Below are 576,716 nucleotides of genomic sequence, written 5' to 3'. Positions count from 1 at the left end.
AAAGTTCCACCAGCATTTTGTGTGTGTTGCTTGAAATTCCAGCATCTGCAGATTTCCCTTCTTCTTTCCTTTCTCCCATGGTCCACTCTCCTGTCAGATTCCTTCCTCTCCAGCCCTTTACCTTTTCCACCCACCTGGCGCTACCTATCACCTTCTAGTTATCCTCCTTCCCCTCTCCCCACCTTTTTATTCTGGTGCCTTCCCCCTTCCTTTCCAGCCCTGAAGAAGGGTCTTGGCTTCAAATGTGAACTGTTTCATCATTTCCATAAATGCTGCCTGACCTGCCGAGATCCTCCAGCGTTTTGTGTGTGTTACTTTGGATTTCCAGCGTCTCTAGGATCTCTTGTGTTTATAAATAAGGCAACATTATGATAGTCATGGGGGATTTCAATATTAGAATTAGAAGCAGAATCAGGTTTAATACCACCAGCAGATATCATGAAACTTGTTGTCTTTGTGGTAGCACTACAATGCAATAATAATAGGAAAAAAACCGTGAACTATAGTAAATTAATATATATCTAAGTAATGCAAAAATAAAAGTAAAAACTAGTAAGATCATGTTCATGGGTTCAATGTCCACTCAGAAAGAGGATGGCAGAGGGAAATAAGCAGTTCCCGAATCATTGAACGTATGCCTTCTCTACCTTCTTCTTGATGGTACCAATGAGAACAAGGCACATCCTAGGTGATGGGGGTCCTTAATGATAGATGCCACCTTTGTGGGTTCAAGGCTTCAAGGCATCGCTCCTTGAAGATGTCCTGGATACTACGGAGGCAAATGCCCATGATGGTGCTAAGTTTACTATTCTCTGCAGCTTATTTCTATCCCGTGCAGTGGACCCCGCTGTCCCCCATACCATAAGTTAATGCAGCCTGTTAGAATGCTCTCCACAGTTCATCAGTATAAATTTGCCAGTGTCTTTGGTGACATACCAAATCTCTTCAAACTCCTAAAGAAATATAAATGTGCCTTCTTTGTAGCTGCATTGATATGTTGGACCTAGGATATATCCTCAGAGATAATGACACCTAGGAACTTGAAATTGTTTATTCTTTCCACTTCTGATCCTTCTATGAAGATTGGTGTGTGTTCCTTTGTTTCACCCTTTCTGAAGTCCACAATCAGTTCAATATGCAGGAAGATTGGAAAAATAAAGTTGATGCTGGATCCCAAGACGGAATGCCTGCAAGACGGCTTTCTAGCGCATCTTGTGGTTGAACCCACTAGGGAAAGGCTATTCTGGATTGGATTTTGTAGTATGAACCAAATTTAAATTGGCAGCTTAAGGAAAAAGAATCCTTAGGAGACTGTGATCATAAAATGATAGAATTCACCCCTCAGTTTGAGAGAAAGAAGATAAAGTCAGATGTATCATTATTACAATGGAAAAAGGGGAATTACAGAGGCACAAGAGAGGAGCTGGCCCAAGTTGATTGGAAGGAGGCACTAACAGAGTTGATGGCAGAACAGCAATGTGTAGGGCTTCTGGGGGCAATTTGGAAGGTGCAGGATAAATACGTCCCAAAGATGAAGAGTATTCTAAAGGGAGGATGAAGCAACCATGGCTGTCAGAGACAGCATAAGGGCATAAAAGAGGGTGCATAATATAACAAAGTTAATGGGAAGTTAGAGGATTGGGAAGCTTTTAAAAACCAACAGAAGGTAATTAAAATAGCCATTAAGAGGGAAAAGATGAAATATGAAGGAAAGATTGCCAATAAAATAAAAGAGGATACCAAAAGACTTTCAGATATATAAAGAGTAAGACAGGCTAGAGTGGATATTGGACAGCTGGAAAATGACAGTAGACATGTAGTAATGGGGACAAAGAAATGACAGACAAACTGCTGTGAAGCTGAAAAGTCTTAAGGTCAGTAAGTCACCTGGAGCAGATGTGACTACACCCCAGGGTTCTAAGAGGTAGCTGAAAAGATTGTGTAGGCATTAGTAACGATTAAAGCAACTTAAAGCTTCCATTGTCTGATTAAAGCAATAAGGGAGATTGAAATATTGAGGCGAATACTGAGGATGAGCGCCTGGGGCCTGCCTTTCGATCGCTAGTGGGATTGTTCTGCTGCTGGAGAGGGAAGACTGTGTGGCCTGCCGTTGTGCCCGAAGAATGTTACCCGGTTTTCTGCATTTTGGATATGGATATGGTCATGGTCTTGGAATATGGACAATAGCAATTTTTTTTTAAAAAAACAGTCTTATAGATTTTTTATATTCTGTGTTTTTCACCAGATCTTTCTTGTTTTTCTTGTGTGAGGGAGGGGGTTTTGGGGTAGATGTGCCTGTTCTGTTTTGTTTGTTTCTTTGTGTAGGAGGGGGAGGATTTAGAGTTTGATGATCATTGTGCTCTTCTTTTCTTTTTTGGTTTTGTGGCTATCTGGATAAGAAGAACGTCAGAGTTGTAATCTTCGATAATAAATGAACCTTTCAGTTTTGATCCTTTAAGAATCACTAGATTCTGGAATGACTCCGGAGGACTGGAAAATTGCATATGACACTCCACTCTTTAAGAAGGGAGGGAGGCAGAAGATAGGAAATTACAGGCCAGTTAGTCTGACTTCAGTGGTTTGGAAGATGTTGGAGTTCATTATTAAGGATGAGGTTTTGAAGTACTTGAAGGCACATGATAAAATAGGCCAAAATCAGTACAGCTTCATTAAGGGGACAAAGAGTGGGAATAAAGGGGGCCTTTTCTGGTGATTACTGGTGTACCGCATGGTCTCTTTACATTATACGTCAGTGATTTAGATGATGGAATTAATGGGTTGTGGTCAAGTTTGTGCACAATACGAAGATAGGTGGAGGGGCACGCCGTGTTGAGAAAGCAGGGTGTCTGCAGAAGGACTTAGACAGATTAGGAGAATGGGCAAAGAAGTGGCAGATGGAATACAGTGTAGGGAAGTGTATGGTCATGCAATTTGGTAGAAGGAATAAAAGTGTAGACTATTTTATAAGCAGAGAGAATTCAAAAATCATAAAAATGATAAACTTTCCAAACGAAGGCAGTAATGGAAAGATAAAGATTTTGGAAAGTCGAGGAAAAGAAAATTAGTTATAACTATAGATTTTACATCTACATTCAAATCAACAAACTATCAAGTCACAATCAAGTGACATTAGGGCATGTTAAATATGTGATATTAGGACATGTTAAATTAATTTATGAAGACAGCATAAAGAACTTTCAGTTATTGGCATTTACTATGTTAAAATAGGAATTATATGAAATGGGATAGTTTATGAGCTATTTGAGATTATTAATTGCTACAGATAACATTTTTTTTTTTTTTTTACGCACCTGTCTCGGAATCCCAGAGTTTAAGGTAGCGGTCATAAGCAGCACTGAGGAACTGCTTGCCATCATTATTGAAACAGATATCTCGCACAGCTTTACTATGACCTTAAGACAGAGATAATGAGGAAGAAAGTTTATGAACACCAATCATATGATAGCTTATAAATGCTTCTTGGCTTCATTTATACTGGAGCTTTACTCTACCTAAACTTCAGTGTACAAAACAAGCTTCTGCCATAATAAGACACCTATCACCAGTCATCTATAGAGTAGCACACCATCAGCCCTAAGAAATCTGAGGATAAAATACATGGAACAATAATAAGGAAATTACAAAAGAAAACTGACAGTAAAAGGGCAGGTTATCAAGGCAGGGATAATTTCAGTTTTAGTAGTGATGAGATTCAGCTGTATTACAAAACAGTACATGGTACATATGTGTTGCAAGAGTCTTAAGGTAAGTTTGCTCTGTGAAATTATTTCAGAAGTTTAATACATCATTTAATGTTCAAAACATACCTTTAACCTGTATGTATTATATTGAACCAAGCTAGATTTCCTTAATTCCTGCCAAATAATGCTTCTGATGGTTTATTTCAATATTTTTCATTAGCACTTAGAAAGGTTTTGATATAAAAGTAATCTAAACTTGTGTAGAGACTAATAAATATACATATAAAAGGCAAATTAAATTTTGGGAATAAAATAATGGACAAAAACTGTACGTTATGGAGTAAAACAAATCTATATAACAAAAATGACCCATTAATCTGGTTGAGTGTCATCATATGCTAATTATTAAAAAATTGACTTACGAAACTCTATTAAATATTATTAAACTTAATTAATTTTCAGTTACATTTCTCTTATTTAGGTGCAGCACAGAGACATCCAGCTTTATGAAGCTACTTCAGCGACCCAGATTTTTGTTTATTTATATTTATTTTGCTTGATTACAGTGGAGAAGGCTGAAAACAATGAAGTCTGTGGTGATGTTCTAAATCCAGACAGCACAATTTCATAAACTGTGTATTTGTGAAATCCTGAAACACTATCACATTCATAGAGAGATTATTCCAAATGCTGCTACTTGCCCATTGTTACCACTACAAAATCAGGGCCATTTATATTTTTATTGTTAGATTACATCATAAAAATTATGTTTGACCAAATATAATGCATATTTAATTTGAAATAACTGAATGTCAACTCCCACGATGTGATGAAAAACAAATCATAATCTCTAATTTTCAAAAGAAATTCACACACTAAGGATATCATTCACTTTAACAGCAATGCATAAAGTGTACAAATATGGGAGCTGCTTGTGTAAAATCCTATTTAAAAATATCAATGTACTTTTCAAAAATAATACTTAAACTAATTATAATAAACAAACACACAAGGTGTCAAGCCTTCAAACAGGTTGCTGTTATATATCGTCAGAAAAATAAAAATTCACAATGCAAAATGTAGTTTTCACATTTTCCAGGTTACCTCTAAAACTCTATAGTCTGACCATTAAAATAAAATGTGCCTAAGAATAAAGCCCTTGAACAAGCTATTTATATTCTGTACTTGTCTTTGGTCATCCCATGACCATATCCCATCAAGAAGCAGGCAGTGAATGTGAAGACGAGAACCTATGATCTTACAGACAGAGGTGATAACCTCCACACACGCACACACACAGTAAAGAATATACAAGTCAACAATCTTGAAGTTAGTTGAGAAAATTATCAGGTTGAGGAATACCACTACTGTGATTTATAATTATTAATGAAAATAAGACAGAAATAATCAAAAAAAATTTTAAATCTTAGAAATGATCTAAGATTGCCTGCCCGTATCTGATAGCCAATGTACTTGAATATCTAATCTTTTCCAGATGCTTGTCCTGATCTAGCAGAACAGAATTCTACTTACCAATGAACGTTCGAATACATCTGCGGTCATTGTAAACTTCCCAAAGCTGCAATCAAAACATTTAATATAAGATGTAAAGGATATGTCACATTTTTTAAAGACCAAAGTTCAAAGAATATTTATTGTTAAAGTAAACATATGTCACTATATACTACCGAGATTCATTTCCTTGCAGGCGTTGGCAGTAGACCAAAGGAATACAATAGAAGAAATGAAAAGACAACTACACACAAAGACCAACAAACAACCAATGTGCAAAGGGTGACAAGCTGCAAATACAAAAAAGTAATTTAAAAAAAAGTAAATAAATAATACTGAGAACATTAGTTATAGAGTCCTTGAAAGTGAGTCCAAAGGTTGGGGAATTAGTTCAGAGCTGAGGTGAGTGAAATCCATGTTGGTTCTTTAGCCTGATGGCTGAAGGGTAATGAATGTTACTGAACCTGGTGGTCTAGGACCCAAGGCCCCTGCACCTCCTTCCTGATGGCAGCAGCAAGAAGAGAGCATGGCCTAGATGGTGGGTGTCCTCAGTGAAGGACGCTGCTTGTGGTGGGAGGGGCTTGTTCAGTGATGGACAGGGCTCTGTCCACTACTTTTTGTTGGCTTTTCCTTTTTTGCACATTGGTGCTCCCATACCAGGCTGTGATGCAACCAATCTGGATACTCTTCACTGTGAATCTCTCTTCTGATCTCCAGGGGCTATACAACATCCACAACTATAAGGTAGGCAGATAGTTGTTGGCCAGAAAGAACTACAATCAGTGTACAGGAATGGAGGCAAGTCATTTCGTGAGACTATCCTTGCAGCCACCATTTTGTGAACTGTTTAATAAACTGATTCTTTAATCAGAGCAATTAAACGTGGATGCAAGAAATTTCTGCTAATGATCTGCTTAACCTAAGACTTTTCTTGGATAAGAAGCTGTTTATTGTGTAAAATGACAGGTCTGTATTAGGATACACTCCTTAGGATATTAGGATAAGTGGAATGATCTATGGCTTTTTTTCTTTGGAGAGGAGGATGAGAGGTGACTTGACAGAGGTGTACAAGATGACAAGAGGCATAGATCAAGTGGACAACCACTGCCTTTATTCCAGGCACAAACTGTTAATGCAAGGGGGCATAATTAAAAGGTGTTTGGAGGAAAAGTATGGGGGTGGGGGGAAGAATGCAGAAGTCGGTTTTCTTACAGAGAGTGGTAGGTGTGTGGATGCGCTGTTAGGAGTGGTGATAGAGCAAATACAGTACATTAGGAACCTAGGCAAATGGCTGAAAGTAAAATGGAGGGCTATATGAGAGGGAAGGGTTAGATTGACCTTAGAGTAGGTTAAACTACATTTTGGGTCAAAGGGCCTGTATTGCACTGTGCTGTTCTATGTTTGATGTAAATATGAAGTAATAGATTTGATAACAAGAGATTTCCACAGACAAGAATGGACCAGAATTTAATCATTCAATAGGTCACAGGCAAACCATATAAATGTGGATCCAGTTGAAATGAAAATATATTTATTTTGGTTTTCAGATAATAAAATATTTAAGCTTGATAATAATGGTCCAAGGATGCTAGTAAAACCCATCATTACATTATGGTGTTTTTTCTGCATCCATTCACCTCTAAACATTAATCTTCATACTCATATACTTGGTACTATATAAGCAACATTAGGAAGTGTGAAGCTGCACAAGAAACCTTTACCTTGATTTTACAGTCCATGGAACAGGACAAAAGCAGGTGACCAGATGTTGGAAATAGTCGAATAGCACTGACGCCCTAAAACATAATGGATCAAAAAATTACTTTAGTTGCAAAAACAAGAATACATTTAATACAACTGTAAATATTGTTGAAATTAATTTTATTCTGTATTGTAGGGAAATGATAGGGCAAATTTGTCAGCAGATGCCAATGTTGCAACTCCGGCTCAAACAGTTTGGTGAAGTGATTGGTTGATTCTAGTCTGCGAGTCTAGGCTAGTCCAGAGTGTAAGACCCTTATCGTGTCCCACAAACCCCTTTGCGTTTTGTGCAGGTTCAGTGATGTATGTCAGTTCTGTTTAATGTAAAATTACCAAATATCTACCTCTATGACTAAAGAACAAAGGGAGACAATATATCAATCAGCAATTTACCCTGAGACAGTTTCTTTTGAAAGAGATATTGCCATAAATAATGACAATTTCTGCATGATCACTGAACAGCAGAGAGAAATGGGAGACCAGGTCACTGAATTATTACAGTGCCTTATTTGTAAAGTGATATTTTGTGCATTTTCATAGTGTGAACAGATGCATTTTATAATAGCTCATGGATTAAATATCTTATTTAACAGTACAGATCAAACTGAGTTCCTCCAGCATTTTGGGTGTGTTGCTCAGATCAAATTGAAACCTGGAATGGAAGTTTGATGTAGATACTGTCGTAATACCAACACACTACAAATTCAGCATGTTGAAAAGATTGAACTTTAAATCAGGTAAAACATCAGCTGGGAATATACTTTCTTCTTACATCCTTTATGATAGCCTGATAACCTCCAGCTCAAAGACACTTAAATGACAAGCAATTTACCAGATAGTAAGATTGGATCCAGTGTTTGCCAATTTGACACATTCATTCAATGCAGTAAACCTGGTCTCAATCCTACCCTGTTACTTTATCCTCGGTTTATCTTAAATAGAAATAAACTTCCCTTTCCTTTAATATGCATATACGCACTTTCATTTCTTTCTATATAGCTACACCAGTTATAACTGATGTAAATTTACATTGATACCAAAACACTGGATCACATCAGTTCTTTGCCTGGCCTGTTGAAGGGCAAAACTCCTCCAGTACTGCATAGCACAGGACTCCAAGGAGTTACACAGCTGTATTAGACTTTTTTGGGGGGGAGAGGATTGCAGAGGGAAGGGGAGACAAAGAAAGGAACATGACAGCAAAGGGGAGAGGGATTGCTGAATGGGAGAAGTAGGATCTGGAAGAACTGAGGGCACTGGCAGTGAGTGGGAATGTCCTTTCAAGATCTGCCTTATGCTCTCAAGAAACTGCAGTCAGATGCAGCATTAGTTTGTATTATTGTTTGTGTCTGCCCGCTGTGCGATAATAAACTTAAGACGATGATTTTTTATTCAAATTGGACCATGGCCCTCAAATGACAAAACTTAGGGCACCCTTCGCCGTGCTTTCTGACTACGACAGAGGCAAGTAGCAGTAAACAACTCACTGTAAAGCAGCTATCTTTTTCCTTCAGAGACATGTCATGCTTAAACTTAAAGTTAAAAGGAAGAAATCAGATTTGATATTAAACAAGGTGAGGTTTCAGGGCTCAGTTATAGCTTTCTTTTTAACCATCTTCAAGAACCAAATGCCCCTTTCACATACACACAGCTCCAACATCTATTTTGTTTACGATTATCGAAGCAACAGAAAGTTTATTGGAATATAGCCAAATATTTGTCAAACAGATGCTTAAAAAGTTAAGAATTAAAAAATCTTGCAGATGCTGGAAGCTGAAATAAAAACAGAGAGTGATGGTAAAACTCAGCAAGTCAAGCAGAATCTGTAGCAAGGAAAGCATAGTTAACATTACTGATCAGTGACCTTTTAACAGAATAAAACCGTATAGATGGCTCCTTTCTGTTAATCATACGGTGATTTAATCACCTATTCTGATAAACTATCTTCAATCTGTAATGTCAACTCTAGATTCTTTTCTACAGATCTGCTTTCATCATTTTCTGTTAAGTAAAAAATATCCACTTGTGCAGGTGAGGCACTCTTTAATATTTCTTCTTAATATACTGACTGTATAGACTGAGCAACTGGAAAATAACAATCAAAAGCAGGTCTTGAAACTTGCACTTTTCGTAGAGGTTCAAAGAAACATTGAACTACAGAACGGTTATAGCACTGAAGGCTACTATCAGCCCACTCTATCTGCACCAGCCTTCTCTCCACAGTCTTCCTTTTTTCTCAATTCCCTCCTGAAAATGACTCTCCACAAATGAAGGCAGTACATTCCAGATATCAACCATACATATCCTAATGCCAATCTTAATTCTCTTCCTTTTTATTTTATACCCGTGATCTCTAGTCAACATGGAGAACTGCTTTCTACTACCCATTCTGTCTCGGACTCTCACCACTTTATACATATACACCCATCAAATCTCCCCTCAGTCTTCCCTTTGCTAAAGTATACAGTATCAGCCTGGCTAATCTACCATCGTAAATGTAGACCCTCACCACAGGAACCACCTGTGATGCCCAATATAATGCCCTGAATATATTGTAGTGATCAGAAATGATCTGATTACTCTAGCTGAGGTCAGATCTGTGTTTTGTAAAGGCCCAGCACAATCCTACTGCTTTTATGCTGTGTGTCTCAATCAATTAAGTTCAGAATTCTGTGTGCCTTATTAACTGTTTTTAGATTGATAAGTATATAAAGGCCAAGCATTCGGAGGGCACACCACAATTAACAGCGCACTGATGATGTCTCCTCATATGGTCACAAAATTTTTGTAAGTATATTGCCAAGATCAGACAACAATTCAACCCAAACATGATGAAACACAATTTACCTTTGAAAGTTTTTTGCCAGTTCCCCCACGATCTCTTCCCATGCCTTTCAAAATCCTAGAATGCTTGTTGCAATTTGAGGACTTAATAACCTGAGGACTTAATAGCTCAGTCAACTTTTATAGTACCTCTATGGGTTTTTTAAAAATACGTCTTGTACTCAACTAACCCTTCTTTTCTTCTACTTTGGAAACATCCTCTTCCCAGATGAACAGATGCAAAGTACTAACTTAGTATTTTAAAAGTTCCATGATGATCCATATTTGTTTTAAATAAGTTCCACACCTTTTATGCACTACCCTTTTACTAATTACATGGCTGTAGAACAAAACTGGTTCCTCAAAACCACTGAACTGTTTGGTGAATAATTCAAGTGAGAGCCAGAATAAATACAGTACGCAGAGGTAGAAAATGAAAAGGAAAGTAGTACAAGCAAATTGAGATAATTATAGAATGGTTGCTAATATTGACAGGACACTTAAAAGTCTTTTCTAAATTTGGAGCCTAGAAGGCCATTTTTGTAGTGCCACAGAGGTAAGATTGGAACACACTGAGTACTGGCACATATCAGAACACTGAGATATTGGCACATCTTTGGTAGTATGAGCAAAGAATTGCAGGGGGAGAGGAATGTGATATTAGAAAGGTTAGCCATGTTTAAAATAAAACAGCCACTAAAACTGGATGGGAAAACTTGACATTCCAGAGAGAAATAGGGATGAAGACTTCAGGAGGGCTTGCCATATTGGTCCAAACCTTCCTAAAGAGAAGGATGCTGTCATCTTTGATTAAAAAGGCTTGGATGATAAAAGGATAATCAGTGTAACAGCAATGGGAAGCTGTTTTGGAGAGCTGACTTAGATTAGTTAAAAACAAATTGCTTGAGCAATCTGACACAATTTTTGAGAAGGTATCACAGGCAGCTGGTGAAAAGAACGTAGTGCCAATCATCTATGGTAATTTTTGAAAGCATTTCACAAAGTCTCACTTAAAAGGCTGGTAAACAAATTGAAACAATAATAGGACTATGAAGACACACAAAAAGAAATTCAAGGTATGTTGTAATTCAGTCAGGAATAGTCACTGATAGTCACTAATCTTCCCAAGGATTTAGTGTGGCTTTATACTTAGAGTAAAATTTCCAAGTTTGCAGATTATATCAAAGTAGGAGAGAAGAATGAATGCAGAGAAGGGCGAAGTGATACATTTTGGCAGAAAGGAAAATAAGAAATAATATAAATTAAATAATATGATTTAAAATATGAGAAGTGTGCAGGAACAGGCAAAACTACATGTAAATGTGCATAAATCTTTGAAAACACGATGACACTCTGAGAAGGAAGTTCGTAAAGTAATTGAAATGTTGGCTCCATAAATAGACTTGGAGCACAAAAACAGAGGTGTCATATTGAACTTTTATAAAACATTGATTCAAACACAGATAGAAGACAGCATCCAATTTTCATTGTGGCATTAAAAGTTAATGTGAGGATTCTGGAAAGAGTACAGAAGAGATTTACTGAACTGACTTCAAGGTTGGAGAATCAATTGCAAAGATTAATCTGAAGAAGCCTGGGCTGATTTCTTTGGAGTAAAGATTAAAAGGTGAACAAGATCATGATAGGGTGAGAGACAGTATCGGGCAGCTGTTTCTACTAAGAAATAGCTAGAAGAAAGTTTCATTTTAAATGCATGATAGTTATCATCCACAACTCACTTGCTGTAAGCATGGCAGAAACTGAAACAATTGGGGCTTGCAAAACTAAATTGGAACAACACATTGGAAAATTATTTTCTGTTGAGAAGTTCACATACATAAAGTGTAAAAAAGAGAGGTGAGAGTAGATACTGGACCACTGGAAAACGGTGCTGGAGAGGTAGTAATGGGGGACCACAAAATAGCCGATGAACTGAATAAGTACTTTGCATCAGTCTTCGCTGTGGAAGACACTAACAGTATGGTGGAAGTTCCAGGTGTCAGGGGGCATGAAGTGTGTGAGGTCACCATAACTAGACAGAAAGGTCTGAAGGTAGATCAGTCACCTGGACCAGATGGTGTACACCCCAGAGTTACGAAGGAGGCAGCTGAAGAAATTGTGGAGACAGTAGTAATGATCTTTCAAGAATCAATATACTCTGGCATGGTTCCGGAAGACTGGACAGTTGCAAATATCATGCCACTCTTCAAGAAGAGACAGAGGCAGAAGGAAGGAGATGATAGGCCAGTTAGTCTGACCTCAGTGGCTGGGAAGATGTTGGAGTCAATTATTAAGGATGAAGTCTCAGGGTACTTGGAGGCACATGATAAAATAGGCCGTAGGCAGCATGGTTTTCTCAAGGGAAAATCTTGCCTGACAAATCTGTTGGAATTCTTTGAAGTAACATGCAGGATAGACAAAGGAGAATCAGCTGATGTTGTGTACTTAGATTTTCATGAGGCTGCTTAACAAGCTATGAGCCCGTGTATCACAGGAAATATTCTAGAATGGATAACATAGTGGCTGACTGGCAGGAGGCAAAGAGTGGGAATAAAGGGAGCCTTTTCTGACTGGCTGCCAGTGACTCGTGGTGTTCCACAGGGGTCTGTGTTGGGACTGATTCATTTTACGTTATATGTCATTGAAATGGCAGATGGAATCCAGTGTTGGGAAGGGTATGATTGTGCACTTTGGTAGAAGAAAGGTAAGGAGAGAAAATAGAAAAAAAACTAAGGTGCAAAAAGACTTGGGAGTTCTTGTGTAGGATTCCCTAACGGTTAATTTGCAGGTTAAGTCTGTGGTGAGGAAGGCAATGCAATGTTAGCATTCATTTCAAGAGGACTAGAATATATAAGAAAGGATGTAATGTTGAGACTTCATAAAACACTAGTGAGACCTCACTTGGAGTATTGTGAGCAGGTTTGGGCAACTTATCTTAGAAAGAATGTGCTAAAACTGGAGAGGGTTTAAAGGAGATTCACAAAAACAATTCCAGGATGAAATAGCTTGTCATATGAAGAATGTCTGATGGGTCTGGGCTGTATGCACTAGAACTCAGAAGAGGGGTAACCTCATTGAAACCCTATCAAATAGTGAAAGCCCTTGACAGAGTGAATGTGGACAGGATGTCTCCTACGATGGGAGAGTCTAAGACCAGAGGATACAGCTTCAGAATTGTGGTGCGCCCTTTTAGAACAGACATGAGGAGGAATTTTAGCCAGAGAGTGGTGAATCTGTGGAATTCTTTGCCACAAGCAGCTGTGGAGTCCAAGTCTTTATGTCTACTTAAGGCAGATGTTGATAGATTCTTGATTGATCAGGGCATGAAAAGATACAGGGAGAGAGCAGGAAATTGGGGCTGAGAGGAAAATTGGATCAGCCATGATGAAATGGCGGAGCAGACTTGATGGGCTAAATGGCCTAATTCTGCTCCTACATCTTATGGTCTTATGGTAATGAAATGGAACTGACTGGATAGCACTGCAAGGAGATTACATCATAGGTCGGTCTCTCTCTCTCGCTGCACTGAAATGATTCAATGATTCTATACAGGACATTGAGTATCAATATGAAAAGGGTTATGCTTTCTTAACAATAAGTTTAATATAATTATAAAAATTGATTATACAGAAGGCCCTCCTTTGATGATAAATGCTGAGACTGATATAAATAGACCGAAAGCTCTCAAAGATCCACAGACAATTAAGCACTGAAATCTGCCCTGCAATGTGCTGCAGTAAAGGATATTGGAATCTGAATAACAGGAGCAGCAGTTTGTCTTCAGTCACCAGCGCTAAATAAATGGGTCCTGATCAGCACTAGCAACAAAGACAAATTGGCAGTATCGGAGAAGCCAAATTAAGTTAGTGTGCTTCTGGCACCAACCTGTGGGTCTTTCAAAAGGCCTTCTATATTTTTGCTGAAGGAAAATGGCTTAATGAATTGTTCTTTGAAATTTGGAATTGTTCCTTTGTGCTTTCCAATGCTACTTGAAAAATGATATCTGCAGTGCACTCTAATTAGATGAGTTGACTCAGATCAGTGCATTTGTTTAATGTTTCTATGTGGACATTGGAACATAAATTGTACTTCTGCTCACTGATGCCTTTTGGAAAAAAGTCAATTGCTGCTTAAATGGAAATAACAGAGGCTAGGAAATAAAATGAAAACCTAATATAATTTCATTATGTAAGCATTACAATCTTGTCTTTAGATCAGTATCATTTTAACAACTTGCCTATTGAGGAAAAGACCACAGCCCTTTGGTGATGGTTGTAAGCACAGGCAAAGTCAAAACTATATTATCATTACCAAAACATAATACAATGCTTACACTGCATGGCTGCCTCAGATATGTTAGTGGGACAACTACAGTAAGATATTAAAATACTGAAAGAAAATGGATTGGAGTCCACATTGCCAAATGCTTAATTTAACAGGCAACATTAAAAACAAACCCTTCTATTATCTGAACTACATTGACTGTGATAGCCTCAGGTTTTATAGGTATCCTGTCTAAATGATCTCAGCAGGGCACTGGTGTATATAGACACAATATGCCCACAGGAAAAGGAGATCAGCAAAGGATATCTTTTATGATGTCTGTCAAATGAGGACTGTTGAAAGTCCATAAATAGACAGCATGGTCAAGACAAGATTCGGCCAATCAATGAAGTCACATCGGATAAGTAGGTTATCGTAATTCACAGGCATAAATATAAACTCAGATGCTGAAAATATGTACAAACTTCAGCCTGAAACATCAACCCTGATTCTCTTTCCACAGATGCTACCTGACAAGACAGTATCCGGCATTTTCAGTTTTTGTATCACTACTTTCACTAGCATTTTGGCAAAAATGATAAGGCACTGTTTTCAGACCAGGAAAGAAAACTACAGGAAAATAAAACTGGACACACCCCTCTGCTGACTGCTCCTCCCACAGACCCCTGTATAAAGGCGATTGTGTCTCTGCTCCTCCCACAGTCCAGGGTGGTCATCCAGCATGGACGTGGTCCATTTTACTGCTAATAAAAGCCTTTCAGTATTTACTCGTTCCAGTCTTTTGGAGTTATTGATAGTGCTTCAGAGTAAAATGAGCCTTATTTTATCTGGACAGTTACTAACACTTCAGGTGTCTCTTACATTTTAAGTTCAAATGTACAATTGTAATCTGTTAGCCTGGGCTCAGTGGTCACACCCTCACCTTCTGAATCTGAAAATAGTTCAAGATCCACTCTCAACCCAAGCACACAACTGTAGTTGTCAGAGGAATGCAGTTGCTAAACAGTGATGACTTTTGACAGGTATTACAATAAATTCTGTTTGCCCTCTCAGTTAAGTGTTTAAAACAATATTTCATAGCACTATTCAGAACACCAAGAACATTACCCTGTGACCTGGCCATGATTTAACCCTCAACCGGCATACCTGTAAACTTATTTCTTGGAGTTGTGAGACATTGCTGTGAGAAAACTGGGTGGTGTACTTCCCTACACTTGCAAAAGCTTTGAGACAGAGGCCATAAAAAATGCCATTCATTTTTTTTTATTAGGTAACGAGCTGATGCATTTCAAAAGTAAAAATCTTCAAAAAAAACGTAAAAATGTCTCTCATTTACAAAACCAATCTATAATATCACCAGTATATAAAAAAAATAACATAACTCATCTCATTCATGTAACTAAAGGTAGAATTATGCTAAAGTACTGGATTAGCGGAGTTCTGAAAAAAGACTAAGTTTCACCAAGGCCACCGAGAAATTTTAATTCAAGGAAATAAATCAACAGAAAATAATTTAGATTAAAAGTGTTTTTTTTTTAAAATAGGCAACTATAAAACTGTTGGATTGCTGTAAAGCCCCAGCTGGTTTATTAATGTTCTTCAGATTAGAAAATCTGCTTTCCTTCCCAAACTGGTGAATATGTTGCTCCATACTCTTCAATTGATTTGATTGTTAAATGCTTCCTCAGTTCAGCAGCAATTAGCTTAACTGCTTCCATTAGAAGACCATAAGATATAGGAACAGAATTAGGCCTCTTGGCCCATTGCGTTAGCTCCGCCATTTCATCGTGGCTGATCCAATTTTCCTCTTGGTCCCAATCTCCTGCCTTCTCCCCATATCCCTTCATGCCCTGACTAATCAAGAATCTATTAATCTCTGCAATAAATATTCACAAAGACTTGGCTTGCTCTTCATATTACATGAACCAAATATAAAAAACATTACAAAGCCACATTGGTAGATCAGGAGAGAATACATTGTGCCAGGTGTAACATCATGAACTAGACTTCAAAATAAAGTAATCGAGAGTCTCACAAGGCGTCTTTCTATTACTTACACAGAGATTGTCTGAAAATCACAAAGATAGTGAATGAATAAACCAAAGTTAAGGAAACAAGACCTAAAAATCGGTGAATAAGAACAACAAACCATTTTGTCACTCCCAAATGAGAGGTAGGGATGAAAGAGCTAACTACAAGCACATAATGTCATATCTCTGAATTTGCACAGGACATTCTGAGAGGGGAGGGAGAGCAGCCAGCTATTGTGGTCTATGTTGGCACTAACCACATAGGCTGGAAGAGAGGACTTGAAAAGAAAATTTGTGGAATTAAGCAGAAAATTAAAGAGCTGGACCTGGGGTTGTAATCTCAGGATTACCTCCCTTGTCATGTACTCATGAGGCCGGAACCACAAATGTCATGACTATTTAATTACCTAGTTCAGGAATGGCAGTTAGTGATGAATAATAAGTCACAGTATCTGCAGCATGTGAATAAATAAATGAAACTCAGATAGTCCCTTGAACTCTAAGAGAATTTAAGCAACTGGGAAAGAAAAAGGGCAATCATACCTACACACAGTGCCTACATTTTTTTAGGCATAACTATACATCTGATCGCTAATGCAAATGTCTAATCAGCCAATCATGTGGCAGCAATCCAATGCATAAAAGTACGCAGTTATGGTCAAGAGGTTCAGTTTTTGTCCAGATCAAACATCAGAATGGAGTACAAATGTAATCTAAGTGACTTTGACTTTGAAATGATTGATGGTGCCAGATGGGGTGGTTTGAGTAATCTTAGAAACTGCTGATCTCCTGGGGTTTTCACGCACAATGGTCTCCAGAATTTAAATGCAAGAGAATCCGCAGATGCTGGAAATCCACAGCAACCTAAACATAATGCTAGAGGAACTCAGCAGGTCTGGCCGCATCTATGGAAATGAATATACAGTTGATATTTCAGACTGAGATCCTTCTTCCTACCTCCTACCCAAGATCTACAAACCAAGATGTCTGGGTAGGCCCATTGACTATGCCTGCTCCTGCTCCACTGAACTCCATTCTGTCTCCATTGGTTCAGTCCCTTTCCTGCAGTGTCTGAGAGTTGACATCTGGCCTCAGCAAGGTAGAGGACAGTCCGCCACACTACAACAGCAGCCCCTTTGTCTGCGGGTTTGATGGTAAGGTTGGGATTGGTGTGGAGGGAGTGGAGGGCAGTGTGTTCAAAGAGGGTAAAGTTTGAGGAGAACAGAAGAGAGCTGAAGGTGAGCTGGTTGATGTCTCATTGGCAATTTTGTGAAAATTCAAAATTTAGAAGCAAAACAGCCCAGAGTAAAATGGTTCCTGAAAGGGTTAAATATAAAAACCATTAAATTATTATACCATTCAGAACACTTACCACTGTTATTTAGTAGTATTGAATACTCTCTACAAATAGATTCACTTCATATGATACTTCTTACACATCAAGAAATTAAAACTATATGTGAATGAAGTACTCACAGACATTTCAGCTGGATATTTAGTTTTTACTTCCACCCAATGAAAAAATGCATTTGGACCAAACTTTCTGCTGAAATCCCAAACCATTAATGTTACTTTGGGGAAAATGGAATAAACCTGAACAATTAGCACATCAGAGTAGGTGGCACAGTGATGCAGCTACAGCGCCTTGGAAGTGTATTCAGCCCCCACAACTATTTTCATATTTTACTGTTTCATTTTCTAAATTTAAAATATATTGAAGTAGGATATTTTCAGCTAATCTACAAAACATTGTGCATCATGTCAAATCAAAAGAAAAATTCCAAAACCTGTCAACAATTTTCTAAAAATTAAAAACCAGAACTACGTGGCCGAAAAAATATTCATCCTCTTTGTAATTACTATGCTGACTTTCCTCAAGTGCAGTACTATATATTACTTTACCAACTCACCCAATTTGTGGATTTAGAAAATTGGAGGACCACCTGTATTCAATTAATTCATAAGAATAAATAACCTCCTCTCTCCGTAAGGTCAAACAGTATGGTAGATTTTCAACAGCCCAAACCAAAATGAATACAAAAGAGCATTTAAGCAAATGATAATAGAGAAGCACAAATCTGGGGAAGGGTACAAGACCATTTCAAGGGCACTGAACATACCTTGGAGCTCAGGGCAGACCTATGTGGAAAAAGTGGAGGAAATATGAAACCACAGCCACACTGTCTATATCCCTCTAAACTTAGATACCAGAGAAGAATGGCACATGTAAGAGAGTCTACTGTGACGCCAACAGTCACTCTGAGCAAACTGTGGAAGTTAGTGGCTGGAACTGGAGGTAAAGTTCATGGCTCCACAATCTCTAAGGCCTTGCACAAAAAGGATATTTATGGAAGAGTGGCAAGGAAAAAGCCCTGCTTAAAAAAAGCATATTCGTGCCCATAAAGGCTTTGCAAAGCATCACTTAGAAGACACAGTAGAAATGTGGAAGAAGGTCTCGTGGTCAGATAAGACTAAAGTGGAACATTTTGACCTCAGCACTAAGTGGTACATGTTGCATCTGCCAGGTAACACCATCCTAACTGTAAAGTACAGTGGCATCATGCTATAGGAATGCTTTTCAGCAGCAGAGACTGGAAATCTGGTCAGGAATGATGGGAAGACGAGTGCTGCTAATCTACAGAGAAATCCTGGATATAAACCTGTTAGCTTCTGCCAGAAAGCTTAAACTGGGGAGGAAGTTCGCCTTTCAGCAGGACAATGTCCCAAAGCACACTGCCAGAGCAACCATGGAGTAGCTTCAAATGACGAAATTTGCTGTCCTTGAATGGCACAGTCAGAGTCCTGCACTTGACCCATTCGAATATCGCTAGCAAGACTCAAGATTGCTGTCTTCCGCTGCTCCCAACTAATCTGGTTGAGCAATTTTGCCAAGGTGGAATGGATAAATCTTGCTCCATCACATTGTGCAAAGCTAAAAGAGGCTTGTTCAAAAAGACTACTGGATGTAATAGCTCTGAGAGGTGGTTCAGCCAAATACTAAGCAAAAGTGGATGAATAGTTTTGAACAGCTGACATTTCAGGTTTTGAATTTTCAGTTTTTCATGCTTTACAACTTTCCCCAATTTTTGGGCTCTACCATGGGAAAAAGATGAGCATGTAATTCACAAATAAAAATTCTCATTTAAATCAATCAAAATCCCTGAAATGACATTATTTATGTGAACACCAGGCTGGGGGCAGAATACTTTTTCGAGGCTCTGTATCTCATAGTGCCAGGGATCTGAGTTCAGTGCTAACCTCAGGTTCCTTCTGTGTTGAGTTTGTATGTTTTTCTGGTTCTGTTCTGGTGCTGGTTTTGCATCTCAATTTCCAAAGATCTGCTGGTTGGTAGGTTAATTAGCTGTTGCAAATTACTCAGCTATTACCCAACATACTGGAGTGGTAAAAATCTAGGAGAAGGTGAAGTGAATGTGGGGAGGATAAAGTAAATGGTATAAATCTAAGATTAGTGTAAATGGGTGGCTTACTGGTTGTCATGGACTCAGTGGCCTGTTTCTGTGTTGTATCTATCTACAGCACAGTTTCTATACAATATAAAACAAAAAGGATAAAAAATTCAATTCTTAAAGAAAGAGGAGGTGTAGACCTACAATATTGCAATCTGAAAGGGTACCTTAGTATGTCCAGCCCATACGTGCATCTGCTTCTTAGGGAGGTAACACTTCTCTGGTGGTTGATCAGATCGTAAATTGACTCCAAGGTCCTGAGGAATGTGCAAGTATGATCTGCCTTGATAGTCATACATATCTTTGACTGTAAAGAGAAAACAATCCTGCTTAGTGCTTTATAGAACTATTTCAGGTTCTTCACGAGGCAAGCAATAAAGGTAAGTACTTTTTAAAATTCTAGTCATTGAAAGAATTCCCTTAAAAATCATATTAATTTACAACCATAAAAATTGGAATGTGAATTGGAACACAAATGTGAAAATGAAAACAAAAAGCTCTTGGAGAGATTTAATTTCGTCAATTAAGCTTGCATCTTAAGTATGATCTGGCTCATTAATATAAAAAGTGGAACTACAAATCTGGAATAATTGTTTAATATATGCTAGTTTATATTCCTTCCATGCCAAATACATTCTCAGAAAGTCGTTTTGCCTTCAGTGCTTTATTTTTTTTTTGCATAGTGAAGTGCAAATGTCCCATTTCTTGTCGCTGAACAAGCATCTCAGACTCAATTTTTCATTACTTTGCAGAAATTGTTCTCATAATAAATCAAATAAAGCACGAGGGCTAGTTTTAAAAATGTCAGTAAGTGCTAAGTGCACCAGCTCTGCAAGTTGTTTCTCAATATTTCCAAATGCAAATCAGATGTCACCAAGTGTGTCAGATTTATAAATTTATGAATCGCTACTCCAACTGCAGGCAGATAGGTGTCAGTCTACCTTGGAAATTAATAGCTATACTTCTTTGAAACTGAATTTTCAGTGCTGGTCCTCACTTTGACAACATTTTGATAATTCCAAGATTTATGCTACTCGACTCTAGCACATGATTCATGCCTAAACTTAGTATGTTAATAATCAATCTCACCAGCAAAACCTTTCCTTTATTTGTAAGTGTAATATGCAGAAATATCCAAATGTTAAATTACTTTGCTCCCAATTCAGATTCGAATGACTGCGGGGAACAGTAACGTGATGATAAATTGAAGAGGAAATGCTAAAATAAAAATAAATAATAGCAGGAAATAAATGAAAGAAATTTTTTTATTACTTAATGGAGTAGCATCCCCTATGTTTTTACATTAATATCCTCTTTGTTTTGGCAGCAACTGCTTTTTTACAGATCCCACTACAGCTCTTCAATTTTACTATCTGATGTGGTGTTTTTAATTCTATTGTCTGAGTCACAGGTAAGACACATCTGATGGTTAGTTTTTAAGGTTTCTTGCTCACATTTACTTCTCTGCTCATTTTCTTCTGCTTCTAGCTCTGTAAAAAATATACTCCCTCAAATTATTACTAATACTCTACAATTTTCTTTTTCTTCCTTTTCCAACTACAGACCTACATAATCATACTCTAACCCTTATCTATATTGCACTTATTCTTTTCACATAAGTAGGCATGCAGAGAGTTAACTCTTCCCTTAAATCCAATTTCATAATGAATAATAGGGTCTTATTCAATGATAAGAATGTCCTGCAAAGGAAATTCACATATTGTCTCCAAATTGAGATAATTCGATTATTTGTATTGTGTCGCAGGACTCTTTAACACACCAATGTAAACACCCCAGTAAAGCTAGGTGCAGCTCTGATCTCCAGTTTCTCTTTTCTCACTTCATACCTGCTCAGAACTCAGCTCTACCTCACAACCAACTTTCTTGGGCACACCAATGCAAGTGATATTTTAGGGAACTTGTCACAAAACTCTATGGCTTTAACTTAAGTGAAAATTCACAACTGCATAACAGGTATCAAACTTAACAAATGAGAAAGTTTGAGAATAAGGAATACCAGACAGGAAGCAAGCAGAGACAGTAAGTGATATAACAAGTACTAAACAAAACAAAGAAAGCAAAATACTTTAGACTGCTGTCAATTTGTAGCTGGTGTAAAATAAGATGAAAAATTAAATCAAATCCTCCTTTGCAAAATATCAGAATTGTTACCCTCTGTGTGGAAAAGCAAACAAACAAAATTAAGGTTTTATTACTGTGAAGGATTGTTTTCTCTTCTGCAGGTTTTTCATCATCTTGTTTGCCCTTCTTCTGCCTCTTTGCGATGATCTCATCAAGTTCTTTCTGTTCTTCCTGTTGAATTAATGACATTATTTAAATCAAGTAGGGTAACAACATTATTTAAATCAAGTAGCCTGCAGTAAAATATCATTTTATTGATTATTCACACAGCTACATTGCTCAGAATGTGCACAGAGAAAGAAAGGATGATCTAATTAGGAATAACAGAGAACATGTAAACCATGAGTTGTATCGAGCAGGAAGAACTTCAAATTGTTTGAGAGATTTAAAGTATATTGTGATTTTTTTTGTGATACACGAGTGTTGGCTTTGCTCTATATATTGTTGGCAGAAGGATACAGAATAATACTTTCCCAAATTTTTAATCAGTTATGTAGTGTTTTATCAGGATGGTTTCACATAAATTTGCTCTAACTCCAAACAATTTGCCACTTGCCTGTCAGAAAGGTTGTTTCTTTGATTTAGCCGTTCAGTGTTACAGCACTGAAAGAGGCCCTTTGACTCATCAAGTCCATGCAGACAACAAAGCACTTATTTACATTAATCCCAGTTTTATTCTTCTCACGTTCTTGTCAAACAACACTAACCAACAAAAATCTACAGTGGCCAATTAACCTACTTTGGGATGTAGGAGGAAACACGAGTTCTTGGAGAAAACCCACAAAGTCACAAAGAGAATATAACCATATACCAATTACAGCACGGAAACAGGCCATCTCGGCCCTTCTAGTCCATGCCGAACGCTTACTCTCACCTAGTCCCACCTACCTGCACTCAGCCCATAACCCTCCATTCCTTTCCTGTCCATATACCTTCCAACTTTTTTTTAAAATGACAAAATCGAACCTGCCTCTACCACTTCTACTGGAAGCTCGTTCCACACAGAATGTGCAAACTCCATACAGCCAGCACCAGAGGTCAAGTCTGAGTGTCGATGGGGATGTGAGGCAATGGCTCTACTAGCAGTGCAATTATGATATGATAAAAAAAGGTTTAAATGAAATAAAATCATAGTTTTGCCCACTTGAGAAACAGAACACAGTACTCTGTCTGTGTCTGACAGAGTACTCTGTCTCTGTCACAGTACTGAAAGAACCATATTTTGAAATCCAAAAGCAAAATACTACATATGCTGGGAATATGAAACAAAATAGAAAATGGTAGAAATACTAGGTAGCAGCTGTGAAGAGGGAAAACCAATTTTTCAAAGGGATGACCTTTCATCTGATGAAGGGCAGCAACCTGATACATTAACTCTGTTTCTCTCTCTATAAATGCTGAATATTTCCAGCACCTATTATCTCTCATTTACCAACTGATGTCATAATAATTCTAAGCAAATGGTAACCCAGAGGACTAGCCATGCATTACTTCCACTGTGCATTTGAACAACTTAAAAATACATACTGGGAACTGATTTAAGGAATCGCTGCAAATACAAGTCAAATAAGTTCTAGAAAGCTCTATATTTATCAAAAAGCTCCCAACTTAACAAAGTAATGCTATGTTTATAACACGCTGCCAACATCAGATGGACTTTTTACAAAATATGTGTCTTGACAATATCAGTTTCAGCACCAGAACAGTGTGTGCATTTTACACAGCCTTATTTTAAACCATGTAACAGTTTCAATCAGCGCCACTGCAGGAAACCAATGCATGCTTGAAATGCCCATTGGCAAAAGGGAGATAAGCAAAAATTTAACATATCAAATCTTGAATTCACGGTCATGATCCTATTCTCATGCAGTGGTTTTTGACTTGCAATTGTACATTACATTGCAAATAAGGGAGGATTGCTGGTGGAAGCTGACCAGAGTCAGTCTGATACAGTACAAAGTCCCATCTACTATTCAAGTCAATAGCGGGGTGCATAACCACAGTCCATAGCAGAGGAAGAATACCACTGGCAAAAATCACTTGGAAGCAGCACACTGCCGCAGCTGGTAGAGTTTGCTGCCTCACAGCATCAGAGACTTGGGTTCAAACGTGATGTTAGGTGCGGTCAATGTAGAGTTTGCAAATTGTCCCTAAAAATGCACAGGTTTCCCTGAACGTTCAGGTTCTCTCCCATATCCCAAAGGCATATGGGTTAACTGGTTACTGTAAACTGCCCCTAACGGGTTGGTGAGTGGTAGAATCTGGAAAAGTTGATGACAATGTGGAAAGGATAAAAATAAAGACTGATGTAGGATCATTTGGCACAGGCTTGGTGGGCCAAAATGCATTTCCATGCTCTCTGTCTCTACACTACACTAAATTAACACCGATTTTTCTTCAAACATTTCATTTCAAAATTAGCTGCCTCATTAAGTAATGTCTGAGCCAAAAACTGTAGTAGCCAACAAACATTCCATCAATTATTTTAACCATAATAATAACTGCTAAGTTACCAGAAAGAATGACAATTTGTTATTTGGCAAGATATTTTCATACACACATATGTTGACATTGAGAAAAGCTGCAGACTTCTGTTTTACACAATCTATGACTGCCATCGTCATAATTGATAAATTACATTGGGCAACAATATTTTTTTAAATACTCAGAATTTGTAACTATTATTTAAGTACATGTAGATTCTAAATTTATCTATCTTTGCACAGGTAAATAAACTAACCTCTGAAGGCTTGGCCACATCCTTTTCATCGACATACTTTGCCCAAGGTCCTTGAAAGCCTTCAATATTTGCTGGGTCTGCTTCTTTTAATTTTTTGCGCTTTTCTGATTTCTTTTTACCAGATTCAAATACTGTAAGTCCTGCACAATTTTAAAATCAATACAAAAGACGTTGGCAAATACTTAAGAAAGCTGAGCAAATTCACTTTAATTAAAATGGGTTCTTCAAATTAACATGTCATTCAGCAATGTTTCAAATATTTTATTCTTGAAAAACCACGCAAAGGGCAAAAGGGCTGATAGATTTTTAGCTATTAAGAAAATTAACGGATTCAGGTTTAGGGCAGTAAAGTGGATCCAAAGTAAAAGATCAGCCATATTCTTACTGAATTGCAAGGCTGAACAGTCCAAACCTCATCTATTTCTTAGGTCCTTTTGATACTATGCTCAAAACCAAATTCAAACATCATCAGTAATTCAAAGGCAATAAAACAGGGTCACAAATTATAATAAAAAAAGAGACAGATCCAAATCCATCATAAGATCATAAGATATAGGAGTAGAATTAGGCCACGGCCCATCAAGCCTGCTCCACCATTCCATCATGGCTGATTTATTATCTCTCTCAACCCCCCATTTTCCTATCTCCTCCCCGTAACCTATGATGCCCTGACTAATCAAAAACCTATCAACCTCTGCTTTAAATATACTCATAACTTGGCCTCCAAAGCTGTCCGTGGCAATGAATTCCACACTCTGACTAAACAAATTCCTCCTCATCTCTGTTTTATGTAAATGGATGCACCTCCATTCTGAGACTGTGCCCACTGGCCCTAGACGCATCTACTATATGAAGTATCCTCTCCACATTCATTCAAAATTCAAAGTAAATTTATCATCAAAGTACATATATATCATCATATACAGTCCCAAGATTCATTGTCTTGTGGGCACACTCAATAAATCAAATAAGCATAATAGAATCAATGAAAGACCACACTAAAAGGGCAGAAAACCAGTGTGCAAAAGACAACGAACTGCAAATCCATAAAGAAAGAAAAATAAACAAGCAAATAAACAAACAAACAACCAAACAAGCAATAAAGAACATCAGATGAGCAGTCCTTGAAATTGAGTCCATTGGTTGTGGGAACAGTTCAATGATGGGGCAAATGAGGTTGAGTGGTTATCCCCTTTGGTTCAAGAGCCTATTGGTTGAGGGGTATTAACTATTCCTGAAACTGGTGGTGTGAGTCCTGAGGCTCCTGTACTTCCTTCCTGATGGCAGCAGTGAAAAGAGAGCATGACCTGGGAAGTGCAGGCCCCTGATGATGGATACTGTCTATCTAGGCCTTTCAATAGGTTTCAATAAGATCTCCTCTCATTCTTCTAAGCCACAGCAAGTGCAGACCCAGAGCCATCAAATTCTCCTCATCCTTCCCAGAATCATTCCTGTGAACCTCCTCTGGACTCTCTGTTTTCTTAGATAAGGGTCCAAAAACTGCTCACAATACTCCGTGCAATCTGACCAATGCTTCATAAAGCCTCAGCATTACAATCCTGCTATTATATTCTAGTCCTCTTAAAATGGATGCTAACATTACACTTGCCTTCCTTATCATTGACTCAACCTGCAAGTTAACCTTACTGGAATCCTGCACAAGGACTCCCAAGTCCCTCTGCATCTCTGATTTTTAAATTTCCTCCCTGTTTAGAAAATAGTCTGCACCTTTTTTCTTTTATCAAAGTGCATGACCATATACACTTTCCATCTGCCACTTCTTTGCCCATCCTCCCAATCTGCCCAAATCCCTCTGCAGACTACCCACTTCCTCAATAATATCTGCCCCGCCACCTATCACCCACAAGCTTGGCCACAAAGCCATCCAGCATTCAGTTCTTATTGTAAATTGCGAGCAGTACATTGAATTTAAACAGCCAAGACCTTTGCAACAGACAATTATTAAGGCATTGTTAACTGGCTTGAATCAAACCAGGCAACATGGCTAAGTTATTTGTATTGTTACCCGAGTTCAAACTGGCAGACCAGATGGATGTTGCTACGTAGCATATCAAATATGGTCACAGGAGTTTCTGCGTACAGTACTTACCATATTTGTGTACTCAGAGACAGCCATGACAACATTAATTTTGGGTGTCTGGCTGTCTGTCTGTCATCATTTGTGTTAATATTTGTGTTATTTAGTTTCTCCCAAAGGTGCTTGGACCTTCAGAAGCGCTTTATCAATTACAATGTATTTCCACTATGCATCTCAAAGGAACCATTTGTCAACTAAAAATATTTAAGTAAATAATCTCATTGTAACTATTGAAATTATATTGAATCACCTACTGTTACTTTGATCTTAAGGGTATAAAAATGTGATATACCTTTGGGTTTGTGAGCCTCAGCCCAGTGTGTCTCCAGAATGATGCCTGCTTGTTTCGATGAATAAATACATTGCCTCGAAAAAGTTTCAGTCCCCACAACTATTTTCACATTTTACTCAATTACTCAATTTAAAATACATTGAAATTGGATTTTTGAGCTAATATATAAACTATTCTGCATCATGTCAAATCAAAAGAAAAATTCTAAAACCTATCAACAATTTACTAAAAATTAAAAATGAAAGTTGTGAGGCTGAAGAAGTATTCATCCCCTTTGAAAGTAGTACACTAACATTCCTCAGGTGCAATATACTGTATTACCTTACCAACTGCTGTCGATATAGAAGATTGGAGTATCACCTGGTTTCAATTAATTCAAAAGAATAAATACTCCTTCTCTCTATAAGGACTTTAAGTATGGTAGATCTTCCAACAGACCAAACCAATATGAAGCCAAAAGAGCATTCAAGACAAGTCTGGGAAATGGTAACAGAAAAGCACAAATGTGGAGGAGGATACAAAAGTATCACAAAATGCACTGAACATACATCGGAGCTCAGTGCAGTCCACTGTGGAAAAATTATGAAACACTGCTGAGGTCAGGCCATCCCTCTAAACTGAGTCACTAGAGAAGTATAGCACCTGTAAGAGAGGCTACTCTGACACCAACTGTCACTGAATGAGCTGCAGAAGTTAGTGGCTGCAAATGGGGATGAGATGAAGTTCAAACTCTAAGACTTTGCACAAAAAGGGAAAAGTCCTGGCTAAATTAAAAAAAAAAGCAGAACATTTTTGCCTTTAAGACTTTCCAAAGCGTCACTGAGAAGATACTGTAAAGATGTGGAAGAAGGTCTTGTGGTTGGACGAGACTAAAGTGGAACATTTTGTCCTCAACACTAAGCAGTACATGTGGTGAGAATCTAATACTACACATCAGCCAGGTAACATGATCCCTACATAAAGTGTCCTACATAACATCATGTTATGGAGATGCTTTACAGCAGCAATGACTGAAAATCTGGTCAGAATGAATGCTGCTAAATTCAGAGAGATCCTGGATACAAACTTGCTAGCCTCTGCCAAAATGTTTAATTGGTGGGGGGGGGAGGGTGGAGTTCATCATTCAGCAGGACAATGACCCAAAACACACTGCCAGAGCAACTATGGAGTGGCTTCAAATGAAGAAAACTAATGTCCATAAGCAGCCCAGCCAGAGTCCTGACTTTAACCCAATCGAACATCTCTGGCAAGACCTCAAGATTTCTGTCTATTACTGCTCTTATCCAAAAAGACTACCAGCCTGAATAGATGTGAGAAGTTGTTCAACTACGTACTGAGCAAAGGGGAGGTGAATATTTTTGAACTGCTGACATTTCAGTTTTTGAATTTTTAGCTTTTCATGCTTTCCCTTTATTTTGTGCTCTACTGTGAAAAAAATGAGCATATGAATTCACAGATAAAAATTCATAGTTAAATTGATCAAAATGCCTGGTTGTAATACTCATTTATGTGAACAAAGCATTGGGTGCATTGCTTTATATATCACCAGCTTTATGGCCACTCTGGTGACTTTGAGCATAGTCACAATAGTTTGAAAACTTGGCCACAGAGCCTTTAATTCTGTCATCCTAATCGTTGACCTATAACATGAAAAGAAGTGATCCCAATAACAATACTTGCAGAACACCATTAGTCATCGGCAGCCAACCAGAATAGGTTCTCTTTACTTCCACTCTTTGCCTCCTGCCAATCTTCTATCCATACTAGTGTCTTTCCTATCTTGTTAAGCAGCCTCATGTGTGGCACCTTGTCTAAAGCCTTCTGAAAATCCAAGTAAACAACATCCACTGACTGTTACATCCTCAATGAATTCCTACAGGTTCATCAGGCAAGATTTCCCATTAAGCAAACCATGCTGACTTTGGCTTACTTTATCATACACTTCCAGGTAGCCAGAAAACCATCGAAGTCAGGCTAACTGGCCCATAACTTTCCTTGCTCTGTCTCCCTCCCTGCTTGAAGAGTGGAGTGACATTTGCAATTTAACAGTCTTCTGGAACTATTCCACAATCTAAAGATTTATAATGCTTCCACAATCTTTTCAGCCACCTCCATAACCTTGGGGTGTAGTCCATCAGGTCCAAGTGACCTATCTACCTGCAGGCTTTCAGCTTCCTAAGCACCTTCTCCTTAGGTATAGCAACTACACTAATTTCTGCCCTGACAGTTTTGAATTTCTGGCATACTGCAAGTGTCTTCCACAGATAACACTGATGCAAAATATTTATTAAGTTAGGTTGCCATTTCTTGGTTCCCCCATTACTACCTCCCTAGTGTAATTTTTTATGTGGTCCAATATCCATTCTCTTACGTTTCATATATCTGAAAAAACTTTGTATTCTCTTTTATATTATTGCTAGCTTACCTTATTATTTCATCTTTTCTCTCATGTTTTTTTAGTTGTCTTCTGTTTGTTTTTAAAAGCTTCCCAATCCTCTAACTACCCACTAATTTTTGCTATATTATATGCCCTCTATTTTGGTTTTATGCCGTCTTTGACTTCCCATCAGCCATGGTTGCCTCGTCCTCCCTTGAGAATACTTCTTTATCTTTGGGACATATCTATCCTGTGCCTTCCGAATTTCCCCCAGAAACTCCAGTCATTCAGCCATTGCTGTTCTGTTGCCACCCCTGCTACTGTCCCCTTCCAATAAATTTTGGCCAGGGCCTCTCTTCTGCTTCTGTAATCCCCTTTACTCCACTGTAATACTGATACATCTGACTTTAGCTTCTCCCCCTCAAACTGTAGGGTGAATTCTATCCTATTATGATCACTGCCTCCTGAGAATTTCTTTACCTTAAGCTACCCTAATCAAGTCAGTTTCATTGCAAAACACCCATTCCAGAATTGTCTTTCCCCTAGCGAACTCAACTAAATGCTACTCAAAAAACCTATTTCTTAGGCATTCTACATATTTCGCCTGGGATCCAGCACTAACCTGATTTTCCCCAATCTACCTACATATTGAAATCCTCTATAACTACTGCAACATTGCCCTTTTTACATGCATTTTCTATTTCCTGTTGTGAGTTCTATCCCACATCCTGGCTATAGTTCAGGGCCTGTATATAACTCCCATCAGGGTCTTTTTAACCTGGTAGTTTCTTAACTTTACCTATAAGGTTTCTCCATTTTTTGATCTTGTATCACCTCTTTCTAAGGATTTGATTACATTTTTAACCAACGGTGCTACCCTTCCCTTCTGCCAATCCTTTTGATGCAACGTGTATTCTTAGATGTTAAGCTCCCACTGTGACCTTCTTTCAGTCATGACTCAATGACTGCCACAATGTCTTGCCTGCCAATTTATAGCTGTGCTACAAGATCATCTACCTTATTCCGTACTACCATGAGCATTCAAATCTAACACCTTCAGTCCTGTATTCAGCATTCTTTTCAATTTTGCCTCTATGCTACACATGAACTCATCCCACTGACTGCAATTATGCCCTATCATCTGCCTGTCCTTCCTCACAGTCTCACTATATGCTGCATTTACTTGTATACTAACTGCCCATCTTCAGCCCTATCACTCTGGTTCCCATCCACCTGCCAAATTAACTTAAACCCTTCCAAAAGCCAACCTGCCTGCAAGTATATAGATGCCCTCGGTTTCAGATGTAACCCATTCTTTTTATACCTGTTATACCTTCCCCAGAAGAGATCCTAATGATCCAGAAATCTGAAACCCTGCTCCCTGCTCCACTCCTTCAGCCACTCATTCATCTGTACTATCATCCTATTCCTGCCCTGGCAGTGGGAGTAATCAGGAGATTACCACCTCGGAGGTCTTGCTCTTCAGCCTCGTCACTAACTCCCTGTGCAGGACCTTTTCCCCCTTTCTGCCCATGTCATTGGTGCCAATGTACACCACAATCTCTGGCTGCTCAGCCTCTCCTCTTGAGAATCTTCTGCAGCTGCTCTGAGACATCCTGGATCCCAGGACCCGGGAGGTGACACACCATTCTGGCTTCTCTTTCACGGCCACAGAATCTCCTGTCTGCGCGCCCCCCCTCCCCCCAAACTATAGAGTCTCTTATCACTATTGCTCTGTCTGACTTTACCCTTCCCTACTGAGCCTCAGGGGCAATCACATCCAGTTAAAGGATCCTACATGGAGTTTAAGAACTTAAGAAATAGGAGCAGAAGTAGGCCATCTGGCCTGTCGAGCCCACTCTGCCATTCAATAAAATCATGGCTGATCTGGCCATGAACTCATCTCTACCTACCCACCTTTTCCCAATAACCCTTAATTCCCACCTGCTTGCACCAATTCATCTCATCGTTTTTGTTTTTTTTAAAACTTGCTTCAGGCTTACATTAGCTACTCCCCTTCACAGTTGTACTAAATAGAATGGGTAAATATATATTGCATGCAGCTCCAAGAGGTTGTAGAACAGTGCTGGGTGCCCCCTGTCTGATAGTAAGTAAATTGCAATCAGGAGTTACAGCTTAAACAAGTCGCACTAATCTTGAAGCAACTCCAATTCATGACCCAAAAGAAAAATCCAGCAAGCAATTGTAATTTTCAATAAATTGATTATGAGTAATGGACTAGTCAGTATTTATTAGTGGGTATGTTCCCCTACTTCCTTTGACATCAGCAACCAAAACTGCTACTGGATGTGTACTTCACTACAATAATGGGAAATTAGTTCAGTATTTTGCTGGTAGAGTTACTGGTAATATTTTAACATTACATAAAAAGTAGTAAATTAAAATTCTGTACATCCTGGTTGGGGATGCATTCCTTAGATTCAAAGAACTTCTCTGGAGTTTCCTAGAAACCTTGTTCATGATCACAAGAGATTCTGCAGAAGCTGGTAATTTGGAGCAACACACACAAAATGCTGCAAGAACACAGTAGGTCAGGCAACATCTATGGAGAGGAATAAACAGTCGGCGTTTTGGGCCGAGACTCTTCACTTGTTCATGATGTTGTATGGTGATGCTAATAGCTCATGAGCTTGCCTGGCTTTATCTGGCATCATACACACAAATCACACAGTCATTCACAAACTAGAATATTTTCCATTTATGCACTCTGGTTGGTTAATGATAGCATGGACATACTGAATTCTGCAGAAAGACAAGGTCACAGTGCTTTGCAAGAATGGATACTGGTAACTTACAAGAAAAAGTGTAAAAATGGACATTATTCTCACTCAATTTAAAAATACCTATATGGAATTAGAAAGGTTTAATTGCTCCAGATGGGTCTTGTTTTGATTTAAAGATACTAATTTGTATTCATAAACTGTTGGATTGGAATGCTTTCTACCTTATGTCATAAACCACTTCCAGGTCAGGAATACATTTTCCTCTGGCCTCAGTTCCAACCAGGCAAGAACCTAATTTTATCAAATAGAATTTTTTCCCCCCACTATTTTCCACTTCAAACATCCTGAAAGCTGCCAAGTAAGAATCCATTTGTTTAATCTGGAGTGGATTTGTTTCAAGTTCCTGAGGTAAAATGCATGTGACTGTTCACTGCTTGTTCTGTCTGTGGCTTTTTATATATAAAAAAAATCAAACTGTTTAAGTTGATTTTTTCTAAACAATCATTTTTTCGAAAGATTAGAAGTTCAAAAACAAAAAGACATAACTTAAACTGGGGACAGAAATTTAGGCAATGTTTTTTAAGAAGCTAATAATAATGCAATTCATTTACCAAAGACATTTCAACAGATCCAATTTATGAAGTCGCAGTTTCATTGACTCACAGAAATGCATCTTAAATATGTGGAAAAATATGGAAAAGCAAGTCTCAGATATCCCATTTATCAGATATTATTATTTGTTTTCTTATAATTGTCTGCAATTCCAAAATGAAATTGAACAAAAATTGACATGTCCAGATTTGCAAGGGAAGAAAAATATTTAGGACAGGGAAAAGATACTTGTGCTTGTCACCTCACCGTCTGTTCCAAATCTGCAACAGATAACATAGCATGATTTAGAGATGCTGACTAATCTCAAAATTGTACAGAAAAGATTCCAGATTCAATTTCTGATCAATGTTGAGATGATTCTTACTGACAACCGTGGGTTGGACAGTGAGGAGAAGCAAGAAACTGTAGATGGTGGAATCTGGAGCAACACAAAGATATTGGAGGAACAGTGGGTCAGGCAACATCTATGGAGGGAAATGGATAGTGAATGTGTCAGGTCAAGACCCTTCATTTGCACTGAAAGAGAGGAGAGACAGCCAGAATAAAAAAGGCGAAGGGAAGGAGTGGAGTAAGGGCTAGCAAGGTGGAGAGGGACGCGGAGAAGGCTTAGCATAACTAAACAACCAGTTAATTCTCACTATTGTAACAGACCAGGGAACCCAGAAATGACTGAGTACACTGGTGACGCAAGAGACTGGAGCAAAATATCAAGCTATTGGAAGAACTCAGCAAGTCAGGCAGCATTGTGAAAGTAAAAGGGTAGTTGGGAATTTCAGGAATAGACCCTAGATTAGGTTCATAAAATATTTGTTAATTAATTAAAAGGGCAAAAAGTTACAACTTAATGGTATCATTACCTTCCACCCCTCTAAAGTATGCTACAGTGATATTATCTACAAACAAAATGTTGCCATTACACACCAAGGATAGCACACTGATAGTAACCAAATTCCCGAGCTGAAAGTTAACAAGTCATAAAATTTTGATTCCATTTTTGAGTTCACAACACAAACCTTGATTCTTTTCAGCATCTTCGACACTACCAATATATGTGTCCCCTGCTGGAACTTCACTGTGGTCTAATGTTGGATCCAAAGCATAACCTAAAATTAGAATAAAATGTTTTTAAAAAGGCAAGTTATAGAAATGAAAGATAAGTTAAAATCAATCAACACACATTTGTGTTCCCTCAAACTTCAGTGAGGATTAAGAGAGGCAACAAAAATTGACAATATTAAAATGATGAATTCTTCAAACAATATTCCAGACTTACTCATGTCAAGATGAGTTAGATGAAGAAACCATTTAAAAAAGAATGAGTAACACTGTACTTGAGGGGGGCCAATATCCTTGCAGGCAGGTCTGCTCGAGTTGTTGGGAGGGTTTAATTGGTTTGTAAGGGGGATAGGGGCCAGATTGGTAGATCAGAGGATGGGGTAGGTGGTGTACAGGTAGATGCAGCATGTAGAAAGTCCATGAGGAAGGACAGGCAGTTGATAGGGCAAAACCGCAGACAGTTGGATGGGATAAAGTGTTTCTACTTTAATGCGAGAAGTGTCAGCAACAAGGATGAACTTGGAGCATAGGTCAGTACATGGAACTATGACGTGGTGGCCATTACAGAGACCTGGTTGTCACAAGGGTACGAATGGCTGCTGGATGTTCCAGGGTTTAGATGATTATAAAGGAACAGGGAGGGTGTTAAGGAGGTGGGGAGAGACATTGCTAATCAGGGAAAGCATCACACCTGCAGAAAGGGAGAATGTCCTGAAGGGATCGTCTAATGAGTCATTGTTGGTAGATAAAAGAAACAGGAAGTGAGCAATAACTATACTGGGATTATTCAATAGATCCCACCCCCAATAGCAACAGATACTGAAGTGCAGATAGCAAGGTAGATTTTGGAAAGGGATTGTTGTCATGGGTGATTTTAACTACTCTTAATACTGATTGGCACCTCCTTAATGAAAAAGGTTTAGATGGGGTGAAACTTGTTAGGTGAGTCTAGGAAAGATTCTTGACACAATATGTCAACAGGCCAACTAGAGAAGAGGACATACTAGATTGGGTACAAGGCAATGAACTGGTCAGGTGTCAGATCTCTTCGATGGTGAGTTTTGTGAAGACAGTGAACACAACTCCCTGACCTTTACCATTGCCTTAGAGGCATAGGAGCAGATGGTATTTAATTCGGAGAAGAGGGAATTATGATGCTATTAGGCAGGAATTTGCATGTGTAATTTGGGAACAGATGTACTTAGGGAAATGTACAATAGCAACGAAGTGTTTAGGGAGCACTGCATGGGGTCCTGGATGGAAACCAGATGTTTAGGGAGTAATTGCATGGGGTCCTGGATAGGTGTGTCTTACTGAGGTAGGGAAAGGATGGTAGAGTGAAGGAATAATGGTTGATAAGAGACGTGGAATATCCAGTTATGAGGAAGAAAGCTTGCTTAAGGTTTAGGAAGCAAGGATCAGACTGAACTCTAGAGTTTCAAGGTAGCCAGGAAGAAGTTTAATACTGGACGGGAGAGCTGGAAGGGGGCATGAGAAGGTCTTGGTAAATAGGATTAAGGAAAACCCCAAGAAGCGTTCTATGCGTATGTGAAGAACGGGAGGATTATTAGAGTGAGAATAGCACTGATCAGGGATAAAAGAGGAAACATGTCTGGAGTCAGATGAATACTCTGCTTCAGAATTCACCAGTGAGAAGGACTTTGACATTTGTAAGAACAGCGTAAAACAACTGGATATACTCAAACATATCAACATTAAAAAAGAAGTGCTACAACTTTTGAAAAACATTAGGGTAGATAAGTCCACCTGGACAGATAGGATATACCCCAGGTTACTGTGGGAAGCAAGGAAAGAGACTGCTGCACCTTTGGCAATGATCTTTACATCCTCACTGACCACAGGAGAAGTACCAGCTGATTGGAGGGTGGTAAATGTTACTCTTTCTTACTTCAGTGATGAGCAAGCTATTGAAGAAGATCCTTAGAGACAGGATTTACAAGCATTTGGAGAAGCGCAGTCTGATTAGGGATAGTCAGCATGGCGCTGTGAGAGGCAGATCACATCTCACAAGCCTGATTGGATTCTTTGAGGATGTGACAAAACACATTGATAAAGGGAGCAGAGAATGTGGTGTATATGGGTTTTAGTAAGGCGTTTAATCTGGTTCTCCATGGTAGGTTCATTCTTGGCTGTGTGAATTCAAAATGAGCTCATCCATAGAAGGCAGAGGGTAATTGTATATGGACTGTATTCTTCCTGGAGGTTGGTGACCAGGGTGTTCCACAGGGATCTGTTCTGGGACCCCTATTCTTTGTGATCTTTATAAATTACTTGGATGAGGAAGTAAAAGGGTGGGTTTGTATTTTCGTGGACGACACGAAGGATGGAGGTGTTGTGAAAAGTGTAGAAGGTTGTCATAGGTTACATTGAGGCACTGACAGGATGCAAAGTTGGGATGAGAAGTGGCAGATGGAGTAGAAATCCAGAAGAAACGTGAGGAAGCTCGAACTTATAGGGAGAATACAGGGTTAATAGCAGGATGCTTAAAAAAAATAAAAATAAGAAAAAAAATCCAAAAAAAAAAGCAAACACCAGAGGACATATGTACAAAATTAAGGGAGGGAAGTTTAGGGGAGATATCAGGGGTAAGTTTGTTTGTTTGTTTTTTTTTTTACACAGAGGGTTGTGAGGGCCTGGAATGACTTGCCAGGGATGGTGGTGGAGGCTTAAACATTAGGGGGTATTTCAGAGCCTCCTGGACAGGCACATGGATGAAAGAAAAATAAAGGGTTATGGAGTAGTGTGGGTTTAGTACTTTTTTTAAGGATTATATGGGTCGGCACAACATGGAGGGCTGAAGGGCCTGTACTGTGCTGTAGTGTTCTATGGTTCTAAGCTTAGGAGTATGGATGAACAAGGAGATCTTAGGGTCCATGTTCCTAGATCTCCCAAAGTTGAGGCTCACATTGATAGGGTTGTCAAAAAGCTGTATAGTGCGCTGGGCTTCATTAGTCAGGGGGCCAACATCAGAACATCTTTCAAGAGGATGTACCCTTGCAATTTTCAGGCCAATGGTGTATTGGCTAGGGCACTGAAAACCGGTGCCAACCACTGGTGGAGTGTTAAAGGACGTCTTCAATCTCTCACTACTGCAGTCAGAGGTTCCCACTTGCTTCAAAAGGGTGATACCAGCGCCCAAGAAGAGCAGAGTGAGTTGCGTCAACAACTATTGTCCAGTGGTACTCACATCTACTATGTGAAGTGCTTTGATATGTTGGTGATGGCTAGAATCAACCTCTCTGTCTAAGCAAGGACTTGGGCCTGCACTCGATGTTTCAGGAACAGCTTCTTCCTCTCCGTCTCTTTAAGCCCTATATATTTATTTTTTAATATATACTTATTGTAATTTATAGTTTTTATTACTATGTATTGCAATGTACTGCTGCCATACAGCAACAAATTTCATGACATACGCTGGTTTTATTAAACCTGATTCTGATTAAGTTCAATAGCTCTGAGGTAATGTTGCAGCTCTATAAAACCATGGTTAGACCACACTAGGAATATTGTATTCTGTTCCAGTCACCTCATCATAGGAAGGAGGGTGCACCAGAGTACTGCCTGGATTGGAGAGCATGTCGTATGAGGAGAGGGTGAATGAGTTAGGGTTTTTCTCTTTGGAGAGGTGACAATAGAGGTGTACAAGATGACAAGAGGCATAAATCAAGTGGACAACAGAGACATTTTCCCTGGGCGGAATTGACTAATACAAGGGGGCATAACTTTAAGATGGTTGGAGGAAAGTATATGGAGGATGACAAAGGTAAGTTTTGTTTACATACAGTGTGGTGAGTACCTGGAACGCAACGCAGTGGTGGTAGAGGCAAATACATTAGGGACATTTAAGGGATTCTTCAATAGGCACAAAGATGATAGAAAATAATGAGTGAACTATGTGAGAGGGAAGGGTTATATAAATCTTTGAATAGGTTAAAAGGTCATCACAATATTGTGGGCTGAAGGGCCTGTGTTTTGCTGTAATGTTCTATGTTTCACATTCTATATAAAAATCTAAACACAGCAAAAATTGTGTAATGAATTACTTCAATTTCTCAAAGTTCCAGAAAATTTCTTATATCCAACATGATTAACCAAAGATGCAAAAAAATGAGCAATTGTGGCATCATCACATGAACAATAATCTAAGTGATAACACGATTTATAAATTGATGCAACAAACACTATGAAGCGTGACCAGAGGAATGACCTTGAATATAAAATCTCATTAAAGTAACACATATTTGCATAGAGACACTAAGAATTTGACAAAACAGGCTGCACAATTTGTACAGAAATAACTTTTATAAAGCAATATATATATATAAACGCCAATGCCCCAGGCTCAGGCTGGGAAATTATTTTGAAGCACATGATTTTTAACAGATGTGTAAAGCTGCAAAGCTGTCTGCAAGTTGATTTCAAAGTGCTCTGCTAATTGCTAAGATATGGGAATGAAAATGATTAAGAACATCTAATACATCAAAACCTGTAAAAGGATTGAGGTGGGGGGGGGGGGGTTAAAAAATCAATTTTGTCTCCAGGGCACTTTGATGTGTGTCACACATTCTCTGCTATTCTATTCTAATGAATGGATCTGGGAACCAACAAATCTCTAGTGCTCAGTTACACAAGAATTGCACAATCCAGATAGTGTAACTAATAGAGAACAACCAGCCTTTTACTGTATCAAAAACAACATTCAGCTACGTGTTATTGCTGGAGCCAACAACGAAAATAGCAAAAAAAAATTGAAAGATATCCAAATGCAAACACATGTGTAAAATTAAAATCGACTCCATAGGATTTGATTAGGATTATTTGCTCATGTGGAGATTGAAAGCAAACACGGCTAGCCCAAAATCCTCTATTTCTGTGTTAAAACTGCTGAGTAGTTTTATTTACTAAAGAGGATTTTAAAAACTGGAAAGGAAAACAAGTATTTATTATTTAAGGTAATTATAAAACCAGTGCAAAGTCAAAGTTCAAAGTAAATTTATTATCAAAGTACATATACGTTACCGCAAATAACATTCTCCAAAATAAAATGTATTAGGAGGTTTCACTGCTTTTTCATTTTCAGTTTTCATCACCATTTTGTTTTAGATTACTACATAGTTAGTGCTTTTATTTTCAGTATCCAGTCTTCCGGTGGTTTACAGGACAGGGAATTGACTGTCATTAGCAGACCAGTAGAGTTTGTGCATTACTTGTGCATTCTGTTCCATATATCTCCACAATAACTTTGTGAAGGAAAGGTGACTTAGTGACTCAAGTTCACTATAAAACATCTGGAATTACTTGGAGCATCCAGTTCAGGAGCTTCCTGAACATGTGGTGATTATCCAAGTGAATGATGCCTGGTGGTAGACCACCGGAGTCTGATCTGATTCATTTATTGCGACGTTGCTAGTTTTACTTATAGCATAAATGCTTTCCCTTCCGCAAGCTGGTAGCTTACTCTTCAGTATAAGTAATGCTCCAGAATATACTTGCACATTCCTCTTCTACTTTGGTATATAATACTGGTTAAAAAAAAGGGCATCTGGTCATAGGATCATAGGTTATAGAGGAGTGCGATCCTGCTATTACTAATGGCCACTGCAAATAATGAATGCCCACTTTGGGTTTCTGCCATCAATCACCAATTCTCTTTTTCCCCAACAACCACCCCCAAACCCCTAGCCCACTGTTACCTGATTTCTTTCCCATTCCCCACCTAGTTCTGCCTGCCAATCGCCCATACACATGCAACACATTGCAGCCCCTATACCCTCCCACTGCGTTCTGATCTGCCCAGTTTCTGATCTACTCATCGATTTCCTTTCTTATTAAATTCAATAATTTGCAGCCCACTATCATCTCTCAGCCTCTGCTACCATCTCCACCCTTCCCATCCACATCTGGCTCCATTTGCCCATCAACTCCTCACCTGGATCCACCCAACCCCTGACACATCAGCTTCACCCCTTCTCCTCACCTCTTTATACCAGCTTTCTCCCCTTTAAACTCAAAACCCTGAAATGTCAACTATCCATTCACCTTTACAGGTGCTGCTTGACTCACTGGGTTCTCCAGCAGCTTCTGCATGAGTTCCTCAGGTCTTCTATTGCTAAGACAATGATCTTCCTTCCATTGTAAGGCCAAAGTGATGGTTGCGCACAGTTCAATTCTAGCATGAGGCAAGACCCAAATAACAATCACATGGAATGGAAAATGCAATTTTTCCATCACACAAGATAGTCTCTATCAAGAGAGCTTTAACAATTACACTTGACTTCCAATGACACTATCTTGCTGAATCCCCACCATCCACAAACAGCAGGTCAACTGTGATTAGAAACTGAACTGTACCAGCCTCATAAATATCAAAGTCACAAGAACAGGGTAAAGAGAGGGTATCTTGTGGTGTGACTTAGCTTGATACTTCAAAGCCTTTCAATCTACAATAATCAGCCGTTGAGACCACATAAATCAGTCACTGAAACCACACCTGCCTCGAGGAGTGTGGTTTCAGCAACTGTCAGCAAGTTTGTGCCAATCAATCAAAGCAGCCTGCTTGACTGACACCATCAACCAAATTAAACATTCACTCCTTACATCATCCACAGTTCTCTGTCATCCTTCTACAGCTTCTGAGGTATGGGAGTGCTCTCTCAAGTACAAAGATGTCCAGGATAAAAGAATAACATTAAATATAAAGCAGAAAAAAAGCTTATGTTGAGAGATATAGGAGCTGAATTAGGCCATTCAGCTTATCAAGTCTGCTCTACCACTTGATCATGGTTGATTTATTTTCCCTCTCAACTCAATTCTCCTGTCTTTTCCCCTTAACCTTTGATACCCTTACTGATCAAGAACCTATCAGCCTCTGCTTTAAATATATCCAACAATTTGGTCTCCACAACTGTCTGTGGTGATGAATTCCATAGATTCACTACCCTCTAGCTAAAGAAATTCCTTCTCATCTCTTCTAAAGGGACATCCTTCTATTCTGAGGCTGTGCCCTCTGATCCTAGACTCTCCCATGAATGGAAATCGCTTCTCTACATTCACTCTATCCTGGCCTTTCAATATTCAGTAGGTTTCAATAAGATTTGTCCTCGTTCTTCTACAATTAGTTAACTGTCTGATGCACAGTAATAGATTTACACCACATGTACCGCTTAGTACTGAGACCCAAAAATTCCACATCAGTCTCATCCGACCAGAAGACCTATTTCCACATCTTTTCCGTAACTTCCAAGTGATGCTTTGCAAAGTATTTATGGTCAAGGATATGCTTTTAAAAAAAAAACAGGACTTCTTCCTTGCTACTTTAGCGTAAATACCCTTCTTATGCTAGCCTTTAGAGATTGTGGAGCCATGAATTTCATCTCCAGTTGCAGCCGCTGACTTCTGCAGCTCACCCGGAATGACTGTTGGGCACCACAGTAGCCTCTCTTACAAGTGCCACTCTTCTCCAGCGACTAAGTTTAGAGCGACAACCTGGTGTAGGCAGTATGGCTGTGGTTTCATATTTTTTTCCCACTTTTTCATGATGGACTGCACTGAGCTCCAAAATACGTTCAATGCCTTTGAGATGATGGTCTTGTACCCTTCCCCAGATTTGTGTTTCTCTGTTGTCATTTCCCTGACTTGTCTTGAATGCGCTTTCATTTTGGTTTGGTCTGCTGAAAATCTACCATACTGTTGAACTTTACGGGGGGGTGGGGGATATATTCTTCTGAGTTCACTGAAAACAGATGATTCTCCTATATTCTACATCAACAAATTGAATGAGTTATAAGGTATTGCAGTATTGTACATCTGAGGGAAGTTAGCATAGTAACTACAATGGGGATTAATATCTCTTTAGCCTCACAATTTTGTTTTTAATTTTTAGTAATTTGTTGACAGGTTTTGGAATTTTTCTTTTGATTTGAAATGATGCACAATGTTTTGTAGATTAGCTCAAAATATCCTACTTCAATATATTTTTCATTTAGAAAATGAGACAGTAAAATGTAAAAATAATTGTGGGAGCTGAATACTTTTTCAAGGCACTGTAATTCAGGAAATGACAAGATCAGTCAAATTAGCAAATGATGACCAAGCAAATACTGTAAATCAACATAATGGATAAATATCTGGAAGGTATGTTGACCAACGAAGCTACATGGGTTTGTTTAAAGAATGTTATGACTGACTGATTCTTTGATGAAATGGCTTCCGCTCTACCACAGTCGACATAATCTTTGAGGAATTTAAATAGATATTATATATTGAAAAGCTTTAGGAAGACATTCAAAGGATGTCTTGAGAATAGATTAAAAGGAAGCATCAGGATATGGATGCAAAATTAGCCCAGTGAAATGTACAGCAATTTAAGTATACGGTGCCTATAAAAAGTATTCACCCCCTTTGGACGTTTCCACTTTTAATTATTTTACAACATTAAATCACCATGGATTTAATTTGATTTTTTTTTTACACTGATCATCAACAGAAAAAAACTCTTTCACGTCAAAGTGAAAGCAGGTCGCTATAAAGTGATCTAAATTAACTACAAATACAAAACACAAAATAATTGATTGCATAATTACTTATCCCCTTCAGGTCAGTATTTAGTAGATGCACCTTTGGCAGCAATTACAGCCTTGAGTCTGTGTGGATAGGTCTCTATCAGCTTTGCACATCTGGACACTGCAAATTTTCCCCATTCTTCTTTACAAAACTGTTCAAGCTCTGTCAAATTGCATGAGGATAGTGAGTGAACATGGTAGGGATATAAAACTATAAAACCTGCTGATAAGCGGGGAGCTGTTGTCTGGCGTACTGACCTCTACCTGGTCGTGGCACAGCGACAACTCTCTGATACCTCCTCTTATTTACCCCTTGATCATGACCCCACTAAGGAGCACCAGGCCATTGTCTCCTATACCATCACCAACCTTATCAGCTCTGGGGATCTCCCATCCACTGCCACCAACCTCATAGTTCCCAGCACCCGTACTTCCCGTTTCTACCTCCTACCCAAGATCCACAAACCTGCCTGTCCAGGTAGACCCATTGTCTCAGCTTGCTCCTGCCCCACCGAACTCATTTCTGCATACCTTGACACTGTCTTATCCCCCCTTGTTCAATCTCTTCCCACTTATGTTCGTGACACTTCTCATGCTTTGAATTTTTTCAATGATTTTAAGTTCCCTGGCCCCCATCGCCTTATTTTCACCATGGATGTCCAGTCCCTATATACCTCCATCCCCCACCCGGACGGTCTCAAAGCTCTTCGCTTCTTTTTGGATTCCAGACCTAGCCAATTCCCCTCTACCACCACTCTCCTCCATCTAGCGGAATTAGTTCTTACTCTCAATAATTTCTCCTTTGGCTCCTTCCACTTCCTCCAAACCAAGGGTGTAGCCATGGGCACCCGTATGGGTCCCAGTTATGCCTGCCTTTTTGTTGGCTTTGTGGAACAGTCCATGTTCCAAGTCTATACGGGTATCCGTGCCCCTCTTTTCCTTCGCTACATCGACGACTGCATTGGCACTGCCTCCTGCACACATGCTGAGCTCGTTGACTTCATTAACTTTGCCTCCAACTTTCACCCTGCCCTCAAATTTACCTGGTCCATTTCCGACACCTCCCTCCCCTTTCTTGATCTTTTTGTCTCCATCTCTGGAGACGGCTTATCTACTGATATCTACTATAAGCCTACAGACTCCCACAGCTACCTGGACTATTTCTCTTCCCACCCTGTCTCTTGCAAAAATGCTATCCCCTTCTCACAATTCCTCTGTCTCCGCCGCATCTGCTCTCAGGATGAGGCTTTTCATTCCAGGACGAAGGAGAAGACTTCCTTTTTTAAACAAAGGGGCTTCCCTTCGTCCACCATCAACTCTGCTCTCAAACGCATCTCTCCCATTTCCTGCACATCTGCCCTCACCCCATCCGCCCGTCACCCCACTCGGGATAGGGTTGTCCTTGTCCTCACCTACCACCCCACCAGCCTCCAGGTCCAACGTATAATTCTCTGTAACTTGCGCCACCTCCCACGGGATCCCACTACCAAACACATTTTTCCCTCTCCCCCTCTTTCTGCTTTTCGCAGGGATCGCTCCCTACGCGACTCCCTTGTCCACTCGTCCCCCCCATCCCTTCCCACCGATCTCCCTCCTGGCACTTATCCTTGTAAGCGGAACAAGTGCTACACCTGCCCTTACACTTCCTCCCTCACCACCATTCAGGGTCCCAGACAGTCCTTCCAGGTGAGGTGACACTTCACCTGTGAGTCAGCTGGTGTGGTATACTGCGTCCGATGCTCCCGATGTGGCCTTTTATATATTGGTGAGATCCGATGCAGACTGGGAGACCATTTCGCTGAACACCTACGCTCGGTCCGCCAGAGAAAGCAGGATCTCCCAGTGGCCACACATTTTAATTCCACGTCCCATTCCCATTCTGATATGTCTATCCGTGGCCTCCTCTACTGGCAAAATGAATCCAAACTCAGGTTGGAGGAACAACACCTTATATACTGGCTGGATAGCCTCCAACCTGATGGCATGAACACTGACTTCTCTAACTTCTGTTAATGTCCCTCCTCCCCTTCTTACCCCATCCCTGACATACTTAGTTGTTTGCCTGTTCTCCATCTCCCTCTGGTGCTTCCCCACCCCTTTCTTTCTCCCGAGGCCTCCCGTCCCATGATCCTTTCCCTTCTCCAGCTCTGTATCACTTTCGCCAATCACCTTCCCAGCTCTCAGCTTCATCCCATCCCCTCCGGTCTTCTATCATTTCGCATTTCCCCCTCCCCCCACTACTTTCAAATCACTTACTATCTTTCCCTTCAGTTAGTCCTGACAAAGGGTCTCGGCCCAAAACGTCGACAGTGCTTCTCCTTATAGATGCTGCCTGGCCCGTTGTGTTCTACCAGCATTTTGTGTGTGTGTGTTGTTTGAATTTCCAGCATCTGCAGATTTCCTCATGGTAGGGATGGTATGTTTTTGAAGATGTACATTGCTTGGCTTGCACCAAACATAGCATTTAGTTTGATGGCCAAAAAGCTCAATTTTGGTTTCATCAGACCATAGAACCTTCTTCCAGCTAATTTCAGAATCTCCCATATGCCTTCTGCTAAACTCCAGCCGAGATTTTATGTGAGATTTTTTCAAAGTGGCTTTCTCTTTGAAAACTCTCCCATAAAACAGCAACTGGGAAAACACCCGGTCTATAGTTCTGTATTCACAGTCTCTCCCATCACAACCACTGAAGCTTGTAACTCCTCCACAGTTGTCATAGGTCTCTGGGTGGCCTTGCTCACCAGTCCCCTTCTTGTACGTTCACATAGTTTTTGAGAACTGCCTGCTCTAGGCAGATTTACTGCTGTACCACATTCTTTCCATTTCTTGATGATTGACTTAACTGTACTCCAAGGGATATTCAGTAACTTGGAAATGTTCTTGCATTCATTTCCTGAATTGTGCTTTTCAATAACCTTTTTGCAGAGCTGCTTGGAGTGTTCTTTTGTCTTCATGGTGTAGTTTTTGCCAGGATACTGACTCACCAGCAGTTGGACCTTCCAGATACAGGTGTATTTTTACTACAATCAATTGACAGGTCTCCAAAATCAGATTTCCATTTAACTAATTTTGTGTTTTATATTTGTACTTAACTTGGATCACTCTGTACAGATTTGCTTTTACTTTGATGTGAAAGAGTCTTTTTCCATTGATCAGAGTCAAAAATGCCACATTAATCCACTGTGATTCAATGTTGTGAAACAATAAAACATGAAAACTTCCAAGTGGGGTAAATACTTTGTGTAGGCACTGTATAATCCTTATTGCAGGTAGTTTGAATTAGTATTTTTCAAGGGTGTGTTTCAAATTCAGTGCTCTTGTTAAATAAATGGAAGGGTATTGAAAAGTCAGTTAAGTAGGAACACCACTTGTAGGAGTTCTTAAAAGTTGCTAGGAAATGTCAACTAGATGGCTTAAAATAGAATAATATAATTTAAAAGCAAAGATATCACACTAGATCAACAATTAAACCCAAGCTAAAGTATAGCCAGCAAATATGGGCAACGCATTTTAGAAATATTTGAGAAAGGCTATAGAAGAGATTTACCAAGAGGTTACTAGAAATGAGGGACTGACATGAGTTATGGAAAATTAGAACTATTCTCCATGAAACAAAGAATGTTAGGGTTAAGTCATTTTTTTAAAAAAAGGATATGGAATTAGGAACAACCTACAAAGAACCACACAGTAATTATACTTCTGTCCTGCAAGTTTATGAATTCCACCAAAAAAAATTTGATTTCACACTGAGGTCCTGTCTTGGGGCTGGAGAATATGCCAAATATTTAGAATGTATAACAGGTGTCACTTTTTCAAAGCATTCCACAGTATTTATGTTTTTTTCCCATTAAGTATTTAAAAAATAGGAGGCTGTACATTTACTTCCATAGATGCCTAATGAAGAAATCACTCTTGATCCCTGAGCAACACATACAAAGGAACTCAGCAAGTCAGGCAGTATCTATGGAGGGGTATAAACAATTGATAATTACAGGCCGAGTCCATTAGGACTGAAAAGGAAGGGAGGACAAGACCAAATGAGGCTGAGGAAGGAGAGATACAAGCTTGCAGATGATAGGTGAGACCCAGTGAGGGGGAAGGTGAGGAGAGGGGCTGTACAGAGGCTGAGAGATGTTAGGTGCAAGGGGTAAAAGGCTGAAGAGTGAGGAATCTAATAGGAAAGGATAATGAAACATGGAATGAAGGATAGGAGGAGTGGTTCAGGAACAGTTATTACCCTTCAACCATCAATCAGGCTCTTGAACCAGAGTGGATTCCTTCACTCACCTCAACACTGAAATGGTCCATAACCTATGAACTCACTTTCAAGATCTCAGCCTCTTACTTTATGGTCCCTCTCCCTACCTTCCCCCTCACCTGGTCTCACCTATCATCTGCAGGCTCCTCCCTCCTTCTTCGGCTTCTTATAATAATATGAATTATTATTATTAATAGTAGATTTTTCCCTCTCTGTTTGTTGTCTTCTGCACATTGGTTGCCTGTCTTTGCCACATGCAGCTTTTCATTGACTCAGTTGTGTTTCTTTGTAGTTACAGCGAATACCCACAAGAAAACGAATTTCAGGATTGTGAATGGTGACATATATGTACTTTGATAACACATTTTAAAACTTTGAACCCATATCTCTCCCATAAGGTTCCTCTCATCCTTACCTAAACCATTTTAGCCTCCGTATCCAGCACATTGTTTTTGAAAGGGATCCTACCACTAAGTACACCTTTCCCTCCTCTCCCCACTCTACAGCGATCTCTCTCTTTGTGACTCATTTGTCCATCCCCACAGATCTCCTTCCTTGCACTTATCCCTAAAAGTTTGACAAATGCCACATCTGCCCTTACACCACCTCCCTTACCACCATTCAGGGCCCCACAGAGTCCTTCCAGGTGAGGTGACACTGTACCTACAAGTCTGTTGGTGGTTATCCACTGTATCTGGTGCTTCCGGTGCAGCCTCCTCTACATTGGTGACAGCTGCCCACCCATTTCCATTTGTCTTCCCATTCTCATACTGACATGCCTGTTCATGGTCTCCTCTACTGTCACAATGAAGCCAAACTCAGGATGATGAAGCAACACCTGAAGCATGAACACAAACTTCTCTAAATTTCAGCAATTATTCCTTCCCCCCCCCTCCCTCTCTCTTTTTCCACTCCCCATTCTGGGCACTCTCTCACCCCTTATCTTCACCTCACCTGCCCATCACTTCCCTCTGGTTCCCTCCTCAGTCCCTTTACTCAATGGTGCACTGTCCTCTTCTATAATATTCCTCCTTTTTCAGCTCTTTACCTCTTCTATTTATGCAACTCCTCATTCATACACCTTTCCACTCACGTAGCCTCACCTATCATCTGCTAGCTTGTACTCTCCCCTCCTTATTTGGGCTTCTGCCTCCTTCCTTTCCAGTTCTGATAAAGGATCTCAGCCCAAAACATTGGCTGGTCATTTCTCTCCATAGATGCTGCCTAACTTGCTGAGTTCCTTCAGCACTTTCTGTGTGTTGCTCAAGATTTCCAGCACCTGCAAGATTTCTTGTGTCTTGTTCTCTGGACCTTACAGCATATTTGTATTTAATTCTTATTGAAGAGGACACAGCATTCAATGATGCAATTTTTAATTTCTCCCACTGGGTGGTGTTGAGCAAGTGCAAGTTATAACAGCACTTAACTTGACAAAGGAAATCAAAGGGCTGAGAATACAAAAAAAAGAGAGGGACATTTCTTCCATTCCATTTATGATGGTGGAGCTAAACTTCTTTTCTTACCAAGTGCTGACTTGAAATAAGGCCAGAAATGACTTAATTGATTAAGTAATTTTAACTCATCATAAGGAATCATTGCTTCTAGTCAACAACTTGACATGGGACACAAAGGAAGAGCTATATTAGAGACAAGTGTCTAGAAATTCAATTGCATTACACTTTCTAACCCACCCAGGGTTATTCAGACTAAAATGTGATAATAATTATTTTGGAGCTATCTTTGCATTGTTCTGAAAATTTGATTAGCCCTTCCCTGGAGTGATTCATTCTTACTCTAAAGAAGTGATTGTTGCATCATTCGCACAATGTTATTCTCATTTTGGCACTATAGCAGGTTCTGCACCCTGGGGTCCACAGATCCCTTGCTTAATGGGTTTGGTTCATGGTATATAAAAAAAAAAGGTTGGGAACTCCTACACTGTAGGGGAAATTGATAAATCATTCCCGAAGCATTGGTCAGTCGAGGGGCAACAAGGTTTTAGTAATTACTGGCTCCATTAGAATACTTCTAATTCCACAATGCCTCAAATCTCCAATCTCTACCTTCTACACATTCTAACTAACTCCATTCATCACCTTGAACTGCCCCGACCTAATCTCTCAACACATTCCCCCACCTTACCTTTCAAGTTCAGATTCTGACCCACTAAACCTCCAAAGGTCCATATCCACGGTCTTCCTGATTTCCTAAGGCTAGTTCTCAGCCCTTTCCCAATAGAAATAACCATCCATTTCTGAGACACATTAACGTTAACATTCTTGAAACACAGGTTTCAATCTTCCAAAGCCTGAACACCATGATCCCTGGCACTTCCATTTGCAGCCAACAAACCAACTCTAAGATCCTTCAAGTAGCGTCGATCCATTAGAATGGATTAGAATGGACCAAATAAAGGTCCAACTCTTTCAATTTACCCAAATGCCCTGACAAACTCCAAAATCCAACAGCCTCCACCACTTGCTCACCAACTCAACCCCAGGTTCCTATCAAGCCTATACTGCCAGCCTCACTCTCTCCAACACCCAATGACACAGCTAGGGTGTGGGGCAACATACTTTCAATTATGAAAATTGCAGCAGGTTCCTCCACAACCAAAATGCTTGACCTGCACACTAATGAAAGCGATGGTAGCTTAGCAGGTAATTTACTGAGAAGTAATCAAAGGTAAGGACTAACAGTCCAGAGATCAAAGTTCAGATCCCACTATGATAGCTGTGGAATTTAAATTCTGATTAGTAATAGTCTGCAAATTATTAGCAACACTGATTGGTGTTTTACTAATGTCAATAAAGCTACCAGGCTGATGCAACAAAAAAAAGAACTACCTGGTTCAATGATGCCTCTTAGGGGAGGAAATCTGACATCATAATCCATTCTGGCCTGCATGGGACTCCAATGCCAGCCAACCCCATAGGGTTGGGTCTTAAATGCCCTCTGAAATAGCCAAGCAAAAAACTCCAATGTAATATTTTAGTTGTGTTCAAACAGAGAAAGAATGAAACTGGAAAAATACTTGAGATCGATCAAGGCACTGAATTCAAACAAGGCAAAATTGCTGAAAGCAGAACTGACATTGTGAAAATAGCTAGAGACTGCTGCCAGGAGGACCACCAAGCATAGCTAAAAATGAAGAGATACCAACATAGGCATGATGCAACACAGGTCTACATTTGAACATACCAGTTAAGTGCAGGGGTACGCCACTTGACCCCATACCGTCCTACCTAATGGTAACAGACTGACATAATGGTATTTACAGAATCATACCTTACAGACAACATTGCGCTTTCTATCTCAATCTGTAATGACATTCTGTTCCAACTGCAGGGTAGAGCCACCAGACCTTGTGGCATGACGGCAAACAGGTGGGTGGGAGAAATCTTTGAAGTCCTCAGCATTGAATTCATATCTCTACCTTAAATAGATCACCTCTATCTCTCACAGATGAAACATCCTCTCCACATGCTCCCTATTAAGACTACTCAGAGCCTTATATTTCTATTAAATTATCTTTTACACCACCAAAGTCCTGTGGATAAAGGCCTAGACTGTAGAAACCTTACTCATGGGATCACACCCCCCTCCAACAGATGGTTTAATTCATGAAGTATTTACTAAGCTGCTCCCAGTCCGTAAACACCATTCTTGAAAGATGGAGATCAATATCATACACAATACTGCCGATGTGATTTAATGGATGCCCAATATAATACCCCAGCAGCTGGAGTTAGAACTCCTACAATGAAGATGCTTGTTATTGTTGGAGAGTGATCATTACAGCCCCAGGGCATCAGTGCAGGAGTTCTTTATGCCATTCCCCTAGGCCAAATCATGTTATACTGCTTTATCATAATCATTCTTCCATCAATGTCAGAAGTGACATTGTTTACTAATGATTGCACATGTTCAATTCCATTTGTAATTCCTCAGTAACTGAAGTATCCATGCCTACATTGTCAAGAACTGGATATCATTCAGGAATGGACTGATAAGTAATAGGTGAAAAGTGGCCATTTTCAATATTATGACCATCAGCAAGTTCATCACCAACTTGTGTCATCACTGATCTGAAACTCAACTTGGTTCAGTGACATAAATATCATAGGTACAAGAGAAGGACAGAGGGTGATATCCTGGGACAACTGACCAAACTCTGTCATTCCAAAATCATTCCACACATACAAGACACAAATATGGAGTACTCTCTATTTGCCTTGGGAATTACAACTCCAACAAATGTCAAGAATCTCCAACTATCCAGGTGGAAGTAACTCTCTTGATTAGAATACCATGAATCACCCTAAACATCTGTAATTCTCTGACGATAGCACATTGTTTCTTGTACTCAGAGCACTCCAAAGTCAGGAGGTGCAGGAGGATACTTCTATCTGCAGTTTCTCTCCAAGTCACACATCATCCTGGTTTTGAAATACATCATCAATCTTTCCTTGTAGCTATGTCTAAATTCTGGAATTCTCTACCCAAAGGTACCATGGGGGTGGGTATCTTCATCAGAAGAATATATTGGTTCAAGGCAGCACCTCATCATTCTTTCCCCAAGGGTAATTAGAAATGGACAATAAATACCGATCTTGCCAGTGATGTCCAGAACACAGAAAATGAATGCATTAACACCAAATGCTTGGGTGAACTATAACTTCTAGTTGTAAAATGTCTATTGCTTTTGTATTCTGCTAAACAAATCTTTCTTAAACCTTCATGAATTTTAATGTTTTATTGTCATTGAATATATATTTATTATTGATAGTTCCATAAGCTGTCAGTAGCCTTGGGAATAAAGAAAGCTAACTCTTGATTACTTCACCTCAGCAGAGTAGCTAGTAGAGAGCCTGTTGACAAAGCACCTTTGATAAAGCACTTTGCAAACATGCTTTTGCATTGACATTGCTCAGATTAGTTCACAGTGCTTGTATCACTTTGTTCAGAAAAATCCTGAAGCTCTTCAAATAAAAATCCCCCAGAATACATGTGTGATACATACACACACATTTAAAAATCTTTCCTATATTCACCTCTTTTCCCTTAAGGCAAAATATTATGTTGGCAGTTAAAAAAAAAAGACTTAATTAATTGGCACACTGGAAGAAGGGTAGAATCCGAATCAGATTTATTATCACTGCATTTATGATGTGGAAGTTGTTTTGCGGGGGTAGTACACTGTAAAGACATAAAATTACCATAAATTACAAATAAACAGCGCAAAACAAAAAGGAATAATGAGGTACTATTCATTGACCATTCAGAAATCTAATGGCTGGAACATTTTAAAATGTTTCTAAATTGTTGAGTTCAAGCTCTTCTGTATCTTCACCCTCTTCCCTGATGGTGTGAATTTAATAATCAAGGAAAAGTAAGAGCTAACAGTTCATCCATTATTTGTTTATCAGTTTTACTACCATGATCACAGTTCACCTAAGGGAGGAAATAAAAGGTAATGTTTCCCTAAAAGTTACCGACAGCTTTGGTTACATCGCCATCCATTTTCAACACCTCTTTAAACCGTTACCTCAACATCAGTGAACCTAAATCCATCAAAATTTCTTCACATTCCTTTCTAGCATTTATGCAGAGTTAATGTCTGTTATTGCAAACACAAAGTCTCCTAGTGCATGACTACTTTTAACACATTTTATATCAGAATCAGGTTTACTATCATCGGCATGTGTCATGAAATTTGTTAACTTAGCAGCATTCAATGCAACACATAATCTAGAATAAATAAATAAATAACATTATATGTATATTGAAGAGATAAAAAAATCATCAAAAACTGAAATAATATATATTTAAGAAGTGAGGTAGTGTTCAATGTCCATTTAGGAATTGGATGGCAGAGGGGAAGAAGCTGTTCCTGAATCACTGAGTGTGTGTCTTCAGGCTTCTGTACCTCCTACCTGTGGTAACAATGAGAAAAGGGCATGCCCTGGGTGCTGGGGGTCCTTAATAATGGACATTGCCTTTCAGAGACACCGCTCCTTGAAGATGTCCTGGGTACTTTGTAGGCCAATACTCAAGATGGAGCCGACTAAATTTACAATCTTCTGCAGCTTCTTTTGGTCCTGTGCAGTAGCACCCCTGCCCCATACCAGACAATGATGCAGCCTCTCAGAATGCTCTCCATGGTACACCTATAGAAGTCTTCGAGTGTTTTCTCTTGACACCCCAAATCTCTTCAGACTCCTGATTAAGTATAGTCGCTGTCTTGCCTTCTTTATAGCTGCATCGATATGTTGGGACCAGGTTAGGTCCTCAGATATCTTGACACCCAGGAACTTGAAACTGCTCACTCTCTCCATTTCTGATCCCTCTGTGAGGATTAGTATATGTTTCTTCGTCTTACCTTCCTGAAGTCCACGTTGAGTGTAAGGTTGATACTGTGACAGCACTCCACTAGTTAGTATATCTCGCCTCCGTATGCCCTCTCATCTCCATCTGATATTCTACCAACAATAGTTGTATCATCAGCAAATTTACAGATGGTATTTGAGCTATGCCTAGCCACACAGTCATGGGTATAGAGAGAGCAGAGCAGTGGGCTAAGCACACACCCCTGAGGTGCACCAGTGTTGATCGTCAGCAAGGAGGAGATATTATCACAAATTCACAGTTTGTGGTCTTCTGGTTGGAAGTCGAGGTTCCAATTGCAGAGGGAGGCACAGAGGCCCAGGTTCTGTAACTTATCAATCAGGATTGTGGGAACGATGGTGTTAAATGTTGAGCTATAGTCGACGAACAGCATCCTGACATAGGTGTTTGTATTGTCCAGGTGGTCGAAGGCCATGTGAAGAGCCATTGAGATTGCATCAGCTGTTGTCCTATTGTGGCGATAGGCAAATTGCAATGGGTCCAGGTCCTTGCTGAGGCAGGAGTTCAGTCTAGTCATGACCAACCTCTCAAAGCATTTCATCACTGTAGATGTGAGTGCTACTGGGCGATACTGAATATCTTATCTAATATCCACAGCTTCTATAAACCTATCCATTTCTGGGTGGTGTGGTAAAATATTGGATATAAAGTCTATTTTATTTCTTTCTTTTCTCAGTTCTGGTAAAAGACCAGCAATCTAAAATGTTAACTTCATTACCCTTTTCTCAGATGCTGCTCTGTTGCTGATCTATGTATCAAACAATGAAAGATCTAATATTGAAGTGTTCATTCAATGTATTGCAATGATCTTAGATGGTGTCACAATAACAACCTTGCACTCAATGTCTGCAAGACCAAAGAGCCAATTGCGAACTTCAGGAAGGGTAAGACAAAGAAACACAAACTGATCCTCATAGAGGGATCAGAAGTGGAGAGATTGGGCAACTTCAAGTTCTTGGGTGTCATTATCTCTGAGGATCTAACCTGTTCCTAACACTATCGATGCAGCTATAAAAAACACTCGAGATCTTCTGAAGATGTACTCTGGAGAGTATTCTGACTGGTTTCATCACTGTCTGGTATGGGGGTTGGGGGGGGGGAAGAAGAGCTACTGCACAGGACCATAGTAAGCTACAAGAGAGTTGTAAAGTTAGCTCCATCATAGATGATATCCTCTGTAGTATCTACAACATCTTCAGGGAGCGGTGTCTCAGAAAAGGATCAAGGACCACCACCACCCAGGACATGCCCTCTTCTCATAATTACTGTTGGGAAGGAGGTACAGAAGCCGGAAGGCACACACTCAGCAATTCAGGAACAGCTCCTTCCCCTCTGCCATCCAATTTCTAAATGGACATTGAACCCAAGAACACAACCCTTCTGCTTTTTTTAGATTTCTGATTTTTGCACTACTGATCTTAATTTAACTATTTAATATATATATATATATACATACTTACTGTAATTCAGTTTTTTTTGTTTATTTATCATGTATTGCATTGTACTGCTGCTGCAAAGTTAACAAGTTTCATGACAAATGCTGGTGATAGTAAATTTGATTCTGATTAGTAACATAGTTTGATCCAAGCTTAGAAAATTGAATTCTCACAGCAAAAATTAGTAATTCAAGATGAAACTTGGCTCCTAATGTAAAAATAGAAAGGTAACAAGACCTGACCAGCAAGTGGGGACTCTACTCTCTGAAATTTGGGCACTATAGGCTATCCCTGGAGAGTTCCATTTTTAGATATCCATGTCAATTTTGTCCATAAGCCAGAAAGTACAGAAAGGTCACTCAAAATGGTACCCATACCTCCAGAGTATTGTACAGTACTTTCGATTCCAAATGCTTTCGAGTGGAAAATCCTACGAAAAGTAGTTGATAAGTCCCAGTCCATCACGGGTAAAGCCCTCCCCACCACTGAGGATATCTACATGAAGCACTGTTGCAGGAAACCAGCAACCATTATCAGGGTCACCCTCTATCCAGGTCATGTTCTCTTCTCACTGATGCTATCAGGAAGGTGGTACAGGAGCATCAGGACTCACACTACCAGGGTCAGGAACAGTTATTACCCCTGAACCATCAGGCTCCTGAACCAAAGGGGATAACTTCACTCAGCTTCACTTGCCCCAGCTTTGAAATGTTCCCACAACCTATGGACTCACTTTCAAGGACATTTCATCTCATGTTCTTGATATTTATTGCTTATTTATTATTATTACTATCTTTTTGTAGCTTTCTGGTAGTCAAGAAGCTAAGAATTCCAACTAAAAACACAGCTAAAAGCACCTTGCAAGAGGCAAGTTGTGTTAAAGTATTGCCGCAAATAGTGAAGGGGGCAAGCAATGGCAAGGTGAATTTGGGGGATGAGTCGAGATGGTGTGCTTCAGAATTATTAACAAATGAAGTCCAATACCCCTACAGCTACCTGGATGCAAGGTCAGATTGCCCTGGGCGCCAAGCCAGTTTGAAGGGCTTGAGTGTGGCTTCGGGCTGGGCGATGAAATCTGAGCCCAGAGTGAGTTACTGGGCAATGTGGTCTAGGCCCCGAGCCCTTCTCAGTAGCCCGGTCCTAGTGCAAGGTGCAATTCGCTGTTTAGATAATTTAAATGCCAGCGCGTTGAAGGTGACAGCCAACTTTGCTCGCTCTTCGCGATGTTCAGTCCCTTCTTTGGAGCACCAGAATCTTTCGCTGAAGTGGTTCCCATGTACAATGTGAGGCATGATCCATTGTTTGGTCCACTGAAATGCTGACCCAGATAGACTGAAAAGACAGGATGTCAGGATCCAAGGTGACAGACAATTTTGCTCGCTCTCCTCTACGGGAACCGAGGCTATGAAGACTGCCCCAGCTGCTGTGCTCCATGTCAGCTAATATGATGAATTGATAAACGAGGCTTTCGGCCTGCTCCAGATTCAGATTGGTGTTGTTCGCTTCAATTGTTTGCATGATTTGTTTTTTTTCCTCTTGTGTATCAGGTGTTGGTCTTTTATTTTTGTTTTAAATGTCTTTTTCTTTAATTGGATTCTGTCGGGTATCTTTACTCTGTGGCTACCTGTGAGCAAGCATATCTCAAGGTTGTATAATTTATACAGTCTTTGATAATAACTGTACTTTGAACTTTGTATTTGCATAGTTTGTTGTCTTTTGCAAACTGGTTGAATGCTCAAGCTGCTGCAGACTTTCATTGATTCTATTATAATTATTATTCTATTATGGATTTATCCCACAGGAAATAGAATCTCAAGGTTGTTTATGGTGAAACATATGTACTTTGATAATAAATTTACTTTGAACTTTATTTAGAAGGTGGTAAATCTGTGGAATTCATTGCCACAGACAGCTGTGCAGGCCAAGTTATTGGACATATTTAAAGTGGAGGCTGATAAGTTCATCAAGGGCATCAAAGGTTCCAGGGAGAAGGCAGGAGAATGAGGTTGAGAAGGAAAATAAAGCAGCCACAATCAAACAGTAAAGCAGACAAGATGGGCTGAATGGCGTAACCCTGCTCCTATATCTTATGGACCTATTGGATAGATGATCATTTCAAGTTGGGCATTGCAGTAATTCAAGTTGCACAAACTTTTAGTTTCTTTGTGGAACTTTACTTAAGAAAAAATTCCACCTATGAAAATCCTAGAAGATAACTAGAAGGAACCAATATCTTGCAAATCTATTGCACAGCACAGTGGAATTTTAGTACACTATATCATCCATAAAAAGGAATTCCTCTGCTGTTACTTAAAGTCAGGCAGTGCTAATGGAGGGAGAAAATCTGAGTCAATATCACAGGTGAACGATTTACAGTAGGAACGGCCAGTTCTGCTACAGACAGAGAAAGCAAGTTACCTTAAGTTGCACAGTTCAATATTGAGTCCAGAAGGCTACAATGTACCCAGAGGGAAAATCAGGTGCTATTCTTCAAGCTTAGTTCAAGCCTCATCTCACAGTGCAAGAGGCCACAAAGAGATGTCAAATTGAGAGTGGGATAGAGAATTAAAGAGGACGACAACTGAAGCTTAGGTCACCTCTATGAACTGAACAGAGGTACTCTGCAAAGTGCTCATCAAATCAGCATTCAGTTCCTTCAAAGCAGAGGAGGCCACTATGTGAATAGTACTCTACACTGAAGAATTACACATGAATCTTCATTTAAAGGGCTGTTCGAGTCTTTGGATAGTGGGAAATGAAAAGGTGAAAGGCCAGGTTGCATCTCCTGTTATTGCACGGGAAAGCGATAAAATAATGAGAAAGAGTCAAAGAGAACTGGCAAAAACTAATGAAAACCACAGAAGTACTGAGATGGAAAAATAAGGGAATGCATTGGCAGGAAAAATAATGACATTTGTGTTCTTGTTCTATCTCTTTCCCAGTTCCAAAGAAAGGTCTGTGACCAGAAATGTGAACTCTTCCTACAGACATGGAGTAATCTGCTTAGTCATCCCAGTATTTTCAGCTTTTATTTAAGATTTCTAGCACCTATAGTTTTTTTGATTCTTTGTTACATCTAGAACTTCCTGTCCCATGATTAGGCTAGGATTAAATTGGGGGATTGTTGGGTAGTGTGGTTCAAAGGGCCAGAAGGGCCTACTCCACGCTGTATCGCAATAAAAATAATAAATCCCAGCTAGCTTCTTATTCTCCACACTCTATAAAATCAAACTCATCCAAAATTAGAATTATATCTTGCTGTTCCATTATTTTAGAGCTCCAGCATTGTCAGCTGTGCCTTATATCCAACAATTCCCTCCTCTAACTTCTTTGTACTTCCACCTGCACCACACCACACTGATCTGTGATTCTCATGCAATGCAGTTTTGAATTATGCTTACGTGAGCAGCTCGGGTGGCTTTAGTCTACTAAAGATTCTATTTAAATGCAAGTTTCCATTGCTCTTTATAAAATATAAACTTTGAAGTCTCACTTATGGTCTGCATCTGGTGACCCTTTTTCAACCCATTTACAATCTAGTTTATAAAAATAATTTACAGGTGTAAATTAAGGTGGAAAATAGGTTCAAAATGGGGGGGGGTGTTTGGGACTCGATGATCTTGTTGCGTTTGTGCAATTTATTTTTTGTACGGGGGAGGTCTGGGGATTGATGTTCTTGTTGCCGTTTGCGCGGTTTATTTTTATTGTGGGGGCGATAGGGTTTGATGTTCCCTTTGCTGTTTGCACAATTTGTTTTTTGCATGGGGGTGTTTGGGTTGATGTTCTTGTTGCAGTTTGTGCAATTTGGGCTTTTTTTTGTGCGGGGGGAGTTTGGTGTTTTTCTTTAAATGGCTTCCATTATTTTCTTTGTTTTGGGACTGTCTGGAGAAGACGAATCTCAGAGTTGTACACTGCATACATACTTCAATAATAAATGTACCTTGAACTTTGAACCATATATACCCTGTAGAATTACAGGATATTTCAAACTAATAATTCCAGCAACCAAGGTGACTTTATACAAAGAACTAAGCTCAGCTGAGGTTTTTGTTCTCATTTGGTATGAATTAATTAATGTCACAGATTTCACTACTGTTAAATACTGAATGCTTATAAAAGTAGTCACAGAAGATTCAAGTGTTTAGGGATATGGATCTATATTAAGTATAATCGAAAAGATGAATGCTGCAGTTGGATGAAATTTGAAATAAAAACAGAAAATACTGGACTATTCAGTTGATCAGGCAAATATATAAAAAATATGGCACGAACAACAGTTGAACAAACTACCATATATGTCATTGATAGCCTCTTCTAATAACATAATATGAAGAGTCAGTTGGAGCTTACCATAGGTGTGAAAGGTCCTTCTTTGCTCCTCAAACCTGAAGTCATTAATATGGGCAGGTTCAGCATATCCAGATAGCATATTTCTAGGGGCAGCCATCTGCTGTGTCTTGTAAGGGTTCACTGGTCCAAACTGAAAACATATTATGTACTTGCAATTAATTGTTCTGACTCAAAATACATAGCCTTTTATTCTAGTCACTGCTCTGTAATTTCAATAATAAGCCATGTCATTTACTTAATAATTATACTAAAATATTTATGTTGAAACGTAAACTGAACATGAACTGTTAAATTAGGACAAGAAAACCGTTTAGTTAAAATGTATTTCTGTGAATAAAGCAAAAAAAAAGTTCAGCAACTCCTTTCCAAGAAACTGAATTAAAAGAAAACAAGCTCATTAGAATTTTGCAGCATCATATTGTTATTCAACTATCCATTGACTACAGGACAGTGTTAGAAACATAGATATCAAAAGCTTTTCAGTCTAGTTCCAAAATAATGTTGCAGCAGTATTAAGGGGAAAAATGGCTCCTCTCAAGTAGAATTCTTAAACTATTCTCAAGTGTAAGAAGAAAATGAAAATAAGAAGGAAAAAGAATATTTGAACCTTCTTTGAACTGTTTCCAGAAGAAGTGTATCCCTCGTTAAACAACAGTGACCAAAGTTATATGCAGTACCTCAGGTGTAATCTCACCAGTGCTTGGTACGGTTGTAGAAGGCTTCTTTTGCATAAACTCACATGAATTACTTTCCCAATTACTTATTCATTCCGATAGTCTATCTTTCATATTAGTGGGCACCTAGTTTCCTCTTAACCCCAGCAATCTGTAGTCTCTTTCTAGTTACGAAATATTCTGCTTTTTTTTCTTCATCCAGTAAAGTACTATAAAATCAAGAGACATGGGGAGTGTATGAACGTGGTACTGAGGCCAAGACTAGTTCAGCCACAACAAAACACGTAGAGTAAATTTGAAGTCCGAATGAGCTACACTTGTTCCCTATATTTTTATCTTATTTTCCCAAAGAAGCGGATAAGCACACATTTCACGCATTAACTTACATCACTGAGCAAAGTTTTTGCATCATCCCCACAATTTATCTTGAGTCCTGATGAAGGTTCTTGGGCCGAAACGTCAACTGTTTACTCTTTTCCATAGATGCGGCCTGGCCTGCTGAGTTCCTCCAGCATCTTGTATGTTACCTTTCTACCAATCTTTTGGCAACAACAAAGATGGCTACAATACAACAGATCCCTTTATCAAAGTCATCTTTGTAGATTTTAAACAGTTGTGGTATCCCAAAGGTTACAACTTGACCCATTTTATTGGATCACAATTGTGCAAGTCCTCTATCTATGCTGATATAGTATTCCAATGCCTTGACCTCTTAAAAGTAGGTTGAGCATTGGAAAAATTGGCAAAACAAATTCTCAAAGGTTTTGTGAGCACATTTAAAATTACAGTAATAGCTAAAGATTAAGTATATTTCACAGAAGTAAATTCTCTCCTGGTACATAAAAGTCAGGTATTTGGACTGTGAAGCATGGTTATAATGTTGAATACTGCCTCATTCTTAACTATGTGAAAAACAACGGTTTAAAAAAAAAGCAGGAAATGGGTGAGGGAATGGGAGTGCAAGCGAGCGGGAAAGGAACCTCTGAATAGAATTTTTGGACTTTGTTATTATGACACAAACAGGTGCTTATCAACTTTGTTATGTCTAGATTCAGTTCAATGTTCAAGTAAATTTATTATCAAAGTATATATATGTCACCATATACAACCCTGAGATTCATTCAATGTGCTGCCATGCATTGTCACAGAAATTATCTCCAGTGTTATTGCTACTTGGATTAAGACATATGAAATCAAAAGACAGATTTCCAGCATCCTTAATGAAAAAAAAATCAAAATGCCATCTCACAAAAAAATACTTTTTTGAGGTAATTTTGACAATTGATTAGGATAGAGCAGTGGATCAGGAGGACGCTGAGCTTCAGTCTTCATCAGGATCGTGGCTCAGAGTTTTAAGTTCACAGGGATGCTTTTGGGGACAAAAGAGAGTGAGGGGTCAGGTTAGAGTTTAAAGACAGTGATGTAGGCCTCAGCTCTGCTTTCAAAGGTCAGCGACATGGGTGGGTGACGAAGGACATTTGGAGTCTATGCCTTTGCTCTGAGCTCAAAGGCCAGTGACTTGGACATCTGACAAAGGACATCCGTGGTTGGTGAGTGCTAGGAGTGAACATCTGTGCAAACAGAGGCAGGAGGAGGCACGAGGTATAGTCATTTGGAGTTCGAACTTGGAATTCAGGATCCCATTATGGATAAGTCTGGGTGTGCGATACTGAGGGTCAATCAGAAGTCCAAAAATCATAGCCTGATGGCTGAAACCTAGAGACAGCGGTTGGGAGACCCAAGACTACAGGTCTGTCCTGGAGTTAGAGGAGTGAGTGTGAGAGGGAGGGGGGAAGTGCTTGGGTGAATGCTTGCAGATTATTTTCCCTCAGGTTGGGTGAAATTAGAACTAGAGGGCATAGGTTTAGGGTGAAAGGTAAAATATTTAAGGGGAATCTGAGGGAGGACTTGTGGGCATGCTATGTTGTCGCTGGAATGTGTGGCCTCCAGTACATCCCTTAGTTGTTAACAAAAATAATGCATTTCCCTGTCTGTTTCAATGCATATGTGAAAAGTAAATCTAAATTTGAATCTTGATGTTGCCTACATTGACTTTGGTAATGCATCTGAAAAGGTCCCTCATGATGGACTAATCCAGAGATCAAGTGTATTGGTAAACCTGATAGAAAACTGAGGGTAGTGGTGGAGATGTGGTTTGACAGTGGCCTGCACTGCTCTACAAGAATCTGTTACTTGTAATATACACTCAATGACCTCCTTTCTTGTTTCAGTTGGTACCTAATAAGGTGGCCACTGAGTGTATTTTTGCATGTTCATGGTCTTCTGGTCCTGTATCCCATTCACTTCAAGGTTTGGCGTGTTGCACATTCAGAGGTTCCAACATACCACTGTTGAACTCTAGACACAAGCCCTTTGCCCCATGTTGTCTCACCTACCTGCATCCAGACCACAGTCCTCTATAACTCTCATTCATGCACTTATTCAAACTTCTCCGAAATATTACAATTGACCTCGCCTCATCAACGTCTCATACAACTTCAACATACCAAGTTCTGTACTCAATGCCCTGATTTACGAAGGTCGATGTGCCAAAAACTCTCTTTATGATCCTATCAATCACACTCATTCCACACCCGTACCACCCTCAGCGTGAGGAAGTCCTCCCTCAGATTCCCCTTAAATATTTTACCTTTCACCCTAAACCTATGCCCTCTAGTTCTAATCTCACCCAACCTGAGGGAAAATAACCTGCAAGCATTCACCCTACCCATACCCCTCATAATTTTGTTTGCTTCTATAAGATCTCCCCTCATTCTCCTGCTCTTCAATGAATAAAGTCCTAACCTATTCAACCTTGCCCTATAATTCAGTTCCTAAAGTCCTGGCGACATTCTTGTAAATTCTGTCTGCAAACTTTCTTGTGGGTAGGTGACCAGAAATGCACGCCTCCAATTTCGGCCTCAACAATGTCTTATACAACTTCATAAATCAGGGCATTGAGTATAGGAGCTGGAATGTTGAAGGCCAATGTACCAAAAGCTCTCTTTATGATCCTCTCAACCTGCACCGCCGCTTCAAATAAATTATGGATTTGTATTCCCAGATCGCTTTGTTCTTCCTCACACCTCAGAGCCTTACTATTCACTGTGTAAGTCTGGTGTGCTTTGCCCTCACTAAGAGCAACACTTCACACTTGCCTGCATTAAATTCCATCTGCCATTTTTCAGCCTATTCATCTGGTAGGTCCAGATCCCGCTGCAAGAGTTGATAGTTTTCCTCACCATCCACTACACCCTCAATCTTGGTTCATCTGCAAATTAGCTGATTCAGTTTACCACACTGTCATCCAGATTGTTGACATAGATGGCAAACAACAATGGACCCAGCAATGATCCCTGGGACACACCACCACTAGTTCCAGGCCTCCAGTTAGAGAGACAACCATCTACTACTATTCTCTGGCTTCTTCCACAAAGCCAATGGTGAATCCAGTGGACTACTTCATCGGGACTTTCTCAAAGGCCTTGCTGAATCCATGTAGACAACATCTATCATCTCTCCTTCAACAACCTTCTTGGTAACCTCCTCAAAATCTCTGTAAGATTTATTAGACGTGACCTGTCACACACCAAGTCATGTTGACTATCCTTAGTCAGGTCCTTTCTAATACCTTCCAAAAATTTACCCAAGACTGATGTAAGGCTCACCAACCTAAAATTTCCCAGCTAACTCAGAGCCTTTCTTAGACAGCAGAACAACATTAGCTATCCTCCAATCTAGTGGTCACCAACCATTTTAAGTCCAAGATCCCCTACTTCGGCCTTAGTGAAAGGCAAGATCAACCCTAAATCGGTTAGTCACACGCATGCGCATTGGGCAGAAAAGACCGAAAGTAAAACCCCGCAACCCGGAAGTAGACATAATGTATGTACACCAGGGGTCACCACCCTTTTTTGCACTGCGGACCGGAAAAATATTGACAATATTCTTGCGGATGGGCCAACGGGGGGGTGGGGGAGGTGGTGATGTTAAACACGACTGGAATACAGCGATACTCGCAGCAGGTTCCCCATGTCCAGTCTATTCCGCAATTTAGTTCATGTGGCTCTCAGCACTTAGCTTCTGTCCTGCTTGCTCACGTTTTTTCCGCTGAAAAAACTCAGTGGATTTGTCTCTAAGTGCAGGATGCTTGGATTCAAGGTACCGAAGCAGTTTTGAGGGCTTCATTGCCTCATCAGACAGCCTCCGGGCCCGAACTCCAACCTCCTGCCCGTGGCTAGTCGTGGGTGGAGTGAGAGGACAAGGTAAGGGCCTGAGGTCCCTGTGTCGGGGCCGCGGCGGTCGCAGTCCAGACAGAGCAAGTGAGCGACCAAATGAGGAGTGTGTCAGAGCACACCGCCCGCCCTCCTTGTAGGTAGGTAGGATCTATTGGCCAACAAATTTTGGCTCGAGGGATGACTTGTAGATCGCAGCGAGGTAGCTGCTCTGCTACTTATGAAACCCTGAGCCCAAATTAGGTTGTCCGCAAATATTTTAGCACCGGGTTTCCCACGAACATTCGGTGTACTAAACAGGTTTAGAGGTGGCGCCCATCTGTCCATGCTCCAGGCCAGTAGCAACTGCACTTCTTGCTGGCCACGTGAGGCGGCTGGTTACCTGAGGCCAACCAGTGATCCCTGGTGCGAGGGCATCACTGCGTTTAGGCAACTAATGACCTTGCATGGGTAATGACCTCACATGAATTCAAGTTCAACAGTGGGCACGACAGGGAATGAGGAAAGGTGCAGCTGACTCATATTGTCTCATATCGCTAAATCATATTGTTTCCTCGCGGCCCGGTGGTTGGGGACCACTGAAATACACTGTAGTGCGTGGCGGGGGAGCTATACACATGCACACTGGGCAGAAAGAACGGAACTAAAACCCCGCAACCCAGAAACAATCTCTCAAATGTATTTGTGTATTTATTTTTCTTTTTTTTCGGGATCTACTGGGAAAGTCTCAAAGATCGACCAGTCGATCGCAATTGACGGGTTGGCGACCACTACTCCAATCCTCCCGCACCTCACCTTAAGGATGTTTTAAATATCTCTGTGAGGGTCTCTGCAATTTCTCCCACAAGGTCCGAGGGAACATCTTATCAGGCCCTGGGGATTTATCCACTAATTTTCCTCAAGATAGCAAGCACTTCTTCTTCAATAATAGATATAATCCATGACTATTCTTTTACCCCCAAGTGTGACCTGACCAATATCTTGTAATATGACCTCCCAACCCTTGCACAATTCCTGAGGAAATAGAGGCATTGGTGAGTATTTATGGCCTTGGCAGCTACATGGTTGAATCAGGACAGGGTACTGGAGATGTTTACTCGTAGGAACTTGAAGCTCTCAACCTCAAGTCTGTTGATATAGATAGAAACATTTGCACCGCCCCCTTCCCAAAGTCAGTGACCAGCTTTTTTGTTTAGTTTTCATTGAAGGAAATGTTGTCATGACATAATACCACTAGTCTCTTGGTCTCCTTCCTGTACTCAGACTCATCATTATTTCAGATGAGTCATGGTATCATCTGCAAACTTGTAGATGGAGTTAGAGCAGGATCTGAGTGCACTTTGAGTAGAGTGGGGGGGGGGGGGGGGACTGACAATGCAGCCTTGTGGAGCATCAAGGATAATTGTGGCGGAGGTGTTGCTGTTCCTGATTGATTGTGGTCTATTGGTCAGAAAGTCATGATCTGGTTGCACACAGAGGAAGGCATTGACTTCCAGGTTCCAGAGTTTGGTGATGAGCTTGCTTGGGATTAAGTATGAAAGGCAAAGCTTGTAGTCAATAAACAAGTCTGACGTAGGTGTCTTTACTGTCCAACTGCTTCGAGATGACTGCAGGGCTTGGGAGATAGCATCCGCTGTAGACCTGTTTCAGCAGTAGGCAAATTGAAGTTGGTCAAGATTTGTCTGTAAGGCTGGAGTTAATGCATGCCATGAACAGCATCTCAAAGCATTTTTATAATGGTAGATGTCAGAGACACTGGAGCACATTACTTAGTTTTTCTTAGGTACTGAGATGATAGTGGTCTTCTTAAAGCAGATAGGAACTGCAGGTTAAAGTAGGGAGAGGTTAAAAATGTCTGCACATACTCCTGCCAGCTGATTTGCAAAGGATCCAAGGACATGGTCAGGGACACCATCCAGGCCCAGGTGCTTTTTGTAGGTTCACTCACAGGAAGATCTATCTTATTTCTGCACCGTGACTGTGTGCTTAGGTGCACTGGAGGCTACTGGTGTGGGTGATGACATACCCATTCCCTTCTGTTCAAACATCCATAGAATGTATTAAGCTCATTGGGAAAAGATCTGCCGTTTTGTTGGCCCAGGCATCAGTAGGGAGTGGATCACCCAGTTCATTCATGGTTTCTTGTTTGGGAACACCAGATTGTCCTCTTTGGTATATGTACAGTCCTCAACACAACTCCTCACGGAATTTTTCCACAACATGCAATTTTTCCACAACACAGTCATAAATAGGCAACCGGTTGTTCTGAGACAAAGCATTCTGATTCAGGAGGATCTCATGAGAGGAAGTATGAGCCTCCCAACAATTTCCCTGATGAGCCCTCTGACAATTTTATGTTTTAATAAGATTGTCTCTCATTCTTCTTTACTCCAATGATTCGAGTCCCAATGTGTTTCATAGAACTGTACAGTACAGGTTCAGGCCTACTGGCCCACAATGTCCATGCCATAAGACTATAAGACATAGGAGAAGAATTAGGCCACTCAGCCCATTGACTCTGCTCCACCATTCCATCATGACTGATTTATTCTCCCCCTCAACCCCATTACCCTGCCTTTTCCCCACAACCTTTGACATCCTTACTAATCAAGAACCTATCAACCTCTGCTTTAAATATACCCAATGGCTTGGCCTCACAGCCGTCTGAGCCAATTAAATCCACAGAGTCATCACCCTCTGACAAAAGAAATTCCTTTTCACATTTGTTCTAAAGGGATAGGGATATACTTGCATTCAGAGGCTGGGTCCTCTGGACCTAGACTCACTCTCCATAGGAAACATCCTCTCCACATCTACTCCACCTCGGCCTATAAATATTTGATAGATTTCAATGAGATCCCCTCTCATTTTTCTAAACTCCAGCAAGTATAGGCTCAGAGCTGTCAAACACTCCTCATGAGTGAAACCTTTCATTCCCAGGATAATTCTCCAGAACCTCCTCTGGACCCCCCAGAATGCCAGCACATCCTTTCTTAGGTAAGGGGAGTAGCAGTTAGTGATGCTGTTACAGCTCAGGGTGTCAGTGTTCAGAGTTCAATCCCGGCGTCCTCAGTACAGAGACTCTCGTACACACTGGCTATGGAATGCGTGGGTTTCCTGCAGGTACTCTGCACCCCCCCCCCCCCACAGTCCAAAGATGTAGCGGGTAGGTCTATTGGCCATTGTAAATTGTCCCATGACTAAGTTAGCATTAAATTGGGATTGTTGATTGTTGGGGTTGCTGGGCCAGCGCTGTATCTCTTAGTGAGTAAAGGAGCAAAGACAGCTCACAACACTTCAAGTGTGGTCTGACCAATACCTTATAAAGCCACAGCATTATATCCCTTGTTCTGGTTCCCTTGAAATGAATACTAACATTGTATTTGCATTCCTTACCACCACACAACCTGCAAATTAACTTCTAGTGAATCCTGAATAAGGACTCTCAAGTCCCTTTGTACCTCTGATTTTTAAATTTTCTCCCCATTTTGAAAATATTCTATGCCTTTATTTCTTCTACCAAAATACACTTCATTACACTATAGTCCATCAGCCACTTCTTTGGACACTCTCCTAATCTAAAGTCCTTCTGCAGATTCCCTGCTTCAACAACACCTTCTGCCCCTCCAACAATCATTGTATCGTCCACAAACTTGGCCACAAGGCCATAAATTCCATCATCCAATTCACTGTCCTGTAACAGTCCTAACACCAACCTGCAGAACACCACTAGTCACAGGCAGCCGACCAGAAAAGGCCTTGTTTATTCTCTCTTTACCTCCTGCCAGTCAGCCAATCCTCCATCCATGCTAGTATCCCTTCTGTAATACCATGAGCTTTTATCTTGTTTAACAGTCTCATGTGCAGCACTTTGTCAAAAGTGAAAAGCCCATCTAAGGTAAACAACATCCACTGACTCGCCATTATCTATCCTGCCTGCTACTTCCTCAAAGAACTCCAAAAGATTTATCAGGTAAGAATTCCATGCCGACTTTGGCCATTTTATCATGTGCCTCCAAGTACCCAGAAACTTCATCTTTAATAACGGACTTCAACATCTTACCAACTATTGAAGTCAGGCTAAATGGCCTATAATTTCCTGTCTTCTGCCTCCCTCCACTCTTAAAGAGTGGAGTGACATTTGCAATTTTCCAGTTCTCCCCATAAGCAATCCAGGATCTAGTGATTCTGGAAAGATTACTACTACTGCTTCCACAATCTCTTCTGCTACTTCTTTCAGAACCCTGGGTGTAGTCCATCTAGTCCAGGTGACTTATCTACCTTCACACCTTTCAGCGTCCCAAGCACCTTCTCCTTAGTGATAACAACTACACTCACCTCTGTCCCGACAATCTTAAATTTCCAGCGTATTGCTGGTGTCTTCCACAGTGCAGACTGACACAAAGTACTTATTAAGTCCACCCACCATTTCTTTGTGCCCATTACTACTTTCTAATGTCATTTTCCAGTGGTCCGATAAAAACTCTCTCACCTTTCTTTTACTCTTTTTATATCTAAAAAATCTTTTGGTATCCTCTAATATTTTTAGCTAGCTTACCTTCATATTTCATCTTTTCTCTCATAATTTTTTTAGTTGCCTTCTGTTATCTTTTCAAAGCTTCCTAACGCTCTATCTTCCCACTCATTTTTGCTATATCATATGCCCTCTCTTTGGCTTTTATGTTGTCTTTGACCACTTGTCACCCAATGGTTCCCTTATTCTCCCTTTAGAATACTTATTCATTTTGGGATGTATCTATCCTGTACCTCTGAATTACTCCCAGAAACTCCAGGCACTGCTGCTCTGCTGCCATCCACACTAGCGTGACCTTCCAATCTACTTCAGCCAGCTCCTCTCTCATGTGTCTACAGTTCCCTTTACTCCATTGTAATACTGATGCATCTGATTTTAGCTTCTCCCTCTCAAACCACAGGGATGATTCTATCATATTATGATCACTGCCTCTTAAAGGTTCCTTTACCTTAAACTCCCTAATCAAATCAACCAAGATGTCAAATTAAACGAATCCTATCTGTTTGCAAAATCTATTTCTCTCTGTTCCAGCTTTTGCCGTACCCCTCATTATTTTATATACTTCTATCAGGTCATCCCTCAGCCTCGAGTACTCAGATAAAACAATCCAAGTTTGTGCAACCTTTCCTTATACCTATTACTGTCTGGTACTACCTTCATGACCCTCTTCTGCTCCCGTCTCAAAAGCCTCCATATCAGCTTGTCTTGTTGGAGGATAGTTCCATACTCAGTATTATCCTGGTGAATCTTCTCTGAATCACCTACAATTGAATCAAATCTTTCCTTAGATAATGGGACCAAAGCAATGGTGGACCTAATGTGGCATATGGATTGCAATTTTGCTGTTGTTACAAGTCTCTAAAAGCAATTCAGCCGTAAATTGTCAAAATGCTGCGAGGGCAGTATGGGTGGAGCCTCAGAATCCAACATCTGATATTTAATTTCCATAAACAGCCTGCAACAGTCAGGCCTCATGCACACCCACTATTCCATATGGCCATTTGTATTTGCATCTCACCAGTCTTGTTTTTCATGTTCTGTGTACTTAAAATCTATCTTGGTCTGCTTTGCATTTCACTCTTATTTAATTCCTCCTGTTTCTACATAACTAATTGTTTTAATGGTATTTGCCTCCCCACCCCATACAGTTTGTTTCTCTTATCGCTCTTTCACTATTTTCTTAAATTCTTCTCCACATTAGCTCCACCAATACCAGCTATGACTTTTACGCATTTATCTCACATTCACTAATTCAATACTTCAAACTATAATTTTCAGTCCGACTCATTCAATGCCTACACAAAATACAACCAAAAAGATGCTTTGTCACCATAGTTCCTAAATACAGAAAACAAACATACTGAGATTTCCACAGTGCCTCAGCAGACAGTCCTATATACAGAATTCACTAGCTCTAATATTATTTAATTACAGGACCGAGAACTCTTCTCCGTGGACAATGGACTAGTTTTCTCTTGAGTGAACTCTACAAAGACTTATCTACCTCAATCTTCATTTTAACAACTGTCCAGAGGAAACATCTCTAAATGTACTAAAACAATACAAGTAACCAAAACTAACTATAAACACAGGAAAAAGTTGTTACTATTTATGAAGAACAAATTTGATTATAGAAATTTATAAATTCTAATGATTCTATGAAATCCATAAGTAAACATTCATGCCATACTATTTTAATTGCTTTTTCTCAGAATTGAACTTTTGCCTTAAGTTTACTATCTTGTGTTAGTAGTTTAGAAAAAAGTAAGCGAGTGTGAAGTTACTTAACTACATTTATTGAAATATTTGAGAATCAATAGGATGCAGCAACTTTCTCAATTGTAACAAATATCATTTTGCTCCAAATTTTCACTAGGTGCAAATCCAAGAAACATCTGTCCCTATGTGCACTTTAATTTTAACTTAGAGCTATTAAGCACTTAGAATAAACAAATAGAAAACTAAGTATCAGAAACACACACAAAATGCTGGAGGAACTTTTAGCAAGTCAGCTTCTTTGGAGAGAAATAAACAGTCGACATTTCGGATTGAGACTCTTCATTAGGTCTAAATATCAGCAAGACTGGAGTTAATTGTTATATACATCATTTATATTTTTAAGACTATAAAATTTAAATACAACTATAAAACTATTTTCATCTCATCTACACTAAATATTATAACATGTGAGCTTTGAACTTTACTATTTTTTGCCACATTCATATGGCACAGGAAATCAATACTCCCAAAATCAAAAATTCAGATCAAGCCAATAAAGGGAGCCAAGCTAGTTCCATTAGCCAGTGTTTGACTCATATCCCTCTCAAATTTTCCTATGCATTTACCTATGCAAAAGCCTTATAAATTTTGTTATTATATGTACCTCAACCACTTCTTCTAGAAACTCATTCCATACATGAGAAGAAGTTGCCCTCAGGTTCCAATTAAATCTTTCCTTTCTTACAATAAACCTATGCCCTCAAGTTCTTGATTCCCCAACCCTGGGAAAAAAGACTATGTGCATAAGCCTCTCTATGCCCCTCATGATTTTATACACCTCTAAAATCTCATACTCCATGGAATAAATTTCAAGCATGCCCAATCTCTCCCTATAACCCAGTCCCTCAAGTCCTGGAAATATATATGTACATCTTTTATACACTCTCTCAAGTTTATTGGCATCTTCCCTATAGCAGTGTGAGCAAAACAGAACACAATACTCCAAGTGCAGCCTCACCAACACCATGTACAACTGCAGTATAACATCTTATCTTTAAAACTCAATGCCCAGACTGATGTAGGACAATATGCCAAAAGACTTCTTCACCACCCTGTCTACCTGTGATGTCACTTTCAGGGGACTAAGTAATTGTACTCCTGGCTCCCCCAGTTCTAAAATACTCCCTAGAGCACTACCACCCTGGTTTGACTTCCCAAAATGTAAGACCTCGCATTTACTGAATTCAACTTCTTTTGCAATCCTCAGCCCACTTTCCTCCTTGATCAAGATCCCACCATATTCCTGATAACCATCTTCACTATCCACAATACCAGCTATTTTAACGTCAGCTGCAAACTTACTAATTAAACCCATACATTCTCATTCAAACAAATGGGCCAAGAACCGACCCAAGGCACACCATTAGTCATGGGCCTCTTGTCTGAAATTCAACCTTCCACCATCACCCATTGCTTCCTACCATCATGGCAATCCAAATAGTTAGCTCTCCCTGGATCCCACGTGATCTGACCTTGCAGAGTAATCTACAATACAGAACTTTATCAAAGACCTTGCTGAAGTCCACGTAGACTACATCCACCACACTGCCCTTATCAGTCTTCTAGGTTATTTCTTAAAAAACTCAATAAAAATCCCAAGACAAGATCTCCCATGCACAAAGCCACATTGACTATCCCTAATCAACCCCTCTTTCCAAAACACATGCACATTTTATCCTTCAGAATTTCTTCCAATAATCTAACTATCCCCAATATTAGGCTTACTTGTCTATAGTTCCAAGGTTTTTCTTTGCCACCCATCTTAAACAAAGGCAAAAGATTAGCCACCCTCCCGTATTCTAGTGGCTCACCCACTGCCATCAATGATGGATATTTCTCAGCCAGGGCTCCAGCAATTTATTCTCTAGCTCCCCACAACAGTCTTGAATATACTGATCAGGCCTCAAAGACTTATCTAGCATCATATGTTTTAATATGCCAAGCACCTCCTCTACTGTAATGTAGTAATGCTATTCCTATTAACTTTCTTGAGCTCCCTAGTCTTCATGTCTTTCTCCACAGTAAAAACATATGAGAAACACCCATTGAGGACCTCACCCATCTCCTGTGGTTCCATACATAGATGTCTATTTTGGTCTTGAAGAGACCCTATTCTCCCCCTAGTTACTCCCTTTCCCTTAATAAGCTTATAATATCTCCTTAACCTTCCCTACCACAGCTACACATCTCATGCCCCCCCCCCCCCCTTCCCCTCCTGGTTTCTTTCTCTATCATGAAACATGCAGAATGTTAGCATTTTAAGTACATAAGTAACCAGGAAGGCAATTAGACAATCAGAAGGCAAATAGAAAGATTCCATTGCTATATGATCATACTTCAAAGAAACTAAGTAAATTACAGTAAACCATGTCAGCATCCTAAAATCCTCAAGTTCCACAGTCTAAATTTAATGTAGAAATCCAATTCATGGAATGCCTCATTGAAAAGATTCATAACCCCGATATTACAAATGCAATTATATAGATAAAAGACTGTAGTATCCAAATCATCCTACCTCTGGTGCAAACATAGTTTCATACAATGGATTGAATGTGACTTCCTTCAGGAATGGGTCAAGGTGAACTCCTGTCTCCACATCTTCCTAAAAATAAGGAAACATGGGATTAGGAATGGTCAGCAGCATTGTAGGATAAACATTTACCATATAAAGCTATAATGTATAAACCATAAATGTGTTCAAGATGGGAAATGAACAGTGGCTCTGTGGATCTTGAAGTTATGCATGCCATTGCTTGTGATCTTGTAGTGAGCAAGCCTGAAATTTAAAAAGTGAACTGGGCCTGTCAGAACTTTCTCCAGAGCTTGAGGTCATTTGAAGCACTTGGCAAGGACCAATAAAAGAAGCTAGGTTTAACCAAAGAAGCTATTGTGCAAGTGGAGAGTGGGACAGCGTTAAGAGTGTGGAGGTGAGGCTTTGGCTCAACAGGCTTCAGCAAGAAAAGGCAGAGGCTAAGACAAGTTTCTGGTAAGTTTCTTTCTTATTGCACAGTTAAAGGAGTGGTAATGACAGTCAGGACAGTGGACTGCTCCTCTTGCAGGATGTGGGAAGACAGGGTGGCCTCCAGTATTCCTGATGCCTACACCTACAAGAAGTGCATTGAGCGCAGCTTCTTACAGACCATGTTAGGGAACTGTACCTAGAGCTAGATGAACTGCAGATCATCCAGAAGGTGAGGGGATGATTGTCAGGAGATACAGGGAGGTAGTTACACCTAAGGTGTACGACACAGATAGCTGGGTGATTGTCAGGTGAGGGACGGGGTATAGGCAGTGCAGGGTATCCCGGTGGCTGTTCCCCTCAACAACAAGTATATTGATTTGGATAGTATTGGGGGAGGAGAACCCAGCAGGGAAAAGCCACAGCAGTCTGGCCCTGTGTCTCAGAAGAGAGGGGGGGGGGGGGGGAAAGAGGTGATCTGTAGGGATAGCAGATCCATTGGTTAGGGGAACAGACAGGCGAGAACGAAATTCCCGGATGGTATGTTGTGTCCACAGGGTGACGGGGTCACTGACATCTTGGATCGAGTCCATAGTATTCTTGAGGAAAAGGAGGGTTGGCAGCCAGAAGCCATTGCTCACATCAGTACCAATGACATAGGCAGGAAGGGTGACAAGGTCCTGCAGAGTGAGTTCAAGGAGTTAGGTGCGAAGTTAAAGGACAGGACATCTAGGGCGGTGCCCATGCCATGTGCTAGTGAGGCCTGAAATAGGAAGATAATACAGTTCAACACATGGCTGAGATGGTGCAGTAGGAAGGGCTTAAGATTTTTGGATTATTGAGCTTTCTTCCAGTGAAGATGGGACCTGTACAAACAGGTTTGCACCTGAGCTGGAGGGGAAGTAATATCCTTATAGGAAGGTTTGTGAGTGCTTCTCTGGAGGTTTAAACTAGAGTTGCAGGAGGGTGGGAACTACAGTGCTATGACAGCTAGTGAAGTGGTTATGGGAAAGCAGATATTACACCTACAAATAGACAGGAACTGAAAGGTTGAGCACGGTGGGACTAATGTTCTGAGGTGCGTCTATTTCAGTGCAAAGAGTACTGAGGGAAAGGCTAATGAGCTTAGAGCATGGTTTAGCGCTTGGAATTATGATATTGTTAATGTTTAATGTTTTAGGGTTCCTTTGATTTAGGCATGACATGGGGGGGGGTATTAAATGGGGAGCAATGGCATTACTAGTCAGGGAAAATATCACAGCAGTGGTCAACAGAACAGACTGGAGGGCTTGTTTTACAGAAGCCCTATGGGTGTAATTGAGGAATAAGAAAGAGATGACTATGTTATTGGAGTTATATTATGAACCACCCAATAGTCAACTGCATTTAGAGGAGCAAATTTGCAAAGAGATAGTAGACATTCACAGGAAAAATAAGATGATAGAATGTCGTTTTAACTTTCCACATATTGACTGGGATTCCCATACTGTAAAAGGACCGGATGGGATAGTTTGTCAAATGTGTTTAGGAAAGCTTCCTTAATCAATATACAGAGGTCCCATTTAGAGAGAGTGTGATACTGGATCTCCTTTTTGGGAATGAGACAAGGCAGGTGACAGAAGTATGTGTCAGAATCACTTTGAATCTAGTGATTATAATTCCATTAGTTTCAAGGTAATTCTGAATAAGTATGGGACTGGTCCTCAGGCTGAGATTCCAAATTGGAGAAAGGACAATTTTGATGGCATCAGAAAGACTATGGTGTAGATTTGGGATAGGTTGTTTCTAGTAAAGAGATGCTTGGTAAGTGGAAGGCATTCAAAAGTGAAATATTGAGAGGACAAAGGTTTTATGTATCTCTTAGAATAAAAAGCAAGTCTATCAGTTTTAGGTTTTCAAGAGGTATTGAGAAGAAGAAGGAAGTGTGTAGCAAGTACAGACAGCAAGGAACAAACGATGCACTTGAGATGCATAAGAAATACAAGAGAACACTGCTAAAAGAAAGCATAAGGTTGCTCTGGCAGACAAAAATGAAGGAGAATTCCAGGGCTTCTACAGATTTATTATGAGCAAAAGGATAGCAAGGGACAAAACTGATCCACTTGAAGAGCAGTAGTCACAATTCATGGAGTGGAAAAAGATGGGGAGATTTTAAATGGATTTTTAAAAAATAGATCGGTATTTACTTGCGAGGTGGACAGAGTCTACTGAACTGAGGTGAAACAGTAGTAAGGCCATGGACTGTATCTAGATTACAGAAGAGAAAGGGCTTGATGTCTTGAGGCAAATTAGAGTGAATAAATCCCTAGGGCCTGATAAGGTGTCACATTGGTCTTGCAGGAGGCTAGCACAGAAATTGCAGGGGCCCTATCAGAGGTATTTTAAATGTCTTTAACCATAGGTGAGGTGCCAGAGGACTGGAGGATAGCTAATGTTGATCCATTGGTCAAGAAAGGCTCTAAGTACAAACTGGAAAATTATATGCTGGTGAGCTGAAACTTAGTAGTGGGTAACTTATTGGAAGGTATTCTAAGGGACAGGATATAAGTATTTGGATAGATGGCCTAATTAGGGATAGTCAACGTGGCTTTGTGCATGGTATGTTGTGCCTAACTAATTTTCCAATTGAATTTTTCGAGGAGGTTACCAGGAAAGTTGATTAAGGGAAAGGCAGCGGGTGTAGTCTACATGGAGCTTAGCAAGGCCATTGACAAACTCCTGCATAGAAAGCTCGTCCAGAAGACATTCTTGGCATTTAGTTTGAGGTAGTAAATGGTATTCAACACTGGCATAGAGGGAAAACCCAAAAAGATGGCTGCCTCTTTAAGTGGAGGCCTGAGACTAGAGGTGTGCTACAGTGATCATTGCTGGGTCCATTGCAGTTTGTCATCTGTATTAATGAGTTGGATAATAAAGTGATGATGTGGATTAGTAAATTTGTGGATGACACCAGAGTTAGGGACATAATAGACAGTGATCAAAGTTTGCAGCAACATCTGGACAAGTGAGCAAAAAAATTGAAGGATGATATTCAATGCAGACAAGTGCGAGGTGTTGTACTTGTGGAGGACAAAATAAGGTAGGACGTAGTAGGGCAGTAAGGAGTGTGATAGAACAAAGAGATCTGGGAACACAGATCCATAATTCTTCAAAAGTGGTATCACAGCAGATGGGGTTATAAAGAGAGTTATAGGGAAAGGTTGGATATGTCAGGACTTTATTCCCTGAAGCAAAGGAGAATAACGGGAGATTTGAAAGAGGTATACAAAACTGTGAGGGGTAAATGCAACTAGACTATTTTCCACTGAGGTTGGGTGAGACTACAACTAGAGGTCATATGTTAAGGGTGAAAGGTGAAATATTTAGGGGAACCTGAGGGGGGGGGGATCCTTCTTCACTCAGAAGGTGATGAGAGTGTAGAATGAGCTGCAGTGGAAGCGGTGGATGTGGGTTTGATTGCAACATTTAAGAGAAATTTGGATGAGAGGGGTTATAATGGGCTATGGTTCAGGTGTAGGTCAATGGGATAAAGCAAAACAGCAGTTTGGCTTGGACTAGATGGGACGAAGGACCCATTTCTGTGCTGTAGTGGTCTATGACTCTACCCAAACACCTCAGTTTTGGACTCAACACTCCTGATGAATCTTCAATTAAAAAGCACAGCATATGATAACAAATATTTAGCAGAGTAACACTGAATATATCAGAGAAAAGGTCAATAAGCGTTTTGTTAATTAAAAAGAAATTACATTCAGAAATATTTATAGCATTGAAATAAACTGTTTGTCTTCTCAAGTATGAACTGGTCTTCTCCACATTAGAAAAATAAAGCTAATATAAACCCACACACTTATCTTAGTTATAAATTTTGCCTTATCATTAGTTTCCATCAGAAAATTCCACACGTTAATCCCTCACATTCTAGATTTTAGATTAAGATGTGAAAGAAACCAGAATACCTGCTAGAAATCCACTTGGTCACAAAAACAATGTGGACACAGATGGAATTCAATCTCCAGTGATATGAGAAAGCATCTACTACACTACCATGACACCACCTCAAATTACATGCAGCATTTTCCTTTTCTGTATGCCATTATAAATCTATTATTCATACCTTACCAAATACTTTTGAGTATCTGTATAAATCACAACAAAAATAATGTTCGTTATTGATCTATCTCTTATTTCCTCAAAGAATTCTCAGAATTGCATAAGCATGATCTATCTCTTGGAAATAACTGCTCCAGTCTCAATTAGCTTGTCTATCTCTATGCCTCCATTATAGAGACTGAAATAGTGTACCAGCAAAAGACTGAAAGAGCCACAGCTTCTTCCCTTCATTTTCAAAGGCAAACATTTATATCCATCTCCTATGTTTAACACTGAGAAAAGGTATCTGTTAGCTTTTTGCTGTTCTGCTTATTCTGTCTCTTGGCAGCATTTTGCCTTCACGGATAATTTTTGTATCAGTAGAAAAGCTCTCCTGCTTTCATTTCCTTTGATATACATATAATTAATTATATTGTCAGTATTATTACTTAAAATTATTTTTGTTCTTATCCCTATATCAATATCAGATTTAGTATCACTGGCATTATGTCATGAAATTTGTTGCTCTGCGGCAGTAGTACATTAAAAACTGTAAATTACAGTAAGAAAACTTACACAAAAATTTAAATTAGAGCAAAAAAAAGAAAACAATATTGAGGAAGTGCACATGGGTCCATTGTCCATTCAGAAATCTGATGGTGGAAGGGAAGAAGATGTTTCTAAAATGTCAAGTGTGCCTGTACCTTCTCCTTGATGGTACTTCTCCTTCAATGAGAAGTGGGCATGTCCTGGGTGATGGAGGTCCTTAATGATGGGTGCCATCTTTCTGAGGCATCACCTTTTGAAGATGGCCTCTATACTGGGAAGGCTAATACTCATGATGGAGCTGATTGAGTTTGCAACTTTCTGCGGCTTTTTCCAATACTGTGCAGTGGGCTCTCCATACCAGATAGTGAAGCAACCAATTAAAATGCTCTCCATGGTCTCCTCAAACTCCTGATAGCCTCTGTCATGCCTTCTTTGTCATTGTGTCAATATGTTGGGCCCAGGACAGATCTTCATAGAAGTTGACACTCAGGAACTTGAAACTGCTCACCTTTTCTACTGCTGATCCCTCAATGAGGACTGGTGTGTGTTGCTTCGACTTCCCCTTCCTGAAGTCCACAATTAATTCCTTGGTCTTACTGAAGCTGAGTTCAAGGCTGTTGTTGCGACACAAATTCCTTTCTCTAGTTTACCATTTACTCCTTACCAAAGACTCTACCCCAACTTACTAATAATTAGCCATAATGTCACAATTAAGCACTTAACAGCATACTTAGAACCAATCTTTGGTTTCAATTTTTAATCTTGCCCCCCTCCCCTCACTTTACTTGTTAGTCCCAATGCATTTTTCACATCTCAGATGAGCTGTTCCACCCTCGCTTTTACTGATGCATGTTAAGAATCTATTATATAGAAGAAGAGTAGGCTTTTGGCCTACTCAGCCAATAATATCACGACAGAGTTTTTACCTCAGAGCCACTCTGCAGAAAGAATCCCACAGAACAGTGAACAGCACAGGAAAAGACACTTCACCCACGATGTCAATGTGGGCCATGATATCAATTTAAACTGTACATCTGTGAACATAAACTGAACATAAACATAATTCCCCAATTTCCTGTTTGTTGATCTGTCTATCTAAATGCCTCTTAAACATTGCTAATTCTGTCTGCTTCCATCACTTCCCCTGGCAGAAGCCCACCACTTTGTTAAAAACAAAAGTCTCACACTTTTTCTTTAATCTTTCCTCAATTACTTTAAAGATACTGTACGCCCTCTAGTCTTGGTTTGATAAAATACTATCAGGTCACCCGAGCCCCCAATGTTTGTCCTACTGCTCCGTACAGCTAATACTCCAGGCAATGTCTTGTTGAGTTTCTACTGCATACTCTCCAAAGTCTCCACACCCTTCTTGTAATAGGCTGGCCAGAACCACACAAATACTCAAAATATGGTCTAACCAAAGCTTTATACAGCTGAAACATGACTTCGGAAGTTTTATACTCATCACCTCAACAAAGAAGACAAGTGTATCACACACACTTTTTAACACTGTTCCCACTTTCAAGGAGCTTTGGAATTGCACACCAAGATTGTTATAAACATCAATGCTCCTAAGCTTCCTGCAATTTGCTGCATACTTCCCTGTTACATTTGACCCCCTCACACTTCCCTGGATTAAACTCCATCGGCCATTTCTCTATCCATATTTTCAACTGGTCCATATCTTGCTGAACGTTTTGACATCTTCCTCACCATCCAAAGCTCAGTCTATTTTTTTCATCATGTGCAAACTTACTAATCAGCCTACCTACATTTTTGTCTAAATTATTCATATTTAATATATACAAGTCACAATAAGAGAGGTCCCAGCACTAATCCTTGCAGAGTATCAGTGGTCAAAGACCTCCAGCCCAGAATAACACCTTTCCACCACTACCCTGTTTTCTATGGCCAAGTCAATTTATTTTCTATCCAAACTACCAAGTCTCAATGGATTCCATATGTCTTCAACCTTGCCCTATATGCTTTGATTGCCTCTTTTTCAGCAAACTATGGGTTTCCATGAAATATGAGACTTCAAGGTTGATGACACGTTTAGCCTAGCTTTCAATAAGCAATCACACTATACTCTGAGCCGCTGCTTCATTTTCAAGATCAAGTTCATGAGTATTGTCATTCAACCATACGCATATACAATATATGGCTAAATGAAACATCATTCCTCTGGGACCAAGATGTACATATAGTCACACTCATCACATACATATAGTACATATCTAGTACATATAATCACAAAATAATATTAGCACAAGTCCCTGAGTGGCATGACCTGAAGATTGATAGGTTGACATAAGGTGCACGATGCACGTTGATGAAAGACAGAAAATGTTACTGGCACTATTATAATAAAACAAGCAGTAGTATAAATAAGCATCACAGATAAATTACTGGAGGAAATCAGCAGGCAGCACCTATGGAAAAGAGTAAGCAGCTGACGTTTCAAGCCGAGACCCTTCATTAGGACTGGAAGAAGAAGGATGAGAAGTCAGTGTAAGAAAGTTGGGGGGAGGGAAGCAAGAAGTAAAGGTGGTAGGTGATCGGTGAAACCGGGAGGGGGAGAGGGCTGAAGTAAAGAGCTGGGAAGTTAATTGGTGAAAAAGATAAAGGGCTGGAGAAGGGGGAAATCTGATAGGAAAGGGTAGAAGACCATGGAAGAAGGGGAAGAGGGAGGAGCACTAGAGGGAGGTGATGGGCAGGTAAGGAGATATGGTGAGAGAGGGAAATGGGAATGGGGAATGGTGAAGGAGAGAGAGGGGCAATTACTAGAAGTTCAAGAAATTGATGTTCATGCCATCAGGTCAGAGGCTACCCAGACGGAATATAAATGAGCTTAAATGGTATAGTATTGCAGATTAGTATAAATACGTGAACAACAGCAATAAAAGATTTAAAATGACTAATGCAGGTTGAGAGTGTGTCTGTGAGTTGAGGAAGCAGTGGGGTAGCAGGGCATTCAGACAGGGTGTACATGTGTGCTGAGTGGCAGCAGGATGTTAAGAAGTCAACAGCCTGGGGAAAGAAGTTGTTACACAGCCAGATACAGTGGTGTTGGAAAGCTTGTGAACCCTCTATTTCTGCATAAATATGGCCTAAAATGTGATCAGATCTTCATGCAAATCCTAAATCTAGATAAAGAGAACCCAGTTAAATAAAAAGCACAAAACACGTTATACTTGTTTATATAGTTATTGAGAAAATGATCCAATATTACATGTATTTTTGGAAAAAGTATGTGAACCTTTGCTTTTGGTAACTGGTGCAAACCCCTTGTACAGCAATAACTTCAACCAAATGTTTTCGGTAACCATTGATCAGTCCTGGACATTGGATTAGAGGAATTTTGGGCCATTCCTCCTTACAAAACTGCTTCAACTCTGGGATATTGGTGGGCTTCCTTGCACAAACTGCTTCAACTTTGACGCGACCATTCTAAATCATGAATTTTCTTTTTTTTAAACCATTCTGACATTGATTTACTCTGGTCTTTTGGATTACTGTCTTGTTGTATTATCCAACTTCAATTAAGCTTCAGTTGACAGACTGCTACGCTGACATTCTCCTGTAAAATGTCTTGATACAATTTTGAATTCTTTGTTCCCTCAACAATTTCAAGCTGTCCAGGCCCTGAGGCAACAAAGCAGCCCAAAACCATGATGCTCCTTCCACCATTCTTCACAGTTCAGATGAGGTTTTGGTATTGCAATGTCCTTTCTCCTCCAAACACTGCAATATACATTTCTGCCAAAAAGTTAAATTTTTGTCTCATCTGTCCACAGAACATTGTCCCAGAAGCATTGTAGAACACCCAGGTGGCCTTTTGCAAACTTGAGACCTACAGCAATTTTTATTTTAGAGAGCAGTGATTTCCTCTGTGGTGTCCTTCCAGGAACACCATTCTTGTTCAGTGTTTTTCTCATAGTGGGCACATGAACAGAGACTTCAGCAAACTTGAGAGATTTCTGCGGGTCGTTTGCTGTTACCCTTGGGTTCTTTTTCACCTCCTTCAGCATTGCACATTGTGCTCTTGATGTGATCTTTGCAGGATGCCCATTCCTAGGGAGAGTAGCAACAGTATGAAGTTTCCTCCATTTGTAGACAATTTCTCTTGCTGTAAACTGATGAACACTCAGGTCTTTAGAAATGCTTTTGTAGCCTTTTCCAGCTTCACAGATCTCTTAAATTCTTCTAAGGTACTCTGAAAGTTGTTTTGATCAAAGCATGCACATAAACAGATCTTTCTTGAAAAGAGCAGGCTCTGTCAGTAGCCTGATTTTCAGTGTCTTTTTTTTTTAATAGGACAGGGCACCTCTACAACCCACACCTCCAATGTGATCTCATTGACTGGAACACCTGACTCCAAATAGCTTTTGTAGATTACATTACCCCAAAGGTTCACATACTTTTTCCAGCAAATACATGTAATATTGGATCATTTTTCTCAATAAATAAATTAATGTTTTTCTGTTATTTACTTAATTGGGTTCTCTTTATCTAGTTTTAGGATTTACGTGAAGATCTGATCACATTTTAGGTCATACTTATGCAGAAATAGAGAAAATTCTAAAGGGTTCACAAACATTCTAGCCCCACTGTAGTTCTGGTTCTAATCCCTCAGTACCTTCTGCCTGACAGCAGGAGTTCGAAAAGACTGTGGGGAGGATGGGAGGGTCTTTGACAATGCTGGAGGCACAGCGCCTGCAGTGCTTATGGGGCGCCATGGTAGTGTAACGGTTAGCACGGCATTATTACAGCTCGGGGAGTCAGAGTTCGCAGCTCAATTCCAGTGTCCTCTGTAAGAAAGTGTGTACATTCTTCCTGTGAAGTGTGTACGTTTCCTTTGATTTCCAGTTTCCTCCCACGGTCCAAAGACATACCCATTAGTAGGTTAATTGGTCATTTTAAACTGTTCCATGATCAGGCTAGGGTTAAATCAGTGGGTTGTTGGACAGGATTGTTATCCCTAAAGTAAAAAATAAATGTCCTGAATTGGGGGAGAGAGAAAAACCCCAATGATATTTTCAGGGTCTTGCAATCTGTTGCATTGCAATTACTATACCTCCTCCCTATATGCTATTTCATCACTGTTACTGACAAGGCCAACCATCAGCGAAGTTAATGATCTGGTTATAACTGGACTTGGCAGTACAGTCATGCATTAGCAGTGTTAACAGCAACAGGCTGAGCACACAGGCCTGGGAGGCATTGAACGAACCAGGAGATTAGCAGGCTGCTGAGGGCTGGATCTGTAGCATTCAAGACCAGTGAACAACAACTATACAATAGGTCCAGGCATGACCTATGGAAGGCTATTTTAAGAGCAAAAGAAAAACAATTCTGATTGAAGTTAGAGATGGAATCGAATGCATGTCAGCTTTGGTAGGGTTTGCAGACTATTGCTTCCTACAAGGCAAAATCTAACATTATGAATGGCTGTGATGCTTCACTCCCAGATGAATCCAATGCCTTTTATGCACGTTTGAAAAAGGAATAAAACTACACCTGTGTGAATCCCTGCAGCATCTGGTGCCCCTGTGACCTCTGTCTCACAGGCCGACACAGAAATTTTTCATGAGGGTGAAATTTCAAAACCTGTGCCAACCAACTAGCAGGAATGTGCAAGGACATCTCCAATCTCTCACCGCTGCAGTCAAAGGTTCCCACCTGCTTCAAAAAGGTGAAATCATACCAGTGCCCAAGAAGAGCAGGGCAAGATGCCTTAACAACTATTGGCCAGTAGCACTCACATCTGCCGTGAAATACTTTGACAGGTTGGTCTTGGTCAGAATCAACTCATGCTTGAGCAAGGACTTGGATCCACTGCAATTTGCTTATCTCAATAGCAGGTCGAGAGCGGATGCAATCTTATTGGATTTCCACTTGGCCTTGGATCACCCAGACAGTAGCAATACCTTAGCTGCTGTTCATTGATTACAGTTCAGTGTTCAATACCATCATACCTCAGTAGTAATCAACAAGCTCCAAATCCTTGGCCTCTGTATCTCCCTCTGCAACTGGATCCTTGACTACCTCATTGGGAGACCACAGTCAGTGCATGCAGATCGGAAATAACATCTCCTCTTCACTGACAATCAACACTGGCACACCTCAAGGACGTGTGCTTAGCCCACTGCTCTACTCTCTCTACACCCACAACTGTGTCGCTAGACACAGCTCAAACACCACTGAAAAAAGTCAATTTATTGATGACGCAACTATTGTTGGCAGTATTTCAGATGGTGATGAGGAAGTGTACAGCAGTGGGATGCTGTCCAAGTTGCATGCCATCTTGGACAATGTCTCCCATCCACTCCATAATGTACTGTTAGGCACAGGAGTACATTCAGCCAGAGACTCATTCCACCGAGATGCAACACTGAGCATCATAGGAAGTCATTCCTGCCTGTGGCCATCAAACTTTAGAACTCCTCCCTCGGAGTGTCAGACACCCTGAGCCAATAGGCTGGTCCTGGACTAATTTACACTTGGCATTATTTACTTATTATTATTTAATTATTTATGGTTTATATTACTATATTTCTACACTATTCTTGGTTGGTGCGACTGTAACGAAACCCAATTTCCCTCGGGATCAATAAAGTATGTCTGTCTGATAGATCAGCTGGTTGAGTGGTGTTGCAAAAACAACCCTGCACACAACTTCAGTGAGACCAAGGAATTGATTGAGGACTACAGGAAGGGGAAGTCGAGGGAACACACACCAGTCCTCATTGAAAGATCAGCAGTGGAAAGGGTGAGCAGTTTCAAGTTCCTGGATGTCAACAACTCTGAAGATCTATCCTGGGCCCAACATATTGATGCAATTACAAAGAAGGCATGACAGCAGCTATATTTCATTAGGACTTTGAAGAGACTTGGTATGTCACCCAAGACTCCAGCAAATTTCTACAGATGTACTGTGGAGAGCGTTCCAACTGGCTACATAATAGTCTTGTATGGAGGGGCCACAGCACAGTAATGGGAAAAGCTGCAGAAGATTGCAAACTCTGCCAGCTCCATCATGGGCACTAGTCTCCCCATCCTCGACGTTATCTTCAAAAGGCAATGTCTTAAAAAGGCAGCATCCATCACTATAGACCACAACCACCCAGGCCATGCCCTCTTCTCAATGTTACCATTAAGGAGCCTGAAGACACACAATCAACGTTTCTTCCCATAAACACATATAAACTACATCATTTTTTCTTACCTTGCATTACTTATTTAATTTCATATTTATATTTCTTACTGTAATTGTTGTATTATGTATTGCAACGTACTACTGTCGCAAAACGACAAATTTCACGACATATGCTGGTGATATTAAGCCTGATTCTGAACTGCAGAGAAAGCACAAAGGGCCGAGTGACCACCTCATACACACAAAATGCTGGAGGAACTCAGCAAGCCAGACAGCATCTAGGAAAAGAGTACAGTCGACGTTTCGGGCCAAAACCCTTCGGCATATACTCCCTATATTTTCTTTTCTATATACAATTTACGTAATACATTTTAGCCCCAATCTATGGAGATAACAGTATAACTGGAATCACGTCAGCTCCTGAGCTATCCCTCAGTTTAAGTCCATTCAGCATAACGGGAAACTCCAGTTGCACCCATGCTGCCCAAGGCCAGGCCAAGGCTTCGAAACTTCAACACTCACCTTTACGGCGACCTCGGGCGCCGAGTTCAAAGCGACTGACATCGACTTCCCGGAGTCAAGGGCCTGTAAGTGAACCAGGGCATCCCTGCAAGGAACCTCTCCGCAATCCCCATCAGAATCATTCCCGCTGTCGCTGCCGGTGCCATAGGAAGCCAGAGCCGCGATCGCCGACATTTTAGCTGCGGCCTGGTAAACAAATCGCTGAAATCGGACTAAAGTCAAACGAGAAAGGGTAACGGCCGCCTCGCAGCAGCTTCACTTTAAAACTCTACTTTTCCCTTTTGTTTGGTCTTATAATTTACCGATCGGTCGGGTTTCTTTCTTTATTGGTCAAACAGCTGAAGGGTCCGAAGGCGAACGGCTCCCGCGGCATCCCGCCCTCGCACAAGCCTGATTGGCTGGAGTGGTAGAAAGTAGGCGTGGACGAACGGGCCGGGACACGCGCTTTCCTATTGGCCAGCGGTCCTGCCGCTCAAGGTACGTCACAAAGCCGCTGCCTCAGTTTTGGTACTCCAGTCAAAGCCATCCCGGCTTGTGCCATTGGGGAATCTTCATGGAGGAACGCTCAGTAAGTTGGAACGGGGAAAGGCGGCTGCGATCCGGACCGTTGGCGCTCGCGCCGTGAGAGCCCGGGCTGCCGAGCGACCGCGTCTCCCCGAGCCCCCGAAGCGGGCGCGATCGGCGAGCTGCGAGAGAGCGGCGCGGTGCTGCTGGAGCCGAGGATCCCCGTGCGCCGGGCTGACGTACGCCATTCCCGCCGAAGCCGCGCGGTGTTGTTATCGAGACCGATGCAAACTTGGGGCGGCGGTGGGAGCAGCGGGGCAAGGCGGACCGGCTAGAGGCAGCGGCGGTGCGACCGTTACCCGCGGCGTTCCTCTCCCCTTTAACCGGGCGATTTAAAACAAAACACACCCCCTCCCCCAAAAAAAAAGCCGCTGGAGCTGCGGAGAGTTCGCGTCGAGCCGGGTAGGTGATTTTAATCCCGGTGAATGAGATGTAAGAGCTTTTGTTCCGCTAATTGCTGCGTCGTGTTCTGTTGTTTGAGGCGAGCGCAGAGTGGCCAGTGGAGGATGCTTTTGTGGCCGTCGTTTTTTCGCCTGACGGCCGTGACATCCCTCCCTCCCCCTTCTGCCCGAGGCCCCGGCAGGTTGTCGGTGCACCTGGGTTAAGGAAAGTTGGTGGTGTGTGCGCGCGCGCGACACACACACACACACACACACACACACACACACACACACACACACACACACACACACACACACACACACACACACACACACACACACACACACACACACACACACACACACACACACACACACACACACACACACACACACACACACACACACACACACACCGCCTTACACCCTCTTAAAACGACAACGTTATGAGAGGGGCGTGGGTGGGGTGCTTGTGAATCCGAAGATATCTTGTTACCCAATTTGAGGGGGTATCAATTCTTTTCTTCTACCCCCCTCCCCATTCCCTGTAAACAAAGAGACCACCATCTCTCCCTGACGTGCGACCGATACCGTGGTAGTGATTACGACGGGGCTATGCATTTTTGTTAGAGGTTCTATGAACTAAAGTGCGTGGTGAGCTGGGGCTTTTCTCCACGCCCTCCTCACATCTGTAAAGTTTCTAACGTCGTCAGTACATTTGCATCCCTGATAAAATTCTACTCGCTGTCGATCAGTGTACCCGATTGAGTTGCACGACTGATACTTTATTCCAAAGAGATCAGTTGCCCGGGAGTAACTTTTCGAGGATTACTTTGCTCTCACCATCGAGTCTATACGACAAAATGAAATTCGTCACGCTTTGGACTCGGGAGAACTGATCTTATCTCTTGCTTACAACACTCCCGCCCCTATATTCGATTTCTGAGCCAATTGCAAACCAGAGGTGCTGTCTATTTATTTCATTTGCAACACATCTTTACTCGTCTGTACTGCTTGTGAATCACAATTTGGAGGTGAAAGAGAAACAAAGAGTATCTGGGGATTGATGTTTAATTCCTAGACTTGTCTGGTTGCGCTTTTCCAACATCTGAAAAAGTGAACGCACTTGATTTCAACACCAATTTCAGTATATAATTGTGATTTATCTTTGCTGAATTTGGTGTAGATGGAATGTAGAAAGGACTTCAGGTCGCGGTAGGAATAAATCAAGAACAAGGATAGGCCATCGGTCCCTTAAGATCACGGGTCATTTTCTACTTTAGTGCCTTTTTCCTGCGCCGTTATCCTATACCTTTGTTCCTTTAATATTCAGAAATCTATCGATATCTATTTTGAATGAACACAACAACTAAGCCTCCACAGCACTCGAATAAAGGATTCTGAACGTTCACCTACTGAACAATTTTTTTCAGCTCTTCCGTCCTAAATGACCTATGCCTCGGGAGACTGATGAGCTTCTTGATTGGGGGGGGGGGGGGGATAAATAAACCCGCCTGTCAGTCCCATTAAAGATTTCGAAAGTTTTTTTAAAAGATTTTTCTCTCATTCTTCTAGTCTCCTGGAGAATACTGGCCTGGTCTACTCGACCTCTCCCCGCATGGCAAACCCATTTTTCCTGGTGCCTGTCCGGTGAATCTTTGCTACACATCATCCATGGCAAACGCAACCATGGAAGGTGATCAAAACTATGCACAGTATTGTAGTTTCCAAAGCCCTACTCAAATACAGTCGGAATTTCTTACTCCTGCGTTCCAATCCTCGCAATGACAAATGACATTATTATCTTCTAAATGCTTGCAGCACCGGCACCTGCCTTTCAATAAACCTGGGGCCGTGAGGGAGATGAGGGTAAATAGTAAAGAGTTTTTCTTTTCTGTGTCAAAGGCGTCTTAAATTGGAGTGTATAGGCTTAAGGTAAGGGATAGGAAGGAATCCAAGGAAGATTTTTTTAATCCAAAGATTAGTTGGAGTCTGGAACTCGGTGCTTGAGAGGGTGATGGAGGCAGAGATTCTCACAACCTTTAATGCCTAGATGAACACTTAAATTGCTACAGAATAAAGGCTATGTCTAAATGCTGGAAAATGGGATTTGTGTGTGGGGGGCTCAATATTAAACATAGACATAGTGAGCTGGAAGGACCATTTTCATGCTGCATTACTGACTCTCTATGACCACAAGCAAAGACATGTTTGAAGTCACCATTCATTAAATACTATACAAGATAGCATACTTGAATACTGAAAATCTTGTGCACAGAGAATATGTAGCCTGTAATCTGAAGACGAGATTTTTGCTGCACATGTTTTGCAAGTGATTGCTTCAGTAAAACTTGTTTTGTGTTGTTGTATTCTCCCCCCCCCCCCCCCACTTCCCGTTCAGATTGAAAATCAGAAAAGATAATTGTGACCTTGGCAGAGTATGGAACTCTTGCAGAACCCTTAACAAAATTGAGTTTTTGGCATTTGCATTGTAAGGCTGATGATGTCAAATTGAGATTTATGAATCTTACCTTTTTTAACTTAAGCAAATTATATTTTAATCACAATAGCATTGCATAATGTTTCAGTTCATATGTAATTCAGATACAATATTGTTTTAACTGGGTTTTTGAGCTAAATGCATACAAAATCATAGCTGGGTTCTGTAATTTAATGACATTTTTAAAAGGCTCTATAATTGTGAAAAATATTGGAAGTAGTAATTTTAGGGTCCTAAAATTATTGGACAAATGGTCAGATTTTTTATTTGCAAAAATGCTATGTACTCCCATGCCTACTGTTGGTGTAAAACATTAAATCAGTAGCTGTATAATAAATGAGTGACAGAACTTCCAAACCAATTAATTAATCGTGTGATTTCTTTTCAGAAACCCTTTCTCACTAGGATTGCAGGTAAAAGATCTATTTTGAGTAGTGGATATATATTTGAACTATATTTTCAAATGCTTCCATATGAAAATCCCAGAGTTGTGTTTTAACTTTCTTGAGTGTATCCACACTATCAAATCCACATGTGTTAGTATGGCCATGCATTTCTCTTGACATACAAAATACACAAAACTTCAAATGCATTTGTCCGTTTTTTGTTCCTGGCAGTGGAAATCGATAATGTAATGAGATGAGCTCAGTGACAAATTTAGGAACAGATTTAATTTTGTCAAATAAAAGTAACAGACTAAAAGTACCAATTTTAGACTTTTCAAACATTCCCAATATATTCCACTATATGGTGAGAAATAAATGCACAGAATATCAGTATTGATCAGTTTTTTAAATAAATTTTCTCAAGAAGTGAAAACTTTGCCAGAATATATTTCCAGTTGTAGGTCAGGTTCTGATTTCTTTCAGCTTTTATTAGATGTGGATGTCCCTGCCTATGGGTCTTTCTTTTGATTCTGATCTTAGGAGGTGGAATTTTGCCTATTTATGTTACGAATTTCTCAATGAAGCTTGTATAAATCAGGTTATGGGTAGTTGTAAATGAACCATTTGCAAATTGTCCAAACTATCATACATTGACTGAGCTGCACACATTCAATACCCTGTGTGAATACTAATTTGAATCTCTCAGTTCTGCTTTTGTGTACTATTAAGCCCTTTTATTTAATCCAACATTTATAGTGCATATTAGACCAATGCCCACCAATAGATCATGATCAGAGTTAACTGTTTAAACTGGATTAGTATGGTATTTGATTTGGCTTCTCTGTTTATTGTCTTGCCTTCTAAAGCCCCCTTGTACTGGATTTGCTGCTGTGTATGGAATTGTAGTGTAATCAAATTTATGTGATTGGATAGAATCTACAACTCTTGCACATGTTGGCTAATGTTGATACTGAATTTTTTTATTTCTTAAAACACTTGATCAATGTATTTTTTCCAAGTGAAATCAGTATTGTTTTTAGCATCCTGACATTTTTTTAAGTTTGCATAGTATAGTTATCTGTGAATGTGTATGGCTAGTGATAATCACAAAATCAAAATCTTCCTTTCCCTCCATTCTGTTATTGGAAAATGAAAAGGCTTGCACAATTCCTAATAATTTTAAAATATACCGAAGGATGTGCACTAGCTAAGCTTCAGAGATATAGCTATGATTTTGCATGTTTCACACTTAATTTCAGAAATGTTGGAAGATACTTCTCTTGTATTTGAGTTAAAATCCCACTCTAGGATAGAGTAAATGAAGTTGGTACTCCAATTCAGTGCCAAATTGCCATCTTTCAGTTGAAGCTTTAATACTATCTTTTTACCCTGTACTTATGAGGAACTGCACAGGATAAAAAATGAAACTGAAACATTGCCATTAGGGAATGGATGTTTGTTATTCCAAACCTGGCATATTTGTTATTCCAAAAAAAGCTATTTTTCTACATAGCTGTAAATTAACTCTTTGGGGGGAAAACTTCAGGGCCATCCTACACTTTATGCTCTGTACATATGCTCTTCTTCTGTTTATACTTGACCCGCCTTCATTTCTGTTTTCTACTTGTCTCATGGATTTTAACTGCTTGTAGTTAAAGCTAACAATTTTAACTTTCTCTTAATCCTCCACAGTAATCTTTACATTTATTCTAGAGAGTAAATACTTGGAAACGTAGCACAGACCACAGATCAGCATCACTAAACGAAGCATGTACACTGAAGTTTATGTGATTAAATTTTATTTGTTTACATTGTTTAATTACTGACTATAAACAAAGATCAGAAATTGTATGATGAATTAGCATCCTGTGGATTTATTTAATGACCTTAAAACTAACTCGATTCATCTTATGCTTGTTGTGCTGTTTCTGACAGGTCCACTCACTGACTGCTCATTTATTGTCTGTGCTATTCTACTCCTTCATATTGGTAATTAACATCACTGAAATAAAATACAATATTTTTAGTTTAACATTGAATAAGTTGATAATGAAAATCAAAAGAGCTAAGGATAATGGAAATGGTTAGTAGGTTAGGCAACATCTGTGAAAAGAGAAGGAATTAACATTTCAGGTTGAAGACCTTTCGTCGTTATTCATTTAGTTCAAGTTCTATAGTATTGGGTATTAAATGTTAAAACCTTTTGTCAAGAAAACAAGTTGACAAACAGTTAATTATACATTATTTAGCTTTGCATTTGAGCCATATGTTTTCAATCTACACAAACTTAACACCAAATTTCACAGTATTTTAATTGAAAAATGTTTTACTCTCCAAATATAGTAACCTTGCATTATTTTTAAAAATATGCTCAGTCTTCTAGAGGAAAGAGTTATGAAGTACTTGAAGCAATCTACCTTGTTGTCATGAAATTTGACAAGATGAATAGCAACTACGGTAACTTGAAAATAAGTGTCAAAACTCCATTACTTATGATTTAATTTATTTCTCACCTATCAGGTTGACTTGGTTGGCAGCATCTTAATCTACTGTAATCTTACTGTATAAATTTGCCTTTGACCTTCATTTAAAAACTTGAGCATGCAATGAAAGATTATGCAAGCCAAGGATCAGCCCAGCTTTTTTTTAAAGTTTCAAGAACCTGGTGTCATTGTCAAGGCCAGCAATTATGGTGCATCTTCAATTGTTTTCAGGAAGGTTGTAAAGTGCAGCTGCCTTGAACCACTGCAGTACTTCTAGTGAATGTTTAGATGGAATTCCAGGATCCAGGTGCAGTAATGAAGGAACTTTAATATATTTACAAGTCCAAGGTGGTATGTGTGGAAAGGAGTCTATCTATCAGGGGAGTGTTGCATACAGCAGGGGCCCTTAGTTTTCCAACATTTGTCTGTTTGGCTGCTGGTGTGGAATAGTCCTGGTGAATAAGAGCAGTATGATATGTACATTTTCAGTGCTGTGCCCACTGCACTTGGAAATGGAAGGAGTGAATGTTAAGGATAGCAGACACAGTAGTTTCAAGTTGGTTGCTTGGTCCAAGTTGATTTTGAGCTGCTCAAATATAATCAGAGCTGTACTCATCCAGGCAAGTGCAAAGTATTCATTCGTCCACCTGATTTGTACCTTGTGGATGGTGACTAGGATTGGGGTATCAGGAAGCGAGTCAGGAGTTGAGAATTTGAAAAGTATTGCAGTCTTTTTCCCCTCCTCGTGTCCTACTAAATGATTGTTCTGCAAGCAATACAATGGTAGTCTTCCCTTAAAAAAACAGACTAAAATGTAGTACCTACCAGGGAGATCCAAAGATCTAAACTCATCTATGTCTGGATTCTTCTTAGCCTAGAGCCCAGTCAGATAAAATCATTCATGGCACTTTCAGAATACAAAATTTTATTGCATTTACTGTTTCTGCTAGCCATTTTGTAATTTGTAAAGTTTGTAGTTGAATACACTGCAGTTGGCAAGAGATCACGAGTCTCCATCTTCTGGAGAATGAGGAAATTGAATAAGGAATAATAATTTGAATTGCTCATGGAAAGTCTGTTATTTTGTCACTGCTTTTAATTTGTTTAGTATCTCATAATCTGATAATTAAATATTCAGCATCTGACTGGTACAAGAAAACAAAGTTTTTGGATCTTTTCATTATAAATACTTAATGGGCATTTTCATTCTGATATTATTCAGCAGATCAGGCAGCATCTATGGAGGGAAATAAACAGTCAATGTTTCTGGCCAAGACCCTTCAAGATGACAATGAAGGATCTCTGCCCAAGCTCTTGACTGTTCATTCTTTCTATAGATGCTACCAGAGCTCTTACTTCCCTCCAGCATTTTTTATATGTTGGCTTTCAGTATGTTGCTGATTTTCCTGATTTGTTTATAATACCCAATTTTTTTTTTACAAAATAACTTGTGCTATAATTTATGGATTTTATTGTGTTATTTAGCTTTACCTTCCTGTCTTTTACAGCAGTTGAATAATTTCAAATTATGAAAATAATCCATAGATATTGGCACTATTAATTTACTACCTTCCGGATGATAATGATAGGAAGATGGCATAGCCTAGATGGTGGGGATCTTTGGAAGCTGCCATCTTGAGGCAATGCCAGCTGTAGATACTACCGATTATAGGAAGAAATGTGCCCATGTATATTGGGCAGAGAGTCCACTTATCTCTACTGCTTCTTGTATTCCTGCACATTTAAGTTGTCATACAAGATTATGATGTACACAGTCAGCACATCTTCAACTGTTTTAGTGTTTGACAGATAAGTCAATTAATAACTTGGATATACAGGGCACTGAGTGTTCAGATGTCAGGCAAATATGGTTAAGACCGTAAGACATAGGACAGAATTAGGGCATTTGGCCCATCGAGTCTACGCCCCTATTCAATCATGGCTGATTTTTTTTTCCCTCCTCAGTCCCACTCCCTGGCCTTCTCTCTGTAACCTTTGAGGTTGTGTCCAATTAAGAACCTATCAAGCTCTGCCTTAAATACACCCAACATCTTGGTCTCCACAGCTGCCTGTGGTAATAAATTCCACAAATTCACCACTCTCTGACTAAAGAAATTTTGCTGCATTTGTTTTAAATGGATGCCTCTCTATCCTGAGGCTGTGCCCTCTTGTCCTAGACTCCTCCACCATGGGGAAACATCTTTTCACATCTATCATGTCTAAGCCTTTCAATATTCAAAAGGTTTCAATGAGATCCCCTGCCCCCATCCTTCTAAATTCCAGTGAGCACAGACCCAGAGCCATCAAACTTTCCTCATATGATAACCCTTTCATTCCCGAAATCATCCTTATGAACCTCCTCTGAACCCTTCCAATGCCAGCACATCTTTCCTTAGTTGAGGAGCCCTAAACTGTTCACAATACTCAAGGTGAGGCCTCTCCAATGCCTTATAAAGCCTCAGCATCACATCCCTGCATTGTATTCTAGATCTCTTGAAATGAATGCTAACATTGCATTTGCTTTCCTCAACACCAACTCTACCTGGAAGTTAACTTTTGGGTTGTTCTGCACAAGGACTCCCAAGTCCCTTTACATCTCAGATTTTTGGATTTTCTCTCCATTTAGAAAATAGTCTGCATATTTAATTCTACTACTAAAGTGCATGACCATGCATTTTCCAACGCTGTATTTCATTTTGCCTATTCTCCTAATTTGTCTTCGTCCTTCTGCGGCCTACATGTTTCCTCAACTCTACCTGCCCCTCCACCAACCTTTGTATCATCTGCAAACTTGGCAACAAAGCCATCTATTCCATCATCTAAATCATTTATATAAAGCATAAAAAGAAACTGGTCCAATACTGATCCCTGCAGAGCACCACTAGTCACTGGCAGCCAACCAGAAAAGAATCCTTTTGTTCCCACTTGCTGCCTGCTACCAATCAGCCACTGCTCTAACCATGCTAGTAATGTTCCTGTAATACCATGGGCTCTTAACTTGGTAAGCAGCTTCATGTGTGGCACCTTGTCAAAGGCCCTCTGAAAGTCCAACTGTACAACATCCACTGCATCCCCTTTATTTATCCTACTTGTAATCTGTCAAAGGATTCCAACAGGTTTGTCAGGCAAGATTTTCCCTTAAGGGAAACTATACTTACTTTGTCCTATCTTGTCCTGTATTACCAAGTAGTCCATAACCTCATCCTTAATTGACTCTAACATCTTCCCTGCCACTGAGATCAGGTTAACTGGTCTATAATTGACTTTCTGCTGCCTTCCTCCTTTCTTAGCAAGGAGTGACGCTTTCAATTTTCCAGTCCTCTGGCACCATGCCAGAGTCCAATGATTTTTGCAAGATCATTAGTAATGCCTTCACAATCTCTACCACTACTTCAGAACTCTAGGGTGCAGTTCATCTGGACTGGGTGAGTCATGAACCCTTAGGTCTTACAGCTTTTTGAGCACTACTGCCCTTCCCTTACACCCTTCAACATCTGGCACACTGCCATTGTCTTCCACAGTAAAAACTGATGCAACATACTCACTTAATTCATCTGCTATATCCTTGTCCCCTGTTATTATTTCTCTGGACTCATTTTCTAGTGGTCCCATATCCACTGTCATCTTTTATTTTTTACGTACTTGAAAAAGCATTTACTATCCACTTTGATATTGTTTGCTAGCTTGCTTTTTCCTCTTTTCCTCTTAATGGCTCTTCTAGTTGCTCTCTGTAGGTTTTTAGAAGTTTTCCCATCCTCTGTCTTCCCACTAAGTTTTGCTTTGCTCTGTGCCCTCTCTTTAGCTTTTACCATAGCTTTGACTTCCCTTGTCAGCCACAGTTGTACTATCTTGCTATTTGAGTATTTCTTTCTTTTTGGAATACTTCTATCCTGCACCTTCCTAATTTTATTCCAGAAACTCATGCTAATACTTCTCTGCTGTCATCCCTGCCAGCATCTCCTTCCAATTTACTTTGGTTAACCCCTCCCTCATGCCACTGTAATTTCCTTTACTCCACTGAAATACAGCTATGTCAGACTTTACTTTCTCATCAAATTTCAAGTTGAACGCAATCATATTGCGTTCAACTGCTTCCTAAGGGTTCCTTTACCTTAAACTCCCTAATCGTCTCCAGTTCATTACATAACACCCAATCCAGTATAGCTGGTCCCCTAGTAGGCTCAACAACAAACTGCTCTAAAAAGCCATCTTGTAGGTATTCAACAATTCATCTCTTGAGATCCATTACCAACCTGATTTTCCCAATTGGCTCGCATGTTGAAATCTCCCATGACTATCATAGCATTGCCCTTTTGACATGCCTTTTCTGTTTCTTGTTGTAATCTGTGGTCCACATCCCAGCTACTGTTGGGAGGCCTGTAACTACCTTAACAATGTAGTTGGTATATGCAGATGAGAAAGTCAGAAAGATGTCAGTCAAATCAATACGGAAGTTTGAGAGACAAACTGCATTATAGGCTACAAGGGAATGTAGGTGTGTGTATGCAAATTTCTGAAGCTGCAAAAGTTGATAGGGTGTTTTTTAAGCCAAGACCTTGGCACTTATTCAGGGTGGTATTTAAAGCCCAACTGTCTTCAGCTGCTTCATCAATGGCCTGCCTTCCAATGGCTGCTTTACAATGATTAGACTGCTTTCTATTCCATTTACCATTTGGGAAATAACAGTGCCAGATAACTTAAAAGTCACAAGTGGCAGTCAATAACCATTCACAAAAAGAGAGTTTAATCACCTATTGATATTCAGTGGCATTACTCAAAGATCTCTCACCATCAATATCTAGTGTTACCATTGACCAGAATCTTTGCTGCACCAGCTATATAATTTAAAACATCATCACCATAAAAGTAGGCCATTTACCTTTGGAGCTTGCTCCACCTGTCATCAAGATCAGGATTAATCTTTTGCCTCAACACAATTTTCTAGCACTTTTTGGAATCAGTTTAATTTGACTGGCATATGTCATGAAATTTGTGAACTTTACCAATACTGTACAATAAAATGCATAATAAGTAAATATAGAGAAAAAAACTGAATTACATAAATATATGTAATTAGGGTCCCTAATGATGGATACCACCTTCCTAAGGCACCACTCCTTGAAGATGTCTTAGATACTACAGAGACTAGTACCCATGATGGAACTGACTAGTTTTACAAGTTTCTGCAACTTCAATCTTGTGCAGTAGCCCATCCCCCTTCTCATAAGACAGTGATGCAGCCAGTCAGAATGCTCTCCACGTTACATTTGTAGAAGTTTTTGAGTGTTTTTGTTGACAAACCAAATCTCCTCAAACTCCTAAAGAAATGTAGCTGCTTCCTTGCCTTCTTTATAGCTGCATCAATATGTTGTGTCCAGGTTAGGCCCTCAGGGATATTGACACCCAGACACTTGAAATTGCTCAATCCCTCTATAAGGATTGGTTTGTGTTCCCTCATCTTCCCTTTCTAAAGTCCACAATCAGTTCTTTGGTCTTACTGACATTGTGGCGTCACCACTCAGCTAACTGCTATATCTCATTCCTGTGCACCGTTTTGACACCATTTGACATTCTGCCAACAATGGTTGTATCATCAGCAAATTTATAGATGGTATTTGAGCTATATCTAGCCAGACAATCATGGTTGTAGAGAGAGTAGAGCAGTGGGCTAAGCACCCATCCCTGTGCTGCGCCAGTGTTGAATGTCAGTGAGGTGAAGATGTTATTTCCAATCTGCACTAATTGTGGTCTTCCAGTTAGGAAGTCGAGGATCTAGTTGCAGAGGAAGATACACAGGCCCAGATTCTGTAGCTTTTGGCAGGTGTTGATTCCATCCATGGCTGTCCTCAAAGCATTTCATCACCATAGATGTGAGTGCTACTGGATGATAGCTGTTAAGGCAGCTCATGCTACTCATTTTGGGCACTGGTGGTGTTCCCCTTTTGAAGCAGGTGGGGACTTTCAGCCGTAGCAATGAGAGATTTATAATGTCTTTGAATACCCCTACTAGTTGCTTGCCAGGTATTCCATGCTGCCTTGCAAGGGTTCACCCTCAAGAAAGGAGCTTGATGTCAGTCTCCGAGGCAGAGATAACAGGTTCACTGGATGCTGCAGGGATCCTCGTAGCTGTGGATCCTTCACCCCAGTATTCCTGAAATCTGTCAGTCTTTTTTGAGCTAACTCCAAAATGGACAATTCTAAAGGTTCACCGTCTTCTGAGTGGAGGGGAGAATCTTGTTCAGACCCTGGTTAAAGATGGATGAATCAATCGTCTTGTATTCAGCATTTTGAGTTTTTTAATTCTTATAAATTTACAAGAAAGAAGACAATCCCAGTGTGCTCAATCTTTTCATCCGTCCATCCCTGAAAAGTCTAGTAAATCTTCACTGAACTCCTCGACAGTCGGTAGATTTTTAAGAGAAGACCAAAACTGATACATTATAATCCAGATGCATTCTCATAAGATGATATACAGTTGCCATAAAATGTCTTTGGACATATATTCAAAACCTCTTGTAATAAAGGCTAGCAAACTACTTGAACTTCAAACTGCCTGCTACACTTGTATGTTGATCTTCAGTACACAACCTCACCAAGGTCCCTTTAAATATATTACCCAGACCTTGGTCCCCTTGAACAAATCATTGATATAGATCATGATTCCTTGCTGATCATAGCCTGAGAAGGATCCCTTTATTCCCATTCTTTGTTTACTGCCTGATGACCAATTCTGAATCCATGTCAATGCATCAAGACTCTAATCCTGTATCCCATTATTTGGAAATCCTGATAGGTCAGTATCTGGTTCATTCGTACCTGGCTTCCCATACTCCCTTGACATAAAACCTGGCTCCTGAAAGCCCTAGAAGCTTATCAGGTTCACTAGAATATGTATTAGTTGATGATGTATATCATTTTTCTTTAATAAGAACAAATTATTATGTTGAAGTATTAGCTGAAATAACACTAGAATAGTCCAGAAAAATCAACTATTTTAGAATACCATAAAACAGTGTCATTTGGATTATAAGTTTTAATTGTATATTATCATCAATTCTAGGTGCCCTAATTGACCAGCCTCCAGTGTAGAACTTTATTGAAAACCTTTAGAAAATCTGGTCTCTCTTGTCTATTTTACTAGTAACATCCTCAAAGAACTTTAGTAGATTTATTCCATGCAATTTCCCTTAATTCAGTGTTGACTCTGTTCATTCCTGTTATGCTCAAAATGATTATTTTTTCATCTTTCAGTATAGATTCCAGCATTTTCCCTATCACTGATAGTTGGAGAAAACTACAACACAGAAACAGCCCCTTTGGCTCATCTAGTCTGTGCCAAAACACTTAAACCTGTACCTGGACCATAGGTCTCCATATCCCTCCTATCTGTGTATATAACCAGATTTATCTTAAATTTTGAAATTGAACCCGCATCATATCTCACACCACCCTCTGAAGAGGTTCCCCCTCATGTTCTCCTTAAACATTTCAGCTTTCACTTTAACCCATGAATTCCAGTTGTAGTCTCACCCAACCTCGGTGGAAAAAGCCTGCTTGCACTTACCCTATCTATACTCTAAATAATTATGTTTACCTCTGTCAACTCTCCCTTTAATCTTCTACACTCTAGGGAATAAAATTTTAACCTGTTCAATCTTTCAAACTTATTTACATCTAAGTAGCTGACCAAAGCTACACACAGTTCTCCAAATTAGGCCTCACCAATGTCTTGTATGACTTCAACATAACATTCCATCTCCTACTCAATACATTGATTCATGAAGGCCAATGTGCCAAAAGTTTGCTTTATGACCCTATCAATCTGTGACATCACTTTCAATGAATTATGCACCTGTATTCCCAGATCCCTTTGTTCTACAACGCTCAGTGTCCTGTTGTTCACTGTGTAAGATCTACCCTAGTTAGACCTCCCAAAGTCCAATACCTTACACTTGTGTGCATTTAATTCCATCTGCCATTTTTCCGCCCAATTTTCCATCTGGTCCAGATCCCACTGCAAGCTTCCTCGCTGTCCATTACACCACCAATCTTGGTGTCTGCAAATTTGCTGATCCAGTTTTCCACATTATAATCCAGATCATTGATATAGATGGTAAACCACAACTAATCATTATGGCACACTACTAGTCACACACCTCCAGTCAGAGAAATAACAATTTACTACCATTCTCTGGCTTCTCCTGCTAAGCCAGTATCTAATCCAATTTACTACCTCAACTTGAATGGCAAGCAACTGAACCTGTTTGACCAAATTCCCATAAGACCTTGTCAAAAGCTAGACAACATTCACCGCCTTGCCCTCCAACTTTCTTATAACTTCCTTGAAAAACTTTACCATTACTAATGTCAGGCTCACTAACCTACGATTTCCTTTCTTAAACAAAGGTACAACGTCAGCCATCCTCCAATCTTCCGGCACCTCACCTGTGGCTAAAAATGCTTTAAATATCTCTGCTAGGGTCCCTGTAATTTCTGCACGAGCCTCCCACAGAGTCTGAGAGAATACCTTTTCAGGCCTTGGGGATTTCTCCACCCTAATTTGCCACAAGGCAGCAAATGTCTCTTAAACTGTAATTTGTATAGGGTCCATGACCTCACTGCTGCTTTGGCTCACCTCTATAGTCCCTGTGTTTGTTTCCCAAGTAAATACAGATGCAAAGAATCCATTTTAAGATCTCCCCCATCTCTTTTGGCTCCACGGATCAATTACCACTCTAATCTTCCAGAGGACCAATTTTGCCCCATGCTATCTTTTTGCTCTTAATATATCTGTAGAAGCCCTTGGGATTCTCCTTCTTCTTGACTGCTAGAGCAACTTCATTTCTTTTAGCCCTCCTGATTTCTGCCCTACATGTCCTCTTGCATTTCTTATACTCCTCAAGTATCTCATTTGTTCCTGCCTGCCTATACCTACTATGCACCTCCTTTTTTATCTTAATCAGGGTCTCAATATCTCTCGCAAACCAAGATTCCCTAAATCTGTTATTCTTGCGTTTCATTTTGACAGGAACATACAAAACTCTGAACTGTCAAAAGTTCGCTTTCAAGGCCTCCCAATTACTAAGCACACTTTTGCCAAAAAATAACCTATCCCAATCCACAATTTCCAATTCCTTTCTGATTTAAAAAAAAATCTTAATCCAAGGACCAGACCTATCCTTTTGTATAATTACATTGAAACTAATGGCAGTATGATCACCAGATGCAAAGTGTTCCCCTACACAAACTTCTGTCATCTACCCTGTCTCATTACCTGATAGCAGATCGAGTATCGTACTCTCTCTAGTTGGGGGGGGGGGGGGAGAAAATAAACTTTTCTGAACACATTTGACAATTTTTTTTCCCATCCAGCCTTTTTTTTATTAGTATGGGTGCCCCAGTCAATATGAGGGAGGTTAAAATAATCTATTATCACAACCTTGTTTCTTGCAACATTACGTGATCTCTATCTCTACAAATTTGCTTCTCTAGATTGTCCAGACTGTTGGGTGGTGTATAATATAATCCCAATAATGTGGTATGCCTTTCTCATTCCTCAGTTCTACCTGTAAAGCCTTAGTAGACGAGCTCTCCAGTTTGTTCTGTCTGTCTGATTAATAATGCCTCCCCTTCTCCCTTTAATCCCTTCTGCTCTGTCACACCTAAAACAGTGGAACCCTGGAATATTGAGCTGCCAGTCCTACTGCTTCTGCAACCAAGTCTCACTAATGGCTACAATGTCATAGTTCCACATGCTGATCTGTGCCCTTAGCTCATTCACCTTTCCTACAATACTCTCTGCATTGTAATATATACAGCTCAAAACATGTCCCACCTTGCTTGACCTTTTGATTCCTGACTTTGTATGTAGTCTTAACACTATACAAATACAAATACTTTATTGTCACCAAACAATTGCTACTAGAGCGTACAATCATCACAATGATATTTGTTTCTGCTATTTGGAAGGTACGGCCCAGATCCAGGTCAGGATCTGTTCAGCAGTCTTATCACAGTTGGAAAGAAGCTGTAGTAATAATAATAATAATAATAATAATAACTAACAATATTAGTCCCCCCCTTAAGTTTGGGTGCAAGCCTTCCCTTCTGTACAGGGTCTACCTTCCCTGGAAGAGAGCCCAATGATTGAAAAATCTGAAGCCCCCTTTCCTGTACCATCTCCTTAGCCATGTGTTAGACTGTAGGATCTTCCTGTTTCTGGCCTCATTAACACTTGGCAGAGTAATGTTAGGTCAGTAATTCCTTGTTCAATTTACTAGCCTCTAATCCTAAAAAAACTTTAGAATCCATAGTACCCTGGAAGAATGACAATTGTTGCATCTGCATAGCCATTTTCTTAACTGTTGATATGTTGATCATCAGGTCTTTAAGATTTATCAGTTGAAATAAATGCAAATAAGGTAGTCAAAGAACTAGGTGTGGTCTTTGCTCAGATGACTCATTATAACAGTCTAAATGTGAACCAAAAGACTGTATTCCATGGCATCAATGCAGAATTTGGAAAAAATAGAGAATCGGAAAGTACTGGTAACAATGGGTGGCATCTAGTGAAGTGCAGTGAGCCTTTATGTGGCATACTAGTGAGGTCTGCTCAACATAAAGTTCCACCCTCCCCCCAACCACTAACCCAGTATGAATAAGATCAACATTCTTTGACAGAATGTAAAACTGAGATACAGCTTGCCCTTTGGTCCCTTGTTAAATGCTGTGGGCTTTTTGTTTGGTTATTTTATATGCAGATATTCTAAAATAGCTGTAAAATAAAATAAAGTGGTTAATTGAAAACAAATCCTATAAATCCAATAGTAAAATCTTAAGTTCCTCCACTGAAGTGAATGTGTTTGCTGATCCTTTCCCTGTCCTAACTGGGAAAGGATTGAAGAGGTTGGTGCCTCAGCTTTTTACTGAGCAATCCCAGGGGAAAACCCAGGGTTTCACTTACTGACGTCCACGTAGAATTCAGCAACAGAATAGAACCAGAGTTGATATAGTGTCTGTCACTCAGTATGCTTACACTCACAGTGAATCTATAAGTTCCAAAACTTAGTTGAGTGGGAACTATTGAACAGCTAGTAGTTTCATTTAGAACTGCTGTTAGTGTTTCTGTCCTCGTGCTGCCTGACTTACTCAACATTTTATTTCCACACATGCATACACAACATTTGTGTTGAGAATCCCCATTCTTTTACTTTTGTAAGGTCTGGAATCATTAGAGTTCCTCTGGCACATTTCACTACTTCAATATCTCTAAATAGGAGGGCAGAGTTTCTACTGAGTTGTTTTTGTTGCATTTCAACCAGAACAAAACAAAATCCACATTCCCCATGGGAAAAATTACAGTATTGTATGTACAAATTGCATTCAGCAATATTTCTCCAAACAGTTGGACTAGTTTGAGAAAAAACAAAGATAGCTCTCTACTGGCCATGCTCCAGGCAGAGTTAATTTACGCTTGGGAGCTGAACAATAGCTTTCCTGCAACACTTATTTCTTTTTTAAAAATAAAGTATCCAGTGAGCATGTTTTAAAGGTGTTGAAATGGATTTTTTTTAACTAAACATCTGATTATTGTTCAATATAAAGTAGTATATGATTTGTCTTTGAGTAATTTAACATTTATTTCTCATGTAATTGATTAAAATACCATTCTATTTGTGGAAAACCATTTTCATTTCTGCGCTGTTATTAATTTAAATTAAATTAAACTACCATTTTCAAATGTAATTCTGCAGAAATGTAAATATACAGGAATTCAAAATAAATGGCATTGTTTAAAAACAGCTGGTTAAAATTAGTTTCCTAATTTAAAAACCCAAGCAATTCATAAATCCTGCAGCTGATATTGGATATTTATAAAATTTCTCTATGAAATAAATGATTATTTGCTAATGTTTGATAATTAATGTGCTTTGGTAGAAGAATAATCACATCATGCTGTTGTAGAAAAATACCAAGTACTGTACCTGTGCTTCCAAATGACTAAATGGTATTTCACACGGATAGAAAATTCACGTATTTTTGGCACAGACATTCTACATATGAACTGGTGGAAATGGGATTGGTGTAAATGGGTGCTTGTTGGCCAGCGTGGACATAATGAGTTAAAGACCTGATTCTGTGCTTCATGACTCAAAGTGCCAGGCATGCTGGATGAATCTAGGATTTACAGGAGCTATGACACTGGAAATGGCACCTGGCTCTGTCACTCACTCGGACAGAGATATTTGTTGCATGTTTGTTAGTGAAAAGCATTGTTGTCTCTAATTAAAGAAAAACACCTCTTGGCCCTTCTCCACCACCTTGGTTCACCACTCCTTGTCTTGTTTGTCTGCAAGGTTTCATTTGTTTAATTGTAGAAAAATGAGCTGTTGAGAGTTATTTATTTCGTAGAAAACATACATATTTTGTACATTGGTTTCGTTTTAAATAAATTTCCATGACCTAGAATCACACATTCAGAAATTGTGTATTCTTTTATATGGTGGAAAGTGACAAAAATGCAGTGGCATGTGCTTATATACTTTGGGCTCACTGAAGTACATTTATTATTAAAGTATGTATACTATATACAACCTTGAGATTTGTCTCCTTACAGGCAGCTGCAAAGCAAAAAAAACTCAATAGAACCCATTACAAATTTGCCGATCCAGGAGCCTGTTAGATGCAGCCACAGCCTTAGTTCAGCACAGAGACGAGTAAACCTCACAAATAACCAGCTGAACACTGGCCTGTCCCTCTCCTCCAGCTCCAACACTGACCTTTTCAGCACTTGAATCAGACAGACGGGATCACTCTTCGCTCTGGGACCCAGGCCCTGCCACTTCGGTATGCTGTTGGGCCCGAGCCCTGCCACCTAGATTCGTCTTGTACCTAATCTTCCCAATCTGGCCCTGTGCTTAAATTGGTCAAACATCAGCACGTTCCTCGCTCTGGGGCCCAGGCCCTGCTACCTTGACTCTGCCTTTCCTCAGTTCTGCTTCCTACTTCTATTCAAATCAACCTATAATTAAACATGCAACATCTGAATGCAGTAGGAGAACACAATTAATCTTACATTTCAATTTAGCTGCAATAGAATTAACCCCGATAGAGAGTCAAATTTACTTACTCCGGTTCTGTATAGTTGCATAGTTTTTGCATATGTTGGCAGCATCGTGTGTTATCTTCTCCATCATGACCAGCCTGCATCAACCCACCCTTCATCTTTTTCCATCCACTTCCCTACTGGTCCTCCAACTGAATCTACAATTTTGGAGACTTGCTCAATTTGTTCAAAAAAGTAATGTTTCTGTCCACTGGCAGCCAGTGTCATACCTCAAATTAAAAAAATTATTTTCTTAGAAGATTAGAGAAAGGTACTTGGACTCATTACAGGATTGGGAGACAAAAGATAGCTAATATATTGGAATTTAAAGGGAAATTACAAACATATAGCTATAGAAATTCTATCAAAGGTCTTGTGTAGCCAACCAATCCACAGCCACTGGTCACTAAATTTGGTAGGGGGGTTGTTGGCCTTCCCTTAATTATTTGAAAATTAGGTACAAGAGCAGAGCATAAGAATTGGAAAGATGAAATGTAAACAGCAATTGAAATTACTGGTACAGTAGCTACATTTCTGCAGATGTGAGTCATGATAACAGCCTGAGATTTCAATTAGACTATTGCATTCAGAAGTTCACCAGCAAAAATGTTTGTTCATTATTCGTAACAGCACGAAACCAAGGCGAAGGGCCCTCTTAAATCAACACCACCTTTCAACATAATAGCTAATTAATCACGTTTTTAATTCTACTTTCCTACCTGTTCTCCAAACGCTATAGAACAGAAACCTCTGGGCTTTGAATGTATTCATTACTACGACCACACATTTCTCTAGGGTGGAGAATTCCAGAGTTACAATCTTAAGAGGGAGCAAGAGGACAAACTCTTTTACCTAAACTGTGTTCTCTGGTTCTAGATGCCATAAGAAGGGGCAACATCCTCTCAATGTTTATCTTGTCAAGCTACATTAAAATCTTTTAAAGTTCACATCTCGTTCTTTTAAACTCCAAAAAAAAACCTCAGATTCATATTTCTACATAACACAACACCATTATTCAACCTATTGAGTCTTTGCCATCCTTAAGTATTCTCAGTTTCATTTTAATATACTTGTCACCTATTCTCTGTCAAATACCCACCAATTCTTCTTTGCTGGCCTACCATCTACCAACACAAACCTCCTTCTACTGTTTATGCAGGGCTTTTATGTAATTGGATACTACAGTATCTAAATAGCTCGCCAACCAGCCGAACATTGATAAACGGGACGCAGGTAGTAAGGGCAGGAAATAAATTCCATGCAAAGGGCAGCCAAAGCCAGGACCAATCCTCGGTCTCTGGAATTGTTCACCATCACCATCTGTGTTGCTCAAGCTGCTTAATCTTACCTTAAGTCAACCCTAGGAGCCAAGCTAATAAATTATCCTTGAATTGGCTCTAATGAAAGTCTACCCATTCCTAAATAATGAGACAGTAAAAATAACTCCATGATAAAGGAGCAACATTCAAGGTTCATTTCATTATTTTTAAACTATTTCATTATCAATAAAGGCCAACATTCCATTTGCCTGCCTAATTATCCGCTGTACTTGCAAGCTAACTTGGTATTATATGTACAGTACTTTTATGGAGTGGTCTCTCCATTTTAATCATTCTCCTACACCAAAAATAAAGATTTAATCTACCAATCTGCCTTTTAGCTATGGAAAATAATGAGATATTTGATAGGGGTATTGAGCTAATCAACTGATCTGTTTCACTCTGAATGGCACTGAAGTTCAAGTGTTACTGCAGCAACGCTCATCTAGGTAAGTGAAGGGATACTTAAAAATATGCCTGACTTGTGTTTTGTAAACAATGAAAAGGTTTGGGATGTCAGGCCAGTCAACTCTGACCTGCTGTGAGAACACAGAGAATAGAACATTACAGCACAGTACAGGCCCTTTGGCCCACAATGTTGTGCTGACTCTTTAATCTACTCCAAGATCAATCTAACCCTTCCCTCCCACAGAGCCATCCATTTTTCTTCCATCCATGTGCTTATCTGAGTCTCTTAAATGTCCTTAATGTATCTGACTCTAACAATGGCAGCATGTTCCATGCACCTACCATTGAGTTATAAAATGTGCCTCTGACATCCGCCCCCCCACCCCATATTTTCTTCCAAATATTTCAAAGTTATGCCCCTTGTATTAGCCATTTTCACCCTGGAAAAAGTCTCTGGCTATCCACTCTATTTATGCCTCTTATCATCTTTTACACTTCTATCAAATCACCTCTCATCCTCCTCTCCAAAGAGAAAAGTCCTAGCTCACTTAGCCTATGTTCATAAGACATGTTTTCTAATCCAGGCAACATCCTGGCAAATCTCCTCTGCAGCTCTCTAAAGCTACTACATCCTTCCATAATGAGGTGACCAGAACTAAACACAATATTCCAAGAATTGTCTAACCAATGTTTTATAGAGCTTCAACATTACCTCACAGCTCTTGAACTCAGTCCCCCAGATAATGAAGACCATTACACCATATGCCTTCATAACAACCCTATCAACTTGCGGGGCAACTTTGAGGGATCTATGGATGTGAATCCGAAGATCCCATTGTTAAGAATACTGCCATTAACCCTGTATTCTGTCGTCAAGTTCACCTTCCAAAGTGAATCACTTGACACTTTTCTGGATTGAACTCCCATCTGCCACTTCTCAGCCCAGCTTGTTGACTGTCAATACTATGGTGTCATCTATGACAGCTTTCTACATGATCCTTAACACCATCAACCTTCCACTTCCTTAGGAACTCATTTATAAAATCACAAAGAACAGGGGTCCCAGAACAGATACCTGCAGAACACTTCCAGTCAAAGAATTCCAGGCAGAATATGCTCCATTTACTACTACCCTCTGCCTTCCATGGGCAAGCCAATTCCGAATCCAGAGAGCCAGTTTTCCCTGGATCCTATGCCTTGTGATTTTCTGAATGAGCCTACTATTGGAAAACTTGTCACATGCTTCACTGAAATCCATATCCACCACATCCACTGCTCTTGTTTCATTAATATGAGGTGCCACTTCCTCTAAAAGGCTCATGAGGCACAACCTGTTGCTCAGAAGGCCATATTGACTATCCCTCATCACAGTATGCATCTCCAAATGCTCATAAATCTGCTCTAAGAATCCTCTCCAATAATTTGCCAAGTACTGATGTAAGACTCAGTGCTTTAGTCAAGTCAATTCAACTTTTATTGTCATTTTGACCATAACTGCTGGTACTGTGCATAGTAAAAATGAGACGACTTTTTTCAGGACCATGGTGTTACATGACACAGTACAAAAAAAACTAGACTGAACTACGTAATAAAAAAAACACAGAGAAAGCTACACTAGACTACAGACCTACACTGGACTGCATAAAGTGCACAAAAAACAGTGCAGTAAACAATGCAGTGCAATAAATAATAAACGGGACAATAGAGAAAGGTGTCAGTCCAGGCTTCGGGTATTGAGGAGTCTGATAGCTTGGGGGAAGAAACTGTTACATAGTCTGGTCGTGAGAGCCCGAACGCTTCGGAGCCTTTTCCCAGACGGCAGGAGGGAGAAGAGATTGTATGAGGGGTGCATGGGGTCCTTCATAATGCTGTTTCCTTTATGGATGCAGCGTGTAGTGTAAATGTCCATGATGGCAGGAAGAGAGACCCCGATGATCTCAGCTGACCTCGCTATCCGCTGCAGGGTCTTGCGATCCGAGGTGGTGCAAATTCCTAACCAGGCAGTGATGCAGTTGCTCAGGATGCTGTCAATACAACCCCTGTAGAATGTGATGAGGATGGGGGGTGGGAGATGGACTTTCCTCAACCTTCGCAAAAGGTAGAGACGCTGCTGGGCTTTCTTTGCTATGGAGCTGGTGTTGAGGGACCAGGTGAGATTCTCCATCAGGTGAACACCAAGAAATTTGGTGCTGTTTACAATCTCTACCGAGGAGGCGTCAATGTTCAATGGGGAGTGGTCGCTCCGTGCCCTCCTGAAGTCAACAACCACCTCTTTTGTTTTGTTCACATTAAGAGACAGGCTGTTGGCCGCTGCACCTCCTTTCTGTAAGCTGACTCGTCGTTCTTGCTGATGAGACCCACCACAGTTGTGTCATCGGTGAACTTGATGATATGGTTCGAGCTGTGTGTTGCAGCACAGTCGTGGGTCAGCAGAGTGAACAGCAGTGGACTGAGCACGCAACCCTGGGGAGCCCCTGTGCTCAGTGTGATGGTGTTGGAGATGCTGCTCCCGATCCGGACTGACTGAGATCTCCCAGTCAGGAAGTCTAGGATCCAGTTGCAGAGGGAGGTGTTCAGGCCCAGTAGGCTCAGCTTTCCAATCAGTTTCTGAGGGATGATTGTGTTGAATGCTGAACTGAAGTCTATGAACAGCATCTGAACATATGTGTCATTTTTGTCCAGGTGGGTTAGGGCCAGGTGGAGGGTGGTGGCAATGGCGTCATCTGTTGAGCGGTTGGGATGGTACGCAAACTGCAGGGGGTCCAGTGAGGGGGGCAGCAGGGTCTTGATATGCCTGATGACGACCCTCTTGAAACACTTCATGATGATGGATGTAAGTGCAGCGGGACAGTAGTCATTTAGGCAGGACACTGAAGACTTCTTCGGCATGGGGACGATGGTGGCGGCCTTGAAGCCCTTTAGAATGGTGGTGCTGCTCAGGGAGATGTTGAAGATGTCAGTGAGAACATCTGCTAGCTGGTCTGCACATCCTCTGAGCACTCTACCAGGGATGTTGTCTGGTTCAGCAGCCTTCCGTGGGTTGACCCTGCACAGGGTTCTTCTCACATCAGCCACGGAGAGATACAGCACCTGGTCATTTGTAGGAGGGGTGGACTTCCTCGCCACCACGTCATTTTCTGCCTCAAACCGGGTGTAGAAGTTATTCAGCGCATTTGGGAGGGAGGCATCACCTGCACAGTCAGGTAATGTCTTGTAATTGGTGATGTCCTGGATGCCCTTCCACATGCGTCGCGTGTCGCCGCTGTCCTGGAAGTGACTGTGGATTAGCTGGGCATGTGCACGCTTTGCCCCTCTGATGGCTCGGGACAGTTTGGCCCTCGCTGTTGTTAGAGCTGCCTTGTCACCTGTTCTGAAGGCGGAGTCGTGGGACCTCAGCAGCGCACGCACCTCTGTGGTCATCCATGGCTTCTGGTTGGCACGTATAGTGATGGTCTTGGACAGAGTAACATCATCAATGCACTTTCTGATGTAGCTGGTCACTGATGCTGTGTACTCCTCTAAATTGGTAGAGTCGCCATCGGTTGCAGCCTCCCTGAACATGTGCCAGTCAGTGTGCTCAAAGCAGTCTTGAAGAGCAGAGATGGCTCCTGCTGGCCAGGTTTTCACCTGCTTCTGAACTGGTCTGAAGCGTGGTTAAGATCACCAGTGACAATAAACAGACCATCAGGGTGTGCGTTCTGCAGTTCGCTAATAGCCCTGTACAGTTCACGGAGCGCCTCCTTAGCATTAGCGCTGGGGGGAATGTAGACACCGAATATAAGGACAGAGGTGAATTCCCGTGGCAAATAAAATGGTCTGCATTGAACTGCCACAAACTCCACTAGCGATGAGCAGTGTCTGGAAGCCAGCACAGAGTTCTTACACCATTCCGTGTTGATGTAAACACACAAGCCACCACCGCGAGCCTTACCGGAGACAGCTGAATCTCTGTCCGAACGAAACAAAGCGAGCCCGTCTAGCTGGATGGCAGCGTCCGAAATCCCATCAGTGAGCCATGTCTCTGTGAAGACATACGCAGAGCAAACTCTGTACTCCCGCCGAGTATTACGTTGGAGTCGGATGTAGTCCATTTTATTGTCCAGGGAGCAGACATTGGAGAGCAGAATGGACGGGAGAGCCAGCCGGCTAGGGTTTGCTTTTAGCCTGGCACGGACCCCTGACCGTTTACCTCGCTTCTGCTTCCTCGCACATCGCTTTCGACATCTCCATCTCCAGCTCCCAGCATCAGGCAAGTCCGAGGAATGTAGGCCTGTTCCCCTCAGCAAGCTGACGTTGCGTAATTCAGCCAGCAGATCTTTGTGAAGGTTAGTTTTTGGACGATCTCTGTATTGTAGTAGTATCTGGCGATGGTAGATAGCCGCTCTGTTATCCATGTGCCCTAATCGAAAATTGTGTATCAAACTTAAAATAGAAAATTAAATTAAAGTAACACCAGGTCTGAAAGGCAGCTGCTGCTGTGCCGCGCCGCCTCATGGGATTTCATGTTCCCTATTACCTTTCTTGAATCCTCTCTGTCTACTCCTGTGGCCAGTGGCAATAAAAAAACAACAAAGTGCAGAAAATTCTCCCCTCACTTCCCGTGGTAACCTGTGCTATATTCTGTTTGGCCCTGGGAACTTGTTTATATTAATGCTTTTCAAAAGTTCCAGCACATCCTCTTTCTTAACGTTGACATGTTTCAGCTTATCAGCCTGTTCTATGATGACCTTACATTCATCAATGTCCTTCTCACTGGCAAATACTGAAGCAAAATGTTCATTAAGGACCTCCACTACCTCCTATGACTCCAGGCACATGTTTCCTCTTCAATCTAGTTTGTCCTACTCTAACTCTAGTCTTACTGCTGTGTAGAACCTCTTGGAGTTTTCTTTAATCTTACTCATCAGGGCCTGCACATATTCCCTTCTAGCTTGTATAAATCCATTCTTAAAATCCCTCCTGGTTGGTAGACATAATAACTTAAGGAACTAAGTTTAATCAAAAGGCTACTCAAAAAACTTAAACATCTTGCCATTCTTTCATCACTAATGGGTTTAAATCCTGAAATACCTTATTCAGCAGCACTGGGGGAGTACCATCACCAAAGTGGTGGTAAAGGTGGATGCTCACTCTCTCTGAAGGACATTTATGGATGGACTAGAAATGCTGGTTGTTAGTGAAACCTGCATTCCAAGTAAAATAAATAAAAGGGCAGATCTGGTGAATGGTAATGGGGGCAGAAGTGGCCAGAGAATACTTCCTTTTTGTATTAGGATTTGGTTAATCTTGATAACAGAGAATGAGATTCTTCTTAGCCAGTGTCTCAGGATGAAGGATTGCTTGCTTCGTTCCATTTCTGTAGGTTGTGGTGTTCAATAAGACGAGATGGGAATCCTAAAATCTTCCGTGTATGATGCTAGTAGATTGAGAGGTGATATGTTCCTTCCACTGTTTATGCAGGGTTTTTATGTGGTCTTAATTCATGAGCATTTACGTTTGTCATCCCTTCTCCATTTTTATTAGTAAGAGGGCAAGAATGTTTAATTCTTTATGAAATTTAATCACTGTACATGACAGAGCTTGAAATAGTGTGAGTTTTAGGAATCTGATGTCGAGCACTGCAAACAACATGATGTGCCAACTGGGCCAACTCAGTGCAGCTAGGTCCTCTTCATTGAGAATTGTGGTTTACTTACAGTACTGTGCAGAAGTCTTAGGCACCCTAGAGATGTATATGCCTGAGAGATTGAAGATGATAGGGGGGGAGATTAAGGAAGATGCACAGACAGGTTTTATTTACATGGAATGGTAAATGCCTAGAACCAGCTGTCATGGATAATGGTGGAAGCAGTTACCATAGAGGCTGTCAGATGAATATGATCGTAGCATGGTAGAATTCACCTGCAGTTTGAGAGGGAGAAACTAAAATCAGATGTTTCAGTATTAGAGTGGAGCAAAGGGTGATGGCAGTCCAGCAATGGCTAGAGTTTCTGGAGTAGTTCAAAAGATGCAGGAATGGTTCATATCAAAGAAAAAAAGCATTCTAAAGGGAAGATGATGCAACCATAGCTGACAAGGGAAGTCAAAGACAGTATCAAAGCAAATGAGTGAGCACACAATAGAGCAAAAAATACTGGGAAGCTAGAAAAATTGGGAAGCTTTTAAAAACCAACAGAAGGCAATTAAAAAAAGCAATGAAGAGAAAAGATGAAATATGAAGATAAGCTATCCAATAATGTAAAAGTTTACATGAAAAGTTTTTTTCAGAAATATAAAGTGTAAAAGAGGGGCTACTGGAAAATGATGCTGGAGAGGTAGTAATGGGGGACAAATAAAATGTCAAGACAAACTCAGTAAGTATTTTGCATCAGGCTTCACTATGGAAGAAAACAGAAGTATGCCAGAAATTTAAGTGTGGGCTAGAAGTGAGTATATTTGCTGGAATTTAGAAAAATGAGGGGGGATCTCATTGAAACCAATCAACGAGTTAAAGGACTAAATAGAGTGGATGTGGAGAGGATGTTTCTAATAGTGAAGAATCTAGGTCACAGCCTTGGATTAGAATGATCTCCCTTTAGTACAAAGATGTGGAATTTCATTATCTTGAGTGTGGTGAATCTGTGGAATTTAACGCCACAGTGTGAAATAAATAAAAGGGTTATTGAAAGGTGGAGCACACTCTGGGCCGAATAGCCGAACTCTGCTCCTATATGTTTTATAGTCTTATGAAGATGGAGGGATGTGGATCATATACAAGCAAAAGAGATTTACTTTAATTCGACATTGTGTTTGGTACAGACGTCATGGGCAGAAGGGCTGTTCCTGTGCTGTATTGTTGTATGTTTAGGGTTAGAGCTTAAAGTTGTGAGGTGAACATTTTTGAAGGGATTTGAGGGGCTGAGGGTGGTCTGTATATGTCTTGAGCTGCCAGAGGAAGTAACATCTAAAAAAAATAAAAATTAGACAAGTAACACTTACAAGGATATGGGCAGCCAAATGGTCTAACTCAGATCTTGGTATGGATGGGTTTGGCTAAAGGGCATATTTCCCTGATCTATGACTCGTTGTAACCATTCTTTTCTGTCAGCCAATTCTGTTTCTCACTTTCATGTATTCTGACCTTGTTCAACAATGTTCTATGTGGGACCTTACTGAAAGCTATTTGAAAATAAGTACCTTGTCCACTGGTCCTCCTCAGTAGCCCTGCAAGATGAGTTCTTGATGAACTGTATAAGAATAATAAACATAATTTCTCTTTTCATAAATTCATGTTGACTCTACTTCATTATTATTTGCTCAGAAATAATATCACACCCTTTATTATAGATTCTAGCATCTTGCTAGCTACTGTTTTCAAACCAATGTGTCAGTAGTTCCTGGTTTTCTCTCCCTTTCCTGGTGAATTCACATTTTGTAATCCTTTAATCCACAGAAACCATTCCAGAATCTATAGAACTTTAAAAACTAATAGCCAGAGCATCCATTATTTCTTCTACTTTTATTTCAGATTTATAATATCTGCATTTTTAATCTTGACAGCTAACACTAAAAACTGAGAATAGATCTTTGGATAAATTCGTTTATTATTATCATATGTACTAAGGAGCTGTGAAAAACATGTCTTGCAGACCGTCCATACAGATCAATTAATTATAACCATGATTTGAGATAGTACAAAGTAAAACAATAACAAGAAAGTAGAATAAAATGTGACATTACAGAGAAATTGCATTTTGGTAGACAGTAAAATTTGAAGTGTCAACAAGGCATTTTGTGGTCAAGAGCCAATCTTATTGTACAATTCAGTAGTCTTAAAACAGCAGGATAGAAGCTTGAACCTGGTGGTAATTCTTTCAGGCTTTTATAGGGGAGGGGAGACAGGAGTGATTGGGATGGATGGAATTTTTGATCATGCTAGCTGCTTTACCAAGGCAGTGAGAAGTGTAGACAGAGTCCATGGAGAGCAGGCTCTTTTCCACAGTGTGATGCAGTTTCCTTCACTTTTTTTTCTGAGGAGCTACATACTGTAGATCATTGTGTAATTCACTCTTTATAGCCTACCATTGAAACATCTTTACTGCAGGGACATGATTTTCTCTCATGGTGTTATATTTTTATAGGTTTATACCTTTTCAAAATCAGTCAAATTAGTAGTTTATTTGCTGAATTTGGTGATTCATACAGTGCATATGTCAACCAGCAAATGATTATGACGATCAAAGTTATGTCAGTTTGATATCTTGTATTTATTAAATTTAATTTCCTTTGTTTGGGTGAGGAGATAATTAGATTATAAAAGCTGCGGTGGATGTCTCGTATTTTGAGTTGGGCTGTGACCAATCAATAAGAGGGAGTATTTTTCAATAAAAAATTGCGCTACTTTTTTGATCAAGTCCTCGATCAAGATGAAAGAGGTAGAGCTTCACGGCAGTCTCTCTGAGTTGGGCTGTGACCAATCAACAAGAAGGATTCATTAGAAAGGGATAATAAATATAGCACAAGAGCAAGTGAAGCAGCCATTCTTTAGAGTATTCCAATGTTTAGAGTGGCTTTGGCTCATCAGGCTTCAATGAGATCAGGATTGGGCAAGGTAAAGTTTCTCTCTTTTTGTTCTTATTTGTTCATTTCTCATCTGTTAGGGCATAGTATTGTAGTGCAAATGACAGTGTTTTGTACTGTGTGTGGGATGTGGGAAGACTGAGAGAGCTCCAGTCTCCCAGATAAACATATCTGCATCAGGTGCACCCAGCTGCAGCTCCTGAGAGAATGTGTTAAGGAACTGGAGCTGCTGCTCGATGACCTTCGACTCTGTGGGAGAATGAGAAGCTGATGGGAGCTACTGGGAAGTACTTGGTTGCAGGAGACAGGTAACTGGGTGATTGTCAGGAGGTGTTCAGGAAAAGGCACAGCTGGTGCAGAGTGCACCAGTGGCCATTCCCATCAATAATGAGTATACAACTTTAGATACTGTTGAAGGGGGTGACCTACCCAGGGTGGGGGTGGGGGTGCACTGTGACCAGGTCTCTGGCACAGAGTCTGGTGCTGTGGCTCAGTAGAGCAGAGAGGTGAAGAGGACAGCAGTGTTAATAGGAGATTTCACAGTCAGAGGAACAGATAAAATTCTGTGGGTACAATACGGACACGCAGATTGTATGCTGCCTCCCAGGTGCCAGGGTCTCTGATCGGATCCATGGCATTCACAAGGGTGAGGGTGAGCAGCCAGAAGTCTTGGAGCATATTGGCACCAATTACATAGGTAGACAAAGTGAGTTGGGCCTGAAGAGAGATTTTGGGGAGCTAGGTAAAAGGCTGAGAAACAGGATAGTAATCTCTGGAATGCTGCCTGTGCCACTCACCAGTGAGGGTATGAATAGGATGATTTAGCAGCTGAGTGTGTGGCCGAGGAACTGGTGCTAGGGGCAGGTGTTCAGATTTATGGACCATTAGAATCTCTTCTGGGAAACTATAGCTTGTACAAAAGGGATGGATTACATCTGAACCCTGGGGGGTGGGAGGGTCCAATATTCTTGCAGGCAGGTTTGCTAGAGTTGGGAGGGTTTAAACTAATTTGGCAGGGGGATGGAAATTGGAGTGATAGTGCATAGGATGAAGTAGTTGGTTTACAAAGTTAATGTGTAGTGAGACTCCCAGCAAGCAGAGGCTGACAATAGGGAAAAGCTGCAATGTAAAAGGTGGACAAAATTGAAAAGAGTGAATGCAGAACTGAAGGTACTATATTTGAATGCAGGCAGTATATGGAATGAGGTAGATGACCTTGTAGCACAGTTGCAAATTGGCATGTATGATGTAAGTATCACTAAATCATGGCTGAAAGATTATAACTGGGATTTTAACATCTAAAGATACACATTGCATTGAAAGGACAGGCAGGGTAGATAGAGGGAATTAAGTGGCTCTGTTGGTCAAAAAATGAAATCAGATCATTAGGGTCAGAAGAGCTAAGGAACAGCAAAAATAAAAAGACACCAATGGGAGTTACAGTGCCTATAAAAAGTATTCACCACCCCCCCCCCCCCCCACCGGAAGTTTTCATGTTTTGTTGTTTTACAACATAGAATCACAGTGGTTTTGATTTGGACTTTTTGACGCTGATCAACAGAAAAAGATTCTATTGTGTCAAAGTAAAAACAGGTCTCTACAAAATGATCTTAATTAATTACAAATATAAAACACAAAATAATTGTTTGCATAAGTATTCACCCCCTTCAAGTCAGTATTTAGTAGATGCACCTTTGACAGCAATTACAGCCTCGAGCCTGTGTGGATAATCAACTTTGCACATTTTCATTACTAAATTGCTCAAGCTTGGTCAGATTGCATGAAGATCATGAGTAAACGACCCTTTACAAGTCCTGTCACAAATTCTCAATTAGATTGAGGTCAGAACTCTGACTTGGCCACTTTGGGACAATAACTTTGTTATTTTAAGCCATTTCTATGTAGTTATGGCTTTATGTTTTGGGTCATTGTCTTGTATGGAAACAAATCTTCTCCCAAGCTGCAGTTCTCTTGCAGACTGCATCAAATTTTCCTCCAGGATTTTCCTATATTTTGCTGCATTCATTTTACCCTTCACCTTCACAAGCCTTCCAGGGCCTACTGCAGTGAAGCATCCCCGCAGCATGATGCAGCCACTACCATGTTTCACAGTAGTGATGTTGTGTTTTTGATGAAATGCGGTGTTCGGCTTATGCCAAACAAAGCATTTAGTCTAATGGCCAAAAAGCTCAATTTTGGTTTCATCAGACCACAGAGCCTTTTTCCAGCTGACTTCAGAGTCTTCCACATACCTTCTGGCAAACACTAGCTGAGGTTTCATGTGTTTTTTTTCCAATAGTGGCTTTCTCTTTGCCACTCTCCTGTAAAGCTGCAACTGGTGAAACACCCAGGCAACAGTTGTATGTGCAGTCTCTCCCATTTCAGCCACTGAAGCTTGTAACTCCTCCAGAATTGTCATAGGTCTCTTGGTGGCCTCCCTCACTAGTCTCCTTGCACGGTCATTCAGTTTTTGAGGACATCTTGCTCTCAGCAGACATATAGCTGTGCCATATTCTTTCCATTTCTTTATGATTGACTGTAGACCAAAGGATATTAAGTGACTTGGAAATTTCCTTGCACAGTATCCATCTCCTGACGTGCTTTTCAATAACCTTTTTACGGAGCTGCTTGGAGTGTTCTCTGTCTTCATGGTGTAGTTTTTGCCAGAATACTGACTCACCAGCAATTGGACCTTCCAGGGACAGGTATATTTTTACTATAATCAATTGAAACACCTTGACAGCACACAGATCTCCAAAAACAAATTTCCACTTAACTAATTATGTGACTTCTAAAACCAATTGGCTGCTCCAGTGATGATTTGGTTTGTCAAATTTAAGGAGGAGGGTGAATATTTATGCAAGCAATTATTCAGTGTTTTATATTTGTAATTAATTTAAATCACTTTGCAGAGATTTATTTTCACTTTGACACAGAATAGTCTTTTTCTGTTGATCAGTGTCAAAAAAAGCCAAATTAAGTCCACTGTGATTCAATGTTGTGAAACAATAAAACATGAAAACTTACAAGGGTCGTGAATATTTTTATAGGCACTGTATATACAGACAGTCACAGTTGTAAGGGTGTGGTCTACAAATTACAATGGGAGATAGAAAATGCATACCAAAAAGGTAATGTTGAAATAGTCATGGGGAATTTCAATATGCAGTAGATTGGGCAAAATCAGGTTGGTACTGGATCCCAAGAGGGGGGATTTCTATAATACCTACGAGATGGTTTTTTAGAGCAACTTGCGGTTGAGGTCACTAGGGGATCAGCTATTCTGTATTGGGTATTGTGCAGTGAACCAGAAATGATTACAGAGCTTATGGTATAAGAACACTTAAGGGACAGTGATCATAATACGAGTGAATTCACCCTGAAATTTGAGAAAGAGAAGCTAAAACCAGATGTATTAGTATTACAGTGGAGTAAAGGGAATTTACAAAGTCATGAGAGAGAGGTTGTCCAAAATTGTTTGGAAAAGAACACTGACAGCAGAGCAGCAATGGCTGGAGTTTCTGGAGGCAGTTCGGAAGGCACAGGATATGTGCACCCCAAACAGGAAGAAGTATTCTAAAGGCAAGATGACACAACCATGGCTAACAAGAGAAGGCAAAGCCAAAGAGAGGGTGCTTAATAGAGCAAAAACTAGTAGTAAGTTGGGGGATTGGTAAGCTTTTAAAAACCAGGAGAAGGCAACTAGAAAAAAGTCATTAAGAAGGAAAAGATGGAATACAATAGTAAGTTACCCAATAATATTAAAGAGAATACCAAAAGTTTTATCAGATACATAAAGTGTAAAAGAGAGGCGAGAGTGTATATTGGGCTGTTGGAAAACTATGCTAGGCAGGTGTTAATGAGGAACTAAGCAAGTACATGATGCTCTCTCGGATTCATCTTCATAAGAAAACTGCATGTGTCTAGTTTTACTTTAGCCACTTTCTGACTTTGAAAATGCATGCTCAACTAGTTACTTTTTACCTAGTTAGTTTTCATTTTCTTTATATGTATTTATTTTTCTTGTTTGGCTCAGCTATGACTTGATGCTCTTCTGAACAAACTAGAGCACGTAATGTATGCTGATTATTCGCCATCTTGACTGAATACTACACTGTCTAAGGTGCAATCCTTTTGATGAAATATCAAACTGAAGCACTATTTTTCTGCAAGGGAGGATGTAGAAAATGTTTTGTCTTACAGTCTCACTTCTAAAACATTAGAAAATGTTCAAAGAGAATGAGGGCTAAACCTGGTGGTGTGGCCAATGTTTACCCTCTACCTGGTCATTATTACATAGCTGTTCATGGTACTTTGCAGCATGCAAATTGACTGCCGTCTTTCCTATATTACCATGTTGACTACAGACCAAGTGTACATAATACAAATGTAAGTATATTTTTATTCTTTTAATTGTGTCTCCCTTGTACGGCAGAATTTGTTTAATTTTAGCATCTGAATTATGTACTAGCATGCTTTCAACCCTTTTGTACAACTAATCTTTTCCTTATAATTTTGCCTGACTAAATCCTAATTCACTGCTTTTGATTATTATGCATAGTATAATGAAGCATATAAAATTCTCTGCATAGCAGTATGTATGTGTAAAATTCTCTAGAGTGTAATTGTAGTTTATTTACTCTATCTCTTGAGTATAATATCATTTACTATTCAGTTCTTTAGCAGTGGCATTGAATGCTTGATTATTTCTTGAACCTTTTCCCCCGGGAAATACCCTATGGTTGCTTTTTTCTTTTTCTTGGAAAGAAGTGAAAGCTCTGTCACATGGCTGTACTAGTTCTATGTTCCTTTTACAAAAGACTAGCTGCTGTGAATATAGCAGGCTGTGTTCTGAATCATAATGCACTTTGGGAATGTGCAAAATGTTTTCGAGCTATCAAATGACTTCAGGTACCTTTGTCAATAATGGTTGGATTCAAATGTCTGTATATGTAGAAGTGTTTCATTTTTCCCTTTGTGTGAAATTTTAAAATGCTTAATAGACAAAGATGATGCATTGTCTTGCCCAATTTATTTTAAATATAATTTAACTGAAAACATCTGCTGTGAATGCCCATATTCAAGTTCAGCTATTTTTAAATTTAGAGATTGGTAAGAGTAACCCAGAATAGTGGTTACAACAAAGCAACTTAACAAGCTTACAAAAAACAAGCTGTGGAGCTTACAAGCAGCTGAGGCCACTGGAAAATGGATGGAGTTATTGTTAGAATAGTACTGTATGTTGTGTGGTGAATATGGTTTTACTTTTCACATCGTTGTTGTAAATGTGAATAGCATTAAAGTTGGAGATGGAAATCAAAATTTGCATACAGTATTGTCCTTCAATGGCACTAAGCTACTGTTAAAGTATACAAAAAATGTACCCTTTTATGATAGTTTGTAAAATCAGTATGTTTTAAGTATTAATATGTCCATCTCAGCCTCTGCACCAGTTGCAATTGCTTGCCCTACCCAATGCATTATATTACTTTTCCCAGTTTTGGATCATTGGCAAGCACTTGTACTAATTTCAGTTTTCAGCCCTCCATTGTTTTGGTTGAATTTTGAAGGCTTTATTATATTATTTATCAAATCTCCGTTGCTTACCAAGAGTCAATAAAAGTCAAATTATTAGTTTTGGACAAGATACATGTTTACTGACCACAAACTTTGCAGAAAATGTCTGTGAACATGGAATGTGATAACGTTTTCAGTACAGCATCAACCAGCATTTCATGGGGAGCTTCAGCAGGTCAGGCTCCTGTGAGTTAACATTTCAGGTTGATGACCATTCACCAGAGCTTGAAAGAGAAATAACAGTGCCTATAAAAAATATTCATGCACCCCCCCCCCCCCCCCATTCAATCACAGTAGGTTTAATTTGGCTATTTTTACCACTGGTCAACAAAGACTCTTTCATGTCAAAGTGAAAACAGATCTCTACAAAGTGATCTAAATTAATTACAAATATAAAACACAAAATAATTGATTAAGTATTCGCCCCCTTCAAGTAAGTATTTAGCAGATGCACCTTTAGAAGCAATTACGGCCTTGAGTCTGCGTGGATAGGTCTATATCAGCTTTGCACATCTGGCCACTGCAATTTTTCCCCATTTTTCTTTACAAAACTGCCCAAGCTCTGAAGGATTGCATGAAGAATATGAGTGAACAGTACTTTTAAAGTCCTGACTCAAACTCTCAATTGGATTGAGGTCAGGACTTGGCCACTCCAGGACAATAATTTTGTTAATTTTAATCCATTTTTGTGTAACTTTGGCTTTATGCTTTAATCAATTATTCTGTGTTTTATATTTGTAATTAATTTAGATCACTTTGTAGAGATCTATTTTCGCTTTGACATAAGAGTCTTTTTCTGTTGATCAGTGTCAAAAAAAGCCAAATTGAATCCACTGTGATTCAATGTTGTAAAACAATAAAACATAAAAACTTCCAGTGGGAGGTGAATACATTTTATAAGCACTATATGTTAGTTTTAAATTGCAGAGATGCCTAGGATAAAGAGACATCAATTTGTCCTATCCAGTTGTAGTTCCCTACACTATTCAAATACACCACAGCATAAACTTGGGGATGAAGATCTTGTTATCCGTCAGGACACTCTTATAGATATATTCCATTGGTATAAGAACTGCCCGGTTGTGCTGTAGGTTATCAGTCTCTACGTTTAACAGTTCTTCTGTTCTAGGTATTTCCACTAGCCTCTGCATCCTTCTCTGCTTGTCTCTCCCTCTCCTCCCTGCTTCTCTCCTCTCTGCTTCTCTCTCCTATCTCTGCACCACCCCCCTCCCTCCCTCCCACTCTCTTACCTCACCCCCGACCTCCCTCCCCTTCCACGGCCTCACCCCTTCCAGCCTCCCTCCCCCTCCATCTTTCTCCCCCCCTTCACCTCTCTTTCCCCTCTGGCCTCCCTCCCCCTCCACCTCTCTCCCTGTCTCCTCTACCACCTCTCCATTTGCTGCCTTTAGCTGTGTCACCTCAAAATGGTTCTAGCCTTGCCACTCTGGTGGATACTGGTCATCCAGACAACATCCTGAATGCAGTCACAGCAGTCTTTTTGTAAACCAAGATTAATTGGAATGATTACTTTATATCCTGGTCATGGAGTTTTTATAAGTTCAGTTTATCTTGTCTATTTATCCCCACGCATTGCCCCCTTTTATCACAGCACATTCAATACAGTATTGTGTCACTAGATTATTGGATGCAGAAATGGAATGAATTAAAACATAGATCATGATGTTTTCTGTTGTCAAACCCCCCCCCCCCCCCACCATTTCATCCAATTGCATGCACATCTTATAAATTGATTCTTGGGGCTGTGGCGGGGAATCCGTATTTGAAATACAACTTTGAGATATTTGGTGTAAAGATTTTTGTAGTTGACTTGTATGTTTTTATAAAAAGGTGAATCTCATTTCATGCATGGTTATACCCATGTCTTCAGTGATGAATGATACTGCAGTAGGAAAGAACTGATAGATGGTGCACACTTTGGCAAAAGCATTTTCTATGGCTGAATGGAGAAAAAATTGTCAGTTATGATTTTTTGTTTTATGATTGATAAATATACTGCAGTATTAGGTATTTTAAAATTATTAGTGAAGGGACGGAGACGTATTCATTACAGTTTTGTGATGTAGCTGCATAATCAGTGACTATATATTTAAGTAGACTACCACCAGAATAGAATTTACAACTGAAGTGATTTTGTTCTAAAATGTAGAATCATTCTAATTTAGAGTAGGCTATGACTATATAGGTCTTAGAAAATAAAACCCCATATGTGTGATTTATATGTGAAAGCTATGTAACTAAAGCTATAATGGTGCCCAAATCTCCCATGTTCAGTACATAAGCCTAATAATTTTAAGCACTTATTTTAAATTTATAATGTGCACAGTTGGATTTTCTGGTAAGACAAAAGGCAGCAGCTATTATGATACACTATTGATTTGTGTTGAATGAAACTTCAGGTTTGCACATCACTACACTTGTATCTATCCAGAAGTGCATTCTGTAATCAATAATCTCTAAAATATGATAAGGAACATAAAACCTTCTTAAAATGAGATCACTATTGGGTTTATAAATTGTAAAAACACACAAGATTTTTAATTCTGACTAAACACTATAATGTTGGTTTGGTTTGATCAGTATTTTAGTTCATTATCACAAGCGTGGAAAAATTACTTTCAAGGGTCGTGTTAAAATGATACTGCTTGGTGTTTCAAACTAGTTTTCACAAATCAGTCAAATACGAACCTGAACAAGAAGTAAGTCACTGTTATGACAGTACGTTAATTTTCTTTTTTTATGAAAGTACATTTGATAACTAGTGGATCATGTATTGCGGTGGTTGGGTAGACAGGATAATGCTTGGAGTAGGATGGTAGAGCATAGTAGAAAATTCATTGGAAGTCGAGTATGCTATTTGGATGATGGTGAGCTTTCAGCTTGGAATCGGATGGTATGGAAGGAGGCATGACTGGTGGGATTGTTGTTGAAAGTGGTAGTGTTGGCTTTGGCTGCAGAAGGTCCGGGTAGGTTGAACATGTGGACAATTTGCAAATCAGCGGTGGGATGGATGAGAATGCCAGGCTAAATAATCAAATCATTGAAGAAATGCATGCAAATGACTTTCAGATGTGCATTGTGTGTCATTTGATTAGATGTTAATCTTGTGTTGTTAGCCTAACCAAGGGTCTTGAAGGAATCATAGCATCAAGACTGACACAGAGTATAATATTTATAATAACATCAGAATCTTCTAGCTGACTAGCTTCCGAGAATGGATGAAAATAGGCTGTTAGGGTGGTAGTTGTTTGAGTAGGAATGCCAGGAACCCCATGGAAAACGGGGTGAGAGCCAGTTTCATTCAGCATCTGCTCAGGTTAAGAATGGATTTGGGAGGCATGCAGTTAGGCTAACATGAACCCGATTGAAATGTGGGGAATAACATGTCTTACACAATGGATATTTTCTAATCTAAACTCTGCTTGTCAAAATATTGATGTTGACTCTGGTTGTATGGCTGTCTTTGTTGTAACACTCATGAGATCCTTCACTCCTTAGCTGTAAATCACGTACTGTATTCCTAATTGCACTATAATTTCCTTATAATCTTCTAGCAAACAAAATCTTCCTGCAATTCCCAACTGGTCCCCTCCACCACCACTTTCCTCTGTCTAGCGGAACTTGTCCTCTCTCTAAATAATTTCTCCTTTGGCTCGTCCCACTTCCTTCAACGGAAAAGGGTAGCCATGGGCACTTGCATGGGTCCTAGCTACACTTGCCTGTTTGGTTATGTGGAACAGTCTATGTTGCAAGCCTCCACTGGTGACCATCCCGTACTTTCCCTGCACTACATCGACTGCATTGGTGCTGCTTCCTGCACCCATGCTGAACTTCGTTTAATTTGCCTCTAAATTCCATCCTGCCCTCAAATTCACCTGGTCCCTTTCTGATACCTCCCTTGTTTCTTAATCTCACTGTCTCTAAAGACTGCTTATCCACCGATGTCTATCACAACCCCACGGACTCTCACAGCTACCTTGACTATACCTCGTCCCACCCCGCTACTTGTAAAAACACCATCACCTTTTCTCAATTCCTTTGACCCCGCTGCATCTGCTCTCAGGATGAGGCTTTTTCATTGTAGAATGAAGGAGATGTCCTCCTTTTACAAAGAAAGGGGCTTCCCTTCCTCCACCATCTATGTTGCCCTTAACTGCATTTCTTCCATTTCACGTACGTCTGCTCTTATCCTATCCTCCCGCCACCTTACCAAGGATAGGGTTCCTCTTGTCCTCACCTACCACCTCATCCGCATCCAGCACATAATTCTCTGAAACTTCTGCTACCTCCAGTGGAATCCCACCACCAAGAACATCTTCCCCTCCCCCCCCTCCACTTTCTGCTTTCCGCAGGGATCGCTCCCTATACGACTCCCTTGTCCATTCGTCCCTCCCCACTGATGTCCCTCCTGGCACTTATCCTTGCAAGCAGAACAAATGCTACACCTGTCCCTACACCACCTCTCTCATTACCATTCACGGCCCTAAACAGTCCTTCCAGGTGAGGTGACACTTCACCTGTGAGTCTGTTGGGGTCATTTACTGTGTTCGGTGCTCCCAGTTTGGTCTCTTGTATATCCATGAGACCCGACATAGATTGGGAGATTACTTCGCTGAGCATCTATGCTCCGGCTGCCAGAACAAGCGGGGTCTCCCAGTGGCCGCCCATTTTAATTCCACTTCCCATTCCCATTCTGGTATGTCCATCCATGGCCTCCTCCACTGTAGTGATGAGGCCGCACTTGGGTTGGAGGAACAATACCTTCTATTTCGTTTGGGTAGCCTCCAATCTGTTGGTATGAACATCAATTTATCAAACTTCCGGTAATACTCCCCCACCCCATTCCCCTCCCCTCACCATTTCCCATCCCCTTTTCCCTCTCTCACCTTATCTCCTTACCTGCCTGTCACCTCCCTCTGGTGCTCCTCCCCCCTTTTTCTTTCTTCCGTGGTCTCTTTCACCAATCAACTTCCCAACTCTTTACTTCATCCCTCCCCTCCAGGTTTCATCACCTGGTGTTTCTCTCATCTCTCCCACCTTTTAAATCTTCTCCTCAGCTTTTTTTCTCTAGTCCTGCTGAAGGGTTTCGGCCAGAAACGTCGACTGTACTTTTTTCCATAGATGCTGCCTGGCCTGCTGAGTTCCTCCAGCTTTTTGTGTGTGTTGCTTGGATTTCCAGCATCTGCAGATTTTCTCTTGTTTGTGATTTGACTTCTACAGTTGCCTGCGTATCAGTTGTAGCAAATATTTCCAAGATGGTGGCGTGACGCAGCTTGCAGCGGCCTCTCCGGAGCTGATTATCTGTTATTTGTGAAGTGGAGTGCCGTGCGCAATCATAATCGATTGAAAACAGACGTGGGAGCATGGAGGAACATAGGGAAATCTCCAGAAAGACCTTCTTCGTTGCTGCTGCTGCTGTGAGGTCCGGGACTCTGCTGGGAAGAACAGGCCCCCAGTCCTCAGGGTCGCGTTGGCGATGGCCATTGGCTTAATGCGCTCGGCAGAGGATGGTGCTCGGAGAAGCTGTACCGGAGGGGATGGTTGTCGGCTCGGAGGTTCGACGGACTCGGAGTCCGCTGCGGTCAGGTTGCTTTCGGTGTGTGCTGCGTCTGCGAGGCTGGGTTCGACAGAGCTTTTGTTGTGTGCTGCGTCTGCGAGGCTGAGTCGGGCGGCGCCGTGGAAGTCCATAGTGGGGGTATTCCCTTCTGCTGCCAGCGTGGGATGGCGAGTCTGTCGGGACCCTGGGGACTTGTGGAAACTGTGTGGTGATTTCTTTTGAACTTATAGTCCTTTAACATCTTTGGACTATTTTTACTGTGCCCATAGTCTGTTTTTTGTCAATAATGCTATTGTTTGCACTGTTGTAACTATATGTTGAAACTATGTGGTTTTGAGCAGGTTTTGTAGCTTTAGTTTTTGGTCTTATTTATCTGGTGGATTTGGAGCTCCGTTCTGGGGAACGCGCTAAGATGGTGGCGTGATATTAATACGCAGCAGCCTCTCCGGACTCTGGATTGGGGATTGCCAAACGTTATGTGGATTTTCTAGTGTAGTCTGTTTTGTCATATGCTTTCGTGATATCATTCTGGAGGAACGTTGTCTCATTTTTTAACTGCATTGCATTTGTGGTTTCTAAATGACAATAAACTGAATCTGAAACTGAAATTACTCAGCAATACCAATATGTTTCATACAGTTTCATTTCTATTTTAATGTGCTACCTGTGCTGACTGCTTCCTTTTTGCTCCCTAAATCTAGTTTTGCCTGAATGGATTCTTCAGCAAGAGCAAGTTAATAAAGTTAGTTCAAATGGATCAGGAGCAGTCTGCACTGAATTTCTTTGATAACTCTCACTTGATACCTCCTTGTGCAACTGGATCCTCTTGATTTTCTCACTTGAAGTACCCAGCCAGTTCGGATTTGCAGTATTTCCTCCACTATTACCTGCAAGAAATCTACTGGTTAACAAGGGCTTTGTGATTTCTTTGCAATTGATGAGAGGCTACAGAGGGTTGTCAGCTCAGCCCCCTCCATCACGGGCACAACTCTCCTTATCTTCAAGAGTCTGAAGAAGGCAACATCCATCATTAAAGATGTTCACCATCTGGGACATACCTTCTTCTCATTACTACCATCAAGGAGGAGGTTCAGGAGCCTGAAGATGTATGCTCAGTGTTTTGGTAATGGCTTCTTTTACTCCGCCATCAGATTTCTGAACGGTCCTTGGGCACCATCTCATTATTCCTTTTTTATCTGTACTATGTTATGAGTATACTACTTCGGATACTGTTGGGGAGAGGGGGTGACCTAGTGCCAGTCCTAGTGGCAGCAAACCGGATCTCTGGCCCCAAGTCTGGCTCTGTGGCTCAAAAGAGAAGTGGGGATAAGGGGAGCGCTGTAGTGATAGAAGATTCCATAGTTAGAGGAGTAGGCAGGAGAATCTGTAGACATGAAAGAGGCACCCCAGATGGCATGTTGCCTCTCGGGTGCCAGAGTCAGAAAAGTCTCAGATCGGCTGCACAGCGTTCTAAGGGTGAGTAGCTGGAAGCTATGGTACATATTGGTACCAATGACACAGGGAGGAATTTCTGAAGAAAGAATATGGGGAGTTGTGTACAAAGCTGAAAAGGTCAGCCTCCAGGGTAGTAACCTCTGGATTTTTACCTGTGCCATGTGCTAGTGAGGGTAGGAAGAATACGATTTGGGAGCTGAATGCTTGGCTGATGAATTGGTGCAGGGGCAGGGTTTCAGATTTCTGGATCATTGGGATCTCTTCAGGGGAAGGTATGACCTGTACAAAAAGGATGTGCTACACCTGAACTTGAGAGTGCCAATATCCTTGCAGGCAGTTTTGTTAGAAATGGTAGGGAGGATTTAAACTGATTTGGCAAGTGGATGGGAACTGGAGTGATGGGGCAGTTGATTTACAAGTAGACGCAGTACATAGTGAGACTGTGGAAGGATAAGGCAAAATTTGCAGTTAGTGGGATGATTTCAAGTGAAGCATAAGGGCAAAAGTGTGATGAATACAAGATTGAAAGTTATATTTGAATGGGTTGCAGTATTACAGGATAAGGTAGATGATCTTAGTAGTTAGAGATTGGAAGATTTGACATTGTGGGCATCATTGATTCATGACTGAAAGCTGATCATAGTTGGGAGCTTGATATCCAAGGATACACATTGTATTGAAAGGAAGGCAGGTAGGCAGAGGGCTGAGATGGCTCTGTTGGAAGAAATCGAAATCAGATCCTTGAAGGAGATGACATAAGATCAGAAAATGTAGAATCCTTGTGGGTAGAGTTAATTAAGAAGCTACAAGGGTAAAAATACCCTTGATGAGAGTTATATACAGGTCTCTGAACAGTAGGCAGAATGTGGGTACAAGTTACAACAGGTGATAGAAAAGGTTTGTAAAAAGGGCATTGTTATGCCGTCATTGGGGATTTCACTGTGCAGATAGATTGGGAAAATCAGGTTAGTGCTGGATCCTAAGAGGGAGAGTGTAGAATGCCTACAAGATGGCTTTTTAGAACAGCTTATGGTTGAGCCCCCTAGGGAAAAGCAATTCTGGACTGGGCATTATATAATGAACCAGATTTGATTAGGGAGCTTAAGGTAAAGAAACCCTTAGGGGACAGAGATTTTAATATTTAAATTGGGTTCTTTCAGGTTTCTTGCTTTGTGGCTGTCTATAAGCAGACAAATCTCAAGGTTATATAATTTATACATCGATAATGTACTTTAAATCTTTGAATTCACCCTGCAGTTTGAGAGGGAGAAATTAAAGTCAGATGTACACATCAGTATTACAGTAAAGGGAATTACAGAGGCATAAGAAAGGAGCTGGCCAGAGTTGATTGGAAGGGAACACTAGCGGGTATGGCAACAGAACAGCAATGGTTGGAGCTTATAAGAGGTGTACGGAAGAGACAAGACAGATGCATTCCAAAGATAAAGAAGTATTCTAAAAGGAAAATGTTTGACAAGGGAAGTCAAAGACAGCATAAAAGCAAAAGTAAAAGCATATAATACAGCCAAAATGAGTGGGAAGTTGGAGGATTGGGAAGCTTAAAAACCAACAGAAGGCAACAAAAGCCATAAGGAGAGAAAATAATCCCCTTAAGGAGAGCTATGTGGGCCGAAGGGCCTGTATTGTGCTGTAGGCTTTCTATATTTTTATGAAGTATGAAGATAAGCTAGCCAATAATAGAAAAGAGGATATCAAAAGAGTTTGGAAATATAATGAATAAAAGAGAGATGAGAGTGGATATTGGATCACTAGAGAGATCCTCTGGGACCTTTCCAGAATCTAGTGACTAGAAAGATGATTACAAATGCCTCCACAATCTCCTCAATGGGGTACAAAGAAATGGTGGACAAACTTAATAACAATTTTGTGTCAGTCTTTACTGTGGAGGACACGAGTAATATGCCAGAAATTCAAGGGGCAGAAGTAAATGTAGTTGCTATTACAAAGGAGAAGGTGCTTGGAAAACTAAGATCTGAAGGTAGATAAGTGACCTGGACCAGATGAACTATTCCCAAAGGTTCTGAAAGATGGAGCTGAAGAGATTGTGGAGGTATTAGTAATGGTATCTCTAGAATCACTAAATTCTGAAATGATTCTGGAGAAATATAAGATATTACTCCACACTTTAAGAAGGGAAGTAGGCAGAAGAAAGGAAATTATAGGCCTGTTAGCCTGACTTCAGTGGTTAGGAAGATGTTGGAGTCCATTATTAAGGATGAGGTCTCAGTACTTAGAGCACATAATAAAATAAGGCTAAAGTCAGCATGATTTCCTTAAATAGAAATCTTGCCTGCCAAATCTGTTGGAATTCTTTGAGGAAATAGCAGACAGGATAGGCAAAAGAGAGTCAGTGGATGTTGTTTGCTTGGATTTTAAGAAGGCCTTTGACGTTGTGCCTCACATGAGGCTGCTTAACAAGTTAAGAGCCCATGGTATTACAGGGAAGATACTAGCACGGATAAAAGATTGGCTAACTGGCAGGAGGCAAAGAATGAGAACAAAGAGGGCCTTTTCTGATTATCTGCCGATGACTAGTGGTGTTCCACAGTGGTTGATGTTGGGACTGCTTCTTTTCATGTTATATACCAATGATTTGGATGATGGAATTGATGGCTTTGTGGACAGGTTTGTGGATAATACAAAGATAGGTGGAGAGACAGGTAGTGTTGAAGAAGCATGTAGTCTGCAGAATGTCTCGTAGAGATTGGGAGAATGAACAAAGTGGCAGATGAAATATAGTGTACGGAAGTGTATGAGCATGCACTTTGGCAGAAGGGAAAAAAGTGTAGACTATTTTCTAAATGGGGAGGAAAAGAAACTTGGGAGTCCTCTTGCAGGATTCCCTAAAGGTTAACCTGCAGGTTGAGCCTGTGGTAAGGATGGCAAATGCAATGTTAGCTTTCATGTTGGGAGCACTAGAATATCAAAGCAAGGATGTGATGCTAAGGCTCTATAAGGTATCAGTCAGTCCTCACTTGGAATATTGTGAGCAGTTTCAGGCCCCTTATCTAAGAAAGGATGTGCTGGCATTCGGTGGGGGTGGGGGCGGTGAATTGGTCAAGAGGAGGCTCATAAGAATGATTCCAGGAATGAAAGGATTAACGTATGAGGACCTTTTGATTGCTCTAGGCCTGTAATTGCTGGAGTTTAGAAGAATGAGAGCCGATATCATGGAAACCTATTGAATATTGAAAGACCTACATAGAGTGGGATGTGAAGAGGATGTTTCCTATAGTGGGTGAGTCTAGGACAAGAAGGCACAGTCCATTTAGAACAGAGATGAGGAGGAATTACATTAGCCAGACAGTGGTGTATCTGTGGAACTCATTGCCACAGACAGCTGTGGATGCCAAGTCATTGGATGTATTTGAAGTGAAGATTGGTAGATTCTTGATTAGTAAGGGCCTTCAAGCTTATGAGGAAAAGGCAGGATAATAGAGTTGAGAGGGATATTAAATCAACCATGATTGAATGGCAGAGCAGACTTGATGGGCTGAATGGCCTAATTCTGCTCCTATGACTTGTCTTTTTGTAATTCATAGATTTGTATGTCCTTGCACTATACTGCTGCTGCAGGGAACAGGTCTTACTTGGTTGTAGGTCTGTTTTATTTTGTTCTGTGTTGTTCTGCTGAGCATTGTGAGCATGGTATGTTGGCACCAGAATGTGTGGTGACATTTGCGGGGTGTCTCCAGTAATTGCTGGGTGTGTTGGTTGTTGATGTGAGCCACGTATTTCACTGTACATTTTGGTGTACATGTGATAAATAAATGAATCTGCATCTGAGCTATTATGGGACACATAAAGGTTGATAAATCCCATGGCTGGATGAGTCTGGAGGGTAGTTACTGTTGTTTTAAGAAGGGCAGCTTGAATAAGCCAGGTAACTACAGGTTGATGATCCTTCGATAGTGGTAGGGAAATTAGACCATAAGACATATGAGCAGAATTAGACCATTTGGTCCATTGAGTCTGCTCCAGCAATCAATCATGGCTGATTTATTTTTCCTCTCAGCCCCATTCTCCTGTCTTCTCCCTGTAACCTATTATGCCCTTATTAATCAAGTTCCTATCAACCTCTGCTTTAAATTTACCTAAAAACTTAGTCTTCTCAGCCACTTGAGGCGATGAATTCCACAGATTTACTACCCTCCAGCTAAAGAAATTTCTTCTTGTCTCTATTCTAAAGGGGCACCCTTCTGAAGCTATACCCTCTCATTCTAGACTCCCCCACTAATGGAAACATCTCTTTGTACACTATCTTGGTACAGGTAGCAATAACAAAGCAATACTAATATCAGGACTGTTTTATTTCACTCCTCTTACTTTGTTTACTTTCCTGTAGGTGGTACTCCTCCCACGAGATCAGCTAATACTAGCAATCAAGCTAAAGTGGTCGCAACAGCATTTGTCATCTGAACCCTCTTGTTCTCCCCGATCATATATAGAGTCATAGAGAAGTACAGCACTGAAACAGGCCCTTTGGCCCATCTAGCCCATGCCAAAATCATTTAGACTGCCTACACCCATTGACCTGCAACGGGACCATAGCTCTCCACACCCCTGCTATCCATGTACCTATCCAAACTTCTCTTAAACATTGAAATTGACCTTACATATGCTGCTTGTGCTGGCAGTGCATTCCACAGTCTCACAACCCTTTGAGCGAAGTTTCCTCTCATATTCTCCTTAAACTTCTCACCTTTCACCCTTAACCCATGACCTCTGTAGTCCCACTGCTTGTATTTACCCTATCTATACACCTTGTAATTTTGTACAGGTTCCCCCTGCTATCCAAAGGTAGAGCGTTCCTATGAAACTGTTCGTAAGCCAAAATGGTGTAAAGTGAAAAAGCAATTACCATTAATTTATATGGGAAAAATTTTTGAGCATTCCCAGACCCAAAAAAAACCTACTAAATCATACCAAATAGCCCATAAAACCTAAAATAACATTAACATATAGTAAAAGCAGAAATGATATGATAAATACACAGCTATATAAAGTAGAAATAATATATGTACAGTACCAGAATCGGGAAGATTGAGCCAAAACCGAATTGTAGAAAAAAATTGGCACATACACACATATGCACACACCCGCCCGCACAAGGCTTCACAGTCATGGTAGTCTTTCTCGGGGTAAATGTAAGTTTAAAGCAGGTGTCTTTTTTCATAAAAGCGAAAATCCTCTTTTGGTTAACGAAAACAGGTACTAATGTAAGTCTTTTGTAAAAGCGAAGTTGCGTAAAGCAAACATTCGGAAAGTGGGGGACACCTGTTTATCTCTATCAAATCTTTTTTTAATATTCTATGTTCTAAAGAATACAGTCCTAACCTATTCAATCTTTCCTTGTAACTCGGGTTCTCCAGACCCGGCAACATCCTTGTAAATTTTCTCTGTACTCTTTCAACCTTGTTTACATCTTTCCTGATGACCAAAACTGTACACAATACTCCAAATAAGACCTCACCAACAGATAACTTCAACATAACATACCATTTCCTGTACTCAGTACATTGATTTATGAAGCCCAATGTACCAAAAGGTTTCTTTACAACCCCATCTACCTGTGACACCACTTTAATTATGGACCTGTATTCTCAGATCCATTTGTTCTATCACACTCCTCAGTGCCCTCCCATTCACTGTGTAAGACCTATCCTGGTTGGTTCTACCGAAGTACAAAACCTTCACACTTGTCTGCATTAAATTCCATCTGCCACTTTTCAGCCCATATTTCCAGGACTCTCTGCAAGCCATGATAGCCTTCCTCCCTGTCCGCTACACCCCCAGTCTTGATCTTATCTGCAAATTTGCTGATCCAGTTTTCCACTTTACCATCCAGAGCATTGATATAAATGACAAATAGAAAAGGACCCAGCACCGATCCCTGTGGCACACCACTAGTTACAGGCATGCAGTCAGATAAGCAACCCTCTACTCCAACTCTCTGGCTTCTCCTACAAAGCCAAAGTCAAATCCAATTTACTATCTCATCCTGAACGCCGATCGACTGAATCTTCTTGACCAGCCTCTCATGTGGGACCTTGACATACGCATTATTAAAATCCATGTAAACAACATCCACTGCCTTGCCTTCGTCCACTTCCTATTAACTTCCTCAAAAAACTCTTAAGATTGATTAGAGATGACCTCCCACGCACAAAACCATGCTGACATCCTTAATCAGTCCATGTCTATCCAAGTACTTACAATATATATCTGGTCCCTTAGGATACCTTCCAGTGGCTTCCCACAACTGATGTTAGACTCACTGGCCTATAATTTCCTGGTTTATGTTTAGAGCCTTTTTTAAACAGTGGAACAACATTGGTTATCTGCCAATCCACTGGTACCTCAGGATGATTTAAATATCTCTGCTTGGGCTCCCCGGTAATTTCAGCATTTGCTACCCGTAGGGTCTGGGGAACACTTTGTCAGGTCCTGGGGATTTATCCACCCTGATTTGCCTCTGGATAGAAAACACCTCCTCCTCCATAATCTGTACAGGGTCCATAAAGTTAATGCCACTTTGCCTCACTTCGATAGATTGTGTATTCATCTCCTGAGTAAATACAGATGTAAAAGAATTCATTTAAAATCTCCCCATCTGTTTTGGCTCCACACATGGATTACTGTTCTGGTCTTTGTCCCTTGTTATGCCATAAGCTCCTCATGTTCCTACTTGCCCAGTCCTGCTATGCATCTCCTTTTTTCTCTTAACCAGTGCCTCAGTACCTCTTGTAAACCAAGGTTCCTTGTTATCTTCCTTTTATTCTGACAGGCACATACAAGCTTTGTACTCTCAAAATTTAATGTTTTGAAAGACTTCCACTTATCAAGTATACCTTTGCCAAAAAACAGCCTGTCCAGATTAATTCTGCACTTGCCAGATTAATTCTGATACCATCAAAATTGGCCTTTCTCCAATTAAGAATCTCAACCTGCAGACCAGACCTATCTTTTGGCATATTTACTTTGAAAGTAATGACATTGTGGTCATTGGATGCAAAGTGTTCCTCTACGCAACCTTCTGTCAGTCACCTGCCCTGTCTTGTTCCATAATAGCAGATTCAGTATCTCACACACTTTTGTTGGGACTTCTACATACTGATGAATGAAACTTTCCTGAATGTATTTGACAAACTCTGTCCCACCTAGTCCTTTTACAGTATAGGCTTCCCAGTCAATATGTGGAAAGTTAAAATCACCTACTATGACAACCCAACCTTATGTTTCTTGCAAGAGTCTGTGATCTCTTTACAAATTTGTTCCAAGCACTGTTGGGTGGTCTGTAATATAGCCCCATTAACATGGTGAAACTTTTCTTATTTCTCAATTCCACCCATAATGCCTCACAAGTCAGTTTCTCCAATCTATCATGACGGAACACTGCTGTGACATTTTCCCTGACTAGTGACATCACCCTTCCTCCTTTAATTCTTCCTGCTCTGTCACATTTAAAACAATGGAAACCCGCAATATTGAGCTGTCAGTCCTCCCCCTCCTGCAACCAGAGCTACGTCCACACTAGACCGGATAATTTTGCAAACGCCAATTTCGTGTAAGACGATAGGTGTCCACACTAGGCGTTTTAAAAAAAATGTCTTTGTCCACATTAAAACAGATAATTCAGCAAATCTCCTCGTACTGCGCATGCGCAGGACACATCTGCCAAAAACAAGTGACATGTTTGGTGTCGAATCTCGCCGTAAAAGACTTGGTGTACGTTTGTTCAGTTACAGTCTAGGAAAACTTAAACGATGGACAGCTGTTGACTCTCGCACAGGACGACTTAAAACTTAAAAAAAAAAACAAATACTGGAGTGTATGGAGGCAACTGACAGGGAGTTCATGGACAGTATGACCCAGCTGATGACGAACATTGAAAAACTGACTAACTCTGTTGTATTAATAAAGCCCCTTGTTAAATGTATAAAACATGTCTGCATCAGTATTATCTTGTATTTCCATACAATGTTACATTAGGCTGTCACACATCTATTGTCAGAGAAGTACTTGCAGAAATAGGTAAACCACCTTCATACGAGCAAGGACAGAAAACAGGGCAAAGTGAGTATACTTATTTTTTCAGTAAGTTATGGGTCAAAGTATTTGATGAGTACATTTCTAACTCTTCTGGCTTCAGTCTCGTTGCCGTCTGTTCTGAAATTGTTAGGTTGTGTTCAAGAAAACAACAAAATGGCGCACTGCCGTCACCATCTGTTCTGGCACATCATGACAGCATTTTTAGATTTCTCCGGTTACCCCGTCCACACTGCTCTGGCCAATCCAGTGTTTTCAAAATTACACACGCTGGAGAGCGTTTCTGGAAAATCTCCATTTTCGGGGGACGAAAACACCGTTTTAGTGTGGACAGAGGGTAAAAGCTAAGAGAAAAAGCTTCAGTTACGGATTTAACCGGTCTAGTGTGGACGTAGCTCAAGTCTCAATACTGGGTATGATGTCATAATTCCACGTGTTGATCTACATCCTGAGCTCATCTCCCTTCTTGCATTGAAATGTATGCAGCCCAGGACACTAGTTACACCTTTTGATTCCTGAATTTTGAGGTATTACCAACATCTGTCTCCACAACCTCTCCATTTATTATTCTGACACTTTGATTCCCATCCCCCTGCAACTCTAAACCCCACCATACAGCATTAACAAATCTTCTTTCTAGGATATTAGTCCCCCTCCAGTTCAGGTGCAAACTGTCCCTTCTATATAAGTCCCACCTTCCCTGGAAGAGAGCCCAGTGATCCAAAAATCTTATTCCCTCCCTCCTAAACTAACTCCCTAGCAGCCATGTTTTAAACTGTATAATCTTCCTAGTTCTGGCCTCACTAGCACATGGCATGGGTAGCAATCCTGAGATCACAACCTTGGAAGTCCTGCCCTTTAACTTAGCACATAACTCCCTGAACTCCCTTTGCAGAATCTCATCACTCATCCTACCCATGTCATTGGTACCTATGTAGACCATGACCTTGGACTGTTCATCCTCCCACAAGAATGCTGAGGACTCAATCCTTGATATCTTGAACCCTGGCACCTGGGAGGCAGCATACCATCTTGGGAATCTTGTTCTCACCCACAGAACTTCCTGTCTGGTCCCCTAACAAATCCCTTATCACCACAGTGTGCCTCCTTTCCCTCTTTCGTTCTGAGTCACAGAGGCAGACTCGGTGCCAGAGATCCAACCGCTATGACTTTCCTCTGTTAGGTAATTTCTTCCCCCCCTCCCAAAAACTGTATCCAAAGTGGTATACCTGTTGTTGAGGGGGATGGCCACAGGGGTACTCTGCACTGGCTCCTTAACCCCTTTCCCCTTCCTGACTGTCACCCAGTTTCCTGTGTCCTGTACCTTGGTGTAACCACCTCGCTATACGTCATATCTATCATCCCATCAGCCTTCCAAATGATCTAAAGTTCATCCATTTTCAGCTCCGACTTCTTACCACAGCTGGATGCACTTCTCGCAGCTGTAGTTGGATGGACACTGGAGGTTGGCAGGAACATTCAACTATCCTGCCTGGCATCTGTACTGTCCTAGCTGAGCAAATATGAAGAAGTGAAGGAAAAAAAACTTTAGAGATTTTTTGCTCTCTCTGACTGAAGCCTCGAAGTGTGAAAGCCTCAAGATCACCATTCTAACCTCAAGATCACACTCTAACTCTGTCCACTCTGACAATGGCTGCTATGCTAGTCCCACCTTTCTTTAGTTTACTCTTGCTAATCAATCCCAAATGCTGATTGTTCACTGGTCAGAACTCAATTTTTCTACTTGGTCAGTGGACCTGATTGAAATCCCCTCCTCTCACACTTCTGATGTTCGGATTTATCACTGGTCAGAGTTCAATTTATGCTGCTGTGGTCTGACACTGCCTTTTTCTACTTGGTCAGTGGACCTGATTGAAATCCCTTCTTCTCAAACTTCTGATGTCTGGATTGGTTGCTGGTCAGACCAATATGTGCCTCTCTTTCTGTGCAACTTTTGAACACAATTGTTTTCTCAGCTTCCTAGATCTGATGAAAGGCCACCAACTTCAAATTGCTTTTCTTTGTGTTGGTCTTGCCTATACTAGATTGTCTTCAGTGTTTTCTGTTACCAGATCTCTCTGCTTCAGGGCTGCCTTCACTGAGTATGCAAGTCCAGCTTTACAATATGGTGACAATGCACCAATGCTGCAAATATCAAAAACCTTGACAAACTTTTAAAGTGTATTGACTGGCTGCATTATGGCCTAGTATGAGAACACCAATGTCTTTGAATAGAAAATCCTACAGAAGGTAGTGGATTTGGTCCAGAACATAATGGGTAAAGCCCTCCAAACCATTGAGCACATCTACATGAAATGCTGTTGTAGGAAAGTAGCATCTATCATCAAAGATCCTCACCACCCAGGCCATGCTCTTTTCTTGCTGCTGCCATCAGGCAGAAGTTACAAGTGCCTCAGAACTCGCACCACCAGGATCAAGAACAATAACTACCCCTCAGCTATCAGGCTCTTGAACAAAAGTGGATAATTACACTTGTCTACTGAGATGCTCCCAATTCCACAACTGATGATCTCACTTTTAAGGACTCTTTATGCTTGTTATTTATTGCCGTTTATTTATAGTTGCACTTCAACAGGTTGTTGTCTTCTATGTTCTTGCTCTTTTGTTGATCCTTTTACAGTTACTATTCTTAGATTTGTTGACTATGTCTGCAGGAGAAAGAATCTCAAGGTTGTATGTGGTGACATATATGTACTCTGATAATAAACTTTACTTTGTTCTTTGATTAGTCTTCCAGCTGGCACTAGAGAGGCAGGAAATGTTGAGCAAATCTGGTGGTATTTGTAGTAGCATCCCTTTTTTAAAAGGGATGTTGCTGATGCATTCTTTACCAATAGGTCTTAATGTTTTATTATCTCTCATTACAGTACAGCAGGAGAAGCAAGCACTTAAGTTTATGGTCTTGGCAAGAATCTTGTTGGCTTCCAGATGCTACAAGCACAGTGGAACACCTGGCTTGCTCTGTAGTCATGAATTGTCAACATCACAGTAACAACTGTTTAATAAGATTTCACTCAAAGATACAATGAGGCTGAATTTGGAGTACCATACTCAGTTCTGGTCACCTGTCTACAGGAAAGATGACAATAAGCTTGGAAAAAGTGCAAAGAAAATTGACACAGATGTGAGGACCTGAGTTATAGGAAAAGGTTATATAGACTCAGACTTTATTCCATGGAGCATTGGAGAAGGAGAGCTGTTCTCAGTGGTATACTAAATTGCGAGGAGTATAGATAGGGTGAATGCATGTAGGATTTTTCCCCCTCGGATTGGGTGAGAATAGAACTAGAGGTTATCGGTTTAGGGTCAAAGGTCCTGAGGGATAACTTCTTCAGTCAGAAGGTGGTGAGAGTGTGGAACAAGCTGTCAGCTGAAGTGGTAGATGCAATTTCGATTGCAACTTTTAGAGAAGTTTGGATAAGAACTTGATTGGGAGGTGTATGGAGGAGTATGGTCATGGTGCACATAGAGAGGACGAGGGAGTGTGTCAGGTTAGCATGGACTAGAGGAGCTAAAAGGCCTGTTTCTCTGCTTTAGTGCTTTATGGCAATCACCATCTGCCCAGGTACACCACAAGGCTGTGTGCTTAGCCCCCTGCTCTACTTGCTTTATATCTATAACTGTGATGCTAAATATAGCTCCAACGCCATATTTAAGTTTGCCGACAACACCATTGTTGTTGGCCAAATCAAAGGTGGTGATGAATTGACATGGAGAAGAGAGATTGAAAATCTGGTTGAATAGATCTCAACAACAACCTCTCACTCAACATCAGCAGACCAAAGAGTTGATTGTTGACTACAAGAGGAAGAAACCAGATGTCCATGAGCCAGTATTCATTAGGAGATCAGAGGTGGAAATTTAAATTCTTAAATTTAAAATTCTTTGGCGTTGTCATTTCGGAGGATCTGACAGACCAGCACATAAGTGCCATCAGAAAGAAGGCATGGCAGTACCTCTACTTTGTAGAAGCTTACGCAGATTCGACAAGTCATCTAAAACTTTCACAAACTTCTACAGGTGCACTAGTTGCCTGGTATAGAGAAACACCAATACCCAAGAATGGAAAATACATAATGGATCCAGCCTAGTCCATCATAGGAAAAGCCCTCCTCACCATTGAGCATACTACCAGAGCACTGCCACAAGAAAGCAGCATCAATCATCAAGGACCCCCCACCAGATTCATGAACAGCTATTACCCTTCACCATCAGGCTCCTGAAGCAGTGTGGTCACTTCACTCACCTCAATACTGTACTGAACTGGTTCCACAACCTATGGACTCACTTTCAAGGACTCTGTAGTTTATATTCTCAGGATTATTTATCTACTTAATATTATTATTATATTTTTGTATTTGCATAGTTTGCCTTATTTTTCACATTAGTTGTTTGTAAGTCTTTGCGTGTAGTTTTTCTTTGATTCTATTGTGTTTTTTTTTGGTTCTACTGCAAATGCCCGCAAGCAAATGAATCTCAAAGTAATATATCATATAATATACGTTGATAATAAATGTACATCAAACTTTGAAATCCTACTTTGACAAGAGGCTAAGCAGACTATCAATCTTACACTTTGTTTGCCTGTCTAGCTAAAAGCATGAGATCAATAGAGTTAAAGGTCTCCAAATTAACCTTGTGAAGATTACTTTCTTTTGCTAAAAGTTCTTCAGCAATCAAAACCACAATATGCCATTATTATTTGGAATCTATAATACACCTTGCAGATTGTTGCATTTCAAAATTTATTTGTTTTCAAAGTAAATTGGCACATTTTGAAATGTGATGCAATAGCAACTGTTTGCTGCTTTCTGCCCTTCCGTCACTGAAAAACTAGATTTTCATTCACATGTTTGAAGTAGACAGTTTTAAAAGAACAAACTAAGAAATGTAAAACAATCAAATTAACTGTTTACAGACTGTATATTTCCCATATTGGACAGTGCTGATCTATCTCCAGGGAATGGTAATAACCATAAAGACATGAAAATACTGTAAGCTCAGCAAGTCAGGCAGCATCTGTGGAAAGAGAAACTGTTAATGTTTCAGGTAGAATGAAGAATTCTACATCATCACTGGGTGGGAATCTACGTGCTGTCAGAGGGGCATGGTGAGTAATGCAGCCCATTTTGTTGATCGCGTACGTTGCAGCTACTATTCTTTGTGATGTAAGGAATGCAAGTTTAGAAGGTTGGATGAAGTATCAGTCAAGCTGCTACTTTGTCCAAGGTGCTGTAGAGCTTCTCGAGCAATGTTGGAGCTGCACTCAGCCAGATACAAGGAGAATATTCCCTCACACTCCAGGTGGTGAGAAGATTTTGTATATCAAGAGGTAAATCACTCAGGACACCAAGTCTCCCAGCTCTTGACAAATCTGAATGATGGGATATGTGGTATCATCAATACACTGAATCTAGAGTAGATAAGTGGATGTCTACCACATTTTCACAGGTGACATTAAATGACACTACATTTGTAGCTGGCTGTACACAATACTTTGTCACCAGCTAGGTGGAAAGTGTCTCTAGCTTTGTAAAAACCTATTAGCCTGCTGATAATTATAAAATAGAATCAATTGCAAATGTGTGGGAAGACCACAGCAGTCTTGAAACTAAAGTTCTATATGTTGTACTGATGCATTAAAAAATTGAGATATTGAGCAACAGGAAAAGCTTCCTTGTGATTTACATTCATGTCGCCTAATCAACCTGGTAAATTATCTTCAGCCTGAAGTATTTGTCTAGATATTAGCTGCTAGATAATTTTATGTAGTTTTAAAATTATTTAACAACCGATAATTAAATAGATTGCTAGTTAATTCTGGTGTAATGAGCTAATCCTTTCCTCTCTTGCAATACAAGAAAAATTATGGCAATGTTATTATTTGTTCATAAGAATCTAAGTATAAGTAAGTCATGTGGTCCCTGACTGTAGTGTTTGTGAAGTAAATGTTTGGAATAGTGACTGAAGTGCCAATCAAGTAGCTGCTTTAACATTGAGCATTGTTAGAGCTTTGCTCCTACAGGCAAGTGGAGAGTATTTCATCACATTCCTAACATGCTTTGTACTGGAGTATATATCCTGTCATTTGTCAGTTTTGTTCCAAAAATAATGGCAGCAATGTGAGCTGATTGGTGAATACATAGCAACCGTGCCAAACTTCCATTATTTGCCAGTATCCCCTGGCAAATCTTAATCCACATTAATCTCATGGTGCCTCATTCATGCTGATCATGTCAGCAGTAAAGACAACCTCACTCTATTCAAATTTCTTTCTCATGGGGTAATGAAATGTGTTTTTGTTTTTTCATCTCATTATATTTGTTTACTCATATCTCATTTAATATTTGTGTTCTGCCATTTCACTATACTTTATTTTAGTCTTAAAAATCACAAATTTTAGTTATCACAAATTGTGCAGTAAATAACTAGAACTACCAGTGGGTGAGTTTACTTTCAATGTCTATGCCACAAGATATTTTCATTTGACTGCAGAGGGTAATGTTCAGCTTCTTAAGATAGTGATGGAAGTACCTTTGTTACCACCAATTCATGCCAGACAGACAGACAGGTGTCCATTTCATTACCAACTTTTCCATTTAACAAAGCAACAAGAAACCATTGAATCAATGAATTTCTATTTCCCATACACACTTCCATCATGAGAAGAATTTATCAAGTGGGCATTTTTTTTTAAAAAGCTTAAAATGTGTGCTCAATGACTTCTTGAAGAAATGTAGTGTATCATTACTGATTCCTGGAAGTCACCATGATTGCTCAAAATGGAGAAGGAGTAATGGAATGATGTTGAAAACCTTGAGACTATGCATCAGGAGCACACTGACTACAGAAGAAGCAAATCACTCCATAAGAGCTTCACCCTACCCACTCTGTTAGCCATCTATGGAAGAGTTTATGGTTTTCCCATTGTCTCATTAGCCACCTTGGAATCTGCAAAGCCATAGCTGAAGTAAGTCCTCAACACCAAGGATTGCCAAAGAACAAAATAAATAATTTGTAAGAAGAGCTCAAATTCACTCAACCTATTCTCATAAGGCATGCTCTCCAATCCAGGCAACATTCTTGTAAATCTCTTCTGCACTCTCTCTATAGTATTTACATCCTTCCTGTAGTGAGGTGATCAGAACTGATCACAGTACTCCAAGTGGAGTCTAAGGTCTTGTATTACCTTAGTTAATACAACGTTACCTCATGGCTCTTGAACTCAGTCCTACGGTTGACGAAGGCTATCACACCATTTGCCCTCTTAACAACAATGTCAACCTGTGCAGCAACTTTGAGTTGTCCTATGGACACGGACCCTAGATCTCGTTGATAACTTTACTTTCTGAATATTATGTAGGCCTTGCTGTATACAAGTATGGATGACTTCATTTTCTGAGGTGTTGAGAAAGGAACTGAGCATTTGTCTTCATCGTCTAAAATTCCCACTTGTAATGACAAGCAAGTAATGAATGAAACAGCAGAATTGTAGACCTATTGCACTTCCCTTCTGGAATTGTGTTGTTTAATATTTGGAAGAAAGGTGTAATGAGGGGGTCTTGGTGACACAAAGTAAGCATTGGTACCAGCATTATTGGTGTATAGGTACTGCTTGTTAATATTGTTGATAACAAACTTCCCACATGTGCAAAATGTTGTTAGTTACCATTAACATCTAACCAATAGAATTAAGGTTCAAACGCAATAATGAAATTGAAGTGAATTCTTTAAAACAAGTATCTCTTTCTCTCAACTTCAATCTGCCTTATAAAATGGAGGACACAAAATGTACTAGTTGCTTCAGAAGTTTATTTTATGTCCTCATTCTGTCTCTGTTCTGATTGAACATTGTTATCTTAAAGACTGACAAATTAGGTTAAAATATTTTGATAATTAGAAGTATTGCCTTATTTTAAATAACTTGATCTTCACAAGTAAAGTTAGTCAAATGTGTTTTCAGAAAAACTGATATAATTAGGTTCAGAAATAAAACCTGAAATTTCAGCAGATCTGGTAGCATTGTAGAGAGATGTGAACAGAAAATCCTGGAAGCATTCAGCAGGTAAGACAGCCTATGTGGAAAGAGAAGTGGTTAACAATTTGGATCTGGATCCCTTCATCAGAACTGGGAAATGGAGAAAACAAGTTAGTAATGGGTAAAAAAAAACCCAGAATACATCTGATAGGTGAAGTCATATGGGTTAATGGGGCAGTTACAGTAACAGTTGACACATAATGCTGCTTTGCATTAATAATGAGGCTGTGAGACATGCCCAACAGGCCAATGAAAGAAAAATAGAACCATAATGATTTCAGGCAGAAATTACTTCTGATATAGACAAACAGTAAGTTACCCAACTTTGACAAATTCAGTATTGAATCTGTAAGGCAGCAACATGTTCAGATGAATGAAATGTTGTTTCTCAAGTTTGTATTGGATTTTGTTATAATGATACAGGAGGGAACAGACAAGAAGGGTTAGAGTGGGAGCAGAACAGAGAATTTAAGTGACTGGCAACCGGAAGCTCAGGGTCACTCAGTAGATAGAGTTTAGGTACTCTGCAAAGTGACCCCCAATGTGAGTTTCGTTTCTGTGATGTAGAGAACTGTATTGTGAGCACTAAGTTCAAACGACTGGCTTGGAAGAAGCTCTCATTTCAGTTTCTTAAGTGTTTGGAGTATTTTGCTTTGAGATTGGATTCAATGCTGACATTTGCCACTTGTCCAATTTTACTTTGCCTTGAATTTTAACAATCTTATTGTATGAGATATAAAATCTGCTTTGAGTTTTCTGCCTTAGATTAAATTATTGCAGAATATCTAATTTAACAACAATTGTTTTGGTGGGGGGAGAATCAAGTGTGTCTAAAGTAGAATTTTGATGTCATAGGTTTAGTGTGACTGAAAAATTACTTGCGTGTCAATTGTACTGGTGGAATAACATTTTAACTATTATCTGAGTAGTTTTCTTTTTAAGAACATGAATTCTAGTAGAGTAGGGATAGTTGGGTTGGGGTGTAGTTTACATATTTTGTAGACCTTTGCATACACTTCAATGTTATTTGAACTTTAATATTCTAAATTCAGCCTTCATGGATTTGAAAGCAGCTTTTGTGTTTTTAAAGTCCTCATTTTCTCTTCTTGTGTTTCTCCCCGTGGAGAAATCCATGCTTTTGTGAAGAGGGATGTAGTTGGTTTTTGTTTTATGAAATTGGAAAAACATACTTCCTGCATATTTACTTGTCTCAATAATTAAGGGATAAAATATATTCATTTATTTATATATAGCATGGAATAGGCCTTTCCAGCCCTTCAAGCTGAGTTGCTCAGCCCTATTTAACCCTAGCCTAATTACAGGGTAATTTACAATGACCAATTAACATATCAACCAGTACATCTTTGGACTGTAGGAGGAAACTGGAGCACCCAGAGGAAACCATGCAATCACAGGGAAAATGTATAAATTCCTTACAGACAGTGGCAGGAAATGAATTGGGTTGCTGGTACTGTAAAGCGTGTGCTAACCACTACGCTACTGTGCCACCATAACTGGATTGGTGATATTGTGGTGTCCATTCTATTCATTCCTAAACGTATTAACTGAGATCCTGTCCAAGGCTATCGCCAACAGGGTCAAGTCTGCACTTGGAGCAGGTGATCCACCTGGACCAAACCTGTGCTGTACCGGGCAGGAAGATCTCAGTCAGCCTCGCGCTGCTGAGGGACACCATCGCCTACGTGCAGGACAGGGGGGTGGACGCCTGCCTGGTCAGCTTGGACCAGGAGAAAGCCTTCGACAGGATATCGCACACGTACATGGCGGATGTACTCTCCAAAATGGGATTTGGGGAGGGAATCCAGAATTAGATCAAACTGCTCTACACGGACATCTGTAGTGCAGTCCAGGTCAACGGGTGGGAAACAGACAGCTTCCCCATCAGGTCTGGAGTCAGGCAGGGCTGCCCTCTCTCCCCTGTCTTGTTTGTGTGCTGCATAGAACCCTTTGCCAAAGCCATCAGGAGGGATGAGGGCATAAGAGGGGTGACGCTGCCAGGCAGTGGAGGGACCCAAGTCAAAACCTCCCTGTACGTGGATGACGTCACCGTCTTCTGCTCTGATCCGAGGTCAGTTAACAGGCTGATCAGCATCTGCGAACAGTTCGAGCAAGTGTCGGGGGCCAGGGTCAACCGCACGAAGAGCGAAGCCATGCTCTTCGGCAACTGGCCCGACTGATCCAGCGTCCCCTTCACCATTAGGTCTGATCACGTGAAGGTGTTGGGGATCTGGTTCGGAGGGGCCGAGGCGTGCAACAAGAACTGGCAGGAGCGGACTGCCAAGGTTAAACAGAAACTGGGACTGTGGGGAGGGTGCTTCCTATCGATAGCGGGCAAGAACCTGGTCATCAGGTGTGAGGTGCTCTCAGGGCTGCTGTACTTGGTGCAGGTGTGGCCAGTCCCCCGCTCCTTTAGCTCGGAAATCACCTGAGCCGTCTTCAGATTCGTCTGGGGATCCAAGATGGAGCGGGTCAGACGGACCACCATGCACAAGTCCCTGGACAACGGGGGCAAAAACGTCCCCAATGTCGCCCTCACCCTGATGGCCAGCTTCGTGTGTGGCTGCATCAGGTTGTGTGTGGATCCCAGGTACGTGGGCACCAAGTACCACTACGTGCCCGGGTTCTACCTGTCGCCCTGGCTACTAAGGATGGGTCTGGCCCCTTTCCCGCGCAACACCCCTGTCAGCTGGTCGTTGCTGCCATACCTGTCCTTTGTAGAGAAGTTCTTTCAGGTCAACACCTTTGACCACAGGGCCACCAGGCAGTGATCAGCACGTAAGGTCCTGCAGGCACTGCAGGAGAAGGACGTGATGGACACAGTGGGGTGGTTTCCTGAGCAGACTGTCCAGTTCATCTGGCAAAATGCCTCATCGCCAGACCTCACCAACAGGCACCAAGACCTCGCCTGGCTGGCGGTGAGAGAGGCCCTCCCAGTCCAATCCCTCCTGTACGCCCGGAACATCGTCTCCACACCCCTCTGCCCATGGGAGGATTGCAGTGAGGAGGAGTCGGTAACCCACCTCTTTGCACACTGTGGGTTTGCGGAGAAGGTGTGGAGGAGGATGGAAGGGATAGTGTCGAGGTTCATCCCCAGGAACTGCGTAAAAGAGGACTCTCGGATCTACGGGCTATTCCCAGGGGCGCACACCGAAACCAACATCCGGTGCTGCTGGCAGTTCATCAACTTGGTCAAAGACACTCTTTGGTCGGCCCGAAACTTAATGGTCTACCAGCACATGGAGATGTCTGTGGGGGAATGCTGCCGACTGCCACATTCTCGGCTGCAGGAGTACGTGCTGAGAGATGCATTCAAACTTGGTGCAGCCACCGCAAGGGCCCAGTGGGGAAGGACCACAGTCTAGGGTTCTTCCCCTGTGGGAGCTGAGGGGTAGGGGGTGGGGTATATACCCCTAAACAAGTGTATGTAAATATGGAATAACAGAGTGCCACATGGGTGGCGAAAAGCGTGAAAATGTAAAGACTGTAATGGAAACAGTTGTAAAGGATTGAAAGTCATTGAATGGTTTATTGTATATAATTTTATTTTTGAATAAAGTGTATTTTGTTTAAAAAAAAAATTAACTGATGGCTTTCCCTCTCCTTCTGTCAGGTATTTTCGCTGTAACTTTAATTCAGAATGCCATTAGTGAAGAGGAACATAGAACCAAGATACTTGTGCCATACAGTGCTGCCAGGAAATATCCGTAATGAACTGGAATGTGTCACTAACGTTTCTCTAGCAAATGTAATCCGACAGTTAAGCAGCCTCAGTAAGTAATTTGAATTTCACTTTCCTCTTAAATGTTTTGTATTATGATTTATTGTTGCCAACTCAAGCATCATGTCATAATTCTCAATGCTGTGAGAACAAATGATCAAAATGTTACAGTAGGTGCATTGCATTGTTGATAGTCTTGTTTAATTAAAGCTTGAACATTTTTGGGTTTAATGATTTTCAGAGGTAGTGGTGGAAATAACTTTTTATCCTCCTCAAGGATGTGAGAAATAGAATTATAGTCAGCCTGTAAAATTCAGTGTCAGCAATCTATGCCAGCTATGTAGAATTTCAATTTTGCTTTTGCCTGTTGCTTTCAAATGTGCCTGTAGACCACAAGTATTTGTCTATGAGACATGTTGGTCAGAGGAAAATTAGATTTTTATTGAAGATATGGTTAATGGAATGGCTAAGCTAGTCTATAAAAATACGAAGTGGTTATTTCTACAGTTATCAGCCACTTTTCAGAATTTACAGCTCCTTTACAATACATGGCATTACATATTTTTTAAAAGAAAGTATAGTCTCAGCTGCTGGAATTGGAAATAAATACTTGACGAAAATTAAAATGCATGAGAAAGAGGACGTCACTTAACATGTAATCAGGGTCTGCACATCTGATCACCATTGATGGCAGAACTATGTTCTGTAGTTGGTCTCTTCATGGAGTCCAGCAGGGAACTGCAAACTTACATGGAATTTCCAAAACTTGCAGTCGGAAATTTTCATACTAATCTGGTGAAAGGCATTGGTTTTAGTGAGAAAAATCAGCTAAATAGAAGATAAGTGCAAGTTTATTTTCTTTATAAATTTGTGTTGATTTTAATCCACAAGATTTTATAAAGGTTTAATTTATAAGAAAGAAATAAAATTGGTCTACACTCAACTTCTTACACTGGTAAATTGGTTCAAAAGCAATTCTGATTTGGTGCCTGTGAAATTTGAATATCCTGCACTACATTGGGCCTTATTAGTCTGCTGGGAGCTGCCATCTCTTGAATGAATGCATCTTTGGGCCCATTCCAGTTATGAGCAGACTTCAAGGGCATTCATCAATCTGTTAAAGAATTGGGCCTTGGATACTGAGTGTGAAATAGTTTTCGCTGATCTATGTTTTATGTCCCGCAGGTAATCGTAATGCACAATACAAATTTCTTTCACAGTTGGATAGATGCTTACACTTGATTTATCAAGTTTTTGTCATTGACACCACCTTAGAGATTTTTTTCTCCAAATTTTAACCTTTGTTTGAAACCCCAGGTAAATATGCGGAAGATATATTTGGAGAACTCTTCAATGAGGCTCATAGCTTCTCCTTCAGGGTTAACTCTTTGCAGGAACGTGTCGACCGCCTATCTGTTAGTGTCACCCAGCTGGATCCAAAAGAGGAAGAATGTAAGTTTTTAAATACAGTGGATATTAGTTATTTAGGACACATTGTGGGACCAGTACATTTTGACCCAATTAAGCATCTACCTCAATTAGCCAAAGCTTCATGGAAATAGTTAAAAGGGTATAAAAAAGAACTCAAGCTGAGTAACAAATTATGTATTTAAATAAAACACAAAACAGATTAGAACACTATCAATACTACAGCGATGCTATAAAACTGTATTGGTTCCTAATACCTATTGATGGAGAAATTCATCCGCATTGTGTTCTTTTGATTGTAGATGAACAAAATCACCACAGGCACCTAGTGCAGATAATGGACTACTGTTGATGATTGCATCCTCCAAATCTTCATTTTCATTGTAATATTCAAGATGATTAACTTACTGAAGTAGCAAAATCGTTACATTTTGACTCTTGGTCATTTCTGACATCTGGAAGACTAAATGCTTGAAACTGCAGTGAGCAAAACAGTCTTACTGCTTATTTCTTGCCAACTAGCAGTGACAAAAATTGCTGCTTTTTGAATGCAAACACACACAACTGATATATGTAAAAACTGTTCACTCAAAGCATAGTGTTGATCTAATGGCCACGCAAGTGCATGAGACTGATGTTTGTTAGAAACTGTTCAGCAACAGTCTCCAGTCCCAATTAAGTGGCATAGTGTCCTGGCTATTTTCTTGATTAGTTTTTGTACTTTAACAGTTGTCCTTATCTGATGGCCCAATTAACTAGAATTCACTGTACGCAATATCTACAGTGAGAAAAATTATTATAAATTTCATGCTAAAGTCTCTCTCCAATGTCCCAGTATTTTTGACACAGACAGGATCTTACTGCTAACTCAAGTTTTGGTTTGTGCTAGCAGTGTCATGCACATTCTATTCCTTGGCTCTTTATTGTACTCAGAGCCATTAAAGTTATAGTACAGGAAAGGCTATATCGTCCTTCATGTCCATATCCAAGAAAAATTGAGCTAATAAGGTTGCTTAGGTTTGAATATTCTTGTCTTTATCCAAGTACTTTTCAAATTTCCTGACGGCTTTTATCTTCATAGCTGGAATATAACGAGGTATCTTTTATTTTGATGAATAGTGGAGCAGATTTGAGGAGCTCACATTTATTATCACTGACAAATGACATGAATTCTGTTGTTCTGGTATAACAGTGGAGCAAAGATAAAAGATCTACAAGTTGCATGCATACAATAATACAAGAAAATGAATAATGACGGGTCATTGGGGTATATCTGGTGATGCATTGTTAGCAACTTGGCGTGAACACCTGCCTTCCCTGCTACAGCAGGGTGTGTTAATAACCTTGAGCAAGTCGAGGAATGAATCATGAACCTGATGTAAAGACATTGCCTGTGAAGGCTTGGATTGGTGGGGCAAGGTGCACAGTATATTTGTTGCATGCTGAAAGTTGGGCACTGGCAGTACCTGCTTCATGGGCAGATAGAATATCTGGATCTAATGATCTCTCTTATCACCTTAGATGTGATGAAAGCTGTTGTCTAACTCACTCTTTAGTTCCATAGCTCTCCCCAGCATAGAGATTTCTCTATGATAACAAGCTGTGGGGCAATTCATTGTTAGAGGAGGGCAATGATTCAGACTAGGTTCCCAGTCAGTAGCATGCAACCCAAGTGGATGTATTTTTAAAATTGCAGTATTTTGACTGGAGAACCAAGAGCCCTATAATAAATCAACATTCTGCTGTGTAATACTAGTGTAAAGTAGTGTTACAGTGCTTTTAACTCTAGTACATACTTTTTGCCTAGCAATATGGTTACGTTTGCAAACAATGTGGTGATACATATTAGTAATTAGGTGCAAGTAGAATAATGTTTGGAGAGGTCATTTTATACAACACCTTTAAATTGGTTTACATAGAATGACATCAATTACTTTAATTTTCAGTGTCACTTCAAGATATCACGATGAGGAAAGCCTTTAGAAGCTCTACAATTCAAGACCAGCAACTGTTTGACCGTAAATCATTACCTATTCCATTGCTGGAAACATACAGTACATGTGAGAAACCTCCGCCTCTTAACATCCTTTCTGCATACAGGTCAGAAAAACTTATTCTTCAAAAAATCATATTGTATGGTATTAGCATTAGATTTTTGTGATAAAGTTGAACTAACCTTGTAATGAAGTGAATTGGAACTGAACAGAATCTTAAAAATCCAGTAAAAGATTGTATATAAGAAACGAGCAAAGTAATGTTATTTGGCGATCTGAACTACTGCACTACTCAATAAAGGTCATAGCTGATCTTTTACCTCAGGGCCACTTTCCTGCATTAATTACATATCCCTTGATCTCCATTGGAACACAGTTCAGGTAAGCAGGCTACCTTGTCGATTAGCTAAATTATTTTGCATGAACTAGAAAATGGGAAAATGTTTTATTTAATTTCTATTAGTTGCTTGTTGAGAGGTCTTTTTAATCATAGATGGTTGATGAAAACACCTTAAATCATGTTTTAAAGCCACAAACTAATTGACAGCAGTTTGACCATTAGTTTGTTTCTGGTGTTAAGCTGTTGAATCTTCATGGCAATTAAAAGACAGCATTCAAGCAGCTTGGCATATACAAAGCTTTTATGCCTTGTTTCTCCATGTATCTTCATGTAGTCTCACTGGAGAGAAAAAAAACTCTGAAATTAAAAGTAAATTTATTATCAATGTACATACAGTATATGTCACCTTATGCAACAATGAGATTTATTTTCTTGCTGGCATTTACAGTAAATACAAAGAAACAACAACAAAATGAGCAAAATAATAATAAATAAATTAGCAATAAATATCAAACATGAGATGAAGAGTCCTTGAAAGTGTGTCCATAGTTTGGGCGAACAGTTTAGTGTTGGAGTAAATGAAGTTGAGTGAAGTTATCCCCTCAGGTTCAAGAGCCTGGTGGTTGAGGGGTAATGACTGTTCCTGAACCTGGTGGTCAGGGTCCTGAGACACTTGTACCTCCTTCCTGATGGCCTAGATAGTGGGGGGTCTCTGGATGCTGCTATCCTGTGAGAATGCTCCATGTAGGTGTGCTCAGTGGTGGGGAGGGCTTTACCCGTGATGGACTGGGCTGTATCCACTACTTCTTGTAAACTTTTTATTCAAAAGGATTGGTGTTTCCATATCAAGTCATGATACAACTAGTCAATATACTCTCCACCATATATCTGTAGAAGTTTGTCAAAGTTTTAGATGATATACTGAATCTGCACAAAGTTCTAAGAAAGTAGAGGCGCTGCTGTGCTTTCTTCATAAATGCACTTATGTGCTGGACCCAGGACAGATCCTCTAAAATGATAACACCAAGGAATTTTAAAAGTTGTTGATCCTCTCCACCTCTGATCTCCTGATGAAGACTGGTCCATGGCCCTCTAGTTTCGTTCTCCTAAAGTCAATAATTGACTCCTTTGCCTTGTTGGCATCGAGTGAGAGGTTGTTATTGTGGCACCATTCAGCCAGATTTTTAATCTCCCTCCTATATGCTGATTCATCACCACCTTTGATTCGGCCAGTGACATTGGTGTTGTCAGCAAACTTAAATAAGGCATTGGAACTGTGCTTAGCCTCACAGTCATAAGTGTAATGCGAGTAGAGCAGGGGACTAAGCACACAGCCTTGTTGTGCATCTGTACTGATCATGATTGAGGAACGATGCCACCAATACAAACTGATTGAGATCTGCAAGTGAAGAAATTGAGGATACAGTTGCACAAGGAAGTATTGAGGCTTAAGTCTTGAGAAGTTATTAATTTTTTTCGGGGGGATGATAGTACTGAATGCCAAGTTGTAGTCAATGAAGAGCATCTTGATTTATGCATCTTCACTGTCCAGATGTTCCAGGGTCGAGTGAAGAGCCAATGAAATGGCATCTGCTTTAGACCTATTATAACAGTAGGTAAATTGGAATAGGTCCAAGTTGTTTAGAGTTGATAGGTTTCATCACCAACCTCTCAAAGCACTTTATCGCAGTAGATGTAAGTCATTGAGGCAAGTTAACACAATCTTCTTGGGCTCTGGTATAATTGAAGCCTGTTTAAAACAGGTGGGTACCTCATAATGCCTAAATGAGAGTTCAAAGCTATCAGTGAGCACTGTAGCCAGTTGATGAGCACAGGTCTTCAGTAATCGGCCACGGACACAGGTTTAAGGTACAGAGGAGATGTCAGGGGTAAGTTTTTTTTAGAGTGGTGAGTGCATGGAATGGGCTGCCGGCAACAGTGGTGGAGGTGGATACGATAGGCTCTTTTAAGAGACTTTTGGATAGGTACATGGAGCTTAGTAAAATAGAGAGCTATAGGTAAGCCTAGTAATTTCTACGGTAGGGACATGTTCGGCACAAATTTGTGTGCTGAAGGGCCTGTATTGTGCTGTAGGTTTTCTATGTTTCTATGTAACAGTCTTGGCTGAATGCTTTCTGTGAGGATGCTATCAAGTTGGCCTTAGGCTAAAATCACAGGATCGTAGGGACTGTGGGAGTTTGTGAAGATGCCTTCATGTTTTGACAGTCAAAGCAAACATAAAAGGCACTGAGCTCATCTGTGAGCGAAAACTTTTTGTCACATATATTGCTTGGTTTCAATGTGTAGGAGGTGATGGCATTCAGACTCTGCCACAGTTGTTGAGCATCCTTCAGTGATTCAAGTTTGGTTTGGAATTACCTTTTTGCACATGAGATAGCTTTCTGGAGGTTGTACCTGGTCCCCTTGTATTTTACTTGATTACCAAACTTGCATGCCTCTGATCTGGCCCTCAGCATATTACAGATCACTTGGTCCAGCCAGGACTTCTGGTTGGGGAAGATTCTGAATGATTGTGTAGCATACACTTGCCTACCACAGTTTTTATAAAGACAATGACGACTGTGGAATATTCAATCAAATCCTCTGAGGTCTTGAACACAACCCAGTATACTGACTTGAAGTAATCCTGTAACTGCTTCTTTACTTCCTATGACCACTTCTTTGTTGCCCTTATCTCTGGAGTTTTTCTCTTTAGCTTCTGCCTGTATGTACGTAGGAGGAGGACAGCCAGATAGTCAGATTTCCTGAAGTGTAGTCTAGGAATGGAACAGTAGGCATTCCTAATCATAGTATAATAGTGGTCAAGTATGTTGGGACCCTTTGTTCTGCTGGTGATATGTTGATGATGACTTGGCAGAGATTTCTTCAAACAACCCTGACTGAAGTCTTCAACAATGATTTGAAAGGCATCAGAGTAGGCTACTTCTTGTTTGCTAATCACTGAATTCAATACCTCAAGTGCTATCTTAATGTAAGCCTTTGGCAATATGTAAACTGCATTCAGGATGGTGAAGGAAAATTTCTTGGTAGGTAGAAGTTAATCATTCAAGTTAATCAGTTCAAGGTTCAGGGAGCAAGAATGCAACAAGACCACTATGTCTGAGCGGTATCACAAAGAGCTTATCATGAAACACAGACTCACACCTTTTGCCCTCTTTGAATTGGTAGTCCAGTCTACCTGGTGTATCGAGAAGCCTTCAGGTCTTACCAACATATCCGGCATGCTTTGAGTGAGCCATGTCTCCATGAAACACAGAATCCAGCAATCCCTCAATTCCCTCTGATTCAACATTCTTGCCCAGAGGGCCTTAACCTTGTTTTCTAGTGATTGTACATTTGCAAACAATATGCTGGGTTGAGGAAATTTTACCACCCAGAATTTTAATCTGGCTTGGAGTTTTCCCCTCCTCTCTCTCTTCTGGTCATGGTGATGTACCTTTGTCCACTTAACGGTGCTATAGCTTCGTACTTGAGAGTTAAGTTTACCAGCTCTGTACTTCACCCCTCCCCCTCCTGGTTTCAACTATCATCTGTTTCTCCCTCCTTTCCCCCCAGCTTTTAAATCTCCTCATCTTTTTTTCTCCTGTCCTGCTGAAGGGTCTTGGCCTGAAACGTCAATATTACTCTTGATGCTGCCTGGCCCACTGAGTCCCTCCAGCATCGTGTGTGTGTTATGTGGCAGGTTACCATGTTCTTCTTGTGTATTATTGAAGTCTGCTTGAAGCACGTAGGTACCTCAGCCTGCTGAAGCAAGAAGTTGTAAATGTCAGTCAGGAAACACTCTAGCCAGTTGATTAGCACAGGTCTTTCATACTCAGCCAGGTACACTGTCTGGGCCAGATGCCTTTCAAGGGTTCACCCTCCTGAAGAATGCTTTCATATCTGCCTCAGAGAATGAAATCACAGGGTCATGGGGGTTTGCAAAGGTTCCTCTATATTCTGATGGTCAAAATGAGCATAAAAGGCTTGAGGTCATCTGGGAGTGAAATCTTCTTGTCATTTATGTTGCTTGGTTTCATTTGTAGGAAATGATAGCGTTTAGACCCTGCCACAGATGTTGGGCAAACTTCACTGACTCCATTTTGTCTGGAGTTTCTACTTCATATATAAGATGGCTTTCTGGAGATACTACCTAGATCTCTTGTACTCTCCTGGGTCACCATTCCTGAACACCACTAATCTAGTCCTTTGCAGATTGCAGATCTATTGGCTCATCCAGACTTCTGGTTGGGGAAGACCTTGAATGATTTAGTGGGTACATGCTCACCCACAAGTGTCTTTATAAAGTCCATAACAACCGTAGCGTATTCATCCTCTGAGTCCTTGAACATGGCCTAGTCCACTGACTCAGAGCAATCCTGTAACCGCTCCTCTGCCTCCCATAACTATCTTTGCTGTCCTTAACTCTGGTGCCTTGCTCTTTAGCAGGATATTCGTTTTCTCATAACATGGGAAGCCATTTAAGCCCATCAAGTGAATGCTCGTGCTGAGTAATCCCATTCTCAATGATTTTCCCTGTTACCTTTCTCCCCATATTCACGTCAACACCTGCCAAACTGTGCTACTCACTGACATACTATGGGGAGATTTACAGTGGTGAGTTAGCTGTGAGCTGAAGGAAAACTGCAGCAGTTGGAGGAAACCAGTGCAGTCACGGGAAGAATGTGCGGTCTCCATCAGATAGCCCTGGAGGCCAGGATTGAATCCAATTGCTGGAGTTCTGAAGCAGCAACTCTACTAGTTGTAGCAGTGTCATCAAGCAACAGTGTATTTATATAGCTGCCTTGAGATTCGAATCACATTTTCCAGTTTAAGATGGCACTGGTGAAGCCCAGCAATAACTTGCTGGTAGCGAACTCAACACAGAAAACTATAAATTACTGTATTAATCACACTTTTTATTGGATACAATCACTGCAATCAATAGCCTGTTACTTCCCATTTGGAGTTGAGCTTTTGAACTGCCTGTACAATTTGGCATTTTTGCGGTGTGAATTGAAATCTTGGATGTGCAGGATGGTTGCAGCATGGTGTATACGGGCCAAATCGAGGTGGCAGAACCCGACCCAAGAGTGAGGAGTGAGCCAATGTTTGGCCATTGCTGGAGTGGACCTGGAGGTTTTTCAACACAGCAGAACCAAGGCAAGGCAGCAGGGCCCGGGTCTGAGAGCAAGGAAGGACCTGAGGTTTGACCGATTTAAGCGCCGGGATGAATTGGAAAGGCTGAGTACAGGCCCAATCAAGGCAGTGGGGCCCTGGTCCAAGAGCAAGGACAACCTGAGGTTTGGCCAATTTAAGCACTGGGCCATATTGAAAAGATTTTGTTGAAGTGGCCGGTGGTGAGGGATTGGCTAGTGTTCAGCTCTACTCCACAGGTTTGCTCATCTCAGCACTGAACCGAGGCTGTGGCCTGCAACTAATGGGCTTGGAATCAGCTGCAGAAGTGACTGGTTTTGTGGATGTGGACTCACTTTAGTGAACTTCAGTTCTGAATGTTATTTGCTTACTCTCATAGTTTGCACAATTTGTTGTCTTTTTTGCACATTGGGCGTTTGACGGTCTTTTTACTGGGCTCTATTGGGGAATCTTTGTTTTGTGTTTGCCTGTAAGAAGACAAATCTCAAGGTTGTATATAGTATACATATTTTGATTTTTAAAATGTACTTTGAACTTTGAATGTTTGAAAGTGAAGGCAATAATATTGTTACTTGAATGTCATCATTTGGTATTTCAGCTCTCACTGAAGATGAGCATTTGTCAGGTACTTGTATGGCAAGTTTCAGTTACTTGTCACTTATCAGCCTATGCCTAAATGTTGACTTGCTATACACAGGTATGGACTGCTGCTCTTCCTGAAGAGTTGTGAACAAAATTGAACAATAGGCCATTAGCAGCTAAGATAAACTCTTCTGATCTTATAATGGAAGAAGTTCATTTTAGCAGCTAAAATAATTGGGTCAAGGATAACTACTCTGTAAAACTGCAGTGATATTCAGGGACTGAGAAAGTCAACTTCCAATCATTGTCTTTTTGTTTGAGCTATAAAACAAAAGTAGTGAAAGAAGTCCCCACCTTTATCCCCATTTACCATTTTATCCATTTATTCATTTTACCAGGGTCCCTTATTATCACACTTCGTCAAATGCTACCTTAATGTCAACGGCAGTTACTCTCAGCGCACACCTTACTTAAGCACTTTTATCTGGAGTTGAGAGGTTGGCCTGTTATTGGTGAGTGCCAGCAGAAAGCTCCGGTATGAATAAAATGATTCAGATGGTTTGTCCCTCTCTGGCATGCACTCTGCCCTACCTGCAATTTTAAACCACTTTTGCAAATCCTGGCTGAAATTGACACTTTCTAGGATTTAACTCTGAACTTTGCCTCCTGTGTAAGGCTGTTTGGCCATTCTGGTGGTAGAACCTCGTAAGGAAACTGACTAAGCCTTAATTTTTGGGGCTTGCCCCAGACTATCAGCAATAGCATGTCAGTTGTTTTGACCTATATCCAGCCCAGGTAAGTTTAGGAGAGCTATGAGCAAATCAAATCTAACTATATTCTATTGTCCAGGTTGAGGTAGGTCCTCTGAAAAATCACTGCTATTTCAAGGCAGTTTTTAAAAGGTGGTGTTCTTCCTTACATCAATAGTGCTGAGATCATAATAATGGTGCATAGTTCCCTGAAGGTGGAATCTCATGTGGATAGGGTGGTTAAGAAAGCTTTTGGTATGCTGGCCTTTATAAATCAGAGCATTGAGTATAGGAGTTGGGATGTAACGTTAAAATTGTACAAGGCATCGGTGAGGCCAAATTTGGAGTGTTGTGTACAGTTCTGTTCACCGAATTATAGGAAAGGTGTCAACAAAATAGAGTACAGAGGAGATTTACTAGAATGTTACCTGGGTTTCAGCACCTAAGTTACAGAGAAAGGTTGAACAAGTTAGGTCTTTATTCTTTGGAGCGTAGAAGGTTGAGGGGGGACTAGATAGAGGTATTTAAAATTATGAGGGGGATAGATAGAGTTGACGTGGATAGGCTTTTTCCATTGAGAGTAGGGGAGATTCAAACAAGAGGACATGAGTTGAGAGTTAGGGGGCAAAAGTTTAGGGGTAACACGAGGGGGAACTTCTTTACTCAGAGAGTGGTAGCTGTGTGGAACGAGCTTCCAGTAGAAGTGGTAGAGGCAGATTCAGTATTGTCATTTAAAAAAAAAATTGGATAGGTATATGGACAGGAAAGGAATGGAGGGTTATGGGCTGAGTGCAGATCGGTGAGACTAGGTGAGAGTAAGCTAGAAGGACTAGAAGGGCCGAGGTGGCCTGTTTCTGTGCTGTAATTGTTATATGGTTATATGGTCAGGAAGACTGAAAGCTTTGAGTATCTAAGTGTGTCTACAATGACGTCGTGTGCTCTGCCTATGACTACAAGAAACTGCAAAGGTGTTGTAGACATGGCTCATCACACCGTGGAAATCAGCCTGTCCTGTTTGGACTCTCTACATTTCTTGACATCTTGGTAAAACAGCTAGCATAGTCAAAGATGCTACCACACCAGTTGTTCTTCCTTCTCCTCCCTTCCATTGGGCAATAGATATAAAATCCTGAAAACACGAACCATCAGGCTCAAGGACATGAATGGTTCCCTGATATGATACGATGAACCCTTGATCTCAAAGCTTCATTCTGCCTTGCACCTTACCATCTACCTGCACCGTACTGTAACACTTTATTTTGCATTCTGCTATTTTTTTTTACCGTGTACCACCTCAATGCACTGTCATGAATTGATCTGTATGGATTTCATGCAAAAAAGTTTTTACTGTACCTCAGTAGATGGACATAAACCAATAATAATTATCTTCCATATACAACTTGTATTGGAAGTGAACTGTAAGAGCTTCATGCAGGCAGCCTTCCAGGTTATGATAGGCTTCCATTCCTGAGGACTCTAAGTCAGAAATAAACAAAAACAGTGTGCAAGAGAGGATCACAGATACAGATGTGATGGGAGAGCAAGTAGGCAAGGAAAGATCTGGCCCATCAGTTGGCCTTCACTGTCAGGGAGTGCATTGAGTGCTTTCAGCTCTGCTTGGCTCAACCCAGCCCTTGACTGGGGGGTGGAAATCACTTTGTTCACACCTGCAGTGCTGTTGCAGTCAGCAAATCCATCTCCACACAAATGCTTGATTGTACCTACAGGATATCCATAAGTCAGGTGTTCTTAACTGGTCCTGTCGCTTTATAGAAAGATTGAAGTTGGTGTTTGCAACTAATGATCCCTCTTAAATAATAAGCTTATTTGGTCAGTGAACTGTTTTAATAATTATGAAGGCTACAAAGCAGTGTCAGCTTCTATGGAAATATCTGAAATTTGAGTAGATGCCAATGTTTTACTGTGCATTGTTTCCAAATGTTTGTTATTGTGCTGTAACTAGAATTTATTTCAGCCACTAGGTGGCAGAAATAGATTAAGAAAGTAGATGGCTTGAGTATATTGTCTGCCACAAAAAGCAAGAATTTGTCTTCCAGTTCTCATTCTGAGATGTCTGTCTATGGTCTCCTCTCCTACCTTTGTGAGGCCAAACTTGGGTAGGAGGAGCAATAGCTCATATTCTGTCTGGGTAGCCACCTACCTGATGGCATGCACATCGATTTTTCTAATTACTGGTAATTTCTTCCTCTCTCCTTTTTATTTTCCATTCCCTATTCTGGTTACCCTCTCACCCCTTCTCTTCATACCTCCCATCACCCTCCTCTGGTTCTCCTCCACTTTTCCTTTCTTCCATGGTCCACTGTCCTCTCTGATTTGATTTCTCCTTTTTCAACCCTTTATCTTTTCCCAGCTTCTTATTTCATCCACTCGCCCCCCCCCCCCCCACAGCCATCTTCCCCCCTCAGCCACTTTCCCCTCATCTAGTCTCACAGTATCATCTAGTGGCTTGTACTCCTTCCCCTCCCACACCCTCCCTCCCCAGTTTCTTATTCTAGCATCTACTCCCTTCCTTTCCAAGTTTGATGAATGGTCTTGGCCCAAAATGTCGACTATTTATTCCCCTCTAGAGATGCACGCTGACACTTGCAGATTTCCCCTGCATTTTATGTGTGGTGCTCGAGGTTTCCAGAATCTGCAGAATCTCGTGTGTTCAGTGATATTGAACATTCTCTTCTACTCAATTATGAGTCATTCCTAAGCCTAGTGTCTTGATTTAAAAGGTGTTTTCCTATTAACAATGTAGATCAAGAATCAGTGCTGGAAATGTTAAATAAAACTATTCTGCAGGTCAGGCATTATCTGTGGAAAGCAATTGTAGTTAACATTTCAGGTTGAAGAAACACAGACTAAGCCAGTTTTGTTGCAGGGCTGGACAGGAATACAACTGGTGTTTGTTAACTTAGCAGCAGCAGTTCACTGCAGCACATAATATAGAAGAAAAATAAATAAGTAAATGAATTACAGTATATGTATATTGAGTAGATTAAAATCACGCCAATGAGGCCATGATGAGTTAATGATGGCAATTAAGTCAAAGTTAAGTTTATTGTCATATGCACAGGTATAATGAAAAACTTGAAGTATTTATCACATGCACATATAAGCAGCATTCAAAAGAAAACATAAACATGAATTATACACAAATTTTACAGGAAAACTCAATTAGAACATAAAGTCCATTTTAATGTAAGATGGTCATAGTTGGTTCAAGAACTGAATGGAGAGGGTTGGCAACTTGAAATTCCTCAGAGTTGTTATTTTGGAAGATCTGTCCTGGGCCCTGTTCGTAAGTGCAATTGTGAAGAATGCACGGCAGCACCTCTACTTCCTTAGGAGTTTGCAAAGATTCAGCATGACATCTAAAACTTTGACAAACTTCTGTAGTGGAGAGTATATTCACTGGTTGCATCACAGTCTGGTATGGAAATATCAATGCCCTTAAACAGAAAGCCCTGCAAAATGCAGTGAATACAGCCTAGTTCATCCCCTCCCCTCATTGAGCACATCTACATGAAATGCTGTTGCAGAAAAGGAGCATCCATCATCAGGACATGCTCACTTCTTTTTGCTGCTATCAAGAAGGGTGTACAGGAGCTCCAGGGTCCTCACCCCAAGTTCAAGAACACTTATAATGCCTCAACCATCAGGCTCTTGAACCAAAGGGGATAACTTCACTTGCCCCACCATTGAAATGTTCCCATAACCCATGGATTCACATTCAAGAACACTTCATCTCATGTACTCGATATTCATTTTTTATTTATTAATTATTATTTATTTTCTTTTGTATTTGCACAGTTTGTTGTCTTTTGCACACTGGTTGAACGCCCAAGTTGATGCAGTCTTTTATTGATTCTATTGTTTATTCTATTATGGATGTATTGGGTATGTCTGCAAGAAAATGAATATCGGGGTTTATGTTGTGATATGTATGTACTTTGATAATAAATTTACTTTGAACTTTGAACTATGTTGAAGAGAATAGCTCTTCTTGAAGCTGGTACCCTGAGACTTCAGGCTTCTGAACCTCTTACCCAATGGTAACTGCAAAAAAATGACCCGGCCCTATCATGGGGATCTATAATGATAGATGTTGCCTTCCTGAGCCAGTGCCTTATGTAGATCACACCAGTGCTGGGGAGGGATATGTCTGTGATGTATTGGCCAGAAAGAGTAAAATGGAATGGAAGCAATTAGAGCAGGAATACGAACTAAGAATGTTAGAAATAGCAAAATGCAGGGACCCAGCACTTTTGAAAAGAGAAGCCTGGGCCAATAGCAAAGGTGGATGGCATGCAGTAGAAATGCCAGTCCTGATGCAGACAGTACAATGACTTACTACCAGTTGTAGGTATTGATACTGAATTCAGAAGGCTGCAATGTGCCCAGAGAGATAAGTTGCTGTTCCTTGTTTACATCACAGGAGGCCACGGGTGAATAGGTCAGTGTTGTATTGGAATTACACTAGCAGGCGACTAAGAGCTCTTAAGTTGCACTGGCAGATTGAACTCTAGTGTTCTGTAGTGCATATACCCAATCTACATGTGGTTTCCCCAGCATTACATCAGGTGTTTCAGTGGTGATCATTTAAGCCACCACATTATAGCAAATATTGATCCTATTTGACCTCAGAGAATCTCAGCCATATATGAACTCAGTACCCCAGTTAGTGTTCCAATTGTTGGGGTTGATGACATTGTTATATGCCATGGTAGGAGATCTGAGAAAATCAGCAATGATTCTTGCCTGGTACTTAAATGTGTTTGAACACAATCAATGCAATTATTATTAGGAATATTCAGATGTATTCTACTCCACAAACAGATAATGACTGATGTATGTACTTCCATTTACCTACTTCTGCTCCTAAATCTTGATATCTGAATCACACAAAAACCAGTTGGTGATGATGATAAATTTCAGTAGTTCTGTCATGTAGTCTTTTGGGATAATTTTCAAAATTTTTTCTGAAATATTCCAGTTTACTTTACATTCTAGCTTTATTGTAGTCCTTAATGGAGATTTTGCAGTACATAAAAGGTTTATCTCCATCTGCACCTGTAGTCTCTGATTTCAGACCAACATAAAACAGTCTTATTTAACCTGTGCCTTCATAATTTAACCCTTGCATCTCTCAGAGTATTCTAGTGAGTGTCAGAACTGAACATGGTTATCCAGCTTGGGATCTGATCAATACTCAGTACAACTAAAGCACCACTTTGCTAAAAGTATTCTTAAGGAAAGCATTCTTAGAGCTATAAAATTAAAAGTGTCTATTCTGAAGCATGTGTAAATATTATTTGTAATGAGCAATTGTAAAAAAAAAATTGACTTTGAATCTTGTGTTTCTCCAGAGATGATGGTAAAGATGGCTTAAAGTTTTACACGAATCCCTCATATTTCTTTGATCTGTGGAAAGAGAAGATGCTTCAGGACACTGAAGATAAAAGGAAGGAAAGAAAACAAAAGGTTTTCTTTAATTAAATTTATATGTTTGGAAAAAAGTGCATGTTTAAATGCATTGAAGGAATAAATTCAGGCATAGTGTACAATAATTCTAAGAATTTAATTGAAATGTGAAGTTCAAACTCTTGCTAGAATTTATTACAGGCTCAGGAAAGTGAACTTCCCATCTCATTTCACCTATATATACATTTCACTGTATATATCTCTTCCCCTTTTTGGTAAGTTTCTGCAATGCATCAATTTAGTATTTTTGGCATCATTAATATGCAACTGATTTTTAAATAAATAAATTCTATAGAACTTTTTGAATGCAACTCAAGTTGTCTCCTTATTTTAACTCAGCAATTGAGGAATCAAAGCCACATATCTTACCTAATACTAAATTTTACCTCCAGCAGAAACCAATAGACCGTCCTCGAGAACCTGACAAAATGCCTAGAGCACCTCAAGACAGGCGAAAAGTATGGGAAAAACAGGCACCAGGATTAGAACTTGCCGTTGATGGAGATTTTCCACAGAAAAACAGGGATAATATCAATGGACCACCACTGTACCCTGAACCAAGGTTTGTGCGAAGTCTGTTTGGAATCACTGAACTAAGCATGGACATTTTTGTGCAAGTCAGATTGTAACATGAAATGCATCTGTCTAGTATTGTATTTGTCTTTAGTCAAAGTAGCATGTTGAAGAATTGATACTTTTAAAATTTTCAGTGTTATAATAATTATATATTAAATTATGCACTACTTTGTTGCTTTGACTGATTTATAGTATACTACTGGTTATTTTGTGCTCCCTCCAGTAAATAAAATGCAAATTTTTATTATCACTAAGGCCATTAAAATATTGGTTGGTCAGGAAATGGATTAAACTGATGTACAATCTCCTATTATTTTTTGTCTATTGACTCCTGTAACTCACCAAAAGAGACCCTGTTCATGGTGTTTAATATGTAATGAGAATGAATACTCATGATAATTCTCTCCTTTTTAAGGAAGGAAATATGCATTGAACATAATGAGGACCATCTTGATCACCTTGTACAGTCGACAGTACCTTTTAGGCATGTTGCTGAACACCCCAGTGGTATAAGTGACAAACTCTTTGTTTCAAGACCACATGAGCCACCCCCACCACCACCGGTGCAGACAGCAGTTGAAATGAAACCAGTGCTTCCAGCTTTTAGGTAACTAAAATTCACTGCAGATTTTATTTACCTTTTGGAGTTTTAACTAATTTCAGAATCACTTGATAATGCCTCCACAATGGCAAAATAAGAAATGCTTAAATTACTTAATCACAAAGTAAAGTTAAAGCAACTTGTGCAAGAAATTGTGAAGTAGGAATTGTTCATTTCATTCCTTTTTTTTTGCAGTTCTACCCTATCTTCAACTCTGCTTTTCAAATTAGGGTGACAATATTTTTAAACTTAACCAGTTTTTTATTTGTTATGTAGTACATTTTGTACATGAGCTAATAAGATGAATGGTAAGGTTCAATAGCTATTCTGATTTTTAATCAGCCTGCTGAAAGTAATGTTCTCCACATTGAAAACACTAATCACTTCAATTATCCAAAGCATGGCAAGTTCCCATTTTGACCATCAAGCCTGTTCATTTCATTGATTGTGTACAATTATCTCTACCTGCATTGCCTCCTACTTTTACTTTTACCTGGTGTCCCAAAGTATTCACTTGGTTTAAAAAAAAGGGCTCTGTTTCCAACAACTTAAACCATGCCTCTTAAACTTTTCACGTATTTACAAAGTATTCGACTTGCCAGTTAATCAAAAATGCTGGTCAATCAAGAGCTGGTTTGGCTTTCCCTCAGCCTGGTTCTTTACTGGAACATGCTTGTGCTTGATAACAGGAGTTTCTCTCGGTGAGCACGTCCCACTTGTTGTTCAACCCTGTGTGGTCCACATCAGTATGTCTCACCTACTTGTTTTACAGTTACATACAATTTATAGTGTTATTCATATATGCAACAAGACATTGTTTGCTTTTCAAAATATTTATACACATTATTTAGACACTGAAAAGATGCAACATTAAATCAAAATTGATTTACAGATTTAGTAAAGTAACTGATTCCTTTAATTATACAAGGAAGTTGCTCATTTTTTTGCTCTTGTGTCATTTTGTGAAAATGTATGGTAGCATCACAGGAGGACCATATTCTGGCTATAGATTCCATGCAAGTTCCTTGAAAGGACGATGAGGATAAATGAGTGGCTTTTGTACAAAGTTTTTGTTTATAGATCCATATTGTCCCAAACCATTTGTTAGATTCTCATGATTTTAATTCAATGTTCATTAGTGTACAATTTTAATAAAGGAATTTCAAAGGTCAAATGACCTTTGTAAAATGTACATAACTGTTTCAAGAAATCAAAACTGTCCAGTAGGCGTTCAACTCATATGGACAAATGAATTAGCAGAAATACACTACCCAGCCACTGTGATTGAATTATAATTTCAATTCTGTATACCTGTCTACCCATGGTAATCTTTCACCTCCTTGCTTATCAAGTACTTTAATTTCTGACAGTATTGTTCCAACAATGCTGAGAAAAAAAATCTGCCAATGTCCTAAACAAATAACTGTTAATTCTAGGTTTTCCTTAATTACCCTGTCAAAATAATCAGGATCTTCTGCACATCAAGTTGCCTCTTCCGTTTCTAGTCTACAGCAGATGCAAGTCTTACCCATTCAACCATTCCTCAGAAGGCAACCCATCTGTTATTTTGTGAAATTTCACTAAATTACTTTAAATGTATCAAAGTTTATCCTTAAATAAAGAGATGCAATACTCCAGATCCTTATTGAACCATAGCAATTCTATTTTTAAGCTAATAACCACAAATTACTTCTCAAATCCACTTATAAGCTTTTTCATATAATATTTTCCACATAAGCAACAACTCTTCAGTGGCCTGGACCATTGATGCAATGGAGTGAGTTCACATCTACTCCAGAGCTGGTTTAATTTCACCTCAGTTAATTAAATAAACAACTGTCAATGACTGAAAATTTAACTGCTTCACTGGTAGGAAATCTCTTGTGTTTGCTTTGCTATAGACCACAGAAATGTGTTTATTCTTGAATATTTTTTCTAATGGCCATTCAGTTCTTATCATTGCCTACTCAAAGCAATAATAAATAAGCATGCATAATGGAAGGCTATTTTCTTTAGCAGAAGGGTCATGGACTGGAGGTCACAGGTATGAAATAAAGAAAAGAATTGTAATACAAGAAGAAACATTTTAACTAACATAATCAGGATCTAAAGAATATTGCTTGCAGATGTGGTGGAGGCAAGGTCCATTATGGACTGGATAAATTTATGCTGAAAATGTTTGTCAGGCTTATAAAGAATGGGCTTGGTCGCAGTTTGAATTCATGTGTTGCTCTGATGAAGAGCAGTTATAGAAATAATGAGGTGAATAACTCCTGCTATACTGAATCATTCAATGAATGTTATTCAGTTTTAGAGATCAAGGCAATTTTAGTAAAAACAAACCTCTTTTTGCTACTGTATATATTTAGTTTAAAGTGTCATTTAATTTATTTAAAGTATCTTACCTTTTTTTAACAGTTCTAATTCTGATTTGATGGACCATCGACTTAGATCTCCAGCAACAAGCAAGGCAACAGTTTTTGTGAGCCCTGCTGTTCCACCTCCCCCTCCTCCACTGCCCCCGCCACCACCACCTCTTCCTGCCACTCTGCCAGGAGTTTCCGTCAAAGCTGCCATCAACTCAACTCCTCCACTTGCTCCACTGGTTTCTCAGCCTGTAGTATCAATGCCCCCAGCAACACCTCTTCAGATTGCCCCTGGAGTACTTCATCCAGCAGCTCCTCCTGTGGCTCCCCCATTAATAAAGCCTTCCCTTCCAGTTTCTGTAACAGCACCTGTGGTAGATATGACAACCTTTCCAGCTCAGACAAATGAAGGACAAGGGCTTCCACCCCCTCCACCACCCCCACCCCCACCCCCATCTGGACCACGATCCTTTTCTCCACTTGGAGGACCTGTACCACCACCACCTGGTCCCCCTCCTCCACCATCCTTTGGTTCAAGACCTCCTGTTCCCTTGGTCCCACCATCATCTCCTTCCCAAGCACATGCAGGATCTGACACTAAACGACATCCATCTTCCCTGCCAGTGATAAGTGATGCCAGGAGTGTTCTACTTGAAGCAATTCGCAAGGGTATGTTAAACAATATTATCATGTCACTAGGTGTGTTTTTTTTAAAATTATGTTATTGCAATTAAAGATGTATATAGAGAGTCAAGCCGTGATTTAGAAACCCTGTATATGTGGCAACTCATGTTTGGTGCATCTTCTATTTTTCATCTTCATGCTTCTGCTCGACAAGGTCATTTACTCCAAAAGCATACTGCTGACACTTTGTTTTAGCAAACTATCGCTGGATCTCTTGCTCCCTCTTTTTTTTGACACACAGTTTGCCCAATAGTATTGGTTGAGCAGTATTTTCCTCCAATAATTGGGGAAACTGAACAACTAATTGTGGAAAAAATGACATTGTTTGCCTTTGATACCTCCTCTAAACTGTTTTCTGACCATCATTCCCTTCCCTCTTTCTTAGCGTTTGCCTGAAACAGAAAATGGCTTACAACCTCAGATTTGATTTGATGCTGAGATGAACTGCTGACTATACACCCACTCATCACTAAAACTATCTACTACCACCACTGTATCATTGCCCAAGTTAATCCTGTCTCATCCCTTCTGTCACCGCTCAGTGTGATCATTGTGCTTCCTAACTTCCAGTCTTCCGTTTTATTTCTTTAAATATCTTAAACTGTCAAAATTAAGTTTATTGGCATATTAACAAGTACATGTATGTGCAGGTACAATGAAAATCTTACTTGCAGCAGCATTATGGGCACATAGCTTCGTAAGAACAAGCAGCATTCATAAAAAAACAAATTAAGCATACATTATACACATTTTTTACAAGAACAAACACAATTAGAACAAAAAGAAGAATTATAGAGCAAAGCGGTCATAGTGTTGCTACACTGTTGTGATTAGGTTTTGCCAATTGGTGCAAGAATCAAAGGGTTGAATGAAGTAGCTGTTCTTGAAGCTGGTGGTGTGGGTCTTCTGGTTTTCTGTACCTTCTGCCCATTGGTAGCTCTGATTATGTTGTGATCGCTATCTTGAGATTACCTTCAATGACCTGTTTCTAAATAATTATTATTAATCATTAAATGCCTTGATACTTTCACAATATTGAAGGCATTATAGGATTCATTATTTGATATAATGTTCCATCTAATTATCTAACCAAAGGTCTTGTTCTATTTCTAGAAAGGTGTGTTCTCTTTCCCATTTTCCAATTAAAATATAATTCAGTCCTCCTTTAACCCATGTCAAAGTTTTCTCTATTGCTCAATAAGGTTGTTTCCTCTTGTATTTTGTTTCTTGCTATTTGAAGTGAAGGTCCTGTATCATAGGCCAAAATATTCTACAAGAAAGCAAGCAGAGTTCTGAACAAGATTTCGGAACTTTGACACTGCTGGCTTCACAGCTTCGCTAAACATTTTCTGATGTTGGACTCTTCGTGGAGCCAGTGGAAGTGTGTGAACTTCTACAGATTCCTCAGCACTTACCCTGCATAATCTGCTGAATCTGCATCAAGAATAATAAGTCTATCCAAAAAGTTGTAGGAGAGACAAGTTAAAATATTACTAACTACAGTTTCTTTTGCTTTTGGGATATTCTGTTTAAATTTTAAGAAATTAAAAATTGTTTAACATTGCAAAAGGAATTACTTAGACAGCTATGCTCTCTGAATTGTTGGCCATTTAATAGAGTTTGTTCAGTCCCTGCCAAGTGCATGTGCAGATCACCTGCAGCTGGTGCTGGAAGCAAAATCGAAGAGGATTAGATGTTGGAGATGGGTGCAATGCTAATTTTTTAGGTGCCGGAGCTGAAAAAATGCTTATCATTTCCTATATCCTCTCTATAGATATGTCACACCCAATTTGTGTACCTGCTCATTTCATGTACTGGGCAACGTCCTTGCCCCATTCATGTAATGAGCAGGTACACAAATTGGGTGTGATGTATATATCAATGAATAGGGCTTCTTATAATGTCAACCACGAAACCAAGGTGAAAGAAATATATGAATTCCAGAGCTCCACAGAAATATAGTGAAAGTTAAAACATTAACAAAATTATAGCCTATCACTACGTTTCAGTGTATAACTGGTACAATAAAACATATAATACTTAATTTAATAATATGACAAAGTATTGCACAGTTGCACTCACTAATTATCATAAAATAGAATTATCAAGCAAGTAAAGCAAAAGACGGTAATCATCTATTTTACCAATTTAAAAGTAATTACCTACTTACCAAATGCCACCAATGAGAAGTTTCACAATAATTTCCACAAAGGGTCAGGTATAATATGTGTTTGGGGGTCTGAAGCAACTCTTGTCCTGGTTTCATCTGCTGATCTGTGGTACTGCAGCCATGATGTGACATACGGCTCAGGATTCCACTGAACTAGAGGAGGCCCATGTAGTTTAACAAAAGTGCTGATACATGGTTAATGAGAATTCTTGAGTGTGTTGTTGTTATTATCAAGTTCATGTGACTGAATTCTCTCTCACACTCAGCAGTACTAATAGGAATAACTTGTGAACAGCTCAGTATTGGGCGTAAATCTTGGGGGATGCGGCATCCATGATCCTCCACATAATCTCTGAAGGCATTTATTACAGAGGAAGAAAAAAGCTTAAACCTCTTACAGAGAGATGGTATTGCAGCTTCTCCATAATTAGGCGGTATTTCAGCAGTCCAGTTATCTTTATCAAGGACACACATTTCATTTAGCAGGGATATATACATACTTTGAGGTTTAGAAGTTTGAGAACCTTTCAAGGATGTTGCCGTGAACATATGGTGCTGCAAATTGTTTATAAAACTGGCAAGAAACTGTAGATAATTAATGGAGACAATTTTGTTGTTGCTTGTTAAGGTAATTTCTCCAAACTTCCCCTTTTCAACTGCCTCTTGAGCTTCTAGAGTTTTTGTACCAGGCTGCTCTTTCAGTCCATGCAGTGATCTTATGCTCCGTTGGATCAGTTTGTCTGCATAAACAATCGTAGTAGTGCGTTTCTGCAAAGAGAGTCTTTTCAACAGACCTTCATAGGTTTTTCTGTCACTCCCAGATCTTGTTTCACCCTTCATTGCTTTTTCAAAATGAAAACACAGTGCTTCATAATTTTGCCACACTGCTGAAACTGTTCGAAACGAGCCAGCTACCCACCTGGTGCCCAGAACATGGCCTATTTTGCAAATTTGTTGTTCTAGTTGAGAGGCACATTCAGACAGTTCCTTTTAATTTCGAGGTGATCTACTGTAAACAGTACATTTTGTCCATAAATGATTGAAAATGATTTATTCCATGAACTTCTCTCACCGTATCAACTACTGCAAGTTCTACTCTGTGATTAAGATGGTGCCAAATGATCACATCAGGGCAATGTTCCTTGAGAATTGTAGCAACACCAGATTTGACATCAAGCATTACACTCACCCCATCACTAGCAAATTCTACAAGGTTCTGTTTTAAGTAAGAGTCATCAAACTCATGGTTATTGAGACAATTCAATAGATGCTCAGCAATAGTTGCAGTTTTCTGATCAGGCAGTTCAATTAGATCTAAAAACATAAAATGGGGATCACCTTCCTTATCACTTTCACATTTCAAATAAACTATTAGGATGGTCTTAATGCTCAGGCTTGTTGATTCATCAATGAGAACAGAAAATTTGCCATTTATCTGCTTGATATGCTGGCAAATTTTCTTTTTCATATTAATGGCTATGTGATTACTTATCTCTGTAGCACTAGTGCAGGAATGCAGTCCCATTCCAATGTCAATACCATTTTTTTCTGAAGTTCCAGTAAGCCAAAGTGATCGGAGTATGGTCTGTCATTCTGAGCTAAATAATACGCAGAACGAAAAATTGAACAAAATGCCTTTAGATGTGAAGCATTCATGGTGTTACATAATTTTCCAAGAGCATCTTCACTAGCTATATTTTCAACACTTAGAGCTGCAGTGTGAGCTTTTGATAGTTTGTGATCAACAATTTTTTTCTGAGAGACTTCAAGCATGTACTTCGATCGTCTCCATAATAGGATACTTGGTACATCTGCCATGCCAATTCTCCCGTGATCTTTAAGTTCTTGAGGTTGTAGCGCTTTACGTAGCTAGTCAGCCATCCCTTACTAACCTTAAGCTCCTTCCTCTCACTCTCCTCAACCCCCTCACAGTAGAGTTCATAGAGGCTAAGTGCTTTTAAATGCATAATTTAGCCATCAACAGGGATATGCTTCTGTGACATGTCCTCTAGCCACACACTTAATGCTTTCTTAGTCTTTGCAAGCACTTTATCACGAACCAGAGAGACTATTTTTGCCATTGTAGGGGTAGCACTAACACTTTCACGAATTGCAGCTTCTTTCTGCTTTATTGTGCAAATGCTTGATTCGTTCTTACCGACCTTATGGCCCACTTTGGCAAGCGACATGCCACTTTTCAAAAGATCTAAGATTTTTATTTTCTCGGTGAACAATGCTCAAACAATGAGTGCTGGAGAGAGACTGAGAATCTGTGAAATGCTGGGGGCTACAGCAGGGTATGCTGGGACAATGGGTCGAGCGAGGAGGAATTTCACAAAACAGTCACAGCTCCAGGATTTCACCAAAAACGATCAAATATCCTAATGTTGTTAGTGGTATTTTCTCCACCAGCCACCACCCCTTCTCCCTAACCCCCGCTTCCGTAAAATTCCCTCTATTTAATATGCGGCAACTGTTAAATTCCCTACTTGTTTATTTTGAAAAACACAAAATGCTGGCAGAACTCAGCAGGCCAGACAGCATCTATGGGAGGAGGTAATAACGATGTTTCAGGCCGAAACCCTTCATCAGGAGTGAAGTAACATGGGATGGTCGAGGGGGGATAAGAAGTGGGGGGAGGGATAAAGTAGAGAGCTGGGAAGTGATAGGCTGGAGGGAAATGGGCTAGGAGGAAGGTGGAGAATTATGGGAAATAAAAGAGAAAGAAAGGTAGGGCTGAGGGGAGAGATTATAGTGAGGGGGGAAAAAGAGAGAGAAAGAGAGCCAGACTAAAATAATAGATAGGGATGGGGGTAAGGGGTATCAACGGAGGTCAATGAGTTGGATGTTCATGCCGGCAGGAAGGAGGCTACCTAGGCGGGAGAGAAGGTATTGCTCCATCGACCTGCGTGTGGCCTCATCTTGATGGTAGAGGAGGCCATGGACAGACATGTCGGAGTGGGAGTGGTCTGTGGAATTGAAGTGTGTGGCCACAGGGAGATCCCGCCACTGCTGGAGGACTGAGCGCCGGTGTTCGGCGAAACGGTCTCCCAGACTGTGGCTGGTCTCCCCAATGTATAAATGACCACATCGGAAGCACTGGATACAGTATATCACCCCAGCTGACTCGCAGGTGAAGTGGTGCCTCACCTGAAAGGACTGTCTGGGGCCTGGGATGGTGATGAGGGAAGACGTGTGGGGGCAGGTGTAGCACTTCTTCCATTTGCAGGGATGAGTGCCTGGAGGGAGGTCCGTGGGGAGGGATGGGGGGATGAATGGACAAGGGAGTCGCGTAGGGAGCGATCCCTGCGGAAAGCTGAGAGTGGAGGGGAGGGGAAGATGTGGTTGGTGGTGGGATCACGTAGGAGGTGGCGGAAGTTACGGAGGATTATGCGTTGGATATGCGTTGTTTATTTTGACTTTTTTTTAAACAGAGGTGCCAGAGCGGCGCTCCGGTGAGCTCCGTCCAGCAGCACTGCGCCCCTGGTTGGAGATAACCTGGGTTGATTATATTTTAAAGGAAACTAACTGGCAGTTTATACTGTCATTGGTTCTTCCGTTTAGGGTTTGTTGTCTTGTTTCTAGAAAAGTTAAGAAATATTGTTGAAGTCAAGTGAATGTTTTTCTTACATTATCTGAAATGCCTACAAGTGCACTCACTGCTGAAATATTCCAAATTTCTCAGGGTCTGTCTTCTGCTAACTATATCCCAATCTTAAATGGTGGCTTTGGCTATCTTCATGAAAATAAGAGGATTCCCCAGAATGGCTGAGAGGGCAAAAACTTCCAGCCACATTCTGGCTTGCCTATCAAACTTGACAAGAACTTTTAAAATGCAGCAGGATATCTTGACACACTGAAGTATTCAAATATAAATTAAGTTTTCAAATTAAAACACAAAATGTTTCAACGGAGAGGTGAAGTTGAAATGGATTTGGATATGTTTTCCCAATGTATATTTTGTGGTATATCATGGTCTGAATTCAGAAAAGATGTGGTACACTGCCGTGTTTTTTCTTGAATATGGCTCTCTCCCCTTCAGAATTCATGGCTGTGTCATTAAATGTTTAAATAATCACCTTTATTGGTAGGCATTCAACTTCGCAAAGTGGAAGAACAGCGTGAACAGGAGGCAAAACATGAACAAGTTGGAAATGATGTTGCCACCATTCTGTCCAGGCGTATTGCAGTGGAGTACAGTGATTCTGAAGATGATTCTGAATTTGATGAGGTGGACTGGCTGGAATAATTATTTCTACAGTGTGAAGTTTGGCATTAACATTCATTGTGGTACTCAATCAATGGGAGTGTATCCACATTTCATAATGGGGAGGGTTGGGGGGTGGTAGCGGGGTTTGTATTTGTAACACTGACCTTAACTGACACTTGATAACAGTTTTCCGGGAGGGAGAGGCACAAATAAGTTTTGGTTCACCATGTATTACTTTTGATTTAGGCTGGTGTTTGTGTGTTGGTTACAGTTCTGTGGAAAGAGTGTATTTTCTTTGAAGAAAAGCAAACCACTAAGTATTAAAATTGGGACACTGTACATTGCTACAGGGCCTATTTTAGGAATCTTGTGCTTTGTCTGAAATGCACTGGACTTTGAAAAAAGGTATTTGTACCCAAATTGAAGGGCAGCTCTAATTTGTACTACTAAAGCACATTAGAAATGCTATTTGTAAGCTAGGTCTTGCACTATAGTTGTTTTCAGATGTGAAGAGACAACCTACCCTTGTAGAAAATATTGCCCAAGTTAGTACTCTGTAAACAAACCATATGCACTAATACTCCATCATGAGTAAATGGACTGCCTGTAATAAATAGAAGTCTTTCTTACATTGTTGTGACTTGCCTTACTCTAACATTAATAATTTAAATACAACTCATTTTTGGTTGAATGTACTATTTTTGCCTGCACATGTGTTCATCTGTGAAAACTACTGATTAGAAGACACTACATTACCTATTTAACTGCAAGTGATACAAATGCATTTTCTGGCATTTACTGTATTTAATAAATCAATTTGTTTGAAATCGCTTTAGTCATTATATTCTGCTTTAAAATCTATACGCCATTTGTAGTTTTTTTTGCCATGATGTGATAGCTCTGAAATTCAAAAACAAGCACACCTTGTGACTAGGTTATTTTGCGCCTGGTTGTAAGATGGTTCAAATATGTAATCTTGGTTTGGGAGAATTATCACGCAAAGTGGATGCCATTTAAAATTAATAATTAGCTCCCTTGTTGGAGATGGTAGTTGGTTTCTTATTGTTACATGTACTGAGATACAGTACAGTGAAAAGCTTTTGTATGCATGCCATTCAAACAGATCTCACTTGTGGTATTCCAAAAGGAAACAGTGTATAATATTGCAGTTACTGAGAAAGTGCAGTGCAGATAAATAGGTGCATGGGCTATGACAAGGTAAACTGAGAGATCAAGGGTTCATCTTTATTGTATAAGAAGTCTGTTCAAACCTCCAAATAACTGTAAAAGTAACCTACAATTTAGTGTAGTAATACATTAGCAGGTCAAAGCAGAGGAAGTTGAAATGGTTGCTTAATTTTCAATGCTGTTTGATTCTCAACCACAGCAACATTGATCTAGGAGGCTCTGATCAGAGTCCAGGTCCAAAATACATGTGAATCTTTGAAGTGTAAAGCTGCTTTTCCACTAAATATAGCATCACTCTCCACTTGTAGTGAACTACTCTGTAGTCAAATGCTTTTTGAGTTTTTGACACTGCCTTTGACTATGTTTTAGAAAATTCTTCAGCTGTCCATCGATCTTCAATAATGACTGAGGACTGGGCAAGGTTGTATGGAAGACCTGCAGTTGCCCATGCTACAAGTCTCCCCCTCCACACCACCGATGTTGTCCAAGGGCACCGGTGTTGTTGCAGAGCAGTGTGTGGTTAAGTGCCTTGCTCAAGGACACAACACGCTACCTCAGTTAAGGCTTGAACTAGCAACCTTCAGATCACTAGACTGACCACTTGGCCACGTGCCACACATAGAATCATAGAAAACCTACAGCAAAATACAGGCCCTTCAGCCCACAAAGCTATGTCGAACATGTCCTTACTTTAGAAATTAGCTCGGGTTACGCATAGCCCTCTATTTTTCTGAGCTGCATGTACCTGTCTAGGAGTCTCTTAAAAGGCCCTATCGTATCCACCTCTACCACTGTCACCAGCAGCCCATTCCACGCACTCACCACTCTGCGTATATTAAAAAAAAAACTTACCCCTGACATCTCCTCTGTACCTACTTCCAAGCACCTTAAAACTGTGCCCTCTCGTGCTAGCCATTTCAGCTCTGGGAAAAAGTCTCTGACTATCCACATGATCAATGTCTCTCATCATCTTATACACCTCTATCAGGTCAACTCTTATCCTCCGTCGCTCCAAGGAGAAAAGGCCAAGTTCACTCAACCTATTCTCGTAAAGTAAGCTCCCCAAATGTTTTCTTTAATGAAACATTTTCAGAAATGCAAATATTTTGAAAATCAAGGAATGGCTTAATGTAATTTCACCAATAGAGGAGTCTGAAACAAAGGACCTTACTGGGGAATTTTCAGTGGATGAAATGGATAGAATTCAGCATGTAATATAGGAGGGAGAGGAAGACAGAACACAATTGCAAGTCCTTAAGAAACTTAGCTCCCCTGAATAAATGATTTGAGATATTATTTAAGGGTGATTTATATATAAATTAGTGATCCTAATAAATGGTGAGCTGTGGCATATACCTGTTATTTGAGAGGAAAACACATCTTCTGTTTAGTTGGCTTAGCATTTGTTTATAAGCAAATTATAAATAAAGCATTGATTTTAATTCACTTCTGAAATTCATTAGTTGATATTCATATTCATACCTATCTTCAGTTCTGCCAAAGGATTGTTAATGGATTCCACTTATCTTAAAAATTGCAATTATTTCTACACATGGTACAGAAAAATAATGATTTGGTATGTGCAAGAGAGATATTAACATTTAAACATTTAACATTTGAAATAAGTGATTCTGGATAAGTTGATTTGTTCTGGCATCAGTCACTAGTCTATGTAATGATTTTGGGAAATGGATTTGAATAATACTAAGAACACTATTCAATAATGAAAGATGCAAACTCGGATTCAAAGCTCTGACTGCCAATTTGTTTTGAGGCAAATGTTAATATAGCTGCAGGCAATTTTTACTTATAGTTTCTCTGACTGATAAAGGCTGTGGGGAGGGACAGAGATGTTACCTATTAGATTATATTCTGATAATCATCCCAAATATTAAAAACAGGTTCTAAAGTAATTCATTCAGACCTTAAAGTTAGCTCCACCATTCAATTCAATCCTTAAAGCTGTTCTATGTTATCTTCCAAGTACTTGTGTATGACATTCATTTTGGCAAAAACAACATAATGAATTGCATGATATCAAGATTTTTTTAAGTGAAAACATTTCTCTAAGCTGAGGTTTGTTCCATACCCTTGGAGATTGTTTCCCTGCATTAATTATGTAATTTAATTACACTTCCATTATTTTGGATTCCATTTGTTTCACTGTGAAATAGTTTCTTCTCATTCTATTGCAGTGGAAAAATGTCCATGCAATTAAAAATGTTTTTGAAAGGTTGCAAATATAAAATATGTGCTATATTTTACCGCCTGTCCAAACTGCACAAGAATGAAAACAATCTAGTGTCCACAACTCTAATTCTTACAGTAATTATTGAAAACAATGGATTGAAAATTAAAATCCTCAACTTAATAAAGGCTGATTTCAGTACCATAAGGCAGAAGAACTTCGGAAAATCATGGAGCAGCTACTTGGAGATAAATCTACATTCAGCATCTGTGCAAGTCATTAAAGTGGAAAAGTAGGAGTTTGGGGCCAGCAAGTTCTCATAAAAATGGAAGAGCAACAAGTCCAAGAATACAAAGATGTCAAGGAATATTGAGGGTTGGTTAAAAGGAAGTTTGCATGTACTTTTGAACTGAAGGGCCTTGTGTATTGCTCTTTGTAAGTGATGGACACAGAGAACTGAAAGCAGTAGTGTAGGAGTGACATTAAAATAAAGAGTGGATCATACTCTTTCCCTGATTATCCTCAAGGATAAGAGGACAACCAAGGATATAATAGCCATTAGGGACCACAATGGCAATGAGCCATAGGACATAAGATCATAGAGCTATACAGCACAGAAAAGGGCTCCAGCCCAACTTCCCTAAACTGACCAGCGGAGCTAGTTCTATTTGCCTGCATTTGGTCCATATTCTTCTAAATTTTACCATCATATCCTAATGAATAAGTCATACGTATTCACTGTAGCTGAATTTAAGGAAGAGAATAATAAATCTTTAAAACAAGTTAGGAAGAAGGAGGTATAAGTGTGGTTAAAGGTGAACTGTAAGGTCCCAGGGCTTGATTAGATACATCCAGTATGCCATGGAAGCAAATTTATCTGTCAGAAATTTTTAAATATTTGCTGGCCACAGATTAGGTTGTAATATATGTAATTTATTTTAAGATAGTGATGGAAAAGGATAGGCAGGTCCACGGTTCAGGGTACTAAACTTGGAGGAGGGTTGATTTTGTGATTTTGGCAGGATCAAACAGAGGTAAATTAAGTGAGTCTGTTTGAAGGGAAAGAAATAATTGACAAGGTGGACCCTTTTAAGATCTTCATAGCAAATGTCTAGGAGGAGCACTTTCCTCAGGGTGAAGGCAAGATAAGGCAACTTGCAAATATAGCTGATGAGAGATACTGGGCTTCTTGTCAAAAATAAGGAAGCATACAGTAGGTTTATGAGGATGGGACTGAGTAAATCTCAATGAGTACAAGAAGATTAAAAATACTCTCGAGGGAAATCAGCAGGGAAAAGAGAGGGTATGAGATGGATCTGGCACGTAAGATTATGGAAAATCCCAAGGGGTTCCACTGATATATTAAAAAGGTGGCTAGAAAGAATAGGGCACCTTAGAGACATCTCTTGGGCCCTTGGAGACTCCACCTTCCTCCCATCTGACCTTTCCTGAAAATCCCAAACCTCCCCTCTCCTTAGATACTACCAACCTTTTTCCCCGCCTTAGATCCAATTCTCATCCTTGCCAAGTCTTCACAATTACTTCTGGCCTTCCCCTCTCTGAGGTAGAACGTTTTGTCCTCAGTAAGAGCCTCACCATTGAACATCCTGCACCCAGACATCAGTGAGTTTCTCACCTGCCATGACACTCTCTTCTTCCACTGCTCCTTCTCCGTGCCTATTTCTTAGAGCATGGAAAATCTACAGCAGATTACAGGCTCTTCGGCCCACAATGTTGTACTGACCATGTAACCTACTTTAGAAGCTGTCAAGAATTTCCCTACCTCAAAGCCTTCTATTTTTCTAAGCTCCAAGTACCTATCTAAGATTCTCTTAAAAGACCCTATTGTAGCTGTCTCTTTGGCCTCCTTCCTTCAAATAAAAAGTGTAGCCGTGGCACTCACATGGATCCCAGCTATACCTGCCTTTTTTGCTGGCTGCGTGGAACAGTCTATGTTCCATGCCTACACCAGTATCACTCCCCAACTTTTCCTATGCTACATCAATGACTACAATGGGGTGGCTTCTTGCACCCATGCTGAGCTCATTGATTTCATTAACATCACCTCCAACTTCCACCCTGTCCTCAGATTTATTCGGTCCATTCTGACACCTCCCTCCCCTTTCTCGATCTCTCTGTCTCTATCTCTGGAGACAGTTTATCTACTGATATCTCCTATAAACCCACTGATTCTCACAGCTACCTCAACTGTACCTCTTTCCACCCTGTCAGTTGTAAAAACGTTATCCCCCTTTCCTTCAGTTCCTCCATCTCCACCACATTTGCTCTCTGGATGAGGCTTTTCATTCCAGAACTAATAAGATGTCCTCCTCCTTCAAAGAAAGGGGCTTTCCTTTCTCCACCATCAACACTGCCTCACCCGCATCTTGTCCATTTCATGCATGTTTGCCCTCACCCCATCCTCCCACCACAGGGGTTCATTTGTGCCCACCTACTACCCACTATCCAGCACATAATTCTCCGTAACTTCGGCCATCTCCGATGGGATCTCACTACCAAGCACATCTTGCCCGTTCCCCCTTCCCCCACTTTCTGCTTTCCACATGGATCACTCCCTACGTGACTCCCTTGTCCATTCATCCCTTCCCACTGATCTCCTGCCTAATACTTATCCTTTCAAGTGGAACAAGTGCCACACCTACCCCTACAAGTTCTCCCTCACTACCATTCAGGGCCACAAACAGTCCTTCTAGGTGAGGCAACACTTCACCTGGGAGTCTGTGGAGGTCATCTACTGTACCCAGTGCTCCCAGTATGGCCTCCCGTATATCAGTGAGACCTAGCATGGATTGGGAGGCCACTTCGATGACCACCTACAGAAAAAAGCAAGATTTCCTGGTGGTCATCCATTCCAATTCTACTTACCATTCTGCTTCCAACATGTCAGTCCATGGCCTCATCAACAGCCGTGATGCGGCCACACTCAGACTGGGTATCCTCCAACCTGATGGCATGAACATTGATTTCTTGAACTTCTGGTAATTGCACATCCCCCTCCTTTACCATTCCCATTCCCACTTCTCTCCCTCACCTTATCCTCCATCCCTTTCTTCCATGGGTTTCTGTCCTCTTCTGTCATATTCCCCTTTCTCCAGCCCTTTACCTCTTCCACCTCTCAACTTCCCAGCTCTTTACTGCTTCCCCTCTCCTGGTTTCATCTATCACCCACCACTTGTACTTTTTCCTCCCCTCCCTGCACCTTCTTGATCTAAATTCTCCTCTTCCTTTCCAGTCCCGATGAAGGGTCTTAGCTTGAAATGCTGACTACTTACTCTTTTCCATAGATGCTGCCTGGCCTGTTGAGTTCCTCCAGCATTTTGTGTGTGCACCTTAGAGATAAGCAGGGCTGCCTATGCCTTGAGCCACGGGAGACGGGTAGAACTTCTAACATACTCATTCTCAGTTTTTACTGAGGAGACAATCATGGTTGCTCATGAGATAAGTGAAACAAGTGGAGATATTTTGGAGGACATTACAAGGGAGGAGGTGTTTGCAGTCTTAAGATGATAAATCCCAGCACTTGACAGAGTGCATTCTTGGACTTTTTGGGAGGCTATAGAGGAAATTGTGGAGGCCTTTGTTGCTTCATCTTTAGCCACTGGTGAAGTTCCTGAAGACAGGAAGGTGTTCTGCCTTGGGACTAATACGTTTTTTGCCATTACAAAGAAGGCATAGCAGTGCCTTTACATTCTTCAATGTTTGTGCAGATTCAACATGTCATCTAAAACTTTGTCAAACTTCTATGGATACACAGTGGAGAGTATCCTGACTGGTTGCATCACAGCCTGGTATGGATACACCAATGCCCAGGAATGGAAAAGCCTCCAAAATGTGGTGGATATGGCCCAGTCCCTCACAACAAAAAAGACTTCCTCATGATCAATCACATCTACAAGGAGCACTGTCACAAGAAAGTAGCATCCATCATCAAGGACCCCCACCCTCCAGGCCATGCTCTCTTCTCATTACTGCCATTGGGAAAGAGGCACAGGAGCCTTAGTTCCCACGCCACCAGGTTCAGGAAAGGTTATTGCCATTCAACCATCGGGCTCCTGAACCAGTGTGGTTAACTTCACTCACCTCAACACTGAACTGATTTCACAATCTGTTGATTCACTTTCAAGGACTCTACAACTCACGTTCTCAATATTATTTATTATTATTATTATTATTACTTGACTTCTTTTGCCCAGTATGTCTTTTTTTTTACACATTGGTTGTCTCTCTTGGTTTGTATGTGCTTTTTCATTGATTCTATAGTTTCTTTCTGTCTACTGTGAATGCCTGCAAGAAAATGAATCTCAGGGTTGTATATGGTGACATATACTGTACATACTTTGATAATAAATTTACTTTGAACTTTGAATGTTATTTTTTTCTTTAAAAAGAATAGTAAAGGACAAGTCAGAGATCTACAGGCTGGTCAACTTGCCATCAATAGTGAAGAAGTTACTGGAGGAAATTCTGAGGGACAGGACATGCCAGCATTTGGATAGACAGAGTCTGATTAAGAGGAGTCAGTATGGTTTTGTGAATGGAAGTCATGCCTGATGAACCTTTTGGAGTTTTTAAATGAGGTAACCAAAAAGGCAGATGAAAGTAGGCAGTGGACGTTGTTTATTTGGACATTAACAAGGTTGTACATAGTAGGCTGCTGGTATGGAAGGTTAGATCTCACAGAATCCAGGGAGAGCTAGTTAGATGAATTCACAATTGGCTCTGAGGTAGGAAATAAAGGGTGATGTTTGGAGGTTGTTTCTCAGAATGGAGGCCAGTGACCCCTAGTGTGCCCTAGGGGGTCAATGTTGAGACCCTTGTAATTCATTATTTACATAAATGACTTGGATATGAATGCATAAGGCTTGATCAGTAAGTTTGCAGCTGACACAAAATTAGGAGGTTCTGTTGATAGTGAAGAAGGTTATTGTAGGTTACAAGCTGATCTTCGTCAGTTAGGGAAGTGGGCCAAGAAGTGGCAAATGGATTTCAGTACAGGTCTTGTATTATGAATGATAGTGTATAAGTGAATGTAATGGAACAGTGGGACCCAGGGGTGCAAGAGTATAATTACTTGCAAGTGGTATCACAGAAAGACAGGGGATGAAATAGGTGTTGAGCATACGAGAGGTGATTGATATGTTTGTGGCCTAAGGTAGAAGGAGATGAGTTATACAGCTCTCGTTGCATGCAGGTGCAGTTCAACTCTTTGAGTGATTATGCAGAAAGTTTGAAGTTAATAACTCATCAGAGGCGATTGATAAGTTAGTGGCCTATGGTGGAAGGAGATGAGTTATTAACTTCAAACTTTCTGCATAATCACTCAAAGAATTGAACTGAACCTGCATGTAACGAGAGCTGTATAACTCATCTCCTTCTACCTTAGGCCACAAATGTATCAATCACCCCTGCTGTGGACACTTCCTGGAGGTCCAAGATCCGTATGCTCCACGACCACTGGACTAAGTGTGTAAATGTAGGAGGGGACTATGTTGAAAAATAAATGTGCTAGGTTTTCTAAAGTTGACTCCTTTTACCTTAGACAACGAATTTATCAATTACCTCTCATAGTAGACTCTATCAGTCCGGGTATTGAGTATATGAGTTGGGTCATCTTGTTGCATTAGTAAAAGTTGTTGGGAGGTCCACACTTGGAGTACTGTATATAGTTTTGGTCACCCTGTTGTAGGAAAAATATGGTTAAACTAGAAAGAGTGCAGAAAAGATTTGCAAGGATGCTGCCAGGACTAGAGGGGCCGGGTTACAGGGAGAGGTTGGCCAGGGTAGGTCTTTATTTCTTGGATCATATGAGAATGAAGGATGGCCTTAAGAATGTTTAAAATTATGAGACACATGGATAAGGTAGATGGTAGCAGTCTTTTCTTCAAGGTAGAGGAATTCAAAACTTGGGGGGGGGGGGGATTATAGATTTAGGGTGAGCGGAGTGAGATTTTAAAGGGACCTGAGGGGCAATTTTTTTTTAACAGAGTGAGCGTATGGAACAAGCTACTGGAAGAATTAGTTGAGGCAGGTACAATAATATCATTTCAGAAGCATTCAGATAGGTGCGTGGAGAAGTAGGGCCTAGAGGGCTAAGGGCCGAAAATGGGAAGTTGGGACTAGTTGGGTGGGCACCTTGGTCAACATGGATTAGTTGGGCTGAAGGGTCTGTATTCGTGCTGTGTTGCTCAATGTTGCTCAATAGCAGGGATATGCCGGGTAAATGCAGGCCTGTGAGAATACACCAATGGTAATGAAATTATTGGAACTAAATCTGAGGGACAGGATTCACCTGTACCTGGAGAGGCAGGGATTTATCAGGCAGTAGTTAGAATGGCTTTGTTAAGGAGAGAGTCTGTTTAACTGCTAAGTTTTTCTCAGAGGTTTTGTGTAATGATGAATGTGGCACAGTTGATGAGGTCTACATGGAATTCACCAAGCCCCTGAGAAGTACCACATGAGCAACTGATCCAAAAGATTGGATCCGCATGCTCCAGCCATGAACTGAAGCCAAGATTAGCTTGGTTACAGGATGGTGGAAGCTCACCCCGTTTTGGGACTGGGATTCACGCTGGGAACCTTAATATTTGGATGGGAAAGTGGGAGAAGGAGATATAATTCGAAAGCTGATGCATTACATGATAACTGGTCATCTTGTTTGTGGGGAAGGTAGTCTTTTGCCACAGGATGACACTGAGGATTTGATGAGATCAGCAGAGCCATGGCGGATGTAACTTAACCCTGATAGGTGTGAGTTGGTGCACTATTAAAGGCTCTATGGAGTATTAAGGTTTAGAGGTACCAAGTCCAAAAATATGGTGGTTAAGACAACAGGTGGATATATGGCTTTCTTAGCACATGCCACCAGGCTTCTACCCTGCTGTTATAAGAATGGTTCACAGGTACAATAAAGTGGACCTTTGACCTCACAATCTACCATATCGTCCGCCTGCACTGCACTGTCACTATAGCTGTGACACTTTAATCTGCATTCTGTTAATGTTTTACCTTTGTACTCCCTCAATGCGCTGTGTAATGTATGAACGGTACGCAAGACAATCTCTACATTGGCTGTTCCTCAATACGTGTGACAACAATAAACCTATTCCTGTTTCACTGCTGCAGTACTGTGCGTAGTTCTGATTGGGGCATGATAGGAAGGATGCCTTTTTACTGGAGAGGCTGCAGAGGAGATTCGCTAGGACATTATATGTGGTGGAGGGTTTTTTAAAAGCATCTAGTCGAGTACTTGATTTCCCGAGGTATATACGGCAGCAGGCCAAGTGCTGGAAAATGGGATTAGTGTAGACAACTGCTTGGTGATCAGCTTGGAGACACTGAGCCAAAGGACTTGCTTCTGTGCTGTATGACTCCCTGGCTGCCATGCATTGTCTTAATTGGTATCGATTGCTGGCCGTGAAACGAATAAGATACATTTTGTTTTTCCAACCCCAATTAGAGAGGTAAGTCAGTGAGTGCTTAAGGGTAGGCTACACTTCTTTTTCCACTGCTTCTCTTTGCACTACAATCTTGGCCCTATTCAGCTAGTTTATGTTAATTGGTGTACTTAATATTACCATACACACTGAGTATTTCATTAACTGCTTGCAAGCACTTAATGATTCCAGGAATGAAAGGATTACCATATGAGGACTGCCTGGCAGCTCTTGGGCTGTATTCCCTGGAGTTCAGGAGAATGAGGGGGGATCTCATAGAAACATTCCGTATGTTAAAAGGCCTGAACAGATTAGATATGGCAAAGTTAGGACAAGAGGGCACAGCTTCATTTAGAACAGAGATGTGGAGAAATTACTTTAGTCAGAGGGTGGTAAATCTGTGGAATTTGTTGCCATGACCTGCTGTGGAGGCCAAGTCATTGGGTGTTTAAGGCAGAGATAGATAGGCTCTTGATTAGCCAGGGCATCAAAGGGTATGGGGAGAAGACAGGGGAGTGGGGATGACGAGAAGAATCGGATCAGCCCATGATTGAATGGTGGAGCAGACTCGATGGGCTGAATGGCCTACTTCTGCTCCTATATCTTATGGTCTAAGCAAGGAACTTAATTGCACTGTGGTGTATATGATAGAAAACGAGTCTAATCTATTCACTTGCAGAGAAGAGGGAAGATCTGCGCAAGTATCAGAAACCAACATGGATTTCAGTCACCTGAAATAGCTTATGTTCATTTCTCACTTTAAAAACTAATCCAGAAATCACAAATTTGCTGCTCTTCAATCAGCACATGATCACACTCATAGAGAGCATGAGGACTGAATGGCCTTGTGTGATCTATTCTTTTATGATTCCAGCAACCAACGTCATTCTTCGCTCTTTTAGCCAGTAAAATATTATTGCAAAGCATTGCCTGTGATTTGCATTATTCTGTGAGCAGCAATGTGAAATTAACTGTCCATTTCCTCTGAAATGTTGTAAGGCATTTTCCTTATGCTTGGAGCGTCACTTTGTCATGCAAATTTCTGTGTCGAAGCTGAAGGCAAATACAGTACAAGCATTTCCAATTTACTTGAAACATCTCTTGTAATAGAAATTCCCTTCCAATTAACCCCAGGGTTATATATGCTCATGGATCAATTAACAGAAGTATAATTAATCAAAAAGCACTCCCTAATTGTAGCTCCTCATTAAAGGTCTGCCTAGGAATTTAATGATCCGTATTTTCCAATTAGCAGTGAAGGGATTGTGCTTATTGCTAACCACAAAAGAAGGCTCATGAACTAAGGTCTGTGTTTCACCTCGCCTGACACAAAGTACTGCCAGGCAACAGTTCCTGAGGATGTCTGGAGCCCAGCAACAGCAATGTCATACAATAGATGGAGCAGCCATTCACACTGAAGAATTCACCGGCAACAAATAAAGTAGTAAATATTATTTTTCACGGTGCCGTTAAAAAGTACAAAGAGTTGGAAATGCATGCAAAATTGTAAGGGAAACCAAAGGATCAAACTTGTTTAGCACAGTTTAGTACAAAAGATCAAACTTAAAAGTAAAATATTGTAGAATTTTGAAACAGAACACAAATTTCTGGACACAGTAGGTCAGGCAACCAATGTAGAAAGGAGACAGAGTAAATAGTTCAGATCAGAGACATATCATCAGGACCTGGAATGCGATAAAAAGGTGGCTTTAAGATAGTGAGTAGATAGATAGGATGCAGAGGATATCTGTGATAAGTTGAGATCCTATCGAATGGGTTTATGGGGCAGTTAGAGGGTAGTTCACTTGTTTGACTTTTTTACATGTGTTGTTGTGGGATGCGCCAACAGGGCTGGCTGTATTAATGGAGAGAGAAGCACAGTCAAAATCACAGATGGATGAAGAGATCAGTTCAAATATAGATAGAAAAATCGAGATGCCCGAGCATATGAACCCTGGTTGGGCCACACTTAGAATATTGTGTACAGTTCTGGTCGCTTCATTATAGAAAGGATGTTAAAGCTTTAGAGAGGGTGCAGAGAAGATTTACCAGACGCTGCCTGGACTAGAGAGCATCTCCTATGAGGATAGGTTGAATGAGCTGGGGCTTTTCTCCCTGGAGCAAAAGAGGATGAAGGATGACCTGATGAAGGTGCACAAGATGATAAGAGGCATTGATTGAGTGGGCATCCAGAGACATTTTCCCAGGGTGGAAATGACTAATAGGACAGGATAATTTAAAAGTGATCAGAGGAGAGTGTGAGGGGAGGATTTCAGAGTTGATTTTTTACACAGAGAGCAGGCGGTGCATGTAACGCACATCCAGGCAGTGGTGGTAGAGGCAGATACATTAAGTAACCCTTAGATAGGCACATGAATGATAAAAAGTAGGAGGAGGGAACAGTTAGATTGGTTTTAGACTAGGTTAAAAGGTTGGCACAACATAATGGACTGAAGGGCCTGTACAGTGATGGTCTATGTTGATATAGATTGTAACAACCAAATTCAAATTTGCCACAACCATTGTTTCCCCCTTAGTGTGCCATCAAAAACTCCAGAAGATTAAACAAATATGATTTCTTTTTATAAATCCAACACAAAATTATTCAACTAAAACCTCTTTGTTCTTATCTGTACAGACACTACCTGATCGGCTATTTCCAATCTTCTGTCTTTACTGAGGGCAAAGTAAACCAATCTACCAATTTTGGCAACTAATGATAAACTCAATTATCCAATTCAAACAATTTTCCTTGAATTTTGTGTTAGAATTTTGTGCCCAAGTATCGCTCTTGAGTTTTGCTGAGAAGGAATTGGATATAGGAATATGGATCTCAAAAATACAGCTCACAATCATAAATGATCCTAGGATTGTGAAGGGACTGGGCCAAACCTGACAGCTTGGTCAGGGAATGGGATGAACTTGTTGCCAATACCACAGGCTGTCATGCCATTTCTGTGAAGGAACTTCCGGCTGAAGTTGGAAAAATTGCCCGCACTGAAGTGTTCAGCATCTTCAGGTGGATGAAGAGTTAGCCATCACAGTGCAGTTGAAAAACAAACTCTCAAGGGGGTGTGTAGAAGAGACAATGAGTTCCAAAGTGTCTCCAAGAACTAGTGCAGGAGAAAGAGAACACAGAAATGATCTAACAATGATCTCAAAGGAAAACGTGGAAAGACAATCCTAGCAATCTGTACTAAACAAAGATGGGTTGACTATTAAAACTTCTGGATGACAAAAAAAAGACTGTTTCAGCCTCAATAACCTCACTACATCAATTGATTTAAATATTTTAGTGAAAATATTTTAGTGAAACTCCAAACTGTACATTTAGAGTAAATGAAGTCTCACTACTTCCCTCCATCTCTTTGGCACTACAGCTCACCCCCCCCCCCCCCAACTCTCCCTCCCTTGCTCACTCCTGAGAAGGTGCCAGGGTGCCAGTTTGTTCTCCACCAGGGATGGAATTGTACTGGGGAGAATGGAACAGACAGAAAGCCCATCACATTTAAACAGTACTTGAATATCCTGCATAGCTGCAATGGTCTGAATATTTGTGAATATGATTTGGTTTGACGATTATTTCATATACATGGCGATCTTTGGCTCACCATGTCCATGCCAACCATCAATTACCAAGCTATATTAATCCCATTGACCAGCACTGTGTTGATACCCTTCTAAACTTTGGTAATTCAAAAATTTGCCTAAATGCTTGTTAAACATTATTAGAGTGGCCACTTCCTCCACTCGATCAGACAGTGCCTTCCAGATCTGAACTATCCTCTCAGTGTAATTGTCCTCCCAAATATCCCCTCCAAGTCTCTTCCCCTTTGTCCTAAACACATGCCCTCTAGTTTCTGGCACCTCTGTTATGGGGAGAAGTTTGCTACTATTCACCCTGTCTATGCCCTTTATAATTTTGTCAACCCCTATCAGATGCTTCTGCTCCAAGCAAAGCACACCCAGTTGCTTGTCAGTCGAGAAGTTCTCCACCCCAGCAATCCCCTGGAAAGGCACTCTCTGCAAATTTCTACAGATGTTCAGTGGATGTGCATTAGGGGTTTAAGGGGATTTCGTTTGTCACCTAAAACACAGGTGAACCATGGAGAGCATTCTGACTGGCTGCATCAGCATCTGGGATGGGGTGGGGCTACAGCAGAAGATCAAAGTAAGCTGTAGAAAGTTATCAAATTAGGCAGCTCCATCATGAGGTACTACCCTCCATAGTGTGCAAAACATCTTCAAGGAGCAGTGCCTTAGGAAGGCAGCGTCCATCATTAAGGACCCCCAGCACCCAGGGCATGCCCTCTTCTCATTGTTACCATCAGATAGGAGGTACAGAATCCTCACTAAGTTATATTTAGATTGCATCAACCACTCATCACTCATCAATGGATTTTGTAAATTCTTCAAAAATTTGAGTCAAATTAGTCAGACAGGGTTTCCCCCCTGAAAGCTAGGCTGACTATCTTTGACTAACTTCTGTGCCTCAGGACTCCTTCCTACCATTATCATTAGACACTGGTCTGTAGCCACCTGGCTTACCTCTTCCGCCATTCCTGAATGAAGTGCCAGACGCTTAAAGAACAGTTGCAGTCCACCAAAGATTTACAAATTTCTGCCAGGGCCCCAGTGATATCCTTCCTTGTCTGCCACAGCTGCCTGGAATGCATTTTATCAATGCCCTGGGATTTAACTACCAAAGCACATAACACCTTCTTCTGTTCTCAAAAATGAACATCTCCCACCCCCCCAAAATTCTACAACATGTTTCTCGTTAGTGATGAGAAGTATTGATTTAAGATCTTGCCTATATCTCTGGCTTTAATCAGAATTTTTCACTTTGGCCTATAATGAGCCCAACTCTTTCCCAGTTTACCCTCTTGCAATTAATATACATAAAAGATTTTAGATCTTCCTTAGCCCTATCTGCCTCCTTTTGCCCTCCTGTTTTCTTTTTTGTGTCTCCCTGCACTCACAATATACCTCTGTATTCTACACAATTCATATGCTCATTGTCCAGTCATTTCAATCCCTTGACTAACAAAGTTGCCTATACTGCTGTCATTTATTTTACCTTTATGGGAACACCTACAAGTAGTTGTTTCTAGTCTGTCTTGTCCAGGTCTTTGCTTATCGTATTGAAGTTGTCCTTCCCCCAATCCAGGATCCGTCACCAGGGACCCCCACCACCCATGTTATGCTCTCTTCTTGCTGCTGCCATCAGGGAGAAGGTACAGGAGCCTCAGGACTCACACCACCAGGTTCAGGAACAGTTATTACCCCTCAACCATCAGGCTCTTGAACCAGAGGGGTTAACTTCATTCAACTTCACTTGAAATGTTTCCACAACCCATGGACTTACTTTCAAGGACTCTTCACCTCATGTTCTCAATATTTATTGATAATTTATTATTATTATTATTATTATTATTATTATTATTATTATTTCTTTTTTGTATTTGCTCTGTTTATTGCATTTTGCACACTGTTTGATGAAAAGATGAACAATCTTTCATTTATTCTATTATGGCTATTATCCTATCATGTTTTTATTGAGTATGCCTGCAAGAAAATGGGCCTCAGGGTTGTGTATGGTGACAAATATGTAATTTAATTATAAATATGCTTTGAAATTTGAACTCAATTTCTGGGCTATCCTTATACATTTCCATAGCTATGTTGAAATTTGAGAAATTATAGTCATGATTTCTATGGGCTGATTACATTCCCTAAGGTTAGGTCCAGCACTCCCCTTCTCCAGCTGAGGAACTCCTCAACATTGAATGGTTGAGACTGGGGACTCACCAAATGGAGAAACTGAGACGGCATCATTGGTATCTCACTGCCCTGTGACGGACAGAAAGACTATGCACCCTCGGATGGGATGTAATTTTTGGTGGAAAAGTATCGGAAATCCTGGAAGCAAGTCATTTCTCCACAGTTCCACTGACATATGATTAAAAGGTAAAGTAATTGAGGAAAAAGGTCAGAAAATCACCCATATTTATACTTAATGCCTTTTCTTAAACATTGTTTTTAGTCTACCCTTGTGAGCTCAACAGGTTGGCTGTTGCTGGCAAGTACTAGCTGTTCCATGGTGAACAACACAGCTTTTACCAGCATACATGGAAGTAAATTTGAAGCCTTGGTGCTAGTATAAGCAAATCCAAAGTCCCAAACTTGGAAAACAATTCCAGGAGGTGAATCTGTAAGCCCATTGTTTGTGGGAGTCCATTGGTAGAGCTGGAGTGTTGAGATTCCCCATGGCTTACAACGGGATACAAGCACAGTGAACTTGCACCAGGTTTCCCTGTCCATGAATTTCTATGGAGATTTGACAGCTGAAGGAAGAATGGTAAGAATTGATGAGTTACAGTAAAAAAAATCTTTGTAGTAATTTGAGTTTAAACATTTAGATGAGATTATATTCCTACTGGGAAAAGAAGTCAACTCTGTTCAAGATGGAGCCAGCGAACTACGTGACCAACGGCAGTGTCCTGCAGACAGTTCATGAAACTTATTCTTTCAAATATGATTCTACTTCTAAGCTGCGTGAGGTTGGGACCCGCGATTTACATTTTGATGGTGTGTTTTGGGGCCATTTGAGTGATCTAGCACTCTGCTGTCTCCGAGGGAGTTCAGTGACGTTGGGAGTTGAGTGTGTCACCTCATGGTCTGGAAGTCTGGGCATGGGGTTGTGAGTCCATGATTGACCCCATTGCTTCTCTCCGAATGAGGCACTGAGGGTGCAAGCCCATGATCGACTCTGTTGCTTCCCTCTGACTGGCGCATCAAGCTAGGTTGAACTCGATGGAGGAGAGAGCTGAGGATGGAGAGGCATTCGGCACCATCCTCCTGAGTTTGATTGGTCTTCCTCTCCCTCTCGCTCGCTCGGTGCCATCAGAAGAAAACGCAGGAGTCTTGGGATCCAGTTTGCAAGGAGTGATTGGCGAGGGCTCGTGGCCGTGGACTCGTTCTGGGGGACATTGCAGCTCATGCTGCACGTGTTTCCGGTTAGTCACCTTTGCTGAGTATGAGCGGTTTGATCGTTGCGGACTGGAGTGCTTCAGTGGAGAATGGCTCTGCCGCCTGCAGTGGACTAGCGGGACTGAACTCAACTGAATACTCCTGGACTCCTGGTTTGACGTTTGATATTCCTTGTGTGTTGTTCACTCGTTTTTTGCTGTTTGTGCAATTTCCTCTTTTAATCGTGCGTTGGGTGTTTGATTTTTTTCTTTGAATGGTGTTTCCTTGTTTGGTGGCTGCCTGTGGGAGGACGAATATTAGAGTTGTACCCTGTATACATACTTTGATAATAATTGTACTTTGAATCTTTGGAAGTCATTTTTATTATTGATTTCATTTTTACTTGTTGTTGAAACGAAGGCATCGGGAAGTTCGATCATGCCAGGGGCATGCCTTCGAATTCCAATGAAGGCTTCTGCAGCTGATTTGTCTGTAGGCTTATATTGGCCCGCCCTTGGGAGCAGATGATGGTGCATGGGACACGGGTACTACTCAAGTCCAGAGGTCTGTTGGGCGCAATGCTCTACGTTACCACTCAGAACCAGCCAGGAGCACAGTCATTGTTCTGCTTTTCTGTAAGGGAGAACGGGGAGGGCACAATAACCAGAGTCCACTCAGCATAATTCAGACCACAGTTTCATTATAATGCAATTTACCATCCTTTTCAAATGTGTTTTATGACTACGGAGATGACATAAATAATGCAAGTTCATAACTGATTGCCGAAAACCATTAATGTGTAACTGCATTTGCAAAATGCATACAGAGTTCATGAATATAAAATGCAGATCTATTCCCATTCACTTCTGCTGAAAAAATATAATAAACTTACTGCTAAGGAAAATAAATATTCAGTGATAAATGATTGATGTATTCAGCTTGTAAGGAGTATAAAATGCATTCACAATGAATATAAAGCAATGTGCTTGGCCTTAAAGCTCATAGGATTGTTCCCTTTATTTTCATAAACCACATTAAAATGCCCTTTCTAATTCAGAGGTAGATCTATTTTAATTTTTCTTTGACATGCAGCACTAATGGAGGGTAGAGGTGTTTACTGCCTGTTCTGTCGAGGAGCTGAGGTGCCACGTGAGGCTGGCAGTGCTCTGGCGCGACCACGTGCAGGGTCTTCATCAGCAGCACTCGCTCTCTTGAAGTCCCAGTGCAAAGTTCGCGGCTCTCGAATCTCATGTCTTCTACACGTGACCCACGCCTTTCAAGCGGCTGTCACACTCGCACACAAACCCCTTCAGCCGCTGTCGCCCTGCAGGTCTCTGGCTGTTGTGCTCAGAAAGGTGTTGTCCAGGAATCATTTGACCCTCTGCTCCTGCAGGCCACGTGTCATTCAAGTTTGCAATCTCTTGCTGCTGCCTTGATTGCTGTGCTGCAGACAGGGTGGAGAATTAGTGGCGACCTTGAGTTTACATCTGCATTGTGCAGTAATCACAGAAGATGATGAGGAAGCTAATGGTTCTCCCTGGTATTTATTCACTGCAGCAACTGCAGACTTTTAGCTTTGTACGATTACGTTTGAAACCTGCTTCTCCGTTGCCACTGCTTGCTTTATGAAAATGGCAGAGAGATGACACAGGTCGGGCTGCTACCTCACACTTCAGGTTCAATGCTGACTTCCGATGCTTTCTGTGCGGAGTTCGCTTGTTCTCTGTGGGAACCTGCAGGTTCCTGCCAGGGGCGTTGGTTTCCTCCAGCATCTCAAAGATACGCTGGGTGATAGGCCAATTATTTTCTGTCAATTGTCCCTATGTAAACAATTGTTCACTCATTATGTGATATGCTGTATGATGCGGGCGATCGTGGTCTTTCCATGACCATGATTGTCCTCAGCAAAGTTTTCCACAGAAGTGGTTTGCCATTGCCTTCTTCTGGACAGTGTCTTTACAAGATGGGTGACCGCAGCCATTGTCAACACTCTTCAGAGATTGTCTGCCTGGCGTCAGTGGTCACATAACCAGGACTTGTGATGTGCACCAGCTGCTCGTACGACCATCCACCACCTGCTCCCTTGGCTTCACGTGACCCTGATCATGGGTGGGAGGCTAAGCAAGTGCTACACCTTGCCCAAAGGTGATATGCAGGCTCGTGAAGGGAAGGAGCACCTTACACCTCCTTTGTTAGAGATCTATCTCCACAGAACCACCCAATGTAAACAATAGGTTGGGAATTGTGGGAAATCGTAGGGCGTGCGAGAGAACACGAGTTATGGAGAAATGGAACTGGTTTGAAAGACAGTATAGACTCAGTAGCCTAAATAGGCTTCTGTATCATACTAAATTATGAGCATTCATCCTTTCAGCTCTGCCACAGAAATATGCAAATCCGTGCAGATTCCGAACTAAACTCACTTCAGAAAGGCCGGTCCATTTCAGTCCAAAGTGTCTGTGGCTAGGGCTGTTGGGTCTGTCGTTGGCAGAATGTCAGATGATGAGGAGGATTGTTAGCATCTTCTCTGACAGTCCATGAATGCCAGCTGGGTTGATGCATGTCCCTGGGTAATGAACATTCAACCTATGGACACCTCCTACATACAAATAAGCTCCCATAATGCTATTATATTCATACATAGAGTCATAGAGCACCACAGCACAGAAACAGATCATTTGGCCCATCTAGTCCATGCCAAGCTATTATTCTGCCTGGTGCCTTCGACCTGCTCCTGGACCATAGCCCTCCATTCTCCTCCACTCCATGTATTTACCCAACGTCTCTTAAACGTTGAAATCGTACCCACATCCACCACTTCCACTGGCAGCTTGTTCCACACTCACACCGCCCCATGTTCCCCTTAAACATTTCACCTTTCACTCTTAACCTGCAACCTCAAGTTGTAGTCCCACCCAACCTCCAGGGAAAAAGCCTACTTGCATTTGCCCTATCTATACCTCTCATAATTGTGCGTGCCTCTATCAAGTCTTCCCTCATTCTCCATGATCTAGGTCATCAAAATTGGTCCTCTGGAAGATCAGAATGGTAATTCATGCGCGGAGCCAAAAGAGATGGAGGAGATGTTAAACGCATCTTTGCTCAGGAGATGGACACAGAGCCTTCGGAAGTGGGGCAAGATGGCATCGACCTCGTGGACCTACACAGATTACAGAGGAGGAGGTGTTTGCTACCCTGACATAAATTAGGGTGAATAAATCCCCAGGGTCTGACAAGATGTTCCGTTGGACCTGTGGGAGGCAAGGGCAAAAATTGCCAGGGCCCTGGCAGAGCTATTTACATCATCCTTAGTGACAGGTGAGGTACCAGAGGGTTGGAGAATAGCCAATGTTGTTCCACTGTTTAAGACAGGCTCTAAAAATAAACCAGGAAATTATAGGCCAGTGAGCCTGACGTCAGCAGTGGGAGAGTTATTGGAAGGTATCCTAAGAGATTGGTTGTATGAGTATTTGGACAGGCAGGGATTGATTAAGGATAGTCAGCATGGCATTGTGTATGATAGGTCATGTCTAACCAATCTTATAGAGTCTCTCGAGGAAGTTACCAGGGAAGTTGATAAAGGTAAGGCAGTGGATGTTGTCTACATGGACTTTAGCAAGGTCTTGCATGGGAGTTTGGTCAACAAGGATCAGTCACTCGGCATTCAAGATAAGGTAGTAAATTGGATTAGACCTTGGCTTTGTGGGAGAAGCCAGAGAGTGGTAGGAGATGGTTGCCTCTCTGAAACGAGGCCTGTGACTAGTGGAGTGCTTCAGGGATCAGCACTGGGTCTGTTGTTGTTTGTCATCTATATCAACAATTTGGATAATGATGTGGATGAGCAAATTTGCAGATGACACCAAGGTTCTGGGTGGAGTGGACTTTGAGAAAGACCCTCATGGCTTGCAGTAAGTTCCTGACCAGTTGGAAAAATGGGCTGAGAAATGGCAAATGGAATTTAATGCAGACATGTGTAAGGTAATGCACTTTGGTAGGACCATCCAGGGTAGTTCTTGCATGGTAGGGCACTGAGAATAAAGGGATCTCAGAACAAGGGTCTTTAATTAATTGAAAGTGGTGTCACAAGTCGATAGGGTCATACAGAAAGCTTTCGGCACATTAGCCTTTATAAATTAAAGCACTGAGTACAGTAGATGGAATGAGGCCTAATTTGGAGGATTGAGTGCTGTTTTGGTCACCTACCTACAGGAAAGTTGTAAATAAGGTTGAAAAAGTACAGAGAAAATTTACCTGGATGTTGCCAAACTGGAGGATCTGAGTTATAAGAAAAAAATTGAATAGGTTAGGACTTTATTCCTTGGAACATAGAAGATTGAGAGGAGATTTAATAGAAGTTTACAAAATTATGAGGGGTATAGATAGGATAAATGCAAGCAGGCTTTTTCCACTGAGGTTGATGGGGCTACAGCTAGAGATCATGGGTTAAAGGTGAAAGGTTTAAGGGGAAATTACTTCACTCAGAGGCTCATGAGAGTGTGGAATGAGTGGTGGATACAAGCTCGATTTCAATGTATAAGAGAAGTTTGATAGGTACATGGATGGTAGGGGTATGGAGGACTATGGTCCTGGTGCAGGTCGATGGGAGTAGGCAGTTTAACTGGTTCAGCGTGGACTAGATGCGCCAAGGGGCAGTTTCTGTGCTGTACATTTTATGCCTCTCTGACTCTATGACTCCAACCTATTCAACCTTTCCATATAACTCAGATCCTTAAGTCCCAGCAACATCCTTATAAATTATCTCTGTACGCTTACAGTTTCATTGATATATTTCCTGTAGGTAGATTCCATAAAACCAGAAGATATAGGAGCAGAATTAGGTCATTTGGCCCATCAAGTTTGTTCCACCATTCAATCATGGCTGATCCATTTTTTTTTCTCAGCCTCATCCCTGACCTTCTCCCCGTAACCTTTGATGCCGTGTCCAATCAAGAACCTATCCAGCTCTGCCAATGACCTGGCCTCCACATCTGCTTATGGTAATAAATTCCACAAATTCACTACCCTCTGGCTGAAGAAATTTCTCTGCATCTCTGTTTTGAATGGACCAGCTTCTATTCTGAGGCTGTGCCACCTTGTCCTAGACTCCCCCACCATGGGAAACATTCTTTCCACATCTACTCTGTCCAGGCCTTTCAACATTCGAAAGGTTTTAATGAGATCCTCCCTCATCTTTCTAAATTCCAGTGAGTACAAACCCTGAGCCATCAAACATCCCTTGTATGATAACCCTTTCATTCCTGGAATCATCCGTGTGAATCTCCTCTGGATCCTCTCCAATGCCAGCACATCTTTTCTTTGATGAGGAGCCCAAAAACTGTTCACAAGTTAGGCCTCACCAGCTTAAATATAAAATCCTATGTACTCAATATTTTAATAATGAAGGCCAATGTGCCAAAAGCTCTCTTTACAACCCTATCTGCCTTTAATGCCATTTTCAAGGAACTGTGGATCTGTATTCCCAGATCCCTCTGTTCTACCACACTCCTCAGTCCCCTGCCTTGTATGTCCTCGCACTTGGCGGCACTAAATTCTGCCGTCTGCCACTTTTCAGCCTGTTTTTCCAGCTGGACCAGATCCTTCTACAAGCTATGATTGCCATTCTCACTGTCCACTATGCCTGCAATCTTGGTGTCATCAGCAAATTGGCTGATGCAGTTAAGCACATCATTATCCAAATCATTAATATGGCACACAACGGACCCAGCACTGATCCCTGCAGCACACTACTAGTCACAGGCCTCCAGTCAGAGAGGCAATGTCAAGTCCATTTACTATCTCATCCTAAATGCCACGTGACTGAATCTTCTTAACCAACCTCCCATTCAAGACCTTGTCAAAGACCTTACTGAAGTCCATGTAGACTACATCGACTGCCTTATCTTCATCCACTTTCCGGGTAATTCCTTGAAAAACTCTATAAGATTGGTTAGACATGACCTATCACACACAAAGCCATGTTGGCTATCCCTAAACAGTCTCTGTTTATCCAAATACTTACATATCAGTCCCTTAGAATACTTTCCAATAACTTATCCACTATTGACATCAGGCTCACTGGCCTATAATTTCCTAACTTATTTTTAGAGTCTTGCTAAAATAATGTGGCAACATTAACCATCATCCAATCCTCCGGCACCTAACCCGTGGCTAAGGGCATTTTAAATATCTCTGCTAGGGCCCCTGGAATTTCTGCACTTGCCTCCTATAGGGTCCAAGGGGATTTATCCACCCTAATTTGCCACAAGAGAGCAACACCTCCCCCTCCATAATCTAAATACAGTCGATGACTACACTGCTGTTTTGCCTCACTTCTATAGAATCTGTCTGACTCCTGAGTAATTACAGATGTAAAAAATTCATTTAAGAGCTCCTTTATCTCTTTCAGCTCCATGCATAGGGACTATGCTGATCTTTTAGATTAACTTCGTCGTTTGTTATTCATTTGGTCTTAATATATCTGTAGAAGTCATTGTGATTCTTCTTCACCTGATCTGATATATCAATCGCATGCCCTCTTTAGCTCTCCTGATTTACCTCATAAATGTTCTCTTGTACTCCTCATACTCCTCAAGAATCTCATTTGTTCCTTGCTGTCTATACTGGCTATGCACCTCTGTCTTTTCCTTAACCAGGGCCTCAATATCCATCAAAAACCAAGGTTCCCTAAATCTGTTAGCCTTGCCTTTTGTTCTAACAGGAATATTTCACTTTGGAAGGCCTCCCACTTACCAAGTACAATTTTGCCATAAAACAGCCTGTCCCAATCCACAAGTGCTAAATCCTTCCTGATACCATCAAGATTGGCCTTTTTCCAATTTAGAATCTCAATGCAAGGATTATGTTTTTCCATAATTACCCTGAAACTAATGGAATATCATAAGACCCATAATACCCAGGAACAAAATTTAGGCAATTCAGCCCATCGAGTCTGCTCTGCCATTCCATCATGGCTGATGTACTATCCCTCTCAACCCCATTCTCCTGCCTTCTCCCTATAACCTTTAACACCCTGATTAAACAAGAACCTATCTACCCCCACCTTAAATATACCCAATGACTTAGCCTCCATCTGAGGCAAAGAATTCCACAGATTCACCACCTTCTGCAGCCAAGTCTCACTAATGGTTACAATATCATTAATTCCAAGCGCTAAACCATGCTCTAAGCTCATTAGCCTTTCCCTCAATACTCTTTGTACTGAAATAGACGCACCTCAGAACATTAGTCCCACCGTGCTCAACCTTTCAGTTCCTGTCTATTTGTAGGTGTAATATCTGCTTTCCCATAACCACTTCACTAGCTGTCATGGCACTGTAGTTCCCACCCTCCTGCAACTCTAAGCCTCCAGAGAAGCACTCGCAAACCTTCCTGCAAGGATATTACTTCCCCTCCAGCTCAGGTGCAAACCTGTTTGTACAGGCCCCATCTTCACTGGGAGAAAGCTCAATAATCCGAATATCTGAAGCCCCCCCTCCTGCACCATCTCCTTCGCCACGTGCATTATCTTCCTATTTCCAGACTCACCGGCACGTGGCGTGGGTAGCGATCCTGAGATCACCACCCTGGAGGGGTGAACTTAGTATCCAACTCCTTGAATTCACTTTGCAGAACTCCGTCACCCAGGAAGGACCTGTGCCACTGCGGACCACCGCCTCCAGCTGCTCACCCTTCCACTTCAGAACAAAACTTTGTTCCTGTGGATGCAGCAGAACTGTTTCCCTCGTTTTCTCTTTCTCTCTCCTCTTTCAGTAATTGTCCTTTCTGACGCACTTTTGATGCCACTCATTATAACTCTGAGTGGGTGCAGTTACTATATCATGTGATTTTTGGAACAAAATCAACTACAGCACCTTGGGCTGAAGTGATTAACACACTCCTTTGTAAATGGCTTGGTGACTGTTATTGCTGTCAGTGCCAGGGCTGGCTGTACTTTCACTGGAACACTCTGCCTTAGAAAGTACTTTGTGTTACTAATGTGTAGATTATTAATTTGTTTCCATGACAATTCCCTCTCCATCTGATGCTGTACAAAGGCTTTAATTTAACTCCTTAAGCAGAAAATTGCATATGAAAATAATTAACCAACTAATCTCCTAATTTCCAGCTCTGCTGTCTGGTCTTATGTTTTAAGAATGGGGCAGACGTAAAGGTCCGTCAGTCAGTTTCTACCAGCAGCAGAGCAGGTGGATAGCTGAGGAAATGTCTTGTAAGGCAGGGAGCAGCGTGTCAGAATAATGACTCTCACAGTATACAAGCTGTGGAGTTATGCATTTTAGTGCCATGGCTTTCCCCCAAATTATATATATTATATATGGAATGAGCCACCAGAGGAAATAGTTAAGAGGTACATGGATAGGAAAGGTTTAGATCAGGGGTTCCCATCTTGGGGTCCCTAGACCCATTTCTTGATGGTATTGGTCCATGGCATAAAAAAGATTGGGAACTCTTGGTTCAGAGAGATATGGACCAAATGCAGGGAAATGGGGCTAGTGTAGGTGGGAACTTTTGTTGGCATGGATTTGATAGGCTGACAGGTCTATGCTGTGTCAGTCTAACACTCCATGTACATAGACAATTTCTTTAGAAGCTTTCTAAGGAATCTGCTTTCTCCGCCCATTTGTTTTGTACATTCTAGGGTTCATCAATTAATTGAAATACCCCTTGATTGCCCATCCAGTGAAAATGCTTTCTTGTCAAACCCACTGCATTATTGGTGAAGTGACCGAAGAATGGCTGAAGAATTGGTGCAAGGAGCAGAGTTTCAGATTTGTGAATCACTGAGACCCCTCTAGGGAAAGTGTGATTTGTGCCAAAGGAATGGGGTACACCAATAAAACAGGGAAGGGTTACACCTGAACTCGAGGGGAAACAATTTCCTTGTGAGCAGGTTCTCTAGTGCTGTTTGGGAAGGTTTAAACTAGTTTGGCAGGAGGATGGGGCAGTTAGAGGATGGGGCAGTTTTGTAAATAATTGGTGGCAAATAATTCATAATGATTCAATGCCCTACACTTGCAGTCCATTTCTATTTGCATTTATCTCTTTGACGTTAGAATGTGGGAGCCATTCAGCCCATCAGGATTATGTTAACTCTCCTACTTAGTTCCCTTGGTTCCAGAGGTAGCTTCAGCATATGAATCACATGACAATACTTGCACTTACTTTAGTCCGTTGGTAATGAGCCATATTTTTGTTCATTTGTACAAAGCTAAATAACTGTTTTAGTGAATTATGTCTTCTTTATACAAAGATGCAAGGGTTAAAAATAGTTCCCCTACTCCAGAGATCAAATTCATCAACACTTCCAACTGATTAAAGATCACAACTTGGTAATTAGTTATGAGGAGGTCCCAAGCCTGTTCCTCTGGTGCATGCCTGTGTCCCCAGCCACACCGGAAGTCTAGGTTCCCTGCTGTTGCTTCGATCTAACTTCAGTCACAGCTACATGATCCAGAAGTTGTTCCACCCCAATTTTACACTCAGTGGGCACTTTATTAGGTATACCTGCATCTAATCAGCCAATTGTGTAGCAGTAACTCAGTGCATAAAAGCACGCAGACATGGACAAGAGATTCAGTCGTTATTCAGACCAAACATCAGAATGGCGAAGAAATGTGATCTAAGTGACTTTGACTGTGGCAGGATGGTTGGTGCCTGATGGGATTGTTCGAGTATCACAACAACCGCTGATTTCATGGGATTTTCAAACACAACAGTTTCTAGAGTTTACAGAGAATGGTGTGAAACACAAACAAAAAAATCCAATGAACGGCAAGTGATGAAAGGCTTTGAGAGGTTGGTCATGACTAGACTGAACTCCTGCCTCAGCAAGGACCTGGACCCATTGCAATTTGCCTATCGCCACAATGGGTCAACGGCAGATGCAATCTCAATGGCTCTTCACACGGCTTTAGACCACCTGGACAACACAAACACCTACGTCAGGATGCTGTTCATCTACTATAGCTCAGCATTTAATAGCATCATTCCCATAATCCTGATTGAGAAGTTGCAGAACCTGGGCCTCTGTACCTCCCTCTGCAAATGGATCCTTGACTTCCTAACTGAAAGATCACAACAAAAACATAGAAACATAGAAAACCTACAGCACAATACAGGCCCTCCAGCCCACAAAGCTGTGCCGAGCATGTCCTTACCTTAGAACTATCTAGGCTTACCCATAGCCCTTTATTTTTCTAAGCTCCATGTACCTATCCAGGAGTCTCTTAAAAGACCCTATCGTTTCCACCTCCACCACTGCCATCGGCAGCCCATTCCACACACACACCACTCTCTGCATAAAAGAATTACCCCTGATGTCTCCTCTGCACCTACTTCCAAGTACCTTAAAACTATGCCCTCTTGTGCTAGCCATTTCAGCCCTGGGAGAAAGCCTCTGACTATCCACATGATCAATGCCTCTCATTATTTTATACACCTCTATTGGGTCACCTCTCATCCTCCTTCACTCCAAGGAGAAAAGGCCGAGTTCACTCAACCTATTCTCATAAGGCATGCTCCCCAATCCAGGCAACATCCTTGTAAATCTCCTCTGCGCCCTTTCTATAGTTTCCACATCCTTCCTGTAGTGAGGCGACCAGAATTGAGCACAGTGACCCAAGTACTCCAATTGAGCACAATACTCAGTGCAGACATCTCCTTGCTCTCAATCAATGCTGGTGCACCTCAGGGGTGTGTGCTTAGTCCACTGCTCTTCTCTCTCTATAGCTATGACTGTGTGGCTAGGCATAGTTCAAATGCCATTTATAAATTTGCTGATGATACAACCATTGTTGTTAGAATCTCAGATGGAGTTGAGAGGGTGAACAGGAGCGAGATATCTCAACTAGCGGAATGGTGCCGCAGCAACAACCTGGCACTCAACATCAGTAAGACAGAAGAGCTGATTGTGGACTTCAGGAAGGGTAAGATGAAGGAACACATACCAATCCTCATAGAGGGATCAGAAGTGGAGAGAGTGAGCAGCTTCAAGTTCCTGGGTGTCAACATCTCTGGTCCCAACATATCGATGCAGTTATAAAGAAGGCAAGACAGTGACTATACTTCATTAGAAACTTGAAGAGATTTGGTATGTCAACAAAAACACTCAAAAACTTCTATAGATGTACCATGGAGAGCATTCTGAAAGGCTGCATCACTGTCTGGTATGGGGGAGGGGGCTACTGCACAGGACCGAAAGAATCTGCAGAAGGTTGTAAATCTAGTCAGCTCCATCTTGGGTATCAGCCAACAAAGTACCCAGGACATCTTCAAGGAGTGTTGTCTCAGAAATTGTCTATTACTAAGGACCTCCAGCACCCAGGGCATGCCCTTTACTCACTGTTACCATCAGGTGGGAGGTACAGAAGCCTGAAGGCACACACTCAGTGTTCAGGAACAGCTTCTTCCCCTCTGCCATCCAATTCATAAATGGACATTGAACCTATGAACACTTTTTAATATATATCATTTCTGTTTTTGCACAATTTTTAATCTATTCAACATACATATACTGTAATTGATTTACTTAATTATTTTTACTTTTTCTTCTATATTAGGCCAAATTTGGAGTGTTGTGTACAGTTCTGGTCACCGAATTATAGGAAAGATGTCAACAAAATAGAGAGAGTACAGAGAAGATTTACTAGAATGTTACCTGGGTTTCAGCACCTAAGTTACAGAGAAAGGTTGAACAAGTTAGGTCTTTATTCTTTGGAGCGTAGAAGGTTGAGGGGGGACTTGATAGAGGTATTTAAAATTATGAGGGGAATAGATAGAGTTGATGTGGATAGGCTTTTTCCATTGAGAGTAGGGGCAATTCAAACAAGAGGACATGAGTTGAGAGTTAGGGGGCAAAAATTTGGGGGTAACACGAGGGGGAATTTCTTTACTCAGAGAGTGGTAGCTATGTGGAATGAGCTTCCAGTAGAAGTGGTAGAGGCAGGTTCGGTATTGTCATTTAAAAAAAAAATTGGATAGGTATTTGGACAGGAAAGGAACGGAGGGTTATGGGTTGAGTGCAGGTCAGTGGGACTAGCTGAAAGTAAGCGTTTGGCACGGACTAGAAGGGCCGAGATGGCCTGTTTCCGTACTGTATTTGTTATGTGGATAATGAGAGAGGTCAGAGGAGAATGGCCAGACTAGTTCAAGCTTACAGGGAGGCGACAGTAGGTTACAAGAGTGGTGTGCCGGAAGAGCAGTCTGCACGCCCATGTCGAACCTTTAAGTTGGTGGCCTGTAGCAGCAGAAGTCTACACTGGGTTCCACTCCTGTACCCAATAAAGTGACAATTCGATGTATATCAGATACACAGGTAGTTCCCTGGATTGCTCGCATAGGTGCGGCGGTTTGAAAAGGGCAACTAGTGTGTGGGTACCTTACAATTGAATTAAACACAATGTTTTAACGCTTCGCCGTTCCGAGAGCTGTGTTTTATTACATTTATCTTGCCGTTTCCCAAAAAGTATTACTGATGGGAAGCTCAAGTTTGCAAAGCATAAAGTGCGATTCATCCTCTTAGTAGGAGTTGTTTTTAAAAGCCCTGCGTTTTTATTTGCTTGAGGAATTAACCTCCGCTGAGACAGATCGTGTAACTTTTAAACGGCGTGTTCGGCGAGCGACAGTAGCCCATGTGACTGAAGCAACAGTGGGACAAATTAGTAGAAACCTGCACAGGGCGAGCTGCTGTGAATCCTGATCCGCACAGACAGCGCGCAGTCCCAAGGCTACACCCGCTGTCATCGGCTGCAAAGTTAGAACCAAACACGAAGAAGCCCCTAATAATATTCTGCCTCTGAAATACATTATTGATGATTTCTGATAATTATCTACTGACTGTATTAACGTCAATATGGCGTCTTTGAACGCAAGGCCACTTCTGCTGGGGGTTCACAGGAAGATCTGATGCCAGTGAATTTAATGTGTCTATAGAACCATTTCTAAGGTCCAATGAGGAACGAGGGAGGGTGCGCGTGAGGGAGAATCGCAAACAAAATGTCACTTCGAAATTATAAACATGTGCAATATTTTTTTTTTCTGGGCTGCTTTGTAACATGCCCACTCATAAACTGCAGTTACAAAGCACGCTGAACTCCCAGAGAAGGGTCTGTAGATATGGGGGGGGGGGGGGCAGAGGCAGCTCGGAAGTGGTGGGATCTTGCTGTGCCTCTGGCCGCCGCGCTTCCCCACAGGCGCCTCCAAATAATTATAACGCGTTGGCTGTAGGCACCATCTGCTTGGCCGCGATAAAGGCGGGATGAGCGCAAATCGTGCCCTATCCTCAATTGACCTGGAACCAGTCTCCATTCGGCGAGCAGCCGCGTGGTCTCGGAGTAGACGAGGTTGAGTTTGGCAGCCGTTTCACTGGCTCATTAAGGCATCTACTCGTCTTTGCAACAGAAGTGGTTGGACGTTGGCGTACGTAGCGTACTCTCGTGCAAACAAGCCCCAGGTCTCATGAACACAATATTTTATTCTCTGCAAGGTGGTGGCTGAAAATGTGTCATTGCTTGGTGACTTTTTAACTCTAGTATCCCATTCCCCCTCGGTGAAACTGTTTCGATAATTCGTCCAGTGTCTTTGTTGTTAACTGGAAGGAGAGGCCGGAGAAAATTGGAGCTTTCCCTGGAGCGTCGGAGGCTGAGGTGTAAAGAATTATGAGGGTCATAGATGGGGGAGATAGAATCTTTTTCCCCAGGGCGAAAATGTCAAGTACAGAGGGCGTTGCTTTGAAGCGAAAGGTGAAGTTTTAAAGGAGATTTGCGGGATATTTTTTGCAGGGTGTAGGTGCCCGGAACGTCCTGCCAGGGATGATGATTGTAGGTAGTGTATCTAAAGAGGTATTTAGAGAGGCCCGTGGTCATGGAAGGATATGGATCAAGTGCAGACGGATGGGGTAATTTTAAATTGGCTGCGTGGTCGACAAATGGCTCGAACGGCCTTTTCCTGAGCTGTACCATGTTGTGGTCAGTTGCTGAAAGAGGAAAGCCAAAAAGAAAAAGCGGCTGAAAGCCATTCGGCCTCTTCTGTCTGCTACCCCGCAATATTAGAGGATTGATTTTCAGGGCGCCACTATTAGGCACTATCTCCGTATCAACTTATACCCCAACAATTGGACATCTGGGTCTCGAATACACTGAGCGACTGGGGCCCCGCGGTCTCTTCAGATGCAGAATTTACAATTCACAACCTTTTACGTCTGGAACTTCTCCGCCAACTTCTGTCCGTCTTTCGGAACTTACATTGCGGCTTCTACGGATCAATACCCCGAAAACGTTGGACAAGATCGCCCGACATTCTTCTAAACGAGATTGCATAGGCCCAGTCTGTCTGTTCTCTTTTCACTGTAATCACCACCGCCCATCCCACGAAATCGCCTTGCACAGTGGAAAGACAAACTTCCAACTTTCAAGGCCTAGACCCTTCTCTAGAACTGGGAAAGTGAAAGTTCAAGGCTACTTTCCAGTAGCATTCCCTACTACCGGAAACGAACCCGTTTTCTCTCTTTCCTGGGGCTAACCAAGGGGTTCGGACGTGAAATCATAACTGCAGCCAAAAATCAAAAATCTGTTGAAGGGACTCGGCGTGTCGGACAGCGCCTGTAAGAGTGGGGGCGGAATTATCGACATTGCGGATCGAGATCCCGCACCAGGCCGAGACTCCGGAATGTGAAGTCCCTTGTATCTCTGGAAAATTAACCTTTCCTCTTTCCACATATGCCCCCTACCTGCTGAATATTTCCAACGTCTTCTCGGTTTGTTTGGGCCTTCCGGCGTCTACACAGATCTTGATTTTATCAGGGCACGGTGTATTTTTCCCAAGGGATACTAGCCCTGAGCACAACTGTATCAGAGCTCTCTATAACCTCACGATGTGTACTCGGAGCATCTTGCAATTCGGCTTTCCGAATTGCTTACTGGGTCTCACCGCGATTTGAGTACAAGGCCACCTATTCACTCCCGAATACCAATACCTTTCAGTCTCTCACCGTTAAATAATGCGCGCAAGCACCCGGCACGCTCTGCTACAGGACAAACCCCGCGCCAATGATCTCGAAACTAATTCTACCCTCATTATAGTTTTACTCTAGGATGCGGTGGTGTTGGTAACACTCTGGAGGCATGCTGCGGGACTGTTGACAGGAACGCTCACAAAGGCCCCCAGATGAAGCCTTTTGTCGGGTAGAAGCTGCTGCAGAAACTCATCATATGCCGAGCCAACAGCAGCTGCAGGGGGAGGGAGGAATCGTCATCTATCCACTGCACTACTTCCAGTCTGGAAGATAGTCGCGGAGAGGTTCCCAACGTGGGAAGTACGTACGTCTGCAGTACATTTACACGTTTTATCGGTTCCACATTTTAGGGAGTAGATGGGGAAGAGTTTTCTTTGGCTGGTTGTAGATTCAGGAGCCCTTGGTGGAGCTGTCGTACTCGGCAGAGTTGTTAATACCTGCCAGGTCTGCTGGGTTGCAGTTGCTTGACGTTTCTTAACACCATTGAGACTCAACCCCTTATTTTTTTTGGAGGATGTAATCAGCATAGTCTCCTACTGACCCGTAACAAACTGTTTCCCTGGACTACACTGTTTTAACGTCTTTGCATCTCCCCAAAATAACCGAAACACAATGAACCGACAGCCACCGAATATCTGTGTACAGTTCGTGTGCAAAAAAAAACGCTTTATTTTCACAGAAAACAAAATATGCACCCGGATTGACGACATTAATACAGTTAATACACAAAATAGAATGTGTTGCAGGCTGCAATCAATATTTTCTGTACAGTTCATCCACAAAGGCGGAGCAGTCTGGAAAATTACATATAAAGTGCTTGGTCATTTCAATACTTTTTCAGTTGTTCAATAGACAGCCGTGTTTGAGGTCTCTAAGTCTTCGTTTTGAAGAGGTTCCGTGGAGTTTTATTCCCTCTGTTGAGATCAGGGGCCTGAGACAATCCACCTTTAGACGTTGCTGACTCCATCCCGGGATGTGGGCATGGACATCGCTGGCAATGCCGGCATTTATTGTCCATCCTTACTTGGCACTGGACTGAGAAGGCAAGATTTTTCTCCACTGAGGAATTCCCTAATCTCTCTGGGCTCAAAATTCAGCGCCGAGTTGGCATCCACCGGGCGAGATGCAATAAATCGCCCGCTAAAAGCTCGATTTAGTTTTCTAACGCAATGTGGTAAACTGTCGTGCGATACCCTCTTTAAATGGGTTATTTTTGATCTTTGAAGCACCTTCCGGTCGCCTTGAAAAGTTGTGAAACCTAAGTTTCAAGACACGGGGAGGGATACAATGGGTGCCGAGATGGTGATCTGGCACCCAGTATGCGCCTCCCAGCAAGTTAAGTTTGGGCTGAAATCAAAGAGGACGATGGTCCCTGGTTAACTGAAAACAAACAAAATATCAAAGTTGGACAGACCTGTTATGTCCCATAGCCAGTAGACCAACTGGACCTTCAACTCTAATCAACTCTGAACTGAACTGTTGGTCCTTTACACCCAGTAGGAAGAACTATTCACAACATCTTCCCGGGAATTATCGGGAGTGAAGCAACAGACCTCATTCCAAGGCGATTATCCCAATAATATCAGGAGAGAGAAGGGGACTGATTTCGGGGGGTCAATGGCCTAAACATCGCTCGGGGACCTGGCATGGAAGGAAGAGTCGGACTGGAAACAGCCACAGAACAAAAGCCACGTGGCTTTTTGGATCTCCTGATTTTTGAATGCGTAAATGATGGGGTTGATCATGGAATTGTAGGTGGCAGGGAGGAGGGTGGCGTAGGTGTACACTACCGGGTAACTCTGATCCCCAACCAGGCAGTAAATGGCAAAAGGGAGCCAGCTTGTCCCAAAGGTCCCTACAATAATGGCGAGCGTGGAGACACTTTTCTTTGTGGTCATCGAGTAAGACGTCCCAAAGAAGTGTTGTTGAAGTGCAATTTGGTGGGCGTGACGACAGACTAATTTGCACATTTTGATGTAAAGGTGCAACATGATAACAAAGTTCAAAAGGAAAAAAATGGCTAAGACCGTTAAGTTGATCTTGGTCAAGGGTTTCACGATGCTACAGGTGGACACGTCGCTCAAACAGTTCCATCCCAGAATCGGAAGCAAGCCCAGGCAGATAGAAACTCCCCAGGCCACCACCAGCATGGTGTGAATGTAAGCTATGGTTCTTTCTGAGTAGTAGGTTAACGCGTTATACAGCGAAAGGTAGCGATCGATGGTTATGGCAAGCAGACTGTTCACAGAGGCAGAGAAGGAGCCAACCAAGAACCCCACGGTGATCAGGTTGATTGTCTCTGAGCGAATCAAATAATGAAAAAAGAAATTCAGAACCAATCCAAGACCTGCGAAGAGGTCCGCCGTTGCTAAGCTCCCGATCAGTAAAAACATGGGCGTTCGTAAAGCCGGTCTGTGGAATATGATGGCTACCACCAGTGCGTTTTCACAGGCGATGACGGTCCCCGAAATACACAACATCACATCCCAAGGGTCCACCGACTGCCTCGGTATCTGTGACTGCAGATCTAGGGAAGAGTTGTTGTCCAGGGCACCCAGCCAGCTGGAGAGATTGACGGTTTCATTCACAGATGCGATTTCACCCATCGCTCCACCGTTCCTATATTCCTGAAATGGGAGAAGAGAGATCAGACAGATAAGCAACAGACTTGAACAAAATGTAATCAAATCTTGAGCAGTGGGTGGGGGCGGGGCGTTGACAGGGAAGTGAGAGCGGTTTGTGAGCAGGATATATCCGATTAATGTCCGAACAAGAGGATTGAACGGTTCCGTAAAACAAAAGACACAAATAAAAACAACTAGAAACGACTGTTTTAAAAAGCAATTTTAATAGTGGAATAAAACCTTTCGGATTGTAAATGTTGCTCTTAAACAATTGGAAAACAGAGAGAAAGAATGATAAACTGGAGGAGACTGCGCTGTCTATGGTGCTGAAACACACAATTGTTCATGGCAACACACACACACACACACACACACAATGCTGGAGGAACTCGGTAGGCCAGGCTACGGAAAACAGTAAACAGTCGACGTTTCGGGCCGAAACCCTTCATCAGGACTGGAAAAAAAAGATTTTCAGCAACTGCAGATTTTCTCCCAATTGTTTATGGTTTCACCTGCCGAGACCGCAGTCCTATTAAAACTGCTTACTTCTAATGTCTCCACTTCGCGTATACACTGCTCTCGCAGGGAACTGATTACTGCAATGATAATTAGTATTCTCATGTTCATGTCTCCCGGTTGGGGATCAGAGCAGCCCTGTACTTTTCCACTTACCCGTCACAGCTGGATAATGGGCCGGGGCATCCGTATAGATTCCTCCCTTCCTGTTTGGATGAGTCTGTCGCTTCCCTGGACCCTGATGAAGGAGGCGGAGAGTTGAGCTCGCTGGCGAAACATGCAGCGGAGGCCACGAGTTTCTGAGACTGAGTGAGTGTGTGTGTGTGTGTGTGTGTGTTTGTGTGCGTGAGAGAGAGAGTGAGAGAGAGAGAGAGAGGGAGAGAGAGACAGGGAGAGAGAGAAGGAGAGAGGACAGGCTGCTGAGGTTGTAACTGATGGCAGCTTCGCTCCTGCCTTGACGTCAGTCCTGCTCGGCAGTCACGGGGCTCCTACTACCAATATCAAAGCCTTTTCAACGGGGCCACCAAACAACACAGCGAGCACCAAGCGGTCACGTTGGCGAGGAGGCGGTACAGCCACCATGCCTCCTATCATCGTCCGCTGTTATCTCTCATCAATTATTCTACAGGTAATAAAATACATTTCAATTCAGAGGAGATTTAAACTCAATTTCGTTACTCCCTTAATTATACATAGTCAGATACCCCATGGCTGTGGGAATTTAAAGGCCATCTCCCTGTATTTGCAACACCATCTGATAGAATATCTTTACTTGATCTCAAACGTTGCGATGTAAATTGTAACACAATCCAGACTCAGGCTGCGAAGTCACTGTGTGTGTTAAGACCTGGGTGATACGGGTTTAATTTCACAAACGCAATTTGCCCTTGTCCGTTAACTCAAAGAAATTACGCGGATCTGCAGGTCGCGCGTTGTCTTTCTCAGACATAAACGAGCCACACACCCGTGCTGATCTGCGACGCGAAAATGAACCAAAATGTTGACGTGGCCCAGTAATCACTGAGAGAAGAGTTAATTCAGGTCAACCCAGACAGTGAGAAATGGTAGCGAAAAACGCCGAGTCTGGGTGATTAATGTTGTTAAACGTAGACAGCGAAATTTCAGAATCCAAACAGCAGTATCAGAGCATTTAACACGTCGGAAATGTTTCGCAAAAAGGAAGCAAATTACTCGCATACCTTCAGTGGTGGCGGAGTGAGTGTGTTGTGTGTGTGTGTGTGTGTGTGTGTGTGTGTGTGTGTGTGTGTGTGTGTGTGTGTGTGTGTGTGTGTGTGTGTGTGTGTGTGTGTATGCACGGGGATGTGTGTGTCTGTGTGTGTGTGAGAGAGTGAGTGTGTGAGTGAGTGTGTGTGTGTGTCTGTGTGAGTGAGTGTGTGAGTGTGTGTGTATGCATGGGAATGTGTGTGTGTGTGTGAGAGAGAGTGAGTGTGTGTGTCTGTGTGTGTGTGTGAGAGAGAGAGTGAGTGTGTGTGTCTGTGTGTGTGTGTGTGAGTGTGTGTGTATGCATGGGGATGTGTGTGTGTATGCACGGGGATGTGTGTGTTTGTGTGTGTGAGTGAGTGAGTGAGTGAGTGTGTGTGTGTCTGTGTGTGTGAGTGAGTGTGTCTGTGTCTGTGTGAGTGAGTGTGTGAGTGAGTGTGTGTGTGTGTCTGTGTGAGTGAGTGTGTGAGTGTGTGTGTGTGTATGCACGGGGATGTGTGTGTCTGTGTGTGTGAGAGAGAGTGAGTGAGTGTGTGAGTGTGTGTGTCTGTGTGTGTGAGTGAGTGTGTGTGTGTGTCTGTGTGTGTGTGTGAGAGAGAGTGTGTGTGTGTGTGAGAGAGAGAGTGTGTGTGTGTGTGTGTGTGTGAGAGAGAGAGAGAGAGAGAGAGAGAGAGAGAGAGAGAGAGTGTGTGTGTGTGTGTGTGTGTGTGTGTGAGAGAGAGAGAGTGTGTGTGTGTGTACATTGGGGGGGGGGGGGTCGGGATCAGCGGTGATGATGGACTTTGAGAGCTGCAGGAACAACACCCTTACAAAAGGGACCTGATTTCAACAGTTGTCATGCGGCCAACACCGAACAGTGATGCTGATTTATGGCGTTTTCATCCGGGCTGCAGGCCGACCTTTTCTTCACGTTTGTATCTGTTGTATCCCTCTCACCATTTCATTTCGATTGAAAAAGATCATGATAAAAAAAGTAACGCGTTTCAAGGCAGAGTAGGGAGGCGGATTATGTACACCATCATCCCGAGGGCCTTACTGTTTCTAACCCGACCTGAACTCTAGGTGAGATCAATCTCCCTTCACGTGCCGGAGGGGGAGGTCCTTTCGATTCGGTACTCATAAGATCACATGGGATCTCACCTAAAAACCACTTGACAATGGTGGCCAGACGGATGGGGCAATTATCTCTTTTCATTAACTTATGAAAAAGCAACATCAAAATACGCATTATAAACTTCATTCCCTACACCTCATGGAACCAGCTAAAAATGTCTCCAGCCTATTCTGTGCTGTTTTGCCAAGAGCAGGATATTAGGCAGGGGTTGGAGGAATTCACACCGCAAATATTCAGAATTCATTGTAACAGTGGATCTCCCAACTGTAATGGTTGTGGGATCTCATTTTAATTGGACCCCATTTTATATCGCAACACCTTGTAATACGAAAAGGTTGCATGCATGGCGAGTTTTAATGTAATTAAGCGACCCAGCGTTGAGGTGCAGTGTTTCATTGAAGGGTCCTTCATCGGTGGCGTGATCAAGGATCGGGGTGGGGGGGAGTGGGGGACACGCAAGACGTGTGCCAGGCTGCTTAAATCCCACTCTGCTTAGTGTATGACATTTAGATAGCAGGTGTAATGTAAAGTATTATAAAATATCACCTTCTTATTCAATTTCTCCAAATGCTTTGCTTCCCCGTTGTATGGATGCAATGAATGCAAAGTGCAGACGAATTACTGGCGAAAGGAAAACACAACACAACCTTTCTTTTAAAGTAGCTAACCGAAGTAAATCAGGTTCGGCTCACAACTGGAAGTGGAAGATTTGCGGTGAAACGCAGATTGTTCCGGGAAGCTTCGATGTTCAGCTTCCGGTTATTGAGTGGACCATTCATCCAAATGGCAGCCAACGGCCAGTTTATGGCTCCTCGCTGCAATGGATATTAAGTATTTGCTCAGAATTTATCGCTAAACAAACCCAGCCGTTGCCCGCAGTTCTGTCGCTCTAGATACAGTGGGACTCGCGGGAAGTGAACAGGAACTAAAATAAACAATGTACTGGGAAACAGTAACACGAGGTTTAGGGAGATAGATCGAGATGAGAGCCTAACGGTTCATAAAATAAAAAGCAAGTTATATTGGGCTGAGTGCATAAAGTCGGAGCTTTATTCGAAGGTTGTTCAAATTGTTGGAAGAGTTCATAAAATGTACAGTTGTTGACAGAATATTGATCTGCAGTTCTAGTTTGTCACTATAGGGGGCGGCACAGTAGCGTAGTGGTTAGCCCAACACTTTGCAGTACAGGCAACACGGGTTCAATTCCGATAGGGGTCGGATCGGAGTGCCAGAAGGGCCTACTCAGCGTGCTATCTAAAAAATAAATACAATTAATAACTAACTAACTAAATAAATACAATACAATCAGGCAAAGAATTCCGAAGACATCAACCCCATTTTATGCTCCCCGTATTCCCATCAACTTTCCTCGAGGGATGATATACAGTAGTAAATTAACCTACGAAATCACACGAATTTACGATGCGGGAGGAAACTGGAACTCTCGGGGAAAACTCACATAATCCCAGACGAACGTGCATACTTCACACTGATCACACCGGAGGTCAAGATCAAAACTGTGTCGCTTTATCTGTAAGGCAGCGGCTTCACTCTGCGGCCGAAGAGTCAAAACATTAACTTGCAGTTGCCGCAGAACCTTATGCTTACGCACATTTCGTTGTTTGGCCCATTGCCATTCCTCTATTTTCATTCATAGATTTACTTGCTGAGTGACCTGTGCTGAAGACGTTGTTAACAGTGACCGTCAATCATTTGCAGTCCGCGAGTAAGTTAGGTGATGGGGAGCTTAGGTCTGTCAAGGAAACGCGACAGCATGTGTCCAATTGACGCATTATAAAAATTTACAGTCTGCCCGGGAGAGATATTTGCAGTGCTTAGCTCTGGAAACCTTCAATAGACAATATAGACAATAGACAGTAGGTGCAGGAGTAGACCATTCAGCCCTTCTAGCCAGCACCCCCATTCACTGTGATCATGGCTGATCATACACAATCAGTACCCCGTTCCTGCCCTCTCCCCATATCCCTTGACCCCGCTATCTATAAGAGCTCTACCTAACTCTCTCTTGAATGCATCCAGAGACTTGGCCTCCACTGCCTTCTGGGGCAGAGCATTCCGCATATCCACCACTCTCTGGGTGAAAAAGTTTTTCCGCATCTCTGTTCTAAATGGCCTACCCCTTATTCTTAAACTGTGGCCTCTAGTTCTGGACTCACCCATCAGCGGGAACATGCTTCCTGCCTCCAGCGTGTCCAATCCCTTAATAATCTTATATGTTTCAATCAGATCCCCTCTCATCCTTCTAAATTCCAGTGTAGACAAGCCCAGTCGCTCCAATCTTTCAACATATGACAGTCCCGCCATTCCGGGAATTAACCTTGTGAACCTACGCTGCACTCCCTCAATAGCAAGAATGTCCTTCCTCAAATCTGGAGACCAAAACTGCACACAATACTCCAGGTGTGGTCTCACCAGGGCCCTGTACAGCTGCAGAAGGACCTCTTTACTCCTATACTCAATTCCTCTTGTTATAAAAGCCAGCATGCCATTAGCTTTCTTCACTGCCTGCTGTACCCGCATGCTTGCTTTCATTGACTGATGTACAAGAACACCTAGATCTTGTTGTATTTCCCCTTTTCCTAACTTGGCTCAATTTAGATAGTAATCTGCCTTCCTGTTCTTGCCACCAAAGTGGATAACCTCACATTTATCCACATTAAACTGCATCTGCCATACATTTGCCCACTCACCAAACCTGTCCAAGTCACCCTGCATTCTCATAACATCCTCCTGACATTTCACACTGCCACCCAGCTTTGTGTCATCAGCAAATTTGCTAATGTTACTTTTAATCCCTTCATCTAAATCATTAATGTATATTGTAAACAGCTGCAGTCCCAGCACCGAACCTTGCGGTACCCCACTGGTCACAGACTGCCATTCCGAAAGGGACCCGTTAATCGCTACTCTTTGTTTCCTGTCAGCCAGTCAATTTTCAATCCATGTCATTACTCTGCCCCCAATACCATGTGCCCTAATTTTGCCCACTAATCTCCTATGTGGGACTTTATCAAAAGCTTTCTGGAAGTCCAGGTACACTACATCCACTGGCTCTCCCTTGTCCATTTTCAATGTTCTACTTTCCGGTTACTGTATTTCTTGAGGGAAGAATGATTGGTTCACAGGAAGAGCGGTAGTCAGAGCTAATATAGGGATTCCTCTTTTTGGGTTTTAACAAAATATTTGCTACTAAACAAACCCTGCCCCTGCAGACTGCGTTGCTGCTCTTCATTTATACACTCACTACTTCCTCCTACGCGTTATTTTTTTTTAAACTGACATTAATAGTCCTGTTGCTTTGATTTGCTACTAGGTAGGGAGTTTCAGAGTTGATGTTTAAATAAAGAGTACATGTTTCCAAGTGAGGATATTCTGTGATTTGGAGAAGTTCAAGGTGTCGATGCTGTCACCTAGCTGAAACCCCAGTCCTTCTGGGAGGTTGTAGCAGTGTTTTTTGTATATGGTACACAATGCATTGAGGTAAACTAGTTTTGTATGATGTGAATATTTACGGTGGCTACGGCGCCAAAGTGGGATACTGTACTGTGTTTAAAGACACAAGGAAGTGCAAATGCTGGAACCTGGACTTCAAAAATTAAGCACGATAGCGTAACGCTATTACAGCGCTGGTGACGCTGGTTCATTCCCACTGCTGTTTGTACGTTCTCCCCACGTCGGCCTGAATTTCCTCCGGGTGCTCCGGTTTCTTCCCACATACACAAAGAGAAAGGTCCTGCCGTGTTCTATCTCTAAAAAAATAAAACAAAGTATCAGTGAACCTTCGACTGTCTGGCCAGTTAAGCTTCTCCAGCATTTTTTCTTTTGCTGCAGGAACACTATTTTCTTAAATCTTGCTGAACTGCTATTATTCATGTCAGTAGAGCATATTTCTTATGTGCTTTATGAAGGTTAGCCAGACTTTAGGAATCGCTAACAAACTGACTGTTGCTCGGGACCAATTCTTGCAGCAAGGGTATTTATGTTCCTGACAAGTGAAGAATGTTCCCCCGGAGACTCATAGTGTTGGATTCATAAGCCATTGATGGTTAGACCCAAAACTGGTGAACGTGATGGTTGCTTGTTAGTGTCAACTTGGGCCATGTTAAATGTTATTTGCATTTTTCGGTACCATCCTGAGTGTTGCCTGGGCGTTTCTCTATATGGGCAGATGAGCAACTTAATCTGGGCGAAGCATTCCACGACTAACATTTCCACTGAAACGAATAAAGATCTACCAAAAAAACAGATGAAAGTGACTGGGCTGTGAACCTACCAAGGCATTTCAGTAGAGATATTTTGGATCCATATCTGTTTCTGTGCCAGACTCCCTCAGTGCTCCCCACTTTGCTGATTGGCCGTAGGATGAAGGGGTGATAATTAACTAGATTGGATTTGTCTTACCTTAGGCTCACAAGATACACCTGGCATTTTTCCGCATTTCTGTCGATATTGTAATCATGCTGTAACAGCTTGGCAAGAGGCATTGCAGTCACCTTTTTCAGCCTGCAGCTGCAATTATTTAAGGTTCCAAAGTCTTAGCTTGTATCAAGTGTTCTCGGCAATCCTTGCATCATTTTTGAACTTACTGATCACACTTTCCTATTCACATACAGACCACTAAAATATATAACTAACAGCAAGAGCTTCAAACTGATAATCGTGCCACTAGACACATGCTTCCAGTTACAAGGACAAGCCCAGTATCACTCTTCGTCTCTTATCATTAAGCCAATTACAAAATTGATTTACCAAACTGACTTGATCCTATCTGCTCTAACCTTCTGCACGAATTTCCCACTGGAACCTTGTCAATGGCTTTAATGAAGCCTCGAAGATTATGATCAACTGCACTGTTGTATCAAAATATATTGTCACCTCTGAAATATGTAATGAAAATAGTCAAAAAGGATCTCCACTTTACAAGGACTTGCTGATTATCCTTATCTAAAGAACAGTAGAACAGTCTTGATGAGACACATGACCTGGATATGACCAGTAATGAGCAAGTAGTAACAATAGATGTCCACATTAGCAACAGTATATTGAAGCCTCGTCAATGGTTTAGATGTTGGGTTTGAGAAGTGCCATCAAATATGCTTTCGGTAGTTGATGCAAAACATTTATAGATGCTGGTGGTGGAGGGAGGGAATGTACAGGTTCATAGATGGGGTATGAGTTTTGTGTGGATGGTGCCAAATTTCTTAAAAGTTATTGGAGGTGCTCTTGTGAAGCTAAGTGTGGAGTATTCCACCAAAGTCCTGATCTACATTGTAACATGGAGGATTCTTTCTGGGAATCCTAGCCTTTTAGCTGGTCTTATAGATACGGTATTACTGTGGTTGGTCCATTTAGGACTGATTAATAGATACAAGATATCAGAACAGAATATGGTCATTCAGTCCATCATATCTGCTCCACTGAAATCCCAGCATACTAATGGTAGGGGATCTGGAAATCAGGAGTATAGAATATAACATCAAGGATGTAATACTAAAGCTTTATAAGGCATTCATCAAATCACATGTAAGAAACGTTGGGCATCTTTATTTATGAAAGGATCTGCTGGCATTAGAGAAGGTCCAGCGAGGTTCACGAGAATGAACTCAGAAATGAAAGGGTTAATGTATGAGGCCAGTTTGATGGCTCTGAGCCTGTACCCGCTAGAGTTTAAAAGAATAAGCAGGAATCTCATTGAAACTTATTCAATATTGATAGGCTGAAATAGAGTGTATGTGATATGGTGAGGATGTTTCCTATAATGGAAGAGTCCAGGATCAGAGGGCAGAGGCTCAGAATAGAAGGACATATCTTTAGAAAGAGATGAGGAGGAATTTCTTTGGAGGGTGGTGAAACTGTGGAATTCATTGCCACAGATGTCCTTTGAGGACAAGTCATTGGGTATATTTAAAGTGGAGGTTGATAGGTTCTTAATTAGTCAGGGCGCGAAAGGTTATGGAGAAAAGGAAGGAGAATGGGGTTGAAAGGGAAAATAAATCAACTATGATCAATTTTCAGTTCATTGTGATAGATCTTTGCTTGTTTTTTGATCAACGTACCATTAAGTGACATATGTTCACTCCAGTGAATCCACTCTTACCATGCACTATTGAGATCTTAATTTTTTACTTTCTTATGATCTTATAGAATCCATGAATGAAAGCACTAAATTTCTTCTTGAGTGGAATGGCTTTATTTAGTGCTTTCATTCATGGATTCTATAAGATCATAAGAAAGTAAAAAATTAAGATCTCAATAGTGCATGGTAAGAGTGGATTCACTGGAGTGAACATATGTCACTTAATGGTACGTTGATCAAAAAACAAGCAAAGATCTATCACAATGAACTGAAAATTGAAGGTAATTGTGAATACTTAGCAGGCTGGTTGCATAAGTTTATGAAAATCACCGCATTACATTTAAAAAAATTGTGGTGATAAAACACATGCTGATCACAAAGCAGCGGAGAATTAATTTATAAGTTTGGCAAGAATGTCACTGATGAAAATCTAACACACTGAACAGTGCATATGTGTGAAGAACAAGTGCAAGACAAAGATTGCTTACTGGGAGCACATAAGTTCGGAGTTGGAAATGATGGTGATGCCAAACAGCCACGGACTGTCCACCTGGGTCATGGAGTTAGTGATAACTTACCTTTCTGATGGTTCAGTGTACATATTACTGTTTTATGCACAGAATCATTAAAATATTAAATAAAACTACCTTCTGGGTATATGTGTAAGCTAAATATGTAATGTAAATGGATTTCATGCTTAGACTTGTCCCATTCCCAAGGTATCTCATTACATTGATGCAAATATTATAAAAGCCAAAATCTGAATCATTTACAACCTCAAGCGTTTTGGATAAAAAATACTCAACCTGTAATGATAACTTGTTTGTCTCAGTTATTGTGTTAGATGCACAGGAACTATTGCTTTAATTATCGGCTATATTGAAAACTGACTTATGTTTCCTGAAGGGACACTTAAATTAAATGAGCTTATTGAAATGAAGTTACAAACTCATTAATACAATTACAGAAGTAATAAAATTGCATTTTCACTGACGATGACATTTATCAGATTGAGGAAATGATGTCAATTAGAAATCATCCTTAATTATTGAAATGTTTAGTTTTGATGAATAATCCAAGTTTAAAAAAATAATTCAAATGATTTGCTAGTCAATGAAGTATGCAAAGGAGCTTGCTAATCATATTGGAATAATTATTAAAATCCTGGAGGTGTCTGGAACAGATACTTACCCAACACATGAAGCCATGGAGTGCTGATCTGGGATGCATTATGTACAAGAGACTGGGAGCTTGGGATGGAGCCTCATTCCATTTCAGTAATGCAATGGTTGGAGTTGACTGTACTTGTGTTCAGCTCCATTTAAGTACTACAAGGGGTGATCTGCAGACTATAGATGGCAGATTTCCTTCAGGTGCATGAAGGAAAGAATTGCGATTTTGTGTAATTCAGGGTCCCAATTATGAAATCACTGCCAAAGTTCATTAGGGTAGTGCCCTATGTTCAACCATCTTCAGTCAATTTATCAATGACCTTTTAATTGTAAAATCAGAAATAATGATATTTGCTGATGAATATTTCGTGTTTAATTTGTTACAGATAATGAGTAAACTGTATTTCATTCATGTACACAGAAACAACGTTCTGCTTTAAGCCAAATAATAAGAAAGTAAAATTTTCATTACACATACCAGTAGACACCTCTAAGAGTAATACATAATTAGCATGCCATGCCATTTGACGTAGCTTTGCAGGCTCTCCTATGATGAAGGAGAGTAATCATTAAATAACTAGATCAGGCAAATACTGTGACTGCAAGTGTAGATTAAAGCTTGGGTATTCTATGGTAAGTGACTTATCTGTCAAGTACCTTAGCCTTGTTATGAGTCACATGTGTTCTGGAATACGCTCCACTTACCTGAAAACTGTGCTGCTTCATAAACCCTCATGTAGTCAGGCATCATGTTAAATTAAATAGGTAATGCAAAAAGAGAAGGAAAAACACTGCTACATTTTACTGTTTACTAAGCTTACTGCCCAGGCAATTTGAACCACATTTGTTTCTAAACACTTGCAATGAATCAAACTGTATTAGAGTGGTCATCAGTGTGGAAACTTGTCAATACTAAAAACACTGGGGTAGAAGGAAGACGTCAATAAAAGGAGATCAGTTCAGGTACTGATATAAACAGAACAAAGCAAATGTTAGTAGGAAATGAAGAAAACATTTATGCAAATTGAAATTTGGAGAAATAAATGCATCACATTATAAATATTATGAGGGAGATGTGTATATTTGAAACATTGGGAGGTAGAATTAATGGATGAGACTAAAGTAATGGGAATGGATTTGGATTATTTGTGGGAGGATTTCATACAGTGGAATGAATGGTTTTTTTCCTAGACCACATATTTCTTTGGATCTATAAGAATTAATTTGGAATAACATACATAAAAAACAGGAGCAGTAGACTTTCCAACTCAGCTGCTCAAAAATTCAAAATCATGGATGCTCTGATCTTTGGCTTCAACTCTGTTTTACTGTCCAGTCTCCAGAGCTTTCTTTCATGTAGTAGTCCATAAATCCATTTTAGGCTTGCAAATCCTTAATGCTTCTGCCTTTACAATTCTCTGGGATAGAAAATTCTCTAGATCGGGGTTCTCACCTGGGGCTCATGGATCCATCAGTTAATGGAAGAGGTCCGTGACATAAAAAAGATTGGGCATACCTGCAGATGAACAATTCTCTGAGAGAAGGATTCCCTCCTTATCTGCCCAAGTTGTTGTTTAGAACATGATCCTTAGTTAAGACTCCTCCACTGGGAAAATCATTTTCATAACAGCCACCCTGAAAAAGCTCTTACACAATAGTTTATGTCTCAGTGAGATAAACTCTTAATTTTTAAGCTCCAGAGAATGCAGCCAATGTACACAATACTTCCTCAATATAAACACCCCTTCCAAGGAATCAGTCCGGTCATTTAAAAAGGCAATAAATTGTGGCAGTTTTGAGCAAAACAAATTAAAATTGTGGATAACCATGGTCCTTTATTGAGCAATGTTTCTTGATACTTTAATTTTATCCAGTAACATGTTCTACAGTGCCTTTGTCTGGGTCACTCAGTTCATCCAAGAATTAAAGTTTCCATCTTTTTACTATAACACCTGATCACACAGTTCCCAGGTGCTTGGCTCACAAACAATGTTTAAAATTAGATTCTGAATTAATGTACTGCAGAACTAACTGCTTTCCAACTCATACAGGAACCACCTGAGCATCTAGACTTGATGGGAAAATTTCACTTTAGCTGTCAGGCAGTAAACAGGCATTCAGGGGCTGCTGGCTCTTTCTCACCACAACTTTGAACTTCACTGATCTGAATGAAAATAAAACTCGTATCTGGTGCAAAATGAGTGAACATTTTAAGGATTCAGTTACTCAGGGCATTGAAGTCCAGATATGGGTCAATCCAATTTGATTAATACTTGGCCTATTAGTCTAACCTTTGATCAGCAGTGAAGTGATAAGACTGTGCTGTCGAAGCACTACAAAGCTTGTTCACTGATATTCAGTTTGAGTCCTGTCAAGACCATTTTGCTTCATTATAAGCTTGTGCCAAACACAGAAGGAAGATCTAAATTCAGGAGGTAAGGGTAATCTTCCTGAACATCATAACAACATTTGATTGTAAGTATAAAAATGAACTAATAAAGCTGAAGTTACTGTAGATGGAAAAGTTGTTCACTGTCTGCAGTTATATCTAGCACAAAAGACTGATGAAGGTCAATTTTCTCAGCCCTAGTGCATGTCTGCTGAACTCCCCAGGCCCAGTCAGCTTAATCTGATTCAGAATTGGCTTGCCACTATTGGAAATTTGGATGTTTGCTAAATGTTGCTTTATTCTTTACCATTTGCACTATTCTGAAAAGCAGTCAATGATGTCCCTGGGATAAGAAGTGGTTTTATTTTTTCAGAGGCTTATTTTGGAAAATACACAAAATCTCTTGATATACCATACATCCACAGTATTGTAATGAGTGTCATCAAAGCACATAAAATGGATTTTAAAAAAAGCAACTGTTGCAAGTGGGGAGAGAGTGAGAGTGTCAGAGTGAGAAAGAGAGTGAGAGCAAATTTTTTATCTGCTATCCTTGACAATGAATGTATGTAGATACAGTATGAATTTTGAATTTTATTATAGGAGATCGTATGTAGGGGTGTCAATAAGACAGGTTTTCATAACCTCAGACTATCTGTAATGAGATCTGGGGAACATTCAGTTAGCAGTTGACATCCTCAGTAGCACTCACACCACTGTAATTCCAAACAATAAATACTGTTACAAAATTGTGTAACATTTATAAATGATCATGTACTCTGTTTATAAATACAAGTATCTGTGGTATCCTACATTGTGCAACTCACCTTATGTCTCCCCAAAGCATCACCATCATTTAAAATTAATTAGAGTCTGTGGAGACATTTGTTAACTTCAGAGAGATTGATATAGCTTGTCCTCATTTCTAATAATAAAGTTCATAGCAGATTTATACAATATAATCAGAATTCTCCTCATTTGATCGGTGAAAGCCTATGACTTGCCAGGAATGATAGTTATTCAGATGATCAAGTAGAAAGTTATTGTTTGGCAAGTAAACAGAACACTATATTTACATTTAATTTTAAAATTGGCAAGTTAAGTTACATTTATGATACAATCAATAATTACATCATGTTATCAGGTAACAAATTATTTTCTATTAGATTCTCTTGCTGCAATATCTCCAGCAAATGCTTCATGGCACTAAAAACTGATATACTGTTGCTGCTTTTATGACTTCAGAACAATGCATTACCAAGCGAGAACAACATCAAATGTGGGCCAGTTTGCAGGTACAATTAAAACGCAGAGGCCTTAGACCCTCACTCCCAACTATCCTGCTGGGAAATGTAGAGTCTCTGGAAAATAAAACTGAAGATCGCAGAGCAAGATTACAGTACTAAAGGTGCATTAGGGGACTGCTCTTGTACTTTGCTTCACAGAAATGTAGCTCACTTAAGTCTGATCAGCTGGTTGTACTTCTACTCCCAACATACAGGCAGAGACTAAAGTCCAAGGTATGTGGTGAGGACAAAGAAGGTGTGGTCAAAGAGATGGAGCAGCACCTACAGGACTGCTTTGAGTTGACTGGAAAATATTCAGGGATTCATCTTTGAATCTGAATGAACATCCTACAGCTGTCAGCAACTTTATCAAGACCTGCGTGGAGAAGTGCGTGCCTGCAAGAACATACTGGACAGACCCAACCAAAAGCCGTGGATGAACCAGGAGGTTCATAGTCTGCTTGAGGCTAGTTCTATGGCAATTAAGACCAGTACACATGAAGTCCAGGTATGAGTATGGAAGGCTACTTTAAGAATGAGAAAATAATTCCAATTGCGGTTTGAGATGGAATCAGATGCAAATCAGCTCTAGCAGGGCTTACAGGCCATTGCTTCCTACAAGGCAAAATGTAATATCACGAATGACTGTGATGCTTCACACCTTTCATGCATGTTTTGATAGGGAGAATAAAACTACACCTGTGCAAATTCCATCAGCATCTGGTGACCCTGTGATCTGTCTCAGAGGCCAACATCAGAACATCTTTCATGAGGGTTAACCCTCACAAGGTGTCAAGCCTTTATGGTGTACTTGGTAGGGCATTGACAACCTGTGCCAACCAACTAGCAGAAGTGTTCAAGGACAGCTTCAATCTCTCACTGCTGCAGTTGGCGATTCCAAGCAGCTTCAAGAGCATGACAATCATGCCAGTGCCCAAGTAGAGCAGGGTGAGCTGCCTCAATGACTATTGCCCAGTGGCACTCACATTTACTGTAATGAAGTGCTTTGGTCATGGTCAGAATCCACTCTTGCTTAAGCAAAGGTCTTGCCACAACAGGTCCACGATCTCACTGGTTCTCCACTTGGCCTTGTATCACCTGGACAATAGTACTACCTACATCAGGTTGCTGTTGATTGATTACAGCTCTGCTTTCAACACTGTTATACTCTCAATATTAATCAATAAGCTCAGAAAACTGGGTCTCTGTACCTCCCTCTGTAACTGGATCCTTGACTTCCACATCGAGAGACCAGTCAGTACAGATCAGAAGTGTCACCTCCTTCTCATTGACAATCACCACTAGTGGAACCACAAGGATGCATGCTTAGCCCACTGCTCTACTTTCTCTACAACCACATCTATGTGGCTAGGCACAGCTCAAACACCTTCTATAAATTTGCTGATGACACAACTATTTTTGGGGGAATTTCAAATGGTGATGAGGAGACGTAAAAGAGTGAGATAGATCAGCTGATTGTGTGCTGACGCAACAACAACCATGCACTCAATGTCAGAAAGACCAAGGAATTGATTGTGGACTTCAGGAGAGGAAAGTCGAGGGAATACACACCAGTTCTCGTCAAGAGATCAGCAGTAAAAGAGGTGTGCAGTTTCAATTTCCTGAGTGTCAACATCTCTGAAGATCTATCTTGGGCCCAACATATTGGTGCAATTACAAAGAAGGAATGGCAGTTTCTGTATTTCATTAGGAGTCTGAGGATACATGATTATCACCAAAAACTCTTGCAAATTTGTACAAATGTAGCAGAGAGCATTTGAACTGGTTGCATCACCATCTGGTATAGAGGGGTCACTGCACAGGGTCAGAAAAAGCTGCGGAAGGTTGCACACTCAGCAATGTGCTGGAGGAACTCAGCAGGTCGGGCAGCATCTGTGGAAATGAACAGTCAACGTTTCGGGCCAAGACCCTTTGTCAGGACTGAAGAGGGAGGGGGCAGGAGCCCTATAAAGAAGGTGGGGGGAGGGTGGGAAGGAGAAGGCTGGTAGGTGCCAGGTGAAAAACCAGTAAGGGGAAAGATCCAGGGGTGGGGGAGGGGATAGGCAGGAAAGGTGAAGGAGGAAGGTAAGGGGAAAGCACTATCGATAGTAGAAGGAGGCAGAACCATGAGGGAGGTGATAGGCAGCTGGAGGAGGAGGCAGAGGGAAACTGGGATGGGGGAAGGGAGAGGGAGGGAATTACCAGAAGTTGAAGAATTCAATGTTCATGCCAAGGGGCTGGAGACTACCCAGACGGTATATGAGGTGTTGCTCCTCCAACCTGAGTTTGGCCTCATCATGGCAGTAGAGGAGGCCATGTGTGGACATATCCGAATGGGAATGTGAAGCAGAGTTGAAGCGGGTGGCAACCGGGAGATCCTGTCTGTTGTGGTGGGCGGAGCGGAGGTGCTCGACGAAGCGGTCCCCCAATCTGCGTCGGGTATCGCCGATGTAGAGGAAGCCACACGAGGAGCACCGGATGCAATAGATGACCCCAACAGACTCACAAGTAAAGTGTTGCCTCACCTGGAGGACTGTTCTCCTTCACACCCCCCCCCCACCTTCTTTATAGGACCCCTGCCCCCTTCCTCCTCAGTCCTGACGAAGGGTCTCGGCCCAAAACATTTACTGTTCATTTCCACAGATGCTGCCTGACCTGCTGAGTTCCTCCAGCATGTTGTGCACGTTGCTTTGACCCCAGCCTCTGCAGAGTATTTTGTGTCTGGCTGCACACTCAGCCTGCTCCACTATGGGCACTAGCCTTCCCAGCATTGAGGACATCTTCAAAAGGAGATGCCTCAAAAAGGCAGTATAGGTCATTAAGGACACAATTCATCCAGGACATGCCCTCTTCTCATTGCTACCGCCAAGGAGGTGGTACAGGAGCTTGAAGACACACACTCGATGTTTTAGGAACAGGTTCTTTTCCTCTGCCATTAGAGTTTTGAATGGACAATGAACCCATGTGCATTACCTCACTTTATTTTCCTTTTTTTTTGCTCTTTTTGTGCTACTTACTTAATTCATACAAATATTATTTCTTTTTGTACTTTATAAAATTTTTATTATGTATTGCAATGTCAAAATTGTTGTGGATTGTTTCTATTGTTTGTGGTTTTTCTCCTCTTTCTCTGTGCGCATTGTGGGTTGGTCTTTATTTTTTTAATTGGGTTCTTCTGGGCTTCTTGATTTGTGACTGCCTGTAATCTCAAGTTTGTATCACTCATACATTCTTTGATAAGAAATGTATTTTGAATCTTTGGATGTACTACAGCACATCTATGGATGTGAGCTTCCTTCCATTGAGGATATTTATAGCAGCAGGTGTGTAAAGAAGGTCTGGAACATCATTACGGACACCAACCATAAACTGTTTCAGCTGCTTCCAACTAGCAAACAGTACCGCAGCATTAACATGACTAACAGGCCACGGGACAGCTTCATTCTACAAGCTGATAGAATTAGAAATTCACATGTCTGTACATTGTGATGGAGTCATAATGCAAAGATTTATTCCCTCATGTTGTGGGACTGATGCCAGTGACACTAATTCTGATTCTGACAATACTTGCAATACAGGATGAGATAGAAAACTGTATACAAAATTGGGTTGCTGATACTGGAGGATTGCTTTATAGGTTGGACACCTATAAAAATGGTGTGCCATAGGAAACAGTGCTGGGTTCTTCCTCAGTAGTAATGATTTTGAACAGAGTGTAGTTTGCAGGACAGTGAACAGTGAAGAATGTTGTTTAAAGTTATAGCAGGATCTAGATTAAGTAGGAAAATTTAACTCAGACAAGTGTTGCATTTTGGGAAGTAATTGGTTTTTTAAAAATTGTCATGTGTACTGAGATAAAGTAAAATAAACTTTGTTCTCCATTCCATCCAGACAGATCATTCCAAAAAATTAAACCAGGCCAGTGCATGGCAAGGATCTGGAAGAGTGCTGTACGGCAGACAAGCACGACCTAGGGGTACAAGTACGTAGTGAGGGTGGTGCCACAGGTAAACAGAGTGGTGAAGAAGTCATGTGGTATGCACCCCTTCATCTGCCGAGGCAAGGAGTATAGGAGTTATCTGGCCACTTTACTATGAAAAGGATGTGACTAAGCTAGAGAGGGTGCAGAAAGGATTCACAGGGACATTGCCTGAACAGGAAGACCTGAGATATAATGAGAGATTGGGTAGGTTGTGACTGATTTCCCTGAAGTAGATGGCTGAAAAATTTACAAAAGTTCATAAAATTGTGAGAGGCAAACAGTCAAAGTCATTTTTCTAGGGTAGACAAGTCTAAAGCTAGGCAGAATGGAGTTAAGGTTAGAGGGGAAAGATGTAAGAATATTTGCGGATCACGAATTTCTAAACAGAGGGAAGTGGATGTCGTGAATGATCTGCCAGGGTAAGTGTTAGATAGGTACAATTACAATGTTTGAAAGACATTTGAACAGGTATGTGAATAGGAAAAATTTAGAAGGATACAAGGCAAACACAGGGTTAGTGTAGATAGGCATCTTGGTTAGCCTGGATAATTTGAGCTAAAGTCCTGTTTCTATGCTGCAGAACTCCATGAACTACAACTTCAAAAGCCTTCTTTGTATTTGCATTTCTTCATGGAAAAATGCTTATCTCCAAGTCAGAAGGACATAGGATTACACATTGCAAAGAATACAAAAATCTGAACTGAAGCACTTGTACAGTAAAATCAGTATTATCACACTGCTGAAAAGTCAGGTGCTAATTTTCAGGTAAAATGTTAAATCAAATCCATTTCCTTTATCTGAGTTGTTAAAATCCATAAAAGAAATATTAAATGACTTTGAAGAGCAGGGGACTCTTCCCTGCATCCTTGCCATAAATTGTTCTTTACACTCATTATTAAAATAGATCATCTGGTCATTATTGAACTATTATTTATCAGAAATTTTTCTTCACAAGTTGACGACCAAGACCAAGGAGATGGTGGTGGACTTTAGGAGATCTAGGCCTCATATGGAGCCAGTGATCATTAATGGAGAATGTGTGGAGCAGGTTAAGACCTACAAGTATCTGGGAGTACAGTTAGATGAGAAGCTAGACTGGACTGCCAACACAGATGCCTTGTGCAGGAAGGCACAGAGTCGACTGTACTTCCTTAGAAGGTTGGCGTCATTCAATGTCTGTAGTGAGATGCTGAAGATGTTCTATAGGTCAGTTGTGGAGAGCGCCCTCTTCTTTGTGGTGGCGTGTTGGGGAGGAAGCATTAAGAAGAGGGACGCCTCACGTCTTAATAAGCTGGTAAGGAAGGCGGGCTCTGTCGTGGGCAAAGTACTGGAGAGTTTAACATCGGTAGCTGAGCGAAGGGCGCTGAGTAGGCTACGGTCAATTATGGAAAACTCTGAACATCCTCTACATAGCACCATCCAGAGACAGAGAAGCAGTTTCAGCGACAGGTTACTATCGATGCAATGCTCCTCAGACAGGATGAAGAGGTCAATACTCCCCAATGCCATTAGGCTTTACAATTCAACCGCCAGGACTTAAGAACTTTTTAAAAGCTATTATTAATGCTTTTTGAGATAGTGATTTAGATGCATATCATATTTTTTACTGAGTTAAGTATTGTATGTAATTAGTTTTGCTACAACAAGTGTATGGGACATTGGAAAAAAAAGTTGAATTTCCCCATGGGGATGAATAAAGTATCTATCTATCTATCTATCTACTACATTCCTGCAACAGTGATTACAATTTCCATATAAAACTTCATGAATATAAAGTCCTTTGGGATATTCTAAGATCATAAAAGCAGAACTGTGCATAAATACCCTTTTCTCTATTTCTGAAAGGATTTTATTGCCTCAAAGCCCTTTGGAAGTATAATCCAAAATTGCACACGTAACAATACTTAGCTTCAAACTCATTATCTTTTTGGCACTTTATAGTCTTAGTCATTTGGGAAGTTCACTTGTAAACCTGATTTCTCAAATTCCTCAGCACAAATAAATTCACCCATGATTCTATCAAAACAACTTTTCTTTATCTTATATGTGCGAGCTTGTAAAAAAAATTGAAATTATATTTATTGAAATGCTCAGTTTTGATTTCCATGTCTACATTTTAAGTCCATTTCTTTTATTATCTTAATCAATTTAAGTAGACAGGGCTGTTCAGAGGAAACAGATGAGCCACTATATGACTGCTTTGAGTCAGCAGGCTGGGCTATATTCAAAGACTCAACAGTCACCCAAGACTGACTTCATCACAGACTTTATATCACCAAGTGTGTTGAGGACTGTGCACCAAAGAGAATAATCCGGATGTTCCAAAACTAGAAACCATGAATGAACTGGAAGATCCACTCCCTCTTGAAGTCTGTGACTGCAGCATTCAATTCTGGTGACTCTAACCTTTACAAGAAATTGAGATGTGATCGTTGCCCTCTGGTGTTCGCTCAGTGGAAAAACAAGCTGGGCTGGGACAACTTACCATCAAGTCCCTGAGTCCTGCCACTCAGGGACTTAGGCTATCTTATTCTTTTCTTTTTGATTGTTTTTCTGAAATCATAACCATATGTGCTATGTGCTGCTGGTAATGTGTTCTACACCTTGGTCTTGAAGGAGCACTGTTTCATTTAGCTGTTTTTATATATGGTTGAATGATAATGAAACTGGTGAAACCACAGTGATGCCAAGAGGCAATACCAGTCCTACATCAAGTCCCAGACCAGCTATCAGTTGTGGCAGGGCTCACATGCTGTAATGGGCTACAAAACAAAGGCCAGCAGCATGGCCTTTAACAGCACATGTCTTCTTGAAGTGTTTAATACATTCTATGTTTGTTTTGAACAGATGGGGATTACAGTGTCACTGCTCACCCTGATAGCTCTCAATGGATCTAAAACCCACAATCACCATTAACAGCAGTCTTCTGGAGAATAAATCCTTAGAAAGCATCTGGCCTGAATGGTGCCCCTGGCAGTGTCTTTACATCCCGTACAGGTTAGCTGGCAGGAGTATTTGCAGGTATTTTTAAACTCTCCCTACTTTAGTCTGAGATTCCTACTTGCTTTAAGAAGATCACTATCACCCCATCCTGATATCTATGAAAAACAAGGTAACATGCCTTAAAGACTATTGTCTGGGGGCTCCGATATCTATAATCACAAAGAGTTTCAACTGGCTGGTCATGACACACATTAACTCCAGCCTCCTAGCCAACCTTGACCTACAGCAATTCACAACTCATCTCTGGAGCTTCTGCACTGTAAAGACAGGTAGGTTAGATATTAATTACTGACCACAGCTCTGCCTTCAGTTCCTATTCAATTCAGTTCTGTATACAGTTCCAAGAAAATTCATTTCAAAACTCCTAGACCAGGGACTCAACACCTCCTTTTGCAACTGGATTCTTGACTTCCTGACTAACAGATTACCATCAGTAAGGATAAGTAGCAACACATCTGTCATAAGTATCCTCAGCACTGGTGCTCCATAACACTATGTCCTCATTCCCACCAACCCCACCACCACCCTCCTCCATTCACTATGCAATGCTTGGCCAGATTCTGTTCTATCTACAAGTTCGCAGATGATTCTATGTTAGTAGGCCATATCTTAAATAATGAAGAGTCACAGTGTGGGATGGAGATAAAGAATCTAGTGATATGGTATCATAACAACAATCTTTTCCTTCGATGACAAAACAAAACACTTCATCACTGCCTTCAGGAAGGGGTGGTGCCCATGCCCTTTCATATCAATTATGCTGAGATTGAGAGCTTGAAGTTCCTAGGAGAAAAATCGCCAATAGCCCATCCTGGTCCAACCACGTTAACGCCATAGCCAGGAAAGCTCACAGGTGCTTCTATTTGCTCAGGAGACTGAAGAAATTTGCATGTCCCCTTTGAACCTCACTAAATTTTTAAGTTATGTATCATAGACACATCCTATCTGGAAGCATCATAGCTTGGTACGACAACTGTACTGTTTGTGACTGCAAAAAAGTGCAGAATGGTGGACATAGCACAGAAACCAGCCTCTCTCTATAGACTCTTTGCACACTTCCACTCCAAACATTCTCACTTCACCATTCAATCAGCCAGAATATACAAAAGCCTGGAAGCACATACCATCAGGCTGAAGGATAGCTTCCCTAGTACAAATCAAATGGACTCTTCACCTCATAATCTACCTTGTTATGACCTTATGTTTTATTGTCTACCTGTACTGCAGCTTCTCTCTAACTGCAACATATTTTTTCTGGACTCTTATTACATTCCCTCATATTAGCTCAATGCACTGTTATAATGAATTGATCTGTGTGGATTGTAAATGTGGCAATATTAAATTAAGTTACCATTCAGCAATGACACTATATCAAACAGCGGAATGTCATTTTCTCATTTCTTTGGAGGCTCTTTTTTAAACAAGGGGAGTAACTGTCATTAGTGAAAGGAATATGAAATATAGATTCAATTACATGATGGGACATTTCAATAACTTAGGAGAATTCTGCAGTTACTTTATTACTAAAAATAATATATCATGTTCTGTGATTTAAATATAAAATTTTTTGTTTATCAATTACTTGCTACTTTTCCTTCATGAACAATGCATATTTTAGTTTTCCTTTTTTTAAGCAAATATTTTTCTCATTCAAGATTCATATCCAAGTACTCCACATGCTTTAGGATTCAACATAAACTTTCTCTCTCACTTGAAATTTGAAGTTACTTGGTTAATTACTTCTGACTTGTTATCCATTTTCTTTAATTTTACTGTGGGAATAGGCTTGGGATTTGTCATTTTTATTAATGGTAAGTTGATATCTTTGATTCAGCATATATAAAGGAGCAGATTTTACATCCTAGCATATTTGATCTGTTTATTGAAACTACTTGAGTTTGGTTGGTGGGCAAAACCCAACATCAACAATCACTGAATGTGAACTATATCAGATGGGGAACACTGGGCATAATTGATTGTAAATGTGAAAATATTAAGCCTACTAGTCCTAGTTAGTCTAATTGACAGGGCCTTGAAGAAATATTAAAAAGTCAGTGCAGTGTTATTTTCATCTGGGAAATCTATTGCCTCAGTGAATACAAAAGCCAACACAGATCTACCCTTAATCAGCTTGAGAAACAGAAAAAAATTGAACTGAACTGCTGGAAAAACTTACAGGATTGAGAAGCATCTGAGAAATGAAAAGAATTGCCGATGCTTCAGTTCAAGATCAATATGGCTGCTCGATCGCTGACTTCCTTCAGCAGTTTGTATTTTTGGTCTAGACTTCAACATCTGCAGCCTCATTTCTCCAACATATTTAATAACATTTAGTTACAGAACACATCTAATTTGTCACAAAACTTATTGTCGAGCTGCTGTAGTACTGATATATACATAGCACTGATGTAACTGTTTACTTAGTTTTAAACTGCTCCTTTCCCACACCCTTCTTCTGAAAACATGCAAAATCCTCCATGGTGCACATAAAATGGTAATAATAATCAACAGCTGAGACTTTAAACAAGCTTTTATTCTGGCTTGATTCTATGCCACACAACAAATCCCAGGCTATTTTTTTTTTATTGCAAACATGCTTTGCTTCTAATTGCTCCCAGCTTCATTTTGCATCCAAACTCATCTCCAGCCTGTTCAGGAAAATATTGTCTGCATTAAAACTGTTAACAGATTATGAAGGATTTTTCAACTTTAGACTGTAGTACAGACCTAAAATTTTAGCTAAAGCAAGTATTTTCATTAAAATCACCAAGCACATTGCTGTTTTCTTTTTTAATATCATATATTAGTACCGTTGGTATTTTGCTTTCAGCAGACATCTTTACTGATAGCTGTTCAGTTGCTCAACAATTAGCTTCAAAGATATCAGACTACGCATGAAACAATTTCAGCATGACTAAATATTTGTGCAACGGCAAGAAAAATTAATGTTTACTTTTTCTAATTGAAATTGTTACTCATTCCACATTCTCTTCAAACTGTGAAAATGCATACTCATTCTTGAAAGATGTTTCCAAAATCAGAATCAGGTTTAATATCACAGGCATGTCATGAAATTGTTGCTTTGCAGCAGCAGAGCATTGCAATATACAATAATGAAAATATAAATTACAGTGAGAAATATATTTAAAAAATTAAATTAAATAAGTAGTGCAAAAAGAGAGCAAAAAAATATGAGATAGTGTACATGGGTTCATTGCCTATTCTGAAATCTGACGATGGAGGGGAAAAAGCTGTTCCTAAAATGTTGAGGGTGTGATTTCAGGCTCCTGAACCTTCTCCCCGATGACAGCAATGAGAAGGGGGCATGTCCAGGGTGATGGGGATCCTTAACAATGGATGCAGCCCTTTTTGAGGCATCGCCTTTTGAAGATGACTTCGGTGCTGGGGAGGCTACTGCCTGTAATGCAGCTGGATGAATTTGTAACTTCCAAAGCTCTTTCCGATCCTATGCAGTGGCCCCTCCATAATGGATGGTGATGCAAGCAGTTAAAATGCTCTCCATTGAACATCTATAGAAATTTGTGAGCGCCTTTGGTGTCATACCAAGTCTTCTCAAAACTCCTGATGAAATATAGCCTTCTTTGTAATTGAATCAATATGTTGGGCCCAGGATAGATCTTCAAAGATGTTGACACCCAGGAAATTGAAACTGCTCACACTTGCCACTGCTGATCTGTTGATGAGGACTGGTATGTGTTCCCTCAACTTCCTCTTCCTGAAGTCCATAATCAGTTTCTTGGTCTTACTGACACTGAGTGAAAGGTTGTTATGATACCCCTCAACCAGCTGATCTATCTCACATCAATATGCCTCAACGTCATCATCGGAAATTCCCCTAATAATGGTTGTGTCATTGGCAAATTTGTAGATGGTATTTGAGCTGTGTCTCGCCACACAGATGTAGGTGTAGAGAAAGTACAGCAGTGGGCTAAGCTCACATCTTTGAGATGCACCAGTGTGGTTTCTCAGTGAGAAGGAGATAATATTTCCAATCTGCACTTGCTGTGATCTTCTGATGAGGAAATCAAGGATATATCTGCAGAGGGAGCTACAGAGACCTAGGTTTTGGAGCTAGTTGATTAGCACTGAGGGTACTAATGAGAGCTTCCAGCCATGCCGGCCAGCAATCCCCAATTTAACCCTGCTTAATCACAGGATAATTTACAATGACCCCTCTCACTGTGAAATAGGGACACCTGTTTTTCCCTTATTAAGGAGAGAAAGAAACTGTGGTATGTCGAATTACCGGGTGAACAAATAGTCTTTAGGGTACTGCAAGTCTGTTTCTTTGTTGGTTCTTTGCTGCACGCTTGAGTGCTTGGTGGGGGGTCACCGATGCATTTTTTTGCTGGTGGGGGAGGGAGGATCGTTGCTTTCCTGCTGTTTATGCATGGGTGGGGGGAAGCTGGGGTGACTTTGGGGTTCTAACATTTAACTGTCATTCATTCTTTGGGGCACTCCTCTGTTTTCACGGATGGTTGCGAAGTAAAAGAATTTCAGGATGTATATTGTATACATTTCTCTGACATTAAATGTACCTTTGAAACCTTTGATCTACCAACCAGTACATCTTTGGACTGTGGGAGGAAACCAGAGCACCCAGAGACTCAGAGCCATCAAACACTCATTATATGTTAAACTTATAATTCCTGGTATCATTCTTATAAACTATAAGACACAGGAGCAGAATTAGGCCATTAAACCTGCTCCGCCATTAATCATGGCTCTTTTTCTCCCCTCCTCAACCCCATTCCTTGGCCTTATCCCCGTGACCTTTGATGCCGTGTCCAATGAAGAACCTATCAATCTCTGCCTTAAATACACCCAGCAGCCTGGCCTCCACAGCTGCCTGTGGTAACAAATTCCACAAATTCACCATCCTCCGGCTAAAGAAATTTCTCAGCATCTGTGTTTTAAATGGGCCTCTCAGCCTCTATCCTGAGGCTGTGCCCTCATGTTCTAGACTCCCCTACCATAGGAATCATCCTTTCAGCATCTACTCGGTCTAGGCCTTTCAACATTCAAAGGGTTCAATGAGATCCCCCCTCATCCTTCTAAATTCCAATGAATACAGACCCAGAGCCATCAAATGTTCCTCATATGAAGACACTTTCATTTCCGGAATCATCGTTGTGAACCGCTCCTGGACCCTCTCCAATGCCTGCACATCTTTCCTTCGTTGAGGAGCCCCAAACTGTTCACAGTAGTGCTAACCAGTGCCTTATAAAGCCTCAGCATCACATCACTGCTCTTGTATTCCAGACCTCTTGAAATGAATGCTAACATTGCATTTGCCTTCTTCACTACCGACGAGTTAACCTCAGGGTGTTCTGCATAAGGACTCCCAAGTCCCCTTGCATCTCAGATTTTTGGATTTTCTCCCCATTTAGAAAATACCAAAGTGCATGTCCATGTATTTTCCGATATTGTATTTCATTTGTCACTTTCTTGCCCATTCTCTTAATCTGTCTAAGTCCTTTTGCAGCCAACCCATTTCAACACTACCTGCCCCTCCGCCAATCTTTGTACATCTGCAAACTTCGCAATCTATTCCATCATCTAAATCATCGATATACAGCATAAAAAGAAGCGGTCCCAACACTGACCTCTACGGAACACTACTACTCACTGGCAGTCAACCAGAAAAGGATCCTTTTATTCCCACTCGCTGCTTCCTACCAATCAGCCAATTCTCTAACTACGTTAGTAACTTTCCTGTAATACCAAGGGCTCTTAACTTGGTAAGCACCCTCATGTGTGGCATCTTGTCAAAGGCCTTCTGAAAGTCCAAATATACAACATTCACGGCATCCCCTTTATCTAACCTACTTGCAATCTCCTCAAAGAATTCCAACAGGTTCATCAGACAAGATTTTCCCTTAAGGAAACCATGTTAACTTTGTCCTATCATGTCCTGTGTCACCAGGTACTCCATAAACTCATTCTTAACAATTGACTCCAACATCTTCCTAGCCACTGAGGTTTATAATTATAAACCACCTTTGAATCCTATGCAAAGCCAGCTTATCTTTCCTTTGATATAGGGCCCACGTTTACTTCAATATTCCAAATGCAATCTGACCAATGCCTTATAATGCCTCAGCAGTACATCACGTTCTAGTTAACCTTAAAAGAAATGTTGAACTAGCAATCCCAAGTACCTTTGCATATGTAATTTCTTAATTCTCTCCCATACAGGAAACTTTATTTTTCTTAAATTTGGCATAACCCCACACTTGGGGGCAGAAGAGGAGAGTAGTAGTGATAGGGAATTTGTTGGTTGGGTGAACAGACAGAAGATTCCACAGCTGTGAATGAGATTCTAGATGGTATGTTGCTCCCAGCTGTCAGGGTCAGAAATGTCTCGAATCGAGCCCACAGCATTCTTAAGGGGGGAGGGTGAACAGCCATAAGTCATGGTGCACATTGGTACCACCAACAGAACTAAGAAAAGCGATGAGGTCTTGAAGAGTGAATATAGGTAGTTAGGGAGGAAGTTAAAAAGCAAGATCTCAAGACCTCTGGACTGCTGCCTTTGCCACGTGCCAGTGAAGGTAAAAACAGGATAATATGGCAGACGAATGTATCATCTGACGACTTGGTGCAGGGGTCAGGGATTTGACATGGATCATTGGGATTTCTTGTGGGGAAGGCATGACCTCTATAAAGGGAATGGATTACACCTAAATTTGAGAGGGACCGATATCCTCGTGGGCAGCTTTGCTAGATAGAGTTCTTTTTAGGGGCAGTTCCTTAAGGTTGGTACCAGATACCAGAGTGTTAATTCAGATGAGAAGAGGTGATAATGGTAACAGAACTACATAATGAATCTGTTCAGGTGACAGATCTCTTGGTGAGTGAACATTTTTGGAGATAGTGACAACTCCCTGACCTTTAGTATAGCCATGGCCAAGATGGTATAGGAGTGTATTTAGCTGGGAAAGGGCTAAATTATGTTGGAATTAGGCAATTTGGAAGCATAAATAGGGAGCAGATGATCTTGCAGAAATGTAGAGGTTGTTTAGGGAGCACATGCATAGGACTCTGAATTGGTTTGTCCCATTGATGATGGAACCATGATTGACAAGAGACATGGAGCATTCAATCTTGAGGAAGAAGGAAGCAAAAATCAGACGGGGCTCTTGAGTATTATAAGATCATTCTCAAGAAGGAGCTTAAGAAGGGACTTAGGAGACCTAGAAGTGGACGTGAAAAGATTTTGGTGAGCAGGATTAAGGAAAATTATAAGGGATTCCATACATGCGTGAAGAAAAGGAGGATGACTAGAGTGAGGATATGACTGTTCAGGAATAAAGGAGGAAACTTGCACCTGGAGTCGGAGGAGGTGGGGAGGTCCTTAATGAATATTTTGCTTCAGTGTTCACCACTGTGAACACCTTGATGAATATGAGGTCAGCGTAGAACAGACTAATATCCCGCAGCATATTGAGCTTAAGAAAGAGCCAGTGCTGGAAAATATTAGGATAGATAAATCCATAAGAGCATAAAATATGGGAGCAGAATTAGGCCATTTGGTCCAAAGAGTCTGCTCTGCCATTTCATCATGGCTGATTCATTTTTCCTCTCAGCCCCAATCTCCTGCTTTCCCTCTGTATCTCTTCAAGCCCTAACCAATCAAGAATCTATTGCCCTCTGCCTTAAATATACATAAAGATTTGGCCTCTACAACGAATTCTACAGATTTACTACACTATAGCTAAAGAAATTCCTCCTCATCTCCGTTCTAAAAGGACACCCCCCCCCCCATTCTGAGGCTGTGTCCACTGATCTGAGACACTCCCACCATAGGAAACATCCTCTCCACATCCACTCTATCAAGGACTTTCACCATTTGATAGGTTTCAATTAGATCACCCCTCACTTTTCTGAAATGCATTGAATAGAGGCCCAAAGCCAACAAATACTCTTCATATGACAAGCTGTTTAATCCTGGAATCATTTTTATAAACCTCCTTTGGACCCTCTGCAGTTTCAGCACATTCTTTCTAAGATAAGGGGCCCAAAACTGCTCACAATACTCCCACTGAGGCATCGCCAGTGCTTTATAAAGTCTCAAAATTACATCCTTGCTTTTATAATCTAATCCTCTTGAAATGAATGCTAACATTGCATTTGCCTTCCTTACTACACTCAACCTGTAAATTAACTTTTAGGGAATCCAACACAAGGACTCCCAAATCCCTCTGAGCTTCAGATTTCTGTATTTTCTCTTCATTTAGAAAACAGTCAACACTTTCATTTCTTCTACTAAAGTGCATGACCATACACTTCCCAACACTGTATTCCATTTGCCACTTCTTTGCCCAATCTCCTAATCTAAGTCATTCTGTAGCCTCTCTTACTTCCTCAAAATTACCTGCCCATCCACCTATCTTCGTATCATCTGCAAACTTTGCAACAAAGCCATCAACTCCATCATCCAAATCATTGACATACAACACAAAAAGTATCAGTCCCAACACAGTAGTGTGGATCACTACTAGCCACTGGCAGCCAACCTGGAAAAGGCTCCCTTTATTCCCACTCTTTGCCTCCTGCTAATCAGCCACTGTTTTATCTATGCTAGAATCTTTCCTGTAATACCATGGGCTCACAGTTTATTAAGTAGCCTACGTGTAGCACCTTTCCAAAGGCCTTCTGAAAATCCAAGTATATGGCATTGACTGATTCTCCTTTGTCTATCCTGCTTGTTATTTCTTCAAAGAATTCCAACACATTTGTCAGGTAAGATTTTCCCTTGAGGAAACCATGCTGACTATGGCCTGTTTTATCGTGTGCCTCCAAGTACCCCGACACAACATCCTTAACAATCGACTCCAACATCTTACCCACCTAACTGGACTATAATTTCCTTTCTTCTGCCTCTCTCCCTTCTTGAAGACTGGAGTGGTATTTGCAATTTCCAGTCTTCCAGAATTTAATGATTCTTGAGGGATCATTATAAATGCCTCCACAATCTCTTCAGCCACCTCTTTCAAAACCCTGGGGTGTAGTCCTTCTGGTCCAGGTGACATATTTCCCTTCAAACCTTTCAGATTCCAAAGAGCCTTCTCCTTAGTAATGGTAACTTCACACACTTCATGACCCCTAACACTCAGGGTTGGATGAGATATACTCCAAGTTACTATGGGAAACTAGTAAGAGATTTACTGGGGTGTTGATGATGACCTCTGAGTATTTACTGGACATGAGAGTAGTATCAGAGGATTAGAAGATGGTACATGTGGTACTTTTGTTCAAGAAAGGTAATAAGACATAATCCTGAGAATTACAGACCAGTGAGTCTTACGTCAGCAGTGGGCAAACTAATAGTTCTTACGGACAGGGCTGACAAGCATTTGACGAAGTATAGCCTTGTTAGGGATATCAACATGGCTTTATAAGGAGCATGTCATCCCTCATAAACTTCACCGACTTTTTCAATGAAAAGACAAAACAAACTGATAAAGGTAGAGAGATTGATGTGATGTAAGTGGATTTTAGTAAGGTGTTTACAAGGTTCTCCATGAAATGCTCATCCAGAAAGTCATGAGGCATGGGATCCATGGAAACTTGGCAATGTGAAATTGGAATTCGCTTGCCCATAGAAGGTTGAGGGTGGTAGTAGATGGAGCATATTTTGCTTGGAAGCCAGTGACTAGTGGTGTTCCACAGGGATCTGTTCTTGGACTCCTTCTGTGATTTTTATAAATGACTTAGATGAGAAAGTGGTGGGGGGAGGGGTGGGTTAGTAAGTTTGCATATGACACGCAGGTTAGTGGTGTGGATATTGTGGAAAGTCACAGCAGCCAGGTCTCTAGCAATGTGTCTGGCTTTGTGACTCAGAAGGAAAGGGGGAGAAAGGTGAGCAGTAATGATAGAGGATTCATTGGTTAGGAGAACAGACAGGAGGCTCTGTGGATGAGAACCAGATTCCTAGATGGTATGCTGCTTCCCAAATGCCAGGGTCAGGGACATCTTGGAGCAAGTCCACAGCATTCTTGAGGAGGAGGGTGAGCAGCTATAGGATGTGGTCTACATCAATACCAATGACATGGGCATGAAGGGTAATGAGGTCCTTCAAAGTGAGTTCAGGAAGTTTGGTACTAAGTTAAAAGACAGGACCTCCAGGGTGGTGATCTCAGGATTGCAACCCATGCCATGTGCTGGTAAGGCTAAAAATAAGAAGATAATACAGTGCAGCCAAGGAGATGGTGTGTTGGGGAGAGGGGTGGGTAGCTTCAGATTTTTGGGTCATTGGGTTCTCTTCCAGAGAAGGTGAGACCTGCACAAATGGGAAAATTTGCACCACAACTGGAGAGGGACAAATATCTTTGTAGGAAGGCTTGCTAGTGCTGCCCTGGGGGGTGTTTAAACTAGTGTTGTAGGAGGATGGGAACCAGAGTGCCATAGCAGATATTGGGGTGGTTGTGGGGAAAGATGTTAAGCCTACATACAAAAACAGGAATTAAAAAGTTGAGCACAGTAGGACTAATGTTGAGTTACATCTATTTCAATGCAAGGAATATTGTAGGTAAGGCAGATGATCTTACAGCATAGATTAGCACATGATATTGTAACCAGTAGTGAGATTTAGATGCAGGAGAGGCAGGACAGGCATCTCAGATTAGAGATAATCAACATTATGCATGGTAGGTCATGTCTGACCATTCTTATAGAGTTTTTCAATGAGGTTACTAGGAACATTGATGAAAGGAAGGCAGTCTGATTTGTTTACATAGACTTTAGTGAGGCCTTTGGCAAAGTCCTGCATGGGAGGCTGCTCCAGAAGACTCAGTTGCTTGGCATTCAGGATAAAACAGTAAACTGGATTCAACTTTGGCTTAGAGGAAGAAGCCAGAGAATGTTAATAGATGGTTACCACTCTGACTAGTAGCGCGTTGCAGGAATTAGCGCTGGGTTCATTGTCGTTTGTCATCTATTTTAATGATTTGGATGATAATGTGGTAGACTGGATCAGCAGATTTGCAGATGACACTAAAACTGGGCCTGCAGTGGATAGACAGGAAGGCTTTCAAAGCTCAGAGCAAGATCTGAACCCAGCTGGAGAAATGGATTGAAAAATGGAAGATGGAATTTAATTCAGACAAGTATGAGCTGTTGCACTTTGGGAGAACAAAGCAGGGTACGACGTGCATAGTCAGACACCGAAGAATGCAATAGAACAAAGAGATCTGGGAACATAGCTCCATAATTGATTGAAAGTGGCATCACAAATAGATAGGATTGCAAAGACAGATTTTGGCACATTGATGTTCATAAATCTAAGTATTGAGATCAGAAGCTTAGATGTTATGTTGACGCTGTATAAGACGTCGGTGAAGCAAAATTTGGAGTATTGTGTGCAGTTCTCATCACCTACCTCCAGGAAAGATATCAATAAGATTGAAAGAGTACAGAGAAAATTTACAAGGATGTTGCCAGGACTTGAGGACGAATTACAGGGAAAGGTTGAATAGGTTAGGACTTCATTCCCTAGAGTGTAATAGAATCAGGGGAGATTTGAGAGGGGTTTACAAAATTATTCCAGATTCCAGATTGTTTAATGCCATTTCCAGCACAGGAGAATGAAATAATTGTTATTCCAGATCTGATGCAACCCAAAAACAAAAACACAAACACAATAATAAAAAGCACAATAATAAAAAACACAATAAATATAAATACATAGGATAGATTGCATAAACAGATTGAGTGTATGTCCATAAAGTGACACTAGTCACAGGTGTGCCTGTACATAAGATGACTAACAGGAAAAAGTAGTGCTAGGCAGTGGAGGTGTTAATCAGCCCTACTGCTTGGGGAGAGTAATTGTTTTCGAGGCTGGTGAATCTGGCGTGGATGCTACGTAGCCTTCTCCCTGACGGAATGGGATAAACAGTTCATGAGCAGGGAGGGTGGGATCCTTCATGATGTTACTGGCCTTTTTCTGGCACCCTTCTGCATATACGCCCTTGATGGCGGGCAGGCACCTGTGCTGTTGAAGTGTTGTGCAGTCTTGACTAGCCAGTGTAGAGCCTTCCTGTTCACTGCAGTGCAGTTTCCGTACCATGCAGTGATGCAGTTTGTTTGGATGCTCTCTACTGCGCATCTGTAGAATGATGTGTGAGGGGTACAGATAGGGTAAATGCATGCAAACACTTTTTCACTGAATTTGGGTGAGACTGGAACTAAAGGTCATAGGTTAAGGGTGAAAGATGAAATATTTAAGGGGAATCTGAGTGGGAACTACTTCACTCAGGGGGTGGTGTGACTGGAAAGAGCTGCCAGTGGTGGATACAGGTTCAAAGGCAACATTTAAGAGCTAGGAGGGGTATAGAGGATATTGTCCAGTTGTGGGTCGATGGACTATGCTGACTAAAGGTTTGGCACAGACTAGAGGGCTGAAGGGCCTGCTTTGCTGCTGTTCTGCTCTATGACTCTATAAGAGGCATACAGTGCACAGCCAAGACCTTATTTCTCATAGCTAATAAAAGGGAGTATATTTTTAAGGTGATTGGAGGGAAGTATTAGGAGGGTTGTCAGAGATGTATTTTTTTTTTAAACACAGAAAGTGGTGGGTGTAAGGAATGTGCTGCCAGGGGTGGTGATAAGGCATATACATTAAGGACATTTAAGAGAGTCTTACACACATGGAAGAATGAAAATTGGCGGACTATGTGGGAGAGAAGGGCTAGATTGATTACTGGAGTATGTTAAAAGGTCAGCAGCACATTGTAGGCTAAAGGCCTGTACTGTGCTTTATATGGTTTATGGTGTCTTAGGTTACAGTGGGATATTGACAGGATGCAGACCAGGGCTGAGAGGTGGCAGACAGAGGTTGTGAAGTGATACACTTTGGAAGGCCAAAGTTAAAGACAGAGTCCAAGGTTAGCGGCAAGATTCTTAGCAGTGTAGAGGAGCAAAGAGATCTTTGGGTTCAAGTTCACAGATCCCTCAATGTTGCCACGCAAATTTATAAGTTGATAATCAAGGAATTAAGTTCAAGAGCAAAGTAATGATGCAGGTTTAAAAAAACTCTAGTTTAACCTCACTTGTATTGTTGTGTTCAGTTCTTGTCAAATCATTATAGGAAGAATGTAGAAACTTTAGAGAGGGTGCAGAACAGATTTACCAGGATGTTGCCTAGATTAGAAAACATGTCTTATGGCAAAATGTTGAATAAGCTATGTTTTTTCTCTTTTTAGTGAAAAAGGATGAAAGGCAACTTGATAGAGCTGTATAAGATTATAAGAGGCATAGACAGACAGCCAAAACCTTTTATCCAGGGTGACAACAGCCAATACCAGAGGACAATCATTTATGGTAAATGTCAGAAAGTTTAACAAAGATGTCAGAAATTTATTTTTTAACACAGAGAATGGTATATCTCTGGCTGGCACTGCTGGGGGTGGTGGTTGACATTGATACATTAAGGACATTTAAGAGACTCTTAAATAAGCACATTGATGATAGAAAAATGGAGAGTTATGGGCTACGTTGGAGGGAGAGGTTAGATTGATCATGGGGTAGAGTTATATAGGTTGGCACATTGTGGGCCAAAGGGCCCATACTCTGCTGTATTGTTCTATGTTCCCTAAGTTATATTCCATGTGAAAATTCTTTGCCCACTCTGCCAGTCTGTCCAAATCCTTCTGCAGATTGGATCTGCAACACAACCTGTTCCTCAGCCTATCTTGATATTGCCTGAAAACTTTGCCACAGTGCTATCAGTCCTTCATTCAGATCATATGTACAAAGTGTAAAGCGGTGGTCCCAACACCTTGTGGCACTTCACTAGTCACCGGCAGCCATTCTTCCAACCAAACTATTACCTTGTCTCTAACACCATGGGCTCTTATCTTGTTTAGCAGCCTTATGTGTGGCATCTTGTCAAAGGCCTCCTGAAAAGCAAGCACCAACTCTCCTTTATCTAAGCTGCCTGTTATCTGCTCAAAGAATTCCAACAAGTTCATCAGATCAGATCTTCACTTAACAAAAATCACATTGATTTCATCCTGTTTTAACATGTACTTCCAATTACTCTGAAAATTCGTTAATAACAGACTCTAAAATTTTACCAACTACTGAGGTCAGGCTAACCAACCTATAATTTCCCATCTTCTGCACAGGGGTGTCTATTTGGAAAGTAATATACACATTCTCCAAAAGTGCAAAGCCATCAATCACCAAGCATTAATGGTAACATCTTAAATTCCTTGTTAAGAACATTTTTCTCCCCCAGTCTCCCAACAAACCACCAAGTCGACAGAAAACAGGTTGAGAAATGTAGCCAATGTAAATAACGCTGTAAATAAATAGTGCTAATATGAGAGTAATCAACGTAGGATCATCAATTAAAATTAAAAGCCAGATGAAATGTACCTACCATCACAGAAAATGAGACGAAGGTAAACAAGGTTAAAAATACATCAAACAATTTGAAAATATTTTTAATAGTAAAGGGAAAGGGTATTATCAATAATTAACAACATTAGTACAGAGTGCAATAATAAAACATCTGATTAAATATACTAAGCTGCTGAGCTATCACTTAAATAATTCCATATTCAATCACCAAATAAATTTTTATCTAGTTTAATAAAGCAAAACTGATCCAAGACACCAAGAGCTTCTCTCAAAATGGTCCACTGCTAATTGATATTGTACTTAAAGCCCATCATTATCTTTGGAGAATATGTAATAGTTCTTAAAATCCAAGTTCAATTGTATGCATCAGGGTGAAGAGACAATTAAATTCTGAAACTGTCACTTTCCTGGCACATGACAGTTATTCCTGGCAATTAGTTATGTTGAATAAATGGCATTCTAATTTCAAGACATCTGCTGTTCTGGTACCTGCCATGCAACGTTCATTCACATGTATCGATTTCTGATGTACTCTCTGTAGAGTATCATGTCATCTTTAGACATGGGTTGTATCATGCCTTTGCCAGTCTTGATATGGGAAGTAAAGACTTCTACTGATTTTGGATCTAGACCAGTTAGATGCACCTCATAAATACTGTCCTGAAGGAATGAAGAGGCTGGTCCCCTGAAAAAAGACAACAACAAATAAAAATGACTATAAATGGCAGCTCAATCCAGTGAGACATGCTTGCCCAAGACCTGATTGGACTCTTTTCAGGAAGTAAGCACACATCTAAACTCCTACACCAGAGCAATATTAAGAGAGAATTACTGAAATTTATTGCGCAGGAGGGAAATACTCAAATCATCACGTCAATGTCATTGAAAAATAAACTAGAATAAGCCCTCTTTCAGTCTTAGTCCATAACATACGGACGTCAAGAGTTATTCGTTATGCTATGTGTTTCTGCCACTACAATCTATTCAAGAAGTCAGTTAACAGAAATCTTAAATGATTCTTTTTCCATCAACTCTCAACTAATTCTACAAACTGATTAAGTTCTTGCCTTGAGTTAAGGACCTCCCTGTTAAGGTAAAAGTACTTTCCCATTCATGGTATCTAGGCCATCAGTTTTATACAACTCATTTCAGTCTTCCCTGGCCTTTGTTTCAAATAAAATTAGCCCCAGCTCAGATAATTTTTTTCTCATTTTCAGATCACTGCTCACATCTTTGTAAACCATTACTGCTTCCTCTGCAGTGGGGTTTTCTGGAGCTGAGAGCATGGAATTACAACATAATAGCCATCAGACAATTCATTGTTGTTCACATGCCAGGCCTCTGGCACAACAGAATGAAAAAGTAAAAAGGGCAGGAGTTTGTGTCAGATTCCAAGCACAACAGTACTGTTTGTAAAGTCTCTTTCTAGATGCAAATAAAACTCCATTAATCTGGTACACTTAGGGGTTTTAATGTTGGAAAAGCATACACTGAGGCCTATTTGACATAATATTTTATTCTTTCAAATGCACGTATTAAAGATGTTACACAGAAGCATGATACCTAATCCAATGAACTTGTTAAAATTGAAGGGAGCCTGGTATGTTAGACCAGATGAGGGGATCCAGGCCTTTTGGGTCAGATGCCAAAATATTGGGACTTCTGATTCATCAGTCACTGGAATGTTGGAGTTTTATTACAAAATGCTATAGTGGTTGCTTTCAACACTGATTTTTCTAGCACATTCATTCTTGGGAAACAAAGTACCAATGAAAACTATTTATGTATTCTGCATTTAAACCTTAATACCTTCAAGATGACCAGTTTTGGGAAACATACTGCTTTGACACTGCTGCCAATACCTCAATCATAACTTGAAACAGTAAAATATTTCAACTTCATCATGCCTTTTGGATCCATGTTAAAGGAAAGATGAGAATTAAATTAGCATTATATGATTGCTCTAAGCTATAGAGCAAGACAACAAACTGTTTAAAATTCAGATATTTTAAGTATCTTTTTTGTCTTTTTTTTCAATGTATTTTTCACGATTGAAAGATCCTGCTGGACATTAAGATCTTAAATTACTGCAGGCCTACCCCATCAGTGAGTTGCTTGTTGGTGGAGAAACTGAAGGAGCTGGACTAGGTGCCTGCCAGAGAGAGGCGGAATTCGTGTGTGTGTAGGTGGTGTGCAGTCTAACAGCGAGTGATTGCCTTAGTCACTTTTCTTGTGATAGCAAGACCCTGTTGGATATTGGTAATGTGGAATGTTCTAAGTCCAGTTCACTGATTTATTGGCGGGACCACCGGCTGGAGAGTTGCATGGCCTTAACCCTATGGCCTATGAGGACTAGGCCTTAAGCCGTGGTATCACCTGTTTGCAGCAATGAAGGAGAGAGGTGTTGGAGGCAGTATAGTGTGGTGTCCGTGCTGTCGTTGGTGCTGTCCTCCAGCGGTCACTTGGTGGAAGACAAGATGTATTGTGTTTGACTCCAAACTGCCGCAACATTCGTGGACTCAGGGATTTGATCATTTTTTTTCGTGTGTTTGTGTTTTTACTATTTTATATGTGCTATATATGCGTTGTGCTGTGTGTGGCTGTTGGTATTGTGTTGCACCTTGGCTCCAGAGTAACACTGTTTTGTTTGGCTGTATTCATGGGTATTCATGTGTGGTTGAATGACAATTAAACTTGAACGATCTGTCAATGGATCTGGGGTTGAGAGGGTAAACAGCTTCAAGTTCCTCGGCATCCACATCACCAAGGATCTCACATGGTCTGTACACACTAGCTGTGTGGTGAAAAAGGCACAATTGTGCCTCTTTCACCTCAGACAGTTGAGGAAGTTTGGTATGGCCCCCCAAGTCCTAAGAACTTTCTACAGGGGCACAATTGAAAGCATCCTGACTGGCTGCATCACTGCCTGGTATGGGAACTGTACCTCCCTTATTCGCAAAACTCTGCAGAGAGTGGTGTGGACAGCCCAGCGCATCTGTAGTTGTGAACTTCCCATGATTCAGGATATTCACAAGGACAGGTGTGTAAAAAGGGCTCGCAGGATCATTGGAGACCCAAGTCATCCCAACCACAATCTATTCCAGCTGCTACCCTCCAGGAAACAGTACTGCAGCATAAAAGCCAGGACCAAATCCGGGACAGCTTCTTCCACCAGGCCATCAGACTGATGAACTCATGCTGATTTGAGTGTACTCTATATTACATTGACTGTTCTACTTATTATAAATTACTACGACTGCACATTGCACATTTAGATGGAGATGTAACATACAGATTTTTACTCTTCACGTATGTGAAGGATGTAAGAAATAAAGTCAATTTGAAATTCAAACAGCATTTTTAATCACTTAAAATTAAACTGCAAGTAGTTGATTAAAAATGCACTAAAACAGAATATTTGGTAATAAGAAGGATGGCATTGTTGAAACTTAGAGCAGCTGTAATACTTCCATGACAAGTAGTCTATTATCCTTTGTGGGCATCAGGCAAGACTTCACAGCGCACTTGCTTTTTTATGATGGCAGAACAATTTGAAGAGACAAAATCTTTCAAAGGAATGAAACTGGATTAAAGCTGGCAAGAATGCATTATTAAACATAAGGTATGCAAATTTCTCTGACTAGTCTTCAGCAATAATTTTTACTTGGCAAAGGCCCATGTTTTTGAAGCAGATAAATCACTTGCCTAGTTTCAGTTGGGCGTACAGAGATTGATTAAAAATACATTGTGCAATAAAACACAACACAGCACAATCCTAACAGAACCTTCTGTGAAACCAATTCTAACAATGATAATAAATGCCAATTAATTCCATATGTATTGCATTGTATACAATGGCTTTTAAAAATATTCACAAAATTAAATCATCAAGGAGGATTTCAAAAGTTCCATTCACAATAAATACAGAATAATTAAGAACACAGAACAGTCAGCACAGTAACAGGCCCTTCGGGCCACAATGATGTGCCAAACCAGCAAAAATCAAATCAAAAACTAATCCCTCCTACCTACACAATGCCCATATCCCTTCACCTTCCTCATATTTACGTGCCCATCTAAACGGCTCTTAAAAGCCTCTACAGTATCTATCTCTACCACCACACCAGGCAGTACACTCCAGGCATCCACCACTCTCTGAGTAAAAAACTGACCCCTCACATCCACATTGAACCTACCCCCTCTCAGCTTCAATGCATGCCCTCTGGTATTAGATGCTAATTTCTATTCTTGTTCTTTCTCTTTTGCCAACATTTATCCTCAGTGAAATTCTTGCTCACGTGTTCAAGAAAGTTGCTTTGTAAAAACAATATATCTGTTTTTGAATACTTACAGTACGGTCATCATGTTGTCAAGTTGATTTATACTGCATTGATAGCTGCATATGTCAATCTTACGCTGGCTTTGACCCAAATTAACAAACCTGTTGTAAAACCATAGCAATGAAAAAATATTATTTCAAATGTAGACTCAGAAGCCTGCTTGTGATGTTTAGATGTAAATTTTAAACCCAAATTTGGAGATACAATCCAAAGATCACAAACTGATTACAAATCTGTTTAGAATTACAAACCCCAAATTGTCAATGCTGTATTTTAATTTATTTACAGGTCAGCGTTATGTTTCATCAATCTTTAGTCTGCTAATATCATATTGTTTATAACCGACACTATTTTTCTTCAGTTTTATTTCCTGTAAAATTATACGTTTTTTGATTTTTATTCTGTATAAACCAAAATGCTGATTAACAGTTAACAGAGGAATTCATCAACGATTGATCAATTCTAATGAAAGGGCTGAGAACTTATGGAAGCCAATGGCATCACAAGCACAACAAATATAAAGAAAATGAAAAATATTAGCACATCTTCTGAAAGGCAGAAAGATTTGTCAAATTTAGTAATTTTCAAACTCTCTTTCCCTACCTGGGAATTAAAATTATTCATTCATGAACTGATCCTGTCTCATTAGTTATTTATCTTTAATCATCACAATTATAAAAAGGCATACAATCAGTTGTACAAGGTATAGCACCACATTACTGAAATATTCATAAGTTTAAACAGCAAACATTTTGGAACAAACACACCATTTGACCATAAGTCAAAGTCAAACATAGAATTTAAAGAGTTGGGTTTTAAAATATTTAAGTAGTAGTTAAATCATGGTCTAATTAGCATTTAATTTGAGGCAAACAAATTACTTGAAATTCTAATCCAGGATGTTGGTTCTGCTGCTTATCTAACCTTTTGTATATCAGAAGATCCTCCTCTGATAGAAGCCTTGAAATGGTTGCAAGATGTACTTCTCTTGGAGGTTGGCTAGAATCCTGAAAAATGAGCACAAAACATTAAAAAATTAGACATTAAACCCATACTTTTGCTTCACAACTAATATTTCAAAGTTCAAAGTAAATTTTTTATCTAAGTACATACAGTATATAATCACTATTTACAATCCCAAGATATGCTTTCTTGAAAACATACTGAGGCTACATCCACACTGGACTGGATAATTTTGAAAATGCCGGTTTCGCATAATAACGATAGGCGTCCACACTATGCGTTTTTAAAAGTATCTCTGTCTACATTGAAACGGAGATTTCAGCGAATCTCCTCCTACTGCGCGTGACACAGCTACCGAAAACAAGTGACATGTTTGGTGTCGAATCTCGGTGTGAAAGTGCGCGTTTGTGTAGTTACACACTAGAAAAACTTAAACGACAAGCAGCTGTTGGCTCTTGCGCAGGAGAACTTAAAAGTAAAAGAAAAACAAATACTGGAGCGTATGGAGGCAACTGTTAGGGAGTTCATGGACAGATTGACCCGGCTGATGATGAATATTGAAAAATTGACTAACTCTGTTGCATTAATAAAGCCCCTTGTTAAATGTATAAAACATGTCTGCATCAGTGTTATCTTGTATTTCCATACAATGTTACATTAGGCTGTTACACATCTATTTTCAGAGAAGTACTTGCATAAATAGGTAAACCACCTTCATATGAGCAAGGACAGAAAACAGGGCAAAGTGAGTATACTTATTTATTCAGTAAGTTATGGGTCAGAGTATTTGGTGAGGACACTTCTAACTCATCTGGCGTCAGTTGCGTTGCCGTCTGTTCTGAAATTGTTAGGTTGCGTTCAAGAAAACAATGAAATAACGCGCTGCCGTCTGACAGCATTTTTGGAAGTCTCCGGTTACCCCATCCACACTGACCCGGCCAATCCAGCATTTTCAAAAATACACACCTTGAACAGCGTTTCTGAAAAGCTCCGGTTTCGGGGGACGAAAATGCCATTTTAGTGTGGACGGAGGGTAAAAACGAAGAGAAAAAGCTTCGGTTACAGATTTATCCAGTGTATTGTGGATGTAGCCTTAGTAAATCCAAGAACCATAATAGAATCAATGAAAGATCACTCCCAATAGGGCGAACAACCAATGTGCAAACAATGTGCAAAAGGCAACAAGCTGTGCAAATACAAAAGAGAAAAAATGATAAATAAGCAATAAATATCAAGAACATGAAGTGAAGATCCTCGAAAGTGAGTCCATAGGTTATAGGAACAGATCAGAGATGGGGCAAGTGAAGTCGAATGAAGTTATCCCCTCTGGTTCAAGAGCCCTAACAGCAATAACGTATCCTAAACCTGGTATTATAAGTCCTGAGGCTCCTGCACCTTCTTCCTGATGGCAGCAGTGAGATGACAGCATAACCTGGGTGGTGGGAGCTCCTGATGATAGATGCAGCTTTCCTGCGACTGCGCTCCATGTAGATATGCTCAATGGTGGGGAGGGTTTTACCTGCGATGGACTGGGCCATATCCACTACTTTTTGTAGGATTTTCTGTTCAAGGGCATTGGTGTTTCCATACCAGGCTGTGATGCAACCAGTCAATATACTCTCCACCACTCATCTACAGAAGTTTGTCCAAGTATTTTCGTATACACAAGGTATAGTGATATATATTTCATCACATCAGTACGTCAAACTGGTACAAGGGAAAAGCAATAAAAGAATGTAGAATATAGTGTTACAGAGAAAATACACCACAGGCAAACAATAAGGAGCAAGGCTATGACAAAGTAAATTGTGAGATCAAGATCTGTCTTATCGTACAAGAGTCTGTTAAAGACTCCTATGCCATAGAATAGAAGCTGTCTTGAGCCTGGTGATATGTGCTTTCAGGCTTTTGGAAAGTAACATTCATTATCTATATTGCAGGACTTGATGCTAATAGGCATATGGGCAACAGTTTTGGATAGAGCCCTGTATGAAATATATGTACTGTAAATATAACCTTTCTTGGGAGTATCCTGAGCATCTATCCTGAAAATGTTGTAGGAAAAAAATTACCAAAAAAAACTTCTAACATAAATTAACCTCCAGATCATAAAAAGATCTTAAGGATTGTATTTATGTACATTTGCCAAGGCAGGGGCTGCTTAGGGATAGTTAGCATGGACTGATCAGGGATTGTCAGCATAGGATAGTCATCTTATTTCACTAATTTAATTGAATTTTTTTGAGGAGATAACTAAGATTGATGAAGTAGAGCAGTAATTGTTGTCCATGTGGACTTCAGTAGGCACTTGACATGGTAGGGCCTGTCCACATCCAACCACGTAGACACCGAGACCAAGAAAACCCACCAATACCTCTACTTCCACAGGGGTCTAAAGAAATTTGGCATGTCCCCATTGACCCACATCATTTTTTATCAATGCACTATGGAAAGCAACTTATCCAGATGTATCACAATGTTATGACAACTGCTCTGTCTACAACTGGAAGAAACTACAGAGAGTTGAGGACACAGCTCAGCACATCGTGGGAACCACCCTCCCCATCCACGGATTCTGTCTATGTTTCCACCACCTAAATAAATCATCATTCTGTGCTGTGTGGTATGACGTGGGTGATCATGGCGTAGGACCGTGATTGTTCTTGGCAAATTTTTCTGCAGAAGTGGTTTGCCATTGCCTTCCCCTGGGTAGGGTCTTTACAAGATAGGTGACCACAGCCATTATCAGTACTCTTCAGAGTTTGTCTACTTGATGACAGTGGTTGCATAACCAATACTACAACTTGTCCAAGGGTGACCTGCAGGCTAGTGGAAGGAAGGAGAGCCTTAAACCTCCCTTATCAGAGACATATTTCCACCCCACCATCCTAGTAAATCAACCGCATAATCAAAGACACCATCACCATATTCTCTTCACTACCCTCTCCCACTGGGAAGAAGGTGTAAAAGCTTGAAAGCACATAGCAGCAGACTAAAGGACAGCTTGTGCCTCACTGTTACAAGATGACTGAATGGTTTCCTAGTCTGCTAACTGATATCTTAATCTACGTTGTTCTGATCTTGCACTTTACACAGGCTTTTTGCTGTATCTCAGTTCATTGACTATAATAAACTAATCCCAGTTCCAGAAGATGAAGAAACGAGAAATTGGATCCAAAACTGTCTTGGAGATGGGATAAAAAGGGTATCGAAGAATATTGATTGGTGGAGGCGAAGTTACAATGGCACTTAATAGCGACTCCTTCAAGTTCAGCTGTGAAAACAGTTTAATTTCTACCTTTGATGTCTCTCTTTTTAATTTTCAGGGTGGATAGGGTTCTATTGAAGACCCTGACCTGGAGTTACACTCAGACTCAGCTCTTTGCGGTGGTGGGACCTGCTCCCAGTGGCTCATGACTGGCCACTTTTCAAAATCCCAAGGACACAACCTAGAAAACGAGTGTGCCTTTGGGGTTCAGAGGTTTCGCAGCCCTGTGGATGGGCTGATTCTATGTCGGTGCCACCAACCGAAGAAGCATCGTGAGATGGAACATCGGAGCAACAGATCAGCTGTCAGAGGCTCTGTATTTGGCAAGTCGCACTCTTTCTTTCTCTCGGTAGTGGGAGGAGTTTGTTCCTGATTCTTAGGTCAGAGAACTCAGAAAAGAAAGCGATGCAACAGACTTATCATCGTAAATGAGTAGGTTGTTTTGATATGTCTCCCCTCTTGCTGTGAAACGAGACACTGCTTTTTTCCCTCAGAGGGAGAGAGAGCCTGTGATATGTCGAATTGTTGGGTGAGCAATTAGTATTTGTTGTACTGCAGATCACGGTCTTTATTGGGGGCTTTGCTATTGCTTGCTTGGTGGGTGGAGGGTGCTGATGCTTTTTTTTGCTGAAGTAAGTTGGGGAAGGAGAGGGTTAGGGTTGCTTGTGCTTTGGAGGGGGCAGGGCAGTAGTGGGGGGTTCTAATGTTTTTACTGTCACTCATTCTTTGGGGCACTCTTCTGTTTTCATGGATGTCTGTGAAGAACAAAAATTTCAAGATGCATATTGCATACATTTCTCCGATATTAAATAAAATTTATTGAACTTTTGATTATTGTCAGTGACCAGTGATCAGCTGGAAAGCTGCAACAACAGGAAGTCAGGTCAAACTGAGTGGAGCTGGGAGAGCCGAGTAGATTGGCTTGGTCCTTCACTGAATCAGTGAGGCTGGCTGTTGGGTGGTTCACCTACACATGTTTGCTTTCCCATCCCAGCTGTTTCTGTTATCCTCTCTCACTCACAGTTCTTGTTTATTTCCAATTCAAACAGTTCTCATGAATAGAACCTGTGGAGTGTCAGAATCAGAATCAGGTTCATTATCACCAGCATGTGTCTTGAAATTTGTTAACTTAGCAGCAGCAGTTCAATACAATGCATAACATAGAAGAAAAAAATAACACTAATAAATCAATCAATTACAGTATACATATATTGAATAGATTAAAATTGTGCAAAAAAACAGAAATAATATACAGTATATTTAAAAAGTGAGATAGTGTTCAAGGGTTCAATGTCCATTTAGGAATTGGATGGCAGAGGGGAAGAAGCTGTTCCTGAATCGCTGAGTGTGTGCCTTCAAGCTTCTGTACCTCCTAACTGATGGTAACAGTGAGAAAAGGGCATGTCCTGGGTGCTGGAGGTCTTTAATAATGGATGCTGCCTTTCTGAGACACCGCTCCTTAAACACATCCTGGGTACTTTGTAGGCTAGTAGCCAAGATGGAACCAACTAAATTTACAACCCTCTGCAACTTCTTTCGGTCCTGTGCAGTACCCCCCCCCCCCCCCCCCCCCATAGCAGACAGTGATGCAGCCTTTCAGAATGCTCTCCATGTTACATCTATCTATAGAAGTTTTTGAGTATATTTGTTGACATACTAAATCTCTTCAAACTCCTAATGATGTATAGTCGCTGTCTTGCCTTCTTTATAACTGGATCAATATGTTTGGACCAGGTTAGGTCCTCAGAGATCTTGACACCCAGGAACTTGAAACTACTCACTCTATCCACTTCAGATCCCTCTTTGAGGATTGGTAAGTGTTCCTTTGTCTTACCCTTCCTGAAGTCCACAATCAGCTCTTTCGTCTTACTGACATTGAGTGCCAGGTTGTTGCTGTGACACTTCGCCACGAGTTGGCATATCTCCCTCCTGTACGCCCTTCTCATCTCCATCTGAGATTCTAGCAACAATGTTTGTATCATCAGCAAATTTATAGAAGGTATTTGAGTTATGCCTAGCCACATAGTCATGTGTATATAGAGTGTAGAGCAGTGGGCTAAGCATACACCCGAGGTGCACCAGTGTTGATTGTCAGTGAGAAGGATACGTTATCACCAATCCTCACAGACTGTGCTTTTCTGGTTAGGAAATCGAGGATCCAATTGCAGAGGAAAGTACAGAGGCCCAGTGCTCCAACTTCTCAATCAGGATTGTGGGAATGATGGTATTAAATGCTGAGTTATAGTCGATGGACAGCATCCTAACATAAGTGACTGTGTTGTCCAAGTGGTCTAAAGCCGTGTGAAGGGCTATTGAGATTGCATCTGCCGTTGACCTATTGTGGGGATAGGCAAACTGCAATGGGTCCAGGTCCTCGCTGAGGCAGGAGTTCAGACTAATCATGATTAACCTCTCAAAGCATTTCATCACTGTAGATATGAGTGCTATCGGGCGATAGTCATTAATGCAGTTCACATTATTCTTCTTAGGCACTGCTATAATTGTTGCCTTTTTGAAGCAAATGGGAACTTTTCCCCGTAGCAGTGAGAGGTTGAAAATGTCCTTGAATACTCCTGCCAGTTGGTTGACACAGGTTTTCAGAGCCTTTTCAGGTACTCCATTCAGACCTCTGCCTTGCCAGGGTTCACTTCCTTTAAAGTCAGCCTAACATCGGCCTCTGAGACGGAGATCACAGGGTCACCGGGTGCAGCAGGGATCTTTACAGCTGTAATTATATTCTCCCTTTCAAAGTGGGCATAGAAGGTGCTGTGTTCATAGAAGGTGGCAGTGAAGCATCGCTGCCATTCATGCTATTGCGTTTCACTTTGTAGGAAGTAATGTCTTGCAAACCCTGCCAGAGTTGTCGTACATCCGATGTCGCTTCCAACTTCATTCGGAATGGCCCTCTGCAAATCATACCTGGCTTTCTGGTACAGGCCTGGGTGGCCAGACTTGAATGCCACACACCTAGCCTTCAGCAGACGACTCTCCTCTTGGTTCATCCATGGTTTTTGGTTTGGGAATGTACAATAAGTCTTTGTAGGCACACACTCCATCCACACAGGTTTTAATGAAGTCGGTAACAACTGCAGAATACTCATCCAGGTTTGAAGATGAATCTCTGAATACAGAGCAGTCCACTGATTCAACACAGTCCTGTAAGTGCTCCTGAGTTTCCCTTGTCATACCTTCATAGTAGCTCTTGACTATACCTTTATGTAGTTGGGCAAAATGGTCAGCATACAAAGATGTGGTGGGCCAATGGGCCTGTTTCTGTGTTGTGCTCTATAATTTTATCACTATTTGGAAGTTTAAAAAAAATAAAAGTAATTTTTAAAGCCAATTACCATTATAACTGTCAATCTCGCATTATATTGCAGAGTGCATCATGGTGGCCTTTCTCTGAACTAACTGCAAATAGCAAGAAAACCCCAAAGAAAGTCTACAGGAAAATATAATTATAACAAGCAGAGCAGTTGTTTGTTCATTCACTGACCTCAAATTCCATGTTATTATGCTTTAAACATTTCATATTAGTTTGAGAAAGATAGGAGATTGACACTTGGAAGATAATCCACAGAAAAAAGCTAAGGAAACTTCACGAAAAATAAGTATCAAGATTTTATTCTTCAGTTGGCTATCCTGTTGTATATCAATTAATAGTTTTGTACCACGTGGTGTAATTCACAAATATGGAAATATGTATAATATATATATATATATAAAGATGACCAGAAAGATACTAGTATTTTTACCTGTTTGAAAACTGTCAGAAAATAAACTTTAAAATATATGTTTTGGTCTCTATGTGATAGCTTCTTGCTAGTAATATATATGTTACAAAGTAGGACAATTGTTAATATAACATTTATTTTCTATTTCCAACAGTATAATGTATTTCCATGTAATATCACAGTGAAATACTAACTGAGAATAAGATGTCAAAAAATTAAAATAAAGACAAATATCTATGTGTAATATTGATAAACTTAGCAATTGAATGAGATGACGTCAATGCTTTAAAACTTGTTTCATCAATACATTTCAATCTTTTCCAAATATAAACAAGTTAATCTCTAGATATACTGTAAATATAGTGAGTTTTCTTTTCAAATTACTTTATGGAGGTTTGATAGAGGCAAGTATTGACAAAACTATCTGTTTGTGACAGCATGGGGCCTTGACCCACATTTGGGCCACAAGGGAAGGATAGCAGATTTTCTTCCCTGTAAAGAACATGGATAAACTGACTTGTTAAGTAACAAATAGGAAAAAAAATCTTAAAATATGTGTCAAGATGATTTACTTTTTTCCTACACAAAATAATATTTGAATTTTAAAATTACTCATAGCTAAATAGGGGAATGCAGGCAGTCAAACTGAATCTTCAAGGAGCAATGGCTCAAAAAGGAGGCATCTCAGGATTGTACATAATGACGTGTATGCACTCTGATAATAAATTTTACTTTGAACTTGAATATATATACTTACTGTTTTTTTCTATATTACCATGTATTGCATGTAAAGTTAACAAATCTCATGATATATGTCGGTGATATTAAGCCTGATTCTGATTCTGAAGTGGCCATCATTGACAGATTTGTTTTGTGGTTTGGACATGTGAGCCTGATGAATGTGATGCTTACTTTTACATTGGTTTATTACTGCAGCTCAATTATTATAGAAAAAAGGTCCAACAATTAATGGTGTTGCCATATACTCTCCATCTTGCTTCAACTAAATGGCATAAAAGCATATTGTAATTTTTTCTCTGATTAATGTTAGATCTTGCTGTTTCCAGCTTACATTTAAGAATGCTATTTGAAGTACCAGTATCAGCAGTTTTCTCCATTGGCTACAATCTGCCCCATGCTGATAATGGAAGTTATCCTTCATTAATTGATTCCAATTACCGGTATTTTCTTCATTCTCAATTTTCCTTTCAACATTCTTCTTTTCCCTTAAAGGCATTTTTGAGATCACTCTGATATAGACCCCAAATCAATGGTACTTTGCAATTATACACAAGTATTATGCAACATGTTTAAGTCAACCATCTCTTCTAGCCTTCCATTCAAAGAGTAATTAGCTTGCAAACAGTCCTGCTGAAACCATGTCTAATCCGTGCTGTAACTCTAAAACTATAAGTATTGCTTATTTCCATACAATAAAATATTTTTTTAACCTCGAACACCACACACAAAATGCTGAAGGAACTCAGCAGGTCAGGCAGCATCTATGTAAATGAATCAACTATTGATATTTTGGGTTGAGGCCCTTCATCAGTACTGGAAAAGAAAGGGGAAGATGTCAGAAAAAGGCGGTGGGAGGAGGGAATGAGGACAAGCAAGAAGGTGATAGGTGAAAAGAGGCCAGAGTGGAGAATAGAAAAAGATGGAAGGGAAGGGGATAAATAAATTACCAGAAGGAGAAATCAATGTTCATGCCATCAGGTTGGAGGCTACCAAGACAGAATATGAGATGTTGCTCCTCCAACCTGAGAGTGGACTCATCATGGCAGAAAAGGAGGCCACGGACCAACATGTTGGAATGGAGAATGGGATAGGAATTAAAATGACTGGCCACTTTGAAAGTTTGCTTTATGTTAATGGAGTGGAGATGCTCGACAAAGAAGTCCCCCAATTTACATTGGGTCTCACCAATTTAGAGGAGGCTGCATCAGGAGCACAGGACACAGTAGACAACGTCAACAGATTTGCAAGTGAAGTGTTGCCTCATATAGAAGGACTTTTTGGGGACCTGAATGGGGAGTGGATGAATGGGCAAGTGTAGCATTTTTGTCACTTGCAGGAGAGAGATTAGTAGGGAGGGATGAATGGACAAAGGGATCACAGAGGGAGCAATCCCTGTGGAAAGTGGAGAGTAGGCAGTAGGGGGAGGGAAGGTAAAGATATGCTTGATGGTAGGGTCCCACTGAAGATGGTGGAAGTTGTGGAATAATGATGTATTGGATGTGGAGGCTTATTGGGTGGTAGGTGAGGACAAGAGGGACTCTATTCCTGTTAAGGCTTTGGGAAATAGGGTGAGGGTAAATGTCTGGGAAATGGAGAAGATGTGGGTGAGGGCAGCAACAATGGTGGAGGAAGGGAATCCCCATTCATTGAAGAAATCCTTCTCTAATATCCTGGAAAGGAAAGTCTCATCCCGGGAACAGATGGAGCAGAGACGAAGGAACTGAGAAAAGGGAAGAGCATTTTTACTGGTGACAGAGTGGGAAGAGGTATAATCAAGATAGCTGTGGGAATTGTTGGTTTATAAAAGATATCAGTGGACAATTTGTCTCCAGAGATTGAAACACAGAGATTGAGAAAGGGGAGAGAGGTGTCAGAAAAGAACCAAATGAATTTAAGGGCAGGATGGAAGTTGGAGGTAAAGTTGATGAAATTGACGAGTTCAGCATAGGCTCATGAAGCAGCTCCAAAGCAGTTGTCAATGTAGCACAGAAAGAGTTGGGAAGCATTAACAGTGAAGGTGTGGAACATGGACTGCTCCATGTAGCCTACATAAAAGTAGGCATAGCTGGGGCTCATGCAGGTGCCCACTGCTACACATTGAGCTTGGAGAAAGTGGAAGGAGCCAAAAGAGAAATTGTTGAGAGTGAGGACCAGTTCCACCAAATGGAGGAGGGTGATGGTGGAGGGGAACTGGTTGGGTCTGTTGTCAAGAAAAAAGTGGAGCTCTTTAAGGCCTTCTTGATGGGATATAGAGTTTTATATGGACTGGACATCCATGGTGAAAATGGGGCAGTGAGAGCAAGAGAATTGAAAGTTATTAAGGCGATCGAGAGCATGTGAAGTGTTATGAATGTAGGTGGGAAGGGACTGGATTAAGGGGGATAGGATAGAGGAAAGGTATGTGGATAAAATTTCAGTGGTGCAGAAACAAGCAGAGACAATGGGCTAACTGGACTACCAGGACACTCTCCTCTCCTATCAGATTCATACTTCTCAAGCCCTTTACCTTTTCCAATTATCACCTCTCTGCTTCATACTTCATTCCTCCCTTCCCCACCCACCTGGCTTTACCTATTATTTTCTAGCTATCCTCCTTTCCCTTCCTCCACCTTTTTATTCTGGTGTCTTCCCCCTCTCCGAGAAGAAGATCTCGGCCTGAAACGTCAACGGTTTATTCAATTCCATAGATGCTACCTGACCTACGGAGTTCTTCCAGCATTTTGTATGTGTTGCACTGAATTTCCAGCATCTGCAGAATCTCACGTTTATTTTTCTAACCTCAGTAATTCTGGTATTATCCCCAAACTCTGTAACTTTGACCGGTGTTGATCGCTGAGAGACGGCGCCTTCCTCCTCTCTGTCGGTTCCTGAATCATCTTCGGAACTACTAGAAACGGCTTCCTCCGATGGTGGTGGTGGGGCACTTGCTACTGTTTTTCGCTGCAATACAGCTTCCTCCTTATTGCTCTTGTTACTACACAAAAAAATTGAAGTATTTTGAATGAACTATGCAACTACATGTTTGGATTTGAAAACGTAATACAAGATAATATATTATCTATTTTCATTCACTGCTTAGAAAAAAACTAATCCATGTGAAACATCAGCAATGATATCTGGTATTATATTCCAAGTTCTTAAAATGTTTGTTGTAACGATTTGCAAGGAATTTAATTATATTTGTTATAAATGTTTGACAAGATTTATACAGCATGCTTGCCTTTATTATTTGAGACATTCCGTTCAAAAGTCAGTAAATTATGTTGCAGCTTTATAAAACTGTAGTTAGGCCACATCTGAAATATTATATACAGTTCTGGTCATCCCACTATAGGAAGGATGTCAATGCTTTGTTGAAGGAACATAAGAAGTTTACCAGGATGCTCTCTGGTTTAGAGGGCATGTGCTATAATGAAAATGTAGACAAATTGCGTTGTTTCTCTTGAGCAGCGGAGGCTAAGGGGTGATCTGACAGAGGTTTAAAGGATTATGAGAGGCATAGATGGAGTAGACAGACAATATCTTTTTCTCAGGGTTGAAATATCTGATACCAGAGGACATGCATTTGAGGAGAGAGGGGGTAATATTAAAGGAGATGTGAAAGGCAAGTTTTTGTTTAAAAACACAGAGTGTGGTGGGTGCCTGGAATGTGCTGCCTGAGGTGGTAGTAGAACCAGATATATTAGGGACTTTATTTATTCATTTAGATACCATGCTGAACAGGCTGTTCTGGCCCATGGAGCCACACCACCCAGCAACCCACTGGTTTTAACCCTAGCCTAATCAGAGGATAATTTACAATGATCAATTAACCTACTAACTGGTATGCTTTTGGACTGTGGGAGGAAACCAGAGCACCCAAGGAAACTCAGCACATATGGGAAGGAACATACAAACTTGCTTAAAATTGAACTCTGAACTCCCATGCCCTGAGCTGTAATAGTTTCACGCTACCCACTACTCTACCGTGGCGCTCTGAAAAGATGTCTAGGTAGGCACATGAATGTGAGGAAAATGGAGGGATATAGACATTGTGTAGCGAGAAGAGATTAGTTTAATTAGCCACTTGACTACTAATTTAATTAGTTTGGCACAACAATGTGGTCTGAAAGGCCTGTTGCCATGCTGTACTGTTTTATGCTTATTCTCTTTTACATGCTATGACTCCCTACCCAACCACATTTGGGGTCATTTACAACTGATAATTAAGCTACCGGAACATCTTTAGAATGTAAGAGGAAACTGGAGAACCTGGGGGCAAGGTAGGGAAACCACATAAGAAAAATGTGCAAATTCCACACAGATAGTACACCATAGTACAGAACTGAATCTAGGTCACAGATACTGTTTTAAAAAATATAATGGTAAAATTATATTGATTATAATGAAAGCAGACTATCAAACTTGTTCATTGGTTCTTTACCTCAGCATGGATTTACCAGTTTCTTCTGGCTTGCGAACAGTGAACGGACTAGGGTCTATTCCAACATTTTTTGGCATGAAGTCCCTTTAGAAACAGAGAATACAGAAAAGCTATGAAATTCTAGTCTTACATTATTCTGAATTTTCATAACGAACTTGCAAAGAAGCAAAGTATACAAAATTAAAATGTTGAATATTTTCAATTTTCAACTCAATTATACAACCTTTACAAATGATGCATCAAAAACTAATGACAACACATAATTGATAATATGCAGATAAATATACATGTAATATCGCATTTAGCTAATCAGTTAGAATGATTTAATGTCACAGTTAACATGTCAAGTCAAGGACCTTTAACTAACTCAGAAAAAGAGAAAATAAGGTAGCTTTAGATACAGAGAAGGTGAGAAAGGGATGGATTGGATGACATTAGAGTTAACATGAATAAATGATGTTGAGGCAATCTGGTTAAGGGGTAATGATGGTAGGTGAAGAGAAATTACATTTAAAAATAACTTAAAAACTGTAAGATGAAGGGCACTTAGAAAAAACTACAAAGTAATGTAAAGTGCTATGATTAAAGTGAGAGGTAAAAAGCTGGCCAATACTACAGGTGGATGATCCATGGCAGATCTGGACCGTTCTGATATAATCAAAGCAAGTTATTTTAGGAAATGATCTTTATCAATACTTTTATAATAGATTCTCAAAACATTCCTGAAAAAAAATTAAATGTATCACTGGTCAAGGGATGGAGAACAGATTAATGGATTTACATACTTAGCTGAATTTGTCATTTTCAGACAGAATATGTCATCAAAACAGCTCAACTCATACGGCATGAAGAACTCAGTGTATATATCTATCTCTTCATCAAATTTATCCGTCTTCTTTATTACCATCATCTTTTTCAAATTTTCTGCACAAGGAACTACAGAGAAGAATTGGTGACATGAAAATTATGTATCATTGAGCTTAATGAATTACTGTCGTATTCTGTTACAAATACACATTATCATACACTAAAGCTGGACCAGAACTGATAGATGCTTCTCTATAAGAGCAAATGAAGTTGGATAATTGAGTACATAAATACAAAAGATTCTCCAGATGGTGGAAATCCAGATTATGACACAGAAAATGCTGGAGGAACTCAGCAGGTCAGGCAGCATTTATGGAGAGGAATTAACAGTCAACGTTTCAGACTGAGACCCTTCATCAAGACAAAACATGAATGAATATATTACATACATAATTGAGAAGTTGGGATAGCGAGTGACACATAATCCAATTCCCAAAACATTTTCACAATCGACAAAGCCATAAATCAGGATGACAATTCTCTATTAAGTTCAAGCACTGAGCACCCCCCCACCCCAGAAGGAATATACATGGTCTTAACGTACTGAAAGCACTTCACTGCTGTTGGGTTGAATCCTAGAACTGCCTATCTGTGTACCTCTGTGTATAGTTTACACATTTTCCATGGAAAAAGAATCAAAGTAAAGTTGATGAGCATGTGAGACAGAATAAGGAAAGCGGGTACTGCAACTGATGGAATTGGTTTGCTTCCATAAACAAGGTAATTTCTACATCAAATACTTTTAAAATAAGAACACCAAATTCCACAGTAAAGTTTTAAAGTTATCTGTCCCTACCTTCATCAAATGGCAACGGTAGATTTATTAGGACCTCCGGTGTCCACCAATGGGTATAGCTTCAAAAAAAAAGACCAAAGTTAATTATTTACCAAATTTAATCTGTAATTTACTGTGGTAAATAAAGGATTGCTTTTAGGGAATTCTAAAACAAGTGAACTGCTAACTGGTTTTAAAACAAAACACAATAAGGACTAAAGGCATCTACTCAGTCATCTAGAAGATGAGAATCAATATCGCGTCTGCTGTTGTTCACAATTTACATAAACAATTTAGGATCACGTATGAAACTAAATATTAAAATTTTTGGATTAATCAAATTGAGAATATTATTAATAAAGAGGAATATAGAAGCGTTGAAGGTTGAAGGGAGATGATACATAAAATTATGACAGGCATATATATGGCTAATAGTCTTTCTCCCTGGGTGGAATAGACAACTCAATTTTATTGTCATATGCACAACTATTGCGAGATACAGGTATAATGAAAAGCTTGCTTGCAGCAGTGTTACAAGTATATAGATTCAGAGTGCAATTTATTTATTTATTTGGTGATGAAATAAAACGCACAAAAAATTCAAATATTCACTTATTATCAAAGTATGCAAATTGAAATTCTTCTTCTCTGGATAGCCATGAAACCAAGAAAGAAAAGAAAGGCAGCATGATCATCAACCCCCAAATCCCCCCTCCCCTCATAAAACAAAATGGAACAGGCACATCAACTACACCCCCTCCCAAGCTCCTCCTCCCACACAAAAACAACAACACGGAAAACAAGACATTAGTGCAAAAGAACCCCAGAAATAAGTTTGTGATAGTGCAAGAAGTGGCCCAATATAAGAAGGAATAGGTTTAAGATGAGATGGGAAAAGTTTAAAGAAAATGTGCAAGGAATGCTTTCAAAACACTGAGAGTAGTAGGCATCTGGAATGTGTAGCCAGGGGAAGTAGTAGAAGCAGATGAGATGGCCATGTTTAAGATGCATTTAGATTTGTACACAGACAGGGAATAGATGCCATGTCAGGCAGATGTGATTAGTTTAAATTAGTATTATGGTCAATTCAGACGTGATGAGCTGAAGGACATGTTTCTGTGCTGTACTTTTCTATGTTCTGTGTTAATAATTTAGCAGCCTCTTTCTCTAGAGGTCTCATTCCTATTTTAAAAGGCAGCTAGTTTATTTCTATTTATATAATCGGAGAAAATATAATCAGAGCCTGTTACCCTGGAATTGTGATTGGAATAAATTTCTGCTGAGTGTTATGAATTAGCTGTTGAATATCTGCTATTGTCCACCTATTATTCTGTCTCTTTGCTTTTTTTTCTCCCAGTCTACTTCAGGCAACTCCTCCATCATACAATTTTATGTGCTCGTATTTAAGCTGAAGACAGTGGTATTAATCCCGTGTTGTGCATTCTGATCAGGAATTCTGTCACACATGATCAGCACCCTCTGAGAATCTTTAAGCACAAGAGCCCTTAGTAAACCTTTTTTATTACTCATGACCAAACCTAAAATGACCTGCTTCAGGGTAGGTCCTGGAAAATACTGCTCTAAGAAGCAATTCCTGAGGTATGCCACAAGTTCTTATTTTATAATAACCTTGCTAGTTTGGTAAACCCAAGCAATATAGTGATTAAAATCTATGGAACCCTCATTAATTAGAAGTCAACCTTGCACAAAGGAAGGTAACTGTGGTTAATCAGACCCCATAACATGACTGTAGGCATTTGTCAGGAAGGTTACAAGACATGGATAATATTCAATTCCATTAACAGCTTTTCAGAAAACGAAGTAAGTCAGGCTTCCATACAGCAAGACTTAAAACAATGTTTGGTCATGGGCTAATAAGCAGAAAGCACAAATGTTGGGTAATGAATACCACCAAGGATACATTTAATCATTCTTTGATTGCCACCAAACAAAGTCAGGGTTAGCAAGGTCAAAATCTGAATACGATGAGATATGCAGTATAATTACCGTGATAACAAATCCAGCTCTAAGACTGGGTATCCTGTGATTGGTAAGTCTCTTCCTGACACCTCAAAGTTGCCATTTACAAGGAACAAGATAGAACACTAACGTGGATGAGCACAGATTCAATAACACTCAAGAAGCACCATATCATTCACCTGCTTGACTGACACTCATCCACCAGCCTAAACATTTGTTTCTCTAACCATAGGCGCATAATGGCTGTGGTATATTAGAGGGAGTTTTCACATTTATACCATGTTATCATATAGAAGCAACAATATATTTCTAAGTCATAATGTTGTATAACGTAAATAAAACCTATAGGTGATGGTGTTCACAAACAAAGGGTGACTTTGTTCTGACAGGTGGTAGAGAAAATAGGTTTGGTTGGTGCTTTTGGATTAACCTAGGCAAGGAACTGCCATATATTTTCTGAAATGGTAGCTTGAACTATAACATGCAACAGTTCTTGAAGGTGGCTCATCAAAACCTTTTCGAGTATAATTGGAGAAAATTGATCAGTTATGCCTATATAATAAAAAAATGGAAGCATAAGAAAAGGAGAAATAGGAGTAGACATACAGTCCCTGGAAATTACTCTACCATTTAATAAGATCACAACTGAACCGATCTTCGGCCTCAACTGAACCTTCTGCTCAGTTCACTGTTCTTAATTCCTCTATAGATCAAAAACCTTCAAATTATTTCATGGCAACATCTACAGCCCTCTGGGGCAGATAATGCCAAAGATTCATAATCCTCAGAGAAAAATTTTCTACTTAAATCAGTATTAAGTGGCTAGCCTCTTTTCCTAAGTCAATGCCACCTACAAAATGTTGAATATCAGTGTTCAATGTGTCTAACAGCTTTCTTTTGAAATTTATGTGTTAGAAATTTAAGTACTGGAAATTTAAAGTAAAGCCATAGAAATAAACACAATTTTAATCCAATTTTCAACAAAGCCAGGCTGGAAGAAAGGTAGTCTACATTTAAGTTCTATAGGATTAGAGTTAGATTTGAGCAACAAATCATAAATTTGAGAAATTCTGCAGATGCTGGAGATCCATAGCAACACACACAAAATGCTGGAGGAACTCAGCAGATCAGGCAGCATCTACAGAAATGAATAAACAATCAACCCTTCATCAGGTCTTGGTTTCAGCCCAAAATGTTGACTGTTCATTCATTTCCATAGATGTCACCTGACTTACTGAGTTCCTCCAGCATTTTGTGTGTGTATTGCTTTAGACTTGAGCAATGCTACTGAAAATGATGGGATTCAACCTCAAGAGTAGTAAAATTGAAACCGTATTTGCACAAATAAATCTTCAAAACAAAGTAGAAACCATACAGTATATCAGTTTGTACCTCCTCCTGGGAGACAATAGTGCTACTGTGTTCTTATGATGCAAGTAGTAGTCAGATGGAAGTTCCCAAAGGTGAGACTTTCCTTCCATAGGCTGGAATATTCCAAGAAACAGATTTATGGCATCTTGTCTATCAGCATCTGCAACACAAGGAATCATCATTAAAATTTTAATATCATGACAGGAGTATGATAGAATACAGTACTGTTGGCAAGGAGGAGGCATTTGGGGGCATAATATGAGATTATTTACTTTGTTAAAAGAATAGAAAAACAAAGTTATATTCAAGTAGTGGAATACTAGAACTGTTGCTGCATTTTGAAGAGATTTTGATGAAACCATGTCTGGGCTAGTGGGCAACTGTGTATCTATATGCAAGAAAAAATATACATACTTTAGTGTCAATTCAGTATGCTTTCACTGGATTGATTTTTGGGAAATAAAACATGACAAAATATAGAACAGGCTGGCCTCGCATATTAAAGAACAAGAAGAGGTAACATGATTCTAAAATGAATTGTTTCTTTAAGTCAGAGAACCTAGATCTATGGGAATCATTTCAGAAAAATGTATCGATTCATTTTTAGACTCAATTAAATGAAATTCAAGCTAGTCTTTCAGCTTTTCTGTCTTTATGCAACCATCTTGGCCTGGCATTTATACTCTGCAAAAAATTCCATGCATCTTTGCATTTCTCAATCAGTCTGGACTCCTCCCTCTGATCTCTAACCCTTTTGATCTTTTCAGCACGAACTTTTGGTGTGGCACTAACTTAGATAGATAGATAGATAGATAGATAGATACTTTATTCATCCCCATGGGGAAATTCAACTTTTTTTTCCAATGTCCCATACACTTGTTGTATCAAAACTAATTACATACAATACTTAACTCAGTAAAAAATATGATATGCATCTAAATCACTATCTCAAAAAGCATTAATAATAGCTTTTAAAAAGTTCTTAAGTCCTGGCGGTTGAATTGTAAAGCCTAATGGCATTGGGGAGTATTGACCTCTTCATCCTGTCTGAGGAGCATTGCATCGATAGTAACCTGTCGCTGAAACTGCTTCTCTGTCTCTGGATGGTGCTATGTAGAGGATGTTCAGAGTTTTCCATAATTGACCGTAGCCTACTCAGCGCCCTTCGCTCAGCTACCGATGTTAAACTCTCCAGTACTTCGCCCACGACAGAGCCCGCCTTCCTTACCAGCTTATTAAGACGTGAGACGTCCCTCTTCTTAATGCTTCCTCCCCAACACGCCACCACAAAGAAGAGGGCGCTCTCCACAACTGACCTATAGAACATCTTCAGCATCTCACTACAGACATTGAATGACGCCAACCTTCTAAGGAAGTACAGTCGACTCTGTGCCTTCCTGCACAAGGCATCTGTGTTGGCACTCCAGTCTAGCTTCTCGTCTAACTGTACTCCCAGATACTTGTAGGTCTTAACCTGCTCCACACATTCTCCATTAATGATCACTGGCTCCATATGAGGCCTAGATCTCCTAAAGTCCACCACCATCTCCTTGGTCTTGGTGATATTGAGACACAGGTAGTTTGAGTTGCACCATATCACAAAGTTCTGTATCAGTTTCCTATACTCCTCCTCCTGTCCATTCCTGACACACCCCACTATGTACTAACTTACAAATATTTAGTACACTTAACCTATTTCCTTTGAACTTGCATAATTCAGTCATTAAGAACATGCCCTAACATTGTCATTAACTTGCAGACAAGGGTGGGTATTGTTGTAATTCAATAATATGATTTCTACATTGCAGAACATTAACTCAGCTCTAATACATTCTCACCCTTCATCCTCGATTATGACTTCATTACGAAACATCAGGCCACTGATTCCTTTACTCTCAATATCCTCATTGGAGATCTTCTCTCTGTAGCTTTAACATTGTATCTATAACCCCACAACCATTAGGCTCTTGAACTAGAGGAAATAGATTCTCTTGCCGCATCACTGGTGTCCCACAACCTATGGCCTCATTTTCAAGGACTCTACCACTCATTTTCTCAATATTTGTTGCTTATTTATTTATTATTATTTTTGTCTTATTCTTGTTTTGTATTTGCACAACTTGTAAAGCTTTTGCACAATAGTTGTTGTCCATCCTATTGGGTGCAGTCTTTCATGGATCCTACTATTTCTTGTATTTGCTGTGAATGCCCACAGGAAAATAAATCTAAGGGTTGTATATGGTGACACATATGCACCTCGATAATAAATTTACTTTGAACTTGGAAAGCAGTGCATCTCTGCTTCCTCCCCAAAACCTAGAAGCAGAGCTGATCTGGTAAATCCATTATTGTAACTAGCTCTTACCTACTAAACCAAGATTAATACTCTAATTTCTTTATTAATGGCAGGTCATGAGGCTACAGATTGCAGTGATATACATTACTGCACTTAATTCTTGTTGTTGTTAAGTGCCACTGAGTTGTCGTCAATTTCATGGCGATCCTGTGGATAGTGGCCCTAAATGAGTTTTGATCCTCATAAAGGCGGCTCTTTGCAGATAATGCTGTGTTCACAGCTGTCCTTACTGTATCCATCCGATTGGTGGCCTTGCTCTCTTCCATTGTTCTTCCTTACTAGCAACTAATGTTCACAACATCCTTCACTACGCCACTACCCAATCAGCTTCCTGGTTCCCTGCATCTTTAATCAACCAGATATTGACATTTGTAATGGCAGTGTTTTCCATCCAAAACATTAACTCTCACCTTTCTCACAAATGCTGACAAAACAAACATTTCCATCATTGTTTTCTTTTAATTTCAGGTAATGAGATAGACAACCAAGGTCATGTTGAGAAAATTCTTTAAAACTGATATGCACTATCCCAGATGGTTGGAAAACACAATCATAGAATTTAGTCAGGTACTTAAATAGGTCAGGGATAGAAGAATAAGGACCTAGCTTGGGTCCAGAAAGGTGGGGTGGGGAAGGTATTAAAACCCACAAACATTTTGTATACCAATTGTTGAAATATGACAATATTTTGTATGTTACTAAATCTATATCAGAGTAAATTCAGATTTTCTGAACAAATTTCCTGAAAATTAACCCACAAATTAGATTACCTGAAAATGCATTACTGTAGTACCTAGAGAGGGTTTGCATGATGTCCTTGGAATGTTGTGTCCAAGGTGCAATTTTCCTGTATGTTTTCACCCGATGTACAAGCTGTGAACCCCCATATTGTAAAGACAGTGTATCACCATGATCTTCATACAGTTCTTCAAATAATCTATCAAGAAAATACATCATGTTTATAGTTTCTTTACTGAGATAACAAAATATATTTCAGAGATTTCCAGTTTCGTATTGAGATCGATTTTGCTTGTTTGTATGCCCCTCTCACTTTATTCTGCTTAACCACCTGCATCTACTATGTCTTATATCCAGGTTTTCTAATCAATTTGTCTAAAGGCCTCAAATGAAGTTGGAGATGATCCACTGGTGCTTCAGATGGAGGCAGATGTAGCAGGAAAATATCAGGCTAGTTTTTGAAGCCAGGAAGAAATACCTGTTTTTACATGCTCACAAGCAGCACTATAAAATTCAATCCATCATTTTGTCTCTTTTTACCCAATGCTTTGAGGTCCTGAAAACCTATTCATCTTCAATTATGATGAAAATCCCTGCAATGTTAGCAGGTTTAAATGACTGATTTTCCTTCTGATGGTTGTTAAATTCCATTAATCACATCTGCATCTGTTAAAGCAGGAAGTGGATGGGTGCAAAACATGATAGCATATTACTTCAAGTGGTAAGATATCCTACATTGTCTAAACCTACCTTTAGGGGGTAAAATTACATGAAAAAATGTCCTCATCCAGTTTGTTGGTTAATCAGCATCAAATCTTAAAAAGGGTAATTGAAGCACCGCCACAGTCAAAGAACAAACATGGCTGGGCTGAGGAGGTTTGTAAATAAAAAGTTGCCTAATTATTATGAAGTTGCAAGGATAGAGAATACAAACAAAAAAAAAAAATCAGCCAACTAAACAAATTAACTGGAATCCATTGCTATCTACTGCTTACCGAACAGCATCAGTGTCAAATTGCAGTCTTGGTTTATCTATTACACCCAGTGCATAGAGCTGGCATGCTAAAGCATACTTTCCAACCATAAATTGAGCAGTGTTTGTACGATCCAAACAGTCAACACAGTTTGTCCTCAGAACACCAGTCTGAAATAGAATTTAAACAATTCACCACTAAGTTCTGCAGGAGTATTATCTAATAACCATACATTAAAATTCTAGTTTCCATTTAGCAATAGCAAGATCAAAAATATTAGAGCACAACAAAGATCCTGGATGGCCAAAAACAATATCATTTTTTAAGTGGTCCATAATCAGAGAATGTATTTGTTCCTCATAGCGAGTATTGAAATCTCCAGCCAATATTCCATTTGCTGCTGAAGCATTGTTGTTTTCAGGCTGCTTGATGAGACACCTCACTGTTCACATAGAACAGTGAGATTCTTTCTCATGGATTGAAGGAAAGAGTCATCAGTTTTTCCAGTGTGTTTCAGGACCATTTCAAGATAATTCTTATCAAATGTTAATATTCTTTTGCCCTTCCAAAGTGAAAAAATTGTCTTGAAACTAAAAAAAAATGACTAAGTAACTTAAGACCATAATTTTGTAGGTCAAGTTTGCTAACAAAGAGATGGGTGTTGTCACAATTCATCGTTGCGTAGATGCAGTGGGAAAAGCCTGCATTTTCCTTAGCTTGGGAGCTATTTTATCATTACAGCAAATATTGTAATGAACTCAAGCACAGATCTCCTTTGGGACTGTGTGGCTAGGCATAGCTCAAATACCATCTACAAATTTGCTGACGATACAACCATTGTTGACAGACTCGCAGGTGGTGAGAGAGCATACAGGAGTGAGGTATGCCAACTAGCAGAATGGTGCCACAGTAACAACCTGGCACTCAATGTCAATAACACGAAAGAGCTGATTGTGGACTTCAGGAAGGGTAAGATGAAGGAACACATACCAATCCTCATAGAGGGATCAGAAGTGGAGAGAGGGAACAGCTTCAAGTTCCTTGGTGTCACGATCTCTGAGGATCTAACCTGATCCTAACATATTGATGTAGTCATAAAGAAGGCAAGATAGCGGCTATACTTTATAAGTAGCTTGAAGAGATTTGGCATGTCAACAAATACACTCAAAAACTTCTATAGTTGTACTGTGGAAAGCATTCCAACAGGCTGCATCACTGTCTGGTATGGAGGGGCTACTGCACAAGACTGAAAGAAGCTGCAGAGGTTATAAATCCAGTCAGCTCCATCTTGGGCACTAGCCTACAAAGTACCCAGGGCATCTTTAGGGAGCAGTGTCTCAGAAAGGCAGCGTCCATTATTAAGGACCTCCAGCACCCAGGACATGCTCTTTTCTCACTGTTACCATCAGGTAGGAGGTACAGAAGGTTGGAGGCACACACTCAGCAATTCAGGAACAGCTTCTTCCCCTCTGCCATCCGGTTCCTGAATGGACATTGAAGCTTTGGACACTACCTCACTTTTTTTAATATACAGTATTTCAGCTTTTGCACATTAAAAAAAATCTATTCAATATACGTAATTGATTTACTTGTTTATTATTATGTTTTATTTTATTTATTATTTTTTCTCTCTCTGCTAGATTATGTATTGCATTGAACTGCTGCTGCTAAGTTCACAAATTTCATGTCACATGCCGGTGATAATAAACCTGATTCTGATCCTGAAACTGTTTTTGTGCACCTTCATTGACAGTGAATAATATCAATATCTAGGTTAGTAATTATGCCAACTTTTCTTTCATGAAGTCTAACCCACTAATTTTACCCAAACAGCCTTTAAGAGACGCTACCAACAATGGCTCTGGAAAATGGTATGCATTAAATGGGAAGACAACTGCACTAAACAAAAAGCAGGATTTCCCAGAGGCCAACCATTTCAATTCAAACCCCCATTCCCATTCCAACATTTCTGTCCATGGCTTCCTCTACTGCCATGATGAGGCCACTCTCAGGTTGGAGGAACAACATCTTGTGTTTTGCCTGGGTAGCCTCCAACCTGACGGCATGAACATCATTTCTCCAACTTCTGGGAATTTTCCCCCTCCCCACTTCCCTTTTCCTCAATTCCCAACTTTGGCCCTCACCCTTATGTCTTTTCTTTTCCTCACCTGTCTATCACCTCTCCCTGGTACCCCCTCCTCCTTCCCTTTCTCACACATGTACCTTCCCTGTTCTGGTAAACTCTTTTCTCCTATCAGATCCCTTCTTCTCTAGCCCTTTGCCTTTTCCAGCCATGAACTCCCAACTTCTCATTTCATCCTCCCCCTTCCCCAAACACCTGGCTCACCTATAACCTTCTAGAGCATCACCCTTCCACCCCCACCTTCATATTCTAGCTTCTTCCCTTTTCCCTTCCAGTCTCGATGAAGAGTCTCAGTCCAAAGTGTCAACTGTTAATTCATTTCCATAGATGCTGCCTGACCTGCTGAGTTCCACCAGCATTGTGTGTGTTGCACTAACATTTGTGCCTTTGCCAAAGCTGACATCTTTAGATTTGAGGTAATGTCTTTCAGACATCAGCTCCAATGGACTGGTACTTTGTACAGATACCCAACCCTCATTTATACTCCTCATTGATACATTCATCGACAGTCAGAGATTTGCTTCTATGGGTCATGCTGATATATCTTCTGGATCAGAAATGCCATAAGTGTATAGTAGACAGCATGATATATAAGGTTAGGGCACACGGAGATTTAGATTAGCCATGGTAGATCAATGAATAATGCTGCTCTGCAAGGATCACTGCTGGGACCTCTGCTGTTTGCTGGGACTATTAGTAGTCTGCATATGACACAAAAATTGGCAGATTTACGAAGTGAGGATGGTTGTCAAATAATTCAGCAGGATGTAGGCCAACTGGAAATAATGGCAGATGGTGTTTAAACTATACATGTGTGAGGTGTGGTATTTTGGGATTTTGGGATCGTTAAGAGCACCAAATTTCTTGGTGTTCACCTGGCGGAGAATCTCACCTGGTCCCTCAACACCAGCTCCATAGCAAAGAAAGCCCAGAAGCGTCTCTACTTTCTGCGAAGGCTGAGGAAAGTCCATTTCCCACCCCCCATCCTCATCACATTCTACAGGGGGTGTATTGAGAGCATCCTGAGCAGCTGCATCATGCCTGGTTCGGAAACTGCACCATCTTGGATCGCAAGACACTGCAGCGGATAGTGAGGTCAGCTGAGAAGATCATCGGGTTCTCTCTTCCTGCCATCACAGACATTTACACTACACACTGCATCCGCAAAGGAAACAGCATTATGAAGGACCCTATGCACCCCTCATACAATCTCTTCTCCCTCCTGTCATCTGGGGAAAGGCTCCGAAGCATTCGGGTTCTCACGACCAGACTATGTAACAGTTTCTTCCCCTAAGCTATCAGACTCCTCAATACCCAAAGCCTGGACTGACACCTTGCCCTATTGTCCTGTTTATTATTTATTGTAATGCCTGCACTGTTTTTGTGCACTTTACGCAGTCCTGTGTAAGTCTGTAGTCTAGTGTAGCTTTCTCTGTGTTGTTTTTTTTACGTAGTTCAGTCTAGTTTTTGTACTGTGTCATGAAACACCATGGTCCTGAAAAACGTTGACTCATTTTTACTATGTACTGTACCAGCAGTTATGGTCGAAATGACAATAAAAGTGACTTGACTTGACTTGAAATATAAGATAAAAATATACGGTATAAGGAATGGCAGGACCTTTAGGAGCATTGATGGACAGAAGGATTTTGGGGTGCAAGTTGATAGCTTTCTCAAAGTGGCAGCACAAGTAAATAGGGTGGCAAAAATGTATGCCACCTTGCCTTCATCAGTAGGGGTGTTGAGTATAAAAGTTGGGATTTCATGTTGCAGCTATACAAAACTTTGTCAAGCCATGTCTGCTGTTGTAGTCACTGCATTCCAGGAAGGTTGCAATAGTGTTCAAGAGAGTGCAGAAATACTTCACCTAGAAGTTGCCTGGAGTGAGTATTGGCTTTAGGATTGGTTGGAGTGTGTATTGGGTTGAAGGATAGGTTGGACAAAGTTGAGTTGTTTACTTGGCAGCATCAAAGGCTAAAGGGTGAAAAAGAAATATATAAAATTTCAAGAGGCAAAGGTAGGTTGAACATATTCACAAGGTCAAATACTAGAGGATATAGCTTTAAGGTGGGGGGGAATGTCATTTAAAGAAACGTACAAGATATTTTATTTTGTTTTACATGGAATGGTAGGGACCTGGAATGGGCTGTCAAGGAAAGAAGTGCAAGCAGATGCAATATCAACATTAAAAGGCATTTAGATAGACACAAGAACAGGCAAGGAATGGAGGGAAGTAGAACCACATGCTAGCAGGTTTGCAATTAAAATTGGTATCACGTTTGGCAAAAACATGATTCGAATTGGCTGTACCTGTGCTGAATTGATCTATGTTTTATGAATCATCTTAAGAAAACAGAGATTGGTATCAAGGGATGGGAATAAAGCTGACCACCAACCAAACCTAATGACACAAAATCCTGTAAGTGTAAGACACTTCAATTATAAATATTTTGCCACCAAAGCCAAAAATAGAGAACAGAGTGCAATAAACCACAGACAGCTCTCTCAGTAGGAAGCAGCTGAAGTTTCTACAGATTTGCGAATCTAAGATCAGGTAAATGAGCAATCTCAGAATCTGGTAATGCATAACAGTAGAGGCCATGCTTGAAAAGAAGGATCATGAACAAAGGTAATCTGATGGAAAATAGTCAGAAGATTTGCCTCCTGCAAACCCACATCAGTACTGCTATACGGAAATTGAAAATAGTCCAAACGGCTAAGTTAGCACAGTTATGTGAGTATTAGTTCCAATTGCAATTTTTTAATGTAACTTTAAAGGGAGTTTTCTTCCTGAGTTCAAATAGTGGGAAGAAGATTCTGTTTGCAAAGAGCCAGGTCAGGCCAAGAGTTTAGCTATTCACTAGTCATAGTTCTCTATTCTCCTCAAATCAGAATACCAACATGATATCCCCACACAACTTGCTGCTAAGGAGACCATACCTTTCACTTGTGGTCATCTGAAATTCTGCTTTCACTTATTGCTAATTTTAAATGGACAGTTAACTAGTGGTAGGTCAACAAAGCCCTTCAGTTAAAATTATGAACTTTTATGGGCTGAAAATTCCAAAGGTAAGGCAAGAATGATGGCACTTGACATCAAAACTCTATTTGATCGAGTGTAACACTAAGACATCCTGGTAAAATTGGTGACAACAGCCAACAAAGAAACCACTCCAGTCGCTGGAGTCATATTTTTTGCAGAAGGGGAAATGGTTGTCAGGAGGACAATCTTTCCACCCCTAGTCATCAGTGCAGAAGTTCCTCAAGGCCCAAATGTCTTCAGCTGCTTCATCAATGACCTTTTAACCATGATAAAGTCAAAAGTGCTTACTGATGATTGCACAATGTTCAATTCTATTCACAACACTTCATCAAATGAAGCAGCGAATGAGCAGTGACAACCAGCATTTTAACCACAGAATTGCCAGGAAGTGGTCATTACTAATAAGAAAGAATCTAACTATCTACTCATGCTATTCAATAGCATTACCATTGCTAAGACCCCATCTGAGGGTCACCAATCACTGAAAACTAGCTCTGTGGCTACAGGAGCAAGTCAGTGGTTGGGCGAGTCACTCCATGACACCTTAAGCATTTCCATCATTGATAAGCAGGATGGAATACTTATTCCTTCTCTGGATAAATGCAATATCCATAAGTCTAAAGAAGTTCAACACCATACAATATAAAATGAGCTATTTGATAGGCACCTTTTCAATCTCCCTAAACATTCACTCCATCTGCCAGTGGTGCACAATGGTTACAGTATGTACCATCACTATACCACTGCAGTTACTTATCCAAGCTACTGTGGTAGAACATCATAAGCCTGCAATCTCTACCACCCCCAAGGAAAGATATTAGCAGCAGGCATATGCCATCACCAAAACCTGAAGGCTCCTCTTCAAGTCTTGCATGGTCCTGATTTGGAAATATATCTCCCATATACTATCAGTCTAAATTCTAGACTTGTCTACACAAATGCTCTGTATGAGTGTTTTCACCAGAGATTCCAGACGGTAGCTCACCACTAGCTTCTCAAAGGCAGCTGGGGATGGGCATCAAAAGCTAGTATCGGCAATGAAGCTTAGATTGCAAAAATGAAAAGAAAAGCAAATGAACTAGGTACCTTGAACAGTATATCCATGACCCTCATTACTAGCTCAATCTCATTGTCCATTCCTAGGCAATTAGGAATAGTCAGGCTCACCAATATGTCCCACATCATGGCATTAAAATTATAAAATCTTATGTCACAGATAACTTGGATGGACTTAGATAACACAGATTTCTACATTATTTCTCCTCCACTAGTTCATCAAAACACGCAACATAGGTGTCCAATTAATACATCAATTTGTCATTCTACAGTATCAGCATGTTGAAAGATACAGAGCAACTTACAGAAGGTATTACATGAGGAGGAATGAATCATAATGCTTCAGTTCCCATGTAAGTATGGGTAGGGACCAAATGCTGGAATCATGATTGCTTTTAAATATTTCCTGACTGAATTACAATGAAATAAATTTACAATACTTAAAACAATTGAAGCTGGTACATCCTATTTAATGTGAGTAGGGATCAGATGCGGAACTGAACAATTCTGATATTGAATTAGTTTTGCAAATACAGCTCAGATCACATCTCAAAATGTCATTACTTAGAGTCATTGACTTTTACAACATGGAAATAGGTCCTTTGGCTCAACCCACCATGCTTACCAAGTTACTCACCTGAGCTAGTCCCACTTGCTTCTGTTTGGCCCAATATCCCTCTAAACCAGGGGTTCACAACCTGGGTCCACGGACCCCTTGGCTAACTGTAGTAGTCCATGGTATAAAAAAGGTTGGGAACCTAAGCTCTGAATCTTTCTTGTCCTTATACATTCTATTATACTTGTAAAACGCTGTAAGGTTTCACTGATAATGTAATGATTTCTCTGTAGCAACAATGTTTGGGTTATGACTGGAGATAACAGGGCTTGGAATGTGGTGGCTATCCAATGAGAGAAATGCTGTTCTTTCTTGTGAGTCTGGAAGAGAGATTTTCATGGTCTTTTGCTGGTGAGAGAAGAAGAAGGAAGACGCATGTGGAGAGAGGTGGCAGACCACCAGACAGAGTGAACTGGGAGCGAGGGTCCAAAGGTCGGCAATACTCGGAGGTGGTCAATGGTTGGTCAGTGGCCGTATTAGTGAGCTCCAACGTGGACTTTTGACTTTTCTCTTAAAATGGGCCCTTTTTCTTTTAATTTTCTTTACTAACTATATATTCAGATTAAGATTTATAAAGTTCAAGCAGTTAACTGCATATGGTGTACTGTCTGATATTTTGCAGCATGGATTAGTAACCGGGCAACACATCACACAGCATCCACATGAACAAGATTTCTCAGTTTGGCGGGGCCAGAAGTTGTCTTCCCCTAGACGAACATGTGCTGGCTGAGCCTGAGGGTTACATACTAATTATACTATCCAATCACTACTTATGATGTGGTTGTAAGACATAATTTATAAGTTATATACGGGCCAGAGCTAAAGATGGCACCAGAGGGCGACTTCTCCCAGCCTCTTCATTGTAAATTGGTACATGTGACAATAATAATCTGAAACCAAAATCCACTTTGGTAGCAAGAACAGGAAAACAGATTATTATCTGAATAGTGGCCGATTAGGAAAAGGGGAGGTATAACGAGACCTGGGTGTCATTGTACACCAGTCATTGAAGGTGGGCATGCAGGTACAGCAGGCAGTGAAAAAGGCGAATGGTATGTTGGCATTCATAGCAAGAGGATTCGAGTACAGCAGCAGGGAGTTTCTACTGCAGTTGTACAAGGCCTTGGTGAGACCACACCTGGAGTATTGTGTGCAGTTTTGGTCCCCTAATCTGAGGAAAGACATTCTTGCCATAGAGGGAGTACAAAGAAGATTCACCAGATTGATTCCTGGGATGGCAGGACTTTAATAAGAAGAAAGACTGGATCGACTGGGCTTATACTCGCTGGAATTTAGAAGATTGAGGGGGGATCTTATTGAAACGTATAAAATTCTAAAGGGATTGGACAGGCTAGATGCAGGAAGATTGTTCCCGATGTTGGGGAAGTCCAGAATGAGGGGTCACAGTTTAAGGATAAAGGGGAAGCCTTTTAGGACCGAGATGAGGAGAAACTTCTTCACACAGAGAGTGGTGAATCTGTGGAATTCTCTGCCACAGGAAACAGTTGAGGCCAGTTCATTGGCTATATTTAAGAGGGAGTTAGATATGGCCCTTGTGGCTAAAGGGATCAGGGGGTATGGAGAGAAGGCAGGTACAGGGTTCTGAGTTGGATGATCAGCTATGATCATACTCAATGGTGGTGCAGGCTCGAAGGGCCAAATGGCCTACTCCTGCACCTATTTTCTATGTTTCTAAATATTGTATCACATTGTGATTGCTCTTCCTTAAGCGCAAATTAACTCTTTCTCAATATATAATTCTATGCCTGTTGTCTCATTGATTTCTCAACATACTGTTCAAAAAACAGTATCTTCTACGCTACTCGTTCACCATGCCATCATGACTACTTGGCCAGGCCAGTCTAACATAGTTTGATGTCCTTCCTTATTATTGAATTATACTTATTACATACACATTTTTAATGATTTATACTCTGTACTACATCATCATGACTATCTGAGGGCTAATGGACAACTCTAAGAAAGTTGTTTTTAGCTGTACCCGAACAAATGATTTAAAAAAAAATTCTTTCCTTTTATTGCCATCCATATTCCTTGTTACTTTGTTTCTATATTAAAGAAATCCTGATAAAAAAGTTGCAATTCCAATAAAACCTGATTACATTATTACCAATAATGTGATGTACTTAGAACAACATACTAAATTAGTTAGTGAGGCATCACACATATGCAATCACCCTTAATCATTAACACAATTAACTAGCAATCCAAAATTTGATTGGGTAAAATAACTGTTTTCTGTAGTAGAAATACTACAAGTTGGAACATAAACTCATCCTGGACATATGCAGTATTTGTCATATAAGCCGGCTGTATTTTCTGATATTTCACAGCAAACAATGCATTCTCAATTCCTTTATTACCTGCAGACGGCTGGTATTGTGAATGATTCCTCCCAGTTCATTCCATCTATGAGAAAATAAAGTGGGGAAGATGTAATAAATGAGAGAATTGAAAGTGAAAAAATTCAACAATTTGCTCTATATTTTTAACATTCAAAGTGGCTCTTAAAAAAAAGCAGACATAAATGCAAGAGATTCTGTAGATACTAAACAAATGCTGAAGGAACTCAGCAAGTCAGACAGCATCTGTGGAGGGAAATAAACAGTCAACTTTTTGGGCCAAGGCTCTTCATCATGACTGGAAAGGAAGGGGGCAGGTATACAGGCATAATTAGTATGTAATATACATGACTGTCTGGAAAGATAAGGTTTAGCAATATACAGAAAATTGAGATATAGCCCATTTGCAGGAACGCAACCTCACTATAATGGGGGAAATTGCGTGTACTAGTTCATCAGTCATAGTGATTCACTGTTGTTGATTTCAGCTTCACTTGTGAGGTGGAATATAAATGCCTAAATTAGATAATTAATATCTACAAAACAATGATCCTGTTGATAAAATATATTCACAAGTAATACTATAAATGCAGAAATAAATTTTACAATGATCCTAACATTATTTCTCTAGTTCTATTTGGTTTGCTTGTGCACATCTAACGGCCACCAAGTATCCAAATCATTTTATATTCCCTCTTACCTTTCACTTGGTCTTAAGGAATTAGAATGAAAATCTGGATGATTAACGAAGAAGCCCGTCTTTTTCACAACATCTTCTGCAATTACGTTTAGCCGATCCAAAACATTGAACAGTTTACTAAAAACAATTAAAAGGTTACATCTTTAAATTTCTGCTAACACAGAAATAGACAAAATCTAAAATGTAATTATATATTCATTTGGAAATATTTATTCTCATAATTGTCTCTAATTTGAAGGCGTAATTAAGGCAAGATGGTCATAATCAGCTGTCTTTATGCAACCAAAAGCAGTATTTGGCATTTGCATTGCACTGTGAATTCCGTATTCTCCACTGGATATACAATACACTGAGGCTACATCCACACTAGACCAGATAATTTTGAAAATGCCAGTTTTGCGTAAAAACAATAGGCATTCACACTATGCATTTTTGAAAATATCTCTATCCACATTGAAACAGAGATTTTGGCGAATCTCCTCTTCCTGCGCGTGCGCAGGACGAATCTACTGAAAACAAGCGACATGTTTGGTGTTGAATCTCGCCGTAAAAGTGTGTGTTTGTGTAGTTACAGATTAGAAAAAACTTAAAACAATGGACAGCTATTGGCTCTCACGCAGGAGAACTTAAAAGTAAAAAAAACAAATACTGGAGCTTACGGAGGCAACCATCAGTGAGTTCACGGACAGATTGACCCGGCTGATGACGAACATTGAAAAACTGACTAACTCTGTTGCATTAATAAAGCACCTTGTTAAATGTGTAAAACATGTCTGCATCAGTGTTATCTTGTATTTCCATACAATGTTACATTAGGCTCTTACACATCTATTGTCAGAGAAGTACTTGCATAAATAGGTAAATCACCTTCATACAAGCAAGGACAGAAAACAGGGCAAAGTGAGTATACTTATTTATTCAGTAAGTTATGGGTCAAAGTATTTGGTGAGTACATTTCTAACTCTTCTGGCTTCAGTCTCGTTGCCGTCTGTTCTGAAATTGTTAGGCTGTGTTCAAGAAAACAATGAAATAGCGCGCTGCCGTCTGACAGCATTTTCAGAAGTCTCCGGTTACCCCGTCCACACTGATCTGCCTGAGCAGCGTTTTCAAAAACACCCACCCTGGAAAGCGTTCCTGAAAAGCTCCATTTTCGGGGGGCGAAAACGCCATTTAAGTGTGGATGGAAGGTAAAAATGAAGAGAAAAAGCTTCAGTTACGGATTTATCCGGTGTAGTGTGGACGTAGTGTCAGTAGCTACTATTCTTTTTGGTACACCTGTACACCTGCCTGTTAATGCAAATATCTAATCAGGAAATTATGTGGCAGCAACTTAATGCATAATTAATGCAGACACGGTTAAGATGCTGAGGTTTTGTTCTGACCAAACATCAGAATAGGGAAAAAATGTGCTCGAAATGACTTCGACTGTAGAATGATTGTTAGTGCCAGATGGGGTGGTTTAATTACCTCAGAAACCATTTATCTTCTGGAATTTTTACACATAACAGGGTCTAGAATTTACAGAGACTGGTGTGAAAAACAAACAAAAAAAAATCCAGTGAGCAGCAGCTCTGTCGGCAAAAATGCTTTGGTAATGAGAGGTCAGAGGAGAACAGCAGACCGGTTCAAGTTGACAGGAAGGCGTTAATAACTCAAATAACCATGCATTACAATAGTGGTGTACAGAAGAGCATCTCTGAAAACACATGCTGAACCTTGAAATGGATGGGCAGCAGCAGAAGACCATGAACACACACTCAGTTTCCACTTCTTAACCACAGGAAGTACCTAACAAAGTGGCTACTGAATGTAGTTCTGTAGCAATCTCCAGTATAAATCAAGAGATCTGAGATCTGCCAGATTATATGGTATTTACTCACTATTCCTGGAATAAATAAATGAAATTGTTCCACTTTGCTACATGGGTCACACAAACATTTAATAGCATGCTACACCATAACTATTGCTTAGACTCTTGTGTTAAAGCATCGGTTGTAATTGCCTCACCCAAGAATTTCAAAAATCTCCAAAAAGCTTGTATTTCAGATTCTATATTGATCTTATTTGCATTACAACCTTTATTTCATCACTCTATAAACTGATAAAAGGCAGAGTTTTATTTTTAAAATAGCTGGTTTGTTTTATAAGGGAATTCCTGACATTTCATTGCAGAACTTGACACCATTGCTGTTGTTTGCATGTTAGCAGGAGGCATGAGTTAAAGGGGAATCCACAGTGCACCTTTGTAATTAGTTTTCTTGGAGGATTTTGTCACCTTGTTTTCAAATAAAGCATGCTCTACATGCATGTTCAATTTATGGAGGATTGGAAAGTGTAAACATCACAGTGGCTTGCAGAGATTGTTATAATTAATTCTAAAATAGTCATACAATACTGAAATAAGCTCTTCTACCAAATTATCCATGCTAATTGAGATTTGGCCAGTTAGCCCCATATGTAAATTGACAAAGTTGCAAGTAAGATTGGCAAAGATCAATAAAGATTTCAAACAGTACTGTGGCCAAGTAGTTCCTCACAACAGGGAGTTAGGGATCTTGGGAAAATTAGTCAAGCTGACCTTCCACTAGTGTAAGATCCAAAACCACCAAACTAGTTGGGTCAAGAGTTTCACAGCAAGAACAGTGGCTGATGATCACTAGGCAGGTCCGCTACTGGGACGAGAGACAATAGAGGGGCAAGTAAATGGAACCCAATTTCTCATACCTACCTCATTTGAAGGATAGCATTCAAAGCTTCCCCAAATTTATTTTCCATTGAAATGACCAGTAGTCATTTTGCTGTTGGCTGAGCAAAGAGAAGTTCTGGAAGATCTTCTGCACCTTCAACCCACCCCATACACCTCATTAGCAATCCTGGGCAGTGATAACTTTGCCCTTGTCATCAGCAGCGAAAATCCTTGACAGGTCAGTGAAGCCAGCAAGTAGCACAGTCTGTGAAGGCCTACCTTGAGGGCTCCAACCACAGAAGGAAAGATGGTACCTTCACCTGCTGAGGCAGGAGATCAATTGTGAAGGGCAGAGAACCCTGGTCTCTGGAGTGAAGACACCTATGACTGTTCCTGAATATAATGAATATGAATAGTGTGTGTGTGTGTGTGTGTGTGTATGTATAACACATTGAGAAGGATACTGTTTGAAATGCTCATGAAATGTTGCAATAATAAATAGTTGGGCCCTCACACAGATCACTAATGTACAATACTAGTCACAATCTTCCAAGCTGAAAACCATTCCACAACTCCTACTTTTTATTTTCTCTGTTAACAACCTCTCAAACCACACCAGCATATTATCCCTAATTTCACATGCTGTAACCTCTTGTATGGGATATAACAAGATCCTTCTGAAAACGAGAACACACTGTACCATAAGACACAGGAGTAGAATTAGGCTACTCGGCCCTTCGTGTCTGCTCCGCCATTCCATCATGGCTGATTTATTATCCATCTCAACCCCATTCTCCTACCTTCCCACCCCCTTGAAGTCCTGACTAATCAAGAACCTATCAACCTCTGCTTTAAACATATCCAATAACTTGGCCTCCATGTCCTCGATTCATCCACTATAGGAAATATCCTCTCCATGTCCACTCTATCTAGGCCTTTCAATATTTGATAGTTTTCAATGAGATCACCCCCCCCCCCCCCATTTTAGCACATATAGGCCCAGAGCCGCATCCACATATTTGCTTCATTCATTTTGGAAGATATTTTTTCAAAGGACTCCTACATAAAACATAGACAGTACAGGACCTTCAGCCTGCGATGTCATGCCGACCTTTTAATTTACTCCAAGGTTATTCTAATACTTGCCTCCCACGTAGCCCTTCATTTTTCTTTCATCCATGTGCTTACCTAAGAGTCTCTTAAATGATCCCAATATATCTGTCTCTACCACCATTCCTGGCAGCACATTCCATGCACCCACCACTATGTAAAAAACCTACCTCTAAAATTCCGTCTATATTTTCTTACCATCACCTTAAATGATACTCTTTCATATTAGCTATTTCTACCTTGGAAAGAGGTCTCTGGCTGTCCACTCAATCTATGCTTCTTATCATCTTGCACAACTCTATCAAGTCATATCTCATCCTCGTTCACTCCCAAGACAAAAGCCTGAGCTTAGTCAACCTTTCCTCATAAGACATGCTCTCGAATCCAGGCAGCATCCTGGGAACAATCAGAAATGAACAAGTACTCCAAGCGTAGTCTAAACAGAGTTTTATAAAGCTGCAACATTACCTTGTGTCTCTATGCCTCCTAACTTTCTGAATAACCCTACCGTAGGGAACTTTGCTAAACTCCATTTTAAAATCTACTTTCAGCACATCCATAGGCAACCTTCAACAATTTGTTTTGTCACTCCCTCAAAGAATTCAAATAGGTTGTTTGGGCACAATCTGTTCCTCATAAAGCCAGACTGACAAACCCAAATCAGACTATGCTTCTACAAATGCTGGTAATTCCTGTCTCTAAGAATCCTCTCCGATAGTTCGCTATCTTTGATATAAAACTCACTGGTCTATAACTCCCAGGATTATCCCTATTAATTCTTAACGAAAGGAATAACATTTGCCACCTTCCAATCATCTGGTATTACTACTGTTGCCAGTGAGGACATCCTCCATCACCACATCTTCCCGTCGCCATAACAGGGATAGATTTCCCTCTGCCCTTACCTCCCATCCCACTAGTCTCTGCATCCAGCACATTATTCCTCGTAATTTCATCCATTTCAACAGGATTCTATCACTAAACACCTTTCCTTCCCTAACATTCTCCACTTTTGCAAGGACTGCTCTCTCTGTGACTCCCTTGTCCATTCATCCCTCCTCACTGATCTCCCTCCTGGCACTTAACCCTGCAAGCAGGAAAAATGCTATACCTGCCCCTTCACCTCCTTCCTCACCATTATTCAGGGCCCCAAACAGTCCTTCCAATTGAGGCAATATGTCACCTGCAAGTTCTTTGGGGCTATCTAAGGTATCTGGTAATCCTTGTGTGGTCTCCTCTACATCAGTGAAACCTGACTGTGGGGCTCACTTTGTCCCTATGCTCCATCCGCCACAAAAGGTGTGATTTCCCAGCGACCACCCATTTTAATTCTACTTCTCATTACCATTCTGACAAATCAGTCTATGGCCCCCTCTACTGGCATGATGAGGCCTCTCTCAGGTTGGAGGAGCAACATGTCATATTCCGTCTGGGTAACCTCCAAACAGCAATGAACATTTACTTCTCCAATATCTGGTAATTTCTGCCCCTCCCCTTTCTTTCTTTTTCCATTCTCCTTTCTGGTGTCCCTTTTACCCTTTCTCTTCTCCTCACCTGCTTATTACCTCCCTCTGGTGCCCCTACGTCTTCCCTTTCTTCCATGGTCCACTCTCCTCTCCCAACAGATTCCTTTCCCCAGCTATCACCTCCCAGCTTTTCACTTCATCCTTTCTTCCCCACCTAAGCACTTTCTCCTTCACCTGGCTTCAACTATCACCTGCCAGCTTGTACTCCTAACTTTCTGGATTCTTCCTGATGAAGGGTCTTAGCCCAAAATGTTGACTGTTTATTCCTCTCCATAAATACTGCCTAGCTTGCTGAATTCCTCCAGCATTATGTTATTTAACCTAATGTTTTTCAAAGGTTTCAGCACATTATCTTTCTTAACATTGATATGTTCCAGCACATTAGCTGATTTTACACACATTCATCAAGGTCACCCTCGCTGGTGAATACTGAAGCAAAGTATTTAATAAGGACCTCCTCTACCTCCAGGCATGCTTCTTCTTTCATCCCTAATTGGTTCTATCCTTACTCTAGTCGCCCTCCTGTTTTTCATAAATGTATAGAACACCTTGGGGTTTTCCTTAATCCTACTCGCCAAAGCCTTCTCATGTCCCCTTCTAGCTCTCAGGACTGAAGAAGGGTCTCAGTCTGAAATGCCGACTATTTATTCACTTCCGTAGATGCTGTCTCCCCTGCTGAGTTCCTCCAGCATTTGTGTGTTTTACTAACAAAAGTTTTTTTTTAATTTGCTCACTTGCATTTGATTTTTAGGTTAATTTGGCATTGTTCAAAAATACATATTAACTGTTTAACTTCTCCATTGCTTATTTTCTCATTATAAATTACCCTGTCTCTGTAAGACACCCACATTTGTACCCATTAGCCTTTTCATTTTTACACACTCATGGAAATTGTGAAAGTCTGTTTTATGTTTCTTAATAGTTCAGTCTCATATTCTACTTTCCTTTTTCAGTAATTTCTTCATTATTTTTTGTTTATTTCGAAAGCATCCCCAATCCTCAGGTTTACTGCTTCTCTTTCAATGTGTTGTTTCCAGTCACCTGATATACAGATGACAATAAATGTCACAGATTCCACCAAGCAATGCATCATTATCAAGGTTAATTGCTAGATCTTTCAAAAGATCGAAGTATAAATGACATTAATAGCTGCTAACCACAGAATAGACTGTAGCTCTCAACCTTCAGAGGCGACTTCCAATATAACTACAAGATTAATTTATTATGGAGTTGGCTATTTATTGTGCTGCTTATAATGATTTGCTTTAGTACAGCACAGAACATAAAGGCAAAGTACAGACCCTTTGGCCCCAAATGTTGTGCCAAACTTTTAACCTACTCTAAGATAAATCTAACCCTTCCCTCTTCCCTTCATTTTTCTATCATCCATGTGTGTAAATAAGAGTTCCTTAAATGCCCTTAATTTATTTGCTTTCGCAGAGTATATTTTAATAAAGGCTTACACTCAAAGGGGAATAAAACATGTTTTCCCTTTTTGGAACCTAATGTTATAGTGTAATACAGTACAACATGAATAAGATAGGATAAGGAGCTTCCACTCCAAATAAAAACACAGGAAACAGAAAAAGTAGGTAGGTATGTCCTCTGAGTCCGTTCCGTCAAGTCAATAGGTTTAAGTTTTGGCCAGAGCTCCACTTTCACACACTTTCCCATGTCCCTCATTTTACTTGTAGCATAAATGCCTGTCAGTCTTCACCTTGAAGATATTAGAACGTAAAACATAGGAGCAGGATTAAGGCATTCAACCCACCACTCGATCATTGCTGATTTATTTTTCCTCTCAATCACATTCTCCTGCCTTCTCCATGTAACCTTAGGCATGCTTACTAATCAAGAACCTGTCAAGCTCTGCTTTAATTATACCCAATGATTTGGCCTCCATAGCCATCTGTGGCAATGAATTCCTCTGGCTAAAGAATTTCCTCCTCAGCTCTGTTCCAAAAGGGACATCTGTGAGGCTGTGTTCTCTTGTCCTAGATTCTCCACTATTGGAAACATCCACTTCACTTTATCCAGGCTTTCCTATATTTGGTAGGTTTCAGTGAGATCACCCTAATTTTTTTAAATTCCAGCATGTATAGGCCCAGGGCCATCTAACACTCCTCACGTGTTAGCCCATTCCCAGGATCATTCTTACAAACACAAGAGATTCTGCAGATACTGGAAATCCAGGGCATCCAAGGAAAGAAAAGAGGCACCAAGGGGAGGTAATAGGCAAGTGAAGACAAGAAGTAAGAAGCCAAAATGGAGAATGGAAGAGGGAAGGGGGAAGGAAAAAAAAAACCTGATGGAGATATCATTGGTCATGCCATCAGGTTGGAGGATATCTAATCAGAATATGAGGTGTTGCTCCTCCACCCTGAGAGTGGCAAAAGAGGAGACCATGGCCTGACATGTCGGAACGGGAATGGGGATAGGAATTAAAATGTTTAGCCATCGGGGAATTACTCTTTTGGCGGATGGAGTAGAGGTGCTCGACAAAGTGGTCCCCCAACTCATGACAGGTTTCACCAAAGTAGAGGATGCAGCATCGGGAGCATTGGACACAACAGATCACCCCCAATAGATTCGCAGGTTTAGTGTTGCCTCACATGGAAAGACTATCTGGGGCCCTGAATGGAGGTGAGGGAGGAGGTAAAAGGACAGGTGCAACATTTTGGTTGCTTTCAGGGGTACATGCCATGAGGGAGATTAGTTGGGGGGAGGGGTAAAAAAAATGTTTTTGGTGGTAGAATCCCGTTGAAGATGGCAGAAGTTGCAGAGAACGAAAAGTTGAATGTGGAAGCTCATGGGGTGATAGGTGAGGACAAGAAGAACTTTATCCCTGTTAAGGTGGCAGGAAGATGGTGTAAGCACTGATGTTCGGGAAATGGAGGAGCTGCAAGTGAGGGCAGCCTCAATGGTGGAGGAAGGGAAATCCTGTTCTTTGAGGAAAGAGAACATCTCTGATGTCTTGGAAAGCCTCATCCTGGGAAATGATGCAGTGGAGACGAAGACACTGAGAAAAGCAACAGCACTTTTATAGGAGTCAGGGTGCGAACACAGCCGTGAGATGTTGGTAGGCAGGGTCTCCAGAGAGATTGAGAGAAAAGAGGGAGGTGTCAGAAATGAACCAAGTGAATTTAAGGACAAGATGGAGGTAAAGTTGCAGTCATCAATGTATTCCAAGAAGAGTTGCAGAGTATTACCATGGAAAGCTTGGAACATGGACTCTTCCATGTAGCCAATAAAAACGCAGGCATAGCTGAGGCTCATGCGGGTGCTCATGGTCCCTTAAGTGTCTGGAAAAAAGTAGGAAGAGCCGAAAATTGTTGAGGCTGAGGACCAGTACTGACAGATGGAGGAGGGTGGTGGTGTACAGCAACTGGTTGGGTCTTTTGTTCAGAAAGAAACAGACTGCTTAAAGGCCTTCTTTATGGGGCTCATAAGTGTACAGAGACTGGACATTCACAGCGAAAATGAGGTGATTAGGTCCAGGAAATTGAAAGTTGTTGAGAAAATTGAGTGCATGTGAAGTATTGTAGACGTAGGTGGTCAGAGACTGAACCAAGGAGGATAGAACAGAGTCAAGGTATGCAGACACAAGTTCAGTGGGGCAGGAAAAAACAATCTGGACCTATCCAGACAGTCAGGTTTGTGGATCTTGGATAGGAGGTAGGAACCAGCAGTCCAGGTTAAGGGTGCTACGAGTTTTATGGCAGTGGATGGGGGGTTTTCAGAATTGATGAGGCTAGTGATGCTGTCGGAGACATTATTCTGATGGTCCTGAATGAGGTCCTTTTCAAGGGGTAGGTAAAGAGAATGTATCTTGAGAGTTACCACCTGGCATCAGCAAGATAGAGGTCAGTCTGCCACACACAACAGCACTCACTTTGCCTGTGGATTTGATGGTAATGTTGGGATTGGCATGGAGAGTGGAGGTCTACTTCTATTCCCCCACTCTGGCCTCTTACCTCTTCTCCTCCCTTGCTTATCACCTCTACTTGGTGCCCTCCTCCTTCCCTTTCTCCCACTGTCCTCCCTCCTCTCCTATCAGATTCCTTTTTATCCAGCCTTTTCTCCACATTGCTTCACCTATCATCTTCTAGCTAGCCCTCCTTCCCCTCTCCCCACCTTTTATTCTGGCATCCTCCCCCTTGTGCAGCTGGACCTTGGACTTCCTGTCGGATTATTGGCAGGTAGTAAGAGTGGGCTCCGTTACCTCTGTCCCTTTGACCGTCAACACTGGTGCCCCTCAGGGCTGTGTCCTAAGCCCCTTCTTTACTCTCTGTATACCCATGACTGCATTGCCACCCACAGCTCCAATCTGCTAATTAAATTTGTTGATGATACTACATTGATCAGCCTAATCTCAAATAATAACGAGGCAGCCTACAGAGATGGAGTCATCACAGTGGTGTCAAGAAATCAACCTCTTCCTCAATGTCACAAAAAGAAGGGAGCTGGTTGGACTCCAGGAGGAATGGAGACAGGCTAAACTCTATTGACATCGATGGATCTGGGGTTAAGAGGGTAAACAACTTTGAGTTCCTTGGCATATACATCACAAAGGATCTCACGTGGTCTATACATACCGGCTGTGTGGTGGAAAAAGCACAACAGCAACTCTTTCACCTCAGACAGTTGAAGAAGTTTGGTCCCCAAATCCCAAGGACTTTTACAGCTGCACAACTGAGAGCATCCTAACAGGCTGCATCATTGCCTAGTATGGGAACTGTATTTTTCTCGATCGCAGGACCCTGCAGAGAGTGGTGCGGACAGCCCAGCGCATCTGTAGATGTGAATTTCCCACTATTCAGGACATTTACAGAGACAGGTGTGTAAAAAGGGCCCGAAGAATCATTGGGTACCCGAGTCACCCCAACCACAAACTGTTCCAGCTGCTACCATCTGGGAAACGGTACCACAGCATAAATGCCTGGACCAACAAGCTCTGGGACAGCTTCTTCCATCAGGGCACCAGACTGATTAATTTGCGCTGATAAAATTGTATTTCTATGCTATACTGACTGTCCTGTTGTACATACTATTTATTACAAATTACTATAAATTGCACATTGCATATTTAGATGGAGAAGTAATGTAAAGATGTTTTCTCATGTATACGAAAGATGTAAGCAATAAAGTCAATTCAATTCAGTTCCTTTCTAAAGCTGAAGAGTCGGAGTCCAAAATGTTGATTGTTTATTCATTTCTATAGATGCTGCCTAACCTGCTGAGTTCCTCCAGCTTTTTGTGTGCATCATTCTTGTAAACCTTCATACGATCCTCTCCAAAGCCAGCACATCCTTCCTTAGATATGGGCCCCAAAACTGGTCATAATACTCCAAATGTGGTCTGACCAATGCCTTATAAAGCCTCAGCGTTATACCCTCGCTTTTACTGTATCCTCTAATCCTCTCCAAATGAATAATTACATTGTGATTGCCTTCCTTACTATCAGGCTAACTGGTTTATAATTTCCTGTCTTTTTCCTCTACCCCTTCTTAAAGAATGGAGTGACATTTGTGGTATTCCAAACCTCTGGAATCATTCCATAATCTAGTATCTCTTGAACAATCACAACTCGTGCCTCCACAATCTCTTCAGCTACCTCTTTCAGAACCCTAAGATGTGGTTCCAGTTCATGTGACTTATCTACCTTTTCAGTTTCCTAAGCACCTTCTCATGAATAATAATGACTACACTCAATCAGCACCCTGACTTTCTCAAATTCCTTGCATGTTGCTGGTGTTTTCTACAGTGAAAACTGATGCAAAATACTTATTTAGTTCGTCCACGATTTCTTTATTCCCCATTATTACCTCTCCATCATCATTTTCCAGCAGTCTGATGTCCACTTTTGCCTCTCTTTTGTTCTTTATGTAACACCCTGGTTAAGATTTTTACTGCTATGCTGTAGGTATTTCATTTTAGCAGTCTGCCTGCTTTTAGCATGTTTGGGTTTGAAATTAAGTTAAGGAGCGGTGTTGTTCAACTTAGGAATGTTGTGCCAGTCAATCAGGATGGTGGAACTGAGAGAAGGCTGGGTGGAGAGGCTTTGGTGATGGACAGTGGTGTGAGTTGAGGTCTTTTTGGCAGGAGCTGGGAGAGGACAGGAGGGAGGATGGCTGAGGATGCCGTCCCTTTGTGCAGATGAATGGCTTCAAGGAGGAAGGACCAATACTCCTATTGGGGAGCCCGTTTGTTCAAGATGGATTTCGAGTGACATTCGGAAGGTGGTGTGCACTTTCAAGCAGACCATGTGAGTTAAAGACAACTTCAAGATGAGCTCCAACTTATATGCACATTTGGATTGGGTTAACTGTAATGGGCCCTTTTATTTATTTTTTCTTTATCCTATATGCAGTGTACGATCTGTTATTTCTTGCCAACAGCTAATTGCATGGTGGCAGAATTTACACAGTATTAACACAGATCGGTGTTCGGGGGTGGGTCAACACATGGCGGGACCCAAGTCAAAAAGACCCTAGACATATGGAACAACACACACAAAATGCTGGTGGAACACAGCAGGCCAGGCAGCATCTATAAGGAGAAGCACTGTCGACGTTTCGGGCCGAGACCCTTCGTCAGGACTAACTGAAAGGAAAGATACTAAGAGATTTGAAAGTAATGGGAGGAGGGGGAAATGCGAAATGATAGGAGAAGATTCGCATTTCCCCCTCCTCCCATTACTTTCAAATCTCTTACTATCTTTCCTTTCAGTTAGTCCTGACGAAGGGTCTCGGCCCGAAACGTCGACAGTGCTTCTCCTTATAGATGCTGCCTGGCCTGCTGTGTTCCACCAGCATTTTGTGTGTGTTGTTTGAATTTCCAGCATCTGCAGATTTCCTCGTGTTTGCTAGACATATGGAGTTTGAGAAAGGTGGTTTTCTCACCAGAGCCCGGTGGCTATTAGTGAGGGGCTAACGAACCACATCTCTGGAGATGCCTGGTAAAAAGGGGTTTCATTATCTGAAAAACTTGCAGTATCCTATTTCATATTATTGGTTAGTTTACCTTCATATTTCATTGTTTACCCCTTATTGCCTTTTTTTGCCCTCTTTTAGTTTTTAAAAGCTTCCTAATCTTCCAGCTTCCCACTAATTTTTGTTAGATTGTATGCCTTTTCTTTTGCTTTTATGCTGCCTGTGACTACCCTTGTCAACTATGGTTAACTCACTTTCCGTTTAGAATATTGCTGCTTCTTTGGGATGAAACATTCCTGTGTCTTCTGAATTACTCAAAGTAACTCCAGCTATTGCTTCTCTACCTTCATCCCTGCTATTGTCCCTTTCAATTAACTTTGTCCAGTTCCTCTCTCCTGCCTCTGTAGTTACTTTTATTCAACTGTAATACCAATACATCCAGGATTAGCTTCTCCCTCTCAAACTCCAGAGTGGATAGGATAGGGTCTTTTAAGAGACCCTTGGATAGGTACATGGAGCTTAGAAAAATAGGGCTATGGGTAACCCTAGGTAATTTCTAAGGACATGTTCGTTACAGCTTTGTGGGCCGAAGGGCCTGTATTATGCTGTAGGTTTTCTATGTTTCTATGAATTATATTATGATCTCTACCTCCTAAGGGTTTCTTTACTTCAAGGTCTTTAATCAAATCTGTTTAATTATACAACACCAAATACTGAGTTGCCTTTTCTCTAGTGGGTTTGACCACAAGCTGCTCTAAAATGCCATCTCATAGGCATTCAACAAATTCCCTCTCTTGGCATCCAGTTACAACCTAATTTTTCCAATCCCCCTGCATATTGAAATCCCCAGTAACCATTGTTGCATGGCACTATTTACATGTCATTTCTACCTTCCATTTTAATTTGTACCCGCAATCTGGCTACTCTCTACCTTCAAGGATTCCATGTCTTCTGATCTTATTATTACTTATTTCTAAGGATATTATTTTAGTTTTTATCAATATAGTCACACCCTCCCCCCGACTGACCTGCCTGTCTTTTTGGTCAGATTTATATCCTTGGATGTGTAGCTCCCAGCAGTAATCTTCTTTCTACCACTATTCTGTGATACCCACAGCATCATACGTGCCACTTTCTGGCTTATCTACCTTATTTTGTAAACTGCATGCATTCAAATATAATTTCTTAGTCCTGTATTCAGAATCCTTCTTGTCAGTTTTGTCTCCATGCTTCTTGATGTTAGATTCTTATCCCTTTCTAAATGTTGTGTTATTCTTTATTTTGGAGACTTTAGTAACCTCTCTCATTCACCTCGTCCATACTTTTGCAAGCCTTAGATTCCACACAGACACTACCCCTCTCACACAATGGACACTCCACTTTACCCTGCCTTCCTTTTATTGGCTCAGCTGCCATTCACACACTTTAAAAAAAAGTCAATCACACGTTAAAAAAACACCATTAGCTCTTCCCTTATGTTGCTCTGGCTGCTGCAACTGGAGAATAAGTATTCAATAACTATGCCTCTGCAGCTCACTCGAATAGAGAATTCCTACAAGAAATCCACCTTCGTCTTTGTCTGAAATGGACAATGCCTTAACCTAAAGCTATAACCCCTGGTGTAGAAATCCTCACTTCTGGTAAATTGCATTTAAAATCCATACTGTTAATCCACCTCAAAATTCTTTCAATTCTTCCCTTCCTACCATTCTGATGAAGCAGACTTCTTCCAAATTAGTATATTGAATTCATTGTTCACAACATGCTTACCGCAATACTGGAGAAACCGAGCATAATCACTTTCAAGAGAAAATCTGCAGATGCCAGAAATCCGAGCAATACACACAAAAATTCTGGAGGAGCTCAGCAGGCCAGGCAACATCTATGGAAAAAAGTACAGTCAACGTTTTGGGCCAAAACCCTTTGGCAGAACTGGAGGAAAAAAAACTGAGGAGTAGATTTAAAAGGTGCAGGGAGAGGAGAGAGAAAAACACAAGGTGATAGGTGAAACCTGAAGGAGGAGGGGATGAAGTAAAGAGCTGGAAGCAAATTGGCAAAAGAGAGAAAAAGCCATGGAAAAAAGAAAAGCGGGGAGGAGCACCAGAGGCAGGCGATGGGTGGGCAAGGAGATAAGGTGAGAGAGGGAAAAGGGGATGAGAAATGGTGAAGAGAGGAGGGGTGAGGGAGCATTATCGGAAATTCAAGAAATCGATGCTCATGCCATCAGTTTGGAGGCTACCATGATGGAATACAAGGTGTTGTTCCTCCAGCCTAAGTGTGGCCTCATCATGACAGTGGAGGAGGCTATAGATAGACGTACTGGAATGGGAATAGGAAGTGGAATTAAAATGGGTGGCCACTGAGAGACCCTGCTTTTTCAGGCAGTACTCAACAAAGCGGTCTCCCAATCTACGTCAGGTCTCACCAACATACAGAAGGCCACACCAGAAGCATTGTAAACAGTATATGACCCCAACAGACTCACAGGTAAAATGTCACCTCACCTGGAAGGATTGCTTAGGGGCCATGAATGGTAGTGAGGGAGGAAGTGTAGGGGCAGGTGTAGCACTTGCTCCACTTGCAAGGATAAGTGTCAGAAGGGAGATTAGTGGGGAGGGAAGAACGGACAAGGGAGTCACGTATGGAGTAATCCCTGCAGAAAGCAGGAAGTGCCGGGGGGGGGGGGGGGGGAACAGAAAGATGTGTTTGGTGGTGGAATCCCATTGGAGAGGGCAGGAGTTTCAGAGAAACTCCCTTCAGGTTTCACCTCTCACCTTGTGTTTCTTCCTCCCATTTCCAAACCTTTAAAATCTGCTCCTCAGCTCTTTTTTTCTCCAGTCCTGACGAAAGGTCTCGGCCTGAAACATCGATTACACTGGCCAGCTGAGTTCTTCCAGCATTTTGTGTGTGTTGTTTAGTACATTCAGCTCCTTTAATAAAATCAATATAGATAACAATGGAAACAGAAACAGTTGAAAACAACAGCTCATGGAGCACCCATGGAAAGAAATAGAGCTAACCTTTCACATTGAAGATACAATCTATAATATTCTAATGAAGTCATTAGTTGAGGCCTCAGCACTGACCTTTGTGGCCCCACTAATTGCAATGCACTTTAAATTTAAACGTAAAAAGAGTACACAAAAACAACAAGTTATAAAACTAATGAAGTTTAAACACAGAAGGAGGCCTTTTGGTGCATGGCCTCAGTGCCAGGCTTTTAATAAGGTTCTGCAATAGTAAGTTAGGATGCATGGGATCCAGGAAAAGGTGACTAACTAGATCCACAATTAGCTTGATAGTAGGAAACAAAAGGTGATGATGAAAGATTGCTTTGCAGATTGAGGCCTCTGACTAGTGGTGTCCCCAAGGGTATGGTGCTAGGCTTATTGGTAGATGTCACCTACAGCAATAATTTGGAAGAGAATGTGCAGGGCATGGTTATTAAGTTTACAGAAAACATTAAAATAGATGCTGTCATTGACAATGAAGATGGTTATCAGGATTCACGGACAAATCTTGATCTGCTGAACAAGGGTGTCAAAGAATGGCAAATGGATTTTAATTTGGGTAAGTGTGAGTTTTTGCAATTCGAGTAGGAAAATAAGTGTAGGACTTCCACAATAAATGGTGGGACCTTGGGGAGTGTTGTAGAACAGAGACACCTCGGAGTACAGTACATGATTCCCTGAAAGTGGTGTTGCAGTAGACAAGGTGATGAAGAAGGTTTTGGCATACTAGCCTTCCATCAGTCAGGCCACAGAGTATAAAAGTGGGATGTTATGTACAAGATATTGGTGAGGCTGCATTTGGAATACTGTGCTTAGTTTTCTTTACCCTGTCATAGAGGAGTCAAAATCAAGCTTATTACCATATGCACAAGTACATGCATGCACATGTGCAATGAAATAATAATCTGCAACAGATTCACAGGCACATAGTATCACATAAGTAGTATTCACAACAAAAACACAAATTAAGCAGAAGTTATATACAATTTCTACAATAAAAACACAATTAGAAGAAAAACATAAAGCCCATTTTTGTGCAAAGCAATCAAGAGTGGTGATTACAGTTTTGCTCGTTGGTTCAAGAACTGAATGGTTGAAGGAAAGAGTCCACTAAGCAGGAAAGAATGCAGAGAAAATTTATGAGGACCCTGTGGGGACTCGAGGGACTGAGTCATGGAGAAAGGTTGGCACTTACTTCACTGGAATGTTGGAGAACAAGGGCAATCTTATAGAAGAAAAAATATTATGAAGGGCATAAATAGGGTGAATGTGCACAGTCTATTTCTCCAGGGTTTGTTGAATCAAGAACTTGAGGGCATATGTTTACGGTGAGAGGCATCATTTTCATCCATAACATGGTCAGTATATGGAATGAGCCAGGTACTTTGATAATATTTAAATGGTACTTGAACAGGTACATGTAGGCTAAACACGGGCAAATGGGACTAGCTTATAAGGGAACATCGGTTGGCATGTGTAAGTTTGGCTGAAGAGCTTGCTTCCGTGCTGTGTGACTTCATGACTATTTCCATGCTTGGTCATGGGATATAGTGTTGCCAGAAAGCTCAACATTTATTGATGTTTTCCAAGTACTTTCCAGCTGGTGGTGGTGATCTGTTTTCTTGAACTGTCTCAGAATGCAGAGTGAAGGTATTTCCCTAGCTCAGTTTGACAAGGAACACCAGGGCTTTGATCTTGTGATAGGAAATGGCAATTTATTTCCATCAGAACGGCAAAAGAATGAGGAGTCCTTGGAAGTGGTGCTAATTTCATGCATCTTCTGTCCTTAATGAAGTAGTAGATTGCATGAATTTGGGTGGTGCTATCAAGAAAATCTTAAGGAGCTGCTGGTTCAGTTATTGCAGATTGTTCCCTTGTAAATGCAATTTTTCAGGCAAGTAGAGAGGTTTCCATCATATTCCTAACTTGTGACTCGATGAAAAGGCAGCAGGGAGTCAAAAAGAGAATCAGTCACTGTGGAATACTTGTGTTCTGACTTGCTTTTTTAGCTACAGTATTTATGAGGCTAGTTCGATTGTAATGCTGGTGAATGGTGACTCTCGCTATGTAAGGAAAATAGCAATAAATAACAATGCAATGCCATTTAGGGAGGTTGTAAAATTCTCTTGTAATGTGAGTGTTATTGGGTGACACTTATATAACAAGGCCATTACTTGGAATTTATTATCCCAAACCCAGGATATTATCCAGATCTTAGAGGATATAGCACATTACACTTTATTTTCTGAGAAGTTACAAGCAGAACTCAGAACTGTGCAATGTATACTGAGCAATTCAACGATAGAGAAAACATTATCGGTGAAACAACTAAAAATGACTTGAGTACAGGATATGACCTGAAGGTCTCAGCCTTAGGATAACAGCCATAAACCTAACATTTCTTTTGAGTTTGAAAAGCCTCTGGGTTAGCAAGTTTCCGCTCAGTTCACTCTGGTTTTCTAATTTTCCTAAAATTCTACATCGCAACATGTTCAACTGGTTAGAGAGTCATCCTTACCTTACCTGTGGAATCTAACTCTTTTGTACATAGGGAAACGGAGATCTTATAAAGCTTCAGTAACAAGATCAAAAAATGTTCTATCAGGAACTCAAAAAAGTGAACATTTTAAAAATCTTGTATCTCTTACAGTCAAATTAAAAGTACATATGTTACCTTTTAGTATACTTGGCCATATCCCATGCAATATAGTGAATGGCATACTCGGGTGGTAGAAACTGGTTCAGATATGTAACTGCAGAAACCAAGGCTTCACTCAATATCCTTTCATGCTTTCTTTTCTCACGTTTCTAAAAAACAATAGGATTTACAAAATAGCTTCAATATTGGTAAGAGAGAAAGGTTAGTTCTTAAATGAAATGGGAAAGAAGAAACGTTATATTAAACTACACAATAAATAATCTAGCAGTCTTGAATATGTAATCATCAGCTTTGTACATGATGCAGTTTATGCCTCTTTTAAATGACACAAGGATAACAGTCTTCATTATAAAGTGTCTGATGATCACTTCACGATTTAAAGTGGTGAAGAATTTAGCACTCCTTGGAATAAAGATCACAAAGAAGAGCAGAATCTGTGTGTAGGAGTCAAAGACTACTGCAGACTGGTTGGACAATAAGCAATGTTGTCTCATCAGTGGATCATTGTCTCATCAGAAATAAAGCAGAGATTCATGATCTTTACTTGTCCATTTGGCAATAGAATCACTTGTGAATCTCTAAAAATCAAAACTATGCCATCAAATTACACATTCTGAAGTGGTCAGGTGTTTGACAACATCAAAAGTAAAGGCTAACATCTCAAGATGGGCTTCTAGAAAGTGCAACACATTACCTATAAGTAGACTTTCTAAGGATTAATATCAGTTCAGATTCATTGAAATTAATTTATAAAAGTGAGAATATTTTCAAAAAGAAAACCAGATGAGAAGCTGGTTATCAAAAGAACAATCAAAAATGTGTAGATTCTTGAACTCTGAAATGATTTTCAGCAGAAATGACCAGTTCTGTTACAAAGAAAGCAAGTTATTTAACACAGAAATAAAATCATATTTGAGTCCAGAAGGCTGCAGCATGCTCCAATGAGAGATGAAATGTTGCACCTCAATCTTGTATTTTTGCCTTGTTACAACAATGCTAGAGGTCTCTGACATACAGTACTGTATATGCAAAAGTGGTAATAGGATGGAGAATTAAAGTAGCAGGTAACAAGAAGCTCAGGGTGGTCCCTATGAATGAAATAAATAGCTACTATGGTCTATATAATATTACTGCAGAAGATGATTTGAAAATGAAGAGAAATCTTATGTGGACCAAAAATGAAAATTTGAAAATGCCATAACTTAATACAGCATTTAAAAATTCATAAGAAATAGTAATCTTCGTAGCCCTTCACATCTGGTCTGCCCATTAATAGGATTCAGATCGATTTATTTTCATACATAGCAGGGTTGAATGAAATTCTTTGCTCATGTGAAAGCTTACACAGTGAACAGTATGCTTTATAATAAATGTAGCATTGAGCACAAAACACAGTGCAAAAATTGTGCTGCAGCCTGATACAGTGTAAAAGAAATGTTAAGTGGCAATAATGGAATAACTAAGAGAGGTAGAATTAAGGAGTCTGAGAATGTGGCAGCACCAACATGAAAGAATACAAAAGAGATATTTAATTCAGAAGTCTGCAGTGAGAAAGAAGCTGTTCTTGATGTTGGTTGTCCAGGTATTCAAGCTCCTACATCTTTTCCCAGGTGTAAGAGTGTGAAGGGAATGTCTGGGGTGACAAGTATCCTTGATGATACTCTTAGACTTCCAGAATCCATGCACTGTGAACACAGACTAGATGCAAGGATACAGTGAGCCTGAAATAGACTGGGCAATGTTTCTGATGTCAGTTCAATGCTAGCTTCATTAACTAACATCACATTGCCTGATTTCCTTAATATCGAAATCGAGCAATCTCTGTCTTTACTATCTTCACTGACTGTCCCCTTGGGTGGAAAATCTAAAGATCTGGGTGAAGAATTTTCTTTCTAGCCAAGTCCCAAATGTTCCAAACTTTATACTGCGACTGTGTGGGAAATATTGTCTCTGCATCCACTTTACCAAATTTTGCATGTTGTAAAGATTTTGCATGTTTCAATGAAATCACTCAATAGAAAACTCACCTTAACCAGATTCAGGATGATAATAGGAGAGCCAAATCTTTGGAACATCTGGTCAAAATGAAGGGCTGCTACGTGGGCAAATGGATCTGCCTGATCCACTATAAAGGGAAAGGAAATAACAGGATAAAAGAATGAAATCATTAAAGGAGAGACCAAAAACTTAAATATAATTGTTCCATCATATATCTAAGCAGGGATTCTGACAATTGAAAGAAAATATACTTGTGGATTTCACACTTTTGAACTGGTTTCAAAGGGCTGGATATTTTATCCAATCTTCTGGATTTAAGGAAATAGCAAAATCAAGAGTATACTAAAATTAACATAGCAATGATCTATTGCTGGTACACAACAAATAAATTTTGTAAGCTGGTTAAGCTGTAGTCTGAAGTAACCAAACATCAAGTAGCTAACATTTCTCAAACACCTCTGGTATTTATAATTATTCAAACACTATTCAAAAAGTTAATGAGTTTAATATCAGAAAACATATTTAAATCTATTTAAAGTAATTTCATTAATTCATGAAAATTACCCAATATTTACATATCTCCCTCCTGAACTGAATGGAATTAGACTGCACAAGCCTAACCCACTACAGAGTACCAGCATGTGGAAACACTCCACTGCTGGACACACTTGAGTTATTGGAGCAAGGAAATGTAAGGAGGTTTGGAAATTCTGCCTTTGTGCAAGTGCTCTTGATCTGGTGGTCAATCTGGTTCTCCCCACAAAATATATGCATTGATCTATTGTGAAGTTAGAGACAGGAAGAGATGAAAGCAAAGAGAAATTTTTTCATATGGGACTTTACTTGGAAGGAATAAGAAAGATAATTGCAATGCTACATAATTTGATAGTGATTCAACCTGTAACATAATTAATGCACTATTGAGATAAAGGCCCTGAAAATTTAATTTCAGAATGGTACACTATGGAGGACTGGTAACCTTGGAAAGAAAATAGTGATTTACCAGACTCCATATTCAAGTCAATTGGTGTAAGAAGTAGATCATGACTTACTTTTGACTGACCTGAGAAAGATTAATTGTTTTTATTTCAAATGTATAACAGTTGCAATTTTAGATTTTGGAGAAAATTTCTTCAACTGAAATTAAAATTCCAACTTTAGCACCAAACTCGGTAAAATAGGAGTTCTACTTTGGCAAAATTGCTAAAATCCTGTTCTTAATTGGGCTTTAAGACATGTAATAATAAGAAATGAAATACAATAGTCCATTTGGCCTCTAGAGCCTGTTCCGCTGCTCAAAAATAAAATGGTTGATCAACAGTACTGTTGGATCTGACTACAGATTAATTCTTTTCATTTTTAGAATCTTTTTATTGGTGCATAATCTTCTACAGCTATAGAATGATACAAAACTTCAATAGATTAATATGTATACAATTAATAAAGCTGAGGAAAAAAAAGCTGATCGTAATATATAAAAATGGAAAAAAAAATTATATATGGGAAAAAGAAGGAAAAAAAAGAACCCCGTCTAACTAGGAAAAAAACCCCACTGACTACAAAAAAAAGGGAAAAAACCCATTAGGAATCAACCCCCCCCCCCCCCCCCCCCCGGAGCAATACGTTTAACCATCAACTAAATATATAAAGAAAAAGAGTCATCAACCGCCAATTCATATTTATAAAAAAAATAAAATTGGAAGGAAACCATATAGAATAATTCAAATTAAATGGTAATATTTGGCAAAAGAACCCCATCTTCCCTCAAAATCGAATCGGGGTTCAAAAGTTCTACTTCTAATTTTTTCCAAACTGAGACATTACAATACTTGAGAAAACCTTTCAACTAATGTAGGGGAAGAGATATCTTACCATTTTAATAGAATAGTCCTTCTTGCCAATAATGTAACAAATGCAATTACATGTTGATCTGAAGATGAAATACCCTGAATATGATGCTGAACTATTCCAAATAGAACAGTCAATCTATTAGGTTGTAAATTAATTTTCAGAGCTTTAGAAATTGTAGAAAATAAAGATTTCCAAAACAATTTTAATGAAGAACATGAGCAGAACATATGTGACAAAGTAGCTACTTCAGTTTTACATCTATCACAGTAGTTGTCTATACTAGGAAATATTTTAGATAGTCTCTCTTTTGTTAAATAATAATGATGAACAATTTAAATTGAATTAAACAGTAGTTGGCACATATAGAAGAAGAATTTACGTTTTTCAAAATTCGAACCCAATCTTCATTAACAAAGGTCATATTGTTCTTTCTTCCAATCTTGTTTAATCTTTACTGGTAGGTTCTCTTTTTGTAACAAAAATAAACTATAAATTCTGCTAATGGAACCTCTCACTAAAGGATTCAACTTCAAAATGGTATCCAACAAATCAGATTCTTGTAAATATGGAAACTTAGGTAAATATTGTTGAAAGAAATGTCTAACCTGAAAATATTGCAAAAAATGTGTATGAGCGAGAGAATATTTGTTAATTCACTCTTCAAAAGTCATCAATCGACTCACAAAATAAATCTGTAAAAGAACGGATCCCTTTATTTCTCCATAGGAGAAAAATGGGGTCGGTTATTGAAGGTTTAAATGAAAAGTTTTGATATAAAAAATTAGACAACTTAAATTGTTTAAATTTAAAAAATTGTGAAACTGAACCCAAATCCATAAGGATTGTTTAATAACTGGGTAAAGATTTAAATTTGGAAATTTAGAGAGCTGTAAAGGTGATGGAGCTCCTAATATTGAAGTTAAATGAAATTGTTTAACAGCTTTTAACTCCAAATCAACCCATAGTGGTTTTTGGCTCTTATCTAGCGAGTATAACCAAAAACATTAATTGTCTAATATTCACAGCCCAATAATAGTCTTAAATTAGGAAGTGCAAGTCCACCGTCTTTTTTGGAGTTTTGTAAATGATACTTGTTAATTCTTGGTCTCTTATTGTTCCAAATAAAGGAAGAAATAAGAGTCAATTTGATCAAAAAAATTTTTAGTTAAAAAGATAGGTATATTTTGGAAAATATATAAAAATCTAGGTAAAATTTTCACAGCATGGATACGACCTATTAAAGAAAGAGTAAGTGGATTCCATCTAGAAAATAGTTGTTTCATTGAGTCTATTAAAGGAACTATATTAGCTTTATAAAGATCTTTATATTTTTTAGTAATTATAATACCTAAATATCTAAATGTGTTAATAATTCTGAAAGGAATATCATTATACATACTAACAGGGGCATTTAATGGAAACAATTCACTTTTATTCAAGTTAAGTTTATATCCTGAAAATTTACCAAAATCTTTAAGTAGTTCCAAAAGATTAGGAATTGATTCCTCAAGATTCAAAATAAAAGTCAAAAGATCATCTGCATAAAGAGAAATCTTATGTATGGTTCCATTTATAGAGATACCATGAATGTTTTTAGCTTCACGTAATGTTATAGCTAAAGGCTCCAATACAATATTAAATGATAAAGGGCTTAATGGACATCCCTGTCTAGTACCACGAGAAAGTGAAAAAAAAATCTGTAATTATTAGTAATGACCATGGCAATAGGGTTCTTATAAATCATTTGAATCCATCTATTAAAATTATTACCAAAACCAAATTTTTGTAATACTTTAAACAAATACGGCCACTCAACTCTATCAAATGCCTTTTCTGCATCGAGAGAGATAACACATTGAAGTTGCTTAGATAATGGTGAATATATAATGTTCATCAATCTCCGAACATTAGAGAAAGAGTAACGGCCTTTAATAAAGCCCATCTGATCCATAGAGATGATTTTAGTTAAAATATTTTCCAAGTGATTAGCCATTATTTTAGAAAGAATGTTTGCATCCACATTTAATAGCGAAATAGGTCTATATGATGAGCATTCAACAGGATCTTTATCTTTTTTAAGAATTAAGGAAATAGATGCTTCATAAAAAGAAAAAGGTAAATTACCCTTCTCAAAGGATTCTTGAAATATTTCCAAAAGATACAGAGAAAGTAATCTTTCAAATTTTTTGTAAAATCCCGCCGAATAACCATCAAGTCCAGGAGCTTTACATGATTGCATTGATAAAATAACTTTCTGAATTTCTTGCTCGGTAATTAGAGCATCAAGCATCTGTTGATCTTCAACAGAAATTTGTGGAAATTTAATCTTATGTAAAAAAGCCTTCATTTTGGAGGAATCTGCAGGAAATTAAGATCTATAAAGATCAGAATAAAAATCTTGAAAAGTATTATTAATATCCTCATGGTTACTGACTATATCTCCATTATTTTTACGAATCTTTAAAATTTGGCTTTTAGCTCTAGCTGCTCTTAATTGGGAAGCTAAGAGCATATTATTTTTATTCCCAAAAATATAAAATTGACTTTTCAATTTAAGCAAATATCATTCAATAGGATATGTTAGTAATAAATTATACTGTGATTGTAATTCTACTCTTCTTTTAAATGAAACAACATTTGGAGAGATTGCATTGATGTTATCTAATTCTTTAATTTGCTTAGATATTTTATCTAATTCCATTCTCGTTTGTTTCTTCAATTTAGCTATATGCGATATAATTTGACCACGTAAATAAGCTTTTAATGTATCCCAAATTACTAACTTTGAGATGTTTCCTGTATTATTAAAGAGAAAAAACTCTTTTATCTGAGTTTCAATAAACTCAACAAATTCTGGACTTTGTAATAAATGTTCTGGAAAACGCCAAAATGGTCTGGTAGAAACAACATCATTCAATTCAAATGCTAAGTTTAAAGGAGCATGATCAGAGATAGCAATCGCATCATACTCACATTTCTGAACATTAAATAAAAGTCGATGGTCGACTATAAAATAGTCGATTCTCGAATATTTATTATGAACATGTGAGAAAAAAGAGTATTCTCTATCACGAGGGTGCATATGCCTCCAGACCTCAATTAAACCATAATCAATTAAAAAGGAATTAATAAGTGATGCAGAACGATTAGGGAGTTGATGTTTGGATGATGACTTATCCATTGAAGGATTTAAACAAGTATTAAAATCACCACCCATTAATAACATATATTCATTTAAATCAGGTAATAGAAGAAAAACAGCTTTAAAAAATGAGGGATCATCAACATTTGGACCATAAATATTAACCAAAACCATTTTCTTATTACAAATTATTCATTTAACAATCAAAAATCTACCATTAATATCAGCTATAATATCCTCCTGATTAAAAGGAATATTGGAATCAATAAAAAGAGACACCTCTAGTTTTACTCTGAGAGTTTGCATGAAACTGAGGACTCTTCCAAAATTTAAAAAATCAATTTTTATCACGTAACCTGATATGTGTCTCTTGAGCAAAGATTATATCAGGCTGGAATCGGTTTATAACTTTAAATGTTTTCTTATGTCTAATAGGATGATTCCAACCGCGAACATTCCAAGTTAAAACATTTAACTGCTTAGATATCATCATGAAACTTTGCATCTAAAAATAGTTAGACGCATGTCAGGATAAGGTGGTCGAAAATGGCAGAGATGAACAATAAAAATAATTAACGTATGTGCCAGGATTCCATAATGGGGATAAAAAAAGAAAAAAAAACCCAAACTACAAAGCCCAGAAACAAGTCGATGTCAATCGATGCAAGCCTCAAGAAAAGCATAGATGCAGATACAAACTCTGCCTACCTAAGTAATAAAAAAAATGAAAAAAAAGTAATCTCTGTCTCCCTCTACCGAACATAAATCTCATTACAGTCGACATATATCTCAATATAATTAACTTGGAAGGAAAGTGTTTTTCTTGTAAAACAAAACAACCTTCAATTTGAGAGTAACCTTCATAATATTAGATAAGGGAAGAAAAACACATCCAAAACAATTCTTGAAATATTTGCACAAAAGAAAAACAATTGCCATCTTTAAATTGTCCAATCTATCTTTAAAACATAAGGAAATCCAAATAATTACTTAAAAGATGTTTACAAAAGCATACAGAACCAAAAAAAGTTGGTTCATTTAAATGCTGCAGAAAAAAAAATTCTAGATGGTTCAGAATTATCTACAGTCTTTCAACAGTTCTCCTGCTATATCTTCTGAGGTTAAAACCATCCAAACCAGTCTTTTTCAGAGATAAAAATACATGTTAAGGTAAAGACTTTCTATAACCATCAAATCTTCCAATTTCATCACTTTACGCCATGAGACAATCAAACTGTTGTAGATCATTCAAACTTCAGGCTTCAGACTCGTCATCGAACTCGTCAGACAAAGAGTTAATAAAATGCAGTGCTTCGGCTGGAATATCAAAAATACGAGCTCCAGAATTTTTAACAAAAAGCCTTAATTTGGCTGGGTATTGGAACGATGGAAAAAGCTTTTTTTGATAACGCTAGTCTCATAGAAGAAGCGAATGCAGCACGTTTCTTAACAATTTCGTGTGGAAAATCTTCAAAAAAGCGAACTTCTGAATTTTGAAATTGAAATAACCTTTGTTTTCTTGCAAGCTCAATAATGCGGTCTTTATCTCTAAAACGGAGAAAACGCACAACAATATGCCTGTTTTTACCTTCATCCAAAAATTTTAAAGCACCGGTTCTGTGAGCCGATTCAATCTCCGGGAGTTGCGAACAAACCTCCGGAAATAAAGACTGAAACATTTTAACTAAATAGTCCAGTGTGTCAGCAGATTCTGATTTCTCTTTTAATCCAACAATTCGAATATTATTTCGACACGATCGAGCTTCCAGATCCACAATTCGTTGTTGAGCCTTATCCAAACGAGAAGAAAGGTCAGCTGCATTTCGACTAACTTCTTTAAGATCGAGGCTCAAAGAGTCAATTTTTTCTTCAAATTTCTCTTTTAGTTATTTCAGTGCCGATACTGCTGATTCAAGACTCTAATCTCTTAACCCAAGAGGGTTCTTCTGAGAACTCGTCAGCTTTTTTAGACTTTCCGTTAGTTCGGTCCAGATTTTGCTTGGTGCTCTTCAAAGTAGCCATAATTATAACTATTGCTGTACAGATTCGACTGAGTAAAGTTGAAATTTCAAAGTTTAAGTCGGAAAAGGGAGAGATTAAAGGTGGACAAGAAGCAACTATGTCTTACATGTCCGTGAATGGGAGGCGGAGTCTACAGATTAATTCTTACACTGTTTGTTATTTTCTTTGCAGTTTAACAACTAATTACCTGCTTGTATTTTAAGTAGTTGTTATATGCATACAACAGTTTAATATGCCTCTACTGGGTATACGAAGTATGTTTGTACAAAGTCTGGAAGCTTCTCCATTCTGCATTACTTGAATAAGTGCTTTCTCATCAGTTAACTTGGTTAACTACAGTATTGAATAATGGCTTTCTAATTGGTTAATTCTTATCTACAAATTTTAATGGAATTTTCCTCATCTCTATGTGTTTAAAATAGCTAAGCATAAAGCAGCAACATTTTAATCTTCAACTAGCAGACCTCTAAGTACTGTTCTGTTCCCACTTTCTTTGTTCTATCAACTCTTAATAAAACAATAGTGAAGCACCAAGTTTTGTGCTTCTTTCCTGACCCAAAAGAACCTTAGATCAAAAGTATCAGAATCCAACTGTACTTAACTACTTTTCCTATCCTTTTTCCACATCTCTTATAGATTAAAAATCTATGTCGGCTTTGAATGTATTCAATAATTAAAGCCTTCGTGACTTTCTGGGGCAAGGAATTGAGAAATTCTTCCTCATCTCAGCCTTAAATGACTGCCTACCATATTGTACCTTGTATGCAGTTGAATTAAAACTTCCTTAACATTTTTAAACCCAATCCCCTTGAAATAAAAATTGACATTTCCTCGATCTTCCCAACTATGTTGCTCAACCTGTTGTAATCATCTACAAATGTGGCTACAGTACATTTGCTTCCAACAAATCATTAATGTGTTGTAAATAGCTTCATCCCTGCTTCAATCCTCCAATCGTAATTTATTACATTCAACGTGACCTCTTAACTTGTGTTGTAATCAATTATATTACATGGCCCTTTCTCTATTCCAGCTTTGTAAAAAATTTGAATAAATTTTTCAGATATATCTTATTGAAGCCATATTGACTCTGCTTGATCATGATTCTAATACTTTTCCAATAATAGATGTTAAGCTAACTTTCCCATTTACCTACTTTTTAACCTCTTGATCTTTATAAGAAGGGGTTTTCAAAAACAGTGGACTGGTTTTCAAAACCTGTTCTCAAGAATCTCAGCATTTTTGAAAGATTACAACCTCTGAATCCTCCATCTCTCCAGCTATTTCAGGTCTTCTATTGCATTGTGTTATAATACTCATTGGAAGGATGAATGAGCTAGCGCATTGGTTCAGGAATACAAGTTGTAGCTTGCACCATCTGCCTGGATACATTAACTTCAACTATACTTCATTTTGTGCTGTTCCTAACAATCTGTTGGCAAACTACAGACCTCGCTGTGATATATTTAACTAGTCATCCCTGTTAAGATGTTCCTGCTGAACCAGACACGTTAAAATGTATTCAGAGAAATTTGCCAATGTGTAGAAAGTTAACATCCCAGTGTTTTCTACCAAGCAATATTCAGGTTTTATGTATTGCCTAAAAAATGCAGTGTGTCAGGGACAAAACTTAAGAAAATTCAAAAACCTTGCAATGTTTGGGTTAACTGTTTCAGGTATTTACTGAATTTCTCAACACGTACATGTAATTGGTGGCTTGGGCATCATAGTTGAAATGTCCTGAGACCAGTAGAGTGGAACAGAACCTCGAACTTGTACATAAGAAGAATAACTTCCAGCAGAAAAAGACATCACAGAAGCATCATGAACTATCTGCTCAGTCTCTACTTCATTGGCCACATCTCCCTAGGAAAGTGAAAAATATAACCAATTTAATGCTATTGCTTATTTTCAAGACTGAAATTTTGATTTATAGTACACTCAGAGTTACACTACTTAATATGATTTCAAATCTGACACTTGTATTTATAATCTTTTATACAGAAAACATATTTCTAAATAAGCATTTAGTAGCTTTGTGCACCTACTTCATAATTTGCACCTCTTTTCAGAAAACGAGTCCCAGCAAATTTACAAGATCTTCTGGCTATCAAAGTAACATAAACTGGTCGTCCATAGATTAACATTTCTGAGTGAAGTTAAGGTGGAAAACCATTTCTTTTTATGTTATCTACATTACTAAAGGTCTTTCAGAGGGTATCAACTTCTTGATCAAAAGTTTTACTCCTTTAGTTATCACTGAGTCAGTATTTCCTATTGTGAAATGTCATTCTATAAAGCCTCGTCAATAGGTAACTATCTAGGGTGAATATCAGAAGTTATAAGAGATATTTAAATATTTTCACTCCTGCAGGCTTTGTGCTCTTGTAATTGACTGCATTTTATTGATACAGACTTGTTCCATTTTCCTACTGTTCCAGTTTACCCTAGCTGAATACAAAGAATACTTCTGAGTATTGTTCAAGATAAATCTATATAAAGTGAGTGCTTCAAGATATTGAAAAATACTGTCCCCACAAAATTCTCCAAACTCATTGGAAGGATGAGTGAGTTAGTGGCTTGATGTGAACTTTATCAAAGGCAGGAAGCAATGTGTACCTGGCATATGTTAATAGAGGATCTTCGTCTCAGAGATATTGAGTGCAAGATCCATGCCTGCAGGATCCATGATGAAGGTGAAGTATAACATTGCAATGAGGAAGACTGAAAAAATTGTCAGGGCTATGAAGCAATCTTTCCCTCCCTCCCCCATTCTGTATCCGGGAATAGTTTGTTGGGCGTGGAGCCCCAGTAGAGAAACATCAGTGACTGGAGGGAGACCCCACTTTTCTGGAGACATTGCTGCTTTTTTTTTGTTTCAGCTCTGAGAAATAAAGAACGTATGCTTACTTTATCCTATGTGACAGATCTCAATAGACATGAAAATTGATATATCAATTCATGGGCAGCACAGTAGCCGCTGTCTGTAGGGAGTTTGTACGTTCTCCCTGTGACAGCAAGGGTTTTCTCTGGTTTCCTCCTATGTTCCAAAGATGTATGGGTTAGCAGGTTAATTAGTTATGTGGGTGTAATTGCGCAGCGTGGGCTCGTTGAGCCTGAAGAGTCCGTACCTTTGCTGTATCTCTAAATAATTAAATACACTCCTTGGTCTGTTAAAAGATTTATGTTATTTTCTTCATAAAAAAGCTAACCTTAAATGAACATGATAATGGAAAGCTAACCTTTAATTGTCAAAGAGATTTCAGTGAGTTATTTTCTTGAATCCAAGTGAACCTTTGTAGTTATTTGATACCAATGATCAGCTTACTAGTCACTCCAGAAAGCAGATGACAACCTTTCATGAGGGAAATTGGAATGAATAGATGGACAGACCAAGAATGAAAGGCTACCTTCCCTAAAAAGCAGTGATAGTTGTGCATTTCTAAATATACAGCCATCTGATAGCTTCATGCTCAGTTTTATTGAAGGTTGGAGTCTGGAATGTCTTGCCTGAAGACATTGTGAAGGAAAATATTAATGACGTTTAATAAGCATATACAGTAGACTAGTAATTAAATCATCAAGACTAAGAAGGCTGCAGATCTACTGTGGGTAAATGGATGTAGTCTAGATAGAAACTATAGGTGATATGAACACAGTGGATGTGTTTCTGTGCTGTGTGACTATGATAGATCACTGCTCAATTTCACTGGTCCTTATCAAGAGCCAATGATAAGTCATATGGTTTTATTTTAAATTATAAAAACAATGTTCAGGTCAGAAGGCAATTAATTTATCTTTAATTACTTGTTAAGAGTTCTTCAGGCAGTGTCCTAGACTCTATTATCTTCAGGGTCTTCAATTACCTTCCTTCAGAAGGTCAGAAGTGAGAATGTTTATTGATTGTGACATTATGTTGAATTCCATTTGCAGCTTCTCAACATCAGTCTATGCATGCATGCATGCACCAAGGCCTAGACAACATGTAGGCATCACATGGTGAGTGGCCAATAATTTTTGTGCAATAACAGTGACAGGTAATAATCACTCTAAAAAGAGACTAACCATATATCACATATCTTCAACAATGTTGCAAAGCAAAGCCGCCATCATCAACATCTGAGGGGTCACTACTACCTAGAAATTCAAACCGACCAGCTATATAAATGTTGCGGCTACATCAGGTTACATTCATGCTCTTGTTATTTATTGCTATTTACTTATAGCTGCATTTCAACAATTTGTTGTCGTTAATGCTCTTGCTCTTTTATTGATCCTATTTACAGTTACTATTCTATAGATTTGCTGAGTATACCCACAGGAAAAAAGAATCTCAGGGCTGTATGTGGTTACATGTATGTAGTTGGATAATAAATTTTATTTTGAACTTTAAAGGTATCTTGGAGTCATTCATCTCTTAACACCAAAGTTTTCTACCATTTAGAATGCATGCCAGTCATTTGTTGGCATACTTGCTACTTTCCTGAATGACTGCAGTTCCAATGACACTCATCACTTCTAATGTTATGTTACGATTAAATTGGGGTGGGGGGGGATTGTCATTGGAGTTGCTGGGGTATCATGGTTTGAAGTGCTGGAAAGGCTGGAGGAACCTATCCAGTGCTGTACCTCCAAGTAAAATTAAAAATAAAATAAATAAATGGATATTTTCAATCCATATCAGAAACAAATGTGCATCATAGCTGCAAGAAAATTTTACCATTAAAATCACAACAGAACAGATAACATTTGATATTCTCCAAAATATTTAAATCACTTAAAAATGGAAAATATAATGAAAAGGATACTTGATTGGCCACAGAATCCATGAATAATATACAACAACCAATTATGATGGACGGCAGCTTTGATTTTTTCCAACATATAACCATTCCAAGTATATTTGAGGTAAGGTTCATTCCGAATGCCATAATGACTTGGTACTGAAAATAGTAAGTATTTTATAATTAGCATGTTAAAAACCAGTAATATTAGTCAATGGTATTCTGGCATATCAACAGTGGAACTAGCAGCTGCAGCTTTTTACTTTGGGGGGATTCTGATGTTATTTGCATGTTTCTATAACAATTTGACATCTATGCTCCCAATGAATGGATTACAAGCACCAAAGGCATTCTGATTGCTCCTTCCCCATTTTCAAGGTTTTGTCTATAGGATTACTACGAATAGTGGGCAAGAATAATTTTCCTTCTTCCCTACCAGGTTCTATCTGTCCATTATCCCCTCCCCATCTATCTCTCTATTATCCTCTGTTCTTCCCCTCCCTTATACTGTTATGTACTGCCAATCATTACTTCTCCTTCAGCCTTGATGCAAGGTCTCAATACAAAACATCAATTTACACTTTTTGCCTCCATAGATGCTGCTTGGCTTGCTGAGTTGTTCCAGTGTTGTTGTTTTTTGTTACGGGATGAAGCATCTGAACCTCTTTTGTCTTCAAGATTATTGAATACTTTTTTGTTGAACAAAAATAGAAAGAAACATTTCCATAATAATTACAATTAGCTCAACCTAACAAAAATATTCTAAAGCAGGGGTTCCAAAGCCTTTTTCATCAATGGACCAATACCATAGGAACCCCTGTTTTAAAATAACATGGAATACTCTGTGTTATCCAACTTCAATATTGGGGGAGAATTTAATATTTAATTTTTGTACATTGTACCAGAAACAGCAACAAGCAACATCAGAACAAGCCAATTTTGACACAAAACAGAAAGACTGGCTGTCTGAAATTGTTGAGTTCAACAGAGTCCTGAAAGCTGTGATGACCTGGGGGAAGATGAAGTTTTGTCCTTTAAGCCTACATTGGGCAAGTAGCCAAAGACAGAAGTCCAAATGGAAGTGGAATGGAAACTTATAATGATAACTTGAGGACTGAACTGAAATGTTCTGCAAACCAGTTATCCAATCTGCATTTGGAGAAGTGGGATGGAGAATTATAGTGACTAACAACTTAAGGACTGGACTGAAACATTCAGCAAAGCAGTCACCCAATCTACATTTGCTTTCTCCAATGTACACCAGATCACAAGTTCACTAAACTGGAAATGCAACTGAATCACTGCTTCACTAAAAACATACTTGGGTCTGTGGGAAAGAAAGAGCCAAAAGAACAAGTTAAATCTCTTGCAAATGCATAGGAAAGTACCAATAGAAGTGGAATAGTTCATGGAGATAGAAGAGTAAATCACAGATTTGTATAAGCATAATCCTCTCAGAATGCTGAAAGGTAAGGGGGGGGGGGGAAGAGACATATATCAAAAATAAATTGATTTTAAAGTGAAATCATGAAAACAAGTATAACAGTGATGCAAAAACTGGGAAAGTGGAATGGAATCTTTACAAGAAATAGGAGGGAGGAAACAGTGTCAAAATAACTGTGGGAATCACAGGAACAGTGAACAATGAATTTACTCCACAATATTAAAAAGAGAACTCCAAAGAAATCTGAGCTAGACAACATACGTATCTACCCATTATTAAACTACCCTTCAATAAACTCCCTACATTTATCACAATGTTTAATATTTACCACTTCCATCGTGTGTAGTAACACCCTCATCCTCAAAGATATCAAAGCTGTCTCGACAACCGTGCCCAAGTGTTTCACTTTTTAACCTTTCACTGGGCATTTTCAATACCGTCAGATTGAATTGAAGAGAATGAGTCAAATCATAGCTATAACTAAAGAAAAGAGAGAGCAGTATTATTATCAACGCTTCCCTTAGACATTTAATTCAACCAAACAGAATGCAACTTATTCTAAAATGAAACAAAACAGCCCATTTCTTTCAGCCTTCTAATGGATGGATATCCAACAAGATGGACTGTTTCTTTATTTAGTGCTGTGGTGAGCACTATTGTGGCCAGACACCATTACAACCTAGGTATGAACATAGATTAATCAGCTAAATTCAGTCATATGTGGAATAATAGAAGATGGCTCCCACCCCTCAATCAATCATAATATTGCATCAGGAATTCTCAGCACAGTATTCTTTTAGTCCCAGTCATCTTCAGCTGATTCATCATTAACATTTGCACTGAAAATTAGATTTACTGATACCAATGTAATATTGGATTCTATTTGCAGCAGTTTAGAGAATAATCACAGTCTTGCCTGCATGCAGCAAGATTTAAACAACATTCGGGCATAGGCTGAAAAACAACACGCTGAACTTGCAGAAGAAAGCATCACACAATGACCAACTCCAACATGAGAGTCCTACTATTTACCCTTAATGTTGAATAGCATTATCATCATGAGTCCCAAGGCCATCCCCAAATCTCATTAAAATTTAGGTTAAAAGATCATATGACAATTGATCCTTGATGCCAATGTGACACACGTCCCTGACACCCTTACTCCCTACCATGCTGCTGGCTAATGTACAGTTTCTGGAAAATAAAATCGCAGAGCTCAGAGCAAGACGGAAGCACCAGAGGGACATCAGGAAACACTGTGTACTTTACTTCACGGAGATATGGCTCACCCCCAGAGCTCTAGACAGGGGGTGGGGGGGGGGGGGGAGGAGGAGGTTTAAACTAGAGTTGCAAGTGGATGGAAACCACAGTGGCATGACAACCAGTGGAGTGGTTACGGGGAAAGATGTTGTTAAGCCTACATACAGATACAGGAATCAAAAGGTTGAGTACGGTGGGAATAGCAATCTGAGGTATATCTATTTCAATGCTAGGAATATTGTAGGTGAGACAAATGAGCTTAGACTATGAATCAGCTCAAGGAATTATGACATTGTAGCCTTAGTGAGACTTAGTTGCAGGAGGGGCAGGACTGGTAGCTCAATATTCCGGGGTTCCATTGCTTTAAACATGATAGAAATTGATGGAATAAAGGGAAGGGTGGCATTACTAGTCAGGGAAATTGTCACTGTACAACTAAGCAGGACAGACCGGACAGCTCGCTTACTGAGGCTAAACGGGTGGAACTGAGAAATAAGAAAGGAATGACAATGTTAACAGAATTATATTATAGACCACCCAATAGTCAGCAGAATTTAGAGGAGCAAATTTGTAGAGAGATCACAGACTGTTGCAAGAAACACAAGGTTGTGATACTAGGTAATTTTAACTTTCCACATATTGATTTTGATTCCCATACTGTGAAAGGGCTGGATGGGATATTTTGTTAAATATGTACAGTGTTTCCTTAATCAATATATAGACATATCAAGTGGAGGGAGTGCAATACTGGTGACAGAAGTGTGTGAAGGGAATCACTTTGGATCTAGTGGTCATAATTCTATTAGTTTTAAGATAATTATGGAGAAGGATAGGTATGGTACTTGCATTGTGATTCTAAATTGGAGAAGTCAATTTTGATGGTATCAGAAAGGATCTAGTAAATGTGGTTTGGGACAGGTTGCATTCTGGCAAAGGTGTGTTTGATAAGAGGGAGTCCTATAAAAGTGAAATTTTTAGAATGCAGTTTGAATGTTGAATAAAAGGCAAGGCTAACAGATTTAGTTTCTGAGAGATATTTAGACCGTGGTTAAGAAGAAGGAGATGCGTAGCAGTATAGACAGCAAGGAGTAAATGGGGTACCTGATGAGTATAAAAAATGCAAAAGAACACTTGAGCGGGAAATCAGGAGAACTAAAAGAAGGCATAAGGTTGCTCTAGCAGACAAGGTGAAGGAGAATTCCCATGGGTTTATACAGATATATTAAAAGCAAAGGGGTATCAAGGGTAAAGATTTGTCCTCTTGAAGAACAGCATCTATGCTTGCAGCCAGAAGAGATTTTTTTTTGTATTTGTATTTATACAGTCTATATAAGTGAAGCAAAATAACAGTGAAAGCATGGACTGTTTACAGATTGCAGAGGAGCTGCTGCTTTCTGTCTTGATGCAAATTAAGGTGGATAAATCCCTAGGACCTGACAAGTTCCCATGGACCTTGTGAAAGCTACTACAGAAACTGCAAGCCCTAGCAGAGGTATTTAAAATGTCCTTTGTCACGGCTGAGGTGCTGGAAACTGGAGGTTGGCTTATGCTGTTTAAGAAAGGCTCTAAGAATTAGCCGGGAAATTACTGGCTGGTGAGGCTTGACGTCCATAGTACACAAGTTATTGGAGCAGAGATTTGGTGGAGGTATACTATAAAATTATAAGTAAATGTAAGCAGGCTTTTTCCACTGAGGTTAAGTGACACTAGAACTAGAAGTCATAAGTTAAGAGTGAAAGGTGAAATGTTTAAGGGGAAAATGAAGGGGAATTTCTTCATTTAGTGGGTGGTGAGAGTGTGGAATGAGCTGCCAGTAGAAGGGGTGGATGCGGATTCAACACTTAAAAGAAATTTGGATAATCACATAGATGGCAGGGGTATGGACAGCTATTGTTTAGATTCAGGTCAATGGGTCTGGGGAGAATAACAGTTGAGCATAGACTAGATGGGCCAAAGTGCCTGCTTCTGTGCAGTAGTACTCAAGGACTCTATAATTCCTCTGAATGAATATGCAACAGTTGTAACCAACTTTATAAAGACGTGTGGATTATTGTGTACCTTTGTGAACACACTGGACATACCCAAACCAGAGGACGTGGATGAACCAGGAGATTCACAGTTTGATGAAGGCTAGATCTGTGGTGTTCAAGTCTGCTGATTCAGAATTCTACAAGATGTCCAGGTAAGACCTACAGAAGGCTACTATAAGAGCAAAAAAACAATTCCAATTGAAGTTGAGGTGGAATCGGATGCATGTCAGATCTGGCAGGGTTTGCAGGCCATTACTTCCTACAAGGGAAACCTAACATCATGAATGTCTATGCTGCTTCACTCCCAGATGAGCTCAATGGCATTAATGCACTTTGAAAGGGAGAATAAAACCACACCTGTGTGTGTGAATCCCTGCAACATCTGGCGACTATGCGATCTCTGTCTCAGATGCCGATGTTGGAACATCTTTCAAAAGAGTGAATGCTTGCAAGATTTCAGCCCCTGATAGTATAACTGGTAGGGCAATGAAAATCTGTGCCAACCGACTGGCATGAGGGTTCACAGATACCTTCAATCCCTCACTGCTGCAATTGGAGGTTTCCACCTGATTCAAAAGGGGATGAATCATACCAGTGCCCAAGAAAAGCAAGTTGAGCTGCTTCAGTGACTGTTACCCAGTTACAATCACATCTACTGCAATGAAGTGCTTTGAGAGGCTGGTCATGGCAAGAATTAACTCCTGCCTAAGCAAGGGTCTGGAACCACTGCATTTTACCTACTGCCATAGTAAGTCTACAACAGATGCAATCTCATTGGATTTTTACCCAGCCTCGGACCAACTGGATAACAGGGTACATCAGGGTGCTATTTATTGATTACAACTCAGCATTCAAGACCACCAGTCCCTCAGTACCAATCAACAAACTTCAAAACCTGGGCCTCTGTACCTCCCTATGCAACTGGATCCTTGACCTCCTCATTGGGAGACTATAGTCAGCATGGATCAGAAATAATGCCTCCTCCTTGCTGACAATCAAGCACGCTTCAATAATGTGTGCTTAGTCCACTGCTCTCTCTCTATACACATGACTCTGTGACTAGGCACAGCTTAAATGCCATCAATAAATTTGCCGATGATGCAACAGTTGTCAGTAGAATCTATGCTGATCACTAGGGGTTGTAGAAGATTGCGATAGATCAGCTGGTGGAATGATGTTGCAACATCAGTAAGACTGAAAGAACTGATTGTGGACTTCAGGAAGTGGAAGTTGAGAGAACATACACAGTCCTCATTGAGGGGCCAGCATGTCAAAATCTCCGAAGATCTATCCTGAGCACAAGATATTGATGCAATTATGAAGATAGCACATCAGCAGTTATATTTCATTAGGAGTTTGAGGAGATTTAGTATTTCCCCAAAACACTAGCAAATTTTTACAGATGTACCGTGGAGAGCATTCTAACTGGTTGCATCACCGTCTAGTGTGGAGGGGCCACTTCACAGGATTGGAAAAAGCTACAGTGGTTTGCAAACTCAACCTGCTCCATCATGAGCACTAGCCTCCCCAACATCGAAGACATCTGCAAAAGATGATGCCTCAAAAAGGCAGCATCCATCATTATGAATCCCCATCACTCAGGACACACTTCTTTCTTATTATTATCATCAAGGAGGAGGTAAAGGAGCCTAAAGACACAAAATCCACATTTTAGAAATAGCGTCTTCCCATCTGCCATCAGATTTCTGAATGGACAATGGACTAATCTATGAACAATACCTCACTATTTTTGCTCTCTTTTTGCACTACTTATTCAATTTTATATTTTTAAATACAGTGTATTCTGGTTAACTGACCTACATTGGGAGCAGTACATTTTGGCCCAATTAAGCAGCTGCCACAATTAGTCAAATTTTCATGGAAACAGTTAAAAAGGTATAAAAAAGACAAACTACTATTTAACTGAGTAACAAATTATGTATTTAAATGAAATATAGAACAAATTAGACCACTACCAAAACAACAAGTGGTTGACCATCGTATTTGGCAATGATAGAAATCCTGTGTGGGAGAGTTTTTAAAGTGGAAAAGCCGTCGCACGGTTGCAGTTACACTCTTGACCTCAGAAGTTCGGGTTCAGTGTTACTAATAGTCGTCACAACTGGGGTCTTCCTTGGTTACAGTGGACAACCATGATTTCTTCTGTGCCTCATTATGCCCTTTGTTTTTCACAGAGCATTGCAGAACTGCCTTCCTGGTTGTTGGACCTCACTGTAGATCTCCATCTGACCCGTCTGCCGGATCTGACTTCACATGCTAGGACTGGTGTATCCCTAACTCAGCAACTATCCATCCCCTGGTTTGGCCTGTTTATCAAAATGGTGCATCACATAGGAATATCGTGCAAAGTTTCCTTTCTGAGTCACAATTCACCCTTACAATACCATTTGATAAAAAGTCTCTTAACAAAAAATTACTTACTGCTTTTATTCTCCAGTTGAATACTTTCAAGATTTTGTTTCAGATGGCAAAAACTGTGTTAAAAATGTAGATTTTATACATGATCTTTAAAAGAAAATATTTTCCATAGGGTGTCAAGAATGAAAGGAGTTAGTGCATTTTGTAAGATCATTATGCAGCAGCAGTTCAACAATTGGGAAAGAAAAGCAATTTGAAAACAAATATGAAAATTCAGGAGTTTAAAAAGAGCGACCATGTCAGAAAGTACAGCAGCAAATGGGTAAATAGTACGCTGCATATGTTAGGACAGAGATAAGACCTTGGGGAGAGAAGTCAGCCCTGAAATGTGCTGGAAAAATAAAACCACCAAGTGAAAATACTCATTCATATTTATCGCATTTTAGGAAGCCAAATGTTTGCCTCCAGAGACAGAATTCAGAAGATTCTTCCTTATATATCTTAAAGCTCTTATTCTGAAACTGTGTGTCCAAGTTCGAGATTCCCAGAGGAGAAATGTTTCTTCTGAATCTTACAGCAAGAAAAATAAATTATCTTATTGTAAATATTGTAGGCACAACCTGCTCAATTGTTCCTCATAGAGCAATATTTTCACCCCAGGAATCAACCCAGTGAACCTTCTTACATTGACTGTAAATATAGACTGTTAAGTTTGTAGGGATAGTTTTGGGGACAGAGAGGGGAGTTAGGGGTCAGGTAGAGTTTAAGGACAGGGATGTGGGATAAATGGAGAACAGGTATCTGCTCTAAGTGATAGGGGCAAGGTTGGATGTCGGGCCAGTCGATAGGTAAGGATGGTTAGGGTTCCATTATTGGCAAGACTGTAATTCAAGATCTAGCTTTTAGGAAACTGTCATCAGCGAGACCAGCATTTGAGGGTCAAGAGTCTGGGTCCTCATTCGTCATCATCTGCAAGTCCTGGGTTGATACCCAAGATCAACGCCCAAAGGTCAATCAGAGATTCAGATCGAAGCCTGAGGTCAATCAGAGGTCCAGACTGAAGCTCAAAGGCCATCAGGAAGTTGAGGCCCGATGGCCGAAGCCCTGAGTCTGCAAATCACTGCAAGTCTACTGGGAAGTTGTGGGCCCATTATCTGTGAATCCATAGGTCCATTGGGGTTAATGGGTATACAACATGTACATGTACATGGGTGGGGTGGGAGGGAGGGTGGAATGGGACTTGTCTTCATATATTCTTTTTTGTTTTGTTCTATGTTGTTCTGCCCAACGTTGTGGGCATGCTATGTTGGCAACAGAATGTGTGGCAACACTTGCAGGCTGCCTCCAGCTCATCTTTGGGTGTGTTGGTTGTCAGCAGAAATGATACATTTCAATTTATGTTTCGATGTACACGTGATAAATAATTCAGAATCTTCTTTAAGAGGCCCAAGATTGTACCAAGTATTCCAAACCCTAAATGATTGCAAACAGATTTCTCTATGTTATAGCTCCTCTGAATCTCCTGTAGCCCAATTTTATTCAATTGAAATACAAAGGATAGGGAAAGGTAAACAACATACAATATTAATGTAATTATGAAAATGACAAATAAAAGCAAAGGCTTACCTAAAATAAAAATTGCTGGAAAGATCCACACTTTGGAAAATTTTCACATACCTAACGGGGGAGAAAAATAAATATTTAAATAGTTTTATTGTTGAATATTGAGGGACAGTAAATTAAAAGAAACATTGTAATTTCTTGAACAATATTTCCAACTGGTCAGCTAAACTGTTATTCCTATCACACATAATATGCTGGAGGAACTCAGGTCAGGCAGCATCCATGGGGAGGAAGAAACAGTCAATTTTTTGACAGAGAAAGGGCCTCAGCCCAAAACCTCAACCACTTATTCTGCTCCATAGATGCTGCCTGACCTGATGAGTTCCTCCAGCATTTTGAGTGCGTTACTCTGAATTTCCAGTATCTGCAGGATCTATTGTGTGTATGTTCTTTCTATCACTTACATTATTGTCCATATGTCTAAGTAGTTCAAAAACACATGAAGAAATGTTCAGAAAAAACACTTCCATGCAAAACTGAAAATGTATTACTTAGAATCATCACTGAGAAAGCCATTAATAGATCTTGTTAGGCTGAGAACAAGCATGCATACCTCATTTTTAAAGTTTAAAAAAAACAATGGGCCCACTTCTCTTATCGCATATCAAGCCAAGTAATGACATAGATCATTAGGACCAAGTTTTAGAAAGTGGGTGAACAGCAAGCAAGAGGGATCCATAATTTATTATCTGGCAGAATACCAACCAACCAAAATAGTTAACAGTGACATGTTTAATATAGTACAGTTGTACAGCAAGGTTAGTTTTCTAAAGGCTAATGGAACTATGCTAGCAAGCCAACCCTGAAAATTATCCTTCCAAACATATATTAGAAAGTCAAATGATGTAACCAACACCTCCCTCATCTGTATTTACCCTCACATTAAGTCATGCTATATATTCTACAACACCTCTGAAAAAAACACACCACAGGAGAGTCTGAGTTTAGAAACAACTGGATCAACTTACTACAAAGGGCCTCATTGATAGCTTTACTAAATTTATGTACAGTTGGCCCTCCGTATCCGTGGGTTCCGCATCCACGGATTCAAACAACCGTGGATTGAAAATATTCGAAAAAAAATTCCAGAAAATTCCAAAAAGCAAAACTTGAATTTGTTGCACGCTGAGCACTACACTGAATCCACGCGAATGGAGTGATGTGTAGGCATACCCTGCTGTAGCCTCCCACCATTTCACAGATCCTCAGTCTCTCTCCAGCACTCATTGTTTGAGCATTGTTCGCCTCGTGTCTCGTTTGTTTGCTACTTGTGTTGTGAGCGAGAGGAAGGAGTTTAAGGCTAGTTTGGAATGGCTAGCTAGCTATGTAAAGCACTACAGCCTCAAGAACTTAAAAGATCACGGGAAAATTGGCATCGGCTGATGCTGAGGCAGCATCAGTGTTCCGAGAAGAACTATGATGGTTGCTTCTGTACTGAACATGTACAGACTTTTCTTTCTTGTCATTATTCCCTAAACAATACAGTAGTGTAACAACTATTTACATGGCATTTACATTGTATTAGGTATTATAAGTAATCTAGAGATGATTTAAAGTATACGGGAGGATGTGTGTAGGTTATATGCAAATATTACGCCATTTTATATAAGGGACTTGAGCATCCACGGATTTTGGTACCCGCAGGGGGTCCTGGAACCAATCCCCCGCGGATACCAAGGGACAATTGTATACAAATACCACTGCCCTACCCTCATCAATCATCTTTCCCACCTCTTCAAAACACTTACTGTGACCTCCCCCACACAAATCCATGCTCACTAGTCCTGATAAATGTAAGCTTTTTCAATTGCAAATTAATCCCGTCTTTCAAACTCTTCTCCAATACTACTGAGGAAAGGCACACTAACCTATAAACTCCTGATTTATCTCTATTGCCTTTCTTAAGCAAAGGAATACATTGGCTTTTCTCCAGCTTTCTGGAAGCTTGCCTGTGGCTAAAGAGGATACAAAGATCTATGTCAAGGCCCTAGCAATCTCCTTTCTTGCTTCTTTCTATAATCTGACATAGATCTCATCAGGCCATGGGGTTTAATCATTCTTTTGTCTTTAAAAGGTTCAACACTTCCTCCTCCTATTTTTTTAATATTCACTACAATATCAGCATATCCCTCCCTGATCTTACTATCTACACATCCTTCTCCCTGGTGAATATCAATGCATAGTATTCATTTAGTATCTTGCCCATTCCCTCTGGCTCCAGGCATACATTTCCAACTTTGTCCTTGAGTTCCTACCCTCTTTCTAGATACCCTCTTGCTTTTTAGTGTATGTATACAGTTGATAACTTGGGATTATAGGGTATGAACATCTGAAATTATATCTGTGGTTGAATTGAGCCTAGAACTGTAAAAGACTGATGTGAAAGTTTTCAAACCATGGTAAAATTAATTTAAGAACAAAAAGCAATATAAAACAGTGATGATTTATATGAGTTAGAAATTCTATCATTGTAAACTATTTTTGTGTACGATGCTGTTACATGCTCACAGTTTGATCACAGGACAGTGGGATGACGTAATGGTCTTGTGAGTGGGATGATGTACTTGTCTCATGACTGTGGGGTGATGTTATGTCACATGATGGTATGTTCCAAGCGGTATTTAATCCAAGCCCGTGGTCTGTGACGCAGTTCTCATTTTTATTTTTGTGTAACATTGTTGTTGCCGGTGGTATGAAGGCTCCACCGGTTTTGTTTGTTGCACATTTACTTTTCCCTTACAGTCCAGTATCGGAGAGTGAAGGCATTACCGGAGTTATCCAAGTTCAAAGGATTGGATAAAGTTAATGTCATTCAGTGTTTTGGGGAATGATAGACTTTTGTGACTTCATTCAGGAATTGTGGCATGCACATTTGAGTTAAACCCCTGCAAAGTCAGGAAGGTTTGTGCAGTGACCACTCTCCAGTCTAAAGGTCAGTTCCTTTTATTTCCTCGTGATTTCTGCAAACAAGGGATCTCCCAGCTGTGGGATCGGCAGATTCGTTGTTACTTCGAAGGAATCGTTTGTTTCCCAGAAGTCTCTCCTTAATGACTGTATAAATCACATGGACTTTTGAATTTATCACTTTAAGTCTGTGATTGGATGGGAACTCGTTAAGAACAGTTTCTAAGTTGAATGTTTGTGCCACCTAACTGTTAACTTCCGGTTAAGTTACCGTAGATTCCGGACTACAGAGCGCACCTGATTTTAAGCCGCTGGCTCTAATTTTAGAAATAAAATCATTTTTTTAATTGTAAAGGCCGCACCGGATTTTAGGCCGCACCGGATTTTCGGCCGCAGGTGTCCCACGTTGTAATATGAGATATTTACACAGAAAGATATTACACCTGAGGATTTTTTTAACTTTCAATTAAATCCATATGGTAACAAAAACAAATACATATTGCAAATGCTTTTTTTCGAACCGTGCCCGTACGCGGCTACTTTTAAATATACGTTGCGTATACTTCTTTACTGAACAACATTCCAATATCTCCTAACGACTGGTAAAAAATATATATACTGCAGCCTACCAGGAAAAGTTATTGATACCTTTAACTTAAAAGCAGAGTTCGCTCAGATCCAAAGCCGCTCGCGTAATGCGCTCCCCCCCTCCTTTCCGTTTCATCGCAAACGGCATTTAAAAGCAGCTTTCGCTCGGATCCAAAGCCGCTCGCGTAATGCGCTCCCCCCTCCGTCCCGTTTCATCGCAAACGGCATTTAAAAGCAGAGTTCGCTCGGATCCAAAGCCGCTCGCGTAATGCGCTCCCCCCTCCGTCCCGTTTCATCGCAAACGGCATTTTCCCACAAGACACCGCGAAACCGGGTGTGTCGTCATAGCATCCCGCGATGTAGTACAGAAAACAAATATAGTTTAAACTAAGTAGGGTAGGTAGCACAATGCTTCGAGTGTTTTCCATGTTGATGAGGGTGAGTACAAATGACTGATTTACAATAATTTAATTGTGAAAGTGCGCTTGATTTATCGTACAATTTCATTGGACCTCTGTGAACTACTCATCAATTTTATTGGTCTACTGTTACGAGGCAAAATGTTTACGAGGCGGCATGAAAAAAACCATGCATTAGCCGCTTCGGATTATTGGCCACAAAGTTCAAAGCTGTTCAAAATGTGGGAAAAAAGTAGCGGCTTAAAATCCGGAATCTACGGTAGTTATTTGTTTACTTCTCTAAGTTTGAGCAGAGGTTAACAAATTTCAGGATTTGTTTCAAACCCTGTCTCAGTTTCATATTCATTGCTGCTGCATTTGTAACAATGCAAACAAATGTAATCTAAAACTTACCGTAGATGCCGGATTATAAGCCGCTACTTTTTTCCCACGCTTTGAACAGCTTTGAACACTGCGGCTTTTACAACGGTGCGGCTAATGCATGTTTTTTTTTCATGCCGCCAAAAACATTTTGCCTCGTAACAGTAGACCAATAAAATTGATGAGTAGTTCACAGAGGTCCAATGAAATTGTACGATAAATCAAGCGCACTTTCACAATTAAATTACTGTAAATCAGTCATTTGTACTCACCCTCATCAACATGGAAAACACTCGAAGAAAAGCATTGTGCTGCCTTTATGGCAGTTATTTAGTTTATAATATTTTCACTTAGTAATTCATTTGTTAGTATTTTCTAGTTAAAGTTAGAAGTGTTTTAACTATATTTGTTTTCTGTACTACATCCCGGGATGCTATGACGTCACATCCGGTTTCGCTGCGTCTTGTGGGAAATACCAGTTTGCGATAAACGGGAAGGTGGGGGCGAGCGGCATTAGACCCGAGCGAAAACGCTGCTTTTAAGTTAAAGGCGATCAATAACTTTTCCTGGTAGGCTGCAGTATATATATTTTTTTACCAGTCGTTAGGAGATATTGGAATGTTGTTCGTGCACTGTTCAGTAAAAAAGTATACGCAACGTAATTTGTGTGTTACTGATACGTATGTATATTTAAAAGTAGCCGTGTTACAGGCACGGTTCGAAAAAAAGCATTTGCAATATGTATTTGTTTATGTTACCATACGGATTTAATTAAAAGTTAAAAAATCCTCACATGTAATATCTTTCTGTGTAAATATCTCATATTACAACGTGGGACACCTGCGGCCTAAAATCCGGTGCGGCTTGTACAAGTACAAAATTGATTTTCTTTCTAAAATTAGAGCCTGTGGCTTTTAATCAGGTGCGCTCTGTAGTACGGAATCTACGGTAGTTGCTAATGTGGATCATTGTTTGCAAAATTTGTTACAAGTCCTCCACTTTATAAATACACATTTATGGTAAAGATTTTAGTTCAAGATTCACATGCACATTGAAGTCCATGAATGATACATGACAATTATACAGAATCAGATACTGAAATCAGGTTAAGAAATACAAGGCTTGATAAAATGGTACTTAAAGAAGAGCAATCTGATTAATTGGTGGCTATGGAAAATGAAGCATCTATCTGGCATTTGCCAACTCCTGATTTAAGAATTATTTTTAATATTCAATCCTACTACCCCTCCTCTTGCTGTTGATCTTGATTAATCTATTCTAATTACTACTCATCCATCAAAATTCATCAAACCAAAAATCAAGTATCTTCGATCCCTACCCTTCACCCAACTGCTCTGCTGACCCACTGCATTTCCTGTTTCCTGCATTTTAAGTTTGTGATTCATCAGTTCTGAGGTTTTCCAATCTGTATCATTGACCTCCTTATACTCTAACAACAACTACCAATTTCTTCAACACCATGATTCCATGACTTATTTTACCTGTTTACCCTCATTAGCCTGTTGCTATGAAACTTCATAGGAAAAAAAAACACTTTTGTTTTAAGTGCTTACTCTTATGCGGCTTCTTTTAAAATTGAGGGGCTTTGAGCCTTTTCCATAACCAAATAATTTCTAAGCCAATGCATGTGAATTGTCCAAGTCAATTATTTGGGCATCTTATTGTATTAAGGACCAAAACTATTAACTTGTCCTATGTCCACTTACTTGGCTTCATCTGGATGCGCAATTCGAACAGAATCATTTGGAATGTAGACACTGTTGATGTCTTCAATTTTATAAATTGAATGGCCACCAATATCTGCAACCTTTCTTCTTTTGGTTATCAATACAATGTAGTATCCTTCTAAAAATCTGACAAATCCTATAGAGAAAAAGCATTGTTAGTCTGAAGTGTAGATTATTGCATCAGATCAAAATTATAACCATATAAAAAACAGATTACCTTAATAGCATAGTGGTAAAAACACATATTAGGCTACTGAAAGGTCGCTGATCTTACATACACTCTCTCCACAGTGCTGAATTATCAGATTTAAGCCAAGCCACTAACTGAACAATTAATCTACGTATCCCTGAAATCAACAAGGAGGCAATGATAAGAAAACAACCGTATTTACAGATTTGAAATAATTGGGATCATCCTTTAATCCTATACAATGATAGACCCAAGTTAAGAGGCACTGAAGCTGCCCAGATGGCAAAAGGTTACAAAAAAACACAAGTGCAAAAAAGTTGTCCAAGCTGTAACAATGCCATCCAATGGGAAATAGTATATACTCATAACAACAAAAGCAGGCAATTTAATTCCTCAAAGCAATTCTGCCATTCATTGATATTGTGATGATCTGCAACTTAACTCAGTAATTTTTTAGATTCAAATACAAGATGTTGATGTCAAAAAACAGCCTTAGGCCCATCAGTAACTATTCTTAAAAAGACAGTCATGGATGGTCATTTCTGAAAACAGTTAAGATTCAAACACTCTGCTGTGGGCCTAAAGTTAACTGCAGGCTGGACCATGCCAGAATGCAAAATTTTCATCTTTACTATGGATACCAAAGAATAGAAACATTTTCCATGGTAAGCCTGTAGTTCGTTTCGTCATCAAATGATTTATTTCATTAACTATTATATACCCTTGTTGCCATTATGAGATCCAAAATGTATCCAGATCATAAAGTCAAGGCTCTGGATTACAGATCCAATAACATGACCTCACCCTCTGAAACTTCACTTCCCTTTAAACATCTATCAAAATTTCAACAGATATAAAATTGGTTTATGAAGCTAATGCATTGCAAAAGACTTCTCAAAACTTCTATTACCATGCTGTAGATAAGTTTCCTATCTTCCAAAAAGCTCCTCTTAAATCATCACCTTAGTTCACTGCTCTACTCTCCCTACAGCCATGACTGTGTGGCTAGGCACAGCTCAAGCGGCATCTATAAACTCTGGCGATGGCACAACTATTGTTGGCAGAGCTTCAGATGGTGACAAGGAGGCATATAGGCGCGAGTTAGGTCAGCTAGTTGAGTGGTGTAGCAACAACCTTGTACAAAGTCAGTAAAACAAAGGAAATGATTGTAGATTTCAGGAAGGGGAAAGTCAAGTGAACACACACCATTTTTCATTGAGGAATCGTTGGAGATTGCAGGGTGACTTGGACAGGTTGGGTGAGTGGGCAGATGCATGGCAGATGCAGTTTAATGTGGATAAATGTGAGGTTATCCACTTTGGTGGCAAGAACAGGAAGGCAGATTACTATCTGAATGATGTCAAGTTAGGAAAAGGGTAAGTACAACGAGATCTAGGTGTCCTTGTTCATCAGTCACTGAAAGTCAGCGTGCAGGTACAGCAGGCAATGAAGAAAGCTAATGGCATGTTGGCCTTCATAACAAGGAGAGTTGAGTATAGGAGCAAAGAGGTCCTTCTGCAGTTGTACAGGGCCCTGGTGAGGCCACACCTAGAGTATTGTTCAATTTTGGTCTCCAAATTTAAGGAAGGACATTCTTGCTATTGAGGGAGTGCAGCATAGCTTCACGAGGTTGATTCCCAGGATGGCGGACTGTCATATGTTGAAAGATTGGAGCGACTGGGCTTGTATACACTGGAATTTAGAAGGATGAGAGGGGATCTGATTGAAACATATAAGATTATTAAGGGATTGGGCACGCTAGAGGCAAGAAACATGTTCCCAATGTTGGGGGAGTCCAGAACCAGAGGCCACAGTTTAAGAATAAGGGGTAGGCCATTTAGAACGGAGTTCAGGATAAAACTTTTTCACCCAGAAAGTTGTGGAATGCTTTGCATTCTATGGAATGCTTTGCCTCAGAAGGCAGTGGAGGCCAATTCTCTGGATGCTTTCAAAAAAGAGTTAGATAGAGCTCTTAAAGATACCGGAGTTGAGGGATATGGGGAGAAGGCAGGAACGGGGTACTGATTGTGGATGATCAGCCATGATCACATTGAATGGCTGTGCTGGCTCTAAGGGCCGAATGGCCTACTCCTGCACTTATTGTCTATTGCTCAACATTGGAAAGGGTAACCAGTTTCAAGATCCTGAGTGTCAAAATTTCTGGGCCCAACATATTGATGCAATTACAAAGAAGGCAGTGCAGTGGCTATATTTCATTCGGAGTTTGGAGAGATCTACAAGTGTATGGCACCAAGTACCCTAGGAAATTTCTAGAGAATGCTGCAGAAAGTTGCAAACTCAGCCAGCTCTATAATGGCACTAGTCTCCCCCAGCATCGAGGACATTTTCAAAAGGTGATGTCTTAGAAAGGCGACATCCATCATCACAGAGCCCCATCACCAAGAACAAGCCCTCTTCTCATTGCTACTATCAGCAAGGATGTACAAAAGCCTGAAGGCAACACCCAGTGTTTTAGGAACAGCTTCTTCTCCTGTGCCATCAGATCTCTGAATGGACAATGAATCCATGTACACTACCCTCAGTATTTTTTTCTATTTTACTACCTATTTAATGTAACTTTATATATTTTTCTACTGTAATTTATAAATTTTTAAAATGTATTGCACTGTACTTCTGCCACAAAACAACAAATTTTACACCATATAACTGTGATATTAAAGTGATATCAGCACATCTGTGGATGTTAACTTCCAGTATTCAGTGCATTTACAGGGACAAGTGCGTAAAAAGGGCCCAAAGGATCATTGGCGACCTGAGTCACCCCAACCACAAACTGTTCTAGCTGTTACCATCTGGGAAAGGTACTGTAGCATTAAAGCCAGGACCAACAGGCTGCAGGACAGCTTCTTCCACCAGGACATCAGACTGATTAATTAATACTGACACAATTGCACTTCTAAGCTATATTGACTGCTCTGTTATATATCTTACTGTATATACTATTTATTACAGATTACAATAATTTGCACATTGCACATTCAGACAGTGACCTAATGTAAAGGTTTTTACTCATGTATGTGAAGGATGTAAGAAATGAAGTCAATTCAATTAATTCTGATATTGATTCACCTGCACCTCTCCACCTGATCCAACCATGACACAAAATAAGTGTGCAAAGCTAATAAGCCCTGCTAAATGTATGGTATCCAGAAATGTTCACTGTATTAAAAATATAACTTAACCACTATTTTGAATTCATTTTTAAGACCATTTGACATAGAAGTAGAATTAGACCATTTGGCCCATTGTGTCTGCTCCTCCATTCTATCATAGTTGATTATTATTCCATTCAACCCCATTTCTCTGTCCCAATAAGGTTTGATGCCCTTATTAATCAAGAACCTAACTATCTGGTTTAAATATACCCAATGACTTGCTCCCCAGAGCTGTCTGCGGTGATGGATTCCACAGAATCACCCCCTTCTGGCTGAAGAATTTTTCCCTTTCATGCTCCTGTCCAGCAGATCATGAGGACAATACTCCCTCAGCATGTGAGCAGTCTTTGTTATATACACCCATTTCTAGTATGCAAGATCACTTAATATTAAGCACAAAAACTTTTTAGCCCTATGGACCTTCATTACTCATGAAGTATCATTTAATGGATGTCTTATTCTTACCGGCTCAGAATTCAATTACCACAAGTTTGCCCAGATTACATAAATACTAATTGATGTTTTCATTTACAATTATTACAGTAATATTTACCTTTGGCAGTTTAGATACCTGGTTTATTATCCTATCAAAATGGTTTGTGCATATTGATGCATTCTGGGAAGTTATATCAGGAGAGGACATACATAGTTAAAACAGGATCCTGGAGCACCCAATAAAACAAAGACCTAGGGGTACAAGTACAGAGCTCCCAAGAAGTGACAATAGAGGTAGATAAAGTGACGAAGACAGTGTGTGACACGTTTGCTTTCATTAGAGAAACTCTGAGTGGAGGAATTGGAACATCATGTTACACCTAACTAAGACGTTGGTGGGAGCGCACCTGGAGTATTACATGTTCTTCCTGTCAGCATACTGCAGGCAACTTGTGATTATGCTAGAAAGAAAACATTCACACAGATGTTGCCGGTACTGGTCAGTTTATTTTATAAGGCGAGGCTGGATAGGCTGGGACTATTTTTCCTGGAACAAAGGAGGCTAATGGATGACCTTATAAAATCTTGAGGGGCATATGAGGGGCACAGATGAAGCGAATATTCACTTTCTATTTCCTAAGGGATGGGAGACTAGAGATATTAGGTACAGATTTAGGGTGAGAGAGCAAAAATTACTAGCTGAATTAATTTGACAACACAAGTGGGCTGAAAGGACTCCTGATGAAAAGTTTCGGCCTGAAACTTGGACTATTAATTCACTTCCATAGATGTCCCCCGGCCCACCAAGTGTGGTTGTATGTTGCTCTGGGTTTCCAGCACCTGCAGAATCTCTTGTGTTTATGATGGCTGAAGGTTCTGCTCCTGTGCTATACTGCTTTATGCTCTATGTTCTATTTAAAAGTGACTTGATGAGTATGTTTTCCACAGAGGGTGAGGTGTGAATGGAGGAGCTACTAGAAGAAGTAATGGAGGCAGGTACCATTACAAGATTTTTTAAAAATCTTTGCAGTTTAACAATCAATTATCTGTATCTTTAGTTCCTCTCTTCAAGTAGTAGTACTTTGTCCCTGTTTGTTTCAATTTCCTTTTATTCTATCAACTCTTAATAAAATGATTGTGAGGCAACAAGTTTTATGCCTCGTTCCTGACTTCTAAAAGAACCTTGGACTTAAACACCAGAATCCAAAACACCTTATCAAACTACACATTACCCCTACTCTCTATCTCAATCTATCTAACCAGGTAAATACTTAGACCTCAGATCCAAGAGATACAAAGTTTAGTCTTCTGAGTTACCAGATCATATGGCTTCCAACTAACCCTATATATCACATTCCTTTGCCAATACTTTATCTCTTCACATAACATATTACCAGGTTTGTCAATGAAAGACCACAACAACTTGGGTGTTCAATTAGTATGCAAAAGACAACAAATTGTGCAAATAAAAAAATCAATAAATAATAATAAATTACTAAACAATAAATATTGAAAACATGAGATGAGGAGTCCTTGAAAGTGAGTTGGAACATTTCAATGATGTGTAACTGAAGTTGAGTGAAGTTATCCCCTTTGATTCAAGAGCTTAATGGCTGAGGGGTAATAACTATTTCTGAACCTGGTGGTGTGAGTCCAGAGTCTCATGTATCTTATTCCTGATGGCAGCAGTGAGAAGAGAGCACATCCTGGGTGGTGGGGTTCTCTGAAGATGGATAATTGCTTTCCTGCAACAATACTTCATGTAGATGTGCTCAATGGTGGGGAGGACTTTATCCATGAAAAACTATGATGAAGGCAAGGCAGAGAATGTTGTCTACATGGATTTGACAAGATCCCAGATGGGAGAATGGTCAAGAATTCCCGTCACTTGGCATCCAAACTGAGGTTAGAAATTGAATTCAACACTGGCTTTCCAGGAGGAGCCACAGAGAGGTAATAGATTGTTGACTCCTTGATTAGAGGCCTGTGATTATACGAGTGCCACATGGATCAGTGCTAGGTCAGTTGACGTTTGTCATCTATATCAAAGATCTAGATGATAATGTGGTAAATTGGAACAGCAAATTTGTGGATGACATCAAGATTGAGGGTATAGTGGACAGTGAGAAAAGCTATCAAACTTTGCAGTGGGATCTGGAACAGTGGGGAAAATGGGCTGAAAATGGCAGATAGAATTTAATGTAGTCAAGTGTGAGATGCTGGACTTTGAGAGACAAATCAAGGTAAGACTTGCACAGTGAATGGTTGGGCACTGAAGAGTACAGTAGAATCACGGGATCTGGGAATACAGATCCATAATTCCTTGAAAGTAGCACCACAGATAGAAAACGTCTATCTGTTGAGTGTACTTTTGGTATACTGAATTTCATAACTCAAAGTACTGAGTACAGGAGTTGTGATGTTATACTATTAAAGTTGTATAAGACGTTGGTGATGCCAATCTGGAGCATTGTGTGCAGTTCTGGTTATTTACCTAGAGTAAAGAATAACAATAAGATTGAAAAAGTGTAAAGAAAATTTACAAGCATGTTGCCAGGACCTGAGGACATAAGAGACAGGAAAACGTTGAATAGGTGTGGACTCTTATTTTGTGGAGCGTAGGAGAATGAGGAGAGATTTGATAATGACAAAATTATGACTGGTATAGCTAGGGCAAATACAACCAGGATTTTTCCACTGAGGTTGGGTGACACTAGGTAATAGGTTAAGTGTGAAAGGTCTAATATTTAAAGGGAACATAAAGGGAAACTTCTTCACTCAGAGGTGGTGAGAGTGTGAAATGTGCTGCCAGTGGAAGTGGTGGATGCGGGTTCAACTTCAACATTTAAAAGAAATATAGATAAGTATATGTATAGGATGGATATGAAGGGTCCAGATGCAGGTCAATGGGACTAGTCAGAATAATATTTCGGCATGGAATACATGGGGCAAAGGGCTTGTTTCCATACTGCAGTGTTCTGCTCCTATAACCCTGCATCTTAACCTACCTGATTACAATTCCCCAGTTTCTTTCTCTCACCTTAAATGACAGAAATACAAGTACAAATTTTTATTTAAAAAGACTTGTTCCTTAATGAGCAAAACTTTTGATAATCATAGCTAGGCTATTTTGAAATTAGTTGGAAATAAACTGGCCCCAAGGAACATCACTATTTAATACAGTTTTTTCTCGTAATCAATTTGCTGACTTATTACTTGTATTCTGAATGTTGCTTTGGAAGTCACCATCCCTGATTAATATTGATTTGCTTGGGTTATCAGGTATGCAATCCTCCTCCCTTACTCAAATAATACTGAAAGTAATTGCTATACATCTGCCATTTTCTAACTTTCATTAAATATACCACTATAACTAGACTGAAGGATCTAGAGTTTCTGAACACCATTTTCTTCTAAGTGCAATAAAAAAAGAACTATTTTGCTATGCCTTGCATTCATCTTTCCCAAAAGTTTTGTGACTTTGGCTTACAGTTGATTCTAACATTTTTAAACAACGAATCATTTAAAACACAAGAAATTATGCAGATGCTGGAAATCATAGGCAACACACACAAAATACTGGAGGAACTCAGCAGGTCTGGCAGCATTTATGGAGGAAAATAAGACCATAAGACAAAGGAGCAGAAGTCGGCCATTTGGCCCATCAAGTCTGCTCCACCATTTCATCATGAGCTGATCCAATCTCCCCTTTAGTCCCATCCCCCATCTTCTCACCATAACCTTTGATGCCCTGACTACTCAGATACCTCTCAATCTCTGCCTTAAATACACCCAATGACTTAGCCTCCACTGCTGCCCATGGCAACAAATTCCATAGATTCACCACCCTCTGGCTAAACATTTTTTTTCGCATCTCTGTTCTGAATGGGTGCCCTGCAATTCTCAAGTCATGTCCTCTCGTACTAGCCTCCCCCACCATGGGAAACAACTTTGCCACATCCACTCTGTCCATGCCTTTCAACGAAATGTTTCTATGAGGTCCCCCCTCATACTTCTGAATTCCAAGAAGTACAGTCCAACAGCGGTCAAACGTTCCTCATATGTTAACACTCTCATTCCCAGAATCATTCTAGTGAATCTTCTCTGAACCCTCTCCAATGTCAGCACATCCTTTCTTAAATAAGGAGCCCAAAACTGCACACAGTATTCCAAGTGAGGTCTTACCAGTGCCTTACAGAGCTTCAACATCACATCCCTGCTTTATTCCTCTAGAAATGAATGCCGACATTGCATTCGCCTTCTTCACCACCGACTCAACCTGGAGGTTAACCTTAAGGGTATCCTGTACGAGGACTCCCAAGTCCCGTTGCATCTCAGAACTTTGAATTCTCTTCCTATTTAAATAATAGTCTGCCCGTTTATTTCTTCTACCAAAGTGCATGACCGTACACTTTCAGACATTGTAATTCATTTGCCACTTCTTTGCCCATTCCCCTAATCTATCCAAGTCTTTCTGCAGACTCTCTGTTTCCTCAGCACTACCGGCCCCTCCACCTATCTTTGTATCATCAGCAAACTTAGCCACAAAGCCATCTATTCCATAATCCAAATCGTTGACATACAACGTAAAAAGAAGTGGCCCCAACACGAACCCCTGTGGAACACCACTGGTAACCGGCAACCAACCAGAATGGGATCCCTTTATTCCTACTCTCCTGCCAATCAACCAACACTCTATCCACGTATGTAACTTTCCAATAATTCCATGGGCTCTTATCTTGTTTAGCAGCCTCATGTGTGGCACCTTGTTAAAGGCCTTCTGAAAATCCAAATACACAACATCCACTGCATCTCCCTTGTCTAGCCTACTTGTAATTTCCTCAAAAAATTGCACTAGGTTTGTCAGGCAGGATTTTCCTTTAAGGAAACCATGCTGAGTTCTGCCTATCTTGTCATATGCCTCCAGGTACTCTGTAACCTCATCCTTGACAATCGACTCCAACAACTTCCCAACCACCAATGTCAAGCTAACAGGTCTATAATTTCCTTTTTGCTTCCTTGCCCCCTTCTTAAATAGCGGACTGACATTTGCAATCTTCCAGTCCTCCGGAACCAGGCCAGAATAATCTTAATAATCTTATATGTTTCAATCAGATCCCCTCTCATCCTTCTAAATTCCAGTGTATACAAGCCCAGTTGCTCCAATCTTTCAACATATGACAGTCCCGCCATTCCGGGAATTAACCTTGTGAACCTACGCTGCACTCCCTCAATAGCAAGAATGTCCTTCCTCAAATCTGGAGACCAAAACTGCACACAATACTCCAGGTGAGGTCTCACCAGGGCCCTGTACAACTGCAGAAGGACCTCTTTACTCCTATACTCAATTCCTCTTGTTATAAAGGCCAGCATGCCATTAGCTTTCTTCACTGCCTGCTGTACCTGCATGCTTGCTTTCATTGACTGATGTACAAGAACACCTAGATCTCGTTGTACTTCCCCTTTTCCTAACCTGACTCCATTTAGATAGTAATCTGCCTTCCTGTTCTTGCCACCAAAGTGGATAACCGCACATATATCCACATTAAACTGCATCTGCCATACATTTGCCCACTCACCCAACCTGTCCAAGTCACCCTGCATTCTCATAACATCCTCCTGACATTTCACACTGCTACCCAGCTTTGTGTCATCAGCAAATTTGCTAATGTTACTTTTAATCCCTTCATCTAAATCATTAATGTATATTGTAAACAGCTGCGGTCCCAGCACCAAACCTTGCGGTACCCCACTGGTCACAGCCGTTAATCGCTACTCTTTGTTTCCGGTCAGCCAGCCAATTTTCAATCCATGTCAGTACTCTGCCCCCAATACAACGTGCCCTAATTTTGCCCACTGATCTCCTATGTGGGACTTTATCAAAAGCTTTCTGGAAGCTACCCAGCAATTTGCCTACCAATTTGTCATCAGCAAATTGGTGATATTGGTAATCAGAATCCTATTTGTTTTTTCCTTTCTAGTACATTGACAACATCAAGGATAATTAACAAAGCACATATGGAACAAGCCACATATATCGTACAAGAATGACAGACATCCTCTTCTTCTTGTCAGGTAATTACAGAAACATTTGGGAATAAAAAGGGGACTTTTTTAAGCAAGGTCAATGTAGAAAGAAAAGCAGTTGTCAAATTCTTACCAACAATGCCAAAAGCACACACACTTTTTGAAAGCCCAGATAGTCCTTTCTGCCCCATCTTACTTCGATTGCCATTATCAAGGCGACTTAAAAGGTCCTGAACTTCTTGCTGACTGTACACGTGCTACACCAAAACAAAGCAAGTATTTTAGAATCATTATTGAAAATTCCTATGTACATTACATGAGAACAAACTGAGATCTATAATGTCATATTGAGTGTTCTTGTGGCTATTCAATTTACCATGGTTCCTGAGGCAAAACACTGCAGAAAGGAGAATTGATGCTACTATGATAGTCATGCATTACTTTAGCACACAATTTCAAAATCAGTCCAGTAAACAAGTCAACTCTACCTGGCACCTCCTGGTCCAAGAGCACCTAAAGAATTACAGGTTGCTGTAGACCAGCACATTTTTCTGTGCACATTTTTCTTAATTTGCAGCTGAGATTGTTCCATTTTCTGCACTTGATTGCCACCTCTGCAACATGTTCCCCTTTATACCAGAGGAGCATCTACAGATCTATGATACGAGAAATTTTCCTTACACCAAACACGAGCAGCATATTAGTTAAGACACAAAAAACCATTTGAGCATTTTTTGGAAGCAGGCGGTCTAGTATGCATTTGAAAACAGTAATTATAAAATCTGGCTGTTGTAATGACACCGAACAAGCCATTGGACCTACTGTGCATTTATCAGCTTCAAACTCTATTCCCCTTGAAAGAGGAATCTTTCAAATTTTATTCATCATTTTCATTCATAGAATATAGAAAAGCACATCACAGTAACCCGCACTTTGGCTCAGTCTTGGCCAATTAATTATGCCAAATTAAATTAATCCCATCTGCTTGCACGTGATCCATCTCCCTGTGCTTGTGTCGGTCTAAATACCCCTTCCACATCACTTTTAAATTGGCTTCCACCACTCCTCCCCTGTGCATCATTTTTGAGGCATTTATACCATTCCCTCTGTAAGAAAATTTGCCTCTCACATCTTACTCCGTCTCTCCTTAAAATGATGCCCTCAAGTCTTTGTTTTTTCCATCCTGGGAAAGAGACTGACCTTACCAATCCCTCTCATAACTTTAAACCTTTATTATGCTCCACAGAAAACATTCCAAGTTTGTGCAACCTTTCCTTATAATTAATACTCTCCAATTCACGCAACATCCTAGTGATGTACCCCTCAAAGCTTCCATATTTTCTGATAATGCAGTAACCAAACTTCATAAAATTCCCCAAAACTTTGGCCTAAACAAAGTTTTAAATAGCTGGAACATAGCCCCAATCAATGAAGGCAAGAACACTGTACCAACTTCAGGTTTCTTTACCACCCTATCTACATGTGTTCCAGGAGCTATGAACTTCCACTAGGCCATGCGCCAACACATATATCCTGCTGTATCCTTTGACAACCTTCTTCACTGTTTTTAACTCCACCACTTTCTTTATAATCTGTTAAATCACTAATCAACCCATCTACATTTGCATCCAAATCATTTATATGCATCACAAACAACAGTGGTGTCAACAAGAATACTTGTGGAACACCACTGTTCACAGACCTCGAGTTAGAATAACACCAATCCAGCACCATTCCACCTTTTACGGCTGAGTTAATTTTGAATTTACCAAGTCACTGTGGATCCTATATGTCTTAATAAGACCAAACGGCATTGGAGCAGAATTAGGCCATATGGCCCAACAAGTCTGCTCCGCCACTTCATTATAGCTGATCCATTTTTCCTCTAAGCCCCAATCTCCTTCTTTTTTCTTGCATTCCTTCATGCCCTGACCAATCAAGAATCTATCAACCTCTGCCTTAAATATACATACAGACTTAATCTTCTATATCAGCCTGCCATGAGGGACCTGCCCTACCCTCCATCAATCACCTTTGTCATCCCCTCAAAAAAAAACTCACAACAAATTTGTAAGATATGACCTGTCCTGCTCTAAACTATGCTGACCATTCCTAATTACCCCATGCTTTTCCAAATGCAAATAAATCCTATCCCTCAGAATCCTCTCCTGTAGCTTACCTACTTCTAATGTATGGGGTGCATGGGGCATACAGGGAGTTGTAGCACCCTCTGGTGGCAGGCTTGTCATGCTCTGCCCAGGTATAGCTCATCCACCTTTGGTCCCCACCTACCACCCAGCTCTCACCCATGGCTCCAAATAACTGTTTGCATGCAATAGTGAACACACCCAAGTACACCGCTTCACAGGCAGGCTAAACCAGGTGAGGGTAGCCAGGAACTTACAACCCCAGTGAGATAGGGATATGTCTACCCTAGCATGTGAAGCCAGTTCTGGCGGACTGGGTGGATGAGATCAACTACAAGATCACTCAGCCAACAAAGTGGTGCTGCAACACTTTGCAGAGAGCGAAGGGCATGTCAAGGCACAGAAGGCATTATGGCTATCCACTGCAGCCGAGGAAATGTCCAGTCGTGATGATTTTTCATACCATTGGCCAAGATTTTTGAGGCCGAGAGTGGAACTGCCCCAGTGCAATGGTTTTTTCATTATAAAACTCTCCCCACACAGGTTTATGTCATGGTCAGAAACAACAGACCAGCAACACACAGATGCAAGGCTCACCAGCCAATAACTTCCTGGATTATGCCCATTGCCCCACTTAAACAAAGGAATGACCATGGCAAATTCCTAGTCCTCTGGTACCTCATCTGTGGCTAGAGAGAACTCAAAGATCTTTCAAGGTCCCAACATTCCATCAAGCTCTGGGATTTATTATAAAGAGTTTAGAAATTAAACCAGATTATATCAGATAAATGCTCCTTTAAAGTCTACTCAAGATTCAAGATTAAACCATCTGTAAGTATAATGATCCTAATCATGTCATTCATATGCAGCTGTATGAAACAAATCATCCTCACAAGGATTTTGTATCTGATTCAGTATGATACAGCAACTGGGTCCAGAGTCGTATGTTCTATCAGAATCTACAGCAGAATGGTAAACCAATAATGTTTTTCAATTATCAATTCCTAAATTGGTATTGACAATTGAACCCTTGTGAAAAGTTTAGAAGTATTTCATAAACAATTAGCATAAATGGTGGCACTTACACGGTCATCAATAACCACCAAGTCCTTTGGTTCTGTTCGGTCTATTTTTAGCACACGATATTTAGTTTCAGCATGATTGCTTCCAACCAGAAAGTATCTCTAAAGAAAATTAAGAATATAATTGTTTAGTTCACAGTTTCTCTGAAGGAAAAAAAATCTTATGTCTTATGGTCTTACTTATACACTTAGTGGCCACTTTTTTTAAGGTACACCTGTACACCTGCTCGTCAATGCAAATATCTAATCAGCCAATCATGTGGCAGCAACTCAATGCATAAAAGCATGCAGACACGATCAAGAGGTTCAGTTGTTATTCGGGCCAAACATCAGAATGGGGAAGAAATGTGATCTAAATAGCCTTGACCGTGGAATGACTGCAGGTGCCAGGTGGGCTGGTTTGAGTATCTTAGAAGCTGCTGATATCATGGGATTTTCACATTCAACAGTCTCTAGAGTTTACAGAGAATGGTGCGAAAAGAAAAAAACATCCAATGAATGACAGTTGTGTGGGCGAAAATATCTTGTTAATGAGAGAGGTCAGAGGAAAATGGCCAGAGGTTCAAGCTGACAGGAAGGTAACAGAATTCAAATAACAAAGCATTATAACAGCGGAGTACAGAAGAGTATCACTGAATGCACAACAGGCTGAACCTTTAAGTGGATGGGCTACAACAGCAGAAGACCACAAACATATTCGCAGTGGCCATTTTATTAGGTACAGGGGGTCCACTGTGGCCACTAAGTGTAATTTTCCAATTCATTTTAAGATTAAAAAGGATTCTTACTTTGAACAAAGCCTAAGATTGGCTCCAACCCTGAACACACATACTAAAGGTCTGGATTAGTTGTTTAACATGTCAACTAATTATTAAGCAATGCAATCTAGTGCCACATTGGATGGTCCATATAATTTCTTAACGACTCAAATGCCTAACTCTTAGCCAATCCAACCCTCACATTTGTTCCCATAGACCAGTATCATGTTTTCAGTATTCTAAAACAGCTCCATAGTGAAATAAAATTTACTTCACAGTTCTCGCAAAATTATATTGTTTCACTTTAGATTAAAGGATATTCAAAAGTAATACCACTATCACATTCCCATGTAAAATAGTAACCACATTACTCGAAGTTAATATTGATCAACAATACTCTACTAAAGAAACTATGCACCTGAATATAAACAAAATTGCAAAATATTTCCTCTTTGAGGAGGAATTGAAAATCTTGATTTGTGATTTAAAAGGGATAAATGAGAGGATTAAAACAGATTAAGCTCAATCTCAATCCATAACCAATTTGCTTTGAAAATCAATTTTACACCAGAGAATTTATTAAGGCAGCATTCTACACAAGCACCTTGCAGAGAATCAGTCCATTCCTTTGCAAATTATTTTCTTCTCGTGCCTGTCTGATCCACTATTGAAAGCCATGAGTAACTATTTCAATCAGTTCCAGATCATAATCATTCTCCACGTTAAAAAATCTTTTTCCTTACATCCCCCTCAGCATCCCTCCCTGAAAGACTGTCACAAAGAAGTACAGCACAGAAACAGGCTCTTTGGCCCATTTAATCCATGCCCAAAACATTTTAACTATCTACTCCCACTGGGACCATAGCCCTCCATATCCCTACAATTCATGTACCTATCCAAACTTCTCTTGAACATTGAAATCGAGCTCGCATGCACCACTTGTGCTGGCAGCTCATTCCACGCTCCCACAACCCTCTGAATAAATTAGTTTCCCCTTTTGTTTCCCTTAAAACTTCTCACCTTTCACCCTTAAGCCATGACCTCTGGTATAGTACCACCCATCCTCAATGGGAAAAGCCTGCTTGCATTTATAATTTTTTATACCTCAAATCTTCCCTCAATCTTCTATGTTCTAAAGAATACTGTCCTAACCTGTTCAATCTTTCCTTTTAACGAATGTCTTCCAGACCAATAACATCTTTGTAAGTTTTCTCTGCATGCTTTCAACATTGTTTACAATTTTTTTCTGTAGGCAGGTGCAAGACTGCAGGCCCATTCCAGATTAGGCCTCACCAACATCTTATACATAACACTTCATCTTCTGTACGCAAGACACTGTTTTATGAAGGCCAGTGTGCCAAAAGCTTTCTCTATAACCCTATCTAACTGTGACACCAACTTCAATGAATTACGTACCTGTATTCCCAGATCCCTTTGTCCTACTGCACTCCTCAGTACCCTACTCTCCACTGAGTAAGACCTACCCTGGTTAGTACTACCGAAGTGTAAAATCTCACACTTGTCTGCATTAAATTCCATCTGTCATTTTTCAGCCCATTTTTCCAGCTGATGCAGATCCCTCTGCAAGCCATGATAGCCTTACTCACTGTCCACTACACCCCTCATCTTGGTGTCATCCGCAAATTTGTTGATCCAGTTAACCACATTATCATCCAGATCATTAATATAGATGACAAACAACAAAGGACTCAGCACCGATCCCTGAGGTACACCACTAGTCAGAGGCCTCCAGTCAGTGAAGCAATCTTCTACGACCACACTCTGGCTTCTCCCACAGAGCCAGAAAGCATCCACTGCCTTGCCTTCATCCATTTTCCTGAAACTTCATCGAAAAATTCCAAAAAATTGGTTAGACATGACCTACCACATACAAAGCCATGCTGACTATCTTTAATCAGTCCATGTCTATCCAAATACTTATATATCCAGCCCCTTAGAATACCTTCCAATAACTTCCCCACAACTGATGTCACTCACCTGCCTATAATTTCCTGATTTCTGTTTAGAAACTTTTTAAACAGCAGAACAACATTGGTTATCCTCCAGTTCTCTGGTATCTCTTGTTGCTGAGGATGTTTTAGATATCTCTGTTCGGTCCCAGTAATTTCTGTACTTGCCTCCTGTACGAGACTGAGGGAAACCTTGTCAGGCCCTGGGGATTTATCCACCCTGATTTGCTTCAGGGTAACAAAGACCTCCTCCTCTGTATTCTGTACAGGGCCCATAAAGTTGATGCCACTTTGCCTCACTTGTACAGATTCAGTATGTCTCCTGAGTAAACACAGATGCAAAGAATGCATACAAGATTTCCCCCATCTGTTTTGGCTCCACACATAGATTGCTCCTCCAGAAGATCAATTTGGTCTCTGGCAATCCTTCTGCTCTTAAGATACCTCCAGAATCCGTTAGGATTCTCCTTCACTTTGATTGCTACAGCAACTACGTCTCCTTTTAGCCTTCCTGATTTCTTTATGTGTTCCCTTGCATTTCTTGTCCTCCATAGGCTCTTCATTTGATCCTACTTGCCTACAGCAGGCTGCTATGCACCTCCTTTTTTTTCTTAACCAGGGCCTCAATATCTTTTGAAAACCAAGGTTCCTCACAATTGGTATCTTTACCTTTTATCCTGACAGGCTCATACAAGCTTTGTACTCTCAAAGTTTCATTTTCGAAGGCCTCCCACTTTCCAAGTATGTTTGCTAGAAAACAGCCTGTCCCAATCCCACACTTGTCAGATCATTTCTTGATACTGTCAAAATTGGCCTTTCTCCAATTTAGAATCTCAACCCACACACCAGACCTATCTCTTTGCATATTTAGTTTGAAACTAATCGCATTATGGTCACTGATGCAGTGTTCCCCTACGCAAACTATTGTCACCTGCCCTGTCTCATTCACTAATAGCAGATACAATATCGCACACTCTCTTGTTAGGACTTCTAAGTACTGATGAAGGAAACTTTCCTGATCACATTTGACAAACTCTATCCCATCTAGTCCTTTTACAGCATGTGATTCTCAGTCAATATGTGGAAAGTTAAAATCACTTACTATAACAACCTTATGTTTTTTTACAAGTCTGTGATCTTGTTACAAATTTGTTCCTCTAATTCCCTAGGACTGTAATTCACAACCCTGGAGGTCCTGCCCTTTAACTTAACACCTAACTCTTTAAACTCCCCATGCAGAACCTCATCACCCATCCTACCCATGTCATTGGTACCTACATGGACCACAACCTCTGGCTGTTCACACTCCCACTTAACAATGCTGAGAACTCGATCCCAAATGTTCCAAGCCCTGGCACCTGGAAGCAACATATCACCTGAGAATCTCATTCTCGTCCACAGAACCTCCTATCCATTCCCCTAACTAATGAATCCCCTATCACCACAGCGTGCCCCTTCTCCCCCTTCCCTTCAGAGTCACAGAGCTAGATTTAATGCCAGAGATCCAACTACTCTTGACTTTCCTCTGATAGGTCAGCCACACTCCCCCCCACCCCCCAACAGTATCCAAAGTGATATACCTGTTGTCGAGGGATGCCCACAGGGGTACTCTGGACTGACTGTTTAACCCCTTCTCCCTTCCTGTTGTAGTTGTCAGAGTCTCTCTGCCTTCCCACATCCCACAAAAGGAGCATTTCATTACTCTACCTGGCATCTCTACTGTCCTAGCTGTACAGACATAAAGAAGGGAAGGAAACAATCTTAACCTAGAGCTTTTCTTTTCTTTCTGATTGAATTCTCTCTTCCCTGAAGCCTTGAAGAGGTAGAGCCTCAAGATCACCACTCTGATGACAGATGCTGCAACAATGGCCACTGCGCTTGCCCCTGCCTTCCTTTAATTTGCTCTTGTTAACCTACCTCAAACACGGATTGATCGCTGGTCAATGCTCTGTTACACTGCTGTTACCTGCAGCTCCCTTCTTCTACTCGGACAGTGGACCTGAGTGAAATCCCCTGCTCTCAAACTTCTGATGTCTGAATTGGTTGCTGTTCAAAGCTCTATTATGATGAAATAAAGTGTGAGACCTATTCTCTCAGATGCTTCTGAGAAGCTATCAATAATGGCCTTGAACTTGATGTCTGAAAGTTAGGAAATGCTAGTTCCATACAGTAGCCTGAATATGGAAGTTTGGGCAACCCTCTTTCAGGACTGTGCAGTTTCCAATTAGTTCTGCAGAGTGCCATATTTCCATAATAATTATTCTCCAATTCTCTGCCACCACTCCTGCAGTAAGAGGATTGTAAAAAAAAATAGTAGTCAGACTGTATGCAATTTTCTCCCTTGCTTCTTTTAATGTTCTTGGGTTATTTATATTAGGACATGATCAGTTATTCAATTTTCATATACACGTACTGATGGGCCAAAAGGCCAGTTTCTGTGCTGTATGACTACGTATCCTTCCTCCTGTACTATCCTATTTTATATTTCACATTCATCCTTATCAACCACAACACAAGGAATATTCTTTAGAGGAAAGAATATTCCTTAAGAACCTTGCCCACATCCTCTCCCTCCATGCATTGGTTACATTTTTGGTACTAAATAGATCCTATTCTATCCTTAACCAACCACTTTGGATCTTTGATTTTACTGACCAGTATTTGCATTCCTAGCTTCGTTTCTTTAAATTTTGGTGTTTCACTTTCTAGGCTTTTTGCTGTATCAACCTTGATGTCTCACATGCTCCCTTGTTTGCCCTTCCTGACTCAGTAAGTTCTTTGTTACCCAAGGGGCTCTGGATTTGGTAATCCCCCTTTTGTTGGGCCATGTTGGTTCCAAAATATTGGAATGTTGTTATGCTCACCTGAGATGTGATTGATTTACCTTTAAATGGCCATTTCCAGATCACTTCTGCAAAATCATTTTCAGTTTAGTAAAAAATGGTCTTCACTAGTTAAGAAACTTTAGTTCTATTTCATCTTTGTATTTTTAAACTAAGCTAATTTTCAGAAAAATAGCAAAAATATTAACACAGTAATTACTGAATCACAAGAAAATTGTGTTTGAAACGCACCGCTCGAGTTTCATACAGAACCAGCTTCTGCACACAGCTAATAATTGGCTGTACTGTTGGCATGATGATAAAAAGCCGATTCCTGACAGTGTTATCACATCGCCATCCTCTGAGATCAGATATGCAGTAATGCCTAAAAGAGTGAAGAAAATAGAAAGTTTCTCATTGTACATAGGTCTTAGAAATACATCCCTTTATAGCTTTGGTTCAGTACTATTGTTTTCTTCTCTCATCTCTCACTATTCAACTCTTTCTATTTAATCGTCTCCAGACAAATCATTTGCAATTAACACACTTACACCCATCTTCATCCATTACAGCGATGTACTACATAAAGAGCGAGAGACAACGACATGCAGTCGGTAAGTCGTTTTGAGACTAGTTTATTCAAACTTCGTGGCGCTGGCATTTAATCCCTAGCGCCAGCCCTCTCCGGGCGGAAATGACATCAGAGGTGCATTATCAAAGTCTCTCCCCGCGTGCTGGCTATTTGTGAGCCGGTTCGCCTGCACAGAAAGTGGGTCACCACATAACCACCACCCCCCCCCCCCAGAACCAGTGATACACCCCCCAATGTCCACAGTCTGGATCAGCCTCTGTTTGGGAGGTCTGTCTCTGCGCCGCGGTGCCTGAACCTCAACTGGCTGCGCCAAGTCCACATGGGCTGGTTTCAGTCGGTCCACCGTGAAAACCTCCTCTCTCCCCCCAATGTCCAGAACGTACGTGGACCCGTTGTTGTTGATTACCTTGAATGGCCCCTCGTACGGCCGCTGTAGCGGTGCCCGGTGTCCGCCCCTTCGTACAAACACAAACTTACAGTTCTGCAGGTCTTTGGGAACATGGGTCGGGGTCCGTCCGTGCTGTGAAGTTGGTACGGGGGCCAGGTTGCCGAGCCTTTCACGTAGCCTGTCCAGGACTGCTGCGGGTTCTTCCTCTTGCCCCTTTGGGGCTGGTATGAACTCTCCTGGGATGGCCAAGGGCGTGCCGTACACCAACTTGGCCGACGAGGCGAGCAGATCCTCTTTGGGCGCTGTGCGAATTCCAAGCAGGACCCAGGGAAGCCTCGTTCACCCAGTTAGGTCCTCTCAGGCGGGTCATGAGAGCCGACTTCAAGTGACGGTGGAAGCGTTCCACTAGTCCGTTCGACTGTGGGTGGTAGGCAGTTGTATGGTGTAGCTGCATTCCCAACAGGCTGGCCACAGCCGACCACAGGCTGGAGGTGAACTGGGCGCCTCTGTTGGAGGTAATGTGGGCCGGTACCCCGAAGCGTGCTACCCAGGTTGCAAACAGTGCTCGGGCGCAGGAATCGGCAGACGTGTCGGTGAGTGGGACCGCCTCTGGCCACCTCGTGAACTGGTCCACCATAGTTAGGAGGTACCGCGCTCCTCGGGACACTGGTAGGGGGCCCACGATATCCACATGAATGTGGTCGAACCTCCGGTGGGTGGGTTCGAACTGCTGCGGCGGGGCTTTAGTGTGCCGCTGCACCTTGGCTGTTTGGCACTGCGCACACATTCTGACCCATTCACAGACCTACTTGCAAAGTCCATGCCACGCGAACTTGCTGGAGACCAGCCAGATAGTTGTCCCGATAGATGGGTGCACCAAACCGTGTAGGGAGTAGAAAACTCGCCGCCACAAGGCTGCAGGGACGATGGGGCGAGGTTGGCCGGTAGCCATGTCACACAGGAGGGTCCTCTCACCTGGGCCTACGAGAAAGTCTTGCAGCTGCAAATCCGAGACTGCAGTCCTGTAGCTGGGCATTTCGTCGTCTGCCTGCTGCGCCTCTGCCAGTGCTGCACAGTCCACCCCCAGGGACAGGGCCTGGATAGCTGGTCTGGAGAGTGCGTCCTTTTCCCGAGACACGCTGGATGTAGGACAGATGTCGCTGCTGGCGAGCTGACCAGGGATCGGACACTTTCGTGAATGCAAGGGTCAACGGTTTGTGGTCCGTGAACGTAGTGAATGGCCTGCCTTCTAAGAAGTACCTGAAATGCCGGATTGCCAGATACAGTGGCAACAGCTCCCAGTCGAAAGCACTGTACTTGAGTTCGGGTGGTCGTAGGTGCTTGCTGAAGAACGCCAGGGGTTGCCAGCGCCCCTCGATGAGTTGCTCCAGCACCCCACCGACTGCTGTGTGGGATGCGTCCACCATGAGGGTGGTCGGAACGTCCGTTCTGGGGTGCACAAGCATCGTGGCATCTGTCAAGGCTTCCTTGGCTTTAACGAAAGCGGCCGCGGCCTCCTCGTCCCAAGTAATGTCCTTGCCTTTACCAGACATCAGGGTGTACAAAGGGCGCATGATACGGGCTGCTGAGGGGAGGAAACGGTGGTAGAAGTTCACCATACCAACGAACTCCTGCAGGCCTTTGACCGTGTTGGGCCGGGCAAAGTGGCAGATCGCGTCTACCTTGGCGGGCAGAGGTGTTGCCCCGTCTTTGGTAATCCTGTGGCCCAGGAAGTCGATGGTATCGAGACCAAACTGACATTTGGCCCGGTTGATCGTGAGGCCGAAATCACTCAGGCGGGAGTAGAGCTGGCGAAGGTGGGACAGATGCTTCTGACGACTACCGCTGGCTATAAGGATGTCGTCCAAATAGATGAACGCAAAGTCCAGGTCGCATCCCACCGCATCCATTAGCCGCTGGAACATCTGTGCGGCATTCTTCAGGCTGAACGGGGTGATGAGTGCTGTTTTGGGGATGTCTTCAGGGTGCACCGGGATTTGATGGTATCCCCGGACGAGGTCTACTTTGGAAAAGATTCTTGCCCCGTGCAGGTTTGCTGCAAAGTCCTGTATGTGCGGCACGGGGTAGCGGTCTGGAGTTGTAGCCTCGTTCAGCCTGCGGTAGTCGCCGCATGGTCTCCAATCCCCGGCTGCTTTGGGAGGCCCATGGGCTGTCAGACCTCCGTATGATCCCCAATTCCTCCATCCTCTTGAATTCCTCCTTCGCCAGGCGGAGCTTTTCCAGGGGGAGCCTTCATGCGTGGGCATGGAGGGGTGGTCCCTGGGTCGGGATGTGGTGCTGTACCCCGTGTCTGGGCATGACTGCTGTGAACTGCGGTGCCAGAATCGATGGAAAGTCCACCAGGATTCTGGTGAATTTGTTGTCCGACAGCGTGATGGAGTCCAGGTGTGGGGCCGGCAACTTGGCTTCACCCAGGAAGAACGTCTGGAAAGTCTCGGCATGTACCAGTCTTTTCCCTTGCAAGTCGACCAGCAGGCTGTGAGCTCGCAAGAGGTCCACCCCCAGGAGTGGTTGGGCCACGGCAGCCAGTGTGAAGTCCCATGTGAACCGGCTGGCGCCGAACTGCAGCTGCACCTTGTGGGTGCTGTAGGTCCGTATCGTGCTGCCTTTTGCGGCCCTCAGGGTGGGTCCTGGCTTCCTGTTGCGGGTGTCATACCCCGTCAGGGGCAAGACGCTGATTTCCGCTCCGGTGTCGAACAAGAAGCGGCGTCCCGACTGTTTGTCCCAGACATACAAGAGGCTGTCCTGGTGGCCAGCCACCATAGTCATTAGCGGCAGCTGGCCCTGGCCCTAGCCTTTGCAGGGCGGGCGACAACGGCGGGCTTTTGTGCCCCACTGCTGGTGGTAGAAACACCACTGTTCACTGTCCTCCTCACTCCTGCCTCTGTGTTGTGTGCGCCCCCCCTGCTGGGCCTGGTCTGGTCCGCTGTTGGGCGCATGGCCTGGTACTCTGACCAACGGATGCCACGCTCTCCCTCTCGGCTTTCCACAGCACGTCCGCCCAGGCCGCCACCTTCCGGGGGTCGCTGAAATCTGCGTCAGCCTGCAGCAGATGTATGTCCTCAGGCAGTTGCTCCAGAACGCTTGCTTGAACATGAGGCAGGGCTTGTGTCCGTCAGCCAGGGCCAGCATCTCGTTCATCAATGCTGACGGCAGCCTGTCTCCCAAACCGTCCAGGTGAAGCAGGCGGGCACCCCGCTCATGCCGTGAGAGGCCAAAGGTCTCAATGAGCAGCGCTTTGAATGATTCATATTTGCCTTCTTCCGGGGGCGACTGTATGAAACCCGCAACCTTGGCGGCCGTCTCCTGGTCAAGGGTGCTCACCATGTGATAGTAACGCGTGGAATCAGAAGATATCTGCCGAATCTGGAACTGGGCTTCTGCTCGGCTAAACCACACACGTGGTCACATCGTCCAGAAAGTCGGCAGTTTTAGCAAAACTGCGTGAACAGATGAAGAGTCGGTCATCTTTGGTCCAAATCCCGTTGCGCAGAAAGTGGGTCACCACACCATGGTATTTTTTACTGCTTTCACAGAATCACTGTCATTCCACTTGCTTGGCTGCAGTTTTTCTTACAAGCTAAAATAAGCTCATCAGAAAAGGCAATGAGTATAGAAAGAAATTGGATGTTACTCTTCAGCTGTTCAAGATATTTAAGAGTTCATTAAGCTGGAAAGAATGTGGAGATTTATGACGATGTTACCAGGACACAGGGGGCTGAGTTATGGAGAGAGGTTGAGCAGGTTGGGACTTTATTTATTGGAGTTTAGGAGAATAAGAGGTGATCTCGTAGAGGAGTGAAAAATCATGAGAAGCACTGATAGTGTGAATGCACATAGTCTTTTCTCTAGGGTCCAAGAATCAATAATTAGAGGGTATAGATTTAGGGTGAGAGAGAAGAGATTTAATAAGAACGAGGGGCATTTTTTTTTCCACCCACAGGGCAATCAGTATATAGTACAAACTGCCAGAAGTGGCTGAGACAGTGACATTAACAGCATTTAAAAGGTACTCAGTCAGGTATATGGATAAGAAAGGTTTAGAGCTGGGGTTCCCAACCTGGGGTCCACAGACCCCTCAGTTAATGGTAGCAGTTCATGCATTAAAAGGTTGGGAACCCCTGCTTCAGAGGGATATGGGCCAAATGCAGGAAAATGGGATGAACTTGGATGGGAATTTTGGTCAGCAGGATGAGTAGTGCTGAAGGGGCTGTTTCCTTGTTGTATGACTTTGACCATAATGTTCTATGTCTGAAAGTCTTGGCTAGATTCAGAAATTGAACAACAGATCTTCTCTAAATTTAAGCATGACATAACATCACGTAACCATTGAGCATGAGTAGGCGGATTGACATTCTTCCATTTAAGCAAGAGCGCCCTCCTAGCTGTAAGAGAAATAAAAGCCAAAATGTGCAAATCAGATGTCTCCAAAATAATATCTTTTCCTCCAACAATACTGAATAAGGCAGTCGAAGGGTTAGGCTTAAAATTTACTTTGAAAAGTAAATTTGTGGGGACCATTTTTGAACTATTTTCAAAACCTTGGATTTGCTGTTAAAGTACAGATGTTGGCTAATAACATATTTCACTATATAAGGATTTTTTTTCTTTTTTCTTTCTTTACCATGTGCCATGCACCAACAGGATGTGTTGGCGTGTGACCAAGTGGCTAAGGCGTTGGTCTAATGATCTGAAAGTCGCTAGTTCGAACCTCAGCTCAAACTAGCAGCGTGTTGTGTCCTTGAGCAAGGCACTTAACCATACATTGCTCTGTGACAACACCAGTGCCAAGCTGTATCAGCCTAGTGCCCTTCCCTTGGACAACATCGGTGGCGTGAAGGGGGGAGACTTGCAGCATGGGCAACTGCCAGTCTTCCATACAGCCTTGCCCAGGCCTCAGCCAACATCGAAATCGACGAACAGCCAAAGTGAAGAAGAACTTTACCAAACAGCTTCGATCTTGGTCGCAGGCTTAGATTTTTTTTGTATAATAAAATTAGTACATTTCAATATTACAATTTAATTTAATTTACATGAATATAGGGTAATGAGATTGCAAGTGTAATTCAAATATAATGTATTTGGTATTATTTTATCTTTTTTTTGACTTATATCTTCTTGTACTCTGTATTCAAAGGTTTTTAGATATTCGAAGACTAAAAGAGAGGCAAGAGTGGATATTGGACCACTGAAAAATGATGTTGGAATGGTAGTAATGGAGGACAAAGAAATGGCGGAAGAACTCATTAAGTATTTTGCGTTAGTCTTCACTGTGGAGAGACTAGCAGTATGCCAGAAGTTCGAGAGTGTCAGGGAGCAGAAGTGAGTGCAGCGCTATACTATGGAAAAGATGTTTCAGAAGCTGAAAGATTTGAAGGTAGGTTAAGTCAGCTGGACCAGATGGATTACATCCAGGTGCTGTAAGAGGTAGCTGAAGAGATTGTGGAGGCATTAATAATTTCTCAACAATCACTAGATTCTAGAATGATTCCGGAAGACTGCATGTCACTCACTCTTTAAGAAGGGAGAGAGGCAAAAGAAAGGCAATTATAGGCCAGTTATCCTGACTTCAGTAATTGGGAAGATGCTGGAGTCCATTATTAAGGATGAAGTTTCGGGGCACTGGGGGCACATGATAAATTAAGCCAAAGTCAGAATTGTTTCTTTAAGGGGAAATATTGCCTGACAAATCTGTTGTAATTCTTTTAAGAAATAACAGGCAGGATAGACAAAGGAGAGTCAGTGGATGTTGTTTACTTGGATTTTCAGGTACTTTGACAAGGTGCAACATATGAGGTTGTTTACCATGGTATTTCAGGAAAGAAACTAGCATGGATAGGAGATTGGCAGACTGGCAGGAGACAAAGAGTCTGAATAAAAGGGGCCTATTCCAGTTGGCTGCCAGTGACAAGTGGTATTCTGTAGATTGGTATTGGGACCACTTCTTTTCATCTTATATGTCAATGATTTGGATAAAAGAATTGATGGCTTTGTGGGCAAGTTTGCTGACGATATGAAGTTTGGTTGAAGGGAAGGTAATGTTGAGGAACCAGGGAGTCTACAGAAGGACTTGGACAGATTGAGAGAATGGGTAAAGAAGTGGCAGATGGAATATAATGTGGGAAGTGTATGGTCATGCAGTTTGATAGAAGAAATACAGGTGTAGACTATGAGAGTCTTTGTGCAGGATTCCCTAAAGGTTAACTTGCAGGCTGAGTTAGTGGTAAGGAATACAATGTTAGCATTAATTTCAAAAAGACTAGAATATATGAGTAAGGATGTGATGCTGAGGCTTTATAAGGCATTGGTCAGAATGCATGGTGTATTGTGAGCAGTTCTGGTGCCTTACCTTAGAAGAGGTGCTCTGGCATTGGAGAGAGTCCAGAGGAGGTTCACAAGAATGATTTTGGGAATAAAGGGTTAACGTTTGATAGCATTTGATAGCTCTGGCTTGTACTTGCTGGAGTTTAGAAGAATGTTGGGGTGGGATCTCAATGAAACCTATGGATTGTTGAAAGACCTCGACGAAATAGATGTGGAGAGAATGTTTCCTACGTGGGTAAGTCTAGGACCAGAGAGAGCAAACTCAAAAATAGAGGGGTGCCCATTTAAAACAGAGAAAAGAAGGAATATGTTTAGCCAGAGGGTGGTGAATATGTGGAATTCGTTTGCACGGACGCTGTGGAGGCCAAGTCATTGAGCAAATTTAAAGCAAAGGCGTCAGGGGAGAAGGCAAGATAATGTAGTTGAGAGGGGTAATAAATCAGCCATGATGGACTCGATAGACCGAGTGGTCTAATTCTGCTGCTATATTTTATGGTCTGACGATCGCCAGAAAAAGTGGGTGTGTACCCGATGCGGGATGCGCCCCGCCGCCCGGGTGAGGCCACGGGCTCGGCAGCTCACGCGCCGCCAACCGCCGCCGCTTCTGGAGCGCGCTCGAGCGGCGGGCGGCGGCGCGCGGCCCTCTCCATTCCGCTTCGTTCGCGACCGAGGGCGGCGACGGCTGACCGTCTGCCTCCCAGATGGAACCCGGGTGCACAGGAACCGCTTACGGTTCGGCTCAAAACAGCCGCCGCCGCCGCCGCCGCCGGCCCTCTACCGTGGGATGCGCTTCACCTCAAAGCCGTTAAATCCCTCTGGTAGCTTTTACTTCCCGAGGCGCAGAAAATTGCCATTATTGGCAGGTTACTTTATTAAGATAATCAAATAAAAGAAAATTACTCACAATGAAGTCTGTTAGCTTATGGTCAGACTGGAACTCGCCCACCAAGTCAGAAGGGGAAGAACTGAAATACTTATGGGTCGCTAAAAATACAAACTTATGTCAGGTACGAAACGCAATTTCCTCTTCAGTGATATATAACAAAAATAATATTTCGCTAGACCCACTAAGCAGAAGGTACTTTAAAATTAAATATTCTTACTAATGTAAGGTTAAAAACGAAACCAGGATGTTAAAAACAAAGACATTGCCTTGCAGAAAATGAACTCCAACACATTATAATTCAGAGTCAAACACAGACTACAATTCCCAGATGTCAGTACGAATCATGCGCATGTACAGGAACTTGTTTCGCGTCTGCTTGCCCTGTTTCTATAGCTACCAATTTAAATCAATCTCTGCATTTCGTGTTGGAAGTGCGAATTGCGATCGGGATAAGTTGTAAGTTAACAAAAATACAGGATGCATGTAAATTATAGCTGCAATTTTACAATGTTGTTAAGATATGTTGTGTCAATGGAGTGCAATTTGCAAATAGTCAACTACGTATGCTCTGCACCATATCTTGTAAAATCACTTTTAAAAAGTCGCCCGCAACTTTAGTAAGATCAAATGTTGATTACTCGTTGAATATTCATGATAATCAAATATGCATTAGATTGTTTTGCTATATTGTTTACATAGTAAAGAGATGTAGAGCTTGAATGTTAAGGTAAATCTCAAATTCATTAAATGATTTTCTTACTTTATGCAAATTTAAATGTGAGAGCAAAGGTTCTGATTAAAGTAATGTATATGAACACATGTTGATTAATGTCATATCCCACATTTTGTAACTTAAAATTAGGATTGAAATACATTGTAAGAGAATTTCTAGTTACTACAGATGTTTGAAATCTGAAATTAAAACCGAAAATGCTGTTTTAATGAAGTGTCATTGATCTGAAAAGTGTAGTTTGTTTCTATCTTCACAAATGTACGTTCTACATATAAAAACGCTGCATGACCTACTAAATATCTTATGCATACTATGTTTTTATTAAAAGTTTTAAATTCTGGGGAGAATACAGGGGGATGCGATTAAATAGATAGACAAACAATGCAGAAAAGTCCTGTACCAAGGCACTTGCTTTGTGCTAGCCAACTTTTTGTATAAACCTTCAGCTTTTTTTTTTGAATTGGACAAGGTATTACCACCATTAATAGATTTTCATAAGAGTGCAACAGAAATAAAGTATGATTTATGTGATTCTTCTACCATTACTTTCAATGATAGCTTTTCTCAGCAGGCCAGGCAGCATCTATGGAAAAAAGTAAGCAATCACGTTTCCATAGATGCTGCCTAGCCTGCTGAGTACCCCAGCATTTTGTGTGTATTACTTCGATTTTCAGCTTCTGCAGATTTGCTCGTTTCACATTTTATAAGATAGATCTGCTCTTCATTTCAGATTTTGAAAACCAAAATGTTTTTAGTTAAAAATAATACTTGATTTATGATGAAGATACTTTTGAGAAGGATGCTTTGTTAAGTGAAAATTTTTAAATTGCAGAAGTATTTTCCATTTTTTAAAAAAGAAAAATCTGGTGTCAGTTTAGAGCTCAAAAAAATAGTTAAAGAGGCTAAACACTTAACTATGCATCAACACACCACCTGTAATAATAAACTATTTCATTAACAGTTACTTTTTGAATTAGTATAATAAAGCTAGCATACTGTAACTTGCATTTGATTCCAATGGGTCTCATATGTTTTTTCTTGTTGAGTACCCTGAAGAATCTAGGATTGGGAGATCACTTTTTCCAGATAAAAGCCTTCTTTCAGAGGGCTCTGAGTCTTCAAACTTTCTTCTTCAAAATGTCTTTGAGGTAAATTAAGGAAGGAAGTTAAAAATGTGATTTAAGGTAACAGTCAGATCCCACATGATCTTATTGAATGGAAGAGCAGGTTCAAGGGGTTGGACAGTCCACTGCTGTTCCTAATTCATGATGGTTTTGTATGTCAAGGTGATAGCAGGGAAGATGAGAGGCAGATTTGTTCCTGTATTTGAATGATATTGTTGTGATGAACCTGAGCTTGATTGTGCCTGTAATGTTAAAGATAAGAATTCTTAATATGACTGATGAGCAGGATAATTGGTAAAAAAAAAAGTATTGAAGATGTTGGAAATCCGAAACATAGATATTAAGTGAAGCGTTCGTGACTTGAAATGTCGACTTTGTTTATTTTCCCAAAAATGCTGCTTGATCCGCTGTGTCCTGCTTTTCACTCAGGAATAGTTTTGGTGGTGATGGTCAGTGGTTGCTTGTTCCTCTTGGGACACCTGTTGCTCACTCAGATCCTCATTTATGTGTTGATGGTTATGTAGTTCTACTACCTCTTTTCAGTTTACTTCACCAAACCCAGTCTCATATACCAATTTGTCAACATCATCTTGGAGATGAGTGAAGTTCCTAGACATAATGTGTGCCCACATGCTCTGGCCATGATTTATTTGATATGCCATCAGTTGTTGCATATGTTACATTGTCTGATACTAATGTAATCTGTTCATATCTTGAAGTTGTTCTTCTTTGAATTTTCCTCAACGGTAGGTTTCTCATTGCTGCTCAAACTGAAATGACACGTTGATAATAAGCCTTTAAGTGTAGCAATAGCACCCTAGTACATTGCTTGCAACAACTAAATGGTGATAGTGGGCATAGATATTATCAGCCATAACCTTATTGTTAACCAAATACCTAGGGGCATTATTGACTTTTGCACCTTCTCTCTCTCTTACTGGCATATGCTTACAGACTCCTTCAGCACTGCTTCAAAGGAGAAGGGTAAGGTAATCGTTGGCTGTCCTAAATCTTTACACAGTTTTTTCATCCTGTTAAGATGAAGTATGAGGGCATGCTCTTCCAAAAAAGTCCCATCTTATTCATTTTAAATGCTTGCTTAGGAGAACAACCATCTTTCTCGATTCTTTGTTTTACTTGGCTTGGAATTTTTTTAGCAGCCACCGTCTCCCTCACAAGACAAATATTATGCAGGTTTGTACATCTTTTATTGTATAAAGATAGAAAAAGATGAAAAAGCTAAGTAGAACAAGAAAGGGAAACAGAGTTGGTGTTTCAGATCCTAGACTCTTCATCAGAATTGGCAGCATATACCTCTTAAAACATTGAAATCAACTTTGAAATTATGGCACTCTCAAAACATTTATCCATCTCCCTAACCTTCTTTAATGTCTTGCCATTATAATCTCACATTTTCCTGAGACGGTCTCAGAGACACATGTAATTGATTCTGTCTTTTCCATTCTCTCCATTATAACATATCTGCTTTTCATAACATGTTGTATTTCAAGTATAGCATCTCTTAAATGTGTATTTCCAATAGTCAAACATGTCAAAAGCCAATTAAATCAATAAACTACTTTTAGTATGTACTTTTGTTAATGGTCTGTGTATTTCAGGGCAGTTTTCACCTGAGTGCTTAAAGATCTTTATTGATATGTCTGCACTGTAAGGATTTCAATTGCAACTTATTGCTATTATCAATGTAATCAGCAGCCACAAAACATTCCTGTGAGTGGGTATAGCCGCAAGGCAGCAGAGGTTTGAAATCGGAGTTTTCCCTCTCCTAGGTAAGCTATCATCCATGGTTAATGAGCCCCATCTGCCCAGAGCAACCGGTTTTAAGGCGCCAGTGGCCCACCTTTTCCCCTTCTCCTGTCAGTGAGAACAGTTCCGCCGGGCATAAGAATTGTGCCACACGTGAAGGCCAGGAGTTGGACTTGGTTGTCAGAGGCTGTTTGAGATGCACGCCATGAAGAGCATTTTTTTAGCACTGGGAGCTCGTCCCCACTACCACCCTTTGGCTATGACTACCCTTGGAGACCCTAGTCAATTCAGATTGGCTGTAATATCTTCTCCATAATCACCATAAATGCAAGCACACCACAAGACTGTCTGCTTTATACTTATAATTGAGAAGCTCCAATGCCATATTTAAGTCTGTTGACAATACCACTGTTGTTGGCTGAATTGAAGGTGGTGACAAATTGCGTAAAGGAAGGAGACTGAAAATCTGGTCGAGTGGTGCCACAGTAACACCTCTTACTCAATGGCAGCAAAAGTAAGATCTGATTATTGAAACAGGAGAAGGAAACTGGAGATCCATGAGCCAGTATTCATCAAGGGATCAGAGGTGGAGTGGATCAGTAACTTTAAGTTTCTTGCCATATTCATTTCAGAGAATCTGTCTTGGGGCCAGCATGTAAGTGCCATTACAAATAAAGCATGGTAGCACCTCTACTTTCTTGGAAATTTGCACAGATTCAGCATGTCTTCTAAAACTTTGACAAACTTCTATAGATGCACAGTGAAGAGTATTCTAACTGATTGCATCATAGTCTGGTATGGAAACACCAATGTCCAAAGCTTACAAAAAGCATTAGGTACAGCCTAGTCCATCGCAAGAACAGCCCTCCCCACCATTGAGCACATCTATGTTGAGTGCTATGCAAGAAAACAGCATTCACCCTCAGGACACTTGCCATCCAGGCCTTGCTCTCTTCTTGTTGCTGCCATTGGGAAGAAGCTTTAGGTCCTACACCACCAAGTTCAAGAATAGTTATGCACCCTATATCCATCAGGCTCCTGAACCAGCTTGCACAATTTCACTCACCTCAGCTTTGAACAGAGTATACAATCTATGGCCTCACTTTTAAGGACTCTTCAACTCATGGTTTCAGGTTTTTTTTGTGTGTATTTATTTGTACAGTTTGTCTTCTTTTGCACATTGGTTGTTAGTGTTTGTATAGTTTTTCATTGATGCAAGAAAATGTATTTCAAGTTAACATATAGCGACATATACTTTATGTACTTTGATAATAAATTTACTTTGACTAAAAGTCAACAGTTTTAGAGGACCTTGGATTTCTAAAGATGTTAAGGCCCTGGTTACAAAGAAAGAAGGAGGTATAGGCAGCAAGGAACAATGAGGTGCTTGAGGAGTATAAGAAATGCAAGTAAACACTTTTGAGGGAAATCAGAAGGGCTAAAAGAAGGCATGAAATTGTTCTGGCAGGCAAGGTGAAAGAGAATTCCAAGGGCTCCTTCAGATATATTAAGAGCAATAGGATACTAAGGGAAATATTAGTCCTCTTGAAGATTGACATGATCAACTATGCATGGAGCTGAAAGAGATAGGGGAGATCTTAAATGTATTTTTTGCATCTGTATTTACATGAGAGACACACCCCTTCTATCAGCGATGGCACAGTCCTGCTCAGATGGAAAGAGCATTACTGACAGGTGGAGAGAGCACTTTAGCAACTTAGTCAACAGACCTTCTACGTAGGCCAGACTACTCTTGTCCAGATACTCCAGAAACCTACTGCTGATAGCATCGACCTGTGGTGAACTACATATACCTGTCTGGACACGGCCCCCCCCCCCCCCCCCCCCCGCTGACTGCTCCTGTGGCTCCTCCCACGGACCCCGGTATAAAGGCGATTGGAGACACAGCCCCGGCCTCAGTCTCCAGGATGTTGTGTGGTGGTCACTTGCTGCTTGTTCTTTCTTCCAGCCAATAAAAGCCTATATCTCGCCTCACGTCTCCGAGAGTTATTGATGGTGCATCATGACCTTCCTTCTACAATGGGTGGGGTAAAACAAGCCTTTGCTTGCTGAAGTTCTGGAATGCCATTTGACTACTGATCTGTTAAAATGCAGCAAGATGTTAGAAGTAAAGTAAAATGTACACACGTTCTTCAGAAGGGAAGACACGATCGAGTTTTAAAAAGAAAGTGAGAAAACTGAAGAATTCCGTTGTTCATAAAAAGTGAGTAACGGGTAATAATCATAAAACAAAGAGCAGAAATCACTACATCAGAAAAAATTATGAATTTGATTACACAACAGGTAATTGGCACATGTATACTGAGCTATTGGAACAGTATTTTGAAGTAAATTAAATAGTCAGTGAGAAGCGAGTGCCAATTTTGATAACTGCATTGTGTTTAAAGGCATATAATTTGCTTCAACATTTAACTGCTCTAATCAAACCATCAGAAATGAGCTTAGCTGCTATTGTAAAAGTAATGCAGGTATGTTTAGAACCAAAGCCATTGTTGATCACAGAATGCTTTCGGTTTCATAAGCGGAATCAAAAAGAAGGGAAGTCTATTTCAGCATATGTGCTGAATTGAAGAGATTGTTTGGACATTGTCAGTTTGGTAATGGGCTCAATGATACACTAAGAAATCATTTAGTTTGTGGAATCTTAAAAGAAAGCATTCAAAAACAGCTCCTATTTGAAGCACAACTTAAGTTTTAAAGAGCAGTGGAAATTGTTGTTTCAATGGAATCCGCAGGCAGAGACACAATTAAATAAATAAATACAGATTTAAAGTCAAAACTTTCAAAAAATGCAATAAAGTAAGACACATATCAAGGGTAAAATAGCATTAAATGAAAATGCCACAGCCAAGTTTTGCAGCTTGATCACTGAAGGAATTCTTTCCCAGGATGAGTGAAGCTCATGAATAGTTTAATGGTCCAGGTAGCCAAGAAGAATAGTCTGTCAGGAACAGTAGTGATTTCAAGATTACCATCAACCCAATACCCTTTGCCCAGGATAGAGGATATATTTGCAAACCTTACTGGAGCAAAGCACTTAAGCAAAGTGGACTTAGATGAGGAGTACTTGCAGATGGAGATGGAAGAAGAATACAAAGTGTTTCTCAATATAAACACTCACAAAGGGCTTTATCGGTATAATAGACTTACTTTTGGAGTGGCATCCGCACCTGCACTCTGGCAGAATGCTATGGACCAGGTGCCCAAGGCTGCCCAGGCACTCGGTGTTACCAATAAGGATGACAAGGAACATCTCCAAAACCTCACTACTTACTGCCCATTACACTATTGGCATTTAGGGCAACAGTGAAGGTCCTCCATCTCTGGCAGTGTTCAGGGTTTCCTTCATCACGTCAGTAGCTTCCTCTCAGTTTTCACAACTATCAGTCATGCAAATCCTGGGTGGAAACTCAGGAATATCATCACATTCAGATGTAGAAGGATTCTTTATTGCTGTTTCTGTAACAATTTTTTTGACCATTCAGGGTTGTTAGCCCTGAGCTTCCAAAACCTCAAGACAGTGTTACAAAAGATTAAAAGTTTATGAGCTCAGATCACAATGTGACAACTGTGAATTCTTTAAACCAAGCATCACTTACTGTGGTTACATGATTGATGCACAAGTGTGCTGAGAAAATTCTAGCAGTGGTAGATGCTCCAAGGCCAAAGGACATGTCACACTACTATGACAGGGCCCTGTCACATCTGACCACTGTGTTTTACCACTTGAACTCATTACAGCAGATCAGGAAGTAATAGCAATGGACAAAGCAGTGTGAGATGGTTTTCAAAAAGATAAAGGAAATGGTGACATCTGACACAGCTAAGACACATTATGGTTCACATCGTCCAGTGAAGCTTGCCTGTGATGCCTGTCGTATGGCATAGGTGCAGTCATGTTTTGAATGATGGAAGTGAATACCCCATAGCCTTCCCATCACGTCCCCCTTACCACTGTGAGAAAAATTACACACAGATTGACTAGGCCTTGCGTTTGGTTTGGAGTGTAAAATGGTTCATCGAGTACTTGTATGGGAGAGTGTTTGTTACTGGAGGGCCCAATTACAAGGTCAAATAATCATGGAAATGCCGATGAATTGTCTTGTTTACCTTTGGAAAAGGAAATAATGGAAACATTTACAAAAGAGGACACCCTCTTGACAGAGAGGCCTTGACTCTGATTTGGGGTGTAAAGTGTTTCAAATAGTACTTGTATTGGAAAGAATTTACCCTCATTACTAATCATCAACCACTAGTGTCCATCTTCAATTCACGGAAGGGTGTTCCACTAACAGCAGCAGCATGAATGCAGAGATGGGCTGTCTTTCTTGGAGGACAAGAGGATGACTAATCATGGAAATGCTGATGAATTGTCCTGTTTACCCTTGCAAAAGGAAGTACCAGAAAAATTTACTGAAAAAGACACTCCTCTTGACGTATTTACCCGAATGTAAATTCAAAGTCTCTCTTTTATGGCAGAAATATCCATAGGGAAACCAGAAAATATCCCTCACTCTTTCTGGTCTACATGGTCACCCAAAATGACTGGAATGTGTAACAGAAATCCCACTTCCCTTATTTTTACCACTGCTGGGATGAACTTGCCCTTGACGAGTTTGCCTTATGTAGGGATTAAGAGTTGTTGTGGCATTCAATCTGAGAACTAAACTGTTAGAAGAGTTGCATGCTGGTCATCTAGGGGTGGTTAAAATGAAAATGTTGGCTTGAAACTTTGTCTGGCGGCCTGGAATAGATCAGCAGATTGAGCAGCTTGCCATACACTGTATAGAATGCCAACCTGTCCAGGAGGTGCCAAGAGGAGCGCTTCTCCATCCTAGAGAATGTCTGCATTGCCCTGGCAGAGGATTCATGTGGATTTTGCCGTACCGTTCATGGACACAAATTTCTTGGTAGTAATGGATGCAGCTACAAGGTGGCCGGAAGTGTTCCCCATAGTCTTCACTATAGCCTCCCACACTTTTGATCTATTGAGAAGCCTCTCCACAAGGACTGGTGATTCAGAACACATAGTCAGTGACAATGGACCACTGTTTGTGTGGGGGGGGGGGGGGGGGAGTACAGTTTCAATCATTCGTAAAAATGAATGGAAAAAGATATATTACATCTGCACTATACCACCCAACTACAAATGGCTTGCCTGAAAAGTTTGTCCAGAACCCTAAGAAAGAACTGCAAGCAATGTCAGCAGAACACTCTACGAACACTGACCAGGAGCTCACCAATTTCCTCCTTGCATATCATAATGCAACACACTCCACAACCAACAAGTCACTAGCCAAAATGTTCCCAGGTCATCCCTTGCATTCATGCTTGGATCTTCTCAAACTTAAACTTAGAAGGAGGATGCAGGACAAACAGCTGAGACAAATTAAAGCCTCCTCAAACAAGGAGGTTTGATGTTTCATTCCTGGACAAGCAGTCCTGGTGAGTGACTACAGAGGTGACAGAGGTGATCAAAAATGAGTACTTGGAAAGTTTAAGGACAGAACTAGATTAATCTCCCACACAGTGGAGATTGCTTCTAATATCATCTGGAGACATCACATCGATCAGTTGAGGAGAGCAGAGTCAATTGATAGAGAAGACAGTGGGCTACCGCTATTAGAACCATTTCCTTAAGTCTCAGAGTCAACTTCTACAATCACCACGGAATGCACCCCAGGACCTGAAATTGTTTTCACAGCCACAAGTCTCATCTGCCAAAGAGAGTGATCCCCCTTGTCAGGAAAGGCGTTATCCCACAAAAGTTCAAAAGCCTCCACACCAATTAAATCTTTTACCCTGAATGCACAACTTAAAATTTACTATGCTGTGGATATCTGTAAATCATAGTTGCATCATATAATATATTGTGTATATAGTTGAGATGCATTCTCTACTGAGTTGGAGTTTATAGCAAAGCAGGGAGGAGTGTTATGTATTTACTATTTCAATAATATTTGAGTAATCTTTTGTGTGTGTGTATGTGTGTATATATATATAGTTTAATTAAACATTGTTTTTTAATTAATTACAGGTTATATAAAAATACATTAATTGCATACGTCATCACACAACCATGTGATACTTGCAATCCTCACAAAAAGTAAACTCTTTTTACATCTTCAGACTCATGCAGCTTCATTTGAATTAGCTTAATGTTTTCAAGTTCTAAAACATAACATGTGTTATCTTCAGTGATAGTTTCTTGGATAAAGAAATCAACACCAGGATTTGTAAGGCTAGTCAGTGACTGGGCTGCCTGCAATCACACACGCTGTGCCAGCACAATATCCAGATGTCCACTAAGATCAACCTGTATAAGGTTGATGTCTTCACTGGCCTTCTGTATGGTTGTGAAACATTCACTATATATGACAGACAGCTCGAGCTGCTGGAGCACTTCCATGTACGTAGCCTGAGATCCATTATGGGCATCCGCTGGCGTGACTGTATTACAAACCTGGAAGTCCTCAATAGGGCAAAGACTACCATTAATGAACCTGAAAACACAACTTTGTTACGCTGGGCTCCAGACTCCCTAAGCAGCTGCTTTAAGGCCAGATATCATGGGGAAGCAAAAACCGTGTGTGGTGAACTACTGTACCTGTCTGGACACACCCCCTGCTGACTGCTCCTGTGGCTCCTCCCACTGGCCGTGGCTCCTCCCACAGATCCCGGTATAAAGGCGATTGAGGCCTGAGCCCGGCCCTCAGCCTCCAGGATGTAGTATGGTGGTCAACTACTGCTTGTTCTTTCTTCCAGTCAATAAAAGCCGATATCTCGCCTTCACGTCTCAGAGAGAGTTATTGATGGTGCATCACCGTGGTAGACCTCATAAGAGTTATAAAGACAGTAAAAGCCAGCATTGCTTATAGTGGGCTTGCTCTCTGGCATCTGGCACATAGGGCATGAGATAGAACTGGTTGGCACACCTTGGTTAAACTTGTTCGCAGCAACTTAGAAGATGAGCATCACCTGGAGACCACCTGACAGAAGAGGAAAACAGCAGCAACAGCTGTGCCTATGGAATCATATGACTCCCTTGTTCTCAGTGTGAATGTCTATGCCATTCAAGAACTGGTCTCTACAGTCACCTCCAAACACACATCAGATGAGTTGCACAAATGCAGCTTATTGACGGACAACCAACACTTACTCGAGAGATAGACATAGGGTTAACAGAACTGAGGCAAAACAGCAGTGATGTCATGAACTGTATATAGATTACTGAGCAGGAGATGCTTGCTCTCTTCAGAAAAATTACTTTGGATAAATCCCTAGGACCTGACAAGGTGCCCCCTTGGACCTTGTGGGAGGATAGTGCAGAAATTGAAGGAACCCCAGCAGAGGTATATGAAACATCCCTAGCCACAGGAAAAGTGCTAACATTGTACCATTGTTTAAGAAAAGCTCTAAGAATAAGCCAGGATATTATATACTAGTGAGCCTGACTTCAGCAGTGGGTAAATTATTAGAAGGTACTGTATTCCAAGGGACTGCATATATATTTGAATGACAGGACCTGATTAGGAATAGCCAACGTGGCTTTGTATATGGCAGGTCATTTCTAACCAATCTTTTTCAAGGAATTTGTCAGGAAAATTGCTGAAGGAAAGACTGTGGATGTTGTCTACATTTACTTTAGCAAGACCTTTGATAAAGTCACACTCAGGAAGCTGGTCAAAAATGGCACAGTTGCTTGGCATTCAGGATGAGGTAGTAAATTGGGAGAAGCTAAAGAGTGGTAGCAGATGGTTACCTCTCTGACCAGAGGCCTTTGACTAGTGCTGTGCTGCAGGGATCAGTGCTGGGTGCATTATCGTTTGTCATCTATATCAACAATCTGAATGATAATGTGGTTAACTGGATCAGCAAATTTATGGATGACACCATGATTGGGGGGTGCAGTAAACTACGAGGAAAGCTATCAAAGCATGCAGCGGGATCTGGACAAGCTGGAAAAATGGGCTGAAAAATGGCATGTAATGCAGTCAAGTGTGAGGTGTTGCACTTTAGGAGGACATACCAGGGTAGGATTTACACAGTGAATGGTAGAGTGCTGAGGAGTGTGGTAGAACAGGGGGATCTGGGAATACAGATCTATAACTCCTTAAAAGTGGCATCACAGGTAGATAGCATCATAAAGAGAGGTTTTGGCACATTAACTTTTGTAAATCAAAGTATTCAGTGCAGGAGTTGGTATGTTACATTGAACCTTTATATGATGATGTTGAGGCCCAATTTAGGGTACTGTGTGCTTTACTAGTCACCTACCTCAGGAAAGATATAAATAAGATTGAAACAGTAGAGAGAAAATTTACAAGGAATGTGCTAGGGCTTGAGGACCTAAGTTTTCCGTAAAGAATGAATAGGTTAGGACATTATTCCCTGGAGCATATGAGAATGAGGGGAAATTGATAGAGACAAACAAAATTATTAGGGGTATAAATACGGTAAATGCAAGCAGGCCTTTTTCCTCTAGCTTGTGTGAGACTAGAACTAGAGGTCATAGGTTAAGGGAGAAAGATGAAATATTTAACGGTAACCTGGATCTTCTTTACATAGAGGGTGTGAGTGTGTGGAACGAGCTGCCAGTGGAAATGGTAGACGTGGGATCGACTGCAACATTTATGAGAAGTTTGGATAGGTACATGGATAGGAGGGATATAGAGAGCTATGGTCCAGGTGTAGGTTGATGGGACTTGGCAGAATAACAGTTCTGCTTCAACTAGATAGGCTGAAGGACCTGTTTCTGTGCCAGAGAAACATAGAAAAACTACAGCACAATATAGGCCCCTTGGCCCACAATGCTGTGCTGAACATGTACTTACTTTAGAAATTACCTAGGGTTACCCATAGCCCTCTATTTATCTAAGCATTTTTTTCTATAGTGCTCTATGACTCTGTAACACAGTTTTATTTTTACCTATAGGATGTTAGTGACATGGAAGCAGAAAAACATAAGCCAGCACCACTGGTGTATACAGACATAATTGATGAAGATGAATCTGAGAGAGAGCTTTTGTTGTCAAAGCCTACATGTTTTTTCGTTGTTGGAAAACCAGTAAGTAATTTCAATTATTCCAAATAATACTGAAAAATATATTGAACTTTAGTTATGATAATAATTTTAAGTATGATTGATTGTGTTAGGGATGGTTTTGAAGGAGTCAGCCATTCTCCACACACACGGTAATTAACAGTTACTCAAATACACTTGTGCACAAGTTTGTTTGAGCATTTGCAAAGAAGGTCAGAACTCAGCAGGTCAGGCAGTATCTTTGGAAAAGAGTATCTATGAAGAAGGGTCTTGGCCTGAAACATTGACTGTTTACTCTTTTCCATAGATGCTGCCTGACCTGCTGAGTTCCTCCAGCATTTTGTGTGCGTTGCTTTAGAAAATATGTTTGACTCAGCTAATCAACCAGAGTTACATGCTTTCAAATATTATTTATGCTCAACAGGATTGTTATTATTAGAAGCCACATTTCCTGCAGTAACCATTAATGTTTCCAAAGCTATCAATCTTCTCCACGGTTCTCGAGAGGTTAATTACTTTATAAATAAGCCAATGCCCTTTTATGCCTTATCTATTATATAGCTTGCTGATTTGGAACTAGCAGGTCAAATAATTCTTAATATCCCTGTCTGTTTATTCTTACTTCACTGTCAAGTCCGCTAATTCATTTACAAAAACCATGTATGTTTCCTTTAATAGGACAGTGATATTTGTTATCATAACTTGCTTTACCAGCTGCATCAATGTCTAGAGTGTTACAATTTATAATGCCACCGATGGGTATTACAACAAATTGTTAAATAAAGTATGTTTACATTTGAAATAAATGTTATCCAAATTTTACATTAAAAGATTTTTATAATATCTAGTAACTTCTGTAGAATTAAATAGCTTTACAAATCAGAAATTGATAAGTACTGAATCATAAATATCAACTGTGCATTTTTTGCAGTGCATTGGGAAACAAACTCTAGCTAAAAGCTTAGCAGAGGCATGGAAATCAATATTAGTTGAACGTAAGTATTAACCTGAATATGATTTTATAATAAAATGTGTGTGTTTTTAAAATATCTGTTATCACTTATAATTGATATTTTGATTGCAGCTCAAGAACTTATACAGCAAAACCTTGATCAAAACACAGAAACAGGGAAAATGGTAAAGAAATATTGTTTTGTATTAATATGGCACAAGTATAGTTACAGTATAGAAGTATCCACTTCATCTTATAGAATCCACATCAGCTTTTTGTAGAGCAATCCCATTAGTTCCATTCCATTGCTCTTCTTTCATTGTTCAAAAGAATATTTTCTGCCAAGTATTTATACAATACAATTTTGTAAGTTCCGATTTACTCCATTTTCACTCCCGTGTTTCGATTCTTTGGAGAAAAAAAATCTGTCACATTCTCTCCCTCTGTAACCTTTGTCCTTCATTTTACATGTTTTTGACCATTCTCTAATGGAACACTCTCTTTGCGTAGTCTGCATGGGTTCATCATCATACACACACCACTATCAAAATCATTTTACTAAAAGAAAAAATGAATATTTTTTTTAAAAACAGAATGTTCAAACATACTTCACGTGTTGGGGTGGATTATGAAATTGATTTTATCTGAAAATCCAAGTCGTTTAAATAATAAAATTTAAAATGAAAAATGCATTTATTGTTTATTTAATTATTTATTGAGCTACAGTTTGGAATGGGGTCTTTCAGCCCTCTGAGCCATGCTGTCAAACGATCCCCTGATTTAATCCTAGCCTAATCATAGGACAATTTACAACAACCAATTAACCTACCAACTGGTACGTCTTTGGACTGTGGGAGGAAACTGGAGCATCCGGAGGAAACCCACACAGCCACTTGGAGAACAGTCGTACACCTTATAGGCAGCAGTGGGATGATTCTAACTAAAGGCACTAAAACAGATTTTTTTTCTCTGGAAAGCCTATTACTTTAAGTGAAAACTCTGCATCTTGTATCAGCCTTGCATTTCTGATACCAGCCTTCAGAGTTCCATAAGTATGGGTATTTCATTAATAATAGTTTTCTAATTTATGAGAAAAAAATCAAATTGTCAAAAATTTATTCCATTTCAATTTTTGAATAATCAAGTGCATGAAACATTAGTTGGAATTTCCCACCATTTTTAATCATACATTGTTCTTTATAACTATATATTTTGAATTTTAATCGTTTGTTTTTTTCCCTTTTATGAACTCTAATCCCCAGAATAACAGCAATACTGAATACATTAATTTAAAATTTATCATGTATTGCTATAAATAGCTGACCAACTTTATTAGAAAACAGTTTTAAAAAAGCATGTTTTCTTGCAGTTTCATGAATGTTTACTTAGAGGTGAAAGTATCTATGAGGAGCTTGTAATTAATTTGATGTTGGACAAACTCTGCTCCCCAGAAGTTCGTCATCGTGGTGAGTAGAATTAAAAATGATACTTTTAATGTAGAAAATGCCCTATGGATCTTTACAGAGGAGAAAAAGTAAATAAACATCACGCCAAGCTTATGATAGTTAACTGAAAGTTTTACCTGGAAGTTGATTTGAGAAAACTTTTAAAGGCCGGAAAGCAAAAGAAAAGCTTGAAAGAATTATACAAATGAACTAACTGTTAAATGGACTGAGGTGGACAAAGAATCAGCAGATGAGAGAATACAGATGATGTAGGACTGGAGAATGTTGTAACAATATGGGAGGGAAGGACATAGAACCATAGAACATTACAGCACAGAAGCAGTCCTTTTGGCCCTTCTTGGCTGTGGCTAACCATTTTTCTGCCTAGTCCCACTGACCTGCACCTGGACCATATCCTTCCATACACCTCTCATCCATGTACCTGTCCCAAGATTTTCTTAAATGTTAAAAGTGAGCCCGCATTTACCACTTCATCTGGCAGCTGATTCCACACTCTCACCACTCTCTGAGTGAAGAAGCCCCCCCTAATGTTCCCTTTAAACTTTTCCCCCTTCACCCTTAACCCATGTCCTCTGGTTTTTTCTCCCCTAGCCTCAGTGGAAAAAGCCTGCTTGCATTCACTCTATCTATACCCATTATAATTTTATATACCTCTATCAAATCTCCCCTCATTCTTCTACACTCCAGGGAATAAAGCCCTCACCTATTCAACCTTTCTCTTTACATCAGTTTCTCAAGTCCTGGTAATATCCTTGTAAACCTTCTCTGCACTCTTTCAACCTTATTAATATCCTTCCTGTAATTTCCTGACATTGAATGGCTTTGTTTAGGAATTTAAGATAAACAGCCAATTTAGTGCTGGGATTAAAAGGCGCTTAGATCTGTTTGGTTTGTGTTGTGGGTATGATGACTAAAATCTTACTCAAGGCAAGCTAACTTTGTTGCTAATTAGAGCTTTAAACAAGGTAAATAGTATGAAACACTTGCACAGATTCTGGTGAGGAACAGTTTTAAAAAATTTATCCCATTAAGTTGACCTGGTTGGTTTTTTTTATGACTTCCATGTCAGTCATTCACCATGCCATCTCCCGTCACAATCTGGTTTGATCCAACTCAAAATAAAGCCAACGTTGTCAGGATAAGCCAGGGTGCCTAGTAGCATTTCTTCAGTTGCACTTTGTTCTCAAAAATTTTGCAAAAATAAGCTAAGTCATTGCATTACCAGATGTAGAAAGAGGGTTTTGAAAACTAGGATTGGAAGCAATCATCTCAGATCTAACTGGTTGCCAATTTGAAAACCTTGGGTTCAGGAAGAGGATGCAGGTTCATTGGCCACAGCAACAAAGATGCTAATGACTAAACAAATTTTGGTTGCTTATATATTTTTTAAAATCAATGAATACCCAGGAAGCAGAAGAGTATCTAAAGTTAAGTACTTTACAAAAATGCCAGGAAAATTACACAATTATTTTATTCATGAAAAAAGTCACCGAAAAACTCCTGAAAAAAATAGGGTGAACTACAGATTTAGAGTGAATGAGAATTTGAAAGGAATTAGCAACTGTCAAAGTAAAATTGTATTTGACAAGTTAATGATACTGGAAGACATTAAATTTCCAGGGCCTGATGACAGCATTGAGACAGTGAATGCAATGATTGTCATTTTCCAGAACTCCATATAATTGAGTGTAGTTCATACATATTGATAGGTTGTAAATGTAACCCCACTATTTAAGAAAGGAAGCAAGGAGACCCACTATTTAAGAAAGAAAGCAAGGAGAAAGTATGAAATTATGGACCAATTAGCCTGATATCAGTAGTGGAAAAAATGTGGAATCTATCTTTAAGGAAATAGTAATAGACCACTTGCAAGTTATAAGATTGGCAGCCAATATAAATTTATGATGAGTAAATTATGTTTGATAAACCTGTTAGAGTTTTTGAGTATGTAACTAGCATAATGGGTAACAACAAATTGTCAGCATTATTTTATAATGCTGTTTACATTTTAAATACAAGCTGATATTTATATATTTTGCATATTTCTTCCATAACTGTAGTTCTAAATTTATTTTGTCTAATTCTTTGTTCTTTTTAATTGCTGAATGCCGTTTCTGTTGTATGTCACATCAACACATTGCAGCAAATTCCTAATACACTAAAAGTATATGGTGAATACAACTGATCTTTGCAAGTGTACACTTCCATATCTAGGGAGAACAGATTTGTACTCAGTGTTTCAGATGATGTCTATCCAGGGCCTAAGTAATTCAAGCACATCATCTCTACTCTTGGACTCAAATCCAATTGGAATAAGGGCCAACATATCACATGCTTTCATATTTCATGCTCTATCTATATGTTACCTGGGAATATTTGTGAATACCGCTTTGTATGTCAGCACCATACAACTTCCTACTGTTCTTTTTGTAACCAAAGTAAGACTATAAGACCATTAGACACAGGAGTAGAATTAGGCCATTTGGTTCTTTGAGTCTGCTCCGCCATTCCATCATGCCTAATTCATTACACCACTCAAGAGCATCAAGGATTACAGGAAGAAGGCAGAATGGGGATGAGAAGGATAATAAATCAAGAATTATTGAATAGTGGAGCAGACTTTCAGAGCTTCATAGAGTATATGCAAAGACAATATTTCCCTTGGCCGGCGCATTTAATTTCAGAGCTCTCTGTACAAGGTTGGCCATTCAGGACAAAGATGGGAAGAAATTTCTTCACTCAGAATATAGGCAACTTTTGGAATCATTTCCCAAGCTGCTTCTGATTATATTCAGGGTATAGATTACTAAATTTTTAGGTCTTAAGGGAAAAAGGAGGTGTGAGTTTAGTGCAGGGGAATAGCAATATGCTGAAAGATATGCCATATCTGTTTGAAAGAAAGAGCAATCATGAAGGACTGAATGGCCAGATTTTTTAACATTCATACTTGAAGTACTCGATCCCTTTTTGCATATCAATCTCAAATGAACAACAGTGTTGATTTGTGCACCCAGCAGTGACAGGGAAAAGCTGTCAAATTCCCTCTTAAATAGACAAAAGAATGGTTTTTTCAAAGGTGCCTTGGCAATTCTCATTATGGAAGCAAATGTAAGTCTTAAAGCAATAAATGATGTAGGGTTTTCAGCAGGTCTGGGTGCCCTAAACAAGTTGAATTATTAGGTCCTTTAAAAAATATAACAAGCGGGAAAGGAGTACAGGTTTGGAAGTTAATACATTTTACATATTTAAGCACAATTTTAACAGTTCATGATGAATCTTTTTAGGCTACGTTTTGTGTGGATTTCCATCTTTGTCTGAGGAGTATTTGGGAATTCCAGAGCAAATAGAGATCATAAAAAATCTGAATCTAAATCCTGACTTCATTATTAATATTAAGGTAAAATGATTTAACTACTAAATTGATAAACAAACTCAAATCTTCTTGTAAAATTTTGTGTTTTGCTTGGTAAGTAACAAAATTGTGGTGACAGTCTTGAATTTATTAAATATGATAAGCATTTGTGTCATTGAATACTCAGTCATTAATTTACTGTCGCTAAGCTCAACAATAGTCTTGACTGTCAAATGCTATCATATTTAAATACTAAAGCTTGTGTTCAAATCCCCAAATTGCTTTGGTCCATTCTGGCTCTGTATTAAGACCATATGACATAGGAACAGAATTAGGCCATTTGGCCCATTTGAGTCTAATAATGTTTGTCATGGCCCGTGATTTTCAAGCCATTAGCCTCAATTAGGTGCCTATCCTTCCATGTCTTGTCTATTTATGTCTTTTTAAATGTCAAGTACCAATCTACGCTAATCCCATTTATTAAAGTTGCTCCATAGCCTTCTATACCTTAGTTATTCAAGTACTCATCTCAAAACAATACATATTAAATATTATGAGAACCTCTGCTTTCCTAAGCTCTGCAGAGAGGGTATTCTGGACTCCAACCTTCTTCTTCAGATTCTCTCTAAACCTCCTACCCCCTACCTTATGCCTATGTCTTTTACACCCAATCACTTATGCTATGGGCAAAATGTTCTTGTTATCTGCATATCTTTGCCCCTCATTATATTACATCTTTCAATCAGTTCTCCTGTCAGCATCCTTTGCTTCAAGGGAAACAAAAAATAGCCGATCAAAGTTCTCCTCATAACTGAACTGCTCCATTGTAGTAAACATCCTGGTGAATTAACTCTGCTAATATCCAACTATCCAACTTATGATAGGATTAGCACTAGAATAATTGTGCTGGTAGAAAGCTGGAAGTGTGCAAAAATTTAGGTCATTGACCTGGAAGCAGAATATCTGAAACGTTAACTTCATTTCTTCTGTTATAGTGGTGCCTGGTCTGGCTTGTAGCATTTTCTGTTTCGGTTCAATTCCCAGCATCTGCAATATTTTGTTCATGATCTAATAGGAACTCCTGATAATTTAATCCATTTCAAAGTTTAGATATGGTAAATCTAGATTAAATTTCATTCAACACTAATAAATTATTCCTAAAATATGGTTTGAAGAAAATGCTCATAGTATTCCAGGTAGGTTCATAGAACATAGAATAATACAGCACGTTACAGGCCCTTGGGCCCACAATGTTGTGCCAACCCTCAAACCCTGCCACCCATATAACACCCCACCTTAAATTCCTCCATATACCTGTCTAGTAGTCTCTTAAACTTCACTAGTGTATCTGCCTTCACCACGGACTCAGGCAGTGCATTCCACGCACCAACCACTCTCTGAGTAAAAAACCTTCCTCTAATATCCCCTTTGAACTTCCCTCCCCTTACCTTAAAACAATGTCCTCTTGTACTGAGCAGTGGTGCCCTGGGGAAGAGGCGCTAGCTGTCCACTCTATTTATACCTCTTAATATCTTGTACACCTCTATCATGTCTCCTCTCATCCTCCTTCTCTCCAAAGAGTAAAGCCCTAGCTCCGTTAATTTCTGATCATAATCCATACTCTCTAAACCAGGCAGCATCCTGATAAATCTCCTCTGTACCCTTTCCAATGCTTCCACATCCTTCCTATAGTGAGGTGACCAGAACTGGACACAGTACTTCAAGTGTGGCCTAACCAGAGTTTTATAGAGCTGCATCATTACATCGCATCTCTTAAACTCTATCCCTTGACTTATCAAAGCTAACACCCCATAAGCTTTCTTAACTACCCTATCTACCTGTGAGGCAACTTTCAGGGATCTGTGGACATGTACCCCCAGATCCCTCTGCTCCTCCACACTACCAAGTATCCTGCCATTTACTTTGTACTCTGCCTTGGAGTTTGTCCTTCCAAAGTGTACCACCTCACACTTCTCCAGGTTGAACTCCATCTGCCACTTCTCAGCCCACTTCTGCATCCTATCAATGTCTCTCTGCAATCTTCGACAATCCTCTACACTATCTACAACACCATCAACCTTTGTGTCATCTGCAAACTTGCCAACCCACACTTCTACCCCCACATCCAGGTCGTTAATAAAAATCACGAAAAGTAGAGGTCCCAGAACAGATCCTTGCGGGACACCACTAGTCACAACCCTCCAATCTGAATGTACTCCCTCCACCACGACCCTCTGCCTTCTGCAGGCAAGCCAATTTTGAATCCACCTGGCCAAACTTCCCTGGATCCCATGCCTTCTGACTTTCTGAATAGGCCTACCATGTGGAACCTTGTCAAATGCCTTACTAAAATCCATGTAGATCACATCCACTTCACTGCCCTCATCTATATGCCTGGTCACCTCCTCAAAGAACTCTATCAGGCTTGTTAGACACGATCTGCCCTTCACAAAGCCATGCTGACTGTCCCTGATCAGACCATGATTCTCTAAATGCCCATAGATATCCTATCTCTAAGAATTTTTTCCAACAGCTTTCCCACCACAGATGTAAGGCTCACTGTTCTATAATTACACAGACTATCCCTACTACCTTTTTTGAACAAGGGGACAACATTCACCTCCCTCCAATCCCCCGGTACCATTCCCGTGGATAACGAGGACATAAAGATCCTAGCCAGAGGCTCAGCAATCTCTTCCCTCACCTCGTGGAGCAGCCTGGGGAATACTCCGTCAGGCCCCGGGGACTTATCTGTCCTAATGTATTTAAAACAACTCAAATACCTCCTCTCCCTTAATATCAACATGCTCCAGAACATCAACCTCATTCATATTGTCCTGACTGTCATCAAGTTCCCTCTCATTGGTGAATACCGAAGAGAAGTATTCATTGAGGACCTCGCTCACTTCCACAGCCTCCAGGCGCATCTTCCCACTTTTATCTCTAATCGGTCCTACCTTCACTCCTGTCATCCTTTTGTTCTTCACATAATTGAAGAATGCCTTGGGGTTTTCCTTTGCCCTACTCACCAAGGCCTTCTCATGCCCCCTTCTTGCTCTTCTCAGCCCCTTCTTAAGCTCCTTTCTTGCTAACCTATATTCCTCAATAGACCCATCTAATCCTTGCTTCCTAAACCTCATGTATGCTGCCTTCTTCCACCTGACTAGATTTTCCACCTCACTCGTCACACATGGTTCCTTCACTCTACCATTCTTTATCTTCCTCACCGGGACAAATTTATCCCTAACATCCTACAAGAGATCCTTAAACATCGACCACATGTCCATAGTACATTTCCCTGCAAAAACATCATCCCAATTCACACCCGCAAGTTCTAGCCCTATAGCCTCATAATTTGCCCTTCCCCAATTAAAAATTTTCCTGTCCTCTCTGATTCTATCCTTTTCTATGATAATGCTAAAGGCCAGGGAGCGGTGATCACTGTCCCCCAGATGCTCACCCACTGACAGATCTGTGACCTGACCCGGTTTGTTACCTAATACTAGATCTAGTATGGCATTCCCTCAGTCGGCCTGTCAACATACTGTGACAGGAATCCATCCTGGACACACTTAACAATTTCTGTCCCATCTAAACCCTTGGAACTAATCAAGTGCCAATCAATATTAGGGAAGTTAAAGTCACCCATGATAACAACCCTGTTATTTTTGCACCTTTCCAAAATCTGCCTCCCAATCTGCTCCTCGGTATCTCTGCTGCTACCAGGGGGGCCTATAGAATACCCCCAGTAGAGTAACTGCTCCGTTCCTATTCCTGACTTCCACCCATACTGACTCAAAAGAGGATCCTGCTACATTACCCACCCTTTCTGTAGCTGGAATAATATCCCTGACCAGTAATGCCACCCCTCCTCCCCTTCCCCCCCCCCCCCATCCCTTTTAAAGCACTGAAATCCAGGAATATTGAGAATCCATTCCTGCCCTGGTGCCAGCCAAGTCTCTGTAATGGCCACTACATCATAATTCCATGTATGTATCCAAGCTCTCAGTTCATCACCTTTGTTCCTGATGCTTCTTGCATTGAAGTACACACACTTTAGCCCTTCTACCTTACTACCTTTACACCCTTTATTTTGCTTCTCTTTCCTCAAAGCCTCTCTATATGTTAGATCTGGCTTTATTCCATGCATTTCTTTCACTGCTCTATCGCTCCGAGTCCCATTCCCCTTGCAAATTCGTTTAAACCCTCCCGAACCATGCTAGCAAACTTACCTTCAAGGATATTGCTCCCCCTCGAGTTCATGTGCAACCCATCCAATCTGTACAGGTCTCACCTTCCCCAGAAGAGATCCCAATGATCCCAAAACCCTGCCCCCTGCATCAACTCCTCAGCCACGCATTTAACTGCCATCTCCTCCAATTCTTACCATCACTATCGCGTAGCACTGGCAGCAATCCTGAGAACACCACCCTTGAGGTTCTGTTCTTCAACCTTCTGCCTAGTTCCCGAAACTCACACTTCAGGACCTCATCCCTCTTCCTGCCTATGTCATTAGTACCAACATGTATCACAACTTCTGGTTGCTTTCCCTCTCATACCAGGATGTCATGCACCCGATCAGAGACATCCCAGACCCTGGCTCCCGGGAGGCAACAAACCATGCGTGTGTTCTTCTCACATCCACAAAATCTCCTGTCTGCTCCCCTGACTATAGAGTCTCCAATGATGACAGCTCTCCTCTTCTCCGTCCCATCCTTCTGCACCACAGGGTCAGACTCAGTGCCAGAGGCCCTGCTACCATGGCTCACACCTGGTCGGTCGTTCTCACCAACAGTATCCAGGACGGTAAACTTATCATTCAGGGGAATGGCTGCAGGGGTGCTCTGCACTACCTGTCTAATCATCTTCGCTTTCCCCCCTCTGACTGTCACCTAACGACCTGCTTCCGGCAGCCTAGGTGTGACTACCTCCCTGTAGTTGTCATCTATGACTGCCTCATTTTCCCTTATGAGTCAAAGGTCATCCTGCTGCTGCTCCCGATTCCTCACACGGTCTTCCAGATCGCCCAGCCTCATGCACTTCTGGCAGATGTGACTCTGCGTGAGAGGGGAATTCCCCCAAGACTGCCACATCTCACAGGAGAGGCACATCGCTGTCTCAGGAGGCACTGCAAAGGCTAACTGGGAACAAACTCGTCCTCTGCCTCTTCTCGTCGAAGTCTCTCGAGTCAAAGCCTCAAATCTCCACTCCTTCACTGGCCCACACACTCACTGGCCACTTTCCACTCTAACTGCACTTTTGTAGAGTTTGGCAATACTTTAAGTTGATATTGAAAGATCAGCTTTCCATTAACCTTACTGATTATTTATGTAGTTGCCCAGAGGTTTTTATTAATGTATGTAAGTGTTCAAAAGAATCATTGGACCAGTACTGGTTCTAACATTTCATTGTTTAGAAAGTGCATATGATATTTTTTAGATGTAAAGTAGATGTCCTCAAATTTATCTATGTTAAAATTTATTTGCTACAGTTTTGTCCATTTAGTTTATGTTGTTAACTATCTTCAGTAATTTAATGTCATAGATTGTGCAGGGGATTGTCAATGAAACTACCAATGTCCCCTTGCATAATTCTTGGGATTTCCATGTACAAACGTTTGTACATACATGCAATGTAGAAATCTTGATTTACTGTCAGATGTTAGCTGCTGTTTTTGGCAACTGGCCTCAGAAGTTAAATATGGGGTTTGCTGTGCCATCAGGAAGTTGTGGAGATTGTCTACCATTTATGGTGGGGAAATCCATGCAAATATCTTGTGCATAGTTGGACCTTTTGGAAGGATTGTGTTGCTATTTATTTCAATAGAGTGAGGTATCAATACATGAATGAGGTACTTGTTAATGTTATTTTTAAATGTTTCAAGCATTTGAGTTTCAATATTAATATGCTCTTAATAGTTTGAAATTATTTGTGATAGTTTTTAGATAACAAAATTTAGAAGCATTAAATTTTGACTGTTTTGATTTAGTGAAGGTTTGTTTCTCTCACTCTTTGTGGTTTCTACCCCATCCTATTCCATATTACTTCATGATCAAACATAAATAAGAGAAGAAATTTAAACAATTAAGATATGATTAAAATGTAACTTAATACAGAATGATATACAGAGAAAATGATACAACGTTTCTTTTAAATTTATTATTAGTGTCCTGATGGTGACTTGTGTGAACGTGTGTCTGGGCAACGTCAAGACCCCATAACTGGGAGGATATACCAACAGGTGGAATGGAATCCTGACAAGGCAGATAGAGAACAACAGAAAAAAGAAAATGAGGAAGAAGCAAAGGAAGAGGAAGAATTTGAAGAGATGGAAGAAGTAGGCTTTTTCCCCTCCTACCTTTTTCCTGTTCAATGCATTATCCTTTTATATGATATGTGCAATAATACAAGGACAGCATTTATTGCTATCACCAGTCACTAGTGGAAAAATCATTTGGCACCACCTTGTACTGCTACAGACTATGTAATGAAGATACTTCCACAGGGCTGTTGACTAGCCAATTCTAAGATTTTGATCTTTAATGTATTTTCAGCTCTATGCATTATATGACACTTAGGCAAACCAGCAGGTGATGGTATTTCCTTATTCTTTAAGGGTGCAGAAGTGCAGTCATAAAAGTTCAGGTGTATTTTGTACATAATCCCAAAGAAGGGTCTCAGCCAGAAATGTTGACTGTTTATTTTGCTGCCTGACCTGCTGAGTTCCTCCAGAATTTTGTGTTTGTTGCTTTGATTTTCCAGCATCTGCGGACTTTCTCGTGTTTATATTTTGTACATAGTTCACATTGCAACCACTGGTGGAAGTATAGAACTAAAGAAGAAAGTGTAGAGTTTTTCTCAGAGCCCCAGATTATCTGCTAATGGAATTCATAAATTAGTATTATGGGAGTTAAGAAGTAGAGAATATTTGAGAATAATTTTTTTCAGATGTGTTGCATCCTCAGAATTTTTTTTTCATTTATGATAGACTTCTCTAAGCTGAACTCAAAATATAATTTCAGACTACTTGTATCGTGTAGGAATTTGGAGAAACAAGAAATTAACTTTTATTGAATACAATGCATTTAATTGTATAATGGTGCTGATGCTTTCCAATAGTTCAACTAAGCTAAAAATGTTTTGGTGATGATTTTCATTTATACTCAGTGTCTGAGGCTTCTCACTTAGTACCCAAAAATAATCAGCCAATGTTGATGGATTCCAGTTGCCCCGATACCATTTCTCACTGACAGCACCAAGATTTTGAGAAAATGAATCTTTAATGACATGTTGAACTTCATGGAAGCATGTTGTCTACCAGCTGTAGTTGCCAAGAGCATTTTCAATGTCCTTGAATGCCTTCAATGCAATTTTCTCCGGTTCCGCCAGAAGTTCTTTGAATTGTATGTCACTGATAACCTTTTTGATTTGTGGATCAACAAAAATGCCTTCCTTAATCTTGGCATCAGTTATTCTGACTTGAATTATGAATTGAAATAACAACTACAGGCAATTTCAAAAAATGGTGCGAGATAAGGAAATTTCATGGTGATTTTCATGATCGGTAACCCAAAATCCATAAGGTACACTCAGAAGTATTCGGGAAGCAAACTTTTTGTTGTCCAGTGTAACATAAACACCCAGAGGCAGGCTGGGTATGTACTGTAAGTTAATGAGACAGTAGAGTGGCACAATAATGGTAACTGCTTATCAGGCTGCAGCTTGATTATTAAAATTCCCATCCTTATTTCTTAAAAATTCACTAAGGCTGCATCTCTCATTCTTACAAACTTTATAAACTCTATATCCCTTATATTCAACAGGCCAAGCAATAGTCTGTAAAAAGAGGTTTAGAAATCATGTTTTGAATGAATGCTCATTAACCTGAAATATTATTTCTTTTTCTTCATTCACTGATGAATACCTTTAGAATTTTTAAATAATTTTTTATATTTCCAAAATATGCAGTATTTTGCAGTGTGATTGCCAGAACTGCCTCACCCTATCTCTCTGTCCTTTGTAGCACCCTGTAAAACCTACTTCAGTAAAGCTGTTAATCCAGCACAGTCAGGATCTGAATGCCACTGGACTTGTAGATTTTCTAGACTACGCAGTCTTATTTAATGCTTATTCCAACTCACTTCAAATTCACTTATTTAAAACAATATTGCACAATAATATCTTAACAAACCTATTAAGTTTATCTGGAAAATAGAACCAGGAAAATTGCAAGCTAAGGTAGTCAACAGTAATCAGGTGAGCAGTTGGAACACAGTAAACAGGGTTCCAGTGAGCAGTAAGAGAGCAAGGGATCCCAAATTCTGTTGAGTGAAAGGGAGCTTGGGAACTGGGGCCCTGGCAGATGAGAAACTATGCAAACTATAACTAGGATAACAGTGAAGGAAAGCATAGAATCAGACATCTGTTGAGTGCTAGGAGAATGTGATATGGTGAATAGAAAAGGAGTGCTGGACCAGCAGACCTGAGTGGAAGGTGAGTGCAGGCCTGATGCTGAAATTTCGGGAATTCTGAATTGTTGGATTGCAAGTTTCAGAGTTTTCATATTCGATCAATCTTTCACTCACCTGCCATTTTATTTAATTTATCCAATTTTTTAAATACTCCTTTAGTGACCCACTTAAGTGACCCATTTCTTAAGTGGGTCACTGAAGAACCTCGCAAGGCAGAAGGTCCCAATGGAGTACCTGGTAAGGTTCTGAAAACCTGTGCCAACCAACTAGCGGGAGTACTCAAGGACATTTTCAACTTCTCACTGCTATGGGCAAAAGTTCCCACTTGCTTCAAAAAGGCAACGGTTATTCCAGTGCCTAAGCAGAATAATGTGGACTGCATTAATGACTATAATGACCCAGTAGCACTCACATTGACAGAGATGAAAAGCTTTGAGAGGTTGGTCATGACTAGACTGAACTCCTGCCTCAACAAGGACCTGGACCTGTTGCAATTTGCCTATCACCACAATAGGTCAACAGCAGATGCAATCTCAGTGGCTCTCCAGATGACTTTAGACCGCCTAGACAACATAAACACCTACGTCAGGATGCTGTTCATCAACTATAGCTCAGCATTTAATACCATCATTCCCACAATCCTGATTGAGAAGTTGCAGAACCTGGGCCTCTGTACCTCCCTCTGCAATTGGATCCTTGACTTCCTAACCGGAAGACCACAGTCTGTGTGGATTGGTGATAACATATCCTCCTTGCTGACAATCAACACTGGTGCACCTCAGGGGTGTGAGCTTAGCCCACTGCTCTTCTCTCTATATACACATGTCTGTATGTCTAGGCATAGCTCAAATACCTTCTATAAATTTGTTGATGATGCAACCATTGTTGGTAGAATCTCAGGTGTTGACGAGAGGGCGTACAGGAGTGTGATACGTCAACTAGTAGAATGGTGCCGCAGCAACAACCTGGCACTCAACGTCAGTAAGACGAAAGAGCTGATTGTGGACTTCAGGAAGGGTAAGACAAAGGAACACATACCAATCCTCATAGAGGGATCAGAAGTGGAGAGAGTGAGCAGCTTCAAGTTCCTGGGTGTCAACATCTCTGAGGATCTAACCCGGTCCCAATATATTGATGTAGTTATAAAGAAGGCAAGACAGCGGTTATACTTTATTAGGAGTTTGAAGAGATTTGGCATGTCAACAAATACACTCAAAAACTTCTATAGATGTACCATGGAGAGCATTCTGACAGGTTGCATCACTGTCTGGTATGGGGCTACTGCATAAGACTGAAGAAAGCTGCAGAAGGTTATAAATCTAGTCAGCTCCATCTTGGGCAATAGCCTACAAAGTACCTAGGATATCTTTAGGGAGCGGTGTCTCAGAAAGGCAGTGTCCAATATTAAGGACTTACAACACCCAGGGCATGCCCTTTTCTCACTGTTACCATCAGGTAGGAGGTACAGAAGCCTGAAGTCGCACACTCAATGATTCAGGAACAGCTTCTTCCCTTCTGCCATCCGATTCCTAAATGGACATTGAATCTTTGGACACTACCTCACTCTTTTTAATATATGGCATTTCTGTTTTTGCACATTCTTTAAAATCTATTCAATATATATAATTGATTTACTTGTTTATTTATTATTATGTTTTATTTTTTTTCTCTCTGCTATATTATGTATTGCATTGAACTGCTGCTGCTAAGTTAATAAATTTCACGTCACATACTGGTGATAATACACCTGATTCTGATTCTGATCTGATGTTCATGCTACATATATGTTAGTTGTACTTGTGAAAGGCTTTATGCAACTTCTGCCTTTTACCTATTCCCTTCTCATCATCCAGAGACCCAGGTGAAGTAGTAATTCACTTGCACTTCTTTCAGTCCAGTGTACTGCATTGAGTTTTCACACTATAGTCTTCTATTAGAACTAACAAACTAACAAATGAAGGGATTTGGCCTGAAATATCTATTCCCATCCATAGATGTTGCTTGACCTGCTGAGTTTCTACAGTATTTTGTGTACTTTCGTACAGTGTGGATGATCTGTTTGTTGAACACCTGCAATCAGTCCACAGGAATGATGCTGTACATCCAGTTATCTGCCACTTTTTAATTTATCATTATACTCCCACTTTGACTTTCGCATCTGTAACCTCTTGCACTTCTAACAGGACTCAAAGCAAACCTGAGGAGCAATAGCTCTAGACATTTTGCAGCCTTTTAAACACAGTATAGAACTCTCCAACTTTAGATAACATACTGTTTCTTCCTGTCTACATGAGAATTATTTTTCCCTGCACTGTATTTTTCCTTTATCTCTGTGTATATTCTGTTTTGCTGTTACATAACCAAATACTTTGGCTGATCCCACCTACCACATGACTTCATTGTATCAGAGGTATTTCCTTTGCTTTATAATCCTCTAACTTCACTGTTCCTTAGACTAACTTACATTTCTCTTTCTCAGATCTGAAGAGGGTACCTCAACCACAATGTTAACTGTTTCTTTTTCCACAGATGTTGCCTCCCTGCATTAACATATTAAATTATCATAATCTTATCACAGCCATTGCTGCCATTAAGCCATTTTGACCACCCCATCAAAGATTTTTTCTCTTTTTTTGAGTTTTTCCAACATTTTCTATCTTTCTTTCAGATTTCCAGCATTTGCAGTGTTTTCGATTTTTACTTGGTCAAATATTAGCAATGAACAGTTAATGCAGAATCTCAACCTGAAACATCAATGTCACTCCCTCTGCCTCTACCAAAGCTACTGAGTTCTTTCACCAGCTTGTTTTCTCTGGGATTACAGCACTTGCAGTCTCTTGTGCTGTCCTGATATTGGGTGCTGATATGAAACATTGACCATCCTTCTATTTCCACAGATGCTGCCTGACCCACTGAGTTCCTTCATTAGTTTGTGGGTTTTTTTTGCATCTGCAGTCTCTTGTGTATCTGTGGTAAAATACTAATGTTTAATTTTATTTTGCTGCAGTTTTATTCCAAGCCTACTCACATCTGAATCATCTTTAAAGCTTGAGGTATTTATAAAATATATTTGATCAAAAATTTTCACTTAGGAAGAGAAATCAGAAGTGACCCCAGAGCTTGTTGCACGTTTGGTAAAGAGACCAGAAGACTTCCTCTCAACCTTTGAAAAGCGAGTAGCTCTCTACAAAGACAAATTGCTGAGGCCTTTAGAGGTATGGAATAATTTCATGCAAGTTTTTTCCGGTTTGATTGTATTTATGGACCACAGAAGTGAAATGTATCAGTTTACACTTTTGTTAAAGCTTTTATAAATATATCTATTCTCCTGAAAAAAATTGCAGGATTATATGGCTGATCATGATTCTCAGTATTTGATAGAGCTGGATGGAAACAGAAAACCCAATGAACTCTTGATGGTAAGAAGTTGTTTTCAAGCATTTTAGGATTCAATATCATTTTATTCACAGCACGTTTGCCTATGGCATGCTTACCTTTACTGTAGTTAGGCATATGCTTACCTATCGTATATAGATGTGTTATATTTTTTATTTAAATACTAAGAGCAAAATAAAGTGGTACGGCTACAGGAAAAATGCAGTGCAGGCAGACAGTAAGGTGCAAAGCCATATCAAAGTAGATTGAGAGATCAGGAGTCCATCTTATGCTAGGGAATGTATAATTGTGTTATAACAGTGGGATAGAAGCTGTCCTTGATCCTGGTGGTACGTGCTTTCAGGCTTTTATATCTTCTGCCCATGGAAGGGTGTTGAAGAGAGAATGTCTGGCATGAGTGTGGTGTTTTATTATGTTGCTGCTATACCAAGGCAGTGAGCAGTGTAGACAGAGTCCATGGAGAGAACGCTGGTTTCCAATATGTGCTGAGCTGTGCCTGCCACTCTCTATAGTTTCTTGAGGTCTCATGCAGAGCAGTTGCTTTATTAAGCCATAATGCATCAAGCTTTCTATGGTACATCAATAAAAAATTGGTGAGGAGCAAAGGGGACTTGCTAAATTTCATTTGCCTCCTGTGAAAGTAGAGGCACTGGCGTGACATCTAAATGGTTTGACCAGGACAGGCTTTTGATGGTATTCACTCCTAGAATCTTGAAGCTTTCAACCCTTTCAATCTCAACACTATTGATGTAAGCAGGTAGCATTTGCAGCACTCCACTTCCTGAAGTCATTGACCTGCTCTTTTGTTCTGCTGACATCAAGAGTAAGGTTGTTGTCATAACACCATGCCACTAGTCACAAACTTGTGCTCTGACTCATATTTATTTGAGATTTGATCTCCTACAATAGTATCATCTGCAAACTTGCAGATGGAGTTAGGGCAGAACCTGGCGTTGCAGGTATGAGTGAAATGGGGGGCTGAGGATGCAGCCTTGTGTGGTATCAACGTTGAGGAATATTATGGTGGAGGTGCTGCTGCTTATCCTTACTGATTATGGTTTGTTGGTCAGCAAGTTAAGGATCCTGTTGCAAACGGAGGGTGTTGAGTCTCAGGTTTAGCAGCCTGTAGATGAGTTTGCTTGGATTTATGGTATTGAGTGTGAAGGTGTTGGCAATGGATGATAATCTAATGTAGATATCTTTATAGGCCAGATGCTGCAGAGATGAATGTAGGGACAAGGAGATGGTGTCTGCTGTGAATCTGTTTCAGCAGTAAGCAATTTGCAGTGGGTCAAAGTTGTCTGGGAGGCCAGAGCAGATGTGTTCCATGCTCAAAGATAGTGGCAAAGTTTGTGGATGATACAATGATAGGTGGAGTGGTAGGTAGCATTGAGGAAGAAATCTCAGCAGGACTTAGACAAATTGGAAGAATGGGCAAAAAAGTGGTGGATAGAATATAGTGTTGGGAAATGTATGATAATGCATTTTGGTAAAAGGAACAATAGTGCGGACTATTACCTAAATGGGGAGAAGCTTCAAACATCAGATGTGCAGATGGACTTAAGAGTCCTCATGCAAGACTCCCAGAAGGTTAATTTACAGGGTGAGTCTGTGGTAAAGAAGGCAAATACAATGTTGGTATTTATTTCAGGGGAATAGAATATAAATGCAAGGAGATAATGCTGAGCCTTTTTAAGACACTAGTCAGGCTGCACTTGTATTGTCAACAGTTTTGGCCCCATATCTTAGAAAGGATGTGTTATCATTGGAGAGAGTCCAGAGGATGTTCATGATGATAATTCAGGGAACAAAGGGGTTAACATATGAGGAGTGTTTGGCAGCTTTGGTCCTGTACTCACTGGAATTTAGAAGAATGCGTAGGGATTTCATTGAAATCCATCGGATGTTGAAAGGACCAGATAGCGTGGATGTGGAGAGGATGTTTCCTATGGTGGGGGGTATCCAGAACTAGAGGGCCCAGTCTCAAAATTGAGGGGCAACCTTTTAGAACAGAGGTAAGGAGTAATTCTTTTAGCCAGAGTGGTGAATCCATTTAATGCTCTGCCACAGACTGCCATGGAAGCTAATTCCATAGGTATATTTAAGTGGAATTTGATCATTTCCTGATTGGTCAGGGCATCAAAGGATATGGCGAGAAGGCAGGTTGAGTGGGATCTGGGATCAGTTATGATGGAATGGTGGAGCAGATTTGATGGGCTGAATGGCCAGATTCTGCTCCTATGTCTTATGGTCTCAAAGCAGTTCATGATGGTGGCTGTCAAAGCCACTGGGTGGTAGTCATTCAAGCATATTACCTTATTTTTCTTAGATACCGGGATGATAATAGCCTTCTTAAAACAGGTGGGAACCTCAGATTGAGGTAGGGAGAGGTTAGAAATGTCTGCAAATACCAAGTAGAGCATTAATGCTGAGTACTTTTGTGTGCTTAGTTGAATCATGTTTTGAAAACAAATTAAAATAAAGAGAATGCTGATAATACTCAGTGGTTAGGCAGCACCTGTGGAGAAAAAATATGTCTATGATTCCCAATGACCAGAACATTAAGGGATGGAAATGTTTCATGGCCTCTTGTACTTTCTAGGTCATTTCTTTATTGTTCGTGCAACATTAATTGTCTCCATTTTTCTATTTCACTCATTTGCTCCCTCCCTCTGTATTTTCCTAGTCTTCTCCATTATGTTCAGTCCTTGCATTGTCATAGATCCTGCTGAAGAGAGTGGAGTAATTGTTCTGTAGGTAACCAACCTTCACCAAAGAACAAACACCAGGCTTTTGACAAACATTTTATCTCTCTATGATCCATTGCTGTGAATTACATGGTAGTGCTAAAAAGATCTGTTCTGGAGATTGACCCTCTATAGTCGCCAACCATATTGTTCCACCAATATTTCAAAGGCTACTTCTATCTCTCTTCTTGTTCTTGTTCTTGCACTATGACGCTATTTTTAAATACTTTGGCTACATTCTGTCCCCTTGCCCATAACCATCTTCTTCAAATGATGTCCACCATTTTAGAAGTGCCCAGCCCCAATCATTTGCTTTCACTGTAAGTGTGCAGTACCTCCAGATTTAACATCTTGTATTTAAACAGCTGTTATAATTTCATGAAAGGTCTTAAGAAACTTCATTGGAGTGCTGTCAAATAGAATTTGACACCAAGGTGTCAAAAGTGTTAGTAATGGAAATAATCACAGCACTAGGGTTAGGAAAAGGCAGAAGAATTCAAATCAGGAAAATTGATATTCACCTACTTTAGTGAATATTGATCTGTGACGTTAGCTTTATTTCTCTCACCACATATGCTGCCTGATCTGCTGAGTATCTCTAGGATATTCTGTTTTTGTATCAGATTTCCAGCATCTGTACTGTTTCTAATCACACCTCACTTTTTATATGCCTCCTGGAAATGTGGTATAGACAATCATTTTTTCTCATGAGCTATAAACATTAAACATAGGAGGAGGGAACCTTTCCACTTTAGGAACAGACTTGGATTATTACTTCTTTGGCGATACTATTATGCCAGATGATAATTCTTTGAACAAAGAGTTAGATTTTCAGGATTAACGTAAAGGAGCAAGGAGAAGTCTAAGGATAGAGAAGATTAGGACTGAGGATTTTCATGTGGTCAGAGTTGGAGGAGCACAATGGTTGTAGCTGTATATAGAGATAGAGAGTGGTAAAGTTACAGAGAAACTGGAGAATAACATTGAGAAGTGTATCAGGAAACATAGGGACATTTGATAAACAGTTCCTGATGTTACACAGATGACTGGTTAACTGAAGTGGCTTGAAGAAAACTGTTTAGCAGTGCAATGGAATAATCAAGGATAAGGTAGAACCAGAGGTTATGTTTGGCATGTGATGTTCTTTCAAATGTGCATTTCATGATGCATTTCTGCTCTTACCAACATAAATTGAGTTCTAGGTCACAGCCTATGATCAAACAGTCAAAGTCAAGTTTATTGTAATATGCACAAATACATGTATGCATTGTGGTCTGTGATTATCCAGATGATGATTTTGGAGTCTTTATCTCCTTGGTAGCCATATTGTGAGTTACTGGTGGCTTTAAGGGCTTTAACATTTGGCTTATTTGGGATGTAAACCATTTTAATGCCTTTTCAAGCATCTCTTTATCTTGCAAGGACCCTATTGACAATTAGTGCAAAATCCATTGATGACTTGGTATGGTAAGAAAGGGTAAAATGCTATTTTTAGGGAACAAATTATTGAAGCTATATCAGTGAAACAAGTAAAAGATATTGCTAATTAGATTTTGAAAATAACAAACTTACAGATTTTTTAAAATATTAAAGTCTTATTGTGATAAGTGTGTAATTGGAGTCATAGAGCCAAGATTTTTTTAAAAATTACTTTTCATAACCACAGGATGCCTCCAAATATTCATGGAGTACATTTTGATATACAGTATACCCATTTCTGCAATGTAGATAAACAGATGTCAGCTTGTGCATAGCAAGTTCACACGCAGATTATTAAACAGATGATAATGTACTTTTGATATAGAAGTTGAGGAATATTTAATTGCCAGAAGGTGATCTTATGAATAGTGCCATATGAAGTGATAGCTATATTTCTATTCAGAAGATGCATCTCATATAATGCTACACTGCCTCTTACTGCATTGAAATGTTAGTCTTCATGTTTTATTTAGGTCTTTAGAGCTGAACTTGCTCCTGAGTCAGTCATGGATGAGAGGAGTTAATGATACTTAGTAAATTAGGGAAGCTTATTCTTGGATAAATTGCTTTTAGAAGACTGGAGAGTATGAATAAAACAGCCCCAGGTGCCTGGAATACTTCTACTCTGCATTAATAACCTAAAATACTTAAATATAATATCAAAATTAGAGGTTTTAGCTGCTGCTCATTTTTACCAGCCGCTGTGCAACATGATTTTCTCTTAACTATTTTTGGAAATAATTGTAATCAGTATTCCGTATTTGAATGAATTTCCCCTATTCTAGACAATGGTTTTCTTTAAATGAGCATTTTCTTTTTGTAAGGGTTTACATTTTAAAGAGCATATTTTGAAGTTTTTTGAAAAATTACTTTAAAATCCCAGCTTTCAATTCATAACAAATTTACAACAGTGCATTTCCTAAAACTCTCTTCTCCTTGCAGCCATTTTTGAGTTTTTGTAGAAGTATTTTAAACAAGATCGATTTGTTCAGAATGTTACTTAGGTATTTTCTTTTGCCCTTTAGTCATTAATGTATAAATTGGAATTCATGGGTCTACAACCAACGGCAACAGCACAATTTCTTCATGATGATGAGGAAGAAGCTCTTCCAGAGGACATTGAGGATGTGAGTAATCTTGTCAGGGGAAAAAATTAACTAATTTTCTCTTTATTTTGAAATCCTTAATTCTTTTCACTGTTCATACATCAATAGCCTGTTGACAATGAGAAAACATTTCAAGCCAGTAACAGAATAAGGAGATCACTGACACAAACAAATCATAACTCATTATAAAGACTACTACAAAAACACAAAGGGGAATGTTATTTTTATTTGTCTGTGTGAAATTTTTTCTCTGAACTTATTGACTCTGCACAATTCACATGAACAATTCAGACCATCAACAAGAGATATTAAAATGGTGGTTCTGTTCTTAAATTTGATCTTAGCTGATCATCTTCTTTGATGGCCCAGGATATTTCCCCACCAAATTTGTACAGTTGTGGAGAGATCAACCATGCCGCAATCAGGGCAATCTTCATCAACTTGTGTGGCTCTGCTGTCAGGCTAATGACTTGTCAAACAGCTCAAAGCTGTACATCTATAGTATAAGTATTGTAGAAAAGCAGCAGAACTGTAATTTGTTATACCTTGTAGTCAGTCGCTCAGCCTATTCTTCACTCTACCATTACCACTGAGGTAAGGAACAATTCTAATTCAAGAAATAAATTCAGAAGAGGATTCTAGGAGCATCTGTAAACTGAAAATGAAATATAACAGGGATGATAAATAGCTTATTAACTATTAAAACATTATGCAAATAGATGAAGTTAAGTAATTTCACAAGTAACTGAGAGACCCTCAAGCAGTCATGAATGATGTGGTCAATTAAATAATTTGAGAGTGTAATATTCTCCATGAAAATCCACAATTTTGGCACAACCCAACACATGAAAAATCTGAGGTATTTACAGTGGCTTCAGAATAAGAGGACAATTAAGCCATATGCTCCTTTAAATTTTCCTTGCTATTAAGATTGTGGCTTATCTTCAGTCTGAATGCAATTTTTTTGCATTATTTCCATATATCTTGATTTCTAGAAAATTAACTGATCTCTAGTTTGAATGACTAAGCCTCTGCAGCCTCTGTGGTAGAGAATTCAACAATTCAAGTTGAATTTCTTGTATTAAGCACAAGTACATGTACGGAGAGGTTCAATGAAGATCTTAGTTGCAGCAGCATAACAAGTACCTAACAGAGATTCCTAGATGAAGAAATGTTTCCTTGCCTCAGTTAATAGTCTCTCCCATATCCCTAGTCTAGACTCCTCAACCAGGCAGAAGTGCTCCATGCCTCTTAAGTCAATGAAAATGCTGTTAAAAGTTCAAAATAAATTTATTATCAATCTATGTATATGTCACCATATACTACCTTGAGACTCATTTTCTTGCAGGCATTCACGGTAGAACAGAAATTCAAAAGAAAAAATGAAAAACTACACACAAAGATTGACAAACAACCAATGTTTGTAGACTTTTCTATTGATGGGCATTAATGTTCCCAGTTCTGTAATGCAACCAGTCAGAATACTCTCCAGTATCTAGAAGTTTGTCAAAGTTTTAGATGGCATACCAATTCTGGGCAAACCTCAATACAGGCATTGTTGTGCTTTCTTTCTGATGGCACTTCAGTGCTGGTCCCAGGACAGATCCTCTGATACGATAATGTCAAGGAATTTAAAGTTACTGACCTCCCCTATTGAGGACTAGCTCATGGACCTCCTCTTCCTATAGTTGGTTTTGGTCATGATGAATGAGAGGTTGTTGTTGTGCCACCATTCAATCAGACTTTCAAAATCCCTCCTGCACTGTCTAATTATTGAAAGTTTTATTTAATTATTTAAATTCTAAACTTTTTTAACTATTTTATTTTTATTTAATTATTGGAAATCTTAATAGGATATGTTCTTATATGCTCCAAAAAACTCAAGTGTAGTCCCACAGATGGAATAATGTGGATAACTTCACATTTTTCCAATTTTTATTGAATCTGCCACTTAATGAGCTTGTCTATCTGGCATTTAAGACTTTTTACATCCTCCACTATTCTCAGGATCCCACCTAGTTTTGTATCATAAGAAAACGTAAAACTGTTATGCAGCATGGAAATGGCCCTGCAGCACAGCTCATCTGTGCTGCCCCATTTGCAAGCATTTACACCATATCGCTCTAAATGCTTCCTGTCCATGTCCAAATGTCTTTTAAGCATTGTAATTGTGCCTGCAGCTACCATTTCCTCTGGTAACTTGTTATACATACTTGGCATTCTCTGTGTGAAAATCTTGTTTTACAGGTGTCCTTTATTTCCCCTCACTCCTTCATACTTCCTCTATGACAATATTTATCGTTAAACGACAGTAATTTGTCTGTGCTATTATTTCCAGCTCTATTATGGCTTTTCATGATTACTGAAAAGCACAGTTAAATTTTAATGACAGTGATCTTAATTGCTAATTTGTGACAAACTAATGTATCTTAACTTGATTAAATTTTGTATTTTACATTTTGATTTTAAAATCTCTTATAAAAGGCTGTTTGTCTTTTGGCTTTTAAATAAGTCACTGAGTGATTAAGTTCCACATGTTGGTAGGACACTAGCATTAACTTATCTGGGTGCTAACTGGGAAGCTCTTTGCATTTGTTCCGTGGTTATGTGTATTAAAAATAACCTTGGCATTACTTGTTCTTTTTTTTTGTTGTTATTGGGAATCTGAAAAATATTCAGTTTGCTTGCTGCACCTACCAAGTTGTCCATACTGTTTCACTCCTTTGTTCTGCTTTACTTTTTCCACAGTTTGAAATAAATTACAAATTTGCAGCTTATTTTTGTTTTGTTCCTTCAGGGAATGACGAATATTGATTCTTGTTGACCTTAGGTTATATATTGACCTTTTGTATACTTCAACTCAATGCCACAAAAAACTTCTAATGCCATTGATAGTTAACATTTCCATATCTTGCTTCCAAAACTTTATGCATTTAGCATTTGCTTTTACCTGAATATTGACTATGGGTATAACACCAGAAGACCATAAGATATAGGAGCAGAATTAGGCCATGTGGCCCATTGAATCTGCTCCATCATTTCATCATGGCTGATCCAATTTTTCTCTCAGTCCCAATCTCCTGCCTTCTCCCTGTATCCCTTCATGCCCTGACCAATCAAGAATCTATCAACCTTTGACTTAAATATACATAAAAAGTTTACCTTCACAGTTGGATGTGGTAAAGAATTATGCAGATTCACCACTCTCTGACTAAAGAAATGCTTACTTATCTTAATTCTAAAAGGACTCCCCTCTATTCTGAGGCTGTGTCCTCTGGTCTTAGACTATCCCACCATAGAAAACATCCTCTGCACATCCATTCTATCAAGTCCTTTCACCATTCAATTCATTTCAAAGAGGTTGCCCCTCATTCTTCTGCATTCTAGTGAATACAGGCCCAGAGTCATCAAATACTCTTCATTTGACAAGTCACTCAAACCTGGAAACATTTTCATGAACCTCCTTTGAATCCTCGCCAAGCTCAGCACATCCTTTCTAAGATAAGGGGCCCAAACCTGCTCACAATACTCCAACATTACATCCTTGCTTTCATATTCTAGTCCTCTTGAAATGAATGTTAACATTGCATTTGTCTTCCTCAGCACAGCCTCAACCTGCAAACTAACCTTCAGGGAATCCTGCACGAGGAATCCCAAGTCCATTTGTGCCTCAGTGTTTTTATATTCTCACCATTTAGAAAATAGTCAGTCTTTTTATTTCTTCTACCGAAGTGCATGATCACACACTTCCCAACACTGTACTTCATCTGTCATTTCTTTGCCCATTCTCCTAATTTATTTAAGTCCTTCTGTAGTCTCTCTACTTCTTAAAACTACCTGCCCCTCCACCTATCTTCATATTGTCTGCAAACCTTGCAACAAAACCATCAATTCCATCATCCAAATCATTGACATCTAACATAAAAATAATTGGTCCCAACACAGACCCCTGTGGAACACCATTAGTCACGGGCAGCCAATCAGAAAAGGCTCCTTTTATTTCCACTTTTTGCCCCCCTGTCGATCAGTCACTCCTTTATCCATGCTAGAATCTTTCCTGTAATACCATGGGCTTGTACCTTGTTAAGCAGCCTCATGTGTGGCACCTTGTCAAAGACCTTCTGAAAATCTAAGTATCAACATCAACTGATTCTCCTTTGTCTATCCTGCTTGTTATTTCTTCAAGGAGTTCCAACAGATTTGTCTGACAAGATTTTCACTTGAGGAACCCATGCTGATTACATCTTATTTTATCATGTGCCTTGAGATCTCATCTTTAATAATTGACTCCAAAATCTTCCTAATCACTGAAGTCAGGCTATCTGGCTTATTATTTCCTATCTTCTGCCTCTCATCCTTCTTGAAGACTGGAGTGTCATTTGCAATTTTCCAGTCTTCTGGAACCATTCCAGAATCTAGTGATTCTTGAAGGATCATTACTGATGCCTCCACAATCTCTTCAGCCAACTCTTTCAGAACCCTGGAGTATATACCATCTGTTCCAGATGACTTATCTAACTTCAAACATTTCAGTTTCCCAAGAATCTTTAGTAGTGGTAACTTTACACATTTCATGACCTCTGACAACTGGAACTTCCAGCATACTGCTAGTGTCTTCCACAGTGAAGACAGATGCAAAATACTTACTCAGTTGCTCCACCATTTAGTTGTCCCCCATTACTACCTCTCCAGCATCATTTTCCAGTGGTCTGATATCCACCCTCAGTCTCCAATCGTAGCAGAGCCATATTTGAAATAAGTAATAAAAAGAAGTGAAAGAAGTAATTTTGTGAAGGACATTGCCTTTGGTTGCATTTTTTTGCTGGCACCATTTTATATTTAAATAAATAAGCAATAAGTATTAAGAACATTAGATGAAGAGTCCTTGAAAGTAAGTGCTTAGGTTGTGGGAACACTTCAGTGATTGTACGAGTGAAGTTGAGTGAAGTTACCCCTCAAGTTCAAGAACCTGATGGTTGAGAAGTAATAAGTCATCCTGAACCTGGTGGTGTGGGTCCTAACATCCCTGTACTTTCTTCCTGATAACAGTAACAAGAAGAGAGCCTGGTCTGGATGGTGGGGGTCCTAGATGATGGATCCTGCTTTCCTGTGATCTATTTAGATGTGTTCATTGGTGGGGAGGGCTTTACTCGTGATGAACTGAGCCATATCTACTACTTTTTGTAGGTTTTTAAATGCAAGGGCATTGGTGTTTCCATACCAGGCCATGATGCAACCAGTCAATATACTCTCCACCACACATCTATAGAAGTTTGTTAAGGTTTTAGATGGCCTGCCGAATCTTCGCAAACTTCTAAGAAAATAGAAGCACTGCTGTGCTTTCTTCTTCATAATGGCACCTATGTGCTGAACCCAGGACAGATCTTCTGAAATGGTAACACCGAGGAATTTTAAGTTGCTGACCTTCAGCACCTCTGATCCCCCGATGAGACCTGGCTCAATGATCTCTGGTTTTCTCCTCTGAAGTCAATAATCAGCTCCTTGATCTTGCTGATTTTCAGTGGGGGGTTGTTATTCTGGCACCACTCAGCCAGATTTTCAATCTCCCTTCGATATGCTAATTCATTACCACATTTGATTCGGCCAACGACAGTGGTGTTGTCAGCAAACTTAAACATGGCATTGCAGCTGTGCTTAGTTTCACAGTCATGAGTATAAAATGAGTAGAGCATAGAGGGCTAAGCACATAGCCTGTGGTGCACCTGTGCCAATGGAGATCATGGAGATGCTGTTGCCAAACTAAACTGACTGGAGTCTGCAAGTGGGGATATCGAAGATCCAGTTTCAGAAGGAAGTGTGAGGCCTAGGTCTTGAAGCTTATTGATTAGTTTTGAGGGAGTGATTATATTGAATGCTGAGCTGTAGTCGATGAAGAGCATCCTGCTGTATGCATCTTTACAGTCCAGATGTTCCAGGGGTGAGTGAAGAGCCGATGAAATGGTATCTGCTGTTAACTTGTTGTGTTGTTAGGCAAATCCAAATCACTTCTCAGTCAGGAGTTGATATCCTTCATCACCAACCTCTCAAAGCACTTCATCACAGTGGATGTAAGTGCTACTTGATGATAGTCATTTAGAAAGGTTGCCACATTCTTTTTATTCACCGGTATAATTGAAGACAGCTTGAAACAGATAGGTACCTCAGAATGCTGAAGCGACAGGTTAAAGATATTGGTGAACACTCCAGCTAGTTGATCAGCATAGGTCTTTAGTATTCAGCCAGGTACCCTGTCTGGGCCAAATGTTTTTCATGGGTTCACCCTCCTGATAGTCAAAGTGAGCATAAGAGGCATTGAGCTCATCTGGGAGTGAAGCCTTGCTGTCACCTATGTTGCTTGGTTTCATTTTGTGAGAGGTGGTAGCATTTAAGCCCGACCACAGCTGTCAAGCATCCTTTAATGATTCTAGCCCAGAATTGCCACTTTGCACATGAAATAGCTTTCCAGAGATCTTACCTGGGCTCTTGTATTTTGCTTGCTTGCCAGACCTGAATGCCACTGATCTGGCCCTCATCAGATTACAGATCACTTGGTTTGGGCTTCTGAATGATTTTGTGAGGTCACACTCACCTACGACTGTGTTTATAAAGTCTGTGACAACTATGGTGTATTTGTTCAGATCCTCTGATGAATCCTTGAATATGGCCCAGTCTACTGACCCAAAGCAATCCCATAGTTACTCGTCTGCCTCTTGTGACCACCTCCTTGTTGTCCTTACCTCTGGAGCCTTGCTCTTTAGCCTCTGCCTGTGTGCAGGTAGGAGGACAACAGCAAAGTGAACAGATTTCCCAAAATTCGTTCTAGGGATGGAACAGTATGCTTTCCGTATCATGGTATAGCAGTGGTTGAGAGTATTAGGGCCCCTGGTGCTGCAGGTGATATGTTAGAGAACACTGGGCAGAGATTTCTTCAAATATGCCTATTTGAAGTCCCCGACAATGATTTGAAAGGCGTTGGGGTAGGCTGTTTCTTGTTTGCTGTTGGCAGCAATCAAAACCTCAATACCTTAACATTAGGTGGGATTTAACTTTAATGGGAAAATATTGCATCCTATAAAAATATTTTTTTTATTCAAACAGGATTATCTGTTCCGGACCGTTGCAGCTTTGAAATATACAGCACCAGGATACCGTTGGCGTAGAAGCAAATGGGGTCGAATATGTCCCGTGTCTTTGTTTAATGGGAATTTTGTTTTGGGCAAAGCACAATTTGCTGCCAGGTACAATTTTAGGGAAAAAATCCATTTCTGTTTATGAAATGATTGTTAAATAATTTAAAACCTCAAAATGTCTTTTCAAATGGATTTTCTTGTCAGCTTCATAAATCATCTGACAAGTTATTTATGGCACACTATTATAAGAGGAATATACACATTGTATACACACTGTATATGAGGAATATTTCACCTGGCTGAGGAGTCTAGAATTATGGATAAATGTCCCAAGATGTACCAGACTGTCTCCAGCAATATGGTAAATCTAGTTCATCCTCTCTAATGCAATCCCATCCTTCCTATAACAACACACATAAAATGCTGGAGAAACTCAGTAGATCAGGCAGCATCTACGGAAAGAAAAAAGCAGTTAACTTTTCAGGCCAAGACCCTTCTTCAGGTCTAGAATAAAAGATGAGGACAGAGGTGAGGGGCAGAAAAAGTACAAGGTGTTAGGTGATAGGAAAAACTGGGAGATGGGGGTTGGGGAGTCGTGAAGTAAAGAGCTAGGAAGTTGATTGGAGGAGAGGAAATCTGGTAGGAAAGGGTAGAAGACTATGGAAGAAAGGGAAGGAGGAGGAGCACCAGATGGGGTGGGGGGAGGGGAGTGGGCATGCAAGTAAAAAGGTGAGAGAGGGAAACAGGAATGGTGAGGGGGAGGGGCAGTTACCAGAAGTTTGCGAAATTGATGTCCATGCCATCAGGAGGCTATCCAGATGGAATTCTTGATGGCAACCTGACCCCTAATTAGAACATTACTTTCCAAGTGAATATGAATCCTGTTCCTCAGAAGTATCAGTGGTGAAAACCAATGAGGAGTCATTGAGGGGCATTGTGCAGCACTCCTATTTGCAGTTCTACTCCATTCTACTGCTGGCTTTTCTGTGCCATGTTTCTGGCTGACTTTTATAAAGTTAAATCAGGTTCCTAATCAGGGAGCCTGATCTAGGTGTTCTATGATAACCACAAGGAAGTGTCTTTTTTTCAAATATGTAATCTCTCTCCAAGATCATCTCCTCTTATTCCTGTTGTTATTAATATCAAGGGTTTGATTATTTCCAGCTTATTGTGTTTATTGAATTCTACTGATTTTCATACTTTTGTATATTATATATAGCTATTTATGATAGATCAGATTTTTATCCTTCCTGTTCTGTGGAGGAATCTAAAGCAAATTTCATTCATTAACTGTATTTATGTCCATTTAGTTTCAAGTTAAATAATAACTTTTGTGTTTATAACTTCCATTTTGCAGTTTTTTGGACAAAATGTATTTTCTTTCATCTGAGGAAGCTTTGAAAAAGTTTCTTGACAATCCTCGACCCTACCTTCTTCCTCCTCAGCCTCGTACAGCTTGTAAGGTTGCAGTAGTAGGTCCAAAATCTGCAGGAAAGTCCACTCTCTGTGAACTGATTGCACTCAAGTATGATGCAAAGGTGAGATAAATGCAGACCTCCATACAATTAATTTGCATTATTCTTTTATACACTTAGTGAACATTTTATTAGGTACACCAGTACACCTGCTCATTAATGCAATTTCTAATCAGCTAATCATTTGACACCAACTCAATGCAAAAAAGCATGAAAACATGGTCAACAAGTTCAGTTGTTGTTCAGAACAAACATCAGAATGGAGAAGAAATGTGATCTAAGTGATTGGCTGTGGAATGATTTTTGGTGCCAGACAGGGTGGTTTGCATATCTTAGTAACTCCTGATCTCCTGGGATTTTCACACAGTACAGTCTCCAGAGTTTACAGAGAATGGTGCAAAAACAAAACAAAAGATCCAGTGAGTGGCAGTTTTGTGGGCAAAAGTGCTTTGTTAATGAGAGAGATCACAGGAGAATGGCCAGACTGGTTCAAGCTGACAGGAATGCAACAGTAACTCGAATAACAACAGTTACAACAGTGGTGTGCAGAAAATGCATCTGTGAATGCACAACATGTCAAACCTTGAAGTAGATGGGTTACAGCAGCAGAAGACTATGCTGAGTTCCACTCCTATACCAAAGAAAGTGATCACTGAGTGTACAATGATTTAATTATAGATGTGTTTTAATGGTATTGACAAGTATGTCATAGGTTGGAAAGAAACAAAGTAATAAGTGAAATACATATTGGGATTTTTAAAAGGGTGATGTACAAAGAATTGCTTTGTGAGATATATGTCCATGACATTACAGGAAATGTATAAGCAAGGATAGCAGACTGACTAAACAGCAAGAAGCAGCAAGTCTAAATCATTTTTAGACAGACAACTGAAAACCAGGTAGGGATGTCATAGGGATTGGTGAAGAGACCATAGATATTTCCACAGCTGCTGATTTAGAGGAAGAAAGTGAATGTACTAAGGGCAATACCAAAGTAGGTTTGGAAGGCAACCTGTGAGGAGGTACAAGCAATTTACAGAGCAGTATTGATAATTAAAGTAGTTAGCAACAAGTTGTCAATGTAATATAACGTGAAGTTAAAGGAAAGAATGGTATAACAGATTCTTATTTTGCCAAAGAAAAACTGTGGAACTCCTTAACATAGGGTGACCTGAAGGTCCTTAGGCATGAAACATAAAGCTAACATATGGATATAGCAGGTATAAGGCTAATTGAATGCTGGGTTTCATTTGAAGAAAGCTAGGATATAAAAGTACAGAAATCTTATTACAATGTACAAAGCATCAGCGAGAACACATTTTGACTTTTATGTTCATTTTAAGTTGTCTTATTACAGGAGAAGAGTTAGTAGAGGAGTTAGTATGGAAAGATTGTCTTATGAGGATGGTTAAATGGATTGGTTCAGTATTCATTGGGACTTAGAAGAATGAGAGGTGATCTTGTTGAAATATATAAGCTTCTTGGGGAACTGGACAGGATAAATGTGGGAAGCATGTTTCCCTTCAGAAAGCATTGTCTCAGATAAGGGGCACACTTCTGAGGATAAACTTATTTTCTCAAAATGGCTGCAAACTTTTGGACTTCCTTGTCCAGAAAGTAATGGAAGCTGAATCTTTGAATATAGTCAATTCTGAGATGAATAGATTTTTTTAATCTGTAAGGGATTAAAGTTTATGGTGATAGGGTGGAAAAATAAAGTAGAAGAAACTTGGATCTGCTCTTTTATTGTGTGACAGAGCAGACTCAAAAGTGCAGATCCAACTAAATGTTGTATCATCTACTTGGATGACTTACTTTTACATCTACATGGATTTATGGTCTGGCACCCATATTATATTTCCCTAAGGGCCTTCTCCTGGGTGAGACAATAGGCATTACAATTTAGTTTGAACTAAAACTTTTATTTCAGTTCTGTTTAAACCTTCAGCTAAACTAGAAAGGATCATAGATAATAAATTAACATTGATTTTGCAGTTTCTGCAAGGCTGAAGCATTATTACATATCTAAGTGATTTCTATTATACCTAGGTTTTCAGAAGCATTTTAGAAGGAGCCACATCAAAGGTTATTGCAGAAAATGAAGGCTGTAGTATAGGAATTAACACATTGGCTTGCTGACATAAACATAGGTTAGTTATAAATGAAGATTTTTCAGAATGGCAAAGTGTTATAGGTGGTACGTGACAGTTATTAAAGCTAGGACCTTGACTTTTTATGTATACCTTCATTACTTGAATAAAGACGAGAAAGGTGTAGGTGCTAAATTTCTTGATGATGATAGTTAGGAAAGTAAATTGTGAAGAGGACATAATAAAACTATAGGGAGATGTGAGAAGATTAAGTAACTAGTATCTGGAAATGGAATATTGTGGGAAAATGCTGTCCATTTTGCAAAAAATAAAACATATTATCCAAATAATGAAAGATTGCAGAGTTCTGCTGTGGCTGTATCAGTGCCTGATTTGAAAAAAAATCCATAATATATGTACAGAAGTTACATGAGTTAAAACACAGGCCCTTCAACAAGAAGAAGGCTCATTTAGATCCTATTTTTAAAAAGTGATGTCAGAGTTGCATAACAGGATAAAAAACAAAACATTCATTACAGTTAAGATGTTTGAATGCATCCTAGCCAAGAGACATTTTAGAAATAGTCAACAAGTTTATTATTCCTCTGAATTCTTAGATATTTTCACATAACTTTAAAAGTGGTTTACTCTTTCAGGTGCTGGACTTGTCCCAGCTTATACAGCCACATCAAGAGAGACTGAAGTTGGAGAATATTGAAATGGTTCGAATGGAAACATTGCAATCAGCAATAGCCACAGTTAAAAATAAACTGGAAAAGGAGATACCAGAGCGTATTCAAGGTAATTAACAAAAAAAGTTAATTTTTAAACACGCCAACTTTCAGTTTTCCAGTGATTTTTTGTTTTAATTGTACTCCCAATATGTTCTTTTCTAACTTCATAATTAATTGTTTCTTTTTCCGCCAGTTCCTGTATTTGCTAAAAGTATTGACCACTTGTTTCACAGTCCTAATCAACTTCAAATTCACTACTTCAACATTGTTTGCATACTGGTACCAGTCATAATGATGTGAAGTTACTAGTTATTTGATTTGGGGACAGAGATGTTTTGAAGTTGCGGACTGATATATTTCACCTTTATCTCTTTATCTCTCCATCCAATGTTCATCTCAGACACATCTCAAAGTGGTCTGACCTCACATGGAGTACTGCATGCAATTCTGAAGGATGTGGTAGCACTAGGGAGGGTGCAGAGGAGATTCAGTAGGTTTTTGCCTGGGGTGGAATATTTTAGTTGTGAGAAGAGATGAGAGAGGGTAGGTCTTTTTCTCCAGAGTGGAGAAGGTTAAGAGGGGAATGACTGAGCTATATAAAATGATGAAGGATATAGATAAGGTGGACTGTGGAAATCTTTTCTCCGAATCAGACATGAATGAAACTAGAGTACGGTACATAGATTTGGGGTAAGCGGTAAGAGATTTAGAGGGATCTTTTTCAGCCAGAGAGTTGTGGGTACTGAAATGCATTACCAGAAAGAATGGAGGAAGCAGAGTCACTGAAAGCATTTAAGAGCTGTCTAGATGAGTGTTTCAGTCACTTAAACATTGAAGACTATGGGTCTAGAGCTAGAAGATGGGATATGGTTGGATAGGTACACATTGCTTAGCATGGGTAGAGTGGCCTGTTCCATGCTCTGTGAATCTATGACTCAATATCTCCATATTTGTTTCATTATGTGTTTTGATTTTTTTTTGTTTTACTTCATCATCGTGTTGAAAGCTAGCTTAGACATTTATTTAGTAAACTTACTTTTAATATTGTCAAAGCTTAGTAATTCCAGGATTATGATATCGACAATATTTTTGATACAAAATGCAAGGAATCTATTTCTTTAACTGGAAAATTCTCAGATGAAACCATGCTTTTTCCCTCACACATTTTTCATTTCATTCTATGCATCATGTTAAAAAGATTACATTTTACCTAGAGACAAGGTCTTCTTATCAGTGAAAAATATTTTTACAATTATTTCCCAGCAGAGGCAGATCCTTTGTCAATTGGTGTTATAAATGAAGAGGGAGATCAAAGTCCAAGAGCTGATAGTAATAAGGGTACAGTTACAGTATAGCAAAAAACATTTTTTGTGAATGCTTTCCTATGTTTTCATAGAGCATCTCAAATTCCATTGACACTTGACTTTCTGTGACCCAGAACAGTGAAGTAACATTACTCAAGGAATGACGTCCAGAGTAACTTAAGAACTTAAGAAATAGAAGAGGACTAGGCCATTCAGATCTGTAAAAAAAAAGATAAACACTAATTAAACTATCACAGCTCATTAAAAATAATTAAAACAAAAATAGAATTAAGATGGTTAAGTAAATACACAGAAAATGATTCAAGAATATTGTAATTATTCAAGACCTACCATTATCTATTGCAACTATTTCCTTCCAATGAAACAGACAGAGATTCTCTTCTTATTCCAATGTACTGGAAATCTTTTCAATTTTGTGCCTTCTAATTGGGCTTCATGAAGAGTCAAGCAGCAGAAAGCAATTGTAGAAAATCTGGTGAGCTGTTTACTGGCGACAAGTACATCCTTTCACAAATGGAAATCTTGATTTTTCTGTCTAATTATGAAACATTCCAAATTTCTGGATCATATGAATATACTTGTGTTTGTCATGTTTTTAAAAGGACTGTTAAAAGAAGCAATTAACAAAGAAAAGAAATTAATGAATTAATAATTTTAATAGATTAATCTTGCCTATTGCAGTGAAAAATCAATCTCAATTTTTTTTTAAAGTGCAAGTAAATTATATTATCCTTGGATTCAGAACAAGCTAATATGAACAAAAGTCATTTTTGTTATGTCATTTATGTAACTCAACAGTACACATGTTAAACATCCAATTTTTTTAGTCTGTCCTCATGAAATTAAATCAGGGCTTAAACATGAGTAATTCTGCAGATGCTGGAAATCCAAAGCAACACACACAGAATACTGGAGGAACTCAGCAGATCAGGCAGCAAATTAGATTTGTTGCTTTTTAAAAAAATAATTTGATATAAATTAATTGCCATTAATGCACTCAATTAAGGGGCATTGATCTGATTGCTCAAGCCTAAAACCAAAAACAAAAAAATTATAATTAAAAATAAATATTCTATCTGTGCTGGTGAAAGAGAAGAGACAAGAGCAACTGAGGAAAGGAGAGAGTAGGAGTGGTCAGGGAAGTGTCCAAAGACATGGAAAAAATGAGTGCCAGATTTCTTCCAGGTACAGTATCCAGATCAGGCACCTAGTTATCAGTAAGATTCACTCTTTGGACACTGACTCAGGGCATCACCGGTTCTGTGGCAATTTCCCTGCTACAGGATTTGGTAGTAATTCACTCTGGGTTTACAGATTTGCCTAATTAGGATTAATCTGATTAAAACAGATAAAACCCTCACCTGTCTATCTAAACTACCTCTGCCTCTTCCATAAGTTTTTACCCTTATCCATGGGCTCCTCACTCCTTTCCCTTTGCAATATATTAATATTTTAAAAAAAATCTTACTGTGAAGACTAAACAGTAAGTATTGTTGATTATAGTAGGGTGGAGGATATTGCAAAAAAATTGAGTATGTTCAACAGACCTGATTAGGTAAATCTCTCAAAGTTGAAAGTAAATTTATTATCAAAGTATGTATATGTCACCATATACTACCCTGAGGCTCTTTTTTCATAGATAGAAAGAAACACAATAGAATCAATGAAAAACTACATACAAAGAAACAAAGATTTACAAGCAACCAATGCATATAAGAAGACAAATGGCAATTACAAAAAAAATAATAAATACATACATATATAAGTAAATAATATTGAGAACATAAGGTTTAGAGTCCTTGAAAGTGAGTCCATAGGTTGTAGAATAGTACAGTGTTGAGATGAGTGAAGTTATCCATGCTGGTTCAGGAGCTTCATAGTTGAGGGTAATAACTGTTCTTGAACCTAGTGGTGTGGGACCTAAGGCTTTTGTACTTCCTTCCTGATGACAGCTGACAAAAGAGAGCATGGCCTGGATAGTGGGAGTCCTTGATGATGGATACTGCTTTTTTGTGGCTGCCTTCCTTATAGATATATTCCATGATGGGGCAGTCCTTTCCTGGGCTGTATTCACTACATTTTGTAGGATTTTTCATTCATGGGTGTTGGTGTTTCCATCCCAGGCCATGATGCAACCAGTCAGGATACTTTTCACTGTCAAAGCTTCAGATGACATACCGAAGAAAGTAAAGGTGTTGTTGTGCTTTCATTGTAATGGCACTTACATGCTGGTCCCAGGACAGATCCTCTAAAATGATAACTTGCCAATGAATTTCTGGGGCTTGTAATTGAAAATACAAAAAAAAAAGAATAGTAACTGCAGGGACTGAAACTCTGAAATAAAATGAGAAAATGTGCTGTAGATTACTGTGATTCTCTGAAATGCTGGAAACATTCAACAGGTTAAACAGCAAAGTAAAACAAAGTTAACATTTCAGGTTGGAGACCTCCATCAGAACTGAAAAGACCATAATGAGAGAAAAATAGTTTGCATAAAAGTGCATTGTGGGTGAAAAATAGATGGACTGGACAAAATGAATGTCCCTGATGGGGTGAGCCCAAATGTATCCTGAGGATAAGATGTAAATGAGTTAATTAACCAGCTAGTTAATGAGGTCACTTGGGATGGAGTGTGGTAGTTCTTTGTTCAGAACAGTAGTTACTGAGTGTGACATAAACAGAGGAATGTAGGAGTTGGGAAAATGCAGAGTGGCAGGTCAGACTGTGCTAGTTGAGGAAAAACAAGAGAGTCAATATTACAGTATCAGTCTTGGTTTGTACTGTTACAAACAGAGAACATGATTTTCTTGCATTTGATTTCCCTAATGCAGGGAAGAGCACATCATGGCACCAAATATAATAAAAATCCATAAGGGTGCAATGTGTTCAGAGAGAAGATGAGATGGTGTTTCTCAAGCCAACATTGGGGTTTGTTATAACTGTGAAGGAGGCCACAAAAGGGTAAGCTAGAATGGGAATGAAATAGAGAACTCGAATAGTAGACAACAGGAATCTCAAGGTCACCTATGTGAGCTGAACATATATGCCCTTCAATGTCATAATCCAATCCAAATTGTCTTTGGTTTGTCCAATGCATTTGGCGCTCATTGTGAATACTGAATGCTGTAAGTTAGACTGGAAGAACTACAAGTGAAGTGCTGCTTCACCTGTAAAGACTGGCTGGAAAATTATCATCAGTCAGGCAGGAGAGAGAAAAACTGAGTTAATATTACCAATTAATAGCTTGCAGCATAACCAACCACATCTGATACAAACAGAGAAAGCTTTTGAATTGAATATTGGGAGATTTCAATCTTAACTTATATTGGTAGAGTTTGGTAGATAAGACAGACTGCAAGTGGTTTGGAGAATTAAAGTGATAAGCAACTAGTTCCTCAAGGTCACTCGTGGGCTGAACATGTGTGCTCTCCACAGTGAACACCCAATCTGCATTTCCCAAAGTTGGATGATATAATTAGATCATTATATTAAAGAAGTTTTTTTTCTATTGAAGCATTCAAATAATCAGTTTTCTGTTGTTGCTGTTGAATTACAATAAGAATATATATAGAAATAAATAGAGCAAAAAGAGAGCAAAATAGTGAGGTACTGTTCATGGATTTATGGACCACTCAGCAATATGATGTTAGAGGGGAAGAAGTTGATCCTAAAACATTGAGTGTGTGTCTTCAGACTCCTGTACTTCCTCATTGATGGTAGTAAGGAGAAGAGGACGTGCCATGGATGGTGAGAATCTTTCATGGTGGACAGTGCACAGAGTCGACTGTACTTCCTTAGAAGGTTGGCGTCATTCAATGTCTGTAGTGAGATGCTGAAGATGTTCTATAGGTCAGTTGTGGAGAGCGCCCTCTTCTTTGTGGTGGCGTGTTGGGGAGGAAGCATTAAGAAGAGGGACGCCTCACGTCTTAATAAGCTGGTAAGGAAGGCGGGCTCTGTCGTGGGCAAAGTACTGGAGAGTTTAACATCGGTAGCTGAGCGAAGGGCGCTGAGTAGGCTACGGTCAATTATGGAAAACTCTGAACATCCTCTACATAGCACCATCCAGAGACAGAGAAGCAGTTTCAGTGACAGGTTACTATCGATGCAATGCTCCTCAGACAGGATGAAGAGGTCAATACTCCCCAATGCCATTAGGCTTTACAATTCAACCGCCAGGACTTAAGAACTTTTTAAATGCTATTATTAATGCTTTTTGAGATAGTGATTTAGATGCATATCATATTTTTTACTGAGTTAAGTATTGTATGTAATTAGTTTTGCTACAACAAGTGTATGGGACATTGGAAAAAAAGTTGAATTTCCCCATGGGGATGAATAAAGTATCTATCTATCTATCTATCACCTTTTGAAGATGCCCCTGATGGTGGGGAGGCTAGCTGGGAACCATGATGGAGCTAGCTGAATTTACAGTATAAAAAATCTGCAGCTTTTTCCGACACAGTGCATTGGTGTCTCCATACCAGCTGGTCAAAATGCTCTCCATGGTACATCTGTAGAAATTTGCTGGAGTCTGTTAACATACCAAATCTCCTCAAGCTCCCAATGAAATATAGCTTTTGGTGTGCACTCTTTGTAATTGCATCAATGCTTTGGACATTATATAAGTATATGTAAACAACATCTAAAAATAATGAATATATTTTAATAGCAAATATTAAAATATTTTAATTTGCAAAGTTGAATCCAACATAAAGTGCAAAAGAACAAAGTAAAAGTTAAAGTCACATTTATTGTCATACACACGGGTAATACGTGTATGCGCTGATGCAATGCAGAACTTTCTTGCAGCAACATTACAAGTACATATTGATATTGGTGTTGGTTATTGTCACATGAAACAAGATCCAGTGAAAAGCTCTTGTGTACATTTATACAGATGAAACTATTACACAGAGTACTGAGCTGTAAAACAGGAACAATGCAGAATGAAGTGTAAAAGCTACCAAAAAAGTGTGGTGCTGATAAATGATAAAATGCAAGATCATAACTGGGTAGATTTTGAGGACAGGATTCATTAAAGCATACAAGAGGTCCATGCAAGAGTCTGATTAACAGTGGGATAGAAGCTGTCCTTGATCCTAGTGGTACAGTACATGCTTTCAGTACGTAGCATCATAAAAGCAGCATTGACAAGAAAAACATAAATAAAACACAAGTTTTACAAGGAAGAACATAATTAGGACAAAGAAATTTCATTGCAGTGCAAAATGATCACAGTGTTGCTAAACTGTAGTGATTAAGCTTTGGCCAGTTGGTTCAGGAACTGAAAGATTGAATGGAAATACCTGTTATTGAACCTGTTGGTGTCGGGTTTCAAGCTTCTGTACCTATTGCCCAATAGTAACTGTAATAAGAAGGCAAGACCTGGATGGTGGGATCTTGGTTCATAAATGTGCACTATGCTCTGCAGCTTTTTTGTCCAATGTATTGTATTTGAAAGTATTAATATTATGTAATTCTAACTGCTTCCATTGTTGTATTTGATTTTTTAAACATAAGACCCTGCTGCGAATGAAACATCATTAAACGAGATCACTGATGATCCATATCTACCAATTGCAGAAGACATGCCAGCAGTATCTGTAAACCTTGGTAGGTAAACATTTCAATGAATGATAATATCTTTATTAACTTCTGTAGCTTGTTTTTTAATGTATATTTAGCATCTGTACTAAACGTTCTTCTTCCTCCCATTTGTTAACATAGTAGTTTCTAATCTCCATTTTAATATTTGATATTTATCTTTATTCACACTTGTTCAATTGTCTGTTATTTTATTTCCATCCATTTGTTAATTTGTGCAGAAGTGTTATCAAAAATGTAATAAGAAGAAGTCAAGCACAAATGAGAAAAGCATCTTTGAAGTTTCTAAAGAATTCACAATGGTTATGGTATATTGAAAGAATATAAGCTCCTGATCCACTTTTGTTCAATAAATCATCACAAGACATACAAATCTGATGTAAAAACACACAATCTTTGTTCTGTCATACTCTACACATATTTAAACAAAAAATTCATAACTGAAAACATATTGCATTAACAATTTATTTGTAATTTTGAATAGTTGCAATTTCTGAAGTGTGTAAATATATGTGAATTGCTTGTTCTTTAGATGCCATAAAAACAGCAGTTGAAGAAGTGACTGAGGATCATCCAGATGTAAAGGCAATTGTAAATGAGGCTGTTGAGAAGGCATTACAGGCTCCTGTGGAATTGCCAATTAGTACCTACATGGATGTATTGGCAAAAGCTATTTCAGAGGTAAAACTGCATATTGCTGAAAAGCTAGTTTATTTCATTTAAGCACATAAGAAATATTTTGGAAGGATTGAGCTATAGCAGAGGATAAGGAAATGTTCAAAGTTTATAAGAACTTCAGGGCTAGAAGTTCGAGCACATACAATCAGTAGCCAGGTAGAAACAAGGGGTCTTCTTTGGTAAGTTCCCTCCAGCCCCCCATTCCAGCATCATAGTCCGATTTACTCTCTGTCCTCCTCCACATCCCGATGACTCTACACACTCAGAAGGCTCTGGTGCAGCAGGCAACTTTCTAGACTGGACTCTGTGTGTGCAGCTTTGATCTCCTACCGATACTGCCTCTCACCTCTTCTGCATCTTGGCCATTGACATACATCCCTTGAGGTCTGGGATGATCAGAGCACTCACATTGCCTGTGCAAGTGAGCATCAAAGAGCATCCAATTCCTCCTGATCAACTCACCCAGCACTCTTCTCTTCTGAGATTACCCCTGGCTCTCCACTCACAACCCTCAATTTGTCTGGTCATCCAGTTTACTGCTGAGTTGGACCCCACCTGCTGCAACAGTTGACTTCACCCTGTAAATCTGTGAAAATGGAGGAAACCCTTGATGTCGCCTAATTCCCATAGGAATCCATCGTTTTCTGTAAGAGGGAAACCTCACAGACTACAATACTGCACAATCAACCTCTCCTGTGCACCACCCCATGCTGAGGTCAACTGTTCTTCTTCTCCCTTCCTGAGACCCAAGCTGTGAATGACTTTGCCAAAGCACTACAGCACAATTTCATTTGCCCATTCCAGTCTCCAGCCAGTGCAGGATTCTTCTTTGTTAAAAAGAAAGATGGGGGTCTTCATTCCTGCATCGACTACTCAACAAAATCACTATTAAGAACCACTACCCTCTCCCTTAGAATATAGTGCATTTGAAACACTCTGTGGGGCCCAGATCTTCACCAAGCTGGATCTACAGAGAACATACAACCTGATCTGCATCTGTCAGGGATGAATGGAAGACTATGTTTATAACACTCACCTGTCACTACAAGTGCTTGGTGATTATATTCAGACTTTCCAACAGTTCAGCTATTTTACAAGCCTTCATTAGCAAAATTACATGAGACATGCTACACATCTTTGTCATCTTTGACAACATCTTCATCTTCTCCAAGGACCCCACCCCCCAAGACCATGTCTGTCACATCCATTCAGTACTTCAGCGTCTCCTTGAAAGGCAACTATACTGCAAGTTAGAAAAATATCAGTTCCTCAAAACAATCATTTCCTTCCTGGGTTACGTCCTTTCACCCCAAGGCTAGAGAAAGTGTGCGCCATTGTTGAATGGCCTGACTGAGCTCCTTCAAACAGCTACAGTGCTTCTTGAGCTTCATCAACTCTTACCGCCATTTCATCTGAAACTACAGTCGCTCTACTCACTTCCTTCACCATGTCACCTGCCTCACGGATATGCTGGTCTGATGCTGTGGACTACGCTTTCAAGGAGTTCAAGAGATGCTTCACCACCATTCTCATCCACTGCTATCTGAACCCTTTTGGACCTTTCATGGTAAAGGTGGATTCATCTGCTGTTGGCGCCGGGGCCATCTCTCCCACTGAGGGTCGAATGGGAAGACACACCCATGTGCCGCCTTCTTGCACAAATTCAACTCTACTTTGCTATTATGGAGTATGAGACAGGGAGCTTCACACCATTAAATGGGCCTTGGAGGAATGGAGACATTGGCTGATTAGAAACACTGAGCCCTTCCTGATATGAGCTGACCACCAGAATATCATATCCATACAACAGACCTGCCCAATCAACCCACATCAGGCTTACACAAAGTACACTGCAGATGCTGTGGTCAAATCAAGACGTACAAACAAGCTGGATGTTACAGATACTGCCCTACCTGCTGAGTTCATCCATCTTGTTTGTATGTCCACATCAGGCTTGTTGGTCCTCTTCTTCAAGCAATTCAACTTTACCATCACCTACCAACCTAGCTCCGAGACTACCAAGGTGGATGCCCAGCTGAAATAGATATTGACTTCCAGCCCAACATTCTATCCTTCCAGATCCTCATCCCAAACATCTGGATCCTTGAGAACTAGATTCATTAGGCCCTACAGCATGACCCTGCTCTGGCCAATACCCTTGACAACTGTACATAAGTACTCGCAGTATTGCACTCTGAGGCTCTCCAGAGGGCCCACTCCTCACCCTTCTCTGGCTGTGGGTTTTCTGCAACACTGGTTCTGGTGGTCCACCATGATTGCAGATGCTGCCTGCCCTCAATGTGCCCAGTCCAATTCCTCCAACCAGTGGCCCTTTGGAATCCTGCAGCCCCTACCAGTCCCTTGACACCTGTGGTGCCAAATCACAGATTTCATCACTGGTTTGCCATCTTTAGAAGGGGTCACAGTGATCATGACAGCATTTGACCTTCTACACCATGAGAGACTGGTCTTTGTTCCTGAGTTTTCTAACTGGTATGTAGAAATACAATGAAATTTCCTGTAGCTTATGGCATGTTTCTGGGAAGCTTATGTGATTCCTTTATTCTCAGGCAGTGTAAGGGGTAAGGATTATACCCTTTATCCTAAGCTCCTCATTTTTCTCCTCATTACAGCTAAGTTGTGATGTGCCAGAATGAAGTTCTGTGGTCTAGATAATCTGGGGTCACTCTCCACCACTCTCCAGACATGGTCAGATGTTTCATAATCTGGGACATTCAACACAATTTTGCTTTAGTGAGAGATGAGCCCTTCCACCAAGGACTCAAGCAGGAAGAGTAGCAGGTACAGGATCAGAAAGAGGGGCTGTATTGGGGCAGATGGCAAAACCAAGCATAATATGGGAAAATATAAAGTTGAGGATAAGCACTACCGGCAGCAACTTAAATCTGAAGTTTGAGAAAAGGATGGTGCGGTTGGACAGAAATTGAAGTGGGACTATCACAAGAAGACTGTGGAGTTTTATTGTATTTTCCCTTGTCTCAAATGGCTGTACCATAAATTATATTTGCTTGAATCTTCAAGGAGGTCTAGAGAACTGAATGGGTTGGGACATGTTGGGACATGGGAATACAAAGTGGATAAGTGTGAGGTCATCCACATTACTAGAAAAAAGAAGAAAAGATTAGTATTTTTAAATGGTGTTTGTGTTCAGAGGGACATGAATGGCTTTGTAATTGAGAGATTTAACTACTAACTGTGAACTTCAGCTGATACAATTCAACAATAACAGTGGAAGTTAACACAGTAGTATTTTGATATTTAATGGATTCTGGTTAATTGGGACAAATCAGTTCCAGTACATTTTGGCCCAATTAAGGGGCTTCCTCAATTAGCCAAAGTTTGATGGAAATAGTTAAAAAGGTAAATTTAAAAAAGACAAACTACCATTTAATTAAGTCACAAATTTTATATTTATGTGAAAAAAGAGCAAGTTAAAACACTACCAATACTACTCTGGTGGTTGTCCATCATATCTGACGATGACAGGAACCTGTGGGGGGGGTGGGGGAGAGATCTTTTAAAGCGGAAAATCTGCTGTGCTAGGGCAGTTCCACTCTCTTGACCTCTGAGGTCCAGATCCTATGGTACGAATAAACGTCACAACTGGGATATTCCTTGGTGGCAGTGGATGACCATGACTTCTTCCGAGCCTCGTTATGCCCTTTGATCTCCATGTGGCATTGCAGGACCACCTTCCTGGCCGTTGGATCTCACTGTAGATCTCATCTGCCAGTTCTGACTTTGCATGTCCCTATCTCATGAAGATATAAGACCTGCTGGCTATCCTCACCTGATTTAGTCTGTCTGTTGAAGTTGTGGGGATCAAAGGTAACATTTAAGATGATTGTTGATACTTTCAAATTCTTTGTAGTTAGGAATAATTAAATTATTCCATTGTCACTCCTGGCTGTTTCTGGCATTTCCAATTCTGAATGCTTGAAACCAAAGAGAGCAATATGTCTTACTGCTTAATTCTCACCAACTGTCAGTGATGGAAATCATTGCTTTTTGATCGCAAACTTATGCAACTAATGTTACTTGAAAACTGTTCATTCCAAGCATGGCATCGTACCTAACAGCCACACAAGCACACGGACTGATGTTAGTTAGAAATTGTTTGGCAATAGTCTCCTGAGCCATTTCATCAGTATAGTGTCCCAAATAAACAGTGGGAATCCCAGGTATTTTTACAGTTAGTTTTTGTTCTTAAGAGTTATCCCAAATAAGTCAATGGCCCAATTAACTGGAATCCACTGCATTTATTTTATAGGTGCATGAAGAAAGAAAAAAGAGCAATCCTGATCATCCAGTGGCAGGGGGTTGGGTGCTGGATCATTTCCCTGAAACGATAGATCAATGTAAAGCAATGGTAGAACTAGGTTTAACTCCTGACAACATCTTCCTTTTATATAATGCAGTGGATGATGGTGAGTATTTAACCAAAGTGATTTTCTTTAGATTCTATCCTTAAAATGTTAGTAAGGACTGTAACATCTCTGGCCAAGTAATTCTTAAGATGGTGCTTTGGTGAAATGTCGTTACAATATCCAGCCAAGTGAGAGGGCACAAGAGTTTGATATTCTACCCTATACAAATCCCAAAGTATTGTATACAGAAGTCTTTGCATAGACCTGCTCACAAATTGTAAATTATACCTTCCACCTGCATCTCCCAGTCTGTGGAAGAGATCAAATGAGTGATCTGGGGAGAAGATTGTGAACATTTAAAGGAACATTTAAAAAAAATAGATTTGAAAGAAAAACTTAACTTGAAAGAAATGTACCATTACTATTAGATACCCTGGTGGTATCTAATAAGTACCGCAAGAGCAGGGATTTAAGCCACAGTTATGACTTATTTCTACTTTTAAGATTCATTTAAGTTGGAATCGATGCGTGCATAGCAGAAGCCTCTGTAAGTACAGTATAAGCATTATATACATTGTAATTTTTGGAAGCAGGCAGACATCTGCATTTAACTGGCAATCTTGTTTAGTGCATAGTTTCTAATTATAGAGTTAAGCTGCATAGTAGAATTTCTCAGGCTATTTCTTGTAATAGATATAAACAAAGTAAACAAAACGGAGCTGGAGTAGGCTAACTGATCACCAGATATTGAAATAGTCTTGAAATTGTCTTCTGGCATTTTTCACAAAAGAAATCTCAATATTTAACTCCATATAGGATCTGTTACCAAAGTAGATTTCTGTCTACCTTCCTGGTTTATCTTTGCTGTCATAGCTAAGAGGTTTGTCTTCAAGCCCCTCAATATACCACCACATCCACCTCAGAACTAACTAAAATTCACCAATGTTCCATCTATAATATCTGTTCAGTTTTTCTATTTTCTACACAAGCTTGGGCTGAACTTCTGGGTATTTTCTACAGCTCTGCTTTTCTTTAGTTATGCTTATATTGTAAGTCCTAATTTTCTTTGTCCATATTCTCTCCTTCTCTAAATTCCCTAATGAACCCATTAACCAGTTTAGCCCTGTTGTGTATTTAATATTTCAGTATTTGAGAAATATTTTAAATATATTGTTTGATTAAGCATTCTTTATTCGCTTAAATAACTTATTACAGGCTATGTGTAAAAGTATATGAATGGCATACATTTTTAAGCTGCCACATCATATGTGCACGCCATGCTAAAAATAAAACTAAATGAACATTCTGTACATACCAGAATCAGCCCTAGATGAACCAGGAGGTTTGTAATTTGCTGAGGGATAGATCTCTGGGATCCAGGTATGGTGACCCAGGACTATACAAGAAGACCAGATGTGACTATCTCAAGAGCAAAGGAACAATTCTGAACAAGGTTGTAGGTTGAATTGGATGCACGTCAAGTCTGGCAGGGTTGTAGGTCATTATTTCCTACTAAGTGAAACCTAACATCATGAACGGCAGATAGTTCCTGCACCCTGCACCTCCCATTTCTACCTACTACCCAAGACCCACAAACCTGCTTGTCCATGTAGATTCACTGTTTCAGCTTGTTCCTGCCCATATCTGCATACCTTGATTCTGTCTTAACCTGGATAGTTCAGTCCCTTCCTACCTATATCTGTGCCACTTCACACGCTCTGGATCTTTTCAATGATCTCAAGTTCCCTGGCCCCCATCATCTTATTTTCACTATGGATGTCCAGTCCCTGTACACCTCCATCCCCCACCAGGAAGGCCTCAAAGCTGTCTGTTTCTTTCTGGGCACCAGACCCAACCAGTTCCCCTTATAGCATATTTTGTTAATATTAATTAATTAAAATGGAATTTGACACTGACTCAGCTGTTTCAGTCATTCCATAAAATAAGTTTGAATGGCATTTTAAAGCAACTAAAATGAAGCCTGCAGATATCCAAATAAGAACTTACACTGCAGAAAAGATAATTCTGTGGGAATGGCATTTATAACAGTGAAATACACAACCAACAACCCAAATTGAGCTTTTATGTGGTAAAAACAGGAGGGCCAGCATTGTGGGGACATGATTGGCTGAGACAACTACAACTTGATTGGACATCCATCCACCTCTTACACACCACATCTCCTGCAATAGAGTCAACTGAAAGTCAAATTAAGAAAGGTACCGGATGATGCCGCAGCTGTGTTCAAGGATAGCATTTGAAAACTCAAACCATATTAAGGGTAAAATAGGGTTAAATAAAAATGCCACATCCAAGTTTTACAAAGCCTGTCCGGTTCCTTATTCTGTGGAAGGCACTAGAAATATGCCAGAAATTCAAGTGTCTGTGCAGAAGTCAGTGTAGTTGGTATTACTAAGGAGAAGGTGATTGGGAAGCTGAAGGGTATGAAGGTAGATATGTCACCTGGACCAGATAGACTATGTTCTGAAAGAGGTAGCTCAAGAGGTTGTGGAGGCATTAGTAATGATCCTTCGAGAATCACTGATTTTGGAGTAGTTCCAGAGTACTGGAAAACTGCAAATGTCACTCAATTCTTAAGAAAGGAGGGGCAAAAGACAGGAAATTATAGGCTGGTTATCCTGACTTCAACGCTTGGTCAAATACAGGAGTGTCTTATTAAGGATGAGATTTTGGGATACTGAGAGGCACATGATAAAATGGGCCAAAGTCAGCATGGTTTTCTTAAGGGAAATCTTGCCTGACAAAGCTCAAAGTCCAGCTCTGCATCCCCATTATGAGAGGTGGAAACAGGTAAGGTCAGCCAACAGGGCTGTGGTTAAGCTGCGTATGTTGTGTACTGTGGATACAATGGATTACCGAAACATTAATGAACTCCAACCAGACCATCAACTTTGGATGATGGAGATGGGAGGTCATCAATGGCCTATGCTCCACTCAGAGCTGAGGATCCAAGAAGAAGAAGACAAAGGAGAGTCAGTTGATGCTGTTTACTTGGATTTTCAGGTCTTTGACAAGATATCGCTCATGAGGCTGTTAAACAAGATAAGAGCCCATGGTTTACTTGAGAAAAATGATCATGAGTAGAAGTTTGGCTGACTGACAGTGGGCAAAGTGTGTGAATAAAGTGGGCCTTTTCTGGTTGTTTGCCAATGACTATGTTACTCTGCAGGTGTCATTGTATGATTAAATATTTTTCACATTACATGTTAATGATCTGGATGGCAGAATTAGTGGCTTTGTGGCCAGATTTGTGAATGATATTAAGATAGGTGGAAGGGCAGGCAGTGCTGAGGAAGCAGGGAGTCTGCAGAAGGACTTGGGTAGATTAGGAGAACAGGCAAAGAAATGTAGGGAAGTGTATGGTCATGCACTTTGGTAGAAGGAATAAAAGCATAGACTATTTTCTAAATGGGGAGTGAATTCAGAAATTGGAGGTGCAAAGGGACTTTGGAGTCCTAGTGCAGGCTTTCCTAATAGTCAACTTGCAGTTTGAGTTGATAGTAAGGAAGGCAAATGCAATGTTAGCATTCATTTTGAGAGGACTAGAATATAAAAGTAAGGATGTAATGCTGAGGCTTTACGTGCTATGGTTTGGACCACATTATGAGTATTGTGTGCATTACTCACTGGAGATTAGAAAAATGGAGGGGGGAATCTCATTGAAACCTACTGAATCTTGAAAGGTCTTCATAGAGTAGTTGTGGAGAGGATGTTTCCAATAGTGAGTGAGTCTAGGAACAGATGTCACAGCCTCAGAACAGAAGGACGTCCTTTTAGAACAGATGAGGAGTAATTTCTTTAGCCAGAAGGTAGTGAACCTGTGGAATTCATTGTCACAACTATGTTTAAAGCGGAGTTTGATATGTCCTTATTTAGTAAAGGCATCAAAAATTACAGGGCAAAGGCAGAAAAATGGGGCTGAGAGGAAAAATAAAATAGCCATGATTGAAGGGCAGAGCAGACTCGAATGGCCAATTCTGCTCCTGTGTCTTATATCTTATGGAAATGAGTCAATCGGAAAATTTTTTCAGCTATAAAACAGGAGTACAGAATCCCACAGAGATTACCGATGCATCCTGTAACAAAAGATAATAACTCTCATGCTCACACATTTGCAAGGAATTATATTTTATTATATCTTTCTTTTGGGGCAGAGTCCATAATTGTTTCTAAACCAATCAATGGCAGTTGCTGAGCTGAAAATTTAAGTCCATTACACTTATAATGGTAGCAAAATCACTGATGTCCTCAGATGATCATGTTGTTTTGATCATTTGGATCACTTATCAAGGTAATTATAGGCAGAAACTTGCCATTCAAAAAAACACCATTCCAAATGATTAAAACAAAATCCCCAGCCATCTGTTTCACAAAAGTTATAACAGCAGCTGTTTCCTCCCCCCCCCCCCCCCCATTTATTTCTAGACTTGGTTTTAAGTTCTGCAACACTTCTCAACTCTTTCCTTTATGCCTGTGAGTATGTGAGACACTTGTTAACTTTACATATTTTAGCATCAAACTCAATCTTTGCTTTTAAACTTGTGCCAAAAGGTAATTGCATGACACTCCACCCATTGATTTTATTACAGGACTGTCACTCAAAAATTCAATAGTACTAAGAACCATTAAGCATTCTCTGTGTCTTCTTGGGCACTAGGGCCAGATTTGGGGAGTCAGAAAGACAGGAAACAAAAGGATATGATGAGAATCTGGGGATCCTGAGGAATGTTGCTTAGAAGCTGAGGGATGCAGAAGAGGAAAGGTGGCAGATGGGAGGTTTGGGGTGAGTTTGCATTGGTAGTGGTGGGGATAAATAGGTCAGCAAGAGTTAAAAGCTGGCTTGCAACAGCCATGACTAAATAAGTTGGATATTGTTGGGATGTTACTAAAGGAGCTGCTAAAAAATCAACTTTATTCATGAAAGAACATTTTGAAAATAAATATAAAAACAGTGCATGGCTTTCTTTAATGGTGTTATCCATGCTTTACATTCATGGTGTTGGCTTGTCAATACATTTATGATATCATCAAATTAATATATTCTCTGTATTAAGCACTAGTCCCTGTTATTACAGATTGAGGTACCAGAGAAGTGGAGTGTAGTTAATATTGTGCCTTAATTTCAGAAGGCTGCAAGGACAAGTCTGGGAACTACAGACTTGTGAGTCTTACATCAGTGGTGGGAAAATATTGGAGTATATCCTGAGAGACAGAACCTGTCTACATCGGAAAGGCAAGGACTGATTAGGGATTGTCATCATGATTTTGTGCATGGGAAATCGCGACTTATGAATGATTACATTTTTGGAAGAGGTGGCCAAGAGAATTGACAAGGGCAGAACAGTTGTTATTGTCTGCATGGACTTTAGCAAGGCCTTTGATAAGATCCCACAAAGTAGGTTGCTGTGGAAGGTTAGGTCATATGGAATCCAAGGTGAGTTAGCCAAATGGATACAAAATTGACTTGGTGGTAGGAAGCAGAGAGTGGTGGAAGGTTGTTTTTAGCAGATGGAGATTCTGGTGTGCTGCATGGATCACTGCCAAATTCCCTGTTTATCATATATTCTAAAATTTTGGATAAGAGTTTAAGTGACATGATTAACAAATTTAAGGATGACACCAAAACTGGAGCTGCAATGGATAGTGAAGAAGTTTGTTTAAGGTTACAACATGATCTGGATTATTTGGGAGAATGGGCAAAGGAATGACAAATGAAATTTTACTGAGGCAAGTGTGAAATAATGCATTTTGGTAAGTTAAACCAAGGCTGGACATACACACTGAATGGTGAGTCGTTAGGATTTGTTCCAGAACAGAGAAACTTAGGGGTATATAGTTCCCTGGACATGGCATCACAGTTAGACAGGGTGGTGAAGAAGCATATGGCACATTTGCTTTCATCATTTTGTGCATTGAGTTTAAGAGTTAGCACATCATTTTGCAGCTCTGTGGAAGGGTGAGATTACAGAGAGCCATAGAGTTATGCAGCAGGGAAACAGGGCTTTTGGCCAACTCATCCATGTCAACCAAGGTGCCTTCCTGAGTTGGTCCCTTATGCCTATGTTTGGCACATATTCCTCCAAATGTTTCCTATCAATGTACATGTTTAAAAAACATTTGTACATTTTAATGTTATTGTGAACGTTGTACTTGTACCTGCCTCTGGCAGCCCATTTTGTATTTTTATTTTATCTTGGGTATTTGTGTACACAACAGTGGGATAACCTTTCAGTAGTGAGACTTAACTTCCCAGAGGTTACTCCATAGGAATATTGCCTGGAGAATGACATGCTCCATATTTGTCTGCATGGAATGTATCTCTGGTGTTCAGGGGTGAATTGTGACTGAAATTTCAAGAGTGGCATAATTAAACCAATTATGATTATACCAGAATACCACTCTAGTATTAAGCAATTTACAGATGAATAACACTGGACAAAATAGCTCCACATGTCTGAACATTTGGGTTTTAACTTTTCACAACTCAATACCCTCTTTACTATGAGCAAACAACGGAGGATGAGAGGTGACCTGATAGAGGTGTACAAGATGATGAGAGGCATTGTTTGTGTGGATAGTCAGAGGCTGAAGTGGCTAGCATGAGAGGGCACAGTTTTAAGGTGCTTGGAAGTAGGTACAGAGGAGAAGCCGGGGTAAATTTTTTACGCAGAGAGTCGGGTGTGCGTGTAATGGGCTGCTGGCGATGGTAGTGGAGGCAGATACAATAGGGTCTTTTAAGAGACTCCTGGATAGGTACATGGAGCTTAGAAAAATAGAGGCTATGGGTAACTTTAGGTAATTTCTAGGGGAAGGACATGTTCAGCTCAGCTTTGTGGGCTGAAGGGTCTGTTTTGTGCTGTAGGGTTTTCTATGTTTCTATGATAAATTATGTTTTTAGCTGTGCTACATAGTATGTAAGGTTCCATCTAAAGCAGGGGTCCCCATCCTGGGGTCCATCGTATAAAAATGGTTGAGAACCCCTGGTGTAAAGTGTTCTAATCCAACCACTTCGTCTGTTCTAATATGCCATGTACTTTTATTTTAGTTTTCCTTTTCAGAAAATTAAGGAATAATGTTTCTCTTTCTTGCTGGTGCATTATTTAAGCTTGCAGTATTAATTTCCTGGAGCAATTCAGCACAGAATGACTAGGATCATCAATACTACTCTCTGCCCATTACTATTCTCATTTGAAAAAAAAATGTAACCTAGAGGTGTAGTTCCATGCTCGTAATTACTTTCATACAATACCAGTGATATAATTGCTTTTCAGCTTCTGCTCATCTGCTTCACTTGCACTAAATATTTCTGGGATTTTTAGTCTTTCAATTATTAAGAATAAAGATGATGGACATATAATGTTCTATACACTCAATGGCCACTTTGTTAGGTACTTTCTGTAATAAAGGGGCCATTTAGTGTATGTTTGTGGTCTTCTGCTGCTTATAGCCCATCCACTTCAAAGTCCAACAGGTTGTGCATTCAGAAATGCTCTTCTGTAACGTGCAGTAATTTGAGTTGCTGTCGCCTTCCTTTCAGCTTGAGTATTGTGAACAGTTTTGGGCTCCTCATCTAAAAAAAAATGCTAGTATTGGAGAGGGTCCAGAAGTGGTTCACAAGGATGATTCCAGGAAAGAAAGGGTTATCATACAAGGAACGTTTGATGGCTTTGGGTCTGTACTTGTGGGAATTTAGAAGGATGAGCGGAAATTTCATTGAAACCCTTTTGAATGTTGAAAGGCCTAGACAGAGTAGATGTAGAAAGGATGTTTCACATGGTGGGAGAGTCTAGGACAAGTGGGCACAGCCTCAGGACCAAAGGGCATCCATTTAAAACAGAGATGGGGAGAAATGTCTTTAGCCAGAGAGTGGTGGATTTGTGGAATTTGTTACCATAGGCAGCTGTGGAGGCCAGGTTGTTGGGCGTATTTAAGGCATTGATTGATACGTTCTTGATTGGACGTGGCATCAAAGGTTCCGGGGAGAAGGCCGGAAAATGGAGTTGAGGAGGGAGAAAAAGGATCAGCCATGATTGAATGGTGGAGCAGATTCGATGGGCCAAATGGCCTAAGTCTGCTCCTTTGTCTTATGGTTTAATTATGGATTATCATTAATTTTGCACAGAAATGTCCCATTCCCTTAATGACTGTGCTGTGGATAGTAAGACTTATATTTGGTCAAAAATTTTTTTCTCATTTTCAATTATTTCTTTAATATGCTATGGTACCAGATTGTCTCTATATTAATCAGAGTCCATACCAAATGTACGGTGAATGCTATTACCACTACATCTGCTTGTCCATTGTTTCCAATCCCTCACCAATCTACTTTTTCACGAAGTTCCTTTCATTTTGTCCCTTCTTTCTGATTCATTGAACCCATACATACATTCTCTTGTGCCATGGCTTAATCTAGCTATATTAACAAGTTACTCAATATCACATTTTCATTTAATTCATTCATTTTTGTCATGTATTTTTGTTGGCAACATCACACTTATTTCCCAACGTTAATTGGATTTGAGAAGATGATCAAGAACCACCTTTTTGAACTACCATAGTCCTGTAAATTTACTTTTGTAGTAGAGCTGGGTATAGAATTTCAGGATTTGACCCAACATAGAAAGACCTGAAGGGGCTGGGGCGGAGACTGTTGATTGGTTGGTAGTAAGCCAATTGAGATTGATCTCACCCAACTGTACTTTTTATCGACTATCTGACTAACCACCTGCTTAAATTTGAGGATAGTTTTACCAATCATGCAGGTGATATTTATTTTATCATATCAGAATGTTCCATGAAAGACCAATTTGATAATTAATGTTGTATTTTAAAATAGTATAATATTTGATGCATCTCTTTATACCATCAGGAAAATTCCTCCTAAACAGACTGTACAATCTAAATAAAAATGAGATTGATTTCAAAATAATACACAGGCTTCAAGAAGCGGAAGCAAAAAAGCTTGAAAAGTAAGTATATCAATTTGTACCAATACTTGTTCTTACTGCTGGCTGTCATTAAACCTATCCCTCCCTTTCATCCTGGCTGTTCTTCCTGGCATGGTATTCATTCCCAATATCTTTATGTTTCAGAATATTTCAGTCTTCTTTTCCCAGGGTTGGGGAATCAAGAACCAGAGGGCATAGGATTGACGTGAGAGGGGAAAGACTTAATAAAGATTAGAGGGGCAATTCTTGTAACACAAAAGGTGATATGTATGTGGATTTGACTACCTGAAGAAGTGGTTGAGGCAAGAATATTAATAACATTTAAAAGACAGCAGTCAAGTACATGGATTGGAAAGGTTTAGAAGATCATGGGCCAGCTGGCAAATGGGACTAGTTTGGATGGAGCATCTTAGTCAGCATGGACCAGTTGAATCAAAGGGCCTGTTTTTGAGCTGTATAACTCTACAAACTTCATGAACTCTGTATAATGGCCAACAGACAATGGCATTCACCACTATAAGTTAAATGAACATAAGACTAATGGACTACGTAATTTCCCATCCAATCAGTGCAAGAGCACTAGGTCAAATGCCTTAAGATCCCTTTTCCCTAGCTGTCAATGCAACTTTCTGTCATTTATCTCTATTTCTTTTCATGTGGCACTTATAACTCCATCACTATTTCCATCTTCTCTTTGATCTGCAATCCTTGCCCCACTTATCAAACCTCGCACATGATCAGGCAGCTTATCAAAGTTAGTAATGCTATTCTTTGTGTCCATCACCTAGAGTCATAGAGTAAACAGGACAGAAATAGGCTCTTTGGCCCAACATCCAGGCCAACCTAGATACCCATCTAAGCTGTTCTCATTGGCCCATATCCCTCTAAACCTTTTCTGTCAGTGTACTTGCCCAACTATCTTTTAAATGTTATTGTTGTATCTGCCTCAACCACTTGTTTCATGTACCCACCACTCTCTGCCTGAAGAAGTCACCTCTTGTCCTGTTTAATTTTTTCTCCCTCACCTTAAACCTTTGCTCTCTAATTTCTGATTCAATTCCCCTGAGGAATAAAGACTCTGGGCATTCCAAGTATGGCCTCACAAACATCTTGTACAACTGCAACATAATGGCCAGACTGATGTGCCCTGACTGATGAAGGCCAGAGTACCAAATGCCTTTTTCACCACACTGTCTACCTATGACATTAAGATAAATAAAAATTTGTCTGCAGCCTTTATTACAATTGACTACACTATTCCCATCCAAACTTTGTTGTTCAGCTGGATGGGCTGGACAACTGGTTCTATTTCTAATTTCCTTTCATTGCTGTCACTTTCAAAAATTTCATCCCTCAGGAACCTCAATGATCATTGGTTGAACTGAGTATGGCATTTTCTTTCCCAGGGGAGTGGTTGTGCATAGTGATGCAGCCACACCATCACACCTAGCCAATTATCTGAAGGTGCTTGCAACTATATGCCACATTTTGCATGCCACAATCCTGAGGAGGCATCAGATTATGTGGAGGGATAGTGAATTTAAAATAAGTGAGAGGGGGCAGTCGGCACATTCTGCATGCCATAGTTCCTGAAAAGACATTGAATTGCACATAATTAGCCACTTGGCAAGGACCATTAAAAATAACTTGGGTTTAAGCAGATGGCCATTGTGTGAAAAAGCCAGTGTTGGAGTGAGGAATAAAGACTTTGGCTCAACAAGGCTTCCACAAGGAGAGGCATAGGGTGCAGCTAGATTTTTTTTTCATTATTTATTCTTTCTTTCTTCCTTCCTTCCTTTCTTCCCTTCTCAGTGGGGATGCCGGACAGGATATTGGAATGCTCTTCTTTCAGAATGTGGGAATGCAGGGAGACCTCCAGTGTCCCTGACGACTCTTCCTGCAAGAAGTGCATCTAGCTGCAGCTTCTTGTAAATTGTTGGTTGCTATTGTGTTGTTTGTTACGGTATTATCCTGTGATTTATGCTTGGCACTGAACCACCATCAATTCTGGTATGTTTCACATACTGGCAATAAAATGATTCTGATCCTGGTTTTGATGGTATCAGAAAAAATCTAGCGTGTGAATTGGTACAGGTTATTTTCTGGGAAAGGTGTACTTTTTAAGTGGGCAGCCTTCAAAAGTGAAATTTTTGAGAGTTCAGATGGTGGTTGCTGCCCATGTGGCAATTACTGATGCCTTAACGAGGCCACCACGCCCAATCATTACCTGGTCACACGCATCTAGGACTTTTTGACTCATTTAGCTGGAAAGTTAATTTTTTCCAAAGTCGATCTTGTTAGGGGCTACCATCAGGAACCTGTGTGCTTGGAGGATGTTCCCAAAACAGCTGTGATAACCTTGTTTGTCCTCTTTGACTGTCTGTGCATGCCATTTGGGTTGAAAAATACAGCACAGACCTTCCAGTGATGTATGGACTCTATTAAAAGACTTAGATCTATAGCCATTACTACTGACGCCTCAGACTATGCTGTGGGTACAGCACGTTTGACCATGAACCTCTGAGTTTCTATCTGGCTGTCCATCATTTTCATTTCCTTCTGGAGGGCTGTCATTTCACAGCAGTCATTAACCACAAACCCCTTGTGCTTGCGTTGGCCAAAATATCAGACCCTTGTTCTCCACAGTAACAACGCTAATTGGCCTACAAATCAGAGTTCACAACTGATATACAACATATCAAGAGGAAAAATAATGCCATGGCTAATTGCCTCTTATGGTCAGTCGTTGAGGCCATACACATAGGGGCTGACTATGGCAGCATGGCAGCCAACCAAGCTACTGACCCAGAGGTCCAGGCTTACTGAACCACAGTCACTGGCATGCAGTTGACTGACATTGAGTTCAGGGAAGCTGGGGTTTCTCTCCTGTGTGATGTCTCAGCTGGTCGCTCTTGCCCCATAGTGCCCATAAGCTGGAGGCGGACTGTTTTTGACTCTATACATGACCTCTTGCATGGGGCTGGATGACCTTACAGAAACTGGTTACACTAAAGGCCTTAGAAAGGATGTACATGATTGGACTGTAACCTGTGTGGAGTGCCAGCAGGCAAAAAATTAACCATTGTGTCCAGGGACCATTGGTACCTTTTGAGGTCTCTGAGTGATGGATTGACCATGTCAATGTGGACCTTGTTGGTCTTCTATCCCCTTCCCATCGATTCACGCACCTCCTTACCAATGTGGACTGTACCACCAGGTGGTTATTCCTCCAGAATTGATGACAGCCGCAGACGTGGTTTGGGCGTTCATCAGCATCTGTGTTTCTCAGTTTGGAACTCCATCTGATATTTCCTCTAACTGTGGTCCCCGTTTCATATCAGACCCCTGAGCTGCAATTGCCAGAACCTCGGCATTAGGTGACATCACACCACAATGCATCACCCTCATTCCAATGGCTGTGCAAGTGGTTTCACCATTCCTTAAAGGCTGTTCTGAGTGCTTCCCTGATGGACAAGTGTTGGTATGATCATCTCCCATGGGTCCTTCTGGGGCTCAGAACAGCTCCAAAAGAGCACCTGTAGTTGTCTGCAGCTGAATTGGTATACAGGCAACTGTTACGAGTGCCAGGTGATTTTTTTCCTGATGTCACAACTGCCTGGTCGGCCTCTCAACAACGTTCCACCCTCCTCAGTAAATTCAATTCCTTTGCACCTATTCCTACCTCCCATCATGGGATACAGCACTCTTGAGTTCCTGTTGACCTACATTCCACCCTGTTTATTTTCATCCACCATGATGCACACTGACATCCCCTTATGCCCCATTACGCTGGCCATTCTGCATTTTAGAATGGAGAGAAAAAATTATTATCATAGATAAGAAGGGTAAACCTGAATGTATTTTAGTAGATCACCTTAAATCTTGGCCCACCAAGATTTGAAGAGAATTCCACTACCATGCCCCTGCTGTCATGACACAACCATGAGCATGTCAACACACTTCTGGACGAGCCAGAGGTAACTGCTGTTCCACCACCCATGGAACATAGGACCTGAGCTGGATGGCTTATCCAAGCTCCAGACAGGTTCAAAATGCTGGTATTAGCAAATTCTGGGGGGTTGGGGCGCTGTATAGGGTAATGTAATTGATGGAAATGTACAGAATTGGGTTGGAGTTCACTTTAAGAGGCTGGTCTCATGTGATGAACTAATCACATAAAGGACTTTTACCATGCTTTCTGTTCAGTTTTTGGTGTTCAATAAATGAGTCGCTGTGGCTTTTCTTAAAAATAAAAAGCCTCTGCTGTTTTATTTGTGAAAACCTACAAGATCAGAGCTTAAGGGTGAAAGGTGAATTGTTTAAGAGGAGCACCTTCACTCAGAGGGTCTTGGGATTGCGGAACAAGCTGTCAGCGCGAGAGGTAGATGTGGGGTTGATTTCAACATTTAATGGAAATTTGGATGGTACTTGAATGGGAGGGATATAGAGGAGTTTAGTCTGAGTGCAGGACAAAGGGACTAGGCTGTTTAATGGTTCAGCACAGACTAGATGGGCCAGAGGACCTGTTCCTTTGTTGTAGTGTTCTATAACTTTTCAATGATTCTATCTTCCTCCAGAAAGAGTTAAGTTTGTTATTGAATGCCACACCATAAAGACGGCTGATGTGTCTCTCATGGCTGTCGGTATGAACAAATTTTGACATATATGTGTCTTGCAGAAGGGGTTCTGTGTAGAGCATGTGAATTTTGGAGAGAAGGCTCCTATTGATAGACATTTTTGAACGACAAATTAGGTGTGTGATGATAATCGAGCATGGTTGGTGTGATGTGGAATTTAAAGATGAATTCATTGAACTTCAGAGTGGCAGGGTGGAGATATATCTGTACCAAAGGAGGTGTAAGGTGCTCCTTCCCTCACTAACCTGCCGGTCACCCTTGGGCAAGGTGACCTTGATTAGGGTCATGTGAAGCCATGGGAGTAGGTGTTGTATGGTGCATATCACAAGTCCTAGTTCTGTGACCTCTGATGCCAGGCAGACAATCTCTGAAGAGTATTCATAAAGGCTAGGGTCACCCATCTTGTTAAGACACTGCCTAAAAGAAGGCAATGGCAGACCACTTCTGTAGGAGAATCTGCTAAGAACAAAAATGGTATTGGAAAAACCATAATTGCCCACGGCATATGACATAGCTCATACAAACGAATGATTCAGTGACCTTGATTACATTTTTGTGGCAATGTTTGGCATGTGGCACTGGGCATTCAGATTGAGAAGCATCTGTTCCACGTGCTTTCGCAGTTACTTGGAAGCACATCTATTTCCCTTGCAGAAAGCTGGTACCTCTCCTCTTTCTGACTTCCTTGACACGTTTCCAGTACAACACATGAAGATTGTGAAGTCAGCTCTTTCTACGTTTGATTTAGTAAGCTGTATTCACTGCTATGTTTCCTAATCCAATTCTTAAACTGCATTTAACCTGTCCTTTATGAGATGCAGCTTAGCTTTGTCATAAAGCAATATCAGCTGCCATGAACCAATCGTGTACCTGAGCTCCCTAATCAATATAATAGCATCCAGCCAACACCAATCATGTTGAGTTAATATAATGAGCATGAAGAACTAAGAATAGACATGGTTCAAGAGCTGAGATATCTAGAACTTTGCTTCTGTTAATGAGAGAAGGCTTGGCAATTGTTTTGTAGGAGTTGTTCTGCAGGGTGACTTAAGGTCTTTAAGCTGGTGAAATATAAAGAAATTTCCTTTGTTATTGATGTCCCAATAACTACCATAGCACTCGCTCTATAGTCCCTCATTATGTTATTCATAATGCTCAGTGCATTCAATGCATACTGTTGCTTTAGCATTACTTCTGCTTCTTGTATTCCAATCTTATGGAAGTAAAATCTCGTATTCCATTCTTACTGTTTTATGCACCTGTATATCACATTTTAATTATCTATGTTAATGAATCAATCAGTCTCCAAAGACTTAGACTGCATCCAGTTATTATCATTTAGAAAAAACATTTTAACATTTCTTAGGTACTAAATAGATGATCTAATGGTTATCCAAATTGAAATCTATTTGGCACAGTTTTGTCCATTTGTTTATTAAAGTGTATCTCTTGTAATTGAATTTTTCCCTCTACATTGCACATAATGCTACATCTTATGGATATAAAGAGCAAACACGAGGAAATCTGCAGATGCTGGAAATTCAAACAACAACACCACACACAAAATGCTGGTAGAACACAGCAGGCTAGGCAGCATCTATAGGGAGAAACGTCGACATCGCTTCTCCCTATAGATGCTGCCTAGCCTGCTGTGTTCTACCAGCATTTTGTGTGAGGTGTTGTTATCTTATGGATATAGGCTTTTCTACCCTGTCACCTAAGTCACTTACAAATACCATGAATAATTGTGATGCCAGTGCAAATAGTAGCAGGACACTACAAAGTGTATCCTGCCAGTTTGATTACCAATCTGTTTAACTAATCTTGGTCTTCTGCCACTCATTTAGTTCCTTGCCATATCAGTAAATTATCTTCAGGTCCATTGGTTTCAATTCTAGCTCATAATGTCTCACAACTTGCATTCATTGGGATAAGATTTGCCTCAGAGCCACAGAAAAAAAATATTAATACAGTTATATAGAAGTTTATCTGCTACTTATTATGACACATATGTGAGGAAACTAGGGAAGAAATGTGTGGTTACAGAGAGAATATACAAACTCCATTTAGGCAGCTCCAGGTTCTGGAGCGTTTAACCCTTGATCAAACTGGCAGATTTCAATATTCACCCTTTTAAAATCAGTCATGCACAAGACTCTAAAACTGGAGGAATGCGAAGATTTTCAGGAGTGGAGAAGATTACAGAAATTGAGAGATTTGTGATTAAGACCAGGGAAGGATTTAAAATCAATGATCATTTTCATATTCAAATATGATATACAGAAGGAATATAGGAAATTATATTGTAACAGATTTTTTCCCAAGAATTACTCTGGAATCAAAATCATTTTTATGATGTGCTATTTTGTAGACAAGCTGCCCTAGAAGGTTTAAAAGAACCAAAAAACCAACAGTCAGAATTACTGGACATGAAAGAAGAAAATGAAGGTATGTTACTTTATTTATAAAAACCATTATGGTTTACATTGTGTTGAATGTAGACGAAAACTTTACGCTTTTAACTTGTACATGTTCCTAGAGATAGTTGATCAAGAAAGCTTTATATGTAGTTGTTTGTTATTTCAGGAATGTAACCTTGTAATTTATTTGTAGCGTAAATCCTAAATTCAGATAAAATTATATTATTAGTCATAGCTTCCCTAAATTTAGAGAATGCATTACTTATTGGAAATTGTTCCTGCTTTTAAAATGAAGCCTAAAGTGCAATAATTTCACCACAATGATAACTTTAAAACTTTTATTATTTCTCAGTATTCTAATTGCAAATTTTTTGTTGATATATGTATGTGAAAAAGTGACTGGCAAAATAAAATCATCATGCCTATTTAATAATGTCCTACATTTGAACTGTAGCAGTTGAAGAAATTGAAGCAACTTCCCAGTCTAAATCAGATGATCAACCATCTACGCATGAAAATGTGCTGGAAACCAAACCTTCATTTGAATCAAAATCTGCAAATGCACAGGAATCAGAAGCTGCATTTCCTCAAGAATCTGCTTCTGAGCAACAACCAGAGCCAAAGCCAGGTTAGGCTGGTCATTGATGACATTGGCAAAGTAAAGCAATAAAAAAAAGAGAAAGGGAAAGGAACACATTTGTGAAAGTGTTAAGACCTTTGAAGGCAATGTAAAGGGGTTCCTAAAGAAGGAAATTAAGGATGGTGAGAAGATGGACCATCTTTTTCAAATAGCTTTTATTTTTGAATGAAATTATATCTTTTTTAAATTGCAAAACATCTCAGAATCGGAATCAGGTTTATTGTCACTGGCATTAGTCATGAAATTTGCTGTTTTGTGGCAGCAATACAGTGTGGGTATAACAAATAACTAAAAGTTACAATAAAAGTAAATAATAAATTGTGCAAAAGAGGAATAAAAGGTAGTATTCATAGGTTCAAAATAAAAAAGGGGTTCATGGACTATACAGAGAACTCTGTTCTCCATAAATGTCTGACATTCCTCAACTGTAACCTTACCATTCTATGTAATTTCAACATACTCTCTTAGTTAACCCTATTTTTGTTCTTCTCATCCCATTATCCCTGAACACTCCAAACCTCCTTTCCCCTCAGACACTACTAACCACCTTTGCCCCTCCCATTCCAGCTCTCATCCATGCCGGGTTTTTACCATCCCCTCCGACCTGCCCATCTCTGAGGCAGAACATTCTGTCCTCAGTAAAGGCCACACTTTTGTCCCCTTGTGGCCACACCTCAGTGAGTTCTGCGCCTGCCACAATCCTGAGCTCTTCTGCCACCACCGTCTCGGGGCCTATTTCTTTGGCAAGGACTCTAACCCCACACCGATGACCCCTTCTCCTGTCTTCAACCCTCCTCCTCTTCCTGGACACCCCACTCTTTTGTCTGCTCTGGACTGCCAACGGGGTATTACCTGTCTAGACTTTAACACTTCTCTCTCCTATTCCAACACTCCTTCTGAATGCACTGCTCTCCATTTCCTCTGCACTAATCCTAACCTCACCATCAAACTCGCAAATAAGGGAGGGTCTGGCGTACTGACCTCCACCTTGCCAAGGCCCTGCGCCAACTCTCAGACACCCCTCAAACAGGATCCCACTAAGGAAAACAAGACCATTGTCTCCAACACCATCACCAACCTTATTGACTCTGGGGATCTTCCATCCACCACCACCAACCTCATATTTTCTGAACCCCACACCTCCCGTTTCTACCTCCTACCCAAAATCCAAAAACCCGCTTGCCCAGGTAGACCCACTGTTTCAGCTTGTTCCTGCTCCACTGAACTCATATTGGCTTACCTCGACACTGTTTTATCCCCCCCCCCCCAATTCAGTCCCTCACATGCTCTTGATCTTTTCAAGGATTTCAAGTTCCCTGGCCCCCATCATCTCATTTTTACTACGGATGTCCAATCCCTATACAACTCCAACCCCCATTAGAAGGCTTCAAACCTAACCAGTTCCCCTCCACCACCACTCTCTTCCGCTTAGTGGGACTTGTCCTCACTCTCAATAATTTCTCCTTTGGCTCCGTCCACTTCCTTCAAACAAAAGTTGTAGCCATGGGCACTCATATGGGTCCCAGCTACACCTGCCTGGTTGTCAGCTACGTGGAACAGTTCATGTTCCAAGCCCACACTGGTGACCATCCCGCAGGTTTCCTATGCCACATTGATGATTGCATTGGTGCTGCTTCCAGCACCCTTGCTGAACTTGTCGACTTCATCCACTTTGCCTCCAACTTCCACCCTGCCCTCAAATTTACCTGATCCATTTCTGACACCTCCCTTCCCATTTTTGATCTCACTGTCTCTATCTCCAGAGACAGCTTATCCACCGATGTCTATTACAAACCCATGGACTCTCAGAGCAACCTAGACTACACCTAGTGCCACCCTACTGCTTGTTAAATTGCCATCCCCTTTTCTCAATTCCTCCATCTCCGCCACATCTGCTCTCAGGATGAGGCTTTTCATTCTAGAACAAAGGAGATGTCCTCCATTTTCATAGAAAGTGGCTTTCCTTCCTTCACCATCAACCTGCCAACAACCACATCTCTTCCATTTCATGCATGTCTGCTCTTACCCCATCCTCCTGCCACCCTACCAGGGACAGAGTTCCTCTTTTCCTCACCTACCACCCTACCAACCTCCATGTCCAGCACATAATTCTCTGAAACTTCCCCCACCTCCAACAGAATCCCATCACCAAGCACATCTTTCCCTACCCGGACTTTCCGCTTTCCACGGGGATCGCTCCCTATGCGACTCCCTTGTCCAATCATCCCTCCTGGCACTTATCCTTGCAAGAGGAATAAGTGCTACACCCACCTCTATACTTCCTCCCTCACTACCATCCAGGGCCCTAAACAGTCCTAGGTCAGGCGATACTTCACCAGTAAGTCTGTTGGGGTCATTCATCTACGCTCCATCCACCAGAACAAGCAGGGTCTCCCAGAGACCACCCATTTTAATTCCACTTCCCATTCCCACTCTGATATGTCCATCCATGGTCTCCTCCACAGTTGTGATCAGGCTACACTTAGGTTGGAGGAACAACATATTCCATTTGGGTAGCCTCCAACCTGATGGCATTAGCAATGATTTCTCAAACTTCTGGTAATGGCCCCCAACCCTCCCCCCCCCCCCTTCTCCATTACCCATCCTCTTTTCCCTCTGTCACCTCATCTCAGCAAGCAAATTCCGAGCATTTTACTTCATCCTTCCCCCTCCAGATTTCACCTATCATCTGGTGGTTCTCTCTCCCCTCTCCCCACCTTTTAAATCTACTCCTCAGCTTTTTTTTCTCCAGTCCAGAAAGGTTTCGGTCCAAAACGTCGATTGTACTTTTTTCCATAGATGTTGCCTGGCCTGCTGAGTTCTTCCAGCATTTTGTGTGTGTTGCTCCTACTTTTGTTGAAGCTTTTATTCAAGTTTCAGATCTAATGTTCTCAGATTCAAATTGGAGAACCTTTACTTTGAAATTATTAATTAATTGCATCTCATTAAACATTTAAAATAGTTTGTCCCCAATTTGGTTGCACAAATTTTTGCATCTGTAACTATTCAAAATATACTTGTGAATTCATTATTGAGGTTATCTTTGCCAATATAGTTTCCTCAATATACAAACTTGTATATTGTATGCCAATGATTGTTGCAGTATGTTTCTTAAAATCCGTAGATCTTCTTTATATTCTCTCCAATAGTATATCTTCAGCTTGAAGGCCCTTAAGCAACTTTCACTCATGACCTCTTATCTCCGGCTCATTGTTTACAAACAGAACCACCCACTCCCATTTCCATTCCAAAATATCAAGAGCTCAAATCTATAGTTACATCCTTGGTGACTTTATAACCACATTTCAATAATGGCTATCATTTGTTTTTATTTTTGTTATCATTTACCATCACTTTTAATACTTTGCCTACAACTCTAATTATTTGATTAGCCAGGTCACTGGCCCTGATATTGAAGCTCAGTTCTCTCACACCATTCTTTGAGCAATGAATTCAACTCTCTACACCAGGCTCTTGTACCCCCTTTCAATATTCTTTCTTGGTCCTATTACATCTTCCTTCTTTCCTGGTATTCTTCCTGAGACCAATAAAGACCTATATTTAGCCATGTGGTTTTGGTAAGAGGCTAATTGTGAGTTCAGATTGTGTTATTTAATTTAAGAACATCTCTGAATTTAGCAGTTCACTTTTAAACATAAACCATCACCTTGATCTTATTGAAATGTGGAGCAAACTGAAGTGTCTTGTGGCTTATTTCATTTTTAAAAATTTTTTTTTTCACTCCAAGTAGCCTAGGTATCTGGAATAAAAACTGCCTTATTAATGTTGCCTGTATCTCAAAGACAAACTTAGCAAAATGGGTAATCAAATCAAAGTGATTTATAAATCTAAAGCAAATGTAATATAACCAGAATATTTCAAAGCTCTTTAGAGGGGCAAACAGAAGGAAATGACATCCAACACAAAAAGGAGAAATTGAGAAATAACAAAAACCTTGGTCAAAGAGTAGGTTTTAGAGTATTGCAAAGGAATATCAAAAAACCACTTAAGAATGAAATACCATTGATCGGAGCATAGGTAAGGAAGGCACACCCATTCCTGGAGGAATATGAGCTTGATGAAAAACAAGAGTAGCACAGATGTTTTAGTGCAGGAACAGATGACAGGGAGTGGAAAAGCAACAGAAAGTTTTGGAATGAGGATGGGAATTTTACCATTGAATCTTTGCTCAACCAGTAAATGGCCAGCAAGCACAAAGTAATGGATTGACAGGACTTAGTGCATATCAGGATATGGGCAGTAGAATTTTAAATAATTCTTTTCATAAAGAGTAATATGAAGAAAGTCATCCAGAATTCAAATGCAAATTTAGAAATTAGTTAATGACAATGTTATTTGGTAAACCTATTACTAAGTTCATAAGGGCAAATTGTTTGAAGAAATATAATGAAATGGCAAATTATCAAGTGTAAATTAAATTCTTAATTATTATCAAACATAGAAATCAAATTACCTGAAGTTCCTGAGGGAGGTTATCCAGAAGGCCCAGAAATGGATCATTATCGCAAGGTTCTCTCGGATTACATGCAGAACTGGAAAATACTAAACATAGTTCTTACAACATCTGTAAATAGAACATTGGAGATTGCTGGCAAATCTCCAGAGGCTCTTCTTGAAGAAGCTGTTGAAGTTTTGAATGGTAAGTGAACTTTGTTTTTTGATGCAAAGTCTGCTATTAAAACAGTTTTCAAACATTTCAGAATGCTTAATTGTTATATTTCCTGATTTAATAATATAGAGAAAAATAGTTTATCTGTTATTAAATGAAAATCTAAAACCTGAAGGTGCTGGAAATCGGAAATAAATAATAGAAAATGCTGAAAACAGTCAGCAAGTTAGGCAGCATCAGAATTCCAACAAAGGAGTTTGGAGCTAAAACATTAACTCCGTACTCTCCCTACTGATATTGACTGATCTGCATAGGATTTACAGTATTTTCTGTTCTTAATTCATTTATTACTAAATCCATTTACAGGTATGTTCCTCATATGTAATTATTCTGTAAATCTGGTAATTTCTTCCTTTCTTTTTGAATGTAGGCAGAGTATTCAAATAGCCCTGCAACTCCTTACGATGTTTTTAGCATATTAGTCGTATTTCAAATGGGAATGCCTTAGGTCCCTTCATACAAAATCTAAGTTCTTCCAAAGCTCGTGTATTCTTCTAAGCATCAGCCATCAAAATTCTTTGGTGTAGTGCATGACAATGAAGTTAGCTTAACTTTTGATATCTGTCTGTGCAAGTATCTGAACCAAGAAAATATTCACCAGCAATTTGAGCATATTCCCGCTATGAACAATTGTTTCATTCAATTATGTAAAAGAGTCTGTAAGTCTTAGTTTTCCTAAAACATTTATAAACCATGAATAAAGTTCATCTTTACATATTAATTATTTAAAACCTACTTATTGATTTCAGTTTGTAGTTATTTACTGAGATGAATAACAGTGAACTATCAATAGATTAAAGGCCCATAAACACCACAGACATTATTCAATAGTATTTTCTATTAATTTGTTTAAAATTTTAGATTTTTTAAAAGTTTTCTCTATACACTGCTAACTAGCCTAAAATCAAATAGAGGATAATATCAGCATAACTCCCAAGCATATGATAATCATTCTCACACAAAAATCCATGATGTTTGGGGCAGCTAAAGGGAAAGAAAGAATAAAAAATACTCCTTTATATCAAAATGATAAACCTACTGTAAAATTGTTTGACGTGTTTTGAAAACCATGATTTTTCTACCAGTAATTTGAATAGGTTAATCAATAATCCTATGGATCTCCAAACCCACTTTGATGGCACTGCTTCCCATCCGTTTTCTATTTCTATTGCATATCTTATTGAAAAGGCACCTTCCATATCAGTGTTTTCAATATGAATTTATTTTCTCCTTATTTGCATTTCCTCTCTACTGTAGTTGTCAATGCTCTCAACTATAATCTAGTATAATCTTTGAGTTGGCTTAATGGTAATTACTAGGAAATGAAATACTTCACAATCAGGTAAAGATTTCTACTATTGATTTCAGGGTGGAGGGGTGAAATACGTCTCTACCAAAGGAGTGTGAGGCACTCCTTCCCTCCGCTAGCCGACAGGTGATCCTTGAGCAAGGTGTAGCACCTGTTTAGCCGCCACCTGCCTTCCATGACCCCCCCCCCCCAGCCATTCAGGGTCACGTGAAGCCATGGGAGAAGGTGGTGGATGTTGTATGAGCAGCTGGTGCATATCACAAGTCTTGGTCATGCAACCACTGATGCCAGGCTCATAATCTCTGAAGAGTAATGATAATGGGTGAGGTCACCCATCTTGTAAAGACACTGCCTAGAAGAAAGCAATGGCAAACTACTGCTGTAGAAAAATTTGCCAAGATCAATCAATGGTCCACAGATGGAAGACCATGATCACCCACATCATATGACATGGCACACAATGATGATGACTATTGATTTAATAAGTTTTCAGGTCCATAACAACCGGGCAATCAAGAAATAAATGAAATAAATGTTATAGTAATAAAACAAATAAATGGAATAGTATTTCAGTTAAGTGTTTGGTTTCAAAGGTTAACTAACATATTAACGCTTTCAGAACCCTACCAGTACAGTGGCTGGGAATTATCTGGTGCGGACTTAGATGAAGAAAATGAAGATGCTGAAGCAGCAGCAGAAGAAGCAGAAGAGGAAGGGGCTGCAGAAGAGGAAGAGGAGATGGAGGAGGAGTTAGAAGAAGAAGTAAGAACAGTCAAAATTGAGCAAGAGATGCATTTATCTTACAACTGATGTTCAGAAACTGTATTTTTTTCTCTTTATAGTTCATATGTTTAGAGCCATACTGAATATGATGGCATCAGATAATTTCAGTTTTAATTATGTGACCAAAAGAACACAATAATCAGATTTACAATAATTTAATTTAATAATTTATAATGATTGTAGTATATGTTTTTGAAAAAATACTCACCCCTTTCTTATCCAGTATAAACCACAAAGGAAGAAAAAGCCTTTATTATCTGCTGAGGAAACTAATTTGATATACACATTTTATTTGTTTTGAAGTACAGTATTGTTGTTGGAAGAGGAGATATGAGAAGCTTTCTTTATGCCTAAATAATACAATAACCAATTATCTGATAATATCTGACTGACTTAATGATGGATGGTTCTGTGCACAGAGTATTGAACACATATAGATTGTTTTTTAAAATTCAAATCATTATATACGTGCCTGTCTATGGTTTGCTCCTTCTACCTCTATAAAGGTTTTCCAACTGTATTTTGATTTCTTCTGCAAGGATGACTAATTTTACATGCAGCTTCAGATTCTAGGTTACTGTTATCAACACTCGTTGACTTAGTGTAAAGCAATGAATATAGTCCTCTGATCAGGACTAACAAACTATTCTGACACTTCCTCCTAACAATAATTGCATTGATCTTCTGTCAGGCAGATTATATTTTTTTAATCATTTTTTGGATTTTAACCTAAATCTGCATAGTGTTAAGCCTAATTTTTAGTCTTTTACATGGACTTTTCTTCTTTTGGAATTGTAAAAGCACAACCAAAGTAAAAGTAAAAGCCAGAGCAACACACACAAAGTGCTGGAGGAACTCAGCAGGCCAGGCAGCATCTATGGAAAAAAGTACAGTCGATGTTTCGCATTGACTGTACTCTTTTCTGTAGATGCTGTGTCGCTTGCTGAGTTCCTCCAGCATTTTGTGTGTGTTACTTGGATTTCCAGCATCTGCAAATCTCAGGATAGTCATTGGCACCTACCTGACAATGTGGAAAATTGCATGCATACATTATGTCTACATGAGGCAGCACAAATCTAGTCAAGCTAATTACTGTCCAGTTAATTTATTCTCAATTGTCAACACACTGTGGAAGCTATCACTAATAACACACTCACAGATTCCTAATTTGAGTTTCACTCAGCTCCAGAATTTGAGCCCTGGCCCAAATAAAAGGAAATTGCAGAACCAAGTTGAGAGTGACATGCAAAATGTCACTGATAAAATTTAATTCAAAAGGAAAACACTCCAGTGGTTAAAAATCATACTTCAGTCAAAAGAAGAAGCCAGCCATCCTCAGAGCAATATACTAGGCCCAACCATCCCTGGCTGCTTCACCAATTACCTTCCGTCCAGGATAAAACAATGTTCAATTGCATCCACAACTTAGTGAATGAATGAGCCTCAGAACTCACACCACCAGGTTCAGGAACAGTTATTAACCCTGAACCATCAGGCTCTTGAACCAAACTTAACTTCACCTGCTCCACCTTTGAAATGATAATGATCCCACAACCTATGAACTCTATTCAAGGACTCTTCATCCCATTTCTTGATATTTATTGCTTATTTTTTATTATTATTTCTTTTTTTGTTTGGTGTCTTTCTCACACAGGTTGAACATCCAGATGGTGCAGTTTTTCATTGATTCTTTTATGATTATGATGTTATGAGACCCATTCCACCAAGATGTAACACTGAGCGTCATAGGAAGTCATTCCTACCTGTGGCAATCAAACTTTACAACTCCTCCCTCAGAGTGTCAGACACCCTGAGCCAATAGGCTGGTCCTGGACTTATTTCCACTTGGCATGATTAACTTATTATTATTTAATTATTTATGGTTTTATATTGCTATATTTCTTCACTATTCTTCGTTGGTGCGGCTGTAACGAAACCCAATTTCCCTCGGGATCAATAAAGTATGTCTGTCTGTCTGATTATTATTCCATCATGGATTTATTAAGTATGTCTGCAAGAAGATGAATCTCAGGTTGTTTGTGATGACTTATGTACATTTTGATAATAAATTTGCTTTGAACTTTGAAACAACCCATTCCTCATGCTGCAAAGTAATATTCCGACATGGGCTGAAAATTGGCAAGCAGCTTTTCTGCCCAAAATTGGTAGCTAATGACCTTCTCAAACAATAAAGAGTCTGATCACATATCCTTAACACTGAATGACCTTACTATTGGTAGGTACCCTACCATCAATGTCCTGGGGTTCACTATTGACTAGAAACTCAACTGTACTAGCCAAATAAATATCGTGGCTACAGGAGAAGGTTAGAGGTTGGGTCTGTCTCCTGCAGTGAGCGACTTGCCCCATATGCATGCAGTGCAGACACAGGTTTTTGAGTTACCATGTCCAGGTTTGCCATCAAGTAAGTACCTATACTAATTCGATTTCCCAGCATTTGTCCTATAGCTTTCTATGCCATTGTGTTTAAAGTTTTAATATAAATATGTCTTAAATGGACTGAGAGTACAAATCTTCATCACCCTCTTAGGCTGTACATTCCAGACTCCAAACATTCTCAGGGTCCTCAAATGCCCTGTAAATCTCGATTAAGAGGCTTGACAGGATAAATGCCCCAGCTGGGGTGGCTATAACCAGGGCTAAGTCTCAAAATAAGGGTAGGCCTAATCTACTGGTTGGCTCAGGATGATGTGGTATTAGTTTTTGTTTTCCATCATAGCTGAATGCCTTGGTGAATTTAAAGGAGAAAATGAACAAATTCTCCTTAAATAAATTAACAAAATTCCAAATAACAGTAACTACCCAACTGACATCATTTTAATAGTTATGTTATGTGATCAGCTGCAAAATTTAAATATCATTTGATGTTCCTTTCAGGATGAAGGTGCGGCTCTGAGAAAGAGCAGGCAGATGGGTGAAAGTAAACATTACTGCCCTGTGGCTTTAAAAGAAAAAGCAGTTCTGCTTCCAGGTGATCAAGATTGTGCTGCTAGATACCGAGAGAAATATTACTATTTTTCTAATCCTGATGCTAGGGATAAATTTTTAAAAAGACCCGAAGATTACATAAATGTAAAAGAACCTCTGAAGGTAATGGCCTTTGTGGACTTATATTATTCTGTTGAGTTAAATGAATTTGTCATTCTAAACTTGCCTTCATGAAATTTATTTTGAATAGCAATTTCATTTTGTCTTTGTTCTATTTGATGTGATAAATCCTAATGACACATACTAATCACAGTAATATAAAGCAAAACCTTTGATAATATAGAGGATTATAATATTTGAAACATGCATCATATTTCATATACCTGATTACTGGATCCCAAGTAGCTTATTAATACTCTAATGTGGTCGATGAGGTGTACCCACACACATTTAACCTGCTTTATTTTGTTCTTGAATAGGCACCTCCACTGAGACTATTTGTTTTTGGAGCCAGGGGATCTGGTAAAACGACCCACAGCAGATGGTTGGCAAATAAATTGGGCATCTTTCATATTCAGTTCACTGAACTTCTCCAAGAACGTATTATGCATAAAACTAAAAGAAAAATTGGGGCTGAATATGATGATGAACCAACAGAGGATGAGCTAGCCGATTTAGCAATCATTTCAGCCCTTGAACGAGGGAAACAACCTGAAAAAATTGAGAATGGACCTGAAGAAAAGCAAACGGTAGAACTCAGATTATATAGATGGACATAGCAATTTACATTTTACCAATGTCAACTTAAAAGCATATTTTAGAATTCTCTTGATGGCTTAGTACATGGTGTAACCACATCTGACAAATTTAAGCTGAAATATTAATTTGACTACTTTTTCTATTGATGTTACCTGACTTACTGAGTAATTCTGCCATGTTCTCTTTTCATTACTCACTATATTACACAGATGTCCATTGATAAGCATTGCAGAATCAATTTCTAGAATCTGTGGAGTTAGCACACCTTTGGAGTTCAACATTTGGTTTTAGTGCTGATTGCGAGGAGAGCTTCAGTGGTGATTTCCAACTTTTTCTGTTTCCATAAATCCTCCCTGACCTCTTTAATGTTTCTAGCATTTTCTGTGAGATATTTATATAATATGCAGTTAGGTCGCAGATCAGCCATAGTATCATTGAAAATTGGAATGATTTTTAAGAGGAACTTCCTATCTCCTGCTGTTCATTTCTTTATTTGTTAGGTTGTAGTTGGAAATTATGTTCTTTGCTGGGCATCGCATTTTAGGAAGGAGATCAAAACCTGAAAAGATGTAATAATGATTTTCTGGGATGCTATTGGAGATGAGAGACCAGTAACATGGATAAGTTGGGCAAGCTGGTGTCTTTTGTATTTATAGAGATGATATAGAGGACACTATAATTGGAAACTCTGAAATATTGTAAACTCCTGTGGAAAAGGACAGACTCTGACGGACAAAAATATCATTAAAATTGCAATGATCTGGAATGTTACTGGTTGGACCTGTGTTAGACTATGGTATTGATTGCTCAGTAATCGAATAATAGGAAAGATGAGTGTTTTGATAGTTTGAGGAACTAAGTTTGTTGCAATTGTAAATTTAGAGCATATTATGATGAGAATTATAGAAACCTTCATCAGAGTTTTGACTGCATGGATAGAAAAAGGATAATTCAATGGTCAGAGGATATAAATTTAAGATAATTTTTTTTAAAATCCAGAGGGAGAAAGGAGGAGAATTTATTTTACCCGAGTCAATGTGTGAAATGTGATGGAAGCTCAAGAAGTCATAACTTTCAAAATCAAGATGGTTTCCATTTAAACGAAGAGTTATGGTGCAATGGAACATGGGGAAAAGCTTCATTGGATAAATATTTGAGGCAGTGCAGATAAGGTTAAGTAATTGATTCCTAGGATGAAGGAATGATATGGAAACATATAAAATTCTAAAGGAGATTTACAGGGTGGAAGCTAAGAGGATGTTTTCCCAAGATGAGGTATATAAAATTAAGAGACATCATTTTAGAATAAATGGTTGCCAATGGCAGACAGGATGTGGAAGAATTTCTTCTCTCAGAGTCGCAATTCTTTGGAATTTTCTACTCTAGAGAGCTTTGGAGATGGAGTTATTGAATATATTCAAATTAAGCCAAGTTAAGTTTATTGTCATATGCGCAAGTGCAGTTAGGTGCATTACAATGCAAAACAAGCTTCCAGTGTCATCATGAGTACATGGTTCAGATGACACAAAAAAACATAAAATTATACAAGACAGTGAAAAGAAAAAAAGACACAATTGGGGATATGTGGATAGTAGAGCAAGAGGTGGTCTGTAGTGTTAAGGTAGGGTTAGGGTTGGACAGGTCAATTTATTGACCTGATGGTTGTAGAAAAGTAGCTCTTCCTGAACCTGATGGTGTGGGGTTTCTGGTTTAGTATCTCCTGCCTGACAGTAGCAGCAAGAAGAGGGAATGACTTGAATGGTGGTGACCTTGGATAATGGATGCCACCTTCTTAAGGCAGTGCCTCCTCTAGATGTTGTCAGTGGTGATAAGGAATGTGCCAATGATAGACTGTGTTCACTGTTCTCTGCTATTCTTGCACTTCTGTGTTGGAATTGCCATACCAGGCCATGATGCAATTAGTCAGAATACTTCCAACAGTACATGAGTCGAAAATTGTTGGAACATTTGATGGCATGCCAAATCTCTTTAAGCTTCTAAGAAAGTGTATTTGAAACAGAGATTGACAAATACTTGAACATATCTACAAGAAGGAGGATGTGAAGAACCAGGTGTTCCCAACCTTCTTTTTGCCATGGACCCCTATCATTCACTGAGGGGTCCACGGACCCCAGGTTAGGAAGCCTTGCTGTAGACAGTGCCAAAGTGCTGTTGAGACTAAAACTGCATCTGCCATAATCATGTTGGATGGTGCAAGTGACTATTGTCTGATGTCTGTTTATGTGTCTTATATTCTTGAGCATATCACTTTATTAATGAGTTGTTTAGAGCTCTTCGCTTGGCTTCTGAAAGCTTGTTCGAAATTGTTTTACTGATCACAATTTTTGTATTATTTTTCAGGAAGAAGAAGTGGAATTCACTCCTGAAGAGGAGGCCATCAAATTATTTTTGATGGAAGATGAACCATTGCCACCAGATGTGCTTGATAATTTAATTCCAAAATGGTGGAATGAAGAGCCATTTAAGTGAGTTTAATTTACTTTGGATGTTAAGAGTTTATACATTAATTCAAATTCATTAGAACAAAATTTGCAAGCTTGGACACTATTGAATGAGCACTGCATTTTTTTACAAATGAAAATCTGCTGAATAAGATGAAAGTCAGATCAAGACAACATTTAGGGGAGGGGGGTGATTGTAAAGCTAATAGGCGGGTCTCAGAACTTGTAGAAAATAAAAATGGAGCTTAGTTAGTTCAGTCGGCAGTCACCTTGAGGGGAAGTGATATAACATCAGGTTGCTAATTAAGCAAGTGCTTGGTGAAGAATGTTGGGAAGGGTAGTGGGTGATAGTGTTGTTGGGATTGCCCAGGAGTTGGTAGTTATCTCAAATGGAGCTCACTTTGGGTTGAGAATCAGATAAATAGCCAAGGGTAGGGAGATTGATAAGAGGATGGTATCAAACCATAGACTTCAGTGGAGCATAGAGGTGAGAGATCGGTGGATAGGCTTGAATTGGTACCAGTTTGTGCCAGGTTTTAAAGGTTCAAAGGATAAATGCAAGAACATTAGTGAGCCACACTATAATGACAACAATAATAATAATGTTATTTGTAGAGCACTTTTCACACAAATGATGTAGTTCAAGGAGCTTTACAATAGGATAAAGTACAAATATGAAAATAAAATAAAAAATAAAACATGAAAACAAAAGACAAAAAGATGATATTTAAAGTAAGGTTAAATAAGTAGGTTTGAGCTGGCACTTAGAAGTGTCAACTGAGTCTGCATCCCTTATAGTTGTAGGTATTGAATTCGAGTTTAGTTTAAAAAAGCTGACCTGTCATTTATCTTTTGAGGGAGATTGTTTAAATTTAATAAACTATGAAAGCTATTCTGGGAGTCTCCAAGATAGTAATTTCCAGGAAAATATGGTTTAATTTGCTCCAAAAGCATATATAATATGATGAGTGTTTTGCACAGAAGTAGAAAAGTACTGGATTGCACTTCTGCATTTCATTCCTTGGTAAATGCATTTTCAGTTTCTAGCTGTTAAGTAAACAGCACTACTCAGCCTAAACTTTAGATATAGACTGCATCAACTGTGTAATATTCTGTAAACTGACAGGCAAATTTAAATATGTGTACAAAGGAAAAATTAAGGAAAACTTGAGCCCAATTTGAAAAATATAGAAATGTGTTCTCTTCTTTGACCCTTCTCTGTTTAGATAATGCATAGTGTCTAACATGAAATAGCCACCATTGTGAGATGTTTCAGGGTTTTTTTTTGAACAATGTGGGCAATGCCATAGTCCTTTTATCATGGATCTTATTCCAGGAAGTTGATGTCAAAAGTGAGTGTTACTTTAGTCACCATTACGCCTCCGTATAGTCATCAAGTACCTTGCAATGTAAGGGGAAACAAATGGAGGACAAACATGAGGATGTTAAATATTCTCAATCCTGTAATAGATGAAAATGAAAAATATTGGATTATTTTTATTTTGCAGTTTAAATGCTTACTTGCATTTGCAAAGGACTCTTGAAAATATTTTAAAATCTTCAATGATTTATTAACTGTGATTTCCATGTCTCTCATCTTTGTAACATCGGTGATAACTGTATATACAGAAATAGAGTTTGTCAGATGATTATACATATCTATACTGAAACGCTCATGGAATACTAATTTGTTTAATTTTATCTGTGACTAATTATTTGTTCTTAGTTTGTAGTTCCCTTGTACATTTTTACAAGGTATGAACTATATGGGTTTACACAGATTAACATTTCAAATCCCACTTAGTTAGGGTATTGAATTCGATAAATCAGCTAGTTTGTGTGATGGCATAAAAAATCACTAATTTGCCAGATTATCACTGTTTCAGTAACGTTCTTCAAGGAAGGGAAAGCCTTTCAATGTTTGACGTAAGCTCCATATGACTTTATTCCCACACTACATGTTTAAATCCTAATATGGCAACCAGTAATATATAAAAAAATGCTGTGAGGTTCAGTAACAGGGAAATTGATAGGCCATATTACAATGACCCTAGGGTCAAATCAATTTCAGTTGCTAATTTATGAAGTCTGGACACTTACCAAAATCAACAGTACCGTACCATGGAATAATCAAACCTCATGGAATATGGCTTTAAAAACTAAAGAGATTTTCTGTACATCAAACGATTTCATCTGTCCCACAGATGGAAATACTTCTGCATGTTTTGTAGAACACTTGAGGCAAAAAAAGACACAATTATTTATTCAGTTATAAGGAACAGAATTTGTCCAGCATGAATTGTATCTGTATTTATTTTATTTAATTATTTTATTTTTTTAGGTTATTTTATTTAATTGTTCACGTAATACAGATCTCAGTCACAAGGCCCAAGGTTGGTGATTTGTCGGCTGTATTTGAGGGCAGATTGCATTGAAGAGTCTGAAATGATGTATAGAGCAAACTGGATAAGGGAGGCAGATTTAAGCCCTAAAGAATATATGGACAAGTTAATTTTTACATGGCTGCCATATCCAGTTACCACTATTTTTTAGATGTCACACTTATTTAATTAATTGAATTTAAAATCTCCAAATGCTTCAGTTGGATTTGAACTCATTAGTTCTGGTTTATGGATTACTATTACAATATCAGATCCACTCTGTGACTGTGAACCCTGAAAATCAAGATATTATTCCTGAAATTATACTAGTGTTTTGGTGCAGTGTGCATGCAAAATCATTCTCCATCATTACAAAGTTGCACAGTATATCTGGAGCATTAGCAGTTAACAGGTAAATAATTAATAAAGAATTTAACGTTGTAAATAAAATTACAATGTGAATACACAAGTTATGAAAACTTATTCCAGAGAATGCACATACTACAGTAGATCTTATGGTTATAGGTGAGCATTATATTTTCAGATCCAAGGGGTTTGTGCTTGATGGTTTCCCAAGCACAGCAGATGAAGTTGAATACCTTGGAAATAATAGCTTGTTCCCAGACACAGTCATCCTAATGAAAGTCGAAGACAATAAAGTGCTGGATCGGCTGCTTCCTCCAAAACTGGCAAAGTGGAGAGAAAAATGTAACCAAAAGTTGGAACGTAAGAATAAAATAAAAGAACTGAAGAAAAAAATAAAAGTAAGCATTGTTACTATCAAGAATTTTTTGCTTGCCGGTGAAATCTAATACAGTAAATCATCTTGTTATTCATTAATTCTTGTAAATCAAATAATATGAAACTTTACTAGATTAGTTTCATTTATAGGAGTAAATTGTATGAATTGCCTTGTTATATATCTTCAGTGACCCAAAGCCTACGGTCCTTTAATGATGGATCAAACTATCTTCAGTTGGAGGTTCATTAAAATGATGAAATCTATTTTTCACTGTATTTACATAACAATATAAATTGAGGATTATCAAGCCGTTTCCATAATGTTCTGTCCATCCACCAGAGGGCTCAAATAGGCAGCCCACTCTGCACATCATTTATCTGGAAGCTTACCCAACATTCAGTGCCAGAATACTATAGGACAGAATACAACCATTGAATTATAGTATTTCCTAGCTAGTTTATTCACTGTGTGATGTGCCAACCTTTGCTGATGTAGAATCCATCATGTCACAGCCCAGAGGTACAAAATCATTGTTGTCATGTTAGTGGGTGACTAGTATCCTGAGGAAAGGACTAGTAATCCAGGGAACGAAGTTCAAATCTCACAAGTGGTTAAGGAATTTAAATTGAAATAGTCATAATGAGTCATGAAGTATGCAGCATGAAAATGGTCCCTTTAGTGCTTCGTGTTGACTTTTATCCATTTGTAGCTTTCCTAAAGAAGTAACTATCCAAATATCTTTTAAATATTCTAATGGTATCTGCCTCCAGTGCTTCCCCTAGCAGCTCATTGCATCTAAACACCATTGTTCTGTTAAATACTTGCCCCTCAGGTTCCCTTTAAATTCTTCCCTTCTCACCTTAAACCTATGTCCTCTGGTTTAGGCATCTACATTCCAGAGAAAATACTCTGGTAGTTTATCCTATATTATAAAAATTCTGGTGTAAAGTTCCAGTGACATCCAACTTTTATCCTCACTGCCTTGGCCTATAAAGGTGAGCATGCCAAATGCTTTCCTCGATCCTCTATGCACCTGTGTTGCCTTTTTCAGGGGGCTATGAATTTGCACCGCAAGAACCCTCTGTACATCAATATTACTAAGTTCTCTCCCATTTACTGTATGGATCCTGTGTTTGACATCCTAAAATGCATTACTCACACTTGCCTGGATTAAATTCTATTCACCACCACTTTCCTTTGTATTCTTTCACAACCTTCTTTGCTATCTACTACTCCACAAATGTTTGTGCTGTCAGTAAACTTGCTAATCAGTCTACCTAAAATCTCATCATGTCATTTATACAGTATGTGAAAAAAAGCAAAGGTCCCACCACTGATCTCTGTACTATACCACTGGTAACAAGCTTCCAGTTGGAAAAGCACCCCTTGACCACTACGTCTTGGCTCCTATTATCCAGCCAACTTTGGATTTAGTTTGCCAAATACCTAAACAATTTTGAAATAAAAGTAGCTGTCAAATTATCCTAAGAACTTATATTGTTTCACTTCTGCCTTTTGGGGAAGGAAAAATGTCATTTCTCTGTCTGCTCCATCCATCAGACCCACCACAATGTGATTAACTCAGTCATTTCAGAGGGAGCTATAGATCCTCATATTCCTTGAAGCACAAAAAAACCACTAAGTAATGGGTGTCACGATAGCGCAGAGGTTTGCGCCATGCTATTACAGCACAGGGCATTTCGGAGTTCATTGGTCAATTCCAGCACTATTACGTCAGGAGTATCTGCACTTCCTCCCCGTGGAATATGTGGGTTTTCTTCAGGTCCTTTGGTTTCCTCCCATAGTCCGAAGATATACCAGGTAGAGTAATTAGTTATTGTAAATTGCCCTATGATTAGGTTAAGGTTAATCTGGTTTGTGGGGTGTTGTTGGAGCGACACGGAAGGGCCTACTCCACACTGCATCTTTAAATAAATAAATAAAAGATTTTCTGCTTCTGAACTTCATGGCTGTGAAGAAGAAGGCTTATAATTAATGTCACTTTGTGGTCAACCCTTATTATAGTTATTGCCGTAGGTTTGATTGTGTGATATATGATTATGTGACATTCAGGAAGTTACTTTGGTTACCTCTCCCAAAGATGAATATATTTTGTCCTGGAAATAAACCATTCACAGATATTTGAAGACCACCAGACTAGTAGAGTAGCTGAAGAAGAAGGAGAAAACAAATGTTGGTGCAGGATTTGCAATGGGAAAATTAAAGACAAGAGGAACATTATTAAAGTCAAAGTTGAATTGATTATTATATGCACATGTATACACATATGCAATGAAAATCTTACATGCAGCAGCACCACAGGGACAGCTTCATATGAACAGTATCCACAAGAAACCATAAAGAAGCATAAACAGTACACAATTTTTTAAAGAAAAAACACAATTAGAGCAAAAAAAAAATTCAATTTTAGTGCCACATGATCAAAGTAGTCATTGTGTTGTTAAAATGTAGTGTTCAAGGTTACTGACTGTAATTGGACCAATAATGATCATGAATAGAGCATTAATTAAGTCAAGTCAATTCAAGTCACTTTTTATCGTCAATTCGACCATAACTGCTGCTACAATACACAGTAAAAACGAGACAATGTTTTTCAGGACCATGGTGCGACATGAAACAATACAAAACTACATTGAACTATGTAAAACAACACAAAAAACTACACTAGACTACAGACCTACCCAGGACAGCATAAAGTGCACAAAACAGTGCAGACATTACAATAAATAATAAACAAGACAATAGACACAGTAGAGGGCAGTAAGTTGGTGTCAGTCCAGACTGGGTATTGAGGAGTCTGATGGCTTGGGGAAAGAAACTGTTACATAGTCTGGTCGTTAAAGCCCAAATGCTTCAGTGCCTTTTCCCAGATGGCAGGAGAGAGAAGAGTTTGTATGAGGAGTGCGTGGGGTCCTTCATAATGCTGTTTGCTTTGCGGATGCAGCTTGTGGTGTAAATATCTGTAAAGATGTGAAGAGAGACCCCGATGATCTTCTCAGCTGACCTCACTATCCACTGCAGGGTCTTGTGATCTGAGACGGTGCAATTCCCGAACCAGGCAGTGATGCAGCTGCTCAGGATGCTCTCAATACAACCCCTGTAGAATGAGATGAGGATGGGGGGTGGGAGATGGACTCTCCTCAGCCTTTGCAGAAAGTAGAGACGCTGCTGGGCTTTCTTTGCTTTATTATTACATAGCAGATAGCGAGTTGGAATCAATAGGTCTTTTTCAGACAGGAATAGTATATCCAATGGGACAAAGGTAGTATATCCACTGGGACAAAGGTAACTACAGAGGCATGAGAGAGCAGCTGGCCAAAGTTGATTGGAAGGAGACCCGAGCAGGGATGAAGGTGGAGCAGCAATGTCAGGAGTTTCTAGGAATAATTTGGAAGACTCAAAGGAGAAGCATTCTAAAAGGACAATGAGGTGGCTGTAGCTGACAAGGGAAGTTAAAAACAACATAAAAGCAAGAGAGAGGGTGTAAAATTTTGCAAAGCCATGGGAAGCTAGAGGATTGGGGAGGTTTTAAAAACCAACAAAAGGTATCTTAAAAAAAGGGAGAAAAGATGAAATACAGAAGTAAGTTTACTAATAATATAAAAGAGGATGCCAGAAGTTTTTTTCCATATAGAAGAAAGGCAAGAATGGACACTGGACCACTGGAAAATGATGCTGGAGCAGTAGTAATGGAGAAGTAAGAATCAGAATCAGATTTATTGTTGCTGATGTAAATTGTGAAATTTGTTGTTTTGTGGCAGCAGTACAGTGCGAGACATAGAAGTTGCTATGTTACATAAAATAAATAGTACAAAGCGGGAATAATGAAGTAATGTTCGTGAGTTCACAGACTGGTCAGATATCTGATAGGAAAGGGGAAGTATGTGTTTCTGAAGTATTGAGTGTGAGTCTACAGGCTCCTATACCTCCTCCCTGATGGTAGTGATGAGAAGAGGGCGTGCTCTGGATGACAGGGATTTTTAACTATGGGTGGCACCTCCTTGAGCCACCACCTCTTGAGGATGTCCTCAATGGTGGGAGAGTGTTGTGCCTGTGATAGAGCTGACTGAGTCGATAACCCTCCATAGCCTCTTACAATACAGACCGTTAGAGGTTCCCTATCAGGCTGTGAGGCAACCAGTCAGAATGTTCTCCACCGTGCTTCTGTAGAAATCTACAAGAGTATTTGGTGACAAAACAAATCTGCTCAAACTCCTAATGAAGCAGAGCCACTGCTGTGTCTTGTTTATGATTGCATTTGTGTTTTAGGCCTAGGATAGATCTTCTGAGATGTTGATGCCCAAGAACTTGAAAATACTTACTCTTTCCACTGCTGCCCCCTCAACGAGGACAGTGTGTGTTCCCCTCACTTCCCCTTCCTGAAGTCCACAATCAATTAACTTGGAGCTGACATTGAGTGAGAGATTGTTGTTGCGACACCACTCAACCCGCAGATCAATCTCACTCCTGTACACCTCCCTGTTGCCATGTGAGATTTGGCAACAGTAGTGTCATCAGCAGGTTTATAGATGGCACTTGAGCAGTGTCTAGCCGCATATTCAGAGCAATGGGCTAAGCACACATCCTTGAAGTGTGCCTGCGTTGATGGTCAGTGAGGAGGAGATGTTATTACTGACCCGCAATGACTGTGGGTTCCCAAAAAGAAAAAGGAGGATCCCGTTGCAGGGGGAGGTACAGATGCCCAGATTTTGAAGCTTGCTGATTAGTAATGAATGGATGACAGAGTTGGTTGCTAAGTGGTAATCGATAAAACCATAGCCTGACATATGTTTTGCTGTGTCTTGGTACTTCAAAGCTGAGTGGAGAGCCAATGAGATTGCCTGTTGTAGACTTGCGGCACTAAGCCAATTGTGGTGGGTCTAAGTCTTTGCTCAGGCAGTAAGTTAATTCTGGCCACGACCGGCCTCTCAAAGCACTTAATCACAGTAGATGTGAGTGCTACTGGACGATAGTCCTTAAGGCAACTTACTCTGCTCTTCTTATGCACCAAAGTGATTGATGTCCTTTTGAAGCAGGTGGGAACCTTTAATTGCAGCAATGAGAGACTGAAGATGTGCTTGAACATTCCAGCCATTTGGCCAGCACTGATTTTCAGTAGCCTGCCAGGTATACTATCAAGCTTGACAGCCTTGTGAGAGTTCACCCCCTTGAAGGATGTTCTGACGATGACCACTGAGACAGAGATCCCAGGATCACCCAGATGCTATAGGGATTCACATGGGCTTACTGCTATTCTTGCTTTTAAAACATGCATAAAATGCATTGAGTGAAGGAGTGAACCATCACTACCATTTATGCAGTTAAGTTTTGCATTATAGGAAACAGCATGCAAACCCAACCACAGCTGTCATACATCTAACTGTGTCTCTAACTTCAAATGGAATTACTTTTTTGTTCTTGCAATGGTATTCCATAGGCCATACTTGGACTCCTTGTAGGATTGTTCCTTGAAGCAGCTATATTTCTTTAGGAGTTTGAGGAGATTTGGTTTGTCAACTAAAACACTTGAAAACTTCTACAAATGTACCGTGGAGAGCATTCTGACAGGCTGCATCCCTGAATAGTATTGGGAGGAATTACTGCAAAAGATTGAAATAAGTTGCAGAAACTTGTAAAATTAGTCAGCCCTATCATGGGTATTAAGATTAATCCAAAGATTCCAAGACATCTTCAAGGAGCAGTGCCTTAGGAAGGCAGTGTTCATCATTAAGGATCCCCAGCACCCAGGACTTCTGTTCTTTTCATTGTTACAGTCAGCGGGACGGTACAGAAGCCTGAAGACACATACTCAGTGATTCAGGAACAGCTTCTTCCCCTCTGCCATCTGTTTTCTAAATGGGCTTTGAATCCACAAACACTAGCTCACTACTTTTTATTTTTGCTTCTTTGCACTGCTTAATTTAACTATTTAATAGACATATATATACATAATGCAACTCAGTTTATTTCTCTATATTTATTTATCATGTATTTCACTGTACTGCTACCATAAAGTTAACAAATTTCACAACATATGCCAGTGATATTAAACCTGATTCTGATTCTGATTATGAATTGTGGTTTTGAGTGACACAAAGCTAGCCCTCAGCAGTCTGTGAATCTCCTGGTTTGTCCAGGGTGTCCGGTTTGATCAAACTCGGTATATTGTAGAAGGCATACATTCATCCACACAGGTCTTGATGAAGTTGGTGATGGCTATTGAATATTCACACAGATCCGAAGATGAATCTGTGAATATGGTCCAGTCGACCAACTCTAGGCAATCCTGTAAATGCTCCTGCACCTCCCTTGACCATACATTCACCATTGGTAGTGTAGTCCTCAGTCTCTGCCTATATGTCAAGGGTAGAAATACAGCAAGGATCTCAGACTTGCCAAAGTGCGGGTGTAGGATGGCATGGTAAGCATTCTTGATGGTGGTGTAACAATGATCCATTGTGCTGACCCTTCTGGTTCTGCTGGTAACATGTTGGTCATAAGTGGTTAGAGATTTCTTCAACTAACCTGGCTGAAGTCTCCCATGATGATTGGCAAGACATCAAAGTGTGTTATTTCATGACTGCCTATTATGGTGCTCAGCTCCTCCAGATTAGGTACATTTAAAGTGTAGGCTGATTGGTCCTTGATTAATAAGGGTGCTAAATGTTACAGGGAGAAGGTAGAAGAATGGAGTTAAGAGGGAATAATAAATCAACCATAATCAAAAGGTGCAGCAGACTCAATGGGCTGAATGGCCTAATTTTGCTATATGCCTTATGTTCTTATGATCAACTTTTGGTTGTCAATTATTTACAATTTGAGTAATTACTTAGAGAAAGAACAGAGTGCAAGGTATCCATATTTGCTGATGATATGAAAATAGATTGGAAGCCTTGTTGTGATGAGAATATCAGAATTCTGCAAATGTTTGAATGGGTGAAAACTTAGCAAATGAAATTTAATGTGGGAAAGTGTTTGGTAGGATGAATCAAAAGGCAGGTTATTATCTAAAAGAAGGCAGACTGAAGATGAGCACAGTATATAAGGATCTAGATGTTCTTGTCCAGAAATCCAAGAAGTTAGCGAACAAATGCAACAAATAGTCAGTAAGACAAATGGCATATTAGTCTTTATTGCAAGGTTATTTTGGATCAGAAAGCTGAAGTATTGTTACAGTTGTACAAGATACTGATGAGGCCAATCCTGGAGTACTCTGCACAGTTACGGTTACATCATTTTAGAAAAGATATACTGGTACTGGTGTCAGTCCAGAAGAGATTCACTAGGTTAATCCTGGGATGAGAGGATTGTCCTTTCAGAGAAGCTAAAGAATTTCTTGTTGGGGTTTGGAAGAATATGGCCTTTTTGAAACATGGAAAATCCTTGGGGATCATCTCAGGATAGATGTCGAGATGTTTCTGGGACATAGTTAAGGAATTAAGAATGGCCGTTTAGAATTGAGGAGCAGTTGATGGTGAATCTCTAGAGTCCTCTACCTAGAAATAGAACTCAGCAAACTTAAAAGGAGCCCTGTTGAGTATAAAGTGAGTGCAGGATACAGGGCCCCACTCTTTTCAGAGGGAGTGCTGGAATCAGAGTCATCATGAAGTACTTCGAGATGTTGCATGTGACACTTATTAACTCCAGCCTGCCAGACAAACTCAACCCACTGAAATTCACCTTCTGCCAAAACAGATCTGTGGCTGACATCATCACCTTTGCCTAATACTCATCGCTGGAACATCTGGACATTAAAGACAGCTTTATTAGGTTTAAAGGTGTTGAGGTGGAGATACCTCTCTATCAAAGGAGGTGTAAGACGCTCCTTCCCTCCATAGCCTGCAGGTCACCCTGCAGGTCAAGGTGTAGCATCTGCTTAGTCCCCTGATCAGGGCCACATGAAGCCATGGGAGCAGGTGTTCGGTGGTCGCATGAGCAACAGGTGCATATCACAAGTCCTGGTTATGTGACCTCTGACACCAGGCAGACAATCTCTGAAGAAAATTGATAATGGCTGGTGTCACCCATCTTGTGAAGACACTGGTCAGAAGAAGGCAAAGCCAAACCACTTTTGTAGAAAAATATGCCAAGAACAATCGTGGTTAAAGACCACGATCGCCTACGTCATACGACATGGCACATAATGATGATGATGTTAAGCTATTGTTTATTAACTACAGCTTCACCTTCAATACCATAATTCCAAGCAACTTCCTCTCCAAACTCCTAAACCTGACATTTAACACCACCCTTTGCAATTGGATCATTGATTTTCTGACCAACAGCAGCCCCACTGCCATGATTATTCTCAACACTGGAGGAACTCAGCAGGCCAGGCAGAGTCTATAGAAAAAAATACAGTCGACATTTTGGGCCGAAACCCTTCAGCAGGACTGGAGAGAAAAAGATGAGGAGTAGAGTTAAAAGGTGGAGGAGGGGAGGGAGAAACTCAAGGTGATAAGTGAAACCTGGAAGGGGAGGGGGGAGGTGAAGAACTGGGAAGTTGATTGGTGAAAGAGATATAGAGCTGGAGAAGGGGGAATCTAATAGGAGAGCACAGAAGGCCATAGAAGAAAGAAAAGGAGAGAGGAGTGCCAAAGAGAGGCGATGGGCAGGCAAGGAGATAAGGTAAGAGAGGGAAAAGGGATGGAGAATAGTGAAGGAGGGTCATTACCAGAAGTTTGAGAAATCAATGTTCATGCCATCAGGTTGGGGGCTACGCAGATGGAATAAAAGGTGCTGATCCTCCAGTCTGAGTGTGGCCTCATCGTGACAGTAGAGGAGGCCATGGATAGAACTGTTGGAATGGATGTGGAAGTGGAACTAAAATGGGTGGCAACTGGGAGATCCCGCTTTTTCTGGCAGACAGAGCATAGGCACTTGGCGAAGCGGTCTCCCAATCTATGCTGGATCTCACTGAAATACAGGAGGCCTCACCAGGAGCAGTGGACATAGTAAATGACCCCCAACGGACTCACAGGTGAAGCGTCGCCTCACCTGGAAGGACTGTTTGGGGCCATGAATGGTAGTGAGGGAGGAAGTGTAGGAGTAGGTATAGCACTTGTTCTGTTTGCAAGGATAAGTGCCAGGAGGGAAATCAGTGGAGAGGGACAAATGGACAAGGGAGTCGCGTAGGGAGCAATCCCTGCAGAAAGCAGAGGGGTGGTGGGATCCTGTTGGAGATGATAGAAGTTTTGGAAAATTATGTGCTGGACAGGGAAGCTGGTTGGGTGGTAAGTGAGGACAAGAGGAACCTGTCCCTGTAGGCTGGTGGGAGGATGGGGTGAGAGCAGACATGTGTGAAATGGAAAAGATGCAGTTGAGGGCAGTGTTGATGGTGGAGGAAGGAAAGCCACTTTCTTTGAAGAAGGAGGATATCTCCATTCTGGAATGAAAAGCCTCATCCTGAGAGCAGATGTGGTGGAGACAGAGGAATTGAGAGAAGGTTATAAAAGGAATGCTGGAAATAGGGCTCCAATTTGTTTAAAGGGAATATGAATTACAAACCCTTCATCAGTTTCAAAGAGGCACCGAAAACACAACCTGGTGAGATTAAAATGAGTAGAAGAAGCAGGTCTCATGTGATTTTAAAGGTAGCTGGGAAACAGGTCCCAGTGAGTTTACAGGGAGTACTATAAACAGGGCCCTAAAGGGAACTCTGGAAACCAAACTACAAAGCTCATTACTGAGCCTCAGGATTTTTGAACAATAGTATAATAGATTGTTAGAATTTTACAATATCAGCATTTTTTCTTGAATACGTAGCTTAAAGGGTGTAGTCTTTGCAAATGGTTAATTTCTACTTACATATATGTTTCTCCACTTTTAACAGAAATTAAAGAAGATATTCTGAGCAGAAACACATTTAAAATATAATTTTCTCTGTTTCTAATAAATTGTGATATCTTTATAGTTACAAGCATCTCTTTGTTGTCTTGCATTTTAGGATGAACAAATTGCTAAAAGAAGGGAGGAACTTTTGGCAGAGCGAGCTGAAAGAAAGAAAGAGAAGCAGGTAAAATTGAGTTGTGATAAGAACAAACAAATGTCAGAGGAAAGCTTCATTATTACAATACTAATGATTACTAATATTTGAAGAAGTGGGACTAACTGTATTTCTCCTACAGAGACCCAGTATGTATTTATTAAGGATTAAGACTCATAAGACACAGAAGCAGAATTAGGCCACTTAGCCCATCGAATCTGCTGTGCTACTCAATCAAGACTGATTTATTTTCACTCTCGCCTTGTAACCTTAACTTCCATACTGATCAAGAACCTATCAGCCTCTGCTTTAAATATACCCACTGACTTGGCCTCCGCAGCCAACTATGCCAATGAATTCCACAGATTCACCACCCTCTGGCTGAAGAAATTCCTCCTCATGTCTGTTCCAAATGGACATCCTTATATTCTGAGGCTGTACCCTCTGGCCCTAGACTTCCCTATCATTGAAACATCCTCTGCATGTCCACTCTATATAGGCCTTTCAACATTCGATAGGTTTCAATGAGATCCCCCTTCTTTCTTCTAAATTCCGGTATGTAAAGGCCCAGAACCTCTTCTGAACCCTCTTAAATGCCAGCATATCCTTTCTTAAATAAAGGGTCCAAAATTGCTCACAATATTCCAAGTGAGACAATGTCCTGCCTTATAAAGCCTCAATATTACATCATTTATTTTATATTCTCGTCCTCTTGAAATAAATCCTGCATGAGGACTCCTAAGTCCCTTTGCTCCTCAGATTTTTGATTATTTTTCCGTGTTTAGAAAACAGTCTATGCTTTTATTCCTTCTACCAAAGTGCATGACCATACATTTCCCTACACTTTATTCCATCTGCCACTTCTTTGCCCATTTTCTTTATCTGTCTAAGTCCTTCTGCAAACTCCCTGCTTCCTCAATGCTACCTGCCCCTCCAACAATCCTCACCTCATCCACAAACTTAATCACAAAGCCATCAATTTCATCGTCAAAATCATTGACATGCAATTTAAGAAGAAGTGGCCCCAACAGTGACCCTTGCGGAACAGCACTAGCCACTGGCAGCCAAGCAGAAAAAGCTCCCTTTATTCCTACTTTTGCTTCCTGCTGGTCAGCCAATCTTCTATCCATGCTAGTATCTTTAAGCAGCACCTTGTCAAAGGCCTTCTGAAAATCCCAAAATCAACATCTACTCACTCTCCTTTGTCTATTCTGCCAGTTACTTCCTCTAAGAATTCCAACAGATGAATCAGGCAAAATTTCCCCTTGTGGAAATTAATTTAAATATCAATTTATGGATAAATTTACTTTACAGTGTATAATTATGACCTGGATAAAGAAGTGGAGGGATGGGTTTAGTAAATTTGCTGATGAAACAAAGTTTGGAGGTGTTGTGGATAGTGTGGAGGGCTGTCAGAGGTTACAGTGGGATATTGATAGGATGCAAAAATGGGCTGAGAAGTGGCAGATGGAGTTCAACCCAGATAAGTGTGAGGTGCAAACACGAGGAAATCTGCAGATGCTGGAAATTCAAACAACACACACAAAATGCTGGTGGAACACAGCAGGCCAGGCAGCATCTATAGGAAGAAGCACTGTTGACGTTTCGGGCCGAGACCCTTCGTCAGGACTCGACCTGTGTAGAGAATCAGAGGGACCTTGGGGTTCAAGTCCATAGGACATTCAAGACTGCTGCGCAGGTTAACTCTGTGGTTAAGAAATCATACAGTGGATTGGCCTTCATCAATCGTGGAACTGAGTTTAAGAGCTGAGAGGTAATGTTGCAGCTATATAGGATTCTGGTCAGACCCCACTTGGAGTACTGTGCTCAGTTCTGGTCACCTCACTATAGGAAGGATGTGGAAACTACAGAAAGGGTGCAGAGAAGATTTACAAGGATGTTGCCTGGATTGCGGAGCATGCTTTAATGAGAATAGGTTGAGTGAACTCAGCCTTTTCTCCTTGGAGCGATAGAGGTATATAAGATGATGAGAGGCATTGGTTTTGTGGATAGTCAGAAGCTTTTTCCCAGGGCTGAAATGGCTAGCACAAGAAGGCACAGTTTTAAGGTACTTGGAAGTAGGTACAGAGGAGATATCAGGGATAAGTTTTTTACACAGAGAGTGGTGAGTGCGTGGAATGGGCTGCCAGCAACGGTGGTGGAGGCGGATATGATAGGGTCTTTTAAGAGACTCCTGTGCAGGTATATGGAGCTCAGAAGAATAGAGGGCTATGGGTAACCCTCGGTAATTTCTCAGGATAAGGACATGTTCGGCACAGGTTTGTGGGCTGAAGGTCCTGTATTGTGCTGTAGGTTTTCTATGTTTCTATCATGTGATTTCTACATACTGTACAAATATCATTGTGCAATATTTTTAAGTTGTATTTGTTTCAAAATCAGTAGAATCTTCATACAATATCAAATGTAACCAAGTATAAGGAACTGGATTTTACAGCTATTTTTTATTTTTTTTATACTATTTTAACCAGAGGACATGGTGTAGAGGGTCAAACAAACAGGTTTACAGACATGCCCATATATGCAGATATTTTTTTCCAGACCTACTCCTAATTTTTATGGATGCACTCTTCCATTTGGTAATTTGCCCTTCTGAGGCAAACAGATAAATGTTGTGATGCAGAACATCTGTAAATAATTATAATCACAAAGTGCTTTGAGAAACTTTTTATGGAATTGTGAAGGAAAATTGGTAGTGTTAATTTTTCTTCAAATAATTTTCCTTTATGGCTGTTTCAGCATGAAAGGTCAAAACCAATAACAGTTAAGGCTAATTTGCCTCAATTTCCTATCTAGTGTTACCAAGGATAAAATTTATTCACCAAATAAATTAACATATATTAGGAATTTGCTGTTGGTCAGGATATGGTATGCAACAAAAACCAACATTCAACAATTATAAAGAATAAAGAATTGCCTAAAAATAAAATTAGAGATTATAATATGATAGGGAATAAAATGTGTATAAATAGATAAACACCAGCATATACTTACAACATTTTAAAAGTAGTTTAAACTGTTTACAGTGCACTGATAGAAGGGGTTAGAGGATCTGTCTAGAATGATTGATCAGTTTAACTGCCTGGGGAGGAAACTTTTAAGAAGGCGTGAAGTTTTGTTTCGATAGCCCTATAGTGCTTTCCAGAACGGAGCTTTTGGAAAAGGCAATTTGCAGGACGAGTAATGTTTGCAATTATTTTTCCTGCCTGCATGTTGTGGAAGTTATTTATATGCCTTGAAATCATGATTTTTTAGTTTCTGTAGCCACTCGCATTCTAATGGAAGGAAAGAACTAACACTAAAAGGCAACAATTGAGAACACTGGTGAAATCTTAAGTAGAAAATCTTTTGAAATACATTGCAGTACAAGGCTGTGTGTTTAGCCCCCTGCTCTACTGTCTTATTACTGGAAGATCTGTCCTTACAATGCTTACTCATAAACATGTCAATATGTTATTACTAAGTTATATTTAGCACTGAATTTTAATAATTATGCAATTACTTTTTAGGCTGATAAACCTGAACCAACTTCAGAAGAAAGTGAGGCAAGTGATGAAGAAGAAGAAGAAGAAGAAGAAGAAGAAGCAGAAGAAGAAGAAGAAGATGAGAACATTGAAGATATTCTAGCAGATGAGTTTATGGTGGAGGAGGAGGAAGTAGATGAGGAGGAAGAAGAAGAAAGTGAAGTTATTGAACAGATGAGAACTGACATTGGAGATAAATATGAGTCCGATCAAGAGAGGATAAGTGCACTTCGGGTACAAATACATCATTGAAAATATTCCATTCCATATTAAGTGATACAATTTGCATCTGAAAGAAACTGTTCAAAATGCATTAGAAATGTTATGAAAATACTTATTAGTTGCATTTAAATAGGGGTTTAGTTGAATTTATACTTATGAAGTAAATTATGAGAAGTTGAGACAATTTGATTAATTCCTGCTTTGTGATGTGAGCAATGATAGATCAATTTGTATTGGTTTCATGAACAAAATAAGCTGTTCCAGGGAATTTAACTGTTTATTTTTAAATAGCAAATTGCATTAAATGTGCAACAAAATAGAAACTAATGTTAGATATCATAACTAGTATGGAGCAATTGATTTTTAAAACACATTGCCAGATTATTAATAACCAGCAATAATAAAAGATCTCTATTATTTAAAATGAATATGAATGATAAGGCAGAATGGCATGTATTTAAGCTTATACTATAAAAAAAGTTTGTTAAGAATTGACGTAATTCTTTCTTCTGGAACAAATAGCCAGAAAGTGTAGTGGATATTGATTCTCATTGCAAGCTTTTTAGAGGCAGCTTCCTAATTCAAGAAACTATTTATAGTAACAGCAGTTGAGTTATTAGGGTATGGATTAATGGGGGTCTTTCATTTTTGATTTTAAAACAACGAGTAACTCAATAACGTTGTTATTACGTTGCTTGTTCAGAAAATGTTTTGGTTAAGAGTTTGGGTAAGTGAGGTTCTTGTTTGCACAACAGTATTTATATTTGTTTGCATGCGATTACTGGACCAAGTATTACTTTAAGATGGAAACTATGCAACTTTCAATATTCAACCAACATCAACAACAAATAGATTTGTCATCACATTAGCTTGCAAATGTATTTCATTGACTGTGAAACTCTTATGTTCTTACCAATAATAACGTCCCTTCAATGGTAGTAAATTGTCTCAAGTATTATCAAGGAACAGTTGCTGTTGAGTCATTTATGGAGAGATTCAGCCTGACAACCAAAGCTTTTGCTGAGAAACACACACAAAATGCTGGTGGAATGCAGCAGGCCAGGCAGCATCTATAGGAAGAAGTAGAGTCAACATTTTGGGCCGAGACCCTTTGTCAGGACTAACTGAAAGAAAACATATTTTCTTTCAGTTAGTCCTGACAGAGGGTCTCGACCTGAAACGTCGACACTACTTCTTCCTATAGATGCTGCCTGGCCTGCTACGTTCCACCAGCATTTTGTGTGCATTGCTTGAATTTCCAGCATCTGCAGATTTCCTCATGTTTGCACTTTTGCTGAGGAGATGGGCTTTAAAGAGCAACTTGAAGGAAGAAACAAGGTAGAGAGACAGAGATGTTTAACGAGTGATGTTGAAGGAGCATGTGCTATTTATGAAGCAATTAAAAATCAGAATGGCCAAAATGCCAGAATTAGAAGTGTCTAGATATCTGGAGGTTGTAAGACCTTAGAAGATTACAGAAATAGGGAAACAGGATCCTATGGAGAGAATGAAAAGAAGGATTTTTAAATGATGCATTATTTATCTGCACATTTGTGGATTTTATTCCCAGCTGGGGTTCAGTTAGAGCACTAAGAGGTTGCATGCTAGAATCTTAGAAATGACCATGAAGGGTGGAGAATGTAAAGAGGATTCAAGTTCATGGATTAAGAGTTTCCAATATTTATTTTTGAGGAATATTCTGCTCACCTAGTATTGGAGGGTCAGACAAGTATATTAGCAACTTGGACCCAGTTGAGGAACGAAGTGGCCAGGTAGAGCATATGGAAAATAATACCATGTCTCATGTGCTGCTGAGGGGAAGCTGTTGATGAGTAATAGAAGAAAGCCAAGGATAGATCCTTGGCGCAAACTATAAAGAATGGTATATGTTAGGAAAGAGAAACCATTGCTGTTGATTCTCTGGCTTCAGTAAAACATCAGAAATAGTACTAGTTAACTGCCATCATAACCTTGAAGAGTGGCAATGCAGGTTCAAAGGGCCAAATGGTCTTCTCCTGCTCCCCCTTATGTTGTTGTCTTATATTCATTCTCCAATAGCAAGAGTCAAATAAAGTTTTCCAAATTATAAAGATCTTTGGGTGAAGGATTGATCAAAACTTTTACTGTATTTTCGGATGAATGTACAGAGCAAAATGACTTCTCTAAACTCAAAGCATAGTTTGACAATATGCCATACTGCTTTAACTAGAAGAACATCCAAATGTGTTTCTGACAGGAAGGGGAAGAATTTTGGTTCTGATTTTGAAAAGATATACTCAAAGAAAAGATTAAATCACAAAGTTACTGTAAGTAGGAAGTAATTTCAAAGTGATTCCAAGAAAGATATGCTATGTACTCCTGGCTGGGAGTGACTTTATTCACTTTCTATTCACCATCAACTGCAAATCTGTTGATCTTCATTGTCCAGTGTGACTTGATCTGCCTTGCAAGTAAAAAGCTAAGTCTATGAGCAGTGGGGCAATTGCCCAATTATAGGTTATGAGTTTTCTTTCCTAACCATGATTGTCAGAACAATACCCACAGTAGTTCCAAAGGCTTACGTAGCCATAGCCTTGGTATTTCTTGCAGATCAGCACAGGTAGCTCAATCCCGACCTTGCGAGCTGACTAAGTTGAGATTGTATATTCTCTCTGTGTCTGCATAACTTTTCCCAAGTCGCTTTGCTTTCCTCCCACATCTCAAATATATGCTGGTGAATTAACTGGTGAGTTAAGTTGGCCACGGTGTTACGAAGTCATAGAAAACTACAGCACAGAAACAGGCCCTCCAGCCCATCTAGCCTGTGATGCACTAGTATTCTGCCTTGTCCCATCGACCTGCACACAGAACATAGCTCTCCATACACCTAGCAACCATATACCTATACAAATTTCTAAATGCTAAAATCGAACCCGCATCCATCACTTCTGCTGGTAGGTCATTCCACACTCTGACATCCTTTGAGTGAAGAGGTTCCCTTTGAACATTTAACCTTTCATCCTTGACCCATTACCTCTAGTTCTAGTCTCACTCAACCTCAGAGGAAAAAGTCTGCCTACATTTACCCTATCTGTACTCCTCATAATTTTTATACGTCTATCAAATATCCCCTCATTCTCCTATCCTCGAGGGAATAAAGACCTAACCTATTCAACCTTTCCCCATAACTCAGGTAGGTCCTCAAGTCCTGGCAACATCCTTGTAAATTTTCTCAGCACTCTTTCAATCTTATTAATATCTTTGCTGCAGGTAGGTGACCAGAACTGCACACAATACTCCAAATTAGGCCTCACTAGCATCTTATACAACTTCAACATAACATCCCAACACCTGTATTAAATACATTAATTTAGAAACGCCATTGTGCCGAAAGCTCTCTTCATGACCCTATCTATCTGTGATGCCACTCTCAAGGAACAAAGGAACAAAGGAACAATGGATATGTATTCCCAGATCCCTCTGTTTTATTGCACTCCTCAGTGCCCTACTGCTTATCATGTAAGTCCTACCCTGGTTTGTACTCCCAATGTGCACTCCTCACATATCTGCATTAAATTACATCTACCATTTTTCAGCTCCTTTTTCCAGCTGGTCCAGATCCCTCATCAAGCTTTGATAGTGTTGGGTGACAGGAAAATTAGGAAGTAGTTGAAGACAATTTGGGAGAGAATAGGCTACAAGTGAATAGGATGATAGGAATGCCCTGAAACCTCATTGATTCAATAGGTTCAAAGGCCTCTTGGTGTTGTAAAAAAAATTGAGGTCAGGAGGGAAGTAGAAAAAATTCATAAATAATTTTGGTTTGTGGAGTTTATACAAGTATGTCTACTCAGTACAGAGGTCAAGTTAAACATTCCTGGCATTATATGGGAAATCCGTTCACAAACAAGAGAAAATCTGCAGATGCTGGAAATCCAAGCAACACACACAAAATACTGGAGGAACTCACCAGACCAGGCAGCATGGAAAAAAGTACAGTCAACATTTCAGACCAAGACTCTTAGGCAGAACTGGAGGGGAAAAAAAAAGCTGAGGAGCAGATTTAAAAGGTGGGTGGGAGGAGAGAGAGAAACACAAGGTGACAGATGAAGTCTGAAGGGGAAGGGATGAAGTAAAGAGCTGGAAAGTTCATTGGTGAAAGGGGTACAGGGCTGGAGAAGAGGGAGTCTGATAGAAGAGGACAGAAGGCCATGGCAGAAAGAAAATGAGAGATGAGCACCAGAGGGAGGTGAGGCAATGGGTGGACAAGGAGATAAGGTGAGAGAGGGAAAGGGGGATGGGGAATGGTGAGGGGGAAGGTGTGGATTGCAGTCCACATCAGACAATTTGCTTCAAGTCACAGAAGGTTATAAACATACCAAAAGCAGCAGTGTTGAAAGAAACACAGAATTATGCTTGTTAATTAAAACCAATAGCAGTTCAAGCCCTCTGCTACATACTTGATGAAGAAAAAATGATTAATAAAAGTTGAACAAAATATATTTTAGAATTATTTTGCTTAAGGATCAAACACCAAATTATGGACGTTTGAAACAGTCTAAATCAAGACTAGATTTCCTAAGAAATAATGCATATTATTCACTTACCTGACATCTATAAATACACCCAAATAACTAACATAGCTTAGTTGTTTGAATTGTCCTTTGTTTTAAATTGACAGGATCAACTGAAAGAATTTTTGATACCATGCATTGTGATTAATGGAAACCGTAAACCTCATATTGTCCAATACAAGTTGCATCAGAAAGTGGAACCGCTAGTGAAAAATCGTATTAGTCTGTTTGAAAAATGTTTCCCTGTGAATATAAAACTTGCTCAAAAGCTGCTGGATAACTCTTATAAAAGGTTAAGCTCTTTTGGCCGATGGGATATTATTGAGGTAAGTGGAATATGTATATTTATATATTAAGACAAAGACAAAAGAGAGAAAAAGGTGAAATACGCCTTCTTATTAGAAATAAAGAATGAGTTACATCTTTACAGAATATTAGTCTTGTGAGTAAAGTTAAATTTTCTTGTTTTCAGACTTCTAAAAGTTGTTCTAGGTATTACCTTGGGATATTTGGATCACCATGTGAGCTATGTTACAGTTTTATAACTTATATTTTACAAATTGTATTTGTTTTAAAGTATCATGTCATGTGTTTTAATTGTATAATTATTAGAATGCTAATAAGGGGAGCATTTAAGATGCTTGTCACTTGTATGTTATGATATGCATTTGAAATCTAAATAGCTGTTGACACACATGCACATATCACAAGTTGTTCTGGACACCATGAGTGTGAGTGTGTTGCCATCCGTGCATTAAATACTAAAGGAATTGTGCAGAATACACATAAGTGATGTGTATATTGATGCCAGCATTGGTGTTTTGGACCTCAGTATTGAGCAATCTAGCTAGTTCCTCTATTAAATGTGCAACTAAAAATACATTCAGCAGTAAAATGGGTTGTCACTTAGTGATATCATCCACTGCTTGCAAGTTGACTGCTGTTGCTAAAATTTGCAAAATACTTTGTCATTTCTGAAGCTGCTTCAAGTTGCAGAGTCATGCATTGGGTTGTATGACAGTTAGTAATAAATCCATGTTGATGTGCCCTTTGCAGAAACCGGAAGATTTACGTGGCAATACACCCTGCCTTCACTTAAACAAAGCTGAGCTTTCGGGATCTGGATTTGAGAATGGAATTAGGCATCATGTAATCATTAGTGAATGTCCCCACTTCTGGATGAAACCCTCACTCACTTCTCTTTTTCCCCCCTGCATTTTGGCTCTCTCTTCACCTCTCTCCAGACAGAATTGGAATTTTAATCCAACATGTGCTGCAGTTTCACTCGTGCTTCCACGTGTGCTTTGAATAGTGTGCAGTCTGAGTTGTATGAGTATATTTCTGCATCTGTGTAGGTGTTGTGGACTATAACCTATTGTTGCCTAGAGCTACAACAGTCAGAACATTCATTTTATGAAAATATTTGAAGTCATTGAACTTTTTCCTGTATACCTGATTTCCAGAGAAAATCAGGACACTGGAATTTGGACCAAAAAGAACATACTCCTGGAGGCAGGCATGCCAAGTAGCATCTGTGGAGGCAGAGGGATGGGCAGCCTTTCCTGATGCAGAGTCTTGGCACAAAATCGACCATCCCTCTGCCTCCACAGAAGTTGCTTGGCCCACTGAGTTCCACTAACTCAACAGGCCAGGCAGCATCTATGGAAAAGAAAACAGTTAACATTTCGGGCCAAAATCCTTCAGCAGGACTGGAGAAAAAAAGCTGAGGAGTAGATTTAAAAGGTGCAGGGAGAGGAGAGAGAGAAACACAGGGTGATAGGTGAAACCTGAAGGAGGAGGGATAAAGTAAAGAGCTGGGAAGTTGATTGGTGAAAGAGACAGAAGGCCATGGAAGAAAGAAAAAGAGGGAGGAGCACCAGAGGGAGGTGATAGGTGGGCAAGGAAACAAGATGAGAGAGGGAAAAGGGAATGGGAAATGGTGAAGGGGGTGTGGTGGATGGAGGCATTACTGGAAGTTTTTGAAATCGATGTTCATGAAATCAGGTTGGAAGCCATCCAAACAGAATATAAGGTGTTGTTCCTCCAGCCTCAATGTGGCAATCATCACGACAGTGGAGGAGGCCATACATAGACATATCAGAATGGGAATAGGAAGTGGAATTAAAATGGGTGGCCACTAGGAGATCCTGCCTTTTCTGGCAGACAGTTTGGCAAAGCAGTCTCCCAATCCACATTGGGTCTCACCGATATACAAGAGGCCACAATGGGAGCACCGGACACAGTGTAGGACCCCAACAGACTCACAGGTGAAGTGTCGCCTCACCTGGAAGGACTATTTAGGGCCCTGAATGGTTGTGAGAGAGGAGATGTAGGGGCAGATGTAGCACTTGTTCTGCTTGCAAGGATCGTGCAGGAAAGGGGTTAGTGGGGAGGGACAAATGGACAAAGGAGTCGTGTAGGGAGCAAGCCCTGCTGAAAGCAGAAAGTGGGTAAAGGGAAAGATGTGTTTGGTGGTGGGATCCCGTCGGAGATAGCGGAAGTTTCGGAGAATTATGCACTGGGAGGCTGGTGGGGTGATAGGTGAGGACAAGAGGAACCCTGTCCCTGGTAGGGTGGCAGGAGAATGGGTAAGAGCAGACATGTGTGAAATGGAGGAGTTGCAGTTGAGGGCAGCGTTGATGGTGGAGGAAGAGAAACCCCTTTCTTTAAAAACGGAGGACATCTCCTTTGTTCTAGAAAGAAATTCCTCATCCTGAGAGCAGATGCAGTGGAGATGAAGGAATTGAGAGAAGGGGTGTGGTAAACTATGTATACCTGTCTGGACATGCCCCTCTGCTGACTGCTCCTGTGGCTCCTCTCACAGACCCCTGTATAAAGGCAATTGGAGGCACTGCTCCTCCCTCAGTCTCCGAAATGCCGTGCTCCCTTTTGCTGCTAATAAAAGCCTATAGTTCACCTCCCATCTCCGAGAGTTATTGATGGTGCATCAAGGGGATGATGTTTTTACAAGTAACAGGGTGGGAAGAGGTATAGTCCAACTAGCTGTGAGAGACCCAACGTAGATTGGGAGACTGCCTGGCTGAGTACTTATGCTCCTCCCACCAGGAAAAAAAGGGATCTCCCAGTGGCCACCCATTTTAATTCCACTTCCCATTCCCATATTCATGGCCTTCTCCACTGTTGCGATGAGGCCACACTTAGGTTGGAGGAACCTTATATTCCGTTTGGGTAGCCTCCAACTTGATGGAATGAACTCAAGATTTCTCAAACTTCCAGTAATGCTCCCCCAGCACCACACCCATCTCCCCTTCACCATTTCCCATCCCCTCTTCCCTCTCTCATCTTGTTTCCTTACCCGCCCACCGCCTCACTCTGATGCTCCTCCCCTCCTTTCTTCCGTGACCTTCTGTCTCTTTCACCAATCAACTTCCCAGCTTTTAACTTCATCCCTCCCCCTTTAGATTTCACCTCTCACCTTGTGTTTTTCTCTCCCTTCCTCCCGCCTTTTAAATCTACTCCTCAGCTTTTTTTCTCTCCAGGCCTGCCAAAGGGTTTCAGTCCGAAACATGGGCTATACTCTTTTCTATAGATGCTGCCTGGCCTGCTGAGTTCCACCAGCATTTTGTGTGTGTTGTCTGGATTTCCAGCATCTGCAGATTTTCTCTTGCTTGTGTTTGAGTTCTTCTTGCAGTTTGTTTTATTGCTGAAAAAGAATCACCTTGACTGTAATATTTGTGGCTTTCCCCTGGTACTTAGGGTACATTCTAGTTCTCAAAGTTCTCCTGGCACTTCTTGTGCTAACATATTATTTATGTTTTAATTTTGAGTGCAACAGGTGCTTCCAGCCCAATGAGCAGCATGATCTATTTATGTTCATGATGATCTCATCTGCATGAATTGCAGGTGCATATTCTTGAGACAATCCTTCTTCTCCAACAGAGCAAATCACAAACATTTACAGTAGTGCTATGGTTTGGTTGTCGGATGTCTTTAAGGGCTGGAGCTCTGAGATTCATTTGCACATGAATGGTCTACCAGCATGGTAATGCAGGTCTAATGATTACTAACACAGTGGTAGCAAAGGAGGGTGTGGTGAACTACATATTCCTGTCTGGACACGCCCTCCTGCTGACTGCTCCTGTGGCTCCTCCCACAGACACCAGTATAAAGGCGATTGGAGCCACAGACCCTTCCTCAGTCTCCAGGATGTCGTGTGATGGTCACTTGCTGCTTGTGCTTTCTTCCAGCCAATAAAAGCCTACCTTAACCCATGTCTCAGAGTTACTGATGATGCATCAGAGGGCTCTCCCCAAAATGTCGACTGTTCACTCTTTTCCCTAAATGCTGCCTGGCCTGCTGAGTTCCTCCAGCATTTTGTGTGTATTACTTTGACCTCCATCATCTGTAGATTTTCTCTTGTTTGTAACAAAGGAAAGATGTGCTTATGCTTTCATCTAAAAGCAGGGTAGTGCTGCACAGGAAAAGATTTCTGACATCAGGGAGGATCCAATTATTGTTCTGGAGTAGTATGTATGCACTGTTACAGATCAGGTGTCAGTATGGCACAGAGCAACTGGAATTATATCTGCTAGTATATGCATTACACAAGGAAAGCGATCTTTACTGCATCAAAGCTGCACCCACATGAAAAAGATACAAGCAGAATGTATTACTCAGGTTTAATACAGCATAAATGAACACACACAGATGTGTTTGTAAGTTAACAGGTCCAATTTTAACTTTAAAATTACTTTTATTTTGACACTGCAGTTAAGTGAAGGAAATGCAATCCAGCCTATCCAAGATATGCATCAAAATGTCTTCCCTGTTGTCCACCGCAAGTATGTTTATTTCTTTGTGAGCAAGCAAAACAGAGACAAATTCATTGAAAATTCTTTCAAGTATATCACCCAGCCTAAGCCAAGGCCTGCTGTGCCCATCAAGATTGCCATTGTTGGACCCCCAAAGTCTGGAAAGAGTACTGGTAAGTAACAGCAAACTTATATCATTGTGTTATAAGTAAAACAAAGATTTCAAAGTCACTTTAATGGTGATAATGGTGTTTATAGGATGGTGAATCTATTCAAGCATGTCTCAACACTAACAACCAACCAGGTCCAAATACTTAAATAAAAATATACTTGATATGCATGTACATATGCCATCAATAAACAAAACTCGTTAATCCATAGAGAGGGCAGTTGTCCAGACCTCCAGTCTTGGCAATTAGCCTTTTGTCCCCTTAGCAAGAGTCTTATATCACAACTTTGGCCCTTACAAAAGACTGATACTTTAGGATGACCAGTTGACAAAAAATCACTGTTTCACAAAATTGCAGAATGCAGAAAGAGACCATTCTGCCTGTCAGGTTCTTTCATACCAGCTTTATACAACAGCAGTCCAGTTAGTCCCATTCCCATATACTTCCCCAGAACCTTGCAAATCTTTCGCTGTTAAATGTGGATCCCTTGTAAATGTCACCATCAAATTTTATCCACCTCTCTCCTTGAGTTTTTCTCTCATCTCATTTTGGCCTATCACCTGACTTGCATCAGCAAGGGAAATGAAGCTGAGTACAGGGCTACAGTGGGAAACTTTGTCACATGGTGCAAGCAGAATCATCTGCAGCTTAATGTGAAAAAGACTCTGGTGGTGGACCTGAGGAGGGCTAAGGCACCGGTGACCCCTGTTTCCATCCAAGGGGTCAGTGTGGAAATGGTGGAGGATTACAAATACCTGGGGATACGAATTGACAATAAACTGGACCCGTCAAAGAACACTGAGGCTGTCTACAAGAAGGTCAGAGCCATCTCTATTTCCTGAGGAGACTGAGGTCCTTTAACATCTGCCGGACAATGCTGAGGATGTTCTTTGAGTCTGTGGTGGCCAGTGCTATCATGTTTGCTGTTGTGTGCTGGAGCAGCAGGCTGAGGGTAGCAGACACCAACAAAATCAACAAACTCATTCATAAGGATAGTGATGTTGTTGGGGTGGAACTGGACTCTCTGACAGTGGTGTCTGAAAAGAGGATGCTAACCCTGAATTATACAAGAAGCGCGTTGAACTCCAAACTAAATTTAACCTTCTGTCCACTCAACCTGTCGAACGCCAACTTCTCGAAAGCAAGAGTCGCTTTTACATTCATGGGGATAAGTCTGGTAAATTCCTAGCCAATCAGCTGAGGCGTTCCAAAGCCAAACAACATATTACAAAGATCCGGAAGGAGAACGGAGACTTTACATTGGATCATTTAGAAATTAATGACGCATTTTAAAATTTTCATTCTCGGCTTTATTCCTCTGAATCTCTGAATGACAATATCTCTGTTGATCAATTTTTACAGAATCTGAATATCCCCTTACTTTCATCTGATTTCAAAGCCAAACTCAATGCGCCTATATCATCAGAAGAAATATCTTTTGCAATTTCTGCACTGTCCTTAGGGAAATCTCCTGGACCTGATGGGTTCCCTGTAGAATTTTATAAATCATTCTCTTCACTTCTTTCTCCTCAGTTACTTTCAGTATTATCTGACTCGTTTAAATATGGCAAATTGCCACCCTCTTTCAATGAGGCATCTATTATTCTTCTTTTAAAAAAGGGCAAAGACCCTACAGAGTGTTCCTCGTACAGGCCGATCTCTCTGCTCAATGTTGATGTAAAGATCTTAGCTAAAGTGTTGGCTCATAGATTAGAAACCATTATTCCCTCCATTATCTCTGATGACCAAACAGGCTTTATTAAAAACCGTCTCCCTTTTTTTAACATTCGGCGTCTATTTAATATTTTATACTCAGCTCCAACTGGGACTCCTGAATGTGTTATTTCCCTCGATGCGGAGAAAGCATTTGATCGTATAGAGTGGAACTACCTTTTTGCAGTCTTAGAAAAATTTGACCTCGGCCAAAGTTTCATCTCTTGGATCCAATTGCTGTACCTGTGTCCTACTGCTTCTGTTTTAACTAATTTTCAGAAATCCCAAGTATTTAATCTCAAACGTGGCACCCGTCAGGGATGCCCCTTAAGTCCCTTTCTCTTTGATTTGGCTATAGAACCTCTGGCGATAGCATTTCGAAACTGTCCTGAATTGACCGGGATTTGGAGAGGGGTGTTGAGCATAAAGTTTCTCTCAATGCTGATGACTTATTGCTCTTTCTCTCAAATCCGTCTACATCCTTACCTCTAATGTTTTCACTTCTTGACCAGTTTAGCCAGATCTCTGGCTATAAACTTAATCTACATAAGAGTGAACTTTTCCAAATTAATAAAGAAGCACAAGAACTAATATTTTGTGATCTCCCTTTTAAAGTGGTCCATAATCAATTTACTTATCTTGGAATTACAGTCACAAGGAAGTTTAAAGATCTCTTTCGTGAAAACTTTGTCAATCTTTCATATGCTATAAAACAGAGTCTGGTACAATGGTCACCTCTATCTATGTCTTTGGTAGGTCGTATTAATGTTGTTAAAATGTATGTTCTCCCCAAATTTTTATACTTATTTCAATCTATCCCAATTTTTATTCCTAAATCTTTTTTTGATTCCTTAGACTCTATTATTTTGTCATATCTGTGGCAGAATAAGTGCTCTAGAATTAATAAAATCCACCTCCAAAAATCTAAAAAAGAGGGTGGCATGGCTTTACCTAACTTTCGCTTATATTATTGGGCAGCTAATATATGTTGTGCTACCTTCTGGTCTTTCTTCCACGGTCAACCCGAGTGCCCTAACTGGGTGGCAATGGAGTTGAGCTCCACTAAAGAATTATCTATATCTGCACTTCTTGGCTCTGCACTCCCTAGCAGTCTGCCCAGATCAATAGCTAATCCTCTGGTTAGACACACTTTGCGTATATGGGCTCAGTTCAGGAAATGCTATGGTTTCCAGGGGTTTTCCGTTTCTAGCCCTGTCGCACATAATCACCTTTTTTTACCTACTACGTACGATTCAGCATTCCATGTTTGGTATAGGAAGGACATTAGACATTTTGAAGATCTCTTCATTGATAATCACTTCGCTTCTTTTCAGCAGCTCTCTGTTAAGTTCAACCTGCCTAACGCTCACTTTTTCAGATATCTCCAAATCCGACACTTTATTGCTCCTTTAATTCCTAACTTTCCTGAAATGCCTGCGAAAAATGCTATGGACCTATTTCTTTCCATTAATCCACTAGGTAAAGGTTTAATATCAATTATCCGAGATAAACCAGCAGCTTTACGACGGGCCCCTGTGGATAAAATTAAAATGGCCTGGGAGCAGGATTTAAATATCTCCTTATCTGAGGAGAGCTGGGACTCAGTTCTCAAATCGGTTAACTCAACCTCTCTTTGTGCTCGCCATTGCCTTTTACAGTTTAAGATTGTTCATAGAGCCCATATGTCTAAATCTAAACTATCTCGATTCTACCCTGGCATTAGTCCGCTCTGTGATAAATGCAAGAGGGGCGTGGCCTCTCTCATCCATATGTACTGGTTCTGTCCTAGCTTGGAGAAAATCTGGAAAGATGTCTTCACTACATTATCGGGTATTCTGAATCAGCACCTAGAACCAAACCCCTTAATTGCTCTGTTCGGTTTTTGGGGCGAGACAGATTTATGTCTGGGTCCGACCAAATGCCGAATACTATCCTTTGCCTCTCTCATGGCTAGACGCTTGATCCTCCTTAGATGGAGAGATGTTGCCCCACCCACTCATGCGCAATGGCTTAAGATGATAGATAGATAGATAGATAGATACTTTATTCATCCCCATGGGGAAATTCAACATTTTTTCCAATGTCCCATACACTTGTTGTACATACAATACTTAACTCAGTAATAATATGATATGCATCTAAATCACTAACTCAAAAAGCATTAATAATAGCTTTAAAAAAAGTTCTTAAGTCCTGGCAGTTGAATTGTAAAGCCTAATGGCATTGGGGAGTATTGACCTCTTCATCCTGTCTGAGGAGCATTGCATCGACAGTAACCTGTCGCTGAAACTGCTTCTCTGTCTCTGGATGGTGCTATGTAGAGGATGTTCAGGGTTTTCCATAATTGACCGTAGCCTACTCAGCGCCCTTCGCTCAGCTACCGATGTTAAACTCTCCAGTACTTTGCCCACGACAGAGCCCGCCTTCCTTATCAGCTTATTAAGACGTGAGGCGTCCTTCTTCTTAATGCTTCCTCCCCAACACGCCACCACAAAGAAGAGGGCGCTCTCAACAACTGACCTATAGAACATCTTCAGCATCTCACTGCAGACATTGAATGACGCCAACCTTCTAAGGAAGTACAGTCGACTCTGTGCCTTCCTGCACAAGGCATCTGTGTTGGCAGTCCAGTCTAGCTTCTCGTCCAACTGTACTTCCAGATACTTGTAGGTCTTAACCTGCTCCACACATTCTCCATTAATGATCACTGGCTCCATATGAGGCCTAGATCTCCTAAAGTCCACCACCATCTCCTTGGTCTTGGTGACATTGAGACGCAGGTAGTTTGAGTTGCACCATATCACAAAGTCCTGTATCAGTTTCCTATACTCCTCCTCCTGTCCATTCCTGACACACCCCACTATGGCCGTGTCATCAGCGAACTTCTGCACATGGCAGGACTCCGAGTTATATTGGAAGTCAGATGTGTACAGGGTGAACAGGACCGGAGAGAGTACGGTTCCCTGTGGCGCTCCTGTGCTGCTGACCACTGTGTCAGACCTACAGTCTCCCAACCGCACATACTGAGGTCTATCTGTCAAGTAGTCCACTATCCAATCCACCATGTGAGAGTCTACTCCCATCTCCGTTAGTTTGTGCTTTAAGATCTTGGGCTGGATGGTGTTAAAGGCACTAGAGAAGTCAAGGAATGTAATCCTCACAGCACAACTGACCCCATCTAGGTGAGAGAGTGATTTGTGCAGCAAATACGTGATAGCATCCTCCACTCCCACCTTCTCCTTATACGCAAACTGAAGCGGATCCCGGGCGTGCCTGGTTTGTGGCCTCAGATTCTGTATTATCAGCCGCTCCATGGTCTTCATCACGTGCGACGTCAAGGCAACAGGTCTGAAGTCATTCAACTCCTTTGGTTGTGGTTTCTTCGGTACCGGGACAATACAAGATGTTTTCCACTGTCTGGGTACTCTTCTCTGATCTAGACTCATGTTGAAGATGCGCTGTAGTGGTTCTCCCAGTTCAGTCGCACAGGCCCTCAGTAATCGTGGGGAAACTCCATCCGGTCCAGCCGCCTTGCTGGTACAGATCTTCCTCAGTTGACCTTCCACCTGTGCAGCCATAAACCTGGGCATGGGCCAGGTCTCCTGTGAGTGGATATTTTCCTGTGAGGGAAGTAAGCCTGGTGTGGAGTTCTGCAGTGAGGGTGAGATTGTGCTGTCGAACCTATTGAAGAAGTTGTTCAGCTGGTTCGCTTTCTCCACATCTCCACTTAACGACATTAACTGGCTTAACGACATTATGGCCTGCTTGGACCTCGAAAAAATTCATTATTCAGTTCTTAATTCGGATCTAAAGTTCCATAAGGTCTGGGGACCTTTTATCCAGTACTTTCATAACCTTCCTCTTGACTAGGGTTTTTTTTTCTTTTTTTCTTCTTCTTTTCGGTCCCTTGCTTTCAGCTCCCTTTTTTTTTCTGGTAGTAGGCATTATTATCCTCTGCTGCTAAGTGTATTCACAGTCTGGGAGTTTGACTGTCCTGACCTATACTCTTTATATTGTGTTGTGGTTGGTCTGGAGCTGTTGTTTTTTTTCTTGTGTTGTGGGGCTTGGGGAGGACACTAAGCTTGCTTGTCTTTAATTTAGGTGCTTTTTTGTTAAATTCTCTTCCTTTGTAGCATATTGTTATTGTATGCTTAATTTTGCACTGTATTAATGTTCCTCATTGGGATTTGGGGTTTTTAATTTTTAAAATGTTTTGAAAAACTAATAAAAAAAATTTTTAAAAAAAGAAAAGAAAAGAGGATGCTGTCCAAGTTGCATACCATCTTGGACAATGACTCCCATCCACTCCATAATGTACTGGTTAGGCACAGGAGTACATTCAGCCAGAGACTCATTCCACTGAGATGTAACACTGAGCGTCATAGGAAGTCATTCCTGTCTGTGGCCATCAAACTTTACAACTCCTCCCTCGGAGTGTCAGACACCCTGAGCCAATAGGCTGGTCCTGGACTTATTTCCACTTGGCATGATTAACTTATTATTATTGAATTATTTATGGTTTTATATTGCTATATTTCTATACTATTCCTGGTTGGTGCGACTGTAATGAAACCCAATTCCCCCAGGATCAATAAAGTATGTATGTCTGTCTGTCTGACCTGGTTCTTCACTCTTTCACCAGCTATTCCCTTCATGAACTTTAAACGCCTTTCTCATTATAGCAGTTTCTTGACCAAAAAGAACAATCCTAATTTCCATAGTCTTTCCACATCACCGTGGGTTTTCAGAAGTCTGTGTATACCACATCAACTGCATTTCTCTGTTATTTCATTTAAAAACTATACCAAGGTAGTTGCACATGTTTCCCTTTAACAAATCCATTCTGGCTTTCTCTAATCAATTCATATTTCAATCATAGTACTGCTAATTCTGTCCCAGATTGTTGCTTCTCCAACTTTCCCCACCAAAGTAGATCCAAATTGGGGTATGTGGAGAAAGAAAGGGTATAGGGTGGATTGTGGTATGTCAGACTTGGAATTTTAAGCTTTCTTCTTGCACTGGATGAATCTTGTAATTGTTTAATCTAATTTATATACAACCTGCAAATTCTATCAGAGATTGACAAAATCCGAATGACTTTCAGAGTATCTATCAAAAGTGATTTTCACAATTCAGGTAATACTCTCACAAATAAATGCATGGTGCAATATCCTTTTAGGATTTTCAGACTATGAATAGCCTGGACAGTATTCTGCTAAACAGATGGAGCAGGCGATCCTGTTCAAATTTAAGCTACAGTGCTACCTCCCATGAAGAAACATTCTGCTGGTGGATTGGTGAAAATTATTTTTTGATTATTTTAAATAAAAACAGAAGTTTTAGGAATTGCTCAGAAGGTCAACCCACTGGGAAGAAAAAAACAGACGTAACATTTTGATAGAAGGTCATGGTCAGAATCAGGTTTAATATCATTAGCATATGTCATGAAATTTATTGTTTTACAGTAGCTGTACATTACACTACTTTTAAAATAAAAACTATAAATTACTATAAGAAGTATATAAAAATAAATTGATTAAGTAGGGCAAATAGAGAAGGGAAAAATACTGAGGTAGTGCTTATGGGTTCATTGTCCATTTAGAAATCTGATGGCGAAGAAGAAGCTGCTCTTGAAACATTGAGTTTGTGTCTTCATGCTCCTGTACCTCATCCTTGATAGTAGCAATGAGAAGAGAGCATGTCCTGGGTGATGGGAGTCCTTAATAATGGATGCCACCTTTTTGAGGCATTGCCTTTTGAAGGTGTCCTGGATGCTGGGGAGACCAATGCCCATGATGGAGCTGGCTGAGTTTACAACTTTCTGCAGCTTTTTCCAATCTTGTGCAGTGGCCTCTCCATAGCAGATGGTAATGTAACCAGCCAGAATGCTCTCCGTAGAACATCTGAAGAAACTTGCCAATGTCTTTGGAGACCTACCAAGTGTCCTCAAACTCCTAATGAAATATAACTGTGTTTGTAGCTTCTTTGTAATTGCATCTTCAGAGATGTTGACACTCATGAACTTGAAACTGCTCACTCTTTCACTTCTGATCCCTTGATAAGGACTGGCATGTATTCCCTTGACTTGCCCTTCCTGAAATCTACAATCGATTCCCTTATCTTACTGTCATGAAGTACATGAGTGTTGTTGTGACACCACTTGACCAGCTGATCGACCTCACTCCTGTATGCTTCTTTGTCACCATCTGAAACTCTGCCAATTGGCAAATTTGTAGATATTCTGTCACAAACTATGTTACCTAACCTGTAGAGTTTTCCAGCAATCTGTTTTTATTTCATAGGTACAGCATCTATATTTTTGTTTTAATTTTGAACCAGAAAAATTGAAGTTTGTTTCAGTCCACCTATATTTCTAGACCAGGGGATCCCAACATTTTTTTATGCCAAGGGCCAATCCCATTAAGCAAGAGATCCATGGACCCCAGGTTGGGAACCCCTGACTAGACTATTTATTTCTGAAATTTTCTATCTGCCATGGGTGGGAAAAATTAAAGGAAAAGTGCACATGAAAGCTTCTTTCCTCCCCCCTTCCTACTCCCCACCTCATGTCTCTTTTAAAGAGCTGTTGCAGGATTGTGGCCAACATGCCATTAAGTCAGTTCCTTAAGCAGTTTTCAAGATACACTTTCTGTTTGTGTTATAGTGGCCAGGAAGTTTGCCAGTGAATTTGGACTTCAGCGCATTTCAGCAGGAGAAGCTATTCGCACAGTTCTGACCACTCAGAGGAAGACTGCTTTGGCTGTTAATATTATTAAACATCTCAAACAGGGTTTGATCGTGCCAGATATATTTGTTGTAAAGTGTCTAGAAGTGTGCTTGATGGATGTCATATGCAATACCAGAGGGTATGTCTCAAGTATTTCTGAATTATATCTAAAACATAGCTTATTCTTGTCGGTTTTATGTTCACTTATCTATTATGCATTCTATCGAACACATAGAAACCAGGAACAGCCTGTGTAAATCAGTTTTTCTTAGGGTGTAGATGAGGTTTGCTGCACAAAACACTTGACTAGCAAGCTATTAAATAATCTGGAGCCCTTTATCACTTGCAAACTGCTCTACCAATTTACCCAAGTAAATGTACCAGTTTTCTAAATGTAGATGAACAAGAGATTTTCTTAATTTATCTCAGAAGGAAATATGTAATTAAAGGGCCTGACATTTCTTTAATATACATTCCATGTCAAGTTTTCTAAAGGCAATCGGTGCCATCATGGTGCCTTCAGGGATAGCAATTCTGAAGAAGACCTGCAACAAAGAAAGTAAGGAGTCGTTCCTAAACTTGACATTAAATGGATTATTTTGATCACCACAGTTCCCAGAATTAAGGTCCCTTCCCTTAGTCTGATTCCTGATGTCCCACAATTCTGTCTTCAAAATATTCCAACCTAGGCCCCACCAAATCTCCGCCCACAGTATTTTCTGCCATTATGCCTACTCTCCTATTTTATTGGAAATATATGCTGTATTTTAAATTATTTTTCCATAGCTCAAAAAAATAATCTGTTCTCTTTATAGGTTTGTCCTGGATGGATATCCCGTAACCAGAGAGCAAATAAATCTACTCAATTCTTGGAAAATAATTCCTACTCGGATTATTGAGCTGCAAACAGATATAAAAGAGATTTTGAAGAGGGGTTTAATTGACAAAAGGTCACCAAACAGGTAACAAACAGTAAAACTCTGGTGATGAGATGGATTTGATAACTATTATGAAGTGTGGTTAAATACAAGGAAGAGATTAAAACTTGGTCAGTTGGTTTCTCAAAGTTTTGGTTTATATCCTGTAGAGTTATCTTCATAGTACCCACTCAGTACTCTTCCTCCTGCTATTTCAAATATCTTTTCACTCAGCTCTAAACACATTCGTATTCTTTTTTGTCAGCTTTTTAAAAAATATTTTTGCTTGTGTATATACAATAGCAAGCCAGAGCAACTTTACTGGTTTTTAGGTCATTGAGTGTCAGTCACACTCTCTTGTCTAGAGGTTGAATGTAGGCCTGATTGGAAGGAATTGGCATTGGCTTATTGTTGTCACATGTACTGAGATACAGTGAAAAGCCTGTCATGCATACTGTTCAAAGATTAAATCATTACACAGTGTATTGAAGTGGAACAAGGCAAAAACAATAAGACTGCAAAATAAAGTGTAATAGCTACAGAGAAAAGGTAGTGCAGGTAAATTAGATAGATAGATAGATAGATACTTTATTCATCCCCATGGGGAAATTCAACTTTTTTTCCAATGTCCCATACACTTGTTGTAGCAAAACTAATTACATACAATACTTAACTCAGTAAAAAATATGATATGCATCTAAATCACTATCTCAAAAAGCATTAATAATAGCTTTTAAAAAGTTCTTAAGTCCTGGCGGTAGAATTGTAAAGCCTAATGGCATTGGGGAGTATTGACCTCTTCATCCTGTCTGAGGAGCATTGTATCGATAGTAACCTGTCGCTGAAACTGCTTCTCTGTCTCTGGATGGTGCTATGTAGAGGATGTTCAGAGTTATCCATAATTGACCGTAGCCTACTCAGCGCCCTTCGCTCAGCTACCAATGTTAAACTCTCCAGTACTTTGCACACGACAGAGCCCGCCTTCCTTACCAGCTTATTAAGACGTGAGGCGTCCCTCTTCTTAATGCTTCCTCCCCAACACGCCACCACAAAGAAGAGGGCGCTCTCCACAACTGACCTATAGAACATCTTCAGCATCTCATTACAGACATTGAATGACGCCAACCTTCTTAGGAAGTACAGTCGACTCTGTGCCTTCCTGCACAAGGCATCTGTGTTGGCAGTCCAGTCTAGCTTCTCGTCTAACTGTACTCCCAGATACTTGTAGGTCTTAACCTGCTCCACACATTCTCCATTAATGATCACTGGCTCCATATGAGGCCTAGATCTCCTAAAGTCCACCACCATCTCCTTGGTCTTGGTGATATTGAGACGCAGGTAGTTTGAGTTGCACCATATCACAAAGTCCTGTATCAGTTTCCTATACTCCTCCTCCTGTCCATTCCTGACACACCCCACTATGGCCGTGTCATCAGCGAACTTCTGCACATGGCAGGACTCCGAGTTATATTGGAAGGTGCAGGACATGTCTGTGACAATCCAGTAGCTTTCAAGGTTTGTTTTTGGTGGTGGACAAACTACCAGATTTATTGAATTTATTTTACACCCTGTCACTGCTTTGTTTATTTTGTTCTGTCCTTACTTGCCTTCTCTGCATTGAAGGACAATTAAAAGTCAACAACACTGTTGTAAACTTTAAGTCACATATAAACCTAACTGAGTAACAATAGAAAATCCCTACTTTGTAGCACAATAGTGAATAAGATTATTTGGGTTTTTTTAAACAATTTTTGTATAAGTAGCTTTATAACCACTGTTGTTGTTACCAGTTGTTGCACCTTCAAGTTTTGGCAAAATTGGTCCAAAACCAGCATTCATCAGTGTTAGACACAAGAGATTTTGCAGATGCTGGAAATACAAATACCTATGTCAGGATTCTGTTTGTTGACTATAGCTCAACTTTTAACACCATCATTCCCATAGTCCTGATTGATAAGTTACGAACCTAGGCCTCTATACCTCCCTCTGCAATTGGATCCTCAACTTCCTAGCAGGAAGACCCAATCTGTGAGGATTGGTAATAATATCTCCTCCTCTCTGACAATCAACCTTGGCGCACCTCAAGGGTGTGTGCTTAGTCCACTACTCTCCTCCCTCTATGCCCATGACTATGTAGCTAGGTATAGTTCAAATGCCATCTATAAATTTGCTGATGATACATCCATTGCTGGTAGAATCTCAGATGGAGACAAGAGAGCACTTAGGAGTGAGATATACCAGCTAGTTGAGTGGTGTCGCGCAACAGCCTTGCACTTAATGTCAGTAAGACCAAAGAGCTAATTATAGACTTCAGGAAGGATAAGGCAAGGGAACACAAACCAATCCTCATAGAGGGATCAGAATTGGACAGAGTAAGCAATTTCAAGTTCCTGGATGTCAAGATCTCTGAGGATCTAACCTGGTCCCAACATAGCAATGCACTGTCTGGTATTGGGGGGGGGGGGGGGTGCTTCTGCACCGGATCAAAAGAAGCTACAGAAAGTTGTTAAATTTGTCAATTCCATCCTGGGTATTACCCTCTGTAGACATCTTCAAGAAGCGGTGCCTCAGAAGGGCAGCATCCATCTTTAAGGAACACCACCACCCAACACAAGCCTCTTATTGGAAGGAGGTATCTCCTTCCATCAGGAAGGAGACACAGAAGCCTGAAGGCACACACTCAGCAATTCAGAAGCAATTTCTTCCCCTCTGCCTTCCGATTTCTAAATTGACATTGAATCCATGAACACCACCTCACTTCTTAAAAAAAATATTATTTCTATTTTTGCACTATCTTTAATTTAACTATTTAATATCTATATAAATACTTATTTTAATTTACTTTTTTTATATTATCATGTACTGCATTGTACTGCTGCCACTAAGTTAACAAATTTCATGCTACAAAGAAGGAATAAGTTTACAGATTTACTTAAGGAGAGATAGGCATTCTGAAAATGATGTACCTGCCAGGAAGAGAGATTTTATGTGCTAAAACTGACTGGATACTCACTAGAATTAGCTCTACCATTAGGGAATTGAACCCTACTGAGGTAAAGTCTGGGTTACTAATCTGTGCTTGTTATGGTTATGTGAATCCCTTCTATTCACCAAAGTCAAAAAACATATAGACGTTATTTTCTGAATAAAAAGCCCTGGTGGCCTTTCTTGTACTGCAATGAACAGCAAATTGAGAAAAATGGCATAAGCTTGTTGCTGTCAGTTACCAGAAAGTTGTAATCATTTAGTTGTCAGATAGCATCTGTGAAAAAGCGAAACAGAATCTACACTGCAAATTGAAGAATATTATTATGGATTTCTTGCAGTTTTTTGAATTTCATCCCTTCTGACAATAGTGTTAGACCATAAAACATAGGAGCAGAATTAGGTCATTCAGCCCATCAAGTCTGCTCCGCCATTCCATCATGGCTGATCCCAGATCATATTCAACTCCATATACCTGTCTTCTCGCCATATCCTTTGATGCCTTGAATGATCAGGAAACTAACAACTTCCACCTTAAATATACCCACAGACTTAGCCTCCACCGCAGTCATAGCAGAGTATTCCACAGATTCACTACTCTGGCTAAAAAAAAAATCCTCCTTACCTCTGTTCTAAAAGGTTGCCCCTCAATTTTGAGACTGTGTCCTCTAGTTCTGGATACCTCCACCACAGGAAACATCCTCTCCACATCCACCCTATTTAGTCCTTTCAACATCCTGTAGGTTTCAATGAGATCTCCCTGCATTCTTCTAAATTCCAGTGAGTGCAGGCCTAAAGCTGCCAAATGCTTCTCATATTTTAACCCCTTCATTCTCAGAATCATCCCTGTGAACTCCCTCTGAACTCTCTCCAATGACAACACATTTTTTTCTGAAATATGGGACCCAAAACTATTGGCAATACTCCCAAGTGCAGCCTGACTAGTGTCCTATAAAACCTCAGCATTATTTGCTTACTTTTATATTCTATTCCCCTTGAAATAAATGCCAACATTGCATTTGCCTTCTTTACCACAGACTGAACCTGTAAATTAACTTTCTGGGAGTCTTGCAAGAGGACTCCTAAGTCCTTCTTTATCTCTGATGTTTGAACCTTCTCCCCATTTAGATAACGGTCTGCACTATTGGTCCTTTTACCAAAATGCATTATCGTACATTTCCCAACACCTGATTCCATTTGCCACTTTTTCACCCATTCTTCCAATTTCTGCAAGTTCTGCTGCAATCATATTGCTTTCTCAGAATTATCTACCCCTCCACCTATCTTCCCAAACTTTGCCACAAAGCCATCAATTTCATTATCCAAATTATTGACAAACAATGTGAAAAGTAGCGGTCCCAATACTGACCCCTGAGGAACACCACTAGTCACTGGCAGCCAACCAAAAAATGTCCCCTTTATTCTCACTCGCTGCCTCCAGGCTGTCAGCCATTCCTCTCTCCATGCCAGTATCTTTCCTGTAATGCCATAGAATTTTATCTTGTAAAGCTGCCTCATGTGTGGCATCTTAACAAATGTCTTCAAAAAATCCAAGTAAGTGACATCCACTGTCTCTCCTTTGTCCATCCTGCTTGTAACTTCTTCAAAAAAAGTGACAAAACAGACTGTTAAGATCGTAAACCACTGGATTGTTGTTGTGCCTCCTGCTCGCTATGAAAACGGGAGAGAGAGAACCTGTGGGTTGTCAAATTTGAATGAATTGCGAAGCTTTTGGGGTAATTTTGGTCTGTGTCTTTGCTATTGCTTAGCAAACGCTTGGGCTTGGTGATAGTACCAATGCACGTTTATTTTTGCTGGTGGGGGGAAGGGGGATCGTTGCTCGCTGCTGCTTACACACGGGAGGGGTGAGTGGGGGGACTTTGGGGTTCTCACATTTAACTGTCCTTCATTCTTTGGGGCACTTCTCTGTTTTCGTGGATGGTTGTGAAGAAAAAGCATTTCAGGATGTATATTGTATACATTTCGCTGACATTAAATTTGATCTTTGAACCTTTGAAGAACTCTAATGGATTTGTCAGGCAAGATTTCCCTTTACAGAAACCTTGCTGACTTTGACTTATTTTATCATTAACCTCCAAGTACCTCGAAACCTCATCCATAATAATAGACTCCAACACTAATATTAGGCTAACTGGCTTATAATTCCTTCTCTTTTTCCTTCCTCTCTTCTTAAAGAGTGGAGTGACATTTGCAATCATCCAGTCCTCCAGGACCATGCCAGAATCAAGTGATTCTTGAAAGATCAAGATTAATGCATCCGTTATCTCTTCAGCAACCTCTCTCAGGACTCTGGGATGTAATCCTTTGGGTCCAGATGACTTATCCACCTTCAGACCTTTGAGTTTGCACAGGCCTTTTTCCTTTGCAATATCAATGACACTCACTCCTGCTCCCTGACACTTACAGACCTCTGGCACACTAGTGTTTTCCACAGTGAAGACTTTTGCAAAGTACTCATTAAGTTAATCTGCCATTTCTTTGTCCCCCATTACTCCCTCACCAGCATAATTTTCTAGTAGTAAAGTATCAACTGTCACCTCCTTTTTACTCTTTATATAACTGGAAAAACATTTTGGTATCCTGCTTTGTATTATTAGTTAGTTTGCCTTTGTATTTCATCTTTTCCCTTATAGTTTTTTTTAGATGCCTTTTGTTGGATTTTAAAAGCTTCCCAATCATCCAACTTCCCACATACTTTATATGCCCTTTCCTTGACTTTTATTTGGTCCTTAACTTCCCTTGTCAGCCACAGTTGCCTAGCCCTGCCATTTGAGAACTTCATCTTCTGAGGGTTGTATCATTCCTGCGCCTTGTGAACTATTCCCAGAAACTTCAGCCATCTCTGCTCTGCCATCATCTCCACCAGTATCCTTCTCCAATCAACCTGGGCAAGCTTCTCTCTCATGCCTCTGTAATTCCTTTTATTCCATTGAAGTAATGATACATGTGACTTATGCTTCTCCCTCTCAAACTGCAGTATGAATTTAATCATATTATGATCATTGCCTCCCAAGGGCTCCCTGATAAGGTCTGGGTTATTACACAACAGTCAATCTAAGATAGCCTTTCCCCAAGTAGGCTTAAGCACAAGCTGCTCTAAGAAGCCATCTTGCAGGCATTCAACAAATACCCTCTCTTGCGATCTGACACCAACTTGATTTTCCTAATCCCCTTGCATATTGAAGTTCCCCATTACAATTGTGTCATTACCCTTATTACATCCTTTTCCAGCTCCCTTTGCAAGCTCAACCCCATATATTGGCTGCTATTTGGAGGTCTATACATTATTCCGATAATGATATTTTTACCCTTTCAGTTTCTTAACTTTACCCACAAAGATTCAACATTCTCTGACCCTATGTCACCTCTTTCTAAAGATGTAATTCCATCTCTTATCAGTAGAGCCACACCACTGCCTATGCCTTTCTACCTGTTCTTTCGATACAAAGTTAAGCTCCCAACTTTAGCGTTCTTTCAGCCACAACTCAGTGATGCCTACAAAGTCATACCAACCCATCTGTAACTGTTATTGAGACACCCATTAAATGCGTACCTTGGTAGTTAATTGCAGAATAAAGATGTTCTTTGTTAGAGCAAACACGAGGAAATCTGCAGATGCTGGAAATTCAAACAACACACACAAAATGATGGTGGAACACAGCAGGCCAGGCAGCATCTATAAGGAGAAGCACTGTCGACGTTTCGGGCCGAGACGTCTTCGGGTCTCGGCCCGAAACGTCGACAGTGCTTCTCCTTATAGATGCTGCCTGGCCTGCTGTGTTCCACCAACATTTTGTGTGTGTTGTTATGCTCTTTGTTAGTTGTTCTTTGTCTGTAAGCTTTTGAAGAACTTTGAGCAATCAACAGTCACTTTTTTGGGGTGTCAATCTGGTCCCCTAAAATTAGCAGAGTCAGAAGACCATTAATGTAACATGATATGCTGCTAGTTCCACTGAAATTGTCCACAGAGTTGTGTGGAGCTTCACGATCAATTTCATGTCAGTATTGATGGAAAATATGTTTATGATGCATTACAAGCAATGTGATCAGGTGAATACTGGATGTGGGGAAAATGTCAGGATGTTACCAAGAATCATGCACAGAAGTGCCATTTAATTCTTTAGTTGCCGGAATTATAATCACCAGAGCGATTAGCTATGAATCTAACTTGGATCATATAGTTTTCAAAAAATGCACTGTTTCTACTGTTCATTATTTAATAATGATTTACTGAGTTAGTTAAATTTAAATTCCCCCAACAAATTTATAGTAGGTCAATGAAAAATCCAGGCATCTGGGTACTAATTCAATAATTTAACCATACCTCAAAATGAACATTCGTTTTGTTGTGACCAAGTGCTTTAAATTTCTTCATGTAGTAGTGCAGCCTGAAATGGGAAACAAGAACTGGAGATATAGTATATTAGTAAGCAACCAAATATTTACACTCTATCCCCAAGATAACTAAAGGGGCACCTATTCAGAGTGCTAAGTGATGTACTGTATTCAGAATCAGAATCAGGTTTAATATCTCCAGCATGTGTTGTGAAATTTGGTAACTTTATGGAAGCAGTACAATAAATATAGAGAAAAATACTGAATTGCAGATATTTATGTCTATTAAATAGTTAAGGTAAAAGTAAGTGATTCAAAAAAACCAGAAAAAAAAGTTGTGAGGTAGTGTTCATGGGTTCATGTTCCATTTAGGAATCGGACAGCAGAGAGGAAGAAGCTGTTTCTGAATCACTGAGTGTGTACCATCAGGCTTCTGTACCTCCTTCCTGATGGTAACAGTGAGAAGGGGGCAAGTCTTGGATGGTGAGAGTCCTTTAGGATGGATGCTACCTTCCTGAGGCACCACACTTTGAAGTGTCTTAGATACTTGTGGTAAATTATGTATACCTGTCTGGACATGCCCCTCTGCTGACTGCTCCTGTGGCTCCTCCCACAGACCCCTGTATAAAGGCGATTGAGGCACTGCTCCTCCCTCAGTCTTCGACGTGTCGTGCTCCCTTTTCGCTGTTAATAAAAGCCTATCATGACTTCCGGTAAGATGGCGATTGCTTAGCTGCTCCGAACTTTTGTTCCGTTACTGTCGCTACCTTTGCACTAAATGTCTCCATTTTATAAAGCTTAGATAGGAATTATTTCGGTATCTCTTACTTGCCTGTGAATATATCTAACCTACAATGTCTAGCAAGAGTTCTAAATCCGGGAGAAAAGAAACTACGACTTCGTCAGGCGTGACGATGGAGGCGCTTGCAAATCTCCGAGACGAAATCTTAAAGGAAATTAAAACCGCTTTCAAACAGTTAGAAGACAAACTGGATCGGATCAACGATAAAGTGGACAAACATGCTGAACACTTATCTCGCATCGATTCGACTTCTGAAGCTTTAGAAAGTTGGGTTCGATACTTGGAGACTCTCTGTTCCAGCTTAGAGGAAAAATCTAATAAACTTCTTTCCAAAACGGTGGATCTCGAAAATCGCAGCAGACACTGCAACATCAGAATTCTGGGATTACCAGAGGCAACTGAGAAGGGGTCAACCGTGAAGTTTTTCTCCGAGTTTCTCTGTGAGTTATTCGGGAAAGATTTGCTTCCGAAGCCGCCCGAGCTCGAACGGGCACACAGAGTTAATGTACCCCCCGGAATTCTGGGCACCCGTCCGCGACCAGTAATCTTGTGTTTCCATCAATACCAGGTAAAACACAGTCTGATTGTGGAGGCACGTCGCAGAGGCTCTTTTTCTTTCCAGGATACAACCATTCGCTTTGTGGAAGATTTTGCACCCCAGACTTTAAAGATGCGCGCTGAGTATAAAGGCGTAATGAAAGTGCTTTTTGATCGTGGTTTCAAACCTTCCTTTCGTAATCTTGCTGACCTAAGAATCAAGTTTAATACCGGGGAATTCAAGTGGTTCAAATCAGCGAGGGAAGCTGAAGCGTTTGTGGCAAGTCTTCCGGCTATCCAGTCATCTTCGGAATCTGATCAGACTTCCTAAAATGGTGGATAAGTACTCCTCGTAGTAAAATTACTTTCTCTGGACTCGGAATTCACTTGAATCACTCAGACATTATTCACTGAAACTCTAAAGGCTGTTGACAATCTCTCCCGGGATTTGGTGTGTGTGTAATCTATTTTCACCTCTGTATAACTTTACCTACAGAGTTCTACAACTAAATCTAACTTGTTTTGGAGGTTTGAAGTCTTTAGTGAAGGCCTCCCTGTTTGTTGGTTCACAGTTCAACTGCTGATTTATTTTTCCTCTGTTTTAAATATTTATTTATTTTATCTCTTTCTTTTCTTCACCCCCTTTTTTTTCCATTCTCTGATTTTTTTTTCTCCCTTCTCGGTAAACGGTTGATAAATACTCATCTTGAATTTATAATTTTCCCCTTCCTCTTTTTTCTTTTTCCTTCTTACCTTTTTTTTCCCCTTCTCTTACTTTATTCTTCTATAATATTTCGCGGGTAGATTAGTTTTGGTTTTCTTCCGATTTTCTCTGTATTAAGTTGTATATCTCGGCAGAAGGTGTTCTAATCTGTAGTTATGTTTCCTAGTGCATAAACTAGTTACTGTTTGTTATAACATTTATACAGAACTGCTTTCAATGACACAGATCTGGAAGTTGTATTTGGGTTAATTTCTTTGGTAGAGCTAGCTACTTGTTTTGGTAGCCGTCTAGTTTTGGGTTGTGTGCGTGGGGTGGGTTTTCCAGTTCCAACATTTCTTTATTGGTTAGGACATGTTTATATTTTGACCTTACGAATCTATGTTTACATCTCTGCTCCCAGACTGCTATTGTACCGCTTGATTTTTTATATGCCTGCTGCCTTTTATGCATTAGTAATTGATAATGGCTAGTGCACTTAAATTTGTGAGCTGGAATGTAAAGGGACTGAACCACCCTGTTAAAAGGAGGAAGGTATTCTCACATATTAAACAACTCAAAGCTGACATTGCTTTCCTCCAAGAAACTCACATTCATTCATTATTCAGTTCTCAATTCGGATTTAAAGTTCCATAAGATCTGGGGGCCTTTTATCGACTACTTTCATAACCTTCCTCTTGACTAGGGTTTTTTTTTCTTTTCGGTCCCTTGCTTTCAGCTCCCTTTCTTTTCTGGTAGTAGGCATTATTATCCTCTGTTGCTAAGCGTATTCACAGTCTGGGAGTTTGACTGTCCGGACTTATACTCTCTATATTGTGTGGTGGTTAGTCTGGAATTGTTGGTTTTTTTTCTTGTGTTGTGGGGTTGGGGAGGACACTAAGCTCACTTGTCTTTAATTTAGGTGCATTTTTGTTAAATTCTCTTCCTCTGTAGCATATTGATATTGTATGCTTAACCTTGCTCTGTATTAATGCTCCTCATTGGGATTTGGGGTTTTTAATTTTGTAAAATGTTTTGAAAAACTAATAAAAAAATTTAAAAAAAGCCTATCATCCACTTCCAGTCTCCTAGAGTTATTGATGGTGCATCAATACTACAGAGGCTAGTACCCATGATAGATCTGACTAATTTTACAAGTTTCTTCAATATGTTGCATCCAGGTTAGGTCTCAGAGATATTGACACCCAGGAACTTGAAATTGCTCTCTCTCTCCACTTCTGATCCCTCTATGAGGATAGGTTTTTTGGTCTCAGTACCTTCTATGCCCGCTTTGAAAGGAAGAATATAACTACAGCTGTGCAGATCCCTGCTGCACCTGGTGACCCTGTGATCTCTGTTTCAGAGGCCGATGTTAGGCTGTCTTTAGAGGGTGAACCCTTGCAAGGTGGAAGGTCCCAATGAAGTACCTGGTAAGGCTCTGAAAACTTGTGCCAGCCAACTGGTAGGAGTATTCAAGGACATTTTCAACTTCTCACTGCTTCTGGCGGAAGTTCCCACTTGCTTCAAAAAGGCAACAATTATACCAGTGCCTAAGAAGAATAATGTGAGCTGCCTTAATGACTATCATCCAGTAGCACTCACATATACAGTGATGAAATACTTTGAGAGGTTGGTCATGACTAGACTGAACTCCTGCCTCAGCAAGGACCTGGACCCACTGCAATTTGCCTATTGCCACAATAGATCAACGGCAGACACAATCTCAATGGCTGTTCACACAGCTTTAGACCACCTGGACAATACAAACACCTATATCAGGATTATAGCTCAGCATTTAACACCACTGTACTCACAATCCTGATTGATAAGCTATAGAACCTGAGCCTCTGAGCCTTGACTTCCTAACTGGAAGACCACAATCTGTGTGGATTGGTGATAATATCTCCTCCTTGCTGATGATCAACACTACTGCCCCTCAGGAGTGTGTGCTTAGCCCTCTGCTCTACTCTCTGTATATGCATGACTGTGTGACTAGGCATAGCTGAAATACCATTGATAAGTATGCTGATGATACAATCATTGTTGGTAGAATCTCATATGGAGACAAAAGGTGCAAAGGAGAGAAGTATGCCAAATATGGAATGGTGTCGCAGCAACAACCTTGCACTCAGTGTCAGTGGGACTAAAGAGCCGATTGTGGACTTCAGGAGGGGTAAGACAAAGGAACACACACCAATCCTTATAGAGGGATCAGAAGTGGAAACAGTGAGCCATTTAAAGTTCCTGGGTGTCAAGATCTCTGAGGACCTAACCTGGTCCCAACATATCAATGCAGCTATAAAGAAGGCAAGAGATTGTCTATACTTCATTAGGAGTGTGAAGAGAGTTGGTATGTCAACAAAAACACTCGAAAACTTCCATAAGTGTACCGTGGAGAACATTCTGACAGGCTGCATCACTGTGTGGTATGGGGGGGGGGGTGGGGTGGGGGAGGCTACTGCACAGGACCAAAAGAAGCTGCAGAGGGTTGTAAATTTAGTCAGCTCCATCTTGGGTACTAGCCTACAAAGTACTCAGGACATCTTCAAGGACCGTTATCTCAGAAAAGCAGTGTCCATTATTAAGGACCCCTAGCACCTAGGGCATGGCATTTTCTCACTGTTACCATCAGGTAGGAGGTACAGAAGCCTGAAGGCACACACTCAGCGATTCAGGAACAGTTTTTTCCTGTCTGCCATTCGATTCCCAAATGGACATTGAACCCATGAACACTACCTCACCTTTTTAATATATTTCTGTTTTTGCACAATTTTAATTTATTCAATAGACGTATACTGCAATTTATTTATTTATTTATTATTAATTTTTTTCTTCTTCTATATTATGTATTGCATTGAACTACTGCTGCTGCTAAGTTAACAAATTTCATGACACATGCCGGTGATAATAAACCTGATTCTGATTCTGTTCCCACATCTTTCTCTTTCTGAAGTCCACAATCAGCTCTTTGGTCTTGCTGACATTGAGTGTAAGGTTGTTGTTGCGACATCACTTAACTAACTGGTATATCTCGCTCCTATCCCTTCATCACCATCTGAAATTCTGCCAACAATAGTTACATCATCAGCAAATTTATAGATCACATTTGAGATGTACTTAGCCACTTAGTCATTGGGTGTAGAGAGAGTAGAGCAGTGCCACGCCAGTGTAGATTGTCAGTGAGGTGGAGATGCTCTTTCTAATCTACACAGATTGTGGTCTTCTGGTTAGGAAATCGAGAATCCAGTTGCAGAAGGGGTACAGAGGCGTAGGTTCTGTAGCTTTCTGATCAGGACCTTTGTAATGTTGGTGTTAAATGCAGAGCTATAGTCAATAAGCAGCATCCTGACATAGGTATTTGCATTGTCCAGGTGATCCAAGACCGTGTGATCACGTCTGCTGTAGACCTATTGTGGCGGTAAGCAAATTGCAGTGGGTATAAATCCTTCCTGAGACAAGTGTAGATTCCAGCCATGACCAACCTCTCAAAGCATTTTATCACTGTAGGTGTGAATGCAACTGGACAATAGTCATTAAGACAGCTCACACTACTCTTCTTGGGCACAGATGTAATTGTTGCCCTTCCAACTGTAGCATTGAGAGGATGAAGTTGTCTTTGAATACCCTGCCAGTTAGTTAGCACAGATTTTTAGAGCCTTACCAGGTACTCCCATCAGGCCCAGCTGCCTTGAGAGTGTTCACCCTCTTGAAAGACTACCTGTCATTGGCCTCAGAGACAGAGAATATAAGCCACAAAATACTATATAAGCTGTAGAATCTCACCAATGTTTCATCTTGATAACATCACTTGAGCTGACAAAGGGCTCATCATTTTCAAAAGAATATTAAATTTAATAAGCTATATTTTTTGCATTTATGCAGGAGAAGCCTACTCCATATTGTAGATGCACATTATGAATTAGGAATACTAGATTTAGTTACATTTACTTAAATCATGTTTGGACACAAAAGTTTTACCACTAATTTTGCTACTTTTACTGTTTTCTGATAGGATCTATCCACTCCATGACAGTTCTCAGAATCTAACCATTCGAAATTCATCATTTAGTCATGAGATTAGTGCTATCTGGGAATATTACCAACAGGAGCATCAAAACTGGCGTATTATTTATGGACAACACAGCAAGTGGTGGGTGTGGCTAAAAGTGCTCGAAGAAGTCAAAGCCAGTGTAAAACAGATTGAGGTATATCTGGAACGAATACGTGAAGGTAAGAATAGACATTTTAAATTAAATATTGCTTATTAAGCATTATGAATTCTGAAATTATATTAATGTCTCTGCTTTTGAGTTTTATTGTTCTCTAAGCAAATTATTTTCAGAAAAGTAAATATATCATTGTGTCAAACTCTGCTGTCTCGTGTATGACATTGCACAAAAAGTAGAAGTTAGAAAAGATTATTCAACCCTTTTTAGTCTTCTGTGCCAAGCAGTATGTACATGGTTGATCCATACCTCTCATAACTTGTTGAGCCAAGCTTGTGGGGAAAGCTTTCAAGGAATGTTTCCAACCCTTAAGTTCATTGCAACTGAAAAAGCAAAATGTCATTTCTCACAAATAGGTAAAGCTGCCAATATTGCTGGTTTGTGCATCACACCCAATGAACTGCTAACACGCCTTGGAGAGTTTGGGCAATACTGTCCTGTCACCCTTCAATTACAAGAGGAACTGGAAGACTGTTCTGTTGATCCATCATTGGAATTTGCAGCAGAGTTCCGAGGACACTACTACAAACTAGCTTCAAAGGAAGCTCTGGAAGTAAGCATGTCTGTGATAGACAGATCAGAATGAGTTAAAATTAGTTCCATTCTTTCTCTACCTTCATAAATAATATTGATCAAAGGGGACATGAGAATATTGCTTTAAATTCTGTCAGCTTTTCTTTGCACATCTTTCAACCTGTACATTGATTAAAAAGTACTGTTAAAGGTTTTATCAATTTGTTCTTTTCCATATATGCATGTGGAGTTTGACATTAATTATACACTTGGAGAAGAAACCTAGACCTGTCAATGTAAATGAAGATAAAATGTGGCATGGTAGATGCCAAAATCTGCAACAAAATCAGTACATGGGAAAGTACAACAGGTCTGGTAACATATGTGGAGAGAACTGAGGAATTAATATTTAAGAGATGTTTCATTATCATAGAAGCAAATTATTAAATGCTTGTACAGTTACATATTTTCCTGAGACTTTTTTGATCCATGCCCATGTTATCACTCCAGTTTTGTTGAAATTAAACAAAAACACTTTTTTTCATTCCTGAAACTTTGGTAGCTTTTTTATTGTCAGCACTTATTTGGGAAGAGGTCAGGGTAAGTGACCTTAAATTTCAGTAAGGTGAAGATACTGTCACTGTTCTGTGAGGTAGAGAATTCTAGAATATGATGAGATTTGCTTTGTTACATGTACATCAAAATAGTGAAATGGACAGTGAAATGCGTCATTTTGCATCAAATAAATCTTCAAAGATTGCACTGGGTAGCCCACAGAAGTCATCACACTTCCAGCATCAACAGAGCATGCCCACAACTCACTAACACTAACCGTATGTCTATGGAATCTGGGAGGAAACCAGAGCACCTGGAGGAAACACACACATTCACAGCAAGAATGTACAAACCCCTTACAGACAGTGGTGGGAATCAAACCCTGATCTTACAGCTGACTCAATAAAGTGAAGCATTAACCACTATGTTACCCATATATGATGATGAAAGAGCAGAGATCTTTTTCCAAGTTATGATGAAGGGAAGATTTGTTGGTTTGTTTCTATGTCCCTGTTGCCCATTATTTCTGTGAACTGAGGGCATCAGATTTTGGAAGTAATGCACAAAGGAGCCTTGAAAAGTTGCCACAGTACTTTTTATAGATTGGACAGACTCCTGTCATGGTCCATTAGTAAAGATCAATTGACAAACAATTAGCTGCTTAGTCTTAAATAGGTTGAAGGCTCTCAGTTTTATAAGTGGCGAGTCTTCTAAGATACTCTATTTTTGACACGTAATCAGTAGGAAAAAGTACGGTAATAATTATATATTACATATAATTTTTAGTTGCATGTGGAAATCAAACAAAGTAGCAGCTAAATTTATTTTTACAAAGCTAGGAATATGGACTCAAAGATACAGATTTGTCCACTTATTTTTACACTTATAGTTTTAATGATACCTTTGTCTAACATTTTTGAGAAAATTGTGATGACTATCACACTTTTTTTCAATCTTATTAAAGTATAAAAACAAAATATTGTGAAAGGATGAAGGGTCTCAGCCTGAAGCATCAACAAATTAATCTTCTCCATAGATGTTGCCCGACTTGCTAAATTCTTCAAGTATTTTGTGTGTGTTGACAATTTTGTTCATTTGTTTCAGACATTCTTGGAGAACCCAGAGATGTTTGTACCTCCACTGGCTGCCGTGACTCTGCCACCACCTGATATGTTACCAATAAAGCTTACTGCAGTTGGAGTGAAGGCCAGGTTTCCTAAGCATGCAGAATTGCAGGGCTACTGTCCAGTTACATTTCTGGATGGGATGGAGAAGTAAATCAACTTCTGAATAGTTTACAGAATATATCTGATGTAGAATTAAATTTCTTGATGGAGGAATATTCCACATTGCTATTTTGGTTCTTGGCAGGTATGAAGCTTTGATACCTGGACACATTGATTATGCTGTTGAATACAGAAACAAGTTATATCTTTTTCAGGATGAGAAACACCTTAATAAATTTATGCGGTAAGTGTTTCTAAATAATGTTCTAATTATCAAACTCTGAAATCTTTTTTATAGGGGTTGAAATTTCACTGTATATTTTGGAATGCCTTACACACTGGTGCAGCTGCATAATTGCAAAACATTGTCAAAACTTTAAATTAATGCAGCTTTTCTGAACAAATGCTGGACAAGTACAACAAAATTTTGGTATACAATGCAACTGATCAAACTTGCATAATTTTCTAACTAAGTATATGCAACTGATAAATATCATGGAGATTGACTGCAGAAGCAGACCTTAACTATGGGATTAAAGCTATTCTGCGTTTTTTTGAAGAATCAGGCAGTGATGAAATCAAGACACCTCTAAGGCTGTGCATCTTCGTTAAAACAAGCTCCTGTTTTCTTGCAGATTGATGCTTCTATTCCATATTATCCACTCCCTCTTCCAGTGATTGGCCTCCACTCCTTCCTATGGACTCTATGAACCTTTGGATCTTCCTAGCCTTCCAATATTTTCTATCTGCCTCCTCTTCTTTCCCATAATCCCATTGATCCCCTTTATCTCTGATAACATTCTCAACTTGGAGTTTCTCTTCAGTATATCCTTCTCCATCTCATTCCCATGACTGATCTGTTCAATGGCATCTTCTCACCTTCCTACTTCTGCCCATTCTCCTCCTAATGGGTTCACTGCACCAATTACCTTTCAAGTCCCATGTAATCTTCTCTCTCACCTTTAGATCACACCCCCAGTAATTATCCCCCACAATTTTTCTTTTCCCTTTCTATAATCTTTTCTCCTACGTTGTATCTCCTAGTTTGCCATGGTGGAAGATCTGGAGGCAACACCTAGAACCATGGGCAGCATTTGCTTGTTTTCTTTTATGTAGTACTTTGGGTATAATGCACAGCAGAATATCAAACTCTCATGGCCGTGTGCCGAAGTGGCAAATTTCTCCACATAACCCCACTTTATATGTTATTTGTAAACACCCACTGAGGAATTTCTGACGCACTTTAAAATTGGAATTTTAATGCATTTTTTGTGCAGAACGCTGATGAATATTAAAGGAATGTGTACCTCTGAGCCTTAATTATTTTTACACTTTTGCACTATCCTCACCCAATTTTTCTCATCCACCAAATCCACAACTCTTTTCACTGAAATATTTTTTTACTACACCTCTTTCCATAACTGTTCAAAGAATGTTTACTTGCAACACAAAGTAAATAGGCTTTAAGCCAATCTGGTCCAATCAGAGTAATCTTCCCATTTCCTCTTTCCTTATTTCCTTGTGGCTTTGCAAATTATTACATCTTACATGTCTGTCAACTCCCTTTTGATTCTTTTTGCCACTTATCTACACTTAGAGATCATTTACAATGGATCTACCACCACATCGTTGGAATGTAGAAGAAAACCAGAGTACCCAAGGGAACCCATGCTTGTCACAAAGAGAATGTAGAGGCTCCAAACTGAGATATTCAAGATTAGTCTTGAATGTCAGGAGCTGTTGAGAACAGTCAGGAGCTGCATGGTAGCAGCATCAGTTACTGTGCCGACTCTGACTGTGTAATTGTTCCCCAAATGCTCTTCTATTTTCTGGAAAAGGAAACATTTCAGCATGTTTTAGAAATTCCTTTTCATTACCATTACTATTCAAATATATATACTTGGAGAGTAACTGAAGATTTCTAATTTTTACAACTTTCTATAAACTGGAAATGAAATTTCTCTTCTATATTCTTTCCACTATTTGTGTGTTGTTGCCCCCTCAGCTATATCAGGCTGATTGTGGCTGGCAGTTCCCGAAGAAAACCACTAGCATTCCACCACTTCTAGCTAACTAGGTATAGGCTCTTATGGATCTGAAATAAGAATCTGAGTGAGTGACAGAAGCTAGAAATCCCTTCCAATCAATTATGACCAGCTCTTCTCTCATGTCTCTGTAATTCCCTTTACTCAACTATAATACAGATACATAAAACTTTAGCTTCTCCCTCTCAAAATGCAGGGTGAATTCTATTGTATTATGATCACTGGCCCCTCAGGGTTCCTCTACCTTAAGCTCTGTAATCAATTCCAGTTCATTGCACAATACCCAGTCCAAAACAGCTGATTCCTAGTGGGCTCTATCACGAGCTGTTCTAATAAGCCATCTCATAGACATTCTACAAAAACCCCCTCTTGGGATCCAACACCAATGTGATTTTCCCAATCTACCTGCATATTGAAATTCCCCCATGACTGTTGTAACATTGCCCTTTTGATATGCATTTTCTATCTCACTATGTCATTTGTGGACCACATCATTGCTACTGTTCAGAGGTCTGCATATAGCTCCCATAAGGATCTTTTTACCCTTACAGATTCTTAGCTCTGCTCACAATGATTTTATATTTCCTGACCCTATGCCACCTCTTTCTAATGATTTGATTTCAGTTTTTACCAACAGAGCCACCCCGCCCCCTCTGCCTACCTACCTGTCCTTTCAATACAATATGTATCCTTGGACGTTAAGCTCCTAGCTACAATCTTCTTTAAGCCACGATTCAGTGATACAATGTCATACATGCCAATCTGTAACTCAGCTGCAAGTTAATTTACCTTATTCCGTATGCTACATATGCTATGTCCTGTATTCATCACCCTTTCTAATTTTGTCCCCTTTTACATTGCAATTCATCCCATCGACTGCAATTTTGCCCTATCATCAGTCTGTTCTTGCTAGCAGTCTCACTACACACTGCCTCTGATTGTAAACCAACTACCTCATTGTCAGCCCTATTACTCCATTTCTCATTCCTCTGCCAAATTAGTTTAAACCCACCTAAACAACTCTAGCAAACCTGCCCTCAAGGATATTGGTCCCCCTCGAGTTCAGGTGTAACCCATCCCTTTTGTACAGGTTGTACCTTGCCCACAAGAGATCCCAATGATCCAGAAATCTGAACCCCTGCACCCTGAACTTGTTCCTCAGCCACACATTCATCTACCAAATCATCCTGCTCTTACCCTCAATGGTGCATGGCACAAGCAGCAAGCCAGAGATTACTAATCTAGAGGTCCTGCTTTTCAACTTTCTACCTAGCTCCCTAAGATCTCTCTTCAGAATCTCCTCACCTTTCCTACCTATATCAATGGTGCCAATATGCACCAAGACTTCTGACTGCTCACCCTGTCCTTTTAGAATGCCATGGACACAATCCAAGAATCCCTGACCCTAGCACCTGGGAGGCAACATACCATCCGGCTGCCTCTATCGCGTCCACAGAATCCCATCTCTATTCCTCTGACTATGGAATCTCCTGTCACTGCTGCAGTCCTCTTCATCTCTCTTCTCTTCTGAGCCACAGTGTCAGATTCAATGCCAGAGACCCAGTTGATACAGCTTCCCCCCCCCCCCCCCCCCCCCGGTAGATCATCCCCTTCAACAGTATCCAACGTTGTATACTCATTATTGAGGGGAATTGCACAGGGATATTCTGCACTGGCTGTCTATTTCCCTTTCTTCTCCTGACAGTCACCCAGTACCTGTCTCCTGAAACCTAGCTCCTATCTATCACTTTCTTAATCTCCCGTTCATTGAGCTGCAGTTCCATTTCCTTAACACATTCTCTGAGGAGCTGCAGCTCAGTGTACCTGGTGCAGATGTGGTTATCTGGGAGGCTGGAGGTCTCCCAGAATTCCCATATCTCACGCGAGAACAAAACACAGCCCCTTGTGCCATTCTCACTGCACTAACTGTGCCCTAACAGATGAGGAATGAAGAATAAAGAAGAAGAGAAACTTATGAGATACTTACCTCGCCAAAGTCTGATGAGCCAAAGCCCCTCCAACATTGGCCCGCTATTAGAATGGCTGTTCGTTTACCCTGCCTTATTTCTATTCACCCTTTCTAGTGAATCCTGCTCACTGATTGAACACGATCCAACTCCGAAAACTGACTCAAAGTGCTGCCTTTTTTAATGTTCAGTCATGGACCTAAATAAAATCACCACTTCTTCTCATGTTCCTGCTCACTGATTGGGCATAATTCAACTCCCAACTGAGGACTGGGCAATAGTGGTGCACTACCCGAGCTTTAGTCACTGCTAAGGCCACACTATGGTTCACTGACTGCCTCCCCAGTACAGCGGTCTAGTTTACTCAACCATTCACATCCAGATCACATTAGTGTGGGAACAGGTGAGCATTACTGGCTCCAACACCAGATGGTGAGCTGAATGCTTCAGTGATACAATTTGTGTTTTTCTCAGTATCAAAACTTCAGTTCTGTTATTGTCTTGTCTAAATACCTTATAGCTACAGGTATAAAATCTTCATTTCCTATCTTCTTTTAAGCCATGCTATTTAATCACAGTCCCACATTAGCATGTTATTAGTGAGAAGGTGCTGTTTAATTGGAAGTTGATAGGGGAAATATAGGAATCCAGATCTGCTTTCCTTGTGGCATTTTGATTGGTAATTGATTTTTTGTTGTCATGTACTGTATACCTAGATACAATGAAAAGCTTTGTTTTCAAGCTTTTTACCTTCTGCCCAATGAAAGGGGAAGAAGAGGGAATGAGTGGGGTGGGAGTGATGTTTGATTGTGTTGGGTTCTTTCCCAAGGCAGCAGTAAATGTAGAGTTAATGGAGGGGTGGTTGATTTTTGTGATAGACTGACCTGTGCACACAACTCTCTGTAATTTCTTGGGATCTTGGGCAGAGCAGTTGCTGTTCCAAGCTGTGATGTGTGATAAGAGACCTAGGCGAAGATGGTTAGGACCCAAGTGATGAAGTATCCGAGACTAGAATCGAGACACAGTACGAGACTGAAATGAGAACAGGGTTCTAAACTTGATGCTAGATGAGAATCCAAAGTAGAGCTGGCAATTGAGCCCTGAACCTCATTTCAGGTGCTCTTTAAGTTTAAAAACCCTGGCACCAAAATATGGTCACCAAATAGCAGGACAGACCTGAGTCTTTAATGGGGCCATGCCAGCTATCCATATTCCAGAGAATCAGAGCATCTAAACCCCAGAAGCTAGCATGGTCTGGTGTGTATCATAACAATGATGTATCTGGATAGGATTCTTTATATGATGCAATTATAAAAATTAAAAATAGGGACATACCAAATTTTACAGGTGGGCATCATTCCTTAATGCTAGGATGTAAGCTTGTAATAAGACCTGAATGACTTAGATAAAGAATTACAGATCTTCAACACCATAACCTGGAAAAAGTTGCTGATACACTTAACAAAATGGAATTGCAATGTGTTTTTTGATCTAATCCAACAAATTTATATCAGGGAAATGGGAAGTTCTGGTCAAAAAAATAATGCCTTGTTGTCTTAAACACAGCTTCTAAGTATAGATTACATATGTTTTAATCATTTTCAGACATCCTGAGAAGTACTGCAATCTGAAGCTCCCAAGTAAACTTCCACCAGTGAAAGATACGGTAGCTCTCACTTCACTTCCAATACTTGGATATATGGAACAAGTAAGGGCATTTACAACATTATCAGATGAGTGATGCAAATTGACATGCATGTAGCAACACTTAGTTCTACCTTATCCTCTTTCTTGCAATCCTATGACTTCAATTGCTAATAATCTAAACCTACCTGGCTTAAAGGCAGAAATTTTCTTATAAACTTCTTGAACTGATGCAAGTACACAAAAGCCTGCAACCTTGAATCCATTTTCCTATTCTTGGTTTAATTCTTTCTCCCCTTGACCAGTTCCTTTCCTTTGTTACATCTGTGACATCTTTGATGTTCTCTGCCGCCTTAACACTTTCCGGCTTCCTGCACCCCAATGGCTTGTCTTCACCAGAGATATCCTCTACATACAGATATTCCAAAAGCACTTTGTCCTCTTTTCCCACCAGTACACTCTTTCACCTGGTTGTCCTCACATTGAACAACTTCTCTTTCAGCTTCACTGACTTTCTGTAGATCAAAGATGAAGCTATGGGATTGTGCCTTGGAGTGCACAAACACTTCTCATACATTAACCCTTTCATTCTCATGTGCCTCCTCTGGACCCTCTCCAATACCATCACATCCTTTTTTGGAAATGAGGCCCCAAATTGCTTAATACTCCAACTGTGGTCTGACCAATGCATTATAAAGCCTCAGCATTACATCCTTATTTTTATATCCTTGTCCTGTTGAAATGAGCTTGCTCTCCATGTTGTACTGTCCAGGTTTGCGTATCTAGACAGCTAGGACACAACATCCATGGTCGATCCAGACTGACGGAGCCCTCCCTCCCTTTTGAAATGAATACTAATATTACATTTGCATTCCTTACCACCAATTCAACCTGCATGTTAACCTTTAGAGAATTCTGTATGAGGATTCCCAAGTCCCTTTGCACTTCTGTTTTCTGAATTTTCTTCCCATTTACAAAATAGTCTACACCTTTATTCCTTCTACCAAAGTGTATGGCTGTAGCTCCCTGCACTATATTCCACCTGCCACTTCTTCGCTCATTCTCCTAATCTGTCTATGTCCTCTGCAGACCTCCTGCTTCCTCAACACAACCTGTCCCTTCACCTGTCTTCATATCATCCTCAAACTTGGCTACAAAATCATCAATTCCATCAAGCAAATCACTGATATATAAATGTGAAAAGAAGCCGTCCCAACACCAAAACCGGCAGAACACCATGAATCACTGGCAGTCAACTGGAAAAAGCCCCTTTATTCCCTGTCTTAGCCTCCTGCTAGACAGCCAATCTTCTATCCATGCTAGTGTCCTTCCTGTAATACCAAGGGCAGCCTCATGTGCAGCATCTTGTCAAAGGCCTTCTGAAAGTCCATGTTAATGTCCACTGGCTCTCCTGTGTCTATCCTGCCTATTATTTCCTCCACCACTCCATTTTTTATTAGAAAACCTACAGCATAATACAGGCCCTTCAGCCCACAAAGTTGTACCGAACATATCCTCTACCTTAGAAATTACTAGGCTTGCCTATAGCCCTCTATTTTACTAAGCTCCATGTACCTATCTAAAAGTCTCTTAAAAGACTGCCTATCGTGTCTGCCTCCACCACCGTTGCCAGCAGCCCATTCCACGCCCTCACCACTCTCTGAGTAAAAAACTTACCCCTGACATCTCCTCTGTACCTACTCCCCAGCACCTTAAGCCTTTGTCCTCTTGTGGCATGTTTAATTCTCATTTAGTTCTCGTATAATTCCATCTGTTATTGACTGTAACTATGATTCCATTGCCATCTCTGACCAGGCACACTTAAAACTATCTATCAAAATAATGGATACATTTTCTAGTGCTCAATTCTATTCTGCTTCAGGACTCAGACTTTGTCAATTTTATTAGGGAACAGATTGATTTTTTCTTTTCAACAAACTCTATGGAAGAAATTTCCATTGGGGTATTATAAGACCCTTTTAAAGCATATATCCGTGGACAAATTATTTCATATTCTGCTGGAGTGAAAAAACGAATCAATAATGAAATACTGATGCTGGTTAACAAGATTAAAGAAATTGATAAGAGATATTCTATTGCTCCTAGTAAAGAGCTTTATAAAAGGAGAGTTGAACTTCAAATGGAGCATAGTCTATTATTAACATCCTTGATTGAAAATCAATTAAAACTATGAGCCAGTTTTATATACATGGTGATAACTCTGGTAAATTACTGGCTAATCAGTTGAAAACTGCTTTGGTTAAACGCCAGATTATCAAGATTCATAAACAAGATGGCACTCTGACGGTTGATCATGATGAGATAACCCAATCTTTTCAAGAATTTTATAATTATTTATATCAATCAGAATCTCCTGATGACCCCACTATAATGTATGAATTTTTAAGGAAATTGAATATTCTGAAATTATCACCCAATGAATGTTTAACATTAGGTGCCCCTATTACAGAAGAAGAAATAAAGGAGGTTATTTCTTTGATGAATTCGGGTAAAGCACCTGGTCCAGATGGTTACACAGTAGAATTTTTAAAATCTTTTTCTACGATACTTTCTCCTTGGTTATGTAAAATTTTTAAGGATGCATTAACCATAGGTAAATTATCGCAATCTTTTTATGAAGCCTCTATTTCCTTAATTCTTAAAAAAGATAAAGATCCTATTGAATGTGCATCATATAGTCCTATATCCTTGCTGAATGTGGATTCCAAGATTTTTTTCTAAAATATTGGCAACTAGAGTAGAGAACATATTGCCTCAAATTATCTCTGTTGACCAGATTGGATTTATTAAAAATCGCTATTAGTCTTTTAATATTAGGAGATTAATTAATATAGTTTACACTCTCTCAACTAGAACTCCAGAATGTGTCATTTCACTGGACGCTGAGAAAGCATTGCAGAGCCTCAGTACGCTTGAGAAATTTAATTTTTGTTTGAAATTTATATCCTGGATTAAATTGATATACCATACCCCTTCGGCTTCGGTATTTACCAATAATCAAAGATCTCCCTTTTTTCAGTTGTTTCGTGGCACTAGGCAAGGTTGTCCTCTTAGCCCTTTATTATTCGATATTACTTTGGAACCTTTAGCTATTGTTCTTTGTGATTCACCCAATATATTTGGCATTACCTGTGGGAATAGGACATACAAGCTAAGATTATATGCAGATGACTTGTTACTATATAGCTCCAATCCTGAGAAATCCATTCCTGCAGTTATATCTCTGTTTGCCCAGTTTAGTAGCTTTTCTGGCTACAAACTGAATCTTAATAAGAGTGAACTCTTCCCATTAAATATGCAGTTTCCAATTTATAAACATTCACTATTCAGATTGGTTACAGACTATTTTACTTATTTGGGTGTTAAAATTACTAAGAAGCAAAAGGATTTATTTAAGGACAATTTTTTACCTTTAATTGAACAGGTTAAACAATTGCTTACTAAATGGTCCCCATTGTCTTTATCACTGATTGGTCGAATCAATTAAAATGATTATTTAACCTAAATTTTTATACTTATTTCAAGCGCTACCAATTTTTAAATTTCTATTTCTAAATCCTTTTTTGATATCGTTGACTTTAAAATTTCTTCATATTTATGGCAGAATAAAAATCCTAGGTCAAGAAAAAAAAAATTTACACAAGTCTAAAACGGCTGGTGGTTTGGCATTGCTGAATCTAAGATTTTATTACTGGGCAATTAATATTTAATATTTTGGTCACAGGACTTGGATGTAATTCAAAGTCCACAATGGGTAAACCTTGAATGTAAATCCATTCAAGGGTTTTCATTGGTTTCTATTTTAGGGACCTCGCTTCCCTTTATTCTTTCTAAATTGAATAAACAAACGGTTAATCCAATAATTAAATATACACTACGAATATGGTTTCAATTTCGTAAAATTTTTGGCTTGAATAAATTTATTCTATCAAGCCCTATTATACCTGATTTCCTTTTTCAACCCTCTGTTATGGATCAAACCGTTTTGGTATGGAAAACGAAGGGTATAACATGTTTTCGAGACTTATTCTTTGATAACTGTTTCATGTCTTTTGAACAGTTGTCTAATAAATATAATCTGCCCAGGTCCCATTTTTTTAGATACTTACAAATTAGAAACTTTTTGAGTAATGTTACATACTTTTCCAAATACATATACAACTGATACCATAGAAAAAAAATTAGGTTTAAACCCTTATCAGAAGAGTTTAATAACAACTATTTATGATATGATTATGAAAATGCAGCTAGATATATCAGATAAAATCAAGAATGAATGGGAAAAGGAACTTCAACTTTCCTTACCTACAGAGAAATGGGAGAAAATTCTTCAATTAGTTACCTCCTCCTCTATATGTGCTAAACATGCGTTGATACAATTTAAGGTGGTGCATAGGGCCCACATGTCTAAAGACAAGCTAGCTCATTTTTTCTCTCATATAAATCCTGTCTATGATAGATGTCATTCTGAGGTAGCTTCTTTGTCTCATATGTTCTGGTCTCGCCCTCTTTTGGAGAAATATTGGAAAGACACTTTTAATATTATTTCAACAGTTTTGAGTATTAACATAGAACATAGAGTAGTACAGCACATTACAGACCCTTCGGCCCACAATGTTGTGCCGACCCTCAAACCCTGCCTCCCATATAACCCCCACCTTAAATTCCTCCATATACTTGTCTAGTAGTCTCTTAAACTTCACTAGTGTGTCTGCCTCCACCACTGACTCAGGCAGTGCATTCCACGCACCAACCACTCTCTGAGTGAAAAACTTTCCTCTAATATCCCCCTTGAACTTACCTCCCCTTACCTTAAAGCCATGTCCTCTTGTACTGAGCAGTGGTGCCCTGGGGAAGAGGTGCTGGCTGTTCACTCTGTCTATTCATCTTAATATCTTGTACACCTCTATCATGTCTCCTCTCATCCTCCTTCTCTCCAAAGAGTAAAGCCCTAGCTCCCTTATTCTCTGATCATAATCCATACTCTCTAAACCAGGCATCATCCTGGTAAATCTCCTCTGTACCCTTTCCAATGCTTCCACATCCTTCCTATAGTGAGGTGACCAGAACTGGACACAGTACTCCAAGTGTGGCCTAACCAGAGTTTTATAGAGCTGCATCTTAAACTCTATCCCTCGACTTATGAAAGCTAACACCCCATAAGCTTTCTTAACTACCCTATCTACCTGTGAGGCAACTTGCAGGGATCCGTGGATATGTACCCCCAGATCCCTCTGCTCCTCCACACTACCAAGTATCCTGCCATTTACTTTGTACTCTGCCTTGGAGTTTGTCCTTCCAAAGTGTACCACCTCACACTTCTTCGGGTTGAACTCCATCTGCCACTTCTCAGCCCACTTCTGCACCCTATCAATGTCTCTCTGCAATCTTTGACAATCCTCTACACTATCTACAACACCACCAATCTTTGTGTCGTCTGCAAACTTGCCAACCCACCCTTCTACCCCCACATCCGGGTCGTTAATAAAAATCATGAAAAGTAGAGGTCCCAGAACAGATCCTTGTGGGACACCACTAGTCACAACCCTCCAATCTGAATGTACTCCCTCCACCACAACCCTCTGCCTTCTGCAGGCAAGCTAATTCTGAATCCACCTGGCCAAACTTCCCTGGATCCCATGCCTTCTGACTTTCTGAATAAGCCTACCATGTGGAACCTTGTCAAATGCCTTACTAAAATCCATGTAGATCACATCCACTGCACTACCCTCATCTATATGCCTGGTCACCTCCTCAAAGAACTCTATCAGGCTTGTTAGGCATGATCTGCCCTTCACAAAGCCATGCTGACTGTCCCTGATCAGACCATGATTCTCTAAATGCCCATAGATCCTATCTCTAAGAATCTTTTCCAAAAGCTTTCCCACCACAGACGTAAGGCTCACTGGTCTATAATTACCCGGACTATCCCTACTACCTTTTTTGAACAAGGGGACAACATTCGCCTCCCTCCAATCCTCCAGTACCATTCCTGTGGACAACGAGGACATAAAAATCCTAGCCAGAGGCTCAGCAATCTCTTCCCTTGCCTCGTGGAGCAGCCTGGGGAATATTCCATCAGGCCCCGGGGACTTATCCGTCCTAATGCATTTTAACAACTCCAACACCTCCTCTCTCTTAACATCAACATGCTCCAGAACATCAACCTCACCATCATCAAGTTCCCTCTCATTGGTGAATACTGAAGAGAAGTATTCATTGAGGACCTCGCTCACTTCCACAGCCTCCAGGCACATCTTCCCACTTTTATCTCTAATCAGTCCTACCTTTACTCCTGTCATCCTTTTGTTCTTCACATAATTGAAGAATGCCTTGGGGTTTTCCTTTACCCTACTCGCCAAGGCCTTCTCATAACCCCTTCTTGCTCTTTTCAGTCCCTTCTTAAGCTCCTTTCTTGCTACCCTATATTCCTCAATAGACCCATCTGATCCTTGCTTCCTAAACCTCATGTATGCTGCCTTCTTCCACCTGACTAGATTTTCCACATCACTTGTCACCCATGGTTCCTTCACCCTACCATTCTTTATTTTCCTCACCGGGACAAATTTATCCCTAATTCTGCAAGATATCCCTAAACACCGACCACATGTCCATAGTACATTTCCCTGCAAAAACATCATCCCAATTCACACCCGCAAGTTCTAGCCTTATAGCCTCATAATTTGCCCTTCCCCAATTAATAATTTTCCTGTCCTCTCTGATTCTATCCTTTTCCATTATAATGCTAAAGGCCAGGGAGCGGTGATCACTGTCCCCCAGATGCTCACCCACTGACAGATCCGTGACCTGACCCGGTTCATTACCTAATACTAGATCTAGTATGGCATTCCCCCTAGTCGGCCTGTCAACATACTGTGACAGGAATCCATCCAAACTCTGCCCCATCTAAACCCTTGGAACTAATCAAGTGCCAATCAATATTAGGGAACCTAAAGTCACCCATGATAACAACCCTGTTATTTTTGCACCTTTCCAAAATCTGCCTCCCAATCTGCTCCTCGGTATCTCTGCTGCTACCAGGTAGCCTATAGAATACCCCCAGTCGAGTAACTGCTCCCTTCCTGTTCCTGACTTCCACCCATACTGACTCAAAAGAGGATCCTGCTACATTACCCACTCTTTCTGCAGCTGTAATAGTATCCCTGACCAGTAATGCCACACCTCCTCCCCTCCACCCCCCCCCCCCATCCCTTTTAAAGCACTGAAATCCAGGAATATTGAGAATCCATTCCTGCCCTGGTGCCAGCCAAGTCTCTGTAATGGCCACTACATGGCCAATACGTAATGGCCGTATTGATTTACATTCTCATCCTATTACTGCAATTTTTGGCTTACCAATGGTGGAACATAGTTATTTATCCTCTTCAGCTCGTCAGGTGATTGCATTTGTTACATTAATGGCCAGAAGATCCATTTTATTGAATTGGAAAGAGATTAATCCTCCTACTACATTCCAATGGTTTTCCCAAACTATATCTTGTTTAAATTTAGAAAAATTCAGAAGTGTCACTTTTGACCCTTCGGTTAAATTCGATAACTCTGCTCCTCTATCCAAATATTTAAGGATAATAAAATGGATTCGGAAAAGATCAAGTTACATCATATGAAATAAATGGTCTCCAAGTTTTTTCGAATTTGTAGGTGTAGGCCTCCATTAGTCTCGATAGACCATGGAATTGCACCTTGGAGAGTTTTTTTTTAATGGAAGACTGGCAATTGCCCAAGCTGCAAGTCTCCACGCCACCAATGTTGTCCAAGGGAAGGGATTCAGGACCCGTACAGCTTGGCACTGGTGTCATTGCAGAGCGATATGTGGCTAAGTGCCTTGCTCAAGAACACACATGCAAGCCTCAGCCAAGGCTCGAACTAGCGACCTTGAGATAACTAGACGAACGCCTTAACTACTTGGCCATGCGCCTCAACTGCCTCTTCCTTCACTAGTTTGAAGTAACTTTTTTTCCAGGTAAAGATAGATACACTCAATCAGTGTCCTCAGAATTCATGTCTAGTTTGCCAGTTTTATCCTTAGAAGGCTCTACATCTCCATGTATTATCCATTTACTCTTTATATTCTGAAAGAACATTTTGAATTCCCATTTATGTTAGCAGTTCTCACTTTTCTCAGTCTTTTCTCACAAGCTCTCTTTGCCTTCCATTTATGACATCTCCTCTGATTCTCAGCCTGGTTCTCCCTTGTATTCACAATATGACACTTACCATAAGAGATCTTTTGTTTTATCTTTCTCTGTACTCTTTCATCACCATGGAGCTCTGAATTGTGTGTTCTTCCAATGTACCTCATTAAACAATTTCTTCCTCAAAGGTAGCCCATTGCTCTGTTACATTTGTGATTGTCAGTTTTTCATTTCATTTTTCAGATCCAGTTTTACTCCATTGAAATTAGCATTGCTGAGACTATCTAAATCTTATAATGATTTGATCACTATCTCATAAATAATCTCTTACCAAAACATACCATTAAATCAGATCTAGTAATCCTTCCTTTTAGGACCAAAAACATACTGTACAAAATTATCCCAGATACATTTCATGAATTATTCTCTTTCCCCTTAACACTCTTATCATCTCAGTTTATAGTGGGGTAATTAAAATCTAATTGGCTGAAGATTGCCTACGGCATGGGTCAGGGTCCCAGGAGGAAGCTGAGAGGGATCAACATTTAGTGCCTCTAGTTTAACATGTTTGAGGAGCTTCAGGTTTGTCTTTAGTCCTCATATGTTGGGTCTTGCCTCCTCCTGTTAACTGTTTAATTGTCCATCACTGTTCATGTTTAGATGTGGTATCTGTAGCAATTTCTTCTTATTCACAGTTGTGAACTGTAACATATTGAAATTACAAACCCCAAATTCAAAAGGCCACCTTGTCCTTAATGCTCAATTCATTTCATTACTTTGACTGTTGCTATCTTTGTAACTTGTAACTCCCCAAGGTGTCTCATATTTCCCAAATCTTTCCTCTTACTAGTGCTACCCTTCTATCCTCTTAAATTCTAGAATTCATACATTACGTTACTACATTTCTTAATTTTCTCTGAGATCCTCTTTAAACCCTACCTCAGAGAGCAATCTTTCTCTCAATATGGATTTTTGTATGATTAAACCCTTCTTATTTCTCAAAGTGGATTTTTGTATGATAAAACTGCTATGTTAATTGAACAATATTAAAGTAAATTTACTTTTCTTAGATATGGTGCAGTAGTGTAATATTTTTTCAAGTGGACCAAGTAAAAGAGACCCATGTCAGTTTATAGAAAAAGTGGTAGACAGAGCCTTGGTAAATTTTAAAGGGAGCAAAGTAACTGGATCCCAGTGTGTTTCAAAGAAATGGAGGAACTGGCACCACAGTGCATGAAAGGAAAATAGCAACCAGAGCCCCAGTATATTAAAGAGAACAGGGAAACCAATGCTTGGGTATGTTTTTAAGAATTCTGAACAATTGATTTATCAGACTTAAGGTCAATGTGTAAAAATATTTTCCCTTATATTTTAATCAACTATTAAGTCTAATTTAGTGCTTGGTGACTGTTTCACTGTATATAATATTTGTTGGTTATAATAATTTCTATAGCTTCTTAAGACATAATACTTAAGTTTATCTGATGGGGAGAGCATGCTATATTATTGATCTATACAAGCCAAAATCTGGTTGTTTTTAATAAATTATATATCCTTTTTCTCTCTATTATTATGTATTGCAATGTACTGCTGCTGCAAAGACAACAAATTTCATGCATATGCTGGAGGTATTAAACCTAATTTTGATTCTGATTCTGAAGACTGTTATTTTGTAGGGAGCAGCAGTATCAATAATTAAAGCATTAACAGCTGTGGGCTGTCTGAAGCCAAAATATCCTTTCTTAAGTGTGAGGAAGTCTGCACTTCTCTATATTTCATATCATCTTAAAGGTAATGGATATAATTATATATTTATATGTTAGAATCTCTGCATAGTTCAAGAGAAAACATTAATATTTTAAATTGCTAAATTTATCTTAAAAGTGATTTTTGGTAGTTTCATACTCCTAAGCTATCTCATTCTAAGTCAAGAAATGTCTGTGTCCAGCAACTTGTTCATAAGTTATAGAGCTGTTAAGTAAGATAATTCTGATGAGAGCCCATCTTATACAAATGCTATACTCTGTACCAGTGAACCTTGTGCACAAATCCAAGAAATATGGAGAAATACTGATGTGTAATTATAGTTTATTTATCATGGTTGTAGTGGTCAAGTAACAACCATAAAACAATACTAAAGAGAGATTTTGGTGTTGGTAGAGCTTAAGAAAATTAGTTTCTACAGCGATCTAAAAAGATTATTGATTTAAATTCTTTCTTTTAGGCAGTCTTCAACTTAAGATGGGAAAAGTCTTACACTTGTTCTTGATGTGCCCAGAAATCCAAGCACATAATGCTTCTTTGAAATCTAATACCTACTATTTCTGGTTGTTCTACATCACTCTGGGAATTCAACTGGACTTCAGTGACATTTGAACCATACTATATGATTGATCTAGCAAACAAAACTATATATGATAGATCCAACATTCCTAAATCAGAAATCTTACTCATGACGCATAGAATGATGCCATTCCCCTCAAAGTTCTCCTACTCAAACATTGCTGGGCAATGTGAGACCTAGTTTAGCATTCCTGAGATCCCTATTAGGGTATCCTATTCAATAAAAGATACATTTCAGCCCCCAATCCCTATCCAACATACCCCCTTCACTGCACTTCACCAGCATTTCCTACTGCTTCTATAGGAATTTGTCTCTTCCATATATTTTCTAAGTTTGGCTTGACCCACCTGGATAGAGTGAAAATCAAGAAGATCCCTCTTTGTGGCTGTACAAGTGAATACCCTGTTTGGAGTTCCCTCTCAATTGTACAGTTTTCCTTAACTCTAAATGGTTTTGACAGTAACTCATTCTGGTGATAATTCATTGGTACAGGGAATCAGTCCTATCTGTAGTTCCTTACAATTACCAATCTCTCTTTTTTTTTATATAATAATAACTCAAACTCATGACGATGAAATTGGGGCAAAACCCCACTTTCTAACTTGAAATCTATTATCTCTATTCTGCTTGTTTATTGAAAATATATTCATTTGTCAATTTAGTCAACCAGTCATTTGTTATTAAAAATACTTTGATTGGTGTTTAAATGTAAGTTATAACAAAAATGTTTTGATGTGGAAAAGTCTGAGATTATTTACTTTCATGATGAGTGTGATGGAGTAGTCTCCAATTGCCTGAAGAGTGCAGCTTCAATAAACACTCAAGAACTTGACACTATATGGGACATAGCTGTCTACTTGAAAGGCAGTTTATCCACAACTATTAGTGGTAGTGAACTATTCCTTCACTACCAGCGCACAGTAGCAGCAGATTGTACCATCTATAGGATGCACTGCAGTAACTTACCAAGGTTCCTTAAACAGCACCTTCCAAACCCACAACTTCTAGCAGCCAGATAGAAGGACAAGGGCAGCAAAATCTTGGAACACCATCACCTGGAAGCAACTCTCCAACTAACCACGATCCAAACTTGGAATTATAAAGCCATTCCTTTACTGTCATGGGGATCAAATCCTGGAATTCTGTCTCTTAACAGTATTATGGCCATACCCACACCTCAGGGACTGCAGCAGTTCAAGAAGGCAATTCATCACCACCTTCTCAAAGCAGCAAGGATGGGCAATTAAGTGTCACCTTACAATCAGAAAATGCTAGAAGAACTCAGCAAATCAGGCACTATCTATGGAGGGGAATTTCAAGCTGAGAGCCTTCATCTTGGTCTAGGGTTCTATGAGAACAGCCCTATAATATCTAAGCTGTAGCTTCTGATTATAACTGATAGTGGTATTTCTTATTCTATCGCTTAAAGACATGAAATATCCCTGTATGGAAGAACAGCCTTATGGATGCTAAAATCATTTTCTAACAGCAGTAGATCTTTAGCCAGACATGTCAAATGTAAATTATGGTTTGTGTGAGCCATGACAGGCCCATTTTCCCAGGTACAACAGATTTCTATTTCTACATGTCTATTTTTTAAATAAATATGTTAAAATTATGTAGCTTAAGTTTAAAAACAAAATTCCTCTTATGGTACAAAATTGTGACTTTAAACCAGATATGCATTTGATGAAACTAGTTGGGGTTTATTTTAAGGAGAGAAATCATTTTAAATATTTATATTTTCAGCATACAACCCAAAAAGCTATGACTATGTGAGAAAGAAATACAAAAAGAAGTTGGAGCAATATGAAGAACACTGTGAACTCATCAGCTACCTTGGATCAAAGATGACTAGAAAGTACAAAGAACCCAAAGATAGACCCATTGACTTTGATCACAAATTACAAACGTTTCTATCACTCAAAAATGTAGAACCTACATTAACAAGTATTCCTTAGAAGATTTATCTTTGCTGAATCTTTCATAGTTTTTCAGATTAAACCATCTTTAGCCAGAAAGCATTTGCCAAGGAACATGTTACAATAGTAATTATTGGATTTTACATTGTTAATTATAAAAAAGTTTTCATTGTCCTGCTGTTTTATGTTTATCCTCCCCATGGCATGAACTTTTAACTAGCCTTGAGTTTGTATGCTCTTCCCAGATCTCTTATCAATTGGTCTCATTAGGTTTCAAGTGTAACCCATAGGACCTCAGTAGTGTTTATATTGTGATTTCCCTCCCCACCATTAACCATTCCTAGATTAAATACTTATGGGCTGCCTGCATTGATGCTCATGATTTGGAACTCACATTGCTGAGAATGAAGCTTTGCCAAAAGTGTAACACATTGATATACCTGTATATTTCATTTGTATACCACCTTAGTATAGAGTACTGTTTATTTCTCAATGTGCTTGTTACACTTATTTCCAAAGATTTTTACATGTTATTATTTTCACTTTATAACAGAAAATCCACTTTGTATTCATTTGAAATAAATGATATATTAGAGGCTTTTGATATGGCAATGGGCTTTTATGTGTAGATGCCAAGAAAATCAAATTCAAAACGTGTTTTCTGCAGAGAAAGTAATGTAGTCAGTTAAATAAGTATATATTTGCATCATTTTATATATGCTGGGCTTAAAAGATAGGCACGTGGATAATAGAAAAATAGAGGGCCATGTATGAGGGAGGGGTTAGATTGATCGTAACAGGCCAGAACATTGTGGACTGAAGTGCCTGTTCTGTGCTGTAATGTTTAGGTTCTATATTCTATGTTCCGAAAGATTTAAGTCTGATGGTACTTAACTGTCTTTAACTACAGAGATCTAAATGTGGCAGTAAAATTCACAATTTCTCCAGCTGATGCCATGATACTATTGAAGTAGTATCCCTCATCTTGAAAACTCACAATCAAAACAGATTTATCAATTGAGAGTCTGAGGTACATTCCCACTGTCACATATGTATATCCTAGAAATTAATTGGGTTTAACAGAACTCAAGCGATCACTCCTGCTCCATATACCCGTGTCATCAAAATATTAAGAAGCTGCTTTGTTACTCAGTGGACCATATAACCATATAACAATTACAGCACGGAAACAGGCCATCACGGCCCTTCTAGTCCGTGCCGAACGCTTAATCTCACCTAATCCCACTGACCCGCACTCAGCCCGTAACCCTCCATTCCTTTCCTGTCCATATACCTATCCAATTTTTTCTTTAAATGACAATACCGAACCTGCCTTTACAACAAAGCTCATTCCACACAGCTACCACTCTCTGAGTAAAGAAATTCCCCCTCTTGTAACCCTTAAACTTTTGCCCCCTAACTCTCAACTCATGTCCTCTTGTTTGAATCTCCCCTACTCTCAATGGAACAAGCCTATCCTTGTCAACTCTATCTATCCCCCTCATTATTTTAAATACCTCTATCAAGTCCCCCCTCAACCTTCTACGCTCCAAAGAATAAAGACCTAACTTGTTCAACCTTTCCCTGTAACTTAGGTGCTGAAACCCAGGTAACATTCTAGTAAATCTTCTCTGTACTCTCTCTATTTTGTTGACATCTTTCCTATAATTTGGTGACCAGAACTGTACACAATACTCCAAATTCGGCCTCACCAATGCCTTGTACAATTTTAACATTACATCCCAACTTCTATACTCAATGCTCTAATTTATAAAGACCAACATAACAAAAGCTTTCTTCACCACCCTATCCACATGAGATTCCACCTTCAGGGAACAATGCACCATTATTCCTAGATATGGACATCTAATCTATTATGAAATCTTCTTGGTTTCCTGCTGTGGCTAATGTTCCTGAGGAAGTGAAAATGAATCTTAGAATCAGAGGGTCATTCAGCATGTAAACAAGCTATTCGACCCAGCACATCTACACTGACGAGTTGGCACCCATCCATATTAATTCCATCTTCTATCACCCTCATGCCTAAGCAATTCAAAAGTTTGTGTAGACACGTCTTAAATGCTGTCTGCAATAATCCAAATGATTTGGAACTCAGTTTCCACCACTCTCTCTGGCAGTGCATTCCAAAACTCACCACTGTTTGGTGAGAAAGGTACCCCTCAGACACCCTCTAAATCACTTATACCTCTTATTCTAAATCTCTGTCCTTTAATTTTATTCTCCTCTGATATGGAAAATTTCCTGGCAGTCTGCTCTCCCAATACTTGTAATTTATATACCTTAAACATGTCCCTTTTAAACCCTTGACCCTGTAAATAAAACAGACCAAGATAATCCTGTCTCTCTTCAGAATTGATGAGTTCCATTCTAGGCAATGCCCTAGTGAATCTCCTCTCCAGAACTATCACATCTTTCATATATATGGTGACCAGAACTGCACGCATTATTCCCACTGAGGTCTTATCAGTCTTTTATAAGGTTGAAGCATTACCACTCTGCTTTTGTGCTCTTCTGCAGAACTGTTACACTCTTGTTTATTTCATCCAAATATTAGCTGATAGACAACCAGCAGAATAAAATATAACTTGAAGAGAAATTGGTGTTTACTATATTCCCATCATGTTGCTCATGCTGTTGTTCTTATTGGTAGAGGGTTCCGTACAGCTGTGGCTCGCTGGGGAGAATTCTTGGTTCTAAATAAAGTAATCGTGGGTTGAATTCACCACTCATCAGTTGTGGCCATTGCTGGCAAAGTAGCTATTTAAATCCCATCCTTTACTACAGTATTTGCATGTGTGATGGGAGCCCTTGTACTCCCACTGTGCTGCTGAGTAGAGACTTCCACGATGTTTGATCCACTTATAATGAAGCAATGATAATGTATTTCCTGGTCAGGATGATATGTATGCCCTGGAGGCGAACTTTTGAGCATTTTTATTTGAGTATGTATTTGAGTGTGAAAGCACCAGAAAGGGTGTAGAGAAGTTCCACAATGATTATGATGGTGGCATGTTTCAGTTAAGAGGAGAGGTGGATAAGGGTAGGTTTGTTGTATTTGGAGTAGAGAAGGTTAAGGTTGAGAACCTGATAAAGGGTCATAGATGGATAGCAGAAAGCTTTATCCCATAGCAAAGCATCTAAAATTGGAGTGCATAGGTTTAGGCTTGAAAGCTATCTGAGGAAAATCTTTTTCTCTTATGGATTCTTGGAATCTGTAATCTACTGCCAGAGTGAGTAGAAGCAGGTACTCCCACAACATTTAAAATATATCCAAATGAGCATTTCTATTTACAAGGCAAGAAGTTCAAGTGTAGCTAAATGAGATGAGTATAGATAGTTACTTGATGGTCAGCACAGACATGATAGGTTGAAGGGCCTATTTCTGTGTTCTATGACTCTATGCATTTTATAGAAAGTGCATTCTACTTTTATGTTCTATTGGTTAGGTGAGTAAATGTTTAGGGCAGGGATTCCCAAACTTGGAACAATACCATTAAGCAAAGGGCCCGTGAATACCAGGTTGGGAACCCCTGGTTTAGGGATTTCATCAGTTGTTCAGGATCACGATGAGCTTTTTGATTGCTGTTGAAGCTGCTATGGACTAAGTGCTGAAAGGTGGGATTCATATGAAAAATATTCACTGGTTGGTGTGAATGAGTTGAACAGAATGCTATATGATTCAAAGATTGAGATAATATATTAGCATGGATAAAGGATTGAAAACATAGAGTGGGAATAAATAAGTGATTTTCAGGTTGGCAGACAGTTACTAGTGAGATGTCTGGGCTAATTGTTAATTATAATCTAAATGACTTTCTGGACCTGAAGGGGCAAAGATTAATGGGAAAAGAGAAATTTGAAATTGGGACCAACCAAAGATAAAATTGACATGAACTTATGAAATGGCAGAATAGGTGATCCTATTCCTTCAATGCTTAGGACAGCAAATAGTATATTTACTTCAAGGGTGCTGGAGTATTAATGAAAGCAAACATTTTTGAAATTTGCAAGGTTTTGCTGTGACCACACCAAGATACCTGTCTCCATTCTCTTGGGTAATTTTTCAGGGTCAAGAATAACTTGGTTCCAGCATCTGCAGGTTTTCTCTTGTTTATTTTCAGTTCAGGATTTGCCACTAGTAGGGCATGATTGATGGATGGCTGAGAATGGTTCACTCCTTTTGATGTTATATTGGGCTTCTATTTGCTTCCAGCAAAGAGTGAATTTCCATAAGACCATAAGACATAGAAGCAGAATTAGGCCATCTAGCCCATTGGGTCTGCTCCACCATTCAATCATGGCTGATCCTTTTTTCTTCTCTTCCTCAACCCCAGCCTTTTCCCCATAATTTGATGCCATGTCCAGTCAAGAACCTATCAATTTCTGCCTTGAATACATTCAACTACCTGGCCTCCACAGGTGCATGTGGTAACAAATTCCACAAATTCACCATCCTTTGGCTAAAGAAATTTCTCCACATCTCTGTTTTGAAAGGGCGCCCCTCTATCCTGAGGCTATGCCCTCTTGTCCTAGAATCTCCCACCATGGGAAACATCCTTCCCACATCTACTCTGTCTAGGATTTTCAACATTCAAAAGGTTTCAATGAGATCCCCCCTCATTCTTCTAAATTCCAGCAAGTACAGACCCAGAGCCATCAAACATTCCTCGTGTGATAACCCTTTAATTCTTAGAATCATCCTTATGAACCTCCTCTGGACCCTCTCCCATGCCAGCACATCCTCTTAAAGATGAGGGGCCCAAAACTGGTCACAATACTCAAGGTAAGGCCTCATCAGTGCCTTATAAAGCCTCAGCATCACATCCTTGCTCTTGTATTCTAGACATCTTGAAATTAATGCTAACATGGCATTTGCCTTCCTCACCACTGATTCAACCTGCAAGTTAACCTTTAGGGTGTTCTGCACAAGGACTCTCAAGTCCCCTTGCATCTCAGATACTTGGATTTTCTCCCCATTTGGAAAGAAGTCCGCACATTTTTTTCTGTGACCAAAGTGCATGGCCATGCTTTTTCCAACATTGTATTTCATTTGCCACTTTCTTGCCCATTCTCCTAGTCTGTCTAAGTCCTTCTGCATCCTACCTGTTTCCTCAACACTACCTGCCCCTCCACCAATCTTTGTAACATCTGCAAACTTGGCAACAAAGCCATCTATTCCATCATCTAAGTCATTTATAAACAGCAAAAAAAAAAGTGGGCAGAACACCACTAGTCACTAGCAGCCAACCAGAAAAGGATCTTTTTATTCAAAATCACTGCCTCCTATCAATCAGTCAATGCTCTTACCATGTTAGTAACTTTCCTGTAATACCATGGGCTCTTAGCTTGGTAAACACCCTCATGTGTGGCACCTTGTCAAAGGCCTTCTGAAAGTCCAAAAATACAACATCCACTGCATCCCCTTTATCTATCCTACTTGTAATCTCCTCAAAGATTTCTAACAGGTTCATCAGGCAGGATTTTCCCTGAAGGAAACCATGCTGACTTTGTCCTACCTTGTCCTGTGTCACCAAGTACTCCATCACCTCATCCTTAACAATTGACTCTAATATCTTCCCATCCACTGAGGTCTGGCTAACTGATCTATAATTTCCTTTCTGCTGCCTTCCTCCCTTCTTAAAGAGTGGAGTGACATTTACAATTTTCCAGTCCTCTGGCACCATGCCAGAGTCCAATGATTTTTGAAAGATCATTTCTAGTGCCACCACAATCTCTAATGCTACCTCTTTCAGAACCCTAGGGTGCAGTTCATCTGGTCTGAGTGACTTATGTACCTTTAGGTCTTTCAGGTTTTTGAACACCTTCTTTCTTGTAATAGTAACTGCACCAACTTCCCTTCCTTCACACACTACAACATCAGGCATACTGGTAGTGTCTTCCACAGTGACAACTGATGCAAAATACTCATTTAGTTCATCTGCCATCTCCTTGTCCCCTGTTATTATTTCTCCTGCCTCATTTTCTAGCTGTCCCCTATCCACATTCAGTTCTCTTTTATTTTTAACATACTTGGAGAAACTTTTACTATCCACTGTGATATTATTTGCTAGCTTGCTTTCATATTTCATCTTTTCCCTTCTAATGATTTTTTTAGTTGCTCTCTGTAGGTTTTTAAAAACTTCCCGGTCCTCTATCTTCCCACTAATTTTTGCTTCGTTGTATGCCCTTTCTTTTGCTTTCACAATAGCTTTGACTTCCCTTGTCAGCCACGGCTGTACTATTTTACCATTTGAGTATTTCATCATCTTTGGAATACACAAGTCCTGTACCTTCCTCATTTTCCCCAGAAACTCATGCCATTGCTTCTCTGCTGACATCCCTGCCAGCAACTCTTTCCAATTTACTTTGACCAACTCCTCTCTCATACCATTGTAATTTCCCTTACTCCACTGAAATACTGCTACGTTAGACTTTACTTACTCACTATCAAATTTCAAGTTGAACTCAATCATACTGTGATCACTGGTTCCTGAGGGTTCTTTTACCTTAAACTCCTGAATCGACTCCAGTTCATTACATAATGCCCAATCCAGTATAGCTGATCCTCTAGTAGGCTGAATGACAAACTGTTCTAAAAAGCTAACTCTTAGGCATTCAACAAGCTCACTCTCTTCAGATCCATTTCCAATCTGATTTTCCCAATTGATCTGCATGTCAAAATCTCTCATGACTACCATAACATTGCCCTTTTGACATGCCTTTTCTATTTCCTGTTGTAATTTGTGGTCCAGCTCCCAGCCACTGTTGGGAGGCCTGTATACAACTGCCATCAACGTCTTTTTACCCTTGCAGTTTCTTAATTCAACCCACAAGGATTCAACAAATTCCAATCCTATGTCACATCTTTCTACTGATTTCATGTCATTCTTTACCAGTAGAGCCACACCACCCCCTCTGCCTATCTTCTTATCCCTCCGATACAACATGTAACCTTGGACAGTCAGCTCCCAACTATAACCATCCTTCAGCCACGATTTAATGATGGCTACATCATACCTAGCAATCTGTAATAGTGCAAGATCATCCATCTTATTTCTTATACTACGCGTATTTAGATACAACATCTTGAGTACTGTATTTGCTATCCTTCCTGATTCTGCATCGCTAATGTTTTGATACTCAGCCTGTTGGCTGCAACTAAGTCCCATCACCTGCCTGCCCTTCCTGACAGTCTGACTGCACACTATCTTTACTTTTTTACCATCCATACTAACCTGAGTCCCATCACTCTGGTTCCCACTCCCCTGCCAAATTAGTTTAAACTCTTCCCAACAGCTCCAACAAACCTGCCCGCGAGAAAATTGGTCCCCCTTGGGTTCAGGTGCAACCCTTCACTTTTGAACAGGTGATACTTTCCCCAGAAGAAATCCCAATGATCCAAGAACCTGAAGCCCTTCCCCCCTGCACCAGCTTCTTAGCCATGCATTTATCTGCCATATCATCCTGTTTCTACCCTCACTGGCACATGGCAGAAACAGTAATCCAGAAATTACTATCCGGGAGGTCCTGCTTCTTAGTTTTCTACCTAGCTCTCTAAATTCTAGTTTTCTACCTAGCTCTCTAAATTCCCTCTTCAGGAATTCTTTGCTTTTCCTTCCTATGTCATTGGTACCAATATGTACCAAGATGTCTGGCTGCTCTCCTCTCTCAAAATGTTGTGGATGTGATCTGAGATGTCCCTGACCCTGGCATCTGGGAGGTAACATACCATCCAGGTGTCCTGTTCATGTCCACAGAATCTGCTATCTGTTCCCCTCACTATTGAGTCCCCTATCACTAATGCTCCCTTCTTATCTCTTTTTCCCTTCTGCACCGTGGACCCAATGCTGGGATCAGTGCCTGTAACCCGGTCGTCATGGCATTCTCCTGCATGGTCATCCCCTACAAAAGTATCCAAAGCAGTGTACTTATTTTTGAGGGGAATGGCCACTGGTGTGCTCTGCTCTAACTGCCTATTTCCATTTCTCCTGACAGTCATGCAACTAATTTCATTTGTTATCTGTTTTCACTGAGTAATGGCTCCCAATAAATGGAAAGTGGATCATGTTTTCCAGGAACTTATCATGGACCTTTAATGAAGGAGAATGGTGTATTTCATAGGGACCAGATTAATGGAGCATCTCTGTTTTGCTGGACCTTCTAAGCATAAAGCACAATTTTTTTATTTGATGATACCTTATAGCTTGGCCTCCCAATGTGCACAAAAGCACCACCTATCTACTGCAGTTTAATGACTGAGGTTTAAGTGAGATGGACAAAAGTGAAGAAGAGGTCAGAAGTGAGTGTAGTCACTATTACTAAGGAGAAGATGTTACATTTGTGGTGCTGAGAAGCCAAGTGGCAGTGAATAATGCACACAAGACACACAGAGAGGTGAGAAACAAATGTGTTTGCTGTTCACTTTACCTGTAAGTCATCTACCCAGAATGCTCTCTCACATTACCTCTAGTATGTAACATACAGGGAAGCTTGGTAACAACCCATAAGGGTCAAAATATATATGAATACATAGCATACCCCTTCCCCCTTATTTTAAAAGGTTTCTCCCCTTTCCCATACAGAGACACGCTGATGAACTATTAATGTTCAATGGAGTAATCATCAAATTCAAGAAACAACAAAAACATACTTTCTCTAAGCTAAGGAAAGAGGGTTGGCTGCCTCTATTTCCAGACATAACCCTGGGGATTAGTCTGCCCCATATGTTGAGGGTTAGTCACTAAACTAGAGATTTAATCTGTCAGAGGCTGCCTATTCCTCTGAGGGAACTGACGACCTGGGGATGACGCCCATGTCATCTTATCTCTTGGTTGTGTATGTATAGATCTTGGCTTGGTACGGTGTTGCCCATAGGGAGCACCTCAGAAAGCACAGGTGAAAGGGGAGCACTAGCTGTGTCATTTGATCTTAATGGAGGTTCTGCAATCATTGTCTCAGAATCCTGTCCCATTTCTACAACTGGATCTGGGTTGGTCAGTTGTGTTGATTTCAGTAGCCTCAGAGGTGGCCAACAGCTGATCATTATGCCTTCTTCAGATGTTGTGGTTACTAGTTTCCACTATGTATGGCACAGGACCAATTTGTGTCACCACTGTTGCAGGTGTCCACTTTGCTCCAGAGATGTTGTTCCGGGCAAGTACTCTCTTTCCTACTGTGAAACTTCTGTACCATGCTTTGGCACATCTCTCTGCTTGGGGTTTCTGTTCATTTATCTCAAACTGTTTTGTGTTTGGGTGTCTAAGGAGAAAAATCTGGGTGCAAAGCTGTCTTTTCAGTGCAGTGGCTGGAGCCATTTTGGTGGTGGTGTGAGGTGTGTTGCAGTATGTCAGCAAGAAAATGCTAAAACACCAGCTGAGAGATCCACATCCCATTGGCATATTGAGGATTTGTTTCATTGTCTGTACTAATCATTCAGCTTGGCCATTAGTGACTGGATAATATGGTTCTGACTTGATATGTTGAATACTATTTGCTTCCATAAATGCCTTGAACTCTTTAGACAGGAGTTCTGAGCTGTGAGTTAAAGGTGGAACATATTGCAGCTCTTTAGTGCATTTTTCAAATGGAGTGCTCTTCATGATGGCACAATCAGGCCATTTGCTATGTGCATCTACTATGACCAAGAACATGTAGCTTTCTAATAGTCCTGTAAAATCTATGTGAATCCTCTGCCTTGGTTCTTCAGGACATTCCCATGGACGCAAAGGAGCAAATTAAGGAACATTTCTCACTTGCTGACAACATGGGCCTGCTTGGGCTTTCTCTTCAATGGTCACATCCAGCTCTGGCCACCAGAAGCAGCTGTGTTTGATTTCTTTCATGCACCACACTATAGTGTCCTGCATGTCAGCTACTTGGTTTCTTAATGGTGGAATATTGACAATGTGGTATCCTAGTAAACATCCTGCTTGGACTGTGAGCCTGGTAAGGTTTCAGTTCTCTGCTTGGCTCTCCTTTCTATTCATGAGTTACCACGTGCACCACTTTAGATTGAACTGTGTCAGTACATGTGTATACAAACTTGCACTGCAGTTATCAGTGCTGTAGGTACTTCCACAAAGTAGAAGATCTTTTTTGGGGATGGCTCTGGAGCTGTAACAGATAAAGGAAGCCTAGACAATCAATCAGCATTTGAAGTCTGGATGGTCCGATCACATGGCCCAAATATTCAATCAAAATTTGAAAAAATTCACACCCCTCCTCCTGGACACTTGGCCCATATTCTTTGAGTCTTTGTAGTGTAGCATCCAAGTTTTGTAGGTGCTCACGCTCATTTTCCCTAGTAATGAGCAAGTCATCCAAATAACATTGCACCCCTGTCAACCCACTCAGGATCTGGCCCATTGCTTGCTGAAAAGTGGGGAGCTGAGTTTATGCCAAATGGAAGCCTTCAGTACCTGAACATTCCTTTGCGAGTCACTATGGTCAACATTTCCCGTGATTCTGGCTCCATGTGCATCTACTAGTACACTTGACACAGATCAATCTTGCTAAATGTCTGTCTTCCGGACAAGGGCATCAATGAGGAGGAGACATCAGAACCAGGTTAATCGTTACCTTGAAGTCTCCACAAAGCCTTGAAGACCTATCCCTTCTTAGGACTGGAAGCACTGGAGTTGCCCATTTACTTACACTTGTTGCTGTACTTTAATCTGGACCAATCTTTCCAATTCATCCTCTACCTTGTTCTGAGGGTGTATAGAACAAGACTTGCCGGCAGGCATATGGGTGTTGTGTCAGGCTTACTAGTGTTACGAACCCTGTAACTGGGTTACTTACCAGCAAAGATAGAGACGTCCGTTGGAGTCTGATGATACTATTTTTAACAGTATTTATTAGTAAAAATACACAAAAATAATATCAATGCAAATATACAGATAATATATGTCATCAATACTAAACCTAAAAGTGCGGGTATAATAATAATCAATAAGAAATAAGCTCTATCGTTGTCTAGGGGATAATGAATTGTCCGATGGAAATATAAAGTTCGCTGCAGTTCACACAGGCTGCCGTCGTTTGCTTGTCGCTGTGTTGCAATTGTTGGAGAGAGAGAGAGAGATAGGAGAATGGGAACAGTTACCGCTACGGGTTTTGCCAACCTTCCTTTATGATTTCGATCCGTTGGTGTCTCGTTGGTGTGGCCATTCAAGTGTGACCTCTCCTTTAGCTAAACCGTTCTTCCGTGATGAGCCCGCCACCCAGGCAAGGGAGGACGCACACGAGCTCCCATTGGCTTTCGCTATAAAACGCTGTCACTGGATTTCCAGCGTTTCTCCTGGTGCGTCTGAGGGGTGTTTCCCCAGACCCTTCTTTTATCCTCACTCACTCAGATGTCAATCAGGTTGGGATGATGCAATCCCTCAACCAGACCACTCTGGTTGTCCCCTGAGGGGTTTCAATGATCAGTACAGTACTCAATACACAATTCCTTCTCCAAGAGACAATAACGGTAATCAGTGGTTCCGTTCCGCTTTTGTTAAGAGACATTCCAAACCTTGTGTATTCTGCGGTGTCTGTAACAACTGCCTTTGCTGTTCCTGTGTCTTTCTCATTATTGACATGCTGTGTATCTCTCTCATTTCCTGGGTCTCAGACCCGAAATAATAGCGATCTTGCGATTCTCAAAAAGGAGGGGGCGACTTTGCACCCTTTGGCCCCTCAGAGTTGCTCCATATTCGTAACACTAGCCAGCTTAATAGTGATTCAAAGTTGTCCTTTGAACACTTCTGCATGTTTTTTTCAATACCTATTATAGTCCAGTGCTCCCACCAATCAAGTGCATTTTGTGCCAGTTGAGTTTGAACTGCTCCAACCATGAGTAGCCCAGAAGTGCTGGAGAAATATCTTTAACAATATACAGTGGAAGTTTCTTTCTGTGTTTGTTAATTTCCACTGTAACATGTACTACTCCCCGCACTGGAGCAACCTCGCCAGTGTAAGTCTTTAAAGTCAACCTTCTCCCTTCTGGGATGAGATGCTGCAATTCCTCCTTGTAAACTGCCTCTCATACCAGCGATACTGCTTGTCCACCTCCCTCCTCTCTGTGGCCACATCCAACTGCAAAGTTACTCAATAGCCGTCTTTGTGTCTTGAAACTGATAAAGAAGGAGGGGTATGCTTCATGGTCAACAATGCTTGGTGCGACCCTCAGAATGTGCATGCTCTCAAATCCTTTTGTTCACCAGATCCTGGAATACCTGGTGCTGCTGTGCAGACCCCACTGGCTGCCTAGGGAGTTCACGGCTGTTATCATCACAGCGGTGTACATTCCAACACAGGTTGATACTGACCTGGCTCTCAAGGAACTGTACGAGACTATCAACGTGCTGGAGACTGCACACCCAGAGGCTGCCTTCATCATCGCTGGTGACTTTAATCGAGCGTTGCTGACGAAAGTCTCTCCGAAGTTTTGTCAGCACATCCAGGTGAACATTCGAGGAGATCAGACACTTGACCACTGTTACACTCCCTTCTGCAACACTTACAAAGCTCTCTTTCACCTAGCTTTTGGAAAATCGGACCACTCTTCAATCCTGCTTTTGCCGACATACAGGCAGAAGCTGAAACAAGAGGCGGCCATGGTTAAAACTGTCCACTGTTGGTCTGAACAATCGGCCTCCAGACTGCAGGACTGCTTTGATGACATCAACTGGAATTTCTTCCATGATGTGGATGTCTCTGAGTTCATGGATGGAGTCACGTGCTTCATCTGGAAGTACATCGACGATGTTGTCCCCCAGGGTCTTCCTGAACCAGAAACCCTGGATCAGTTGTTCCATACGAGCAGCACTTACCATGTGACATTGAGCTTACATTGCTGGCAATCAGCAGGAGCTCAAGAAAAGCAGCTACGTCAGTGCAAAGCTATCAAGGCTGCAAAACAACAATACAGGGACAAGATTGAGTCAAGATTCTCAATGAATAACACACGTAGCTTGTGGCGGGGGTTGCATACCATCGCAGGCTTCAAAGCCAAATGTAGTGGTGCCACCAACATCGCAGCCTCTCTCCCAGATGAGCTCAATCACTTTTATGCTTGGTTTGGTATTGCTAACTCTGAGCCTCTGAGGAAAGCCACTGCTACAACCTGCAACCTGGTCATTTCTGAGACAGAGGTGTGCAGATGTTTCCAACATGTGGACAGTCGCAAGGCTGCAGGACCGGACGGCATCCCAGGGCGAGTACTCAGGATGTGCGCAGCACAACTGGCAGGTGTGTTTACTGACATTTTTAGTCCCTCCTTCTCCCAGTGTAGAGTGCCCTCCTGCTTCAAATTATTCACCATTGTCCCTGTACCAAAAAAGACCAAGGTAACATGCCTGAACGACTGGTGTTCTGTCGCACTCACCTCAATAATATGCAAATGCTTTGAGAGGCTGGTCAAGGATTACATCTGCAGCTTGCTACCACCCAAACCAGACCCACTACAATATGCCTACTGACACAACCAATCAACAGACGACACAATAGCCACTGCTCTCCATATCATCCTTACAAATCTGGAGAAGAAGGATGCTTATGTGAGAATGCTGTTCTTGGACTACAGTTCAGCATTCAACATCACTGTTCCTTCCAGGCTCGACAGGAAGCTCAGAGACCTCGGCCTTGACCCTGCCTAGATCCTGGACTTCCTGTCAGATCGCCAGCAGCTGGTAAGAGTGGGCTCCCTCACCTCCACCCCTCTGACTCTCAACACAGGTGTCCCTCAGGGCTGTATAGTAAGTCCCCTCCTTTACTCCCTGTATACCCATGACTGTGTCACCACCCACAGCTCTAATCTGCTAATTAAATTTACCAACAACAACTACATTGATTGGCCTAATCTCAAACAATAATGAGGTGGCCTACAGGAAAGAAGTCATCTCTCTGACACAGTGGTGTTAAGAAAACAGCTACTCCCTCAACTTCACAGGAGGAATGGAGATGGGCTAACCCCTATTGACATCAGTGGAGCTGGGGTTGAGAGGGTAAACAGCTTCAAGTTACGGGGCATCCACATCACCAAGGACCTCACACAGTCTGTACACACCAGCTGTGTGGTGAAAAAGGCACAACAGCGCCTCTTTCACTTCAGACAGTTGAGGAAGTTTGGTAAGGGCCCCCAAATCCTAGGAACTTTCTACAGGGGCACAATTGAGAGCATCCTGATTGGCTGCATCACTGCCTGGTATGGGAACTGTACCTCCCTCAATCGCAGGACTCTGCCAAGAGTGGTGCAGACAGCCAGCGCATCTGTAGATGTGAACTTCCCACTATTCGGGACATTTACAAAGACAGGTATGAAAAAAGGGCCCGAAGGATCATTGGGGGACCAGAGTCACCCCAACCACAATCTATTCCAGCTGCTACCATCCGGGAAACAGTACTGCAGCATAAGAGCCAGGACCAATAGGCTCTGGGACAGCTTCTTCCACCAGGCCATCAGTCTGATTAATTCATGCTGATTTGAGTGTATTTCTATGTTACATTGACTGTCCTATTTATTAAAAATTGTTATAAATTTCTAGGATTCCACATTGCACATTTAGACGGAGATGTAACACAAAGATTTTTACTCCTCATGTATGTGAAGGATGTAAGAAATGAAGTCAATTCATTTCAATTCAAAACATGCAAAGCTTCTTCAACCACAGAGTGAGAGTCACTCAGTCCATCCTCTGTATGCTCCATCTTGTTCACATAGTTCTTTTTGTTTTTCTAAATATCATTTATCTTTATTACAATGTTATTGGTTGACAGCATATTTTTACTTTTACAGGCACATTCAATATGTTCCTTTTTGCCACAGCTTTGGCAATCACAATCCTTATACCAGCATTCTTTTGCTAAATGCCCAGTTTTGCCATAGTGCTAACATTGAATGGCAATAGATGTCTTATTCTTAAAGTTGTAGAAACTTTATGAACTTGGGAAGATGTGCTTAATAGCTGTGTTCCTTTAGCTGCCATCTCCATAGATGTACTAATCTAAATTGTCTTCTGTAATGTTAGTCTGTCTTCTGTAAGCAAATGTTTCTGAATTGCTTCACTATACAGACCATATACAAGTCTATCACATAATGTGTCATTCAGTGACTGCCCAAAATCACTGTGTTCAAGTGCTTTAGCACTGCCACAAACTGTGAAATAGATTCTCCTTCCTCTCGATTCCTTTTGTGAAATCTAAATTTCTCAGCAATCATCAAAGGTTTAGGTGAATAGCGGTCCTTTAAGACTTTATCTATGTCCTCATAAGGCTTATCGCCTAGCAGTTTGTCCTTGACTGCATAATAAATAAAACATTTTTTGCACCCATCACAGTCAGAAAAGTTGGAATGTGAATATCATCTGAAATTTGATTTGTCAGAACAAATATTCAAATCTTTCAGTATATGAACTCCATTGTTCTGTTGTTTCATCATACGACCCCATACTTCCAAACATTATTGCTATTTTCATACACAATCACATTCCAGAAAAGTTAACTCGTCTTATGTCTCTTTCCTCCTCACTTAGTTGTTCACTTAACCATCCCATTCTCGTTCTCTCCCCTCAGATTCTTCACTCGCCACAGTTCCTGCGGCAGTCTTCTTTTCACTCACTCACATTACACATCAGTACACTGCCAGCATTGCACACAGACTTGTTTTCTGTCGAAGGGAACAAAACATTATAAACCACTTGTGGACATGTCACCTCTTCACCAGTTGTTATGTTTGTTGTACCGGGAAGTCAGGTGGCTGTGAATAACAGGCACGAGAGCCAATGAGGTGAGGAACAAACATGCTGCTGTTTATTTGAATGCCCTCTTACATTACATTCAGTACATAACTCACAGGGAAGCTTGACAGCAACACATAAGGGTCAAAGTATACATGAATATATAACAGAAGGAGTGTGGGAAGCTGAAAGGAGGAAAAGGGGGAAAAGGAGGTTGGCTCACAAATAGAGAAAGCTTGGAGACAGTGCGAAAGGGAGGATAGGCAGGTGATAGAGAAGGGAGGCGCTCAGACTGATTGTTTGAGATGTGTCTCTTTTAATGCGAGGAGTATTATGAATAAAGTGGATGAGCTTAGAGTGTGGATCAGTGCTTGGAGCTATGATGTTGTGGCCATTTCAAAGACTTGGATGGCTCAGGGGCAGGAATGGCTACTTCAAGTGCCAGGCTTTAGATGTTTCAGAAAGGATAGGGAGGGAGGCAAAAGAGGTGGGGGCGTGGCACTGCTGATCAGATATAGTGTCATGGCTGCAGAAAAGGAGGAAGTCATGGAGGGGTTGTCTACAGAGTCTCTGTGGGTGGAAGTTAGGAAAAGGAAGGGGTCAATAACTCTACTGGGTGTTTTTTTATAGACCACTCAATAGTAACAGGGACATTGAGGAGCAGATAGAGAGACAGATTCTGGAAAGGTGAAATAATAACAGGATTGTTGTGATGGAAAATTTTAATTTCCCAAATATTGATTGGCATCTCCCTAGAGTGAGGGTTTTAGATGGGGTAGAGTTTGTTAGGTGTGTTCAGGAAGGTTTCTTGACACAATATGTAGATAAGCCTACAAGAGGAGAAGCTGTAATTGATCTGGTATTGAGAAATGAACCTGGTCAGGTGTCAGGTCTCTCAGTGGGAGAGCATTTTGAAGATAGTGATGACAATTCCAACTCCTTTACCACAGCACTGGAGAGGGATAGGAACAGACAAGTTAGGGAAATGTTTAATTGGAGTAAGGGGAAATATGAGGCTATCAGGCAGGAACTTGGAAGCATAAATTGGAAACATACGGAAGAAATGTGGCAAATATTCAGGGGATATTTGTGTGGGGTTCTGTGTAGGTATGTTCAAATGAGACAGGGCAAGGATGGTAGGGTACAGGAACTGTGGTGTACAAAGGCTGTTGTAAATCCAGTCAAGGAGAAAACAAGAGCTTACAAAAGGTTCAAAAAACTAGGTAATGATATGAATCTAGAAGATTATACGGCTAGCAGGAAGGAGTTTAAGAATGTAGGAAAGCCAGAAGGGGCCATGAGAAGGCGTTGGCGGACAAGATTAAGGAAAACCCCAAGGCATTCTACAAGTATGTGAAGAGCAAGAGGATAAGACGGGTGAGGATAAGACTAATCAAGTGTGTATGGAACTGGAGGAAATAGCGGAGGCACTTAATGAATACTTTGCTTCAGTATTCATTACGGAAAAGGATCTTGGCGATTGTAGGGATGACGGCAGTGGACTGAAAAGCTTGAACATGTAGATATTAAGGAAGAGGATGTGCTGGAGCTTTTGGAAAGCATCAAGTTGGATAAGTCACTGGGACCGGAGGGGATGTATCCCAGGCTACTGTGGGAAGCGAGGGAAGAGATTACTGAGCTTCTGGCAATGAATTTTGCATCATCAATGAGGATGGGAGAGGTTCCAGAGGATTGGAAGGTTGCGGATGTTGTTCCCTTATTCAAGAACGGGAGTAGGGATAGCCCAGGAAATTATAGGCCAGTGAGTCTTATTTCAGTGGTTGGTAAGTTGATGGAGAAGATCCTGAAAAGCAGGATTTACGAACATTTGGAGAAGCATAATATGGTTAGGAATAGTCAGCATGGCTTTGTGAAAGGCAGGTCGTGCCTTACAAGCAACTGAAATTTTTGAGGATGTGACTAAACACATTGATGAAGGAAGAGCAGTAGTTGTAGTGTATATGGATTTCAGCAAGGTATTTGATAAGGTACCCCATGCAGGGTTTATTGAGAAAGTAGGGAGGCATGGGATCCCAAGGGACATTGCTTTGTAGATTCAGAACTGGCTTGCCTACAGAAGGCAATGAGTTGTTGTAGACAGGTCATATTCTGCATGGAGGCCAGTGACCAGTGGTATGCCTCAGGGATCTGTTCTGGGACCCCTACTCTTTATGATTTTTATAAATGGCCTGGATGACGAAGTGGAGGGATGGGTTAGTAAATTTGCTGATGACACAAAGGTTGGGGGTATTGTGGATAGTGTGGAGGGCTGTCAGAGGTTACAACGGGACATTGATAGGTTGCAAAACTGGGCTGAGAAGTGGCAGATGGAGTTCAACCCTGATAAGTGTGAGGTTGTTCATTTTGGTAGGTCAAATATGATGGCAGAATATAGCATTAATGGCAAGATTCTTGGCAGTGTGGAGGATCAGAGGGATCTTGGTGTCCGAGTCCATAGCATATTCAAAGCTGCTATGCAGGTTGACTCTGTGGTTAAGAAGGCCTTCATTAACCATGAGACTGAGTTCAAGAGCTGAGAGGTAATGTTGCAGCTATATAGGACCCTAGTCAGACCCCACTTGGAGTACTGTGCTCAATTCTGGTCACCTCACTTACAGGAAGGGTGTAGAGGAGATTTACAAGGACGTTGCCTGGATTGGGGAGCATGCCTTATGAGAATAGGTTGAGTGAACTCGGCCTTTTCTCCTTGGAGCGATGGAGGATGAGAGGTGACCTCATAGAGGTGTACTACCGTAGTTAATGAAAGGCATTGATCATGTTAATAGACAAAGGCTTTTCCCCAGGACTGAAATGGCTAGCATGAGAGGGCATAATTCTAAGGTGCTTAGAAGTAGGTACAGAGGAGATGTCAGGGGTAAGTTTTTTACACAGAGAGTAGTAAGTGCATGGAATGGGCTGCCAGCAGTGCTGGTGGAGGTGGAAACGATAGGATCTTTTAAGAGACTCCTGAATGGCTACGTGGAGCTTAGGAAAATAGAGGGCTATGGGTAAAGCCTGGGTAGTTCTAAGGTAGGGGCATGTTCGGCACAACTTTGTGGGCCAAAGGGCCTGTATTGTGCTGTAGGTTGTCTATGTTTTTATGGAAGGTCTGAAGGTAGACAAGTCACCTGATCTAGATGGATTACCCCAGGGTTCTGAAAGATATAGCTGGTGGATAGCTGGTGATTGTGGAGATATTAGCAGTGATCTTTCAAAAATCAATAGATTCTGGAATGGTTCTAGATGACTGTAAAATCACAAATATAATGCTCCTATCTTTTAGAAAGGAGGGAGGCAAAAGAGGGGAAATTATAAGCCAGTCATTGGTAAAACAGTCTATTATGAAGGATGAGAGTATATTTAATATGGAAAAGGATAGGTCTGGTCTGTGGATTGAGATTCTAGATTGGAGAAAGGCCAATTGATTGATCTGACAAGTGTAGATTGGGATATGCTGTTTTCTGGCAAGGGTATACTTGGAAAGTGGGAGGCCTTCAAAAACAAAATTTTGAGAGTACAAAGCTTGTATGTGCCTATCATAATGAAAGGTAAAGAAAACAAGTGTAGGGAACAACAACACACACAAAGTGTAGGGAACCTTGGTTTTCAAGAGTTATTGAGGCCCTGGTTAAGAGAAAAAAGGAGGTGCTTATAGGCAAGTAGGAACAAATGAGGTGGTTATAGAGTACAAAGAATGCAAGAGAGCAATTAAGAAGAAATCAGCAAGACTAGAGGTTGAACGTAGAAGATTGAGAGGAAATTTGATAGAGGTATACAAAAGTATAAGGGACTATAAGGTAAATGCACTCAGACTTTTTCCACTGAGGTTGGGTGGGGGTGGGACTACAACCAGAGGTCAAGGTTTAAGGGTGAAAGGAGAAATGTTTAAGGGGAACATGAGGTGAAACTTCTTCACTCAGAGGGTTGTGAGAGGGTGGAATGAGCTGCCAGCATAAATAGTCCATGTGAGCTCAATTCAACATTTAAGAGAAGTTTGGATTGGTATATAGATAGTAGGGATATGGAGGGCTATGGTCTGGGTGAAGGTCATTGGGAGTAGGCAGCTTAACTGATTTCAGCATGAACTAGATGAGTTGAATGGCCTGCTTCTGTGCTGTACTTCTCTATGACTCTATATTTCTATAAAAGAAGGCATGAGATGCTTGAGCAGTCAAGGTGAAGGAGAAGAGATTCTAGATATGTTAAGAGTAAAAGGATTGCAAGGGGCAAAACAGGTCCTCTGGAAGACCAGAATGGTAATCCATGTGTGGAGCCAAAACAGATTGTGGACATCTTAAATGAATTCCTTGCATCTGTATTTACTCAGGACAGAGAAACAGAGTTTATAGAAGTGATGCAAAGCGGCATCAACTTCATGGACCCTATACAGATTACAGAGGAGGTGTTTAATACCCTGAGGCAAATTGGGGGGACAAATCCCCAGGACCTGACAAGGTGTTCCCTTGGACACTACAGGAGACAAGTGGAGAAATTGTCGGGGTCTAGCAAAGCTATTCAAAACATCCTTAGCAACAGGAGAGGTACCAGAGAGTTGGAGGATAGTTAATGTTGTTCTGTTGTTTGAAAAGGCCCTAAATATAAAGCTGGAAGCTATAGGCTGGTGAGTCTGACGTCAGATGTGGGAAAGTTAGTGGAAGGTATTCCAAGGGACCAGATATATAAGTTTTTGAATATATCATAGAAACATAGAAAACCTACAGCACAATGCAGGCCCTTCGGCCCACAACGCTGTGCTGAACGTGTACTTAGTTTAGAAATTACCTAGGGTTACCCATAGCCCTCTATTTTTCTAAGCTCCATCTACCTATCCAAGAGTCTCTTAAAAGACACTATTGTATCTGCCTCCACCACTGTCGCCGGCAGCCCATTCCACACACCCACCACTCTCTGCGTAAAAAAAACTTACCCCTGACATCTCCTCTGTACTTACTTCCAAGAACCTTCAAACTGTGCCCCCTCGTGACAGCCAGCCATTTCAACCCTGGGAAAAAGCCTTTGATTAACCATACGATCAATGCCTCTAATCATCTTATGCACCTCTGTCAGGTCACCTCTCATCCTCCGTCACTCCAAGGGAAAAAGGCCGAGTTCACTCAGCCTATTCTCATAAGGCATGCTCCCCAATCCAGGCAACATCCTTGAAAATCTCCTCTGCACCCTTTCTTTGGTTTCCACATCCTTCCTATAGTGAAGTGACCAGGACTGACCACAGTACTCCAAGTGGGGTCTGACCAGGGTCCTATATAGCTGTAACATTACCTGTCAGCTCTTGAACTCAATCCCACACCCTCTTAACTACACAGTCAACCTACGCAGCAGCTTTGAGTGTCCAATGGATTCAGACCCCAAGATCCCTCTGATCCTCCACACTGCCAAGAGTCTTACTATTAATGCTATATTCTGCCACCATATTTGACCTACCAAAACGAATCACCTCACACTGTAGACGTGGACTGATTAATGATAGTCAGCATAGCTTCATACCTGGTAGGTCATGTCTAACCAATGTTAAATAGCTTTTTGAGTAAGTTACCAGGAAAGTGGATGAAGGCAATTTAGTGGATGTTGTCTACATAGATTAGTAAGGCGTTTGACAAGGTCCCACATGGGAGGCTGGTCAAGAAGGTTCAGTTGCTTAGCATTCAGGATGAGGCAATAAATTGTATTTGACATTGGCTTTGTGAGAGAAGCCAGAAAGTGGTAGTAGAGGGTTATCTCTCTGACTGGAGGCCTGTGACTAATGGTGTGCCACAGGGATCAGTGCTGGGTCCTTTTGTTGTTTGTCATCTATATCAATGATCTGGATGATAATATGGTTAACTGGATCAACGAATTTGTGGATGACACCAAGGTTGGGGGTTTCAGCTGGGAAAATGGGCAGATGGAATTTAATGCGGACAAGTGCGAGGTGTTGCACTTCAGTAGGACCAATCAGGGTAGGTCTTACACGGTGAGCGGTCGGGCACTGAGGAGTGTGGTGGGACAAAGGGATCTAGATATACAGTCCAGAATTCATTGAAAGTGGTGTCACAGGTAGATAGAGTTGAAAAGAAAGCTTTTCACACATTAGTTTTCATAAATCAATGTATTGAGTACAGAAGAAGTGGTTTTGCCAGGTCTGGAGGACCTAGTTATAAGGAAAGATTGAATAGGTTAGGACTGTATTCCTCAGAATGTAGAAGATTGAGTGGAGATTTGATAAAGGCATACAAAATTATGGGGGGCATAAAAAGGGTAAATGCAAGCAGGCTTTTTCCACTGAGGTTATGGGTGAAAGGTGAGAAGTTTAAGGAGACCATGAGGGGAAACTTTTTCACTCAGAGGGTCATGAGAGTGTGGAATGAGCTGCTAGCACAAGTGGTGCATGCTCAATTTCAACATTTAAGAGAAGTTTCGATCGGTACATGAATAGTAGGGGTATGGAGGGCTATGGTCCCAGAGCAGGTTGATGGGAATAGGCAGTAGAAATAGTTTTGGCATGGACTAGATGGGTCAAATGGCCTGTTTCTGTGCTGTACTTTTCTACAACTCTATAACATGGAGGTTAATAGTTCTCAATTTGTTAGGCCGTCAAAGGTTATGGAAAAGGCACGAGTATGGGGCTGAGAGGGAATAATAAATCAGCCATGGCTGAATGGCAGAGCAGACTCAGTGAGCCAAATGGACTGATCCTGCTCTTATTTCTTCTATGTTATGGTCTAATTGTTGGTGCAATATCAAACCTGCTTTGATGCTAAACTGCACTGAGATTGCATGCCATTGAGGACACCAAAATTGGAAAAGTCCCAAATTTGAGAAGGATTCTCCACATTCACCAAGCCAATTTTTTTGAGATCAAAAACGAGATATAAATTAGTTAATGCAATTTCCTACATTTTCTTTGAAGTTGCCCCATGGTTCCGGAAGGTCATGGACATCGGACCATTAGACAGACAGATCCACACTCCAGTGTGAGGAATAATTCTTTGGTCACTGGGAGGAGACAGCTGAGAAGGACCTGTTTTGAAATTAAGTCAATGGGCTTTTCTTGAAGATGCTCTTGCCCTCAGCACCCCATGGCAAATCTTCTTCACAGCTAAGGGAGATGAGATTGTGGATTTGTAACTGCAGTCCTTCCCACCAAGTTTCAGAATTTACGTGGGGATGTTGTCTGTATTCAAGGTATTATTTTTCTCCCAAGTGGGACATGGCCTTCAGGGTTGCCAGTGAGATCAGTCTGGAGGTTCAAGCAGTGTACGGTTGGGGTGCTCCAGGTTACTAGGGAGACCAAGCGCGGCGATCGAAGAGCGGCTGCGGATGCCGCAATGGCCGGATCTCCAGCGTTCAGCTCCGGCAGGGCCGGCTCTCGGCTGCCCCCTGGAGCCCCGCCTGTGTCAGTGAGGCCTCTGCCGTCCCGGCAAATCTCGCGGTACTTGCAATGACAGGGACGTCGCCATCTGGCTGGGCCGCACGGTAAGGTCCTTGGCTGCGCTTAGTCAGCTGCGTTCCCCTCATGGATGAAACCGACACCAGCGACGCAACCAAAAACAGACCTCCAGTAGAAATGATATGTTTATTTCTTGGCAGTGTTAGCAGAAGGGGGGCCTTGGTGCTGGGTTCAAAGCTAAAGCGGTAAAGTTGAGAGAGCCCGGGATAAAGAGAGCGGGGTTGGAGGGAGAAAGTGAGGCTCGGGATAGGGATAGAGAGAGAGAGAGAGAGAGAGGGAGAGGGAGGGAGGGAAAGAGAGAGAGAGGGAGGGAAAGAGACGCAGGATAGTTATGCCATTTTTCTGGTTTCTGTCGAGTGACATCCGCATTTCTCTGCGCACCAGTATTCATTCGGTTTACACTATTAAGTTATGCTGCTATCTGTTTTTCCTACCAAAGCGCATAATCGCAAGTTTTGTCACATTATGTTTCACCTTGCCCAAACATTTAACTATCTTTTTGCAGACTTATATTCTCCTCACAAGTTCCTTTCCCAGCTGAGTTGTGTATCATTCCCAGACGAGATCTGGGACAGTAGGAAGACTATGAGAGGGGCTTGGAATAGGTAGATTGAAGAAAAGACTACAGCTGGGAATTATAGAGAGAGGGCAAACTGAGAGGGAGACCCAAGACTGAGAAAGACCTTGAAAAGAGAACCAAATAGAGGAAGAGAGAGAGATTGAGAAACCATCTCCAATGTGATACAAAAAGATGACTAAACTGATGGTGTTGCTTTATTTCTGATGAATGCTTGGGATGAATAATGTTCCATCCAACCCTACTACATTTGTTCCCCACACTAATTTGGTTGCCGCACTTAACACAATGTTATACAGGGTTAACACAAGGAAATCTGCAGATGCTGGAAGTTCAAACAACACACACAAAATGCTGGTGGAACACAGCAGGCCAGGCAGTATCTGTAAGGAGAAGCACTGTCGACGTTTCAGGCCGAGACCCTTTGTCAGGACTAACTGAAAGGAGAGATACTAAGAGATTTGGAAGTAGTGGGGGGAGGGGGAAATGTTGTTATACAGGGTTCACTGCACTGGACTCTTTCACCCAGTAGCCCTCCATGAGTGGCAACTGAGCTTCAAGACAGTGATTCCTTAGGACTTGACCCCAGAATTAGCTTGACAGCCTGTGACAGTATTTGAAATCTGACATTCAGAGATATTTAAGAACAGTGGATTTAAAATTAATAGTAAATATACTTTAAAACTCTTTAAACTACCATCAATAAAAAATATAAAGTTAGATGGACAAAAAAACTTGAACCTGATTATTTTTTTAATGAAGCTTGGCATTTGAACATATCCACTTGGGTTAGGAGATAGTGCCAACAGTGCCCTTGAACTCAGTGAGGATTCCAGCAGGAGGGAACTGCATTAGCATCTGACATGCAATCCTTCATCCTCTAACTTTATATGGCAGTTGGCAGGCTAACTTAAAGGTGCATTATCACCACCAACTGGATTGGAGTGTGATATAGAGAATTGGCCCTCTTCCTTCCCCCTCCCCCTTTTCCTTCCTCTCCCCTCCCCCTTTTCCTTCCTCTCCCCCTCCTCCTTCCCCTCCTCCTTCCCTCCCCTCACCTCCCCCTGCCTCCCCTCCTCCCTCCCCTCACACTCCCACTCTCCCTCAGTCTCCACAACCCTTTCATACTCTCACTCTCTCTCTTAGCATATGTGCTCTAGTTTTAGACACCCCTACCAGGGAAAACAGATCTGGCCTATCTCTTGGTAACCCAAACCCCAAATCTTGTACCTTGACCTTATCTTGGTTCCTGTTCAGTTTGTTTTTTTCTCAGTGGCATCCTGCAGTGTTTGCATTCCACACTTTGCTCAACAGCTGGTAGCTGCAATTTCTCCAGGTGCTCCACTTACCCTAGATGTGATTGTCCCCGAGATTGATGCTGTCCATAAATTGCTGCTCCTTGCAGGTAGCAAGTCACCTATAGTTCTAATGATTGCAGTTGTTCTAGTCAACTCTTGTTTAATATAAATCACTGAAAGAACTGGTGTGCTGAAGAGTGAAAGACTATTTAGTAAGCTAAAAATAACACAGAAGTCTCATGCACATTGTCTGACGTGGAAAGGTCCTACTGTAAAGAAAACAATGATAGTGATCTTGTATTTATATTACTATTCACATCAATATTTTTGTGATAATTGTAAGCTAACACCATTGTATAATTTACAGATTACTTAGAATGGTATGCTAATTACTTGAGTGATGAAGTGGTTTGCTTTATTTTCCAGGGGTGCCATGTGTATTTGACTAATTATCACTAAGATGACTGAAACAGAGGCTGATGTCCCTCCCCCTTCTCTTGTCATCCAGTCTAAGACTCATAAAGACACTATTTTGACTAATTTTGAAGAACAAAGAAAAAGAGATTTTTTATGTGACATTACTCTGATTGCTGAGGATGTTCACTTCAAAGCCCACAAAGCGCTGCTTGCTGCCAGCAGTGAATATTTTTCCCTGATGTTTGCTGATGAGAGCCAGCAAGGCCAGGCTATCTATATGCTTGATGGAATGGCTGCAGACACCTTCAGCGCCGTGCTGGAATTCATATACACCGGTCGTCTGAATGTCACAGAAAGGTCCATTCAGCATATAGTGACTACAGCTGAGGTTCTGAAAGTGAATGATTTGATCAAGGCATACTCAGACTATCAAGATAACCATTTACGTGTTAAGGTATCCCTAGCTTCCAATGGAATCAAGGTGGTCGTTGTGGAACCCAGTGTTGAGGATAATCAGCCTTCAAAGCCAAAACGCAAGAGGGGAAGGCCCCGAAAATGTGAGCAAGTGCAAGTCAAAAGCAATGACGTTGACAGTGAGCCTCTGAATGGCCCACAGGAACATCAGAACAAACTTGGACAGTCCACAGAAGAAATTAATTGTAAAATAAACTGTAAGGACAACAGTGCAGGGAAACAAAGCAGTAAGCTGTCAGAATCGGAAGCCTGTCTCAATATTGGGACAGGTGCGGAGTCCCCCTTACAAGACGGTTATGAACATAGAATAGCAACATTGGTGGGTCACAGCCGCTATAGCAACCGTAGAATTCAAAGGCCCATTAAGTTAATGGGCTACAAACTTGGAACGGTGGAAGAAGAAGAGGAGAAAGTAAGGAAGCGAGGACGAAAGAGGAAGTATCCAGATATAGAAGCTAGATGTAAAGACTGTGATAAAGTATTTAAGAATCACCACTTCTTGACTATACATCGAAGAACGCACACAGGTGGGAAAAAAATAATCATTCTTGTGTTTGGAAGAATTCTTTAACAGTGGTCTGGAGCACTTGCCCTATTCTTAGCATATGTGCTAAGCATATGGATTTAACCTATAGGAGCCCATGGTATTACAAGAAAGGCACTAGCATGGACAGAAGATTGGATGACTGGCAGGTGATAAAGAGTGGGAATAAAGGGGGCCTTTTCTAGTTGGCTGCTGGTGACTAGTGATGTTCAGCATGAGTTGGTGTTGGGACCACTTCTTTTCATGTTATGTATTAATGATTTGGATAATGTAATTGATAGTTTTTGGCCAAGTTTGTGGACAATACAAAGATAGGTGGAAGCGCAGGTAGTGTTAAGGAAACAGGGAGTCTGCAGAAGGACTTAGACAAATTAGGAGAATGGTCATGGAAGTGGCAGATGGAATACAGTGTCGGGAAATATAGGGTAATGCACTTTTTCAGAAATTAAAGGTGCAGAGAAACTTCAAAGTCCTAGTGCAGGCCTTGAAGATTAAAAGAGTAAAGTCGATGTTTCAGGCCAAGACCCTCCTGCTGAAGAGTCTCGGCCTGAAATGTTGACTGTACTTTTTTCCATAGATGCTGCCTGACCTCCTGAGTTCCTCCAGCATTTTGTGTGTGTTGCTTGGATTTCCAACATCTGCAGGTTTTCTCTAGTTTGTGCTTAAAGATTAACTTGCAGGTTGAGTTGGTGGTGAGGAAGACAAATGAAATGTTAGCTTCATTTCTAGAGGACTAGAATATAAGAGCAAGAATGTAATGCTGAGGCTTTATAAGGCATTGGTCAAACTGCACTTGGAGTATTGTGGGCAGTTTTAAGCCCCTTATCCAAGAAGGGATGTGCAGGCATTGGAGAGGGTCCAGAGGAGGTTCACGATGATCCCGGGAATGAGGAGCAGTCTGGGCCTGTATTTGCTGGTGTTTAGAAGATGAGGGTGGATCTCATTGAAACCTATTGAATATTGAAAGGCTAGATAGAGTGGACGTAGTGAAGATGTTTGGAGTAGTGAGGGAGTCTAGGACTAGAGGGCCCAGCCTCAGAATGCAAGGATGTCTCATTAGAATGGAGATGAGGAGGAATTTCTTTAGCCAGAAAGTGGTGGATCTGGAATTCATTACTGCAGATGGCTGTGGAGGCAAAAACATTGGGTATTAAAGTGGAACCTGATAGGTTCTTGATTAGTAAGGGCCTCAAACATTACGGGGAGAAGACAGGAGAATGAGGTTGAGTTGGATAATAAATCAGCCATGATGGAATGGTGGAGCAGACTCAATGGACCATATTGGGCAAGGGGACAAGAAGTTGAACGGTAAGTTAACAACTTAGAATCTTCTCCTTATAAATCTGCAGGGGAATATGAACTAATATTGTATGTTTTGTTCAATGCACGTGTATGTACTGCAGTTTGAATACACACTCAGTGCCCATTTTATTAGGTACATCTGTACACCTCATTAATACAATATCTAATCAGCCAATCATGTGGCAGCAACTCAGTGCATAAGAGGTACAGTTGCTGTTCTGACCAAACATCAGAATGGGGAAGAAATGTGATCAAAGTGACTTTGACTGGAATGATTGTTGGTACCAGAAGGAGTGGTTTGCATGTCTCAGAAACTGCTGATATGGAACTTTCATGCACAACAGTCTCTAGAGTCTACAAGGAATGGTGTGAGAAACCCAAAAAAAATCCAGTGAGCAGCAATTCTGTGGGCGAAAATGCCTTGTTAATAAGAGAGATAGGAGATAAATGGCCAGACTGACGGGAATGTGACAGTAACTCAAATAACTATGCATTACAACAGTGGTGTGCAGAAGAGGATCTCTGAATGCACATCGTGCTGAACCTTGAAGTAGATGGGCTACAGCTGCAGAAGAGCACAAACATAAACTCAGTGTATATTAAATCTGTCCTTTTTAATTAAACAATTTATCTAGCATATTTGACTCCAAAATACTATCTCTGATGTGATTACCTCTGAGGTCAATACCACTTTTTTATTTGTCCTCCATGCTTGAAGAATTATACTTTGAGACTCACCTTCCAGGCCAGTAGACTTCACATTCTGTTTCACATTTCAGGCCTGTGAAACCCCAGCTGCTTCTTCCACAGCACATCTAATCCTTACTCTTTACTACCGTACATTATGGGTGTACAGTGTGTTCTCAATCTGCTTCAATGTCTTTTACAAAGTTTAGATACTGATACAATTGAGACATGAGGAACTTAATCACACATTCTGGTCTTCACAATATTGATAACATTTCCGTTGAGCTATTAGTGTTACTGGAGTACCGACCGTCTCAGCTTTTGTTACAAATATGACGTGATTCTCCTTGAACATATGTGACATTTACAGAAATGCAATTGATTACAGAGCAATCTTCACTGTTCTTATGGTTCACTTGCACTCGGAGCAAGTATCCTCAAGAAGTTATTTGAATTTCTCAGTAGTCTTCACAAGATAATTCTTAGGACCATCTCAGTATGCAAGCACCATCATACATATCTTTCCTCCTTGCTGATTGAATCATGAACTGCCTTTCCTCCAGTTTTCATTCTAACCTGGGCTGAATAAGCCTCAAATGTGTCCTATTATCAATATTTTTTCAGTTTTGTGCCTTGTTATGGAGTGCAAGCTTTGCTTATAGTGCAGAAGAAATGTTGAAAGTCATACTTCATTGTCATGTCAATTCCATAACTTTTTTTTAAATGCCCTTTTAATAAAGTACAAATTAAGCTGTTTTCTTTGGAACTGCACGGTGAGTAAAAGAGATTTGGTGTTTTCTTCAGGTGCTCTTAATTAGCTCAAGCAGAAATGAATCAATCTGTGGACCAGTATCTGGTATGATTTCTTGCAGAAGATTTTAATTCTTCTATTGTCCAATCTGTTCTAATGCTTTATTTCTAACTAGCTGTAAATTAGAAGCTATTCTCTTTCTCATTATAATTTATATTAACTTGCTGAAATGATCCTGTACACCATTAATATACATAGAGTCATGCTTTAAGAGATTGTGTTCTGTAGTCCTCGCAAGTGACGCATCTGCAGCTCGATCTCTATCTATACCAGGCAAATTCACTTTCCACTGCTTTCATATTCTCTATAGCCGTGTGTTTAGCAAGGAGATCTTCTTTAATAATTTTATTTTGTGTTTCTTCTGGACTCACTACCATGACCTCAAAGTCTGCATTCTTGTTTGGTAGACAATTTGTTGTACCTTCAATAAAACCACTTAATGAGTTCATTCAGATACATGTCCATCTACTGAACATAATAATAATTCATAATTGCCTCAGTCTCTTGTAACCCCCATACTTCCACTTCAGAGATGGGGAAATTGTTTATCTTGAAATTAAAAAAAAGATAATGGAAATCTAAATTAAACACTGGGAATGTTGGAGAGGCTCAGCAGGTCAGGCAGCACCTTTTTCTCTTTCCAGGGAAGCTGCCTGACCTGTTGAGTTTTCCAGCATTTTCCTGATTTTAATTTATTATCTTCCCCTCTGTGGACCATAACTTACGTATATTGTGATCTCTGCATATTCTAATCTCCACGAGGTGATGATTGGTTTGGAACATTTGTACTCCAGTTGTATTCAGACAATTCTGCACTCTCAATGGCAATATTTAACGTCAGTTACAGAAAGGCCAACAAAGGGTAAACATCATTAGCTATCAGCTAGTTTGAAGTCTTTCCAGCAGGAGCTCCATATATAATTGCCAGTTCCACTTTTAATTCAGTGCGTGTGTATGATGTCTAAGCAATTGATGTCCTAAGACTACTGTCCATGACTTGGTTTATCATTTCCCCAACTTAACAGTTAAAGGCATGGTAACTGCAGACTCTGCAGAGAGCGGTGCGGACAGCCCAACACATCTGTAGATGTGAACTTCCCACCAATCAGGACATTTACAAAGACAGCTGTGTAAAAAGGGCCCGAACGATCATTGGAGACCCAAGTTACCCCAACCACAAACTGTTCCAGCTGCTACGACCCGGGAAATGGTACCACAGCATAAAAGCCCGAACCAACACGTTTCTTCCACCGGGCCATCAGACTGCTTAATTCATGCGGATGCGACTGTATTTCTATGTTATATTGACTATCCTGTAGTACATAATATTTATTATAAATTGCACTTTGCACGTTTAGGCGGAGACTAAATATAAGGATTTTTACTCGCGTATATGAAGGAGGTAAGTAATAAAATTAATTCAATTCAATTCAAATCTTAGATACTAGAAGGTGGAATTGTGCTGGAAATTATTAGAGTTAAGGGTTTCCTTATAGCACTCTTTCCCTCCCCTTGGTAGTTTGAATTTAGAATTGGTTTGCCTATAGAAGGCAGAAGGCGGAGGTGGCTGCATTTGTTTCTGGCTGGAAGTCCAGCCCAAGTGGTGTTCTGCGTAGATCAGTGCTGTGAGCTTTGTTATTTGTGCTATATATAAATAACTTGATGGATGAAAATGTGAATAGTTGAGTTAGTAAGATTCTATACAACACAAAGAGTGGTGGATGGTGAAGAAGGTTGTCAATACAACAGGAAGTAGAAAATTACAGGTATGGGCAGAAAAATGGCAAAGTTGTTTAATCCAGACAAGTGTGAGATGTCACAAACAAGAGAAAAACCCTGATGAAGGGTCTCGGCCTGAAACATCAACTGTTTACTCTTTTCCATAGATACTACCTGGCCTGCTAAGTTCCTCCAGCATTTCGTGTAGTGAGGTGTTGCACTTTTGGAGATCAAACGCAAGATGAAATTATTCAGCTAACGGCAAGATCTTTAACAGCATTGATGTACAGAGGGATCTTGGATCCCAGGTCCATAGTTACCTGAAAATGGCCACTCAAGTAGACAGTGTGGTAAAGAAGGTGTATGGCATGCTGGCCTTCATTGGTTGGGGTGTTGGTTAGGAAGTTAGTTTTTGCAGTTATGTAAAATTTTATTTAGGTCACACATGGAATGTGTGCAATTCTGGTCACCCCATTACAGAAAGAATGTGGAAGCTTTGGAAACAGTGCAGAAGAGATTTACAAGGATGCTGCCTGAATTAGAGGACATGAACTATAAGGAGAGTTAGGACAAACTTGGGTTTTCTCTGGAACATCAGAAGCCGAGGAATAAAATTTTAGAATATTATGAGACAGAGACGGTAGACAGCCAGAATATTTTCCTCAGATTTCAAATACTAGAGGTCATGCACTTAAAGTGAAAGGGGAAAGGTTTAAAGGAGATGTACAGGGTAAGTTTTTGTCACACAGAATGGGCTATCAGAGAGAAGTGATAGAAGCAGATACAATAGTGGCATTTAAGAGGCTTTTAGGCAGACTCCTGAGTATGCATGGATTAAATGGTTATGGATCATTTACAGGCAGTATAGATTTGGATTATTTTGACATTGCATTTGGCACAGACATCATGGACCGAGAGTCCTGTTCCTGTACTGTACTGTTCTATCTTCTGTATTCATCTTTCTACGGAAAAGTGATTAAGTGGGGTCAACACTATGGCAGGAAATCTGTAGCAGGACAGGATCATGGTTGATATCCATCTGTCTCGAAGGACAATGGGTGATGATCATCATTATCACAAGCCTGGGCAGAAGGTGTAGAGATCCTGAGATGCCCAGTCGTCAAGATCCCCCTCTCTACCTCACCAATGTAGTCCAAAGGAAAGCTTTTGCTACCAGCTTGGCTGCGGGATGTTCAGTCATTAGGGGCTCCACTCCGGATTTGCTGTCTGGGTTTAGTCCTGCAGCCTTTGTCTCTCCCAAAGCTGCCCATAAGGCAATGGGACTATTCACCCATAGCTGGGGATCTGATCCACACACTGGTGGGTCAGTGTACTATGTGTGCAGGGGTCAGACCTCCTCCCCATCTTCTGTAGTTCAGCCTGAGTCCTAAAGGTGTTCAGTTTCCGAGTGTCACCAGTGAGGAGGCACGACATGAGGATTGCTGTTGGAGACGCTATGTACTGGCAGGGAGAGACTTACACATTCAGCTCTCCTTTTCTCTGAAAAGTCAGAGTGACAAGCACCACCCACTACACTGCCACACTAGGTGCATCATAACAACTATATTGACACATTTAGGACAGGATCATACCATTAACATAATTTGCTGCTCTGGGTAATGAACAGTGGTGTAGCAGAAATATTGATGAAGTGGATGAAGTTTCAGATTTCACTTTCTCAGCTGGGAACTTTACATTCAGTGTCCACTCTATTAGGTACACCTGTAACCTGCTCGTTACTGCAAATATCTAATTGCCCAGTGATGTGGCAGCAACTCAAGGCATAAAGGCATGCAGAAATAGTCAAGAAATTCATTTTTTGTTCAGACTGAACCTAAGAATGGAAAAGAAATGTCATTGAAGTGACTTTAACCATGGAATGATTGCTTGTGCCAGAAAGGATGGTTTGAGTATTTCAGAAATTACTGATGATCTGGGATTTCACACACAACAGTCTCTAGAGTTTACAGAGAGTGGTGCAAAATGAAAAATCATCCAGCGAGCAGCAGTTATGTGGACAAACACATTTTGTTAATAAGAGAGCTCAAAGGAGAGTGGCCAGACTGGTTCAGTTGACAGGAAGGTGACAGTAACTTCAGTAACCACACAGTGGTGTGTAGAAGCACATCTCTGAAGGCACAACACACCAAACCTTAAAGTGATTGGGCTACAATAGCAGAAGACCACGAACATATGTTCAATATCTACTTTATTAGGTACAGGACTACTAATAAAGTGGCCGCTGAGTATAAATTTAAGTAATTAAATGAATCTAGATTTTTTTTTACAAAGGCAGGCTAGTTTTAATATTAATAATGATGCAGTGCTTACTGGTTGATATGGAATTGCCCCTTAATTCAAGGAATATTTAGGGATGGACAGTAAATATTGCCATTGCCTACAATGTCTATGCTCTGTGAACAAATTAAGGAAATAAACTGAAAAAAGCTGAATGGGCTTATGTTACCCAAATATGTGATTAAGTCACCAATAACCCATGTTTTTCCAGTTGGTTTACTTCTACTGCCCCTTCAGTTTTTAGCACATATGTAGTTCAGAATCTATCCTGAAACATGACAACATTAAACTCAATACATAGGGAGGAAACCAAATTGGTAAATTGGTTTGTCTTTGTCACATGTACTTACGAAAAGTGAAAAACTTTGTGTTTTTCATGCCATCCATAAGGAACATCTCATCACATCAGTGCATTGAGGTAGTACAAGGCAAAGCAATGACAGAATACAGTGTAGCTTCATTTACAGAGAAAGTGCAGAGAGTAAGTGCAAGGTAATAAAAGGTAGAGTCTGTCTTATCATACTAGGGGAATGTTCAATACTCTTATAACTACTCATTCTAACAATCTGGGAGTTTTCAATATTGTATAAGCAGGACTATAAAGATGATTAGAAATATAATCAGAGGGAAGGTTGAGAGATTACTGGGACTGCACTAACAGTTGCACTGTCCTTTTGCATAAGGATGGTCGTGTGAAGTTTAAGCCACACAGCTGAATATTTTGTTTCACTTTCTCAAGGCTAAAAGTAAACCAATTATTTCTACCAGATGATTCTGGACAAAATTGAAATTTAGTGTTGATACAAAAGATAATGGCTCTCTCAATCTTCAGCCAATTTTTTTGCTTTGTGGACGAAGATGAGGATAATAAGAGCATGCTGAAAATCAATATTAAGGAGATAATAGCAGATCAGTTAAAAAATCAATTAATGCTGGAGTTCTTCAAGGATGTAGCAGAGAACATGAATTTTAAAAAGTGTGATGTAGTGAACTTGGATTTCCAGAAAGTTTCTGCTAAACTGCCACATAAAAGGTTTTTGGGCATGGAAGGAGCATTGGGATAATGTATTGGACAGCATGGTCTAGGTCCCAAACCCTTTGCAGTAGCCAAATCCTAGTACAAGATACAATCTGCTGTTTAGACAATTTAAACAATAGCCCAGATCAGATGAAAAAGCCAATTTTGTTTGCTCTCTGGGGAGTTCACTCCTCTCCAGGGTTACAGAGCCTTTTGCTGTTCCATTGTTGTTCAATTTAAATGCCAACCCAGATAGACTGAAAAGACAGGATGTCAGGATCCAAGGCGAGAGCCGAATTTGCTCGTTTTCTGCGATGGTCACTCCTTTCTCCATGGTACAGAGGGTATGAAAGACTCCCTTGTTGTTGTGCTCCATGCCGCTAATACAATGAACTGATAAGAGAGTCTTTGGGCCTATTGTAGACTGTTCTGGGATTCAGATCTGAGGACTCGATTTGGTTCTGAATATTGTTGTTCACTTCAGTTGTTTGCAGGATTTGTGTTTTTTTTCTTTCTGCTGTGCAAGGTCTTTTTTTTTCTTTAATTGGGTTCTTTTGGATTTTGTGCTTTGTGGCCAGCTGTAAGGAAACAAATCTCAAGTTGTATAACTTATACATTCTTTGATAATAAATGTACTGTGAATCTTTGAATGGATATTGGATTAACTCATTAACAAAAAACAGAGTTAGGTAAATAGATCGTTTTTGGATTAGCTAGTGGAAGGCCACAGGGATCAATGCTAGAGTATTAACTATTTACAATCTATATTAATGACATGAATGGAAAGATTAAATGTGCTATAGATTATTTGCTGATTATACAAAGATAGCTATATAAGCAGGAGCATGCAGAAGAATCAAGAAGTGAACCAGAAATTCATGGAAATATGAGATTAGCCACTTTGGAATGAAAAATTATGGGAAAAAAACCAGTATGTTATTTCTTTTAAAATGTTGCAGCTCATAAAAGTCAGAATCAGATGTATATTCACTGGCATGTATCATGAAATTTGTTGTCAGAACAAAAGATGTGTAGCGGAAAGTATAATGATTGGCTGCATCACAGTCTGGTATGGAAACACCAATGTCCTTTGAATAGAAAGTCCTACCAAAAGTAGTGGATACAGCCCAGTCCAACACAGGTATTGCCCTCCCCACCATTGAGCACATCTACATAGAGCACTGTTGAAGGAAAACAGCACCCGTCATCAGGGACCCCCACCACCCAGGCCATGCTCTCTTCTCACTGCTGCCATGAAGAAGAAGGTACAGGAGCCTCAGGACTCACACCACTAGGTTCAAGAACAGTTATTACCCCTCAGCCGTCAGGCTCTTGAATCAAAGAGGTTCACTTGCTCAACTTCTTCACTCAGCTTCAATTGCTCTATCCTTCAAATGTTCCCACAACCAATGGACTCACTCTCAAGGACTCTTCATCTCATGTTCTCCCTCCCTTCCTTCTTTCTTTTTGTATTTGCGCAGTTTGTTGTCTTTTGCACACTGGTTGAATGTCCAAGATTCTGAGAGGGATTGACAGGATAGTTGCTGAGAAGTTATTTCCCCTTATGGGGTTATCAAGAATTAGGGGAGAGAGTTTCAGAATAAAGAGTTGCTTATTTAAAGCAACACACACAAAATGCTGGAGGAACTCAGCATTCCAGACAGCATCAATGGAAAAGAATAAAAGTTGATGTTTTGGGCCGAGACCCTTCATCAGGACTCAATTGAGAAAGATATGCAGAGTTTTCCTCTGCGCCCTGTACGACATCAAGGATGGAACAGTATTTACTGTGCTTGTATTAGGAGAGGATTCATGTGCTGGGAATGGTGCAGGGATGGACAGATATATTATGGAAATACCTGGTGGTGACATTGTCATTGAGCTGGGAGAAATGACGGAGAATGATTCCATTTGATTTATAAACTACTGTATGGAAGATATAAAGGGAACTTTACCATGGTTGTGGGAGGCAGAGAAGAATGATAGGAAATATTGTTGATAGCCCAGTCAACAATGGTGAAGGAGTATCTGGTGTGAAAAGTGGCATAATTAAAAGACTTGTAACTATGCTTCCCAGAAAATTTCAGAGAAGATTGGGTATGACAATAGACAATAGGTGCAGGAGTAGGCCACTTGGCCCTTCGAGCCAGCACCGCCATTCAATGTGATCATGGCTGATCTTCCACAATCAGTACCCCGTTCCTGCCTTCTCCCCATATCCCTTACCTTCGCTATCTTTAAGACCTCTATCTAACTCTTTCTTAAAAGCATCCCGAGAATTGGCCTCCACTGCCTTCTGAGGCAGAGCATTCCATAGATCCACAAATCTGGGTGAAAAAGTTTTTCCACAGCTCTGTTGTAAATGGCCTACCCCTTATTCTTAAACTGTGTCCTCTGGTTCTGGACTCCCCCAACATCAGGAACATTTTTCCTGCCTCTAGCGTGTCCAATCCCTTAATAATCTTATATGTTTCAATCAGATCCCCTCTCATCCTTCTAAATTCCAGTGTATATTCCAGTCAACGTCACTTACATCACATTTGTTTCCTATTCAAGTGTTTGGCCTGAACAACAACTGAAATCGTTGACCATACCTGCATGTGTTTATGCTTTGAGTTGCAGGCAGATGATTAACAGATTCGCATTAATGAGCTGGTATACAGTTGTACCCAACAAGGAGGTCATTTAGTGCATTTCCCATTTAAGCAAACCCTCACCCATCTCGAATATGAACACGGATGAGATCTGGGCCTGATTATTGACGATTTGCATGTTTGCAACAACAGGGTGTTGCTGGCAAGGCAGTAGACAAAACATTGTTATGAGGTGGGGGTAACGTGGAGAGAGAGACCCATCACTGTTCCCTCTAAACTGCGCATCTGCGTAACCAAGTATGATTTTTTCTCTGGTCGACCAATGGTTGTTGTCTGGACCTGCAAATGAGGTTTAATCATTTAGAGAGACTTTTCATTCCTGTGCTCCGATATAATTTGTCTGGCTTCAATGCTCTGTGTACAGAATAATGGATAATTTAGGTATAGTACATTTAAGATGATTAAAAGATTTAAAGTTAAATGAAACTATTTTCTCTGTTGGGAATAATTGAAACAGGAAGACACCCAAAATGAGAAAAAAAATGCACATGTGTAACTCCTCCATGATAAGAATTGAATGCAAATTTTGACATTAAAGCATTCATTTTAAAATATTTCTTTTCACGGTAGGTGAACGCCCTTTTAAGTGTTTTGAGTGTGGTAAAGGATTTTCACAGAAGCACACACTGCAAGTTCATGAGCGCATGCACACGGGGGAGCATCCTTATCGTTGTCCGGCTTGTGGAAAGTCTTTGACAACCAAGCATTCCCTTTTGGAGCATATGAGCCTGCATACAGGTAATTGCAATGCACATTGTCCATTTTTATTTCATAATTTGAATAATTATAACCTATTACAGGAGAAAGGCAAAGACATACCAATTGCATTGTGAAGGAATGGAGAAATGATTGGTGATAGTAATTCCTCAGGAATAATAATTATGTTTCAGCAAATAAATATGCTTCATTAATGAAAACCTCAAGAATATTTTTATTTGTTTGTAAGATCCAATGACCTGCTAGAGAAATACATTCTTGTGACAGTACAAAGTCGTCTATCAGATTTAGCTGAAAGCATCTCTAATAATTAGACACCATTCTTATTTTTGAGTATGATACTGTTCATCTTGATCTGTTGGTGTTTACTTACAATGATGTTCCAAATTAGATTATGTTCATAGAGCAGTTTGATAACATTTGTCTTTGTCAATTGCCATGGAACTGCTGTTCTCCAAGCCAGTTTTTTTTTCCACTTTCCCCTAGAACCAATGTGCTTGTCCTTATTTCAGATCATTTTCTCTAATGATAAAATATCTCCTCCCTCATTACCATTCATGGCCCCAAACAATCCTTTTAGGTGAGGCGACACTTCACCTGGGAGCCTTTGGGTTTATCTACTATATCCAGTGCTCCTGGTGTGGCCTTCTGTATATTGATGAGACCTGACGTAGATTGGGAGACTGTTGAGCCAAGCACCTAAGCTCTGTCTGCCAGAATAAGTGGGATCTCCTGGTGGCCACCCATTTCAATTCTGCTTCTCATTCCCATTCCAGTATGTCAGTCCATGTCCTCCTCTACTGCCATAATGAGGCCACACTCAGGTTGGAGGAGCAACACCTTATATTCAGTCTGAGTAGCCTCTATCCTGATGGCATGAACATCGATTTCTCGAACTTCCAGTAATCGTCTCCCTGCCTTCTCTATTCCTCATTCCCATTTCCCTCTCTTACCGTATCTCCTTACCTGCCCATCTCCTCCCTCTAGTGCTCCTCCCCCTTACTTTACTTCTATAGCATTATGTCCTTTCCATTCAGATTTCCCTTTCTTTCAGCCCTTTATCCCTCTCACCAATCGACTTACCAGATCTTTACTCCTGGTTTCACCTATCATCTACTACCTTGTATTTGTTCCTCCCCTTCCCCCACATTATTACTTAGACCTCATTTCTTTTTTCCTGATGAAGGGTCTCAGCCTGAAACATCGACTGTTTACTCATTTCCATAGATGCTGCCTGGCTTACTGAGTTCCTCTAGCATTTTGTGTATGTTACCTTGATTTCCAGCATCTCCTGTTTTTTTTTGTATGGAAGTTAACTTGCTGATTCAAAATTGGCTTCATACTCATAAATGAAATTAAGTGCAAACTTTAATATGCCTCAATATTTTGTGGTATTGGATATGCCGTGGGTATCCTTATATCCCAAGAGCAAGGAATTTCAATCAGTATTAGTTTCCTTTATAATGTGAGAGGCTTACGATGCAAGTTATGATTTTAATTGTTCCCCAACACCAGACATATAGGAGTCATTGTACAGTTTTGAAAATCTAACATTAAGGAGATAATGGAATAGTACAATGAACACAAAAATAAAATTTGGCTAGTTTCTGGTTCAGCAAATCTGGTGCACGGTTTGATGTGATTAATTTTCACTAATTGAGAATGGAAGGAAGATGTAAGATCTAATGGTTTAAGTCAATGTCTGATACTTGTGGGCGGCTTATCAAATGAGCTATATGGTAAGCTAGTGAAGACACACTCCAAACACATGAAGTTATTCATGCATGCTTAAACTTGTAAAAGGTTTACTTTTATTCATTGAAGAATTATGGAGTAATCTTTTAACACATTTACATATTTTGAGTGGCACATGTATCTCAAAATATTATTAAAATAAAATTCTCATTTTAAGGAAAGAAGGCCTTTAACTGTGATCAGTGTGGAAAGCTTTTTACTCAGAAGAGACAACTGAAGAGTCATTACAGAGTCCATACAGGTATAATTCATGTTGGTTTTGTATTTTCAATTTCAGAAATTCAACAGATATGTTGTATTCTTACATTTTTAAATCCACGTGCTTACATTGGCACATGTTAGCATTGTTTGAAAAGGCATTATAAGGGCTTAAATGGCCCAAATATTGCTCTTGTGTTTTTGATATTTCTGAGTCAGATAATTGTTTTGCTGGTATTCCAAGTATTTTCTTCTCAACAAGATTATATTTATATAATTTGTTTAGATAGATAGATAGATAGATAGATACTTTATTCATCCCCATGGGGAAATTCAACTTTTTTTCCAATGTCCCATACACTTGTTGTAGCAAAACTAATTACATACAATACTTAACTCAGTAAAAAATATGATATGCATCTAAATCACTATCTCAAAAAGCATTAATAATAGCTTTTAAAAAGTTCTTGTCCTGGCGGTTGAATTGTAAAGCCTAATGGCATTGGGGAGTATTGACCTCTTCATCCTTTCTGAGGAGCATTGCATCGATAGTAACCTGTCGCTGAAACTGCTTCTCTGTCTCTGGATGGTGCTATGTAGAGGATGTTCAGAGTTTTCCATAATTGACCGTAGCCTACTCAGCGCCCTTCGCTCAGCTACCGATGTTAAACTCTCCAGTACTTTGCCCACGACAGAGCCCGCCTTCCTTACCAGCTTATTAAGACGTGAGGCGTCCCTCTTCTTAATGCTTCCTCCCCAACACGCTACAACGAAGAAGAGGGCGCTCTCCACAACTGACCTATAGAACATCTTCAGCATCTCACTACAGACATTGAATGACGCCAACCTTCTAAGGAAGTACAGTCGACTCTGTGCCTTCCTGCACAAGGCATCTGTGTTGGCAGTCCAGTCTAGCTTCTCATCTAACTGTACTCCCAGATACTTGTAGGTCTTAACCTGCTCCACACAAGGATATATCAGGCGTGGCTGTGTTGGTGGAATACTTATCGCTGAGACAAAAGATTGTGAGTTCCAATCCTACTCCAAAAACTTATTAAAAAATCCAGGTGACACTTTATTCCAACCTCAAAGGAGTGCTGCAATATTGAAGGCACTTGCACTGTTATTAAAAACACTGTGGATAAAAAGTTAACCCATTCTATGTCTTGATTCTCAGTTGGAGGTGAAGGATTGCAGGGCATTATTTCAACAAGCCGAAGAGTTATCTCTGTTTTCTGGCCAAGTGTTTGTCAAGTAATCAAACTTGGTTGTTGGAGTGTCCAATGTGCATATTGGCTGTGCATTTTTCCTACATTACAACTGTGTCCAAATTTAATAAAATCTTTTTTACTGCTTTAATTTTCTTCCATGACAATGGTAAATTTAAATGCAGGAGAGTGAGAAAATTTCCACTTTTTAGGTCAAGAGTGTCTAGGTCAATTTTGTGTAGGTTGAAGTCTATGTACTGTATTAAGTTGATGGCCTTTTGTATTAAGTCAATTGTGAATGTTCTTTGCAGTTGCATCATGCTCACTGGCATCTGTTAATTTGCTATCCCAAAGTTAAGCAATGGTGATGGTTTGGTTCACAGATTACTGACTCCCATGTTCATTTTGAAGCCCCAGTTTCCCCTCTCCCTTTGACACACTGAGGCCGCAGTTCTCACTATCCCTTTCACACGTCAGGGCTCCGATTCCCACACCTCCATGAATCTCACTGTGGTCTCATGTCTCAAGTTTGCTTGAAACTCTCCTAGTTCTATTTTCCATGCTTTCTTGAAACACCTGGTTCTGCTTCTCAAGTACTGTCACTTCTGGGTCCTTGTTTTTGCACTCCCTTTAAACTCATTGGGGCTTTGGTTCAGGTGCTCCCTTTTAGTGGGTCCACTGGGGAATTTATTATGTAACTGTAGCACCAAAAGGAGAATGAAATAACAGTGTTTTTGAGTATTAGTCTATAGAAGATCTGCCAGCACCACAGTCCCAAGATTGCCGGATAAGCAAACTTTTACTGCAGTTGTCAGAAACAGATACTGAAATATATTGTTTATCATAACACTACTTACTCACCCTGCAGCGTAAAATAAATTAAGATACTCAGAAATGCTGGAATTTCAAAAACTGGTTACTGTTCTTCTGCAAAGAATACTTCACATAATTGCAATTCTGGCCTCTTCATGGTGAGCCTAAAGAAATCAGTGTGGCCTCTAATCTGAACTCCAACCAATGCTGTTTAGAACTTGAACCCACCCAGAAAGACACTTGATGCAAGGAAAATCCCTAAAGAATGAGCTCGGTTTTAATTTTTAGAATATATTACCATAGGAAGAAAGCTTTTGGTATGCTGGCCTTTATAAATCAGAGCATTGAGTATAGGAGTTGGGATGTAGTGTTAAAATTGTACAAGGCATTGGTGAGGCCGAATTTGGAGTATTGTGTACAGTTCTGGTCACCGAATTATAGGAAAGATGTCAACAAAATAGAGAAAGTACAGAGAAAATTTACTAGAATGTTACCTGGGTTTCAACACCTAAGTTACAGGGAAAGGTTGAACAGGTTAGGTCTTTATTCTTTGGAGCATAGAAGGTTGAGGGGGGACTTGATAGAGGTATTTAAAATTATGAGGGGGATCGATAGAATTGATGTGGATAGGCTTTTTCCATTGTGAGTAGGGGAGATTCAAACAAGAGGACATGAGTTGAGAGTTAGGGGGCAAAAATTTAAGGGTAACACGAGGGGGAATTTCTTTACTCAGAGAGTGGTAGCTGTGTGGAATGAGCTTCCAGTAGAAGTGGTAGAGGCAGGTTTGGTATTGTCATTTAAAATAAAATTGGATAGGTATATGGACAGGAAAGGAATGGAGGGTTATGGGCTGAGTGCAGGTAGGTGGGACCAGGTGAGAGTAAGCGTTTGGCACGGACCAGAAGGGCTGAGATGGCCTGTTTCCATGCTGTAATTGTTATATGGTTATATACACTTAAACTGCAAAGATGCTACTTCAGATGTCAATGATTAATTACAAATCCAGTGATTAATTTCCATCGAACTCAGGGGAACTTTACTACTTGGAGAGAAGATATCTCGTCAACTCCCCATCCTCCCACGTCATTCCACTTCACATACATGCGTGCGCATATACATACATACATACATACACACACACACACACACACACACACACACACACACACACACACACACACACACACACACACACACACACACACACACACACACACACACACACACACACCCACCCACCCACACCAACCTAGTTAGCCATATTCAGTTATATTTTTCAATTACTAGTCATTTTTTCTTTTGGCTACTTATCAAATTGTATTTTTAAAGTCATGATTGTGTATGATTTCAAAATTATTTTAATCAGTGAGTTTTTAATTGAAATGCTCTGTGTAAAATCATTTTTCCTCATATTAACTTTAGATCTGCATCTTTGGGTTAATAACTTCCATAAATGGAAGCCGTTTCTCTGTTTTTTCTTTTAGGCCCCAAATGACTTTTGAACATTGGTATCATGTCTTTATCTAACTGACTGTTCTAGTAAATCTTTCATGAACCACTCTGAACATTTCACATTCTTTCTAAATTGCTGGGTCCAAAGTTGTTTTTTCTCTCCAGTTTTATAATATGTAACTTACTGTTTCCTTTGTTTATCACAGCTGTAAAATTTCTGTACAGATGGTGCATGGGGTCCAGGGAAATTTGGCTGCATGCATTTGGAATTACTTGCACACAGAGGATAGTAGCAGATGGACCATATTCTGACTAGAGGCCCATGACTAGTAGTATTCTGCAGGGATCTGTTCTGGGACCCTTTGTGATTTTTATAAATGACTTGGATGAAGAAGTGGAAGGGTGAAATAGGAAGTTTTCATATGACACAAAAGTTAGTAGTGTTCTGAATAGTGTAGAAGGTTGTCTAGGTTTTAAAGGGACAGAGACAGGATGCAGAGCTGGGCTGAAAAGTGGCAGATGGAGTTCAATTGAGAAAAGTGTGAAATGATACATTTTGGAAGGTCAAACTTGCTGGCAAAGTTAATGGCAGGTATCTTAGCAGTGTGGAGGAACAGAGGGATCTTAGATTCCATATCCGTGGATCCCTCAAAGTTGCCACACAAGTTGACAGGGTGGTTAAGGAGGCATTCATTCAAGGGAGGGGGAAGGGGAGAGGAGATTGACTTCAAGAGCTGCAAGGTAATGATGCAGATCTATAAAGTTGGTTGGACCACACTTGGAGCATTGTGTTTGATTCCAGTCACCTCAGGAGAATGTGAAAGCTTTAGAGTACAGAGAAAATTTACCAGGGTGTTGCCTGGATTAGAGTACATGTCTTATGAGGAAACGTTAAGTGAGCTAGGGCTTTTCTCTTTGGAGTAGAGTATAACAGGAGACTTGATAGAGGTATATAATATAAGATGCAGCCAGCACCTTTTTCCCATTGTTGCCAATAGCTAATAAGGGAGGACACCTTTATATAGGGGGAAGTGAGAAACACACACAAAATGCTGGAGGAACTCAGCAGGCCAGAGTACAGTCGACAGTTTGGGCCAAGACCCTTCATCAGGACTGTGGGGGGATGTGAGAAGTACACAGAATAGTAAGTGCATGGGACACTCTACTGGGAGTGGTGGTAGAGGAAGATACATTGGTTACACTTAAGAAACTCTTAGACAGGCACAAGATGAAAAATAAATGGAAGGCAATGCGGGAGGGAAGGGTTAGATTAATCTTAGAATAGGCTGAAAGGCTGGCACAGCATTGTTGTTGTGTACTGTTCTATGTTCTGTGAATGGGGTTGCAGATCCTCTGCCGGATGTCAGATTTAGCCTAAAACAGATTTCCCAGCTTAAATATTGTAGACTTTCAACCTTTGAGCTCTGCCAAGTTTAGTGACAGATTATTGTCAGCAACCTTTGAACTCCTATATTCTGATTAAGTGTTCCTTGAAATACCAAATTGCAGATGTGTACACAGGTAACTCTGGCATATCACCTTTCAACCACCAATAAAACCAAACAAAATCCACTTTCTGTTTATTCCTTGCACATATATGCTAGAAAGTGTTTTCAGTAAATGACTGCATGAATTCTAGTTAAAATGTAACAGAGAAAATTGTTTTATTTAGTCATAATTCCAGATGGTGCTGTATTTTACAATGTGTTACAAAGGAATATATCAGTTAGTCCATGGGGAGTTTCTGGTGGGGCTTTGCTGTCCAGAATCCCATAGCATTACACTGAAGAGTCACCTTAAATTCTGCCTCAAAGCGAACCTGATGCAGAAAACAAAGTATCATCGATTTCAGTGGGAGTCGTTGGTCAATAATTTAGCAGTTAAAGGAGAATGTTATACATTCTTAAAATTATTTTGCTTCCATTTCATATTTTTAATAAAGCCTTTTTGAGCTTTGTTCATGTTAATTTTTTAATTTTAATTTTATAATTATTTATTTAAACATTAATAGTTTAGAAAAGTCCTGAGCATCAATGCCATTTGAATAGTATTATTGTTAAAATGTGACTAACTTCACAACTGTGAAGTTCCTTCTCTCATGAGAAGCCATTTTGGGATTAGGCACTTGGCTGCAAGTGGTCTATTTGAACAAAGCTATTGTACTCCAGCATGTAGAGGTCCAGTGAGTAGCTGCCAGCCGAGGCAGGCATTCCTGGAGGCGAACCTGGCATGGCAACAATTACACTGGCATCAAAATGGTTACATTTAGTCTTCTACAGTTATTTCGACCTTTCCCATTTTATGTACTATATGTACGTCGTTTTTAAAAAATCATTCAAGGGATGTAGGCTTCACAAGCTGAACCAGCATTTTAATGCCCCTCCCTAATTGCCCTTAAGAAGGTGGTGATGAACTGACTTTGTGAACTACTGCAGTCCTTGAAGTGAGTGTATACCCACTATGCTGGTAGGGAGAGTGTTCCTCCATTATGACCCAGTGGCAGTGAAGGAGCACAGTATATTCCAAATCAGAATGTTCTGTGATTCAGAGGGCAACTTCCAGGTGGTGGTGTTCCCATACTTCTGCTGTTCTTGTCCATCTTGCAAGTAATGGTCATGGGTTTGGAGGGTGTTGTGCTAGGGGCCTTGGTGGGTCACTGAAGTACATTCTAAAGGTGGTACAAACTGCTGCTACTGTGCATTGGTGAAGGAATGAGTGAACGGTTAAAGATGGGGTGCTTATCAAGCAGGCTGTTATGTCCTGTATGGTGTCAAGTTTCTCATGTGCTGTTGAAGCTGCACCCTTCCAGGCAGCTGGAGACTATTCCATCACACAACTGGCTTGAGCCTTGCACATGGTGGCCAGGCTTTGGGGAGTTAGAAGTTGAGTTACTTGCCATAAGCTTCCTAGACTCTGACCTGGTATTGTAGCCACATTGTGTAATTGTTCACTTTAGTTATAGCTATATAAAGAGGGAACATTTTCTCATCAGAACCAAGATAATTCAAACATTATTTTCCCTTTCTATGTTTTACCAGGTCAGTCTTTGCCTGAATGTGCACACTGTCATCGTAAATTCATGGATGCTGCTCAACTCAAGAAGCATGTGAGAACCCACACAGGTAACATGAACTTTAACAATGTATGCTACAGAAACTATTTTAGGGGAAGAATGCTTGCTAATTTATTTTACCCTCAAGATTAGAAGTTTTTATTTGCATTAGACTATGCAATGACTGGAGATGATAAACATAAGCCAGACTCTTCATCTGAGAGATAGGATATTGTGTACACCACCTGAAGTAGATTTTTTACATGTTCTGTTTTCAGAATGAGTAAAATTGATATCATGTAGTAATGTATTGAGTAAAATTGGTGGTCCATATACATAAATGCTTAAAGGTGACAAGACAAATTGTTGCAAATGGGTTGTATGTTTAATAGCCAGTGGATTCCCGTTAATTGGGACACACAGGGACTAGTACATCTTGGCCCAATTAAGATGCTGCCCAGTTAGTTGAATTTTCATGGAAGTAGTTAAAAAATGATAAAATAAAAGACAAGCTACCATTTAACTGAGGAACAAACTATGTATTTAAATGAAATACAGAACAATTAGAACACTACTAATACTACTACTGTAGTATAAAACTGTGTATTAGTTCCTAATAGTTATTGAAGGACGAATTCATCCAGTGTATGCTGCCATGTTCTTTTGATTGACTGTAAATGAACAAAATCAGCTCAGACATCTAATACAGATAATTGACTGCCTACGTACAAAGCTTTTGACAATTGCATCCTCCAAATCTTCATTTTCATTGTAACATTCAAGACTGATACCTTCAAATCCTTCGTAGTTCCTAACTTCTTGAAGTAGTGAAATCCTTTCATTTTCACACCCAGCCATTTCTGGCATCTCCAAGCCTGAATGCTTGAAACCACAGTAAGAAAAACAGTTCTGAATTGTCTTACTGCTTATGTCTCAACAACAATCAATGACAAAAATCACTGCTTTTGGAACACAAACACATGCGACTGACACTATTTAAAAGTGGTTTGCTCTAAGCATGGTGCACTGTCTAATTGCCAAACAAATGCGATTGATACTAATTTGAAACTTTGGCAACAGTGTAATGTCCCAAATAAACAAAGTGAATCCTGGGCTATTTTCTCAAGTAGTTTTTGTTCTTTAAGAGTTGTCCCAAATAAACAGCTGCCTGATTAACTGATGGCTAATTAATCCAAATTCATTGTAATTTCAGAGTAATTACATTAGGCTTTATATTAAAATAAAATAGTGTTAATTTCTTACAGAGCAGGTTAGAGAACTTTAGAACTGCAGTCACTGCTATGAGCCAAGAAATGCATCAGGCAATTTGCATACAGCAGCTTCCCACAAGTGCAAATACCGTTATGGCAAAATGATTTGTTTTAGTAAGATTGACTTGTTTTTCTTTCAAATGGTGCCAACAGCGTTCACCTGCTGTCTCAATTTACTGTTTCAATTTAAAGACATACACAGTGTAGCACTTGGTTCTGCACTTAAGTATGACTCTAGGGTATTGTGCTCAAGTTTCTGATTTGGACGTGAACCAGCAATCTTACTTCTCACATGCAAGTGAAAACTACAAACTGGGCCACTAGTGTTGCTAAATCAATTGGAGTTTTGTGGGCAGTCTAGAAAGGTGCCAGAAAGGAATGAGAGAAATTATTCAACATGTTAATAGGAATGAGGGCATCTAGTGTACGTATGTTAGGAAAGTTGTAAATTTGAATATTTAGTGATTTTCAGGAAAGAGCAAAGAGAGAAAATTTGTTCTGTCTGGTAACTCATTCAATGCCTGGTTTAGAAAAAATATGGGTTTGCAGATGTCACTGAAGTAGGAGATGTCGTTGAGAGTGAAGGTGTTTATCAGGATTTACAGAGGGATCGTGATTAGTTGAATAAGTGGGCTGAGGAAATGCAAATGGAGTTAATTCAGATAAGTATGGAATATTGCATTTTGGGAACCTTGGTCAGCATGGACAAATTGGGCCAAAAGTCCTGTTTATGTGCTTATGACTCTATGAGTATGTAAGTTGATATTTTTTCCTCTCACTTAACTATTTTACCTGGAAAGATGGTGGAAGCAGAATTCAGAAATTTACAGGTGAATTGGACAAGTACTTGAGGTTAAGACAGGATTATGGAACTACGCCCAACTGTACTTCACAGGAGCTTAGGGGGATAAAAGGCCAGTCTCAGTGTTGAGAGCTTCTATAATTCAAAATAAGAAGCAGCTGAATTCCAGACTCAAAATGTGTTCATTGATCGTTCAGGGTAAAACCGGAGAAACCTGTGCCTCATGGGAACGTGATTAATTGCTGCAGAAATTAGAGTGAACAGAAGCTCTACTTGTTCTTTCAACTTCAACAATAATCATTTGTAAATATATAATGTGAGATAAATTATAGCTGTTGGTGATTATTATATAACAGTAGGCTTCATTTCAAATCCATACCAATGATCCTGCCCATAAAATTTCTCAAAAACTGGATTTCTCTAACTGAGATGTTCTTTACAATGCAGCAAGTTGGTGACCTTGAGGTAATTTAATCTTTTATGCAAATAAAAATAGTCCCAACACTTTGCAGATGAGACTGAAGGGGCATCCAGATTTAGCAGAGTGGCAGTATCAGTAATTCATTATGTTCTTATGATCCAAAGCTATTTTACTGGATTACAGATTCACAAATGTAGTTGTCATTGAAAAAACAAGTAAATGATTTACACTAAGATTTTTTGAAGTATGTAACCCAGAAGAATTTTTTCCACTTCCTTATTTCAAAATATGAGAGTTACTGATAATGTCAATATTTATTACTCATCCTAATTACTCTTTAGAAGGTGGTGGTGTGCCACCTTCTTGAATTACTGCAGTGCTTCTGGTCAAAAGTTTTTCCCAGGGTAGTAGAGTCCAAAGCAAGGGGACATAGATTTCAGGTGAGAGAGGAAAGATTTAAAAGGGACCTGAGGGGCAACTTTTTCATGTAGTGGATGGTGCGGATATGAAATGAGCTGCCAGAGGAAGTGGTTTGAGGCAGATATAATTTATTAAGCACTTGAATAGGTCCTGGAAGGAAATTGAGTAAACACAAGAAATTGGGACTGATTAGGTAGACAATGTGGTTGGCATAAACTCACTAGCCTGAAAGACTTGCATCCAGGCTGTATTGCTCTATAACTCTATAAAAATACTCTGACAGCACTATTGGACAGGTGTTCCAAGATTTAGAGCAGGAATTCCCAACCTGGGGTCCACAGACCCCATCCTTGAATGGTAGTCATCCATGAAGTAAAAAAGGTTGGAAGCCCCTGATTTAGAGCCAGTGAAGGAATGGAGATATATTTCCAAGTCAGGAAGATATGTGCTATTATTGGTGGTAGAGGTTATGGGTTGGGCAACACGTGATGCCAGTGCCTCATAGCTCCAACGATCTATGTAGGATCCAGACCTTTGATGCTGCCTGTGTGGAGTTTGCACACTTTTTCCTCTGACCATGTCGATATCCCCAGGCTGCCGCTCCACCCCAAAGAGATTTCCTGGTTAGTAGATGAATTGGCCACTATAAAATACTTCTAATATAATTGAAGTTGATGGGCATGTGTGAGAGAATGGGCTGAGGAAAATTTGCTCTGAGAATTAGCTTAGATGTGATGAACTGTATGGGTAAGAAAATATAAGGAAATAAATACGAGAAATGAGAATTTAAGATATTTTATTGGAGTAGCCTAGGTCTGTATCCCAACTAGTGTTTCAGGTTAAAGTGTAAACCATTATATTTTGTGCTTTTTGCAGTTTTTTTGTCAATTTGTCAATTACCATTTTGTTGTCTTGGTAAATTTACTGGCCATTTATGAGATATTGAGTGGGTAAGTTTCTCGGGATTAGGCCATCATTAATACAGAGTGCGATTTGTTATCTTGGGCTTGGCCAATTTGTTGCTGTGCACCAGTGCAGTTCAAAAATATAAAATGACTGTAAAGTACTAAAATAAATAAACAGTGCAAAAAAGGAATAATGAGGTACTGTTCATGGGTTCATAAGCCCTTCAGAAATCTGATGGTGGAGGTGAAGAAGCTGCTTCTGAATTATTGAGTGTGGTTCTTTGGGCATCCATAGAAATTTGCAAGAGCTTTTGGTACAGACCAAATTTCCTCAAACTCCAATTGAAGCAAAGCCACTGGTATGCCTTCCTTGTGATTGCATCAGTGTGTTGTGCCCAGGATAAATCTCCAAATGTCGACACCCAGAAGCTTGAAGCTGCTCACCCTTTCCACTGCTGACCTCAATGTATTCTCATGACTACCCTTTTCTGCAGGCCGCTATCAATTCATTGGTCTTGCTAACATTGAGTGCAAGGTTGATGTTGCGACACCACTCAACCAGCTTGTTGCCATTTGGGATTTTACCAACAACAGTGGCATCATTAGTGAATTTATAGATTATAGATGATTTTTAAGCTGTGCTTAACTACACCATCTGATTTAGAGGGGGTAGAGGAGTGAGCTCAGCACACATCTTTGACGAGCTAAAGTATTGATTATACAGTAAGCAAGGAGGAGATATTATTACTAATCCACATTGACTGTGATCTCCTAATAATGAAGTCAAGGATTGAACAAGGTTCAAAGGTTGAACAAGTTAGGTCTCTATTCATTGGAGCGTAGAAGGTTGAGGGGGGATTTGATCGAGGTATTTAAAATGTTGAGAGGGATAGATAGAGTTGATGTGAATAGGCTGTTTCCATTGAGAGTAAGGGAGATTCAAACGAGAGGACATGATTTGAGAGTTAGGGGGCAAAAGTTTAAGGGAAACACGAGGGGGTATTTCTTTACTCAGAGAGTGATAGCTGTGTGGAATGAGCTTCCTGTAGAAGTAGTAGAGGCCGTTTCAGTTGTGTCATTTAAGGTAAAATTGGATAGGTATATGGACAGGAAAGGAGTGGAGGGTTATGGGCTGAGTGCGGGTAGGTGGGACTAGGTGAGATTAAGAGTTCGGCACGGACTAGGAGGGCCGGAATGGCCTGTTTCTGTGCTGTGATTGTTATATGGTTATATGATTTATTTCAGAGGGAGGTACAGAGGGCCAGGTTTTGAAATTGGTAATTAGTACTGAGGGGTTGAATGCTGAGTTATAATCAATAAACAGCAGCCTGATATATTTTATCGGTTGTCTAGGTGTCCCAAAACAGAATGGAGAACCAGTGAGATTCTGTCCACTGTAGACCTGTTGTGGTGGTAGGTGAATTGTAGCAGGCCCAGGTCTTTGCTCAGGCAGAATAAGTTATAACTATAACCAACCTTTGGAAGAAATTCATCACATTAGGTGTGAGTGCTGCCGTGCAATATTCATTGACAAAGTTGCTGCATTTTGATCAAGTTGGCACACCCTGTAAACATAATAAATTACGAATAAGCTCTTCCCAGGCTTCTAGCCTTACAGGTATCTTGGATTGATACAGGTATCGATTTTATGACAAACTCTGCCATTCTCATCGGGTATTATGCCTAGGCTTGTCTAATCTGGTGGTACACAGTGCCTTTAAAAAGTATTCACTTCCTTGGAAGTTTTTGTGTTTTATTGTTTTACAGCATTGAATCACAGCGGGTTTGATTTGGCTCTGTTTTACCCTGATGAACAGAAAAGACTTTTTCGTGTCAAAGTGAAAACAGACCTCTTCAAAGTGATCTAAATTAATTACAAATATAAAATACAAAATAATTGATTGCATAAGTGTTCACCCCTTTCAAGTCAGTGTGTAATAGATGCACCTTTGGCAGCAATTACAGCCTTGAGTCTGTGGGGCTAAGTCTCAAGTCAGCTTTGCACATCTGGACTGCAATTTTTCCCCATTCTTCTTTACAAAACTGCTAAAGCTTGGTCAGATTGCATGGGGATCATGAGTGAACAGCCCTTTTCAAGTCCAGTCACAAATTTGCAATTGGATTGAGATCTGACTTGGCCACTTCAGGACATTAACTTGGTTGTTTTTAACCCATTCCTGTGTAGCTTTGGCTTTATGCTTGGGGTCATTGTCTTGTTGGAAAACAGATCTTCTCCCAAGTCACAGTTCTTTTGCAGACTGCATCAGGTTTTCCTCCAGGATTTCCCTGTATTTTGCTGCATTCATTTTACCCTCTACCTTCACAAGCCTTCCAGGGCCTGCTGCAGTGAAGCATCCCCACAGCATGATGCAGCTACCACTATGCTTCACGGTAGGGATGGTGTATTTTTGATGATGTGCGGTGTTTGACTTACACCAAACATAGTGTTCAGTCTGATGATCAGAAAGCTCAATTTTGGTTTCATCAGACCATAGCATCTTCTTCCACCTGACTTCTGTGTGCCATCTGACAAATTCTATCCAAGATTTCATGTGAGTTTTTTCAACAGGGGTTTTCTCTTTGCCACTCTCCCATAAACTGGTGAAGCACCTGAGCAACAATTGTTGTATGTGCAGTCGCTCCCATCTCAACCACTGAAGCTTGTAACTCCTCCAGAAATATCATAGGTCTCTTTGTGGCCTCCCTCACTAGTCCCCTTCTTGCACAGTCACTCGATTTTTGAGGATGGGTAGCTCTAGGCAGATTTACAACTGTCCCATATTCTTTCCATTTCTTGATGATTGACTTAACTGTACTCCAAGGGATATTCAGTGACTTGGAAATTTTCTTGTAATCATCTCTTGACTTGTGCTTTTTAATAACCTTTTTGTGGAGTTGCTTGGAGTGTTCTTTTGTCTGCTTGGTGTAGCTTTTGCCAGGATACTGACTGACCAGCAACTGGACCTTCCAGATACAAGGAGTATCTTTACTACAGTTGAAACACCTTGACTGCACATGGTGATCTCTATTTAACTAATTATGTGAATTCTAAAACCAATTGGCTGTACCAGTGATGATTTGGTGTGTCACATTAAAGGGGCTGGGGGTGAATATTCATGCAATCAATTATTTTGTGTTTTATATTTGTAATTAATTTAGATCACTTTGTAGAGATTTGTTTTAACTTGACATGAAAATCTTTTTATGTTGATCAATGTCAAAAAAGCCCAAATTAAATCCACTGTGATTTAGAGGGGTGAATACTTTTTATAGGCACTGCATATACCCTAGTCATCCGTCTCTCCTGATTGGTTAGTCCTCATCCAATCAGGTTTTTGCTGTCCCACCTTTTTTACAATCAAATTCCAGTTCTTAATTGGAGCAAGACCTTCGACTTCGTTAAAATTCTTTTTCTCTGGTTTTTATTTTGATGGCTTCCTTCACCAGGTGGTTCCAAAAGCCATTGGCGCGGCATAGTATTTTTGTGCTATTGAAGTCAATCCTTTGGCCATTGCGAATGCAATGTTCTGCTACTGCTGATTTCTCCAGGTAGCCCAAACGGATACACCTCCTTGACTTCGACGGCAGAAAACTATTGTGCTGCACCAATGGTATTTGGGACCACTTGGTGAAGAACTCTCCAGTCCAGTGCAACCTCTAGGTTCCCTCCTGTCATACAGAACATCATGATTGAAAATATATAACTAATCCTTATAAGTATTGCTGGGATACGATCCTGAAACTCTGTCAAAGCATTATTGAAGTACCTTCACCATATGGATGACAAGAAGGAAATTGAAAGAGAGAGCAAATTATCTTTTTGAAAGTTTGAAAAAATATTGGTAGGTTCCCTTCCCAATGGTGAACTTGCTGGATTTAAACTATTGCCTGTGTGATACTTTAGTTCTGTTTTATTTTCAGGATGGTGTAAAAAAATTCACTACATATTTTTAATTTGTAGCAATTGTAATGTATTCAAATCCAACAAATGGAACAGAATTAATGTTAGTTGAAAGATTAACTACGCAGCTCTCTTGAACTGAAATGCTGAAATTACAAAAGAGAAATACTGGAAACTCTCAATCTGTCAAGTAGCATCTGTGGGAGGAGTACCAGTTTACATTTAAGATCACTCTATTCACTATTGAAATGTGGTGATTGTTTAGGGAGCACTTGCATGGGTTTTTAGATAAGTTTGTCCCATTGAGACAGGGGAAAGGATGGTAGGGTAAAGAGATGGATTTTAGTTAGGTGTTTGATGAGGTTCCCCATTCAGAAAGTCAGGAGGCATAGGATCCAGGGAAAACTGTCTGTGTGAATACAGAATTCGTGCTACAGTCACCCTTTGCCTATTGGAGGCAGGGGGTGATTGTAGATGAAGTGTATTTTGCCTGGAGGTTGGTGACCAGTGGTGTTCTGCAGAAATCTCTTCTTTGCCCTGTTCTTTATGATTTTTATAAATGATTTGGATGAAGAAGTGGAAGTGTGGGTTAGTAAGTTTGCAGATGACACAAAGGTTGGTGGTGTTATGGATAGTGTAGTAGGTTGTTCATAGGTTACAACTATCATTGACAAGCTGCGGAGCTGGACTGATAGAGTTCAACCCAGAAAAATGTGAAGTGATTCACTTTGGGAGATCGAATTTGACGTTAGTATACAGGGTTAATGGCAGGATTCTTAGCAGTATGGAGGAACAGAGGGATCTTGTCCACATCCACATTTGTGTGATCCATTACTTTATTAGTCAGGAGATTGATTTCAAGAACAGTGAAATAACATTGTAGCTCTTTAAAACTTTGGTTATACCACATTTGGAAAACTGTTTAGTTCTGGCCGAAGGAAGGATGTGGAAGTTTTAGAGAGGAGATTTACTAGGATGCTGCTTGGATTAAAAGGCTTCTCTTATGAGAATAGGTTGAGCGAGTTGAGGCTTTTCTTTCAGGAGTAAAGGAGGATGAGATATGACGATAGAGGTATACAAGATGATAGGCATAGATCAAGTGAATAGCCAGAGACTTATTTTTATCAGGGCAGAAATGGCTAATATGAGGGCCATAAGTTTAAGGTGATTGGAGGAATATATAAGATGACATCAGAGGTAAATTTTTTTTACACACAGAGTGGTGAATGTGTGGTGGTAGAGACAGCTACATTAGAGATATTTAAGAAACTCTTCAATAGGAAGATAGACAACTGACAGGCTATATAGGATCATAGAGTAAGTTAAAAAATCAGCACAACATTGTGGGCTGTTGGGCCTGTACTGTGCTGTACTGTTTAATGTTCTAATTTGTGGACAAAAATATACAACAGATAAAACAGAGGAAACAGTCAATTATTCAGCAATGCGACAGGAGTTGAAGAAAACAGGGAATAAGGTAGCCATTTTGGATATGGTAAATCAGGAATCACAAAACTTCAAGGTTGTCAACACTTTGTCTCTTGTTGTGCCTTAACCCTTTATTGTGACAGCAGATGAAGCTTTACAGACAGACAGGCAGACGTACTTTATTGATCCCGAGGGAAATTGGGTTTTGTTACAGTCGCACCAACCAAGAATAGTGTAGAAATACAGCAATATAAAACCATAAATAATTAAATGATAATAAGTAAATTATTCCAAGTGGAAATAAGTCCAGGACCAGTCTATTGGCTCAGGGTGTCTAACACTCTGAGGGAGGAGTTGTAAAGTTTGATGGCCACAGGCAGGAATGGCTTCCTATGACGCTCAGTGTTGCATCTTGGTGGAATGAGTCTCTGGCTGAATGTACTCCTGTGCCTAACCAGTACATTATGGAGTGGATGGGAGTCATTGTCCAAGATGTCATGCAACTTGGACAGCATCCTCTTTTCAGACACCACCGTCAGAGAATCCAGTTCCACCCCCACAACATCACTGGCCTTACGAATGAGTTTGTTGATTCTGTTGGTGTCTGCTGCCCCAGCACACAACAGCAAACATGATAGCACTACATATTTACTCCACATTTATACCCTGCTGTTCTGATTGAAGGTAACTGAGTCCTGATACCATTGCTTTGAGTAGCTCAAAACAGTTTGAAAGAGAAATTGATGTGTAAGAATAAGAATTGGAACTCCTAAATCAACTACAATGCTAGAAATACGTACACATGAAGAACTTCGTCATTAAGCATGCCTTATCATTTCTGAGAAAGCATCTGCCATCCAACAATGGCAATAGTATTAACCTAGCTCTTGTTTTTTTTTAGGTGAGAAACCATTTACATGTGAGATTTGTGGTAAATGTTTTACTGCAAAAAATACCCTGCAGACCCACATAAGAATCCACAGGTAAATATTTTATGTTTTGACCTCTACTTGTGTTGATTTCAGTGTAGGTAATAAAAATCAATTCAAAATACCTAACAGTGAATATAATATGTCGAGTAAAGTAAGTTTCATTTATTTAGTACTTTTCATAATTATGTATCATCTGGAAGTGTTTAGATCCATTAAAGTGCTGTAATTATAATAATGTAGGACAGCACAAAGGCACCTGGCATGTAGAAAGGCTGTCCAACTAATCTGTTTTGATATAAACAGAATGTACTGAAAATATTTAACAGTTCGGGATAGAGAGAAACCAAATTAACATTTCAAATCATTAACATTTCATCAGAACTGGAGAATTTTGGAACACAGAACAAGATGAGGGAGGGGTGGGGGGGGAATGAAGTGATGATTGTGATAAGATAAAATGGATGGCATAAATTGGTTGACAGGATATGGTGAAGGTTTGTTAATAGAAACTAATCTATCTGGAGGGCATGTGAAAAGAGGAAAAACGAAGGTGAGAGAAGCACAAAACAACAAAAAAAGTAAGAACAAACAATGCTGAAACTGTGACATATGAAAGGCAGAACTTGCTGAAAAATCTGAAATAAAGTAGAAAACTGAGAAATCCCAGCAGATCAGGCAGGATCTGTGGAGAAAGAAAAACTGAGATGCATCAAAAGTCGCCAGGGATGGAAAAGGGAGAAAAACAAGAGATAGTGGAAATCTGAACCAAAATAAAACAGGAAATACCAGAAACACTCAGTGAGAAACCCTACTTCCACTGTGCACTTCATTCCATTATGCCGATTTCTCCAGTTTCACCAAATTTGTTCTTATAACATTTCCCACATTTGTGCTTTGGAGAGGTCTTCCTTTTTCCTTAATCCTTGACTTCCCTCTTCCATAGCTGTCAGGACTTTCAACTACATCTATTCAAATTCATGCAATTTTACTCTCAATCCTTCTCACTCCAAGCAAGTATGCTGTTCTCCATGTCTTCATCTTCCTTCCCAGGATGATCCTCCGTAACTTCTGTCACCTTCAACAGCCTGAATCATTTTCTTTTCGCTTCCTCTGATGGCATTTAAACTCCCATTGAGACTCCCTGATTCACCCGTCCATCTCTATCAACACACATTCTCTTCACAGCTCCTGCGGCAACTAAAGGAACACATGCTTTTTTAACTCTTCCCTTCCACTAATCTGGAACCTAACCACCACTTTTAGGTGAAGTAGTAGTCCACTTACACACTTAGTGCTCACAAAACAATTGCCTCCACATTGGTGAAAACAAATGCAGATTGGGTGACTTAATTGCAGAATACCTACATTCAGTTGCAAGGTTAACACCGAGCATGCCCCCTTACCCCATGTCCTCCTGCTCCCATTTAGATTTCACTATTTCTGACCTTCTTACACTGTTCTAATGAAGTCCAATGTAGTCTCAAGACTAGGCATGCTACAGCTGTTCTGATTTAACTTTGAATTCAACAGTATTAGATAATTAGCCTTTCTAATTTACGTGAGAAATAGCCAGCCCTTGCATAAAGAGGAGGAAACACACACAAAATGCTGGAGGAACTCAGCAGGTCAGGCAGGAAAGGAGTAAATGGTTGGTGTTTTGGGCTGGGACCTTACATCAGATTTCCCTGATGAAGGGCCTTGGCCTGACAATCGACTGCTTACTCTTTTCCATCGATGCTGCCTGGCCTTCTGAGTTCCTCCAGCACTTTGTGTGTGTGTTGCTTTGGATTTCCAGCATTTGCAGATTTTCTTGTATAAGAGGAGGAGAGTTAGGGCTACTTGGCAAGTCAGGTGGCATCTGTGGGAAGAGCAGCAATGTTCGTTTCTCTTGGTGGATACTGCATGACCTGCTAGGTGCTTCCAGTATTATGTTAGACTTTCAGATTTCCAGCACCTGAAGAATTTTTTCCATTCCCTGGTCAGTTTTGATATAATTTGTTTTTTTCTCTCTCCGCTCACCTGATCTTCTGGACTTTTCCAACATTTTCCCTTATGTCAGATTTTCAGCAGCTGCTATGATTTGTTTTTCTTTTATTTCTCTTTCCACTGTTCTCACCACCCCCAGGCAGAGTACCAGCTTTTAACAACCTTGTCAGTCAACATCAAGGACATTCCCTTTGTTCTACCCACCCTTCCCCCTTCTCACTAACTTAAAGTATGTTTATTTTTTGTATTTTTCTAGTTCTGTTCAAAGTTCATCAATGTGAAACATTAACTTTATTTTTCTCTTCACAGTGGTTACCACTGAGTATACACAATCCTATCTGTCGTTATTTCTATCTTTCCTAAGTCCATTTTTAAGCTCCTTCCTGGCTACCTTGTAATTCTCAAGAGCCTTTCCTGATCCTTGTTTCCTAAATCTTAAGTAAGCTTCTTTCTTCCTCTTGACCAAATGTTCCACATCTCTTGTCAACCATGGTTCCTTCACCTACCATCCATTCCTTGCCTCAATTAGACAAACTTACCCAGAACCCTATGCAATTACTCCCTAAGCAACCTTCACATTTCTGTTGCTCATTTCCCTGAGTAAATCTGCTCCCAATCCACACTCCCAAGTTCCTGCCTAATAGCATTATAATTCCCCCTTCCCCTAATTACCATCTGTATCCAAAACTGTGGTAAAGGTCAGGCAGTTGTGCTCACTATCTCTGACATGCTCACCCATTGAGAGATCTGACACCTGACCAGACTCATTCCCAGTACCAGATCCAGTGTGGCTTCTCCTCCAGTTGCCTGTCTCCATATTGTGTCAGGAATCCTTCCTGCATACACTGAAGAAATTCCTCCCCATCCGAACATTCTGCACTAAGGATCAGGCAATCAATGTTAGGGAAGTTTAAATCACCCATAACAACAACAATGTTACTTTTGCTCTTTTCAAAACTGTGCCGCCCATTCTGTTCTTCAGTGTCTCTGTTGCTTTGGGAGAAGGGTGTGTCTACAGAATACTCCTAATAGAGTAGTTGCTCACTTCCTATTTCTGACTTCAACCCACACTGATGCAGTGGACCATACCCTCACGACAGGCTCCCCTTCTGCAGCTATGATGCTATCCCTGATTAGCAACACCACTCTCCCTCTTCTTTTACCTCCTTCCCTGTCCCTTTTGAAACATCCAAACCCCAGAATATCCAGTAGCCATTCGCTTCCTTACAGAATCACTACACGTTGCATCTTCCTGTACACCAACTGTCCCATCCTCTGACCTGTCACTCGAGTTCCCAACCCCCTCACAAACTAGCTTAAACCCTCCACAGCAGCTGTAACAAACCTGCCTGCAAGGATATTGTTCTCTGTCATGTTAAGGTTTAACCCATCCTTCTTGTACAGGTCATACCTTCCCCAGAAGAGATCCCAATGATCCACAAAAGTGAAACCATGCCCCCGGCACTAATTCCTCAGCTACACATTCATCTGCCAAATCAACCTATTCTTACCCCCACTGGCACATGGGATAGGCAGCAATCCAGAGATTACTACCCTTGAGGTCCTTCTTTTCAGCTTCCTACCTTGTTCCCCATATTTTCTCTTCAGGACCTCCTCTTTTTTCCTACCTATGTCAACTTGCTACCAAAAAGTACCACAACTTCTGGCTGCTCCCCCTCCCCCTTTAGAATGCTGAGATGATCTGAGATATTCCTGACCATGTCACCTGGGAGTTAACATGCCGTCTGAGAGTCTCTCTCTCTCATCCACAAATTCTCCTGTTTGCTCCTCGATCACCACTGCATTCCTCTTCTTCCTGCTTTCCCTTCTGAGCCACAGAGTACCAGTACCAGTCACCGCAGCTTTCCCCCAGTGAACCCCTCCCTCCCCAGCAGTATCCAAAGTGATGTACCTTTTATTGAAGGGAATGGGGTACTCTGCACTATCTCCCTGTTCACGTTCCCTCTATTGACAATCACCTAGCTACCTGCCTCCTGCAGGTAGGGATAACAACGTCCCTATAGATCCCATCTCTCACCTCCTCCTCATTTTCCTATATGAGTTTTAGGTCCACCAGCTGTAACTCCAGTTCCCTAACATGGCTCGATGCACCTCCCACAGATGCAGCTATCAGGGAGACTGGAGGTCTCCCAGATCTCCCACATCTCCCACATCTGACGTGAAGAACACTCCACTGACCTTAGATCCATTCTAACTAGTCTAGCTAAGCACTAATAGACAAAGAAAGAAACTTAACAAAACTTTGCCTTAGCCTCCACCTCTTCTAACCGAAGCCTCAAGCTCTGCACTCCCTTTCCACTCACATAATAACCACTCCCCCGGTGGCTGCTGTGCTTCAATCTCAATTCTTTCTATAGGCCTTTGCCAAGTGCTTATAAGTTGCAGTATCTCAAGCCTGCCGACAAGTTCCAAAAAGCCCCACTCACTTTTAAAATCTTGTACTCGCTCTCTGCAAACAAGCAACTGCACGCGATATTTGAAGCCTACCGAAAAGTTCTGAAAGATCACGCTCACTTTTTATTTTGATATTCCAACCCATACATCCAGTTCCTAAAATCTACCAATACCTCTTCACTTCTTAATATTTTTCTGAGTTTCATCTGCAGACTTGAAAATAATCCCAAATATTTTTGCAACTGGAAGCAATGTATATCCTTCACATACTGAATTGAGCTGGACTATACTTCCCTTCCAGTTTGGAAAATTACACTGACTGCAGAATAGAACAATATAATTACATGGAAGTAATGATGTTTTGCAAATTATATTGTGGAAACAATTGTATAATGTTTAATATTATTCTAGGGGAGAAAAGCCGTTTTCCTGTTCTATCTGTGGAAAAAGCTTTGCAGATCCTAGTGCAAAACGACGTCATGATGCTATGCACACTGGAAACAAGCCGTTTGTTTGCTCAACATGTAATCAGCGATTCACTCGTGCTGACAACCTAAGGTCTCATATGAAGATTCACAGCAAGGAGAGGAAACCCCATGGATTAGTTAATGTACCAGGTGGTACAGAGGAGGTGAAGACAATTTTGCAGCTTCAGCAGTACCTCCCTACAACAGGTGAACAACAGATTCAGCTTGTAGTCACCAATGATGTTCATAACATAAATTTCATGCCCAACCATGGACAAAGCATCAGCATTATTTCAGCTGAGGGGTCACAAAATCTCCCTGAGGAACAGACCTCAAACTTGGCTCTGCTAACTCAGCCAGCAGAGCACATGCAGAATTTGACTTTAGTATCCCAGCCTGGACAAACAGACGACATTCAAGCCATTGGCATGGTGGAAAACCAAGAAGGTGCAGGACAGCCGGAACAAATGCATGTGATCACATTGACAAACGAGGAAGTAGAACACCTCCAAGATCAAGCTCAGCAATTGCATATAACACATGGGAGATCACAGTCTATTAGTCTTGGGCAGGAGGCTACTCAGCCAGGTCAGTTGAACCAGGAAGAAGCTCAGCACTTCCAACAGAATCGATCTGTACCTGCTTCTGAGCCACCATCTCAAGGACTATCTGTGAATCAAAGCTCGCAGAAAACACAGGGAGAACATATCACAGACCAGACATTCCAGCTGCAAGCAGGCAGTGTTTCTTATCTCTATACGACCAATTTGGTCACACAGAACTAGGAAAATCAAACTGGTTTGAATGCTTACTGAAAGCAGAACATTTTTGAATGACTATTTAAAATGGAAGCTAACTCATAATTTGATTTTGTTCAGATGCTTACAGAGGATATATAACATAGCACCATTATTTGCTAATTTTAGTATAGAATTTTTAATATGTTCCAGATTGTTTCCTCCTCCTTTGCTTTTACATCTTTGACTCTTTAGAGGTGGTACTAAAGTCTCACAAAGCATTACGCTGGATTTCTTTCCCCTCTTCCCAAACAAGATATATGTACATGAATTCCAAGTTGAATATCATCATTTAGTGCTACTTTTAACATTTAAGTAAGTTAAAAGAAAATGCCTTTTCAATTGATTTTGTCAGATCAATGCAAATATATGCTAGAATATCAACTGTGGAGCCTCAGTTTAAATGTTTCTGGGTATCTGTTGTGCCTTTTTGGAAGTAATATACTTGAGATCTTTACAACAAATATATTTGCTAACTCAATCCTTTTTGCTGCTTTCTTTGAAGATTTTGAATTAAAATACCAAATATGTTTATTTAATAAGAGAATTATAATTATGTACATAGTTTGAACTTCTATTCATGTTGCAAAGTATTTCTTAAATACAAGTTATGAGTCTAAGTTCTGGTTTAGAAGCCGAACCTGATTAGGAAGAACATTTGTTTATTTCTTTGATTCTTTCTTTTTCTTTGTTTTTTGGGGTATTTCAATTTATCAAAGTTATAGTTTTTTTTAAAGAAAATGCTAGATTTTACTAATTAATACATATTTTGCATTTTGGTTGAAGATTAAATTGCAAAAATTTGTTAAATAAAATGTGTGCGTTTATAGTTCTGAATTCTGAATGGTAAAAGTGTAAATTATATATTTGATATTAATACAAAAGTTTTCAGATTATCTCTCCCATTTCACGTACATCAGCTCTCACCTCATCCTCCCGCCACCCCACTAGGGATAGGGTTCTCCTTGTCCTCACCAACCATTCCACCAGCCTTCGGGTCCAACATATAATTCTATAACCTCCGCCACCTCCAACGGGATCCCACCTCCAAGCACATCTTTCTCTCCCCCCCGCCTTCTGCAGGGATCGCTCCCTACGCAACTCCCTTGTCCATTCGTCCTCCCCATCCCTTCCTACTGATCTCCCTCCCGGCACTTACCCTTACACTTCCTCCCTCACCACCACTCAGGGCCCCAGACAGTCCTTCCAGGTGAGGCGATACTTCACCTGTGAGTCGGCTCGTGTGGTACACCGCGTCCGGTGCTCCCGGTGTGGCCTTCTATATATTGGTGAGACCCGATGCAGACTGGGAGACCGTTTCACTGAACACCTATGCTCTGTCCGCCAGTGAAAGCAGGATCTCCCAGTGGCCACACATTTTAATTCCACATCCCATTCCCATTCTGATATGTCAATCCATGGCCTCCTCTATTGTCAAGATGAAGCCACACTCAGGTTGGAGGAACAACACCTTATATACCGGCTGGGTGGCCTCCAACCTGATGGCATGAACATTGATTTCTCTAACTTCCATTAATGCCCCCTCCCCTTCTTACCCCATCCCTTATTTATTTGTTTGTTTGTTTATTTATTAATTATTTTTTCGTCTCTCTCTCTCCCCCCCCCCCCTCTCTTTTTTCTCTCTCTGTCCCTCTCACAATCACTCCTTGCCGGCTCTCCATGTTCCTCTGGTGCTCCCCTCCCCCTTTCTTTCTCCCTGGGCCTCCCATCCCATGATCCTCCCCCTTCTCCAGCTCTATCCCTTTTGCCAATCAACTTTACAGCTCTTAGCTTCATCCCTCCCCCTCCTGTCTTCTATCATTTCGGATCTCCCCCTCCCCCTCCCGCTTTCAAATCTCTTACTATCTCTTCTTTCAGTTAGTCCTGACGAAGGGTCTCGGCACGAAACATCGACTGTACTTCTTCCTATAGATGCTGCCTGGCCTGCTGTGTTCCACCAGCATTTTGTGTGTGTTGCTCAGATTATTTAATGTTATGTTTTCTATAGTGTGGTTCCCTTCATACTATGTTATGACATCTGTAGCCATCAGAGATGTACTTTATACCAGTTAGTAATCAGGATCTCATCACAACAAAAGTGATTCAGCAATGATAAACAGCAATCTTAAATCATATTCAAGTTTTGTTTTTTTAACCTTCTGAAATCTTTAGATGGTGTAACTATGAGTCATATTTTTGTGCATGTGGTTATAGTTTTAAAAAGCTTATAATAATACACATAATATGTATGATGTAGTCTTCCCAGGCTTTTGTA

General features: G+C 40.3%; 6 protein-coding genes across 14 annotated transcripts in view; 3 read left to right on the top strand and 3 right to left on the bottom strand.

Moving 5' to 3' along the window:
* Window positions 1–85,565, bottom strand: part of cdc40 (cell division cycle 40 homolog (S. cerevisiae)) — a 120,213-nt gene extending 34,648 nt beyond the window's left edge. The window contains exons 1-10 of the mRNA XM_073055902.1: window positions 85,177–85,565; window positions 72,411–72,497; window positions 58,674–58,803; window positions 33,597–33,686; window positions 24,461–24,600; window positions 21,795–21,891; window positions 19,746–19,885; window positions 6,935–7,009; window positions 5,235–5,280; window positions 3,312–3,413 (exon numbers count right to left, since the gene is read on the bottom strand). Coding sequence (XP_072912003.1) covers window positions 3,312–3,413; window positions 5,235–5,280; window positions 6,935–7,009; window positions 19,746–19,885; window positions 21,795–21,891; window positions 24,461–24,600; window positions 33,597–33,686; window positions 58,674–58,803; window positions 72,411–72,497; window positions 85,177–85,350 — 1,081 coding nt within the window. The 5' untranslated portion in view covers window positions 85,351–85,565. The remainder of the gene's footprint in view (window positions 1–3,311; window positions 3,414–5,234; window positions 5,281–6,934; window positions 7,010–19,745; window positions 19,886–21,794; window positions 21,892–24,460; window positions 24,601–33,596; window positions 33,687–58,673; window positions 58,804–72,410; window positions 72,498–85,176) is intronic.
* A 73-nt stretch (window positions 85,566–85,638) lies between these two features.
* Window positions 85,639–174,529, top strand: wasf1 (WASP family member 1). Of its 6 annotated transcripts, none has more exons than XM_073055898.1 (10): window positions 85,653–85,744; window positions 89,009–89,033; window positions 147,248–147,407; window positions 148,673–148,807; window positions 150,730–150,883; window positions 162,981–163,095; window positions 163,488–163,657; window positions 164,087–164,278; window positions 166,691–167,307; window positions 173,584–174,529. In XM_073055898.1, exons 3-10 carry the CDS (start codon window positions 147,275–147,277, stop codon window positions 173,739–173,741), a joined length of 1,674 nt encoding a protein of 557 aa, XP_072911999.1. In that variant the 5' UTR covers window positions 85,653–85,744; window positions 89,009–89,033; window positions 147,248–147,274; the 3' UTR covers window positions 173,742–174,529. The 6 variants fall into 6 exon arrangements, with proteins under 6 accessions (XP_072912000.1, XP_072911999.1, XP_072912002.1 ...); XM_073055901.1 differs by lacking the exon at window positions 85,653–85,744 and adding an exon at window positions 85,931–86,142 and having other exon boundaries at window positions 163,491–163,657; XM_073055896.1 differs by lacking the exon at window positions 85,653–85,744 and adding an exon at window positions 85,932–86,142.
* A 32,703-nt stretch (window positions 174,530–207,232) lies between these two features.
* On the bottom strand, window positions 207,233–210,143 carry gpr6 (G protein-coupled receptor 6). The gene is made up of 2 exons (XM_073055418.1): window positions 209,829–210,143; window positions 207,233–209,159 (listed from the first exon to the last, which is right to left on the bottom strand). The coding sequence occupies exon 2, from the start codon at window positions 209,136–209,138 to the stop codon at window positions 208,155–208,157; it is 984 nt and encodes a 327-aa protein (XP_072911519.1). The 5' UTR covers window positions 209,139–209,159; window positions 209,829–210,143; the 3' UTR covers window positions 207,233–208,154.
* Window positions 210,144–244,392: 34,249 nt separating this feature from the next.
* On the bottom strand, window positions 244,393–354,383 carry fig4a (FIG4 phosphoinositide 5-phosphatase a). 2 transcript variants are annotated; one of them, XM_073055894.1, is made up of 25 exons: window positions 354,287–354,383; window positions 354,088–354,167; window positions 346,111–346,243; window positions 340,312–340,410; window positions 337,213–337,336; window positions 327,231–327,387; window positions 321,236–321,286; window positions 314,269–314,420; window positions 312,521–312,655; window positions 309,761–309,861; window positions 309,416–309,578; window positions 300,727–300,824; window positions 298,715–298,848; window positions 280,776–280,892; window positions 280,097–280,142; window positions 270,876–271,024; window positions 269,913–270,079; window positions 266,808–266,946; window positions 263,457–263,515; window positions 262,579–262,729; window positions 261,794–261,877; window positions 260,149–260,344; window positions 249,589–249,671; window positions 248,676–248,765; window positions 244,393–245,009 (listed from the first exon to the last, which is right to left on the bottom strand). In XM_073055894.1, the coding sequence occupies exons 3-25, from the start codon at window positions 346,171–346,173 to the stop codon at window positions 244,832–244,834; spliced, it is 2,736 nt and encodes a 911-aa protein (XP_072911995.1). In that variant the 5' UTR covers window positions 346,174–346,243; window positions 354,088–354,167; window positions 354,287–354,383; the 3' UTR covers window positions 244,393–244,831. The 2 variants fall into 2 exon arrangements, with proteins under 2 accessions (XP_072911995.1, XP_072911994.1); XM_073055893.1 differs by having other exon boundaries at window positions 354,088–354,355.
* On the top strand, window positions 350,855–513,102 carry ak9 (adenylate kinase 9). 3 transcript variants are annotated; one of them, XM_073055891.1, is made up of 38 exons: window positions 350,855–354,190; window positions 366,650–366,781; window positions 367,689–367,752; window positions 367,842–367,894; window positions 369,079–369,175; window positions 372,460–372,572; window positions 378,694–378,864; window positions 384,091–384,213; window positions 384,343–384,417; window positions 389,646–389,747; window positions 396,825–396,964; window positions 398,214–398,394; window positions 401,078–401,222; window positions 408,001–408,093; window positions 408,617–408,765; window positions 413,054–413,210; window positions 422,041–422,140; window positions 429,128–429,204; window positions 429,631–429,804; window positions 434,279–434,476; window positions 436,435–436,577; window positions 439,497–439,709; window positions 440,027–440,296; window positions 442,668–442,792; window positions 445,694–445,913; window positions 455,859–455,927; window positions 459,425–459,673; window positions 464,322–464,540; window positions 468,946–469,159; window positions 477,534–477,735; window positions 478,412–478,558; window positions 491,906–492,123; window positions 492,476–492,672; window positions 494,292–494,461; window positions 494,559–494,657; window positions 500,031–500,133; window positions 509,923–510,037; window positions 512,340–513,102. In XM_073055891.1, exons 1-38 carry the CDS (start codon window positions 354,089–354,091, stop codon window positions 512,549–512,551), a joined length of 5,631 nt encoding a protein of 1,876 aa, XP_072911992.1. In that variant the 5' UTR covers window positions 350,855–354,088; the 3' UTR covers window positions 512,552–513,102. The 3 variants fall into 3 exon arrangements, 2 of the variants coding, with proteins under 2 accessions (XP_072911992.1, XP_072911993.1); XM_073055892.1 differs by lacking the exon at window positions 350,855–354,190 and adding an exon at window positions 354,369–354,525; XR_012100217.1 differs by lacking the exons at window positions 492,476–492,672; window positions 494,292–494,461; window positions 494,559–494,657; ... (1 more) ...; window positions 509,923–510,037; window positions 512,340–513,102 and adding an exon at window positions 486,471–486,567 and having other exon boundaries at window positions 491,906–492,015.
* A 22,577-nt stretch (window positions 513,103–535,679) lies between these two features.
* zbtb24 (zinc finger and BTB domain containing 24) lies at window positions 535,680–575,994 on the top strand. Its single transcript, XM_073055890.1, has 7 exons — window positions 535,680–535,728; window positions 538,004–538,995; window positions 550,072–550,239; window positions 552,131–552,214; window positions 558,683–558,766; window positions 568,746–568,827; window positions 573,589–575,994. The coding sequence occupies exons 2-7, from the start codon at window positions 538,038–538,040 to the stop codon at window positions 574,427–574,429; spliced, it is 2,217 nt and encodes a 738-aa protein (XP_072911991.1). The 5' UTR covers window positions 535,680–535,728; window positions 538,004–538,037; the 3' UTR covers window positions 574,430–575,994.
* The last annotated feature ends 722 nt before the right edge of the window (window positions 575,995–576,716 follow it).

This window comes from Hemitrygon akajei, chromosome 9 (genome assembly GCF_048418815.1).
Source record: "Hemitrygon akajei chromosome 9, sHemAka1.3, whole genome shotgun sequence".
Classification (NCBI taxonomy): domain Eukaryota; kingdom Metazoa; phylum Chordata; class Chondrichthyes; order Myliobatiformes; family Dasyatidae; genus Hemitrygon; species Hemitrygon akajei.
This window is presented reverse-complemented; position numbering and strand designations above follow the sequence as displayed.

What these genes read in the sequence shown, in the direction of transcription:
- wasf1 (XM_073055899.1), top strand. Translation starts at nt 147,275, where the DNA reads ATGCCATTAGTGAAGAGGAACATAGAACCAAGATACTTGTGCCATACA. An exon ending in CCGACAGTTAAGCAGCCTCA is followed by an intron (nt 147,408 to 148,672) that starts GTAAGTAATTTG and finishes TTGAAACCCCAG; the next exon opens with GTAAATATGCGGAAGATATA. An exon ending in CCAGTGCTTCCAGCTTTTAG is followed by an intron (nt 164,279 to 166,690) that starts GTAACTAAAATT and finishes TTTTTTTAACAG; the next exon opens with TTCTAATTCTGATTTGATGG.
- gpr6 (XM_073055418.1), bottom strand. Translation starts at nt 209,138, where the DNA reads ATGGGTGAAATCGCATCTGTGAATGAAACCGTCAATCTCTCCAGCTGG.
- fig4a (XM_073055894.1), bottom strand. Translation starts at nt 346,173, where the DNA reads ATGCCAACAGTACAGCCAATTATTAGCTGTGTGCAGAAGCTGGTTCTG. An exon ending in TGGATTCTGTGGCCAATCAA is followed by an intron (nt 309,862 to 312,520) that starts GTATCCTTTTCA and finishes AACTTCACTCAG; the next exon opens with AAATGTTAATCTATGGACGA. An exon ending in CTATTGTCTCCCAGGAGGAG is followed by an intron (nt 263,516 to 266,807) that starts GTACAAACTGAT and finishes TTTTTTTTGAAG; the next exon opens with CTATACCCATTGGTGGACAC.
- ak9 (XM_073055891.1), top strand. Translation starts at nt 354,089, where the DNA reads ATGAAGTCTGTTAGCTTATGGTCAGACTGGAACTCGCCCACCAAGTCA. An exon ending in GAAATCAATATTAGTTGAAC is followed by an intron (nt 367,753 to 367,841) that starts GTAAGTATTAAC and finishes TTTTGATTGCAG; the next exon opens with CTCAAGAACTTATACAGCAA. An exon ending in AATTTGAAGAGATGGAAGAA is followed by an intron (nt 378,865 to 384,090) that starts GTAGGCTTTTTC and finishes ATTTTCACTTAG; the next exon opens with GAAGAGAAATCAGAAGTGAC.
- zbtb24 (XM_073055890.1), top strand. Translation starts at nt 538,038, where the DNA reads ATGACTGAAACAGAGGCTGATGTCCCTCCCCCTTCTCTTGTCATCCAG. An exon ending in GCATATGAGCCTGCATACAG is followed by an intron (nt 550,240 to 552,130) that starts GTAATTGCAATG and finishes TCTCATTTTAAG; the next exon opens with GAAAGAAGGCCTTTAACTGT. An exon ending in GCATGTGAGAACCCACACAG is followed by an intron (nt 558,767 to 568,745) that starts GTAACATGAACT and finishes GTTTTTTTTTAG; the next exon opens with GTGAGAAACCATTTACATGT.